This window comes from Euwallacea similis, chromosome 9, assembly GCF_039881205.1.
Source record: "Euwallacea similis isolate ESF13 chromosome 9, ESF131.1, whole genome shotgun sequence".
In the NCBI taxonomy this organism is placed as follows: Eukaryota; Metazoa; Arthropoda; class Insecta; order Coleoptera; family Curculionidae; genus Euwallacea; species Euwallacea similis.
Window position 1 is genome coordinate 1,875,091 of NC_089617.1, and position 545,551 is coordinate 2,420,641.

Consider the following 545,551-nt stretch of genomic DNA (forward strand, 5'->3'; position numbering starts at 1 on the left):
AGGGAAATTGGGAGGAAGTGACGTTTTGTTTGTTGTATTTTGTCTTATATGTCAAATTCCTCGAAATCCGAATGGACATGTCAAAACAACTACAAAAAACTGCAAATGCGGCAGTGTTGGAGTTGGCTCACTGGTCCCATTTAAAGGAATTGGACGCGTCGCACGATCTCGGAATATGAGCGTCGTAGATAATACGAACAGACGCCAGTGTCCCATATATTTTTATTCGATTTACATAAATTAGATAACAATGAACGTTCAAAAGTGCATGAATCTGAGTTGAATAGAGAGTTGGCAACGCCTCGATTAGTATTTGTCTTTGAAAAAGGCTTTCAGACATTGATAGGAATATAGACATTTTGTATGTATGTTTAGGAAAGATCCTGTATATTTTCTCATATACAGGTGTAAAAAAATTAAGCGATTTAATTAAACTTGTCTTATACAAAAAATTTCAAAATCATTCTATAGGGTGTGCAACGTTGGGAATAAATCTTGTAATTTTTGATTTACAGACTTGACATTGCTCGCAAGAGGGTTTTTGAGTACAATAAATTCATTTAAAATGTCTGTTTCAAGCTAGCTGATAGGTGGCACTGCCTGGGCTTTACGCAGGCACAAAAAATCGTCTTAATTTTTTGACCAGTATTAATAACTTCACTATTTTTCAAAATTCTGATACTTTGAAATCTACATTATACAAATATTCTGCCAAAAATCTCGCGTTTCTAAACATTTTCGAGATAGTTTCAATTAAGTTATGTTTAGTGGTTTGCTAACAATCTTTCCTAAAAGAATGGCGCCATTTAAAAATGCTGGCATTTTAATAATTTTAAAGTCAATTAGATGTCAATTTCATATGACAGTGCATTGATGCATTGATGTTTAACATAGGCGTAGGTAAATCTGTGTAGTAAAATAGTCGACGCTTATAAATTTGACGTACTAATTTGGCAAGAATTCAGAACGTATCATTTGGATTAACTGTGACTGATAAACATAATCACAGTGTCACCTTGATAGTTTTAACCTTTGAGGTTATGCTACAGACAAATGATTGTTGACATAAATGACAGTTTCATCTGGCGTTCTTCAACAATCTTGCCGACTTGTTACCTGATACTTTGAAGTAAGATAGTACGCTTCTGTCTATACTTCTTTAGGAAACGGGTGGTTACTGAGATGAGAATGTGGATCCATAGGAGAAAGTAGGAGATCCTAGTTCGTTTTAGTCTGAAAGAGAGGAAAAGGTGAATTAGTTCAGGAACAGTAAAGGAGTGTGTAGAGATGGAATGCGGAATTTACTGTCCTTTAGAAACAAATGAATTAGAAGTAATATACATAACTCCAATCGTTCGTGGTCGCTATGGCCATGACAGTTACAGTTTTCTTTAACGATGAACTTAGGACATTTTTTCACATTTTTCTGTGGAAGGTCTCACAGAAAGGCATGGAGTCTCATGAAAAGAATAAGAGCTGCAGATGCATTTCATTTGCACCTAGCAAATGAAAAGTTTTATTACTCCTAGCCTTCATTACTCTAATAAATTATTAGTCATGCCCCGCATTATTCGAAACGCCAAACACAAAAACAACGAAGGGTCTATTTACACACATGACTCTATTTATACAAAATCAATACCGGTTTTTAATGAAAAATCAAGATTTTTCAGGCTGCTCTATTAATAAATGCATAGTCCTGACCCCGTCAATCTTCTCTTAGTCCCCATTATGCCCCTATTCATGCCACTTTTAACGACTACAAGTAATCATGTATTAACATGTACATTTGCCCAGAAAATCGATACGGGCAGGATGTCCCTGTGGGAATAAATGTAGGTACGAAGGTATTTGCATATGGACAAAAATACGCTATCTCCCGGGACGTTGGGACAGATAGAGGTGTCCCGAGGGGGAAAAATTTCACGCTAGAGAGAAAACCATACATTTCGAGCAATAATTAAATCATCATCATAAAACGGTTTATTCGGTAGACGGAAATATTAAAACGCGTATCTATCTGGCCATTAATCCTTCCCGAAGGAGACTCGCGGGGGAAATCTTTACGGTGACGTCACGCTCCGGCGCGTGGAGCGCGGCTGCGCCCCCATTCAGTTGGGAGCGAGTCGGTTGGATCGGGTTAGTACAAAAGGGGCACGTGCCGACGTGGTTTCGTCATCGTGGCGCGCTACAATCTCGCCCGCCTGGTGGCCGCCCGGCACGCCATCTGGCGACTGCGACGGACCGGGTCACAGCCGGAGCATCCCACCGACACGGACTCGTATGTAATGTCCACTTTACAGTAGCACCCATTGTACAACAAGGACTTGCAACCCCCTTATTCCTCACCAGCACACGTGCCGGACAGTTAGGTAACCGCCGGAGTTACGTAACTGGGCAGTCGGTTTTCAGAATGTTGTTTAAAATGGAAGGTGCGACAAAGGGCTTAAAACGGCAATGAGGTTTTCAAGGTAACCCGAATTGGCAAGGTCGATGTTAATAGTCAGCGCCTTTCAGCTTTGCTAATTTTAGCCGCGATTCGACACGAATGTAGGCTGCACTGTTTCGTTGTTTTTCTGTAGTTTTTGAGCTCTAGGCTAATTTTTTTTTCAAAATCATCCAGCCGATGAATTCAGTGTTAAAAAATGTATTCAAAGCCGCAATCGTGTGTATCATACCTCTAGTTTAAATCACATCATACGTTCTAGACAAATTGGCTACATTATCTTAGCTATTCTCTAAATTGAATAGACTGTAATAACTGTCAAGTCAACAATAGCGAAAATATCAAAATTTCGAATCAATATGGCCGCTGAGGGCAATGACATGATTGCAAGAAGGGGACCAAAAGTTGCAATCTTTCACTACCTTTTGACATTAATAACGACTGGAGCCATTTAGGTACAATTTAGCCAGAATAGAATATTTCAACGATTACAAATGAGAAGTGGAAAACGGCCTTCATCTAAATTCTCTACGTTGCAACAACTGTCAGGCAGAGAACATAAAACTGTCAAATTGCCGATTCAATATGGCCGTTGAAGGCAATCACATGATCTCAACTTCCAACAACGAAACTAAAACTTGCAATCTTCCACTAGTTCTTTACATTAATGACAATTCTGTGTTGGAACCAGAAGAAATGTGTGCCAAATATATAAAAGACACTAAAATATAAGACTGTTTAATTTGAAATAAAATTTTATATCATCCCAATTTGTAGGGATTCCCCAAAGATATTGAAGTCCCCTAGGGGACTTCAATTTGATTTACATTACATTGGTGCATTTGAATTCGCATATGATTCTCGGGGATCCATTCCAGGAGATTCTAGACGTAGTTTTGTCATCCGATAGTATTTACATTTTCCAATGGAATTTCAGTTTACTTGTGAAAATTCGGAGTAAATTGTTCAAGTTGTTTATAACTCCTAAGGGGATTAGCTAATAATTTTAGAGTTTGTGAGGCATCATTCGTAGCAGTTTCACAATATTCGGAGAATTTCCTTTGAGGTTCTCCTTAAATTTTGTTTCATCTTGGATTCTTAAAGATTTTTTTGTTACTATTAATGAAACTTTGGTGTTTTTCGTAGATTTTAAACATCCCGAAGGGTATTTGCTAAAAGAGTTTTAGGACAGTTTTTTTTGTAATATATGAACCATGCTATGTATTTTTTCAAGCATTCCCTAGGGGAATTTTCCTAAAGGTTTTGGGTCAAATTTTGTCTCTTGAAGATTACTTTCCTCGAGGGTTTCATAGCGGTTTTGCCCCCTAAAGGTATTACTGTCCTTAGAGCAATTTAATGGCCTAAGTAAGTGACCTTATTAAGGAGGACTCTTATTAAGGAGATTGACAAAGATTTGCGACATTATCTTGCAAATTTATTTTCGTTAAGGGTTTAGTGGTAATTTTAACCCCTAGGGGTGCGAAACTTTTCGAAGTTTCCCAAGGTTTTTTTCTAACTGGCAACATTTCTCGGGAATCTTCTTTAAGACTTGTAGAATAGTTACTCACGTAAAAGGTTTTTGATATGCATCGAATATCCTGAAGGCGATTTTCAAGGATTTCGGACTGTCACTAGGGGATGTTTTTCGTGGGTTTGTGGCTAGTTTTGTCCCCTATGGGCACATCCTTTTGCTTGAGTTATCCGCAAGTCAATTTTTGACATTCCCTAGGAACATTTATCAGGTTAATTTAGGTTCATTCTCAAAGTTCCCTAGGGAATTTTCTTCTGGATTTTTTATTTTTCCTGGCGCATTTCTTTCGAAGGTTAAAATGCAATTTTTGTCGTAAAAAAAATGTCTGCCTGAATCAACGACTTTCATGGCTTTGTAGGGGAATTTTTCCAAACATTTCATTGAAGTATCGTCCGCTGATGGCTTCTAAAGGTGCTAAAATCCTCAATGTCGCCTAGGGAATTTTTCTCTGCAATTTCAACGCTTATTAATGAATTTAAAGACTAAGAGTGAGGGGTTTTAGTGTATTTGGAAAACTTGTGCAAGATTTTCGAATTAGGCTTATCCTCTAAAGGAATTTTCCTCTATATGAAAAATTTTTAGTGTATTATCAAGAAATTCCCTCCCTGTCCTAAAGAACTTTCAAGTAGATTCATCCCCTACCAGTATATAAATCTCACTATATATTTTCGGGGACTTTCTAAATTTTCTAGGGAATTTTGTTTAGAATTGTGAAGCTGCCACTCTCCCTTAAGGACCTCTAAAGGAGTGCTCAATCCACAGTTTCTCTCGAATAAAGCCACTAGCTTTAGGTCTAAGACAAGTTGAATTAGCTTGGCCTTATTAACCGTCATTGTGAACGTGCCCAAAAGGCCAGCCCAATGACATGATAATTTTAATTTGCCACCAGCCCTTACTATAAGGGCGGAATTAGCATTAATAATGCGAACGAAGAGCTGGCAGTGGATGTTTGAATGATCTGTGACAATAATCTTAATAACGGTTGCTCATGTGATTGGGAACTGGCAATAGTGCAAAAAAACATAACCACAAAGAATTAAAGTTTTGAATAATATTGACATGTGGTGCACTGTTGCCAAGAGCCGTCGCATGTCGCAATCCAGATGCGGTTTATCTCAAGTTATGAGTAAACGAGAATCGTAGTGAGGTGTATTTTGTGGCTTTCCCACATTCTGCAGTAAAGATTGATTAATCCCTTCGACTCATACATGTGCAGACGCGGGGATTAATTAAACTATTCCTAAACGAGCTTAATTAATAAAATGATTAATAGATGCACTGCGAAAAATCTTAATTGCCCGAGGGAGTTATTCAAATGAAACAACATTCTGGAAAAGTTCGATTAGTGGCGTGTTGCAAGCCTTTGGGTTACAGTCGATGCTCGCGTGCACCACAATGCTTAAACCGATTACACAGACTTGCTTCTTCTCCAACTCTTTTGCACCTATTTAGAGACCTAGTTTGGTACTACCATGGACAAAGCAGTGACTAGTGCGGTGATGACGTCGCGGAGCGACGGCCCTCCAGGAGTCCTCAGATGATCATTTCCTGTTTTATGCCTCACTCAGTCGATACTTCTCTTCGGCAGCCGCCCAGGCTGCTCATCAGGTCGGCTGATCTGATTTTTTACTTTGAACTTTGCCCTAGAGCTTAGATTTTAACTAACTTAGCCCTTCAGTTTTTATTAGAGACAGTAGCGTAGCATCAAGTACTCTCGCTCAGAACTATTGAATGGAGAACGCCTTAACATTGATTTATCCTCGATGCGCCTCTGGCAGGTATCACACATCAATAAACCCAGGTATCCACCAGCTGACCCATTAGACTGGTCATTAATTTCAAGTGGGTCTCCGACAAAGGCAATTGCCGTCTTTAAATATTTTTCGAAGATGATTGAGCGGCATCACGCAGACAATGATTTGGTACCTACCTCGCAAGGTACCACGTCCGCGGAAGCATGTGCGTCGATTTTAGAATCGAAACTCAAGCAAAACCCGGTTGTTTTAGCTGTAATGAGAGAGTTCAGTAAGTTGCTGAGTTCGCAGTTTTCTTGCTGATGTCGGATTGCAGGTATAGAGCGTACGTGTACCAGTTGGTACCTCGGTAAGTACCACTTGTAATTAGTGTGTGAATAGGCAGGAAATACAGTGAAAATATCGGCTAACTTTTGTGGGAATTTTAAAGAGTTTTGGATATGAAAAGGCAACCTACATGCTTATTTCTGAAAATTACTATGATTTAAAGTTGTTCCTAAAATTTCCTTAAAATCCACTTGCTTATTAAGGTTAAGGAATCTGAAATCATAATTGGCAACAGCGCCTTTACACAACGTCGTCACTTTTGACATCATCAACTCTAAATCAGGAATTCATATGTAGTTTTTATCCAGTAAGCAGATATCTCTCTAGCGCCGAAAAATTGAATGATACTGGCAAAATCGCTTTAGTCAAAGATCTTAAACTATTTTTACAGAAATATTTGAAGTACGGCGTTGCTTGATTGAATTCGAAGCTCAAAGCTTTTCCTAAAGTGCCACAGAATAACAATTGTGTACATTGTACATGAAGAATTTGAAGTTTCAAATTAACTGTCAAATGTCAGTGCTATGACACAATAAACTGACGACGTATAGGGCAATAAAATTAACTGTCAAAACGCTTGTCTAAAATGGCTGCTGATGGTAATGTCACTGTCAATGGATATACAAAACCATGACAATGTCAGCGACTTTACCCCCAACGGCCGTACTGGTTTTGATGGTCTTAAATTTTCAATTCTCAGTTATGTACACATTTTGCTTAAAATAAAACGAAACGGCAACATCACAATTTTTTCTAAACCTTTATAAGGTTTTTAAAAACTGTGTTGCTTCCAACCCCCTTATTTGTGAAATATTTGACATAACTGAAGACGATTATACTGTTTTCACATTACACAATTACGCTTCTAGAAGACACTACAGATAAGTTAAGAAAAAATTCTTCGTTAATTTTAGTTAAATAAAAGGTTCATTTGACAACGTGAAAGATAATTACGCTGTTGCCATGTTTACCAATTATTGTTTTACTAGTTGCCATAGATACTCAAATGAGGCGATTTAGGCAAGATTGAATTTATTCTCTGACGCTAGAAAGGCTTCAGTGATAATTTTGCACTATTACTCTGTTTTTAAAGTTACACCGTTGCCACATTACAACAATATAAAAACTCCCTTTGCGCCTAGTTATAAACTCTTTCCGTATCTCTCATACTATCTCTTTTGCAACTTTACTTCCTACGTTCGTTCTATTTTCTCTATTTTTCCTATTAATTTTCCCTTGCTCTGCTTCCTCCGCCCTTCAAGCTGTATTGTGAATTATGTCGTTTTAATGAGGATCTAAAACTGGTAAAGGGGAACACTGTGAAATTTTAAGAGAAAGAGGAAAACCAGTCATTCTAACATTTGAATATAAGATTAAAAAAAAATACAAATGTCGAAATTACCCTCTTTCTTAATTTCGCATTTTATCTGCCTGAAGTCGTCTCCCTTCGGCATAACTTAGCGTCTTTCCTCCTAGAGAGAGGCACTTGTTCACGTTTTCAACAGTTCGTGGTCGCGTTCTGCTCAAAATCAACCAACTGAACCGATCATTAATAAATAATAAGCTCGACTTCCTTCTGCGGTAGCCAAACTGTGATTAAAACAAATTACGGCGGACTTAATACGGTGCAGGTCTACTGGAACAAAGCTGGTGAACACGCGAGGAAACTGTCGGAATGTGACCGAATTCGATGATCCATCATTGTTCCTTCTGCTGATACAATTAGGCTCGATGTATTAATGCCATCGACTATGCGGGTTTGGGGTGGTTCGATCTGACGTCGACCGATAACTTATCGGCGGCAAGTGTCGCTGATTAATGGTAATATTGGGGCCTCATCATGTCATTCACAAGTTACAGGGTTAGTCGGACAATGGGTAACGGAAAATTGTAAATAGTGTTATAAGATGAAGAATGGCGAAGCTAATTGATCCAGTGTGAACGAAGAGGGAAAAAATCCATTTTAAATTTCTTAATGGCGCGACCGAAGGACTGACCGCTTTTTCAGCCACTCAGGTGAGACATGTCGTTCGGTGCTTTGCGCGTCCTACAAGTTTCGATTTTTTTCTGAGGTCATACATGGCCCAAAAGGTCTCCATCAATTGCTGCTCTTATCTGACAATAACAAAAATTAAAACCGAAATTCACACCGCAGTTTCCCGACTAATTTCCAATCAAAAGAATGGGTAAAACACATTTCGTGTTTGGCGAAATTTATTCAGGTTAAGGGAAACTTCCCTTCGAGTTCTCCACCTTAACGACTATTTAATTGATGAGAAACCAGGGCACTGTTGCCAAAGCAAAATTTCCTTGACCTGCGCCGTGATATATTTACAAACAGACGTACACAAATCTGCATCTGCTCGTTCCAAATTCCTTATTATCATAACGAGATCGCGTCTCAATTCATTTCCATTATGTTCTTGAAGTGGCATACAAAAACCCGTTCCACCTTGTCGGCGTGAATAACCGATTACCTCATTCGATTCAGCCGAGACTCGAAGAATTGAATAGAGTTTTTACCCTCGAAGACCTCGATGCGACGCGCGCCTGTTCTATATAAATAAATGACCCACTTCATGCGGCTGCCAGTGTAGGACCGCAGTACCGAGCGGCGGTTCCCGACCCAATTCATTCCAATCATAACAACGGTCACCTCAGGCCCCCGGGGGGCAATTCCTTGTTATTGATTAATAAAAAAACTCGCCGTCCCGCTGTTCCCGCAGTCGGTTTGCGCCGGTTAAACTAAGCAAGTCGCGTTCCATTTCACTTTAAGTTGATACGCGTGTGCGCCTTTTGGTTTCGTCGATTAGTGCCGATCTGGTACTTTTAACGCCGCTTAATTTTTGTCGGATTTTGTTTGCTGTTTAAGGTATGTTTGAACTCTCAAACGGAAGTATTAGAGCCACTTTCGGAAGTTTTCTATTTTTGAGATATAAATATTGAGTAGGCCATAAAGTACTACCGCTTTTAGCCCACTTTGTTCTCTTAATAATCATCTTTTTTGGGCAAATAACTACATTCATTTTTATTTGTCCGTTTCATGCTATGGAATCGTAAATAGGTAGTAGGCCATTAAAATTTACTATTTTTAACTATTTTTTAACACCAGTGGGCCATAAAGAGCAAAACTGGCCTCTAATTCACAATGGAAATTTCGGTCTCAAGAAAAATATTTTAAATATATAGTAAGTTACCAACGCCATGGTGTCCTCTATATGTAGGCCATAAATTTTACTTTTCATGGTCACTTCCCATTCTTCCCACAGGCCATTAAGATTGACTATTTTTACATTCAGTAGGACATAAGGACATGAAAAATTGAGCTTTGACTTTTCACTGCAAATTTCCTAGAAATGAAAATTAAGACTAATGACGGTCGAATCTCTTCTTAATACGCCATGATTATGAACAATTTTAACTCACTTGTCTGCCAGTTTCCAAATTTACAGTAGGCTACTTCATTTCCTTAAGTTTAAGGTAAAATAATTTCTAAAAACATTTAAAAAACGCGATGAGTTATTGGCGCTATTGCATCTTCTATCGGTGGGCCACGAATACAAGATAATTTTGGGAAGGTTCAGGTCAGTAAGCCATAAATACTGCTAGGTTTTACCCTATTTTTTATTCAGTTCCAACTAGACTACGTTATCTTATTAGCTTCTGGTTTTTACATCTTGTACAAGCTATTGATTCCTTTGCACCCTCTCTCAGTAGGCCATAAATACGATCAGTGTTAGCCTACGCTGCATTCAGATCATTTTATCTTATCAATGTTTAGTCTTTTCATTTCGTAAGATCTTTTAGGTGTGTGGGAAGCTCCCGATGCGTTTGCAGCCTCTCAAGTAAGCCATAAATATTGCTCTTCTTATTTAATTTATCTGGCAACATGAAGATCTTTGGATTGAGGCGTACAGACAGGTTTGCATTACCTACAAGACAGCTATGAAAATAAGCAGCTAATGCTTAACTTTTATCACTGCCAGTAGCAGTAGGCCATAAAAATTAGTTTAATTTTGGCTTTACGATTCAATTTGTTAACGAAAAGCTTGGCTGGGTTTACCGAGATATTGCACAGATTTACCATTCCATTATTGGACTCGATGGATCGGGAATATTTTAGACTACCAAAGATCGGTTTGTTAATCATTTTTGTAGGCTAAATCAAAAATGCTAAATACTGGCATTCTCAGTGACCATTCCATTCAATATTTCTGCTATTTGCTAAGGTCTAAATGCTTTTAACTGATTGGCGATTCCATTACTTTCAGAGATGGAGGGGGTGGGGAGGGCGGAGGCGAGGAGCGTCGCTCGAGCTCGCGTCGCGCTCCAAGCCTGCGCCTAGCCAACGGGCGGGTGGCGGCTGCCCAATCCGAGGAAGAGATCAGATCCCCTCCGCCCCGTCGCCTCGCTAAAGATGATTCGATCAAGATCAGCATAGAAAACACCAACACGTGCACCGACTCTCTGGTGACGGCCCTCGATGACGAAACGCTGCTGATCGCCGACTGCCTGTCCAACGATATGAACTATAACAAGGGCAGCGGCAAGGTGCATTTCGGAGTTGACGATATGTCACTCTACGGCACCCCGAAGGAAGAGCCGGGGCCGGTGCCGCTGGGCACAGTGGAGCCCGGCAAACAGAGCTTTATCAAAAATCAGCTGCAGGCTCTGTTCCAGCCTACCGACAATAAGCTGGCGATGAAGTTGTTCGGGTCCAAGAAGGCGCTCATGAAGGAGAGGATCCGGCAGAAAGCGTCCGGACATTGGGTGATACATCCGTGTTCTAGTTTTCGGTGAGTCAAGGGTTTGTGATGATTGAATGATTAAACGGTTTTTCAGCTAATCAGGACACAAAGACCGTTCAGTCTTCAGATGGTTCCTCGACTCGCGCATCATATTGAATTGGATGGTCGGAGAACTGAACGCTTTCTCATCTAGTCAGAACCGTTCAATTCCACATTCAACGTCTTCAATTAGATATTAAGTGTCGCTCATTTCTGATACTGTTTGATATACCTGCATATTCTAATTTTCGATAAGTGGCTCATTTATATAGTGTTAGCAACTAAATCAAAAGCACTTCGTTGCGAGAGCAGCAAATTAATTCCTGGGGACCCCTCCGGGAGGCATACGACACCAATTTGGGAGCGTTGCCGGAATGAAATTGTATGTCGTAACGTAATACGGGCGGTCGGCTTTCAGTCGGACCCGCAGGGAAATCGATAATAAAATACATAGAAAAGTTTTGAATAATTGAAATTCAAACCCGAGAACGCGAAACGTCCTGTGACTCAAAGAGACAGAGACATTAAAATTCATTGGTTGCCGTTGAGAATATGGACGATTTTTAAACCTTGAGCAATCGGAGTAGGTTTCTGGATGTGCATTACTTAGAAATGTCAAGTTTAACAATGCGTTGACATTTGTTTGTGTTTCTTTCTATCACGCGGAATTACACAAAAGGAGTAGGCCAACACCTGTCAATGTCAGTTCGAGGTTGAGGGGAGCATTCAGTAACCTACTCCAAGATGTCAATATGCTATTGCATAGCGACGTCCCTTTCTACATTCTACCATAAATGGCCTTTTTAATTGTGTAGGTGTCATATGATTTTTTGTTCAATGTTCCCGTTTCACTACAAAATTGGTCCAATTTCACCGGTAAAGGCTAAAGGTCTCCTGCCGGCCGAATTGGTGTCAGTTTCGGGAAATTGTGCTATGTTCGGTGGGGATTGCTTTAGGGTTATTTATTGGAAACAAAAAGGCAAATCAGCGATGTCAATTTTTTCCCATTCATATCCACTATAGAAACACAAAATATAATCAGAACTTTAATCTACCAGTTCAGTGAAATTAATAGAAATTCAAGCTCTGTTGATCTTTTTATGTTACTGCTTATTAAAAATACATGAACTGAGTAATTCTGTAAAAAAATCCATTAACTGACTGTAGGATGATAATAATTTAAATGGTAAAATATCAAGTTACATTTATCGAACAATAGCTCGTTTTAAAATCTATTTTTTGGTGGGTTAATGCAAGTAATACCTTTTCAACAATTGTTATGTCACTGGCATACGACAGTAAGCCCTATCGCTGACGCCATGTTGATTATAGTTTTTTGCTCAAACAAATAATAATAACCGTTCGATTCTCCGTCTATCCTATTTAGATATATTAGAACGAGCAGACGGAGAACTGAGCAGCTTCTCACCTAATGAAACGGAAACGACCGTTCGGTCATCCCGTCTTAGCTCAAAATGGCAGCAGCGTCCTAATACAAAGTGACGAGAAAGACCTGTTGTTGTGGTTTCTGGCAACAAAAACATTACTTTTCGCATTCCCAACAAACTCTATAAATAACCAGAAACAACAACTCCCTGCTTAATTATTGAAGATCCCCAAAACTGTTCAAACCAGGGCAAGAATTCGCAAAAATAGATTTATTGATTGAAGCGATGACGTCGACCCTGTAATAATTATATCACAACGTCGATTATTGAATAATGAAGTACTGGGTTTTAAGACGCAGAAAAATGACTAAAGGAAACTGGTTTCGTTGATCCTTTTCAAAAGATAAATTATTAATTAATGACGAGTTTTAATACCGCTTTGTTGGAATTTTAAAGTTCGCCATTAGTGGAAACTATTATTTATGAATTCACGTGCATGACATGTATCTATTATATTGCTATCAAAGTTCTATTTTTTTGTATGGGATGTAAATCGGTTTAAAATATTATTTTAAAGGTAATTGTTTTGAATGAGGCGATCGGAAAACTGGACGGAAAATAGCAGTTACCCAGCCAATTAAGTTCGAAAAGTCATTCAGTACTCCGGTCGTCCCATTCAATAGGACAGAGACTGAGTACGGCGAGCGAAGGACTGAACTCTATCACGGCACCTCATTGATCAATACATGATCGAATCCATTATCCATCCTATTCCCGGGTCGTGAAGAAAAGAAATTGTCAACCAACTCTCCTCGTTAAAAACCGACCGTTTCGCAATAAACAATTGAAATTCCGTCGGTATGGCCGAAAGGCATTACAGAAGCAATTTGCAAGACTAAAACCGCCCCCGTTCGGTCCGATAAAGGATTTCCTGGAGGAAGTCGTCGAGCGACCCGAAATCCTCGTATCGGTTAATATTTTAGGGGTGATTCGGGTCACGGTTGACTTTGAAGGGCATCGTTCGGAACGCCGACGGCCGCCTCTTCGTTATTTAAAATTTATTTCGATTCTTGCCGTTGTTGAATTAGCAAATATTTAGGCAAAACAATAAACAAACAAGCGACGCGCAGATAAGAAACTTGTCCTATTTGTTTTGATTACAAATCGTCATGGCAGCTTTGAAACAAAAGGGCTTCTCATGGGGGCTGCGAATTCGCGTCTTTGCTCTGATTTTCTTCGCATTAATGGAGACAATTTTAGAACGAACGCAAGCAAAACGAAACTATTTTCCGCACCAAAAATCCTCAATAAAAATGCCCCAAGCCCAAGGCCAAGTTCACATCGGGATTAATAGTTTCGTCCGCAGTCGACACGCATGCAATTCGGTATTTAGCGTTTTCGTGTCGCTAACAAATAGATTTCCCAGTTATGGCCGCGGAATTATTTTTTAATCGAAACAGTTGCGCCTTCACAAAACTGGTCCAGCTGACTCCTACGCGAGTGACTTAATTAATTTTTTACAGGATATAGAATTGAATTCATTTGCCTCGATTCCAGGCGTCACGGTCATTCGTTTCCCGGTAATGTACTACTTAAAATCTTTAAAATTGTTACTTAACGCGGACAGATTAAATTACTTATCTTAGGTTATGTGCAACGACGCCCGCCATCTTAGTCTGTCCTTTTTAAAAACGGAATAACGTAAACTACAAATTGACATTTGTCTCAAAATGGCTACTCTAGCAGTGTTTTTGAAGGCGATGCCGCCATATTGTATCGCCATTATGAACAAAATTTCTACGAGATCTCCGTCAATGAAATGTTTGTCACAAGTTGCGCATTCAATTCAAAACAATTAGAACACGGATTTCATGGAATTTCGATGATCAAACATGATTACATGAACATACAACGAAAATTGATCAAATATGTTTTAAAATGGAGTGAGTAGGATTGTCATTTTGATACACTGAAATTTGAAAATGGCCACTCCACCGTTTGTTTCAGAGATAACGCAGTTATGTGGGTATCTCAACTCGCGGCAAAAATGATGCACAATGGCCATTGCTATAATTGTGAATGAAATGTTTATCACAATTGAATACAAGAGAATTGTAACACTGACGTCTATTGAGTCTTAATACAAGCTTTTGATAAATTGTTTTAAAGACAATTTAAAGCCCTTTGTAAATCTGCACAAATGGGCCAAATTACGATTAAAACTTCAAAGATGTCATGAACAAATAAAGAAATATTTTCATTGAAAAAAATATATGAGTGCCCCCTAATAGGTTACATCGTTACTGGTTTTAATTCACGTAGATACACAAGTCAATCCAAAACGATGGTTTCATTCAGGTTAATATTTAATGAGGTTTGCCATTTAAAAATTAGTTTCTTCAAAATGAATAGGACCGACGGATAACTCTCAGCTGACCGTGTATATCAGTGTTTTGTTCTCTGCTCATTCTATTCAAAAATGACGTTATGCCTAACATCATTCAGTCCTTCGTCCGTTCTGCTCCATACGCGTCATTTTGAATTGACTGAGCTTCTTTGCTCTTTTTTTGATTTAGCCAAATGCAACATGGCGTCGACTGTAGGTATTGTTATCAAATTCCTCTCGCGAGATACAAACGCACGAGATGAATCATTTTTCTTGTTCCCGGCCCCCGTTTTAATCGTAAATCCTGGAGCCTTGAGTCTGGAAACATCATTGTTCTTGCAATAAAAGGCAATCAAAGAAAATAAAACGTGATTGATGGGCGGAGGAACCGCTGAAAGCAATTTTAATATCATCCCACTAATTGATAACTCACTTTTGTGGCTTAATTATGTGCTACTTTTCCGGCCTTTTCGCTAGCAAACACTGCCCATAATTTTCTATGTGATTCATGGAGGTAAAACGTCCATTTCCGGTCGCGCGGTTGAAAATTACTCCAATCACGACCGGTAATTAGAAGCTCTGATTGAGTGTTTTTTCGGGTCTCAAATAATGTTTTCTTTTGCAGGTTTTACTGGGATTTGTGTATGCTGCTGCTGCTGGTGGCCAATTTGATAATTCTGCCAGTGGCGATAAGTTTTTTTAACGACGATTTAAGCATGCGATGGATAGCGTTCAACTGTCTCTCGGACACCATTTTTCTTATCGATATAGTTGTAAATTTTAGAACAGGTATCACTCCGACTACATTCCTTATTTCTTCAGAGTAACTCACATTTCTCTATCCAGGTATAATGCAACAAGACAATGCAGAACAAGTGATACTGGACCCGCGATTAATAGCTCAGCATTACATACGCACGTGGTTTTTTCTGGACCTAATCTCCTCGATACCCCTCGATTACATCTTCCTCATTATCAACCAGGTAAGCGGATATTTATGGCCCCTATCGGGGAACGTCGCGAAAATACTTTCCCATTTCTCATTTTCGCGTGTCTCCCCGTCTTCCTCTCCCTCGACCCTCAAGGTAAATCGATAGTTGCCTTCTCATGCCCGCTTGGCGTGAGGAAGGTTGTAACAAGCGCCCTTTTTTACTATTTTTCTGCTCCGAATTGAGGAGTCTCTGTTTGTTTCGCTTTGCGAATTGATTTACTGGTTATATAGGGATGTGCCGTGTATTCAATATGTGATGGAGACTGCAACTTTAGTCATCATCGATAGTGACGCCCACCCCTATGAGAATATTTTCAAAAGAGAAGATTTTTTAGGACGGATATTTTGGGAGTTGACCTCAAAAATTCAGTATTTTGGATCGTAAATGCAAAGAAAAATACGTATCACTGCAACAAAATCAAAGTACGTCCATCAAAGACAGCGGCATGCCAAAGAAGATATCCAAGTCAAACACCTGAACAAGTTCTATTATAAATATTCATCTTGATTCAAAAAAGTACCTACACTACTGATCTGGTAATTAAGAAGAATTAACGGTTTCATTTCAATAATGTCAGACAAATTTCTGTTTTTTTTTTCTGGTTTTCCTAATATCAACTAACCTGAATACGGCACTTTTAGCAATTTTCCAAACTTTGAGGGTCGGTATCTCGGGAATTTGTACATTCCCAAAGGTGTCTCAAATTAATTGTCTGTGTTACAGAGTTCAAAAACAATTCAATTGAGATACCTTTGAGGATCTACAAATGCCTGCACAAGCAGCGTAGTATAAATTCCTTTTAGTTTCTGAAGTACCGCAATTGGTGCGGTTTAGAACTTTTCGTATCGAATTGGTCTTTTTACATGATATATTATGTTAGTATCGACATGACGTTACTATTTATTCAAATTTTAGAGATTCTAATCTTTATCGAATTTATTAAATTGCTACTTCACTGATCAATAGAAATGTTTACCACATCGATATTTCACATTTTTATAATTTAATTAAAATGAGTTGAAGAGTAAAGAATTTTTGTTAGTCATTTACCCCCTAAATCAGTTCCAGGACTACGTAGAGAATTTCCAATTCCTGCACGCAGGTAGGGCCTTGCGGATTCTGCGTCTGGCCAAGCTGCTCTCCCTTGTGCGTTTACTGCGCCTGTCTCGCCTGGTCCGCTACGTGAGCCAATGGGAGGAAGTATACGTAAGTGCCCATTTCAGAGTAGAGTGCAACTATCGACACGCGGTGCACCGAGTAGTCGAGCTTCTTATACATCCAGGTCGACGACGTGTGTATCGATACATCCGACTATCACTAGTACCAAGTAGCGAAATGCATGCCAAGGCGTAAACTGTTAATTTTTCGCACCTCATTTTTTTTCTCTTTCGGGCGGCAGGGAAATTGCATTGAATTATTCAATTTTCCCGTTAGGCGCAAATCCCTCGGGATCCGTTTAGTGTGAATTTATTTTATTCGGGAGGCACTAAACGCGCAGTTCCACCGATCGATGCCGATATGAATGTTTCAGTGCATTTTGTGTGCGAGTGACTCGGACAAATAGGACGGCTCTTTTTACACTGCTCCAGCTCCCTGGAAATAAGGGATTTAGGATGGAGGAGGAAGAGGAGGAGGAATCAGCTGTAGTGAGGGGGCGACCTAAATTGCTGGGTGATGTTCGAACGGAGGAGAGAGAATTATGGCCGGTACGAGTGTGTCCTCTCTCCCCCCGAAAACCACCTCCCACGGCCTTCATTTGGCTTATTACTATTTACCAATATTTTCAGCGATGGGTTGAAACTTTTCCAATTTCAGGGGCTCGTTTTGAAAAAATATCGGGGGCTTTACAAACGAAATTACGCTCTTTTGTGTTTTCCCGGAAAAGAAAGCCCGGGCTATCGGGTTTCAGACAATTGCAGGGTTTTGTTGGAGTTTTTTTTATTGAATAAAAGTAATTTTGAACCATTTTTCGACATGAACCATTTTTTGAAAGTTTGAAATGTTTTCAACACAGTGTTCCACCACCAATGACGCCATCTACCAACTGCTGTAGGAGCATGGGCACTGAAGTTGACAGATGACATTGACATTATGTGTTATTTTTAAAAATATTGAAATATTGTCGGTGTTTACAAATAAACAAAATGCTTATATGTGAGTGGCACCACCGAATTTCCGCATTCTCCCTCACACCCAGAATAAAAATCCGCTGTGCGCAATCGCCAACCGATAAGTATGTACCTGCGATCAGCTTCTCGATGTTCATTCACCTCTTTATACCTCTCTGTGCATGCGCTTACTTATACCTACCTTCGTCGCCATTTTCATCATCTAACCGAAACTAATGCGTCATCATCGTTCTCTTCCGGTCGGATGCCCACTAACGCTTCCTATTATCTTGTGTTCTTCGCTTTCTAGATCTTGCAGAATCTTCAAAAAAAGCGAACCGAACGCCGAGGCAGATACAGCTCGGACCTGAACAAGTCGAGCACGAAGAGCAACCTCATCTTTAAGGTAAACTGTGCTTCATGACCCGCTTCTGGCATTTTGCGCGCATGAGCAGTTCGCCAGCCGCGCTTCGCTTCCGCATCTGTCAAAAAAAATTGCCACTGATTTTGATTTTCTCTCTCTTTATTACTCTTCACACCATTTGATTGTTTTGTGTACTTATTGCCGAGTTTTTTGGGTAATATAGTTTTGTTTTGCAGTACGAATGAGCAGTTTGTTCTTTAGAGACCACAGAGTTCGAGAAACTGCCCTTTTTGTGCGCTCACGTCGCTAGAGGGAAGCCCGCGTTTGACTTACATTTTTTTGACGTTTGTAAGGCTCGACCAGCGCCCATTTCGTTATTGCTGAGTAGGCTTTGATTGAGTATAATTATGACAGTTGATGCTAGTTTTCTCTTGTTTTTTTTGACCGCTTGAGGGCCGAAACTGGCGCTCAGTGGCCTCACCGCATATGCAACTATTTATACATCACTCGAAATGCACAATCCAAATGACGTTCCTTCGAACAACAAAAGGCGATATTCGATTCAAATCAAGAGATTCACAGTCTCTTCTGGATAGAAAAACACGTCCACCACACTTAAATTCATTTCTAACTGTTAAATTGGAGGCAGAATAAACTCTAATCAAGATTGTCAAAACTACGCAAAAATGCGTTACAAAAAAGTTTTCTTCTTATACTATAAAGAGAAAATATCATCACTACTATCAAAACTTCGTAAAATGACTGTCAGAGAGTTTTCTTTTGTTCACATGTCAACCACTATGTTTTCTTGTCTTACCCTGTCATAAACTCATTCGATGTGACAAAAAATTGTTGTACTACTTTCGCCACTTTAGCAAATATGGCAACTACATACGACTGATTTTAAACTCCCAATATAGAGGCGGAAATAAAATGTCCCCAAGATTATTAAAACTTCGCAATATAGCCGCAGGAAATGTCTTGTTTAAACAGTAAACGATTTTTCCCTTTAGTATCGTCATACTGTAGTGCGATATGCCAATAGATGGCGCTCCTTTCTTTCCGTACTTCAACAAATATGGCGACTATAGTAGTTTCAGACAAGATTTATTTTAGATTGTCAGATGTGGGTAAATGGTTGCATAAGCTTCTCAAATCAGCCTAACGCAATTTATTGCCAATCGTAGCAAAGTAAAAAAAAAACGTTCCCTTTTTGCAATTATTCGTAGCTAGTTGGACTTAGATAGAGTAACCGTTTGACATTTTACTATTCCAAACAAACGAGCTTTGTCCTCGACTCGAAACCGCTCATGTGCCTAAAAAATAAATCGCTTCTGTCACTAACCGACCACACCGAAATCACCATGACAAATTCGCTCACATAACACCGAACTCTGTTTTAACTTGTCTGTGTTCCTCCGAAGAGTTTCTGGATAACATTGACACTTCCAGCTTTCGCACCATTTTGTATCTAAAACGGACATGGAATTTCAAATTGTTTTCATTTTTATATACTCTCAACAGAGATGTTGCGTCAAGGATGTTGTTAATATTTTTATGTACAGATTAAAAGTGCTGTTGATCGTTTTACTGGCCGATTTAATGGTAAATTGGGTAAGTACTGTGTAGGTGAACTTACCTTTATTGGCGGCTTACGTTTCTGTTGCTAATCTCCTTGCATTTATATTAGAAAGAAAGAGTAGTGTTCTATTTAGTAGTTAAAGTCCATAATAGCGTCAAATGAAGAATGTATTGTCATGTACTAAAAGTTTCAAATAGGATTAATACTACCGATGAGGGCTCTACGAAACGTAAACCAATCGACGAAAGCGAGCATGCCCTTAAATATGTTAAATTTAATGTTCGCTTTCTTCGCTTCACATTTTGCCCACCAGAAGTCGCAAGGAAATAAAATGTGCGCTGACACCTAACTATAATTTGCGTTATTAATATATTCAAAGTGTCATGTTGATTGGTTCCCGAAGCAATATGCGCACTCAATAATGAATCTCCAGCAACTGCGCACTTCCCAATCACCGCGATCTGGCACCTGTTATCAGCCTCTTAGCAACATTAAACAATAACATTTGCCTCTCTTTTCCAGTTTTTAAACATGGCCAGCGTCTTCATGCGCATATTCAACCTCATCTGCATGATGCTGCTGATCGGCCATTGGAGCGGGTGTTTGCAGTTCCTTGTTCCGATGTTGCAAAATTTTCCTGCCAACTCTTGGGTGGCTATCAACGAATTACAGGTAAAACGGGAACGCCGCAATGTCTCTAGACGAGACTATCACATGTCACCTAATGGCAGGAGGCGTACTGGTTGGAGCAGTACTCTTGGGCCCTATTCAAGGCCATGTCCCATATGTTGTGCATCGGATACGGGCGGTTTCCGCCCCAATCGCTCACCGACATGTGGTTGACCATGCTGTCCATGATCTCGGGAGCCACTTGTTACGCGCTCTTCCTTGGACACGCCACCAATTTAATCCAGAGCTTGGACTCCTCAAGGAGACAGTATCGGGAGAAGGTACGTCTATGACATTTAAGATTGTTTGAATTGTCCTCCAACACGTTTCTTCCGGAACAAAAGGTGAAACAAGTGGAAGAATACATGGCCTATAGAAAATTACCCCGCGAGATGCGCCAGCGCATCACGGAGTACTTCGAGCATCGATATCAGGGAAAGTTCTTTGACGAGGAGATTATCTTAGGAGAGTTGTCCGAGAAGCTACGGGAAGATGTCATCAACTACAACTGTCGGTCCCTAGTGGCTAGCGTGCCGTTTTTCGCTAACGCCGATTCGAACTTCGTCTCCGACGTGGTCACTAAGTTAAAATATGAAGTCTTCCAGCCAGGTGAGTTCTCCATATTATTTTAATTTCTCTACTACTTCATTTTAGAAAGTTCTAGAAGAGTAATTCTAACCTTTAGCGATTTCAACAAGAAAAACTTCCAGAATTTTCAAGCATGCGAGATTTATTTCCCAGAGTCAGCTTTCCGTACACATATTATATATATGTATATATATAATATTTTTAGGTGATATAATAATAAAAGAAGGAACCATCGGTACCAAGATGTACTTCATCCAAGAGGGTATAGTGGACATCGTGATGGCCAATGGTGAAGTGGCTACCAGCCTTAGTGATGGCTCGTACTTCGGCGAGATTTGCCTGTTGACCAATGCGCGCCGCGTGGCATCCGTGCGCGCCGAGACCTACTGCAACCTATTCTCCCTGTCCGTGGACCACTTTAACGCGGTTCTTGACCAGTACCCGCTCATGCGCCGCACGATGGAGTCGGTCGCGGCGGAGAGGTCAGTGCGTTGGTTGGTATAAATAAACCCGCGGAGGGTATTATTACATTCTTAGTGGCTTGCTTGTTCTAACAGGATATAAGCTTCAAGTGTTTTGTGTCCCTTCTCATCCATCGATAATCAGTAGTAGTCGCTTGTCATTCATCATTTATCTATTTGTTGTTGCCACATTTTCAAAACTCAAGCCACGTTAATTTAGAGAGGTTAATTCATCCAAAGCGGCAATGCTGGAGAACGGCTAAATTACGTCAAACATTTCAAATAACAGTATTACAATACTGATAAGTGACATGTATCTATTCACAACAGTGATTTGTGAAAACTTACCTCTTTCCAGCGATGTGGCTAAAGTGAAATTTCTTACTCTGTATATATATACGTTTCGAACACTATCACTTCTATACACAAAACACGTAACACGCAAGCGCACAACAACACCATCATTCTCATCTAGATTGTTTGGTGTTGTAGAATGTCCCTTCGATGCGGGCGTTTTGAAATACGTTAAAGATCCATGATTTCCTAGCGACTGATGTGTTGCCCTCTGGTACATCAGATTTATCATCAGTGACAAGCTTTTATTTTATGCGTATTTCAAGCGGTCACTCCACGTGTCTTTCATCGTCACTTGCTAGCGTCACCTAGCCGTATATCTGGCATTTTGCAGGTTGAACAAAATCGGCAAAAACCCGAACCTGCTAGCGCACCGGGAGGAGGATCTAGGCAGCGAAAGCAAGACTATCAACGCGGTGGTGAACGCGCTGGCTGCCGAGGCGGAGAACGGCAATCTATCGCAGGAATCCGTTGCCAAATTGCACGAGAGTGAGACTCGGTGTAGTACGGAGACCAACCGCAAGAGGACATTGCTGCCGCGTCCCAAGTCCGAAAACAATTTCGCGTCGCTCGACCTCGGCCTGGTTAGCGGTGGCTCGAACGACCGGCCGCTTTTTTACAAATCGGACACGATACACAAACAAATGAGCATGCAATGACGGCACTCCACGCACTAGTGTCTAGCGACGTTGGCGGGCCGGCTGCGCAGGACGATCGCGGTGGTCTCACTGTGATTTCGTTGTTCGGGGCGCGTGCGCCGTCGCTACTGGCGCTCGAGCCTGCGCAGCAACTGTCGTCAATCGATTCGTTTCCCCGCAGTGTCGCGCGGCACTGGTGCGTGATGGATGTTAGGTACATTACATACACATACACACACTAAAGCAATACATAACTTTTAAAATTCGATTCAGTTGTGCAATATTTAGTGTAACATTGAGCTGCTTAAGTTACGTGCTCAACTCAGTAGCGGTCGTTTCATTGCGTGTAACATATCCTCCTTTTGAGAGCAATATCGGTTCAGAGTAGCTTTATCGCGCTGTCTCTCTTGTACAGTTTTAGTGGACTTTCGTCTTTATTTAGCTGCTCTAGTACAAAACGAAGCTCCTCTCTATAGGAATTGATCAGTTTAGCGTTTCTAGGACTAATTTTAATTTAAGACGCGCGTAGACGAGTAATGAGTCTGCTGTTGCCTGAATGCATTTTTATAACCTATGAACGATGCCTATTAGGAACGTAGATGTAAATCGTTACCTATGATTTGAACTTTGCAAGGGTGGGATTTGTCCCTAATGGACAGCCCTGTGATGTTAAAAACTCTAACAAAGCCTTAAAATAATAATTATAAAAAGTGCTAATTTTATTTCAAATAAGGCCCTAGGAGGCCTTACACCTATAATCCCTAAAAATGTTTGAATTTAATTGTTTATCTCAAATTTAAAAGTTCTGTAACGTTAACTCTAATGTAGCATTCCATGGGTGAATAGCCATAGACATTACCCGGGGTCAACTGCCAACTTTCCACAGAAAGGCAATTTCCGAAAGTTCTGGTTAAAAAGAGTTCCTAAGGAGCCTTTAAGGGGCTCAAAAATTATGCATTTTTTAAAAAAGCAAATCCTACGTTGATCTACTTACACAACAGTTTTCTATCTAGTCTTTAGCCTGAAAAATTCTGAAAATAGCATTCTTATATCAGCCAACAAAAGGGTCAAATCCCTAAGTTTTAGGGTTACCTATACGGATCCTAAACTCCTATTACTCCTATTACGTGTCGAAATTCAAGGAAAAAAGGGTCCAACTGTAATTAAAATAATTGCAATAGTTATTGAATTTCAAGCCGAAAAGCTGTTTTGTTGCTAACCTTCTTTACGTCGCCTTTAGAGCCAAATTCCACCCCAAACCTTATCATTTCGATATTTAAAAAAGTGAAAACGCAAACAACTAGTTTACTAAATTCATAAGAATCTTTACCATGTAAACTAAGCGCTTGGCACAAGGAATAAATTTAATATCGGGGTCGTTAGGGGCGCCCCCGAATTACCTACCTAATAGAGATTTTACAAATTTTATCTCTACATAAGGGACATTCTTCTTTTAGAAGGACTAGCCTGTTACCGTTCGGTTCGTCCGTTTCGTACGTCAATTATTAATTTTGGTAGAACCATGAACTGAAAGCGAGCGGAAGCCGGAATCAAAATAGAGAGTAAAACGAATGATAAGAAGGGGGTATGAATCCCCTAGGGGATCCCGGAAGAAGCGAATGTTTACGGCCTCATTGTTGAGTTTTCGCTCAGCCGGGGTTTCGTGGCAGATACAGGAACCTCCTCTCTTCTAAACGCCATACACAGTTATTGTTAGAGAAAATAAAAGATATTGATCTAGAACTGTCTTTTATTTCGTGTCTATTTCTGTCTTGCTCAGGGAAAGGATACAAGAGGAAGACGAAGGAGAGGACCGAAAGAGGGGCAATTAAAGAAGCGATCAAAGGCAAATATTACTTACCTGTTTAAATTCATTTCGGTTTGTCCTCCATTATTCGGATGTATTTCGAAGGAATTGAGAGAATGTCTTTCGTTGCCAATCTGAAAATATAAATTAATATTGCCTTCAATACTATTTCAAAAGAAACTCTTAAATGGCCCTTAAAACTACTGTCTGCAGAGTCGAAAATCATCTTGATAAAATTATTAATTTTTTTTTCAATACAGCTCTCAGGGAACCCTTACGGGTTTTCACAGCAGGAAATATTGTTTCACATCACGCCAAACATCCCACGTTTGTTTTAGCTTATTGAGAAGAACGAGAAACACATTCTAGGGCTTCTTCCCACCATGTCCCTTAGGGTCTCCTCAAGAGGTATGGTTGAGAACATTTTTTTATGTGTGTTTTAACACGATTTCACATTATTTTACTTACTTGAGTTCTTGATTCATCACATAATAAACCTTCGGAATGAGATACCCATTGAATGTCGTGACTAAGGGCAGACTATACGCGCCCATATTCCCGAACAGTATCCAGTCCCCTATCTGCATATCCGGCAACAGTGCGTTATCCACAATCTTATCCAGACCGTCACAAGTTGGCCCCCAAACACTGCTCGACAACATAGTGCCATCTAGATACTCTTTCAGTGGTTGAGGATAAACCGTGTCATGAACGGTTACTACGCAATTGAAACTCCCAAACACTCCATCATTCACGTAGTACATCCTGTGCTGCTCAACGTTGTCATCATCCACAACATTTCGAATGGAATGAATACATGTGGCAACGGTATACGCGGAGGCCACGTAGTAAGATCCTGGTTCTGCCATGACACGCACACTCAAATCGCTGAAATGGCTTTTGAGAGCAGTTTTGATGATGTCGGCCAACTACAAGTGACTGACTTGAGTCCCTGCGCACATCCCTAAGAGCTGTTACATCGTACCTCCTCTAAAGAGCTGCCACTGCCTCCGGGATAACCCCCACCGATGTCCAAAAGAGAGAATTTGAAGCCCAACGTGTTGGAGTGATCAAAAACAGCGCGAGCAGCCCTAATGGCCCTGCCATATGCAGCAGGTTCCTGACAACCGGATCCTACATGGAAACTTACTCCAACAACGTTCAAACCTAGAGATTTAGCTGTGCGCAATAGCTTCGGCGCGTCTTTAATGGGATCACAGCCGAATTTCATTCCCATCGGGTATAGAGCGCTTGTGGCGTCACTTCTAATGCGTAAAACTAGCCTAAAGAACAATTTATTCCATGTAGTTAACATTACAATTCACACTATGAAAGTGGCTTATAGTGGACAAAATACGAAGCAAAGAAAGCGGAAAATTCTAACGTTAAATTTGACACATGACGTTTGATTTGTTCGGCGCTTTGTTTACGTTTCGCAACGCCCTCATCGTTAGATTTTACTCTTACTTCGATTCGGGGAAGCACTTGTAGATCTTGTGCAATTCGTTCTCGTTGTCAAACGTCATGATGTCCACGCCGACACCGCTGGCATATGTAATATGGCTGATAGGTTTGGTGGGGTTGGCGTAAATTATGCGCTCAGGCGTAATACCTAGTGAGAGGACTTTGCGAATTTCCTCCCGAGATGCGCAGTCGAAACACGTGCCCAATGTAGCCAGTAGTTGCAACACTGGTAGATCATCATTGCACTTGACAGCTGAAAGTGATGGTCCAAGCAAATTTAATGGCTCGATATCATGTGTCATTTGTATATGTTTGGAGTATCAAACATCCATTTTTAAGAATTAATAATCTCAGAGTCGAATAGCTGATGAATTGACAGATGTCTGATCTGACAGATTCTTGTTTAAGTTGTCGATGGTATGCACTTGAAGTGTTATTTGTGAAAACTGGCATTTTAGAGTGTTAGTTTTTCTTTTAAATTGACGATAGTCGTAACTTCAACTGCCACTTTGGAAAGTCCCTAATGTTTTAAAATAGTTTGATAACACCTTTGAAGGGTTTGTAAATCTTAATTACACTCGTATATCTGAATATACCATACTCTTGAAAGTCTTAAATGTTATGAAACCTCTAATTTTGTAAATTAATACTTCTTAAACCAAACATCTGATGGTTTCATGCATACTAGAACATGAAATTTCATCTTGAATTCTTAATTTGGATTATCAGCTGACCTTGAGTCTCTGAGATGAATATTTCACGTCAAACTTGAACATTTTCTATTAAAATTACCAGATGTCGCTGTTTAAGTACCAAACCAATTTCCCTCAAATTGTAGATATTTCGGAACACCCAAAAAAGCAGCATATGCTTACCATAGTAAGTGTCGATATCGGGCAAGAGTTTAGCCCACGTCTTGTACTTCTCGATAATGTCATTGACATCGCAGACTTGAAAGGGTTCGTCACGACAACTGGTGATATCCTTAATAGCCGCCAGCAATTGCGGTCGATACCCTCTTTCAGTTTTCGTCTCCAAAAGTCTCATTTTTCCAGTCGACGTAATATGCGATAGTGATTTGTGTTCGGAAACAAATCTTGGTTTGAGAAAGCGCGACATTTTAATTCGACGTAGAACCGTTCGTGTCCACTTCATGATTCGTTTGTGAAGCTTTTTGAAAACTTTGTTTGTCGCCCTCACAGAAGGCAAAAACGCAAGTTTAGTTCGTTTTATCGTGGTATATTGTTTTTTCGGCATCGTTAGGCACTACTTTACTTGATAATGAATAATAATATTTCACTGTAATTATGAACGTTTTATCATTTATTATTTAGTATATACATGTTATCGAGGGTCCTTGTTTTAAAAAGCGATAAGATAAAGGGTCTTGTTTCAATGTAAGTTTAAGTCTTAAAAGGCGGTCAAAGTTGACGAAAGCGCATGCCCAGGGGGGATGGTAATGCTTAATGGTTGCAAACACAACAAACTTATGTCTAATATCGCTATCGAAGACAATTAAAAATGTATTGAACGTTAAATTGATAATAAAACAATACATGTATGAAACATGGAAGCGATAATTAAATAATTACTATAGAAAGTCTGAGCAAATATACTATAATAATATTTAAATTCCTTATCGGTCCTGGTGGAATGATATCAAACAAGGGTTCCCTTATTTAAAAAAATTAGTAAACTGCCCTTTCTCAAGTCGACAAGGTTTTTAGTTATAAGAAACGTAAGAAGAGAACACTATTAAACGCTATCCTTTAACGTAATTATACGATTTAACACTCACGTCATCTACTGTAGGAGTATTAGGAATAGCCGCAATAAAACTAAAGACTCATAGATAACACCCTTAAAAACAATAAAACAACTTACAAGAGAAAATAAACAAACACCAACTGTGCGTTCGTATTCCCATAAGGGGTCACAAATCGGTACGAGCAAAACTTCCAAACCCTCAGTCAAATTTATTGAAATCCATTCTGTACGTTGTAAAATATTTATATTTAGTTCGACATCAGTTTGATTGAAACATCAACACCAGTTTAAAAGCCACTAGTTTTCATGAGCCCTATCCAGAACAAGCGGAAGGATATCTGGACAGCAACCGAAACAGGAAAACCAACGCCTGTAACCGTCAGGTCGCGCGTTTAGTGCAATTTTGCGGGCACCACTACAGTTTCAGATCTGTCGATGACTCGCGTCACGTTGAGGTACTCAAGTTAGAAATATCGAACAATCGCGTGACGTATACGGACATCAGGCGGAAAACGGTGCTCGACAATGGTGGCCAATGAAATGGCACGTAGTTAATTCAATTTTTGTATTACATAAAATTTTCAAAAATATAGATTCGCTCTCCTATTCGTAACTTGCAGCGTAATCGTAATGGTGCTCACGATTTTCGAATACAAAAGCTTAATGGTTGGGACCATAAGTAACTTGATGGGGGAGTTTCAACGACGCAAGACACATTTCGGACTGCAGTCCTTGTTCGCGCATGCAAATCGCTTCAAAGCGATCACCTACACAAGACACACCTACTCTTTGAGATCCCTCAAAGGATAATACCAAAAATCTATCAATGAAAATATAATTAGTGTACACAAGTTAAAAAATGATAAAGAAATATTTCATACTTAATATCTAATTTTATGATGAATTATTAATAATCTCAAGAATGTATCGCATGACTCTATTCATAGTTATTTACTCTTTCCATGAATAACAAATCCGTGTAATATGGAAAAACTAATCGAAATGTGGATAGCGATATATTATTCGCTAAGTGGATTTTTTAATTAAAAACAATACATACAGAATCTAGATTGATACATTAATAAAAGTGCACATCACTGGCCAACCAAGACGAGGTCAATATGTCACAATTGTCATTGTTATTTATTTAAAAACATGTTGCTTCATCTGTCACCTCTTGAAGTGTGACTAATAGATTTAAGATTAAATGTTATTTTCTGTTAGTTTGCGTCTGACCGAGAATGGAGCGATGCTTGAGTTCCTGCTCTGGCACAGCGTGAAAAAGTTTAGGTTCAGCTGTGACTTAGGCACCGTTGCTTTCGGTATTGGATACGCTCTTAAATCACGCAAATAACTCTCAGTATTCTGGTCAAACCAAAATTAATAATATGGAAATACGTCAAGTATCAGTTCTATGCATCAAATGTTCGAAAATTCGCAATTAAAAAAATCCTTAGCTCTAAAGATAGACCCTTCAATACGATACTAATTTACATCTAATTGTTCCCAAAAAAGCAATTGCCACTGTCAGTTTTGAAGTAACTGTTACTCAGTTCTCACTCATCTCTTTTAGTTTCTGAGACGTGGTGTTACCTTCATACATATTTTTAAATTAACTCAAAAATAAAAATACCGCCTGATTAGAGATATCTTTCGCATATTTGTCATACCTCAAACTCACCTGCATTGCAACGTGCTACGTAAAAAAATGTAACAAACTGCTCCTCCGTCAACAACTTCAATTAAAAAACAACTAATATTGTCAACACTCCAAATCGATGAGGACCACTTGGTGACGGCAAAAACCCATCTTCCCTACCTCATGAAATTCTTCCCCTCGACATTTCCGTTCACTGATAATGGCTGGAACTTTTTTAGCGTAGTGAACCATAATTTCAGTACACATTATCGTATTGTGCACTATTGAAAATAGGATACTTACGAGTTAAACCTCAAAGAATTTCAAGTACCTGAATATTTGGGTGACGTAACACGGAGATATGGGTTTAAATAACTGCAACGTGGGAAGAATTAACCATTCTCAAACCACCTTCAGTCAGGTTAAGTCACAGTGTGTCACACCTCTTAAACCTAAATCTTATTTCTTCATTCAATCAATACAAAAAAGTACATTAAAGGTAAGTCAAGTAAGTTTGCTCGAAAATGTGAGATTAGAGCGAAGTTGTCATATTTCGCAGCAAAATGAAGATTAAAGCTCTGTGCGAAAAGTCCGTCAACGTTGACCGTAATTCCAACTCGTGGAAGGCTATCAAAAACATGACTAGTAACACTGACCAAGAGGATGCATTCTTTATTTGCGATTTAAAGGAAATAATCGAAAAACACAAATTATGGACCGATCATTTGCCAAGAGTGGAGCCTTATTACGGTAAGGAAGATTATCACAATGACTAAAATCTGTAACGAAAACATGTGATCACATATACCAAGTCTCTCAATTCAACTCAGACGCTAAATTTCATAGAAAAAAATTTTAGATAAAAAAGGTTAACGGTTAAGAATGCTACCTCCAATAAGTGTAGAGTTATTGAGGGTGAGTGAAAAGTGCATGTTGAACTAAAACCGCCAGATTTTGTTTATCAATCAGAATTTAAAATATATTAAAACGAAAGGAAAGGGAGAAACTTAGACTTGTTACACAGTGAACTATAACCACAAATTTTGTTGAGGTTGAATTTTTTTAGTACTTAGTTATGTAGAGAAGAGTGGAGATGTTTGATACAGCCCAAAAGTTGATATATTTAAGGACTATCATCCTGAATCCTATCAAAATTATACAATAATTTACCAAAGTAGATTTGTTGAACACAAGTAGATTATTATCATTTTTGAAAAATAGTAAAAAACAAACGAAGTTTTTTGTGACTTCTATTCGAGGACTGAAACCTGGTTATATGGATGGTTGTTTTGAAATTATAGGTCAGGTCCATACTTTGAAGTTGTCTTAAGATCATGAGTTAAAATATTGCACTCCTTAAGCCAAGAAATTCTTTATCGGATTCTAATTTCTTTCAAAGCTAAAATATCATTCTAATCTCCATATTCCAATATGATTGTAAAAGTAAATGACGATATGTGTTTTTGGTTTATTCGAAATATTTTTTAAGCTTTTTCTAAATCATTTTAGACACATTTTTTTGGTAATTAATCGCCTTTAAAAAACCTTTTCAGATAGAACAAAAGACTGGGAATACTGATAAAATTGACAAGATTAAAATTTCAAGCTGACGACATTATGAAATTTACTCCAGACATCAACGGCAGACTGGCTAGCGACTGGTTAATCCATTGTTAAACAATGACGTTTTCAATTTTTCTTGATATATCTAGAATTAATAAATGTTTTTATGTCAAAGCAGCGTCGTGTTTAGTCAACACTGTAGAGGGATGATTATACAAAGCCTTCATAAATATTTGACCACCACGTGATTTTCAAAGTTAAATTTTATTTTTCTTGAGTTGTCATTATGAATTTATGTAACTTAACTAGTTCTCTTTTGAAAATTGAGGTTGGTTGTAATGGTGATGTGTAAAAGCTTGAGCATATAACTTAAGGTTATGTCATAGTTTGTTACTAACACGTTTTTTGCGACTTTTGATTTTCTTCTTGCAATTATAGCCTACTTTTTTTAGAAGTTAAAATAGTGTATTGTTCAGTTCGAATTGAAACCAAAAATGGTTTTCATACAAAATATCCAATAATAATATGTAATAACATAACTCTCAAGACCCAATTTTACAAACAAGGATTGTTAGCTGATGTTATTTAATGAATTTATTTCCAGAAACCAAATAATGTTGCCAATCAGTGTATATTTGTTTGCCTATATTTTTGGTCACGTGGTGGTCAAACATTTATGAAGGCTCTGAACATATTTACATCTAATTATATTCGGGACATGTTCTCTATGTATAAGTATTTTCTCCCAATGAATTTCTCAGAAAATATATTGAACATACGTGAAGTTAGATCAAGTAACTGTGCAGACCTCACAATGTAATTTCTTGTTTCAGCTGTCAAATGTAACGACGATTTGACCATCGTCGAGGTGCTCGCTTCACTGGGCGCAAGCTTCGATTGCGCCTCTCAAAAAGAGATCAGCAAAGTGCTCTCAGTGGGCGTGAACCCCGCGCGTATCATCTTCGCTAACCCGGCCAAGCCCATTAACCATCTGCGCTACGCCTCAGACGTAGGCGTGGCCACTATGACTTTTGACAATGAAAGCGAATTGCACAAAGTGCACACGATTTATCCGGAAGCGCGTATGGTACTGCGCATCCGCGCCGACGCTACCGACGCCTTGTGCCCCCTGGGCAAAAAATTCGGCTGTGACCCGGTGCACGAAGCTCCGCATTTGCTGCGCGTTGCAAGGTCACTTAACCTGAATGTGGTGGGAGTCAGCTTTCACGTGGGTTCCGGTTGCAGAGAGCCTGCAGCTTTTCGCAGGGCTATCCGATTTTCTAGAGACATATTTGACTATTCTGACACTCTAGGTTTTAATTTCTCACTACTTGATATTGGCGGGGGATACCCTGGAGTCAAAGGATCGTCGATTTCTTACGTGAGCATCACAAAAATAAAATTTACCTTCAAGTATACTCACTTCTTTCTATAATTAGATCGCTAAGGTCATCAACGGCGCATTAGATGAATTCTTTAGTGACCTGAATGTGCGCTTTATCTCGGAGCCTGGAAGGTACTACGTAAGCTCCGCCTACACTCTGGTTTGCAACATTTACTCAATTCGCAAAATCACAGAGGCGAACGATCAGGGCAATCGCTATGAGACGCACAGAATGTACTATATTAACGACGGAGTCTATGGTAGCTTCAACTGTATCTTCTACGATCACCGAGTGATCATTCCGATCCCCCTCAAGGAGCACGAGGAGCCCAAAAAAGTGTCCTGCAGCATTTGGGGACCGACCTGTGATAGTCTAGACCAAATAGTTGAAGATATGTCACTACCTGATATGCAAATTGGTGATTGGATGGTGTTTGAGGATATGGGCGCTTACACTCTTCCTGCGGCCAGCTCCTTCAATGGGTTTCCAGTCCCTAAAGTATACTATGTTATGACCTACAGCGAGTGGTCTGTGTTCAAAAACATCGTTTCGGTCCAGCAAGAAAACGTAGCGTTTGTTAACGAACCGCTCACAGAACAAGAAGAGCTGTACAATTTGAAAATACCTTCGAGCGAGCTTATTGCCGCAACTAAGCCGGTAGTTCAAGCGGCGATCGACGCTGATCCTATGGTTGGATGAAAGAATTCAAAGGGTTGATTATTTGATATTTCATTTACTGGCTTTATAGGGGAACTTGCAGGGCGAACCCGGCACTGAAGTCGGTATTATTATGTAAACACTGGGGAGCGATTTTTTTTTGCTTTGGTACTAAAACGGGCTACGAATATATGTTCAATACGATAAATTCTGACTTTTATTAACCTTAGTTCCATCACATTTTCCCTACCGCATGAAGTAGCGAAGATCATCACAATGACTCATGTTTGCCAGGTAAGCACGCGCAATACTAAAAGTACTAATAAATCGGAAAAAGCGAGAGTAAACTGCAGAGATATTTTGATATATTTTTTAATTGACTTATATGGGAATAAAAAAAATGTTAACAGATAGATGAAATCTAGTGGCATATTCTCAAGTCCAGTTTTCAAATAATATTTTATGGTATCTTTATTTCACGTCTAAGTTAATCCCTTTTCCAAATACAGGACGATTTTAAAATTTAATATTTCTTGAAACGTGGTTGTCTGTTCAGTTTTTCAAAAAGTTAAATGGCTATCCACAAGATTTTAAGTCAACCGTATCACTCTTTTTCTTCTTTATCGTATAGTTTAGTCAAAATAAACAAAATAAATAATAAAAGGAAACAAAATTTTCACTTTTTTGGAAACTATTGATGAGACGATTCAAAATATATCATTCTATAATTATAATATGTATATTGAATATATGTAAATGTTTATTCTACAAATTATTGGCATGTGGTGCCTTTCTTAACAATTTTAAACTCAAGTTAAAAAACGAAATTTTCTTTGAATAAAAATTAAATTTCGGGAGGGGAAAAATTACTTAGGTATAGTTTCTACACCGGTTAGTCCTAATCGCTCCGCTCGTAACTCCTTGAAAACATCAAATGATATTTGTTGTTTTCATATACAAATTATAAATACGCAAAGCATGTAACAATAGTCATAAATAAATAAAGTAATAATAAATAAGAAATCATGAAAGTACTAGTGAGTTAGGAATGAAACCTGGGATAGCACAATCATAACTTGCACCAGCCTGAACATATTCTAGCGCGGCTCAAAACACCCACAGCCTCGCAAAACAAGGAGGGCGTAGCCCAAAATGTTTTGCAGGCCCCCCACCTGCGGCTCCTGTGTTGGGCTGTTATTACGAATCACAAACATCATATTGTCAACACTCCAAATTGATTGTGTTATGCGGTTATAAGGCACTCTATGTCATTACCAAGGAAACACTTGTTTTCGAGATTTATAGGAGGCTTAAAAAATGGTACAACACTACAGCTTGCACTCACAATCGTTTTTACCTATGTCTTTTTATAGTCTACATAAGCCGAAAACCTTACAAAAAGTTCCCTACCTTAATAAGAGTAATAATAATAATAATTTTCGACTAGCAATAATCGAACCTTGCTTTATATGGATTACTTCTTACGCACCAATGTGGCACTTCGCAATAGATAACTAAGTTCCATCTAACTGTATTTTTCTTCAATTTTACATTATTACATCTATTTTACATGTTTTACAGTTTATACATAAACCTATGCATCAATGTTTATCATAGGATAAGGACCACTTGGTGACAACATCAACTGTCTTTTCTATCACATGAGACCCATCCCCTTGGCATTTCCGCTCTCGGACAACGGCTGGAGAGCTTTTTTAGCTCTGTAAACAACAAACAATCTCATGACTTCTTATCTTATCGCGCACGAATAAAAAGGGGACACTATGGGTTAAAGATTGTTTGCACAGCGATAACACTGAAAGCAAGAACTCTATAGTACTCAACACGGCATATGATTGCATTGTTCTCTTTCGTTATCTCTCTGTCTCTCTCTGTCTCTTTTTCTCTCTTCAGTCTCTTTCCACTTTCGAATATCCTGCGATGATTTCGAGTACCTGAATTTGGGGTGACGTAAAGCAGAGCTGTGGGTTTAAATAGCAGTCGCGTGGGAAGAATTAATTACTCTTACTCAGACTAAGTGACAGTGTATGTGCTCACAAAACTTAAAATTATTTATTCATTCAAACAATACCCCAAAAAAAAAACATTAAAGGTAAGTCAAGTAAATTTGCTCGAAATTGTGGAATTAAAGTGAAGTTGTGGTATTTCTGTAGCAACATGAAGATCAAAGCTCTGTGCGAAGAATCCGTCAACGTTGACCGTACTTCCAACCCCTGGAACGCCATCAGAAACATGACCAAGAACACCGACCAAGAGGAAGCTTTCTACGTTTGCGATTTAAAGGAAATAATTGAGAAACACAAATTATGGACCGATCATTTGCCGAGAGTAGAGCCTCATTACGGTAAGGGAACAATCACAATAACACAAATTTTTAATGCACGCAGGCCTTCATATACAGTGTATCAACAAATAGCGTACGAATATTTTTGGGGACGACTTTTTTTAAGTTAATTTTCGTTATTCAGACAGAACGTATTTCATCAAGTTTCACACTTTTTATAATGTTTTGCTTCAAACCCGCTTTATTTTTTTTAGATATTACGTTGAAATTTTGTATACACACTAGCGTTTAGAACCTGCACAATTAAATTTTAAAAATCGTTGTTAAGATTTACAGAACAGTTAATTTTGTAGAGTTAGGTCAAATTTTTCCACCATAAACTTTTTTGGTACCACTGACCGTTCAGTTCATGAAACGCGAATTCCTTGTTCATTTGTAATATTTCATATGTCGTGCATTCTTTTCTTATATTTAACTATTTTTCAGTTACTTGCGAAAATAGTAAGCAATACAAATTTTTTTTTGCGTCCACAAATTTTCCTGTAGGTTTCTCTTCTATGTTGTCTTTAGAAATCAGTTGCAAATACTTACGAAACATTGAATATAAAACTCCATGACTATGACCCATGGCTATTTTATAGATGAAGAAAAATACCCTAAAATTAGGTTAGAAAATATATTTTTAAATACAACAGATTTTTTCCGATATTTCTAAAACTAATGGAAATTATTTTAACGTAAAAGCGACGTTCTCGATTCAGTCAACTCCGCACAGGAATAATTGTATTTCTCTTCTAAACATTTTTGGGACATATCCTGTATAAACTACTCAAACATTTCGCAATAAATGTTTAAAATATACATGGTATTAAATAGGGCAATTCTGTAGGTTTCACCAAGTAATTTTTCTTTCTAGCTGTCAAATGCAACGATGACTTGGCAATCCTCGAGGTGCTCGCTGCATTAGGAGCATGTTTTGATTGCGCTTCTCGCAAAGAAATCAGCAAAGTTCTTTCGGTGGGTGTGAATCCTGCGCGTATCATTTTCGCCAACCCGGCCAAGCCCATCAGCCATGTGCGCTACGCCTCAGACGTAGGCGTGGCCACCATGACCTTTGACAACGAAAGTGAACTGCACAAAGTGCACGCGATTTACCCAGAGGCGCGTCTAGTTATACGCATTCGTGTCGACGCTACCGACGCGCAATGCCCTTTGGGCATGAAATTCGGGTGCGATCCAGTACGCGAAGCTCCGCAGTTGCTACGCGTCGCCAAGTCGCTTAACCTCAACGTAGTGGGGGTCAGCTTTCATGTGGGTTCTGGTTGCAGGGAGCCTGCGGTCTTCCGCAGGGCCATCAAAGCTGCCAGAAACATATATGACTATTCTAACACTGTAGGGTTTCATTTCTCGCTACTTGATATTGGTGGGGGATATCCCGGAGTTAAAGGATCTTCTATTTCTGAGGTGAGTTTCATAAAAATAAACTACACCTTCATATATACTCACTTCTTTCTGTAACTAGATCGCTGAGGTCGTTAATAGTGCGTTAGATGAATTCTTCAGCAACCTTAATGTGCGCTTTATCTCAGAGCCTGGGAGGTTCTACGTAAGCTCCGCCTACACTTTGGCTTGCAACATCCACTCAATTCGCAAGATCACAGAGGAGGATGCTCATGGCAGATGCATTGAGACGCACAGAATGTATTACATTAACGACGGAGTCTACGGCAGCTTCAATTGCATCCTCTACGACCATCAAGTGGTTACTCCGATTCCCTTCAAAGAGTACGCAGAGCCTAAGAAGATGTCCAGTAGCATTTGGGGGCCGAGTTGTGACGGTCTAGACCAAATAATCGAAGATATGTCCCTGCCTGATATGCAAATCGGCGAATGGGTGGTGTTTGAGGATATGGGCGCTTATACTCTCCCCGTGGCTAGCCCCTTCAACGGATTCCCAATCCCTAAAGTCTACTACGTCATGACCCATCGCGAATGGTCAGTATTCAAAAATATCGTGTCGGTACGACAAGAGGACGTGGCGTTTGTCGACGAACCGCTCGCGGAGCAACAAGAGCTCTACAACTTAAAAATTCCTTCGAGCGAGCTCATCGCCGCAATGAAGCCAGTGGCTTACGCGACGATCAACGCCGATCTCATGGTTGGATGAACCAATTCAAAGGGTTGATTATTTGATATTTCATTTACTGGCTTTATAATGGAATTTGCAGAGCGAACCCGGCATTGTAGCCAGGGTTATTGTGTAAGCATTGGGGAGCGACAAACTTTTTTAATTTAGTATTAAAACGGGATATGAATATAGATTCGATACGACGAATTATGACTTTTATTAACCTGAAATATCTTAAATACTCACTTATGAGGAACGCAAACTAATACGATGAGTTTGCAATCTTTCTGCCTTCTTGATGGCATGTTTTGGAGTCTTTCGGTCAACACAAAAAACTTTAAGTAAATTTGCTAGCCAAGGATAACATAAAATTTGTAGTCTCAAGACAAATAAATAATCACCATAACATCAAAATTATATGGCATCACACTTAAAGCGCAGGTAAACGTTTGGTTATTTGAACATTCACATCACGCAATTACACCCAATTTACCCGACTTGCAATTGATTAACAATTCCATGCAGCTCCTAATAAGCTTTAATTCGCTGAATTTATTCGAAGACCTTCGGACTTTATACACGTCCTGTATAACCCCGAAATCTGCAATAACTGACACCAAAATAAAGAAGGAAGAAAAAAGTGCACCGCGTCAACTGATGGAGAGGCCCCTGCAACTGATTCGAGTGCCACTCGCTTCCGCCGCCCGTCCGGCCGCCATTGTTCTAAAAAGCCGAACAATCGAAGATCAAATTGGGCAAACATCCTCTTTTGGCACACTTCAATACTCTGTGACCCAATTCGAAAACTTGCCGATCCTTAACTAATTTGTAGAGACCGCTAATTGGTTTGTCAATATGATGACCACAAGTACTATTTCCATTGGAACGTGAAGAGAATTGAACGGTTTCGAAGAAATCTTGGCGTTCAGTCCTCTGCCGTCCTAGTCAAAAGGAACTGTAGGAAGACTAAACAGCGTCCGAACCAATAACCGCGGAGAAACTGTTCAGTCCTCTGCGTGTCAAACCCATACTGCCTACTTTTCGACTCAAATAAATGTATTACACCCAGTATAGTCATGGCAATCGACATATATACAGTACGCGGCTCTGACGGGAAAATCATCGCGCCCAGTCTACGCTCGGCGCTTTCGGCGAAACAGTTTTGAGGAAACTGTTCCTCGATTGTTTCATTCGGTGAACGCCAAAGAGGGAACAATGGCGGACATCGTGGTGCAAGTGGAGCAGGGCCGACTTAAGGGTGCCTCAGGCAAGGATTACCGCGGGGGGCAGTTCTATAAGTTTATGGGAATCCCCTACGCCAAAGCACCTGTAGGAGACTTAAGATTTAAGGTAAGTTTGCTAGTGTTTGTTTACCAAGCGCTCAATTGTGTGAGTCTTTTTTGGTGCATTTCCACGAGAAAATAGACCAGGTTGAAGTCCGGAAAGTAAAAATAGACTTTTGGGAGCGTATAGAAAACAACATTCTAAGTGCATTAAGGGGGTCGGTATTGATTTGAATTATCGCTATAAATAAGGCAACTAACACGCGATCTGGAGTCGTAAATTAGATATCGATGTTCGGAAAACAGTTTTCATTATGTTACTGTTCTACCCTGTATAGACGTGACACAAAATTTGTTTTTCTGCTGGTTGAAATGATCAACTTCAAGCTGAAAATCTTTCGCAGATAACCACGTCGTCTTATTAATATTACCGATTAGTTTCAACTATTTTTTTCTTTCCCGGAATCGGCCTGGTCACCGCCGATAATGGCTTTTTTACGCAACCTCCTTTTCCTATTGTACCTCGAACACTTAGTATTGCAAACGCGCGCCGATTACGTTTCAAGGGCTCCTAAGTCTTCATTGTTGAATGAACAATGACTTATGTAGACGTCGAGTGTATTTTTAAACAGCTCAAACCTACCCAATTGTTGGAATTGTCGGAAGATAAGAGTAATCGGTAATTGGTACATGTCGCAAATTAGGCGATACACAATGCTAAAAATTTGTGTAATTTTCTTTGGTAAATTTTGAGGACCTTCATAATAAAATTTAGAGAATACTCGCCGGAAATACATTGTTTTTGAATTTAGAAACAAGTCTGATACGAGTCAACAATTTTAATGTTACACAGAATTTTCACTGTAAAATTTAGAGAATGTTCTCCATATTTATTTTTTTCAATCCTAAATCTGTACTAATATTTGCCGAATATTTAGAACATGCTCGTAAAAATTTCGCAAGTTTTTTCAATAAAATTAAAAATTGTTACAAGGTTTACTGTCAACAGTGCCATGTTAGTCATTAGGCATCACTTAAATGAAAGTCAAAAGTGTTAGTCGTTAAATCCACATCTAAATTAAATTTTTATGAAAATTTATTATTATTAAACCTGCATAGTAATTACTAATTGCACTCGTGATACAATCCTACGTACATATACATATATTCAATGTGCGTATGCAAATTTATTGTTAACAGTTGACAACAGTATTCCAAGCTAACTTAGTTCAAGCTAGGTTAATTGGTTCAAAATAAATTAGTATATAAAAAGTATCATGATCTAAGTTGGTGATTCTAGTGCCACTACGTGGCAATTTTAGTAATGTCTGCGTATCCCTGTTAGACTTCTAAATGACATCAAACTATTTACATTCTCCTTTTGGCAGTGAGTCAGAAACAGTGAACCTAACCTAAACATGTCTTGGCAAACTGTCGTGGAGACTATAACATGACGTCAAATGCGGCTATTATAACGCTTGTCAGAGATTTTTTATATTTTCGTGACACCTATTATGACGTCAATCAGCTAATACTGTGTCAGTCCGAAACCATTTCAACATATGTCGGCCATGAAAACGTTACCGTCATGGCGACCAAAACAACTTATTGTTCCCACAATAGGAACAAAGTTAACTGTACTTAACTGAAATTAAGTTTGTTAAACAGTGGCAACGTATTATTACTTTAATTGGGTAGATAACAAACCAAACAAACGACTCATAAATTTATGGTCTCATCTACTCTTAAATTAGAGTCTAAAGTATGTAATCTATTATGAAATTCATCAAAATGCAACAATTTCAAGTCAACGGGTTATCAACAAAAATACCACAATTTGGCTTATCACAGGACCTTGGTACTGAAATACAACTGCAGAGAGCATCAATTAATGTTAAATGACAAGGTCAATCCTAGGCAAACATATTAATAAAATTTAATGGCAGTAATTAGTTTTTCAGATTATGTTGATGTAAGACTAAATTTTAGGCCCCTCAACCACCAGAGCCATGGGAGGGCACGCGCAATGCCACCAAAGAAGGCCCCGAATGCCCCTCTTCCGACATGTATTTCACCTACTTCATAGGCAGCGAAGACAATTGCCTCAATCTCAATGTTTACACCAAAGAAGTAAGCAAGAGGAAAATTTATGCACCTCATCTTTGAACTTTCATTGCAGTTACCCCAAAATACCCTCTTAAAGAAACCGGTAATGTTTTGGATCCATGGTGGAGCTTTCACTACCGGCTCCAATAAGACCTCAATGTATGGGCCTGAGTACTTAATGACTCAAGATATAGTGCTGATTACTATCAACTATAGACTAGGAATTTTGGGTAATAATTTATATGCATGGAGAATATTAACGGAAACGCTATCAATGCATTCCAAATATTTTACACATTATCATAAAAAAATTTAATTTACAGGCTTCGCTAGTTTCAAAGATCCGAGCCTGGAAGTTTCCGGTAACGCTGGCTTGAAAGACATGAGGATGGCGCTTCGTTGGGTGCAGCAAAACATCTACAAGTTCGGCGGAGACCCCGACAACGTTACCATCTTCGGAGAGAGCGCAGGCGCCGCTTCGGTGCACTATCTCACTCTAGCGCCGACCACGCAGGGCTTGTTCCACAAGGCAATTGTGCAGAGTGGTAGCGCCCTCAACAACTGGGCGTGGGGCTCCAATAACTCCCGAGAAATCGCCAAATGCATGGGTTACAAGGACACCGACGAGAAGAAAATTTTGCAAAAACTTCAGAAGGAGTCTGTTAAAAATATTGTTAGGGGTCAAAGAACCCTAAAAGAAGTAAGCTAATGTTTGAAGATGATTGCGAAGAAATTGTAAAAAAGTTAATAGGGCCTCCAAGCAGGTACAGCCAGGCCTTGGGCTCCGGTGGTAGAGCCACTCTCAGCTGACGCCATCTTAACGGAACATCCCACCAAGATCATGCACTCTCAGGGAGGACACCAAATCCCTATCATCATCGGGTACAACTCTTTAGAAGGGATTTTATTCGAGCTGGTCAGGAAAACCATCCCAGGGGTGGAACTACCCCAAGATCTAGAGCATGACATCCCTTATGAACTAGGCTTGGAAAAAGGTAGCGATAAGTCCAAAGATATAGCTGAGCGCCTCAAGAAAACGTACTTTGGGGACAGTCACGCGAATGAGGAGGACATAGAGAAAGTCTACACGGTAGGTCATAAGTTTAATACAGTAGGTATTTTATTATAATTACAAAATTCTTTACAGCTCAAAGGTGATTCAAACTTCACCCACGGCATCCACAGATCTTTAAAGCTCCAAGCCAAACACTCACATCAGCCCGTCTACGCTTACAGAATGACCTTACAAACACCCTTAAACTACTTTCACACCTTCGCCATGTCCAAATACTTCAAAACAGTGATTCTCTGCAGTTTTTTGGGTAAACTTTCGAACAGTTACCTCCCCTCCGCGAAGGGATCTTTCTTAGGGTTGATGCATAAGCTCCCCAAGAAAGAGATACAAGGGGTGGCTCATGCGGACGATTTATTTTACTTATTCCCTACTTTCTTCACCCCCGAGATCAAACCCGGGAGCGAAGAAGACAAACACATACAAAGGTTTGTGAAAATATGGACGAATTTCGCTAAGCATGGGGACCCCACCCCTGAGCCGGATGAAGACTTGAACCATGTGAAATGGAAGCCGGTAACGCATGATAACTTGGAGTTTCTAGATATTGGAGAAGAATTGAGGATGGTGAATAATGTGGATGGGGAAAGATTGAAGTTTTGGGATGAGATGTACGAGGAGCATTTGAAGATATAATTTTGTTGAGGCTGATAGTAAAGTTTTTATTTTCCGAAAATTGAGTTTGCTTTCAACCTAATTTTTGATTCTAGTTTCTGTCTAATCCTGTTCTCCGTCAACATTCTATAAAATCCCACATTTTCATGTCTTCTTGAGTAGCAAAGAGAAAAACTCTTAAGCTACCAGTCTTTCGATAATATTTATTATCTTCACTATGGTGTTAATATTTTAACCCAAAGACAGGTCCCCAAAGATACATTTCATTAAAAATTATAAGGAGAGAAAAATTTTAAATTGTCATTAAAATTACTAACCCACCAGATGGACTTTGGATACCAGCTCGTCCGGTTAGTTTACTCTCACGTATGATGAAATTAGATCATGTTTACTGAAACACTAAAAAAGACGTGAATAAAATTACATCACCTCTACTGAAATACCAAGGAAGATCACGAAATTCACCAAATGTGAATGTGAATCCGTTGAACGGACTGGCGTCTAAAGTCCGCCTGGTGAGTTCACGTCTTTTTCATTGATTCAGTAGAGATGATCTAATTTTAATGACAATTTTAAAAGTTTTTTTCTCTTTGTCATTTTTTCACTAACTTAATCACCTTTTAGTTTAGTAACAAAGTTTTTAGGAATCTTCTTTATGCATTATTTTCAAACACACCATAAATTTAAAATCTTCCAACCTATACATATGAAACGACCCCGGTACGTCCGTAAATAATACTACGCACAATCGTGAAATCCCTGTATCAAAAACGGAGACAGTCAGTACTTTCACTTTGGACTTGTATTATACTCGTATATTGATTTGAACATACGTAAACTTTAAACAGATCTGTGATGTACATACAAAGTTCAAGTACTCTCTAGATGTACAAACAACCGATCAATTATTTTTAAATAAGTGTTACAATAGTTAATATCAACTATCAGTAGTATTTACTGCATAGTGATATCGTTTTCGTTGCAATATATGTAGGATCAATAAGAAAAGCTACAGTGTACAGTGGTGAAACATGAGTACCGAACAGCCAGTGGTGAAGGTGTCTGAGGGGATATTAAGAGGCAGTGAAGCCGTGACTTTTAGGGGGCGAAAATATTGGAGTTTCCAGGGTATACCATATGCCAAGCCTCCTTTGGGTAATTTACGATTTAAGGTACGTAACATTAGGTTTCAATTCGATAGAAAAAAGAAGTTATCATCCTGCTATAGAATAATTTAAGTAAAATGTAATAAGTACATATATATGTATATAGGATACACAAATTATGTGCATAGTTTTAACCACAATTAATCCAAAGAGAAAAGGGAAAAATACTTCACCACTGTATTAATCACAGACAGTTATTATATAATGCAAAATTTAGGCTCACCTTGTAGTAAAAATTCAGCTCTAAATCCCCAAAAAACACACTCAAAACTAAAAAATTGTACTGAAAAAATCAACAAATGCTAACGCAAACAAAAGAAAAGCGGTTACCATAACAATAACACGTTGACAGGTTGACATTTTTCTAAATTCCGAGTGATGCGTGTGGAAACACTGTTGTAAGTGTGAGTTGCAGCTACTCTAAGCACACTTCAAAGCGCTATTGGTGTGTTTGCATAAATCATTACGCAAGAATTTGTTACACATTAAAGGTTACTTATTACTTACTAAACTATTATTTATTAATTTTTTGAGGAGAAGGAAACACATGAACGTGCAGTAATGGACAGAACACGCTTATTTTCGCCCTTTTTCCTTTAAATTTTTAGACTTTATACATTTTTAGGCACCTATGCCTCCAGAAAAATGGACAGGAATACGGGAAGCAACTGTAGAGGGCCCCGACTGTTATTCTAAGCCTCTTTTCTCGGGCTCCTTTGCTGGATCCGAGGATTGCTTGTACTTGAACGTGTACACTCCAAAGGTAACTATACTACGACCACATAAACCAAATAAAGTTTTTTTAAATTCTGAAATCGTTCCAGATAAAAACCAAAGAGAAACTTCCTGTCATGTTTTGGATACACGGCGGGGGCTTTTGCAGAGGCTCTGGAAGCACAGAATTGTACGGTCCCGACTACTTAATAGAAAATAATGTAATTTTGGTGACCACAAACTATAGATTAGCAGTATTGGGTAGGTACCACTGTTCTTTTTTTAGTACAATCTAACATTATTCCAGGATTCTTGGCATTTTCCAACCCCGAAGTGGGTGCTCCCGGCAATGCCGGTCTCAAAGACATCGTGATGGCACTGAAATGGGTTCGGAATAATATAAAATTCTTCGGTGGTAACCAGAAAAACGTCACGATTTTCGGAGAGAGCGCTGGGGCGGTTTCGGTTCACCTTCTGATACTCTCTCCCATGGCCAAGGGTAACTCACCTATCGCAACTAAATCACAACTATTTATGGCAGATTTTAGGGCTGTTCCACAAAGCGATAATGCAAAGCGGCTGTGCTCTCAACTGCTTTGGTAGGGGCAAATTTTCATGTACATATGAGCTAGCTCATCACCTGAATATAGACACACACAACGACAAACTGATTTTAAGCGAGCTGCAGAAGGTTTCCGTTGAGGAATTGTGTAAGGCCAGCAATAAAATATGGGATGTAGGTATTTAGGTTCCTTATTTTCTTTCTTCTATTTCGGCACTTTTAGCCCCATTTAGTGAGCTACGCCAGACCCTTTTGCCCAGTCATAGAAACCAAAGGGGGCTTCCTCTGCGAAGAACCTTTATATATCATGCAATCGGGCAGATACAACAAAGTTCCAGTCATCATGGGCTACAACTCCATGGAGGGTATTTTACTGTACACTCTAATGAAGACATCGGGTCGGAACTTCCTAGTGGATGATACATTAGTGCCCATTACTCTGAATTTGAGGCGAGGCAGTCCTGGACACACCAAGGTAGCTAGAGAGGTCAAGGAGATGTATGGTATCAAAGGAGGAGAGTCCATTAACGACCTGAAGGCACTGAACAAAGCCCTGAATGTCTGCATAATCTCCCTCAGTGGAATTTATCTTGATAACTGTCTTTTACAATATAGGTTTACACCCACAATTGCTTCTTCGCAGACATTTATCGATCTGCAAAACTTCTATTGCAAACCAGCAAGCACCCTCTATATTTTTATAAATTTGATTTGGACACTAACCTAAACTATATGAAACAAATCAGCCAATTGAAGATTCGGGGAGCTGCCCATGGGGATGATTTAGGATATCTTTTTAACACAATTTTGGTGCCGAGTCCGAAAGAAGATACTTTGGAGCATCGGCTAGTGCTCAAACTTACGAAATTGTGGACTAATTTTGCCCGGTATGGACATCCCACTCCCCTTGGCGAGTTGGAAACTGAGACTTTATGGAAGAGTGTGAGTACGGGAAGGATTGAGTATTTGAGTATGGCGAATGAGGAGTTCAGGATGAAGGAAGGGCCTGAAGGGGCTTTCGCCCAGTTCTGGGAGATGGTGTTCATTGAGAATCAAGTGCATTTGTCTAAACTGTGATATTTAATATTTAAAGAAATATATTAAATAATTTACTTAACAATTGTTTCATTTTTGTTGATTTTTGGTATACAATAAGTGAAAACTTATTTTAGTACTCCTAATTGTTATTGTCGCTTTAGTGAGTCAAAACAATATCAAGTCATGGGAAAGGGAGAGGGAAAGACAGGAAGATAACAAATATCGTGATTAAACACATTACAACATCGAATTGTTTCCTATAATCATTTAAATTAGATAAGGTAAACGACAAAGGTCAAGCTAGTTTGGTATATAAGTATTTGCTTTTTCATTGCTGTGCCGCGATAGTTGAGGAATGGTAAGGTTTATTTATTAAATATTACATTGATGTGATAGCCAATTTAAGGATTTCCCACGGAAAACTGTTATAAAACAATTAACACATTAAATAATATTCCACCATAGTAATATACATACTACGCTTTGGATTATTAACTTTTTGAAGTGCCATCTATGATACTCGTTAAGTGGTAAACAATCTCGAGGTAAATAGTTCCAAACATGTAGAGTAGGATGGCGTTACAGGAACTAGCAAAAACTATAAGTATTATTCCACAGATGGCAGGACTAACCCGCATAAATTCTCAAACTTGGCGCCATCTGTGGACACCTGATAAATACTAACAACAACGCTTTTTTATTTTAAACTCAGAGAGGGCGTTAGCGTCATCTCCTAGCTGGGTTTTTGACCGAAATTAACTACGTCTTCACGGAGCTTTTCTATTGACATTCCCAAAGGATGACTTCGCAAGACACCTCTAGCCCCGTTGTGACCATTTACGAGGGCCAGTTAAAAGGAATGATATGCAACGATGTCAGGGGAGGGAAATTCTATAGTTTTCTTGCAATTCCTTATGCAAAACCCCCAGTGGGAGATTTGAGATTCAAGGTAGCTTATTTATCGAAATACAATACTTCCTATAAAGTAAGACTTAACAGGCCCCACAAGCTATAGACCCATGGAATGGAGTTTTCGATGCAACTAGTGGTGGAAACATCTGCATTCAGGAAGATTTCATTACCAAAGAAATGAGCGGCTCTGAAGACTGCCTCAATCTCAATGTCTATACACCCCAGGTAAACACTCAATTAAATTCAAATTCAAATTCCCCATGAATGTTTTTCAAAGCTTCCTTTTTCATCAACAACACCAAAACTGAAACCAGTGATGGTGTTCATCCATGGAGGCAGCTTCTTACTAGGTTCCAACCGAATGGAATTACACGGACCAGAAATATTGATCAGTGAAAATATAGTAATAGTAGCCATAAACTATCGCTTAGGCCTATTAGGATTCCTCAGCTTTGACGATCCGAAATTGGACATTCCAGGTAACGCCGCCTTTAAGGACATGGTTTTGGCATTGAAATGGGTGCAGAAAAACGTACATCATTTCATGGGAGACCCCACCAATGTCACCATTTTTGGTAATAGTGCTGGAGCGGCTGCTGTGCATTTTTTAATGCTGTCACCAATGGCTAAGGGTAAAACAAATTAATTATGAAAATGTAATGTTATGAATAATTACTTCATACAGGATTGTTCCATAAAGCTTTATGTCAAAGCGGATCGGCTTTAAGCAGCTGGGCGTATGCTCATAAGCAAAAAGAGGTGTTGGAAACAGCCTTAGGACTAGGACATAATTTAAGTGAAGGGGAGTTGTATAAGTACCTGAGTAAAGCCAGTGTTGAGGAAATATTTAAGGCTCAATGTGATATTGACAAGGTATTATTCAGGTGTTGGAATGTCCAGTTTAAACTGGCAAGACCTTTGATAGTTAATGAGATGCGGAGCGCCTAGTAATAAGAAAAATTATATGGAGATTTTATTTGATGTCAGGAAAGCATAAAATGCAACCAGTACCGCTTCATTGGGGCTGTAGTCGAACCCAAATCCTGGAAAGGAGAGAAATTCTTCAGCGAACATCCGATAAAATCGCTGTTGGCCGGGAGGTACTCGAAGGTACCCTTGTTGATGGGCTACAATTCTGGAGATGGTAGTACTATCACATGGTACTCCTTATGAAAGAATGTCAATAGATTTTTTATGTATATACAGGGATGATAGTGGATAGCATGGTAGACAAAGATATGAACTACATCTACTGGACGGATAAAGAATATAATGTCCCGGGGTTGCTGCAACTCGAAAAAGGTAGCCCCTTATCGAAGAAGCTTGGTGAAGAAATTGTAACCTTCTACTTCGGCAATGGGGAAATCTCTCGAGAGACTCATTTACAAGAATTTTATGATGTAAGTAATTCTCCAATTTTGATTACAATCTAGGGGCATATCGCTGAGATATTTTGACGCACACAGGTATATATTGTAAAGAATTTCGAGAAACTTCGAGATACCTCCGAAATAATTTTAGGCATAATAATTTTATCAATGATCTACCTCTGAATTACATCACGACACATCTTAAGGCAACTAAAAAATACATCAATATTCTTATATATTATACAGATCACTACAGACAATTCCTTTCTACGAGGAATTCTCAGCTCAGTTCAGCACCACCGAAGAACTTCGCAGAGCCCTATTTACATGTACCGATTGTCTATAGATTCTAATCTAGGTTTTTATAAACGAATGCTGGAGATTGAACTACCAGGTATGTTGATTCTGGGCTATACACAGGGTGTCACAGAAACACTGGTACAAATGAGTTTAGTGTAGTAATTTTTTAGACTTCTATCGATTGTACTTTGAAATGTTGCTCCGTGATAGTTTTAGTCCACAAAATTAACACAAAACCGCGCAAATTAAATCGAAATTAAAATAATACAACTGTTAAAATACATTTGAAAAATTTTCCGGTTTTATATTCACCATTTATAAATCTTTGATAGATTAGTTCTCAAATTCAACGTTAAGTCCCAGTTGATATGTTTTTGGAAACAACAAAATATAATACACACTTTCAACGTCTATGGAGGGCAGTAACGCGCATTAGTTCTCCGTATTATAATATTTGAAAGAGATTCTTCTCTAGGTACGACACTGTGTTAATTCATATTAACTCAAAGCCTGAGTATCTGCTTAGAATGATTTGTACGATAATTCCTAAATCTACAGAAGTCAACGGCGTGCATTTATGATTCGAAATTTCACGTGTTTTTTAAGAAGAATATAATATATTTCCCCTAAATTGTTTTAACGCTTTTATTTCTCGCTCGGTACGTCACTCTTTTAAAGAATGAATAAACGAAAATAGGACTCCTGAGTAACAATATTTACTAATTAAGATCAGTTCACATGAGTTCCTGTTCCTGGATTAACCTGAACTCATCCTAGCCCTATTTATATTTTTTTCTTTTTGCTCTAAATTGAGTTAGTAGGAAAGTTAACTTAACTGAAGTTGTAACAGCGAAAGTAGAGGGGTACGTTAATGTTTCTTACCGCATTTTAACGCTCAGTTGGGGTCTATATATTCGGTCTCCATATTGGGGATGATGATTCTATGGACCGTTGGCACTTCATTGTTCATAGGCAAAACTCACTTTAAAGTTACTGCACAAAATTAATAAAAAATTACAAAAATCAGACCAAAATTGATAACGAGTGATCATTAAAAAAACTTCAAGGAAAGTGGCTAATCATAAACGCAAAGCGTGAATTAAGCAGTTTGCTACTTACCATCAAACATCAGATTAATAAATAATAACATATAAATTTATCCAAGATATGCTTCTGCTATTTCAACGCCTATTTAAGTTTTTTTGAAATAATAACTCTATAGAATAGACTGAGAAAATGTCTTCAGAAAACCTCGATATGGCCTTCGCCATTTTTTTTTAATTCTAACAGGTCAGTTGTCAAATATCAGGTGACAGTTCTGTTTTCTGAAATTAGAGCAGATGAATGTAGATAAGTGCACAAAGAGCGTGTCTATTTTGTAATTTATGTAGGGATATCGGGTTTTTTTATTTTTAACTCGTAAGCCTGAGTATAGCGCGCCCTTGGCCTAATCTGAAGCATAAACAAATTTCAATAAGCCTCTTGGATAATGCTGAGACCGCATGGAAAGAATTTAAAATCTCAAAATCTGTTTTTATAGGCGAATAAAGAATTCAGTGTAAGAAGCCGTATTAACTCCTTACGAAGTTTGAACAGCAAGAAATATAATATTTTTTAAATTGCTTTTATTCTCAACTATTTTATTTTACCTGTAAATGACTGCCCTCTTTCCTCTCTTCAAGGAGTTTGCCATGCAGATGAAATTGGCTACCTCTTCACCACAATGCTGACCTCAACCCCTGAACCAGGCAGCATTGAGGACCTGACCCAGAGGCGCATGTCGCGTCTGTGGGCCAATTTCGCCAAGCACGGCCACCCCACCCCTCTGTGCGACCCCCTGCTGGACGAGACCTTATGGCGACCCGTGCACAGCGCTGACCACGTCTCATTCCTGGACATCAACGAGCGCCTGCGTATCGACCATAATCCCGAGGCCGAGCGCATGAAGTTTTGGGATAAGATCTATTCTAGGGGACTGCTATTTTCGAAACTTTAAACCGATTTGTTAAGCTAAGCAAACAGTCCCTAGATGGAAATTAAACGGGTCAAAAAATTACTGCTGTACACAGTTATATAGTATTTATCATCAGTGCAACAATCGCAATGAGTAAACACGTTGAAGGTTTAAAACTCTATGACTAGTTCGTTGAACTTTCACACATCTAATTCCTGTGGATTAGATACGCCTGCATCTGCCTGCGTCATATAAACTTTAAGGAAACCTGGAATCGGGCAAATTGCTGAGTATTTTAAGCCAACATACGTTATCAAACCTTATTTCTATTCCTTTGCAAATGTACGGCCTTGATCCAGTGAGCAAAGAGCCCCGTAATCTCCACATCCTTATCATGCACATCCTCAGCTATAAGGCTAAAAAAAAGTGCTGTAGTCAGTGCTATACACCTAATAATATCCCTGACCCACATACTCGAATGAGCTATAGAAATTTCTTGAAGGAAGATTATGCGAACTTATCATCTATAATCATTTACGAGCAGTCAGGGCTTTAAGGTAGAAGTGCACTATTGGTGTTCTGTTGAAGCCAAGAAACTACGGTGGTTTTAAGTGATTCAAGAACTTCTAAAATGGTGAGTACCGTAATTAGATTTCAATCGTAAATTTTTTTTAACCCACATCTGGATAATCGCTTAAACCCCCGAAAATCGATTTAAAAAATGTCTGATCTTAGAGCAAGCGGAGGCTTCTTAAAGGGCCACTACTTTCGTCCAGTTGATTCCTACTGGCCTCTTAGAAAGTCCGAGGATATGTGAAAGTAGTGTTTTGGGTAAATTTTCAATCGTAGCCCGGGATTCGTGATGAAATGTCCGAAACTAAGTTCTTTTAAATAAGAAACCTCGTATTTTGTTTGTAAGTCAAATTATCGCTTTTTTTGTTAAAATTAATATCTTCGCCTATCCTCCCGTTGATTTCTCAGTAGAAAAATCAAATAACTAAATTCCTCGATCAATTGTTAGGAACTGCAGCTTGAATTCTTCCGCATGATTCTCGGGGAAACCCGTGGTTTTTGTGATTTCCAAAAAATTATTGAGAGGTCGAAGAGTGGTAAGCACAATTACCAGAACGCAAAAGAATGCCATATTTAGCAAGTTCTTCTACATCCTTAAAGAGTCTACGGCTATGGCATCCGGTAATCGATTGCGTAATCAAGTATCAAAACACAAAATCCCTTAATAAAATATTTATTTATTAGCAATATAATTGCTTGATTGATCAAAAAACGATTTCCTTTCTGTGCAATAAAATCATATCCAAAACAACCGTTTCCAAAGCAAACATTAATAATGTTAACTAGGTCAGGGAACTGCAATGCAAATACAAATCAATAACCTAAGGTATTATTTATGTCGTTATCTAAAACTAACACCATATAAATTTGCTGAAAAACGATATTGTATTAGACCATTACTTAAGAGTAAATATATTCCGGCACATCGTTATTTGGTTCCTGGCCTCCAGGAAATATTATGCAACCCATGAAAGGATTTCTTCAAATTGGTACCATCTGCCCATTCAGAGTTCATGTAATCATCCTCATCATCTTGGGCAAGTTTTTTCAGCTCCTCCTGCCTGCGATAAGCGTGCATCATCAACTGCTTGCGGTCCTCCTCTGACATGATGGGCTCCCTCCCTGGAGGACCTTCTCCCTTCTTGGAGAGTTTCAGAATCACCTATAGTATATAAATCAAACTGGCCAGGTATCTCCAATTTTCTCCGTATATCAAACAACAACCTTGCAGCTCTCGATTTTCCCCGCATAATCTCCAAGCTTCTTCTTCTCGTTCCGATACATCTCCTTCCCGCAGAACCATAATTGAGCAGTTGCCGGATCAATCACCTCCAAAGAAGCCTGAGTCCCGGTCAAATCTTCAATATTCTCGAACTCCATGCGGATTATGTCGTGGGGGGGCAGCTTCATGGGGTACACTATCATTACAGCTCCTTTGAGGAGATTCAATGCCTCTTGGACAATCTTCATTGTCAGCAATTTGTCTTGAATGACCAGAGACTTGGAGATCTTCTCCTTGGCCTCTTTGATAGCCTTGTCGAGGATTTCTCGCATCTGCTTCTTTGGTTGTTTACCGTTCCTGCGTCCCACTGGATCTTTGTGAAAATCAAAGCCTCCACTAGGGGTGCATTTATCACCCCAGTCGTCTTTTAACTTGAGTTCTTCCACTTGATCCTCGGTGAGACCCATGATTTCTGTGATTTCCAAATAAATATTTACAGGTCAAAGAGTGGTAGGCATAATTACCAGGAGGCAAAAGAGTGCCATGTTTGGCTAGTTCTTCTATCTCCATGCAGACTCTGTTAATTTTCAGCCGCCCATTGTAAATGGCGGCGATTTTGGGCACCAATTCGTCCACAGGGGTGGCCAAGGGCGTTTCGAAAAGGAACTGACTTTCGTCTTTGTATTTTATGTGCACGATCACCATTTTTGAGAATTATTCTTTTTGGATGAAAGCGACAATCTTGATTAATACAGAATTGTATTTGTTGGCAGAGTTGTTTGGTCGATATTTAGCAGGTAACCGTAAGTTTCCTGGTTTTCCCGGGTGAGTTGTATCGATCGTACATGATAAATTAACCCTCTAAAGGGCAGTTTTTCAATTACGAGTTAGTGTGTTCTCTAAATTCTAAAGTTGGAGAAAATTTCTGAAGCACAAAGCAAAGAAAAATGCGCAACATTAATGTATGTCTGTGATAATCAGGATATACTCACAAAGGGGTTTTTAATAAAAAACATAAAACTTTTTAGAGATACAAGGAGTTTTACTGCAATAAAATGAACGTACGCCTATGATTTTCTTACTTGAACTTATTACCTGTTCTTCCCGCCTCTATAGAACTACAACTATTACTTGCTGAGAATAATGTTAGAAGCATATTAAAGAGAACCTTTGAGCTAACACTACCACACAATAAACTAATTATAGAAAAATTGTATTATAATTTTTTAAAATTACGTACGACACTGATGTTGTTAAGAAAATACTGAATTTTCGTGTTCTTAAAAAGCAAAAATTTACATTTTTATATGAAGAAAGCTAGAGGCATAGTGAATAAAATATTTTATTTAATAACAATTAAACCAGAGGCGTAGGTGAGCGTAGGTGCCTATTCAAGAGGAAAAAAAATTAACTATTTAAACCAAAAAGTTATTTAAATATTACAGAAAAAGTATCGTTTAAAAAGTAACACTCACACCGAAAGTGTTATTCCTGAAGTCAATTGGGTAAATATGGTGAAAGCTATCATTACATTTATTGTAGTCATCACTCTACTTTAATTGCACTAAGTGCGAGTGTGCAGAATAGATTTGATTTGCCAAAACCTGATTGAAACAATTAGGCTTTGAAACCTTTCATCGTATTGCTATTAAAATTTGAGAGAACCTTTCAAACAGTTATCAAACGCATCATTTTTCTCTTTTCTTATTTTTTAAATGGAAAAATGTTGCTAGAATTTTGAGAAGCAATTTCTCGCGAATCCATACAGCAATTGCCTTTAAAAATGCCTCAAATTAATCGCCTCATTATGCCCTATAAGCCTACATAAAAAATATTTGAAAATTAAAAGTAAAACTCTACAGACTCAAACGTGTCACGTCCTGCGGATTCTCACCTTCGCCTGCCTTCTGGGAATATCTCTTTCTCTCTCCTGCTTGGAGGTAAAGAAGAAACACGAGAAATCCTGCCTTGAATCTGATAGTGCCAACTACGTCCACTGCGTGCGTACCCGCATGAAGCGCAACCAAGACAATTGCCAATATGACAGCAGCTGCTATGAGTGCGACTGCGAGGGATGCTCTTACAGCCTATGCGAAGGTGAGACACAAGATTTCGTGTTATTTTTTGTATTTATTTCATTAACATTGATTCTGCATTAACTTTTGCGGTAGCTGCTCCGTAAATTCCTCTGGAGTAACCTGACCATCTCCATCCAATTCCGCGGCCACAATTATCTTATCATACTCTACATCGTTGAATTCTACCTCTAGGTTTATGATAGCCCTTTTGAGGTCCTGCACTGAAATAAACCCTTTTTTTTAATCTGTGGTGCACGTAATTTAGTTCAGGTGCTAATTGTTAGTACCTGTTTTACGTTATTAATAATTAGTTTATTTATAGGTGTATTATAATCTGGTTGTTGTCATAGGTAGGTCTGGCAAACCACCAATTATTATTATTTTTTAGAGTATTTTGTGAATAGTTACTTTTTGTCAAATTAGTTTATTTAAGTAGTTGTCAAGATTAAAATAAAAGAGTTCCTTACAACATTCGCGATCATCAACATCTTTTAACCACACAAGGACAATTGGTGACCCCGATTCCGAACTCAACACATCAACCCTCTAGAACACAAGCTATCTCATCCAATCATGCCACGTTCTAGAACCATTCAGCCAGAAGCTAACATCATCGAACCCTCTGTAGACCAAGAAGCTCGAATCTTCATTAAAGCTCCACCATTTAGTAGAACAGATCCAGAATTGTGGTTTTCTCAATTGGAATCACAATTTTTTATCAATGGAGTGACTTCAGACGACTTGAAATTCCACACTACTATCGGAATTATGGACACAGAAAGTTTGATTTGTGTTAGAGATCTAATTATTAAACCTCCCATGAACAACAAGTTCCAAACCCTTCGTCAAAAGGTATTGGATGCCCTCGTAGAATCACAAGAAAAAAAGTATAAGAAACTTTTTTCGCAACTTCAACTTGGAGACAAAAAACCTTCCATACTTCTATCCGAAATGAACAGTTTGGGAGGCTCTTCACTTCAAGAAGAGATGTTGAAAACCCTTTGGATGCAGAGATTACCTCACAATATGCAGACCATTTTAACGGCATGTTCCTTGCCATTATCAGAAGTGGCGAATATAGCAGATAAAATTGCTGATATAGAGTTTTCCCAAGTTTCCCAAATCAAATCAGAGATATGCACAAGCAGTCCCACAGAAATCAACAAAAATACATCTTCAGAAGAATTCAAACACATCACTAAACGTTTGGATAAATTAGAGAGGCAAATCAGATCCCATTCAAAATTAAGATCTTCTAAATTTCGACGCAATTCACCCAGCAGAGATCGTCAAAATTCTTCATGATGCTGGTACCATCAAAATTACCAAGAAAAAGCTCGCAAGTGTGTGTCTCCTTGTGATTACAAGAAGGAAAACTAACGATCGCGTCGTCGTGGGCAGCAGACGGCGCGGGTACAAAGGACTGCCAAGTGAAGATCTCCACGAACACCAACGAAGATAGACAAAAAAACATTAATATAATTAGTCACAGGTTAGTTATCAAAGACCCTTTAACTGGTATTCATTTCCTTATAGATACTGGTTCTGATGTTTCGTTGTTACCCAAATCTTTTCAAATACAACAAAATCAATCTCAATACACCTTATTTGCGGCCAACAACACATGTATTTCCACCTTCGGAACCAAGACTCTTACAGTTAGTTTAGGTCTCCGAAGAACGTTTACATGGAATTTTATTGTGGCACAAACAAATCATGCGATTATTGGAATTGATTTTCTCCACTATTTTAACATAATACTAGATTTGGGCAGTAAACGAATTATCGACAGCACAACTAATCTGACAAACAATGGTAAAATTTCTTGTCTTTCTACATCATCAGTTCATGCAATTCCTTCTTCATGCAAATATTTTGACATTTTGGTTCAATTTCCAGAAATTACAAAATTCTCATCTACTCCCTCATCACTAAAACATAGCATCTCTCACACTATTCTCACAGAAGGTTTTCCTATTTCTTCCAAACCTAGACGCCTTTCAGCAGAAAAGCTTAAATTGGCAAAACAAGAAATTCAACACCTCATTAACTTAGGTATTTGTCGTCCTTCAAATAGTCCTTGGGCCAGCCCTCTACATATGGTTCCCAAGAAAAACTCTTCCGATTGGCGACCGGTTGGAGACTATCGCAGACTCAATTCAATTACTGTGGTAGACAAATACCCAGTCCCCAATTTACATGACTTTTCTTATTTTCTCGAAGGAAAAACAATTTTTTCCACGATTGACCTCATCAGAGCTTATCATCAAATCCCAGTTGAAGAGGAATCCATTCCAAAAACAGCCATAATCACACCTTTTGGATTGTTCGAATTTACAAGGATGCAATTTGGATTGAAAAACGCAGCACAATCATTCCAACGCTTCATCAATGAAGTACTTGGAGATTTGGATTTTTGTTTTTCTTATATAGATGATATCCTAATTGCATCAACAAACGAAGCTCAGCACAAAGAGCATCTCAAAACAATTTTCGAACGTCTCCACCAATATGGGTTGACAATAAACCTAAACAAATGTGTTTTTGGCGAACATCAAGTTCAATTTCTCGGATACCAAGTTTCTGAAAAAGGTTCTTCTCCTCTTCCCGAAAAGGTATCCACCATTTCAAACTATCCTCTTCCTAAATCAATTTCAGATCTCAGACGTTTTCTAGGAATGCTCAATTTTTATCGTAAATGTTTACCTCACGCTGCACATCACCAAAGTGTTCTTCATGACTTACACAAAAATTGTAAGAAAAATGACAAAACACCAATCAAGTGGACTGACGAAACTGTGAATGCTTTCAATGAATGTAAACACGACTTAGCAAACGCTGCTACATTAAATCACCCCAGTTCATCAGCCCCACTTTCTTTAACAGTGGATGCATCAGATTTTGCTATGGGAGCAGTTGTAGAACAAATGGTAAATTCCTCATGGAAACCCTTAAGCTTCTTCTCCAAGAAATTTTCAAAAACTCAATGTAATTACAGTACTTACGATCGCGAATTACTTGCACTGTATTCAGCAATCAAATATTTTCGTCATTTTCTTGAAGGAAGACCTTTCACAATTTACACAGACCACAAACCACTCATTTATGCATTCATTCAAAAATCTGATAAAGCATCTCCTAGACAAATGAGACATTTAGATTTCATTTCACAATTCTCAACCAACATACTTCACATAAGTGGCAAAAACAACATTGTAGCAGATACTCTATCTAGAATTCAAACCATTTCTTTTCCGAATTCCATAGATTACGATGAAATAGCAAAAGCTCAAACAACAGACCCAGAATTTCAACACATTTTTAGAAATCCTCAACTTACATCACTTACCTTAAAACAATTTCAAGTTCCTAATACACAAAATTTGATTTACTGCGACGATAGTAACTCTAGAATTCGCCCATTCATACCGAAACATTTTCGACAAGCTATATTTAATAAATTTCATAATCTTTCTCATCCAGGTATTAAAGGTACAACAAAACTTATTTCATCCCGTTTTGTTTGGCCTTCAATGAATAAAAATATCCGAGAATGGACTCGTTGTTGTATTAACTGTCAAAAAGCCAAAATTCATAAACACACTGTTACCCCATTCAAACAAATTCAAATTCCGGATTCCAGATTCCATGATATTCACATTGATATAATAGGTCCTTTACCTCCCTCAAACGGTTTCACTTATTGTCTCACAATTATTGATAGATTTTCTTGTTGGGCAGAGGCTTATCCCATGACCAATATATCATCAGAAACCGTTGCCAATTGCTTTTATAGCAATTGGATTTGTCGTTTTGGCACCCCTATTAAAATTTTTACAGATCAAGGTCGTCAATTCGAAAGCTCTCTTTTCCAATCCTTAACCCAAATTTTAGGCTGTAAACGTGCCCGTTCTTCTCCTTACCATCCGAATACAAATGGCAAAGTAGAGAGATGGCATCGAACATTAAAAGCAGCTATCAAAGCTTATGCAACTGAACGCTGGACAGAAATCTTACCTACTATCTTACTCGGATTACGTTCTACCTTACGAGAAGAGATAGGAGTTTCTCCTGCTGAAATGTTGTACGGTACAACGTTAAGACTACCAGGTGAATTTTTTCAAGACAGCAATATCGTTGACCATCCTTCTTCTTTTATACAAACCCTCAAACAAAAAATGCAATCTCTTCAACCAGTTCCAACTACTCATCATTCTAACAGAAAAATTTTTATAACTCCTGAATTAAACACTTGTATACATGTTTTTCTTCGGAATGATACCATAAAGAGATCTCTTCAACCTCCGTATGAAGGTCCCTTTCTTGTTAAAAAACGTGAAGACAAATATTTTACAATTGTTGTCAGAGATAAGGAAGTGAATATTTCCATGGATAGGTTAAAACCTGCATTTTTAATCTCACAAGATCCAAAAATTAATAATCAAATCGATTCTCTTATCAACCAACCAATCATCCATCACCATACAAAAAAGAAAGATAAAACCGTACGTTTTGCTAATGTATAAATTATTAATCATAATTAAATTATATTTTTATATTGTAACGATTAATACCCTTAACATTATACCTCCGTTATTGGGGGGGGAGTATTGTGGTGCACGTAATTTAGTTCAGGTGCTAATTGTTAGTACCTGTTTTACGTTATTAATAATTAGTTTATTTATAGGTGTATTATAATCTGGTTGTTGTCATAGGTAGGTCTGGCAAACCACCAATTATTATTATTTTTTAGAGTATTTTGTGAATAGTTACTTTTTGTCAAATTAGTTTATTTAAGTAGTTGTCAAGATTAAAATAAAAGAGTTCCTTACAACATTCGCGATCATCAACATCTTTTAACCACACAAGGACAAATCTATATGGACGATCACGTTTCATTGAAAAAAAAACAATGTTTAGGATTATAGGGGCCTCATTGCTCCTTTGATGTCCTCCTCATTGTTGTACTCTTCCATTAACTCCTGCATGGCTGCAATAAACTGTTCGAAATCTAGTTGACCATTTCTATCTTTGTCTACCTCAGACACTACATCCTAAAGCGTTCTTCAAGAAAAAGATATAGATATACTATCTTGAGTGCTGGGTCTTTCCGGCAGCTCTGCCTCAGTGAGATTCTGCCCCCAAAGCGATCCTCAACTCCTCGGTCGATTTGGGCCCATTTTCATCTTCGTCAAATAGCTGGAAACCTTCCGTAATCTCCTCTAATGTCTCTTTAGCATCCTCATGAATCACCTCCCTCCGTTGAAACAACTGCGTCCTTCTATCCTTCAAGGAGGGTTTGCGTATAGCTACATGAGGTTGCGTCTTTGATTGTCTTTATAAGATTACAGTTGAGAACAACAAGAAGTATTTAATTTAGTACTTCAGGCTTGCCTGAAAAGGTCTCAGTAGAAAATCACTTGGGCTTAAAGCTTTGAGACGCCTCTTGATTTGTAAATGTTAACTTGGATTTTTCGGCCACTTAAAATTTTTTTTTAACGTTTATCCGAGATGAAACGTGGAAACTAAATAAAATGTTAATTTCGTCGTGTATAAAAAACTCGCATGCCACTGAAGTCTACTCACTATAAGAAAAACAACACTAATTTAGGCAGTATTGTTGCCAAGAGGGAGAGTTAAAAAGGCGACAAAACTAAAGAATATTAAGTTATTCTTCAAAAATTTGTGATAATTATTCAGATGATCGATAACATAGAAAAACTATAAACAAATAATAAGAATTTAAAGTTAATTTGAATCAAAACAATGTCATATCGAAAGAGGCGCGAAAAGGATGATAATTTTGGGAGAATTTCATCACGTTCCTCTTAAGAAATTCATGGAAATTCGGATGGTCGCTGTACACCGCTGACTTCCATAAAGGGAGAAAATTCAAAAAATTTTAAGAATAACCCAGACTTGGAAGTTGATATGAATTAAAACAATGCCGTACCTAAAGACGAATGAAAGTGGTAAAAACTTCGTTATAATATCTGTACTGGTGCTGTAACTAGAAAACTTGAATAGACCAGAAATTCTATCTAGCAGTGTAGCACGTCCTCTAGCATCTCAGGTTTTCCCCTGCATCAGATCAATTATCTTCTTCCACAGGCCAATGCGACTCTTGCTGCAACTCCTGCTGCAACAACTATGTCCAGTGCCACCATTCTCATTGCTGCCACAAGCAGTGCAACTCTGAATGCCGCAGTAGCGAATGTCGCATCAATTGCCGTCATTCTTGTTACAAAGCCGTGAAGCAAGAGAAGGAAATCGTGTACATTCCAGCCCCTGGACCGATCATTAATACAGGAAGAGGTGATTCCAGTCAGCACTCCACGTCCGTCAACAACAACAACTCTCCGAACATCACCACTATCATCAACATCAAAAGCATCGTTAACAATACTCAACACATGGACATTCCAATCAACATGACCTATACCAACAGGAATAACATCACTTTGCTTGAGGAGAGCAATTGCTGTGTGGTTATTGGGCCTAGACAGTGCGTTAACGACCAGACGAATGGTAATAGTCGGTGCTACCACACCAGGTCCAAGCAATGTGGGGATTACTGCACGTCGAATATTGTGCACCAGGAGAATAGGCAAGTGTGCAACTCTGTGGATAGTTATGGTAAGAATTGTTGATATGGGTTTGACGTGCTTGATTGAGGAGGGTTGTAGGAAAACTTACAAACTGCCAGCAACAAACCACTTATATCCCCCAACCGCAGCCCAAATGCATCTACACGAGTAGCTGGCCTTATGTTAGTTGCGGCATTCAACCACCCGCAGAATGCCAGGGGTGTTATGGACATTACTTCAATCCCAATATTCAGGTAATATTGTATATATTCTCTCGTGACTCATTGTATAACAAGGATTTTATAATATATTGTAAATATCTCGAAAATTTATAGAGCTCAAGAAGACGAAGATTTGATTTTTTTATTATACAATTTCAGGAAGTGTTTTTTCTAAACGTTTTATCCCCCTTGCAGACGCCTCTGCATTTCAATGTTTTCATAAAATTGAATTTTCGACGTGGTTTAATTTTTTTCAAATTGAAACCAAGCTTTGCAGTGACCTCGTGATATTCAAGTAAAAATGGGTGTATGATGCATTTAGAAAATTTAAAATAAAGGAAAGCAGTGGCGTACCAAGAATTGCAAAAACTCTTAAAACTAAGAAACGCCTCAAAAGTATCTTTAATCTGATATTTTCCTCTCCTATCCTTATAGAGACGCTCCTGCTATATAACCACTTTTCAAAATTTTAGCGCTAATAACTCGGGAACTAACGAGGCAATTTTCTTACATAATAGCTTAAATGAATCACCTCGACGAGCATTATAAGCGTACGTAAACGCGGATCTCTTAAACACGAATAGAAGAAAATGTACTAAAGTCAACCCTGTGTAATAAAAACGAAATAAAACTTCTTATTATAGAATTATAGGACATGTTCGCCACAGTGCTATGACAACTTCAATGTTGGGCCGCTGTACCGGCAAGGACCCTTCTACCAACCTTCATATTTGCACCCTTGCATGCAATCTTCTCAAGGCTGTTGGGGGGGCTTTGGTGGGAAGATGTGGGCCGAAATGGGGAGATTTGGGTAAAAATCAACGACATAAACAATTTCTTTTCAAAATTAAAAATCTTCAGTTTTGGGAATGGTTTCGGATATGGAGGAGCCTCAGCACCTTTCCCACTAATGTCTCAACCTATTGCAAGCCAAAACTGGCCTTCGAACGTTCCTCAAATTAATGCTACGGCTTATGCAGCTGGGAATTTCACTTCGTTTTACAATCAAGGGGCGATAGCCCCCTCTTGGTCAGGTAAATTCACAATGAAGGAATATGAGAATTGAAATTTTGTTTATACGTTTTATAGCGGGTGCCAATGAGATACCTGTGGCTGACCAAGACTATCAGAGTGATATGCCCTTTGTTACTCTTGTGGGAGGGGAGAGGGAGATCGAGATTGACGTAGCTGTAAGTGACCATAAGAGCTCGAAACCTAAAAGGTCGGTGATGAAAAGAGTGTGAGGCTTAATTTATCGTTTTTTTTTTTGAAGCGATGAGTAATTCAGAATGTTTCATTTTTCAGCTATTTTATGTATTTTTTAAAATAAATAATAAATAATGTTTATAAAAGCTTGTTATATGCAATTAATTTGATTATAACGTGTGACTTTGTTCCTGGCACAAAAATGCAGACAACCTTCGCGAAAATAGCATTTTCTTATAAAATAGGACACACCATATAAGCACCAAAAATTGAAAACCGTGAAACCGGCTTATAAATACTCATTAAACATTTACTTTATAGTATTATACCTAAAAAAAGATATTATCCAAGTCGATTGACGGCAAATGCACAGATTTCCGATTATGTAACAGATAATATTGGATACGCAACTAATAATTGTATCCGGGTATAACACCTTCATTCGTGATGATAATTGCAAAAAGTTTTTTTTTCAAATTAACCGCTATTTGTGCTATTTGTTCAGCGACAAAACAGCAATCAAAAAACGGCTAAAAATATCTTGAGATATTCGCCTGGCAGTTTGCCAAATAGCAAAAAAATTAATAAAGAATAATTCATTTATTCACAAAACAAATACTACAATAATCACTTCTTTATGTTGCTTACAATCCTCCTCACCAGACACTTCTGCACAACTGGAACCAAACTATCACACTGTCGCAAAAGCACTTTAATGCACTGCTTGACACACTCCTTTGAAACAAACCCACTCTGATAAAATTGACAAATCTGCTTGTGAGTATGCAGCTTTGAAATCACCATTATCCCACAATTCTCACTTTCGCTGGCATCCACCTCTGCTTTCCAACCACTTGACAATTCAAATGGGGGCTCTAAAAGCATCCCATTTTTAATCCCCAAAGTTACTGATGTTATCAGATCATACATGGGCACTCCTGCCTCTGCAAGAGCCACTCCAGCAGCAGTAATAGCCCCACTTAAAGCTGAACCATCCTCTTCAAGCACCATAGCATAAACATCCACTTGGAAATTTGAGAGTTCAAACAGGCACACTGCAGATTCTAATGCTTTCTTCATGATAGAGCTATAGAGCTTTTCCTCTGCGTTTTGTTGGTGCAATTTGCGCTTGGTACAACTGAAAGGGGCATATTTGAACTCGCAGAAAATTTCCCCTTTAAGACCATAATCATTTTTTTTTGGGATTTCTCGAGGATCAAAGACAGAGACTGTGACTTTAGTGCGGCCGATTTCGATGTAAGCCGAGCCCTTAGCCTGGGAAACAACCCCAGTTTGAAGGACTGAGGATAAAAAGTTAAAATGGCTTAAGAGATAAAGTTTGAGCATTGAACTTGTGAAGTTGCATTTTAGATTTTCATTCTCACTGACATAGATTTATTGGATGAAAAGAAAAAATAGTGTCATGAACGTATGTCGCGATTTTACCATAATGTAACGTAGCCCTAAGGAAACACCATATAAAACAAATTTTGTAATGGAATTGATAAGGCAACTCCACCAGTTTAGTACTCATTAATACTTAGACTTTAAAAAAAGGTACTTACAAATTTTGCGTTGCTCACCGAAGGTCTTCAGACCGTCTTCAATTTTTGAAGGCTGAAGCTCTTCATGCGGGACATTTTCGACAGTTTTAGACTTGGACCTGACAAAAAGTTCATAAGGGAAGCTTTCTTCAGGACCGTTTATACGTCTATTGTCGACTGGCATATTTAGGTGGCAATTGTGAAGTGGTATTGAGGATTTAAGTTAACAATGATTACTAATTTGAACTAGATTTTTAGAGGAAATTCATCTTTAATTTAAGAACGTGTTGTTGGTAAACAATGGAAAATAAATATGGCGACCTAACCTCACTTTCTAGTTTACGATGACATCTATCCATAAATCCTGAAATTTAAATTTAACATCACCTAGCATGCTTAATCAGATATTCCTGCAACTTAAATATTGCGAAAAAATGTATTATTATTTATATATTAACTGAATTAAACTAAAAATATAAAATGGGTGAGTTATTTATGATATAAAAATTGTATTATACAACACTTGTGTAATTTATCAAAGCATACTTCATGACGTCAGGCATTGAAATAACTCATCAGAAATTTGTTTATATTTTTCACATAACCCTAATAATATTGGCGCTAAGTAGATTAAAATCCAAAACTAATTAAAATTATAATTATCCATTTTCTGTAATATTTTTCATTAAAAACAACAACAATTAAATATAAAACAATAATTCCGTTCACTCTATTACGCGTCTATCACTTATGGACAACACCACGTAAGTACCACCTTAACTTTAAATTACCTTTACTGGAGTATACCTCAAAACTATCTTATTAAACAGACGCACCCTTGAGGCCGCCAATGAGGTCCTGGGTATGGCAAAACTCACTCGAAACGAACTTTTACCCACCTCACAAGCCTTAATTTTTGCCCCTTCAAATCTTCATAATAACACGTATCGTCTCTTAGAGCTTAACAAAGAGCTATTAGAAACCATAGAAAACAAAGAGGAGCTTGTGATTAAAGGCTGCGATAATGACGATTTGGTCATATGTTCTGAGACCTCTATATTCCATGTAACTTGTGCTGAGACCTCCAATAGTTTATTGTTAACAAAACCTGTAAGATTTTTTGAGGGTATGAAAGATAATGAACAAGAGACATTGGAAGTTACTACTGTGTGTGGGATTTTTCAAGAATATCTTGAAGGGAATATAATAAAATCTTCATTTGGTCATCTGGCAGAGCTTCTAAAACATTCTTTATATCGTGGACCTGAATATGAGGGGGATGTTGATATAAGCAAATTGTACACTTTAAATCAACTAAAGTGCATTATTCAGGCATCCAACGCGGAGATTATGGAAACCCTTGAAGGGATGGATGTTTTTGAAATCAATGGCTTTGTCAGGGAACTGGATTTTGAATATCACTTCCGGGTTTTGTCCTACATGCTCAAGTTAATTGATGAAAATTCCTGGAGTTTAGATACTATAGACTATGATGAAACCTGCGAAGCCCTGCAGGATCTAGTCCCTGAAGAAGTTCTCAACTGTTTGTTCAAGAAGTACACAAATCCCTCAATGGTTATTGAAGGGGCACAGCTGTATAAATACAAGGAAACCAAAGTGTGCCAATTCTTTGCTAAGGTAATATTACGAACAGCCGGGAAATTCAACCTTGAAGAGTTTTTGCAAGCCTGGAAGGAGTCAGTTCCTGAAGGAATGGTCCCCACTGAGGAGATGCTTCATGGCATTGCAATAATTAACAGAAAGGCTAGTCCTAAAGTTATATGGGAGCTTGAGGAAGTATGCCTGCCGGATGATATTAATGAGAGGTTTAAGGCGCTGTTTGAGGCTAAAGAAAAGTGGATGGTGCCAGAAATTGCCCCTTATATCAAGTAATTGGTGGTATGAGGTGGTTAGAAGTGGTTGTAAATTGAGTTTTTGCAGGAAATTGGCCACTAGTAAGGTGGATGTTAATGCATTGTTGGCCAAGCATGCTAGAGCTTCTACAGTGGATGGTGTAAAATATTATTCTGCGAAGCATGTTAAGTAAAGTTGAAAATTAAGCAGAAACTGTGATATGTTTTTGAATAGAATTATGTATACTAAAAATTTAATGTTTTATTTATAATATTCATTGAACTGTTTATTTAATTAATGGAGTATTATTGAAATTATTTCAAATTAATTTTTTTTATGACTACTTTATATGACGCCATAATATACGAAATGTAAAGGATAATTTTTTTGTGTCAGCTGACACTGACGTTTAAAACATCATCTGTCCTCGATATTTGGACAGGAGGTTTTGGGTAGTGAAACGTCAACAACCAATACAGTAAACCATGAAACTTTTATATCTGAAAGTTGTTGTTTTATCGAAAATGTAGTCAATTCTGCGTCCTGAACCATCGGAAAATGTTCATAAATAGTTACTTGGACCCAGTGTGCGATCCAGTTATGTTTTAATCACCCATTACCCCAAAAATCGCGATGTTCAGCAAAAAGAATTTGGTGGACGTCAAGAAGTCCACTGCCAAGCTCCAGGACCCCAAAAAAGACCTGACAACTCGAATCAAGCATTTAAAGCTGATCTTAGGTGGCTCTTTTGCGTGGTAAGCTTTAGAATTCGTGCACTAATAAGAGCTGCCTTCACAGATAATGTGGACACAGCTGAAGCCAAGGGGCTCTTTGAGGCCAATTTCAGCCACATCTACAACATTCTCTATGAGAGTTTTCTGCAGATGGAGTCGAATCTGCGACAACGAGGTATCAGGCTTAATATGCACCAATCAAACTTGCTAATTAAATCATTACTGTATATGTCATGGGTGGTTTTATGGATTCGATTAATTCAGAAAATCCTATATAATTAATATTAATTGGTTTACTTGGGTGATTATAGTGGGCATATTAATTAGATCAAAGTGGAGTCTCTGGTGATAACAGAAATATATTTTTAATTTAATCAAATTAACACCCAGTTATAAGCAGTTATTGTTAACACCTGTTGCAATAACAGAAATTGGTGTTTGTATACAAAATTAGTAGGTTCTGTGCCTCTCTGGGTCTTTGTGAATGGTCTAATGTGAATTTTGTCTTTCTTTTTGGCCTTCCAGAGCTGTCTTTTCATTTAGGTAAGTGTATGCTGATCAATGGGTTGGGATTTTGCTGCGCCAGATGATGGACTGATTGTCTTTCATGTAAATGCCATTTCACACTGTGTTACATGTGCGAAATTGGCATAAAAAGAGGGTTAAAATGTGTTTAATTCAATTAAAGTAATAGTTAAGAAGTGTAGGTGATTTTTTTTCTCAGGAATAAGTTTTTAGAATCTTAGCTTTAAGATTCTTACATTTACATCAATTATTGCACCACAAGAACACAAATGTCTTGTGCTTTCCAACTTCAAAATGGCCACTTGGAGAAACATAACTCTCATTGTCCACATAAATATACAGCTTTGACAGTGATATTACCCTCCACACTCATTTTGAAATATTACCATCTAAACAGCCTCTTGAAAAGGTCTATTTTTTATTCCAAGACAATGGTAAAACTTTAATTCAAAATGGTCACTAGTTGCACTGGTAACTAGTGTGACACTGTGAATGAACTTACAATGTACTACTTTGACACATATAATTGTTATTAGGTTATAATTTGAGAGATTTGGTAATGATTTCAAATAACAAATGTCACACCATAACCAGCATTAATTTTTTGTATCTTGATTGAAGAGTTTGACAGTCGCCTTATTGTTCCCAACTGCTATTTTTAATTACTTCTTCAAAATGGCCATAGGCAGTCGATACTGTGGCTACTCCAATTGGCCGTTTTTAATTTATTAATTACAACTTAAATCTAGCCAAAATTCATCATCTGGTGAAGCTGTTTAGATAGAAATTGAGCTTGAAAATGAAATCTTGACATGGGGAAATACAGTAACTATTGCCCGAATTTATATTTTGAAAACTGACAAATGATAGCTTGTAAATATTGGTTTTAGTGCCTAAGTTCCACCTGGGCAGCCTACTGCTGTGTCCTCACAACTGGGGCTGCTGGCAAATTGTCGGGCAGCAGCTGGTTCAGTTGCAAGGTTTCTCAATGTTTCAGTTCACATGTGTCAAAAGCCTAAACTTTCACCATCTTGTTCTTGCTGAAAACATCTTGCCACAGTCTAAAAGTTCAGTTCTATGCACTTTTTCTCCTACATACATGTTAACATTTGAATATAACAACCAAACACTGAAAGTTATGGTATTTCCTTTCTATATCTTTTAATGTACTATTGTGGCATGCGCTTGTGTATTAACACTGGCAACCAGCTCTCTCAAGTAACTCAAGAGTGCGCTAATTGCAGTCCACAAGGCCCACAAAGAGGAGCTTGAGTGTACCTTATGGATCCTCGAACAGGTGATATGTCTCCTGCCCGAGCTCATCCACCGCAGGTGGCAATTGCACTCTTTGGGGCGCATGCTAGCCAAACTCCTGCACACGGGCAACTCCATCCGCCTACGTAGGCAAGGCATAAAGTACTTTCTCATGTGGTATGTCTCTGTGCATCCTAGAGAACTAGTTATTACGTAAAACTACACAGGTATCAGGCGCTAAACGTTAACGCTCCGGAGTATGTTCACAAAATGTTTGCCTCATTGGTGCCCAGTTTTCATAACCAGTTACTCACCGCTTCTCAAGCAGTCAGCGGTAGTATTTTTCACGATGCGCAACATCCGGTTACTCCACCAGAAATGCTGCCCATACTACCACCATCTAGCAGTGAGAAACCGCCCGATCATCCAAGTCGGTAGGTTGTAACAAAAGGAATTCTAACTTGAACGAACCAATGACAGCATTTAAAATGTCGAATTTAATTCCTAACTTATGTAGCGCATTTAGCAGAGCTTCCTTAAGTTTGGTTTCAAGCGTCTTCGATCGATTTCGTTTCTGACGAGGACGCTGCGCGGCCTAGTAGACTAGAGCAACTATAGTAAACAAAGCAAAGAACAACATATAACTTCACGTAACTGACAAGCTGTCATTATAAATAGTTTTTATCGCTTCGCAATTTGCTCTCAAGAAGGCATGTTCTTTCCTTCATGGAATCCCCAATCGATTGGAGTTGTAATTTTCCAGGTTCTATCTAGAAGCACTGCTTGACCATATGGTGCATACTGTGGTTAAGCTCGAATGGCAGGACAAAATGTCGCACCATCACCGCTGCTTCAGTTTCCTGCTCGAGCAGTTTAAGACATATTATCTCCCCAAAATCTGTCCAGGGTTCAGCAAGGATACTTCGTTGTATAGGCCGATTTTAGGTATAATGCTATTTGCTGATAATGAACAGATTAATTGAACGGTTATTTATTTTAACAAGTAACATTTGCCTTTTGTCATTTCCCCTATCTAATATATGATTAATGGGCGATTGTTCTGCTCAACTAATGAACACAAAATAACATACGCGGGGCAAATCAAAATCTCTATCTATGTATCTAGAACTACCGCAGCTGCGCAAAATGGAGAACGAGACAGAATTTATGTTTTGCCGGGTTTCACTGATTCTGTGGGTGACGAATTATATGCACCAAAGCAAGAAGGATCAGCATGGTCAGAGGCCTGATCCTGCAAGTGGACAAAGTGTGGCGACGCAGTTGCATGAAGAAGAGAACGAATCTGCGCACCCGAGCTTAGATTCGAGTCAGTATTTTTTTCTGTCTCTCATTCCAATTTCTTTATAACTTTCTCTACATTCAGCCCTTTCGGTCCAAACCAACAAAACCGCCACCGACGAGGAATTGGCACAGCAAATCGTATATGACGTCCTCTGCTCAACACGCGACAACGTCAACTTTGTGCACGAAATCTTCAGACAAGCTTTCCTGCTCAACTTCAGCCACGTGGTGGCCATACGCAAAATTATCCTAGTTTACAAGGATCTCATTCAAGGCAACGTCGAGTTGCCTCCATATGCTCTAGACCCTCCCGATGAAATCTCCAAGAGCTTGCATCCAGACCCCGAAGGTGTGCGCGGTAGATTGAGAAACGACTCATACTTGGGGGCGATCCACAAAGAGAATTTGCTAGTTCGGGCCGGAATCCAGAATCTTTACCAACTGTTCATGACGCATGCGGCCAATGTGTTCCTTCTTGAGGTCAATCCACATATTCCCCGGTTGCTCGAAGAGCAGACAGATGCCTGCAAGCGCATATTGAATATCTATCGGTATATGGTAATGAACGTACGCATGGACAGCAGTACTTGGGAGCAGCTCCTAGTGGTGCTGCTTCAAATCACTTCTTTGGTACTCGGAGAAACTCCTCCAAGGAAAAAACTCCTGACACTGGGAGGAAAGCTAGCACCTGCGATATTCCAAACCCTCATAGTCACCTGGATCAAAGCGAATCTCAACGTGGCCATCTCCCGAGAGCTTTGGGATCGCTTTCTGAACGTTCTCACTTCTTTGACCAACTGGGAAGAGCTCATCAAAGAGTGGGCTGTAAGCCGCCTTTCATGAATTGCAAACCATCTCTTCTAATGATTAAATTCATAGAAAACTATGGAGACGTTAACTAGAGTCCTGGCCCGGCACGTGTATGATCTGGATCTCAACTCTCTCCCCCTGGACAGGCTCAATGACCAAAAAATGAAGCGCTCCAGGAGAGTCACTTCGCGGCCGGAGACCCACGCTTCAATAGCCTCGGGAGGAGCCCCAAGTGAGGGCCCACATCAACCAGTGTCACGGCAGGATTCCTCACTCCCTGACGGCGCCATTTTCTCTTCGAAGAGGATCAAATCTGGACTGTCAAGGAGCTACAGCGAGACCAGTATTAACGTCAAGGCTCGTGTTAGAGTCAAGAGGAATTATGTAAGTTTGAATGCATTGAATGAAAGAAAAAACTAAATAGTTACCAATATGATGTTAAGAAAAAACAAATTCAATATGACCATTGCGAGTAGTATATCAATATGGGCGAATATGCAAACATTGACAAATATGTTTCTCATTTATACGGTATGTTATATACGTAGACGGTTGATTTTTTGGTAACCATTCATTTTTGGAAGGGTAAACACAGGAGGACAAAATCGTTGGAGCTACTGCCACCCGGCGATACAGAGTCGACCGATCGCACAAGGTCTCCATCACCGGCCCCCTCTAGCGGCATTGAAAGCAGCTCCATCAAAGATTCGCCTATTCAGTTGGACGTATTGGGCGACGGTCAGGGAATTGACCAAGCCGGAGAAAACAGGTAAAATAAAACAATTTTTTGCAACAAGATGAAATTTTGATGGCGGAAATGTCGCGTCCATTAAAAAAAGTAGAATATATTTGTTTTGATCGAATTTATTTGAGACATTTGATACTTAATAAATTCACTGTCAACAGAAACGGTGCATCACTTTGAACGTTTTTAGGGGCGTAGTATGCGGTGGCTCAATCCGAGGCTGGTTGCCGGACGTGGCCGTTATCTTGTGGAAACGCATGTTGGGCGCTCTTGGCGACATTAACCAAATCACCGATCCCCGACTGCACGCTCAAGTTTTCGAATACTTGATTAGACTGACGGAGACGCTGATCAAAATCAAACGCAACCAGGGCGTGTCCTTGGACAACCTGACAACACCTCAAGCGCCCGAATTGGTTCCGCCCCTCACGCTAATCCTGCCCTGGTGCTTTGGCGCCCTGAGTCTATCCGGTAGTTACGAAGCCGGTAAACTGAACGCCTTGAGATTGCTCATTGCGGTGATGCTCAATTGCGACTCTAAATATCGCACGTGTCTCGCTCAGTTTTATCGCTTTATTCATCAAGGTGCGTTGATTGGGTTTTATTTGGAAAAACTGTAGATAATATTGGAATTTAGCCTTAGCGGGAGAGGGTAAAGCGACCAAAAATACTTCCGTTAAGTACTTGGGCCCTCGCTTTTTGTCGCTGCAGCTGCCTGGAGCCTCTTTGTTGCTCTTGGACATAGTGCACGCCTGCAATGATATCTTGAACTCTTCGGAGAGATCTGAAAACATGCCAAGAACGGAAGCAGTGTCAATTTTGGCTAATCTACTGAGTCTTCCCGATGATCTCGGCTCTATATCAGTGCTGCAGCCGGAGGCTGGATTTACAATCCTAAGTAGCTGCCCGGATATCAAAGTAAGGCGGTTAAGGCTTACTTTTATATCCCTATATATTATCGAGAGCAATTCCAGGAGCACGTAGTCAGTATATTGTTGAGGGCTGGCCGCAGGGAGCCTTCAGGCAAAGCCCGGTGTATTGCCTTGTCCGGTTTAGGGATGTTCGTCTACAAGGAGCTGACCAACCACAGTTTTCACCCTAAGATAGTGGAGGCCATGAACGTGCTCTTACTAGCGTTGAAGGTAGCTTTGTGGGGTGTGGGGTGATAAAACAGAATTTGAGTGTTAATTTGCAGTTTAACAACAAAATGATAGCGCAACTGGCCAGTGATATCTTGTTCCTATTATGCGATCATGCAGGCCTACTCTGGGCACGGTATCCACGGCTGGGAAATGGCGTTATTAGCGAGCTTTGCGCCGGTTTACTCAGACATTCAGGTAAGATTAATGAGAAAAAGATCCAGAAATTCGTTAAAACCTACTATAAATCGCAACAATTTACGTTTTATTAACACCAATTTTTCTCTGATATTTGTCGAAATTTCCAGCCTACTTCTATTTCGCACAGCCTTACCTAGCCTGTGAATGTTTCGAAGTCTAAACTTGATAAGTAGTTAATCTAGAAATGCCGCAACATTGTATATGTTACAATGGCCTGCTATTTTCTCCTATAATTCAACTAAAATTCATATAAAACTTAATCTATTCACTAGTTTGAATTTCGAGGTTTCACATTAATCAAAATTACTAGAAAGATAAAATACCAAGGGGAACTTGTATTCAGTTTTTTTTTTACCCCATATTAAAGGGTCTAGTTCATTGGAAAGTGACCGCGCCCTGAGCAGAGCTCTGTTGCTGTGCCTCGGAGAGTGGTGCATGCGGCTGGGCCCCGAAAGACTGCTGGAGCCCAACGAGTATGGCGAGAATCGTGGTAGTTGCCTGCTTTTGCAAGTTTTCACAGTAAGTTTGCCCATAAATTAATGTAGTAAAAAATTTATTTAAAACACATAGCACTATGAGGCCCCATGCAGGTTCTGCCACTGATAATACTTTTTACACGTATAACTATTAACCGAAGGCCTGACCTTCTGCAAGGCTTGGCAGATGTCCTTATAAGTCACCTGTCGTGCGCTCAAATTCCTTCTCTCCCCCTTTTCCACAATCTTCATTCGTTCTCGCGCAAATATCATGCCCACTTCCTTGGCCGCACTCTTTAAATCAGATCCGGAGTACCCTTCTGAAATATTTCCAATGTCATCCATTTCCTCAGGAGACAGCACACACTGTAGATTCCGCAAGTGGTGCTTTAAAATCTTTTGCCGACACTCCTTTGAAGGCATATCGACCAGCACCCTCTTGTCAAATCTTCTTAGAAGAGCACCATCTAAGTCCCAAGGCGAGTTTGTTGAAGCCAAGATTAATATCTGACCCTCATTGGGTATAATCCCATCCAAGAGAGTCAAGAGTTCGCTCTGGAATCTCTTAGAGGCTTCATGCTGGATTTCTTTAGTTCCCGGCATCAGGGCATCGATTTCATCGAAGAAAATCGTGCTTGGGGATTGAAGTTTGGCAGTATCGAAGAGATCTTTGATAAGTTTCTCAGATTCTCCCCTCCATTTGCTCGTGAAAGTACTGGAATGATTGAATTAATTTAAAAAGATTGATTTGAGGGTCCAGTATACCTGCTGGTTACATTGAAGAAGCTACAGCCGCTCTCGCAGGCTAAAGCCTTAGCTAAGAGGGTTTTACCTGTGCCTGGAGGGCCATGCAATAGCACCCCTTTCCAAGGGGTTAGATCTTTGAACGCTTCTGGGTAAAGTATGGGATATATTGAGGCTTCTTTGAGGGTTTCTATGGCTGCCTCGAGCCCCAGACAATCAATCCATGATGTTTTTGTTGGGTTATTATCCACAGATATTGATTGATTAATTGCAAGGTTCAAAGGAATTATGTTGAATTGGAAGTCTGAGTTTTCTTCAAGCTGGATTACATTGCCATCCTTCACACTATTTGAAATAAGTCTTTTGATATTTTTTTCCTTTTTCTGACCCTTTTCCTGATCCTCCACTTTGTGCACCATTTTTGGATACTTCTGGAATTTGGTGTAATAGTAGCTCTGGTACTCTTGCAACACCACGTCCAGTTCCACGTTTTCGCACAGCTGATAACTGGTGTCCAGCTGAGTTTCCCTGATCAAAGCTTCAGCGGTGTTTTCTAGGAGATTTTCCTTTAAGTAGCTGAGGATCAGGTGTAAAATGGTGCGCCGTCTATTGCGCGCTTCAGTCTTAATCTTGTCTAAATGGTTGTGGTTCAAAAAGTTCTTTGAAGAGCCGTGTTTGGTAGTCAAATTTAGGGACATTTTTATGTTTTTTTCAGCTTCCGTCAGGATAATTATCGATTAAATAAAGGGGAGTTTGGTCGATAAAATGGTTGTGTTCAATGTCTGCTTCGGTTGGTACGGTCTGAGTATCGCGCTTGAGGCACTGAAGCGGATAGTTCATTTTTTCTTTTATTTTCTTTGAGAATCACTCAAGTAGAAGTTGTTAAAGCTATGGAATTGGACCCGAATTTTAGTTAAAACGAATCAAGAATCATTTTCGCTCTTTACTAAGGGCTCGAGCAAAAACTCTTCATTTGATAACAAATATGCCGCCATTTTCAGAATACAAGAAAAAATTGTTACAAAAAGGAAAGCTAACAGAACTAAAGAAAAAACAACATTCCACATTTTTTCTGGAACATTTGTTTTGTTTAAATTCATTTATTCAATAAATGCGACATTGATCCGTTTATTACACTTTAGGTGCTCCACACGATAATCACAGGCTCCACCGCAAACCCGACGCCCTCCAAGCCTATTTCCACCGAAGACTTCGACCCCACAATCACATCAGATGACCTCCCCGAAAACCGCCCTCCAGTCTCCGAACGCTCACCTTCTAGAATCACGTCCAAGGGTCAGAAATCCGTGGCCTTGTGCGCAGAAACCGTCCTGGCTCATCTGGTCAATCATCTGGGACATTTCCCCATGGCAATAGGAGCAGCAAGGCTCAGTTCCCTCGTGTCTGAGCACGACGATGTTCCCAATTTATCTTCGGACGACCTGTCAACTGTTATATTTTCGGTACCAAATATTCAGGTAGATAGTTTCTTTTGCAGATGAAAATAGAGTTACTTGAGGGTCTTTTCAGTTGTTCATTTTAACCAAGAATGTCATTGCCAGTTTAGTGGAACTGCCAGCGCTGGACTCGCCAGGAGGGGGTGCTGCCGCAGGATTGGTCACTGCGGGGGAACAAGTGCGAGTTCTCTTGCGAGATATGTCGGGGAAGTCCAGTTGGGATGCGTCCATTTTGTATAGAACTCCGGAGAGTGTCCAGGAGGTTTGTCTATGTGAATCGGAGTCAAGGAGAACTTTATAGTTTTTTTTAGGAACTAGAGGAAAATGTTGAGATGAATGCGCAGGATACTTTTCTGTACGCGGAATCCGACAGTCTTATGACACCTATGTTAGTAGCTCAGAACTTGCCTCAGCGCGCCATGCGGCATCGCCCTCCCAATATCCTCCCAGAGGTCGCCAACGCCGCTCCAGATTTAGATCAACTAGATGACGTAAGTATATTTGTTTTCAGAGTAAAATGTAAAATGGCAAGTGAGCCTAAATCAGGCTTTCACGCCAGTTTAACTAAAATTCATTTTAGCACTCTGCCAAAACTAAAAAAGTCAAGAATTCCTTCAACTTTTGACATATTTCCGTTTAGCTCTTACAATACCTTGGTTACACCAGTCCCGAATGTCTTGAATCCCCCAACATAAAATTGAACGAACCGGGCCCGCCACCGCTCTTTCTCGAACTGGAACAAGACGTGATCGGTTCGGTGATCAACCAAAGAAACATAGAAATCGAGGAGGCATTACTGCTCCAACAGTCAAGCTTCGCTTTGGGGAAGCCGGTACGGAAGCCTCGCAATACTTCGGACAAGCGATGCAACAGCGCGTCTGGCACGGACAAAGAACTGAGGTCATTCGGGACCATGGTGGAACCCAATGCTTTTCAACAGTGCCGGCTGCTATTCTCTCAGTTGGGTTTGTCGGGCTGGGATCGGAGAAAACAGGTGCATTTGCTCGACAAGAATGATCGGCTGCTGCGTGAACTGCGCAACTTGGACAATCAAAGCTGCAGGGAGACGCACAAAGTAACGGAAACATTTATTGTCCGTTTTTGTTTATTAAACTCTTCAAACAGTTCGCAGTTATTTACGTAGCTCCTGGTCAAGAGGACAAAAACTCCATTCTGAGCAATCAGAGCGGCAGCGCCGCCTATGAACAATTCTTAGCTGGCTTGGCTTGGGAGATCGAACTGGAGTACCATACAGGGTTCTTGGGCGGGCTCCAAAAACTGGGCTCCACAGGGATGACCGCACCCTACATGGCAACAAGTTTCATGGAGGCCGTGTTCCACGTGGCAACGCGCATGCCTGGCGATAGTCCCGAAGCAGTACTCAGCAAGGTCAGTTCTCGTCGCTGTTACCTAGTCGTTTGTTATTGTATCAAAGTTTAGACGCGGCATTTGGGCAATGACGAGGTACACGTGGTGTGGTCGGAGCACAGCAGGGATTACCGCCGGGACATACTCCCGACCGAGTTCTGTGATATTTTAATCGTGATCTACCCACTGGGCAACAATCTGAATCGCGTGACTGTCAACTGTAAGGCTGACGTAAGTAATTTTTTTTTACACACAAGATGCTGATATTGCAGATTTTTGACGCCATATCACTAAAAATAATCGAATTTACATTATTTTATGTCGTGTCGTTATCTTGAATATTTTAGGTTCTTCTTAAATATTTCTGGCAATATTGCCACATTTGCACTGATTTTCTACTTTTCAGGTTCCATATTTCGGGGTGCTATTCGACGAAACCATCGTTGAAAGCAACATACTACCGGGCTTGGTAAGGGCTACGGCCATTTGCGCGAGTCGCGCCAAGAGAATGACATACCAATTCTACCAGCAATAGTGAGTAGACTTGTTGCTGCGCGCGCAGAACTATACATTCTTTAAATGTTTTAGTTACGAGGAACGTTCTCGCTCTCTGGAAACCGTGGTGACCAAACATAAACTAAGCTCGACTTTTGAGGAATTCATTGCGAAAGTGTATAATCCGCTACCAGCGGGAGGTTCAAGCGGGTCATGTGCTGACAGCAGCCACGGAAGTAACAGTTCTTCCCTGTTGACCGCTGCACTCTTGGATTCTTCCGCGCACCATAAGTTGACGAGGAATGACCATCAAAAATGTAGAGGTAAAATTTTATTTCCTATCAATTTACTCTTGTGTGACGTTATTTCCTGATTGAAATGTACGTGGCAACACCGGTCTATGAACATTTTTTTTCATGACAGCTGTCGACAATATTATATTTTCTTCTCTTAGCGAACGATCCCACATCGCGGAACACAGTTTGGCTGAACCATCAGTCGGACATACAAAATGGAGCAGAATCCAGCATATCGCCCCGATCGCTCAAAAAGCTAAGCACCAACCTTAAAGGCTCCAAAAAGAGCCACAAACAAGAACACGTCGAGTCGCCCCCCGAGAGTCCCTTGCAAATGACCAAAAGAAAGTAGTCGTAAATTTGTTGTTTTCGTTAAGAATTCGAGTGACCTGAGAAAGGTGACGTCGCCATGTCCGGCGAAATTGGCTTGATGAGAAGCGTAGAATGATGCCAAGTGGTGTGAACAAGCTTTAACTGTCTCGAGTCGTGAATTTTTCAAACGTAAAAAAATTTATTTTACCCAAAGTAAACTGGCAATAATGTTTACTAATAGCTTCGTACAATATCATCAATAGTACGAGGGTGTATCAAATATAAACGGGATTCGTTTTGTAACAAATTCCAACTTTATTTAATTAAACTGAGAAACATATTACTTATCTACATAGTCTCCTGCCCTAGAAATGCATTTTTCCCATCGGATTGGGAACTTATTTATTCCACTATCATAGAAACTCTTCGGATGTACCTGTAACCATTGGAGCACAAATGCTTCCACCACGTCGTCGTCGTCGAAACGTTGGCCCCCAAGCACTTCGTTGAAAGGTCCAAAAAGATGGAAGTCACAAGAGAACAAGTCGGGACTGTATGGCGGATGTCCCAGCGTTTCCCAGTCTAATGCATCCAAATTTTGCCTTGTGGCATTGGTCGTAAGAGGCGTGTAGTGGTGTACCCAAGTTTTGTCACAGGTAACGATTCTATTCAAAAAGGCTTCACCCTCTTGCTGAAATCGATTGAGAAGTCGCTGTGAAATTTCCAGCCGAGGTTGCTTGCGATCCTCTAATAACATGTGGGGAACTCATCTAGTGAACATTTTGCGCATGTTCAAATCATCAGTCACGATTCGATGGACACTTCCATAACTAATGTTCAGTTTCTCAATGATTTCCCAGAGAATTATGCGTAGATTTCCCTCCATAAGATTTCTGACCGCCTCAATGTTGACTTCGGTCACACTTGCCCTTGGACGGCGAGGATGGCTCTTGTTCTCGACCTTTTCACACTCTCCAGAAAATTCTTTGTGCCATGTAAACACACGGGTTCTTGACAGAGTGTAATCCCCGAACTGTGCCTGTAATCGTCGCAAAATTTCAATTGGATTCGCCCCCTTCTTGGCCAAAAATTTAATTATAATCTGTTGCTCCATAGAGACATGCACTTCTGACTCGCTCATGGGTTCTTTGCTTACCAAAGGCAAACAAGCGAATTGCGGTTGGTTATCCCCTCTTCCTAATAGTACAGGCCATTTGCGCATCAACTTCTTTAAGGTCACGGACCACTTCGTAATTAAAGAAAAAATCAGTCCTGTTTATATTTGAAACACCCTCGTATATTCGAATATTTTTTCTCCGTCGTGACAAGGCTGTCCCACTACACCTGTTTTAAAAGGTGACGTACTTCACATTGTTGCCATGTATGGGTCGCTCGGAAATTCCAGGCAAATACTGAGGTTTAGAAACGCCTAATATTATTAATGTATGATACAGTTGTTCATTATTAGCACGTTTCCTGGTTTATAAGATGTAGACCTTCTTAATCCCACCCCTCCATTTTAATGACTGTTGTTAATATACGAGAGAATAATGTATTTTGTACGGTTACAGTAGTGTAGAAAAGATGCATATTTTCTTATTATTATTGTTGTCCTAATTTATTAACTTATTTATTTACCTAATGAATAATGGTCCTAATTTGTGCATTTATTTCCGTTAGTATAGGAAGTTTTAAGACTGTTTCCGAGCAGCTCCGCGCACCAAAAACTAGTCGAATATCGCGTTTGTTGTACTATAGTTCCAGATTCATGAATTCCGTAAAAACACACGTTAGAGGTTGCAACACAATTTAAAAATATACTAAAAATGTGAATTTCGGCTATTTAACAGTATTCACGAATACGAGAAATTTTGTAGAAACGGGCAATGTGTACTTAAGAACCCGAAATAACCTTCGAAGCTTTATGTAACGAATATTTAATAATAAACACTTTTCACCTGATTTGATGGCGCTTTATTTAGTCAAAATATAGAAAATTGTTGTTTCAAAATCGCACCCAATTCATCATATAAAAATTATGCACTTACTTTGACCGGGTTGTAAACATTGATGTCCTTACAATACGGTGATTTTCCACCTGTTAAAAAACTGTTGCAATAAAGGTGTAGTTTCAAACAAAACAATAATTAACGTATCAAACCTGCGACTTTATTATAATTAAAACCCTCGTACACTTCTAATGGCTTTCTCTTCCTCTGTAGCAGACATCATTTGATATGTGCACAACTCCGTGGAAAACACCGCAGTTCCCGAAGTGAAGGTACGCAAATCGGTGGAATATCCCAACAGCTCTACCAGGGGTGTCGTCGCATTCACTACCTACCCCAAAACCATGACATTTTGAAACAATTCAATTGAAACAAAAAGCATAAACTTGCCTTAGAATTCCCCCTAATGGAGACGCCACTTATGGCCGATCTTCTCCTCGACAGATCCGCTAAAACGGAAGAGAGGTATTCCGACGGTGTGATCACTTCCAGATGCATCACCGGCTCCAATATAGCGGTACCCGAATCGACTAAAAGCTACAAAATGTAGCTCCCTCTATAAACTTGTCGAAAACTTTCTAAAAAGTACCTTATTAATTAATTGCGTGACAGTTGCGGTGATGACAGTATCTGATGTTCCACGACCTACCTCGAACCAATGAAGAATAACGTTGGCATTGATTATCTGTACACAAAGTAAAATAAATTAACAGTGACAATTTTCTATTTACTTAAAAATACTCGCCTGAGAACTAATTTTCGGCCCATGAGCTAGACCTACTTCTACTCCTTGTTGGATTGCCTTCAAATGCTTCGGAAAGATCCCTGCAATACAACTTGCGCTGTCTTGCGATTTATCGAACTTTAGCGCTTTTTGAGAGTTCGAACAGTTACTCGGCACCACGGATAGCTTCACCAAAACCGAATTTTTATGATTCCCAATTTTGGTGTCCACCTGTAGACTGTCGCTCGCCTCCTGGAGAGGCATTTCCCGGTAGGCAATTTGCAACGGCCCTAAATCGGCCTCGATTTTGTACTCTTTTAAAATACGATCTCGGATTATTTCCAAGTGCAACTCCCCCATTCCTGCTAAAACAGTTTGGCCTGTTTCAGAGTTGTAGGTGACCCGCAAACTTGGATCTTCGCGTTGCAGCTCTGTCAGAGCCTGATCTAGAGCCTGCTGTGTTGCCAGAGAAGGGGGTTCAATCGAGCAAAAGAACACTGGTTCTGGGACTTCTGCACTGACTCCAAATACTAAATTTACATCCTCGCTACCTGAGCACTTCCATGCAATCTTTCTAGCCTTATCGTAGGCACTCTGGGTGGAGGTCACCAAATCCCCAGACATAATTTTCTACATACATAACTCCCTAAATAAAATATTTAATCACGTAACCCAAATTCTATCTAACCTTCAGCCCTGATAACACGGCAATGTTGCCGCTGCCCAAAGTCTCTACCTCTTTGAAATCGTCGGCGTATGCCACATAGACACGCCCAATTTGTTCGGACTCCCCTCTTTGGACGCTAAAGATCTTCTGAGCTTTCTTCACCGAACCATTATATAAACGAAAAAACACTAAAGGGCCTTTTTGCTTGTCATGCTTCACCTTAAAGGCTCTTCCGCAGAGGTGGTCTTCAAAAGCTGAGAAGATACTGCTGCGGTCCATGGGAGACGGTAAATAAAGGGTGATTGCATCCATTAGGGTTTGGACACCGATGTTTTTGTAGGAGCTACCCAAAACAACTGGAACTGCTTTCTGAAAGAGGCGGTATTGCAGTAAAAAGAAAGCGAAAATGAGACATTTTTACAAGTAATTATAATGTCAAGAACGTATAACACGGAGCTGGAAAGCATCAAAACTCAAGACAATTGTATCATTTTTTAGACGTTAAGATATTGTTCTTTAAAAAAACTGATTTTAATTCCCTAGAATTAAAAATGCTTCTGGACTTATTAGGTTTGGAAACTACTATACCACGACTATTTACCCTCTCCAATGTAACTTTCCTAAGTGCCTTCACAATATCATCACTTGGAACAGTGTCAAAGACCTCACTAACAATGACTTTCTCTGCCAACTCATCACTATGATCAGACAACTGCTCAATAACTTTAATTCGAGCCCGCTGTGCATCCTCAAACAACTGCGGCCACTCCTTCTTTATCATCTCCCCTCTTATCACGCCCTTCTCCTGACCCTTCCCAAACTGAATCAGTTCTCGAGACAACACGTCTATAATCCCAAAAAGCTTGCCATCACGTACTGCAGGCAGCTGCAGCAAAATTGGCTGAACATCCAACTTTTTCTCCAAAGAATCGCAGCACATCTGCACATCCCCATCTCTCCTATCCATTTTATTAATATAGACGACTCTTGGTAAATCAAACCGGTCGGCCTGCCTCCATATAGTCAACGTCTGTGCCTCTACTCCTGCAAAACCAAAACCTGCCAATCCACCACCCAAAGGAACATTTAAACAATCACCTGATACCTGCGGAGCCATCCAAGATCACCACCACCCCATCTAGGACGTTGAGGGCGTGCTCTACCTCCATGGTGAAGTCTATGTGTCCAGGAGTGTCAATGAGGTTAAATTGGTGGTTTTTCCAGAAGAAGGTGACCGCGGCTGATGTGATGGTAATGCCACGCTCACGTTCTTGGTCCATGAAGTCAGTGACGGTGTTACCATCGTGGACTTCACCCATGTAGTCGATTACGCCTGCGTAATAGAGCATACGCTCGGTTGTGGTTGTTTTGCCTGATGAGAAAACTCACTTGTTTGGAGGAAGGTGAAATATGAAGGGAAATTTGTTTAATAATTATACTAAATATTTCTATTCAAGCATTATAGATTATATTATAGGTCAGTTGATTTCATTGTTTTTGAATGAAATACCCTGTATATTTGTCACCTAAACACAAAACAGCTGAACACTGAAAATTTTTGAACTTACAATCAGAGACATCATGGAACATAATATATGAAAATCTAGTCTAGTCAAAATAATAAATATAAGATTTAGTGGTAACCAAAAGGCAGATTGCTCAGGTATTTTGATTTATACACTTTAGGTATTTCAGTGGTATATATTTTGACTCATTTCCACCGAATTTGGAGGTATTTCCAAGGTACAGATATTTGAGATATTTTCAAAATATTTGTCAATTATTTTACTGTAAAACTATTCAAAAGCAGTGATCTACCTCATTGTGGTAACACTAGATACTAAACAATTAAAGAACAACCGAGTCTACAACCTACCTCAGAAAACTTAAAAAATATTTTTCTTTCAATATATTCTGTATTTTGCTTGGTAACTCAATGGTTAGTTGTGCTTTCATTGCATTTTATTATACAAACTTTACGAATTAACAAATAACTTCGTATACTGAATAATTAAATTCAAAGGAACATGTTTAAAGAGACCAAAAAAAGCATAACATTAAAATAGAGCCCTTTTGGAGGCTTTTACCTGCATCTATATGGGCACTAATACCGATGTTCCGGATCTTGGAAATGTCGTTTCTTGGTAACTTAAGGGTGCTGTACAATGATTTAGTCGCATATTTACACTTTAAACACAGTTTAATACCAAAAAACGCTTTATTTAAATTCATAATTTTTCTACTTAAAACTTAATACTAAAAATAATAGGATAACAAAAGCGAATCGTGTTTCATGAGGAAGGTCAATAATAACCATATACTGCGATATTATTGGTTAGAACATAAAACACTACTCTACTTACACCATCAAGAGCAAATTATAAGTGCAATAGTAGTACAAAAATGCAATTTCAGACCACATTATAACCTTAGAATTTTGCCTCTAAATGTAAATACAAATAACAAAAGCATGTCTGCGGCCCCAAATTTCGAAATAATTGCAGGCACTTATGAAGAGTACCTGCTTGGATATGTTTATACATCGAAGGTAAGTTCTGTCCAAGTCCTCAAACACTCAATTGACTCCAGTCTCCTCTTTTTCAGGACAAATCCCTGAAACAAAGTTTTGCCTCTCACGACCACAGTGGCAGCATACGATGCTTGGCCTCCAGTGACAATTACTTGGCTTCCGGAGCCACCGATGACCGAATTGTCGTTTATGACCTTAAGGCAAGAAAGGAGCACTGCATGCTGACCCAGCATGAAAGCACAGTCACTACAGTAGCCTTTACAAGCAACCATTCCCATATCATGTCAGCCAGTCAAGATGGAGCCCTGTCGTTGGTTCGAGTAGGCAATTGGCAATTAGAGAAACTCTGGGAAAAGGCTCATAAGGAGGGAGCAGTGATAGATATTGCTTTGCACTCAAGTGGTAAATTGGCCTTGACTTTGGGAACTGATGGAACCATCCATACATGGAATTTGGTTAAAGGGAGAGTGGCCTATGTGATTAACCTCAAGACAAAGTGCAGGGATTTTAAGAGTGTGGAAAAACTGCTTTTTGCTCCTGATGATAGTCGGTTTCTGATCTATGGTGGAAAATTTACAGAAATATGGAGTATAAAAGTGGGAGGAGCTTTGAAGGTGATTGAGCATGAGCAGAGGGTAACTTGCTGTGTGTGGTTGAATGATCAGAAGTTCTTTGTTGGTTATGAAGATGGTAGTGTTGCTATTATTGATGTGGAGAGTGAGGAAAGGACAGTCAAAGTGGGGCATAATGGTAAGTACTTTAAGTCTTGTTTTCTGGAGTTTTGGAGGTTATAATTGGATTAAATATGGCTGTAAAAAAATAACTAAATATATAGTCATAATAATCTTTTTAGGTAGAGTAAAAGCTGTTCAACATTATCAAAATTTCATAGTAACAGCCTCCAGTATGGGAGAAATTAAAGTGTGGAACAACACACTGAAAGAGCTTTGTAATGTCAGCACTGGTTGTCGAATAACTTGTCTCATAATAGCTGATTGGATGGCCAAAGCAATAAAAGAAGAGCCTGAGGACAATGTATCTTCAAATGCCACTACTATTAGGCATAATCCTGTAAAGTGCACTGTGGTGGTGGAAATTGACGAAAGTGCAGATGAGGCTGAAGAGGAGGTGGTTAATGTAGACAAAAAGAAGAGGAAAAGGAAGAAGTTAGAAGATGTGGAGGGGGCAGAAAAGATGGTTAAGAAATTAAACAAGGGAGCTTTTGTGGAGAAGATAAAGAATAAAAAGAGGAAAAAGGTTGGTAACAAAAAAAAAATAAATGATATATAAAGTTTTGGTTTTTGTTTTATATTTTTATATCGTTGTAGACTGCACAAATTTCCTTACAAATACAAGTGATCACACAAATATGACAATTCTATACATATTTTATTAGCCATAAAGTGTAAAAAAATGTAACTTTTTCTATTTCATGTGTTATTGCCTAGACCTTATTTGTCTCTTGCTTTTCATAGAAATTAGAACAAATCCTCTTTTGCAAGGATTACTCTGGTACTATTATGATGCTATTGCCAATTTCGTAGCGCTTATCCACGAGCTTAGTCAATTTTTCTTGATCATAAATTCGTCTCCGAAATCGCGAATAATTGGAAGTCCACAAGAGCCGTTTTGGAAACTCATTTCATCTACCAAATGCTCTTCTCCCCAAAATATCAAGAAAATCGTTTATTCTATGTAATTTACTCTCAACTAAAAAAGGCTAGAACAATAAGAGAAAGGAAACAAGAGATGCCAATTAAGCTATTCTTCGAGTTTTGCCCCTGCGAAATCAAATAAAACGAGAAGCTAAGATGTATCTTCTACGGAGTTTGCTATAAAGCCATATGAAGTGAATAAGTAATAAAAATACAAATATCATTTTTCGGCAATCAGGGGACTTGAAAATGAAAACGAAGGGTGTATCCGGGCACGTGAAATGCCCGAGAATCCAAAACCCAGTCGAACAATAAATGAAGGAAAGTTGGAAAATAATTTTAAAATTCTGTTTCTTGAGGCGACCGTTTCGAGGTTACGTACAACTAGCTGGAATAGTATAAGACTAGTTGAGGATATATCAGACGACCACAACAGTTCAAAGATAGCCTTAATATTACTACTTAACTGCTGTTGTTTGGGTAACATCCTCGCCCTAACTTAACTGTTGTGGAACAAGAATTCATAAAATAGCTATGGGGCATTTGAATCCACATATAAACAGAGAGGAAGGTTATGTTGTTCCTGCAGATACGCCAAATGCCAATCTGTGACGTCACTTACACGAGATCAATCGTAGCTTGAGAAAATCACTCAGAAAATCCTTAAAAAAAAAGGCCTTTTTTTGAGTAATTTCTTTCTGAAAAATCGCTTAAATAAACGTAGCAATCTTTGCTGTATAGTCCCATAGATTTCCTCCTGCAATTCCATACCTAAAATCCGCTAAAATTGCGATGGTAAGTCAACTTTTCCGGAAAGTTGCCACAAAACTATGATGACCCGTTTCCAGTCTGTAGCACAATTCCTCGCAGGCCTGCCCTCGTATAACGAAACTAACTTCTCCAAGTTCCACATGGAGGGCAATCACAGAACAGCATCAAAAAGACCCTCAGTATACATCACCACGAAAGATTTTCCTTCAGAACAAGGTAAGATTTCCCCAAGTCCTGAAGGTTCCCCTTAAAAAAAAAACCTTCACATGATGATCAAATAATCAAAGGAGTTAGTTTGAGACTGACTTAATGACTTGAATAATCTTCTCTCTGATGAAATACCTTTGAAAACCTTGAAAAAGCCTATTTGTAGCAGAATTAAAACACAGATTTTGTTTCAGTCATTGTAACTGAAAAAAACAGTATTTTGCTAAAGTACATGCAGCAGCACTGGGATAAAAAGGTAAGTCATTTATTATTTAAAATAGTGAGTGTTTTTTCACCTACTGGTAATGTAGAATTCAAGCGTCACAAAGAAACGAGAGGTGACACCTACAGAAGAGCCCAGCCGAAAGAGACCCAGACTAGACCCTCGGAATCCTGGTGGGAGCAGTATGCTGGACTAAAGCTGACTAGTGAACTTTTTGTTTCATTTGTCCTTGATTTCTGTATATAAAAGCCCTCGAGTGAATGTGGTGGCAGTGATTTGCAAACCCAAGTGATTGAGAGATATTGAGGATATTATCAGATCCAACGATTCCTAGTATTGTGTGAACTTTACTTGCTGTTGTTTTTTACTTACAGTTACTTACAGAGAGGTGTTGTGACTCAATTTTGTATTTTTTGTCTGTTAGTCATTAAGTACTGCATTTTTGCTTTAAGGAGATATACATACACCTTCTTTTTTATATGTACCTATATTACAGTATCTTGAAAAGAAATGGGGTTTATTTGAAGTAAAATCATTCCTTGAAGTTTCCTGTTTATTTTGCACATATTTTAAAAGTCCTAAATCCTTAAAATTAACAGCCTTAGCTAGGTATTAAGGGGGGTCCCTGGAGACCCCACCACATCGATAATCTCTCCTGTAGAAGCCTTTGCTGTTTCTTGCTCCGTATTTAACAACTGTGCCGGTATAACCAACGTCTAAAAAACATGACTCATTAGCCCAAAGAGCTATATGGAATAATACCACAATCTTGAAATTTCCAAACAATACTTGATCGACTCACCTTCCCAGGCGCCAAAGCTTCGTACTGATGCCTCAACGACTGCAGCTCATAATCACACGTGCCCAAGGCCGATTTAATCTCCATTAGCAGCACTATATCGCTTCGCAACTCGTTGAAATTCTGGCAGACTTCCTCCGAAGGAGTAGGGTTCAGTTCCATTCCTAATTCTTGAAGGGTTTGTTCTATACCCTTTGACTTCTTTTGGCCTACATTAGCGGGCAGTTTCATTCTCTGCGACCGTAGCGAAACGCCACTGTTTTTGTAGTCTGGAAATTTAATTCCTGCAGTCTCCACAGCTTGTAGGATGTAATTGGTATCCACTCGAGATGGTCTGGAAGGATTGGGTACTTTTTTCTTGGGGATTTTCTTATCTGTTTTTCGTGGAGTGTCGTTTTGACTGTCTGCCTGGCTGATTAACTTTTGCAGGTCTTGAGTCTTACGCTCGCGCTCTTTTTTCCTGGCGTCGATCTTCTTGAGCTCGCTCAACAGGAATTGCTCTTCTTCAATCTGTTCAGAAGTTCGTTCATAGAGCTTGTTCAACTGTTCTTTGCGCTTCTTTTCGTGCTCAGCGTCATAAGTGTAAATTTTCTTTTCACCATTGAGCTTCGCTAGTATGCCGTGGATCTTGTAGTAGCGGTCTTTCAAGTCCTCAACGGACCGTTTAGGAAATTTTTCGGTCTCGTAGCGGTCGGCCATTATAATAAAACGTAGATCAAAGCGTTGAGCTAAATCCATTAAATGATCAGTTTCCTCTTTGGTCCAAGAGTCTGAGATCAGATGTTGCTGGTATTCCACGTCAGTGTAAGTGGGAATTTCCACTTTCTAATTCAAGGAGAAAAGTAATATCCAAACATTCGTAAATCACATTTTAAAAATCCTGCTCTCTTGTGGAAAAACAAATGAGCGACTCATCTGTCAAAATGTGTCATTATCTTATTATTTACCTTCTTGCATTAATAAGAGAAAAACATTTGAATTCCACAGCAAGTGCGGGTTTTCTCAAATAAAGAATTTTTATAATACCTTATTAAACTTAGCAAAAGGGTACTCCTTGGGTTCATCACTAGGCCTGCGCCAGTGATAAAATACCGCGTCATCACGCCTAGCCGGATTGGTAAACTGCATCCACTTCCATTTCCGCGGTTTCCTCATTCCCAGTTTAATTTTCGTCTGCTTATAACCATTCCCAGCTAAAGCAACCATTACTTGCTAGTCACAAAATTTTAATTTTATCTCTACCTGTATCTGAAGGAAATAACGGCGAAACGTCTTTATTGTCGTGATACAACAGTGCAAAGACCTCCCGGTGCATGCCTTCAGGTCTTTTGGGAGGCTTCGGACCTTGGATAAACTTCTTTTTGGGCCTTTCTAGACCCAAGATGGTTTCTCGGGTTAGTTCTGGAGTGGAAGGGCGATCCAGTTCCATGATGTCTCTAACGTCCGCCATGGCTGTTGCAACTGGCTATGAGTAGGAAAATGTATCTTGATATTCATTAAAGGATCTCCAGGGCTATTAAAGGTGAGTTTTTCACTTTCAGATATACAGGATGCTCTATTCCTTTACATTTTTATGTAGGTAACTTGGTTATTTTGTAAAAAACCCATTGTTATTGTTTAATTTTCTATTTTTGAAATTATTTTGAAAATATCTCAAATTAAATATCTCAATCAGTCAACTTAATTCAGCAGGGAATAGATTTACTATTTAAAAATAAGCTTGAACCAGCAGCATAAACACAACAACACAAAATAAAAGAGGTAATGTTGGTATCTGTGACCAAATTGTTGAAACAAATGAGGACCAAGTTAGAGAAAAAGATTCTGGAAATCCATTGTCGTAAATCGAGCCTGGTCAAAGAAATTAATGATAAAAATATGATGAGGAATTAAGCCCTGCAGTACAAGATTCAAATGTGAAGTGATTGATGGTGGCATTTGACTTGATTAACTCTGCACAACTTAATCATCTTGAAAAAAGTTTTTAAAAACACTGACAGTGGTCATATAGTTGTTTCTAAGCATTGTGTCAGCTTATTCTAAAGCGTTTAAAATAATAATGTACAGGAAAACTTTTAAAAGTATCAGTTTTTTAATATCAAAATAGCAATGTAGCTTGCTAAACTTTCAATAACAACATGTCTCGAGCGCTAAGGTGGTATATCAAATAGATGTAATTTTTTATAACATAAAGACATTTAACAGACTTGATTTTCTTGAAATAGTTAAAGCATTGCAAATGTTTCGCAATAATAAAAGTATTCTAGGTCTATTGGCTTGCTATTTGACTAACAAGAAAATGTTTATGAAATTGAAATAGTATAGTTAATAGTTGAAAGGATAAAGGCAAGCATGGAGAAATGGCTTACTTACAGTTTAAATACTACTACTACCACAAACAGTGCAATCTATGAACTTTTGTAGATTTTGTTATTAAACCAATTGTAAACAATAACAATGTGAGTAATCAACGTCAAACGCCAGTTTCTGATTAATTACATTTGACATTATTAAACTGCTTGTCAATTTATCTTTGTCGACTTTACATTAGTTAAAAAGAGAGAGAAACAAATTTTGGGAATCGGTAAAATTTTATGGTATATATGACTGTTTCGGTCTGGGTTGTGGCATTTGCATGGTTCAGACAAGAATCGATATGCTTTTAGTGTTACGACCTTATATGATTCATTTGATAAGTCCAAATTATTAGTTCTATATTATCCATGATATCTAAACTTAACATTATGAATTTTATTTCTGTTTACGAAGCAATTACGGGAGATTTTTAGTATTTTGGTCGAAATTGAACAAGTTCTACATCGATTCTTGCACTTTACGGTAAGTAAAACGCAAATAATACTTTCACATAACTATTTATTGTATCAACCCATCAAAATCTATTTGGGGCTTATACCTGGGAAGGGAACACCCACATTCCTTCATTATACAAGAAGCTGCGTAAAATCCTATTTCTATACAGTCTCTTAAAGCTTTGGACTTCACCATTCCTGCTAAGAAACCCCCCATAAAAGCATCTCCTGCTCCTGTTGTATCTTTGACTTCCTCAATTTGCATCACTGGGGGAACAATTTCAATTTTCTCCCCATTTAAGTTATAACAGATCAAAACTCTAGGCCCATCAGTAACAACTAAAGTCTTCCCTTGTAAATCCTCAGCCAAGTCATCTAAATTAGCACAAGTGAATAACTTTGCTAAAGCCAAAAATTCAGCCCTGTTTCCGAAAATTAAATTGGCAGCCTTTACTAAACATTTTATTTGCTGTGGCACTACTTCAAAAATATATTCCCCACATAAGTTAAACACTAAAGTTTTTGAGCTTTTTTGACAAAGCTCTCCTAATTTACAGGCAGTCTCAATACGATTAGTAAGAAAATATGCCTCAATTAGTATTATATCACTGCTGTTAAAAAGGAGCATAAAATCTGAGTTTGCCAGTAATATTGCTAAGGGGAGAACTTCAGCAGCCCCAATGTGGGCCACTAAGAACCTATCAAAGCCGCTCACGAGCGCTATTATTTTGCCGGTAGGCAGGTCTTCTTGGGTTATATAACTAAAAGCAACTGGGTGGCAATAGTATGCTTTATTGCTAGTGAGGGGTTTTACCTGGCTTGGACTCCTGCAACCTTGAGTGCTTCTCGCAAAATATTAGCCTCCACGTCATTGCCTACGGATCCAAACATAGTGGCCTGGCATTCTTGCTTCAAGACCCATTGGAGCACCCGTAAAGAGTTCTGTGAACAACCCCCAGGCGATATGTATTGCTCATAACTAAATAAATTCAAATTAAATATATTTAGTAAACATGTTCCTGGGGGTCTAATACTACCCCCGAATATCCTCAGTTAAAGATGTCATTTCTGTTTTGGTAATCTCCTTTTGGCCATCTAGTTTGAGATTATATTTCCCTAATAAGTACAATACGTGTTGCTTGGAAGTCACAGTAATATCCAGTAGGGGGTTCCCAAAAGCTATCAAGGTTTTCCTCATGCTCATGTTACTTTTAGGATATTTTGAGTGATAACTTGGGCCATGTGCAAGCGCACTGGATTTTGTTGAACAGCCAATATTCTTATCTTGAACAAAAAAAGATATAAAAATATTACATCTCGTATGTTATTGCGTCGTATTTTATTCGTTGGTGAGCAAAGTATTCGATATATTTGAAGCAGCTAGAACGAAGCGTGAAAGTCCAATTTGGTGTGTAAATATAGAAACGAATTAAGTGATTCATTTACTATATTTGTATATGGTGCAACATTGATCGCTCTTGTGCATAAGTTTATCTAATTGATTGGTGACTTCCTGTTCCCAATCATAAGGTAATATACCTATAAGTACCAGAAATAACATAATTATTACTACTGCTCTAAGGCAGAGGCCAATTAACAGGATATTTTCTGAAAATGTAATGTCTAACCTACTTACATAAAGGTTCATTGTTTTTCTAACACTGACTCATACGCTGCTTATAATATCATTGTTGTCTTATCATAAAATGAAAAATAAATAATGTAATTGATTTTTTTGTGCCGCACAGTTTAATCAAGCACTTATTCATACAGACTGCTCTAGCACAAATTAAACGGTTTCAATCTATTATAAATTAGCAAGTATATATATGTACAGCACTGTTATCCATTTGCTTTGAGTGATTGTTTCATATTTTATAGAGGGTCTGTCTAGGCACGTCTTTTGTAAATTTCAGTAATATACTAATATCTCCTTAGCTTATACATTTTTATCTCCTCATAAATGTGTTTTTGGAAAGCAGCCAAAGTCAAGAGTCTATGTTACCAGAGTATTTAAAAAAGAAGCTCTGTCCTCAGGATACACAGTTACAACTGCATCCACCTATTCATCCACCAAATATTCCTGACTTGAGTCTTGCTTATATCTTCTCACAACATTGCTTCTTTCTTTGGCAACCTCTTTGCATTTCTCATGACAGTATCTTTTTTCAGGTTTTGATGTAAATCTCTTCCTATTAGAGTTGTGCGCTTAGATTTAAGCTTGACATGCAGGTCATGATAAAGTACTTTACAATTTTGGTGTATAATATATTATTGCAATATTCTTGACTTTTTACCTAACTTGACACTTTATAATGATGATCTAAAGCTTCTGAGTAGTTTGATTTTATTTTTGTCCCAACCATAGCTCAGACATCAGTCCAAACATGGCTGTAAATGGTTCAGTCCCCCTATTTCAAATACCCCCAGAGCCTTTACCTGTACCAGTAACCAATACCCTTTCTCCACTGCCTTCAAGCCCAGAGGAGCAGTCTTTTGTGATCATCAGCAAATTCTCTGATGACTTCTCAGGTAAGCTAACCTTGGCCAGTCATAATTGATGCAACACTGTAAGGTTTTGTTCAGAGGCCAGTATCTTGGTGGAATCCCGCCAGGAGATTGAAGAAGCCATCAGGCAAACTGAAGAGTCTGAAGAGCAGATGCAGAAGAATCAGTCGAAATACCCACAGCCATCATTGATGAAAGTTAACGTAAAAAGCCCTCATATTGAAGAACCTGATAAGCAAATACCTAACGGGATAAGTTATTGTGCTGCTACCAATGAGTTTTCAAAGAAAGAGGATAATTTATCACTTGGTGAAAGTGTTCAAAATTTACCACTTGATCACGTAAGTTCTTGGCTCACAATTAGGAAAGAGAAAATAAAGGTTTTTCAGGAGGACAAGGGAATGATCAGCATTATTAGCTTTTCCCCAAGTGATTTCCAATCAGAAGAAATCCAAGCAAAGGTTTTTCAGCTCATTGAAGAAAATACCAATTTGCGAGGTAAGTCTTAAAACCACCAGTCACAGCCTCTTCAACCACTCCTTGCAGACACAGTGATCCAAAACAACAAGAACATGAAAGCCCAGTATGAAAAAGTCCTCACCTGGCAAAGTGATGCTGAAAAGGTGCAGGAAGCCCACAAGCAAAAGTTCCTGGAAGCGAAGAAGATGATTGCAACAGTAATTTGACCCCTTCATTAATTGCAATTTGAAATTAGTATTTTATTTGCAGCTCAAAGAAGAAGTGACGACCTTAAAGCAGGAAAACAAGAAGTTAGAAGCCTCACTTCAAAGCAAGCTTTGTCAGACCACAGAAAACAATCTTAAGGAATTTGAACTGGACATTGCAAATCGCAAGATTAAAGATCTGGAAGAGGCCATGCAGAAACTCACAGTGTTTTCTGGCGAGAAACAAGAGACTTTAATAGCTAAGGAGGCACTGGAGCAGTTGCAGGAGAGCAACAGGGTGGCATTGGTGAAGTTAGAGGAAGAGCAAAGGCTTCGCGTTAAAAGCCAGGAAGCTCTGATGGATTTACAAATAGAATTGGGCCAAATCAAGGCTAGGAATGAAACCACGGATCCTTCTCAATTGAGGGGAATGGAGGAGAAGTTGCAGCGCTACGAAGAAGAGTTAGAAAAGGCCTATAAGAAGATTGCTCTGTTGGAAAAGGGTGATGAAGTGGAAAAACATGAGTTGGGGGTAAGTGTCGTTTTAGAGTTTCTTAAGGATTGCCACTTACCTTAAATCACTCAAATCGATTACACATTTTTTAATTGCTATCTCTAGATAGCCAAAGAGAAACTTTTGGTCTCCGAAATGGCTAACGATCGTGCCGACCGAGAAATTCAGTCACTACGCGCACAGCTGGCAAGGACCATGCAAGCCACTGACATAATATCCAAGATGCGTAATGATGCGGAACAAGCGGTGATGGAACGGGAATACATGACCTCCAAACTGGATACGACTAGATTTAAATTGAACGAAGCAGTGACACGAATCGCTCAGCTAGAGCAACAACTGGTGGAAATAAGCAACGAGAACGACGTCCTGGGCATGCGTGAACGCGAAGAACAAGCCAAAGTGGAAGCGTGGATGGCCAAGCAGAAAATTACAATGCTTGAGAAACAGTTGCAGGAGAATAAATTATCGGTAGCGCCGCCTCTGGAATTTGCAGAGCCGACTTATGTGCGACAACAGTTGATGCAGGCTCAAATTGCGCTGACGCAATGTGAACAATTGCGGGCTGCAGCAGAGGCCAAGGCCACCGCTCTCAGTAGTGAGAATGCGCAGTTGAGAATGCAGTTAGAAAACAGAGAAAGTGAAGATGATTCATTCGCTCTCAAGGCTCAGGTGAGTAGTCAGGCAAAAGGTACTAGGGAGCGTTAGAATGAATCACTTTGCGCAGCTGGACGTGTACAAAACAGACTTTGAGGCAGAGCGGGCGGCCAAAGAAGACGTGAAACGTGAGAAAAACAAAATTGCTGAGAACTTCCAGCAACTGCACAGACGCAATCAACAGATGCAAGAGGAAATTGAAATACTGAGACGCGGCAAACGTCCCTCCTATTCTCCTAACACTGAGCACTCAAGCTCTTTTTCTGGAGCGGGAGTGAGTATTTGTAAACTAGTATTAGATATGGCTAGGAATATATGTTCGTCCTTTATATAGTCGCCAATACCTCTGCGATACACGTGTCCCATTTGCAACGTGCAATTTCGCTCGTTGAAGCTGGTCCAAGACCATTTAGAGACATGTATTTGTCATGAGCCCTGGTAGGGAATTATGCGCTTTACTCACGTTTGAAGGTGTGTTTGAGTGGAGTTTTGTTAGCGTCGCTTGTTCTTTTTTTTGCGTGTGTCTGTGGGAATTCTGAGCTTAAACACAGGATAACATGTATTTTTAATGTTTTTAGAGGCGCCAATCCAAATTCACATGTCCCAAGTGCCAATTCGGGTTCAGTGACCTTAGAGCTGCCGAGGAACACGCGTGGCGTTGCCTTGACATAGACGACAGCCTACCATAAACGTTCTCATATAGTATTTATTATTCAAATTCCTCTTTAAAACCTTAAAACTAATTTGTGATGCTTATTGTTTCTTTTGTGGAGTGATCACGTGTTATAATATAATTTATAGCGTCTGATTTAGGAACTTTCGTTTAATGTTTAAATATAGGTATAGCCTTAGTTGTAAAATCGACTGAGTTCAAGTTGTAATATCACAATTAAAATATAATATAGAATACATTTTATTAATATGTCTTCAATTTTTTTATGCTGACAGTAAAGTTTTTTCCCTGTATTTACGACTTACCATCAGAAGGTGGTCATATTTCTCAATGTAGTATGTATTGGGGATGAGATAACAATAACCACACGATATTGCCAAAGCGTGTACTTAATCGAACGATTACAAACGAGGAAAATCTGCTTTCCATCTGACTGATTTTTACACAGGAGTTCGTTTGTTTCTAGATCCGCCAGTCGAAACATTCACATGCAGAAACATCCTTTAAAAATGAGGTAACATCTAGTAATTTTACCCTCACTACAATGTCAAAAACTTCTCCAAATTTTTAATTTATTAGATACCCTTTTAGAAACTTAAAGCCTCATTAACATCCCATTTTCGTAAAAATTTAAAGACTTCACTTTATAACTAAAGTTTCCATTTTCATTTTAATTGCCATTAATTAAACAGTGGACATCATGGGCAATTTTTATTACATATAGTTTTGTCGACAAAACAAACTTTTTTCTGGTGGTTGATGAGGTGCAATCAGAAGATTTATGTGTCTGAGGGTTTGCACTTAATTTTTTTACCCGACCTTAAAGACAAGAAAATCCTTCAAAATCGACATGACTATCCCGACGAAAACGAAATATTTGTCTATATATAAGTCAATTAAAACATGATTTAAAGAGATAAAAATAAGTCTGACTTGGAGGAATTTTTTTTATGTGTATTCCTATCTCAGTTTACATTATGGAATTTGCTATTATCCAGACAAGGACGGATAGAGTTTTAGGTCTAATTAAGTTCTAGTTTAAAACATTCAATTTAAAACAATTGACAACAATTTATTTTTTTATTTAATAATATACGTGAAATGTTTTAGAAGCTTTGTAATTTGTAAAGTTTTTTCGTGTATCTACGATTTATCTTCAAAATATGTAATTTTTTTCAGTGTAGCGTGCATAAGTATTCTTTGAGCAGCCACAGTACATGTTGTTAAATTTTTACTTACCTTCTCGGTCTTACTGAATCTGTAATTGAATGGTATTAGAAACTCGTAGAAAATTATCCAGGTATATTGTCAATAAATAAAAATAAAATGTATATTACTAATTCTACGATTTACACTTAAAACAAATCAGTTGTTAATGTAGTGTATATGTCCACTGTTGCCAGTGCTCTTTACACAACGTTGTCAAATCTCTTTTCACTCTCTTAGACTCATTATGTGTTTTTCAATGGCGAGTAATGTCGAAACTTTTGTAAGATTATTTAATCGCATTTCTAATTAGTAATTCCTTAAATACGTCGCTGGCAAAATTCGTCGAAAATATCCATTATTTGTGGAGCCACCAATCGGCAACAGGGAGAGACGTCATTTTTACGCGTCAAAAGACAGATGTTCGTTTGTCATCGTCCATTTTTTGTTTTTTGTCATTTGCATGTAAACGCCAACGAAGGCACTCATTTCCCTCTATTTTAGCCTCATAACGTTCAAAAAAACTACCTCAAATCTCAGGTTAAAGAATTGACCACTCAACTACTCTTTTACTGCCTATCTCAAAACCTTTCCGTCGATTGAACATAAGGCCATTAACCCCTGTTAAAGTTACTTCACAAGTGGCGGTAAAAACTCACATTTTCACCCCTTGGAGTATGGAATTTGAGTTTAAGTATTTCAAATACTCCAAGGATGCCACCAATTTCCTCTTAACGATGGATCACGACAGCGGCTACGTGGAGGGGGCTGAGAACACCCCATCAAGTATGGAATATGAGCCCTCAAAGCAGGTAACAGTAGGGCTCTACAGAAAAGACTTTCCAATCAATGAAGACGCACTACTGGAGAAGCCCGTGGCATCTTTGAATTGGAGTGCTGATTTGCCTTATGAGATCCCAGTGGAAGATCATGAGGAGACTCGGAAATTGTTTTTCTCTCCGGATGTGGTTGAGAGCTCAGTGCCAAGTCAAGGGAGCAGTGTACATTACAGTGGACTTGAAAGTGATAGCTGCTCAGAAAGGGAAATTCCAGTGCAAAAACCTATAGTGTTTCATGATAAGTGTATGATAATTGAAAGCACAGACAATGATGTGCTGACACTCACTGGGTCAGAAAGTGACAAGTCTTTAGAGGAGACTTTTGTGTCCCAGATCGTTGCAAACAGAAACATTTGTACCTACAATGAATGCTCGTTACAAAGGGCTTCTTGCAGCAGTACAAACAAAAGTTCTCACGCCATTCTTGAATGTCAGAATTTAGCCCCTCCAACCTGTGAAAACCAAATGCCTTCACTAGAAGTTAGTAAAACCATTTCATCTTCTCAACCCAATAAACGCCTGACTTTAGTCTTCTGGAAATCAGACCAAGAAAACTACTCAGTCAAGCGCAAGTACCCCAGCATGACCCCAGAAAAGCAGCCCTCCAACCCCGTTGACTTTAATATCAGTCCTGACATTTTCAATGATGAAGACATCCCTTTAAATAACAGCAAAACCTACTTCGACAATCAAGATAATTTCCAAAAGCCCCCCTGCATACAGACTAAAATCAAAGAGAAACCTGCAGAAAAACTTGATCAGAGACTGCTCAAGAGAATTAACAAGGGCATGAGTGGAGTGTTGCCGCCTCCAAGTGTCACAGTTTTGCGCATGACTCTGGGAGACATGATGCATAAGCTGGAGGAGAATAAGAGCTTTTGGTTTTGGAAGACTGATCCAGAGAAAAAGGACCGAAGGGAAGAGGGTTTGAATTCCAGTGGAGATAGTGGAGGAGGTATTGGAAAGTCAGTCCTGCTCAGTGTAAGCTTGGAGGAGGTACGTGAGTCTCAGTGGCCTGAGGTTTTAGATTTGCGATGTCATGGACTGCAGTAAGTATATATATTTAATTTGCTATTAAAATGTGTTTCAATTATTTTCAAAATATTATACAGTTTTAATAATTCATTTTATGGATTATATCTTACAATTTGCTCACACTAAAGAAACTGCAAAGCTGGATTTATAGTATTAATGTGAGACATATCTTTAATGTCATTAAGACAGTCTTTGTTTTTACAACCCCACTTATTGAAACCACTGTTTTTAGTATCTCTTAATGACTTGGCTTTGCAAATTGTTTCTTTCATTTCAGTTCTTTTAAGTGTCTTGCTAACATAATAAATATTAGTAGTTTACAAATTTTTACTCAAGAACTCATTAAACTCCAATTACACTACTCATTTCAGGGCGATTATCTAGGTATGACATTCTTAATTATTCTTTACCATTTCAGTTACAACTGTAGCAAAATTTCTGAAGAAATCATGGACCTTTGTGATAAATACCAGAAGCGATTCGTGGGTGCAGAAACCCAATCCACATGCACAATTTTCGAGGTCCAACCCGCGGGCAGTCCCTCGAAACGTAAAACCTCAAAACCCCGCTGGGGAGGAGGCAAATCCCCCGGTCGCAGATTGAGCCATTTGGCTCGACGACGCATCACCTTCTCGAGCGCCAATCTCCAAGCCAGCGGCTCCTCTCTAGCAGGCTCCAGAGCTCGGCAAATATTGGTAGACGCCAAGAAAATTGATCTAATGAATCGCCGTAAAAGCCCTAGGAAAAGTCCAAGAAAGACACCTAATAAAAGCCCGAAAGTCAAAACCAGAACTCCATCGAGTTCTGCGAAGAAAAAACTGGCTTTGAGGTTCCGGAAATTGACCGGAGAGATCGAAAAGTCGGAGCCGAGAAGGGCTTTCTTTAAAAGCCCAGAGAAGAGTGTGGGGAGCAAGAGGGCGCTCTTTAAGAGCCCCGCTCGTGATAGTTCTAGTCTTTTTTATAGTTCAGGTTAGTTGGAGATTGAAGTAAATTATGTTTCACGTTTTTGTAATTACGCTATAGCAGGTAGGACTTCGGACGAGAAGCCACAGTTGCGTAGAGCATTGTTTGCATCTCCCTCTAAAGGGAGAAAGTCTCCCGTGAAGTTGCGATTCGGTTTTGAAAAGAAGCGCAAACGCAGCGAGTCTGATGAAATGGGGCACCCGTCTAAGTTCGCCAGGAGTATGTCCATGGATGTGAAACCGGCGTCTGCGAGCATCAGCAAACCTATGCCACGTACTCAAAGTGAACTCAACATCTCCCTCAACAAACAAAATGAACTCAGTGAACAGCACAAAAAGGTATAAACACTTTCCTTTGCTGTAATAAAGGTTTAATAAAATATATTATGTATTTATATATTGTATTATTATATTTACAATATGTAAAGCATAATTTAAAAAATTATTATTTAAAAATACTTCGTAATTTTAGAAACTCCTTTGGGCAGTCAGCGGAGCGCTACAGAGTCAGAACATCACAAACTCCCATCCGCAGTGGAAAGTGTTTGCTTCGGTGTTGGCCCGCGTAACTCGCCGGTTTTTTATTAGCCAAATGATAGCCAGTGGGGGAGCAAAGTGTGAGGGAGGCACTTCAGAGCGCATGCACCGCATTGCGCGCTACCACGTGATTAGTGTGATTAAAGGCAAGACACCGGATGAGATTGTTCATGAGTACTTGCGAAATAAAGCGAAGGTTCAGCGTCCCCAGGGCTATGTGCCCCCTGCGGAGATGAGGGCACCTTCGGGGGACAAAGAAAACGTGTTTCAAGCGCGCGGAAATACATTGGAAAGCTGGGAGAAGCGCCGGGCGGAGCAACAGCCCTCCAAACAGCCCCTGCTTGAGAATAAAATTGAACGCATTCGGAAGGTTATTAATTTCGGGGATGATAGTTGAGAAGCTATCAATGAATATATTGTTGTATATAGCAGGAACGATAAGTGTTTTTAAATTGTTTCTATGGTGTTTTTTCGCCCTTTAAGTGTCTATCGCGGATCATGTGATTTAGATGTCCTAGGACGATTAATAGTGAACTGACTATGGTTTCTTCATGGAATTCTTCTGGGATTTAGACTTTTTACTGTTGATTCTGCGTGTAATTGAGGTTAATAAACCGCGTATAAATTAGTGTATTTGTTGAATAAAAGCTGCTTAATGTTTTATATTGCAGTTATTTTATTAAACCTTGGGTCTGCTAATATAACTATTAACCATACCACTTAAAAGTATATACGTATTTAAAATACACTTATTCTACTACTACCTAGCTACCTGATTTAATAGATAATGTGCTCAAAAAGTATCGGGGGCAACAGATACATCATGAAAATTTAAAACCTATGAAATGGAGGTGGTTCCATTCAAGTATAGTAAATATTTACAATAAAATCGTGCATGGGTCACACACTCACGTCTCTAACTTTTTTAGTAGTAAATTAAGATTGTTATACTATGACCACTCAATGTAGCTTAGATGAATGTCAGAAACAGCATTAATGCCAAAAAAAAAATAGATCGACATAAACTGAAATTTGGCAATGGCGCTAATGAATTGATCGGCAGTTGGATTTAACTTAAATAAATTTTGTAAAATTCCACTAAATATTTGTATTTATCCGCGAAACATATTTTTTTAAAGAATCTGAATGATATACTACGAAAATTTACTAAATTTGAAAATAGTTTATTGTCAAAATTTGTCAAATCTAACAAAAACATTTACTCTGTGCAACAAGGTTTTAATTTAAATGGAAAATTGAAAATAATAAATTTTTCATAGACAGAAGAGTAAAGTCAAATTCGGCGCTAAATTCTTCTTTTAAAAAATTTGAGGTTATAGTTTTGTATACTAAAATTATGGCTAACACCAAGGAAAAAATTAAAAAGAAGCTTCAAAACGACCTCAAACTTAGCGGCTTTAACATTCGGCGGTAACTTCGAACCTTTTTTTAAACCTCAGTTCACCAATCTACACATTTACATTGTGTTTACAGCGAATTTTGCTCCCAGCTGGTGGATAAGTTTCTGGAGGCCCATGTAGACTTAGCCTCAAACGAGATTTTCAACGAAACTGTGAGGAACATTTGCTCAACACTCGAAACTCAATGCCAAGCAGGCCACAGCATCGAGCAGGAACATATAAATCGAACCTTGGAGGTGTGCCTGCACTCTGGTTATGATCGCAATGAAACTATATGCAATGTCATCAATGCCTTTGATTTTCCCAAGTTATATTATAACCAAGACCGGAAGATCTATCTACCAGACCCACAAAAGAGTATCCTTTTAGCAGAGCCTGAAGTCAAGTCAAAGATGTTCTTAGAAAGGTACTCAAAAGTTTTGCAAAGAATCAAACGAGTTGTTGCCCATACCCTACTGAAAGAAGAGCAGCATCACTTGAGTTTACAGACTGTTGATTATTTGCTCACTTTGTCTGAAGTGACATTGGAAAGAACCCTTGTGTTGGGGGCTTTACTACAAGTTACTGATGGTAAGTATGTGCTTGAAGACCCTACTGGAATTGTGCAACTGGATTTAGCACATGCCAAGTACCATCCTGGTTTTTTTGTGGAGAACTGTATAGTGCTGGTAAATGGGTATTATGAGGACAAAGTTTTGCATGTTTCTACCATGATTATGCCCACTGGAGAGGATTACATTGATTCCAGGTAAGTAAAAAAATTCAAGGTAATACTTTCCTTATTGACAACAATTAGATTAACTTTCGGGAACCTGAATTATTTTGGAGGGCCATCTTTGCTCTCCTTGAAAGACTCCAAAAGACTGAAAAAGCACCTTCAAGAAAACCCTGGAGGAATGTTTGTTTTTCTGTCAGATGTTTGGCTAGATCATCCACAGACATTCAGCAAGTTGGAGAAGCTCTTTGAACAAATGGAACAATTCTCTCCCCCAGTTGCTTTTGTCTTCATGGGCAATTTCATGTCTAAATCCCATGGTATGGAGATTCTCAATGATCTCAAAAAGCACTTTAAAAGACTTGCAGAGTTGATTGAGAAGTATGACATATTGGCCGAGCAGAGCAAATTCATTTTTGTACCAGGACTCGCAGACCCTTGTACCCCCCATATTGTTCCTAGGTGGGTGAGAAAACTATAAGAGATTTTTACTATAAACATGAGTGTTAATTGAAGGTTTGAATTACCAAAATGTGTGACTGAAGATATAGAACGTACAGTGCCAAACGCGATCTTCGCGACAAATCCTTGCAGGATTCAATATTGCACCAAAGAAATAGTAGTCTTTAGGGCAGATATTGTTGCGAAGCTTCTGCAAGGTTCTCTACATAAACCCCGCCAAGAAGACATTCCAAAATGCGTAGTATACCTCTAACTTTTTCTCTGCAAAACCATGCAAGAAATGTATTTTCCAGGTTACAAAAACTATAATAGGACAGGGCCATTTAACACCACTGAGTCTCAACGCCCTTAACGTGCATTGGGATTTCGATTATTGCATGTCCCTCTATCCTTTGCCCGATTTAGTGGTGATTGGAGACAAATCAGAGGCGTACAAAGACCACTACAAAAACTGTGTTGTCACGAACCCTGTATGCGGTCATTTATATTCAATGGGACGTTTTAACTTTAGAATGGGGTTTATTTTTAGGGCCAATTTTGCGCCGGGGATTTCAGCTTTAAGATGTACTTTCCGGCCAATGAAGTTGAGGATGCGGTACAGGATTGCGCTGTTGATGTTATAGGATAGAATTTTAAATAAAATATATATATATGTTTTTCAGTGAAAATTCATGTTTTATTGAGTAATTGAAGTGCTGAAGTACTTTGATTAATTGTTTTTTAGGTAGTACCAAAAATATTAATTTCAATAGAGATCGAGAATATAGAGCGTAAAAATCGACAAACTGGGGTCAAATTACGTTATCGTCACAGTTTCAATGAACATAAATATCTATGTTTGCGGCTTGTTAAGAATTAAGCACAGTTCATCAAAGCTCTTTATGCCTCGTTGCGTAAATTCAAGACTATTTTAGCTAATTCCGATAAAGTCCCAAAACGAAATAACTTATTTCTATTTAAATATTAAATTCAAGTTTTATATTAAATGACTAGGCATCTTCCAGCAGCTTTTATTTAACGAATAAAAAACTCAAAGTTTTTTAATTGCTATTAAACTTAGAATCAATCTTAACTTTAATACTTCGTAAGTTCCAGTAATGATTGAGTTCGCGGGCAGATATATTGTAATAGTTCATTACGATGGCTCAAATCTCCAATTCGAAAAAGTCGAATGCTGGGTTCTCCAGAACGAAAAGCGTTAATACATACATGCAAAAATTGGTAATTGAATTTTATTAAATTATTTGCCGAGATTAAATCGCACCATCAATTGACCTAATAGTGCTGTTGCCAAATTTCAATTCTTGTCATAATTGTCATGGATGTTATGTGTTTACAATTGTTATAATTAATTTTACAAGTGTCAAATAGAAAAAAGAGAGGAACACTATCAATTGCAGGCGCCAATTTATTCAACTTTACCCAATTTTTAAAATATTTTGAAAATGATCAAACACCAAAAAACGTAAAGATAAAGAGCTCATCACACGTTCCACACGTTCCTTATTACGCACTAAATAATCAATTCCAACAAGTAATAAAAACAGCAAAAAATGGAACCAGCAGACAATACCAATCAGGTAAAGAAACACCCCCAAAACGACCCTAAGAAGATCGCGCTGAGCTTTAAAATTTCTTTCACAGGAAGACCTGCATACTCTCACATCAGAAGGCATTCACATCTGGGGTACCACTCAGGAGGTCCTTGAGGACCAAGCATTGAAAGAACTTGAGATTTTGGTAGAGGAAAAAAACAAAGCTTTAACAACTCCTATAGAGAATGAAATAGCAATACAGTGTGTTCCCTCAACTTCATTCACTGCTATTGAAGAAGATTCTGAAGATAATAGTGGAGTTGACAATAGTGAAAGTGATTATATCCCTAGTGAAGAAGAAGTGAAAAAGCCTAAGCGCAAGAGACCAAAAATTAAAAAAAAAGTGTCTCTTCGAAATATCACTGATGATGCACTTGAAACTAACTATAAGGCCCGTCTTAACAATTATTATAAATGGCTTGAACAGGAACTGCAAACCTTGGAGGAGCAAGATATAAATAAAAAAGATTTCAAAAAACTTAAAGGGGGTCTTAAGGTGCCTTTAGGAACATGGGAGAGGCTGTATGAATACCAAAAGGAGGGGGTTTATTGGCTGTGGGAGCTGCATCAGAGAACAAATGGAGGGCTTCTTGGAGATGAAATGGGGCTGGGAAAAACTGTTCAGATATTAGTGTTCCTTCTTGGCCTTCAATATAGTGGAATAATATCAAAGTTTGGACATTATAGAGGAGTGGGGGCTTCAATAATTGTGTGCCCAGCGACAGTAGTGCAACAATGGGTACAGCACTTCCATGAGTGGGCTCCAGAGTTTCGGGTGGCAGTGTTGCATCAATCAGGAAGTCACCAAGGACCAAAGACTAAATTGATCAAATCCATCAATGAAAACAGAGGCATTTTAGTAACAACATATGCAGGTATTTTGAAATACAAAGGAAATATTTGTGAACATAATTGGCACTATTTAGTGCTCGATGAAGGGCATAAAATCCGCAATCCTTCAGCTAAAGTTACAATTGCTGTAAAAGAAATTCGAACTCCTCATCGGATAATGCTTACTGGGAGTCCCATGCAAAACAACCTCACTGAATTGTGGAGTTTATTTGATTTTACAAATCCAGGGATGTTAGGGAATTTAGCTACATTTACGGAGCACTTCTCTCAGCCAATTTTGCAAGGGGGTTTTACCAATGCAAGCCCCATGCAAGAGGCAACAGCTCTCTCTGTTGCTTCAACACTAAAAAATGTGATTTCTCCTTTTTTGTTAAGAAGAATGAAGAGTGAAGTGAAGGAAGACATTCAGCTGCCCAATAAAAGCGAGCAGGTGCTTTTTTGTTCACTTACAGAGCAGCAGAGACTGCTCTATAAGGATTATTTGATCAGTGAGGAAGTGAACAACATTTTGGGCAAAGGAATTAGGAGTTTCCGCAGTGATAACTTCATGAAAGCAAATATATTGATGGCTATTACGTCTTTAAGAAAAATTTGCAATCATCCAGATTTATTTAAAGGTGAAGATTCAGTTGAACACTCTTCTTATGGTTACTATAAGAAGTCTGGGAAGATGATAGTGGTTTCAGCTTTATTGAAGATTTGGAAGAAGCAGGGACATCGAGCCCTGCTGTTCTCACAAGGGAGATTTATGATGAAAATTTTTGAGGAATTTCTCAATTCTCATGGGTATAAATATCTGAAAATGGATGGGAGCACTAGCGTGAGGTCCCGGCAAGGTTTAATTGAAAAGTTCAATCAAGACTCCAGTTTTGATCTATTTTTGCTCACGACGCGAGTGGGGGGTCTTGGGGTGAACCTCACAGGGGCTAATCGTGTGATTATTTATGATCCCGACTGGAATCCCGCTACAGACTCGCAGGCCAGGGAAAGAGCCTGGAGAATCGGGCAGAGAAAATCTGTAACTGTTTATCGGCTACTTTGTGCTGGAACTGTGGAGGAAAAAATCTATCAAAGGCAAGTGTGGAAGCAGCTGCTAAGCAATAAAGTCCTTATAGACCCCACTACCAATAAATTCTTCAAATCTTCAGATTTATTCGACTTATTTTCCATGCCTGATTCTCCAGAAGCACATCCGGAAACCACAAACATCTTTCGCGAATCACGAGTAAAACTTCAAGAGAAAATTAAAGAGAAAAGCAAATCTACTGAGGTCGAATTTAGTGAGGACAAGATTAAAGCGATGAAAGAGCTCGCGCAGAAAATTTCAAAGAGCATTGCAGCAGCTCAACCGCAAAAGGATCCTTATAGGGAAGAACTAGAGGAAGAGCGCATGACAAAACTGAAAGAAAGACAAAAACTTAAAACTCTTAGTCCACAGCAACTCATCGAATATAACAAACTCAAAATAGCCCATTGTGAGGATGATTCAAGCAATAAGCTGGATGGCCAAGAGACCAGAGCAAGCTTTGCTGAAGCTTTAGAGCGTGGATCTAATACTGCCGTTTTATACCGCAAAATGATATCAAAGGATATTAAACCTAAAGACATTAAAATCCTAAAACGAAAGCTTCAGTCTCTGCCAGAAACTAAAAAACCTACTAAAATTGCAAAGACCTCTCCTCAGGTGGATACTTCCGGATTAGTTGACGGGGAGGAAGTGGAGGGTTTGATTAAAAGAGAAGTTAAGAAGCCTTCTTCAATGAAAAGTGGTAACACTCAAGACAACTATATACTAAAGCATTTGTTTTCAAAAAAAGGAGTCTCAGGAGCATTAGAGCACGAATCGGTTTTGGGTAGTGGAAAAAAACCGCATAGCTTGAGAGATCGCAGTTACGCTGATGAGAAGGCAATGAAGGCGCTAGAAGCCTTGAAGAAATCGAGACTGAAAGCCTGGAAGTGGTGAGTTAAGTGTTCTTTGTATTTTTGTGATATGATTTTTTTGTATATAATTATGGGATTTGTTAATAAATAATAATAGAGATTTGAAAGAAGTTCTACAAATCTTGAATAGTTGTTTCAGCATTTGCACTCCTGTTACAAAACGTTCCACATTGTACTGGGCACAAAATTGCAGTCATGGGTATCGTACTTCTAGGCCTCGGTTATCTAAGGGATATATCGGCGACTAAAACATTTTCTAATGCCAAATGATTCACGTACTATTCAATTTAAAATAAAAAGTAAAAGTAAAAATAGTGTTGGGAGACAAGAGATATTAATGAAAACATTCCTTACTTTCGTGGAGGATGGGTTTTTGGTGGGATGGTTTCCTTCATGTCTAAGTGTTTTTTTCTATCTAAGTTAATGTAGTAGTGCGATGAACAAAAGTTTTTGTCTCAAGTGGTGAGGTAGAATATTTCATTCAGCATATTGTCACGAATATATACAACGACGCTAAGTACTGTTTATTTTACCATTTTTTTCATTTTGACCTAAATTTAATTGAAAAAAAGGTAAAAGTGCCTAAAGCATAATGTCTGACACGCAAGACAGCGATTCAACCTCATTCATCACAGTGATTTTCGTCATTATGAACGAAAATTACATTAATAAACCAAAAGTTCTTATTAACGCATGTTAATATTAATCAACGGTATAAAAATACAAAAAATATATTCCATACTATCCTAGATTTTCGGTTTAGAACTCCCACGTGTCCATCCACTTAAGCCCGTACATTGTGGAATTGGCCTCACTAGCCGAAGGCCCGCTCATACCATAAGCCAAGGGGGCGAATAAGTAGAAACTATAAAGAATCACGGACAAAACTATCCCCACTATCGTGTGGTACACAGTATTGGCCACCCTGTTGTCACTGAAGAACTTGAGAATCTCTTCCAGGAGGTAATCCACGAAGATGCCTAGAAAACTCCTCCTCTTGGAATAGGAAAAGTAACATACGAAAAACAAACCAGTCAACATTGAGCTGAATAGCAAAGCGGGGAAGTAGTGGTGGAAATAGAGAACACGCCCCATGGCCCAGAAGGGAACGTAGTGTAGCATCCACCCCACGAAGAGCCAAGCGCAGGCCTTCAGCTTTTGCCTGTGAGGATCTATGGAAATTTTTACCATAAGAAACAACATTCAATATGATAAATAACCTGATAGGGATGGGATATAGCCTCGCTGCAACTTCACGCAGTTCACCAAAAACACTCCTAAAAAGAGTAATATAACCACCAGGTTGCACCACCATATTATCGGATTCCCTAGCAGGTAGATGCGGTATTGGGAGCCTGAAAAAAATTGCCCCTAAACCCTTACTAAGTTAAATCAAATGTGTAAGGAGATAATAGACTTCACCCTGTAATTAATGGGCCACTGCCACGGCCTTGAAGTCACTTCTCCTTCTTTGGGCTTCAGTCCCGCATTGCCTTGAAACATTACCGCGTGCGACTCCAGGAATCGCTCCAAGAAATTCGGGGCATAGACCTCAAAATTCACGCTGGGGACTGTATTATTTGACAAAATATAAAGTGCCCTATTGTGTTTTATTACAACCTACGCTTATCAAATATGTTCTCCTCGACGTTCCAAAGAGCGCTGCTGTCTCGAATATTAGGGTTGCATGACACCTCCTGCTGCTCATACGCCCATTTGGGTAGCTGTTTCCCGCTGGTGGTCAGTACGCATGATTGGAGGTAGTGCACGAACTTAAGCTGACTGGTGACGGCCGTCACTTCAGTGCCCTCTTTGGCTCCCTTAACTAAAATCCGCCAGACGTCGTTGGCGTCTCCAGTCCCATTTTCGCCGTATCCGGTCACCTGATAGTGCTTTTTGGTCACGGGGGCTTGCTCTTTATGCGAATGCAAGTTCCTGCGTGTTGCGACATGTTCTAACCGAATCAAATCACCGCTACGCAACACCTCAACCCCATCTACGTTGTCACTGTTGTACTTTTTAAACAACCACTTATTGTTGTCGTCCTTGTGGGTATACGTTGTGATCTGTGATTAGTTAGTAACTGAGGGTAATTCTGGGCTTTTGGGTAATAAATATGGTGATAACCTGTTGCTGTCTTGCTCCTATACCTTCAGGATATAAGTGGAAGTGTGAGTGTAAGTACCCACCACCAGTTCGGTGGTTTTTTAAAGTTACTACAGCACCATATGCAACTTGATGGGGCATGCTGGCGTTGTAAAGACTGTTGCCTATTAGTTGGGATTGAAACGCTGAGCTATAGAATCCATCTCCGTTTCCACTATACGATAAAATAAAAAAGACAAAATATTATTTGTTTTGATAAACAGAGGGAATGGGCGCACCTTCTATTGAGCACCTTCAAATGAACGTAAAAAAAAATGGTGTAAAGACATAGAGGGAGTAGGATCAGACATAGTGCTCTGGCGAATAGATGCTTCACTGTGTCGCTCTAAAACAGTAATACTTCTCAAAAAATGAAAAATATCGCTTTAAATATTAATATTGCTAACGAGACTACTAAGCGTGACGTCAATTACAAATCGTTTACATGGCTACAAATTTCAATGTCAGTTATCATTCAACTGACTTAAAATGAAACGTCACTGTCGAATAAGGAATTAAAAGTCTTGATAGCGGTCATAAATATGGGGGCAAATCACGTAAAAAAATTCCATAAAATGCCACTTAGTCGATTTTTCGATAGGAAAAATGCCAAGTAAAAGCCTGCTTTTTACCCACCAGAATGTTCGTTATACGCCCTTTAAGGCAAATTAAGCCGCTGTCACCTTGGAAACTGACCGCCGCCAAATGTGAGGTTACAAAAACTCTTTTGAATACCCCAAATTACCAATTTTTCAAACACTTTCTTCCCAAATGTACCGCTGCGGCCGTTCAACTAACAACTCCCAAAGAGAAATTTGCCAGCAGACTTGTAAATAACTCTCCAAAGAGCATTCAACCCTATTTAAAACTTATGCGGCTTGATAGACCTATAGGCTCTTGGCTCCTTTTCTGGCCTTGTGGCTGGGGTATTGCCTCGGCCGCAACTGCAGGTTGTTTCCCTGATCTTTATCTCCTCAGTCTCTTTGGAGCAGGGGCTGTGATAATGAGAGGGGCTGGATGCACCATAAATGACATGTGGGACAGAGACATTGATGCCAAAGTTGCAAGAACTAAGGACCGACCATTAGTTAGTGGAGCTGTATCCATGAAGCAGGCTTTAATGTTTTTGGGGGTTCAATTAAGCATGGGTTTAGCCATTTTAATGCAGATGAACTGGTATAGTCTAGTATTAGGAGCTAGTTCTCTAGGATTGGTAATTTCCTATCCTCTTATGAAACGCTTTACTTACTGGCCCCAGTTAATGCTTGGATTTACTTTCAATTGGGGAGCTCTATTAGGGTTTAGTGCAGTGCAAGGATGTGTGGACATATGTATATGCTTGCCATTATATTGTGCAGGAGTTTGTTGGACTATAATATATGACACAATTTATGCCCTTCAGGATCGAGAAGATGACTTAAAGATTGGCATTAAATCAACTGCGATTAAGTTCAAGGAAGACACTAAAGTTTGGTTAACTGGGTTTTCTATGATTATGAGTAGTTCTTTAATTTATTCAGGAATAATGAATAGTCAAACTTGGCCCTATTATGCAGGGATCACCCTTGTTGCTGCACACCTTGCTCATCAAATTGTGTCATTAAACATTAATAATCCTGCTGATTGTTCAAAGAAATTTATTTCAAACACCTGGGTTGGGTTTATATTGTTTTGTAGTATAGTTTTAGGAAATTATTTAAAACCAGTGAAAGTAGAGAAAACAAAAAAATTGATTTAGATGCAAGTTGTTGAATAAATTTTGTTGAAAACACTTACCACAGGTCTAGTCATATCTCCCAAAATATTCCATAAATCCATCACTGTTATCAGCCCCACTAGCAGCACTACAAAAAGTCCTACAAACTTTACAGAGGTACAACAGGCAAGCATTATTCCAGTAAAAATCAACCATCCCCACCATTTCCTGGAAAACTCCTTTGAGCTGTTAGAGGACACCTTTATAGCTCCCAAAATGGAACCCATCATAAAGCACAACAGCACAGGGTCAAGAAGTATGTATTGAGTCAGTGTTATCAGACCTACATCTAAAATTAAAATAGCAAATTTGGAAAAAATCACATATTTGGTTTATGTACCAAAGAGGATGAATAATGATGAAAAAAAGGCAGCTGTGGGGCTGTTAGTCATTTGATCCACTATAGCAAAGGTGACAGGAACTATTGAAGCCCCTAAAGAGGCACAAAAAACTCTCATTCCAATATAGCTTGTGTTCTCATATTTATCTCCAGGTTTGTCAAAAGCAAAAGTGCCATCATAGCCAGTTAAGTATCCTGAGAGGCCTATGAGCATCTACCAAAGATTTTATTTATATTTTAAAATAATAATCAGTTATATACCTTTCCTAATGGCGGGTGTACATCAAAGAAAAAGGTCCGGTTAATGTACCAGCTACCCATTTTTCCAAAATGTGTTTCGTCCCAACTTAAATATATTAGGTAAATTCTAAAGTTTTAATATGTTTTCTTAGATTCTTACCACACATGATCAGGTTCTTGGATCTTGTAAAAGCGAGTAAAGGCTGCTAAGACACAAATTAGCCAGAATAATGCATTTCTTAAGCTGTAAGTGTAAAGCAAATAGGTCAGCCCTTAGGAGAAAGTTTTGGAGTTTACCTCTTGTTGTTTGTTGGGTTTACAGACATAGTTTCGTGCTTTAATTCATGGGGTTTATGAAATATGTTAGATATTAAACTTTTTGTTTCAAAAATCGAGAAATTTGGTTTAGTTTGATTTGGGAGAAATATTTATCGGAAAAGTGCTACGTAAACAGTAGTGACCTTGGCAGTATCAACATCCACATGGGTGGTACGAATGTAAATTTGGCGACGTAGCACTTAAGGTGCATTCAAAAAATTCCAGAGCTGTTTTTGTATTAAATAGAGCTCAAAAAAACATAAAATTGTAAATCTGGCAAATACTATTCTAAACTAGCGAATTTTAAGTTAATTTTAAATCGGGCGGTTCTTATATATTTTTTAATGAAAACAGTTTACAAAATTCTTTGACATTTTTAACGAATTTTTCGAATAGTTTCGAATAGAATTGGAGACCAGGTGTACGAGTTTATAAATAAAATTGGAAATAAGAATTATATTAAATTAATAAGTAAAATATTTATCGACACAGAACATCCAGTAGCACTACCTACGGCATTGTCACACCTATTTTCCGTTATTTTCTTTTGAATTTTATTCAGTTGTCTTACATGACAGTGACAGTATAAGTAACGTTCGTGACGTTTTTCGTGGAAATTTAGGATAAAAAATGCGCCCAAAAAAAGCTTTTTTCCCGAGAAAACCGCGGAAAAGCCCCTTTAATTTCACTGTGCCTCGTTAGAACTGTTCATCCGGGACCGAACTGGCACCCCAAGTGTATCCTTAGGTTAGTCATAGTCTATTTATAGACATCCACCTTCTAGTCACGTAGGCCGCTATTTTAATTCTTTTGAAACCTCCTTTAATTATTTAAAACAGCCCCAATCACAGCTACCAGTCTCTTAAACATCCTCCATAGACAGACCCATTTAACAATACCTTGAAGAACGAAAAAAAAAAACCGAAAATATCATTTAAATCCCATCAGCTGTTGGTATGGTGGCTCCCTCTCAATATATAGATAAGCGCGAAGTTAGTTATCGAAATATACAGGGGAACGTACTACATAAACCGCAGCGGTATTAGAAAATGAGCTCAGAAGCGAACGCGCTACCACAAGCGGATTGTTTCGTGTGCGGCTCAAGTGGTCATTTATTTAGGTGCGCTCGTTGCAAAAGCATCCATTACTGCTCAAAGGACCATCAGAAGAAGGACTGGAAGAGGCATAAGACGTTCTGTAAACCCTCAGAAAGTGTCCCTTCAACTAGTGTAGAACAAAAGTACGGGAGCTCATATTGCAGCCTCTTTGCTGCAAGTTCCTTGCCTGTGGAGGGAAGCTCAGAAAGTGAAATTTTGAGCACTGCCGGACAACTATTGATGTTCAACGGAGCCCTGAATAACAACATTGATACTGAGAAAACCTCCACAGAACGCAGCCTAAAGTGTGCCAAGTCAGTTATGCCAATTGCAGGGGAAAACATTATAAAACCCCGCAAGGGCATTAAATACTTCCCTGAAGTGGCCTTAGCAGTGGGAGCTCCACCATTTCAACACAACCTAGATGATGACCTTGAAGATATGTGCAGGAACATTATCCAAGATTTGAGTGATTATGGTTTATGTGTTCTGGACAATTTCCTGGGATTTGATGAAGGCAATCGGGTACTTGCTGAAGTGCTCAATATCAAGAATGCAGGAGCTTTGAGAGATGGCCAGTTGGTCTCCACCAAAGGCAAAGCAAAGGAAGACTTGAGGACTATAAGGAGTGATAAGATTTGTTGGGTGCATGGGAAGGAGCCTGAGTGTGATCATATTGGACAGTTGATTGGGCGAGTGGACACTTTAATTATGAGGGCCAATAGGATGGTGAATAATGGAAAACTGGGGCAGTACAATATCAATGGGAGGACAAAGGTGAGTTCTCAAAACCTGTTATCTTTTCCTTAGGATGTCTTCTGTTTACATTTTTATAGCAATACCAATAAAGAAGTACTTATTAGTTGGGTTGATGACTTACTGAGGAATTTTATGATCTAAAAATTCTACAGTAATACCAAGTTATTGGTTTGTGATTGATTCAGTAAAATTGAGGTACCATTGGTTGCTTTGTTTATACACAGTATCTTCAATAATCCTTCTTCAGTTCAGCTCTAGTTTCAGAAAAGTTTTTTACCTTATACTTTAATGGACAGTAATAAGGACAATAAGGACTTAAAAAAACAAAATTTATGATTCTACATTTTGCAAACTAGGTTCTAACTGGTTTATCTTTGATTTGTTTGGCAATATAAAGCAGATGTTTTAGAAAGTGATATGTGAGTAGCAGGTATTAAATGTTCTGTAGGTAAATACCAGGCTATTCATTATTTTCCTATATTTCCTTAAGCCATTTGTGCACCTCAGCAAGGTCTTCAGATTAATTTCTTCATGAGAGTGTTTGATTAAGACTATTTTAACCATGACCTCACCCATAACATCATTCGGATTAATCAGTGCCTCTTCAGTATCATAAAGTTCACATTTTTATCCAAAGCACCGCGTCACTTCCTTTGGCAGGAACACCCTTCAAATTTCAACAAAATAGTATTAATTAGTTGAGGTTGTTTACTATAAGTATTTGATCTTGACATTCGATCATTGAAAAATAATCATTGCAATGGATAAATTTCAATGAACCAAAATTATGAATTTCCCTCATTTAATCATCAGAGGAGGCTCATTGACGATTTTTGATAAATGTGTTGTCACCACAAAAACATAAAATATCGAACATTTCGACAAACAACGTACAATAGGAAAGCGGGTCACTACTTCGCTTAGCCGTAATTCCTCAATTTCATTAGACCGAAGTCACACAAGCCAGCCAATGCCCGTATAAATTTTCGGCAAAGTTTGAAGTCCTACGTGACTCGTAGAACGCGCAGCGATCACGCTTTCCTTCTATGTCTGCGCAGCACCATGTGCACTTTCTTATGCGCACATTTTCTTACCGAATTTTCACCCACAGAATCCTCTACTGAATCGAGCAATTTACGATAAAAATTTTTTTTAATGAGTCGCCCTCGGTACGATATTCGCCTGTGTACGTGACTAGCCGCACACGTCGTTCCGTTGATGTGATAAACCAATGTAAGTACATTGGCGAAAGCGAGAGGGCCGATGGAAGAGAAGGCGGGGCGTAATTCGCAAATATTTGAACGTTGCACAGGGTGGACAATCCCAATGAAATGGAGGTTATCTACGATGGTAATTGTTTATGTACAACGCGCCAATACCAGGAATTTGTTTATTAGGCGGATTCGAATTTATTCGCGGAATGTGGTGATGTCCGCAAAAAAAAATGCAAATGTGGTGATATCAGAAACGAGGGACTCGAACCCGCAAAAAGGCCATTACTTTTGAGAAGTGACATTTGCCATTGTCAATATGTCACAAAAATCAAAGAATTAATTAAATATTAACAAAATAGAGAAGGTCCGTCTAAAAATCCTTTCGAGAAACTCGACGTTGTTTTATTTATTTATATTCTTGAAAATATTCGCATGACCTTGTGTCTAAAGCTGTTACGGCCCAACTAGCCATTAACCTCTAGACCGTGACATCACTGGCATGCTGTTACTAAATGAATTGGCAACCTCGCATTAAACCTGTAAATTTCTTAATTAAGACAAAAAGACAGCAATAATTTTAAAGTTTAATTGCAGCTGTTCTTCTTTCGGCGCATTGAATTGTTTAATCGATGTCTCTCAACCTGAAGGTAAACCGAGCGGTGTCAAAAATATCAAAATTTTCCACCAAGAAATGTCATATCAGAACCCACAAACGGCAACGCTTCTTTATAGGCATTAATTTGATCAAACCCTGGCTTCAAGGAACCATCCGGAGGAAAATTGGTATAAGTCAAGTTCTAATAACACCGGGTGATGTCACCAGCGTTAGGCCTCGATACGAAAAATGGCGACGCGATAATAAGAGGCCTCATAAATAATCGCTAAATATGTTTACATTTTTTGTTATTGTCTGTTGTAATTGTACTGAAAGGTAAATGAATACAAGTAGGTAAACACGAGAGCTTTATCGCTTGTGGCGCTACTGTCACGTATGCCAAATATTTCTAACTACTTGTGCATTGTTATCTTCGTCGCAATTACAATTGGGAAATTTTCGTTCAGTCTTGTTAAGCTTAGCGCTATCATATTTGTCCGAAAGATGCTGTAAAACCTCTTCTAGGGACTTTAATTAGAATTGATGCTTATTTCAGGCAATGGTGGCGTGTTATCCAGGATCTGGAGCACACTACGTGAAGCACGTAGACAACCCCAACCGAGATGGGCGATGCATAACCGCCATCTATTACCTCAACCTGAACTGGGACATCAACAGATGCGGAGGCTTGTTGCGGATATTTCCCGAGGGATGGCGTGAGGACAAGGTGGCGGACATTGAGCCGCTATTCGACCGGCTTTTGTTCTTTTGGTCTGACAGACGAAACCCACACGAGGTGCAGCCTGCATATGACACGCGATATGCCATCACGCTGTGGTACTTTGATGCAACGGAGAGAGAAGAGGCTGTGCGGCGCTACGAGAAAGAGCGTATGTACTTAGTATCTTAACCCGTGTGCCCAATATTGTCATTTCTCCTTTCTTACAGGCCTAGCAATGGAGAAATCTACCTCAGCGTCAACTTGACTGACATCTACTGGCAAGCGAGTGAAGCTTGTGTGACTGCATTTGGTACCTAAATCCGTGTGTAAAGTCAACGTGTGATACATATTTTTAACGACATGGTGGGCGGAACTTCGCGGTATTTTTTACACGAATTCAACGAATGCTACCGCTACTTTACCCCAATCTACCTGTGTATTATATTCGTGTTTGCGAAGCAAATTATTATTATTATTATTGAGATTGATCGTTGACTGCTACTGATAATGCGTGATCATTTTCTGCCGCTTCGTCATCTCTTTCTCATCCGTTATGCTTAAACAAACATCGTCATCTCGTAAATTTTAAGATGCGGTTGATAAATAATAAGAGCGTATTACTGTATAAAGTATTTTTAAGCGAAAAACGTCAATATTTTGGTAAAAAATAATCGATCGAAATACAAATGATCTACACATTTAATGGCGCTGTTTTATTTCATCTTGTAACCTTTGAAGAGCCACATACAGCTGTCTTTTTTTCAACAGGCGGTCATATCTTTTCAAAGGTTAATTTGATAGAGACGATATGTTTGGCCGCCAAATTGTCAAGATATTTACTAGGCATAATACTATTTATTAAGTTATATTTTTTTGTTTTTTGTGGCCTTTGAGGATGCATTTATCGACTATACTTATTTCCTTACCACGTTTTAAAATCGGTCACAGTCAAAACAGATATAATGAGGCAGATATATAGGTGTTTTTTGAATGGAATACCTAGCATATTAGCAATTGACTATTAAATTTTCTTTAAAACGACGTGAGATGTTCCTATACCTAAATGGTCACATTATCCTGATAAATGGCGTTTTGCGTATCGGTTCTAAACATTTAATTATATTGGCATTTTTGGCAAAGGGGGTCCTGGAACATCGTGATGCGCATGCCATGACACTATTGTGAATCGTATCAAACATCTCTGGGCTGCGATTTCTATACTCAACGTGAAAAATAGAATCGCTCGAATTTAGGTTACTGGCACAGATAACAAATTATAACAACGGATAGACATAAGCCATTCGCATCGCTCAGTCCATGCGGAGTCTGTGAGTTATTCCCACGAATAGCTACGATAAACATAATAATTTTCTGCTTTTATTTCTGTTTTGTTTTGCTTTTTTTGTATAATTTTGGTGATTTATTTAAGATTTGGGCTACAAGGAGGATTGCAGTGTACCATTTTGAAAGTTAGGCGTAGTGTCCCTGGGGTCTATTAATTTCAATTTTAAATTAAATTAAAATTGAGTAATTTGATACCATCATACAGTCGCCTACGGAGGTGCCAGAATGGCCCTGGCTACTGGACACTGCAATATTTTAATGTATTTCCTATAAACTAACATTAATGAGTGAATAAAAAATGTATTTCAGGAAAAAGAAACAATTCTTGATGGTAATTTATTCTAATAAAAAATACTTTCATGGTTTCAATCAAAATTCTTGGCGTTAATGGTGACTGATATAATGAGTACTAATGCATATAAAAGATATGCAAATTCTGGACATAAATTCCAACAAAACATTATTTGCAATAACCTATTTTAAAATAAGCTGGTAATAATGCATTTGAAGGAGATCAAATTAAAAATTTTCTTTCATGAAATAAAGGAAAAAGCAAGGAGGCCTCTTCTAACTCTCTTCTAGGCTCCTGGACATGGTTCAGTTTTGAGATTAAATTGATTTTTATTAAAAACCCTTAATGAATGTAAAATAGAATACTACTGATGATACTTGTGGAAACAATAATCAATTAAGAAGGATCTGTTTAGAGCAGACTCAGTGGAAGTATACATGCTGAAGAGAAAGTTTTGAAGCTGAAGGAAAAGTGGGGAATTTTGAAAATGTGATTACAGCACACATAAACTTGAATATTATAATTTATATTTTTAAATAAATAAGCGCATATTTGATGACATTCTTCTGCCAACCTACAGTCCTAAACATGTCCAAATTTCAACACTAAATCGTACACAAATTCTCATAGTACCCCCCTGATTACAAACCTCTCAACAATTACTCAGCAATCAAGTCCGTTGCACTTGAATATGAAACTTACATGAAGGCAAACTTTGCACTTCCGCGGTGACCAAACACTGCACACTTAAGTTTGCTAAACTGCCCCGAATGACCCCACAAGTAAATGCAACATACCTTGGTGCTAGTTCCAAATACTGCTTCCCATTAGAAAGTCTATTAAGGAACTTGAAGGCATTGTCCTGCAGCACATATACTCCCTGATGATTTGTCCTCAAATTATCGATTTGCTTTTTGTACACTGCTGACCAGAAGTCAGTGCAAATGAACTTCATGGTGTCCAGTTCATCTTTGAAACGAGGCATCTCTTTGGTTAGGCGTTCGATGATGCGGTAACCAGTGGAGAAGCCGATGTATTCCAAGGTAGAGAGGTCTTCATCCTAAAAATTGAAGGGCAGGATTAAAAGGGAGAATTTGAGTTTGGGGGTTAGAAAGGGGGACACCTTTTTATCTTTTTCGTCTATATTTTGTAAAGAGTAGGCCACGATTTCAGAGTGGAGAAGATCAAAGAGGATGTCGTCTGCCATGAGAAAGAGACTTTTTGAACAAGAAGAGGTTTCTTATTAATTAAAAAAGCTTAAAAACATCAATAAAAATATTAGTGTTAAATCTAGGAAAAGGTCTTTAGATATTAATTTGTGCCCTTAAGATTATATGCATCTTTGTTTAATTCTATTGCAAAAAAGAGCAATATAAAACTGTTTTCAAACCTGACAGCATTTAACAAAATTAGTCTAAATACCCAAAATGTGGCAGCGTCGATGAGGTGTTTTTTTTATTGTTTTGAATTTTAAAAATAAATTTAAAAATCTGTTAATATCTAAGATGAAACATGTAAATCTTTTATTTGAGACGAATTAAAATACCAATTTAATAGCTTATTACGGACACTACTATAGTTATCTTCAAGAATAAAAAACATGGAATTTTTATTATTTATTGGTTTGTCGCAATTTTTCAAAAGGTTGGGGTAAATGAAGATTTAAAAATAAAACTTTTATTTTTATTTATTATATTAAATTTAACTAACTAAAGTTAATGTTGTAGCATTGTTTAAAAAGAATCCACTGTTGCCGCATATAACGTCATGGGCATATGGTGGAAACCTATATAACATTCTGACACACTTCACTGTCACCCGTCTTCCGAAATCAGATAAAAGGAACCGATATTTTGTTGACATATGTTGTTTTTGGAATGCTTTCCCGTGCAATCCCTTAAATTTGCCCTTAATTTTTGACAAAACCGCCCTTGAAAACCCGCGAATCCCTTTTAGCATAGTCCAACAAAGTAAGTACCATCAGCCCCTAAAGCACCCTTAAGGGCGCTGCGCCTCCAAAGGCAAAAATCACCGGAATTATTTGACCCGTCACATCAAAGGAACCAAACAAGAAATCGGAGGCGTCTTAAAGAAGTGGGTTTTTCTTGTAGATTACACAACGCTGCAGCCATGGCCGATCAACAGCAGTTTTTCCTGAAATGGAACGATTTCCAGAGCAACATGGTCTCATCATTTCGGCATCTGAGGGACGAGAAGAGCTTCACTGATGTGACCCTTGCCTGTGAGGGCCAAACATGCAAAGCCCATAAAATGGTTCTTTCTGCGTGTAGTCCATATTTTAAGAGTTTATTAGAGGTAAGTGAATAGTTGTGTTCACTCAATGCATTTACGATTTAAATTAGATTTATGTTCAAGGAAGGAAGAAAGGAAATTTTAGGGGTTTGTTTATATCGGCAAGACGTGGCAACTCCGCGTTTCATTTTGGTTTTCAAAGATGGTTGTCAGATTGACAGAAGTTAATGGTTAACTTTTATGGCAGATCCTCATGAGCCTAAATAACATAATTTTATTGGGGAACAACCCAATCCATTGGTTTTGAAACTATCTCAATGATCAAATGGGCATTACAAGTGACATTTTATTGCTCAAGAAGATCCACCATTGTTGTTGTCAAATTTGAGATTTTGAGGAGCTGAGCAACATTTCCAGATTTCTGAGGTGGAATGTTTTTCTTTCCAGGAAAACCCGTCAAAGCACCCAATAATTATCTTGAAAGATGTGGCCTATAGCCATCTGCAGGCCATTCTAGAGTTTATGTATGCAGGTGAGGTGAACGTGAGCCAAGAGCAGCTGCCTGCCTTCTTAAAGACTGCAGATAGACTTAAAGTGAAGGGGCTGGCCGAAGCCCCACAGGCCATTAAACGGGAATAATGCCTTAGGTTGCAAGTTAAATAGCACTAAACCATTAGTTGTCGCCTGAAACGTTCCTGTTTGGTGCTATTTAACATTGTTTGGTATAAATTTATTTGGCGCTAGTTTAAGAGGTTCTCGGAGAATAAAGGAGTGAGATGCAGTTGGCGACTCTTGCTGAAACTTGGCATCATTTTTCAGTTTTTAGCTTAACTTGTACAGAGCAGTAATATGTTAAATTATGAAGTGCTTTATGAGGGCTGGAAAGCAACATTTTCTCATGCAAATACCTGAATCTTGTTATAGAGAGAATGGTTTTTTCATTCCAAGGCCCCAAGGGGAGCATTTTATTGTTACCACTGTATTTTTTTATACACTAGATTGTTCCATATGAGCGTGATCTCAGCAGTGACGCATCACTTCATTTATGAAGAGTCAGTCCATTTATTCTTCAGTTAATTCTTAAGTAGTTTTAAGACAGTCTTGTTTTATACCTAATTTTTACGTACACAGAGTAATAAATTTACTTATTTGATTGCATAATATTAAATAGTTAAAAAGGACATGAAAGGGGCAGTATTCTTGCAGAATTAGTTTGGGATTGTTGATTGGCAAATTATAGAGTTCTGAGTTCAATTTTATAATTGCATACTGGCCCCCGAGTTGCAGTGAAAACCGTCGGAATTTTCTTTGATTTTTGTGCATTGTAAAGAAAGTCCGTTGGTTTTCTGATAGTTTTGAAGGATGTTGTATTTTGATGACATATAGGGAAGTTGTTTTTCTGACAGTGTGGGGATATATAGAGAGATTTTTTTATGAATACATGTTTTATTTCGTGGAGCGTTGAAGAATCAATGTTTTGATACCACTAATTTGTTTCTCTTTAAAAAGTATCTCTAATTAATAGCCTTGATAAGCTCTATAGGCCTGCATAAACCAAGTTGTAATGTCTATTTTAGTGTCTGAGATACGGGGTTACTTTGGTACCTAATTGCCGTGTGTTCAAATATCCATTTTCAATTTAGCACCTAGGTATTAGTTAAACTGAACATAAAAAAAATCAACCTTAATCTGAAAATTGTAAAATGGGGCTAGGAAGCTAATTTTAGCTAGTTTAAAACCTTTTTTTGTTCGTGAAAGAATAGTTGCTCTCATATTTTAGCTTTAGAATTCAGCTTCAAACTGCTTCTTCAGGAATTATTATTATGAAAATTGCAATGCATGCAGGTTAGAGGAGATTAAAGAGATAAATGTTTAATTTTTTCCGCTTTTGCTTTGCTGAACGTTTTCTATCATTATGTTTTAATTTTCTTACAATCTCTATGCCATTTCGTCATTTCTCTATGATTATGTTGTTATGGCCTCAACTTTCTGCTTCAAGTCACCTCATCAGGCGTATCTTCAAAAATTAGAAACATGATACTCATAAGGAGATAAGAAGACAAATGTTAAAATTTCCGGATTTTTCCCCGTTTTATGTGCGAATTCTTTTATGTAGCTTTACCTTATCTTGTAGCTCCAGAGTTGTACTTTGAAATGTCTCTTTAGGAGCCATTTCAATAACTAGAAGCATGCAACCAATTACCTTAAATTAACCGTCTGGATGTGCTTTACAACCCTGGATTATGTTAGTAACCTTATCAATCTTCCCCTGCCCAACCTCACCCCCGAACGCAAATTGAAACAACCCTTTGTCGACCCCCCATCATTAGACCGACGAACGTACGTCTGTGTCAAAAATTCTCCGGCATACACCATTTCCCATCGGCAACATAAACATAAATCTTGTTGCGGCTCTGTGCCAACGATAGACTCCGTGCCAGCCGTGGCGCATCGGGATTTAATCCAGGAACACTGAAAACTCCCGATTCTGGATACGGGACGCCAGTTCGTGCGACGAATTCGGCGCGAACGGACGTCTGTTGCAACACGTCCATCCGGTACAAGACTACGCGAAAGTACACGCGATTCTTTATTTAACCGCCCTGTATATCCGAGTGAGTGCAGCAAATCTGTGAAAGTGCGGGGAAATGTGACCAGTGTCCCTCGTACAGGGTGTTTTATTTATAACTTTCTCTCAAGCTCGGTGTCCAATTATAACGGTGCGAATTAAAAGTCAATGTAGCCAGGGTTCAAGCCGCTGGATTCCTGATGGTAGCGAAAATATGTGCGAGAGCGTTCTTATGGCGTAAGTACAAGGTTTTGTTGATTTATTGAGCGCAAATTGCCCGCTCGGATCTCTGGGACGATTTTGGAAGTATAAGTATGAGATATTCTAATTACACCATAGATATAATTGAATTGAACACACTAAGAACTCTTCCAGAATATTCTTTACAGATTATTTCCATCAAAATGTACCTATTGAAGCGTCTTTCCAAATAGTTCCATTCTGGAGACTCCATTAATATTTTAGCAAAATAGTTTGCAAAGCAGCATAATGCATATTTTAAAGTTGCTATAGAACATGAAAGCGGGCTGTTGAACGTGGCGCTGAAGCACTCAGAGTGATAAGATTGTCGACGAATTAAATTGTTTAACGTCGTTTAAGTCACATAAGTGAACTTTAGAGCAACTATTTTTAACTCATTTTAACTTAAAACCGATATGAACTTGGAGTTCAGTTCGCACTGAACTCTAAGAACAGACAAGCAATTCTCATCGTCACACAGAACGTAGTTAAACTTTTCCCCCTTACGCCCTCTGTCCACATATTTTCCAATCAAATTCCGAACCGAATGAAACAGGAAAATTGCAGTTGCAGTTGTTTCTTCGATGTTCGAATACCTCAATGGAGGCGAATTTTCTGTAAATTTTCGTGACTTTTATCAGTTGTTTAACGTTCGTGGGTGCGGATTATACGCGAATATATCTCCGTATCGAATTGTTCATTTGAGGAATGCAGTTATCGAAAAATTGTCCCAGTAATGCCCGGCAGGTACCGATAATTTCCCACTAGCTGTCGTGTAGCATCGGCAAGTGCTCCTCAGGTAATGTAAGAAAATTTTGACAGTAATTTTTAAAGATCTTTCCTTTCGAGGGTAATTTTTGTGGTAAAATACAAAAAATTTGCAAAGAAAAGCGAAACCAAATGTGCTATAAATTGTATAAGCAGTACGTATGACATGAATTTTCTTTATGCTGGAAACAGCATCCGTACTTCAAAATAGCCAAATAGTTTTGCATTAAAGCGCTTTTTCTTTAAGGACTGCATTCGTTTTTATACATTTTGTGTAAAGATTCTTCTCGTTTCCAATTTACTTCGAAGTTTGTCAGGTTCAAATAACCATTGAAGTATCTGTAAATTTCACTGACACTCACATTCAATATAGGCGAAATGTCTGATTTCCTAAAGAATATTTTCCTGCCATGATTTCAAAATGAATGTGAAGTGAATCTATTTATTTGATATTCTTGGTCGAAAATTACTTTCAGTAATTAATTAATATTATGTATTTAAAATCTACTTCAAAATTGATCATTTTTGTCTGTCCTAATGATACGCCTAAAGGTAATGGAAAATTATGGCATTCCTTATTACTTTACCATTACTGACCACTTATAAAATTCCTAATAACCCTCGTAAACGTAAAATATAGAAATAACAGGTGATTCCAAATTTGAAGAAATCCTTCTACATGCAAATATATCTTCAAATAGTAGGTATTTTTTCTCCTTGGCACTTTTCCAAAATATCGATACTAGCGAAACTAGAGTCTCAAAATTTTATGCAAAAATTAATTGATGTTCGCCACACTGCTTTGATATTTGAACGAAATTTTGTAGGTGTCGATAACTACACGAAACGTATAATTTAAAAAAAAATCAGTTCCACCAGTGGCACGTAACAGCAGATCATTGACTATTTCTGAAGAAAAAAATGTTACTTCATGTAAAAAAAAATGTTACTTCATGTAAAAAAATGAATGTACTTTACACAGGACGGCTCAAAATTAATGCTTTTCCGAGTGGACAATAAACCTGCCTAAAGGGTGTTTTTTAAATGAAAAACCTTGTATATTAGCAAATGTGCTGAAACATAATTAAATTTCCTTTAAAGCGATATATCATGTTTATACACCTAAACCATAGTATTTCACTAATACATACTGTTTTGCATTTTTTCTCTAAAAATTGGATTATTTTCGCATTTTTGCTGAAGGTGGCTCTGGAACGCCATAATGAATGAAAACAATTCAATTGTTCAAACAATTGTGAACATTTGTTTGCGCGTTTATACGGCTTTAAAGCAGTACATATTGAACATGTCTGGCCAATGCTAAAAATGATGGTCGAACTGCAATTTCCGTACTAAATACGAAAAGTACAGGGCTCGAATCTAGGTCAATGGCGCAGATAACAAATTAAGTTTTATGACGATGGCGTAAAAAAATGTGTTATTCAACACTGTTAAGTGGAAATCTGCTTTTTTTCTTTTATTCTATTGGGGAATAATGCCACACACATAAGTAAGGGTGGAATTGTGCACTATTCTCATTTAAAATAAACTGAGAATAACGTTCATTCTTTATTAAGGGTTTGGACGAACATTGAATAATAGCAATAACAACATTGCTGTCAAGACAATAATAAATTTGTCTAACAAAAATCTCTCTGAAAAGGAAACTCTTGTTGATTACTAAAGGCTTACTAGGCTACAAAATTCAGCTAGTTTGAAATAGGCATTTTAAATTAATTTATTGTACCCACACACTTCTTTAGGAAGTCGGTAAATCAAAAACTGTGAGATATATGCCTAATTTACAGAATTAAAAAAAATATTTTGACGCCCTGATAAACGAAAACAAGTAACTTTTGTATAAGCTCAGTTAAGAGAATCGCTCAATTTTTCTCCCTGTAGCACTCAATACTCATTTGTAGCATTGTTTCTCGAACGCCTTGTATAAGCAGGGAATACCGTAACTGAGATTCCTACCGATTGAGGTTATATTTTGCCTGATGTACTGGCAACTTCAAATATTTTCCCTAGATGGCGCAACGCTTGACTTAAATTGCCAATTACCCCTGATAAGTTTGCGGACTAAAAGTACAATTTCGGGCCGCAGCTCGGGCTGCAGCAATTAGAGATGAGCGAAGTCGCGTTTTACCGAAAATATATGCTAAAATTTACGTGCAAAATGCCGGGTAAATGAGCTCACACAATGAGTTTTTGGAGTTATCAAGAGTCTTCAGTGCTCCCTGGAGCCTTAGTAGCATCTAGAAAGTAATATTGAAAGTCGAAATCTCTGTTAAACACAGTTATCACCCATGTTTAATGAGCGGTGTATGTATCTTTTTCCGGATTTTTATCGAGATTTAGTAACCGGTCTTCGCAATGTGCAAATCAGTTTCGCTCACACCGAAAACATTCCCGGTGAGCTCGTGTAAAATTAAATATTCTCGGTGTAATCCTCGCATGTGTAACATAGGGTAATTGACAATAATGACAAAATAACTTCGATTTTGACTCTCTGTACTCCTTAATTTTGCAGTTACTAATACTTCTAATTAGTAGTCTCAGGTCATGAATAATGAGGTGTATCGTATATTATTTTATTTCATACCGTCACTTAATTTACAAATTATTTATGTTCTAGATCAAAATCAACAACGTTATTGAAACGCAAATTTTGTCAACATTTGTTACTCTAACGTAGCCGAACGTAATTAGGTATTTATCGAAACCTGATAGTTTAACTATATATGTGTAAATAAGAGAATATTGCAATATTTCAAATTGATCTTTTAGTTAAAATTAGTGCCCACTATGGTCACTGCAAGAGAAAAAAATTAATTTTAGTAAGATAATATCTATGAAAACTAGTGCAGTTTTTCAAATAATAGGATCCTAATTAAGAATCTCGAAGTTTCGGGCAATCTCGGGTTTCTTAGCAACAGTATTATAGTATCGGATACTGTAATGTTCGATTTATTGGCCGCAAAGAGTACAGTGTAGCATAGTGTAAATGGATCTACACAGACAATATGAAATAAAGTATATTACAATAGAATAGGTCTGATTCATGTTGGCTGTTGTTGGATTTGGAATTCCAAAAAAATTAACAAAGTTAGAATAAAATCATTAAATCAACTGAATGACTGAACATGTGTCATAAAATAACCACTAAAAACTCCTCGCGTCCAGGCGTAGCTTCCGCCCGGCTTCATTGACTTTGAAATGCTCCCAAAATTAGCGTTTTCGCTCGAATTGGCAACCCAACAAATAACGCACTTTTTTCTATTTCGTAATCATAATGACTGTTTTACCGCACTGTTTTCCCATACAAACTGTATCCATATGAATTCCCTTTTGATACGTTGTTTTGTATTTTGCTCTTTGATGTTGGCAGTACACATCGTCGAAATAAATATTGTAAGTTTAAATGTTAATAGCTGCAGGCATAAAGAATACTGAAATATTTGAATACCGCAATTTTGTGACATTCATACTTTGTTAGAAAATAACCTGGAAACTCCGTGTCAGCTACATAAAAAAAAATTGTCACATTTGAACCATTAAAAATTTTAGGGCTACATTAATTGATTCTAATTTATTATTAATAATATAAATGGGTGAATCGATAATCTCATCTTACAGGCTCATTGTCGCAAACGTCGAAATGCAAAACTCATCGTTCCGCTCCTCGTTTTGCAAACTTGTTGCGACAATGAAATGCCTTCTGAAATTTGTATGGTAATATACTGTTATAGCCTCCGCGCGTTTAAATACCAAATTTCCATTCTGTTGAATCAATTTTTTATCGAATGAATTATTAATTAATAACATTTCGCAATCTTTCCTCATATCGATATCCTTGGTACATCATTTGGTGCATCCTAGATTCCCCTTGTTAATTTTAAAACTAACGAATGTTAGTGTGGAAGGTCATCGTATCGATAGAATCTTTATTTCCTCCGATAATAAATGAACAGCGGAACATTCTGATACCTTAAATCGAAAGTCGAGTGTAACGCAGAACCAAATGACAACTCAAAAACTGAACGCGCCATTGAAATTTTCTGAAGAAAAGCGAAGTAAAGAGATCGTTTTATATTATTTATTAACGGAGATAAGTATATATTGCGCTAAAGAAGAGATTTCCATTTCTAGAATAGAATTTATCACATCCCGTACATTTCTCAAAACAATTCACATCAGTGAGTTAAGGCTTCTTTTCTTACAGTTGAATATCCCTAGAGTGACTAATCCTATATCAAAAAAGTTTGATTTTATGAAATTTTATACTCTGGTTTCTATTTCTTTATTCTCAAAAAATGCTCTTTGAGACCCCTTTGTGAACTGCAATTAGTACATTTTATAAAGATATTTTCTCTAGTTTCTCTAATTCATATAGCGAACATAAATCAGAACGAAGACCACTCCCGCGAAGGTAAAATCAGGTCCTATTGAAGTTGCTGGTTAAAAATAGCCTGGAAAGAATCTATGTATGTATAACTGGAATAGACTTTTAGAGGTGCGTGACTTGAAAAATGCTGATTTATTTTTATTGGACTTCGACTCTCTCCAGATGTCTTCCCATTATGTAAAACTCTAGTCGTTCACTTTGGAATTTGCCATTGTTTGAGCCAAAAATGATATGAACCCGGAGAGTTTTTTTGTTTTTGAATATTTGGAATCATAAGATTTAATCGGTTCACTTGCACAGTATTAGTTGTAGTTGTCATTCCATGAGTGTCACGAATGTCACTGTTAATTCTCCTCTTTCTTCTTCTTCTTCTTGACAAACCATATGGGTGAGTTTGTCAAAGTGACTGTCAAATGAGACGTTTCCCACTCGTTGACAAGCATATTTCTCCAAGCATACTTTATTTTTCTTTTGGTCTAAATTTCTGCACTGCAAGCAGGGACGCAAAATCCATTTGTTACACCTGTAGGCGACATGTGTGTTTTGCTCTTTTATATGGCGACGAAGTTGGTTTTGCTTTGAATTTTAAAGAAGAAGCACTTTTGACTTTATTTGTTGTTTGTTTAGTGCCAGCAGTGCAGTCTGAATCTATACGAATTTATTTAGGGTGTTCGGTTATATGTACATATACATGATGATACACTTAACCCCCAGCTAGGTGTTCAAATATTAATTTCGAGCATTCATAGTGATTACAATTTCCATCCACTTTAAAGTAACTGATGAAGGATGAACCACAGTAAATTTGCAGTATCTAATGTTTTTAATTATCATTATGTTTATAAATTAATACGTCCCATCGGGCGAGCTTCGTCCTGATAAATTCAACTCTTAATACAATTATCCATGGCAGCAGCTTCAAATAAACTCCCCTTTAGTCTATTAGTTGCTAAACGTCTCACATGTTCAGAGTCATTCCGTCGATAATTTAGCCGTCAATCACTTCGAAAACAAAGCAAAACATCATCGATGTAAGTGCATATTTTCGTCAGACGTGCATTGGGGCTTGCGAAACTCTGTACGTTCGAATTAGAGCAACAGCTTTAACGAGAAACGAGAAAATTTCCAGATTGGTGTCAAGTTCGGGTCCCGCTGCTGGAATTTTCGCTTATTAATGCAACAATCACGCACACCAAGGTCGATTTCTACTTCAGTTGCACCAATGAGGTCATATTACATTATGGAAGTCGAATCATCAGTGCAGCGAGAGTGTCCTAAAACCTGATTTTCTTCTTAGGTGCCTGGATACAACATCATGCACACCAAGGTCGATTTCTGCTTCAACTGCACTGATAAGATTATCTTACACATGCGAGTTGAATCATCAGTGCAGTTAGAGTGCTCTAAAACCTTTGGGTTTTAGGTGTCTTTTTTACAACGTTGCCATGTTTTAACCCTGACCGGTCTCGTATCGAACAAGCCAAGTGTGAATAAACTCATTTTTCAGCTGGCATCTGGAACTAGACCGCGTCTAATAAAAATAAATCAGTATTTTTCCGAACTACTCTATCTGTGAGAGCCACTCTGCTCTTCACTGCATTTCGGTCCGGATCATTCTTTAAGAGTTACTTTTAGTTCGGAAAACTTCTTAACCGATAAAAAGTCATTACATTAGTAAAGGATGCATTTTTTGTGTTGTTCCAAGTGCTCAGGCAGCGTTTGGAAGTCCTTTTTTTATTTGTCAGAACTGTCAGATTTTAGGCGTTTTCAATTTTATCTGTTGGGAAGAATGTATTTCTTTTTCTGGCTAAAAGCTTTATTAGCGGACTTTGCAGTTAATAAAAACTTCTTGTTTTTCCTTCCGCTCGTGCGGCTTTCAGATCGTAGCAAAGTACAAATTGGAAAACATTTCTTTCGATTCTTCATTATGTGTTGGTTTTGTTGATATCTAAAAAAGATACGCAAAAAAATTTAAAAAAAGTATGTTTTCTCCCTTTCTCTTGTTACGAAACGTTTTACTTCCGTCGCGAACATTCAACATCACCGTTTCGAATTAGAACAAGCGCTCTAATAGTTTCGGTGATAAATAAATGGAATGCATGTCAAGTTTACAAGCCGCAAGCTGTTAAAAAACCGGGAATTAACTAGTAAAAATAGGCCTGTGCCTCCAGGCACACTTGACACTGCGCCAAGGAATCCAGGCGGGACGGAAAAACGAGATAAAATTGAACATTGCATAGTCATTTAGTCATTTCAACACTGTTGAAAACGCTCTTCAAACGATAAAAACATGGAAGTGGTTCTAAATACCTCGATCACTCTTTGAAGTATCTATAGCTGTCAAAAAAAAACGACATGTGAATGATATTTAACAGTTGATGCATTCTTGTAGCTTAATTATTTTCTCTATATCATTTTACCTTATAGGGGGTTTAGTACAGCAAATCATCAGTCTTGCTTAAGTAGGTACATATCATTCTTCTGGTATAAAAATGATCAGGTTTTAAACATTCCGGCTACTTTTCGAAAGTTCTTAAATCTATCCAGAATACTGACATGTAGGGGCTTTAAAAACAAATTATATCAGAACATCTAGAATCTAGAACCTAGATCTAGAAGAAGTGACATTAACAAAGAGATTTTCGACACTCTCGGTCCTCGTCAATCTGTCAAATACACAGATTCAATCGATTAGTGAATTATCAAAGGACCAGCTAATGATAAGGCAGTGTTCCGAAGTAATCCGCAGATTATGCTTGTCCGAGGGATTTGCATTTGAAAGGGTCGTGTTATCGCGAGATTGACTGATGGTTACCGAACGCCATGTTGTCAGATATTGATGTACGGCTTGTAAGTGACTGATAGGAAGCCCTAAAGGTGTGTTAAATCCCAAGGCGGGGGGAATAAAACCTTTCTGCGGAGTCTTTAGATTTAAGGTTATTTTTAAAGTGTTTTTGTCGAATTCAAAAAGCAATAAACCAAAACCCTAGAGGCTGATAACGCGCGGTACACTCATGCTAATCCATGCAAATTGGCCCTTGGGGACCGAAAAAGGACCAATTTTCTCGGTTAATTTATTCAAACGGCTATAAAAGAATTCCCACACATTGACGTGCCACATTTTAACCAGTGGTAGCTTCGCGATAATAAATAAGTCCTAAGCAATATTGGCTTTAATACCCCGCTTTCTTTAGAGTAATTTATTCCCCCAACGACACTCGAGACTATATTGCAGGCTTAATGTAAACTCCATAAATTTTGAGGAATGAAATTAGGGAGGCAGAACTTGTAAGGAATTAGAATCGTTGTAAATCAGTGCTGAGAACTGAAGTATGAGGTAGGGGAAAATTGATTTCGAAAAAGCGTAGTTTCCGTTTAACGTACAAATTCTCAGAATAGATATGGATATGATCTTCTTCGATGAAGTGCCAAAATTAGATACAGGAGAAGAAGAAGAAGAAGAGTATTTATGTGAAGCTTGGCTTCATTGTTTTGACTGCTCCATCTATACTCTTCATCAAGAAATTTTCCCTAGAGCTTCGTTGCTATTAATAACTACTCCCGCCTTACCATATTAGCCCTGAATAAATATTTCTCGTCCGCTCAAGGGGAAAATTCTCCCGCCAGTCAGTAGGCACATCAAAGCCGAACAAAAACAACAGGTTTCTCGTTGCTTTATTTTCCCAAATAAGGCCCGAGCAACTTCGTTTTATTGGCACACACACATACACACACGCCACTTCAGCGATTTCCTTTCGAACCCTCGGCCGTAAAACGGCACAAGCCTGGAGTGGAGGAGCTTAATTTAGTGGCCCCGATCAAAGTCGAGAAACATTGTTCCTCGATAAAATTGTTCCTTTCGGCTTCAGTTTGCTTTCCAGGCACATTAGATTGTTGTCGATTGATGTGGTGGAGTGTAAATGGGGCTTTAGGAGTTCCTGTGCCAGTTCTGAAACAATAAGGAGAAGAAGAATTAGAGATGGTTTCGTGATCGATAAGGTGTCAAAACTGAAAGTCCCAGCATTTGAAGAAGAAAAGGTGTAAGCGTATTATCGATGAATATCAAAATTGAGTAGTAGTTAAAAGGAAAGAAGATATGTCAAAGAAAACAGGAAATCGAATTACAGATGTGGCTGTTACTATCGAGAAAGGTCTGAACGTCAAAACAAATGCTTTTAGGAGCCGTGGAAGGAGAAGAAAAAATGTCGAAAGAAAATAAAAAATTAGGACTATAATTATATCGATATTTTCTGACAAATTGATCAAGATTTTGATGTAACATTATCTACAGAAATCTGTCTTTATTTTATCTACGCAATTTCAGAAACCAAGCCTTTATAAATTATTCTCGAACCATCCAGAATTCAAAGGAGAACAAATCGGAGAATCGGGACCTGAATGAAAGGCGCTGCCTCCGGTAAACAGAAACGCAATTTTTCCTAGGGCTATGTTTTTCGAATATCCCTATAAATACCTGAGTACCTGAGGCATTCAGTGGTTTCCTCGCATAAAGAATATGGCTCCACCCATGAATATTTAGCTAGCTGTCCCTTTGTAATATCAGTACGTTGTTAAGATTTACTTACATTGATTTAATTGGTGCGTCGAGATCGATATGAATTCTCCTCCCTTTTGCCATCGACGAGGCCTGTGCATAATAGTATTTCATCGCGACAACATGTAAACCCATTTAGATTTAAATAAATTAAGCGGCAGTCGCATTATCTTGCTTTGAACCCTGGCGGCTCGATTTGCATGGATTAGCGTCGTTGTTTACCATATTGCCGGCCTCAAGAGGGCCCTCCAGCGCGATTAGAGCACCGATCGGATGATGTAAATCACTCCATAACGGCCTTTAGTTGAATTAAGAATGACGCCACCGGAAATTGTTTGTGATCCCCAGGTAGATTTTACAGGTCTTTCTTAAAGAACTTCGTATGTTCCCAGTTTCTTAGGTGTATTCAAATAGCTGCTCTAAATATTTGAATATTTGAAAGTAAACATAAATTTCTAAACGTAGCAAAACTTAAAGTATCCATTTGTGAATGACCAACAAAAGCTTAATATGGAATTGTAATTTTTCTATAGCTACGAAAACTACATTATCTCGGGCAGACCGTTGATGAACTCTCGTTAGTTGCTTTTGTTTTATTTTGATAGTTCAGCTCTATTTACATCAATTTCTACGCGAATTTCTTCTGACCAGTTAGATATGAGCAATATTTGAAAACGCCTATATCAAGGCATAGAAATGGCAGAAATCTTGACGTGAAATATCTTTGTTGGTGTCGCTAGCAGAAAAATGACGGAAAATAAAAGAGATATTGAGTGCCAGACTTAAGTGTGAAGTTAATTAGAGGTGTTCCAATTCAGTATTGGAGTAGGGGCTACTAAGTTTTGCCATCAAAATTCTACGTCGTTCAGAAATTGGAGTAACACATTCGTCTTCTCCATTTTTTGTCGATAATTCAAACGTTGGCTCTATCTAAAAACATCCATATTCCCTGGCATAAAAAAGAAAAAGGGATTGTGAGTATTCGATCCAAGTGCAGTTAGAGATCTTTATAGGAAATTTTGAAGATTTAGAATCAGGTTTCACCCCTAATTAGGGCCTTTCAGACGCATAGTTCGAGCAGCTAGATCCTGATTTTACATTCCAAATTATCGTACAAAGGCACGATTACATTCCCGCGTTGCATGCTCGCAGTCCATAACTCAGCGTAGCGTCTTTATCTCTCTCTGGCCAATAAAATCCATGGGCAATAAATCAGCGTTTGCGACTTCCTGTACTTCGGTACCGGAAGAAGGGGAACTGACGTATCGGTCTGAATTACAATGGAGTTAGCCGCACAAGAACAAAAGATGTCGATTTGACTTTGATTTTTTTTCAATAAGAAGACGAATTGGCGTTTCATAACACACATGTCTGAGCTTCCTAATTAACATCATTTAATAGCCCTTGTTCGTATTAGTAGAGAAGCGAAGCTCGTTTGGCAAAATGGTTACGTTCCTTGAGGATAAACCTCATTATCTGTCACGTCCTTCGCTTAATTGGCTTTAGATTAGATCGAGCGATGAATATCTGGCAAAACACTATTGTTAATACAGAATAAGAGGGGATAAAGCCAGACAGTAAGAAACGAGAAGAGCTGCGTGCTAGTTGAAACCATTAATATTTAATACTGAAGACAAGTATATAAATTAAAATAGTGAAAAAGTAGAATTGCATGATCTAAGGTGCATTCACTGGCAATAAGCGCTTTGTGTAAAAACTATTCGTTATACAGCTATTTGATATTACGAACCTAGTAGAAGTGTTTGCTTTCAATTGCATTTGTTATTTTTTGTTTAAAATTACTTTTAAAAACTCATTTTTCAGCTATAAAATTTGCTGTAATGCCCTCCAAATTGATAATGCTGAAGTTATCGACAAAAACGTAATAACTCCCGGTTCCGTTTAGTTCAAGCGAGTCTGATTGACAATCTTATCAGCCGTTTCTTACGGTGCGTTGAAGCTGAAAATAATGAAAATTTGAAAAGAAGAACGAGCGAAATGCATCCGGAATTCAACCTCTAGCGTTCTCGGACCGAGAATTCAATAACATTTATTTATTTTTATTGGGTATCGTCGCAGCACGCAGACGTTCGGGAGCCAACAATTGGCTTATTTATAAGCTGGCGGTTTGAAAGTCGAAAGTTTTCTTTTCACCCCGGGGCAAATAAAGCTCGCTCCTTATCTCTCGTAAATAAAACCCCGAAAACCGTTTAAACCCTACAAGCTTTCTTGAACGTTAAAATGTTCGCCGAATCACCGCAGCCAGGCGGCAAGTATTATCCTATTTTTGCGACTAATATTTATGGGGGGATTTTTGAATTTGTACTAATGTTTGCGACGACTACTACTCGTTGAAGAAATTTGAGAGCATTGTCCACATTAATTACATTGTTTTCTGAAGATCTTCACTTGACTCTTTGTTGATAAAAATATGTTGAAATTGTTGAGTGCCCCATTTCAAAGTAATGGTCCAGTTTAAGTTTAGACTTTGATTTAGACTATTGATTACTTTACCTACAAGTCACATTTTAATGTATTTTTTTTGCACGCAAGTTGACAGATGACCTCCAGTGTTACATATTTTATGCCTGATCGCAAGAAAATCAATATTGTTTTATAACGTTGACAATGTAAACTATGTAGATAATTCCAGAAAGAGAAAAATTTGACATGATCATTAGCATAATGTAAGCAAATAAAATTGCCGTCGTCCCAAGACGGAATGCAAACAATAACGGTCGTGCGAATGCACGACGAGCGGCCCTTTTTGCTCTGAAGTTTGCTGAAAAATTGCGGATTTGAATAAAACATAGCCTCAGTTTAAGGGTATTAGTTGTTCCATGCAACTTGCATCTAGGAAATAAAGGCAGGAGAAACAAATTAGGCTTTTGCTCGTAGATTTCCTTGAACTATAAACATTTCCAGGCAGTTTACTAATGCAATGTTGGCACCTTTCTTCCTTTTTTAAATTCGGCGATGATTTACGACCTTGGCTGGCAAGCCAGTTAAGCCAAACTACCTACACATGACACATATAGAGTCGGACCCATAAATATCTCCCTGGGGGTCTAAAAAGCAAGAAAGGGTGTTGAACAAATGGTCGTACTTTATTTTAATACGCGGCCCATAATAAATTCATGGCGGTAATATGGAAAGCGGCCAAGAGGAGCCATTTGTCAAGGGTGAAGCCACGCCTTTTTGTCCGCGAGGAAGATTCTTGGACAAATATCCCAACTCATCAACCGTCAAAGTCAAGCAAACAACGCCTCGGGAGTTTCTCGACTGCTACTTGTGAGAGCAAACTAAGCCGTAAGTGCACGTTGCCAGATTACACAGTGAAAATTGCATTTGTGCTCCCCTCAGGTAATGATAATACGCCCCGAGATGCGCTCTGTTCGCACTGGGTCATTTCCTATCTAATTTCTCTCTGGTTGTTGGTTGTTTTACGTGTATCGGCGTAACTTTCGGGAAATTCACGAGTTTGCATCTCAAGCTAATGGCTCCAGATTAGCATACTACGAACCATCCACATGTTTATTCTCTACAAGGAGAGTAGGTAGCAGATAATTGAAAGCCCTTTAGGTATTAAATACTAACGACTTCCGCTTCCCAGTAAAGGCCGACAATTGAATTAGGGAAGAAGAATTCCCACTAACTTACGAATCAGAGTCGTTTTTTTGGTATTATCCAATAAAATGATATACTGAGTAATGTCAACAGGTCTCGCCCTATGCTTTTCCAAATAAAACCGGGGCTTTATTTGTGGAGCACCCACACACGTCACTTCCTTTGAAATTCTTGACCGTAAAATAGCTCAAGTTGCTCCGGAGGGCGATTTAATTTAATAGGTCAGTGCGCGTTTAAAGATCGATTTGAGTAACGTTTTGAAAGCACTTTTTTGCGAGAAAGCCAAATGAGGAAAAGGAGAATTATTGCTAGAACGTGCGTGCAGCCATTGCGCATGGAAATTCTACATCAAGAGGGTGCGAATAAATAATTACTTTAAGTGGAAGCTTAGTGGAGTGGGCAACGTATTAAGACGTAAATAAAATCCCAAAGGAATTATTATTTAATAAATCCTTTATAGAGAACGTGAGTCGAAGAGAGGTCTTGGTGACTCTTCGTGAGTTGAATTAATAATAAGGCTTTAAGCGGAAGCTTAAGAAACTAGTTTTAAATGCGATACTCCTTGAGAACCTCCTGAAAAGTTTATTACAGCTGTCGATGCTGGAAGAGTTCATCAGATTACAAATGGATTTACGGGCAAATTAACCTTTTTCTTTAGAAGTGCCTGAGCAAATACCATGAGGAATGTCATGCTAAAATGTTAGATGGAGTATAGTCAGCATGACTGCTCTGATAGGGAGTAAATTGTTCTAATGACCAAATGGCTGTGATAGCGAGCAAGCCCTTATGGTAGAAAATTTGTAGCAATAGTGAGGGATAATATTAGATTTGTGGACATTACTTTCTGTAATTTGCAATAATTCTGGTCACTATCACTAATGCCTCTTCATTATCACAATATTTCTGTTAGCGCATCTCTGTCATAAGTGCAAAACAAATTTTGTGATAGTGATGAAGATTCGTGACCTCATTGTTATTCTTGTTAACTATTACCCAAGTTAAATAAGATACATCATGACGTCACGAAAATGTAATCCTTACTTCCACGACAACTATCATAAATGGATCTGACTCGTGTTAACGATTTTACGCGAGAGAGAGAGAGTGCGTCAACCTAAATTAATTTAGATTACATTATTATAAATTTCTGCCAATAGGGCTCGATTAACGTCAATGTAAAAAGTGTGATACCAAATATTCATTCTATTTAATCTATATTATTAGGTGTACAACTTTGCTTCCGCCGTTTTTTTTCCGAATTTCGCGATTTTATTGTAAAAAACTAATTATACCTTTAGGATCCAAAGTATTGTCCATCGCTGGCCACTACTTTCTCCCATCTTTCGGGCAGCATACGAATCCCGTGTTGAAAAAATTGGACATCTTTTGAAGCGATCCACGATTCTATCCAATTTCTTACTTCTTCATAAGACCGGAAGTGTTGGTCAGCTAGCCCATGTGCCATGGATCGAAACAAGTGATAATCAGAAGGAGCTAGGTCAGGAGAATATGGCGGGTGGGGTAGGACTTCCCATTTCAATGTTTCCAAGTATTTCTTGACCACTTGCGCAACATGGGGTCGAGCATTATCGTGCTGCAAAATCACTTTATCATGTCTCTCGTTGTATTGCAGCCGTTTCTTTTTCAATGCTCGGCTCAAACGCATTAATTGGGTTCGATAAAGAGCACCTGTGATTGTTTCAGTTGGTTGTAACAGCTCATAATATATTACGCCGAGTTGATCCCACCAAATACAGAGCATGATTTTGGAACCATGAATAGACGGTTTGGCCGTCGACGTGGAAGCATGGCCGGGATATCCCCAAGTCTTTTTGCGTTTGGGATTATCGTAATGAACCCATTTCTCGTCCCCAGTCACAATACGATGCAGAAATCCCTTCCGTCTTTGCCTTGCAAGCAACTGTTCACAAGCGAACAGACGCCTGTCAATATCTCTTGGTTTCAACTCGTACGGCACCCAATATCCTTGCTTCTGAATCATTCCCATGTCTTTGAGGCGTTTTGAGATTGTTTGTTGAGTCACTCCCAATGATTGTGCCAATTCTTGTTGACTTTGACACGAGTCTTCGTCAAGTAATGCTTCCAAGTTCGCATCTTGGAAAACCTTCTTTCTTCCACCGCTATGTTGGTCTTCGACGTGAAAATCACCGTTCTTGAAGCGCTGAAACCACTCACGACATGTCCTTTCACTAATAGTGGCTTCCCCATAAGTATCTGAGAGCATTCGATGAGCCTCAGCAGCAGATTTCTTCATATTGAAGCAGAAAAGTAAAACCTCCCGCAAATGACGAGAATTTGGCTCGTACACTGACATTTTCAATTGCGAATAACTTTATGATGAAGACACAAATAGACTAATATTTTTATGAGGTTATGTTAACAGGTGCCCAAGGCTCCTGCATGCCCACATGGGGTTATTTATTTCGATCATTACTTACCGCTACATACATCTATTCAAAAACGGCGGAAGCAAAGTTGTACACCTAATATTAAGTGCTTTACTGTGAAAGTAAGTTGATGAACATAAATTAGTTTAGATTATACTAGCAGAGTCCTATTATTGAGACTGAAAAAAATTATAGCACACACTATCATATAAGTATCATATATAATCATATAACTATCATCAATATAAGAAAATCATCATTACAGTCAATGTCAATAACATTAGTGACAACTTCATATTTTTGTAGAGCCTGGAAAATCTGTATGTTATCAGAAAATGCTCTTTGAAGTGCCATTTATTGGGTACACATGATGTCATGTCAGTGAACTAGCACTCTGGTAGGCTGGTTCTAATTACTCTGGAATATTTGAAAGTGTCTTTATGTTTAGTTTTGTTTACTCCTTTTTGCTCCTAAATTGGTCTTTTGCTTCTAGGTGGTCTTGCTCTACTCTAATTGCTACCAGCTTTGCTAAATCTATGAGCCAAATCTCATTACTGGTCCATATAACTTTCCACGTGAAGTGATTCTAATACTGGAAAACTTCCCTTGTAGATTGAAACAATAAACAAACTCGAAGTTAATTATGTTCGGGCGATAACAGAAACATATTTCGGATATAACAGTCATTGAAACGACGATTCGAGAGCCCCATAAACAAACCGTTACGAATCCTGGAACCGGGCCAAACTTTTGCTTGAAACGTAAAACAAGGGGAAAACTTCGAGGTTAAGATTCCATTGAAACTAATTTTCATTTTGCACTGCCAGATTTCTAGATGTATGGGAACGGGTCCAGTTTTCAATTAGATTTAGGTTTCAAAATTAAAGGTTGAACAGGTGATTTATGCTTTGAGCGCGGCATTAAATCGGGATCGGTTTTGATTTGGCTCGCAAAGTCCTCTGCCCAAGACTGGGGACTAATGGAAACGTGACGTAGGCAAACTAATTAAAAATATATAGGAGGGTCAATGGCGTGCTGACGGACCGCAGGCGAAATTGCTTCGGGTGTTTTCCACGCTGGCGGAATATAATTGCAAACTGGGAGCAGAATCTGGCAATTTCACATCTGGTGGAAATTCATATTCTCAAATTTTTTCAAGCTAGAGGCTAGAACAGACTAAAGGGCACCTTCAACTGCTCGGAGTATTCTCAGTCTGGTTAGGTTCCCTCTGAACATACTCCTTATTAACCAGAAAGTAGTGACATATTTCTCAGAGCAGTTTGAGCTGCAAAATGAGTGTATTATATCAACAATCTACCGATGATGACAAAAACACACAATAAAGCCAGAATTTGAAATGAGTTTTAATTGAAACCCTGATACCGACAGCTTAATTCTGGATTGTAATACGTTCTGCCAATGTTTTATTTATTTTATTCCTGGCTGATACCTGCAAAGAGGAACTCTTGTTCGTTCGTGCATCATGCGTTACGTATTTAGGAAGTTTTAATAAATTGAAAACTCCATTGCAAGGGAAGAGCAATCAGTCTTGCGGTAGAATTTAATCTAAGTGACTAAAACGTTTCGCTGTACCGAAATTTGTTTTGTTTTTAACATGAATGTTCGGTGATATGCTCCAGAGCACTTCGAGCATCCTTATTCTCGCACATCATTCGGAATACTCCAGAATTAGGTATAGTGCAATCAGCTTCATTTATAACAATTTCACTGTGTTAAGAAAGCTCCAGAAGCTTATCTCACCGATGTTTTACCACAATTATTTCGTCCCTATACTTCAGCAGGAGCATGGAAATAACAGTAACACTATTGGATATTCTACAGCTTTATACACAAAGTGTTACACGTCTGGAAAGCAGCCAAACTTTCGCAGGACGTAAAATAACAACGAAGTTGCAGGGAAACTCGGAGGTTATAAAAATTCGTTGCACAAGGATATGAGCGTCGTAAAAACTCTCCTTTATTTCAACTGCTTCGGCAACTTATTGTCTTCCTCCACATACAGTTAACCACATCAATCTTCTAGTATATCCAGGTATTTACGACGCGCGATTTCAATACTCTCAATAAAGTTTAATCATCCCCTCTGGAGTCGCGCCAACCTCCAGTGCCATCCGATTGTCTCTCAAATAGAGATTATTCGTAAGGTTTATGGGAGGTCAAGATAACACTTGACCCCCTTATTCCCGGGGATTTGCATTGGATCGGTCCTGGAATCGTTGGATTTCGAGTCAGTTAACGATCTAAGCTGTCGGTATTGAAACAAACGGACTGGTTGCCACGATATTTGTGAGGCATTTTGGGGTTAAAGATGATGCCTGATCCAAGCAGATATTTGGCCCGTCGAGCGGTTAATCTGAACGATGAAATTGAGCTCTCAACGTGTGTTGTATTTATTCGCACCATGCACAGGCTGAGTTAATGGTGAAGAAGTTATGATAATAAGGGATAATATTGGATTCCTTTGCACTTACCAATGTCAAGTAAGGGAAATTTTCCTACCCCACTCTCACGTTCACTACTAGTAATTTTTACCAATATATGATAGTGAGTGATGTACTCTAGAAGCTAGTGTGGTAACAAAAAATAATTCAGATTCAAATATCACAGCATCTTTTTCAGCCCGTTCCTTTGACATCTCATTATATTTTTTATGATTATAAAGAAAGTTTTATTACCTCACTATTGTTAATGTCAACATTTAACAATGTGACATAAAGGAAACTTCCCTCTCGGATTCTCTACCTACTTCCAATGTTTTCAATCTGTAATAGTGAATGTTGAGACATAAATAACTTAATAATACAATGACGCCACATTTGCGCGTCATTGTACTTGGACTATTTTCAGTGTTTCGAATTTATGATAGTGAGTGATGATTTGCTATGAAAGTAAGTGCGGAATTCTAAATTAATTCAGATTATAATATCTCAACATTTGCACCAGTACGATTCTTTCGTAACTGAAAAGATTTTTGGTGAACGTATCGTAACTTACGCGATATTAGCATTACCAGCTTTACATATATCATCTTGCTCTACATCTATGTATAGAGTGCATTACAGGAAAAAATACATTTACTCAACATTTCAATCCCCATACGAGCGACTGTTCTGTACATTTTCCGAACGAACGGAGCGAGGGATTAAAACTATTAAACACACAAAGCGACCAAATCAAAAAGTAACGGCCAAAACTCAAATCCCAAAGAATTATTCTGCATTTCACGGTGGATGGAGCTATTATATTTAGTGCGCTTTTTCGAGCGGAATACGCATAAAAGCGGCCATATTTTACTTTTGCGCAGATAAATATAAAATGTAAATCCACGAAACAGAGAACGTAATATATCATTTATGAATTTTTATTGCTCCAGCCAATAGGAATTTATATAGAATCCGATATAATCTCGTTACTCGAACAGGGTCATAGCGATCTCATTAAAGTTTCGCCTCCTCGTCGAGTATTTCCACTCGACAATTCCCATTAACTTTAACGAAACATCCTTTTTATTAAGAGAATTTGTTCGCTTAAAAACAGTGCAAAGGAGCCACGTTTTGCCACTGTCCGAAGAATTAGGCTGCTTCATAAACCTAGTGTTGGAAGTATGCAAATCGAAGAGGAATGTCTTGTATTCCTGCCACCTAAGGCCTCGCGGCTGCATAAACTTGAGCGGATTGTCTTGGCGTATTACATTCCCCTGCAGGAATTGCAATATAGCATTCCGACACTACACTTTGAGATCAGGTTTTCAGGATTTGCTGGAAGACAAATATTAGATATTTTCAAGCATTCATAATGAAAATTACTTCCTTTAGTGATGTCAATACTGTGCGATATTGTGTAAGGAAGATTTACAAGACAAATATTGAAACAGCGTATCTTACAGTGAGGTTATACCTCATATGAGGGAAGAGGGTGATTGGTGATTGGCACTGATAATTTCCAATTTGATTTTGAAATGATCAAGATTAATAATTAATGATGGTAAATACACTTGATTTCGTAAAAGAACAATATGATATGTGTGATAGTGACGCATGAATTGTCTGAAAGTGCACAAATATTTGTTATATTGAAAGAACTGTTCTTTTTAGGAAATTTGTTACTTAAATGAAACGGTATGCGACTGTCACATTACTTACACATCTCTAATATTGCGATGAGCGAACCACTTTTCGGAGTGGACCACTTATAATTTATTACCTTATAATGACGGATTCAATTGTATATGACAAACATCCTAGTAACAGGGAAGCGAATTTTAAATGCATTACTGCGAACAAAATAAATCCATCAAAGAAATGTATGATAGTGAGTTAGACACATGCACTGAATGTGAAGCGTTCAGAGTACGATTCACTACAGTGCAAACCCATCATTCACCGACCTTTTCCCCATAAAACGCTGTCTTTATCCCGACGCAACATCCACTCAATCTCGTTGCCGATAATCTAATTGAACCTTTAGAAGAGTGTAGCGAAATCCGGAGCTTGAGCGCTTTAATTTTAATGACTGAAAGCCGAAGAGAAAGGAATTACGAGAATCGAATTAAAGATGTATTTTTCAAATCAAAGGCATCTTGGAATTTCATCCGTTCTCTCCATTTTGCGCTCTCGGACTCATATTTTATTATTTTTCCCCATTGCACATCGATTCCGTACAATTTAATTAAACGGACGCGTAACCAAAAAGGCACCGAATGGTGCGTCATTCAAATACCTGAAACGACAGACGGATAAAACCGAATTTCAATTCGAATAATTATCAACGGTGTAGTTTGAGTGGAATTTCATTAGCTTTATCAATTCCTGCGGACAGATAAATCTATTAGAGATAGTGAATCTTTCTTTTGTCTCCTTTTCTTAGGAATTGGTGTATTACATCAAAACTTCGACAAAAATTCTTTACGTTAACGACGATAGGTGTTCCTAGTAGCTTCTACCTCACTATCATCATTCGTTACGATCAGCGATAGTCAGGACATGAATCTGTGGTAAAAATTATTGATTACAATATAAATGTTGTAACACAAACGAGAGTAGTGGATTTTAATAATTATTTTATTTACTTTTAAGCCAACGATGTGGTTAGTGAACATATTTACTTTTTTTATATATTTGCTCAAACCATGTTTTTGACGATAGCGAGCCCATTATTTCGTGCGACTGTGATAGTAAATATCCGTCTGACAAGTGCAGATATGTTTACGAAATAATAAATCCCATCATTTACTATCGTAAAAAAATAGAAAATAAATGGCCACGATATAAACTGGGAGACAGCTGATACATTTCAGACACACAATTCAAACGTAAACTGCCACGTATATATCGAATTGCAGCGGGAAATTTTCCATTTTAAGCTTCCTATCGAGAGTCGCGATTTCCAATAAACGAACAACAGCAGATATAATATCTATACGAATCCGATGTCTGTATCTACGTTTCTTTCTTTTATTTTCGCACCGGGTCCGAAATTGTCTGCCAGAAAACGTTGCTCTGGGGGGCGCATTTATCAATTTCTACGTAGATGGATCTACGATAAAAGCACGTCTATTTACCAGTTGATTGATAACAAACTAGAATGGATGATGGTGCTTCGGATAGGTGCTTCGATGAGTTATGTACAGCTAGAAGGGAAGTAAGCAGTTGAAAACTCCATTAGGAAATTTCAGAATTCAGATTCTTACAGCAACTACACTTCAAGCGGAATCAAATTCGGAATGAAGTTTGCTTTAGCAATGAGTGGCGACATTTCCTAGGGGTTTTCGAATGTTGCCCCGGAGTTTTCGGAGCAGTTTTGCACATCTCTCTGGGTTCGTTCACCCTCAGGATCCCTTGGGCATCCTATGTGTAAAAATTCCAGGCCAATTCTTTTGCCGTCGGGGGTCTGGCATGAATTTATAACTGCGCCAGACACATCCTGACCTCACGAATGGATATTCAGGTTTCCCTCCGCTTGACACCGTATACGTTACGTCGTTGTTACGTACAGAGATTGCTTTAATTTCGAGGTGCTGACACGCGAGACCGCGTAAAACCCATTTCTCTATCCGCAACTGACATTAGCATTTTAATCGTTTTATCTCCCTTGTTTGCATAATTCATTTCCGGCTCTTTTTCTAGCTGGAGGCAAGGTAGTTTCACGATTGACGGCGCGCATTTACAAATCTGCGCGATGATTTATTTGCTGGAAGACGAATCGCGTCTTAACTGAATAGAATCGCACTTCCACCACCACCCACAACGCACCTGAGGTTCGAGGCTGCGGTCTGGGGATCCATTATTTAAATGAAATCGGTAGTTTGGAAGAAATAGTTTCCCATTTACTCCGATTGCCGCTGAAATCTTTATCCCGGATATGGTTGCTTAATATCGCTTTTAAAGTTTGAAGTTTTGCGAAGCTAAGGGAAAGTTTCGTCAAGGATTTTGTGCCTTTCTAAATCTAAATTTTACCGCTCAAATTACCATAAATGGGCATAGGATTAAATTGTCGATTTCAAAGCCCTTTCCTAGTTAAAGAGTGTTGCCTGCATCTGATGCTCTATTGACAATCACTCTATGAAGAAGAAGACTGTTGTAGTTGCACGTTCAAAAGTTAGTCGCCAATTTGTCCATAATGGGAACAATGCGAATAAGCGGGAAAGAAGAAGGGGAACAAGAATGTATGCACAGAGTGTTACTAGGCGCTCCGAAGTTAAACCCTTAGGTTGAGCTGTGTTGACAATGTTAACAGTTGCAAAAGCTTTTGTAGAGAATTACTAGTAACACTTTACATACATTTTTGCTTACTGTAAGCCATAATTGATCTTCTTTGAGCGACATGTACTCGTAGTTTTAACGTTAAAACTGCATACTGTACCTAAAGTTACTTTCAACCTTCTACTTTTGGCTCTGTTTACCCAAAACCCATCCATTATCGACATGTCTCCTTAGCATGGCATCTCCCCCGAAAATTTGCTCTTTTGTTTGTTTATCCTATCTCGAATTGCAGGGCCGTGCCTGTGAAGTAATAAACAAAAAACTGGTATATCGTAATTTTCCAGGGCGTGGGGAGCTTTTAAAATTCCCCCTCCCGTGAAATAAAGCTGTTTTTGAATCTATAGAAAAAAGCTTTTAAACGGGGTTGATGAGGTTGTTAAATTCACTAGCTACTCCATCAGATAAAAAGGGCCGTTATGGAATTAAACGCAGGCGGATTTCGAGATGGACGGTGTCATCACAGAAGAGATTCTCGCATTTAAAAAATATATACACGAAAGGGTAATCTAAAAAACAAACTGTCGATTTAATTTACGGCATTTCTATATCCAGTACGCCGAGTCGGCCCCGGTTTAATTGAATCTTTTAATTAAAGCTCTTCAAATGTAGACTTGAAATTTCATTTCGGAATGATTAATATTTAGCTTGCTCGGTTATATTTCAATAGCTGAAAAGTTTGCAGTGCGATAAGCCGAGCAAAGTTGGCGTAAAATGTGGCTTTATGCCAGGAGAACGTGTTCCCGATATGAAATTCTTTTTAATTATGAATCGTTTTCACTTAACTCAGGGTCATTAAAATACACTTACTGTTGTTTCCTTTACCAAACGCACGTTACTATGACAAAAGACAGCAAAGAAATTCACGGCAAGGACACTACTATCACTGAATCTTAAACTGTTGACTTTAGCTTTTCACAATACTCGACTTCTGTTCGGAGTTTCTCAATTGCACTTACTAACAGCCTTGTTATTATGATAATATATACATATATACATATATATATATATATATATATATATATATATATATATATATATATATATATATATATATTAACTAAAAAAAATTAAACTTTGAATATTTTCGAATAAATAAGGTTTTAGTTTGCACTAGTTTTACAATAAATTCTTCACTATCACTGGAGGCTCTCTAAGTTACTAGGAAGTACACTGTGGACTGAAAAAAAATGTAGAAACTCCAATTAGAGATTGGTTTTAGTACTTAAAATATTTTGGTGAATTTATTTGTTTTACTTGCATTTAACAAGAAGTTCTTACGCTTGCTTTGTACTTGCACTTTCGCCTCATTGTCACTAGATGCTCCCATTATTGATTAGGTGTGTATAATATCGATGTTAATACACCGTTAATGTTTAAAATAAATTCAATGTTTTTAACCTCTGAAAGTTCTCGTCTTTCGGTTTCACAACAAGTTAATCGCTAGAATCGAGAAATAATTCACTATTGATCTTCACTCAGTTTCAGTAAAATTACTTTCGCAAGAAGGAAATCCCTTACTGTCGCAGATGGGCGAATTACCACTCACTATCACTGTTAAATTGACTTTCAATTTCTTTCACAAGCGCCCACCATCTCAGCACTCCATCTTTCACTCAACTTGACAAGCAATCGCCCAGTATAGTGACTAATCTCATTTTTGTTCACTTTTCTGATAAGTCACTTACTATCACCACTAATTCGCCCTCAGAGCCCAACATGAATTTAAAATATCAAAGGGGATTTGTTGGCAGCAATTTCAAACGTTGACTTTTAATACGATTATAATTTGGCCAGGAAATTCGTTTGCATAATCCGAGGTAAGCCGACTGAATTGCACAATGCAACAGAAAACGTTGTTGGAGTTAATCAAAACCACTTTTAGTCTAATGGAAAATTTTCGGAGCGGCTTTCGTCGAGCACCATCTCGTGTCTCTGGGGCATTAAGCTCGACGTCCCTTATTTTTGAAGTGCAGTTAGCGAAGCCGGTACAAAGGCAGAGGCTTCGATAACCGAACACAATGGAGACTATCTCGGATATGAATTTTGCGAAAACTGGATTGCGATGCGGAAAAAAAAGGGAAAAAGCAAAGACTAAGATATTTTTTGTTCTGACCATGCGAAGTGGTTTCACTTGGAAATATACTAAAATCTCACAAATCATCCATACCATTTTTTCCCGTCTCATATACAGTAAATTTCATCCAAGACTGTATCACGCAAACCCTTAAAAAGCAACTACTTGATGGCTTAAAAGTGGCCTTTTTTACAGCTCCCCTGGAAGCGTCTTGAGTCTCGGGACAACACATATTGAGTCGTGAACAGTTCAGAGCAGAATCGATTGAAATCTGGCGTGGATTTATGAGAACAAAGAATAGGTCGCAGCCGGAGTTATATTGTGTCGTCTAACATACGTAAAAGGGCATAAACAAACGTAAAAGCGAAGGAATCAATCAGAGGTCTTCGGAAGTGGTATTGGGTTTGCGATTTTGAGTATTCCACTTAAAGGTTTTTTTCTTGTGAGAATTGTTGTGGGAAAATTGATTTGGATTATATTACTTTTGGCTCAATTTAGAATAAAGTTGAAGCAACAATTTCACATAAAACAAAGGGTATAAAAGGGGGATTTCGAAGAAAAGTATATGTGATCAATTTAGAGCTCTGATAGAGCTCTGATAGAGCTCTAAACACCACAGCAGATTTTAAGCTACAATTTCTCCCAGTGTTACTGAATGAATATATATATAATAGAGAATAAAAAGGAAATTCCAGAGAAAGGTAAATCCAGACACTACAACTTAAGCAAGTTGACAACTAAATACACGACAATTGCCGTACTTTCAGCTTCATTTAGAGTTAGACCTTAAGCTACAATTTCACCTAATCTTAATGCGGTACACCGTCCATAACGGAAAATAAAAAGGAGATTCCAGAGAAAACTTCCCCGAGACTAAAGCTGAAACAACTTCGACATTTAAAAATTCTGTAACTTGGCAACTAAATACACTACAATTCCGGAATTCAGCTTTATTTAGAGCAGACTTGCACATCGTAAAGACCGGTAGAATAGGACGGGGATTCCAAGGAAATCTAACACTTACAAAATATAAATCTTTATCTTAACAATTAAAAATTCTACAATTGTGATGTTTTCGGTTCTATTTAGAGAAGAGTTCATGTCACAAATTCACCTAATATCACTGCAATATATCATCAATAACGGAAGAATAAAAGAGATTCCAAAAAAATGGACAATCCACCTTAAACTGAGCAGTCTCAACGTTGAAAAATTTGTAACTTGACATCTAATAACTTTACAATAGCGATGTTTTCAGATTCATTTGAAGCAGGTGTTAAGCTAGAATTTCACGTCTTTCAACATAATACATTGTCAATATCGGAAAACGAAAATGAGGATTTCTACGTTGATCTAAGGTCTAAAGCTCTTAAAGCAAATCAAATATTTGCGAGTATCCAATGTAAGAACTAAAAATGTATTTCTCTGTTTCAGATTTCTTGGGCATTTTTCTTCGATGGAGTTGTGGTAAGTACTATATTGATACTCAACAATACCAAATACTCTATGGGGCTCGAAGTCAGCCTAAACCGCATCACTACTGATTTATGAATAGAAAATCTATGGAGGTTCTGCAACCAATGACGCGTCAAGTGCTAGAGAATTCCGTAAAAGCCTACAATGACTTACCATTCTTCTGCACAATAAAAGGGAGATTCTTAATTACTTCCAATTTTAAAATTTGGTGATTTTTCTTCGGTCCAGGCTCGATTAATATAACGTAAGATTCCCTCTGACATTTGCCGTATTTCATATTTCCGGAAATAAATACAAAGGTCTCAGGACACAATGGCATCGAAATGATTTACTGGGGCCGATTAGAGGTCTCCTCTTTGAGACGACGAATCCACTTTCGGGGCTCTCAGAAGAGCAGTAATTAATCCTCATGAGCAGCTATTAACCGAGAGGAAAATCTTTGTTGCCGCACTTTTAATTGGTCTAATAGGCTTTTTTTCAAGACGCTTTCATGAAGCTGCTGTTTAGTCTTCTGCCAATTGAAAGAAATTCGTCAGGAACTCATATTCATTTAATCATTTGGATTTTGCTTTGATCTAATAGAACATCCCCTTAAATAATAAACCTACTTTTGTAACTAGAAAACTTTTGACCGTCTCGAAAAGGGAGAGAAGAAAGCATAAAATTCTCGAAGCTCGAGTTGATAACTTCCAAATCGTAAAATGATTATGAGCCAGGAATGATTTATTTGGTTTAGCTTTCTCCGGAGATTGCTTGGGGTCTTTTTGGCATAGGGGATAGCCAGTCGAAGTACGCCTTAAAAAATAACAAATTATCGTAAAAGCGATGGAAACGTCGTAAAGAGCTTGCCAGAATGGCATTCGGTGCTTTACTTGAAGCTGTAAGGCTGAAGAGGTCAGACACACTGAGTAATTCACTCGAGAAATCGAATTTTCTTTGAAATTTTATTGCGTTGTTGACGATGTTTCGTAATTTAGAATTATGAGAAATTGCAATTGAAACCCTGAGAATTAAGAATTTCTTGGGAATTCTTTTTTAAATTTTTGGTTGTTGTTTATGTATCGCTTTGAAATTAGGTGAAATTATAGTATAAAGTAATTGCTAAGCAGAGCTGGAAACACTACAACTGTAGTCTAATCAGTGGACACAATACTTATCACTAAAATAGAAGATTGGCTATAATTTTAGGAGAGCTATGTCTTATTTTGAAATATCCCATTTAATAATGATAAACAATCATTCTGAAAATGGGTTAAATTCTAGCTTAAAATTTGCTCTAAGTAAAGTTGAAAACACTGCAACTGTAATATAATTAGTTAGTAAATTATTTTGGCCTTTGGAAACCCCTGTTTATTTTCCCTCGTTGACCATGCATCACATTCAAGCTAGGTGAAATTGTAACTTAAACTCTACTGGAAGTAGAGCTGAAACACTGCAGGTGTAGTCTAATTAACACGCAAACAATCAATTTTTCAAATAGCGGACGGTCTAAAATGATTATAACCGATTAATATTATAAGAAATTACATTAAAAATAAAATAAAATGAATACTCCTCCTCAAACATATACTGGATGTCGATTAAACATATGACAAAAATTCACGAGATTGTTCCTTGGACTATTATAAAAATATTTCGCCCTTTGATGATTTTTGAAAAGCCTCTTTGTTCCGAAAATACAGGACGAGAAGAAATTTCCACAATAACAACATTCTATTATAAAATATTATACTTAAAGCTCTTTAATCTACAAGAAATGTTGTCAATGGCTACCCCTAGCTTGGATGCAAAAATTTAATCTTCTCCTCATTAATTGCCGAACTCTTTCAAAAGCACTAAGATCGTTTCTTATTGAATTACACTCAGTAAAGATCCGATTTTCAAACCTTCCACATTTTCCACTGGAGTATTATAAACTAGACACTTTAGATCCTTCCTTAGGAAGTAATCCAGGGGATTTAAGTCTGGGGATCGAGTAGGCCATGAGTGAGGTCCACCTCGACAACGATTTTTTTTCCGATGAAGCGAATTTCTTAAAAAATGGACTGGTCGCGGTGGACCTCACAATGATTACTTTACTTGAGGTAGTCATTTTCAACAGTTATTGTAGGTTAATAAGCTTTACATGTAATATTTAATAATGAAATGTTGTTAGTGTCGAAAATTTTTCTCGCCCTGTATATTCGGAACAAAGAGGCTTCTCAAAAATCATCGAAGGGCAAAATATTCTTAGAATAGTCCAGGGAATAACCCCCTGAATTTTTGCCGTAGGTTTAAAGGACACCATGTAGAACATATTTACAAATATCCACAGTAGTTCTTAATTACGCCTAAAATCTTTTCACCATTCATTACCACTGCAACATTCAGGTATTCAGAAAGATGATCTGGGAATTTTCCAACATTCACCGCGCACAGGTAATTTATACCTTCAAGTTTTTGTTTACGGCAAAGTTTTTGAGGTCTATACCCATTCTCGTGGTACTTACAAGGTGGAAAAGTTGGAAATGATGTCATAAGGTTCATTTTTACTAGATTATATCTACTGTTGTAGATAAAACTTTAATAGCCCATATCCACCAATTCTTCGTCAATGGCTCATAATTTCTGTCACATTCGGGATGAGGAATAAAAATCAACTCTGCTTGTAAATCTTTAAAAGTTTGCATCTTGTTGAATTTGAGTGTTGTCTGAACACGCTTATTGTTACCAAATGAACCCCTTCTTTATATAAAAAGTAGTTCGGATTGATTACAAGGAAGTTCGGAGGATGATCGCTTTGGACGCTTCCCCTCGATAATGGCTGTAACAGATCTACATTTACGGACATGTCGGAGTATCGGTTGACCATGTTGAAACTGTTGTTATATTATTGATTGTAACTGGAACATAAACTGTGATATCAAATGCTGGGACAATATCAGGTGTTAACAAAGGAGGACCGAAAGAGAATAACTCAATTTCACGGGCGCTATTTTCAGTGCCAAGAAAGTATCAGAAATTGACGTGTTGTTCTTAACCGAAGGTTAAGGGGTATTTGTTTTCTTTTCACAATTTAACTTGTTCCAAAATACTTTTATTATAAAATGTGTGGTTTGTCCTGAACTAAATTTGTTGTTCATGTGAGAACATTTTTTATTAGATATCAATTCTCTTACGGGCCAACCTGCAATAATACGAATCCCATGCTTCTCCAAATTCCCTTTTCCAATTGATTCTAGGAAACACAAGCACATGAGGGGGGGGGGGAGGTTAGTATTGGAAAGTGAAGGACACTCACCCACATATAATAATACTCTCTTTACAGCCCTGACTATGTACTCCTGTCGATTATTCGTGTATTTGACTCAATTAATCAAATCTTAATCATAATTTTATACCTTAGAATTTTCTTTTTATTTTTGAGTTATTAATGACAACTTTAAGACAGTTATATCTTATTTTGGAATCGTATGACGTATGGCACGGAAAACGGGTGAAATTTTAGCTTTAGGTTTGTTCTAAATAGAACTGAAAGCAGTACGGTTGTGGTCCATTTATTGTGCATGTACTTTGGTTATAATTGTTTAGAGTAATATGACTAATTGCTTTCAATTTTAGGATAGTTAGGTATTATCTTACTTTGGACTCTACTGGTTATTTCTCGTTAAACATAATACATCATATTGAAATTATAGTTTTAATTTTGTTCCATTTGCCACTAAAAACCACTCAAAATTCTCTTATTCCACATCAACATCCGCATCAAACAGCTTCATTAAACCGAAATTATAGCTAAAAAACGCACTTTTAAAGCCGCAATTATTCAAGCCTTTGGAAACTATTGATCATGGCCACGCAATTTCCTGGTTTCACCCGTTCTAAACCTCTCAATAATCGGCTCAGAGCCATTAATAAAGCTCAAAACTGCACTCTGATAGAGCAGTCGAGGTAATATTTCATATTTGTTCAAATGAAAAGTTGAACAGGAGATTTATGGGCGCACAATGTGTTTATGGTCTTAGACAAAATACCAATTTTGTATTATGCGTTACTTTTACAATGAGAGTGTTAAGGTAAAAGAAGGGACAAGAGATCGTTACCAACTTCCATATACGTCCATAATTCCCATATCCAATCAACCCTATTTTGTTGACAGCCGTGACCTCCAGTCATTGCAGGCCAATAAAACCATCTAAAATACCCAGAAAATAAATTTCGACAAGAGAAACGGCCCTTATTATAAAACCCAAACATTCCTCGAACCCCGAAGGGCGTGTTGCGAATTTTAGAGGCCTTTAGGCCATTTTTCAGTGCGCGGAGTTATTGGCACTTAGGGCCGATCAAAAATTTAATAACGCGAGTTTATGGCGTGTTTGAGACCCGCTGCGCGTACTCAAGAATCCACAGATCCATCCTCAATCAAATCTGGCTTGACCTTAAAAATTTAATGACTCAAGAGTGGTCGTTCAGATAACGAAGGAAACAAGGAGATTCCAAAGTACATAATTAAGAATACTTAGGAGTAGTTTATGTCCCAATGCAGGGTATTCATTTCTGGAACTCAATCGTGGGGATTTCGGATAACCGTAAAAAATACGAGCTCGTTTAAACTGGTACTGTTGTGTTATTGGGAACCCTAGAATACACAGTTTTAAAATTTGAAAAATTCAATATAATATCGCCACGTTGTAGAAGAAAAAAAGTTGCAGTGATGAACTGTGTCGATCGTGAATTACCTCGCTAAATAAGCTGAAGAAAAGGCAAAAACTTTTTTCAGAAACAGACACTCTGTATATAAAAACCAATAACGCTAATGTGCATATTTTGACATTGACAACTTTTTCGGCATAGATCTATTGGGCTAGTATAGAGTACTAATGTTAAACATTTTATAAACTAGTTAAAACGAATTAAGAACCACTTCTATAATATAGATGCCCATAAAATTAATTCTACAATTTTTTTAAAATTTAGCAAATGTTAAGTTACTTAGGGAACCATCAGGCTTAAATATCATATTTCGTTTTTATTCGAAAATAATAAAGATAGTAAAGAATTACTGCTAATATTTTAATTTTTTACCAAATTGTATAGTTGAAATAAAATTAACAAATGCAATAAACAAAGAAAATTAAAAATGAGTGTCTGCCTCGGGCTTCTTGACACCGCTCGGGCATAGAGTTGATTAGATTTTTTATCATTTCCCTTGAAATATTGTTCCATTCTTCCTGGAGCATTTCGGCCAGGTCAATTGTCGGCAGTTGGATGATCTCTCAACCTTCTCTGAAGAACATCCTTAAGATCCTCTATGGGGTTCAGGTTTGAGGAATTGGCTGACCACTTCAAAACTGCGATATTGTCCTTCTGAAGGTGTTGCGTCACTAAACGGGCGATGTGGAGTCTCGCATTATCTTGTTGCAGAACAAAGTTTGAATCTTCTTGTGCTGTAAATGGGATGACGTAAGGTTCTACAATGTTCTTTAAGTACCGACCATTCGCAATTCCATTGCGATCAGGTACAGACCATTCACAATTCCATTTCGAAAGATATGTAAAGTGGTGAGCCCTTTAAATTCCTCTCCAAACCATAATGGAGGTTCCTTCGAAATGGACAGTTTCTCTCCCATTTGACGTCAAATATGGCTCACCTCTACGTCTCCATCCTCTAATACGTGCATCGTTGTAGCTAAGTCGATATCTTGACTCATCTGTAAAGAGAACGTGTCCTCCCATTGGTCCTCCCAATCAATATGGTTTCTGGAAAAATTTAGTCGCGCTCTCCGATATTCACGGGTTAACTGGGGCCTCACAGCTCTGACCCTGGATTGTATGTTGACGTCGTGAAGTCTGTTTCTTACAGTCTGGGTGGATATTCGCCTTCCCGTAGCGCCGAAATGAATATCAGCAATGTTTCTTGCTGTTATTGCGGTATTTTGAAATGCTAATCTTACCAAATTACGATCTTCACGAGGTGTTGTCCTTTCTCAAACAGGATAAGATCATCTGGTGACTGTACTAAATTTCTTATGCAGGCTAAGAAGTATAGAAATTACCAAATGACTTCTTTGAATTCTTCAGTCAATGTTCGAAACGTAGTAATCTTCTTCAAACAAAGTAACTGCCCTGACCATTTCATCTCGATTTAAAAGTGCCCTTTGGACAATAGGCCTTCCTATAGTGTCAAAATTCATCGCGAATTGCAAAAAACGCAATGCAATGCACTGCACTGCAATGAACAGTGCAAAACAAACTAAATGTTATTTTCAATATTTCATGAAATTAAATTTTGTCTCCTTTTTAAAAAAACATGCTAAGAAAAAATTATTATTCTTTATATTCCTTAACTTTGGTATTGAGAAGGTACCAGTAAATAGAATTATACGGGACTTATTTAAAAGGATACTAAATTACAAGCATAATAAAAAGTGGTATTTAATTCATTTTGATTAATTTAGTTCTTTAGTGCACAAAACCAACTCTTTTGTATGAATCTGGTAATCATATTATCTCGTAAAGCTGGATATTGGTCTTGCAATTAGAGGGAGATGGCAGAAATTTTCCTGCTCAGACAAGGTTCAAAATGGATTAGTTTTGCACATAGAAGGCATTATATCGCATCGACATTGTTTGGATAGCAATGCAGTGTGCATGTTCTAGGCAAATGTAGAACTTGCAGACGTCCGGCGAGCTACAGGGCTTAATTATATTAAATGCGGCCAGTTACAGTAGGTTGAACGTTGTTTACTGTCCGATAAGTAAATAGAAGTTTATATTTAAAGCTCAATTGTGTGAAACAATGTGGTACAGCTTTCTGAAGTCTAGAAATAATGCTCTCGGATGAGAAGCATACGGTTCTAATTAGGGAATCCTGTAAATCGAATTACCTAAATATTAATTCGACTGTTCTAAATCTCGTTGATGCCCCATTTCGGAGATCTAAATAATTCCCTGAAGGTCTTTGTTCCGTTGACCGCATGGTCATAATCTCCAAAGGATTAGCCTAACCCTCTCTCCGAGAAGAAAATAATCGAGAAAACCTCAAAATGTTGTTGACGCCTTTATTTTCTAATAATCTGTATTCTCTGATCCGTTCAATTGTTTAAATCAATATTATTGTGATGCTTTACATAAATTCAATAATAGTACCCTTTAACGTTAAGATCTTTCATAGTGCGGATCTTTTGGAAATGAATAGATCAAACATTTTCAACGTAAAATATTTTTCAGTTCTCTCGAAATGTAATCTCGTAATTCCTATCTCATATAGGTAGTTTTCTAAGTGTTTAAATCGTCATTATCCTCATATTTTGCATGAACTTAATAATGTTGCACTTTGACGTTAACAACTTCCATGGTGCTGCAGTGTTCGCAGCGAGTAGGGTAAATAACTTGACGTCCTCAGAGTTGTACATATAGTGCTCAGTTTTACACGTGTTATTCTGGAACTAATCCCATGCGAAGCAAATAATTTTTCATTTGTTTATATCATTATTACCCTCATAATTTTACATTACGACTTATCTGGACTTATAAAAACACACACACACTCGATCGACAAGCATAAATCACACTTCCCCCTTACAAATTCAAACAAAGTCCTCGATCAAACCTTCCTGGAGAAGGGCTCTGGAGAATTATATTTTACCTGTCCCCCATGGCGACTAAAAATAGCACTTGGGTCCAGATTTAAACGATTGCTTCCATTATGTAAGCGGAGGACAAAGTGGATCGAGGATAAGACGTCGGAGGAAGAGGAGAAGATGGTACAACAGGTTTAAGCCTAACTGGACACTTAGTGAGGGTCTCGATCTGGGCGTGGGTTTAAGCAGATTTCTAGTTTTTTTCCAGCAGGAAGGTTATTATGTTGGGTGCTATTGACGATTATTTGTTTACCTGGAGATGGATTTTGATTAAGACATAAAGGAGATATTTTATTAGGTTTAAAATTGAGACATATGAAAAAGAAAAGGTAATAACTATGACGCCTGAAAGTCGACGTTGGTGGTGATTTTCATAGTTTTGGACTGTTCGGAGCGAATAGGTATTTTTTTTAACATTTAGGTGTTGGGAATATGCCCAGGGCAATTTTTCACACTAATAGTTGAGTATTAGAAGGTCATGACAAAGACTTAGGTATTAAAACCTATGGAGCTTTTGATAAATTCGTCAAATTTTTGACATTGGAGTTTGAATATTTGCTCTCGCTTGCTATGAATTAGTTGCATTAATAATTTTCACAGCGTCATATTCGAAGTGAGAGGAGAACACTACGACAAGAGCAATATTTTTTAATTCACCTCATTTATCGTCAGAGCTATTGAATGGTGCGACTTAAAAAACTTCTGAGTAATGATTGATAGTGGAAGATAAAGCGCCATTATCAGTGTTCAACCCCAAAACTTGCCCATCAACATATTTCATTTACAAGACATTCCCAATTTCCGGCCTTACGAGGTAATACCTGACAGAAGGGAGGCCCTAAAACAGAAAACACTTCATAAGAAGTCGAAGGTAATTTCGTCTGAACCGGTTTTCGGGACGTAACAAGCGCGATTAATCATTTCCGGGTGATAAATGGTTTCTTTATCCTGGAGTCCTGGAAAGTCGGCTTTCACTCCGGGACATTATATGGTTGGCCACAGTTCGTTTTTGGAAATTGTTCTTCACCTCTGTGATCTCTCTCGACTATATTGTCCTCAAGCACGAATTTTATTGTAAAATTCAGTTTTCCAGCGATTAAGCTTCTTTGAACCAGAACTAGTTCCCGCTAGTTCGATTTAGAATTAAGTGTTTCGACTAAACAACATAGAGTAAACGCAGAAATATTTCAACATCCTCTCTAACTGTAAGTTCGAAATAAAAAGGCTCTTAAACTTTTACATCCACTCATATTTGAATGGATTACAGGAAATTTCTTTTGAAAAGTTGTAATTCTTTATCCCGAGCAAAGCGACTTAAGAATCGCCACCAAAAACTTCGCACTGACTTTTTGCTTCTGTGACTGAGAAAAAGTATTTCATAAACCGTATGTTAGACGTGTTGATGTAAGAGAATATTTCATGGTATATTCGGTATGTTTGAGCAGATTTTAAAAGAGGAAAAATATTCTAGACATTCCATGAAAGTAGGTGCCTCAATTGCAGCATCTATCAGCTAGTTCCTGGCCCGCAAAACTGATGTTCCCTTTACACATACCATAAACTTTTCAGCCGCTTTAAATCTTTGTTTTTTTTTTTCATTTCCCGGTTAGTAGCTAAAAAAGCGACATTGGGTTAGCCACTAAATTAGAACTGTTAGGTCAGCTCTAGAAGTTCTCTATTTTGACTAATGGCCTTTCCTGTGTGATATCATAGTCGAATATATTTTTCATCTTTTTTCCTCTTCTGCAGAGGTATAGAAAGAATCCAGCTTAGATAGAAAAACCGTTTTGAACAGCTAGTGGGCTGTAAAAATACCACTCGGGCTGAATATTTATAGGAGAATTAAATATTCAAATGAGAAAGAACTTTTTCCAGGTTCCAAACGGAATTTTAATGATTAGAAGTTGTCGAGCTTCTTTTTGTCAGAATCTATTGGAAAATTGCACATGCAGGTCTATTAAGTCATTTGCAATTGAAATTGTTGATTGCGAAAGAAATTCAAGAAAATTTCTGTTGGTTTAACAAATACTCTTGTTTCACTATAATATTTATTAAAACACAAACTCCATTTGAAAAGGACAAGTTTTGAATCACAAACAGATCAACCCTAGACAAATTCCGGCTAGATCTATGCGAAATGCGGTAGGGACGGTCGTAATCTTCCTGCAGTGCCGAGATGATATTCGTCCTAAAAACTCTGCTGGGATACAAAAGGGAAAGAGATTTCCGGGTTGGTGGAGTGCACCTTTTTGATAAAGCGGTCGCCACTCGAAAATGTTTACAATTCGAGCGCATTGTCGAGCTTGATGTGAGAGATCAAAACGGGCGAGGATAACGTTGTCATGTTGGCGAATTAAATGCACAGCTTTATTAGCCAAGTGATAAGGAATTTTTAGATTGAAATATCCTATTTCTAAGTAAGAAAAAGCCTTTTTTCAAATTTCGGGGAATGTAAAACGTGGGTACGTGTTAAAACGTGGAAAATACTCCCCGAACCTATAATTTTGAAAAGCGATATGACACGAAACTGGCACATTCGAAGCTCTTTTACATTTGAAGTCAACGGGGTGGTTTTGTAGCATATCGCGCTCACCGTTTGGTTAGCAAAAACTAATTATTGAAAATGTTCGTGTCAAGTTTATTTAGTTTCTCGGGGTTGGCGAAGATATGTACATTTGCATGTCACCTGTTATCGGCGATATTATCTGTCATCTATCATCTGTCGTCGTGCCATATGTCATCCATCATGTATTATGAGGTGTCTGTTGTAATGTCACACGGTGTTTATGATAAAATAAAATAGATATGTATATATATTTAAAGATAAAATAAAATAAAAAAGTGAATCCCGCTGGGATTCATTTTTTATATACCAAAAAATTGTATGTGTGTGTGTGTGTGGTGGGGGGAGGTCGAACTCTGCATCTGAACGTCTGACAGTTCACACAGTGGCCTCGAAACTAGTCAAGAATCTCCCTAGCTATCCAAGAGCGGAACGCCATTTAATAACGAAGGTATCGCTCAGGTTATATTTTAACTTGTCAACCGCAAATTTCGGAGTGAAGTTGGGCCTGGAGTAGACAGCTGATAACATTATTCGGGAAAACAAAGGCTTTATTGGGAAAAGGTATACAGGAGTTAATTGCTCGGAAGTAACTTGATTGTTATAGTCACTGAGGACGTAATATGAAGTCAATAAGCAGTCAAAGAACAGATTTAGGAGTAGGGCTGAAAAAGTTAGGGATTTAATACAGAATTCCAGGAATTATCAAAGCCATATTGTAATAGAATTTATTGGTCCTATTGCTATTGCTGCTGCTGTTTCCGTTTGAATCTTCAGCACATAAAATCCATAATTTCTAAGTCGCACAGAAGAGGAGCCGATTTTGGAAACACCCAAAGCAGTCACCCCAACTCCAATAAAAGCTCAACGTGTAATCCACGTCGTCTCGACCCGAAGTTTCATTTCGGCAACATCTGCCCGAGTACATCAAATACGGTGCAGTTGCAATTTCTCGTTAACTTGGCCGCAACATGAGTCAACGTTTTGTTATCAGAATATTAATATCCGGCCTTAGGAATCAACTCGGAGTTATATTGTGCGGAGCTTTGCGAAATGGGCCTGAAGACGAAGCTAGGGTGATTGCTTTCGAAACTATCCATCAGGTTTTTTTTTTATACAGAATAACATGTGTTCCCGTTTTCACATATGTAATCCGCAGTAATGAGCCATCAATACGAAACCATACTAATAGGCAATTACCCTCATCGGCATCAACATAATAATCTCATTCATTCAGTGTCACGAATATAGCCAAAAACTCTAGTTTATTATGCGTATCTCGCACTAATTTACTAATGAGCCGAACAATATTTTCACCATTATTGGACTTTACGTAAGGCCCAAGATGGAAACTTCCAAAGTTGTAACTCAACCTCAACATTTAAAGTTTCAGCGTGCACACTCAAGTTTAACGGTGCCCTGTTACGTGCATTCCTGACACTTTGCCTAATTGAAGTGGGGTGTGACGTTGTGCAATTATAAGTTGGATCTAATGGCCGGTTGTCTGATTTAATCCCTGTTGGTTCTGTGATGGTTAAGGGGATAGAGAAACAATTGTGGCAGGGTGGAATATGTGCGGTTAAAGTATCACTCTGTAAAGGTATCGATACTATCCTTTTCCTTTTCTCTTAATATACTGTGGGCTTCAGCTTTTGATATATTAGGAAATTATCTTGAGCTATAATTTTTCTTCTACACTTTAAATGCCTTTCTTCTATGTTTAGTTGCCAAAACGCATACTTCGTCTCATGATTTAGGTTTGCAGTCCGAGTCCTGTGTCTTCTAACAAAGGTTTTGGTCGTAGAGATGTTACTCTGCAAGTTAGTTGGTTGGAAGATGTATAATCCTTATTGGTCTGCGGTCACCTAGTCTATAAAGTTCCAAAATTTTTCAGTAATAAAACTGTAGTATGCCTTCTCAGACCAATGAGGGAATATTGTAATTGATTCTTGTACGTTCAATGTGATACAGTCATTATATTTTGCTATTATTAGAAGGTTGACATTTTATAATTACTGTTAGAATTCCAACGTCGTTCTTGTCATTGAAATCGTCCATGAAGACAACAAATTGCAGGGATACGGTTCAAAACTCTTTATATTTCATCATATATGAAATATTTATCTGAGATCACTACACAGTGATATACACGATGAACCGCGTTTTAATTCCACATGGAACTCTATATGATTATCGGAATGTTCCTTTATATCAAGACTGCTAAATAGTAAGGATTTGCTGATGGGGAAGGCAATACTGCCTTTCCCATCTGCTCTATCTTATCTAATAAAGGAGAAGTTAGGGAAGTTTCTTAGAAGTCCCAAGAGTGGACCTCATTAGTTTCGAGTTCTTGTAAATCTCTGGGTATTTGAAAATTTCATATAAAGTTGTCTGCATGGTTTTTGGAGGGTTCGGAAAACTCACAAAATGTTTACGTTCCTGTTCTATTTAATTTTAATTTGTTCCTGTCAATTTTATTACATTTTAATATCTTTCTTACCCGCAGGTTCTTTAATTTTTTAAAAATGACTTGATTTTTTTCTAAATTTTTAATGCCTTCAGTACAGCAATGCACGATTTAAATCGATAATATTTTCTCAGTAATAAATAAATGTTAGGAAAGTGAATCATTAATTTAAAAGAAGTTGGTTCAACCAAGGGACTGAACTCGGTTTTGAACTTTATGTTGTCGAGGTTGTTTCTTAAGTATAGTGTGTAAAGCGAATATCCAGACTGTGTCGAATTTTTTCATATAATTTTTTTTCCGTAAAAATATATATTCGTAATATATAATTGTAAGTGTAATTATAATAATTATATACATATATTGTATATATAATTATCAGCACAACGGTGTTTCAAAATGCGATTATAAATTATAGAAGTATTGACAATAATTCGAAAAAATTCGACCCAATGGAGGTTTAAACCCGTGTCTAAACTTTATAATGTCGACACTTTGAGACCGCGAGACACTCAAATGCAGTTGTACAAAGAGAAGACACTGTTTTGTTTCCCCATTGTGCCAACTTTTTCATAAAATAATTAATTAAAATTTATTGCAAAAACCACAGTTGTTGCTGATTTTGGTGTTTATAATATAATAATTTGTACTCGAATCTGTTTTTCAATGATTTCCGTAAGCCATCACTTTCATGTGTAGTTCATGTTTAATACAAATTTAATTTAATATAAAAATCCTTTTCCTAAACAGTGTGAATCGATATTATGCGAGCTAAATAAATACATGTTATGGCATGAACAAAATTAATAGTGCGTAACGCAGTTCTGATTGTACTATTAAAATAAGCCACGTAATTAAATTGTTTATTTTTCATAATTATCATAAGATGTTGATATGTTTGGCGCACTTCCCATGGATTCGACAATAAGTGAGACTTATCAAACTTTTGTTTGACTCGACAAGTTTTAGTGCACAGAAATGCAATATCAAACTACATATGAATTAATAAAATAATACTTTGAACACCACCTATATTAGGTCTTCTCGCTATGACGTGCAACACTCAACTACTTCTCTATTGGCGCATTGTTTTCTTATGTCCCTCTGCTGGAACTACGAAATACGCCTAGAACCAGTTGTGTAACTTTTCACCAGATTTAATGAAATTATGTATGTCCACTTATTTTTCTTTTGATTTAGGAAAGTCCTAACCTGACAACCCGGTCTGCGCAGCAACGGAATTGAAATTGGGGTTTTCTTACAAATTCTGGAAGCCTCCATATTTTAATCGGCATTTGAATTAGGTATGTTATATCTGTGAGGCGTGCATTTTCAAAGCAACAACTGAAAGAATAATAAATAACTAAAAAATGATTGAATGTTACAACCTCCCCTTGCATAATGCTCTTATAGTTTCGTGAGGCGAGGGAGAGTGGTATACGGCTAACATCTCAAAGGATGTGATTTGGCTTCAAAAAAACTTTGACAAATAGTGTTAACACCAGCCAATTTTATTTATTCAGTCCGCACAACCTCTAAAATTTCGATTTTGTTTAGTCGAGCGACTGGGAAAGATAGATAACCCAAATCTTTTATATCGATACCTTTATAGGTTTCCCAGTTATCTAACCACCCAATTAAACCCAAAACATTCCACATTCGACCCCATTCAGATTGAATTTACCGAAGGCACGAGACCGTATCTTTTCGTCATTACGGCTAAGTAGTCCGAAATGCGTGGAGAGCCGCATAAATCTTAGTCCCATTCCCTGAATGCCTGGATGCAAAAACTTTCGACTTTTAAGGTCTCGAGCTTTCGTTACTTTTGGAAATTTGCCTGTCTAAAGTTTCAAGGAGTTCGCTCGTAATTAGTTTTGGAGTTCTTTTGTTGTCGGCAGAGGAAAGGATTAAATTTGGGCTTAGGATTGAATCGCAAGAGATTAATGTTACCTTCGGACAGATGAGGGAGACGAGTTTTACAATCCAATTAAAAATTCTTTGCCTGCCTGGAAGATTGAATTAATTAGTTAATAGGACCGTAATTAAACTGGTAGCCAGCCATTGTGGCGACAACGAACAAAACCTCCAACGAAAGCCCTCAGTGAAACCACGATGACATGATATATCAGCCTACAAAGGCAGCAAATTCGAATTTAATCCTTTTAACTGCGCTACTCGAGCACCAACTTTTGCTCTCTCTAATTTCGTCCTAACTTATAATTGGCCTCTTCAGAATCCTAATTTCGTACTAGTTCTATGGATATGGTTTGAAATGTTGCGTGAGCAGAGATCTATGGAAGAAGAGCAAGTTTCGCGAATTTGTTATTGTGCCATTGGCGATGTCGCGCAAAAGTAGCAGTAAACTAATTAACATTAAATCGGTAATGAGATTCGAGAATCAAGCAGCTTCGTAAACGTTTTATTAAGCCGATAAAGGTGTTTCAGACTCGAAACGAGAGGGTAATCCAATTTGATCACCGCTTGTATCTATTAACGAGGTTAAGGATTTATATATCAAGCTTTTGTGTTTTCATTATAATGTAATTACGATATCGTAATAATTTTCTGCCAGATGGATAATTGAGGGAAAACGTATTGTTGCGTCAAGTGTATTTCTAGATGAAGCGATTGATGCGACGTTTGAGTGATGTATGATGGACACTAATCTGTACCTAAAACATATCAACTATTCTGTGAATTTTCTGAATTATACCACAGAATGTATTATATTTCAATAAGAGTTTACGGATATTGCTACGGAGAGTACACGTGTAAACCAGACTGTTGACGCGGGTGATGTGATTATATGAGTGGTTTAAGATCGATACCATAAACTTACAATCTAAATATTTCGACTGTATTGTGCGAAATATACCGCTAAACATACTAAATTTGAAGAGGAGCTTAAATGTATTGTTGCGGTGAGCACATAGCTAAACAAGACGGTTAACGCAACATAGGCATTTTTTATCTGTTGTATGATTTTCCATTGGTGTATAATTTTGCTTTCATGTTACCGATAGCGGCCTTGACTGCTTACATCTGATTAATCAAAACACTTATGTTTGATACGTGGTCGGTATATATCGCTTTTTGGCTGGGGTTAGGCTGGTTGAACATCTTACATAAGCATTTTTACAAATACATATACGTATGTGTACATATGAGTCATGATTACATCTATGATTATTAGATTCCATGAAGACGCAAATTTGCCCTAATAAATTGTGATCCGTTAATATTCCATTTAATAATGGTACAAGCACTATTAATAAACTGTAATAATTAATGTTGGTTCATTAAATATGCCGTTGCAGTTATTTGCTATGTCGTAAATGGATTAATTATGTTGATGCAGATGAGGATAATGGGTTATTGGTTTTTCCCCTAGATATGTCGTTATTAACTATTGGTTATTAATGATCAGTAATTTTTAAAATTTAATATTAATAATTGAAGCTTGGGCAGTTATGCGCACAATGGCTCTAATGGAATTGGGATAGTTAATTTGAATGGTTTATATGCGCGTAAAGGGAGGAATTAGGAATCTCAATGATAATTAATTCATTGTGTATAAATTAATGAGAAATAAATTTAATATTTTATAAATAATTTATTTAACAAATTACAGAAATATTCATTAATTGCTATATGGGAGGGATAAGTAAACAAAATCATAAACCCTCTAGGCGAATTTTTGCCCAACATGTAATATATCATCCATACAAGACAATAGATTATGGCGGTGTAGCTTCTGGTCCTGATATTAGGCGTTGACAGATGGTCGACTGGGGCTGGGATCCGTTTCCAGAATTTCGGGAAACTGTGAATCTGTGGGTATATTTCCAAAAGTTTCTCTTGGGTTTTAACGGTGGTTTAAAATGGCTGTTTGGCTGGTATCAATCTAGTAGTATTTGGCAATAAATTTATTTAGAGATTAGTGCGTTCGTGTCACACAGTAATCTTCCAGATTTCGTTGTCATGCTTGTATGGTGAACATAATTTTCAATCTCTCCCAACCTTCCCTAAGTGCATCATGTCTCCGAAAGACGTTACAGGAGACTCCTATATCTGACCACTCTTTTTTAGTAATTTTAAACAAACTTGTTTTAATGCAATTAAATGTAGGGTACTAGAAATCAAATTTCAAACTTCCTCCTTTTTACCACTGCACATATATTGTGTCTCGGAAAAAAGGCAAAATTAGAGCCTCACGTCTCAGCAGTTTTCCAGGAAGATTTGAACGTACGCTCAACTGATATGACAAAGTGCGAATACTTTTATGTGCACCTAGCGACGTAATAAAGTCTGATACATTGTCTCAAGTAATTCTCTCAACTATCTATTAAGATTGCCGAAGTTGGGGCTAGGAAGTTGAGTATTGCAGCGGTCGCTGATAACCCTAACTGACAGATACTTTGCGAAGTTGATGACGTCCGCATTGATGCAGCCAAAGTTTCGTGAGTCCAGAGTTTTTCTTTTTTGGGAATGTGGAAGTTGGTTGTTTCGAGTTAAGCTATAGTGATTAAAAGGAGATTAAGTTCCTTTTGTTAAATTCTATATAATTGAAACATCGGGAACCGTAATTATTTCACTTGCGAGGCGTAACTGATGAAATGAATTATCTATGTAATTTTGTTAAATGTTATGCCCAGAGGTCTGATTTTGATCAAATGTATACAAAAAACATGTACATGTTTATTATTATGTAAGTTAAAATTATTGTTAGGCGAAAATATGCAATAAAGTGGCCTTTATTGGGGATATATTGTGCAGGGTAGTTTATTATTTATGTTGGGTAGAGGGGCTTTATTGCGAAATTTAACGTTATGAGTTTGTGGAGGGCGATAATTTTGAAGTTTTGTAGTGGCTATCGACAATTTCAAGTGATGTATGTGATGCTTGACAAAAGAGTACAGACCTACATCTCTTCGATCTTCCATATAAACTAGTGAAGGCTTATAAATATTGCATAGCTTAGCTAAGTGAGGTTTATGTTGATGTGATGGAAATGGCGGTTAGTCGCTTGAATTTTCAATCGCCTGTGTTAATGCTGAACATTAGTAAGCCTCTGGTTAACTAGGAATCAATGTTGAAATTTGTTATTCAATTTACAAATATAAAAAAAGCAGTGACGCACTAAGCTTTCTTTTGTAGTTTTTTTTCTTTTGAGAAACGCCACTGAAGTTTTCAGAAAAAAGACAATAAAGTCTATTTTTTCATCTAGTTTCAAGTGCAGTGACGTAGGTTTTAAGACTGTACGAGTCTGAGTCCCCAAAAATTAAAAAATAGAGTTCGATGTATTAAATCATTGAGATCTATGAGTTGTGATCTACTTAAAACCCGATCTTTTGCGTTGTTAAATCCCCCATAAAATCATAAAATATTCGCTCAACGATTACAACATCAACATACACCCTAAATTACTCGGAAACACAAAACTGCTTATGCATTCACTAAACATGAACAACATCCAAGAGAAACAGGCAAATATAAGCTTTGTTTATATAAGCTGTCTCCGAGAGAAAACAGACTTTTGTGAGATTTACGAGATGCATCTCGCTTAGAATAGGCGATATGTTCGGGTTGCTGAACTATACAGAAAATTGCACTGCCAATGTTTTGAGTTTAGGGCTTTCGTCTTCTTTGTACCTTTCTAAAACCCCAAAGTAATGTCCTGGTATCTTTACAAGTTCGATAATTTCCATGGAAACAATCAAAAAAGCCTAATCGTCCATTTTATGGGAATTTTCTGTCAGTTAAGTTTATCAGTATTTTTATCTACTGTCCCTTGAAAGACCTATTGTTCATGTGCGTATTCAAGGAACTTACAGCTATGGGGCACTGCATTACTTTAAGTTTGAATTTGCCGACTGCATTTTGTGTAACAATTTTAAGCGGCAAAAAGTGCTGGTTGCAGCGTTGCTATTCCCTGAATGCACCTATTGAGATTTATGAACATACAGCTTAAGAGGAGCTGTCACCTTTGTCCAACAAATATCCCTTATAACTGGACAACTGACACGTGCATGTTCGTAAGGTAATATGCAGGCAGACACTCAATTTCCCAGCGGATAACGTTGCAATTTGTTTCAATATAGAGCGACAGGCAATATATAATGCAAGGCCGCTATCTCTGGACGAAACTAATTTAGTCCCATCCTTGCATTACTAATATCGAAAATTCCAATAAAACAAGAATCTCGAATTCAAATAACACCATTATCCAATTGTTCAAATAGTCGCCCATTTCGCTTCTCTATATTACAATTTTCAAAATTGCACCTACCTTTAGATGGAAACCGGATTATCGTCGGTTTGCAATGTTTCGCGTTATTGGGGGCTATTTATCAATTTCCATTTGGGATCATCGGCGAATGCGTGGTTTGATCAATTCAGTATGATGGAATTGGGTTGTACTGCGAGCTTTGTACGTTACTATTCAATTAATTATTTGCCACCAATATTGCAGAGAGCAACTGAAATAGCAAAGTTTAAACTTATGTAGTAACAACAATATGAAATTGTCAACGATTTCCGTCGAATGAAAATAATTGAGACAAAACACATTATGTCGTTAGTGTTGATCAATAGTAGTACTAAGTGAGATTATGATAATAAGATTGTAATGATTTTGTTATTTTACAATTGTTTGAGCATATAGTAGCAACATCGTGGAACGAATATATCGTGACATGTTCTGCTCGTGGCCAATATTGCTTTTAAATACATTTTAAATATTTTTAAATATTTGCATGAGCCAATTAAATTAGTTGAGATATATATCAACTAGTTTGAACGGGTGTATTACGTAATAATATTACAAAAATATGGGTTTACTGACAATCAAATTGAGTCCCATGTTCAAAAAGAGCAACTACGAATAACATCTAAGTAGTAAGTTATTATAGTAGTTATTTGTCTGTTTCCCTTTTGAAGTTGCTGCATAGTTCTATCCCATTACCCATTAAAAAAGCGATTTTTAGTGGAATTTTAAATAATTTTTGATGAGTCGAAATATTGGTCTCCATATTAATTTTCAAGTAAAAGGTATAACCAATTTTAATCTGAAATGGGTTTAATTCGAGTTAATTTGAATCTAAAGAATGTTTGGAGATTTTTTGAGCATCAAGCGATAGATTTTCAAAAGATTTCAGAGAAGTTCTGCAATTTTAAAAATATTTTTAAGAAAGTTGAAAAAATCGAATTAAGTGATTTTTTGGACACATTTGACCGGCTAATACTATTTTTCAAATTTTTCAAATCGGACGTTTCGTTTCTTCAGAACTTTCATCAATTTTTTTTTCTAATACAGACTTAGGTTTTGAATTACATAAATTGTTTGGTTTTCGACATTACAAAATATGTTATTATACATCTAATATTTTTGATTATACGAAGTTTTGAATATACTATGTGAATATGTGGTTCATTTCAGTTCTATGGGCGTAGCGTTTTAATCTGACTAGATAAAAGTGCCAGAACTTAGGGATTTTTTTAAGGCAATGGTGCGGAACAGACCATCCAGTTTTGTTTTACTTGCCAAGACTGAGAAGGGACATCATGAAATATATGACGCAATGCGACACGTATACAAAATTTCAACTTCAGCAGTTTGAAGCTTTCTGGAATTCTTCAGGTCCCAGCGCAAGCCCAACCATTTTAATTTTTGTTCGTTGACCTTTTTGGACCTTTACCGACAATGCCTGAGTGTTAGAAATGTTGTTTTATAGTTGAAGCAAGCAGGTGGACTGAAATATTTTCCCTAATCAAGGCAACAACAGAGAGCAGTGTTAGAATTCTTACGGAGGAAGTAATCCTCATTAAAAATTCTATAAATATCTTAAAAAAGTGTATTATAACATAAGATAGAAAGTGCCACGTGAAATGATAAGACGATGTTGGGTAGACTGGCAGCAATGTTTTTTTCATTTTACGTTTCTGTTAGCGTACTCTGGAAAACCAACACAAGAGATTAATCAGTGTGTATTTCTGAATTATTCTTTGTGTAAGAGCCTTAAATGGATATCTCTTAGTTTTCAATTCAGTCATTGCTATCCACATTTCACATTTCCAACTCGATATAATCTAATTTTAATCTCCCACTTAATACTGAGCAGATGAACAGCATCCACACGGGGTAAATGGAAGCAAACATACACCCTCAGGGCAAATTAAATCGCAATCGCTTTTGATCGATTGCTGATAAGGTAAACAATCCATGATTAATCCATCAGCTGCCATATTTCAATTGTTTTTGCCATGAGGAAAGGGCAACTCATGCATTTTATCTTAAAGAAGCTTTCGTGTTTATCCCGGTTATAATGGAAACTTTTTGAGTATTAATAACGTTTCCAAACTAGTGTAACAATAGCAATTATAAACCGTAACTATACTTAGTCCGACTATAATTCTCAACTTAAGACGATTATTCACTACTTCCGAGTACATCTCGTATTTCCCGGCAAGATGAAGTTCGTCGAAGAACTTTGCACTTAACCGCAAACTTCATGGAGGCAGTTTTGAGCTGTTTGTAAACTACTTTTAGGGCCTCACCTTTAAAATATGCTCTTTAGGCGACGGCCTTCACGCTTAGAAGCTTTAAATTTAAGCGCATATTAATAAAAACTTTATGATTATGCACTCTAAGTGGTTTAGTGTGAAAGTAAGCAATATAAAGTATTTACAAAGGCACTACTGAAGTTTAGTTAATTTTTCATCATACATTTTTATTACCACTTTTTATTTTGATGGTTAATTCGTAAATTATGCTAGAAATTTCAATTAAAATTACTTATTGTATCGCCGACGTAAATCTTAAAATATTAAAAAATAATCACAATGCTAATTGTCTGTTCCCGCATATCCTGCGCACGTGGCGACTTTCGTGCATTTCCGCTCGATGTTTGTAGTACACGATGATAAGGCCGAATAAGCGGACACAGACGGATTGCACAGGTGCTTAGGTTTAATATAGTCCTTTTCTTTAAATTGCATTATAGATTTCACTTTCTAATAATAATTAGAGAATTGCCTATATTTGAATATGAAAAACATAAACGAAAATTTTTGTTTAATGATGTCTTCTACCTAACACTCGATGCATAAATTTAGTGTAGTCTTATTGCAGCGCCATCTACCTGCTTCATAGTTTTCAGTTTAGCTTTTCCTTTCTTAACAACATAGTAGTTTAAAATTGTTTAGAACCTCATTATTATGCATATTTAATATTTTTCTTCGTTATATTAAAGCAATTATTGGAGTTTACAAATAATGTTTTTGGAACTCAATTATTTTGCCATACGTATTCACATGAAAAACTATTATTATAATTTGAACTTACAAACACGGATCGGAAAAACAAATTGCATTAAATTTCGTGTAATTTTATTAATGTCAGAGAATATATAATGTAATAAAATATAATACAAATATACGCTAGGATTCAATACTTTAAGTGCAGATTTTACCTATTTAAATAAAATATAAATCAGATGACTAATTGAGAGGTTTATTACAAAAACCAAACAAGTCCAAAATAGCTGAATTTACTTTTGTCTTTAATATTATCTGATAGAAGAAATTGACGGTCGAATCTTTTAAATAGAACATTAAATTTCCTTCAAAAACCTCAATAGTGACCCTTTTATATGATAAAGCACAATTTTTTTTAGCAGTGTCAGAAGAAAATCAGTTTCCTTTAGTTTTTGACCTTGTCTGGGTTTTGGAATGAACCTTTCAATTCCGTTACTCTTTTTTTGTCGATTTATATTTGCAACACATTTTGCATCTACAAAATTTTAATTTGTATTTGTGTACTTGCAGCAAAATTGTTTCAATTATTCATGTTCCCATATACCTCAAATATTCCTGAACATATTTTTTCTTGTTTCAGTGTTAATAGTTCTGAACTCGATTACGGGAAGCCTCGCACAAATGGAAAACGGTAAGTTCCAATTATTTTAAACTGAAACTTTTTTTTAAATTTAAATTCTCCAGCATTCAATATACCCATAATGGAATGTCATCAAATATACAGGGTATTCTGTGTAAATTAAAGTAGTTTGTGGGGCTTATGTACTTTACAACAACTCAACAAAATTTGTAATAAACTTGAAAATATTTGGAATTATCCATGGTTTCATGTAAAAATTCGTATTAAACGCACTTAAAGCAGTAAAGCATATAAATCTGAAATTTTGAAATGTTAATTTTCACAAAATCAAATTAATAGCTTATTGTCAATTGGAATTATCAAACAAAAAGCAGTAGGTGAATTTAACCTTTAAGTGCTGCAGCATTCGACCTCTGCAAATTCTGGATACACCCATTAAAGCACAAGAAGTGTCATATACATAAGAATATCAATCGTTATTCAGAAGATTCAGGGCTTTAAAATAGTATATTATTATCCGTGATTTTTATGATAGCCATTATTCTTATCCATAACCAATTTTTAATAGGCAACCTGAAAGGTAAAAAGCTTGAATGAAGAATATATAAATATATTTACATCTTTGGTGTCATCCTCAGGATAGTTTGAATATGTAAACTGCCTTTTAACCTGAGCTAAAGCCCAACTACTTTTTCATAATTTTTAAATGAAATATTCAGGTAAGGAGGGTATTATTCTAAAAAGCGATAATATTAATATTCAGGGAATTAAAAATGAACCTTTTCCCGTGTTAATTTTGAATGACCAGTTATTTTTGGAACTTTATGAAAAGTTTTCCTTTAATTATCCGTGCTTTATATCATCAGTTAGGGAAAAATGCAATTTTCGAATTCACCTATGGACATACATATGTATGATAGCATTCGAAACGTTAAAGAAAATATAAATTTCTTAACGCATTTTAGTTAACTATTCCCTGAAAAATGACACAGAACCCCGTTGTGACCCGAGTAGAGTGGAATTTAACGCAACGTTAATACAATAGCAAAATGATGGAAAGTTTTGCTCCGTCTTTTACTTCGGCAAACCTACAACCGACGCGTAATCCAAATACCACAGTTACGAACTGGAATTGGAGCCTTTTCGTGTATATCTACAAGAAATTCCTCGAATTATGCGGTGTTTCCTTTTCCTTTAGAATTATGAGTATACTCGTAGTATAGAACATAGTCTGAATGCGCACATGCAACACGTCGATAAATTGAGCCGAGTTTCCAAAATATTAATTCTTGAGGGTACACATTTGAACAAACTTTAGCTTTGAAATTGGCTAGTGATTTAACCATATAGAAACTTCGAAACCAGTTACTTATCTAGTGAGTAGCAGTGTATGAATTGCGGTTACTTTAAGAGTTACGGAGTCCGTTAAATGATGTGAAAAGTGCATAATTCGGGGCTCAATAAAACCCTCAACTTCAAATAGTCTGCAGCTAGTCGATATCCTTTTCTATAGGGATAAAGCCGGCAACGGCGCGATGTGCTTTTGTTTTAAAATGGCAATACTTTGCGAGTTAACGACATCATTCGTGGACAGAAAGCTCTATTGTCAAGTTGCCAATTTTGTTTGAATGTTGGAAATTAATTTTAGAAAAATTTTATAAAAGTATTATGTTTGAAGTTTGTATTCATAGAGAAAAATTCTCTTTCCACATAACTGATCTTAATCGTGGCTTCATTTTATATAAATTGTTATGATTTTCGTTGTGAGGAAAAATTTTCTTATGTCAAAGTCATTTTTTAATTATATAATTCGTGGCCCTGATCAGTCTAAAGAGTTAAGAAATAAATATGCTCTTTATTCACATACCCAATTATATGTATATTATTGGAGCGGTGGAATTGCATACAAGTATATTGTTCAGTTAAAACTATCTGAGAATAACATTCAGTGTGTATTTAGGGTTCGAACGAAAACCCTTGTTAACGTTCCGTGGCGAATCTGTCCCCGTTCTCGGAACCTAGAATAAAAATTGTTAGAGAAGCGCAAATTAACAGAACTAAAGTGTACGGAATGTCAGTAAGTAAAATATGTGAAACATTCTGAAAATTCCTCGTTTTAATCGCTGAGGAATCTTTTTTTACAGAGAATTTCATAAGTCAAATATATGTCAGCACACCTTTGATGAAGGTCATAGAATTAAATTGAAATGCTCACATAGTTACCAAGAAACCATTATCAAAGAAACGGAGAATCAAAGGAAATGCATATACAGGGTGTATCAAAATCGTTCTGCCAACTGCTTGCTGTAGGTTCCTGTGACTGAAATAAGGTATACAATTTATATAAATAAATGTTCAATTGGCATTTACTTTGGAGATACAGGGTGTTAAAGTTTAAGAAAAAAATAGTTTTTATTTTTTAACTTTCAAACGGAAAATTTTTTAACCAAATTTCCTACATTTGTTTGACATATTGGTAGGTATAATTCAAAAAATTATCAACTTCAACCATTCACCAGTGGCGAAGATATGGGTGTCATGTTTCCTTTTTAGTTATAAAAAATTGTAACACCAGTATAATATTTCGTTTAAAGTAATCCGTTATGTGCGTCAATATGTTTAGCAAATTTGTTGTCTCTTCTTAGTTTGTTGTATTTTAAGTTGTTTCTGTTACACCTTGTATTTTACTTAATAAAAACCCAGTTTGTATGAAAGTTCGACACGATTTAAAATTTTATGTATTCGGCTAGATGACATATAATATGTGATTTATATGTATCATAATGACATGAAATATGTAAGCTTTGACAGAACTTATTAATTTATTTCAAGAATACATTGGTTTCCAGAATAAATTAAGAATCACATAAATAATTGTGTTAAGTTTCTTTAGTATGTCTCGAAATAGAATAGACCAAAGGGACCTTTACGTAACATGTCCAGGGAGGATACACATTTAAAAAATTTATAAATCGATCATCATCGCTCCTTGACAAAAATTCAAGTCATAACAAAAATTGTATCAACCCATAGAGACGCAACTCTGCAGAATTTAATGAAGCAGGCTGTATACTGTATACGTTTCAGTTTTATCGAATACAGTTAGCAGATTTGCTTTGTAAAAGTATAGTTAGGGCTTTAGTGTGTCTCAGACTTTTCCGCTATTCGAATTAAAGCTTCGTATCACGAGTCGTTTTTATTATAATATGTGGGTTATACAAGATCGATGCGTTAAATTTATGAGTAAACTGTGAATATTTTAAGTAGAGTAAATGATGCAAAAACAATTTTTCGCGTTTGCTGTTCACCAATTTTTTTTTAACTTCGATACTCAACCATTAATCACTTTATGTTAGGTGATATTTTTTTCTCTTGCTTTACTTCATTTTGTGCTACTTAGTCGATTCGCTGAGTGTTTATATTCTCTCTACTTTGCGATCTTATGAAGAAAATGAAAAAATATTATTAATATTATTATTTCTATGGTTATATAAAATGTGTCCCGAACATGCGAACCTTGAACTTCCTGCTTTTTCTCCGCTGGCTTTTTGATTGCTCATCGAGTTTTCTCATGTTATTTTGCTTCTGATTTATGAGCTGAGCGGACTGTTTCTTAAATTTTAAACCGGATCCGGACTCGGAGATCATATCCTTTTCAACCTTGGTAAGCCCTTTTCTTTACCTTACCGTTTGCTACGCTTCGATTATCTATTTGTGGGATTCGAACCCAATTCAATAGATCGCCATTTTTGGGTAAGTTTCCTCATATTTCTTGTCACCATTTTTGATTTTTAAATATGACACGATTTCTATTCTATAGTTGCTATTTTCATAAAAAAATGTCCAGTTTTTCTAATAAACAGGAAAAAAAATCCTCAAAATAATATGGTCATCAATGATAATGAAGCTTGATGATTTTATATTATTAAATTGTTTCATTACCTTGAACATTTCATTTTATTCATTTTACATTTCTTGACTTGTGCTGGAAGTTGATTTAATTCCTTTGTTCGTAATTTCATCCAGCAGTAAAGTAAGACTAATTCGTACTTTTAAGAACTGACTTACTAACACCGAGTGCTTCAATAGAGTTAAGTAAATAGCAATTCTTCAATGTTTCTTTTTTTGCCTCACTTTTAGAACTTTATTTTTCGCCTTTATAACGTGAATTGGAATAGAGCTCCAATTCACACCTTAGGGACATTTCTGATTTATTAGACCAAATCATTGGCGCTTGACCCATTCCAATCTCCGAGTCTATGGATAGGGCATTATTTTTAATTTTCCAGATCATTAAACATTTATTTTTAGGGAACAATTTATTTTTATTTATCGATGTTGTATTTTACAATTTAAATTAGTTTCAAATATTCTAATTCACAAGAAGTATGTGGCAAAATGCATTTCATCCAGCTAGATAATATAATTCGAGACATAAGTGCAGATGGAAGTAATGCTAATGTAGGTTTTTATATCGTTGTCTAGGGTTTTGATATAATGATGAATACACTATTTTGATTTCTGCTCCACGAATAATAGGTACAGATGAGCCGCTCGAAAGAAATAGGACCTTTTTTTGGGGGGGATATGACCCTGGGGATAAAAAATTTTATTGGTAAGACGGTACTGGAGACCGTACTTCCAGCCTATGTAGAGTTTAACCCACTAAAAAACCTCGTGTTTGCAGAGAATTTCGAGCTCGTGCCCGAAGTTCTCTATCGCGCTTTTGGGCCACTTTTGGTGTTTGGCATCAGATAACCGAGTCAAGCGGGAATACCGTTTTTTACTCTGCTATCGCTCTAGGCTAAGGGGACCTTTTAGGTTCGGGGCGATCTTAAATACTAAACCTAAGGGTAATAAAACAGTGTCATACTCTGGTTAGAGAGAAATTATCGATTTATGATACTACCTGCGACATTATAGCGGTACTGATAGCACTTGTTCGGTATTTCCTCATGAATGTCGACAAACAGCGGCTGCACTTTCTCACCAGTGCCAACACAGAGTGGTAAGACATCCATCACCAAATATCAATATTACAAGAAAATAACGATCGCAATGCCCTTTTAATTGACGAGAATACCTCTAACCAGGTTGCGACACATATGGGGGTCCTATATGAGTATAACAACCTCTTCACATCTCTTTTCACCTTAGAACTAACAGAGTTAACTAAAGTTCCACTAAACCTTTAACTAACAATACTAACGCTATCACTATGTACAACTTAGCTATTTCTCGATCGTGCCTCGACCTTATTGGAAAATAGGAAAGTTATTTACATATATACAGAAGGGTTAAAGCGATCTAACTAACAGATCCCGCACTAATGAAGTGATTAAGGTGGGGTATTTATTAAGCACTTTCCATGTTCATGAAATGATGCAGTGTCAATCCGGAAAATCAATTAGCCATTGATACGGATTTTGTTAGAAATGTTAATTCTTTAGAAATATTCTGTGAATCTTGTCTAACTGGAAGATAAGCAAGACTTCCTTGAATACCATTTCATTCATTGTGACGTCAGGCATATGTAGTCCCATAACTTCTGCTTCAACAAACGAAAATAATTACTTTATTCATTTCATTAATGAATATACTCACTATACTGTATTTTATTTGTTGACAAATAAATAATCGCCACATGCTTTAAAGATTACGTTGCTAATAGTGAGGTTTATTTTCATTTGAAAATGGTTCATTTATATTGTGGTAATGGGAAAGCATACTTATCTTGCAAAATGAAGGAGTTCTGCGTTAAAAAAGCCATTATGTATCCCTTGATAGTGCCATAGATTCCTGAGAAAAATTTAGACTGGCGATATATGGCGCTAACTTAAAAGAACGTTTCTGGGGTAAAGCAGTGTTAACTGCTCCTTATTTAGTCATCGTGTATACAAACGTGAGTATGATGAATAAAATATAATAATTTAAGAATATTCTGCTTTATGATACTATGATAAAACTGAAAAACACCAATTTGAGAGGAAATCAAATAAAGCTATTTTCACTCGTATAGGCATCTAATGGGTATGACGTTTAATCCAGAAAGCTATACATTTAATATAACTCGTGACGTTGTCGAGTATAAATTCAATATGTCAAAAGAAGAACTCGATGGCATGGCCGAAAAGGACGAGTTGATAAACGAAATAAGAATTACAAATGAAAGAGTACAAAGTAAAAGTACTGATGTAATCACTAATAGGGGGTACCTCTGGTGAAATATCTGTAAAATTTAAATCTAGCAAAACGGATAAATTAAATATCAGTCAAACTCTTATGGAAGAAGGTGAGGAATGCATTTATGAAAGTGGGATAAATCCCTTGGAAAAAGATCTCCTGACATAAGCTCTGATATAAAGTGTCCGTCACGTTCATTAGCGAAGAAAAAATTAAATGGCATTTCGGATATTAGGAAAAGTGAATCATTAAAATTGCAACCGCCGATGTAAAGACGACGAATTAATAGATATGAATATATCGTTCTTAGTGTTCAAACAGCATTTAAAAAATTCCTAAATACTATCAAAATATAGCTATAAACGAGCGTATAATGGAACAGCAGAAGCAATAAATAAGGAGCTAGATTCCTTCAAATCAAATCAAATCTAAATGTTGGCACCTAAGTCAAGAACCAAAAATATCGTTGATTGAAAATTGGTATTTACGATAAACAGTTATGAAATGAGTCATTTTAATATATAATTTTTAGAGTTGTATTTATTTTCTTGTTTAATTTTGAAAAGAAAAATTATTTGAAGTAATTTTGAGAGCAAACTTTACATAACAATCAAGCAACCCGGCTGTTTAAAAGCACACCGGCAATATTGTAGAGTTCGTGTAGTATGACAGCTAATCTCCACTATGCTTACTTCGTTTTTTGTATACTATAAATGGAGATGCGCAGAATCATACACTCCATAATATCGCAAGTATCGTGAAATATACTGTATAAATGATTTAGCTAATAATGGTAACATAAGACATGCATATCTAGTACAGTCTCAATAAATTTTTTTTTAATATAATGACTTCACATGGTTGATTATAAAATTTGATTAGATTATATTACATATTTAAAATTAGTATTTAAAAATTTTACATGATTGAATGTAATCCTTTTAGTACGCTCTTACCAAACAAACTTAATTACCAAGCACTGAAGGCGGAAGATAATTATAAAGCACAAAGTAATGTAGGGAACGTTATGCACCCGTTCAGATTTGTGAATAACTCTCAAGTTAGTAAACAGCTATCAAAATAAATGTTCAAAAGAACTATGATAGTTTTTAATACGAATGTTCAGCTACATGTATGTATATAAATGTGTCATCAGTTGAAACCAACTTACAAGTGTTGTAAAAATGTGGATTAGTTGCGGTGATGCAGACTTAGTAAATGATGAAATTGACCATAGAAACAGAACTCGTTTTTGGTTTAAATTGTTTGAAAATTGTGTAATATGTTGGAAAACGAAACGACAGAACTCAGTTGTTGCATATTCTACTAAAGCGGAAGATATGGTTGCATGTGAAACCATAGCAAAGGAAAAAGCATTGTGGCTTATTATCCACAATTGATATAAAATTGTTAGATCCGATATCACTTAACGAAAGAAATATGTTGTATAGCAATGGCTAACAAGCTAACTAGCCATAAACGCTCACAACATTTAGATATAAAATTCCATTTTATACGAAAATAAGTGGAGAATAGGTTGACCTATTTAAAATATTTATTCACGTTCAACCGAGAAGTTCATAAAACCATTACCGGACCCCAATTTCCAGGAGTCACGAATTAAAATTGCACTACTAGATAAGGAACATCAGTAGAAAGAAAATAAATAGTTCGTTTTATTATGTTTAAAAATTAACGTTTATTGATTTTCATTCGGTTTAATAGTTTGGCTAGTTGTTGATTATGATTTTTTCTAAGCCCTAACAGCGAATGCTGGACCAACATTAAATTCCCATTAAACGAAACATAATTGAAATTGTTTGTAAAATAATATGTAATAAAATAATATCATGAGTTAATGCGTTTTTTGAGGGAGATATATTGGAACATGCATCAGGGCAGAACAAAAATTGTATCAACCCACAGAACCGCAAGTCGGCAGAATTTAATTAAGCATACTGTATGCTGTGTACGGTTCAGTTCAATCGAATAGAATTAACAGTTTTGCTTTACAAAATTATAGTTCGGATTTTAGTGTGCCAAAGGGTTTTCAGCGATTAACAGTTGAATAATCATTACTCGAATTAAAGCTGTGTTAACGTTCATCGTTGTTTTTGTTATAAGACGCACCACGGCCTTATAATACAGTATGATGCAAATGTATGGAATACATTCATTTAAAATTCAGCGGTGTGGTTTTTGGAAAAACGCTCGGACACGTGGATTTTTATTTTTTCTTGCGGTTTTTCTGATGGTAAAGCCATGTATACAGGGTAGCCCAAAAATAAGTTATAACCATCAACTTCATTTTTGCAAAAGGAAACCCCTATTTTTTATTTCATTTTCGGATTCTACATCGAATTCTAAATATGTTTCATGTACTATGGCCTATACGTAAACCCAATATAGTTATCGAGAAATTTACGTCTAAACATATCAGTAACTAAGACAGCTCTTCGACTAAATGCACTTTGAATGGATGCTATTTTTCCTGTTTTAGCGTTCTAAGGATCGTTGACTGATGTAAATTATTATCAAGTGCGACCTGCCTGGTGCTAGTATGGGACTAACGCTAAAAAAGGAAAAAGTGGCATTCATACAAAGTGCATCTGGTTGAAGAGCTATCTTTGTTACTGATATGTTTAGACGTAAATTTCTCGATAACTGTTGAGTTTAAGTATAGGTCATGGTATATGTTTATATATATATGGTATATTTAGAATTCGATGTAGAATTCGAAAATGAAATAGAAAATAGGGGTTTCCATTTGAAAAAATGAAGTTGATGGTCATAACTCATTTTTGGATCACCCCGTATACATGACTTTACCATTAGAAAAGACGCAAAAAAAAAAAATCCGCGTGTCCGAGCGTTTTTTCAAAAACCACACTGCTGAATTTTAAATGAATGTATTCCATACATTTACATCATACTGTATACGAAAATAAATATACCTTTGAGGTGATTGATGGATTTACAAAGTCCGTCAATTTTCACTCTCGTAAAACTGTGAGTTCACAGAAAGCCATTGCTCACTTAAAAGCTTTTGTCAGTTGTAGATCCTTTAAAAATCATAAGTTCATATCCAGGTACCAAGTTTTCATCTTCCGTGTTTCATATTTTATTGAAGAGTGAAATTGCATAGGGTATGTCTTACACACAAAACCCAAGTTTAAGAGAATATTCTTTGGATCAAAATGAGAAAAAAGATCATATAAACATATTTCCGGAATCGTTGCATTTTCGAAACAGGATGTTGAATAAAAAAAATGTCATTTTGTAATGTTTTTTTTTTAATGATTAGGCCGACTAAATTATACGAAATCCCAATATTAATAAGCAAACTGTTGATTTCTCTAAAGTTATCGATGTATATTAACTGCTTTTTACTTGAAGTCTTGCACGCCACTGCCTCTAATTGATCATGTTCGGCACTAAATAACTCGTAACGAGCCGTCAGGCAATATAATTCCCATCATCATAAATCAATTACCGGCAGTATAATAATCGCCGGCAGCGCGCACCTAAAGGATCTTAAATTAAAATTGTATTTTATTTTCCCTCAGTGGCGGGTGCAACTTTTTATTATTACATTTTTCCCTTCGTTCCGCGATCACTTGCAATTAAGCGGAAATTAAATTCTTTCTTGCCAAAGCAAAGAGAGCGGTGTACATTGGATATTATGACGTACATTCTTTTGATCTTTTCTTTTAAAAGCTTCTCAAGAAATTTCAGGTTTAATAAGAAAGTTAAGTTGCTGGTAATTATCAGCAACCCGCGTTTCTTGGAATAATTTTATGAATCCATGTAGTTTCTTTTATATGTTGTTCGTCTTCAGTTTCATCAGCCCCAAGTTCGCCATTTTATAAAATAATATGCAACGTTCGTAACATAATATGAAAATCGACATAAAACAATAAACGGGATCATATGTCTAGCAGAAGTCATCTATATATCTTCAATACCTAACCTTACTCCGTCTGAAACATGACATACGTTCAACGCCATGTGTCAACATACCTGATCCATAACATGACGCGATATTTAAATTTTAAAATTATTTGTTACGCTTCTCAGGATATTTCTACTTTTTCATGTGTTTTTAGACATTCAAAATACCTTCTATTTAATTTTCATCTTTTCATCAGGCTGCATAGCCTCGAATAACAGTTCGTTTATTATTGTTTACAGCGAAATTTACAACCGACATCAAACCTAGCAATTCCGCGAATAGTATCGGATTTGCCATTAAATTTTATCTGCCCCGATTGCAGCGGGCGTTAGTTTAAATTAATTTAATTCGCTCGCGTTTGTTTTATTGTCGCATTAACTATTGTTTCAGGTGACGCAGAGATCGCCACTCCAGAACCCACTTTGGTTCCGGAGTACGTGAACCCGTATCCCATCAAAAATCCCTGCTACCGGTTTGCCGACATACGCAATAAGGAGTTTTTTAGCCCTGCATACCCCCCCGATGCTCCGACCTACCCCAACAATACCAACTGCGTAGTAGTTTTGACAGGTATGTTATTCATGTTCACTCACGGATTAAACATAAAAGAAGACGTGTTGTGCATGGCTCAACACTCTAGTTCGTAGGTGAAGCAAATAGAAAATGAAAAAAGAAGGACAGGAGTTTTCAAGCGCAGTGTTAGAGCAATCGGAACCTATGTTTTTGCTATCAGATTGCAATTGAAGCAACAAATTTATTCATTAACCGAATTCATTTATTCACTGAATTAATTTTTTTCGATCGATGTGTCCTCTATTGACCTTTCTCATAAAAAGCGGACGGCCGCAATAAAAATGGAATATCATTAAAGCCCTATTTTCGTAACTGAATCGCGAATGAACATGATTTTGATTTCAATTTTTCAGTTTTTGTGGGTGGTTTTGTAATGGTAATTAAAAGCTTGACTTCCAGTAGGTTTGAATTCTGTTATTTTGGAAGATGGATGGTATAAATTTTGAATGAATGAGTGATAAATTCTCAAATTGTAAACATAAGGTGATGATTTGAGAATATGAAATGTATAAACATAACCCCTGTCAAAAGTGATAAACCGATATGACCACTGACCTCTGAATGATATTGACGTTTCACGGTTGATTAGGATTAAATCCAAATTTTAATCGCTTGAAGAATAAATTCAATAGAAAATATCTAATATGTAGGACGCTGTAAAATGTTATTCAACAAAAAAGGGCCCAGATCAGCAAATGCTTCGTTTCCGAGATACAAGGGAATAAAAAAAATGTTTTTAATGATACTTATTCATAACATTTATTTACTTTAAATTGAAATGTAATATGTCACTGAAGACTTCAGGGGGAATTGGATGACGTCTCTTGACTCTACTGCCTCTTTCTATTTGCGACGACAGTATTGTTCCAAAAGGGCTTCAGAATTTACAAAAAAAATTCTTATAAGTTTTTGACTTTAATGGAACAATTTGTGACAATTTATCATGCCACCGAAGGTTTCAATGATTTAAATAGGTTTTAGTTTAGTTTCAGTAGAAAAATTGTGTAATTCTCTCCCACGGGAAATTTTTAGGAAGTTTTGAATTTTTAAGGTGATATTTATCTCTTTAATCGACATATGTTGATTCTATATTGACCCTGCATAGAATCAAAACTTTCATTTTTTAAAATCGCGAAAATTAGAATTAAAGTTAGTGCATATCGCGACAACTGAAAAATATAGAGTAGTCTATCCATAGTATGCTGATATATGTATGTAGCTAATCCAGGAAATGTTTGATGGGATACATCAGTTCGAAAAATCGACTTGTTTCGCGAGAAGGAATAGAGAAATGATTGAAATTGCAACTGGAAACGAGCTAACTTCCCCAAAGGGTTTTTCAAAAAAGGGAAAACGAGAGGACTTTTTTTAACCTGGGACCCTCAAAAAATTGAATCTGTTGATAGCGCCGATTAAAAGTAATCCGCACTTGGGCTTTATCTTTGGAGTTGGTCCCTTTTTCTCTTGAAAAAACTGTAGATATACATTTTATTACGCAAGTAATACTGTGTGTTTCAGCTAAACGTTTCTCTTGCTTCTACGTTATTTACACTTTCCAAACAACTTATAACTCGCTCGGTAACTTAATAAAATCCCTACGAACCCCCGGGGTTTAGCAAAGACCGAAAAGGAAACGTAGCTTCTTAAACCAAACATTTCCCCTCACATAAATCCACCTTAAAGCGACACTAATTTGTAGTAATCTTACCTAGTGCGCGATAAATCTGCGCTCTCCAGTTAAACGGTCTCTCGTACTCGTTGAAAATACTGTAGTTTTGCCTGCTTTTCTAGGTTTTATTGACTAACCCCTGAATGATTAAATTCAAATTCCACCATGCCGCAAAAATCCATAACCAAACATGGTCAGAATGTGTTAATGCGGAATGATGATTCTATATAGCTACCGGTTTTACATGTAAAAATCAGTAGTTGGCATATTGATTTTCGTTTTAAGAGTGGTCATTTTGTTTCGCATCGAAATTTACAAAATGAATTATTGATTGAGTGTTTTCGAAACTGATTAGTGAAACAAAATCTAAATGAAGTAAACAAGCATTATTAAAGCCATGACAATTGAATTTTCTAGTTGGATAATGAACAAACCGCTACAGTTTTAAACTGTATTAATTACCAACGAGTTAATCGATTAAGCTGGAAGCGACGAACGTCGACTTCGGGAAAACTGGACAGTGAGGAAATTACTCGATGTTAAACAACTTAAAGTTAGTTGGATCCTCACTTGTGGGCGTGAGAGGGGGATATTTTAGAAGTAACTCAACTTGTGCGAGTAGAATATTGAATACTTCATAGTTTCAAATTTGTTGTCCAGTTACGCGAAGGAGACGTGATTGAAGTTGAAGTGGGGAGCACTTGGTGGAATAAATTCCAGTTGAAAGATAGATTCTGGGCTTGGGGAAGTCTAATAATTGATTGTATGCTCCCTTAAATTAGTTTCCTGGTTGGAATAAAGATCATGGGGTATCCCTCGGCGAACATTAAAGCGACGAAAACTTGCCAAGAACGTGTCCGTTGTCAAAAGTTGATAAAAGCTCCAACTAAATCACTTTAGTGTTACCGAACAGAAATACAAATTTTAATTGCAGGTTTTTTCACCCCTATGTTTACTCAGAGGAGTCAAAAATGGACCTGTATAATCGACACACACGTGGGAAAATGTCTTTAATTGATTGAGCCTAAGGGAAAAAAAAAATTTTGATTATTTTCAATTGAGATACTGGAAAGCCGTTTTATTAACCCATACGCTACAATACTGATTGATCTTTAGAAACAACTACAATACAAGTCGTAAGGAATATTATATTTCAGCATACATCCCCCTATACCTATCGTTTACAATGTCATAGCTGTGAAGGCTGAAAGCTAAATATGTGTATGAAATCTGCAAGTTTTAGGCACAATAAGCACAATAAGGCAGAATAAAATTGTGTAGCTTTAGGGATTAGGACGAGTATAGCCCCAGTCGGCTTATTGAAAAGCCGTATTTTTAATTTGATCCCAGATGATATACAAAATTAATGCACTTACTGAAATCGCAAATCTATAAACAAATGATGTAAAAAATCGGCGTACATTTTGTATAAAACAGTGATTGTAAAATCGTCACTTTTTCTTAAAACCAGTCGTCAATTTTCTAGAGAAAAGTACCACTATTTTAACGACTTTTGGTTTTGAAAAATCTACATATTTTTATGGAAATCCAAAAAGCTATCTTAAAAACTGATTCCCTCATAAACAGTGATTTTACGACCGACCCCCTTTTTAAAGATAGTTGTCAATTTTCAAGAGAAGGTTCAGTTTGAATCTCGATGACAAAAAAAATCGAAACCCTTTCATGAAAATCTAACACTGATTTGGTGATTTAGGTTTCTATCATCTAACTGTATAATATTGAGTTTTAAGCATTATTGGTGCTGATATTCGCTACAACAGGATTGCTTTTGCACGGCGATAGTGTTAAATTCACCCCGGACAGCTCCGGGTTGTTTGCAATTCACCCTGAGCAGCCCCCGGGCTGTTAGCAGCCGAACAACATGGGATAAGTGGGTCTTTAACCTGGATATTGAGTACTTTTATTATTTTTGAACTGTCCTCGCGACCGCCACCGCAGCTTTATGTTCCAATTTTTCAAATAATTTTGCTGTTATCATCCGCCAGCGTACCCGACACTCGTTCTTTCTACGGCTTGGTTTAGTTTTGAAATTTTCTCGCAGGAGATGTTCCACGGCAGGAGTCAAAGCACCGAATTCTGCGGTACACGGCATGTATCTTGTACTATATCTCAATGAGGCTTGATCTGAATTAAGTCGAACCAATCCCATATAAGCTGAATTCATAAACTCATCGAAAGCACCAATTACGAGTTTTATGATGTGATATAATATAATAATCGATGCACCTACACCTGCAATAGTATAGGATTAAGTGCCTTGGCGAAACGTTTTGCATAAGCACATTGTGATAGTTAGCTAAACTCCTGGCTTTGGATTTGCATAAACGAACGGTAATAAGTTTCTATTTTTCTTACTGTTGGATCACTGCACTTAACCTTAATTAAAATTCCCAACAGGAATATTTCAACTCAACTCTTAAGGCAGCAAATTAAATCCACTCCTCTCCATAGAAACACCGTTTTCAGTTCCGGAAGTTATAATTAAGAAAGTGTTCTTATGCCAAAATGATTGTTGTTTGAGTAGGTGTATTCGAAAGCGCCATGGCGGCTTTAATTAAACTCTAAGCTAATTGTTAACAGCTCTTGGCTTTGTTTCTTTAATAAAATAGTTCAATTCCGGGATCAGTCAAACCTCCCGAGATGAAAAGCCAATATTCTAGACAGTAGATAAATAGGTTCCGTGGGCCGGGTACTTATTATTAGGCTTTATTAATTAAATTATCTCTGAAATGCCAAGAGTAAAAATGAAGTGAAGGCAGAGTCCCGAAGGGCGCATTTAGTAAATAAATCCTATCCCGAGAGCGAATCTTCAGTTGTGAAATTAGTTTGCCAGTTGTTTTCCCTTTTGTAGTTCTTTCTCGTTAAGGCAAACATTTTGCTCAGTTCCGGGATAGGCGAATCACCGGAGGATTTCCTCGTGAAGCGAAAAACTATGGTTTTTTAATGTAAAGCACATGGGGGGATGTGTAATTGAAACTTTGGGGATTGGCTGACTGGTTACGAACGAAGTATGTTTATTCTTGCACATTTAAACAATGTTCTAATTGCATAAATTCTTCATTGCAACTTGATTATAAGCAGAAGATTAAGCGAGCTTCCGGTCCGCAAAATTCATGTCTAGGCACTTTCCTTCTTGAATTCGGACTTAAATATGTCTGGACCTAACAAACGAACTTCGGCATTATTACTGTAAACAATAAACGCAGCAGAATGGGCAAAACATCCGCCGGAAGGCCAGCTACAGCTACGATAATGACTGGATGGGCAGCAAGAAACCATTAAGCTGCCGTTGCTGGGGCGAATCCGGGTATCCATCAGGTCCGGAACTGTCTCTGTGTTATTGTCTTAAATGGAGTTTTTGTCCGGGAAGTGTCTCTATTAAATTACAAACTTGTTTTTAAGGCATTTCAGGGGTTTCGGAGAAGAAAGTTACATGTATAGTACCTTGATAATAATCTGATGAAAAGCTTTTTGATCTCGATTCATTATTATGTGATTAAAAATGTTTTAAGCGTATCAGCGATATTTTCCAAGAGCAGCACTAGCAGTGATGATTTGCACTGCTGATTGATCTTTCCATTTTGCAAAGTTCTTTTTATTTTTTGATTAATGCTCGGAACGGGCTTTATTAGCTATTGATTATGAGTTTTCCTGGATAACTGCTGAATAAATCCTTTCTAAACTTTTGTTTGTTGCATCAGTACTAATGTTTGCACCAAAATGAGAATTTCAATGTATACGATTTTTAAAAAAGGTAATTTTCCATTTTCGACTTTGTGCCACTTTTCAAATTTTAAGGGTCGATATGACGGAAGGAAATCTATGGATCGTTAGATTTAAAAAATATGTTGAGTTCTAGAGTGAAGGTTATGCCAAAACTAAGAAAAGACATCGCTTTTCTGAAAACATTTGACTGCAATTTCTAATTTTTTCGAATTTAGCGAAAGTAGTCGCATTTTTGAGAGAAATCAGCTGAAAGTGGGCACCATATCGATTAGTCTATATGTTTTATTTAAAAATATGCTTACTATAGACGGGGTGAGCGGAATTTTTTGAATTTCTATGTATACTAAAGCTGAGTCACACTACTAGATACTTCATATCACGCATGCGCATCTGCATTACTTTAGAATTTATTCTGGATTTTATTTCTAATTTATTAGATCTTATTTATAATTTTAACCAATAAGAAGATTTTAAAAATTCGCCTATTAGGGAATAAATGAAGGAAAACTTGGTAATTTTGATTATGTTTTTGAATTATGAGTTTCAAAGCGCATGCATTATATTAGAAATTCGTAATTTTTTCAACGTGTGCATAACTTCATTGTTTTCCAACAATAAGAATTAAAAAATAAATTTACTAGAAAGGGGGTTAAATCGGACGATGGAAAGAAGAATTTTTTCAGGGGAAGAAATGAGGGTAATGTGATGAGGACTAAATGTGAGTAATTAAAAGGACCCAAACATAATTTCTTCTTAATTTAGATTGGTTTGGCGCGTGTGTGTAAGACGGGCCGCGATAATAGATTGAGAGGGGTCGAAGGGTTTGTGGTGTCGACAATTTAAGTTGACTTTATGTCGGATGAATTTGCAGTTAAGAAACCCACTAGTTATCAAGTTTTGTGAGCCAGGGGCAAAGCATTTATATCCCCTTTAAGAGAGGGATTTTACGTTAATTTTCTGTAAGTTACCTTAATTCCCAAATAAAAAAACGGATATATTTGTCAGCGTAAAGACCAATGTTAATCAAGGCGTTTCCTGGCAAGAATCCAAGGAGCAATAACTCAAGGGACGCCCTTTATATTTCCACCGGAGATCGATATAATAGAAAAGTGACTAACAATTCCCAAGAGTGATCGACGCCGGGGTTTCAACTTATTGAAAACAAATATCAACATTACCAACTTGTCGGTTGGAAGGCGCAGAATTTCCAATAGACAAATCGTACAGTTATAGAGAGCACTTGAAACTGCATAGCGACTTGCGCTCAAGAGAAATACCCGATAATTCTTCTTGACAGGGATTCATTAGTCGAGCCTCACCTTTGGATCGTTGCTGAATTGAAAACTTGTCAGAATGGCAAATCGCAGTTCGGAAGAGATAATGATCACTCAAAGCTCAAATCGAACGCTGAAATATGGAGTTTGGAATGTGATGTTGCTTCAAGAGATTAAAACTATTTAGTGTTGGTTGAGTGAATGCATAATCTGGCCTCATTAGTTCGTAGAAGGGATTATATACTGATCAGAAAGCTCTAGTTAATTGGAGTTTGTTTAGCGTTTAGGTTTATTGTGACTAGTGGTAATGAAGAGATAGTATATGGGTACGTGGTATGGTATATATGTATATGGGATATGAGACCAAATATAGCTATCGTGCCGTGGAAATTAGTCAAGGAAATTGATAGAATATGGAAGAGGAGGCAGAATGTGCGTGAGGAGTGGAAGATGGAAAGCAAATTGAGATACAATGTGGGGAAAATTGGGACGATGTTAATAGAGAGGATGGAGAAGATAAGGTAGCGGGTAGTTCGAATAGAGGAAGGTAGAATGATGCGCCGTTGAAGCAATTTCCAGTTATCATTAAACAGAGAACCCAATATGGTAAATTAATTGCGAAAGACAACAAAACAATACACTCGGGGATTAAACCTACGTTACAGAAGACTTCCTGCTGTGTCGACTAAGTTTCATATTAATTAACAGCAAATATGCAGTAAAGTGGCACTGGGAAAGTTCCATTACCGGAAAAGTAACGAAAATTGTTTCGAATTCGAGACGGGACGGAAGCAACAAGCGAAACAATGTTTTGAAAGTTTATAATTACTTCCATTGAAAGGGCTTGCATTGCACTATTTTCGTTTCCTCGAACAGGGTTCACTGGAAAATGTACTAGAAGTTCTAAATTAATATTATTAAAGTTTGTTTAATTACTCCCTACATTGTTCATATTGGCCGTAATCGTAATTTCATGTATTGAAGGTGAATGGATGGATCGTGTTAATACCCAAAACCTCAAAATTGCTCCATTTCTATTAATGGGAAAAACCTTTTTCCCTTTCGTATGTGTCGCATCTAATTAACGAAAACGGGCACAATCGCCAGAAAGGTAAATTACAGCTGTGGGAATTGACGACATTAATATTAACCCGACCGACTTCAACAACTTTAATTAACCTAATTTGTTTCGGCACGTTTTAATCGAAATCGCTTTTCTTATTCGCAAAGTCGGTTTTGTACAAAGGCAACTCGTCAGATTTAATAAGTTTTTGTTGTTTTATTTGTGCTGTTGTCGTTGTCGTTGCTCTCCCAATTAGCTCCGGAATTTATCATTGTTTCTGCTGCGAAAAATGATAAATTCCCTATCTAATTGCGAGATTTTAACTTCATTTAGTGCGAGAGTGGATATTAAAGCTATATTTCATGTCAATATTTCTAAATGATGTACATTATATTCATGACATTTTTAGAGTAATTTAGGTTAGTTCACATGTTCAACAATAATGTAAACAACATGATTGTTAATTATTCACCGATTACATCTTTCCTTTGTTCGCATTAGCTGCATTCTCTGTTTATGTTGTTTACATATTATGCGTTTTCGCCTCAATAAGTTACTCAAATAGTCAAACATTCAATACACTCTGAAATAGTTTATTGCATTTTCCTTTTTTATTCACTTCTCGACAAATACAAATAGGCATTTTGATACTCCAGACTAGGAGCACAGAATAATTGTTGGCATTAGTAAACAATGTAGACAATCAATGAAAAACTTCTACTACAAATCTATTCGATTTCTATTCTTGCAGCACCCCCAAATCACGTGATCGAACTGGACTTTCGGGACGTGTTCGATATTGAAAAGTCACCCGGCTGTCACAACGACTTCCTGGAGGTGCGTGACGGTCAATATGGCTTCAATAACGTGTTGCTCAAGTTTTGCGGTACCAACGAGTTTCCACCCAACATCCGATCCTCTAATCGGCACCTCTGGGTCTACTTTAGGTCTGACGAGAATATTGAGGGCAAAGGATTCAAGGCTGTCTTCGATTTCGTTCCCAGGGCCAACAAATGTAAGTTTTTCTTTTATCGGTAGTGTAGAGAATTTCTTTGTTTTTTTGGTTGTTTTTTTATTATTGGCTCTACTCAACTGAGTCGACTGTTGTGCATTCTGCTACACTTCAAATATATTTGAACTTTATTATTTAATGTAATATTTATAGCGAATTTTAAAATGTTCCTCTACTGTTACCTCTGCCGAATACGGCCAATGTTTTAATAGAGACGAAACGCGTTAACGATATCAATTTCCTATCGATTTCGGTTGTTTAATATCGCAAGCTCAGCAGTGCAATTCGACAGGAAACTTCCGGTCGTCTGAAGGTATAAATTTTGAATCCTCAATGGAGTTATCGTTTTTGGGACGACTGGGGAATTTAAAAGGGTTAAATTGGATTCGAAGTTTACCGGATCGGCAACTTTCAGGGGCGAGGGTTTTGACGCCTTTAAATTGGCAAATTTATTGGATTTACATCTCTATTCCGCTTTGCCTTTTTCGTTTTTAGTCATTGAAGTAATTAAAATAGAAACTTCTGTTAATAATTCGGCGATAACCGCAAAACGTCGGTTATTACACCGACTTAAGCGTATCCCAAAAAGGGTTCAAAGGCGTCGTTACGAGGGTCGTTTTCATCTATTTTACGTAACGTTCTAAATAGTTACTTGCCTTTTCCTGTATTCAAGGGCGACCTCAAAGTAAGAGAGAATTAAAAATGTCGCCTCAAGTCGTTCTTTCCGCGTAATATTGGATTTTGTGGCAGTTAAAGCTTTGTCACTTTAAGGGAGGTGTTAAAGAGAAATTGAGGCCATTTTTTACATTGTTTACTAAATTTTACTAATTAAAATTACGTAGTTTACATTTATTAATATCGATCAAATCTGACTATGTTACCAGTAGGGTTTCAATAGGTTTATTGAGAAATAGGTTTGAGGTGAAATTATCGGTTACACAACCGAAAAACCCTAGAAGATTCCATTTAGGTCATCATTAGAGAAAATCCCCCTTCAGTATGGACTTATCAAATGTGCCTGCTATATTAAGCAATGCCACGACAATGATCCAGCACTTGAAGCAGTCAGGAATCTCGAGAGAACTTTGTAATTGACAAAGAGACATGGGAAGAAGTAATGTGAAATTCTATGGGGGCTTGCCTCGCCCCATTCTCGCTTTCGAATTGTGTAACGAGGTTTTCACTTAAGACCTCGCTTAAAACGTTCACCTTCTACGGTCGGGAGCTCGAAATCGTGGTAACGAATAATTTCCTCGACGACTAGGAAGAGGATTCTTTAAAAATAAACTCGAAACGTTTGCGTTCTATAAAATTTTGCGACAAAAGAACTTCCTGAGGAAAGAGATTCGATTAAATTCGCACCCGGAGGACGATGAATTCCATCCATAGGGAAACATAACAGATTTCCGGCGGGATGGTCGTAAAAAATTAATGGCGCCATTTTTCGAATATCGTTTTGTACCTTTTGATCGGGGAAGAGAATATTTGGCAAATTTGGCGCCAGAGGCGGGGAATACCAAAAATCCTCATTAAGGCTTTATTTCTCTTTATTTAAGGACGTCTTAATGACCTCGCCATCAAGGATCTTGGTTGGTCAATACGCCAACATAAATCTCGACAATAAATTGTTTCTGTTCTCACTCTGAACTTTCCGGGTGTCGAAACAAGAAACGTGACAAAGCTGCTTTTTTCCCATCAATCGTCTAATGCCTTTGTTTACCATAATGGAAAAACCATCAATTTCATTGCATTGAATAAGAATTGCCTTTATTTCATTAATTTCGCTTTAAATCCAGATATTGCTAATAGCACACATTCCTATAAAGAGAACATGTTAATTCAGGATGAATGTACCAACATTACCTGCATGTAATTTAGATTATAACGAGATAGTGGTTTGATAGCTGATTAGAATAAACCCTGTAAGCTTTTATATCCTCGGTAGCCTAGCTCATATAGGAAAAATTATTTGTTATTGAATGGATATGAGAAAAGATATGTATTTGATTTGAGTATTTTCACTCAAGCACTATATGCTCATCCCTAAGAATGTATTAATATGTCGATAGAACTTTAGAGAACTACTTATCAAGTAAGTGAATATGAGGACTGGAGAGGTCTATTTATCGAAGTTTATCCACAAAGATTTCATACCCTTATCAGTAAGTGTCTCTAACCATAGTGTCCTTGTCCTCCATGAAGTGTTAAATTCGAGTCTTAGATGTAAAGTGTAGGCAATTTAAAGACAACGAAGTGAAAGCGACAAGGGAATCTCCCCTCTCTTTTGTCGCATCCTCGAGGAGTTTCGTTCATCACATTTCTTTGCCAATTCGAAACTTTCCATCAATCCGTCAACTTTATGATTCGCCTTCATGCGAGTGGATTAACAAAAAGCGTTTTAATAATTAAGAGTTACACAAAAGTCTTTGCAAAGTCTCTAGGGACGGACCGGAACTATCGATGCCGAGCAGCAAAATTTGTAATCGTCAGATGTGCATCTTGTATGCCAAACTTTGCTCTACAACTTGTCTGAAGAGTTTAATGTCCCCGCATCTAAATCCCACCCAACTCTAACTTTTGTTTCTAGTTCGTTACAACTGTAGTTACTTTTGCGAACTTCCTACTCCCTTGGAAATAAAAATGTTTATTTCACGTGGGTGGATTAACTGGGACGTGCATTGGCTCGTCCGGCCAATACTCGAAATAAAAATATTTTATTCGCTTTTATATCGGAAACGGCGCATTGTCGAGCTGCATTCTATTCGATTTCCATTGTTTATCTTGCACGAAAATTTCTCGACGTATTCATACATGCACAGAATACGGAGGAATTGAATAAACTGATTTATCGATACGTATATAACGAGATGCTCTGTGCCTGAAAGAAGGCCAAGTCTTGAGAATTGAAACTTTGACAAGCCCACATGCGTTAGAGGGTCCAGATGAAAGCTATTAAACTATTCCTGCCACACTTGTCACGTCTAGCGGAACGGATTTGATTATCCCTTACGTCGAGAAGAAAATAGGCGATATTAGAAAAATAAGAATCGATATTCAAATGCAGCCAGGGAAGTTTAAATAATGGGACGAAACCCAAATTGAAAACTCATTTGAATGAGTGTCCCACATACCAGTATCGACAATATCGATATTTTAGTGGATGCCTAGTTTTTACGTCGAATGCTCGTAAGAATTGCAATCACTTTCTCTATTTTTCATCGATACACGTTTATATACGTATATTTATATATAAACTTAAACCAGGATACTTCACCAACAATAATCTCTGATGAAAGCAATATTAAAATATTAAATTATAAATTTTATTTTGACAATAGAGCTAAGACAATCTATTGATTTTTCTAAAATACCCGAAAGCGGTGCAATTTTCACTCCAATCTCGATAAAATAACTTAGTTTCTGCCTCATTTAGATTAGAAAAAGCCATTTCGAAGCATTTTCAGATCCTTATCAACAATTCCCAGCTTATTAGCATACTAATAGAAGCAGGGAGCGTGCATACACCTTCCCATGTGGCTCTAAATTTAAACCCTTGACATGAAAGGTGGGTTAATTCGGACAAAAACTCCCTTTTAGAAGGTAAAATGAGTTTGCGTAGGCCTGAGTTACAAATTTATGTCAAACTTGTTTAATTTTCGAAAATGATTAGTTAGAAATTTACACCCAAGAAAGTTCAATTTGATATGACCTTTCCGATAGAAAAGCAAATCCCGAAGCTCAAAAAGGCCCACACAAGTTAATTTATCGACTGAAAATTGAGTCTTTGACAAGCTCCACATGCCCTAAAAAGCCATTAAGTATTTTCCGAGGAAACCCGTCATGTCTACGGAGAAATGTTTTATTATTCTCCTGCATACAGACGATGCCTAAAAAGATTAAAATTCAAATCGATATTGGGCTGTTTTATGCAGAGCACATATGACATTCCATTTTTCTATGTCAAAGAGTGCATGTGTTGTTTATCAAAGAGAGATGATATTGGACCACAATGACCGACGGCTTGCATATTAATCGCACAATAGGGGTGTCTGGAAGCTTATTGATATCGATATCACAGCACATCCTTTTTTTTTCATTATTAAAATATACCTTCAAGGGATATTAAATGATAAATAGGATAGGGAAGCAGACGCATTCCTATAAGGTTCGAGATATGCCACATTATCGACATCACATAATTGAGGATCAATCGACTTCATAAAAATTGAAAAGTCGATAATAAGGAATTTTTATCGAAATTGTGGTTTTACGAAAGCTGCAGATGTTGCGCCGTATTATTTTCGGTCCTCCCAGCCTTAATCGGATTTGAAAACTGCATAAAGGGAGCTTTTAATAAAAGATTCAGCGAGTGTGAGTAATTTTGGTGAGTAATCGCTTATTTTATAGAGGCCAGAGCTGCCAATTTATGATGGTTTTTACTACTAACCCATAAATCAAAACCATAAAAAAGATAGCAAAAAACACGTATTGTTCTACAACGCAAACAGATTTCTAGATTAGGTCATTATCAAAAAGGCGGCACATTCCTAATGTTATTAAAAAACTATCTATTCACTGTTTACCATGGTCATCAGTAAAGTTAAGATGAAGTATCGATAAGTCAATAATAGATAATATCGATAGACAATAATTTTTGCAACAACACTTATCTATAGTTTTATTTATATTATAAGGTGCCCTTCTGTTGTAAATACATATTAGTTATGAACAACTTCTCTGGTAAGTACATCACTTCGCAGGAATGCTCTATTGCCGATACCTTAATTTAAAATAGGGTGTGAACAAAGGCAAATATGCACTAAATCAATATCAAACGCGTAAGCAATGTAAGTAATATAGAAAATTATCGTATAAAATGTATTAATAACATTACGTAAAGATTTACCGGAAGAAGAGAATGGGCGAAATAATTTATCTAAATTACTACAACTAATTGATAGTGTTAAAGATACTAGGAATATGCAAAACTATCTGTTCTTAAGAGCGCTTGGAATAACAACTTTACTCTTACTTGTTACTTTCTGACTGACTAGGGAGCTGTATATCATTGCGACACCTGCACCAACCTTGAACTACCTCAAACTTACGCCCGCAGATTTATCGCGCTTGTAAAATTCCCGGCTTTCCAGTCATATTTCAATGGAACCCTAATCCTAGATGGCACGTAGACTATCCGAGGACTAAATCTTCTTCATCCCTAGTACACGCTGTGCTAAAATGATTACCCCATAAAGCACACATAGGTAACGAAGTTTACGCTGTTTGTCTTACGTGTCGCATCATTTTATATCTCTCAGTTTTATTACCTTGTGAGAGGTCTCATGTCTATGGCAACGATGGACCGAACTATCGATAGAAAGACTGGTTTTCTTGTTTGTGCATTCATCAGGCATAAACTCGGTAATGATCAAAGAAACTTTACCTCCGCGCTGAAAACGCCGTTTCTGCTTTGAAACTCTATTTAAAGTTTCTCTTTAGTTACTATTAAAGGTTTCGTTCGAACTTTTAAAGTTGGTCTTCGATAAATATTTACCGGGTGTAGTTAGAGGCAGTAACAGTTTCGGAAGTTTATCGAATAAAACAATGCCATTTTGTATATACTTTTTGTCTTTTTACCGGGCGTATAACCGGATGAATTTCTCTTGGATAGTTTCAATATTCAAACTAAAATGTACTACCTACGGTGATGATAAATTTACCCTTAGAGAGAACACATTTTCCATTAGATGTCTTATCTCGTTTTTCACATATCTCATAATGGGATTGTCGAAAATATACGACTTTAAGTGAGTCAACCGCGCCGGAAACTCAATTTCGTGGGATTCAGATCGATGTCGCGGTTTCATTGAATGCACACGATTACTTCTACCCCAGTACTTTTAAATCGGATTCCAAAATTACGGAATAAAGTAGATTTCCAAGGCAAACGAGATGAAAAATCATACGCAAAACTTGATTTCAAAACAGTTAAGTGTATTGATAATGAGCCACATTCCTAATTTAATGATCCCTAAGAGAGTTGAATTTTTGATTGCGGGAAATAAAAATTATAAGAAAAAAATTCGACTGGTTAGGGATGTTTCTGTAATAATTATAAAGAATGGGTAGCTTTATCTTTGTGAGTAATACTTCGTTGTAGATCATGCACAATTAGGATATATTTTAAATAATTGTATTATATATGAAGATTAAACTTTATTTCCATCTGGCTGAAAGGTCCGTATCCTATTGCTCCCCTCGGAACAATACTAGTGCCCTTATTAACTTTCCGTAACAGAGCTCGCAATTTTAAACTATCGAAGTCAATTATATCCGGCGCATTTACTCCAAATGCGACATCTAGCCGAAGTTTATCGATTCAATACTATCGAATGGGAGTTTTCGATATAGCGTGGAGTTGGCTACTCTTTTCTACGGTTCTCTGTTCGTCCGGATTGATTTCAACAACAGTAAATCGGTTTCCGCTTAGATTCTTTTGCGATACCAATTCTCCAACTATTTAATGTTTTAATTTGCAGCGAGCAATCCGGAAATTAAAGAGTGTATAAAGGAAATTAGCAATCAGGAAGAGGGCAAGTTTTCCAGAGACGACATCCTTACTGAGATTATCGAGTTCGACAAGCAGCATGACTTGCCCATCGATTGCATGTGGGTGATTAATGTGAGGGTGGATTGGCGGGTGAGTCAATATTGGGGAACAACACTAGTTTCATTAACTGTATTTTGTTTTGTATATAAAAATGACCACTTCAATTAACACTATTAGAACCGGATGATCCGGAAATAGGCTGGTAACCACCCTGTGTGAGGTTGCTGGTGTTTTCTTGCCTTGGCATATTTCGTTTTTATTGAAGCAATTATCGTCTACAACGCCTGAATTCTCGATTAAAATACACATGGTACATATCACTTAAAGTATTTTAAAATTAGTTTTACATAAGAACTGAGTTTAAATTCTCACTTAAAAGCTATAAAATAATGAGTGAAAACACCATAAAATCCCTCACTATCGCCCTCTTCTCTTCTGGAACCTGAGAAATTCCCTGATCTACATAAGAAATTACGAATTTTTTATGACTTTTTGACATTAATGTTTGTCAAATACTCTTTAAATGTTTTCACAATGGCACATCTATGATTTCCAGATTCAGTTACAATTTTCTCGGTTTGAACTTGAGAGCCCCAATGACTGTGAGGCCAACTTCGTGCAGGTGTTCTCAAACGACACCATGGAGAAAAATTTGAAGAAGAAATTCTGTGGATCCATAGCAGATACGGTTCTCTCTGATACCCATCACAACGTTCTGATCGTGCGGTTTTATTCCCAGCATTTCAGGAACAAGACTACGTTTGCAGCCAATTTTACCGCATTCAGGGAGTATACGAAAGGTAAGTGTTTTAAGTATTAAAGTATTATAATAAGTGACATCCTTCTGATAACATAATTTAAACAATTGTAAAATCCGGACTACATTTTTCACCTTAATAATTTTCTCGGTTTTGATTAATTTATGGCTAATCTTAATCGAACTATAAATTTAAGAACAACCGCTCATATAAACTCTTTACAATAATAGTCTAGACAACACATTTCTCAGTAACTTTTGAGCTCTCGTATTTCGGAAACGCTTTTACCGATTTTCAAGAATAACAGGAATTCTGAAAGTCCGTTTTTTCTAGAATCATTGGCGAACATTGATGTTTGGAAAAAAAAATTCCATAGTATATGGCAGGGTAAAGAAAAATGCCATGCAAAGTTGTTACTATCAAATCATCCACAACTCATATCCTTACTCAAATCTTAGAAAAGGTTCGCAAATTATTGAATGCAAAGAATAAAAAGAAATTTGTTGCTTGAATTATTATCACTTTTCAACTCATATTCGCGTTCAAAGGTCTTCATTTTTCAGATGATAAAAGGCTCACGCGTCGCTTACTCTAAATTTTCAAAGTTAAAAACTCATGACAATTTTTTCGTTAAATTACCCCTACTTTTCACCTCAAATTCCTGATGTTCACACTCTTTTTATACACTTTTCATCTTTTTCATCTTTCACCTTTTAAATTAGCGTTTAAGACGACCTCAGTTTGATAACAGGAAAAAGTTGAAGTGTCATTACTTTTCAAGTCTGAAAACGCGCTTTTAAAAATCTGAACTGCCCTCGTTTCTTAACTTTGGTAAAACGAAATTAAAGTAGAAATGTTACTGGAAAACAGTGGTGGCGTGCAGGATCAATTTCCAAAGAATAGATGTGCAAAAATAAAATACTCCTACCCCAGATCGCTCTACAATAGAAAGCAGCAATTTTACATAGTTTTGTCGTGGCAGGTGTCCATACAACTTAATAATTTTTCAGACATATTTCACTATAAATTAGGGACTATTAATCAATTCCCTTGGAGAGCATGCGCTTAGAGGAAAGGTCAGATTTGCATTTCCCCCAATGCAAATTCTATCTTCTCAGAACTTTGCAATAGGAGTCGGTTTGTTTGGAAACAAAACAACGCCTTGAGTTCACCCTAATGAAGTCGCAAGAAGGGAGATTTCGTTGATTTGGCTGATCGCAAAGCCTTTACAATTTTTCACATAAAACATTTTAGTGTTGGCAAAACAATCCCGGATGGTAATTCCGGGGATTAATTCCACATCAGCGCAGATTCATTAAATTCCAAAAGGGATCAGGTTGTGCTATAATTTAGCAAATTGCTTCTAAAGATCTAGAATTAGGGGGGAATTTCTCCCTTCCACTGCGTAAATCCTGGTGACATTTTCCGCTAGTCATATCATATCAGCGAAGTTCAAAAGTTATCTTAAGGCTCATCGATTCCCGTCGAACTTCTCCGCAAAAACAAAATTAATGTCCCCGATATTTGGCCTTGAGGTCGAGACGAAATTCCTCCGTGTTATTGCAAGTTTTTTTCTTCAGGGAAGTCCAAGACAAAGAATTGTTTGGATGACGAGTTTGATTGCGACGATGCTACCTGCATTTCTGCAACGCTGCGCTGCAACGGTGTCTACAACTGCAGATTCAGATGGGACGAGGACAATTGCCACGTAAGTCTAAAGCGCTCACTAACGAAAACTGAAAAATTCACTAATCCTTCGATTATTGCTAGGTTTATTGAGCGGAAAAGATGGTACAAATTGTTTACTCGAGTCCATTCTTTCTCAGCCAATTATCTCATCTCCCACGTTTTCGAGGCCCGCGAACAATTTTACAGTACAATTGTCTCGTTTTGGCCCGAAAAAGAATCGCGAGTTAGATTCAATTTGCGGTGAGAATTTGTTTTTTTGGATTGGAATTTTTTCGATGCAAGATCGTCGAAGTTTTATGTTAATTGAAAAAGAAAATATTTTAATTTCCTAGAAACCCAGTAAATTTCCATTCAAAAATAAACGTTTTTTTTTCAAACCAGGACGCTCCACTCTATAGGTAGTGCTATGTATCGACCATAAGCCGATAAAAATCCAGGATCATTTTACTTAAAGATTGATCACGAAGGAGGAGTTCAACTTTACACTTGCAAGTGTGAAATTAGAATGGAGGGAGGGGCTGATTTAAGCTGTTTCCAAAACCACGGTCAGACACAAGAAGGAAGTCCCTCCCCCCTCCATAAGCTCATTTTGTTTTTCTCCATTGATCTAAAAAATATATAGAGACGTGGCCTAATTAAGAAATTCATCAAATTAAGAGAGAGACGAACTATTTTGTGCTCGAAAATGTGAAATTATAAAGGGATGAAGATCAATTTAGGCCACCCTACAAAAATACAAATTGGCAGAGAATTTAGCCATTCCCCAGGGGGGATGGATATGAGAACATGTGTATGGTGCGATGGTGCTGTATTATCTATACAACACGTTTTGAGACTCCACTTTCATTGTGTGCCATGACAAATTTATTTCAAAACTGGTATGACATTTTAATCGTACATCAATCGAATAAAAAGTCATAAACTTAAATTATTAATAGAGGTCTTCGACGTCCCGCACTTCACTTCTAACTTGCCTTATGCCTTGGACGGGGATAACATCAATTTATTGATCTTTTAATAGATCCTACGGTACAGATTTTTCTCAGTGTGAACTTCTCATTTTTATTTTTACGTGGTACACTGTGAAATTTTAACCACTCCCTTTATGATTTTGATAAATGTTGTCTACCAGAATCAGTTGACTACATCAATCGATATCGTCAGGCTTAGTTTTTTTGTATTATGCCAGACTTATAAAAGACTAGTTAGAACAGCATAACGTGCCATATACATATACACAAAAACGTGAACCCGTCAAATGTGCCCCAGACGAGACCCATCGAAAGTTTCTGGGTTGATTAAGTTGCAAAGTATATAGTCCGAGTTGAAAAGCGCACACCGAAGAATGGCTGCATTATAGGATTTGTCAAAAGAAGTCCCGTGAGGCAATTTACTGAACTGCGGAGAAGCATCGAAGACAATGAACCTTTATCATTCGTAACGTAACGTTTATGAATTTCTATTTAGTTACGATTAACTTTTATTGCATAAGTTACAACACAATTGGATCGACCCTCAGTACATCTCTTATATCAGCTGCGTCTCGCACTATTTTTGAACTAATAAGAAGGTTAAAGGGGCACAGTCCAGTTCAAATCGCATCCTATGATTGGCTTTGCGTACTTCAATTGCGTAATTCAATTTCACTTTTTATTCTCACACAAAGATGAAGCAACAGAATATGCTTGAGAACAATACTACATCATCTCTGATCTTATCAACTACGTCTCACACGATTTGTCAAACAATAAGAAGTTAATCAGGCGGATCCCTACATGAAGTGAGCGCGTTGTCTTGAAAAAAAAAACATATTGAGAAGTTCGGTGATTTAATTATTTCACGAGTGCGTTGAAAGTTAAAGGTTAATAATTCGATGATGCGACGTCGCGATTATCCAAACTGAAAGTCGTGTTTCGACATCCAACAAGCCATTTAAGTTTCATTGCGTCGCTTCGAGCCCCGGGGGCGCTATTTGCATGATTAGCCCCATTGTTTACGATATTGTCGTCCTCCCGGGAGCCCTCAGGGCCGATTAGAATACTGATCCGATCATGTAAAACACTGATAGTCGGGCGCGACACACTTCAATTCAGTTTTTCCCTTAAAGCGCTTTAGTTTTACTGAAATTGCACTTCCTTGTTCTAGGCATCCATCCTGGTGTGTATCGCCAAAAGTGGGAACTAAGTATTGTTTATTTAGTTTGAGAGTGATTTTAATATTTTTTCAAAGAGAACTTTTTTTAAATACTTCTCAAGTAGGATTTGTAGCGTTGAAGCTTCCCATTACCTATATGTAGTGTGTTTTTTTGGTGTGTTTCATGTGCTAATCATTGAGTCAAGGCTACGGCCCGAAAGTTGGCATTGGCGGCGAAAACAAGAACTAACGATCCGTAAATTCCTATAAAGTTTCAGCCACTCCAGTGCCATCAATAATGCAAATTAAACCAAAATTAAGCTTATTGACGTTGGGTAATATCGGGCCAAATTTTTTTAAATGTCATAAATCACGCTCCCTAATCTGGTTATAATCCACGACGTGATTGATGCTCTTCGAGGAGACACCCTGTCATGTTGAAACAATAGAACAAGTTTTTTTGTCATGATAATACTCCTTATGGCGTCATCGATTCTCTGACGTAGGAAAAAAATCTATTATTAAAGTTTAAAACTTTAATTTGTATTCTGTGAGTGAACTCGCTAGGAGAGCTACGAAGCTCCTAATCCCGGGCTTTTGTTTGAGGATTTCGCGCAGCGAATGTGTAAATTACGAGCGGGCATAATTAGCTGGAGATTGAGCTCTTTTTGTGCTTTAGAGCACATACACACACACCTCATTATGCTTTTTAATTTGTTGCGTTTCAGATTATTCTGACCGTTCCAGTTTCAAATAACTAGTTGCAGCCACTCCTCAGATAAAGGAACGCCTACTTAAAAATAGTGTTGCCACACCCCTCTTTCTGCTATCAGAACGCATGAATACAGCAGTTCGAATTAAAGAGACGTGTCTTGTCCGATAGAAGTGCCTTCCATTATCTATTCCGTTGAGAGAAACGTACTTTTATTGGGGCGTAGCATAAAATCACTGTCGACATACCTCTAAATGAAACGTTTTCACACCCATGCCTCTAATTTTTATTCCTCTAAATACGCCACTTATAACCCAACAATTTGAGGAGCGAAACCTTTACAATCCCCATCTTTAGCTAATATATCCTGATAATTTTGTCTCTTGGGGACCCATGTTACTTGCTCACAAATTCGCGCCTAAATATGCCCACTATTTCGAGGGATGACGCCCTCCCAAATGTTATTTGGAGCTAATTTATCTTGATAATTTTGTATTTGATGGGGAGGTGACATAACTCTCACATAACTCCGCCTCTAAAGATGCCCACTTCTTAGAAAGTGCGGAACCTCCGTATCTTATTAATGGTTTTCTATAAATATTAAAGCATGACTCCTCATTTTATATCACTCTTACATATACATCTCTGAATGGTAATATATTTTACCGTTTTTTAAATATATGTCCCGGTCCCGCTAACTTAAGCTCCTATCCTTATGGATGAGAGCCTGATCCATAGGCCACGTCCTGAATATGCTTAAACCAACGTTTCTAGTAGCTTTTGTAGAGCCACTGTTGTTGAATTAAATTTCTGCTTAAATTATCGTAAAGCTTCATCTGCTAGTAACGTTATTTTGAGTGTATACTAAACTTATATGGAATTTTAGGGCAGCGAATCCTGGGCGCTCACCGACGACCACATCGTAATAATCATGGTGATTTTCTCCCTGATCCTGACAGGAATGTTATTTACCTTCATCTACAATTGCGTCAAGAAACTTCTCAGGGACCACCAAACAATAAAGGTAAGCTGTTCGTATTCTTGTTCTTTATGGTAAATTTTATTAGTCTAAAAGCGACTTTAAAAGTTACGATATTTCCAGAAATATCATCCGTTATCATTCACAATTCAGCGTCCGGTTTCCGTCGCCTATTTGTTAGCAAATACGAATGAGGGGAGGCTATAAAAGCGGCTATGAATTTTTAGGGGGAGCCGGTATGGTTGCATGAAACGCAAACCGATTTTGAAGGCGTCGTTAATGGTTCTTGGAGAGGAAACCGTCCATTGTATTTTTACACGCCTTAAGTTTTGTTTATTGCGCGAACAAGCCATTAATTTTATTTGCGGTTACTTCGCGAAAAATCCCCGACCTGCATTTTAAAGAGATTAAGGGACAAGCGACGCTACTTAAAAATCGCTTATAACAATGAAAATTTGGAGAGCAGAAACCACCAACTTCATTTTAGGTTTAATCGCGAACTAATGGCAGAAATTGTCAACTTCAAGAGCAACAAGAGTCTAAACTTCGCCCTCAAATACGTCCGTTGTTTCGAAAAGGACCACCTCTTGAAACCATACCCCCACCTATTTTGTCTTTGCGGTAGTATCTATTCAAGATATTATACTAAATTACCATCCCAAACGCACGATCCTCTTTTAGTTTTGAACTGAATGTATTCAAGTTACTGACCTAAGCTGCTCCCCCTTTAATAAGATATCGTCACAGTGGAATTTCAACATTTTCTTCCTCTTTTTCTTGGCGCCATGTCTGGTAATCGAATATTATTCTAATTAAAGAGCAATCGGAACTCTAATTTAGTGCGATGGCTCGCGCTAATTTCGTCGATATCTTAAATTAGAGATGGGACCGAATCGATGATGGCGCTTTTGCTCGAACGCTATTAACAGTCTTAATTGGTTCGAAGTATGACGGCTATATGAGCCCATTTTTCCCGCTTAGAAATCAAAGGGAAATAAATTGGTAGAGAACGCAGGGGATGGTTTTTTCGCGCGTCGGCTGATATGACTGAGTTAATCCTTTCTCGATGTTGCCCGTCATGCTTGCGTGTGTTCTTAAGTTTAAACAGTTAAAAACTAATGAAATGTCACGGTTATTAATTACTTTCGAAGGTTTAATTGTCGAATTTTAGGGAGAATGGAAAGTCGGGAAGTTTTTATTGAATTCGGATTTATTGTCTCGATAAGCAGGAAAAAAACGTTAGCCCTTTTTATTTCCAGTTGTTCGGGAGTTTCGGTTTTAATTCCGTAAAAAATGACAAGACATTAGGTAGAGCAAAATTTAGTCTTTCCCACAGGCATCACAATTGAAGCTCAGAGATTGTAACAGATGGCACAAAAAAAAGTAAATGTTAATTAAGAGCTCACAACTGACGCTTTAGATCCTACAACTGATTGACAAAGGAGAAAACTGACAGAAAAGGAAGAATACAATTAATTGACCACTCCTATTTCACAAATTACGCTACAGACTAATCAATTTTCAATAGACACCTGACAAATGAAATATATTAAGCAGCAAAAGGACATTGGTGTCTCTAATCTCACAACTAATGCCGTAGATGTGACAACGAACTCACAAAACACAGGTGATAAATGACTAAAGAAACTCAGTAGACAACTGAAAAAGGAACACGAAGATCTCAGTTCAGATTTTACGTCTGACGCCTAAAACTCTACAACTGGCTGAGATAGGAATCTCATAAGCTTAATATTCCCTCATTCGATTTAACGTTGGCATTAAACTGTGCCAATGTGCCACTAAATTGTTAATAAGTGGAAGTTTAAACGGCAAAAGGTTGACATCCCCGGGCATCCGATGTAACAAGGGAACCGTTTTAAGCGAGTGAAAAAAATACCGGAGGGCAATAAAGAGATCATATCTCCGTAATGACGAGAACTAATAAAAATTGATGGAGGTTTCGCATTCGCGTCTAGCGCGCGCAAAACGGAGCCTTTCAAATTAAAGTTTTACATCCTGGTCGGGTTATTACCGGCTTAATTTTGATTAATGCGCCGCCGCCGACCGCGTCCGAATCTTCTCTCGTGAAATTAGATTTGTGGCTTGCACTTTGAGAGCCGATTATTTTTTAATAAAGTCGTCCCGGCAACTTAATTAAAGTGAAACCTAAGTCTTTGTCGTTTATTGCGAAGCGACACTCGGGGAACGCGTGGGACTTCGATCGACCCCAGGGAACAATAAATATTGATCCTGGTGCAGGATAAATTAAACCGCTCGTAGCCACCATGTTAATTCGTATACTTAACTAGAAAGCTTTTTTGTTGTCCCCTAAATAGCGACTCCTCCATCTCAGCAATTATTAACTTTCCAAGTGTCGCCGTTCGTCCGTCTCTCCCATTTTTGAATCAAGGAGGTACATCTATGGATGGGACATTTTCCAAGCCAGACTTAAAAAAAGCATCAAATAAAGTTTTCTTTTCGTTAAATAAACCGAGATTTCCATCTCCAGTGGGGCGAGTAACTGTCACAGAAGGCAGGCGAGCGGCTCCATTCCCCGAACAAAATTCGCCCCGTGCCATTTGAATTTCCAGTTTGTTATGACGGGAATAAATTGCTCACCCGACATAAGAATGATCGACGTGGTATCAATCTTGCCTGTCGACTGGCTGAATTATGTACAGCGAATCACCGCGTCTACTACTCGCTCGCGCCCTCTTATTTACACGGTTGTTAACACAGTGTTACGTGTAAATAAAACGTGATGGATCTGCCGTTAAGCGGGCGCTGTCCTGTGACACGAACAAGTCAGGCTGTGCTTCATCTATCTATATTTCACGTTCATCATGTTCGTCACTTTCATTATCATTATTGTTCGTTCGCTGGCTGCTTTCATATGAAATTTTCTTATGAATTTCTACTTCCAGACACCATGAACGCAAGTTTGAGACCGACCTCTGGGTCCATATTGAAATTATTGGCATTTGAAGTTATTGCTTCGCATTTGTGACACTGTGACATCATTAAATTTAGTTAAAGCTGTTTTCTGAGATTCCTTGAAGCTTGATAAGGATTTAAGTATACTGGTAGCACATTTCATCGACACCATCACCAAAGCTTTCGAGTATGTAATTTTCGAGGCTCTCTGCATAAAGACACTCATTATTACTTGACACCTAAGAAGCGAACGTCATATTTTCCTCATCTTCACTATCAATTCATGAAAATAACGATAGTAATAATGACAAGAAACATGTTACTTTTCTCATCATCATCATCATCATATACCCATTATCCTTTGTGTCATCATTCCTTCATTCTCATAATCATAATTTTATACTTAATACTGCCATCATTTATCAAATTACCAATAGAAAATAAAGTTGGTAAGTATTAATATTATTTTATTTTATTGCATTTTGTTGGTCGCATTAGGCTGAAATTGGTCATGTTTGGTAGCTTTTACGAAATTCTGTTTACATACGGTCGTATTTGGTTAGATCCGGTTGTATTTCGTTAAATCTGGTCACTTTTTAAAAATCTGCCAGTTAGCCGTTAACTGATAGTCTTGATGGTTATTGATTTGATTGCTTTTATTCTATTACAGTTTCATTGAGTATTATTACATATGTAATTACAATCATACTTCACTAATTAAACTAAAATGAATATAATTATTATTAATACGGCATATATTCTGGCTACAGGAATTCAAACGCAGTCGAGAAGAACTTGACAAGGACAACGAGGAAGATAAACGGTCGTCGAAAAGCGGTCCCCATCGTACCCCCTCTGTGGAATCGACTCGCTTTGGCCCTTCCGAGTCGGCGCACACTCCATGTTATGTTCCCGGCGACGACATCCTCCCCATTTTAATCAAGAACTCGCATTCCGTACCTTCCAATGGCAGTATGTATAACCAGAACATCTACACGGTGGACAACGACGACCTGCCCAAGATGTGCGATAGCGCGTGCCAGACGCGGGAGAGCTTGTTCACCACGCAAGAGTGAGTTTTTAGGGGGCGCTTTGCCGTGGGGGTTGTGGATCGTCCCGTTACTTTGGTTGCAGGTATAGCTCGGGGAATAGTACCCCGAATAATAGTGTGCACACCAATTCTCCCCCTGCTCCTTTCAGCACGTTCGGGTACAACAGGAAGGAGCGGGACGGGAGCAAGTTCAAGGCGGAGGCCAAGATCGAGATGCACCACGAAAAGTCGATGACGCCGGGATCGAAATACGACAAGAGGTCGGTGAATGGTTGATGTGAGTCGGGAAGCAGAAGTGTAAGGGTAAATGTGCTTTCAGGTACAGTGTGCAAACAACCAAATCGGCCCCGGACGTGATTGTGACTCACTGACACATGCTAAACGACTGGGAGCCGTACCAGAGGCGGCACCCGCGCTCGATCCTGCGCTCCGCCAAGGTCGATTTCGACTCAATCGAAGGGACTCAAACTAGTAGTTACGACTTTTAATAACGTGATATTGTTTCTATCGAACCTTGCGTCGATCTATTGTTGGTTAGGTATTAGTTAGTTGTTGACTATTTTTCGCCAAAATTACCGCCGAAAGGGTGATTATAGGTTATCATTAATCTTTTCCAAAGTTAAAAAAAAAAACATGTTTTTGCCCTTCTGGCAGTAGTTTGTGCCCGCGATTTAGTGAAATGACAAAACCGGATTTGCCGGAAACATTTCTTTGCTCTTTGTGAAAATTCAAAAATCAAAATTAATAGACCAAGATGCCAGGCCGGGACTAGTCACTATCATCACTCACTTAATGTCATGCAAGTCGAATGAGAAATAAATTCTTGTTCACTATCATATACCTCACTAATAGTATAGCCAAACTCGTAGGACTATGACAACTTGATTGAAAAATTCGTAAAAAAAGTTTGCTCCAATTATCATCAGTCAAAAATTTCATAGTCACGTGAAATAGAAAGGTAGTGAGCAATCAACGGATATTGAATGCCCCTGAAAGAGCGCCAAATGTGTTGGTTAAAATGAGAATAAATGAATCACAATGTTAAAGATAGTAAGCAGTTAAAACGTAAAGGTGAGAAAGATGTCAGGATTAAATTTACTTTGAAAAAGATGCGATACTATGCCATCATCTACGTCATAGTGTTCAAATTCAAAAGAGTACCTTATAGTAGAATAGTAAACACCTAAATTCTAACTTTTCTACTTCTATAACTTGCGATACTCCTGATCATGTCAACAGGTTTCCTTAACCTGTGATAGGGATTTAAGCATGCCGGTACCTGGCACTTGAAATTTTTTAGCGTTTAAGTAGGTTTATGTTGACACCTGTTCCCACCTTATTTGGCACTCTTCATGTACTCGACACTCATACAGTGCACCTGAAACGTTTTTCAATAAAGGGTGCAGATGAGGGTCAAATAAACTAGTATATTTTATCGAAATTTCGGTATTTCAAATGCTCGTATACTCGGTGGCTCTCCAGCCGTTTGTACATATAGCAGGTACATTTTTTGTATCTTCAATTTCCTTAAATAAAGTTTGTAAATAAATCATGGTAAGAATTTTGATTTCAACATCCACGCAGTCTGGTTAAAAGAAGTTTTGAAAAAAGAAACATGAGAAAATTTATTGGTGTACATACGAATACTCAGGAAATGCATGCCCTAAAATCTTATGTGGTGAACAATCTCTTATAACCAGCAATAATAAATTTGGAAAGTGTGGAACCAGATGATTACAAATAATTTGATGAAGGCCAAAAGATGAGAAACGTGTACAGGTTACGTAAGGAGGTAAGTAAGAGAACATGTCGACACTTGCCTTAATTTGGTTCATCCGTGTGAAAGTGAAGTTTGATGTTATATCATCGCGATACATTGATCCACGCTGGAAACAAATTGGAGGGTGCGCCAAATTCGATTATAACTGAAAACAAGGGACTCATTCTAAAAGCGTGAGTTCCCTGCTTTCAGTCAGAATCAACGAATGACTTTCAATAATAACGAAAGTCCAATCTCCTTTTTAACAATTTAATTACATAATGCTGAATCTAGAAGAAGAAAAAAAAACAATTTTAGTCCTTTTTGTGTGTATCGACTTCACTCACTATCACACTTAAAAAACTCCATATGAGGACTGATTCAGTTGATCATAGTGAGTTAAGTATATTGTGGTTTGTAAAAATTTAATTTTCTTGAATAAAATTCCATCAAAACTAAGACTGGTATTTTGATTTGAATCCTCACCCGACCTACCGACATGGCATTTCGGCAAGAATCAACATTAATATTTCAAAATGTGTGACGCATGAAAACGAACCCGCAATATCCCCCCGGGGACAGAAATAAATCAGAATATATGCGAGGGGTCCGCCACACTCGCCGAGGACCTATTCAAACAAATAGACTGGCAGATAAACGCGAGACAATGGCTCCCATTACCAAGACAAAGTGCGACGATTTTTTTCGAAACTCGTAGAGTATATTCTCGCGTGCTCCGCACAAATTAGTCTTTAATGCGGCCCATGGCAGAGAAAACTATTACGATTATCGCATACCCTCGGCACCTGCGGCCGACCCTACGCTATCGTATGTATCTCCACTCGTATTCAATTAATTCCGAATTAGGGTAACGTTAAATTTAATTCCCCTCCGCTAGAGATAATCCAATATAATCAACTAACACCCCCGGGACCTTCAAGTATTTATTCGCAGTGGTCACGTCATTGTGGCTTGTCAAACGTCACGTGTCTTAGTTGTCATTGTAACGTACGTCAACTATCATTTTGTTCATGATTAAATAACATGGCCATCGCTTTAATGTACATTATTCTCTGACATGCACTGATATCAATTGTCACCGTAGATTGTCAATGTCAATTGCCTCGTCATAGTTTTAGTTAAAGATTCTTAGATTTAAATACACTGTATAGATTTTGAACAACTGTTCAGGTGCTTAATCTGTTTATATAGACCGTATGAAAACCAGTCATAAAATCGGTCGTTCTGAGCTATTGCAATAATAAACCCGAGAGTTCGGATTATAAACCGCCGTTAATCCCTGGGGAGCTCGGTTTTGTTCCTCCGAAAATCTAATTGATACGCCTCTACGATAATTGTCGTATACACATACAAAAAGTGGACTTTTTGCATTCTCCCGTGTTCATCATCATCGGCCGAAAACTGTTGCCGCATCCCGGTCAATTAATTACGCCCGCAGTGACGCATAGTCGAAACCGCACTATTTCACACTACACCGGAGCCGTTCTGAAAGGCTAGTTACGGAACGCGGGATCCCTCTTGTCATTAATCTTCTTCGCGCCGCTGGGATGAATGAGCCATTATCTTTTTGTCTTGTTATTGTTGCCACTATAGGCTAATCGGTCGACCGCTTAATGCCTGCGCCGCATCGTTCTTATAGTTACAAACAGATGCCTTCACATTGGGACGAAATGCCAAAAATCCTAGTGAGAGTCAGGAGACTAAAATCAAAGGGGGTTGCACTTTTATAATGAAAAAAAACTTTTCTGCATAACAACCAAAATATACTGGGAGTCGCCTTGAATACACGTTCCTGAAATATTTAGAGTATTAAATTGTAAAAACAGCCGTCCTTTCATATAATCACTGAGAAATGAATTTTTTTCTTGAAAAATCCAAAGGCGTAATGGGGAAATTCATTCTGAACAGCAATTTTCAAATTTTGGAGGCAATAGAAGGTCGTATAATATAAACGCCCTTCGCTCTGACTTAAACTTTCACACTTATTCAAAATACGAATTTCCCAAATGTAATCCCCAGTTTATTATCACTGCTATTAATTCGAGAGAAATCCTTAAATGTAGCGATTTATTGACGGTTGTATAAAACCGTTCATTGTATTTTCCAAGCACAAAACCCCAAAATCCCTTTAGCTAGTTTTTTAAACAGGCGCTAAAACAGCACAAACAATAGATTTCGTTTCAGCAAAGGCAAATAAATCGCGATCGAGTCGAAATAAACGCGAAATAGTTGGCGAGTAAATCCGTTTTAGATTGATATTAAATGGACCATAACTTATGTTTAAAATGTTAGTTTAACTTGCCGCCGGGATTCTGGGCTATTTGTCTACAATAGTGACATAGGACGGCTTAAAGGGACTTAAAAGGGTGCGACGGATTAGTTGACACTCGTGGGAAATGGCCAGTTAACAATTAAAAATAGTTGACCGGATGTTTAAGCGTAAATTAACGCCATTGTTACGTGGTTATTAACTGACTTTCAGAGGGCTGACACCCTCTGATCAACAGAGAGTAATTCTTGGAAAAAGAAATACTAGGGTAAACGCAATACATTTTTTCTGGACTCAATTACGTAAATTGGTCTACCGGAAAATTGTATTGTATATAAAACAACCGCCCTTGTATTTTTATTAGGGAAAGTGAATAATTTGTTACGGGTATTACAGTTTAATTAAAGGAAATATTTAAGAAAAACTAGGCAGAAATAACTCCACGAAATCCTTATTAGGTTATTAGGGTATAAGGCTGCCGTCCTTGAGTAGTTTAAGCTAATAAAATGATGGTGTTGATTGCTATGACTTATTATAGCAAATACTGAGGGGAACGAGCAGAAAATATTAAAAAAATCTGATTAAGCAGTGCATAAAACCGCAGGCCTTTTATAGAACTAATGATTATGCAAACGCCCAAATATATACAGGGTGTTTCAAAAAGGTTGTGGTAAACTTAAAGGGATTATAGAAGAGATTCACATGTTATTGGTAAATTGTTTTGATGAGCTCTGATCTATGCGGCGTGAGGATTGTGATCAGACCACATGCGTCTGTTGCAACAACTGAAGCACCCGTCCTTAGTGAAAAGAGCCACGTCGGCGAATATAATTATTGAACTAAAAAAACCGGTTGGTTTGCGATACGTAACAAAAACCGTTGACAAAAATATACCCATGGGTGGTAATCTTACGGACCTAGTGCTTGCACTTTTTGAAGGTGGTAAGTGTACAAGACCTGCGTGTGCAATACCTGCTACATTCTTTCGTGAGCAACATTCATTTGATTCGCTATTGCACACACACCGGTAAAGGGGCGTTCATTAGTTCGACGCAAAACCTCTTCCTCAAAAGCCATTGTTCGTACAATTCGTGGATGTCCGGTTTCTTAATTTCATTTAAAACTGCCTGTTTCTCGTAATCAATGATTCGGAAAACGCTTAGCTTCTCTAGCGTTGCGTCTTGCTTCGGCATAAGTCCGATGCATGTCTGCATTTTCTTCAAACGTGAATTGGACCATTTTCACAGTTCAAATGCAAAAACTTGTCACCAAAGAAACGAATATTGCTGTGATTTAGATTAAAAACAATTTTAAACAACTTCGAGTTTAGGAACGCAATTGATATACTACTTATATCAGGAGACAAAAAAAGTGTTTATTTTGTTTGTTTTTATTCTATTCACTTAAATTGAATGTCGAAGTCTTTTGAACGAAAATAACTTTGAAGCCAGAACAGCTCATTTTTGACTAGAGGTTTCTATGTAAAAAATGTTCACCGCAATGTCCGCTATGGCCTTCTTAACTTTGCCATAACCTTTTTGGAACACCTTTTATATTTGAGAAAACAATCTATAATAGCCAAATTTAATTTTGGAGACAGTAGAACAAGTCGCCCTTTTATAAAGTTATTCAAGTTTTAAAAAAAAATTTTTACATGTTCAAAATTATATTTTCCTTCAAAAATCCAAAGATATACTTGATATTCTTCAATATTCATTGCATATTAGGTAACGTATAAAACAGTCGTCCTCTACTGGAACAAGTCTGTGCTAGAACAAGCTAGTAAAGGGTAATTTACAGAAATGTAACAAAGAAAATAGCAAAAATTTATTTTTAAGGAAACATTTGGCGTACACAAGCAAAAAAAGAACATGACCACATCCACAAATGTATAAAATTGTCGCCCTTTGCCATATAACGCTGACTAAAGAAACTCACCAACCAAACTGTATTGGTTGAAAATTGAACGAGTGCATCAAAGAAGAGTAAGTTCGCGAGGAGCAGAAACATTATAAAACGATCACTTTTCTTTAATTATCGTAATAACTTTCCCAGAAAGTTTAGATCTTAATCCTGCAGATAATGTTCATCTGAGGTATAAAATAATTATGTAAAAAGACAAGCAATCTTATAAAACTGTCACCCTTTGCGTTTTTAATGCAGAAAACTTCGTTAATTTGCATTAGTGCAACCTTCAGCGGCTGCATAATGGCTCTCCCACAAAAAGGACTCTTCCACGTAGACTCGGCAGACACAAGAGTTAAAGTTACATTTTAAACGCGGCATTTCGCCCCCGTTCGAAGGCAATTTAGGTCGGATTTATACACAGTTTGAACGGAAAACATCGCGAAACGACAAGATGGATGTTCCGCGCGCAAAAAGACGCCAGCACAAGCATAAAAAGCGTCAGGCAAATTAGCTTCTTGACGCCCCCCTGGGTTGAATGCAGCTAGCTGCATTCAATTAGACGCATACGGGCTACCGCAAAACCGCCCCTGGCCGCTATCAATCTTCTCGCCGCCCAACAATCGGCCCCGCAATGTCCTTAGTTTGTCTCGGTAATTGAGAAGGATTAAACCCCCTAATGGGTTTTAAATTAACAAGAAATTTCTTGCCTTATTGCCGACAGTTAGGAAGCAACAAAACTTACCCAAATTATAATCTTAAACGCCCTCTTGGGCCATGCGGTACTCGTACAAGCTACCGTGTTCCAAAAATTCTCTTTGCTGCACTTTGCGTCCCTCATCAAGGGGGGTTCCGGCCCTCCCGAAACCGCCCCCGCCAGGTGTGTGAAGTCGAAATGTATCCTGGAATGAAGCAAGTCTTTTAACTGCCATCGGGGCGTTAATGGGCGTCGATAAAACCCCGAGATTAATTTAGTACCTTAGCTAGGGGATGGTCAAAGATGGCTGCCATTAACGGGGAAAAATTTGGTAATTACAATGAGTTACGAGGCTCCGAACTTTGCTCGGCGGAATTGTCAATTATACAGTCGGAACTTAGGTTCAAAACGATTTATTTTACATTAAAAAAATTATGAAGCAGCTACACTCAGATTTGAAGATATACAGTAAACGATCGCCTTTACGTTAAAAAATTTCTTTTTTAACCATTTCACATTCTGTAAACATTTTTGAATCTTAAAAAGCAAATTTTATTGTGAAAATTTAATATAATTTAACGTTGAATACAACAGTTGCTCTTTGTTATAACTACTCCAGCTTTAAATTACAAGGTTTTTCTATCCAAAACTCAGGGATATAATCGAGGGAACAACCCTAGATAAAAAATTTTAAATATTAAAGACAATAGAAGGATGTATGAATCAGTGGCCCTTTTATAAAATTAGTGAAAATTCTCTTTTTTGCTTAACATCAACACTATTATTGTAAAAACTATCCTGAATAGAAAGTGTTTTATTTTTGGAAAAATTAAGATTGTATAACAAGGTCGCCCTTTGTAAAACTAGTATTTTTTCTCTATGCTGTGCCTTGTACACAAATAAGTATTCTAGATATAAATAATCGAGCAAATTCAGGGTTAAATAATGGAAATTATATAAAATAGCCGCCTTTTCATATAAAATGGTCATCCTCTATTTTATCGACCTTTCTGTCTTTTATTTTACCTAATAATGAACTAAAATTATGAAAAGTTAGCTTTTCCCATACAAATGAGTAAACAATTCGAAGACAGCACTATTTTCTAAAATAGTCGCCCTTCGATTTTTGATGATCACTTTCGATGTTGAAGAACATCTCTAGTCGAGAGCGTTTTTATTCAACACTTTCTTCTTCTAGAATTTTGATGGCCATCTTTATTCTCAATGTTCGGACATTAAACACTTTACAATAGCTACTTCAATTTCCATCGAGGTAAAGTGCCGCACATAATCCACCGAACTATCTCTCACACGTAGATTTGCGGTTTAATTATTTGATATTTAGACGCGTTTAGTCTGATCAGACCCGTCAAAAATTACCCTTCATCGACCTGAAAATATTAATTAGCTTACGAAAATTTATTCCCCAGCAAAACTAAATCATACACCCACTCCCCGGTACATTGTTTTGGCAGTTCTAATTATGAGGACCCCCTTGTAGAGCCCAACTTTCCGGCGACCTGCAACGTTCCGGTTTGGGTGCTCGGAAGTTTTTGAGGTTGTTGCGATTAGTCAAATATAAGTCGTGATTCCCGATTTCAGCTTTTCCTACATTTATATTATACTTGAATAAGTTAATCAATTTAAGCATTTTATTCGGATGAACCAAAGTGCCGTGACTAATCATTTTTAGATCTAATAGTAGAGTAGAATTTTTGAGAAGTTTTTAAAACGTTTCAAATCAGTTTGCTGAAGTTCTACACGTTCTGAACGTTTTGTATTTTTCTGGATAACAGCTGAAATGTTTTATACCAATTTGAGTATGGGAACAACTTCTAATACCATCTGCACTGATCCAGAAAGTTTTGGATTTCTCTAAAGGCTCACTTTTGGCAACAAAACGATATTATAAGGTTACTAACATATGGCAGTCTTTAGTTCAAAAAGCAACACCAGTTTTGGTGTAATGCCGGCTATTGTAAAGCAAAATTTAAATCGCCACTAATGGCAGATACAATTAGGGAAGTGGGGAGAGGGCATTGTAACAGAAGAAAAGAAGATATAGATCTAGAGATGTGCTCAACAATCGAACGTCACAAGTAAAGCTGTAATTATTCAAGAACATCAATCATTCCGATTTTTAAAGAGTGTTATGCTGATTTCAGACGGACAAAGGTTGGGAATATTCAAATAAATTACGTAAAAAAAGGTAATAACAGAGTGGCAGAAAACAGGGCTCCGCTGACAAATGGCATGCGCGTTATACGGAAAAATTTGAGCCCTGAAAAAGGAAACCCGGAAGTTGGGTAATAAATCTCGGCCATTTTTGGGCAGTCGAAGGATCGTGGAAAAATGACGAGTCACGGGTTGTTGCGTAGGGCAACGCCCGTCATCTGCCGGGAAATTGAAAAACAGGTCTGGCCGAAGTAAACAACACTGAATGCAATTTAATCACGGTACAAATTGCCAGGGAAAAAAGCGAAAAAGTTTACTTTAGTCAGTCGCACCGTCGAGCGGAATTACAACGATGACGCGAAATTTAACTTTAATTCCCTCAGTTTGTGCAGATGCGTTAAATAAAAGAAAATCATCATCAGGTAAGGAAAAAATGGAAACTTACCCCTGGCAACACCTGCACGGCAGTTTTCGGGCCGAGATTAATGGTCCTGCCGTCGGCCTTAATCAGCAGATTGAGACCTAGGGCCCCGGGCTCACCACCTGGCGAATAAAACACATTTCTGGTATATTTTATTATCAGAAACGTGATGTGCATTGCAAAAAAATAAGCTTGATCGAAAAATTGCAATGGAGTTGGAAGAATGCTACGATGGATTCATAGTTTACGCCCGACGTACCCAAATAGGACCCGCACGAAACGTTGAACATTATGCATGTTGAGCAGCCGGGAGTGTTGCAATTTCGATCCGACATACGCTCGTACGGGCGTAAGGGTGCGTTTCCTCAAAGGGTCGCATTACATTCCCGTTTGCTTTGTTCAAATGCCGCCGTGAATTTTGCCCACTCCACCGCATATGCAATTCAAATTTGTGAGTGAAAACAATTATTGTGCTTAAGAGTTACGGAAACTAACACGAGATTTGAAACGATAAAACATACAGCTCTAGTAGGTCTACATCTGCACTGATATACACTTACGATAGAAGTTTTATACTACGTTTCCTTCCGCTTTGATACTGAATAGTTTGAATATTATTTTCATATATTATTTCACCATCTTGTACACAGGAGAAGCTTTAGAATGTGCAAAGAGCTACAAAAAATTTGTGAATCTCCTGGAACATTCTGACGTGGTTTAAAATATTTGAGAAGCTTCTAGAACGTTGCAAAATATGGAGGGTCTAGAACGTTCCAAAACGTTCTAAACCATCCACTTTGATTCAGAATAACTGTTCAACGTTTCGTACATGAGAGTAATATTTATATGGTTTTGAACTGATTCAGATAAATTGAGAAATTTCAACCTGACCTAAAATGTTTGAGAAGCTTATACAACACTCTCTACACGTGAGATCTGCAATGATACATTTACGTTTAGTGCAGTTGCAACTATAAAAGTATCTAGAACTTTTACTCACTCATAAGTGAATGGAAAATGTAGGATGACTTTCACAGCAACAGTTCACGGATAACGATGACGGTGGCAATCACAGTTATATTTTTGGGGAGCGTGCCAAAATTACACTCTCAGTATGAGTGTTCTGATATGACAGACTTTACACTCATAGTTGAAGTAGTCAACTTGGACATCGCGGGCAAACTTTCCAAATCATTTCCGTAAAGGTCGAGTTTCAAAAGGTTGCTATTGGATGATGAGTAGAAGTGGACAAATGACAATGAAATAGTCATTGTCATTCATTGTCATTTGTTGGATAGCATAATAATAGTCGTTATACTTACTGGGTCACGTTCCGAAAATACACTCTCGGTGTAACTGTCACTCCTGTAACAATTTTAAAAACAATTTCCCGGTTGAAATAATTAAATTTCGCTCCATTGATCAAAGAAAAATAATTCCGCTCCGTCATTGCCAATTTTTAAACAAATCCGTTATTAATTGCATTTACGGCCGTTACTGTAAATTATGTTTGATGTTCGAGGCGGCGCGGGGGCATAAGCGGAACGGTTTCAGTGCCGCCACATGTGCCCCGCATTCAAACATGTTTGCATTCAATTCGGACGATATTAATATAAATAAATTATCGCTCTCAATGGTACCAGGTAGGACACATAAATTTGTCACAATTAATTAGCCGCAAACGCTTCAGCGTTGCTTACCCTCCATGCCGTAAGGCCGCAACACTCTCCTCTCGGTCAAGACAGAGAGGGTCAAGGACGTTCGGAACATCAGCTCTCTGATCACGCCGTCGCCCCCTTTAAAGCGCCCTAGGCCTCCGGTGTTAGGCCTCAAAGTGAAGGTTTTGACGTGCACTGGATAGCGCCGCTCCAGGATTTCAATGTCGGTAATGCGGGTGTTGGTCATGTGTGAATGCACTCCTGAACAACCATGCCAAGATGGGCCCTAAAAAGGGTTTAATGGCCAAGAAAATTGCTGTTGGAAAAATACATTTTTCCGGATGAAGTTTCGAAGTCAGTACGTAACAACCGAATTGGAGTGAAACACGTGTGTTACGTCATCGCAACGTGCAGGTGCGATTTGTTGCACGGGCAAACGGGCATTTTTCATAAGCGCCACGAAGCGAGCCTGCAGGATATTATGACGTAACAGTTTGTTCGTTTTGCTGCGAAAATATTGTCCGTCGTTTAATATAAACATTCGCCTGTTTGTCTTTCTGTATTCGTTGGCGTGCAGGTGTGCGAGGTTGATTTATTAACGAGATACAGGAAAAAGAAGGACTGGCTTCAGCCCAAAATTATAATCTTGAAACCTCTTTATGCACCGACTGAAGTGTAGGGGAGTGCCAGATTATCACTTAATTCCCTTGGTAAAGCCACAAAGCCACATCGCCGCAATATTTATTGAATATTTGTGGATAAAATTCTCTCTTTTCTTACCTTCAGTTTAGTAATCAACTATTAAAACCACTATTTAAACACATGTCATACTCAACAAGACCCAATATAATGTCAAAACATTGACAGCTCTTCCCTTAGTGAGGCTAGGCTTCGCCCCTTACTTTGTTATTGGTTAATTAAAAATAACAAAAACAAGGAAGTCCACAAAAGGTACACTTGTGATTTAAGACCATTCCCATAAAAAAAACATCGCTCCGTTGCTCTTAAATGAATAAATGGTTATAATTAATTTCATAACTCTCACGTTTATAACTAACAATTTTCTCATAAAATTAACTATTTCCGCCTTTTATTGAACACTTGTCCTTGTGTGGTTAAAAGATGTTGATGATCGCGAATGTTGTAAGGAACTCTTTTATTTTAATCTTGACAACTACTTAAATAAACTAATTTGACAAAAAGTAACTATTCACAAAATACTCTAAAAAATAATAATAATTGGTGATTTGCCAGACCTACCTATGACAACAACCAGATTATAATACACCTATAATGAACTAATTATTAATTACGTAAAACAGGTACTAACAATTAGCACCTGAACTAAATTACGTGCACCACAATACTCCCCCCCCAATAACGGAGGTATAATGTTAAGGGTATTAATCGTTACAATATAAAAATATAATTTAATTATGATTAATAATTTATACATTAGCAAAACGTACGGTTTTATCTTTCTTCTTTGTATGGTGATGGATGATTGGTTGGTTGATAAGAGAATCGAATTGATTATTAATTTTTGGATCTTGTGAGATTAAAAATGCAGGTTTTAACCTATCCATGGAAATATTCACTTCCTTATCTCTGACAACAATTGTAAAATATTTGTCTTCACGTTTTTTAACAAGAAAGGGACCTTCATACGGAGGTTGAAGAGATCTCTTTATGGTATCATTCCGAAGAAAAACATGTGTACAAGTGTTTAATTCAGGAGTTATAAAAATTTTTCTGTTAGAATGATGAGTAGTTGGAACTGGTTGAAGAGATTGCATTTTTTGTTTGAGGGTTTGTATAAAAGAAGAAGGATGGTCAACGATATTGCTGTCTTGAAAAAATTCACCTGGTAGTCTTAACGTTGTACCGTACAACATTTCAGCAGGAGAAACTCCTATCTCTTCTCGTAAGGTAGAACGTAATCCGAGTAAGATAGTAGGTAAGATTTCTGTCCAGCGTTCAGTTGCATAAGCTTTGATAGCTGCTTTTAATGTTCGATGCCATCTCTCTACTTTGCCATTTGTATTCGGATGGTAAGGAGAAGAACGGGCACGTTTACAGCCTAAAATTTGGGTTAAGGATTGGAAAAGAGAGCTTTCGAATTGACGACCTTGATCTGTAAAAATTTTAATAGGGGTGCCAAAACGACAAATCCAATTGCTATAAAAGCAATTGGCAACGGTTTCTGATGATATATTGGTCATGGGATAAGCCTCTGCCCAACAAGAAAATCTATCAATAATTGTGAGACAATAAGTGAAACCGTTTGAGGGAGGTAAAGGACCTATTATATCAATGTGAATATCATGGAATCTGGAATCCGGAATTTGAATTTGTTTGAATGGGGTAACAGTGTGTTTATGAATTTTGGCTTTTTGACAGTTAATACAACAACGAGTCCATTCTCGGATATTTTTATTCATTGAAGGCCAAACAAAACGGGATGAAATAAGTTTTGTTGTACCTTTAATACCTGGATGAGAAAGATTATGAAATTTATTAAATATAGCTTGTCGAAAATGTTTCGGTATGAATGGGCGAATTCTAGAGTTACTATCGTCGCAGTAAATCAAATTTTGTGTATTAGGAACTTGAAATTGTTTTAAGGTAAGTGATGTAAGTTGAGGATTTCTAAAAATGTGTTGAAATTCTGGGTCTGTTGTTTGAGCTTTTGCTATTTCATCGTAATCTATGGAATTCGGAAAAGAAATGGTTTGAATTCTAGATAGAGTATCTGCTACAATGTTGTTTTTGCCACTTATGTGAAGTATGTTGGTTGAGAATTGTGAAATGAAATCTAAATGTCTCATTTGTCTAGGAGATGCTTTATCAGATTTTTGAATGAATGCATAAATGAGTGGTTTGTGGTCTGTGTAAATTGTGAAAGGTCTTCCTTCAAGAAAATGACGAAAATATTTGATTGCTGAATACAGTGCAAGTAATTCGCGATCGTAAGTACTGTAATTACATTGAGTTTTTGAAAATTTCTTGGAGAAGAAGCTTAAGGGTTTCCATGAGGAATTTACCATTTGTTCTACAACTGCTCCCATAGCAAAATCTGATGCATCCACTGTTAAAGAAAGTGGGGCTGATGAACTGGGGTGATTTAATGTAGCAGCGTTTGCTAAGTCGTGTTTACATTCATTGAAAGCATTCACAGTTTCGTCAGTCCACTTGATTGGTGTTTTGTCATTTTTCTTACAGTTTTTGTGTAAGTCATGAAGAACACTTTGATGATGTGCAGCGTGAGGTAAGCATTTACGATAAAAATTGAGCATTCCTAGAAAACGTCTGAGATCTGAAATTGATTTAGGAAGAGGATAGTTTGAAATGGTGGATACCTTTTCGGGAAGAGGAGAAGAACCTTTTTCAGAAACTTGGTATCCGAGAAATTGAACTTTATGTTCGCCAAAAACACATTTGTTTAGGTTTATTGTCAACCCATATTGGTGGAGACGTTCGAAAATTGTTTTGAGATGCTCTTTGTGCTGAGCTTCGTTTGTTGATGCAATTAGGATATCATCTATATAAGAAAAACAAAAATCCAAATCTCCAAGTACTTCATTGATGAAGCGTTGGAATGATTGTGCTGCGTTTTTCAATCCAAATTGCATCCTTGTAAATTCGAACAATCCAAAAGGTGTGATTATGGCTGTTTTTGGAATGGATTCCTCTTCAACTGGGATTTGATGATAAGCTCTGATGAGGTCAATCGTGGAAAAAATTGTTTTTCCTTCGAGAAAATAAGAAAAGTCATGTAAATTGGGGACTGGGTATTTGTCTACCACAGTAATTGAATTGAGTCTGCGATAGTCTCCAACCGGTCGCCAATCGGAAGAGTTTTTCTTGGGAACCATATGTAGAGGGCTGGCCCAAGGACTATTTGAAGGACGACAAATACCTAAGTTAATGAGGTGTTGAATTTCTTGTTTTGCCAATTTAAGCTTTTCTGCTGAAAGGCGTCTAGGTTTGGAAGAAATAGGAAAACCTTCTGTGAGAATAGTGTGAGAGATGCTATGTTTTAGTGATGAGGGAGTAGATGAGAATTTTGTAATTTCTGGAAATTGAACCAAAATGTCAAAATATTTGCATGAAGAAGGAATTGCATGAACTGATGATGTAGAAAGACAAGAAATTTTACCATTGTTTGTCAGATTAGTTGTGCTGTCGATAATTCGTTTACTGCCCAAATCTAGTATTATGTTAAAATAGTGGAGAAAATCAATTCCAATAATCGCATGATTTGTTTGTGCCACAATAAAATTCCATGTAAACGTTCTTCGGAGACCTAAACTAACTGTAAGAGTCTTGGTTCCGAAGGTGGAAATACATGTGTTGTTGGCCGCAAATAAGGTGTATTGAGATTGATTTTGTTGTATTTGAAAAGATTTGGGTAACAACGAAACATCAGAACCAGTATCTATAAGGAAATGAATACCAGTTAAAGGGTCTTTGATAACTAACCTGTGACTAATTATATTAATGTTTTTTTGTCTATCTTCGTTGGTGTTCGTGGAGATCTTCACTTGGCAGTCCTTTGTACCCGCGCCGTCTGCTGCCCAGGACGACGCGATCGTTAGTTTTCCTTCTTGTAATCACAAGGAGACACACACTTGCGAGCTTTTTCTTGGTAATTTTGATGGTACCAGCACCATGAAGAATTTTGACGATCTCTGCTGGGTGAATTGCGTCGAAATTTAGAAGATCTTAATTTCGAATGGGATCTGATTTGCCTCTCTAATTTATCCAAACGTTTAGTGATGTGTTTGAATTCTTCTGAAGATGTATTTTTGTTGATTTCATTGGGACTGCTTGTGCATACCTCTGACTTGATTTGAGAAACTTGGGAAAACTCTATATCAGCAATTTTATCTGCTATATTCGCCACTTCTGATAATGGCAAGGAACATGCCGTTAAAATGGTCTGCATATTGTGAGGTAATCTCTGCATCCAAAGGGTTTTCAACATCTCTTCTTGAAGTGAAGAGCCTCCCAAACTGTTCATTTCGGATAGAAGTATGGAAGGTTTTTTGTCTCCAAGTTGAAGTTGCGAAAAAAGTTTCTTATACTTTTTTTCTTGTGATTCTACGAGGGCATCCAATACCTTTTGACGAAGGGTTTGGAACTTGTTGTTCATGGGAGGTTTAATAATTAGATCTCTAACACAAATCAAACTTTCTGTGTCCATAATTCCGATAGTAGTGTGGAATTTCAAGTCGTCTGAAGTCACTCCATTGATAAAAAATTGTGATTCCAATTGAGAAAACCACAATTCTGGATCTGTTCTACTAAATGGTGGAGCTTTAATGAAGATTCTAGCTTCTTGATCCATAGAGGGCTCGATGACGTTAGCTTCTGGCTGGATGGTTCTAGAACGTGGCATGATTGGATGAGATAGCTTGTGTTCTAGAGGGTTGATGCGTTGAGTTCGGAATCGGGGTCACCAATTGTCCTTGTGTGGTTAAAAGATGTTGATGATCGCGAATGTTGTAAGGAACTCTTTTATTTTAATCTTGACAACTACTTAAATAAACTAATTTGACAAAAAGTAACTATTCACAAAATACTCTAAAAAATAATAATAATTGGTGATTTGCCAGACCTACCTATGACAACAACCAGATTATAATACACCTATAATGAACTAATTATTAATTACGTAAAACAGGTACTAACAATTAGCACCTGAACTAAATTACGTGCACCACACACTGAAAACCAGATCTTCTTAAAACAACTTTACAGTCTCCTCTTGGAATATCGCTCCACCTCTGTCACTTCTCATTAGAAACTCTAACCAATTCCCCTTCATTGAAACCCCACCTCTATTGTATTCGCCACTCCCCAGCGGTTCGTCAAATCTAGATGAAGCTTTGTTTATTGATTCACTTACTCTCTTCGACTAAGCCTCTGAGTAATCTCTTTTGGTAATTTCGTAATTCTACAATTGGTTGAGTACTAGCAAAAATTTCAACTCATTTTTTTTTTTGAATAGAGTCAAAAGTGAATAAGCAACCTTCAAACTATAGCCCCAAGCCCTCCGGAAAACCCCACGCCCAATGTTTCCTCATTGCTAATAATAACAAAATCCCGCTGCACATTGAATTCCATGCTTTGAAATTACCCAATAGTTGTTGAGCTCCTGATTCCCCGTCCTCACGAGAGGGGAGAATCTATTTAGGGGCAAAAACTTCAACTCTGCTTCTTCTAATTACCTTAAAAATTGAACTAACAATTTTGAGCCGATAATTCCACTTGCTCGATAAAGCCCTACCCCCAGTCTTTCCTTACCACTCAACCTTGGATTTCACACTCCCTGAATGTTTGATAAGACACCTTAACAGTCACGACTGAATGAAACATAACCCTCTTCTGAAACATGTGGATCGCAACACCGAAAATGATGTCGCAAGCCCATTAATTGGGCAAAACGCCCCAACCGAATCGGCCACGAGCCTGTTCAGCAGCTGCAACTCGCGGTTAATTTACTCGCAGCTGCAGAATTGAATTATATTTTACAAGTTGCAGCTTCGCGGGCCGAATATTCCCCCTAATTAACTCGTATCTCTCTGTGACTTTTGTTTACTCGGGAGGTCCGCTTAATTGATTGCATAATTTCAAAAGCTTGACAATAGAAAAGAGAGAACTTACGGCGCCACTGCCCCCAGCCACAGTTTCGTAACATCCCCAAGAGTCGTTCCCAAAGGTGATGTTGTTCATGCAGCCCTGAGAGGCAGCACAAGCTCTGAAAGCGCCCAAGACAACGTCCACGATCCGTTGAGAGGTCAGAACGTTGCCCCCTACTACTGCAGCGTCGTCGCTAGGATCCAGAATGGAACCTTTGGGGATGTGAACCTTGACCGGTGCCAGACAACCCTGATAATTCTTCTGTTGGAAAGAAATTAAATTATCTAAACCAGGACCGTACCTGATTTAAAGGAACGTCATGCCCGACCATGCATCGGAGGCAATAAATCAGGGCAGACAAGGCTACTGCCCTCGGGGCGTTGCAATTTCCCCACACTTCAGGGCCGGATCCGCTGAAATTTGAGGTTATTATGGTTGAAAAATTGTGATAAACTTTTAAAAAATTTACCCTTAAAAAACATTAGAAAAAATAGAAACATGCTCCTATGTAAACATACCATGTCGCTATAAACAAACCACGCCTCATTTTTCTTGATTCTCCGCACCTTTCTCATGCATTTCCGTCTAAACAATTTTTTATTCAATAGAGAGACACGCCCTCTAAGGCAAACTACATCTTCTCACACTCCTAAACAAGCTGAATCAAGACTTACCTAAAATCGCAAAAGGCAGCGCCGCTCTCCTCGTTCAGCATCACCTTGAGGCTGATTGGTGAGCCGTCGTCCATATGGTCAACGTATTCGAGGTGGGCGGAACCCGTTCTAGCCACCGCCATCCGGGCCACTTCGCGAAGCATATCGCGCACTGCTACTTCGGCGTTTGTTTGAATGTGATGCATATAGCCCTGGACTACATCCAGACCGCATTGGTCTATGAGTTCTAAGACCTGAGAAATAATAGGATCATCCCTTATATCCGGAGCAAACATTGATGGATTGTGATGTATTATTGGAAAATACTCGGATAAGCGTAAAGGAAACTTTAATATATTTTTATACGTCAAAGAGAAGCAAAAAGTGAGCAACATTTTCGAATTGTTTCAACGAGAAGAGAAGTTATAAAGATCTTCTTGTTAAATAACGAGAGAGAACAATACTTTAGTTCGAATATATTTAACATCTCTAGTTGGGGCGTGGCTTTATCGAGGGGTGGAGTTAGAAACTACCAATCTAGAAGTGAAATTTCAGGTGGATACTTTTTCCTTCAAACTGTCCAATGACAAAACATGGGGGCGTGGCTTCATCGAATGGGTGGAGTTACAAAGATCGCTTCTAAGCCCTTAACCAACAACCTGAGATATGCGGAAGTTGAGAATACGGTGAGACTTTAGAGATATATAAATTATGCTTTTCAGATTTTAAATTACTGTTCATTCAAATAAAGATGGGCAAAATTGGAATTTCCACGATAATTAACACTGGGAAAATAGAACTCGGTATCTACCCGTTGACATTGCGGGGAGAGCTTAATTGAAGTTCAGGTCTGACTAATCTGCAATATTGTAACAAAACACCAATTCATAATTGATACTGCCCTGATTCAATAATATAATAATTATTCCGTTGAAAGAAAACTCACTTGAAACATTAAACGGCATCCAGCTTGTAGCTGATTATTCAGCGCCGGGCTAGCGTTTAACAGGATTAAGTCGTAAAGGAATTACGATTGTGTAGCGACGAAGATTATCTTGCATACCATTTTAATTACTTGTTTGATAGGCAGTTATACAGCTTAACATCGGCGAAACGTCGGATATAAAATGAGGCGTAAATTAAGACCGGATTATTCGGGCCGATAAAAATTATTGCGAAGAAGTGATTTTAAACAGAAACTAAATGGTTATAACAGATTACGAAAGTTGAGGAGTCTGTTGCAGGAAAAGAATTTTCTAAGAAGAGGGCAACGAAAACTTTTATATCAAAATGTAAAAAATAACAATAAGCACGAGTGACACAAATGTCAACTCAGTTTTTAATACGAAATAACAGCACTAAACATGATTGATGTTTTTTATTGTGACATAATATTGACTTTCAGCCTATGAAATGTATTAAAAAATATTCTAACAAATATTCGACATTGATGTTTGTCAATTTTTCAAAATGTCTAAGGCTTCTAAGCTTGAAAAACTTTTTAGAATTTGAGACAGGTGAGAGCTGGAGTTATCTTACATTTACATAATATAAATTACCCATACAAAAGGGACCCAGTACTGACAATTGACAATCTATTTATATATTATGAGAAGTGGCATCTCGCTTGAAATTGAAATTTGAGATTAGTTTCTAAGGAAAATAAGATCAAAAAACCTCTCCAATCAATGGATTTTAATCTGAGACTAGAAGGAACCATTGATTGCGATATTGTGTGACAAGTCACAGTCTATATTCGTCTAATATCAATATCAATACAGATGTTCTCATCATAGATGTTATCATTAAATGACAACCTTCAAAATGTTTTGTTTTCCAAAGCATTTTACCTTACTAATGTTTTTCTAGCATTCTTAAAATACGCGAATCGTCGTTTTGATATAAGATATGAATTTGACAACACATTGTCACCTCTTTTAAGATACATTGTAGTACTGATGCATGTTCTTTTAATTGTCATATTCCGAAGTTTGCAAACCAAAAAAATAAATAGAAATGTTGAAAAAATCTGAAAAGCATAATTATCGTTTAGCATAAAAATGTGCATATGCATTTGACAGCAGTAAAACCGTCAACATTTTAAAGAGTTTCATGTTGACAACCATACGATTGTGTTTCGTTTCTGAGCTTTTATAAATTTTGTTTGTTTGTCTATGAGCGTCATATTTCAATTATTTGTTTTGTACGGACCACAAATTAAAACTGCATTTTTTGATATATAATCAACAATTTCCTTAAGAGAAAAAAGTATTTTGAAAACGAAAACTTGAAAACTTAACAGATAAACTAATTTCGTAACATACATCACGTACAGAGTTATAATGTAATTAACGCAACTAATGATATCAGATGGTAATATCGAAATGCCATTAGTGTCCAATTCCCAGGCAATATAATATAAATTATGACGCATAATGACGTGCGTGTTGTACACGCCTTATATTAATGTTTGCCTAATGTAAACCGGCCTTAAAATTACAAAAACGTGATTTATTTTGCATGATATTTTAAAATATTTTTCATTGTGTTTGGTGCCGCAATTACGGACGATTATTTCACGCCCGGCCTAACGCAATTAATATTAATAACGGCCGTTAGTTGATTTAAAGTGTCGATAACGCGCGTGAATCCCAAATGGATTGATATTGCGTCCAGCAATAAATAATGCATTAATAATGGAATTTTTCTTGGAAAATGCTGCACAAACACTTTATATTTCCAACGTTCGAAATATGTTTTACCTGATGTCCTCCTTTTTTGGGGTGAATACATTCTCGTGTTTTTACAGGATGAGAAATCAGAAAAGTCTTGAGAAGATCACTCAAAATAATTCAAATTAAGGAACATTAAACAAAATCTTACCAAATCTATTCCCTTTTTATTAGCTGCCACTTGCGCACGCAAATCGGAGATGTTGTCATGCAGATTCCTACCACCTGCTGCTTTTATCTCCCGTGTTACCTCCTCTTCCATGAACTGATTCCCCTTCACCAGTAAAAAGGACTTGAAAGCAGCTCCCTCTTGCGTTAAACTGGTGGAGTGGGGAGGCATCGAGCCGGGAGTGATGCCTCCGATGTCCGCGTGATGTCCCCGACTCGCCACGAAGAAGATCGGAATCTCTATACTTCTGAGATGAGGAAAAATGTGTTGAGCAATCAAAGGGAATTCGGGAAGAGAGAAAAAAGACATCGAAGACATTGAAAAAGGTTGAAGTGTTAGTAGAAGGCAGTGGGAAAAAATGCATTATTTTAGATCTAATTAATTCAACTGTTTTCTACAAAATTTGGTGTAGCCACTTCTAATTTCAAGGCTCGCTAAATTAAGGTGACTGTATCTTCTATTCAATGGTTAAAATCATATTTCAATTTATATAAAAACTATCAAAAAGAAACGAAATTTACTTGTAAAACACCGGAGTAATAACCGTGAAATCTGGCAAATGTGAACCTCCGGCTCCAGGATGATTGGCCAGAATAACATCCCCCGGATAGAACTTCTTGCGCACGCGCATTTGATACTGTACCGCTTCCTATTCACGAGAAAAAAGTAGTAAGCAAACCCGCCTTCAACGGATTCAAAAACAATTAGCTCAACCCTACCTGCATTGCGCCCAAATGGACAGGAATATGCGGCGCGTTGGATACCAACCCGCCGTCTGCGCCGAATAGCGCACACGAAAAATCCAGACGTTCCTTGATGTTGGTGGAAATGGCCGTACGCTGCAGAATCCTGAATCAGATAAACCATTCCAGATTTTTCGATGCAAAGAAATCGCGGGAATTTACCGGCCCATTTGCTCCGCGATGCTCATAAATCGGTGACCGAAGATACTCAATTGGATCGAATCCAATTCAGGGCTTAGTGGTTTGATTACCCCCGAGCCAATGGTAATTTTAATGTCGCCGCACTTGGTAATGAGGGCGTTACAGTCAGGCTCCACCAGGATAGTGCTCAGTTGGTCCATGATGATCGCCGGACCTATTATTTATGCGTTAGTCGACAATTATCTGCAGCCCTACTATTAAAACTGCAGAATAAAGTTTGCAGCTTAATTGACCCAAAATGCATTCATCAATCACCGAAATGCACTGCGCTTCGCGATTCAACCGACGCAAGAAATTTCAATTTAAGTTAGGGGATAAAAGGAAATTCCTCGTCCTCTAAATTAAGAAACTTTTAATTGTGCGTCTCGTAAAGTTCCGCATATATAAGAAAATTACCTGCCAAAACGTGCCCTGCCCTCAGATCCACAAGACGATACACTCTGGTGTCGAAATGATTAGATTCAAAAAACACCCTGACAGTATCAATACTCTCAGCCATCTCTAAACATTCCTCGATAACACTCTCAGGTTCCACTGCACTCTTACCAACCCCTCGAACCTATTAAGTTCACAAATATATATAGCTGCAAAACAGCAAAAATCATCACTCACCCTTATATCATCTACCATCACATTTCTACCCTCGATTACGAACCCAAATTCTGATTTGTAGCGCTCGATAAACGAGCGCAAAAAATCGCCATGTTTGGGACTGGCGGAGGCTCCCTCTATAGATGCACACATCAACGCACAATCGGTACCGTCGTAGCGCATGTGTAAATACGGCTCCAGAACTATGTCAGTGTCTGTGAAGCCTTGGCGATAGAGAGAGGTGCGGCAACGCGATTCAAGCGTCTCCAAGCGTTCGTCAAAGAAAGTAAAGTTAGAAGGAGCATACGTTTTAGCGCATGATTCCTGGGATTCCTGTGTAAGTCACAGAAATTTTCTAGAGAAAGTATTATCATGGATGAAACAGTGGAAGGGAATTAGGAAGATCACTATGAGTTTTACACGTATTTCACAAGGCAAATAATAATGAAGGCAAAACTAGAATTTTGTGACGAAGAGAGAGGAAATGATAACCGGAATTAAAGGAAGGTGTGGTTTGGACACATCGGAATGTAAAAAGAGTGGCTGATCGAAGAAGGCAAAATAAGAATGAAAACGAAAAAATAGTAGGGAAAACTGTAATTAGGTAGCTTAAAAATATGAAGTAGAGTATAAATGGGAATATTCATGGAAGGATGAGGATAGACGGAAAGCGAGACTCAGAAAGAACAAATAACAATAGAGAATACACAGAAAGACGAGAGGAGTGACAAAAGAAAAATATAAAAAAAGACTTGCCTCTACCACGTCTGCCAACGCCATCCCGTACGCAGACAAAATCCCAGCGTATTTATGCACAAATACTGTTGTCATGCCTAATGACCTAGCAATGGCGCAAGCGTGTTGCCCTCCAGCCCCTCCAAAACACGCCAGCGCATGTCTGGATGTGTCAAATCCTTTCCCTTGAGTCAGTGCTCTGATTGGTCGGCACATGGCTTCGTTGGCCACACGCACAAACCCCATAGCCACTTCTTCGACGGACATTAACTCCCTCCCGTCATTGCGCCCGCGCAAAAAATTATTAATCTGCTGCGTCAACTGTCGAAATTCCGCAATTGCACCCTCTTTATCCAGAGGAGCATTTTCGTTGGGGCCGAAGATTTTAGGGAAAAACTCGGGGAGAAGACGACCAAGCACCAAGTTAGCATCCGTCACCGTTAAAGGGCCTCCTTTTTTGTAACAAACTGGTCCTGGATGCGCGCCTGCAGACTCTGGACCCACCATAAACATCCCTGACCTGTTTACTTACAATTTAGAATTGTCTTGAGGGATTTGGGCACTTGCCTGAAAAACAACATAGAACCTCCGCCTGCAGCAACAGTGTTAATATCCAGCTGAGGCGCCTGGATTGTCACCCCAGCAGTGGTGCTCTCGTATACGTGTTCGTAGGTGCCGGCGAACCTGGACACGTCAGTGGAGGTACCGCCCATATCAAAACCGATCACTGGAAGCTTAGTTTCTTTTTCCCATGTAGTCACAGCATAGCCGACAACACCTATGCAGGTACCCATCAAAAAGACCCATTATCTTTCTCCTCGATGTGCAATTAAGTACAATTTTCAACTTGCAAATGCATACGGTAAAGCTACATTATTTAGTGTTAGATGTCTAGAAATTCTTTAGAAGCTTCGAACATGTTCGAGACTCTTAACAGATGACAACGCCATGTCGCAGCCAACCTCTTCAAAATAATTTATTGCGACGTTTCTAGACACACTTTTATAGAAGCTATTCGAAAATTTGAGATTGTTTGCCATGTGACGCTACAGTACGCTCATCAGAAATGATTTTCATACCTCCAGCCGGTCCCGACAAAATCGCTCTAGCTCCGTTAAAGTTCTGCATTGAAGTCAACCCTCCATCGCTCTGCATAAACAAAACCCTGGTGCCCTCCAACTTGTTCTTGAACCCCCTGCAAAACCCTTCAACATACCTCCTAACGTGCGGAGTCAAATAGGCATCTGCGCATGAAGTGAAACCTCGGGGAACAATTCGAGTCATGGCGATCACCTCGTGAGAGAGTGAGACGTGCTCAAAACCTTCATGATCTGTTAGTATTTGATAAGAAGTCAATTGGAAACTCACCGAGATCTTGAGCTATAGCTCCGATTTCTTTTTCATGATCGAAAAATGTGTAGCTATGCGCAAGTGCTACGGAGATGCTGTCAATGCCTTTGGAGCGAAGTTCTGATAAACTCCGCCGTACCGATTGTGCGTCTAGTTCATTAGTGATGTAGAATTTCTCTCCGGTTTTGCCCTCCACAATCCGCCAGTCTTTGGAAATCTCACCTAGATCGCATTTGCCTTCGAGCATTGGTATAACCCGGCAGTCCACTTCCACTACCTCGGAATATAGAATTTCAGGGCGTTGAATATTCTGTAATAATATCAAGTGAGGGACCAACAGTAAGTAGGGGAAAAGAGAATGGGAGAAATAGTAACTACAGCGAAAAAAGAGAGGACTTTTAGGGCAGCAATGTGTGAGCAAGTACGAGAATAATGAGAACAAATAATGCGCCTTTTTAAGTCATTAATTCGTCCTTTTCGCACTCCCAGAGAGTAATATCGATTCGTGCCTCGAATCCGGTAATGTAGCCGCTTTTCCGGATGATTTATGACAAGTCCTTTGTAAATGAATATGTGCGATGCAAAATGGGAACGTTTGTTTCTTGGCTTAAACCTGTCCGATTGCTTGTGGACTGGTCATTTGCGGTGTAAACGGACCTAGTTGAACCGATCGGTAATTTATTTAACTGGAGAGGTTAAAATTGTGAAAAAGAAGAAGATGAAACATTGTGAAATAATGGCAAATCAAACTGAATTAAATCTAATTATTTCAGAGTCCTTCTGGAGCACATTCGCAGAAACCCATTAGAAACTTATTTCGATGTTGTTCCAATTTGCATCTCTGTATTTAACGATTTTGGTTGTTCAACTGTGCCCTGAAGCGAAGCTCTACTTTATCGCATCAATCATTTATTCGCTGGGATCGATCATCGAATTTGTCAAAACGTTTTTATTCAGGTGCAAAGTCCTGTTTTCCAAAGGCGGTCCATACATCAGGTCGGGACAATAACGACTGCCGAATGGAATTTCTCGACTGTTCCTGCATTCGCCGCTAGCTTTTTCATGTCAGTTGAAAACTAACAAGAAAGTTTACTTCCTTAACAAACGCTTTATAATCCGAGTAGGTAATTTATGGGGCAACTTTGTCGCCACCTGAATAGCACACTTATAAACCTTTACAGACCTGACCCCTTGCTGACCACCCTCATGAATATTGCAACAGCTTACCAACTCGAATATTTTAGGCCTCGCCTGGTTTCCTATTAGCAGGATGTCTTTAAAGCCCTTATTGGTCACAAAGGCCATTCGCTCCCCCTTTCGCTCTAGGAGGGCGTTAGTGGCCACGGTGGTACCCATGCGAATCCAGTCGATAAGAGAGCTGTCTACGTTTCCCTTTTCATCCACGTCTATTCCTGTCTCCTTTAAGGAAAATATTCTTTGGCGTTTATTTTAAGTACTGCTTTTCAGTACCTCTAGAAGGATTCTTTTAATTCCTTCGGTGGGGGCGTCCTTGTAGTGTTGAGGGTCCTCGGAGAGAAGCTTGAGAACCCGGATTTTGCCCCCTGGACAGAGGGCAAAGACATCAGTAAAGGTGCCCCCTCGGTCGATGGCGAATTTGAATTTGGGCGGCATATTTTATGGGACTGAAAAAACATTTTATTGATAAGATGTAGGTATTTCTTTAATTCAGATATATCTCATTGAAATTATTCAATTACAACTGAAGGTGCAGAAATAGAACTACTTCCATCTATAGAGCTCGAGAGGAATCATTAGAGATATTGATTTTAACATTGGTTGGATAGTTGTAGGGAACTCTAACTTAAATAATTAATGCTGGAAGCAGTTTAATATATTTTTGTTAATCTGAACAGACGACTAACGACATAAGAGCAGTGAAAATGGAGAATTTTATGTTGACATTTGCTGGTGGAAATTTTGGGAAACTATTCGTTAAGTTAAATTAAGATTATTCTTCATTGTAATGTGATGCAGCAAACTCTTTGTTGTTCAGATACACGGTGTTAAACTTAATTTTTTTTATATTTTGCTTCAGAAGTACATCAGTTATTAAGACATTAAATTAAAATTTTGTGCACGCACTAGGTTTAGAATCTGCACAACTAGATTTTAAAAATTGGTGTTGAGATCTACAGAGAAGTTAATTTTCTGGGGACATTTTCCACCACAAGCTTTTTTGTGACTTGCCACGGGCCTTTCCGTTCCTGAAACTCTAATTACTTGTTCAATTTAAAATATTTTATATTTCCGTGTTTATATATCAAGGGACAGAAAAGTGATAAATTTAGTTGTCTTTCGAAATAATTACGAACATTTTAAAAATCAACTATAACATCAAATTTAAAATATGGAAAAAGTAGCGGAACTTTAGTAAGAATTCAGAAGCGTGCACATTTACATTTATTGTAAATGTCCATGTAAACAATGTCGACTTTGATCACAGATATTCCAAATGAAAATGCAAGTCATTCAAACATGAAAGCCTTCAAAATTGAAACTCTCACAAAAGACGACGTTACTTCAAAAAACATTCTAATTCTAGACCACACACAGAGGAAATTTAAGACATTACATTATTGTCCCCGACATTCAGCCCACAAAAGCTGCACTTAAACTTAATAGCAAACAATTTACGGTTTATGATCAAAGACTTTCCAATGCTTCCTAAACAGAATTAACAAGTTAATAATCTTGGAATAATCTGCTTTGATACTCCACTGAACCTTATGACAAGGCGGACTTCCCTTTTAAATTTGGTGCCACGACGGAAAAATGCGTGCTGACAAGCCCTCAGTGTCGAGCGCACGCTGGCTGCACCGACTCGCAGCAATTCACGAACGACGCTGCCGGTTACATGATGGAGGCGAAAACTCACCTAACCTCCGAGCCGATTTGGCAGAAAATCCAGGATTATTACAACACCAAAGGGAAAAACTTAGTGATTAAGGAGCTGTTTGCCAGTGACCCTCACCGCTTCGAGAATTTGAGGTAAGCCCTCATTTGTTTTTGAGCCCTCTCGTGATAGGCGATTGTTTCTCGAGTCACCTCTAAGTGACCTTCATGTTTTTCGCTCGGTTTTGGGGTCAGAAATGGGGCGATTTTTGGTAGACACTTACCGTTACTGTTGCGCAATTTAGTAAACAACTCGTTAATAAATTCACTGATAACTCCAGCTGTTTACGCGTAAAATTACAATATCTAGTAAAGTCTCGAAAATACTTAATGAGAATTTTTATCCTTCCGAAGCACTAGAAACGGCGTTGTCACGGGCCAAAAGAATTCCGTACTAAACTTTCTCCACAATACAAAGGTATAAGGGAAACAATTGTCTGCTACAAAGCTCAATAGCGGTAAACAAACAAATAATTACTTAATTGTTTTCTTAATCTTGTTATAATGTGGGTTCAACTCCAGTGGCGCCGCTTGTTAATTTCTGATTTTATGTTAATTATTAATTAGACAAAATTGAAGAGATTTTTAATTTTGGCCTATGCAGGATTTGAAAAGTCAAATTGTGCAAGTGCTTCATTCACTTCCAGTCCTCAGTTGACTTGATTTTCATAATGCAATATCAGATAAAGGGAAGAGGTACAAACACATAACTATATTTCAGGGGCAGATTGCTGAAATATACATATTCAAGATATTTTGAAGTATTTCCATGTTTCCAAATATTTTTGTTCACAATTATCCCTCAACTACACCACAGACTCCTTGTAGAAAATTTTGGGTAAAAATAAAGGGTGATTATTTAAAAAGAAACTGTCATACTACCTATTCTCACATTTTTTAATAATGTTTCTCGAATATTTTTTGACAATTCATTTATATTGATGTCAAGAATTTTGAAACTAAATTGTTTAAAACGTTTTTTCTAAGTACTTTGACCTCTAATCCATCAAGCTGTAGGTGTAGAAGTAATTCACTCAATAATTACTATTTTTCATATTTTTTCAACACTGCTAGTGATTTCCACGTAAATGAATCATCTTCCAAAGGTATTGTCCCAGTATTTTAGTGCCTAATCTATTAATCCATAGGTGTAGAAGTAGTTACATCAAGAATTACTACTTTTACATGAAAACAGCAAAATCCTTTAATTTAAGTACATTGAATTTACACTCATATCCAAAATTCTTAGCGATTTTTAGTGACGCAGCAGAATGTCCTACAGGACATTTTGTCCACATATTTTAATCCCCAATTTATGAATGGAAAACTGACGCTAATCGGTTAATGGTCGTGACGAATGAATTTACTCCATTTCTTCTCTTTGTTTATGTTTTGCAACACCCACATGGGGTGATAATTTTCCCAATGATACCAATGTAGGACATCTTGTCTTACTCGCTTGCCTTTAACCTCCGTGTTAACATGCATAAACATGCAAAAATAATTCCTTTAACATTTTTTTCTCAAAGGTTAGTTAAACAACTCGCGTTTTTTTATTTAATTTGATCTGGATAAGCTGATTGTCTTTTAGCCTCCGATTGCCAACCCCGCAAGATGGCGACATCCTCATCGATTACTCCAAGAATCGCGTGGACAGTGAGGTCCTCAACCTCCTTTTTGCTTTGGCAAGACAGCGAAACATCGAGAAAGCCAGAGACGCCATGTTTGCTGGACAAAAGATCAACTTCACCGAAAACCGAGCTGTACTGCACGTAGCCCTACGGAACCGAGCCAACACCCCTATCTTGGTTGATGGGAAAGACGTTATGCCCGAGGTCAACGCAGTGTTGGAGCACATGAAGCAGTTCACTAACTCCATTTTGAGTGGTCAATGGAGAGGGTAAACTCTACATTTTTTATTAAAATTTAGTGTTAAAAAAGTTATAAATAAAGGTACTCAGGGAAGCAGATTACGGATGTGGTGAATATTGGCATTGGCGGATCAGATTTGGGGCCTCTAATGGTTACAGAAGCTCTGAAACCCTATAGTAAAGGTCTAAGAGTGCATTTTGTGTCCAACATCGATGGTACCCATTTAGCCGAAACTTTGAGGAAAGTGGATGCTGAAACTGTCCTTTTTATTATCGCGTCGAAGACCTTCACCACACAAGAGACCATCACCAATGCCACTTCAGCTAAAGATTGGTTTCTGGGTTACGCCAAAGATGTATGTCTCTTGTGTTCCTCGTGTGTTCAAGTTTAATAATGTGCCAAAACGTAGCCTGCAGCTGTAGCCAAGCACTTCGTGGCTTTAAGTACCAATGAGCCAAAGGTGAAGGACTTTGGAATTGATCCTGCCAACATGTTTGGGTTCTGGGATTGGGTGGGAGGTAGATATTCTCTGTGGTCTGCAATTGGGCTCAGTATTTCCTTGTCAATTGGTTTTGACAATTTCCACCAGCTTCTAGAAGGGGCCAATCACCTAGACAAGCACTTTTTGACCTCCCCTTTGGAAAAGAATGTTAGTATAATTCCAAAGCAAAATATCTATTGATTAGAAATCTTTAGGCTCCGGTGATTTTGGCCCTTCTGGGCCTCTGGTATGACAATTTCTACGGTGCTGAGACCCACGCCCTGCTGCCCTACGACCAATACCTACATAGATTCGCCGCCTATTTCCAGCAGGGAGATATGGAAAGCAATGGCAAATACGTTACCAAAGCTGGAAAAATCGTGAGTAAGTGTAAAAGTTCAACGTTAGATAGTGTCCTATTGCTGCGTAGGTGGACTACAGCACAGGACCGATCGTGTGGGGCGAACCGGGGACCAATGGGCAACACGCCTTTTATCAACTCATTCATCAGGGTACTCGCATTATTCCTGCTGATTTTATTGCGCCTGCACAGACCCAGAATCCCATCAGGTATGTGAATATTTCGGAACAATTAGAATTCTTGAAAACATCACAGAAATCAAGAAATGAAAACAAAGATATGCGGTGTTTTCTTTTTCTTTAGCAACGGTTTACATCACAAAATCCTCTTGGCCAACTTCCTTGCCCAAACCGAAGCTTTGGCGTTCGGCAAGACCTCTGAACAAGCAAAGACCGAATTGGAAAAATCAGGCCTACAAGGTGAAGCCTTGGATAAACTTTTACCCCATAAAGTATTCCAAGGAAACCGGCCTACCAACAGCATTGTCGTTAAGAAGCTTAACCCCTTCACTTTGGGAGTTCTGATCGGTAAGTTTTTGCGAACGTTAGAAATTTTTTCTTTTACTTCTCAGCATTTTAGCATTGTACGAGCATAAGATCTTCACACAAGGAGTGATTTGGGACATTAATTCGTTCGACCAATGGGGCGTGGAGCTGGGCAAACAGCTGGCCAAAGCCATCGAGCCCGAGTTGCAAGACAACAACCTGGTAACGACGCACGACAGTTCCACTAACGGTCTTATTAACTTCATCAAGGCCAACCGCTAGATGGCACTAAACTGTAGGCCGCAAGCAATAAATGTGTACGCCCCCACTCCCGTTAAATGTCTACCACCCTTTAAATAAATCCTATACTCACTTAGAGGGCTTAAAAATTACTCGAGAACGGAAATAATAATGGTATTATTGTCGAAATCGGTAATAGAGCTGTTGAATAATTGTTTAGAGCGTTTGTAAGATAGGTGTAATTTTTATTTGTTTTTTTTTTTAATTGGAGTAAATGCTGTTTTGACAAGGATTTAAGTTTTTTTTTGCCTTACAAAGATTTGGTTATAGCCTCTAATGGCACATGGGCAGCGAGATTACCCCCAACGGCCATATTGAACTATCAGTTTGGCAATAAAAATACTGCCAACTGCCTCAACGAATCGTGTTAATTACAAGCAGCGAAACTGGAAGAAAGCTAACATGGCGTTTAGATGTTATTTTCATTAATAATTATCTCTAAAAACATTGGCGGACCTGCTTTTATCTCTCCTGATAAACCGTCGAGACAACATCTGATTCCTTCACAACGTATTTAGTATTAAAATTAATCAAATAAAAACCGCACAATGAACATAAATGTCCAAGACCTAATCGGTTCCACCCCACCCGAGCCCACTTTGACAGTAAACTTCTACAGGGTAGCCCATCCCGGCTTATCAACCTTCAACGAAGACAAATTCACCTTTAAAATCGGTAAAACCATCAAAACAACCTGCTGGAAAATCCAAGAAAACTTACTAAAGGAAATCACCTTGGATCAATCGAGTGTCTTCTTCGATTCTGAGGCTTATGTGGTGCAGTGGCAGTTAGAATTAATGTGTGGTGACAATAAGCAAGTTGAAAAGCTTTTGTATTACTGGAAAGGACACAGGGCTCCTAAGGGATACTCCCCATTACCTCCTGGTGTTGAGGAACAGAGTCCGGTGAATAGAATCGTGCAATGGAGCGAACCAGCTTTGTTCTTCCACGCATTTTCCCAACCGATTGTTGTATGTTTGGGAAAAGAATCCGACTTCAATGTTGCGGAGAATCACTTATTTCTAGTTCGAGGAGAGCTACCTGAGGAAGTACACTTATTTGAAGTTCCAATCAGGGGTGAGCACTTGCGAAATAGAGCAGTATTCCTAATTGTTTTACCAAGTAACAGAAAGTTTGTATATTGGTTTGGGGCGTTAGTGCCTGTGGAACAGCGACGAAACGTTGTGACAAAGGCCCAGCTCCATACAAGATTGAAGCAGTGGCAGGAAAACTGGAAAGAGTTTGCTCTACAAAAGGCAGAAGAAAACTCGGAAGGGTCTGAAGTTTTAAACAATGATTTTTTGCACTCTTGTGACTATTTTCACATAAGCCATAAAAAAGCTCTTTCAGAATTTAGCCCTAGATGTTTTTACTTAAACTCTATTACTGGGAGCTTCCAGGCAACTGAAATTGAGTATCCCCTTAGAACTCAAAGTATCGTGGCTCCTTTTCCATTTTTGCAGACCCACCTGTACACTGCCACTCAGCCAGGTTTGCGATGTTTTTCTTGGTAAAAACTCATCTAACATTGTTATGTTACAGCACTATTCCTTCTGGATAATTTTACAGAAGTGTGGCTTTGGGAAGGGGTTAACGATTCGGATTTGAATGAAAAATTGACTAAAAGATTCCAGGAGGAATTGGATTTAGCGCATGAGCTGGCGGAGAAATATGTCCGAGAAAAGGCAAAGTTAGTTCCGGAGGGCATTGTGCTGAGACGGGTCAAGGCCTACCAAGAACCATTAGAGTTTAAACACATATTTCCCTTTTGGGAGTGATTGCGTGATAATATTTGCTATTGATATTTTTTAAAATATTATTCTAAAAATTTCGAGTTTAGTTTGTTGATATATCAGAAACTTATAAACCAAATGTCTTCAACAATATTTCAAATTAATCGTATCCATGAGTTGTATAAGCCAGGTTGTGCTAAGTATCTATTTTAATTTTTAAGACACTTCGTATATACTAAACGGCCAAACTGAGGTGTGTTATCATATGTTTACATTTATCGGCTGACTAAACATTACTTAATATACAAAGTATTCCAAATGCTATATCACACTATTTCTATGTTGAAAAAGGTATGAGATAGATTTTAGGAGTCTTAATTTGCCATATGCAGAGTTGCCAAATAGCTTTTAGTTTTTAAGATATCGAGGAAAGTGTAAAGTATCAAAAATTATCAGATGACCGTGTAGAACACCAAAAAACTGATGTTTCCGCGTATTAGTGGGAAACAAGAAAAACCTTTTTTTTTTTCAAGGAAGTAACGTTTCGAAATATTTAGAGTTCATTACAAACATCCACACCCAGGAGAGGATTTCTTTAAAATACCTTAAAATTTAGTCCTCTCCATTCAAGAACGACACCTCATATTAACGAAGTGCTTTTTAACTAATTGTAAGATATAAATGCTCAGTACGCCATGAGCGTTAGCGTCGTTCTCGGTTCCTCATAATTTTTTTAACAGTCCTTGGGTGTTCAAAATGAAATCAACAGAAACACCCATTGGTGGTACGAATGAAAAAATACAAGTGCATTGCAGAATAACTCTTTTCAATGAAATTTAGGAGTATGTAAATTCTTAGACACACGTAATCCTTACATATCTTTTGAGCGGTGCGATGCCTTTTTGTTTCAAGACATTTACGGATGACTCATCCCTAAACTAGAAAAGAATAGGTATAACCTCCTTCTTCTGTCACTTTCTACCATGTCGGAATGCGACATCTGTCAGATAGCCTTGTCAAACAAACTTTCTAATGACGATTTGTTTTCAACATAACGGGTGTTTAAAAAATCCCCAATTTTCCCTTTAACCGGACTTAACCCCCTGCGCAATATCAATGTGAGTGCTCGCGGCGGCGAAACCCCCACAATGCACCCCAATCGTCGCCGGAAAAAGCGCCCCAATTACGGCCTCAGAACCGTGGAAATCTTACGGGGCTCCAGCGGCTTCGGTTTCACAATATCGGGACAACAGCCCTGCATTTTGTCCTGTATCGTGACCCAGTCCCCTGCCGACCAGGCAGGGCTCCGCGCCGGTGATTTCCTCATCTCAGTCAATGGAATTTCAGTCTCAAAGATGGCCCATGACTCGGTAGTCAGTTTAATTGCAAATTGCGTGGGTCCCATTAAGATGACCATCGCTGAAAACTACTATTCAGACAGCAGTGATGAGGAGCTGGAGTGCAGTAGATCTGCTGGGAGAAAGCCCAAGTACATGCATAAGCCTCGGCATTATCGAAGACTACATAAAGGAATTGTGGTGGAGCCCAATCAGAAGAATATTGCCAAGCTTCGAGATAATATTATGAAGCCCTGTAGCAGTAGTAATGCTGAAAGTTTGAATTTATCCTTGGTAGGAGAGGATGAGGCAAGCCCCATTGAATATAAAGCTTTAATTGGATATTTGGGGACAATTGAAATGCCTAAGCAGCTGTTGCCTAGCTCCAGATTGCAGACTGTGTGCAGCTGTATAAGAAAATTGAGGCAGGAGAAAAGGTCTCCCACTATAGTGCTCATGACAGTTTTACCAACTTGTCTTACATTAAAAAACTCTTCTAATCACATTATTGCCATTTACCCTACTAATCGTGTAGTGTACATAGGCTCCACCACTGATAAAGGCTCCAGATATTTTGGGTTAGTCACTAGTGCTGTCACTAATGACAATCATATGTCAAGTGAGACTGAAGACATCTCAAATAGTTGCCATGTATTTGTAATAGACCCAAAAATAACAGACCATCGACTGCATTTAGACAAAGCAGAAAATTTCAAAATTTCATGCACTCAAGATGCAGTCACAGGTCTCTGTCTTGAATTTCCCGAAAATGCTCTGTACATAGTGAACCTAATTCAAACGATGTATAAGTTACAAGAAGAAGCTTTACAACAGCCACAAAACAATCTCATGATGGCAAACTCCCCTCAACCAAGTGCTTCAAGCAACTCAGATTCAGGTATAGGCTACAGAGATGATTGTGGCAATATCAGCGATAGGATTTTAGTGGTAGAATTTCCTACTTATCGTCCCCTTCCTAGCATCACCACCAACAATAGACCTCATGGCTTTGATGGAGGGGATTTACCTCTTAATGCCCTCATTGATTCTCAAATCCTCAACAATAAGTCTCCATACAAACCAAAAATTGATCTGAACAATATCAGAGCTTATGACAATATTAAGAACAATTTGGGGCTGCTGCAAAAACAACACAACAATGAAGAAATCAACAATAAACCTGTCTGTAGGGCTTTGCCGAGATTTAAATATGGGGACATTGATTCTGGACAGATTTATGCTGAGAACCCTATTGACGTTCCCATTGCTGACATGTCCTCAGTGAAAGAAGAAGGTGTTGAAGAGGCAAAAACTGTAGAGTCTAGTGGTATTATCAACATCTTTCGAGTACCATTTGAGACTCGCAAATCAAAGAAGAAAGCTAGTGGCAGTTGTGAGACCATCGATAACCCATACCATAAGTTAAGTCCCAAAGTTTATGGAGTGCCCAAAGTAAACTATAGTTGTGAAGAGTTGAACAAGAATGAGTTGTTTGAGGATAAATTTTGCTATGGAAGTTTGCAAGACCTCAGTGGATGGGTGGAGCATCAAAGAGAATCTAAAAGGAGCATTTGTGCTCAAAGTGAACCTGATGTAAGAATTCGCAGAGAATCCCTATCTTTGGTAAGTCTTTTGACATCCATTTAATGCACCGGTAATGGTATTTTTAAATTTTCTAGTATTTAAAACTAATGAGGAATGGTACTAACATAGTTTTGGTGGTGTAGGTAAGTTTTAGTCATTGATTTGATTTCTTGGTGATAATCTTGGAATAAACTGATAAAGCAGATATGGTCGCGCTTCTCCGAAATGATTATCTAATGAGTCATGTACGTTGCATTTTCCATCGAATAAATAATTGTTTGTTCAGCAATGAAGTCGACGTTCCCACACTCGGATTTCTCGTCGTCAATGGAAAGCCATAGTAGAGGTAACGTTGCCAGATCTTAAAAAATAATGGTAAATTCGAAAATGTGCAGGAAAGTTGTTGAGAATAATGCGTAGTATGTTGTACTATGATCATACAGGATGATAAATTATTAAGAACGCATTCGTTACTGCTGTGGGATATTTGGATCAGGATGAAGGATATTATTCGAGAGAACCCAAATAATGCTCAAAACTTAATTTATGTTAAAAAACTAGAATTTTCAAATAAAACATTGACTGTTAGGTTTGACGTATCTATCACTCCATTCAAGAAAATTCTTAACTTCCTTATTCTTAATAAAAGACCCGTCGACGCGGTACTCATTTTCAACTGCTTTTTCCGAAAAAGGCAGTAGCAATTTTAGTTTTGGCATAAGGATCACTTGGCTTTAGAAAATCATTAACGTTTGTATTAAAAAAAAAAAAGAAGATATATGATATTATTACGAATTTCTTCTTGTGGTATTTATATGCACACAAGTATATATTTCAAGCAGCTTCAAAACCGCAGGACTACAAATCTGGACGAATCAAAGCGAGAGATACTGTGATTGGCTAAATTAGGCCTCCGCGAACACTAAATATAACACCCCTTCTTTTGGTAATTGACAAAAAGTACCAAAATGCAGCCATTTTTATTAATATATAATGAAATAACTACCTAGAAAATTATAGATTATTTTAAGGCAATGTGCAAAAATGCAGATTGCAATCAATTGATATATGCTGCTCCAAAATAATCGATAATTTTCCACGCACGTCATGAAATTCACAGAAATATTATGTGAACTAATCACCATATATTAGTGATTCTGAAGAATTTTTGTTTAATTGTCGCTATAAAATCTGTTTTAAAGAATAAAATAGACACTGCCATTATTATTTATCTCTAGCGGCGCGTAAACATATAGAAACCTGCGAAACACCTGTGTAAACGCGGCAACGTCGTAGAACCAGTGCCGACACGACCGAGCGCGCCGAACGAGGTTGCCGCCGCGCTCCTTTATTTAAATTATCGTTAATTGTTATTGAAAGTAACGTTGAAAGCCATTTTAATTTAGAATTTAGGGTGTGTTCGCGTACACCTAAAAGCGGCTTTAGTGCGTTGAATGTCGCCATGTAGAAGTGAGTAAGTGCCAGGATTTAGATCACTGCAGGACGAGGGAAAGTCATGGGAACATGCATGTAAGTCAATGGCACAGTCACTGTTTTACTTGATGTTTGAATGATGACGTTTGCCTGAGTTTACTTAATCAATCCGACGGCTATTTGAATAACCAATTTTCAACAAAAAAATATCTCAATTATCCAATAGAGTCGAATTACCTTTGTGCAGATGTTTGCTTTAAGACCGGACATTTCAAGGCTCCATTAAACCATTCGGTTAACACGTTTCTATTGTTTATTGTCATATATATAGGGTGGCCGCGAAAAACGCGTATAAAACGATTCGCTTTTGGGGTCACGGTGCATTGCGCGTATTTATAGTAGGTATTTTAAACTATCTCTGCGTTGGCGGTAAGTCGGCATGGTACCTTATGATAATAAGCCCGTTTTATTTACATAGACGTACCTTATCTTTATTTAACGGAGGTGAATCTGGTGGGTCACGCACCTGCGTGGGAGTTAATTTGTTTGCGCAGGTAAACTGGTGTTAAATCGGGAATTCGCGCAGGCTTGTCTTATAATACTATTTGCGTATGTTTGTTTACGTAGCTGTCACATCTATCATATACCAACAACTGAGGATATGCGGTAACCTCTGATATAGAAGCATAGACAGTTTTTTTCATGCTGTTGCAGTTAAAAATATTTCTTCCCAATTTTCAAACATTCTGTATCAGGACTAACCAAAAATGTCTTGGAAGTTCATAATCAAGTTCTTCTAGTTTCAAAATTCTCGAAAATTTCTCATATCGTAGCGATTCACTTCAAATAAATGACATAAAGTAACCTAAACTAACCCGATAATTACTAATCAGATCGGTCTAGATTATCAGTTAGAAAGTGAAGAATTTAACGTCGTTAATTTGAACTAACATTGCTAGATAATTTCACAGATGCATCTGTAATACATCTAGCGCTTGACAGTCAGTCAATGCAAGGATACATAGTAAAAAGTAAATTTTTGAATTCAATGTTAATATAATATATAGAATATTCTTAGCTTTATATACCTTCAAGAAGATATGGTTGATTGAATTGAGAAAGTCAATTTCTTCGTTGTAGTCTCTTCTACATTTCTATTAAGTAAATATGGTGTTGAAATACAGCTTTAACTTGCACCAAGTAATTCTTTTATTGACTTGAAAATGCCAAATTCTTATTTTGAGTAAATACTCGTGTAGTACATTTTAGATAAGAAAATACTTAAAATAAATTGGTGCCATTTCAGTTGATCTTTCGTTTTTAGTTTAAATAAATGTTCTATTACTTTCGATTCGTCCTATATTCTCAATTTAAATGCATTTACTTGATGTCAACTATGGAAAGTATTTGTGGATTTACATATTCATAACAAGTATATACTTTTTTCTGTGTAGTCTTGCAACAATTATTAATTCGTAACGTACAAAGTCAGTGGACTAAAGCAATCCACCTGTAACAGCCGAACCAACCCACTTCCCCTTTGCTTTCGCACCTGACGCACCGTAACCGTTTTCCCCCTACAAATCTACACGAAAGTCAACCGCATTCCTATGGTGTAACCTGCCTCGTAGAGACACAGTTTTTCAATAATTATCAGATAAAAATTTGTTTATATCCATTGAGATCGGGAAGTACTAATCGTTGTTTTTCGCGATGTTGATGGTGGGACCCCTTCCTGTGCACTTCAGGTGAACAGAGTTGTTTTTCAGTAGTTAATTGTCGGCGCATTGTTTCACGGAAAAATTAGTGCCACCCTATACTTAATGATATTAGCAGTGAAACAATGGCCCGTGTATTCCGATTTGCGTCAAGCGATTTTATTGCCTCCCGACTACGGAAGAAAATTAATTAAACGGTGACGTCCGTCAGTAGTCGAAACTTTATTAATAGATAGCGAGGAGCTCATTAAATTTCGTTTATTTGGTTTGTATAGTGGAGACAGACTGGGCCGAAGGTATTCTCGATGACACTCAATCATTTGAGAAGAAGTCTAGAAATTACATTGTTCATTTACTCTCTGTCATATGATTAATATCAATTTGACTTATTTAGGTTATTCAGTATGACAGATGTTAAATATTTGACATCTGTCAGAATCTTATCAAATCGCTGTCAGGAAGAAATTACAACAATTTCTTCTATCGCAATCCCTTTGGTACAGTCTGTTTTATCTTTATTCTTCTTAAGTATTTACACCTCTATGGTCTTTGGGGCTGTAAGGTACTTTTGTTTTGACTTTCTTTTTCGGGTATTGAATAATTAAATAAAGTTGGCTTAAGGCTGCTAGGCGTTAACGTGACATTTGGCATGATATTTTTCTTGACGTATGATTGATTTAGATTCGAAGAGTATTAATTTGTCAAGCAACTGAAAATTTTTAATTTTGTCTTGGACACCCAACTCTCCGCCGGTTTCTGTCAGTTAGAAAAGATTACATTTCTTCATTTCAATTTCAAAAATTCACAAACATTAGAACGCATGTTAAAATAACTACATTACACCACTGAATTTAGTACAGTTATAAAACTCATCTGTTTTTTATTATAATTTATGAAATTAATGGTAATAAAAAACTGATGAATAGAAGAAAAAAAATGAAAATACCGAAATTTGTCAAGAAACTAGGGGCGTGGGGAGGGGCAACTCAACTTGTTCAGGATTTCAAAGCGCCTACAATATAATGATAAATAGATACGACAAAATCAAATTTCTTGTCAGATTTATAGCCATTTTTAAAAACAGCATTTAAACTTCTCCACATGACATGGCAATGACAATTAATAAATGCAGGTTGTGCAAGGATGTCATCGCAGACTTCATAAGCATTATATGTGCGCTGTTTTCCATTGCCACGAGTATCCCCTAGCAGCCTTATTATTATCCCTCCACATTTCCGCTCTCTTAATCTTAAATTAACCGGGTGCATGTTGGTGGTGCTGTATAGAGATGGGCATCAAGGTACCAGCGTGGTGGTGGCCCTACGACCCATCACACCCTTCAAACGGTTCCACACCCTCGGCGCGTCGCGACGCCGCTTCGCTGCGCAGTTCGCACTGCGCAAACAACGCCCGTCATCCACCTTCGATTTGTGCAGCGAGATTGTCCCCAAGGAGCAGGTACCACCTTTTTGTTATTTAATCGGCCAGACTTAAACCCCATGCACATGTTTATTTATGCATGTTTAAGTAGAAATTTGATGAGTTGTCCGAACGCCCACTTCCGCGATATGCAGTCTTGGTGGCGTTGGAATTATTATTTAGTTATATTGTAGCCGTTATGCGTTTGGTGAATGTGGATTTTAGGTTTATGGAGCATGTTCTTGTTCTTGTGCAATAGACGAGCCACTTTAGACTCGGATTGTATACCCTATTTGAGGCTTGTTCGGGAGGTAGTTGAGAAAAACGCGGTTTTTTACGTAAGTTTAAAAAAACCAAGGAATTACCTGATGGATTGTTGTTGTCTTTATTAAGCGAAAACAATTATTCCTGTCACGCAGTGAATTGATAGCTCACAGTTCTCGCTGATTAATGCTTGTTTACCCGGGCAATGTTGACTAAAACAATCGAGGATGCTTAATTTAATTTGCGCCATTTTATTTGTTAATTGGGAAATTCTAATCAAAAGACATTTTTTTTAGTAATGTCGGCAACGCTGCAGTCAACTACCCAAGGGTTAAAAGGGACGACAAGAGCGTCTTCTAAACTAAAAATTACAAGTAGATCGGTCTTCTTTTTTGATTACTCGATATTGCCTTTACAATGTTACTAGTTGATTTTAACCAAGATTGTTTTTCAAGTAGATGTGCGTGTAACCAAATATAAAAACGAATACAAAAGTAAAGTCTTGTAGGCCGTCGAGAAGGTGTCGTTTTGATCAATCGCTCATGAATAAATTCGCTCATTATGTATGTTTTATAATTATTTCAAACCTACTTAAATACTAAAAAAAATGGCTGTGCCGCCGCTGTCTCAATTAGCCCCATCTCGGCTTAAATTAGAATCTCATTCCTCACCCACTTGTCCAATTAACCATCGCTAGGAAGCAGTAACCCCAATTGCAACAATAAACCGCTAATGGAAATGTGTCTGCTCATTATTCATCGGCGCATTTCAATTTTAAATCCAACAGGCTTAAATCTTTGCTATCCTGGAAGCTCAGGATGCAAAAATGTCCAACAGGACTACGATCAGTTACGCATCCGCCCACCATTCTCAACTCATTTTACAGTCGTACCCGAACAATAAGTACCACCATTATAGCCGTCACAGATAATGATCATGATTGGCGTTTAAAGTAGCGTGCGACCTCCGGTAGCAACTGTTGTAGTTAGTCGATGATGCGCCGCCTTTACTGCCACAACAATGCTGGTACTGACCGACTATTATTTGGTGTTTCAGTGCGACCAGAATGGCGGAGGAGGCAAGGGTGGTACCTCAAACGAAGGGCCGTCCTCGTGGGCCGCGTCCCTAGAAAAGCTGCTAGAGGATCCCGTCGGCGTGCATGCATTTGCGGTAAGTTTTGAGGACAATGAGGGCGTGAAAGCGTATCGGTCCGTAAATTAGTGCCTAGTTCCTTTTGGTATATGACCTCGATATACGTTGATGGAAAAAGTATAATCTAAGATTGATTAGAGATTTGACAATTCTGCATTCAACAATCAAAATGACTTCGGTGTAATAATTCATGAAACTTTTACTGCCAACTGTCAAGGCTGATATTTCTTCGTGAATACCTATAGACTATGATAAATGATGACTTGATACAATTACTCTTATGCAAATTGATGAATTTATATCTTAATTCCCAGAAAACGATACACATTGGCAACGTCGCAATCTGTCAAATGTGCTATTTATGTAGCGGTTCAAGTAATATTGACATTTTTGTAAGGTTACAATTTCAATGGATCAATTAATAAGCAAAAATGTATGGTTTACGTCACAAACTTTTACGTTTTGTTATTTTGTATTCGAAATGTTACCTTTTAGTAATGTTCTAAATTATCAAAAGTGACGTTCGAAAAATATAAACCTTTTCATTTCTCAGCTGTGCCTGTGCGTCACGTAATATGCATGAGTAGTTTGAGGAATTCAGCACTGATATAATATAATAAGCTGACAAAATCTTGGCAAAATTTAAATTTATTGAAAGTAACATTTTTGAATCAATATTGATATTTCAGTCTCTTTTTCCGATGTTATAAACCGTTTAAGTTACTTTTACAAAAGTTTACAAAAAAAAATGAAAAAAACTAATTTTTTTCAAATAATAAATTCGTGTGTTATTTGTTGATATAGGGTAAATCACACATACTGACAACACTGTTGTATATTGACATTGTTCCGCAGTGCCCATATTGTCAATGCCCTATGTTCACATATACGAACATTGGACTAACAGTAACATCGATATCAATCAATTTTCATTTTTATGACATTCATACGTTACAGTATTGTCTTATGTTTTCCTTGCCATTTTACGTTACTATAATCCTATTAAGACCATTGATATTTTACACGGGTCGGGTGGTTATTTAAGCAGATCAATATATTTTCACGAACAACATTACTTCTACTAAAACTGTATTTCGCTGTCAGAAATGTTCCCATAACAGTGAAGAAATTATAATTATTCAAGAGGGCTACATCAATATTAATCAAATGTTATTTTCATTGACCTTCAAAAATCTGTGTATATGTTACAGCGTTGCCTTATATGTATTTTTCCTATTTTCTAGGAGTTCCTAAAAAAAGAATTCAGCGCTGAAAATATCTATTTCTGGACGGCTTGTGAACGGTATCGCTGCCTCGCCTCGCAAACAGAGCGCTGCATAGAAGCGCAACGCATCTACAAGCAGCACGTAGGCAGCGGAGCACCAGAAGCGGTCAATGTGGACGCGCATGGCGTCCTGGCAGCCGAGCAAGGTTTGCCCGAGGCGAGGCCAGACATTTTCGACATCGCCCAGAAGCAGATTTTCAACCTCATCAAATTCGACAGTTACCCGCGGTTCCTCAAGTCGGAACTGTACAAGAGGTGCTCGGGCGGGGACGTTTACACCCCCGCCTTTGACGTGAGGCTTGCGTTGCACAATGATGTGCCGCAGCTAGCAACGCCGCAATCGAAGCTAAAAAAGTCGTTAAGCAACGCGGAGGACCGACGCAGAAAGTCGCTGTTGCCGTGGCATAGGAAGACATCTTCGTCAAGGTCCAAGTCGCGCGAGCGCAATGAAACTCAGAAGAGTTGGGACGGAGTTCTTACGGTGCCAGAGAGGGAGGAAAGCAAGCGGTTATTGAGCACTAGTGATATTCATTCCAGTCACTCATCACTCACTAGTTTGGATTTAGCTGCCAGCCAGGTGGTTAGAGTCTCAGCCACCTTACTTGCTAACACCCTAACAATTATTAACCTCCCTAGGACAATATCAGACAGGAGGAGACGCGCACTGCCCTCTGCAGAGTACTTCTCACCAATGGCAGCACTACGGTGGTGCAAATCAAAGAGGGCGACACAATACAACAGCTAATTGATCGCCTGCTAGAAAAACGAGGCCTGACCTACTCCTCTTATGAAGTGTATACGAACAAACACCCCAAATCTTTGGACAGCGGGGAGAGTTCGGGCAAACTGGCTGGATGTGAAGTTACAGTGGAACAGCGCGTGATTTTCAAACTTGATCTGCCCAATAAGAAAATTATTTCAGTCAAATCTAAGTATACCAAGATCATAGTGGACGTCTTGAGACCTATTTTACATAAATACAAGTTCGCCCTAGAAGAGGTCATGGTCACAAGGGCGGGATATCCGGTAGATGTCCGATTACCGGTGACCACGATCGATAACGGACGATTGAACATTCAGCTGAAAGGTGAGTGGAACATAAGACATTTAAATAATATCTAACAGATGTCGACTAGGTTTGATAATCATATATGTCAAAATCATATGAAAGCTGACACATGATCTACCATAGACGTGAAACGTGACAGCATAAACTTCATTCATAGTTCAATTTCACACAATTTTTCCTCTTTTCTTTAATAGAATTATGGTTAGATATAGGGTTTTTTTGGATTTCAGCCGATGGGGGATGTGCAATGGAAGCGGTGGTTCCCACGATTAGAGTGAATAAATTGGAGGAGATGGAGATTACAAACAGGGTATTTGAGGACATTTTACAGGAAAAGTCCGAAGGCGAAGCCCTGAAGGTGGTGAAGTCCGATAAGGGATCTGTCAAGGTAAATAAATGTCATTTGCGTAAAATAGTGGTTTCCATGTCTAGGCTTTAACAATGACAGTATCCTCAGTATGATTACTGTCACTAACAATGACAATGTTCGCAATTAGCAAACTGATCACTACCACAAAAATTGGCCAATTTCCTGCCCAACGCCGTAATCAACTCGTAACGCTCAGGGATTACGCGAGGCGTAAATAAAATTCATTACTTAATACTGATATCTCCCAACAGATTCAAGTGACAACAATAGGACAATTGAAAAAAGTATATAAAAATACGTTTAGTGTTGAAATGTGGTTTATTTGCTTTTTTTGTATTCGTTATTCATTTTGTTTTCGTTTCGCGTTAAACCATAATCACAAAAAAATCAAGAAGTTGTCATGGAATATGTCAATTGAGTCTTAAGAGACAAAGCGTAAAATACTGGTCAAAAAAAGTAACGATCTAGTAAGACTATAATTTAATAACCGCAACCACTGACGAGTTTCTTCTATTACACGAATATTGTGAACAAATTTCCAAAATCCTACTTTATTCAGTCATATATACTATATTATAGAGTGAAGACTGGGGCTCTGAACACTCGGGACTTTTGGGTAAATTCCTAAGACGTGACTCTGCCATGCAAGACAAAAAAAAGAAGCCAGGAAAAGAGGAAATTCTGCCGGAAAACCAACCCAAAAAACCATTGATCGCGAAGCTGAAAGCGGGCGCTAATAAGCTGCACGTAGCTGCTTGCAGCGAGAACGATGGTACAAGTCTCTATAGTTTTTCTTTTTTTTTAAATAAAATTGTTCCTTGTAGAACTAGTAGAAGGTCTAACCAGGGCGCAGCGCCGCTTGGAAGACCAACGAGGCACCGAAATCAACTTCGAACTTCCCGATTTCCTGAAAGACAAAGAGGAGCGGGGGCTCCTCAAACAATCCGAAACTCATTCCTTGCAAGCCAAAGTGGCTTTAACCAAGAGTTTGCGGCAAGACTCGCACCCCAATTACGAAAACCAAACAATCACAGCGCAGTCACATAAACTCAGCCCAGAAAAAGGCAATAATAAATCGGTAGAAAACTTGAAGAAACAGGTTAAATCAGTATTAGAAGGAGGTTCTAAGTCAGAGCCCCCGCCATTGCCCCCCAAACCGAAAATAGTGCCGATGAAGCCCCCAAATTGGGGCCACCAGGGCGGGTTTTGTAAAGCCGCCCGAGACGTACCTGCGGAGAAACTCATCAAGAATGAGACGTTTCTCGAACAGCCTTCGAGCAGCTTCGTGTGAGTTTGTATACTGTGTAGTGTTTTTTTTTTATTTATATACAGATTTATATGTATTATTTGACAGAGTATTTAAATATTTGGATTAATTTGAGTAAAGACTTTTCTATGATTTGGTGTTGTTTTTGGGTTAATTAGAAGAGGGAACTGAAATCCGAACGGTAAAAGGGTATATACAACACTGTGGTTTGCATCATCTTTTTACAGTACAAATGTTTAATATAGGAGTGCATATACATATATTCAAAATCGCATCTAAATATTTTAATTATTGTAAGTTATTGGCAAGTTTGAAATTTAATAATTTATCCTAGTGAAGCGGCACTGCAAAATACTAACAAAGATAAAGGCCAAACAACACTCTCATCAAAATTCTGTTAACTGACCAGGGGGTCATTAGATTTTCGAAATTAGCAATAGAGAAAAATATGTTTAAAATGTAAAATTTAAACATTCTGTAACTGGAAAACTAAGTTTCTCTCTACATTGTCATATGAATGTTTTTTTGCATCACTCTAAAAATGTGTACACATTTTAGTTTCGGTTGTTATTTAAATCGTGTTTTTATGAAAAATCACTTAATAATGGGGTTGCCTTTTTGGGAATTAATTAAAGAAATTATACTCTTATTTTCGTCTATATGGCAAGAGTACGCGCCAAAGAAACATTTTGAGATAAAATAGCTACGCTTCACACTCCATGGCCTCCCGTTACAAATACAGAGTGATCATTTAAATTTCATATGTAGCTAGTTGTGGGATTTTACACAAGAGAAATAGAAGATAAAAAGTAGATTTTAGCTTGATCATATGCCGCAAAATGACATTAAAATTAATTTACTTTACTAATAATTACTTTTAAGTTTCAAGATTTCAATTAAACATTAAGACTATTTTTTTAACAGCACAAGTCTAATTGTTTGAAAAATTTACAATAATTGCTGAAAATTTTATCCATCCACAAATTTAGGTCCTTTTTGAGAATTCTGTGACAGGTACCATAAAATAAGTCAATCTGCTGTGACAATCTCCTCAAGGAAGTACTCAAGTTTTTATACATTCTCTGTCATACATTTTCTACAGTGTACGGAGTTCGTTTTTTTGGTTTTCCGCTGCCTGACTTTCTCTGAATGCTGCCGGTTTCACGAAATAAATTTACAACATACTTCAGTGTATTTGCGAAGTTCAATTCATCTGTTACAACTTCAGGGAATTTTTCACGAAATTCTCGAAAACAGAGTTAAACTTCATAAACCCGTTCTTCATTAATTTGGTGTCCATTACGAAAATAGGCTTTAATTATAAATATTTTCTGCTCGTCGGTGAACATCATTTTGCGGTAAGTATAGGAAACTGAATTTAAACAAAAGATAATGTGGTCTTAAAAAAGACTAATTTTTTATAAAACGGATAAAATTAATAAAATAACAGAGAGAAGAAAACGAAAAAATGCAATGGCCAAATGGTAAATAATCAAAATAATAAATAATGATTGGCTAAATGTCTCCGGAAGGAGCGTTTCGACATGAAAAATTAACAAATGATTTAGGTTATTTAGGTAACCAAATATACACAAACAATAATCGACATACATTCTTTTCTTCAACAAATTCCATAGCTTACTAGATATGAAATTTAAATGATCTTTCTGTATTTAACCCTTCAAAAATTCTTTACTTCTCCCATTACAATGATAAAATAATACTTTACAACACAGGGAAGTGTGCTAAATTCGGTTGAGTATACGTAGATATATTAAATGAAAAAAAAACTTGTCAAAACTTACAGTAAAACGAGTTGATTGTTAAAGATGTCGAACTAAAACAAAGTTGTAGGAAGTCCTGCAGCGGCCATCTTAGTTCCATACGAAAAACTTGTAATTTTGGCATGGGAATCTACTTACGCACGTATCAAAACGCGGATAAAGTTTCACTAAACATTTCACTAGAGTTTAAAACAAGGTTCTACCCTCCGGAGGGCATTTTCCGCGAAGATTTTCAAATTAAAGTCGACTCTACCGCGGACCAATACCGGTTCAAATCAGCGCGTAGTTGCAACTGGATAAATGACAGATTGCATAAGTCAGGTCTGGTCGCTTATATTTTGTTTTAGAGAAAAAAAGGCGTTGTTGCAATTCAAATTCATATCCTAAAAATCAAAATTTCTGGTTCGTTTATTACGTTATTGATGCAAATATTTTTTCTTAAATTAATTTAAATTTAAGTAATGAATTAAAAAAAGACATATATAAAAAAACACTATGAAAAACAGAGAAGCACATATAACTTTTATGGAGGTTATTGTAGTTCATGCTATTTACTACAATAATGCATAGTTGTCATTGTAGCTTCATGGCTCTGAGTAAAAATGAAACTTTTGAAGACAAAATAAAATCTTGAGGTTAGATTTCCGCATTCATTAAAAAGTATTTTTGAAGTATTCTAATATTTTACATAATAAAACCAAAAGAAATGGCCTTATGCGGAGCCCTGGCAGGTGTCCACACTCGTCTTCTCCACGAAAAACTCCTAAGTCTCCTAAATTCAGCAGCAACACTGCCTCTTATTAACACTCAAATCGTGAGACATCGCAGGACCAAGCATTGGGATCCAAAATTCAAGCAACTCAGAAGACTCAAAGTCTTCAAAGTAGATTTGCCAGATTACCGTGAGAAAATGTCTGAATTGACTGAAGAGCAAATACGTACTCGAATGAAAGAACAGGGCATGTTGCCACATAGGCCTTGGCAAGAGCAGCAGTTCATGATTGCCTCAACAGGCACCGTTTTCGAGCCCTATGTCCCCCCAGAGGGAGATGGAAAAGTATCCCCAGTGTCCACTCAGGGAGCAAAGCAGAGCTTGGAATTCCTAGGAAAAAAGGGAAAAACCATGCTCTGTATTAGAAAAATCCGGCATTATGATGAAGACTTTGATGGGCCAACGTTTTGCAATGAAGCCCTGGGAATTTATATTAAAATGCACGAAATCATGGCTCAACAGGATAAAGAGAAGCTCATTGATTATGTCACCGAACGAGCTTATCCAGAGGTCATCCATAATATTGAAGGCAAGACTCTGCATTGGAAGTATTTAAAGGAAGTGGAGTTGCCAAGGATTGTGCATGCTAGACAGACTGAAGTAGTCACTTCAGACAATATTTTTGTCCAAGTAACTGTTCGTTTCCACACAAAGCAGACTTTGGCAATATACGACCGGTTTGGCAGATTAATGCATGGCAGTGAAATTCTAGCTAAAGATGTTTTGGAATATGTGGTATTTGAAAAGCACTTGTCAAATCAGTATGGAGTGTGGCGAATTCATGCAAAAATTGTACCCCACTGGCAACCTCCTAAGGAACCTTCTAAAATGACTTACAGACAGCTAATTGAGCCCCAAAAAGATACTGCAGTGACGCCGAAATAAACTAGATATTTTGTTGTTAAAAATATTTTATTATAATCAAATTAAATTAAGAGAAAAATGGGTTTGATATGAACACTGCATTTTCCGGCTCCTCCAACGCATTTTTTGCCATCATAATATCATACTCAATAGCCTTAATTAGTTCCTCCAATGAAGCAAAATTCTTCTCTGCCCTCAAAAACCCAAGAATAACGATCCTCAATTCCTCCCCGTAGAAGTCACACTCGAATTTGTGCAACAAATGCACCTCCATCGATTTTTTGCTATTATGGTAAAAGGGGTTCCAGCCCACACTCATGACCATTTTGTGTACCTGTCCCCCGTTGACCTGACCAAACCCATAGTACACCCCTGTATTTAAATCCTCAGGGAGGTTATTGACCACCTCCTCATCGAAATTGGCAGTAGGGCATCCCAGCTCCTTGGACCCTCTTCCAAACCCCTTGATCACCTTCCCACGGGCGAAATATGGAAGAACCTGGCCGGACATTTCTATTATAGGCCCTCAGGGAGGGCAACAGAAACAGATGACTGTTGTGACGTTGCCTTTTTTCTGATAGTGTTTGTCCAACTGGCAACGTTGGACTAGACTGCACCGGTGTGTGGATTTTTTTATGGTAATCTCGTCGTCTCTTTGAGCAATTTCAGTGTCGACGATCACTTATTACCTTGGGGAAGTGCAAAAATGCTAGAAGTCGGCGACGATAAAGTAAGTACACTTTACTCTCATAGATTAAGGGGTTTTATCAAAAACGTACTAAAGGTTAGCTCGGTATTTATCAACAAACCGCGACCTCGAAACGACCTTTACACTATTGAAGACCAATTGTTACTGCAGGTTGTGTAATAATACCTAGAATTTGCCAGTACGAAAACTACAAGACTAAAATTGCTATTGCATGCATGATGATAACGATGTAATTGAGTGTGTAATTAAAGCTTATTAAATGTATTACCTAAAAAAACACACACAAATTTTGTGTACCTCATCTTTATATGTAGTCTAGTGTATCTTATCTTTATTTGTAGTCTACAAACACTCCTACACTTTTACTACAGGATGTGCCAATTCATATTTCATAAGACAATATAATTGGTTTATTATACATAGAGTATTTTGGCACTTCAAAAAAAACAAATACCATACATAGTGGACCAAACGCAAGAATTATGTCATTAAATTTGACATAAATGCCATTTCACATTATGTCATAGTCATCTTTTCTTCCCATCACAGTTGCAGCCCTGTTTCCTTATTTGAGTGGTGCCCTAATAGGTTTTGCCCTTATTGTATCAATCTCTAAAAGTTTTTGAGAAAAAGATATTCAATTTCTTAACAAAACATATACCCCAACAGAAAACAAAACGTCCTTCAAACAAAATGTTACTGATCCTCCCTCAAATATAACATGAACAGTTGTGGGGAAATAGATGACAGTAACATGTCTGCCTATGTCAAAGATTGATGACAGGCAGAAATTAATGTGTGTATAAGTGAAAAATATAGGAGGCTGAATTTAACACACTATATAAATACACAGCACAAAACAGGACAAAAAGTTTGTATAAACACATTTGGAAATTACTAATCAAACACCTTGTATATTATTGTATATGTAATACAATATTCTATGCCACAAGTTCAACATAAAACTCCTTATACTCATACTTAAAAGTCAATGAGCAAACGCTCCACCAAGCTACATTGTGATTAATTTTCAGATTTATGCAATTCAGATCAAATTAGATTTTGCAATCTTACTTATATCAAGCAGCTAAGAGTACTCCACCTGAAATCTTTGATTTGATCAAAGGTGATACTAAAACATTTGGAGAACGTTGAAATGATACTAAGAATATTTTTGAACTTGAGGCTCCCAGTCTTTCAACAAGTTTAAGGAGTGGTTTCTAAGAAATACATTAATACATACTACAAAAATAAGTTTAGTATTCTTCCGCACCTGAAGGAATTGTCCATCAGCCCTTGATTATGTCTAGTTTGGTAATGCCAGGATCATGGTCAAGGAGCAAACAACATTTTTAGAATTATACATTGAACTAAATTTTGATGGGAGCTTTGGCATCTCTCAGCTTTTTGAGTAACTAAATCATGAATGTTATGCCTTGAGAATAACACCAAAGTATATGATTCATAAATTCTTAAAAATCGTATATTTTTCTATTTTAAATTTGCCCTGAGCTATGGGATCATTTTAAGGGCGGCTACAAAAAAGATGAGAACATCTTTGCCGTGTTTTCTCCCATCGATCTATTAATATATTGAGCTTATCTACAAAAATGTTAAATCATCTTGTATTTCAAATTCCACCAACAATAATTATTATTGTTATAATATAACGAATTAATAAAGCATGATTGTGGTATATTTAATCATGACATTCTGTGCATATTTGTTCAGGAATAATGTCACGCATTCAATCAATTATACAAATACAGTAAAATCTCCCTTGACGGACACCTCCGATAAGCGGACCTCTCTAATAACCGGACAGTTTTCTGGGGACCAACTCTTTCCCATAAGATATTCTAATAAATATTTCTCTATTAAGCGGACTGTCTATTAAACGGACACGGACATTGAATCTAACTCCATTTTTACATTTTTTCTCTCATAAACGGACATTTATTTAGCCCGCGACCAGGAAATAATTTTCGAATGAACGTTGCCGTTCCTTTTAATATATTTAACGAATGGCAACGTTTTGCCTGGCCGCACGTCTTTCGTAGGGGAATTACCGGACTCCCGAAAGGCATATTATGTATGTATAACCATGCCACTATTTTTGTCTACTACATTTGTATTTAACGCAACGTTCGGAGTAGTCGTAGTAGTAGTAGTATTTCTCCTTGTGTGTTTTTAGTGTTTATATGTTAATAATGGCTCCAACAAAACGTCTGTTAACTTTAAAAGAAAAGCTGCAAGTAGTGGAAGTTTACGATAGAGAAAAACTTAGTGTACGTAACTTAGCGGCCCGATTTAATATAGGAAAAACCCAGGCAAGTGAAATAATTAAGAAGAGAGAACAACTATTAAACAGTTGTGTTACATCATTTAACTCGGAGCAGAAGAGATCATTCTTCAAAACTAAGGGATTTAACATCGACAAACTAACTTATGAATGGTTTGTTAAAGCCCGGAATAAAAATTTTCCTATATCAGGGCCTATAATTCGATCAAAGGCGAAAGAACTTGCAGAAAAAATGGGGTACCAGGATTTTCGCGCTTCTTCTGGATGGCTTGAAAAATTTCGGATTCGACACAACATTACGTTTCGTTCAATTTCAGGAGAGGCTGCTACTGTCAATACGGAGCACGTCGCCATTTTCAAGAACAATATTTCGGTGTTACTGAAACACTACGAGCCAAGAAATATCTATAATGCTGACGAGACTGGCCTTTTCTTTCGTGCCTTACCCGAAAAAACATTCGCTTTAAAAGGTGAAAAATGTGCGGGTGGAAAAATGGCCAAAGAACGCCTCACTATTTTACACTGTACAAATATGGCAGGTGAGAAGGAAAAGCTTTTAGTTATCGGAAAATCAGCAAGGCCTCGTTGTTTCAAGAAGTTGGACCTACGTACTTTACCTGTCACGTGGTATTCAAATAACAAATCTTGGATGACAAGTAATATCATGACAGAATGGCTACAAGTGTTTGATCACAAAATGGCCAGGGAAAAACGGAAGATTTTATTATTTATGGACAATGCCGCTTCTCACCCAAGAGACCTCAATCTGCAGAATATCAAAATAATTTTCTTACCACCAAATACGACAGCTTTGTGTCAACCATTGGATCAGGGAATAATAAAGAATTTTAAAATATGTTACCGCTCAATTATATTAAGACACATTTTAATAAAAATGGACAGTGTTAACAACGCTAATGAGTTAGCCAAATGTATAAATGTACTGGAGGCGGTGTTTTTCATTCATTCAGCTTGGAAACAAGTATCTTCTACGACCATAAAGAATTGCTTTACTAAAGCTGGGTTTAGATATGAAGTTACACCAATATCAGGTGAGGGTTGGGACCCAGATGACGAAGTCCCGTTATCAAAACTTGCGGAGGTGTGCAAAATGATGAGACATGCTGGACATGAACAAACTGATACAGATGCTTTTATTAATGTTGATAACGCTGTTCAAGTTGAAGATCAAGAAATGGAAGTTTCAATTTCTAATGAAAACACGGAAGAGATAGACTCTGAAGATGAATCGGATACGATGATATACAACAATAATATGAGCGATAGTAAAATACATTCTTACAGTGACGCGTTTAATAATGTAAATAAATTAAAAGAGTTTTCTTTGAAGAACAGTGATTTGAGAGGATTCGAAATGTTAAGTAAGTTAGAGATACATTTTGAAGAGGATTTTATGAAGAAAAAGACCCGTCAAACTTCAATTACTGAGTATTTTACTTCTAAACTTTAGTTACCTAAATATGTATGTATATATGTAGTACATACATGTACATACATATACGTACTTGTTAATTTCTCATTTTAAAATATTTCTTTTTTTGTGGCTGATTAGTTAAGATTATTCTTATTTTACTCTCTTAATTGAATAAAATATTTATTTAATAAATAAGTTTTAAAAAACCCATCTATATTTTCACATTTTCTAATAAGCGGACACCTCCTATAAGCGGACAAATAGAAGACGACCACCGGTGTCCGCTTATGGGAGATTTCACTGTATACATTTCTTTTACTTACAACGATGAGCTTTAATGCAGACCTTCATGGAGTATTGATGTAAAATATATCCATGGTGTACCATTAAAAACTTTGCATTTGGCTTATTTTTAACTACTATTAAAACAATAAAAATTGCCGATACACGTCTATTATGATTTCCAGGGGGATACATTTTAGCGTTAAATGTAGATTCACCAAAACAACCCCTTTCGTGGGGGGTACATTCAACTTTAGAATCTCAAATAGTAGCGTAGATTAAGTGATACCTCATTTGAAGGGGTTTTTTAATCTGATTGTAAGATAGTAATTTATTTTTCATTTTAGGTCACTTATTAAATAACAAATCAATGTAATCTACAAGCTTTAAAGTAGGTTGCCAGGTAAATTATAATGAGGTTTGAGGGGGCTATATGTAAAACCTTCAAATTATAAAATTTGCATCCGTGGCCACCAATTTTTTCAGGTTTGTTTAACAGTAACTCAGTTGGAATGAGAAATTTCAAAAATTTCAATTATTTTCAATGTATATTCATCATATTTCAATGTAATAGGTGTACAAAAAGAAACTGAGCAATGAAGTTATATGCAATAAAAAAACATACTTAGACACGTTCAATTCGCCTGCAATTGTAAGCAGGTATTGTTTATTTATGACTTTTTATATGATAAAAGTTTCAGTTGTTTAGGAGCTGTAGTTCAGTGCACAAAACGTAAATAGAGACATGGATATTTCCAAGCAATATTTGAGAATATCAATGTTGTTCTGTTTTAAACTGAACAAAAATGCTGCTGAAACAACAGAAATGGTTAATTCGGCTTGGGGAGATAATTCTGTTGGTGCATCAACTGTTAGGAGATGGTTTAAGAAGTTTCGTGAGGAAAATTTTTGTCTTGAGGACGATCCACGTGCGGGTGTCGAAAAAAGTTTCAAGACGAAGAACTGCAAACTTTACTGGATGAAAATCCATGCCAAACTGAAAAACAACTTGCAGAGCAGTTAGGAGTAACTCAACAAGCAGTTTCAGTTCGATTGCATGGAATTGGAAAAATTCAAAAAGCAGGAAAATGGGTTCCTCATGAGCTAACCGAAGACAATAAAAATCGAAGAGTTGACATCTGCATGAACTTGCTTTCTCGGTATAAAAGGAAGAATTTTCTGCATAATACTATTACGGGAGATGAAAAGTGGATTTTGTATGACAATCCTAAGCGCAGAAAAACATGGGTTGACCCAGGCCAGCCATCCACATCAGTTGCAAAACCAAACATTCATGCCAAGAAAATCTTACTGTGTGTCTGGTGGGATTGTAAAGGAGTCATTTACTATGAGCTTCTGGAACCCGGTCAAACTGTTACAGCTGACCGTTATCAGGCCCAAATGATCAAATTAAGCGATGCTCTGGAGGAAAAAAGACCATTTACGGGCCAAGGAAGTCGGAAAGTGATATTGCTGCATGATAATTCTCGTCCGCATACAGCTAAACCGACCCAGGAACTCATCTTCTCGTTAGGCTGGGAAATACTCCAGCATGCGGCGTACTCTCCAGACTTGGCTCCTTCCAACTTCCACTTGTTCAGATCCATGCAGTTTCATTTAGCTGACCAACGATTCTTGAATGTTGAAGATATTCGAAAATGGCTCGATAACTATTTTTCGACGAAACCACTAAGCTTTTATCACGAGGGCATCCATCGTCTACCCAGTAAATGGCAAAAGACCATAGACAGTTATGGAAATTATTTTGATTACTAATATTTTCAATAACTATGTTTTTAATGAAGCTTAATTTCGCCAAAAAATGCTCAGTTTCTTTTTGTACACCTATTATTTAAAATTGAAAAAAAGTATATTCTGACAATCAGAATTAGAAACCCTTTCAAATGAGGTGTCGCTTGACCTATGGTGACATTTGAGATTCTAAAGTTGAATACACCCCCGAGAAGGGGGTTGTTTGATAAATCTGCATTTAACGCTAAAATGTGTCCCTCTTGATAGCAAAATCGATGTGTCTTGGCAATTTCTAATATTGTGATGGTAGTTCAAAATAAGTCGGGTACAAAGTTTTCAATGGTACACCCTGTATGCAGGGTAACCAAGACGAAGTCAAACCGATTCCGGACCGCCAGAAATATTCCAAATATGTCGGTCAGGATTCCTTGCGCATGTTTCTAGCAATCCGGCATTTCTTTCTCTGTTAGAACAGAGCGTCCTTTCCTGTATGAAGATAGGCCCCTTTTCTATGGGCACGAAATATGAACGTAACAAAACCCATCATAAAAAATCTATTAAATGACATTTCATGAAGCCTCTCAAGCTCATGAAATCACACGAAATAATTGTTGCTGCAAGGAAATAGTAATATCACTTTTTGATGCTTCAGTTCATGATTTAGCAATATGGTGAAATATTCACAATGAAATCACATTGTGAAATCAAAAGTAATGGGGAATTGTTTAAAAGTTAGGAGAATGAGTGGCACATTGTTTTCTGATCATCACTGAAAGATATTTATTAATTATCTGCTTATTTACATCACTTATAACCATTAAATATTTAATTAAGCTGTATTGGGAAAATGATGCTCATTTGAGTGTGAGTAAGTAGCATGAATTAATCTTTGCGTGAAATTTTGTATGTAAAAAATGGTGATGTCTAGTTCTCTTTGGGAAACGGTAAGAATACAACGTTGTTTTTAAGGAGGTAAAAACTCAACTTTAAGAACATTTTAGAGGTTTATATATTTATTTCTCATACATAAAACTGATCACGTTTTAATGCCCTCTATCACCATTATCAACCACCAAACCCGATTCACTGTTTCGCGTGTAAAAACAATTCTCAGTAATTCGCAAAGTCATTGATAATAGCCAATTTAGTCGAGCAATGATTGTCATATTTCTAACTGAATAATTGCTTAATTCCAACGTAGAATTCCTTTCCTAATCGCGACCCATTCAAGTCCATCGCCTCAGCCTGTGAGGGTCGTCCATTTATTTCTACCAAAACAAACTTTATCTACGCATTCTTCAAAGGCCATTCATATTTGCTTCACACTTTAAGCATAGGCTCTCTACCCATAAATGTGATTTTAATTATTATCGTTTTTAAAAATAATCCATTCAGTTTATCTGTTGAGTGTATAGTACGCTTACATGTACCGATAACAGCGACAATATGAATCTCAGATTAGTGCGTGTCTGTCTTTGAATCGTTTGGATGTGCAGAGTGTGAGTCCCATCCATCGTCCAATGGATTCGTTACTGGATAGAGTAAGTTTTCAATAATAAAGGCAAAGTTATATCAGTATCATAGTATTAAATGCTTTTGTTTATTGTATGTTTTAATTAAGTCGAATTAAAGCTAATGCCAGTGTAATAACATATCATTAGAAAATTTTATTTATCTGCGATGATTTTAGCGCTTTATTACACAGTTATCAAAGTATCCAAGACTAAAATATGACGTCTTTTACCCTAATACTACCTCTAAGACTGTTTGGAAAACATTTTCAGATTTGCTAAGTTTTGATAACCTCTGGGGCCTCTCTTAATGGTTGCTTAATTCAAACGAATAAATTTGAAAAGGTCTAAAAATGCCCTGTAACTACAGTTATTGGAAAACTAATCTGATCATCTTACATCACTCAGAAATTCTAAAAATTCACCCTTAAAGTACAGAATGTACCTGCGAACTACTTGAGTTTACTCAGACTCAGAAATTACCTTTATTGAATATCCCCCAGCTACCTTTTTCGCCAGTCTTGATAATATTGAGGTGGCAATGCAGGACATATGCGCAGCCATACGCTAGGCGTATAAAGAGAACTACTAAGGACGTTCCTGATCAACTAGGGAGCCCTGGAAAAGGTTCTGCTGGGGGGATTGAAAATCTAGTCTTACGAGGCAAAATCCACAAAATCCTTTCTAGTAATCTCAGGCAGAAACTGGGGTCGATTAAACCTCTAGACAGATCCTACGTTTTGATGACTCGCAAAAATGGCGATGTAATTTATTAATTACGTTAATAGTAAATTATTATTTACGTTAGGCAGCTAAACGTACACGAGCGAGCCTATGATATCAGTCATTACTATTGCGTGGGTTTCTCCCACTGATTGTTAACTATTCGAAAAATACAAGATACACTTTCCCAAAATCAACAATGATTTTACTACATTTGAGGGGGGCCAAAATTACAGAAGCGGGCCGCCTAAAGGATCCACTCCGCATGGCCGCGATTTTGCGCAATACCTCAAAAACAACCCCTTTCTTCTTGAATGCCTTGTACTATTCCCCATTGTTCTACATCACGGAAAGCTACATTTAAAATGTTTGTAGGTAAAGGGCCATTCGAGAACGGGCAGCGGCGCTAAGGCCTTCATTGAGGCTACCAAGCGTGACGCCCTTCTGCACTTGGAAAACGAACTAGGTCGATTAGTGAGCACAGCACCGGAAAATGCCCAAGAGCGCGTGCGCACTGAGTTGAATGGCTTCACCGATCTCTTCAAGCGGTTTCTGGAAGAATCCGGGCCTTCGGTGGAGTGGGAGAGAATCGAGAAATTGCCGCAAGACGCCGTGCGAGATTACGCCTCACTGGATACTCCCACAGCCGATGTTTTACATCAAATGCTCAATAAACTAGTAGTAGTGAAGCTGAATGGAGGTTTGGGTACCTCTATGGGATGCTATGGCCCCAAATCTGTAATCACAGTGCGAAATGACTTGACCTTTTTGGATCTAACTGTGCAGCAAATAGAGGTAAAACAGGGGTTTAGTTTCTAAGTTGTGATGTTCAATTCTAAACTTCTAATATTCGACAGCAAACTTGTTATACTCAATCCCAAACTTATATGTACAGCATCTGAACAAAACGTACAAAGTCAGCGTGCCCCTGGTATTGATGAACTCCTTCAACACCAACGAAGACACCGAACAGGTGATTAGGAAATACCGGAATTTGAACGTAGAGATTCATACGTTCAATCAGTCCTGCCATCCGAGGATAAATAAAGACAGTCTGATGCCCATTGCCAAAAACAGCGACGTCGATAAGAACATGGAAGCGTGGTACCCTCCGGGGCACGGAGATTTTTACCAGTAAGAACTTAATTATTATAAACATCTGTCTCCGCCACTGCTTGCGAAGAGAAGAAGAAATCAAGTCCCACGGCGTGCACTTGTGAAACTTTAAACTTGAATATTAAATTTCACAACATACCCATCGCTTCCCCCTATTGATTTGCCCACTAGAGTCGCTACTGGCGTCTATCGTGGGACTGTCTCTATTAGCTTGCAGTATATCCCTCTGATTTTTATTGAAATGTGTAATAGGCCGAAAATGACTAATTCCAGTGGCGTGCTAAGAATTTATGTAAATTTTAAAAGAAGTTTAATCTAAATTTCTCAGTACAATTTACAAATCTTGCAATTTTATCCCTATTTAGGAGTTTCTATAATTCGGGTCTGTTGACGAAATTTGTGCAAGAGGGTCGCGACTACTGCTTCATCTCTAATATCGACAACTTAGGCGCCACCGTGGACATCAATATCCTCAACTTGCTGTTAAACAGCGAAAAAGAGCACCAATTTGTCATGGAAGTTACCGATAAAACCAGAGCGGATGTTAAAGTATGTGATTATTTAAATTTAGTTTTTTTTTATTACCATGGGTTGGTTTGAGTGTAGGGCGGTACTTTAATCCAGTACGAGAACAGACTGAGGCTTTTAGAGATCGCGCAAGTCCCGAAGGAACATGTGGAGGACTTTAAGTCTGTGAAAACGTTCAAGTTTTTCAACACAAATAATTTATGGGTGAAATTGCCAGGTATACGCCTATAATTAACATGGCATAGCTAACTAATTAATGTGCATACTCAGTGGCGTAATTTTACCCTTTTTCCAGCCATCGAAAGAGTGCTTCGTGAGGACGCTCTTCAATTGGAAATCATAGTGAATGGCAAATCGCTGAGTAACGGTTTGAACGTGATCCAATTGGAGACTGCTGTGGGTGCCGCCATGAAGTGTTTCAAGGGGGCGCTGGGAGTGAATGTGCCTCGGTCTAGGTAAGTTATAACATTACGTATTTCAAAGTTTTCATCCGTCCACTTCATTTCATATTCGGAAGGAGAGATTATTTATTTCCTTTTTTACATATGTTGTGAAAACCATTAAATTTCCAAGGGTTGGGTATGAAATCTATTTAGCAAGTAGGCAGTAAACAGTTTATTTTTCTCCGACAGGTTTTTGCCAGTCAAGAAAACCTCAGACTTACTCTTGGTCATGAGCAATCTCTATAGCTTGAAAAACGGCTCATTAGTAATGTCCCCTCAGAGGATGTTCCCCACTACGCCACTGGTCAAGCTGGGAGACAACCATTTCTCCAAGGTCAAGGAATTTTTGCAGCGCTTCGCCAATATTCCTGATTTACTGGAATTGGACCATTTAACCGTGTCTGGAGATGTTACTTTCGGGAGAGGAGTTTCCTTAAAGGTATATCGACGGTTCAGTTTTCGGAACGTTTAGTGTTCAGTTAAACTGACATAGATAGTGATGGGATCGGCACATTATATAGTTATATTGTTTATTGGCCCATTCGAGATCAAGATGGAAGAATTAACAATTTTTCTTTTTTTAAGGGGACTGTTATTATTATCGCAAATCACGGCGACAGGATTGATATACCATCCGGAGCGATACTGGAAAACAAAATAGTATCTGGCAATATGAGGATTTTGGATCATTGAGCTTAGCCTTTGGTTAAGTCTAGTCATTTGTTTTTGTCAATCTACCCGTATACCAAGTTTCAAATCAGTGTAAATTGATGAGAGAGTGGAAATACTTTGTCGGCTAAAAAATGGTTATTTTGTTAGTATTTCCCTTCTGGGATACATTATTATTGTTCCTCTTTATGAAAAATTAAGATTCTAGTAAATAAATTTAAAGTTATATTTTCAATTCTGAAATGTTTTATTTCATCGATTTATTATCCCTATTAAATCAAAATTGATTAAAAAAATAATCCCACAATGCTCTTCTATAGATTATTAAAATTATTCATATCACATCTCCATAATGTATTATTATCTTTGCAATCCGGTCAAACACATAAACGAATAAAACGAAAAACAACCAGCACTGGATATGTCCATTGGGTTATCTTAAACTTCGTTCACTCGACTATATATAAGTGATGATATTAATGTTTTTTGGCCTTGGAACTCTTAGTTACTAGATACTTGCAATATACGCAATAAATGGATGACATAATAAATCATATAAATACATAAATGATAAAAAGTAGTAAAAGAAGGCCTTTCCCCAAATACAGTTAGTTTAACAGCTATCATATGTCGAATTTACAAAAAGCACCTGAAAGATTATGTTCTGTTTATATCCTTTGATGATGGGGTGAAAGGGTAGTTCGGCCAATTTTCTTACTTACTAAAGACTTATTGAATGATAGAATTCACTATTAAATATCCTCTACCGAATCATCTCAAGGTGCATCTCATTTTTCAAAAACGTTTCCAACTCCGCCAAAACCAGGTTCTTCACTGAGGTATTGGTTAAAATAAATATGGCAAGCTCGACGCAGTGCTGAGTCTCAAATTTCTTCACTACCCTCTCGAGTGCTTTGTATAACAGTCTTTTTTGGTCGTCGGTCATTTCGTCGAGTATTTCCATGACCGACTTGAATTTCCCTTGTGAACTCATCGCTACAGCTATGGACGTCACCGAACCACCTTCATGAATGTACAATGAAAAGTTGAAATATGTTTTGTTTCTTATTGACAGTGACATTAGTTCTGACCATAAAATTGGCAATTTCTGATAAATGTCATTAACAAGAGTAATGTTACTGTCAATGCGCCCTTGAAAAATTCCTAAGTTTATAACCTATCGACACACTTTCTCATATATGTTTTTGTAGCCTATTCTATCTCTCTCTTTGTCTCACCTATGGCCATTCCAATAGGTCCAGCCACGAGTCCTCCAATGAATACCCCTGCAGCTGCCATCATTGCACCCTTGCCGGACTCTGTGACGGTGACCTTAAGGTCCTCTTGTTCGGCTAAAATGCGACATATCTCCATAAGGTCGTCTTTGTTCCTCAAAATGTGGTTGGCCAACATTGAGTCCGGTGATAATTATTGCAGTCGAAAATATTTTTAAACTGAAAGAAATTAACCCGCTTTTGATCTTAAGTAATTTAGATAAAGACGTTATTGTTAGTAAACTGATATTCGGATTGACTTGTGTAGAATAAATGTATATGTGAAGAATTGATGGAGGTATTTATAGTCGATTTTCAATACAAAAAATACCGATTTATCGAATAGAAAAAAAATTCCCCTGGATTTTGTTGATATTGATTGATTGATTGAGTTTAATCAAAAACAGCTATGTTCATTGTTCTTATCATTTGGAAATAAGATTTATTATCGGTGAAAAACCCTTTTTCGAATTTTTAGCAATTGCGGCATTATATTAGGTCGTGTAGTATGAAATGAGTAGATTCTCGAAATGCCACATTCAACTGCGAATAACTTCACTCTAAATCTATATTTGGACTTGACTTTTTTATGTGGAAAAGGCACATTCTTCCTCTTTCGATCAGAGTTTAAAGTGTTAAAAATTATTGAAAACTTTTATTTTTATAAAAATTTTTGTGCAGCCATGCAAAATAGTGAAATTCGTGTGTTAATGAAATATGAGTTCCACCGTGGAACCACAACAGCCCAGACGGCTCGCAATATTAATGATGTGTTTGGTACTGAAGTCACTTCACAGCAAACAGTATCTCGTTGGTTCATGAAATTTCGTTCTGGCAATTTTGACCTAACAAATGAACCACGTGGACGACCTGAAACTCAAGTGGATAACGATTATCTGAAAGCCGTGGTGGAAGTGAATCCACGTCAAAGTGCAAGCGAATTATCGTTAATATTCAGTGTAACCAAAAAAACAATATTGACTCATTTGGCTGAAATTGGTAAGGTGAAAAAGCTGGACAAGTGGGTACCGCATGAGTTGAGCGACATAGAGAAAGAACGACGTCTCGAAGCTTGTGTTTCTTTGTTGTGCCGGTATAATAACGATCCATTTTTGAATCGGATTGTTACTTGTGATGAGAAATGGATCCTATATGACAATACCAGACGTTCATCGCAGTGGTTGGATCAAGATGAACCACCAAAACATTGTGCGAAAAAAAATCTTCATCAAAAGAAGCTTATGGTGTCCGTTTGGTGGTCCAACGCAGGTGTCATCCATCACAGCTTCATGAAACCTGGTGAATCGATTACGCCTGATGTCTACTGTCGACAACTGACCGAAATGATGAGGCAACTGACGGTTAAGCAGCCAAGATTAGTCAATCGAAGCGCACCGCTATTGTTGCACGACAACGCTCGGCCACACACCGCACAAGTCACCTTGGCCAAGCTACAGGAGTTGGAATTGGAAACTCTTCGTCATCCACCGTATTCACCCGACTTAGCACCCACTGATTACCACTTCTTTCAAAATTTGGATAACTTCTTGGTAGGGAAAACATTCAACTCCGATGAGGCTGTCAAAGCTGCCTTCCAAGAGTTTATCGACTCCCGGCCTGCAGACTTTTACGGCAGGGGAATCAATGAACTTCCCGTTAAATGGCAGAAGTGTATTGATAATGGTGGTGCATATTTCGATTAACAATAAAAACATTTCATATGAAAAAAAAAATGACTAAAGTTTCAATTCAATTCTACTCATTTCATACTACACGACCTAATAAAAAGAAAACAATCTTGGCTGAGGGACATCTATCTTTTTCTTAGTATTAGAGCACCACCGTTTTACTTTTGAAGGTGGCTCGACTGAGTCAGTGAATAATTGGATGACATGGTGACAACATTATTGTCCTTCCACTTGATAAATAGTAGGCTGCTAGAGCTGTCATAACGATATTCAAAATATCCATGATTCTTTTTCTTCATTCCCTTACAAGGCGTCAAAGGACATCGTTTTATGCGGCTTTCTCTTGTAGCTTCCGTGGCTCGAAAACCTTTCTCTTTTAGAGTTTTCATCAAATTGTAACTTGTAAAATAATTACCAAAGAATATTTCGTGGTCCGAAGGAACAGCAACCACATCCAACATATTCAAAACCACCTTTGACCCCAATGGAAGGCCTGCATCCTTTTGAGCGCCAGATATTGCCCCACAGTACGCATCAAACTTATAGCAATGGCCACTTGAGCTCCAAAGCATTCAATCTTTGTACTCGAACCTAACGGGGTTTTCCCTTATGAACTATTTAGTCAATATCTTGAATGTTTGAATTTATTTCGTCAGAAACGAATTCAAGGGTTTGATAACGCCTTCCATAAAAAGTGCTTGGATTTATTGCCTCAAATTCATTGTTTTAATACGTTTTCTGAATGCCTCAAAGTGAGCTTAGCCTATAATGAAACATGCGTGTCGACACCTCATAAACCCACTGTACTCGTATGAGCACATGCATATTTTTGGTGTGTTTCCATTCCTTTTCTCAAATTACGTAATTGTATGTAAAAAATATGTTTAGTACTTACTATTGCAACACATAAACACCTTGCAACAAAGATATTTTGAAAAAAAAAACGTTTGAAATTTCCCTTACAATAAGCGTCGTAATAACTTGCAAGTTTACGGTTATTTACCCGATACGTCTAGCTACAGCGCCATCTAATATTAAATCTGTGCAAATATGGTAGAATAGGGATTGATAATACCGTAACGTTCCTTATTGGAACAAATTGCAACAAACGTCGCCACCAGACTATTTTCCCAAATGGGTATGATGGAATAAAAAGGATTAAGCAGTTGGTCTCTCCTGGATCATGCAATTACCATACTAAACATATCACTATCCGGACAACTTAAGTTAGAAAGCCGACAGATCCTTGTCACAAGCATATTCTTGCCATAATTAGTTCTTTGAAACTGCACGTGAAAAGTTTTCACTTCTTAGCTTTTCTTTTTCTCCTCAGGAGAAATACCAAGTCTATGGTTTATTAGTCGAAAGAACCATTTACCTCGCAAATATTCATGAAAAGTAGGGCATTAAAATAAAAACGTTGCGGATCAGTGAAGGAAAACCCAGGATTTAAAAATAACCTTGTAGCAGTGATAAAATGGTTTTTTAAAATGGCAAGGTGGATTATGTACTCCTCAGTCTGAGATATAATTATGATTGTTTTTATTAATTTGTTTAAATGCTTACCCTTCATTCGCGTTAAGCCTTTGTAATCGTAGTTACGGAAAAAGCAAACAAATTAATTTGAAAGTAGGGTTAAGAAGTCAAACTTTCGAATCATTACGTCAACAAAAACAAAAATGGCGTTAGTTCTGTTCTTTTCTATTCGTTGAAGGAAAACAGACAATTCTTTAACAGCGTTCCAAGTGCTTCATATACAGTACGCATCAGGCTGACTGGACGAATTTCGAGAAGAGGATGCATAGAGATTTTTCTCTCACGTCACATAGTGCGAAATGCGGAGGGGGCTGTTTAATTGGAAATTGATTAATACCTAAGTCCTACTTAGTTCTCAATCGAAAAGGTATCAACGTATAGGGCAGGCTGTGCAGGTTCACTGAATAGTTCGTATTGAAACTCGTAAAACTCACACAAAAAGTATTTTTTCTTACAGCAATTTAGACTGGATTTTACCGATTAAATCGTCCACTCTGCATTTCGTATCATATGATGTGAGAGAGAAATTTCTCTGAGCCCTTTTTTCGAAATTGGCCCGCATACCGTATTCCGTCTCGTTAGAGGTAACGGCTCCATTTGGTAGATAACGATTTTCAGTAAATTGTATTTCTGATTATTAAAAGCAATCAAAACAGAGTTCTTCATGAGGACTTTCCGGACCTTAAAACTAACGAAATCGAAGAGTTATTCGAGGAGGCATGGGTCTCTGCGTTGATAACTGAGGAGAAAGTGACTTTTGAAAATGCGAGAAACAATCAGGAAAAGGAGTGTTCAAATATATTACACATAACAATTCAAAGTAAAAACCACTAAAAATAATACATGATATACAAAAGACACGTTCTACACTACTGAAGGAAAACCGATCGCAAATGTCAAAATTATATAGTCAAATAAATAAACGATTATAATATAATAAGGCGTTCGTTAAAAATAACCTGGCAGTGGGCTGCGAATCGTAAACGTAGGTCATTGACTTATCCTTTGCTATGTATCATCAGATACCTGATTGATAACTGATAACAGACGAATTTACCCAAGACATACCTCTGATATTTCAAAGCCTACTCAAGGTTTTTTTTTAAAATAATCACCCTTTACTACAGAAACGGTGAGGGTTATTGATTCGTAACTTCTAAGTCCGTTTCACAACGTACCTCACGTTTAACTCAAGCCAAGCTCAAAATTTAATACATGGAAATTGTGTTCACACTAAATGGAGTCTCATGCGCCTACTCACTCAATGAAAGCCACGTGCATTTGAGTATGAACGTTGTTTGACCCATAGTATGAAACAGGTTTAACTGAGCGTCATATTCCCATGTATCGAGATGAGCGTCGCTGAGCCTATGGTATGAAACGGGCTATACCCATTGAACCTAATTAAAATTAATAAATTCAACATTTTTTCCTTCTAAAAACTACAGAGAGAGTTAATTACGACATTCAACAGAGCGCTTACGCGACCTTCAATGCTAAAACTAGAGATAGGGTAAACATTAACAATAATAAAATTAATTATGAATTACTCGGTAGGGGGCAAAGGCCAGAGGGAATGCTCGACATGTCGGCCTGCCATCAGCTCGTCCCAAACGTGGCGCCATCTGTTCAGTCTTTCTGCAAAATGTTCGGGAGTCTTTTCTGGGTCAATTTCTTCGGTTCCGGTATCAAGGTTAACGTTATTGCCAACCGCTGTATCTACAGACATAAAGACGTCAGCCGAGGGGAAAATCAAAAATATGAACTACACCCGTGTCTGGCAATACTGCAAACATTAAGTAACTAGTCGAAACCTGACTGGATCTGGAAGATTTAAAAATCCTCAACTTTCTCTGTTTGGATGTTCTTATTTTCATTTCAGATTAGAATCACCATTTTACTTTTGCAACATTGCCAGGCTACCAGTCAGTTTCTTCGGTTCTAGCTTACTTACGCACCATGATTGGAGGGTTGTTTCTCGTCTTTGCGCGAATTCTCGATCTCCTTCAGGCCATTCCGGATGTAACCCTGAAAGAATTCACTAGAATTCTTGAGGAAGGGTTCGATGTCGGCCTCAGGATGCGCGCGCGTGAAATCGTAGAGTAAATTTAGACCCTCCTTGGTGCTATCTTTGTTGCCGATCTTCTGGAAAATGTCGGTCAGTGTTGTGTTATTGGCAAGCGAGAGGGAGTTGCGTTGTGACTGCAGTGGTACGTCCTGCGCCTGCGCGATCTTCAGACTTTTCACCAATTTCAGAATGTACGACTCGATGTCTGATTCTGCGGGATTCGGAATTTTACCCAGTAATTGCATGCTCTGAGCTCCCTTGATTTTAACGGTCGAATGCAGAATTGTTTTGATTGTTCTGAAAGGAGTGTCAGCCGAGCGAGACGTCCACCACTTGGACGGGAACTTCACTAGGAATTGATGCACTTCCAAGAGAACCGATTCGTAGTCCACATGGTCCCCCCAGGTGGGCATCAATTTGATCACCTTCCATAGGCATTTCATTACCAAATCGATCTGTCTGTCAGCGCAATTGTCGTTACTCATGTACTCTGTCATCAGCTTCACTAAAGCACATAAAACAGCAGTATGATCGGACTGCTCTATGACTTTGACGCAGTTAATGTTGATAACTCTAATATAGGCTTCTCCACACTTCTCCAGTTTCTGTTCAACCAAAAGAACAATTAAGTGATTGACAAGCTGCTGGATCATCTTCGTCGGCACGTTTTTGCCCAGTATGGGCTTTTGGTAAAACTACAAAAAAAAAAAAACAATGAGGAAAACCCTTGTAAGAAAACTCTTTAATCTCACCATATCGATGCTCCTAAACAAATCGCGGTAAATGCGAGCTACGCTCGGATCATTGGATGGGTCCAGAGGATGCAGGTATTCTAAGAGAGAAATCACACTTTCGAAAAACTCCCCTTCATAATCCCCGAAGATTCCGATCTTCCCTGGGTTGTTCATCAAATCCATAAACAGGGTCAGTCCTTGCAGACCCATTGCTAAATTCTGAGACCCGATCAGCTTCACAGTTTTCTGGATATCCGGATCCGGACTAGATTGGGCTACACTGTATCGATTGGCGACCACCGGTTTTGGAGGGGTGAGAGGCATTATTTTCGCCTTATTATCAAAGAATGAGGGCATTTTTATTTCCTCTTTTAGGAACTCCAGGTCCAATTTCTCGATTGGCAACTTAGTGAAGTGAGGAGATATTTTGTCCAGATCGTTCATGAACTCGGATTCGAGTTTAAAGGGGCCTTGGACCTCTTTCCGGGGCGGGTCTGGTGCCACCGCTGGCGGAAGACTAATGGAAATAGTTTACCATTGAAGAAAACTGCTTTTGAAAATGGTTAAACAGAGATACGGAAAGGGAATAGTTGAGAGGAAGAGAACTGAAAGCGATAAAAGCTCTTCAATTCTCATCAAGAGTATACTTACGCGGGCATAGGTACAGACATCCCTTCCTCGTCATCCATGTCCTGATCCTCTTCATCTCGAATCACGACCACGTTGTTATTATTCACCCCATTACGAGAAGGCGCTGGTATCTCCGCCACTGTAACAGCAGCAACAGTCGCCTTGGGAACCGCCGATCTGCGACTTGAGCGCTTGATTCGCTCCTCCAGTAATGTCATCTCCTTGTCCGATATCTGTGACACACTAAAATAATGCAACCAAACGTACATTCACTCGGGATTTCTTACATTGCCCACCATCTTGTAAACCTTTTCGCCGACAATATTGTACGCCTGCACGACACAATTGAGGGCGGCATTGCGCACCGAATTATCGCGATCCGAGATTTGTTTAGCCACCTCTTTCAGGCAGGCAACGGGGGTCGGTTGGCACACCGTAATGTTGTAGTCCTCGATCATGGAGCCCATCACCTCCAGACACTCGGCCCTCTGGCGGGCATTCTTAGATTTAATGCCCTCCATGACATAAATGAAAAGACGACTGACTGGAAATACGGCAGTTATTAGTTTCAAGAGAGCGCGAACGCCGTTCCGGACAGCATCTTTGGGGTCGCCAATCTAAAGAAACATTTGATTAAGTAAAGAGAATTCTAAATTCGATATTAACAATTATGATGAAGGTCCTAGACAATATTCTTTCATTTTAAAAATCGATATCTTCCTTTAAGGAAGAGGAAACCAAATAACTTATCCTCACCTTAAGCACCAAATATGGTATGAAGCAAGATCCTTCGTTTTCCAACATGCGGTACTGCTTTTCGAATAACATATTAAACACCGAGTGTAGATACTCGAGTCCCTTCAATAGCACCGATGGATTCGTGTCAAAAAACCGTAGAGTCAACCATTTGAGGATCAAGTCTAGATTAGAAATTAGGGCTTCGCTGTGGTCGGGTAGGTCGTCCATGAGCGACTCGATCGCTTTGATGTGATACCTAAAATCGCTTTATAAATAAAAAAATTATAAACTGAAGAAAAAATCTGACCGGAAGTCGGAGTGGAACATGTTTGAAGTGAGATTTCGATTGACATTCGCAGCAGTCATTTGGTCTTTAAGAAGGTCTACAAATTCTTCACGAGGCTGCGTAAAGTTCCACTTCAAAACTTTAAGTTTAGATTCGTCTATAGTTCTTTGGTGTTTCAAGTTGTTAACTACTAATAAAGGAGAGTTGTCCACGTCTTCTTCTTTTTTCCTACTGCTGGGACCTGCAGTTTTTCCTGCGGTACTACTTGGCTGTATTAAACCAGAAAATATGACAATGAATTACAAGATGGCATTACCGTAAATTTAGAGACGAAAAGTGAGTTTGGCAACGCTCTTAACAAACGGCAGATAAAATTAACTTTTCTGTTTAAAATTAGAACCTTAACTTACCTTCTTGACTGCATTTTGTTTGTTGGGGACAGTTTTAGTGCCTCTGACACTCTTTTCTTCGGCTACGGGAGCTTTCTTCGGGAGCGGCTTCGTCGGCAAGTTCGGTCTCGCCTTCTCTAAAGCGGTCATCACCACAGTTTTAGATCCGGGCTTCAATTTTTCCGTAAGTTTTGCCATGGAATCGTACCCCAGATGAATCATGATCCCTAAAACGGCCTCCCCTGCGTTTTTCCGAACATCAGCACTGCGGTCCTCCAAGTTGCCGTATAAGTGCGGAACGCATGCTACAAGCTCCTCTTTCGGCACCGATTTGGGAGGTACTATAAAACCATTAAAAATACTTCTGTGTATGAAAATGTGAAAGTTTTGCTGCATACTTTTGGGTAAAACCTCTGCCAGCCAACCCCACAATTCGGTTCTCAACACGGGCGAACCGGACTTTAAAGCGTCAGCTACCATTTCCCCTTCGAAAAACTCCTTATGACCACATTGTACTGCAAAGGCGTTGATGGTATCTAAGGCAGTAATTCGCATCCAGGCTTTGCTATCCCCCAGATCTAACAAAGTTTCTTTTTTTTGCAAAAAACTTCTTTAAGCTAAAAACCCATACTTTGAACAATACCCGGGAACCACGCCCTAATGAACTGTTTTGAAGGGGGTCCCATGGACTTTGCAATACACTGGCAAATATTCAATGTAGCTTGAGCGATTTTCACGTTGCTATCGGTCAGTCGAATGGCCAACGGTTGCGGCAAGTCCCCCAAACTTCCCTTCAAGAATTTAGCCTTCTGAATGATTGTGTTCAGTTTATTTAGTGCCTCGATTCTTTCCTGAAATTAAATAAAACCTTCCGTGAATGCTTTCCTTTCGAAACCTATATCGCTGACCTTCCAATTTTTATCCATAAGTTCGTTCAATAAACCCTCGGTTATTTGACTACTGATATCTACTCGAGGTAGCATATCTTGCACGTTGACTTGTTCGGATTCCATATCATCTTCAAGCGCATCCAAGCTATTAGAACTGACAGACTTGGCGACTTGTGCTGTGGAAAACGTGAGAAATTTTTTCTATATTTTAGATCAATTTGGAATGTATTCGAAGTATTTCGAAAACGCAACAAGGGAAAGTTTTTATTCTACTCATTTGTTTATTCTTCTCTTAATTTATTTAAACACTTACGTTTCCTACCGCGCACTGGAGCAGGCGCAGTTTCTCCCTCGTACTTGTCAAACTCGGCGTTGATCTGCTCTCGCAACACCGCTTTCTCGTTCTCGAAAAACACATGTAGTGTTGCCCCCATATAGGGATACAAAGTACCCAACATGGCGATAGCCGCCTGTCTCACGCCAGGATTGTTCGATCCCAAGCCGGTTTTACAATGCTCGATTATACCTTTAACGTCGACACCTCTGAAAAAGAGATATGGAAGAACGAGCGCGTAAGTGCGAGTCACTATGCTAACAGTGTAAGGATATCTGCCAAGTGTCATGTTGAGTTGTAATCTGAATAGTTATCAAATATACAACTACCAAAGTTAAGTTAATAAAAGATAATTTTGTCAAGTTAACAGAACTTCATGAAATAATATTACGATAACAGCAAAATATATTTCCATTGTTGTCACGTTTTTCTCAATATTTTTGTCCCTACCCGATTCCGAACTCTTTTACTGCTCCGGACAGCCAAACTAAAGCTTCCTGTTGTACTTTGGGGCTTTTTTGTGCGAACGCCGCTTCCAAAGCGGCTGTGCAGACATGTCCCAGACTGGTGGCTTCTGCCATGGCGGTCATAGTTTCCCCCACCATGGCACCGTTCTTGGGGTCACCGAATTTCTCGGAAATGTCGCCGATGCAGCAATTTACTGATGTGGTGGAAAAAGTACTGTTTTCAGCTAAATACTAAGAAAGAAATTGTTTTTGTGGCACTAAAATCTAGATTATAAAAACTTACTTTGACGATTTCTAGTTTGACTTTGAGAACTTGGAAATTGGTGTCCTTGAGACCAGGTTTCTTCAGGATTGTCTTTATTAGGGCTTGAGAATGAATAGTTTTACCTTCCATGGATTGGATTGTTGACACAATTTCCTCAGCGGCGGCCAATCTATTATTTCGCTCAAAGTAATATAATAATGTACAATGTAAGAATCCAACTCACCGAGTTTTCCACATAGAATTCACCAGATCGGACACTACATTCCCCGACAACAACTCCCCGATAACGCTTTCGACTTCCAATTCGTCCAGCTCCTTCTCGATTTTGGGAAGCGCTTTCGGGGGGGCTTTACCGGCCCCTTTGGATCTTACCACAGTGGCAGAGCCCGAAGACACACCTGCTGAAGGCTTCTTATTACCTGTGATTGCTTTAGCTGAAAATTGGTAAAGTGCGCAACCAAAGAAAAAATTCCTAACAAAATCTAAAAAACAAGCGAATGTGAAAGTTACCGGAACTGGGCTTTTTGGGGACAGCTTTTGCCGCGGCTTTAGTGGGGGCAGTTTTAGGTCGGGCCTTTTTGGCAACGGCGACTTTAACTACAATTTCTGCCTTGTCGTGAAATTCTTTAATTTTGTCCATCTTCAGTTTGTCGTTTTCCAACTCGACCAGGAAGGGGGTGACAGCCTTCTCTCCAACGAGCTTCATTAAAGTACCCAGAGCCTCAGCAGAAGACTCTCTGACTGATGGGTCTATAACAGAGATTGTTCAAGATTGGTACAGAATACGACGCCAACATCGAAAATGGTTAGGTTAAGTTTAATGTGAGATCAAGGTACAGAATAGCCAAAAGGTCTGTCAACTCAATTACACAATAAACTTAGTAGTAAGTCTTTGAAAGATGAATTTTGTTTTGTTCATAAATTTCCAATACGATTTTCTGAAGGTAGATTCTAACTAAAATAACCGATATATGAAATATCGAAAACAATTACGATGAGCAATGGTGAATCATCGGTACGGAATCGAGTAATCAGTTGAACTCTATATAGGACTTCATTGTTTCAAAGCTCTGTACACTACAACTTACCAGATTCGTTGATGTTTTTCATTAAGCCACCTGTAATCGCTTTGAGAACCTTTTTGTTGATTGCGGTTTGCTGCGTTTTACTGAAAGCACGGGATAAGAACATTGCCGCCTCAGCCTTGACCGAGGGATTTTTGTTGTTCAAGGCCTCAAGGATATCTTCCAGAATTGGCTCTATAGTAGTCTATCATAAAACCCTCATTACCTTGGTTGTTTCATCCAAAGACATTAAGTTGCTCAATAAATAAAATAACGGTAACACCCGCTATTTTTTAACAAAATAGTGTTGAAGTGTACAACACGTTAATAATTTGACCCTAAAGGACATAGATAACCCTATAACCTTTCTATTATTCGTAATTCAAAATGGCGGGCGATGTCGTTGCTCTATACAGCACATTCCAGAAACTTTTGTACATATTTCACTGCTATTTTTTTATAAGGACATATGAATTATTTTTATGCAAATAAAGTTTTGAGAACATGTTACTGAAATATACAGTATATTATATTGAGTGGCCTTAAAACTAATAACCACTTACAGACAGATAAGTGGCGTCAATTGCCTCCCTAATGGCAGTTACGACATTTTGCTTCTTCTCTTTAAATTTCTCAAGCAGTGGCAAGATTAAAGTTCCTGAGTAAGACTGGAATCGTTTTTTTAGACCTGTGGCCAGGCCTGCTATGCATCTTCCAGCCAAAGCCACGCAGACCACATTAGAGTCTTTTTGGACTACCTTTTTCAGGGCTCGCACTACATCTCCATAGTCTCCATTCTCTAATTTTGGGGCTTTCACCAAATTCTCCAAAACTTCCAGCACTTCTTTGCGATCCTGCCATTTTTTTGCCTCAATTTTGTCTATAAAGTCTTTAGGTAGTTTAGAAAGGATGTCAATTGGGTCAGCTGTATCATAAGGGTCAATATCCTGGGGGACTCCGCCTTCCTCTTCCTCATCTTCAGGTGCTTTAAATTAGAATTAAATGAGGGAGAATGCAGAAAAATATCTTTGGGTTGTTTTTCAACATTTACAAAAATAAATTACAGAGGATCATATTTATAACATTTACAAAGTTTCTAAATAATATAGATCTTGAAAGAGAACCTAAAGTGTTTTACAAATTTCTTCTGAGCTCAAAACATGAAAGAATGCTGAACTAAGAAACACCTAAAGCTTATGAAATTATAGCAGGAGATCAATCTGTGACATTAGCACATTCTAGAAGTTTTTTGTCTAAGCAAATAAATTACAAATAATGCATAGCTTGCAAAATAAAATAGAATGATTTATAACATTCTAAAAGTTTCTTATTATATCTCTTTATATATTATATATCTTATTATAAATCTTATTAATACACCATTAATTCATTAATTTATTTAACAGAAGTGATTTTTACAATACTTACTATCAGTCTCCTCAGTATTTGTTTTTAGAGTGGCTTGTTTCTGCTGTTGTGATCGAATGTACCGAATCGGGAACCCCTTTTGACCTTCAACTTTAGCAAACTCCCCCTCCAGTTCAGTCATCTGGACCGCCTGCAAATTTGCTGACTGCAAATGATTTCTGAAAACAAACTAACTAAATGCCTGCAATTAAATAAAGTTTAAGACTGACTTCAAATTTGGACCCATCCACTTGTACAGTTCTATGACCAATGCTCGAGTTTCATCTCTAACCCCCTTGTCCCGATCAGCAAACAAAGTTCCTAGTTTCTTGATTATTGGCTTGGGGCTGATGATTTTAATTCCAAACTCCTTTAATGCAGTAGTGAGCACTTGAATACAAGCAGCTACAATCTTCGGATTTTTTTGGTCAGTGCCTTTAATCAATTCATCTTCAACCTAAAAAATTTCTTATAGAGTTGCCCTTAAAAGTTACTTTACTTACCGCCTCATATTTCTCAATTTCAATGTACATGAGACACACTTGCAGAGCAAGTTCACGGGTCTTAGTTCTGGGAGCTGCAATGCATTTAGTTACAATGCCAGACATCACTTCAGAGACAGTTTTGCCTGCATGTGCATAATTCTGAACATAAGCAAGAGTGGCTTCCAAGCCCTTTTCTTGACCCGCAGCATTGCTGTCAGTGACAAATTTTTTAACCAGTCCCAAGTACTTTCCAAATTCCGGAGATTTTTCGTCGTCAATTTGCTTGAAGGTTTTGGTGACCTCTTCATAAGCACTCACCCGTGCTTTCCAGAGTTTGTGCACGCACCGCTCTTCGGCGGACAGTTTCTTATACTCGTCGTCTTCCATATTTAAAAGCTCATTTCTATAAAGAGAATATTTGGGTCGCCGTTAGTTCAATTACATTGAATCATTTCCAAAAATGGAATATAAGGTGAGGCTATAGGGCCGGGCTTATACCTTTTGAATTCTAACTAGAGGAGATGCGGAATTCCAGGTTTGGGTTTATAATTTATTAAACATATACGTTAAAGTATCCGAAACGCACAAATAGTTTATCGTCTAAAAATTAATTTTTTTTAAATGAGTTTTTATGGGGACTCAACACCAAGAAAAAACAGAGAAAATGGTCGATGTATAAATGTCAAATATTTTCAAATTGGAATATAAGAAATTGACGTTTCCCCCACCAACTTTAACCGACATTTCCTCTCTATTGCTCTTATGAGAATAAACAGGACAAACAACAACAAGATTTAACCAGAAATCTAATAGTTGGCAACAGCGCATTTGCGCACAATGGCGGAAATCTGAATTAACCTTAGTTATTTGGCTATCCATTTATTAATTTTGATATTCTTTTTACAATTATTTACATAACAACTCAAGAAAGTAAGTGATTTAAATAAAATAATCGGGACAGTCGTTACCAAGATTTTTTGAAAATATTGAATTAATCCGTGCCTACTTGAATGTAAAATTTAGATAATTTTAAGAAATTCGAACCGACCTGGACAGATATTTGAAAAAAGCTTAAAGAAACTAGAAATTTTCACCTCGCGAGAGCAACAGTACCGTAGATTATTTTTGCGTTAAGTTCAAAAGAATCATTATCAAAAACATAAATCTTAAATAATGGTACATAGAATGGCGTACACAACATCCTAAACAATGTTGCCACATTTTGTCACGAAAGAAAAATCTGTGCAATAACATATGAGAAACAGCTGTTCTAAGTAGTCATTTATATGAAAATGTTTATACTAAATATCTATTTTACAAGTAACATGTGCAGTAAAACCTCTTAAATTATTCTTTTGAGCTTATACATTCAGGTAAATATATTAAAAAGTCCCAAGTACGTTAATATAGGTATTTTGAACCCCTATTTTTGCACCCTAATTAAAAATACTTATGTCTAGTTTCCAAGCAAACACCTTAAATAAAGAATGGTAAGGGCCACTTAACTTTAATGCAGCACTGTGGAAAATTTGCATACCACCAGACATGTAATAAATGAAAACACTAAGTAAAGCATGGAATGGACATACCAATATTACACATTTTAAAATGTTGGTGCATTTTCTTAGTTCCTCTTGCTAGTATTATACAGTATTTCTTGAAATTTCCTTATATTTTATTTAAGTTAATGTGTGCAAAAGTGAACAATGGGGCAAGAACCCCAGAAAAAAACTAGTCCCCAATTATGCTGGCTGTGGAAAGGGAGTATCCACCTATACTCGGATATTGCTCTCTAAAAAGAAGTCTGGTTTTGAAGTAACAAAGGAATTTAATTATTTCCTAATAATATGGTTTATGAGTAACCAAAGATGCAATCCTTAAGAAAAAACTATGGGAACATAAAAGAAGAATTAAAACTATCCTTTTAAAAAATTTTTACTAGTTTGTGTATTCCAAAGAGTTTAATCCATCACACCTCCAATAAGAAATGGCATATTTGTTAATATTGAACATTCAATATTATCACTTAACTCCATGGTCTTTTAATTGCAACAATCAAAGTTATTTGCCTGGAAGATTTACATCCTACTGAACTAGTTTAAGTTTGTAATTTTTAGCGTTTACAGAGAAGTAGTAGAAGAGTCGTTTAAAAATCCCTTCCCCAAAAAATAATTAGCAAGTCTTACTCTCTTTAGTTAAGTAGGCTTTAACTTATACACGTTATAAAAATGGAGAAAGCAAATCCACTCCTTTAAGGGATGATTAATGTCAAATTTCCGATAACCCCAACTTAAGAAATGCTGGGGAAAGGGATATTAAACTATAGACATGCAGTAAGGAAAATACACTTACGTATTACTTACGAGAGGAACTAAATAGATATGTGGATATACACCAGTAATTAACGAATGAAAAACACAATATGTCCGTTCGTTATAATTTTCAAGTTTCTTCGTGTTTTTTGTAAAAAATAGGCAAATAACGAATTATTAAAGAATTGAAATGACATTAACTGTTTTGAATTTCATAGGTTAGTTATTTAATGTGATTCTTTTTGTCCTTTTCTACCTAATGTCGTATGAAAGAGACAAAAGCTGATCTTTTATGATAGTTTCCATGTCAGTTTAATCGGATCTTTAACTTGATCGTATTCTTGTACTGTTTAAATTTGAATATTTATTGACAATAATACAACTTATAAATAATCATATATCATATCATATAATTATAAATCAAATAATCATATAATAAATCATCTAAAGTGGTTTCAACACTAAATAGTTAATTTTCAGGAGTAAAATACCATAAGGAATTTGTTGAGTACCAAGTAAGGATGATTAATTAAAATAACATTCCCCTCTAATGACCCCTAACATTAAATTTCACACTTCCACCTCACCCCACACAAACCCAATTAATTTAAACCGCCGATTAAGCATCTGCATCTTGCTCCTCATTCGTGTCCTTATCGGAAATATTCACTAGATTGGCCACAGCTGGGGATGCAGGTTCAATTTCTTCAGTAACTAAAATGGACCCCATTAAAGGGTTTCTCCAATTACAGCACGAAACTTACCACTGGTAGTTAAAGGTGTGTAAGTTTTAGTTCCAGTTTTTTCATTGGAGTATATGGGGAAATCTGTGCTGAAGAGTGGAGGCAGCTCTTGTAAGTAGTGGGGCATTAATTGACTTGAGCGATTGTGAGGTTCATTTACTATTGAAGTTGTGTCACTCAGCTTTCGCCTAAAAATCAAGTTTTACTCTACCAACTTCTTTTAACTCAAAGATTTATGAAATACCTTCTCTTCATTTTGTTCATAATAGCTTGAGCGATTAGAATCATGACTATAAGTGTAACAATAATGATGCAGAATACTATGAGGCGCTCAGTGAGGATTTTCATCACATTAGGTACTTCATAAACATCCAATCCAGCATGTATCAAGTATTGTCTAGCGTAATTATCCCACATAACTTTCAAGTTTGAACTGCTTAACTGATAACCATCCCAAATCTCACTTTTCACTTGCTTAGTGTTTTTTATTATTGGTAGAGCAAAAGTGAGATTTGCGCAGCTTTCGTAGTTTTCCCAATATATGGGACAGGCAGTAATCAGAATGATCTTGACATTGTTTTGTCTGTAATAAAATTTCTGGAGGCTTAAAAAATCAAATTGTTGGTTAATAGTTTACGTGATAGACTCATTAAGTGGGCAGTTTTGTTGCTCACAATAATCAATTCCCATCTTGGATATAGCCTGCCTCAAAATTTGTGTTGCTGCCTCGTCATATGTGGTTGCGCCTTTTCGTCCTAGAAATACAGTTAAAGTGGCAGATTCCTCAGGAGAGGCTGTAGGCATTGGATGGAGGGTAGTGGTAGATGGAGCCTGAGAGGTAGTAGTCAAAGCCTCCCCTAAAATTCTTTAATTTTTTTTCTCAGTATTTATGACTTTTGTACCAAACTTGCCTACTCTAGAGAATCTTATTGTAAAACTATTTAAGGTGTTAGTTCCTACATAGTTAGCTTCAACCTCATTGTGATTGTACAGATAGCTAGGCGTTCCTATTACGTTGTAGCTGAACATCAAAGCGTTTTCAGCAGCCTGTTTGTCGTCATCATTACCACACACTGCATGAGAGAGTAATAATTGTTTCAACTCAGTTTCATCTATAATTAAAAAATCGCAACTGTACATTTAACAGTAACATAATCCCCATTTTCCCCATGTAAATCAATCTTAGTTACATCCAGTTGTATCTGAAATCCGGGCTCTGCAGACACCTTTATGGAAGCTGGGTCTGAGGCTCTCCATGTCGCATTTGGTTGGTTATCAGTGAGGTTTATTATTGTTGGGTCGTCGTCTTGGCCCAATGCTATGTTATAGGTGATTTATACGAGGTTTAAGTTGGAAAGTTGCGCTTACCTATTGATGTGATAAGGACTAAAACACCGAGAGTAAACTGTAGAGCCTGCATCTCTGCTTGATAAGGGCTAAATCATGTTACTTTAGTTGATTTAGACATAAGATATAGTGGAGATGTGGAAATTTGTTCAATCAAATCGCATTTTATCTTATCTTGTGGCTTAAGCTTATCAATCATCTATAGATTACGTCTTTATTGCAGATGGAGGAATTACTAATTAAGGGTATTTGAGTGTATTTTTAGAATCAAATGTTGAGGCAAAAGTGTGATTTTTGTCAAGTTTTGTCGTTTTACTATGGCATTTTTTAATTTCCTGGGGTTCATTGTAACTTCAACGCATTTGCTTTAAACTAAACGTATTGTTAAACACGATGGAGATAAAGATGATTGATGTTTGGCGACAGGAATTGTGATAGCTTACGGGTAATTCCAAATTCAATACGTCAATGCTGTTCACTAAACCAACAAGTTTATTTATATAGACTTTCAACAACGAACCTTTGTATTACCTATATCTGAAATTTCAGAAAATTATCAAATTTGACTAATACATACCATGCCACTGTTCCTGTCGTGATATATTCGCTTAGTATCTTTTAAGTTTCATAAATTTTCAGCTTACTTCTTGAAAAATATAGTCGTACTAGGGCCTGATCCTTACTTTTCTCCAGTTCATAATTAATTGCTTTTAAGTTACATCTGTTTTTGTTGCTAGCAAAAAAGGAGAGGACAAAAGTGAGAAAATGTAGATTGCAAAGAAAGACTACTCAGAACATTCCGTTTTACACCTAACATGAAGTTCCGAGCCCTAATGATTGAAAACGCAGCCATGCGAGAGTTTTTAAGTGCGATCAGATCAATTATAGAAATACCTTTAAGGCTCTAAATTTGATTCCTAGACGTAGCCTTAAGCCTGTCTCGCTTTTCCAAAACATGCGTCCTCAGACTCACCAAAAGGAAAGTTTACTTCATAGTTTCCGAAGACGATACAGGCCCGAGACGCCCTTTAGTATGGTGTGAACTACCAGTCAGTTTTTATTTCAAAGAATACAATATCGTTGGCGTCAATGAGGTGCAGAACGAGATTTATTTGGAGCTCTCCACAAGTTAGTATTTTACGTTAAAATATGAGTAAAATTGGTATAATATTGAAGATAATTTTTAGTTCTTTTGGCGCGCTGCTGCGCTGTATTGAAGCAAGATGTCAAACATTTTAAAATCAAGCTGACTAACAAGGAAACTCCATGTTTAACTTTAGATATGGAACTTGTAAGTTTAATGAGGGACATGTCACCATGTTGTCAAGAAAAAAAAAACAGAATAGTCCAGTGCAACAAGTGACTGACTTTAGCGGATGGCAATTTTGTTGCACTGAACTGCTTCTGCTAAAACTAAGATTTTTCAAAGATGTCAGGGGAGCTGCTAAGCCGACAATGTGTGCATGACATCCCTGTGGACGTGATCTCTCGCAAACATTGGGGAGACTATGCAGAGCCATCCTTTAATGAGTTCCATGCTTCCATCCAAATGCCCAATTTAAAGTCAATTAAAAGCATTGTCGAGAAGATGAAAAACATGAGCCATTGTTTGGTGGTGCGGGCCAATAGGTCTGGAGAATTAACTTTAGAAATTAAAACCAATATCATCAAGTTGTCAGCACATTTTTCTCATTTAAATGTGCACAGTTTTGCAGGTACCACTCCTGCTATTTGGTGAAGGCATGTTTCAATTGTCAATTTTAGATGGTCAACTTGATTCTGAAGCTGTGGAGGATGGTGAGGCAGTGTCTTCAATAATAGACATTAAGAAGTTCCTCACCTTCTTATCAGGCATGCAGCTGAACAATTGCCAAGCCATTTGCAATATTGTTCAAGGAAAAATGGTTAAACTTTCAATGGAGCAGTATGGAGTGCTGCTGTTGCAAATATTCCTCACTGAGCTTAGCATATAATAAATCTTTTTTATGTAAAAAAAACATTTATTTCTTAATCTTTAATTAACCTAATTCAAAGAAACACTATACATAAAACAACAATAGTTACCAGTATTACAAATGGCACCCAAGTTGTTAAGTAGCTGCAAAATGACACATAACGTGCATGCCATGTTATAAGTACAGCTAATTTGACCATGTTCCAATTAACTGAACCTCCATACTGCATCAAACTGAGAGCTGTTGCCACATGGGAATGACAGTTATCACAGCACAAATTATGCATGCGAGACTTGTAAATTTCTGAAGCCTCAGCAATTGCACAATCCCATCCTATAATGCCCAAGTCAACGTGCGAATTAAAGACTTCTTAAAGCAAAAGTCTACCGTGAATGCCTCCCTGAGCGATATTAGGATCGAGCCTCCAGTATTTTGTGGGGCGGCCAAATGCCATGTTGTCCTCAGAGACAAAGTAAGGGCCTGCAAAGTCTCGGATTATTCCTGAGGACGTAGCGATGCCCATGTGCCCAATAATGGGAAATAGCCAGGTTAAAAGGGGGATGGGGGTCCAGACGATGCAGCAAGGGAATCTGTCTCGTTCGAAATCGATTTGGCTGGGGCTGTGCGGCGGTGGCATGATGTTTTCGTCTTTCATAGTTCGAAGCGCATTTTCTGGTCAACAGAAAGCTGTAATTTGTATGTGAAGAGGTTTCTATTGTATTAAAAATTGTATTTTCTTATTTTAGTCTTATTGTTATTCTTTTAGTATTTTGACAGCTAGTGTCAGTGTCAGGATCTGCTTTTCATTTTGAGTGACTGAATTTTATCAATTGAAAATAAACAACATGAGATGAAAATTGGTAACAGCACAAGTTAGGTGATTAGTGATGCGATTGAAACGTTAGCAAATTTTGTCTAATTTATTCGTTAATTTTGGATTTTATTAACGAAATACAGTTTTTGGATCGACCAAATTTTCAAGCCTTTAAATTAATGGTCTAGATCTCAGCGTATGATATATATATGTGCACCTGATCTAGAACATCAGCGGATTATAACTAACGGTTTTCAACTTGGCTATTTATTCTGTGTTCTATATAAATTTCAAATTATCATCGGGAACTTATGGAGAGTTAGTAAAATAATTAATTATTTTTCTGCCCTCTCCGTTTTCTGAAGATAATGGTGAATGCGCCTTTCTTATTGACACGTAATTAATGATTTTTTTCTTTATTCGTGAAGGATGAATTCCTTTTTCTTTGATTCTAAAATCGTAAATTCTTCATAGGTAATAAGAATAATATCAAAAACCGCTACACCATTCTGCTCGGAAATTGTTAGTGATGCGACGTTGTCGAAGTTCCAAGTCTACGACTTGTTAGTCACAATGCAATGTTTAACTGTGACATCTGTCTATTTATTCTATAAAAACCTTAACCCTACTCGCAGTGAGTTGTTGATTTTGGTTGTGTGCGGTTTTAATTTCACGGATTTCTTCTAAAAAAAACTCCACAAAACACTGAATTTGAACGCTTTATAAAGAGGAGGAATTATTTAAAATATGGTAAGCCAAATTTTTGTATATAAGCACCAAAATTTTAACAGTAAAAGGTCTTAAAATTCGTTTATGCATACTCATCTTTTCCTAATTAAATATATTTTAGCCCTTTTCTTCATTTTCAGGCACGAAGATATGACACCAGAACCACTATTTTCTCTCCTGAAGGTAAGGCTTCAATGTAAAGAAAGTTTTCTTTTTTAATGAATCAATAAAAGTCACCCTCAAGACAATTCTTAAAATAGCTTTAGTACCCCAAATGACCTTATTATATAGGGAGACTGTACCAGGTCGAATATGCCATGGAAGCTATCTCTCTAGCCGGCACTTGCCTGGGAATATTAGCCAATGATGGAATATTACTAGCTGCTGAGAGGCGTAACACTAACAAACTTCTAGATGAAGTTTTCACTTCTGAAAAAATTTACAAACTTAATGAGTGAGTCTCAAAAACTTCCATCTTTGTGCACTAGAAAGCACTAAAAAAATATTTGCAGGGATATGGTATGCAGTGTAGCAGGAATCACTTCGGATGCCAATGTTCTCACCAACGAACTACGATTAATAGGTCAGAGATATCTCTTCCAATATGGCGAGTCAATTCCCTGTGAACAGCTAGTTTCTTGGCTGTGCGATGTGAAACAAGCTTACACCCAATATGGTGGTAAACGCCCCTTTGGGGTCTCAATTCTTTATATTGGATGGGATAAACATTATGGCTATCAGTTGTATCAATCAGATCCCAGTGGGAATTACAGTGGGTGGAAGGCTACATGTATTGGAAATAACAGCTCTGTAGGTTTTTTATTTATTAAGTATTTGTTTTACATAAATATTGATGTTATAGGCCGCAATTTCCAGTTTAAAACAAGAATATAAGGAAGGGGAGATGACTCTGAAAGATGCCAAAGGCCTGGCAGTAAAGGTTTTGAGCAAGACTCTTGATATGACTAAGTTAACTTCTGAGAAAGGTATCCTTTATGGTTTTTTAAGTAATATGGGATTGATTTTTCTTGGATTTAGTTGAAATGGCCACTTTAACGAGGGTTAACAACAAAACTGTTATAAATATCCTGTCGGCCAAAGAGGTGGAGGAACTCATTTCACAGTTTGAAAAAAGTGAAGCTGCAGAAGCCTCAAAGAAGGAGCAACAAGTTAAAGCATAAATATATATTTACGTAATTTTAATTGGTATTAAACGGTTTTATAAGTAAAAAATTAGTTTTTTTTCTATAGCAGTTGTGGCTTTTTGAAAATTGGCAACACTATGACAGCATTTGTCACCATGCGATATTTCTGTCGCATTATTTGGTTAGAGGCATAATCACTAGTTATGAGCTTCATTGCCATATGTCATTAAAATTCCTTACTTACCCAATTTCCTATTTTTAAATAATCATATGTTAGAAGCTGCTCAAAAGCACCTGATTACAAAATTATTCACATTATTTTTAATTCAGAAAATCCCTGTTGAAAAATAACAGAATTTACTTTCATTTAAAAAGATGGCCAATTTTCACCACCTTCCGTCTATAAGAGTATGACAGCATCGGTAAAGTAACCACTTTACTTCTCACATTACTACAAATCCAAAAAAACTCTTGTTCTTCAAATAAAATCACAAAACTATTACAAAAACTTTTAATCAACGTGAGTAAAACCATAATGACAAAGGAACCAACAGGTACAAGCCCCTTTATCGTCAACGAAAGCGCATTTACTCTTAATGAAAAATCAGCGCTTCTCAACTAATGAGAATCTCTAAAAACTAACACCATATAACGTCGGCTGCAACGTCGTCCATTATCACAGATAACACAGTTATATGGTAAACGAAACGACGGCTTGTCAATGATCATTAAAACTAGAAATAAAACATTTATGGCTCGAAACTGTGGTCTCACAGGTCGAGTAAGTGTAAACTGCGTATCAAAAATAAAATTTCGCCTCCTTATGGTAACATATCCGCAAAACTGTTGGGGACAAAATCACCATTCCTCTTCAACCATTTCGGCCGGCTGCTGAGTAAAATTCTGACCTCGACCATAGTCGTCCTGGTAGAAAGAACACGCTAAAAAAGTTGTAATTAAATTGATCAACTTACCCCTCGAATGTCTCTCCCTCCGAAATTATCCGACGTATCTCCTTCTCCACATCCACCCCCTAACAGGAATGCGGGCACTTCTTGTCCCGCTTGCTTCAAGATGTTGGACAAGGCTCCGGCCAATTGTCTGTCGCAGCTCGAATCGTAAAAACTTGTCGCTTTACCCCGATTGCCCACACGGCCGGTACGTCCGATGCGATGAACATATTCGTCTACATTCTTGGGCAGATCGTAGTTAATAACATGCTGAATGCCCTCAATGTCCAAGCCACGGGCGGCAACTCCGGTCGCCACTAAAATACTGCGGATGCCTAGAAAGAACAAAAGACGATACTGAAATCAAGTGAAAAAAAACCATGAAGGGAGAGAATGCGAGTGGTAGAGTTACCCTTTTTAAAATCCCACAATGCCTGCTCTCTCTCTCGCTGCAGACGGTCTCCGTGAATGCTCGTCGACTGAATATCGTTCTCACTTAGCAAAGTTGCCAAAAAATCAGCATTTCTCTTGGTTTCGACGAATACAACTGTCCTTTCTTTTCCGCTTTTTAGCATCTCCAGTAGTTTGTTGCGCTTCTCGAAGCGGGACACTTCAAAGAACACCTGTTCCACATCTGTAGACGCACTACCCACAATCCCCACGGCAACAAAGATGTAATTATGCAAGAACTTGCCGGCTAAATGCTGTATATCTTCGGGAAATGTAGCTGAAAACATTAGTGTTTGACGCTCCCCCTAAAAAAAAAAAAGAATTGAAGCCAAGAATAAATAGGAAAGTGAGGACGTACAGTAGTTATCATCGAGGGATGTCCAAGAATTTTTTCAACAGTTGGCAAAAAGCCCATGTCTAGCATTCGATCTGCCTCATCCAAAACAAAGAACTTGATATCACTAAGATTTACATGCTCATGTTCAATGAAATCATTCAATCGCCCAGGGGTGGCGACTAAAATATGACAACCTGCCTGAAAGAATAATTTTTAAAGAAACAATTTTCAGGGAAAAAAATTTTTACTCACTGCTAAAACGCTTCTCTGGTGATTAACAGAAGTGCCTCCGTACGCTACTGCAGTCTTTACAATTGAATTATACGCAAATTTTTTCGCTTGCTCGTAAATCTGAATCGCCAACTCCCTGGTCGGGCTAACTATCACAACATTGGGATAAGCGACGCTTCCCTCTCTGGTCGGAGCCTGTTGATTCTCCAGCAATTTATGAATCATCGGCAATAAAAATGCGGCCTAAATTTAAAAATACAGGAAAACTCGCATTTTAAAATTACAAGGACTTACTGTCTTTCCTGAACCGGTTTGTGCACAAGCCATCAAATCCCGGCCGGCTTTTATAATTGGAATCGCGTACTTCTGAATTGGGGTTGGTTTGTTGTAGCCCGACTTTTTCACGTTTTCCAGCAAATGAGGACGCAGTCCCGAACTATCAAAGCTCACAATAGGTTGGGGAATATTCTCTCCAGTTACTTTCACCTCAATCTCGTCTAATTTCATAAAATTCACCCCTGAAGTGATGGTGGTGGTGAACAAATCGTCATCTGTTAGCCGTTCCACTGGTACATAGACTTCTTTGGGCTTTGGGGGCTCGTCACTACCGCCTCTCCCTTTGAAACCCCCCCAATCACCCGCTCCGTTCCTATCATCGATGTCTTTATCTCTGTTAAAACGTCCCTCGTTTCTATCCCCACCACCGCGGCCTCTGCCGCGACCACCACCACGCCCTCTGCCTCTTCCACGACCTCCAGAGTCGCCCCCCTCATTTGCGTTCCCCCATGACTCGGCATTATCCCTTTCAGCGCCTCCGAAATCATTATTGCGCTCACGCTGGAAGCCGCCCCCTCGACCTGTAGAAATTCAATTAACGTTTTCATAGGTTTTTTGATTGTAGACATAAATCTTAATTTGCCACGGAAAAAATGTATATATGTTGGTGAAAATGGACTTACCACCTCGTCCACCTCTACCCCTCGACCTTCCTCCTCCATAACTAGCAGATGGTTGGTCATCCCCCCAACTACCTCCACCATTTAAATCCCATCCTCTGTCCCCACCACCATTGGATTCTACAGCTTTGAAGCCTCTACCAGAGGCAAATTTGATGCCACCTTCGCTTTTCACTCCTGACTATCAAGGGATTTAAATTGACAGAATTCAATCAATTTACTTTCATGACAAAAAATATGTTACATATGACGCCTTTATTGGACACTCTGTATGAAAATGTTTAAAGCAGGGCAGTTCAGGATATGTCAATATTGCCAAGAATGTTCATAAAAGTGGCCCTGGTTTGTTGCAAGCTTATCAGTTATTATTTCATTTAAATTTCAACTGAAAAAATTTGTATGGAATTTAAAATTAATGTCTGCTATTAATTTTTAAATTCAGTGGAATTTTATTGCATCACTAGTACAAAAAAGTGTTAATTTAGTTCAGAAATAAAAAATAAACTTATAGTTACACTAAGACCTTGGAATTCTGAAAATCTGCCTGAGCCTAAAGCAATAAAATTTGAAGGCAAAAAACATTTTTTGTATACCTGCTTGAAGGAGGAACAAATAAACATGTGTTTCAATGCTTGCCTCCTAAAATATTTGCTGAATTATCCCACTTTTAAGGAATTTTACAGAGACATGCTCTAACCTCAACAAATACTATTTTATGGCGATTCTTTTAAGCCGAATAAAGGCGATTAAGCAAAGACTCAAAAAGGCGACTTACCATGACAGGATGAGAAACAGCAGGCGTCCCATCATCCCAGTCTTCATCCATGGTTTTCCTAGCAATTAGGCCCAAGTTGGTTATGAACTTTTCACAGGGAATACTGAGGTTTCACACGTTTCGGATAGATATGGACCGTTTACGTGTATTTTTTAGTAAAACGGCGGTTTTTTGCGGGCATTAACTGCCAAATAAATCACAACGCCGAGATAATTTCCTTCTACATCAAATAAGAAAGGAATAGGAAATGGAATGCCGCAAAAGGTTTTTTCATTTGGGAACGCGGGCAATGTTGCCGGAATGTGGGATAATCTGAAAAAATTCGGATTGTTTTTTAGCAATTTGCAATTGTGGGCATTAGGGATTATAATACGACGAAACTAAATTGAAATTTAATTTGAAGTTTGGTAGTCAATAAAAATGAAATTGGAGAGATACTTGAAGAAATATTCGAGTATTATTGAAACAATTTTCCTGATGGACAAAACAAACCAACAATCTGACAACAACACAAAACAAAACAATTGTGTTTTTTTTCTTTTTTTAATGAATTTTTACGCTTTCAAGGTAGTGGAAAATCTGGCAGCACCGATGGTGGTGTTACTTTTTGAAACGTTTCTTTCTTATTGCAAAGTTTTGTGCTTCTACTAGTTCGCAAATAAGCTCGAATTACGAAAGCGAAAAGAAACTCTTTACTACAAATACATGACTATTTATTAAATTAAATGAATTCTTTTTCGGAATAAAATGAATATGCTTCTATGAAAAGATCTGAGAGCAAAAACAATTTTAAAGAAATTAATATTGGGTTTAACAGATTGATGATAGCTTTTGCACTTAAAAATAAGTAAAAGGAGACAGTTATAAAGCATAAATATTTTAAAAATTTATGAAAATCAATCTATTTAATAGTTCATAAGTGAGGCTAAGGTTCAATCCCAATGCGCTATTGCCAAATGAGTTAAACAAATTTTAAACCTCTAAAATCTCAAATAACTAGAAAAGGTGGTATTAAATTAAATATTTTCCATTGTTTAATAATTAAATAATTAGTTTTCATTTCTGAGCTCTTATTATTAGCTCAAAAAATTAGAAATCATTACCAAAAAGTTCAAAAACTATAATTTTAGAGGAAAGCTGTTAGATGGCAGTAGCGATTTCCGGTCGTCAGCCACAAAGCGCATGATACCTTTTCTCCTGTCAGATTTTTTTCGAGTGGAAGTGATCATCTACCTTCCTCCGAATTTTGTTTGTGCCGGATCTGCAAGTCGAAGAAAATGTCCCTTCTCTCGGTCCGTTTGGCTGCCTCTGTAGCTCGAAACCTCCCCAAGAACGTCACCCAGGTAGGTACCTTCAATTTATCGTGGTTTCCAACCCTTTTCGCCTTGATTTCGATCAGTTTCGAGGGCGGAAAATGCGGTGGACTTTGCCGAAATGTATGACATAACATCGGATTGTGCTGGATTAATTATTATGTTTCACTTTTCGAAGGAATTTGCTCAAACAGTACTCTCACCATCAAATATTCCATAGTGTTTCATGACATATCTTTAAAATCAAGGAATAACCAAAAAAATCTTCACATAAAGATGTTATGTAATCGACCTGTTATGCAGTTTAGCCCCATATTTTAAGCCCAGGAAATTGGCTTGGAGCAAAGGGAAGTTGGATTAGAGCTAGGGAATAAACTGAAACTGATATACTACCAAATTTCCAAGAATTATTACTATTATTAATGTGGAAAGGAAGGTTCCTTGGCTTAGGTTTAAGTGTTAGAGCCTCCCCCAAGTCCCTACAGGACATATATAAAAATATAGATATTATATAATTGTAGCAATAGATATTTGTTGCAGCTATGCAAAACCTGTAAATCCTTCAGTTTCACCAAGTTTTATAAAACTTAAGTTATTCCTGTAACAATAACTTTATTGGGAGGATAATCCCAAACATCTTGATAATCTTAAGTCATGAATAAATAATGTTTTTGAAATTTCTAATTCACAAGTTTTTGTTTCTTCAGTGTTGTTAAATTGAACAATGGTCATCTCATTAATTTATTTTGGTTTTAATTAACTTCTTTAATAAAATGTTAGTTTTTCTTTTTTTTTTATGTTAACCTAATTATCTCTTCCATAGGTTGCAGGGGCAGCTCTCCCAGCCACATCCAATGCTATCCGTAAAATCCATTCCACCCCAGCCAACAATGGAGTGGAACTCTCTTCAGTGCTTGAGGAGCGCATTTTAGGGTCAGCCCCCAAAGCTGACTTGGATGAAACAGGTCGTGTGTTGAGTATCGGTGATGGTATTGCTCGTGTTTATGGTTTAAATAATATCCAAGCTGATGAGATGGTGGAATTCTCATCTGGATTGAAGGTAAAGTATAGTTTTCTGGAAAAAAAGTGATTTTGATAATTAAAACTAAGTTTTTTTTATGTAATAGTAGGGAGCAGGGGTCCATTTTGTGTATATGAAATTATTTGATAGCAATGCTACTGGGACTAGAAACTAGATTTCTTTAAGTTGTTGTTTTTCTGTTATAAATTATAAGTTCTGCCAATATAAATAAATTGGATTTTACATTTTCAATGTTGACAATGTGTCCTCAATTCTTCTTTTAGGGTATGGCCCTTAATTTGGAACCTGACAACGTCGGTGTTGTAGTATTTGGTAATGACAAACTAATCAAGGAAGGCGACATTGTGAAGAGAACTGGCGCCATTGTAGACGTCCCCGTGGGCGATGCCCTCTTGGGTCGTGTAGTAGATGCTTTGGGTGCGTCTTTCTTTTAATTCTTGAGGCGGCTATGCATTTTTCGATGTTTAGGTAATACCATCGATGGCAAAGGCCCTGTAAATACCAAACAACGCTTCCGTGTGGGTATTAAAGCTCCTGGCATCATTCCTCGTGTTTCCGTAAGAGAGCCTATGCAGACCGGCATTAAAGCCGTCGACTCGTTGGTACCAATCGGCAGGGGGCAGCGTGAACTGATTATTGGAGATCGTCAGACTGGGTGAGTGTTTTTGTTTTTAAGTTGTTCTATTACATGACCATATACTCTCCTGTCAGCAAAACCGCCTTGGCCATCGACACCATCATCAACCAGAAGCGCTTCAACGACGCCGATGATGAGAAGAAAAAGCTTTACTGCATCTACGTCGCCGTTGGTCAGAAGAGATCAACCGTTGCTCAGATTTTAAAACGTCTAACCGACACTGGAGCTATTAACTATACAATCATAGTGTCAGCCACCGCCTCCGACGCCGCCCCCTTGCAATACCTCGCCCCATACTCTGGCTGCGCCATGGGCGAATACTTCAGGGATAACGGCAAACACGCCTTGATTATCTACGACGATTTGTCTAAGCAAGCCGTGGCCTACCGTCAAATGTCTTTGCTGCTGCGTCGTCCTCCCGGCCGTGAGGCCTACCCTGGAGATGTGTTCTACCTCCATTCTCGTCTGTTAGAGCGTGCCGCCAAGATGTCTGAGGCCCACGGAGGCGGTTCTTTAACTGCTCTGCCCGTCATCGAAACCCAGGCTGGTGATGTGTCCGCCTACATTCCCACCAATGTGATTTCTATCACTGACGGACAGATCTTCTTGGAAACCGAATTGTTCTACAAAGGTACGTATGGGTATGTTGAAGTTCGATTTTGTCGATTATGTCAGTCCTAATTTTAAGTGTTGTGAGAAAAAGCTAAAGTTTTGGGATATAAGGGCGTGGTTAAACTATATAATGGTCGTCCAAATTCCTTTTGCTAAATTGGATAGTAGCATCTAGATGACTGGAGTTAGCACCAATAGATTTTTTCGGATTTTTTTTTGGTTGAAAGAAGATTATTTTAGTCATTGTTCCCATATGATTTCTTCACAGTTTTCAACCACATTTCCCCTCTTGCATCGGGGGGGGGATATTTACACCTTTCGCTATTAGCACCTTCCGTTATTTTGCAGGTATCCGACCAGCCATCAACGTAGGTCTCTCCGTATCCCGTGTAGGATCTGCCGCCCAGACCAAGGCTATGAAACAGGTGGCTGGTTCCATGAAACTGGAATTAGCCCAGTATCGTGAAGTCGCCGCCTTCGCTCAGTTCGGTTCTGATTTGGACGCAGCTACCCAACAACTGCTCAACCGGGGTGTCAGGTTAACCGAGTTATTGAAACAGGGCCAGTACGTGCCCATGGCGATCGAGGAGCAAGTGGCCATCATCTACTGTGGCGTCAGAGGCCATTTGGACAAAGTCGATCCCGGCAAGATCACCGTATTCGAGAAGCAATTCTCCGAGCACATCAAGTGAGTGTTTTTTTGTGGTGATATATCTTAGATAATACGCAATTTGTATGTAGTGCCGACATGACTACTCGATATAGGTCTGTATGATCTTTTTTATTTATTGCGTTTTTCGTTTTTGTTTCTCAGGACTCGTCACCAGAACATTCTGCAAAGCATCGCCAAGGAAGGGAAAATCACCGATTCCACTGACGCAGAGTTGAAGAAGATCGTTCAAGATTTCTTGGCTAACTTCTCCGGTTAATTCCGCGGTTCAAAATGCATAGAGCGTGGGATGCGGGGCTGCTGCTACTGCGTAGCCATGACTCCGTTTCCGGCGGTCAAATAATTTGATAATTTATACTTTATTAGTGCGTTAAGGTGAATTCCTATAGGAAATTGTTTCCCTCGATCGATTCAATGTTGCGCATATTATATCAACCTAGTGAACTGTTTTATTTCATTCATTAAGTATTTTTGTTTACGTGGAAACAGAATGATAAACAATAAATTACCTATTTGTTTTTGTAAAAGGTGTTTTATTTTTTTAATTTTTAATTGTGTTGGAGATGTTTTATAAGCCTATAGTTTACATTATCTACATGGCTTGTCAATTATGCTGGGAACAGTTCAGGCAACTCATTTGTCTACTACGAAAACAGACATCTTTCAATTATTTTAAAATTTTGTTTTGTTTATATTTCAATTATCGTTAAATTACCTTCTAAAAAAACGGACTTAGTACGTTTTACCACCGGAGAATTCCTTAAACCATGATATAACTAGTTAACCTTCACTATGGCTTCTTCGCAAGATGCCTGGTACCTGTCCCTTTTGGGGCTTGCTGAATACTTCAGGGCCTCCAGTCCTCCCATGATAAAACACTGCATCCAATGCCTTCAAGCAGTGTTCAATTTTAAACCGCCTCAAAGGGTGGAAGCTCGAACACATCTGCAACTAGGCAATATTTTACTAAGCCACACGAAAAACATGGATTTGGCCAAGAACCATTTAGAACAGGCGGTCAGTTCAGGTTAGTGTAATAGAGTTTCAGTGTGGAATTGTGTTGTATTGCAGTGGATGCTGTCTCAGTCAATTTCTTCTTTTGACGATGTGAAGTTTGAGGCTGCCAGTATCTTGGCAGAGCTGCTTGAGCAGCAAGAAAACTTAAGGCAGAATCAGATCTCTGTAGCTAAGTCAATTCTACGGAAAGCAATTGAGCTGTCTCAGCATAATGTTTATTGGCATTGTCGATTGATTTTTCAGTTAGCTGTAAGTTACACTGAACTTCTTATTTGTGCTCAAAATCCTATATTTGATTAAATAAAAGTTTTTCTTAAGCAAATGCATGCAACTGAAAAAGACTATGCAGTAGCCACTAGTTTACTAGGAGTTGGAGTTGATTATGCCCACATCTCCAATGCATACTACACTAGAATACTGTTCCTCCTTAGTAAAGGAATGGTAAGGCTTGCAATAAATACAATTACAAAACTCTTATAAAATAAAATCTACAATTTTAGCTTCTTTTAATTGACAAAAAACAACAAGAAGTGCAACCAGTGCTCAATCAAGCAGGTCATTTGATTGAAACTTGGACAGGAGCAGCATATCAGCGGGAATATTTGAAGGTGTATTTTTTGGTGCTGCAAGTTTGTCATTATTTAATGGGAGGCCAAGTGAAGGGGGTCAAACCATGCTTAAAACAGCTACAGCAGAGCATTCAAGCCATAATGCAGGCCGATGATACATTTACAGGCCCCAATCAGGGTGATATGTTCCTGTGGATGCCTAAAGAGCATTTGTATGTCCTTGTTTATCTCTTGACAGTCATGCACAGTATGCAAGCAGGATATATGGAAAAAGCCCAAAAGTATACAGACAAGGCTTTAATGCATATTGAAAAACTTAAGAGTATGTTTCAAGTGTGGAATTGTTCGAATTTTCTTTTTCTTTTTTTAAGTAGTTTTAGACAACAAGCCAATCCTCTCAGTGTTCCAGCTGATGCTGCTTGAACATATAATCATGTGCAGATTGGTGATGGGAACTAAAGCACAGGCATTGCAGGAAATTAGTTCTGCTGTTGCACTGTGTAAGAAGAATCCAAGGTTAATGGAGACACACAGTCCTCAGTTACATACACTGCTTGGGTTGTACTCAATGAGCATGGATTGTATGCCACAGGCAGAGGCTCAGTTTTTAGCAGCCTTGAATGTAAGTGAATTTCTAAATAATGATGTTCCTGAATAATGTCTCAAACTTGTATTTAACTTATTTTATCTTTTACTGTTAAATTGAACATGACCACATTTGAGACCTGATTTACCAGTAATTCATTTTTTTGAAGAAATTGTTACCGATTTTATTGTGAGGATTCTTAAAAAATATTGATGATCGAATTTGAAATACCATATACATCCATCATCTCTCACTGTTTCTACACTAAATTAAATACTTATAGACGTCTCAGGAAAGGGAATTATGGACTTTCGCCAATCTAAACTTGGCAATTGTGTACCTGCGCGGCAACCGCGAAAACGATTTCACCGCTCTCTTTGATCGTATCAACCCCGAAAGCCTCCCTTCGCAGTCTCATAGCCTGAAAGCGGCCGCCTACTACGTCCAAGGCCTCCAGGCATTTTTTCAGGGGCGCTACAATGAGGCCAAGTAAGTCTGCACTTTCAGCGACTCTATTAAAGTCAAATTTGTGCATTATTTCAGGCGATTTTTGAGGGAGACCTTAAAAATGGCTAACGCGGAGGATTTAAACCGGCTGACTTCGGGGTCTTTGGTGTTGTTGGGGCACATCTTCTTGTCATTGGGGAATAGTAGGGAGAGTATGAACATGGTGACGCCTGCTATGCAGCTTGCCAGTAAAATACCGGATGTTCACGTACAGCTTTGGGCCTCGGCCATACTCAAGGGTGAGTACTCTATTTTGTTGTGCCTTTTTTTCGAGCATATGTATAATTTTGGATATATAATTGAATAAGTGAAAAGTAAAAGCCAGAGTTGAACTGACAGTCAGTCAGTGGCGAATCCTCAAGCCAGGGGGATTGACAAAAAACTGACATTATATACCAGTAGCATGTCTCAGCTACCCTTGATTAGTTAGTTGAAATCATCTGTAATTTCTTGTAACACGGTGGACATTCATCAGCTATATTTGGAGTTGAAGATCAACGTCATATCTGTATATTACTTCAGATTTGCACCGAATATGTGGGGATACGCCGCGGGAAAATGAGGCCTATCAGCGGCATTTGCATTTTTCGAATGGGCTGCGCACTGATCATTTTAACGCTTCGAAGCTGCCCCAACATTGCCTCATTTACTGGACAAAAGGGGATTTACCTTTTTAATGATTTTATTATTAGATATGACGTATTATATTGTTACATGATAGGATTTTTAATATACAGAATTATATTAATTTTATTCTGAAAATTTAACGTTGTTTTAGGTGCCATCTTTTTTTCCAATGTAAACTTTACCGTCATCTTATAATTAAAAAGATGTTCGTTTGTTTCCTCTTTTACAATTGCAATGATTATTGGTCGCATTAGCAGTCCAGTCAGGGTGCAACTCAATGATGGATGTAGGGTTAAGTAGAGCTCGGAGCAAACAACATTCATATCGGCCTCATTCAGTATGCAGTACGTTATTAGCACATCACTATGTTTTAGGGCGCAGTTATTTTCCAAGATTATTTGTCCCGTTCATTTTTTGGCCTTGGTTATTGCCTAAAAATTACATCCGGTATGTACCTACGGGGATTAATCCCCCCAGCTGTAATTAAATGCAACTTTTTTATATTTCTTCCTTAGTTGAGAATTGTCTTCTGTACGTCCTTGTTTTTACTCAATCAAAATATATTTCTTTCAAATCACAAAGAACTCTTACAGAGTTTGATGTACAGTGAGTCATTGACTAATCATACTTTCCACGCCAATGATTTTCTATTTACACGCACATCTGAAGGTTTCCGTGAAAAATATTTTCAACTCCAATGAATTTCAGTGTAGATATTTCTTTGATAACATTGAATAAACGGTAAAATTAGCATTCTATTCAGTTGCTAGAAAGTGGCGTAGAGCGGTAAACGAATTTTTTCCTTAGCCTTTTCCCCTTTTTAACCCCTTTCGGTACGACCCTGGAGATTAATGATTACAAGATTTCAATACTCATGAATACCCGTGGTGTTATTTTGTGCCTCCTCAGAGTCTTCTCGACTTTTACCAATTTGGAGTGGCAACTTTCGCCAATTTTAAATTAAATGTCATTATTACCAGCCCTCGTTGCTTCGGATTTTGCTCACCAGATATCACGTTCATCTATCTGAGTTCTTTGTACGTAAACAATGTAGAATGTCATGTAAACAAAGTTTTAAAGTTATTGCTGATATGTTGAAATGGAGAAACTTGATGAATTAGCCCATTTTTGGACAAGCGACGGCCATTTAAAAAAGCTATGCATTCGCGCAACGCCACCAAAGTCATAAATATAAATGGCGCGCACTAAACTAGCTCGTTTCTGATGGCAATTCGGTAATTACACGTTGCAAACTTCGGAAAATACGGCATAACGCAAACTTTTGTTCGAAAACGGGAAATAGTTCGCTATTAACTCGGACGCGGCTAATGAATTTGTGAAATTTACATACTGAAGTCCGTTTTACCCTCGCATTGAGCTCAACGCCCAGTTTTCAGGCATCAACGTAACTTTATTATTTAAGCTTGGCTCGGTAAAACTTACTCTGCTCAGTCACTCTAAAGGTGGCGCTACTCCAATCATCAACCTTACCATCCCGCTCAAGAGATGGCGCAGTGCTACTAAAACAATCACTCCTCAAAAAGTCGAATCTTTTTGGGGAGTTGCTCTAAGCCCCAATTTTTCCCCAAACTTGAATCCGCAGGTTAAAGTTACCCAATTTAAAGCAACCGGTCTCGCGGAATAACTTTCTCATTACAGACTGCCGCCTCGCCGGCAAATTCTCTACGGAACATTTATTGTCTGAAAGTTACAGGAGTTTTAACTCAATCGCGGGCCAGCGTTCAAAAAAGACTACTTACAACTTTAAAGCCGCTAAAAACTTCTATTGCATATGCGAGACTAGTTTCCAAACTGGAAATCTTTTTGCCAACTCTGGAGTTTCGCTTAGCTTTAGACGGGAGCTTAGTCAGTTTGTGTGGAAACGGATATGATGGAGAAAAATCCACACTGAGTAGGGAATTTAAAAGCAAAAAGGATTCCTCTGATTGCTCAGTAGGTACTGAAACTCCAAGGTATTTCTTGAAACCTCCAAAACCGCAAATGCACCCCGCGCTCACATTTCGGACAATAAAATCCTTTATCCTCCATAATTTTGCCCCTCGATGTCTGCGGGATAAAAAGACCTTTATCGCCTGTGCATGACAAGGGTAAATTTTATTAAGGCGCCCTGAAAATTCATGCTGGGGACGCATAAATATAAAATCCGTTCACGGTGTATTATGTCTACGCTAGTGGATTCTCATCATATTCTATACAAGCCATAAAGCTAAAACGTTTGCATATTTTAAAAGTTAAAAATGCATTTTTGCTGTGAAATCTACTTTGATAGTGCAATAGATTCCATGTGAACTCAAAACTTTTCAAGTGACCCCTGATGAATAAATCAGCTGAGACCACACTCACACCGGGCGTTAAATTCCGAACTTACCTTCCATGCTCGGAGCAACTAGAATACTGAAACAATTTTATGGTGGATGTAAAGTCGTTTTATCACCAATCAATAGGCCGCAGATGGAATTGATAGGTGGCTACAGATATGTCACGAAGACAGCACACTCACTCTCGTTGTGTAATTTCTTAATGCGCGCTAAGTTACAGCGACTATACTAAGTGCATGATTTTTGAATGTCATTTGCAACTCAAATTTAGTGCACTATTTCCGAACTCACCTCTGACCTTCAGAGCATGCAGAGAATATGAACAATTCCGTGTTTCAAGAAAGCAAAAGACAAATTTTATTACGTGTTTATTACGTATATTTTCTACATTTGCTTGTCATCTCCAGAGGAAGCAGAACACATGAACAATCCTCGGTTTCAGGAAGACATAAAAAATAAATTTTATTACGTCTTGACGGTATATAAATTTCGATTTATCACCCTTCGATAGGTCGACGGTTCGGTGCAAATGGAATTAATGATTGGCCCTTTTTGCCGTGGCTAAAAACCAGAGAACAAAAAGGACGTCCCGTATCGGGGCGGAAGGTCCGAAACCGTATTGATCTTTCATAATTCCAAATTATGCTCTCGACGAGTTCGGAGCAAAAAGTTGACGGCTGATTTATCGGTGTGGTTTCTCGAACATAGGTCGATGCAGGACAAAAAGTTGTATTGGTTTATACTCCTTTCACATGCCGAAAATGTAGAGGCGAAACATTGAGCCGGGGGATACACACGCTCTTAGAGTACTCGGATTGTGTACGCGTCAATGCGCACACTCCGTTATTTATTTATGGCTCTGGTTGGGAAAGCGCGATCTCTTCTTCGTCTTCTTTTTTTTTAAGTTAGGTTCGGTTAGTAGCTCTCGGTGTAGTGTGCATTTAGAATTTCTTGAGGTGAATTTTCATTTTTAAGGAGACCATATTGGGTCCAACATCACACATTGAATTGTGGCAATTTCCATTACTTTCACCTTGCCGCTTTCTCTCCTCTACAAATTCAGTTATTAACTTTGCTATGTGTTCTCTTCATAAAACCAATTTCCAGAGTTGAAATTAGATTTCCCGTTAGTACGTTTTAGTGAGCAGGCAAATTCGGCATCCTGGCGCATATGAGACAATCAAATATATAAACCTACTTCCTGTTTGTAGAACGGTTCTAATAAAAGTCTTAATTCGATCCGTTCCCCTTCTTGCAATTCGAGCAAAACGGCCGAATTTGAAGGAATTATTTAATAAGGCCAATTAAATAAAACATCGAAAGGCATCAGACAAACATGGCTCCCTAGGCAAGTTTCAAAAGTTCAGGCTTTAGCTTTTAATTTACGATCATCTTGTATAATACTGTTGGCGAACTTTTCTCGTAATTCGGCGATGGGGGATAATTATTGGGGTTAAGTGAAAGGCCAGAAAGTTCAGTCATCATTTTCTTCTTTTCCTTTAATGGCTAAAAACCTCTATTCGAGCCATCAAGAAGAAGAGCAATTAAGGTCAGTTCTCTTTGGTGTGACTGTGTTTTAAATCTGGGCCTTGATTCTATAGGAACAGGCGAGAATGGGAAGGACATTTTTGGAGACATTGATTGGTCGAAAACAATCAAAATTTTCCTATTCGCTCTTACACGTGTCTTCAGAATAAGGAGTGCGGGAAGAGTTTGGGCTAGGAAGGAGTAAGCCCTTATTGGAGCCAAGAAAAAGGAAAAAGTTCAGGTAGCTTACATTCGGTGTGAATGTATTTCACCTCCGCTGTATAATTTCTGTATTTACCCTGCATATCGCATTGGGGTGCGTTCACCGAAGCATTTTAGGTGCAGTATGTGTGCCTCAGGAGTTGTTCGTTATCAATTCGAATCGATTTGTTTTCGTACTGCAGGCAATTAAATTTAAATGCAAGTTATACCCAAACGAGTTCGCTTCTGTTTTTCCGAATTTGCGTTTGTTTCGCAATTGCCGGGTCTGCACATAAACCCGGAAAACTGTCCCCTAACCGTAGAATGATTAATCGCCTGACAAATAAAATAACGTTATTTGCGAGCAGTTTCGATTAGCGAGTTATTTGAAGTGTTTTGATAAATTAATTTTTTTATTGAGGGGATTTATATGCTCTCAGTTCCAATAAAAACTTTAAGCAATTATATTGCCTTTTGACCTTATAAATATCTACCGTGGAAAGTTTCAGTTATTGCCCAGTTTTCTTTCTAGACAGTTAACCACTTCTAGCGGAAAACATTTTCTATAATATATCGCGCAAGTTCCGGAATATTGCAACGTGTTTGCGAAAATGTCTGCAGCAGTGGTTAAGATTTTAGTAGTTTGTTAAATAGTTCAGCGAGATCATAGATGTGAAGCGGAGCGTTTAGAGCATGTGGCAGAGCAAATAATAACCTATTTTTAGTTCAGAGTATCCAGTGAGTATTCCCCTTCTTTTTGTGGCGTTGATGACTTGTCAAAATTCTCTTGTCATGGGCTTCAGTACTGTCAGGGATACGTTCAGTTTCACCCTCTGGAGAACATCACCAGATTCCCAGGTTACACTGAGTGCCAGTTACCTACAACTCATTACAGAAAAAAAATGTCTCAAATGATACAACTTTATTGATACGTAATAATAATCATAAAAACACTTTACATAAGTACCAATGCATAAAAATCTTTATAGATCTAACACAAAACCAAAACTACGCACATAAACCAATCACTGGCACTTGCAACTGTGCACCACCATCCCTTTGTAGTTCTTCAAAACTGTGTTAAACTCCCCCTTGAATAAGACCGACAAGTGCGAAGTTTCCATAGGGGCACAGGCGGGTTTGGGTATCAAGTCGGGGAACGTCACCTGCATTAAGCTCTGCACCAAGGCGTGATTCGTACCTGAATTCTTAATGGGGAAGTCGCAGTTGCCCTTGCAATAGCCCGTGGTATAGGTTTTTGGGGCTATGACGAAATCGTGCCAGCCCAGCTCCTTGAAGTTGACTTTTAGTTTGTGAACAGAGCATTTTTCATCGCTGCTGAACAGCATCTCCTCGAAAGAAAGGGGCTTGGATATAGGCAGCATGATGTGGCGGGGAATTCTTCTGTGGAGGTCGTTGGGGGCGCGTAGAAACGCTACAATGAAGGGCTCGTTTTCTTTGTGCGGGCACTGAAAAACTATCCCTAGAGTCGCCGGATGGATCTCATCATCTTGGACGTCTAGCAGCTGCGCTGTTACGAAGAGAGCTTCAGTTTCAGTGCGGTTTTTCAGCCACGTTCTGTATGTGCGGGTCATATCGATGGATAACCAACCGGTGTAACTTGTACTGCTCGATTTTTCATTAATCTTCTTCATGAATTTATGCGAGTTCTTCATAGGGCCTTTCCTGTATTGTCGATAAACTGACAATGTGAACGCCCTCATAGTGTTGGGAATGCCTTTTTGGTAAATCTTCAGCTCGGCCCCTATAGCTTTAGAATCATCCGGAATTTCCTTCATAGAAAACAACAGCTTTTGCTTTTGCCCCACCGAATTTGCCTTTTTGCTTAAAGAGTTCATGGACACGATCTCATCACTGATTCCTGCCGTCACAATTTCATCATCCCTCAATCGGCTATGATAGTAAGAGTAACGTTTCGGTCTATTGACGCTCTCCTCAGCCTCTGTGCTTAAGATGTTGTACAAATCCAGCATAAACCTGGTGCTGTACTTCATTTTTTTGGGGAAACTGAATGGCTTTAACGTGGTTTCTCCGAACATTTCCAGGTCAATTAAGGATTGGTAGTTTTTAGCGACTGTGAGGATTGTGGGTTTAGGGCAGACTGGATATGTGTCTGTTAGCGCCAAGGGCAGGGCCAGAAGGATGATCACGGGGGTTACGGCAGGCATTTTGGAGCCTGAAAGTGTGGAATTTTTGTAATTTCGCATGTCTAGAATGCGGTTTTAAAGCAGAACTCACCTTTGGTCAGAACAATGACGGCTATATTTGGCACATTCTCACTGAGACAAAAATTAAAATTTTTACTTGAGATTTGGAATAAAATCTCGGTCAATTTGCTGCGATGTTTATTTTCAGGTGGATTCTCAGGGTCCGGTAAAAAGTGGCCTTTTTAAGGTTCTACGGTTCTTATCTGCATGGGACGATAAATTCCACTAGCGTGGACAATAATATTGTTGCTCTATAGATACATAATTAAGTTTTCCTAGAACTACCTGAGAAGGCGCACTGAAAAATTAAATTAAAAGTAGCAATTAAATATTAGTATGATAAATTTAATTTGACGATTAAACAATAAAATGATAAAATTTTGTATTAATCTGATTAAAGCGACAATCTTCGCCATTGTCGGAGATGCTTAGGTACTATAATTCACTTGAAATTAACTTTCATTGATATCTTCTTCTAGGGGCTGCAAGTTCCTAAATATACCCCTAACAGTTAAGCTGCTAAATATACTTCTGAGCATGATCATCAGATGGATGGATTTTTCGTCGCATTTAGGTGCCTAGAATATGTAGTTCTACGTATTTAAGGCGATATTTGCAGAACCACCTGGTATAACTGTGCCCCAGTTCCGAATATCTAAATTGAACAAAAAACCAAAAAAAACAAAACAATTTCCTGCTGAAAGCGGATAATCAGAAAACAAATCCCCGGCACAGATACACCTCTATAAATTTAATTTGACCTTTATCCCAGGTTATATGTATATTCATGTTGCCCAGTCAGCAATCAGCAATCTGAATACAAAGCGTTCATATTTTTTGTGGATTTAGTCCGAAATTGGATTTTCAAGAATTAGGCAAAAACACAAATTGAAACACTTTATTACGAATTTAATTTGTTGGAGAAGAACGCCCGTAGGCGGCAAACAGATGCGGTGTGTAATAGCTGCGTCTGAGCCCAAATACGGGACTTTGAACTTTGTCCTATAAAGCAGCATTCAAACTAGTTAAATTTCCAATATAATGACCCTTTGGTTTGTGGAATTTCGGTTATTTATGGCTTTCGTTCGATTTCGCTTCTCTCTGGAAACCTCAACCACTACATTAGCTACGCACACATGTAACAGCGGGAATAATACGCTCGGTATTCAGGAAACGCGAAGCCCGAACGATGAATATTCACGTATAACGTTTAAATTGGTTAGATGTATTAACATTCCTTCCGCTTCCTTCAGCTGTAAGTGGTGATTATGGGGTGACATATTCCTGGAAATCCGCTTTGCGTTTAAAACGCGTACATTACTCACGTCGTGGGGTCCTCAGCGTGCATTAAGTAGAAGGAAGAAAGGGCGTGGGAAAATGAAAAATTACGAGTCTTGAAGACGGCGGTGCCGGTTAGTTGGGGTTCTTGGAAAATCCTGGCACTATTATGCCAGAAAATATAAATAAATGCGGGCAACGATGCAAGCGGCGCGGGTTCTTACACAATATGGAATGTAATTTGCCGACAAAGGGCCTTTTCGGGGGTTTTCTGAACTCGGGCGACAAAACACAAATGGCTTTTGTGCTTTGCCTGCGAACGGTAAAAAGGAAAACTCCTTTTTATTTGGTTTTTTTTTTGACATTCCTTCCGGCTCCCGGAATGGAGAAACGAGTGCTAAAGTCTCACGCGATTAGAGCGAAGCACTGCAAGTCTAGCCATTTCTGTGAATCTAAACGTTCGTCTCTCAAAACATCTCCACCGTTCTTTAGCTCCCAGGGCAGGTTCAGCAGGCAAATTAGTCCAATAGAGTGATAAAACAGCAACGTATAAAATTCATCATAAAAGGGGAAGGCGCCCCCGTTTACTCCTAAAATTTGAACTCCGATGGTTCCAGGATTTGCGCACCAGTTGCCCCTGAAATACCTCAATTAAACGAAAGTAATGGATATTTGCATGTGCCTTTAGAAACTAGCTACGCCACTGATTTACTTTTTCAATTATCCTTAATTAACCTATGAACCTAACGAAACTTACAAGGTAATGCATGAAGGGACAGGGCAGTACCAAATATAAACCTTAAAAAGGGCAGTTTCAGCACCAACCACTTAAGTTGGAACGTATTATTTTCGAAAATTCATATGTGTTTTTACAACTTGCTGCGCCACTGCCTTTTTTATTTTTTGCGCCTCAAGCGTCTTTAACGTTTTCTGATAGTTACAGGGTGATTTAGGGAAGGACAGGGCCGTATTTAGCGCCATTCTCAGTAGATATTTGCCAAAATTTAGTGAAAATCGAATTTAAAGATTACTACTTCCACGAAAATGCTAGAAAGACGCCGAAATAGATATGTACACAACCTCAAGAGCAATTTTACCGGCTTTTTCCACCACATGTCTGTATCCTTTGATCGCCCAATTAGAGAAGATGTGGCAGGCCGAAATGAACTGCGAACAAACATTACATAACACCAACAAAAAGGCCGAATGGCTCGCTTATGGTGGTTACCCGATGCATTAGCTCTGCCATCATCATAAACTAGCTATGAAAATGCTTATAGGGCTTTAGAGAAAAGGCCCCTTGAGGGGCTTTTTGAGCCACTTCATAGCATATGAACACAACGTTCTTACCTTTAACGGCCAAGCTATGGCATGTTAACGGAAGAGACAAGGAAATTAGTCAGCTAACTTGGTTTTTCCCATTAGAAGACGCGTGCGTTTCCAATTTCATTACTATATGCGAGATCTTACCCCTTTTAATGAGGGGGATGCATTAGGGGGTTAACATGAAGGTCCTAAATCGAATTCCCCCGGCTCAGTTGCTGACTTATCGCTGACAAGGCCGCTGTTTAACCCGCAAAGCATTCGTTACATTATTGATGACAGCTCTGATTAATAGCACGAGCTATTGCTTATAAATTCGATCCGGCTGCAATATTACCTACATAAAGGGCGGCGAACGATAAGGAAATTCGGTTACGTGTCTGCGCCCTGCATGCAGAGCAGCCGAAATAAATAAATCATTATTGCTGAAAAATATCCGTCCGGGGTGGATAAATTCGACGACCCCTGAATGGGGGGCATGTTGATGCAGTCGATGCAGAGACTGTTAAAATTATGCATGCTAGTGTACAGTCTTGGATTTTGAAAATTTGATTAAGTAAATAGTATTAATTGGGAATTTTCACATGAATCACCCTGTAAATTTCGTCTACATTGGGAGCATAATTGAGAAACTAAATCAGTTGCGAAACTAATTCAGCTGCGAGCAAAATTATTTGTTACACTGTCCGACTTTAGGCTTATGCTTAGTACTGCCCTGTCCTTTCACGCATCAGTCGGTAAATTTCATGTTTAATTAAGGACAATTTGGGAACAATTTGGAAAACAATTCAGTAGCGCAACTAAATTCTAACTGTGAATTTTCCAAAATAATGCTAACATTCAGTTTATTGTTCACCATTCTGCCCTAAGTTAGGTTCATGCTTAGTATTGTATTGTCCTTTCAAGAGTCTCCAAATAAATTTCAATTTGGGTATAAGTTGAAGAACAAATCAGTGGCGTATCTAAGTTTTAAATGCGGTTTTACCAAAATAATATTAACATTCAGTTTGTTATTCGTCATAGCGTCCTTTAGGTTTTTGCCTAGTCCTACTCTGTTCTTTCACAACTCGCCTAACAAATTTCATAGCTGACTGTGAACACTTTGGGCACAATTTGGGAAATAAATCAGTGGCGCAGAAAATTTTTAAATGTAGTTGCAAATTTTCGAAAATAGTATTGACATATAGTGTGTTATTGTCACCGCCCTCCTTTAGATTTATGCTTAGTTTTCATCTGTAAAATTCACGGATAACTGAAGAATCTTAAGGCATGTTTTGAAAAAGTATCAGTGACGTAGCTAGTTTCTAACCCTCGTATTGAATTAGTATAACTGCATCGAAAAGTTTGTTTTCAAACTCCGAACCTCCATCGCTTTGAAATATCCAAAAACCCTGCCTAAAAACGCCAGCTATCTCTAACGCGAAATAAACTCTGATATAACAAGGTTTAGGGCTGCACAAAAGTGCATTCGTGACCCACATGACGATGGAGCCGCAAGCGTGATTCCCGCTATTTTCGATCTAAATTGGTTTAGTGGGGTGGAATTTCGTGTTTTGCGGGTTAAGCTGTAAGGGCTAAACAATCCTGTAATTCCCACTGCCTCACGTATCTTGTAATTGAATTTATGGCCTTCTTATCCGGCAGGGATAAATAAATGACCGTCGTATCTTATTCAATTATGAACTCATCAATCACAATTTATCGTTTGGGAAGGACGTTTTAATTAATAAAATTGCGATGGGGATGATGTGATTTCTGGGTTGATAGACGCGCTTTGTGCGTGAGGAGAGATACGATTTCGTGTGATTTTTCAATTTTACAAAAATTTGATCATACGAATCTGTGACAAGTAAAAAATCGCGTCATCTTTCTCCGCACCATTAATGGTTCTACATTTCAATTATTTTAGCACATCTTCATTATCCCCTAGAGCAGACGGAGAGGTAACGAAACGGGAGCATTATCGCCTTGTTGCCTTTACCTAAGCTTCAAACCGATTAATTTAATTATCCTTTAAAGGCAATTTTGAGCGATATGAATGCCTGCAAATAACATTAAGATGATCTCCCAGATTTAGTGTATATCGGATTTAAAGTAGCGAGTAAATTGTTCCCGGTTAATTTGGTCTTCTGAAGCGGCACAATGGCCAGCTATGGAAGGACTTAGGTTTAAGATCGAGGCCATCCAGATGGGATCCAAATTACGTAAATCGCTGAACCGGAAAATTAACGTTGGCTTGCATAGCACATAAATTCCCCCTTTAATAAGCCATCTCTGAGGCTGTGCATATGTGTGTCTATACGGTCTACGAGGTTTAGGGCTGGACGTGAAAGCTTAAGGAGAATTTGTGGCTCCCTTTGACTCAAACACTGAGAAAAATTTTGCTCTAGAAATATTATTTTGCGTCTTTTTAAGGCAAATGAAGGTGTTAATAATAGTGTCTATTATTCAGAATTTTTTGCGAAAAATCATGCAGTAGATTCCATACAAGGACGATTACTTATCTTGTCCTTATCATGCTTGCTGGCATGCCTCTATTTAAATTTAACATGGAATTTTATCAATGAATTTATGAGTCCAACAACTGAAGCATTTAAGAAAAACAGTGTCGTACAGTGGCTCAGCTATGTTGTTATTTCAATGTCGGCGGTTTGACTCAACTCTTCATCATGGATACTCCATACATTCTCATTCAGGATAACCATGAATGTACTTCAGAGTCTCGGACTTTTAAATTAGTGCTAATTTTGCTCTTAATAAATTTATTTGGGGGCGTCTCGAGCTTATACCTTGTGGAAGTTGCGATTTTGGTTTTCATACCATTGATTCAATTTGTTAGCGAAGTTAGAGCAGTATTAGCTGTTATTTTAAGAAACAACATTAGCGTACAAAGTTTGCTTTTAGCGAAACACTTTTTTAAAATTTGTAAAGAGGTCAAAGTATCCAATTTTAGCCACTTTTCGAGATTTAAGCACTGATATCTCAGCAACCCTAAGAGCAGTTACATTGCATTTTTCATAAAATTGAAGAATTTTCCCGTAAATTACGAGGGGTTAAACCTGAACTAACCTAAAATATGATTGGCGTAAAATGTTTTTCAGGTTCACGATTTTTGAAAATTCGATTCTCATTTTTTTCATTAAAACTGTGGCAATTCTAGACAAATTTTCTAAGCGGTTACGCCTCTGGTTTTCATACAATTAATGTTTGAAATTTTCTATAATTTATTAAGCTGAAGCTTCCAACAAAGCCATAGGCGTACAATATTTCTTTTCAGAATTTGCAATTTCACTGCATGTATTGCTATACGAATATATTCGGAATTTGTTAGCCTTAGGAGTATTGAAATCTTTATTTAACCTCAAATTAACTATGACTCACTTGAACCTTCAACTAGAGCCTTAACCTCCCTAGTCGTCGATACGTCCACAATCGAGTAGGGGATTTCAATTTCGAATTTATCCTTTCCATGAATTACCGATAAGGGAATACGGCAAATAGGTTGGGGATGGTAATGGACAAACTCATAACGCATGCGCCTGTTTATGCAGAGAAGATTTATTGGAACTTTACAGACAAATTGTCTGATTGTTTGTACGTTTCCTGTCCAATACAGTTTAAAATGAAGATGGTAAGTGCGGTCTTTCGCCTAATTTGTCTTCTGCTACTTGTGTGTCCTCCTCGCTACATTACTGTGCGTATGAGGGCCTGGTATAGGGCTTATATGATCGCATCCACAGTAATTCTCATATCCTTCAACGCGAGGTTGATTTACATATTATACAACGTGAGTAAAGATATACTAGTTGTTGTACTCAGCATTTTATTTAACATGCTGCTAGTTTTCTGCCACACCCAAGTTACATTTATCCTTTTGACTAGAAGCGAGAAGATGAAAAATGTGTTAAGCACTATAGAATGGACTAATACTGGTAATTTAAAATATCCAATGTATTCAACTGGCATGGCGATAATCTTCTTTATATGGGTATTAAGGGTTATGATCATCATCTATTTAGCTGTGACTGATATAATTATATATAATGATATATTTCTGATATTCTATTATATTATGTTGATTAGACTTGATTGGGCAGCGACCGGACTTTGCTTGATAATTTTTAAAGCCTATAACATGCTCTCAATTGCAAACTCCCGGAAGGATACTTACTGGTACATTGCTCATGGAAAATATCTCTTGAGGATGCTCCGGCTCATCGATATAATAAATGAATTATTCGGAAGTTTCATTGGAAACCTGTTCCTGATATTTGGAGTATCTTGTCTCCACTATATAATACATTTCCTTAGTTCTACAGCAATTGGGCCGAGATTTGACATTGCCCTTTACCACATGTGCTTCACTGCTGCAGTAAGGTGAAGAATTCTCTTAAGAGATTTAAAATATTTATTTGTGAAATTTTAGGCCCAGATAATGAGCTTTTCGCTGGCGGGACACGGCATCGCTAGCGAGGCAAAGCAGGCTATCTATATATGTAGCGAACTAGTTCAAACTAACCGTTCATCAAAAGTGTTCACTATAGGACTATATAAACAAGCTCAAAAGCAATTTGCGTTGATGGCGAAAGTGATTAATCAAAAAACGACCACAATAAGTGCAGCTGGATTTTTTGTAGTGGATCATTCAGCTATTTTATTTACTTTCTCTCATGTGTGTACCTACTTAATTGTGGCTTCTCAGTTAGTATTCCAAGAAGCAAATAGAGAAAGGGAGAATACAAAAATATAATCAGAGAAGATTGTAAAGTTGCTATCCAAGATACCGACCTATCAAGATTCTTGATAACATTATGTTGGTTTTGGAACTATCTATGTATTACTGTGCTGTGTTGAAATTACCTTGTATGACTCATGTAAAATTTATAGATATTCGAAGAAAAATCAAATCCAACAAAAACCAGTGGTATGGCCAGTTTCTCTAGACGATTGCAAATTTTTCAAAAAATCTTAAAATCCGAATTTGTGCAGCTAAGTCTGGAATTTTTATAGAAAACACGCGACTCTTAAGACGTGCATCAGAGAATAAATCTGTCGCCTGGCCGATTTCTGAGGACAATTGCGAATTTTATAAAATGAAAAATTTGATTTTGTTCTATAGAATTTTCCTTCATTTTTAGATATTAAACCTCCAAGTAGGGTGATAATAAAACTGATTACATCGAAAATGACGCTCGAAATTAATGATATCAACTGTTTTGAAAATATTTCTCTGTAGCTCCTTTAAAACTCGTAACAATTTAAAAATGCCTTGTACACCACTAAAATTCACACTGAAAAGTCCTTCGAGCCTTGTATGTAAATGACAAAATTTGCAACTTGATTGGCTAACAAACAGTGGCGTAGTGGAGTCGTGATGGATGATTCTTGCAAACACGGTTATAAATAACATAAAAATGTTGAAAAATTATAACAATTCAATTAAATGCCCTACTCCAATGAAATTCGGAGGAAATAATCCCTTAAGCATCGTACATAAATTATAAATGATAACATTTCTAACTTGATTGCTTTGCACAAAACGGAAGTTTTGAAAAATTACCTAAAAATCAATTTGGAAATTGATTCAGAAAGATGCCCTACGCCAATGAAGTTCGGAGTGAATAATTCCATGAATGCTGTATGTAAAAGACAAAATTTGTAATTTGCTTGGTTAATAGACAGTAGAGTAGTACATACACATCCCCATCTAATCAACGGACCCATAAACCTAATCCTGAATAATTGCAGGTAACAGATAAAGGTTTCCGAACTAACATATAGCCTTTTTTATGTCACATGTGCCAGCCGGAGATCCATTAGTCACACAAGATAAAACCAATGTTGAATAAGGAAAGAAAGCTTTTGTGCCACCCTGCCGCGCCATCCAATATTACGTCCTTTATGAATGATGAAAGGTAAGAAGTTTCCGCCTATACATGTTCAATAGAATACGAGTATGACAAAGTGTATGGGGAGGCTTTTTTATTTCCATGATTGATTGTGGATTCATATAGTAGCAGAACGAGAGAGACGGGAAACTTTTAATGAGAAATATTTTCAGAGGGATGGAGGTCAAGAGTTTTTGAATCTTTATTTAATCTCGCTAATATTTTATAATCATGTTTATTAAAATCATATGCGTCCAAAATAGAGGGAACATTACATCTTCTTCCAACGTAGACCTGATTTTAAAGTGAACATAGACAAACATTAGAGCACAATCTTTAGATTGATCGAAGATATGAGTTTTCGAATGTGTGAGCTTCTCTAAGTGGCAAATCTGGGAGAGAATCATAAAGGGATTTTCTAATTCAACAGAATGTCGAAAACAAAAAAACCTAGATGGGATTTTTCTCGTAGCGTCAAGGGTAATCGTATTAGCATGTAAATTGGGTCCCGATTGAAATTGGAAAGGGCGCTCGAAATATTATGCCAGATATGCCCTTTCAAACCTGAAAATATGGGGGTGTTGCTTATTCCTATGCGGTATTGTTAATATAAGTATTGTTGAGAAAGTTTGTTGAGAGACATGAGAACATTAAGTGTTAGATAAATAGGAACTGAGACAGGGATCGATTATGATGGTATATGATGGAAAATGGCTTTTTTCTTCGAATCTCAATTCTAACCTTACTGAATTTACTGTAAAATTCTTGATTTAATTATATGAAACTCAGTTGCGTACGTAGCCATTCACAAAAGATTATTTTGTAGTAGTAGTCAATACAAATTTTAAAAGATTATAACTCTTAAATCACGTTTTATATGTTATTGATATTGCTGAGAGTTTTAGCTTAGAATTTTGCCTCATTAATATACAGAATATTTTCTAAATTAATTCGATGACAACTACGCCATTGGTTCACAAGGTATGCAACTTGAAAAGAGGAAATTCCAATTGAATTATGCAGAACACTCTACTACACTTTCTTAATCTCTGTTAAACTACTGAAAGATTCTTAATTTGATTATATGAAGGCAGTGGGGCAGGCATTCACAGAACATCGGTTAAACTGCCAGAATATTAACAGGCTGTGAAGTGAAGTGGGAAGAAATTTAATAAATCATAACTCGTAACTCGAGTTTTGTACACCAATGATTTTGATGATAATGTTAGCTGTAACTCTCTCAAACAACTGAAGCATTCCTAAAATAATTATTTAAAAACCAGTGGCGTAGCTTTTATTGAAATGCTCTTGGATCAGATCTCTGATAGCTAATAGCACTGAACCGAAAAGTCATGGTGAAATGCCATGGCGAAAAGTCATGGCGAAAGAAATGGTTCGAATTATGTTGTGTATTTCGGATATGAAACGTATGCCAATGATCCAAATGAAATTTTTTTAAATAACTTTAACACACGGAGTTCGAAACGAAATTCAGTACGTTTCTGCTGTGTACGATACCATAGTAGAAACAAAACTGGCATTTTCGATCAGAGCCAGCTTAAAGGAGTTGCGCGTCCAGTACTGCACCACAGATGTCAATTATTCCTTCTGTGAGAATTTTTATTGGTGTTTTCTAAATTAGAATATTATTGTGTGACATTAACAATATAAAGGGGGTAGATGTAACAGGAGCGAGTGTGGAGTTATTACCGTACATTTATAAATATATTGTATTAATATTCAAAATTGTCCCAACGAGAAAACTCCTATTTTCCCTAAATGCGGCTCAATTTTCGTCTCAATTGGGTATTTGATAGTTTAATGAGATAGATCGCCATATTCGAGCTTTTTTCAGAGCTTCAGGATTGGAAATAATTAAAAATTCGTGGCGTAGAGAACAGTCCACTTAGTAGAATCATTTTTTCTCTAGAATAAATTAAGATTCTTCTAATATTACTTTAAGTAGTGGAAACATTCCCTGTGTGGTTAAATTGAGGTGTTTATAATGGAATTTTCCGGTTTTCAAAGTCACCCATCACCGCACTCCCTCCAAACAAATCGATATTTACAAACGTTTAAAGCAATTCTCCTGACAATCTCCGTGTCGAATTTCATCACTGAAAGCCGGAATTGTTTACCAGACTCACACTCGATAATCTGAGGAGACATTCCGAAACAAAACCCGACATTGATGTAAAACCCACCCATGCCGGTGACAAACAATGGAAAGGCAGAATATAAAAGCCCTATCTGCCTTTAAGTCCAAGGGCAGACATTTGCTTCATTCTTTATAGTTCCAGCCGATGGTAATTAATCGATTGGGCAGAAATTGAAAACAAATTTATTTGCGCAGATAAGCTGGCTTCAAATGCCACAATTTATGGCTAGTAGGTGCACTATATTTGCAGTAAAAGTCCGTCTGGATTTAAACGAATGCGGCCCTTCGACTCAGTTTAGGTTTGTTTTACTATCCTCTTCAAATAAATTGAATGTTCTGGGCGGTTGATCGATTCCGAGCTGGGTTTGCGAATAAATTCCATGTCGAATTGAAGAAATATGTCCAAGTGGGGGTACTCATAAATATTGCGGTTCAGGTACCTCCTAGGCATTAAAGTAAATGCATTATTAAGTTCTGTTCATAAATTTCAACAAATACTTCCTTTTGGTAAGACATTTCCCGCATCTACACTTCCCACCTGTCAGGGCTGAATTTAATATACTTACTCATGTATTTGCAGTAATTTGAAAGGGACATGAATACCTTTACCTCACTCTTTGTTAAGAGAGCTTTTTAATAAGATATCTGGTTTCATACTCCCATGCTTGTGACAGTTTTTGTGCTCAGTTTCTGTTGCAAAACATTTTATGTACTGATTCAGAGTGCGAGTATCACAATAATTGAATCTTGCCTCCCTTCGTGGAGTTTGGATTGAAACTCCCTATTAAAATGTCGCAATTTCCGGGTATCGCATCTAGCTAAATCTTCCACTGTGATGGTAAAATGAGGCCGCATCGATTACACATTCATTTCTTTACTCGATTTCAGTTTTGCTTTTTTTTTCGCTGTGTGCCCGATCGATTCGCGTCGTAAATCTTGTAAATTATACATTGAGAGAGTCTTCGTTAAATCAGGCTTGAGCTTGAGCAATTAGCTGAGGCCAAAAGAGCATAAATTCCTGATGATCTATAACCAATTTGCCCTAAAAATCGAGCTATGCATTACTCAAAAAGCCGCCATTAAAATTATTAGTTTGATGGGGAGGTTCAATTATGCCTCGTGCCCGTCATATTTTATAGTTTGGACATTCATTTGTGGAAAATATTGAGGGTTTTATTGGGTTTCCGAAGTTTTTAGTGGGAAATAAAACTGCAGTATTCAATAAATAGATGGGGGATGTGAGTTTTCTAATAAAATCATATCATGGATAAGGTTAGTACGCCGCCGATTTAATTAGCGACAGTATAGAAAAATATCTATTCATTCAGACATATTGGAGCTATAATAGGTGGGCAAATCAGAGGCGTTCTATTTTTCTAATGTTTATTATTCCATTTCTAGTGACTGGCGAACTTGATGGAAATTGGCGCGTGCCGGATCTAATTAGAATCAGAGTGAATTACTACTCATTCAGAAATATTAGAGTTATTACATATAGAAATTACAGAGTAATGAAAGGTGAGAGTTTTCCTATTACACAATCTGCTGAGAATAATGGACTAGTAGGAACACGATGAGGAAGTTTTGTTAGGTAGATTCGAAGTTGTGATCGTAGCACTGCAAATAGTAATTACTGTTTACTTGTTTTCTTTTAGTTGGTGTAGCAATATTTATTTCTGCCTGAGTTTCAAAATTAACGCAACTGTCCTAAACTAAAATGGATGAGCTCCAAGATTTAACTCTAAACAGGAATTACCATGTCATAAATATTGCAGACCGGAAACCCATTACCTTCTAATGTAACACGATATAGCTAATAAGTGTATAGCAAAAACACGAAGTTTTATCAAATTTAAAACTTCCATTTGTTATCTGGAAAGGGCTCATATTTTAACCTAGGAGCCGCTCTAACGATGCATCATGCTATGATACTATGATTAAGATGAATGCTAAAAATGTAAATGTTTTCTAACTCCGACAGCATCGTGGGCCATTATTTATTATCTCTGTCGCACGTTGGGAAAGTTTAACAATTTCCCTTGTGGATGAGGTTGGTTGTTACGGGAATTTTAATGATTGGATATCTAAAATTATGAGTGTTTCTGGACATGTAAAAATGTGGAAAAACTTGAATTTAAAAATAAGCGTTATCAATATCCCCTTATTATTTAGAGCGATGCAGGTTATGAGTTTTCTAATTTAGTAATTTGTAATTCCAAGGAGTTGCAGATAAAATTGATTTGTAGACAGTTCCGCAGTTTGTTTAAAAATACATGGAAACTGAATATTTGAATTAAGAAGCTCCCTGAAGATTTAACCTAATTAAAGCCAAAGTGAGCAAATTAGGAAACTCTTGTTTGAAACCTGAAACTCGCTACAAGTTTAAGGAGACTTGAAGGCTGGAAATTCCAAAGGAGTGTCGCAGTATCAATTATTAAGAGCTTTTAGGCCAGAGGAGCCCGAGGCATAGTAATCAGCCGTTGAAAGTTTCATAGCAAGGCACAACGGAGAACGTAAGCATGCTTTATGATAACTAATAAATTATACCACCTTACTGGCGAAGAAAAATCCAATTTGGCCCTTAATAACTAAGCAACAAGCTGCGATATTTCAATTGTAATGCGCACTTGAGTTGCAAAATTACAGCGATTAAGCAAATCTTAACGGGTTTAATACGTTTCATAAAGTTAAATTTTTTTCCTGGGAGTTTATTAACCTTGTGGGGGTAGTTTTGAGATGGAGCGAGGTGAAATGGCTATTTTTTACTTCAGTAGTTAGTAGAAAAAAACGGAGTCTTAAGTACGCGAAGAAGGTGTCGTGTTAGATTATTTTAAGTGATTAGTTTATGGGTCTGATACACATTTTCAGTATCGAAGGGTGGAAAAGGTACGGTCTCCTTGCAACATGTGTCGCATCTTGTCAAGGTTCCAGTTATTGAAAAAGGGTAATTTAGTAGTGTTGTCGATGAAGAGCGAGAATCCCCGATTAACAGAGCTGTGTGAACTGGCGTCCACAATTTTTTGGGAAAGTTCTCGATTCAGATATATTATACCCTGATCGACACGTTAACGGAACTGTGTGTTTCTGTCGAATTCCCCTAATTTTGAATTTTATTGCTGCCTTCATTAATTTTTTTGGGGCAGTTTCGGGGGAAAAACGTGTAACGTTCCGCTAGAATTCGTCAGGAAACATTAGTTTTAGTTCCGCCTCTGAAATTCTGTTTAAAAAGTTTTTAATTAAAGGTTCGTAAATTAATTACAAAACCGTCGAGCTGTACAGCTATTATTGGCATATTAAACGTCTTTCACTTATATCTTCATTTTACGACCATCCATTCTGCAATGCATCCGGTCTTATGAATTAACCTGATGCAAAGTTCACATTTCCACAGGTTCCTCTTTATCTAAAATTCCAGTAACTCAGTCAAAAACTCTAAACGTACTCCTGCGATAACTTCCTAAGCTCACAACTTGCATATATGTGAATACAGCGCAACATTTTCCCCAGGGAGGGTAGTTGCATGGACTACGATTTAAAAGCCAAACTTCCCTTGCAGAATCTTTACGTAACTTTCGCTTATAAAAGGGTCTGTCTCCTTCGTTTTGTTAGAGTTAAACTTTCAGGCTCAACTGCGACAAAATGTAATAAATAATGACGTATTGAGCTGTCGTAGTTGGGAAACTGTTTCATTTTTAACGGGGTGTATTAATCTTAGTCATATCACGGTTTAACGCTCGGATTGTTGTGGCTCGTAGGGTGCAAATGTGGCTGTTTTGTGGCCAGGATTGGGGGCAACTTTTAGGGTCTATTAGGGACGAGAGCGTTGTAATTCGAGAGAATGTTTCTGTTTTAGTATGAACTTAGCACGAAATTTTAAATGATAATTAATTAAGCTTTGTGTCGCTTTAGATAAAAGTTTCCGAGCTTTACCTTGAAATTAGATAATTTAACTCATGTAGCTTAAAAGGAAGCGACCACCTTCAGAATTCAATAAGTCTAGGAGAAGATTAACCCAAATATGAAACCAAGTTTAGTCGGAACTAGGTACTCTAAATGTACTAAAAATCTCAGCTGAATTCCCTGCCTTGTTTGGAAGTTTGCGCAAGGTCGTCGAAGTAATAAAATTACAAAATTGAAATTTACTTAGCTTAAGGCTTCAACGAAGTTTTTATCTCCCAAATGAAGCATCTAGAACGTTCCTTATTATCAACCATATCATAAAACTTGTACTAAAAAGTAATTCCCCAACCACAATCCTCAGATTACCCTCAATTCTTTAATGCCTTCCCCTTATCAAGCTCGAATAATCCCGGCCCGCAAGTTTTCCCGCATACATACACACATAATATATCAAAGAGCTTATTTCGTTGCGGTTCAGTAACATGTAACGTATCTATCTTGTCGAACAAACTCAAACTTAGAGATATATATGCACATAGTGCTCTAGATGCCCTGGGGAGCAGAGCTGATGCACTTGAAATTTAAGTGGAAAGACGAAAGTTGTCTTGATAGAGCAGGGTTGTTAGAGCAAAGAAAGTGGATGTTTGGGTTGTTTTCTCTCGTTAGATACGTGTAATTTAGCTGCGTGAGAGTTTACGCAAATGTGTGAGTTTTCTTACGGAAATGCACAAGTTAGATGTTCTAGGTTATAATTATTCTAACTGAGGCATTTTATGAGCGAGTCAGAACCGGGCTTAGAAACAAAGGGAACGCTTTGTGTCAATTCTTCGGTACGCTTGGGCATAAGTGTTGCGGTAGAGCTTCTCCGTCAAAGAACTTTCATTTCATCTCAACGATAGCCGAAAAACTCTTTGACCTCGCTATATACAAATCAATACACAAATCTAGTCTTAAGTTGCGAAAAAATGCACTTACCCTCCGCTTAAGCGATTAAGATAAATCTCTCCGGGAGTTCGTTTTTAACAACCCACTTTCTCGTCGTTGTTGCGCCTCGGGGTAGTTTTTAATGGTGTTGAAATAAAGAAGAGGACCGGAAAGTATAAAGTAGATTTTCAATAGAGTTTAGGGAAAACCCTATTACCGGGTCCCGTTCCGGCGAATAAAAGGGATTTTCTTTTCTCGATCTATGGCGGAGAGGCAGTTCGCAATAACGAACGCTTCGGGGCTTTTAATTCACGCCTTCGATATGGGTAAATAATTTCTAAACGCTAATCATGTTTATTGTGGTCCTGATACTAGTTAATTTGATTTTACTGATACCCCATCTGTCGCGTGCATCTGAAATAGCACAACCAAATATGTACAAACATTGGAAAACACAAGCAAAATCGATGAGTTATTTAAGGGAAAAAACCCAGCTACTGATACTCCCGTCATCCTCTGATGCATTTGCAGTGCTAAAATCTCGAGCTGTTTCTTTTCTTTATTTTGCCCAACGAAAAACATTTTAGAGCTAATCTGAGCCTGATCGTTAAAAAAATCTACAGTCCGCCTTATTTCTCTTGACAGCAACTCTCCTGAGACTGCTAGACATATCAGGTGCATCTAAAACTACCTCTTTGAATACTATTCATAGTCATAGTCGTATTGTACCTACCACAGATACCATGATGTAGATGACTGTGGAGAAAGCGATGATGGTCTTGTTGTTGTTGAGCAACGGGATAAAGGTAATCGAATCACGTAATATGCAAGTGGTATACACTATTATGCAGGTAGCCAACTTCCCTCCTATCAACTCATTGACTATATCAACACAATTTAATGCTTTGTAAATGAATCTGCGATTATAGTTCATTTTTTTCACGTTACTAAGAACCGATTTGGTGTCCATTATCAGCATGCACATCTCGGCACTGCAGAAATTTATCCTTAGTAATGGTAGCTCGTAGATGAACATTAAAAGGGTCCCGTAAGCTCCTACCATACCGAAACTGAAGATTCTAGCAAATAATCTGAGAATACTTGTGGTGAGGCACAAAACCAGGCACCAAGTGTCCATTATATTGTATGTTGTACCTGTCTTTTTCATCAGAGTCATAAAATTGGTATGACAAATCTTGACTTGTGGACCTTCAGTCAGCAGTTTACAGGTCATGTAAGCATTGGCAATCCATACGAAGCTTCCATTTATTAAATGCACAGTTTGAAAACTGAAAGTAAGATCGCGGTGTGCTTGCTGCGACATCACATATATTTTGAGGGATAATAGGGCAGATGTGTAGATCACTGCATAGATCTTGTAGAGGAGTTTAACGTGTTTTGAGCTGATTAAAACCGGGGGAGTCAACACAAAAAGCAGATATAACGTGTGTTGGATGATCTGCAGGAAAGTCATTGTGGGTGTGTGCACTCTTCTAATGGTTAATTGGAAATAGGTGAAATTATTGATATAGATATATTAATCATAGATGTGTCAAAAAACCATTAAGTAATTGCATTTATTGACTTTTATTTTATGTATTTAGAGGGCCTCCAAGTACGCTACTGATTTATATCAGATGAGTTCCTAAATTCGTTTTGTAATTGCGATTAGAAGGGGAATATGTGTCAATAAATTCGCAAGCCTATGCGAGCGATAGGAGCGATGAACATTTTGATTCTACGAAACATTTCAGCCTTCCGATTGCCTTCTTCTTGTTCTTTATAATGCGCTCATCATTTCCGTTCAATATCGAGAGCGGGCAAAATTGTTGATTTTACAGTAAAAAAAATTGCTACTACGTCCTTGAAATTCCTAAAATGGTTTCAATTTAGAAAATGGGGACTCTCATGGGTTCTGCATTGGGCGTGGCTACCTCAGTTCGGGTTGCAGAGCTTTGGAAAGGCACTCTTTTCGAACCGTCGTTTTCGGCACCAAAAAATCGCAAAACTTGATCGAACTGATGCGGTGTCCCGAAAACTTTACAAGATATCTACAAGAAGCTTGCTGCATTTTAAAGAGCTCATCAACAGGATTAATTTGAGATATTTTTTAAGACTATTGGCCCAAGTCTGCCCGAGTTATCGCGATTAAAATTTTGAAAAGTGGCAAAAAATGAATATACTCTCAAAAAATAAAGCAGGTTGTGACGGAGCAGCTTCCTCTATTACAAAACGTATGTCGTATGGCCAATTGTCAAGGCTTATTATTATATCTCATCACTAATTCTGTTGCAACCCATAACCGGCTCAGAAAAAGCGACTTTCATAAAGCTTACATATAGCGCATTGGCCATCATCAATGTGAAATATTTTGTCGTACAACTACTGTTGCTGTGATCTAATCTTTGCATTACAAAATATCGATGCAATGTCCCCTTATGGGCGAATATAAAAGTAGATCTAGAACGACATAAATAAAACTTAAGTGGTATATCTTAGTATTCTAAAGTAATTCTGAGGGAATGCGATACCAGTATAAATGTGGGATGGATCTTCAATCGTCAACGCAATAATATCCATTATTAACCAGCTCCCGGACCATAAAACTGATGTTGCGTTAAAAATCCTGCAAGATCCTACTCTTCATAAATATCGTGATTCAATATTAGACAGGGTTTCAAGATCGCCTAAATTGATGAGTGCACTTGGGTAGCTAGGACCAGGCTTTCTCTTCAAAACAACTCTTAATTGGATATTTTTAGACTCAACTTGTTATCTCCATTTAACCAGGTTTATCAGAAACTGGCAAAGCAAAGGCTTAACTACCCTCCAGCTAATATTACCTTTACCTTCGATAAATTTCAATTTCCTGGCTAACTTTAATAAGCCAACGTGCAATGGAAACATTTAATTTCCGCCTCGACCTTTCCAATAAGAGCATTACGTTCCTTTTAAAGTCGGACAGGAAAAATAACGTACTAAATAATTCAGTTCGAATTTAATGAGTTATTGTTGATTTCATTCATTTCAGCCTCGAAAATTTCCATCTGAAGGAGAAAAACATTATACACAATCAAATTGGAAATATGCAAATCGGCTCCATTACCATTCTATCTCTCTTGCAATTCCCAAGCAATTGTTATCATAGGGTCAAGCATCGTCACATAAACATTTCCCATATAAACTGGAAAGTCAGCTTAACGTAAAGCCCCGACTACAGATTAAAATGTAAATGCGACTGAAGCTTCTTATGCCCGATAGAGATTAAGGACACTCGCTGACGTTTTCAAGGGAAAAGATCAAAAGGGTTGGCTGTTTACGCGTTTACGTGCTCACTCATTAAGCCAGTTTGCCCTTTGTAAAGAAACTTTCAGTACCGAGATTTGCGAAAACACGAATATCTTTTCGAGCTTCCATGTAAACATTTATCCTTCGCATAATGGCTAATAGAAACATGTAGTAAGTTGCTTGAAAATATCCAGGAAAAATAGTCTGTGACAATATGAAAGTTTTGCATAATGTTTGTCTGGAGTCGAGTTTGCTGAAGGGGCTCGTATTTTTGTGGAAATAGGGTCTTTTGTAAACATCGTAAAACACATATGCCTTGCAAACAACTGAGGGAGGAGATTTTGGGGATCAGAGAATAATGCCGGGCCTGTAGTGGGTCAAGAACACTCTTGCTTTGCTAAGACATTAATATTGTGGTCCTGGAACAAGTTTGTAATATTTGAGTTTAGGGTTTGTTGTTGCAATAATACATTTATTTAACGGGAGGTTAAAAGCTTTTCAGGCCACCGTCGGTAATGGCTTTTGGATAATGTAAAGCTAATTTTATGGTAACAGCAATGGCCATTATAGGCTATTGAATATTTAAGAGTATTTGTTGCATTCCATCTGTTGTGCGTTACTACGTTTACGTTGATGTAGATGAGCAGATTAATTTGATTATTTACTAATATTGGTGCTATTTAGATGAACTGTATACTACGAGGCAGATAATGTGAACTAGTAAGTTTCATTTCAGTTAAATTAAGGTATCTTAAAAAAATCAATTTCTGGAAAACTTTTATTCAGCTTATTCCCGATTGGTACAAAGTGGATGAATAATCAGCTTATACTAACCGGAAATCAGTTGAATAAAACTTTTTAACGCAGGTTTGGTAGGATTTCAGGAAAGGTTTTATCAAGATCAATCCGATTTGTTCAAATGTCGATGATTTTTCAGTGCAGTAAAGATTTCTCAAAAAGTTTTAATCAGGTCAACCCCAGTTGAATCAAAGTGGGCGACGATTTTAGGCTTGCAGGGATTTCTGGAAAAGCTTTAATTTAAGTCAATCCAGATTATAGACACAGAAGTTTATCCAGGTTGGAGAGGCATCCTGGAGAAGTTTAATTCAGATTGATCCTGGTGGGTTTATATTAATTGAGTTTATTTTATTAATTTTGGACAGGGTTTTAGAATAAGTTTTATTGAGATTAATTCAGGTTCGTTATTCATAGCTTGTCAGTTACTTTTAATGCATGAACTCTGAGTAATAATATTATAACTATATTTGGAGCCGAGTAATAAATTTTGGGTCATGACCAGCAAAACTGGAAACTCATTTATTGAGTGACATAAAAATTCATGGATGATTAATTACCTCATCAAAGAGCCATTTACCTTCAGTAAGCATTAACATGTCATGGATGCAGTTTATGTCCAGGTTCGTCTTCATGCTCGAGTCCCCTTTGAACTTCAAATCGAAGCCTTTTCGCCAGTTTTACTGCTATTTATTAGTGTTATACACAAGTGTCTACAAATATCTACACAGTTCAGATTATCATGAACCAGAAGTTTCCTGTGATCATCAAGGGCGTGGCCTTAGTAAATATCTTCTACATTTCCATCAATAATATTTTGCTGACTGCAATCCTGCTGTGCAGAGGCGTGGAAATCTTGCGATTCTGCAAAGATATTCTGAGTCTTAAAACATTTACACATAAAGACCCAAAGCGAAGAGAAGCTCTGTTTCAAGGCCTCGTAGTGCTGACAGCATTTTTGTACCTTGCAAGGTTTGCGGCACATGTGACTTACGTCCTGCCACTTTTCTCAGTTTGGACCGTTATTTTTAAAGTCATCGTCTATGAATTGCCTTTGTTCAGAACTGAGTTCAACCAAATCAGAATATCCCTGGCTCTTTTAGAAATCAGGCAATGTTTATATATGATAAATCGCAACAAATGCTACTTCTCCTACATTAGTCAAAGGAAATACATAATTAAGGCTTTAAACTGTATTGATATGTCCAATAAACTTTTAGGGGAGATCCTAGCTATCAACATCTTTACGAACGCAACAGGAATCCTTAACGATTTCTTCTTTTTCCTCTGTTTTTATTGCAGCACCATGCTGAAGGTGGTTTTAGGTCATTCTATCGTCATTGCCTGTGTAAGTTTCTCATTAATGTGTCATGCATTTAAAAAAAATTTCGGTCAAGTAGACTTTGGAATTATTTGACACCGTATGTCTTTGATATACTCTTCTACCTCAAACATAAACAAATAAACCTAACCTCACTTAAATACGACTCTGTTTACCTTTATTATTGGTTGGATTTTATTAAAAATAGTTTTTTTCAAGACTTCACTAACTTGTATGTTCATTAGTTAAAGTTTTTCGTATTCTAAACATAGTTGTTATATTCGGATAAAAGGTCTTTATGGTTAAGTTTTATTTTCGGTATGAACTGTTCACAAACGAGAATGGGCCTTTAAAAGTCAACCCTGTTTTCAAGAGTCTCGTTCAAAATTTCCCCACATTGCAGTGCTGGAATCGCGATTTCACGACACTTTGAAGTATCTTGTGCAATTGTTTTGGTGAAACTGGCAGTGTTCAAAGAAAATTACATGGTAGACCAACTAAACGAACCCCAAAATTTGTTGAAAATGTGAGGTGAGTATTGGATAACAATCTCAACACATCTTTAAGAACACTTTTTCAACAAGTGGATGTGTCATCACTTAATAATTGTTGTTTAGTTATTTTAAAAAATCTGAGATTATATTCGTACAAGACGCAAGTGTTTCAGGAACTGCAGCCCCCAAATTATGATAAAAGACTGAAATATTGTAATTAGTTTAAAGTCTAAGTCTTGAAAAAGCCTATTTCTAATAAAATCCAACGAACAATAAAGGTAAACAAAGTCGTATTTTATTTATTAAGTGAGGTTAGGTTTATTTGTTTATGTTTGAGGTAGAAGGGCATATCAAAGACATATGGGCTCAATGTCAAATAATTCCAAAGTCTACTTGATCGATTTCTTTTTAAACGCACGGTATTTAGTAGAAAGTTGATTATTTCTTTCCATAGGCTCAAATCCTATGGTTAGTTGTGGTCTGTCAAAAGTTATCCGATGAGGCTAAGAAATGCATAATTATCTGCACAGACCTCTCGCATTCCATGCAGAAGTCGGCATTTACTATGGGGCTACAGAAGACGGCGAAAAGGCAGTTTGTAGTGTTTGCAGCGCAGGTGCATCAGAGGTCTGTCACGGTGAAGGCTGCAGGATTGTTTCTTGTCGATCACTCTACGATCTTGCTGATTTTTTCGCAGATTTGTACTTCTTTTATTGTGATCTGTCAGGTGATCCCTAATTAATAAAATTACGTCCTTGATAAAAGTAATTGTCCTTGGTAGAAGTGTAAGGCACATCTGTCATCCTCTTTGCACCCTGATTCACTTTTCCTTCATCTTCAACTCCCGCTTTTGCTCCTCTAAACTAAATACTTCCTATTCGAAAATCCTAAAAAGTAGTCCTAAAAAAAAATCCTAAAAGTTGAAATAGAGAAGCAGAAAGATTACCTACGGACGATAACCAATCAACATTCAGTAATATAAAAATTTATGTAACATGAACACCATAAAAAATTTGCTTGCGTGGCACAGTAAAATTAGAAAACTCTTACCATTAATCACTGTATATACTCAATCAATATGCTTGAAATTAATCGTATACTTTATTTTTACATTTTTATGTGCTATCAGAAGGATTAATAATAGATATCGCTTACCTTTAGAAACAAGAGAAAGTACTTTAGAAAATTGTTCTTTTTTAAAATTGCCCTAATATGCAGGTTTTTAGAGTAGTTCGGGTGGGTTAGGGTTAGACACATGAGCCGCAAGTTCCTTTGTATACAGGGTGATTCAAAACTCGACCAACAAATTCCGGTAGATGATTTCACGTGAAGAAAGAAGACAAAAGTTCCTTTAATGTTTTTCCAGATTTTGCATTCCAACAGAAATATGACCTTTCAAAGTTTGTTACTTTTACTAATTTTTTGTGATTTCCTCGATGAGGGTTCATCATTTTCTCCTGAAAATTTGTATGATTCACAACCATTTGATTCTCTATTAAACTTGTTTTATCAATTTTTAGAAATTTATTTTTAATTATGTGAAACACCAGGTCCTCTTAAGGCTTTCAATAAAAAAAATTTCCCTGCCAGCTTTAAAGGGTTTTTATTTTGAAATTAGAATCCTTGTACCTTTCTAATAAAAAAAGGTTTTCTTTGTTGATTGCTGAAAAATGCAAGATTTTGGAGAAAAAATGACTTTATGTAAAAAATCAATTTAATTGAGGAAAAGTTGTTACATTACAAAACGTATTTAAAGTAGCTTCCGTTTACGTTTAGACAGCTGTGAAAATGTCTGATCAATGATTTCCGAACTCTTTCAAAAATTCCAGGAGTTTCTCTTATTGTTCCAAAACCTTGATGTATTCGTATTGGCGTGTTCACAGCTGTCTAAACGCAAACGGGAGCTATTTTGAACAATGTTTGTAATGTAATAGCTTTTCCTCAATTAAATTAAAACTTTGCATTTTTCAGCAATTGACAAAGAGAACCTTTTTTTATTAGAAAGGTACAAAAATTCTAATTTCGAAATAAAATCTTCTAAAAGCTGGCAGGAAAAGGTGTTGAATGAAAGTTGTTAGGACTTGCGACGTATTGTTATATCATGGATTATAGTTATGTTATTTATTAATTTAAATGTTCAAAGTGAGTTTAAGAAACTGATGTTACGCCCATGGACAACCCCAGCCATTGAGAAATACTGTTGGAATTCCCAGCGCTTAACACCCATCTTCGGCTGAGGGAAGTTATTTTATGATTGGGATTTCCAACACTATTCTTTGTCGGACTAAAATTGCGAATCTAAATTAAAGGTACCGCCAAACGAATACAATGGCTGGGCTCCAATAAAAGCCCAGCGACCATGCCTCTAAGTGCTACGCTTTAACGCGACAAGGTAGCCTAGAAGCCGCTAATGGGGCCTTATCGGGAGTACGTCTATGGGTGTTACACCTCCGTATCAGTACTTAAGGAGGGTGCGAAACTGTAGAGGCTCTCTTTTCTCGCTACTTCATCACGGACTCGTGCGCGCTAGATTCTTCTCGTCAACATTCTTTAAATAACGTATATCTCGATATTGTATAGTTGTTAATGTTACCAATAAACCTTTGTTAAGTTAAGAAGGTTTGGTTTCTCTTATACGCGAAAACAGTGTCTCTGAGACTGCGAACTCAGGGTGGTCCTTCATAATCAATCAATCCAGACCACGATCTACGTAGTTCACGGTTATCGTATCGAAAGGGGTGAATCGACCCAACCATGTGCACGCTCCAAATTTGGACCAAACAAAAGTATTATGGGCACCAGTTGTTTCGCATGGTTCCAAATAAATTTTTAGAAATTGATAAAACAGATTTAATAGAGAATCAAATGGTTGTGAAGTATACAAATTTTCAGCAGAAAATGATGAACCGGGGATGAATCGAGGAAATCACAAAAAAACTAGTCAAAAGTAACAAACTTTGAAGGGTCGTATTTTTGTTGGAATGCAAAATCTGGAAAAACATCAAAGGAACTTTTGTCTTCTTTCTTCACATGGAATCATGTGCCGGAATTTGTCGGTCGGGTTTTGAATCACCCTGTATACACAAAAAATCTCTACTGCCATTGCATCTTGCATAATTAATTGTCCCAAGTTTATTACCATTATAAAATCCCATCAATACGAAACTAGATCCTAATCTCTCTTCGCTTGCTTGCCGATAAATTTCCTCAAATTCATTTAAACCTCCGTTTAAAATGTATCAAGCCCAAGGACTCATTATAAAACGCTTGAATTTGGTTTTTCTGTCCCTCATTGGTTTACGTAGCTATTCCGAAAATGATAACAAAATCTTCAAAGTCTTAGCATTAGCTTTCACAGCAGCCAGCCCATTAATAGCCATTACAACGGTGGTCAGGTTTATCTTTTACATATTCGAAATAACCACACAACCCTTTACGATCATACTTTCAGAAACTGTCTCACTAGTTCTGGTGATAATCTCAAATACATTTATCTCTTTAACTCTCCTTTTCAAAGATAAGGAAATTAGATTGATTGGAATAAACTGCCTTATAGTGCAACAGAGCGGAATAGTTAAGAATTTGCCCACAAGGTCCTTATTAACCAAGGTCTACGTGAATTCCTGTTGGATGATTCTTTTTATCAAAACCATCTATACTGCCTTCTACCTTTTTGGGAATCTGTCTGGCACCTTTCTTCAGATTCTTTCCACAGCGTTCTTATATTTAAGAATCGAAGCTGCAGTTTTTGTGGCTTCTGAGAATCTATTTGACATTACCTTGCTCTTGATGGCTTTAAATAAGCGTCTAAAGGAGGCGATAGTGCTTGAAAATTTAGTAACTCTTGGAAGGTTTTACAATTTGCTCTTGAATTGCATTAAAACCTTTGAGGAGATTTCCAGAAACTGGTTAGCTGTTTTTGGAATTCTATCTATAACTATCCATTTGAACAGCGTGATTTTTATTGTCCATAATATGCGAAAGATTCATTTTATGCGGCTGGTGTGGAGGTTGTTTGGAGTATTGCACTGTACGGTAAGTCAATTGAGTGTTAATTGCACAATTTAATATTTGAGTTTCAGCTACAATTCCTTTATCTAGCAAATGTCGGCCAGAAACTTTCTGCTGAAGGCCAGAAGACTATCGAAATCTGTTATGATGTTCGGTATAATTACCGGAACTTCTTAATTTTAAAGGAGAAAGCTCAGATTTTGGAGGAGTTACAGGCTATTGCACATGAGATGCATCAGAGGACCACGAAATTAAGTGCTGCGGGCTTCTTCCCAATTGATAATTCCATGATTCTATTCATTGTGACTAACATTTGCAACTATGTTATTGTGTTGTATCAGTTTGTTTCTTAATATCCCACCTCAGCTTAGGACCACAATATCCATGACGTGTTTCGTCATATTCCTCATAGTATTAGTGTTTTAGACGTTATTTACATAAAGTCCGTTTATTATAAAAGTAGCTTGACGTCACAAATGAGCATGAATTGTTGCCAACCAATAAATATAGCTTTATCTTTGTTTGTTGCAATGCGATTTGCGCGCTTCTTTACCCATTTTCGGGCTAACTTGATGCGGCGTTGACACATATTTTCCGAAATTTCAAATATGAAATTGTCAAAATTTTGAACGCATTTTTTGCATTTCTTGTTTTTCGGTCCCTTTTCAATTTATTTTCTTTCCATTTATTATTGTTCTACATTAAATTCAGCTTTTAAGAACAAATCTGGGAAATATTGTCGAAACACTTAAATAGCTGGTGTAAACACTCGTTGCGTCTTTAATCTAATATTTTGAACAGGAGCGAGATAACAACGATGCTTTATTGCCTTGAATAGCTGTGAGAGAGGTAAGTTTATTCTATATTATTAAAATTGAAAAGTTTGTTCAAAAACTGGGTAAAAAAATATTCTTGCACTGTATAGCTGATGCATTTAACTTGGGACATTCTACTGCTTTTTTAAACTTATTTAACCAATTTTAAGCAAAAATAATTAACGTAACTCCCAGGTAACTTCATATTATTTAGTGCATAATATTCTCACACATATCTTTTACCATTAAAATTCAGTTTATTTCGAAACGCTCCAAAATTATGTCAGGTTTGGCAACATTGCGTGTTATTTGTGTGATGACGTCAGTCTACGTTTATAATAAATAGATTATATGTATATTATTTTTGCATTATATGTATAAGTGTCTCTAAGGGAATTAAAGCAACATTTCATATAGAATTTTTTTTTTTAATGTTAGTGCATTAATGTCTTCTTAAGCCACATGATTGATGTCATTGAATTAAAAACAATTTTTGAAATCAAAAGAATATATTTTTTTATTCGTGAATCCCTCTAGTGACGTAAGGGATGTAAGTTACATTATCATGGATGTCGATTAGTATTTTATCGTTGATGTAAGTTGGGTGCTCCCTGGGTGGTGAATCCTAAAATACACTGAAACAAAAATGTTTTACTGTCAAAAAAGAATTTTTGATTGGTATTGTGTTCTTGAAAAACAATTTTGGTAACGACATTGTAATTTACGTGTTTCTAAGTTTCTCAGTGTATTTCTGCTCGTAATGGTGTCTTGATTTAAGATCTCATTAAACGTTGCCATTGGGCCAAAGAAATATATTGAAACCAGATTCTTGGATAATAGAAGCATTTTTCCGGCAGTAATGAGTCCTTGGACCACAATTTGTACGTGACTGTATTTTGTCATCAAAATGGATTCTATATTAAATGTACTACATCAATTTGAGTTCTATCTCTAATGGCATTGAGTTACACTTACGTCCCTCCTCCCCCTTCTAATGACAACTTATCCCTCACTAAACCCTAATCACTTCTTTTTCCATGTTTCAGTCCCTATCTACCTTAATTTAAATCCTAATAAATTTGACCTAATCACTATCATTACAATAGATCTTCATTTGGGCTAATGCATCACTAATTTTCCATACCATCGCAACCGGCTTTCTGTATCATTACAACTCCTCTTAATTCACAAAATGTCCGTTATCTTTAACATTTCCATCTCGATAATCCAGATATTTGCAAGGGTTTTCATTTTTCTTCCCTTCGGCAATATCGAAAAGGATCTAGTTAGCTATAAAATTTTCCAATTGGCTGCAACAGCTATTACTGTAGTCGCAATGGCATATTTTATTTTTTTTTTCGAACTACAAGTCATTTTCACTAACGTCTCTACAATCACTGGAATTATGTATGATGTGTGTATAGCTATTACCAATGGAGTTATAACTGTGAATATGTGGAACTTTGTTGAAGAAACTAATGTTGTTGATAGTACTTCCAGGGGACTGTTACTGAGCTTTTCAGTATACGCAATATCAACCACTGCATTCAAATTTTTTTTCATTTTCAGCTCTTATTTTGGGTTGGATTCAATATCTCTGCTGTTTTTCGGTTTAAGCATCTATTGTTTGCTCAGATTGGAGTTTTTCTTTGCTTGGACATGTCTGAATATCATCAAGTTGAACATGAAATTCGATGTTTTGAGTGCGAAAATGAGCAAAGTAGAACACTTATATCATGTACCTCAGCTGAGGAGCGAATTCAGTAAACTTATGGCCAATATTAAAATTTTCACTTCCGTTTTTGGGTGCTCTATCGCCTTCGCCGTACTTACTTCGTTTATGCTGTGCCTGCACATTATTTCCGAGATTTTGTACAAAAAAACGAATCTGACTGAAGACTTTATGGTTGTTTATAAAATAATTTTCATGCTACCATTCATGGTAAGTTTCTGATGTATCTCTATGAGTTATTTAAATCAAAGTTTTAGGTGATGGTAACGACCTTATCAATATACGGAGAGGAGCTCTATAGTAAAACCAAGAAGATAGTAGATATTTGCCACAATAATTTTTATAAGGTTGGTCGTGATTTTGTTAAAACTAGGCAAGAGTGGGTGGTATTCGCTGAAGAAGTTTGCCAGATTGAAGCTAAGTTATATGCGGCTGGGCTTTTCCCCATCGATGCGTCTTTGATTGTATTTTTGTCCAGTAATGTCTGCTGTTACGTGGTGGTTATATGCCAGATCATTCCAAAAAATATTTTGAATAATTAAATTCTGTTCCTGGTCCAGAAAAGTAATAGATTTTATAATTTTTTATCATCGAGTCGAATTTGATTTCCCTCTTTCTAAACGAAACCATCGATAAGAGAAATGACTTGATTTAGAGCTGCGATACTCCACTAGACAATGCAGCAGGATTATCAATTTGGCACTACTATCCGGACTACAATACTCCTGCCCCGGAGCATAATTCATTCTGACATGGTTTTATCAGGCAAATACTGGGAAAAAACAACTTTCGAATAGGCAGAACTTTCCACGCTTCGCTGACATTGCCAGTTATTCGTTAATTATCAGACGAGAACTCCTGGAAATCGACTGACCGATTTTGCATACACCGTACAATTAAAATGTTTACCCGTTTGCACTTGAAAACTGCCGGATCGTATAATTCAGTTGCTCGTTTTGTGCGGTATTCTTTCTGGTTTGTTATTTCCATAGCGGTTTATCTAATTAGCGCTCACACGAAGCCTAAAGGGGGACGCTCTGATGAAATACGCCTGAGAATTTTGGATTTAATTTGATTTCAATTGTAGATTGTTGCAAGTGGATATTCTTGCTAGTTGGATTAAGAACTAATTGAATATATTGGATTTTAAACTATAGTGTTGCAGTGTATCCCATTTTATTGTATTTATTCTTTTCCATTATTAATCTTTATGATATTGACATGAAGTGAAATAGTCGTTCTGCCATTCTCCTAACTCTGACTGCTAAGCACGTTCTCCAATTCACACACAATGGCTCACTAAAGAGGTCTCACGTTCGCTTGAACCGCTTAAAGGAGAATTTTGCCTGCATCAATCCTTTCAGCATCTGCCCGATACTTCGCTACGTAAGGCCAGCCCTAAAGCAGTGTCTTCAAACCTTCTCAGGTCTTATCATCTCTCAATTCAAAGGACGGCCACCTTTATTGACGCCAATAACTCCTTAAGCGGATTTTCTTGTTTTCGGAGGTAGGAAATAATTCCGGGCCTTAGGGTCATGTCCGCACGTGCCTTTCGTCCACAGATTTCCCCTAAAATGGAACTTTGCTTAATTTTTCTTTAACTTTCCTAATAATATCTCTGTGTACCGGGACCGCAAAACTTATGTGCAAGGGAGCAAGTGCCAGTGAAATTAACACAAATTGCTCATACTATTACGACACACAAGTGGAAAACGTAGTTTCGAAATATCTCGACAAATCCTTCGAGGGTCGTACATAAATAACCGTACACGGGAGGGCGTTGCGATAAGAGCCGTAAGCAGATTAAACAGAAAGTTGCCGGTTTATGGTTTCGGTGCCTCGTAATGTGTTTATCGGCGTCTGGAATAATGTGCTTGTCCGACCGAATAATTCCCAATGAAACACACGAGGGTCAAGAATTGCTTGTTTTGGATTTGGTTTATGTTCTATTTGCCAGGAAAAGAACGTTTATCTACAGGAAATATATCAAAGACTTTAATAGCAATTAATTGTCCGTATAAAATACAGTAACAGGGCTTAATTTTCGAGCAGATACAGTTAATCTCAACGGGGTCTGATTCAATATTGGGCTTAATGGCCATAATTGTCCACTGAAACCGCTGTCTAATGTAGGAGACTAGCACTAATCGAATGTTATCGGGACCGATCACGTGTGGTATTGTTTGAGGAGAGTTTGGGACAAGATTTTATTTGAAAAGGTAGGGTAGAGAAAAGGTTCCTTGCAGTTGAAGATTGTTTTCTGAGTATTACATTCACTTTACTATTACAAATACACAGCACGTCTTTTGAAGTGGATAACTTTAATTAGTCCAAAAATCAAAAACCGACACTTTATTAAAAAAACAAACTAAATTATGCTTTCGTAAGTTATGCAAGCACCTAAGTAAAGAAAATTACTCTAACAAGGAAACTGTTGTGACAATATTAACAAAATTTAGACGAACTTCTCAAAAATTTAATTAAGTAACTTGGTGGTAACATAATTTTATTCGCTGCAACTTCTCAATTAGTACTTGATAGGTCCCTTCTTACTGTGCAAACTACTTGCACTCTCCTTGACATATTTAAAATTAATGCACTAATGAGCTCTTCATCTATAGCCTGCCATTCTTCTCTGAGGGCATTAACAAGCTCCTCAAAGTTTTATGGTTAGTAATATCGAGCATGAAGTCGCAGTTAGAGACGGTCCCATATGTATTCAATTGGATTGCAGTGGGGCGAGCGGTGTGGCCATTGCATCCGAGAATTGCTATGATGTTTAAGAATCAAATTTATTATATTTGCATGGTGAGGTCGGGCATTATCGTTTATAAAAATGAAATCAGGCCCAAATTTCCATGCAAAGGAATAATAATGGGATATTATTATTCCCATTATACGACGATATTAACCATATCGTTGATCAGTCATAGTGGCCCGATTTAGAGTAAAAAGTTGGATGCTAAAGAGACTCCACCTCATACTGTTACCGAGCCACCGCCAAAGGCAACAGTGGGAGCCATGTGACATTCGTGATATCTCATGCCTCGTTTTCCCTGCGTAAAAATACGGCTGTCCTAGTGATATAATGCATATCTGGATTTATCTGTAAACAAATAGTTCCTCCATTTACTTACAGTCTGAGCCCTATGATTATTAGTCTATGCTCTGCAGGTAACACAATGCTACCTATTTAACAGGGGGTGTCGAGCACGTCTTTTTGCGCTAAGATCAGCTTCATGCAGCCTTCTAATCGAAGAGAGACTTATTCCAGTGTTTGCATGATTTCTGGATACAGAGAATGTTCGGTTTCGTCTGGCAGTGGTAATAACAAAGCGGTCTTGTCTTCTGTTGATAGCACGTTGTCTACCACCCTCATATGGTATTTTAGTACTACCGGTTTGCAAGTAACGATTCCATGCACGTCTAATCACACTTTGTGAAACGTTATATATTGGTTATACATATACTTGTTATTGTGTAAGATTCTCATGTTGCAAGATTGCAACAAAAGCAGCAAAATCTTTCGGAGGAAGTCTTTGTTGAAACATTTTTCAATGTTAATTTTACGATTAAACTGAATAAAATTAATTTGAACTTGTGAAACTCTTTAAAGGAAAATTGAAAATATAAGATGTTGATAAATTCTACAAGAATGGAATATCGTTTATTTTTAACCTGCTCATACGATAATCTCACAATACAGACCGTTCAGAATTGCTAAAATGTTCAAATATAGTTGCTAGTCGATAAAAGACAATCAAACTATATTTTAAATATCTTTAATATGAGGAATTTAAATTATCCACTTCAAAAGATGCGTAGTATATTTATTGTTGTTTAACAGCACACTCTCAACATAGTGCACCGTGGACGGTGCCTGTAAAGAGTGTATTTTTATTGTTATCTCCATATTAATTAGCTTCTGTTCGGTACTAGTAGTTGCCAGCTAGCTGTGACGTGAAAAGAAAATAAACGTTCTTAAAGTACGTTTTTGAGAAGAAAAAGCACTAAAGTGTTGCTTCAATTAGAGTCGTAAAATATTCAAAATCACCACCGCACACCTTTCAATTGATTTCCTAATTCTTTAAGCGGTAAAACTGAAACCCTACCCTTAAGGTGGAAGTTGAATTTAACTTAATGGCCCAATAACTGCATGAAAAGGGTCAATTTCGCTCCGACTTGCCTTTTATCAGGTTCAGAGCTCCGAGACACGCGATGATCGGTGATATAATCTTGTTAAACTCCGAGTCTGAGCATTGATTCATTTCGGCCCTGAAAGCTCATTTCGCATAAACTAGAGGAAAAAACTGCGATTGGTAATCGAATAAATTTATTGGAAACAGCAATTTAGATGTGTAATGGAAATTTTAATGAATATGCTTATAAACGAGATTTAAGGTTATTAATAGTTTATTGAAAATGCGGAGTTAGCTAAAACCATTGGGGAGCAATTTGGGGAAATGGAGTTATTGGTAAAAATCAACAATAATAATATAACGCCGCATTTGGTCATAAATAATGCGGTTTGGTAACTGATCCTAGCGGCCTCTAGCCAAAATGGAAAAACTGTCCAGAGGACAAAACACATTGGATTGACAATTGATACCAAACACAATACACTGGACAAGCGGCACAATCGGGCTTTCGCAGCTCTATAACGATCCAGTATTATACTTGTAAATAGGCATCCCGTTGAAAACACCTGTCGAAGCTCCATTTTCCCAGCTTTTCCTCAATGGCAGCCCCATTTAAACAATTGGTGGCTATTCGTGCAAGCTGTTTACTCGGCCTGGTCACTGTGGATAATTTATTTGCTGGCTAAAAACAGGCCCGAAGTAAAGAAGGTATAAATTACTGCCATCCTCGTTACTGCCGGTGACAACGCGGCGAGACCGCAGGAAGCACCAGCGGGGACTTATTAATTAACGGCTGTCGATGAGGGATTTAGTTAGTGTGGCAGCAGTTCCAGGAGACAGGGAAAATGCCACTGATTAATCGATATTGCACGAGGACCTATCGTTACTTATTTGAACTGTAAGCATTCAGTTAATGTGTTGGTCAGCGAAATTTTTAAGACGGCAGCAACTTTAATTCTTTGAACATGTTTATACTAGCAAATTTGTTCAAAGTTTTAGTTATTCTGAGCCAGTTTTTGAGTTACCGTGTACTTGATGAAAGTGGGTCTTGAATTGAAATTATGCTCCTGAAGAAGTATTTCGGTGTGGACACTGGCATTACCTAAATCTACTATACTACTAACTTACTATCTAAGAGCTCCTGGATCAATATACTGACAACTTTAACTACAAGATAGTTTACATAGAAACGGTCTTTATCCCAACATTTCAATGGATATTATCTTCTTGTTAAAGATGCTCGGACTTTGATATATAAGATCTAAATCAGGTAATTTCATTTATTGAGGGCACTATTCAGAGAGAGAGGAGTCAAATCCAAGTCCATGATTTCAAGAAAAAGGTCAATTTCATCTCTGAATCGGCTTTTCTCAGTTTCCGCACATCGAGACACACGATGATCGAGGACGTAATCTTATTAGGCCAACGTCAGGGGTTTGATTGATTCCCATAGGGTGAAATTTGGTAAAAAGTGTTATCCGACATTTAAGGGGAGAGCTCTCCACTTCATTGCCCATGTTGACCCCATGGCCAACACAGAAGCCTTCCCATGCGTATAGACTTGGTCTTTATGATTAAATTTACGCTTTCATTCTTTCATTTTTTGGTTTTCAGATTCAGAATTAACGCATTTTTCTTCATACTTAAAGGGACATTTCAGGTCTCTTGAGAGGTTCGAAGATTTATTATACCTACCAGGCCAGCCTGTACAAATTACATTTAAATTTCACCTACAGTGTATTAAACGGAGGCGATGTATTTTGAAACGAAAAAATAATTTTCAAGTTTTTGTAATCCTGCAAAGGCGGTTTTTAGCCACCCCCTGGTATGTATAGCGGGGATCAGAAAATGAGGAAATTTCATTATGAATTTACCTTCACATCAAGTCTCTCTGGAGTTTCCTCTCTGCTCTAAACAATTGCTTGAGTTAGCGTAGTATTTTGGGAAAAAATACAAGTGATTATTAATAATGCACACTCGACGCAAATATAATTGTAGTCTCCTAATGGAGATTCCACAGAATATAGAGAATCTTCTTTTGAAGGTTTAGATCACACACAGGTAGGAGTTCTGAATTCTATGTCCCAGAAAGATGAAGGCCACGATTTTTAAAATACATATCTCAAACGAATGAAGACTAGAAGTGCCAGGTGTAGAACTCTAGATGAACGAAGGTTAGGAGTTTACAAACACAAAATCCTAGTTGAATGATAGCTGGGCATTTTCAAAAATAAAATTCTAGGAAGATGATGGCCGGGAGTTACTAAACATGTATTTTAGAATGATGAAGGCTACGATTTTTTCAAGCATAAATTTAGAGGAAGGAGTGTGAGAAGTTTAATAACAAAGATGTAGCTGGACAATGGCTAAGATTTCTCAACAAAACCCCTTTTTAAAGAAATGCCTTATAGCAGTTTTGGGAAGGCTCAAGGGTGAAGAGAGAGAAGTTTAGTCGGTCGGTATCCACAGGGACACCAATTCGACGCTACGTGGCAAATATGACTTCCTCGTGTCGAGCCCACATGTCTTGTTACATATTTTCTAATCCTCAAAAAAAAGATGTAAAACACTTGGAGATTGCAACCAAGTTTTTTCTAGAAGGTTCTCGAAATGTTGAAAAAATTCCACGCTAATAACCAAAGAAAACGCATTTTAAGCCTTATAGAAAATTCCTTGTGGATTATTTTCGAAGTACTGAAAGGTTTTAAGTGAACTCTTAAATGTTCCTTTTACTTCCCTGATATCCAATGTTCAACAACATTTGACTGTTTTAATACAAACTCCATTGCTCTGCATAGCAACCGCTCTATGGAGGTCACCGTAATACATTTTTAACACGAAACTCTAATACTATTAAGTAGGTGAAAAGGGAAATTAGTACCAAAATATTACCACTATTAACCACTATTAAACCAGATCACTTGCAGCTAAATTATGGCGAAGTTCCTTTTTAAAAAGCTTTTCAGTTTTTTGCTGTGTCTGCAGAGTCCTTTGGCAATTAAAACTCCCTACTGGAGATGGCTGTATTGGGCCTTCTTTGCATTTTGTCAAAGTGTTCACTTTTTTGTATATACAATTGTAGTAAATTCTATTCAAGATATGGAAAGCCTGGGTTCTCCCATGAAGATATTGATGCAATTGAGCTCCTCGTACACGGTGACTTTGAATCTGATACTAAGTAAAACTTTGATCGCAAAACACAAAAGGATATTCCGATTGAAGCAAACTTTGAAAATTATCACTCGGAAGGACCACAAAGGAGTCAATGCAAGTAGAAGTAAACGCAATTTAATCTGTTTGATTTTGTTATGGGTACTCTCCATTTTGAAGAGTTTATCATCAATGCACATAATCAGCGATAACTTCACATCTATCGTAACGTTTCTAAGTTTTGAAGTTACATGGACCAGGCTGTCAGTATTGATACTGGACATTTGTAGTCTTATGAGAAATATTATCATCCATCAAAAGGAGTTTAATGCATCGGCAGAAAAAGTGGTGGCTCTAAGTACTTTAGAGAAACACAGACGAATGTACAATGTGCTTTTGAATTGTTTTAAAGATATTCAAGATATTTACGGAGGAGTTTTAGCTGGATTTGTGTTTTTGAGCATCAACGTGTACTTGACATGCCTTATGAATATGATTTATAAGTTAAAAGGAAGTGGGCTGGGACCTGTAATGACTGATATATTGCGGTTTGTTGTTCAGGTGGTGAGTAAGGTTTAAATTAAATCGTAAATAAAACTTGGTAGATTAAGGATGGAAGCGAATTGAAATATTGAGGGAGAAACGTGAAAAACGAGTAAATGCCTGCTCTTTGTGTTTGGTGATTTTTGAGACTTTCTATATCAGGACTTTAAAATCATAGCAGAGTGGCCATTTTGTTCTTTTTTATAACTTTAACCTTCAAAAACCACATTTTAGAACAAAAAAATTAAGAAAATACGCTGTATTACCAGTACTGTAATCCAAATCTTCAGGATAAATAAAATTCTTTTTGACCCTCGATACTTCTGCATCACGGTAAAAGAGCTGGAATGACCTTTGCCGCTTCATACAATAATTCTTTTTCTTTCAGTTTGAAGTCTGTTATCTAGCCAACATTGGCGAGAATTTATCCAAAGAATTACAAAATACCATCAATATTTACCACGAAGCAGCAGAGAAAACCGATAAAATTCAAAATCTCAAGGATAAAGATGAGATTGTGTTCGAATATGAGATGATTACACATGAAATCTACCAGAGAGGCATAAAGCTTAGTGCCGCAGGCTTCTGCAACATCGATCATTCGATGATTTTGTTTGTTTTGACCAACGTGCTAAACTATTTGATTGTGACTTATCAGTTCATAACTGAGGCTAGATTGGATCAGTAAATAATCTGATTATCGAATAGCCTGGTAAACCTTTAAGGTATACCTCCAGATGTCCCTCCAATTCTTATTTGTGACACAACCTCGTGTTTCAGCTTAGAGAAATGATGAGCAGGTTTCCTTAAATGATATGTTTTAATAAATGACGGAAATTCTTTTTCATTATTGGGTTTCACCGTTAAGGATAAGAAATGTCCCTCAGTGGTTAAGGGATGGGAATAGTCTAAATCATTAAGGAAGACTTGAGTTGATTTGCGGGCCCGGAACACATAAATATTTCACGCAGCTCCATATGTTTTTCCCATTGCACAAATTCAACTCTTTGGAAAAAAACCATTGCTAAAGTCAACTAATCTCCTCTCTACGTCATGCTTTCAGTTTATGCTGAAGATCAACAAAAGAGAACTTCAGAACCCAGATTCGTAGTGCCACCCTAGTCATTGCTCCCCGAGTACGCACAACAAGAAATGCATTGCAGAATTTTACAGGTTTCTCGTTAGTCTATAGCGAGGTCTAAAGTATGCTTTTAAGCCGAGTTTGACTGCAGCTATGAAAGCGCTGAGGAGGAAGATAAACCAGGAGCCGTGTGTGAATTTACTCTTGACCATCATTTTCGAAATCAATCGCCTGCGTTGTACTTTAACGCTTAGGAAACTGTTGGCCGTGAAAGTTGGCAAGCAAATGGCCAAACTCTTCATGATAATCTTTTACAGTGTTCCCTTGCTTTTGCATTCTGCAATGGCACTTTTTTTCAAATAAAAGTTTTTTAGACGTAGCGTCTCCATCCTTCATTTTTGTGCTAATCGGAGAATTCTAACAAGGAGTAGTCTATATATTGCAACGTATAGTATAGTCCATAGTTCGAGTCAGTTATATTTTTTCTTATTATATTTAGGGTAGAATGGGGGAACTAATTTATTCTCGACTATACTGTTTTTATTTTTGCGGTTTTGCAAGCGGCACATAATTTCAGGCTAGAATTTAACGTTGAATCCGATAGATTGCACATAAAGATTGAAATTCTTCGAAATAAATCCGAATTTTTTATATAAAATCTAATATTTAGTCCAACATCCCTTTGATGTATTTTAAGATTCTTTTACTCGTAGAAATAACAGTTTTTGCGTTTGAACGTAATATAACCCCCTTTGAAGCCACGCTCTAATCTCCAAAAGTGATCCATCCCCCACAAACCTGGGCTCCGTTTCTCCATACAAATCCCGACCTCGAAGCGGGATTTTCCTTAAATAATAACGTCCTGGCTCGAAAATATCGTGCTCAGAGTACCGCGGGCCATATTTAATTCAATAAAATACTTCTCCGGGAGTTTGCACCAGTTGAAACTTTCCCCGGAAGTATTTTGTTACCCTGGAACTTGAATTACATGTCCGACTTGTTCTTTATATATATTTCAGTTCTTTCCCTGCAATTTGCGCACGTAAAACTGTCTATGGCGCATTATTTCGCCTGCATTTCAAAGAGAAAAAATAGTTTAATTTTCTCTACAGAGCGACAAAAAGAGATTAATAAAAATATTGAAATAAATATTTACGAGGTAGATTTCCATGCAAAAGGGCGATTTATTGGAGTCTGGATCCGATGATATTTTGGGGGAGATTCGACAATAGAAGACGTGCAAAAAAGACAGAGGTTCGAGGGGATTCTTCGGGCAGATAAAAAACAATCCTTCAGGCTGCCCTTAATAACACTTAATATGGAATGTGTTTCGCTGCAAGGCGGATTTGATTTGACAGGTCGTAAGGGAAACGTTCAGTTGCTTTTGTTATGGAAATCGAAGGTAAAGTGCCCTTCTACCTTAATATGTTTTTAAAGGAAGGCAAGGAAAACCTTTATTATGAGACTTGAAGAGAAATATTTATAGAATTATTTCCAGATCGGAGCTTCCTCAGAGTTTTCTTTTCTAGTCAACAAGACTTATGTGTTACATAATCCCTCTTAACTTACCCTCGATTGCTTTGAACGCAAGCCTAACTCATTGGAGACTAAGAAGGACTTATGTGCTGTATTACTATTTATGTAACATTTCCCAATCTCGAATTCATCGCTTTCAGCACAAGCTTCACTCGTTGTAGGCCGAAAAGGGCTGATTACAGCCGATATTCGTTAACTAGGACAAAGAGGGATTAAGAACTCTTAAAGAGTTGCTCTTATTGAGCCTGACCAGAATAAGCTGATGAAGTCAATTTTATTTTACAAGTTCATGCAACTGTTCTGAACTTCGTCTTAATTGCTCGAAACACAAATCTTCCTTGTTGAAGGTTGAAAAGAACCAATTAGAGTTGGTATTTTTGTGCAGGAAGCGGAGAAGTCAAACTGTATTTCCAAGAATAATTCTTCTAGTTGGAGACTAGGTGAAACTCATCAAATAACTTTCGTAATGAATAAAAATTTCAAGAGAACTCGAAGGGGATAAAGAAATGTTTACACAAATTTAAGTGTGTTCTGGCATGGCAGGCACGTCGTAAGTTAAACGTAAAATTAAAATTAAGCTAGAGAAAGCATTACAACAGCCAATCGTGCTCCTGCGAGTTTCTCACCATGATGGGGTGATAGTTAGGAACGTTTTATCCAATATTAGGGTTAGTGTGCTCCATATTTGCGTGAAGAAATGGAGGTTTGAAAATGGGCCAAAGCACAAACGATTTTTGAGTTTTGAATGCAGGGAACGAGGTAAATGATGTTTGTTTCTGGAAATTAATAACCTAATTGATTGGACGTCTTCATTTTGTTGGTATTGATGTAAATAAGATTAATAGGATATATAGCAAATAAGAAACTCTCAGAAATACCCGACCTAACACTTAAAGAAAAAAAATGTAAAATATTACATTATTTCTCAACATTAAGATTGATTCACTTTCCCGAACGATGTTTTTTGGCTTTTATGCCTTGATTATAATAAGAAGCTTCGAATGTTTCAAAAGGCACCAATCTTAGATTTCATTTCTTCATCATTGAGCAATCTCTTTCTACCGAGCCATTTTTTCAAGTTTAGGAATAAAAAATAATCTAAGGGGGCTAAGTTTGATCAACAGGGTGGGCGAGGAAAATTTCGAAACCAACTTGATCGATTTTGACTATAACGATGACGAAAGCGTGGACTGGTGCGTTGTCTTGATGAAACAATGCTTCCTTTTTTCATCAAATGTGGTTGCTTTTTCCTAATTTCTTCGCTCAAGCGCTACAATATATTTATATAATTTTCTCTGTTTATTGGTTTTTCTTTAGGGAGATAGTCAATAAAAATTATCCCACGTGCATCTCAAAAAACTGATGTTATCACCTTTCCTGTAGATCGAACGGTTTTCGCCTTTTTTGGAGCGGAATTTCTCCTTTGAGTCTGTAAGTAATTGCGGCACACATCTTGCACACAACTTTCTTAAAACCAATTGTTCGGTCAAAATGCGATGTACAGTACTTTTTGAAGTGCCTATCATGTGTGCTACCTTGCTCAATTTTAGCCGACAGTCTTCGAGTACAGTTTTGGTGATTTTCACCACAATTTCTAGAATGGTTATCTCATTGAGTTGGCCAACACGGATTTCATCTTGGCAGCATCTACGACCGTGTTTAAGCTCTACCACCCAATATTTTACAGTTGTTAATGAAAGATCAGATTCTCCCAGAATAGAATCTATTTCTGCTTTGATGTGGGAAGACCTCTCAAATGGAAATATTGAATCACGTATCTTTAACCAATTTTTTCCATGTTCACAAAATCTCTAAAAGCGCTCCTTAAAAATGGCTCCAACATAAACACAAATCAACGTAGCACCCTGTCGTTTTTTAAAATTTAGACATAAGCTTTTTAAAGTTAGGTCCATGTAATATAGGCAAATTTTTTACAAAAAATCGCTATCTATATGTCAAGTAAAATACTTCTGAGACTGTTTTGTTCATTTTTAGAAGTGAGTGTAGTTGTCGCATTGTTTGAAGATGATCAACAAGAGAAAAGTCTGGTAGCAATTTCTGTGGTCCGAGTATTCATAAAAGATGAGAAGGAGTTGCACCCGAATCGATGGGTACAGTAGCAGTAACATGAGAAGAACCCTTTCACAAATTAGCCAATCAAGCTCAAGAATACTCCCTATGGGAGTACAAAAGTCATAATTGAGCATAACTTTACTTGAAGTCAGTAATATATTACATTATATCTAATTATCATCCTTCTTTACCAGCATTCTAGTTAGGCACTAATTCACAAATAATAATTAGATATGTACAAACATTATTCACCAAAAATAATATCAACGAATTATCAAGGGGGAAAAAACCCGCAATACTCAAGCGCTGACTCCTTTGACTCACTTCTCTGGCAAACTTCAAATACCTCCTTCGAACTATCAGAGAATCTTCCCCCACTATTGAGATTGTATTGGAAGTTTGATGAGCTTTGTTATGACATATATCAATGGTTCTTCTGGTTTCCGTCCAGATTTGTTCGCCCATAATTGCAAGAATGATTATATAAATCTAGAAAAAGAGAGATATTTGAAGTGTGTAGCCGCAGCAACAATAGCAAATTTTGATTATGTTTTTTTTGATAATGATACTGGCGATGTTATTCAACATGATGATACTGAAGTTGAAGAGGATAATACTTGTTCTTACCGAAAAAGGGAAAGAATATATGACCTTGGAAAACTTATTTTCTGTCATAATCCAGGTTTTTTCATTGAAAATGACCATTGATAACACATGAAGCAAAAGAGAGATGGCAATGAAGGTAGCAGCTCCCAATGCAGGTCCGAATATTCTGTTAAACCTTTCAATATTCCTTACAAGATCTGAATATTCTTCACTCAAACTAAACCTTTTTCCCTGATATAAATTGTAATTAAACTTCTCAAACTGCTTCTTTATATAGAAGCTCAAAATACAGCAGCCTATCATCAAGAGCTCTACTTTTTGAACCACAATGTTGCTCATTAATGTTATTACATACATCATATGGTTTGATCTTGAGACGTTGATAATAGCATAGTACCCTCTCCAAGTAAAATAAAACCAGCCATAAGTGATGCTCAATACAAGTGTTATATCATAACTTTCCATGTAGCATGATTTCAGAAGTAAATCTAAGCATTTTTCGTTATTTAAAATGCTTATTGTGCAAAGAAGATTGGTGGTGAACAATGTGCATAGAGTAAGGACCCCTGAAACGATTACGGGTAAAGGGGCTCTGGATTTTAGTAGGTAAAGACCAAAAACGATTTCTGTTGCGGTAAGAATGCAAGTGGTTATTATTATTAAGATTTGATGCAGCCTTTTTAGCTTCTTATGGCTTACTAGGAATAGGCCGAGTATGGAGAAGAGAATTCTTGTTGGCAGTAAGAAGTATTGGATTATTGTTGCCATCAGAACAGTATTTAGATTAGAAATGACAACGCAAACAATGGCAAATGTGAATCTATTGGTAATTATTTCAAAGCTTTATCCCTGTTTCGAGAAATGACGAGTGCTTTGAGTTAATAATTCAAGGGAAACATATAATTTCCTTAATGGCTATTAAGGATTTTTGTTTGCACTTAGATTATTTGTATTTTATATCACAGGAATTCGTGGAGCAACAATAAATAATATAATGAACGAATAGGCTGGGATGGGCGACTTTTATCGAGGAGTGGAACTTTATTCAGGGTCGGGGCTTTAGCCAGGGGTGGAGCTTCATCGAGGGCTGAAATCTTCGCTTAGATGTATAAAAAATATTGGATCCTACGTGATGCCACTGTAAACTGCAATATGTATATATCAAAAATTTACTGTCACACCCATATCTGATATCAAAGACAGAATGCAGAGATGTCTCTAAAGGGATATGAAATTAGAGCAAATTACTTTGATGTCTAGAGAAATTCCAGACTTCTTGGAACTTCCAGTGACGTGGAGGTTTCAGTTTCGAAAATATCATAACAGGGGTGGGGTCTATTATGACATAAAAAATTATGAATTGCCAATGGCCAACAATGGGGGTGGAGCTTGCCTAAGGGCGGTGCTATAAAGATGACCTCTTCTTGATTAACTGGAGTATTGAGGGCGGGGTTTTATTTTTCTATCTAACTATAATATTCAGTAGTAATCTGTGGAATGACAGCAAAGCAGATTTTCTTGTGAATTTTCATTTTCTAATTTTATGTTTGTTTATATTAATTCTACCTATTTTTGAATAAAAACAAAAAATTCTGCTCTTAAAATGTTATTGTAGTATTATAGCAGTGTTCGTTGTCAGGTGGCTTTTGGAAATATTACAAAATATATTTTATAATAATTAATGATATTCTGATTCGTTTTTAAATGATTGTCAATCTTCAATGGTTTTTTTTCCCTTACAAGTTTTGTTTTTATTGTAATAAACCTCTTTGAATTTATTTTTCGGAAAGATACGAAACCTTTCCATTATAGTTGTCACTACAGCCATGGATATTTTATCAAATTTAACAAATATTTTTGGTGAAACCTTCCTTCTTACATTACCACAAGGCTGCAAATCCAAATTATCTAAAAGATGCTTCTGCACAGCCTCATTTTTAGTACCGATTATTTCCATGGGTGGGATTATCTGTATATCATACCTGGTTCATCAAAATCCCAATACATCTTCTGGCAATTACGGGTACCTATTTATGAATTTGTTAATATTCCTGGCTAATATCATAATAAGCATTCAACTGCTCTGTACAGGTTTAAAAAAACCTACTTCAAGGAACCTTTTACGCCACAAGAACTATAACATTCAGATTCTTCTATACGGAATACTAGAGAGCATGAAATTTGGCTTAATATTCACGAATGCTATCTTAACCATAAAGTCGAACATTTTAATTGTTGAGATATTTTTATTTAGCATTCTTGTGTTGCGAGTAGAAGCCGCAATGCTCTACTTAAGTGGTTTGATTTGGAATGTTATATGTGATTTCAAAGCTTTGAATGAGAATTTAGAACTCTGGCTACCCTTGGAGACGGTGCAGAAGTTGGGATCGCAGCACCATAATCTTCTCAATGATCTAAATCAGTTGAAGAGAATCACAGGGCCTATTATTGTCATTTGTACTTTCTTGCAGATAGTAATGCTTCTGCACAACTTTGTTAATTTAGTTTCGCAGGACAATTATCATTTTATGAATTACTATACGATTGCCAGGAGTCTAATTATTGTTGCCATGGTCTCGGTAAGTCATACCTGAACCATATAGATCTGTTCTATCTTTAGCTTATACAGGGTGGTGTATCGAAAACGAAACAGGCATTTTCAGGTATTTGAAAATTTATTTTCGAAAAATGCTCGGACACGTAAACTTTATATTCAAGGGGGACACATTATGAAAGTATACTCGCTCCTTTCACATCAATCCCCTAGACGGGGTAAGTTAAACGTCTAAAATTTTAAATGAAATAATCCATCACTCGTTAAATAATTCGGTACTTCAAATTAATTTTTTTTGGGGGTGGGTTTGATTCTCTTAAGTAGTTAAAATTATTAGAATTCTTTTGAAAAACCAGTCAAAAGTGCCTACTTTGTGTTATTTTTGATTTAGTTGTTGCTAATTTCACATTATTAATTTACATCGGACAATATAACTTTTGATCAAATTTCTCGAAAGCTGCTGAATCAAAAATAGTCAAATTGGGGGTCATTATAACGAGAGTCGAAAGACCTTTCAAACAAGGTACTACTCAATCCTACTTTCCATTTAAGATTTTAGGGGTTTAACTCACTCCGACCAAAGGGTTGATGTGGAAGGAGTATACGTTCATAATGTGTCCCCCTCGAATATAAAGTTTATGTGTCCGAGCATTTTTCGAAAATAAATTTTCAAATACCTGAAAATGCCTCTGTTTCGTTTTCGATGTGCCACCCTGTACGAACTTTGGCATATACGAAAGATCAGGAAAAAGTGTTATTTGTCGTTTGTTCGCTTTTTGAAATCAGGACCGTGTTCGAAGAGTTTGGAAAGAGAACTAAAGTGACGAATTTTTTAAATTATTTTCTCTTTCAATTATTAAAAAAAAACCGCAATTCTTTTGAAAAGCAAGATACGACACTGTTTTTAACAAACTGTGAAGGTTCATAGAATACTATAGTGGAAGTTGTGCGTGACTGCCCGAGGAGGCTTTAAAAAAGGATTGAAAATAGGCCGATTAAATGGAGTACGTATTATACATTTCGCTTGGCACTGTATACATTTTTTGATATTGTGAACACATAAATCATGAATGAATTTTATGAATTGCGACGGTATACCAGCTCTGTTGGTTTTCTGAATCTGAACAAATTTACAATAGAGAAAAAAGATCCACTGAAATGTATATTTAAAAAAAAATAAAACATCCTGTCTATTGTTCGTGGACTATGTCTGCCGGTTTTTGAGATATCCAACCGCCGCATAGAACATGTTCAATTTGGTGATATAAAAGATAGCTGGAATAAACTTTCGCTTGTATCGTGATTGCAAACGAACTTTCTTTCAGATTGATGTGATTTGTTTGGCAAATGCGGCTGAAAACCTTCTCGCGATTGTGCGAAAATCCATATATATTTGTCACAACATGATGCAGAACCTCGATAGCGCCTTGATACTAAATGAAAGGGACTACTTGCTCCACTACTACAAAGTAATGGCCCAAGAAGCCTTTCATAGAGGTGCAGAATTCAGCGCTTCAGGATTTTTCCCCGTTGATCACTCAACGATCTTATTTGTGGTTACCAATATATGCACGAATCTTGTGGCATTGTGCCAGTTCAATACTAAATAAGTGATGAATAAATGGAGAATTGTTATCTAAAGACAAGTATAAACCGCCAATTTCTCTTATATTTTATAATCCCTTAAACACCAAAACCCTTTCCGTATAATTAGCGGCAAAAACACCGAGAATAGCGGGCTTAATTTCCAAAAACAATCCCCTAAATCTCCAGTGTTTTTGAGCCTCCCAGCGTTTTTTAATCGAGGGATCCACTTCAATTAACTTCACCCCTCCAGGGAGGAGGGCAAATATCCCTTGCGCCAGCCCTAATTATTATCATGCTTAAAAATGGTTAGCCTCGATTTGTTTACTTATAAAAATTGCTTGACCGGCCTTAAACCCCTTTACATATTCAGTTCACGTTTTATTTACCCCATTGCCCGATTTTAAATTCTGTTCATCTCACACATCCTCACTCTCATATTATCATTTTTTCATCTCTTTTAAACCCATTTTAACGTTTAGAAATTGAGCAAGTTGGGCTTAATCGTGGAATGTTAAGTGCGCCAGCCTTCGTGGAGGCAAACCAAAGGCGAACTCTGTAGTCGAAAGTGGTGAATCGATGGTCATGATAAAAAAAATGCGTTATTAGGGCGTCATCCATCATATTTCAGCCTTCAGCGTCATTCTTGGGACGTCTTTAGAATGGGCAGAAAAAGCGCATTAGATAAACCTTTATCGTTTTTGTTCGTGTAGGAAGGAAGATGTTACAGTTTAATGTGGGGCTGGGACAGGCCCGGATTTATGCTTTTTCTTTCAATTTGAAGCCTAGGTGGGTTAGTTCAGGTTAGTTTGGTGTAGATATGGATCCCATTTTCTTAGAAAAATTGGGTTTCTGGCCTCAAAATGCGAGGGCAGGCAGTTTCAAGCTAGACCAGAAGCTGATATGGGACCAGGCATTGCTAAATTGTTCCTCTCGAGTGGAGCGATCTGCAGACAATAATACAGAGTGTCCTAAAAACATATCGAGAAACTTTAAGAGGTGGTGGAAGGCATCAATACATATTTTTTATTAAATAAACATATGCCCGTAAATTAGCCCTTTGAGCAGAAACAGGCCAATATGGTTTTAGTCATTATAACCACTTTTTGTTCGTGTTGTACGTTGCTTTAATGATAAATAAACGATGGCTTACAGTAATTGTTCAAAATGTCGATCATTTGCTTCCATACAAAGATTGCACCGTCAGTTCATTGATTCGCGGACTCTATGAGCTATTTCGGGAAAGGCTTCTAGATGGGTGCAACTGGTCATTATTTTTTGTAAGGGGCCTTCCTCACTACGAGTAGGCGTGTCGTAGACCAGAGATTTGAGATAACTTCAAAGGAAAAAATCCAGGGTGTTGAGATCAGGAGAACGGGCGGACCAGGCTACAGCATCTCCTCTTCCAATCCACCGGTGCATGTCAGTAAGTACTTCAAACAAGAAATTAACATATATTTTTTGTTTCGTGAGTATGTGTTTATTAAAGAAAAAAGTTTGTGCTGATGTCCTCCACCTTAAATTTTGTCGGTATATTTTTGGGACGTTCTGTATACAGAACGTGCCCAATCTACTCACACTCTCATCCGACAACTTCGTTCCAATTTTATTTTCATCTGCTGCGATGTCTTTTCTCTAGCTGCTGCTCCCCCTACGCATTGAAAATATTACTTTTCCACCTAAAAAAATATTCAAAGGGGTTGCACCAAAGCAACCTCTCTATTGGCATTCACTCTCAATTTTCATATTTATGAGCTTATGGTTTTTACAAGTCCCTTGACCCCGGTTGGTAATATATATGCGAATCTCCCCAACAATTCGCAACCATCAAGGGAAACATGCTCTGTTAAAATTCGCCCTGAATAAAATATTTTTACTACACACCTTGTTTCTTTCAAATTGTCTCTCTTTCTGATGATGATAAACGAGGTTTTTTCAAAAAGGTTTTAATTTAACATTCACAAGCACAATCATTTTTTTCCGAGCAAAAGAATTATTAATGAAGCCGTTAAAAGGTTTACTATTGTCGTTTTTCCGCACGAATTCCCTTCATGGTCCGTAATAACACACAATCAATCATTAACGCAATCACAATTGAAAACGCACAACTTATTTTCAAGATCCATAGGGGGAGTAATAAATGTGGTGAATTTGCGTGGTGATAAATCAGACACCAAATCCCCGAAAAATTCCTCCAATAAAAGGAAACCCTTGTTCTACTTATGCATAATCGTGTCTTATTCGAGGAAACTTCTGGAAACTTTTAAAAAGCGTCTGCATATTTCAAAGCGATCTGTGCGCCCCATCTTGTTCGACACACACCGAGTTTCACTCTTAGACAAACAGAATCTAAACCAAAATTTATAAAAGTTTCCAACTCAATGTAGTTGAAAGTCCCTGGAGAAGTTTTCCTTCCTCAGGAACTAATTCTATTGCCACAGCAATGGCAAAATTTTTTGATTTGAAGATTTTCTTAGGTGCTCAGATCATTTATTCCGTTTCCGTACAGTTCCTTTACTACTAAATCGGCACTAAACCTTTCCGATTCCAAGCCGGAACTTACGAGAAGATTACGCCTTTTGTCCGGGATTTAATCTTCCAACATGGGATGTCAAGTTGGGAGAACAACTTCTTTGTTTGCCCCGGTTTCGAGTATCTCACTTCCGAATTAAGCCTCGGCTTCGAAAAAAAGAGGCGAGAGCGTATGCAAATTAACACTTACATATGTAAGCAGTTTCAGTTTTTATCTCGAGACCTTTGGGGCCTCAATTTGATTCCTGCAAGCCCAAATCCCGCGCTCCCCAAGCAGCTTACCGCGGCGGTTTTCGGCTTTGCTTCATAAATATACAAAGTCTGTGAAGATTGCAGTGAAACAGTTTTGGTGTGGTTGAGGTTAAATATTCAAATGTTAGATTCGCTAAATTGGAGCATATGTAATTAGGAAGATAAACTGAGTTGAAATTTGGGTATATTAGACTTCAGCAATCAGGGGGTTATACAAGCTGATATAGCTCGTTCCGTACGTGTATCTAAATCTTATATACATTTTACCCCTCTATCACGGACTTGATAGCAAGCGATGATAGTGAGGAACTAGTACATTAGCTAAAGCGTTTTCAGGTGACATGGTATTTACTAGTATATTCGAAATTTTAACTCACGTGAGGTGAGGTGATGATAGTTTTCAGAGGCGGCTAGAACAGACAAGCATGGTTGTCGATGGGCACCTCCCTAGAGCCGGTCTGGTAATGTACACAGGTAACGCAGAAATGATTTTCATAGTTTTGCCATACGCTTTTAGCAATGGCGATAATGAGAAAACATCCAATAGGTAGCTTTTAGAGGTAATTAAAACGTGCGGAAAAAATTTAGAAGGGGACTGGTCATTTTACCTCACTATCACGCATATTTATAAAGGATAATAGTGAGAAATTATGCCTACTGCCGTCTACCTCACTATCACACTTTTTTGAGTCGCGATAGTGAGGAACTATAATATTATAAAGTGAGCATGTTTTCAACCCGATTAAAATAAACAAAAACGAAATAAATTGGTGCTTTTCATTATTTTATCAGTTTAAAAGGTTATCTTAATGGGGGACGCGGTTGATGGGGCAACGGGGAAATGGCTGATTAAACGAGATATATTTTAATGGGTTTATAATGGTAAATATGCAGAGGACTTTGACAATGAATGCACCAATCACTCTATGTTATTCCGTAGTTTTAATTCTCATATTAAGCTGACGGATATCAAGGAACTTATCCATCATAAAATCAATAGATACCTTCTCTGCACAAATACCTCACTTCATTACCCACTTAATTCCAATCTGTCCCCTTTAGATAACGAATAAATTGACTTTCAGAGCAATAAGATCTCAATCAAATTTGCGTCTCTTGTCGAACAAACACTCCACTCATATCTGCTGACCCTGTAGAAAAAAAATGGGCACAAATTCGATAAGAAATTGAAACCCCAACGTAAATTGTGGAAATTTATTCGATTGGTCTTTTGCTTCCTTTCCAAAGCAAATAAATAAATATCGCCTCAGCCGGAAACTTTTAGCGCGGAATTCCGGGGGTTTAGATTTATGGAGCCAGGAAACTCCGGTCTTTAACTTTGCTATGGATTTTATGTACAGCCAGAGAAATATATCGTCCATTTATACCTGGAAAGTGTCAAAACAGTAAAGGTATCGATAGGTGGGACCAGCACAGCAACCAGGTTTGATTGGAAAAGTAAAACTTCTTTGCGAAGTTTGTGACAAGTTTTTAAAACTTCAGATTTTGCCCCACCAAAGTTTGCCAATATCTCTGGCCCCCAATGGAAGATCCAAAAGTAATTAACGTTATGCTTAAGTTCACGAAATTTTTTCAACTCTTGCTCTAAAGCTTGCGAACATTTTTCTCAGCTCTTCAAAGTGTGTCTCCATATTCAATCCTGTCCCTTGCTCCCTCAGAAGTTTGTGACGCTTTTTCAACTTGTGAAAAATCATATCTCTGGGCCTTTTATATAATTTTGCCCTCTCTCGCTCTCTCTCTTTCTGGAGTTTGTGATACTTTTCAACTCATGAAAATATACGAAGGATTGTCTTCAGTTTATGATACGTTTAAAAATTTTCTGTTTAAATTTCGTCCCTTTAAAGTTTGTCAGTGTTTGCAGCTTTCATTGAATAATTTAAGGTTGCTCGGGGTTTGTGATAATTTCGAATCGGCTGCATAAGCGACAAATTTCAAATCAGCTTTACCACCGATTTAAGCGAGTTCGAAAGCTATTAATCACCCTTTGGAGTACAGTCTGTTTACTTTCGGAAACACCTCATTAATACTCTTAATCGAGGAAATTAAAACCGATAAAAAGCAATTTAAAAAATTATTCGCCCGAGCTTTTAATAAGATAAATTGCAGCAAACTTACTTTTTTTCAATCCTTTAGGGCTGAATTAAAGATCGCAAAGTTTAATTATGTAGTTCTGCGTTTCGAATCGAAGATACCCCAGGGGGGTCATCAAGATAATTGGGAAAAATTATGCAGAGAAACGCGCAAATCTCCAAAAGTAATAAGTTTAAAAGCCCCCAGACTTACGAGACCTATTTAAATCTTGGCCTTGTAAAAAGGGCCTTTTTACCCAACAACGGCTTTTCATACATCTGCGATATCGCGTTCCTCCCTGATGTTATTACAAAATTACTCGTTTAGGGGTTATTTGCGGAAGAGCAAATGGAAAGCAAACATTGCTTTATAACTTCCTTCATTAGAATTTCGTTTATTGTGTGTCTAGAGGACTGTAATTGGGAATAAGTTTTCACATCACCAAATCGCGATACGAGGGTGTTGAAATATTGCCTGTTAAAATAATTGTTTACGCAAGGGTGGACTGTATTATTTTATTGCAGACCTTGGCCTAAACGTATGCGAAGAGTCTCCAAAAAGGAAAAAAACTTTTAGAAAATTCTGAGAGCTTTGTTTTTGCCAACAGCAATAAAAAATACTAAATTGAATTAACTTTTATATTTCCTAATATCATGCACGCTCTCCATATGAAACAACTTGTAAAACACATCAGGAATCCTCTCCTCTTTCGTCTTCACATCCACCACATGCCTCAACTGCTCATCCTCATCCTCCGGTATACTCTCCAACCTACTCTGGTCTCTCAGACCTTTCTGTTGTAAACTACCACCTCCGTTCTGCTTGAAGTACATTGTTAACCTTCAAAAACCACACGTCAGCTTTATGAGCAACATTTCTAGCCCCAAACCAACCTCGATTGCATCTCTGCCAGTTTCCTGGCACTGCACAAAGGAGTGTCGAACGGGATAACTTGCTTGAATTTCTTGTAGTCCACGACATGGGTATTTTGCACGTCATCATAGTCCACACAAGGTAGGAATCTGTGTCCCCACATTATGTCTGCGTTGCTATATGACGTGCGATTTTGAGACACTTGTCCTGTTATGGTAGAACTGCCTTCAGCTACTGCCACTATCTCATATCTAAAATCATGTTGAAGTTAGTTTTCCTTGGTGGTGGTCAGCAGCACCGACCTGGTGTGGAGGAACTCTAAAGGGCGGAATTTCCAGAGAGGACTGCCCTCGTCTATCACGTGTTCAATCTCCAAGGGAAAAATGAGCAGGCCATGAGGTTCTATCGTCATCTCAATCATCTCGAAATCCTCATCCAGCTTGTCCTGCTCCTTGTCGATGTAGTATAAGGAGATATGAGTGCCGCACCAAATTTTCCTGGAAAAATCGTGGATTCGGAATATGAAACACATCTTTCCATCTCGCAGGCACACCTAAAATGGTCTTATCACCAATGTTACGAATGACTGAAAAACTGACTTACCACTGCTCTTTTGCTGAAGATGGCTGAAGAATTAGAAAACGGTTTCGAGGTCTTCACGTAGACCACACTGACCAACGCTCCCTGGACGAAGGTGTTAAAAATAGCCTGTAACATCAGTAGTACCCAACCACCCACACAATGCTCTGTGGGATACCTATAACCATAACCTATAGTAGTCATGGTCTCAATGCTTAGAAGAAGATAGCCTTCAAAATATATTTAACATAAATTCATTTTATAAAGAGGCTCAAAGTGAGTTTTACCAGTGAAAGTTTTAGCATTGACAATACAAGATTGGTTTTTGACCACGTTGTCGAAATCGCCACTCGTTTTAGCCAGGAACATCCAAAGGAAGCTGAAGAGGATGAAGCAGGCTAAGTTGACTAGGAAGAGAGTGGTCAGGATCCATCTCCACTGAAGGGTGAGAAGGGTGTTCCCCAAGTCTCGGAAATAGTACAAGCTCTTGTGGGGAAGTTTTTTGAGAAAGGTGTTGAGCCTGCCTGATTTCCTGACTATTCGGGCCAGGTAGCATTTCTTGGCAAAGCTGGATGTGTATTTTCTAGGAAATAGTTAACTTTTGATGATCAGACTTGACTAAATTAGATAGAATTAGGGAAAAAAAATTACTCAAATCCTTCATTTGTTGGCATTTGGAGGTGACTACTCAGTTTTATTCGGAATTTTTTACTTAATTTTCGAAAGTTTGTGCTTATTTTCAATATGGACCTGAGATATGATTTTTCCAGAAATAGTGAAGTTAGCTATGCTTTTTCAACTTCTAAAAATTCGCATATCTACAAATTATGAATAATTTTTGAGTCTAAATTTCATATTTTCAGAGTTGGTGGCAATGTTTTAACCTCACTCTAATTCCTCACTTGTTGGTGATACTTTTTCAACTTTTCACAATTCATCTCTATAAATTTGATCACTAATTTGGATGTTCAGCAAACAGATTCTCAACTCATCTCACTCATTTTCAATTCTTAATTTTATTCCCTGATAAGTTTGTGACTATTGTTCAACACTGCACTATTCACCTCTTTACAGAACTTATGAATAGTTTTGGCGCTCACAAATGAATAAAAAATTTCATATTCCAAAATTTGCGCCAATTTCGAACTCTTACTATTAGACAATGACTTACATTTCCCTTTAAGCTTCTAATACTGTTTCAATTCTTAAAAATTGATCTCTCTCAAGTTTATAAATAAATTTTCGGAGCTCATCAGCGATTGCATATTTAATTTGAAGCACATTTTCAACCTTTGCCTTTTCAACCCTTTCCGAAGTTTAATTTCACCGCATTTACACAGTGAGACTTTATGTCTCCAAAATTTGGGATCTTCTACATTAATTATTTGGAAGATGTAAATTGTTAAATTTGACTGAAGCCTAAAATCGCTTTGTAAACATTAAAAGCTACGGAGTTCTCCCTTTACAGAGCTTTCACAGAAATCAACAGATCGGAGCTGTAGTTTAGCTTAAAGTTGCTTGATTTGGAAGATATAGTTTTGCTAATTTTGGTCTCTGAAGAAAATTATGAAGTGAAGGAAATGGAGAACAACAATGCGAAAAATTGGAAAAATATCAGAAGACATGGAGCGACTGTGGAAGCCCAGATATTTAGTTCCAAGAAAAATATTGTTTTCAAACCTTTTAGGACAAATTGAGATATTTCGAAGAGCTTCTTTTTGCACAATTATTCAAATTAGTCACAATTCATGTAAAATTAAACAATAAAGACGTACCTCTTTCTCCTTTGCTTCCTCAACACCAACAAAGGCTCCAATGATTTGACTGTATCAGTAGGACTCAACCCTTCTTCCCCACTATCGGTATCACTAAACTCATCAAACTCAACTTCGACATATTGGTCAGTGTTCGCATTATATTCCAGCATTCTAAATTGCGAGATTCGTTCTCGTAGATATGCTTTATCTCGTCGGAAATATCTTATTTGTTTTTGATTACTCAACTGCTTAAGCTTTCAGTCAACTGCACATTAGCGAATCTCCGTGATTATTGATTCAGGAGTTTTTATGACTGAAACCGTTTACGATTACTTTAAGATAAGACATGTGTTTACAAAATTTGTAGGTAGGAATTCGAATGTGTGTATACACAAGTTCTGGGTTGGCGAGTGTTAAAACTACCGAGGAGTTGAATTAATCATCGCAAAATACAAGGGATTAGTTGAAAAAGGGATGATGCGAAGTAGGGGAAAGGAGAAGAAATGAAAATGAAAAAATAATAAATAAATAGTTAAGGAAGTAAGTAAATAAATCAACACGAGAGAAGATGCGAAAAAGAACCACGTAAAGATTGCTCCTTGGTATTAAAGCTCTTGAACTTGGAAATTGGAACGTGGTAACTCCTTACGATGAAGAAATGGTGATTTCCACTTCTACTGCGGCGTCGGAACACACCCGAAAAATGGAAAATTCGCGGAAGCAGAAAATGCAGCTTCAGGGCAATTTGAGGAACCGAAACATTGGGAGATTGAAACTTCAATAGCTTTTACGGTTATAACCAGCTATATTTTTAACTAATTCCGACCTCTGCAGTGTTCTCCGCTTTTTGAGATCCGAGATGAAGACATAATTAAATAAATAAGCAGCAGAGAGGGTATTAGTGTTAAAATGAAATTTTCGCTCCCCGGCTTGTTATTTCCTCACTCTTAAAGACTTCCGCTTTAAAAAACAGCGGATTTGGCGTTGAGCGAGAGCACGAATTTAAATTGCGATAAACATTGGCCCAGATTTCTGCCATTGTTTAGTAGGATGATTTAGTCGAGAGTATTTTTTTCCAATGAGAGATGAAGAAAATAATTTTAAGCAGCCAAAGACAAACCCAAAAACTAAAATAATAGTGTTTGTCCAGAAAATTAAACTCCTAAAGCAGAATCGTCCAATTATCCTCTATCAGACCAACTTTCGCGATTGAGTTTCAAACGCAAATACCTCAGGATTAAACCTCGAGCCAAAAAGAAGAGCAATGGAAAGCGAGAGAGAGGCTCCTCACAATGTCACAAAAGAGCCGGTTTTCCGGTTTCCAGCTGCAGTTTCCCCCTTAATTAACTTACACTGGAGTTTCTCTGGACTGATGTAGCTGCTGCTGTCTATTTAAATTTATAATGGCAGAACTCAAGGTGAGAATTGCGGATATTTTCTAGTAGCGCGCCGATTAAACGCTTTAATAAGGATATATGGGTTTCGCAGTCGGTCGGTTTAATTAGCCAGACTTTAATATTCCTAATTGGAGTTTTAATTTAATCGAGCGAAAGGATAAGCGAGCGGGGATTAATCGATGCTTGCCTCGTTTTAGTTTGATTGGGTTGGCTAGATTGCCTTTTAAAACAGCGGTATTTAGTTCGAATTAAGTTAATTAATGAAAAAATATCGTCGATGGCGGTTCATTTAAAAAATTCGCGCCGCCACTGGAATTATCTATAAGGAGTTGGATATCGTTTAACAGTTACGATTTATATATTACATGAATGGCGTAGGTGTCTGTTTTTCAAGTTATCTACAGTTTTTAAAAGTTTCTGAAACCTCCAGGCATTGAAAATCGAGATAAAAATTAGCATCGCCCCTAGACTTATAAAAAATTATACACCATATAAAGTTTAGCTTTTTCCAATTCAAACGTCCAATGAGTCCTAATAATATTCTTTTTTGGAAAACCAACGAGTGTAGCAAAGCCACAAACAGCCAACTCAACAAAATAGAAGAACGTTTAAGCGAGGAAATACGAAAAAATAAAAATTCACAAGTGCTCAATTTTCTACAATATTCCATTAACATTTTCTACAAACTTTTCAAGCATATGTACCGCAAATTGGTTTGTTATGCAGAAAACAAATGTTTCATTATTTTTTCTTCAAAATTAACACCTTATTTCTTAGATACATCATTTTCATCGTCTGTAATTAATCAGCATTATTGCTTTCTTGATTTTCCAACTCATCCATCCACCTAATTACTATGCTTTTGTAATTCCTATATCATCTTAGCGAATCTTTTTAGGTCGCTCATTATCACATTACAGAAATAATGATAACGAAAAAATGATGCTCTCACCGTACTGGTCTCATTGTGACTGAAATGAAAATTTATTTGCTATTAAAAATCAAAGGGAACCGAATCGAGGATAACCCTACCTCTTTATTCTTTTCACAGTCGATTGATTATCCGACCCCTTGAAAGAACTTGGATGGACACTGGAATAAATTATATCCAGATTCTTTTATTCAGAATTACGGCAGCTAAGCATTAAGGTACATTGGCGTAGGATTTCGTTATCAAGTAACCGATCTTTGCTATTTTTAGAACATTCAGTTTCTGGCAATCTTGTTTTTTGAAAACTGCACCAATACTGAAACTTTTTAAAAGTCCATAATTTTACAACTTTCCAAAGATCCATAATCTACTTTCGTAAATCCATTCAAAAAGTTTTTCTATGATTTGTCAAAAATCAGAGGCATCAAGTAAAAATCAGAAAAGAGTGTGAATAAATCAGAAAAAAATCCTCCGTGAATGAACAAAAATCGGGGGTGTTCTGGTGTGGTGGTTACTCCTAATCTACGTCAATAGTTTTGTGCATGATGGTGGGTTTAAGTGAAAAAAAATCTGTGGGATTCAGCAAAAATCAGAAGCGTACTAGTCATTATTTGGAATCCGACAGAATATAATATTGATTAAACTATAAGAAAAACCTTGGCGATACAAATTTTCTACTCCAAGCTGCTCTGACCATTATCGTATGATTTTCCCCGATTTTAGACATTTTTTCTAATTGTCTGATGACTGCTTGCTGGAAAATGGATTAATAATACTTAAAAGATTTTCATTGGTAGGATTTAAAAAAATTATATTTTTCGGTCAGTTCACCGTTAATTGGCCCCCAAGGCAAAACGTAACATAAACCAGAATTTCCATACAATTTTAAGCTTTTGTTCCAAGTATTTGTGATCAAATACTTGGAACAAAATCAAATATCGCCACTTTCCTGCTCATTTCCATTAAAATCGGAAATTAGAGCCCCGAAATATCCTCAGGGGCAAATTCCTAAACCGTCGATTCTGCGGGTTAATGTCGGAGCACCCCTGACAGTAATTAATGGTAATCGGAGAGATGAAAAACTCCAACTTCACGTGTTTATTTTTGCCCTCTCCACCTTTTTTAATTATCAAGATGTATTATCGGAAACTCTCTGGAAAACTTTTCTGGTAGAGATAATTAATGTTGGCCGTGGAAAGATTAATGTCGTAGCGCGAAACGACGTGTGTATCATACTCGATAAAATTGTGACGAATGAATGTTTTTTCGCAGTTTCGGCGAACATAAAAATCTCTTTGTCCGGCACAATATCGAGCCTTGCATGCATAATTCGCCGCACATGCAACCGTTTTATTATATTTGACACGGATTAAAACAATAATTCTTTTTCGGCCTCATATGTTCGCACGAACATGAAAGCTGTCCCTGTTGAAGAGTGTCGCTTTGCGTTAATTTGAACACTGAAAAACAGTAGGTTGCCCTAACTCAGAACTTTAGCTATAAGGTAATAAATCAAGATTCAAATCCTATTCAAACGTTTCCAATAAGAGTAAGTTCTTTGGAAGTTGGACGGAATTGGGTCTAAGTTTCGAACTTTTAAATTATGTCTGCATATTCTAGAGGAGGAGTTTTGTTCTTTCAGATGGGATAATTGTCATCTTGAGTAAAATAAAATTTAAATTATTAGATCAGATTAGCTCTCCTCGTAGGTGAATTACTGCAATAGCAGTAATTTCCTATACAGGGCGTAAAAGGCAAAAGTAGGTTGACACATCAGATAAAAGTTGATGTTTTTTTTCTTGAAAATAACGAAATTAAGGTCAGTAGATAAATAATCTTCGCTCGGACCGACGTTCCAAGGTTCGAGGATTTGCGTTTTAAAGCATTTTTTCCGTCGAAAGGAAAAACGACTAGAACGATAAATAGCCGAGTCGTCGGAGATTCCGGGGGAATATTTCAGCGAAGAATGAATCGCCCCTAATATTTCCTTTTCCGGATTGGTATAATGACAAATTACCGATTACGCCGAGGCAATTTCGGAATTTTCTCTGGGTTGTTTGAGATTGCTGCTGTCGCTTTCGACGAGCAAATATGAATTACAACACGAGTTCGCTTAAAGCGTCCCATGTATTTCTGCAAAGTACAAACCACGCCAATGTAGCACGTAAATTATGAATAATAGCAGATAAGTTTTCGAGAAAAACCTAAGTACTCAAAAACTGTAATTGCCCAAAATGACAACACGACTAAGTAATTATTACTTATTAAAGCAAATGAGAATTAGATTGTGTTATCCCCAGTTTTCAAGCTACCAGCGGTAACGGCATCAGGAACAGTTGAATCTGCTTTTTCGTTTAAATGGCTACTAATGTAATCCAATTTTCTCAATGTAAAAATTCCGTTTGGCCGTGTTAAAAATAATTTTTTTAATTCACATAATGACCCTCCAAAATACTTTCCGTTCTTTGTTGAGGGCGAAATTAGGGGCGCTATTAAAAATATTTTCCCTTTTGAGGCTCTTAACTAATTTCCGTGGTTACCGGGGGATGTAATTGAATTTCGCATATTCCCGAGAAAAATAATTTAATTTTACGTTTTTTGATGTACGAATAAAAATTTCATGTTTTTACGATATTTTCACTACATCGAAAAGGGCGTTTAGGGAATCTTCAAATTTACCATCAAAAGTTAGTTTCAAATCTTCAGGAAATTGCCAAAAGCCTTTTTAAAATTGCTTGGCAAGCATTCCTATATCTACTCTACAGTCCATATCAATATACATTGGCGTAGGAGTGTCTCCTTAGGTGGCTAATTTTTATCATTTTTTAAACATTGAGTTGTTGACAATCAATATACAAGGTGTTCATTTCAAAACGAACCATCCGAAATATCTCTTGATTGGGAGAAAAATTTAAAAAAATTAAAAAAATGTGGATATAGATATTTAGGGAGAAGCTTAATTTGACATTAGAGAGAATTGTGTAGTCACCCCCTCACGTCTGCTACCCTACTACCCCCACTTTGATACTTGAAATGCCCCCCCCCCCCTCTCCCTCCCTCCTTCGAGTGGCACATTATTGCAAACGGAATTCAATTTGCTTTGTAACTGTACCAAGAAAACTTCAAACGGTTAATTGAGTTGGGAGTGAGAAGGAAAAATGTGTACTGGTGCAAATAGCTTATTGAGATCAAATATTAAACGGTTATTAGTGAGGCAATAATAAAGTTTGTTTTCAGATTCTTCGAAAATATTGGTCAAAGTTTGTCCAGTAACGCTTCTAAACCCAAGGATAATTCTATTTTTCAATTCTTGAATGCTTTCAAGTCGAGTTTACTTTTTAACTAACTCTATACGAGAAAGTCTAGTTGACTGAGATCTGGAGATCGTTTTGAACAGTCTTCTGCCAATTCACTTTTTCGGAAATCGCTCATTGACCCGTTCTCGAAATAAACTTAATTATTGTCTCTCTGATAACGATTCACGTTTTGACTACTTAATGAAATTAATGATTTAATTTCAATAAACGATTTGCACTAGTGCACGTTTTTCCGTCTAACTTCCGATTTCATCAACCGATTTCAGTTTTCTTGGTATAGTTACAAAACAAATTGAATTCCGCTTGCAATGATGTGCCACCCGATGGAGGGTACCATTTGAAGTATCAAAGTGAGGGCAGCAGGGATGAGTAGATAATTGATACAATTCTGTTTAATGTCAAATTAAACTTCCTCCTAGACATCTAAATAGGTTTTTTTTATTATTTTAAATTTTCCTCCCAATCAATAGATATTTCGGGTGGTTAATTTTGAAATTAACCTCCTGTATATCAATGGTGAACAACATTTGGAACTAAGAATAAACAGTCTTTTAATACAAAACTACAAGGAACCCAATAACTCACCGACTCAAACTCAAAATTGAAATAAAACTCGTTGCAGCGTTGCCGGATCCTAAGCACTCATATCAGATCCTCAATTGTCAATAAATGCAGCGTTGCCCGTTCAACTGCGATCGGCGTGCCGCAAAGTATTCCGCACTGATTAAATAAATAAATGCTACTTCATTTCTTTCTAAGCGCAATTAATTTCCAGCAGTTGAGAAACTTAAATTCAATTCCTCGCAATAGAAATCCCTCCTGAACGTTTCTGCATCTTAACCTGGACAAATTGGAGAACTTCATCAAACTTTTCAGAATTCGACGATAAATCCCTGTCGACCCAACTTTCCCCCAAAACTACATCATTTAATATTCAAACGGTAAGTTGTACGTACCTACTTCAAAAGCGCCATTGTTTGACTAATTGTAATCAGTCTCCGAATGTAATTCGTTTTAATTTATTATCATTTCTAAAGTTGAAGCGGCTCTTCATTATGCAGAATTTACATTTTAATTAAAACAATAAAGTTCGTATAATTTTTGATGCGAAAACCCCTTCGAAACGGGGGGAGTTTTAAAAAGCTGGTTAAAGTTCGGTATTCATAATCGATTCCGGTGGTTATCAGGATATAAAATTCTCCGGTGAAAGTTAGTCGCGTGTATAGGAAATTAAGGGGAGGTGATTAAATGTTTTGGATGATTTAGTGCTTGTGTCGATACCAGGTTATGGGCAATCAAAGCGGAAGTTTGGAAATGTTGCCTTAACGCGGGCTTTGAAATATTCGAAACATTTTCCAATTTAATATGTAATATTAAGCTTTCACGGTAGGTCAAAATTTTATTGGAAATATCTTCCTGGCATATGGTTTCATCCACAGCTGCTGTGGATATTATCAAAGGCGATGCGGTAGCGGACGAAGTTATCTTTAGTCTCTCGACGTTGACTGAAGCGGTAACTTGAGAGTTTAGTGTATTTATCGGCGCACATGGAGCGTGATCAGACTGGAAGCACACGCTTTTAGTTTGAATTAAGAGCAGTGACTTCTTCTTTCCAGTTAAAGTTCTCGCTTGAGTCTCTGCAGCCTCTCTCGTAATTAGACATTCAGCTGATACGTCACTGGTCACATATTAAGTTTAAATTTATTTTAAAATAGGCTCCGTAAATGTTTTAATTATAAACTAAAAAATAACATTAGAAATTCGTAATATTGAAAAACTGAATAATAATATTAGGAATGCAACTGATAAGCTGCTGGCGGAACCGAGAGAAGTTGGCGTTTTCTAGGGGCCTCCTTGAGCTTTAAATGAGCCTCAAACAAGGGTGTAGGGACGTCCTGAAATTTTGACGAATTGCATAAAGTTTAGTAAATGGAACAATCCCAATTTGAAAATTCAACTAGCACGTCGCTGGTCGGATAACGAGGAGATTCAAGTATGAGGAAATTTCGTAAAACAAACAATAGAAATCCATTTCATACGCCCCTGGTTTGAATCTAAAAGGGGTTGATGATTTTGGTGTTTAAAGACACTTTTATCTGTGAATTAATAGTGTTTCAATTAGAAGTGGAGCAATCTCTTCTTCGGGAGCTATTAGATGTTAACAGATGAATTGGATGTGTAGAATTTCTGCTAGTAGGTCACTGGTTCGAGCAAAAATGAATAAAAATAGAATTATTTTTTATCGGACGTTTTCAGTTACAAATACAGGGTGATTCTCAAACCGTGGCATGAAGTTTTCCCAAGAGGCTTCATCACGCAGATATATGGCGAATCCCTTACTAACTGCATATTTATAGCATCTTTTAAATCAGAGAGTGACATTACAATTTTAAATATTTTATAATTTATAATTGGCCATTGATGCGGATCATCCTGTATGTTCGGCAACGAGAAGTGTAGGCATTCCTTATTCTTCCAAATAATTTTTTCCTTGGGCTTCAATTAGCCCAATAAGAGCTAAATATTCCGAGACACTTCTCAGTCGCATTATCTGCTAACGATACAAACACATAAAACGAAGCTTCCTTCGGGGACTCTCTTAATTAGAATTAATCAACGCTCTTGACAATGGGGCCAAATTCGCCCATAAGCGTTAATCAAGCACTCGATATTAATTTAAACTTGAAGCCAGTGAGTGTCGCCTTGAATTTTATTTAGGTAAAAGCCAAACCGCTCTAAAATAATGAATTAACGGCCATAACCGCCCCTCGCTGTTAATTATTATGCATCAATCAGGATCCTCTTAATTGCGACGCTTCCATCTCCGGTTTTAATTAAAAAGTCCTAATTTTTCAAGACTGAAAAACTGGCCCCGATGGGCCATTATTGTCAGATAAAACTAAGGTGTAAACTGTGTATACAAAGCGGTATGAGAAGCTGCCAGTTGAGCAAACATTAGGAAGTGTATACACAAGGAGTTGTGGGATATTTGTTTGCGGCTTCCTCTCGCAAATAAAAGGGACTTTTGTTTAAGTTTATATGCAATCTAGACAGGAAAACGAACTTGGAGTTTAGCAGGAGTTTATAAAAAAAAGTTCAACAACTTTCTATGAGGATAAATAAATTGTAAAGTTTAATCATGCACATCAACGTTATTTGTATCTTGTTTTGATGAGCTGCAACAAACTGCCTTAAAACTGTGTGCGGAATGAAAAGTTTTGGATATGGGGATTCGGCTGAAACTAAATCATGGCTTTAGGAGGCTTTGTGATGTGCATATCTAGATTAAAAAATTATATGGTTTGTTGGGTTTGAGTTCCTATTCTCCCACCCAGCCTTATGAGTACTTTTGATATAGTATGACTTTGCCAAGTAAAATAGGTTGACTACTATTTACCTTAGACTAACCATGCAAAATTATTTGAAAACTCCTGTCCTGCATCGATGTATTTATCCTATATTTTTCCTAACGAACACATTAATACACACCTTTCACCAAACCATTTAATAACTCAGTTACGGATATATGGTTTGCCCTAGCTGTTGTCGTCAAGTTACTAAAAACGATGTGCCCCAGTTTTGAATAATGTCATTAGCTAAATGCATGCTCAGTAAAAAATATCTGAAGATGGTCCTCAGAGTCGAAACGTCGTAATTTTCTTCCTAGTTTGTTGTTCACCACTATTCCTTCGCAATGTTGCCTCGTCGCAAACATGACAAACGTAACAAAAGACGTGTACAAACTCGATAAATTTTGTACACAGCGAGCAAAATAATCTCATAAACAAATAGAAAGCCACAACTCAGTGCACATCAAACAATCGCCAAAACAGTAAATCCGGATCTCTCCACCCCATAACTCATAATCACGTTTACTCACATAATAGCGGGCCTAAGTGAGGTATTTTATTCGAGGGGAAGTTATTTGTGGACGTCAGCGATCGTGCAGAGCGGCGCAGATTTGCATGAATTTATCATGCCAGGAAACTGGATCTGAGAGAATGAAATTGTTCCAGATGTCGGATGCTCTCGCTCGTTCTATGCTATTAATCCGACTGTGTGCCGCATGCGAGGCTATATGGAGGTATTTGATTAGTATAATGGCATGTAGGGGATTTGGCAGGGATCTTATTTGAAGTGTAAAGTGGCGAAAAAGTTTCAGGACAGAACAAGATAATTAAAAAAAAAAAAAATAGAAGAGTGATGGATAGAGATGAAAAAATTTTTGGTCCTTTAAGCCGATCTTGAAATGTGAATCAGTTTCGAAACGTCAGTACATCCAAAAATGCTCTTATCGAAAAAAATTGCTGGATATTTCTAAGCGGTAGGACTTTCAATAGATTACCCTGAAAGAAGAGTATGTATAGGTGCTTAAATTGGCCAGAAAGCAAATTTCTGACCAGGTGCCCAGTGTGTATGTGCCTAGAAGAGAATTTTTTAGGTTCTTCTACTATCACCAAAGCATACACGTAACTTCTACTTACTTAAATGTATTTTTAGACTTCAAAAAAATAATTCTTCTAAAACTCAACTCGCAGCATCACAAAAGGTACGTCGTTTTCATTGAATCTCTATTATTTCAAATGGGTACACCTTGTCTAAAACGCTTGTATGTGCGTGCAGAGTTATGGACCATAATTTGCACTTTCAATTAATGCAGTACGCCGAGCCACGCAGATTTGTTTGCACTAAAAAATATCCCTTTGACCAGTTTTCCATTATCAATGCGAGCCCTTTCTATTATTACCAATTCTTTTTTTAGCATTTTTAAATGGAAAATTTCCATGTCTGCATTGTAATATTCATGCAATGTTACGAAAATAGCAGTTCATTGGGTTATTGTGAAGTTTTTGGCGCAAACAAAGGAATTTTCCAATTCTGAGCATTGCACCACTGAAACCTGTTTCCCTAGGACCATCGACAGGAAGATAATAATTTCCAGTTTGAATAACGATCCATAGTGGAATTGCCAGTAAATAAACCGGCCCATAAAACACTCATAAACCTGATGGGTTCCTGGCTCGCTGACAGTAAACGCTAGTCGTAAACTTTGTAAGGAAGATGAAATTTTCATAATAAATTCTCATAACTATCTCCTTATTGGATGCTCAATATTTTGAAAAACCCGTAAACAATGTTACTTCGTCCATGAATTTTTAATAAGAAAATATAAAAACTCACTTTGCTCCTTTTAAGGAGATCATAATGGAGCTGTAAAGTCGATGAGGTTTTAATTAAATTCATGAATTTAAATAGGCCATAAGGTTTTTAAGGGTGGGATTTATGCGGAGTAAAGCAACTGAAACGGGCAGGTTTTGAATGGGATAATAAAGCGAGTGGAGGTCTGGTAAGAGTTTGTTGGATTTATAAGTGGATAAAAGATGTTCTGTGCATGTTCATGGAAAAAAACCAGAACTTTTCATTGTAGATCAACATGGAGTTTTATTAGAATTGAGTGGAATGTCCATAATAATAGAGAGATGAAGATCTGAAGTTTTACAGAAATAAAGGGAAAATCTGTAAATTCTCACAGCAAAAAGAATAATAAAAATGTTTTCCCTCAGTAAGAATGCAATGGAATTACACAATGTAGCCAATTCCTGGAGCACAACCGTCGTTTCGGATTCCCAGTTCTTTCCAGTTTGCTTTTTCGACACAAAGGTTGCTTTCGAATTACAAATCGGGCAGGACAAGTATTGGAAATTACCACATATTATTCGCAATATGTGTAGGGAATCTTTCGGCAAGTAAGCTGGCAAATTTTCAGTCAAATTGAGACACTGACGGAAGTTGTACCGCCTTTAATCCGAATCAATTTACTCTTATGAATTTCAATAATTTTAAATCAATTTTCGATAAATTCCCACTTGAAAACTGAACATTCAATGGAAATATCTCGAAGTATAAAACCCGCTATCTTGAGATGAATACTGACACTCTAGAGGGAAATGCAGTGTCTCACATTTGGCTACGTAAATTCTTCTCAATTTGCCTAATTTGAAAGGCGTTTTATAGCCAATAAACACATTCTAAGTGGTGCTCCATTCCCACAAATTTGAGTGTCTTTATTCTCTAATATTACTGTCTTGAATTTTTAGGAACAATCAGAAGCAGCAACAACAGGAAAGCGGCAATGTCCGCAACATCGACTGTTGCTGGTGCAACTTCATCAAACAACATTTAAAAAATGTGCTGGTTTCACGCATGTAAGCACTGCACTAAAAGAGAGTTTATTAATGGATCTAATGCTGATTGCACGCACTTGTTTTCATAATGAAATTAATCGTGATATATGAGATTTAAAAATCTAGGCTTTGAAGCCCCACTAGACTTGTCCCGGTCCCATTTTTCTCTTGCTCGCTGACCCTAAAATAACTAATGAGGTACCAACTGAAGCGACAAATGGCAGATTACAATCGACGTCATTAATCCATTTGCCACGCGATTAATCCAGTGCAAAGACCAGCGCAAATCAGACCTTATAAATTAGAGCTCATTCAGTTCTTTTCTATATAACTAGAGCTGAAAAAAAAGACTACCGTTCAATAATAAACTTCTTTATTACTCACGGATTTTATACAGTAATTTACAAAACTTATGCTACAGTATCACAGCTGACGAAATTTTAAATTAGCATATTGAAAATCGTAACGAGTCGACTATGCTAGGTTGAGCCATATTGTAAGAAATTTGGGGATGAGAAAGAGGAGCAGCAATGTCCAGGGGGGATCTTGGGGGAACATTGGGGAGTCTGACGCTGAAACAACAAGAAACATTTCTTAAACATTCCATTGGCGAAAATTTAAGGTAAAGACAAAAAGAAAAATCCAACTTTATCGGCTAGCCCTCGGGCCCTAAAAAAGAAATATAGGAAGCTGCTCTGACATAATAATTTCCCAAACTCCTATCCAGAGTGGCTTTGTTATGGAAGGAGTCGTAAAGCAAATTGCCTGTAAAATAAAGGGGGAGGGTTATTTTTATCGTGCAGTGGGAGAAGCATGAAATCACATTTCTGCCTCAAAAACTTACCCCTCGAGGTGGTTTCCAAAAGTAGTACCTGCGGAGTGTCAGGCCTCACTTGCATTTCCATGCTTTTAGCTCTATAGAGTCTAAATAAAGTGGCTTCGCACCTTATTCTAAGTGGTTCCCAACTACCACCCACTCCAGTGAGCTCCAGTCTGGCGGTTCTCTTCTCCAGTTGGTCTTGGGTTTGAGTAATCCATTCTGAGGTGTACCCTGGAACCTGAAACAATGAAAACCATGTTTAAAACTTTTATAAATTTTTTTTTTTAATATCTTATTTCATCTATGAGTATATTGAGCGACATATACTCAGACTTTTCCTCGCTATTTTTGCTGGACAAACTGAAAAGAGAAGCTCATAAAATATTTCTAAGAGGCTCTCATTGCTCAAATGCGCTAGTCGCCTGTCCCTTGGAAAGCTAATAATGCGGAACATTCTCATGTCTGCTTTATATGCGTTTACATTCCCGAAACGAGGCTTTCGCATTAAATAATCCCGCAGGCTGCAAGGGAAATGAACCGAAACTCAGGTAAACTAAGCAAGTTTTAATGAATTACTCTGAACTAAAACGTTTAGCGGTTTATATGTGGCGAATTTACGAGTCGACGAGTTTAGGTGATGATGTAGAGACGATTCGGTGAGAGATATTGGGGCTTGTCGAAAGTGAAAGGAGGATTGTTGCAAATGGAATTAGGAGTTTAAGTAAAGGAGATAGATGGAGAAGGTTATAAGAGTTGGATGGAATAGATGATAAATAGTATGATAATGATGATAATATCGATGATGAAGATAATGATAATATTGATGAAGATGATGGTGATGGTGATGACCATCAAGATGATAATGATTAATTTTAATCCCTCTTTTTCCAAAGTCACAAAAACTTAACCAACTTCGCCCGCAAAACAATCCAATATCGCTTTCTATGTTGGTTACGTAACGACCGTACCCTAATCGCTCACGTATAAAAACCAATCTTGCAAAGTTTTTCCCTGGCCGGCCAGTGGGCAATTTTCCAACTTCGGCTGACCGCTGGCCATTGGGAAGTTTTGCGTCAGCACTGGGCCGGAAAATGCTCCGCTAATTGGCCATTGTTTCGATCCGGGAGACACATTCCCTTTTAAACTCACCTTTTCGTCGTTTACAAAGAAGGTGACGTTGCTGGCAGGAGACGAGGAGGGGGCCTCGCAGTCGGCGATCAGGGGCCTGCCGTGGTCCAGGCCCGATTTATCGATTTTCACATGAGGAACTCCTGCTGGTACCACTGAAATAGGAAATGGGAAAAAATCGTTTGAGGCAGTAAAATTCAGAGAATATAAAAAAATTTCATCCTATTTTAACTACACCTCACGTTGTCCTTTAAAAATTACAGAGATAATAGTAGTCAAAATGGTATCAAACAACACTTTAATAATATGTAAATGTTGCAAATACCAAGCTTTAACTGTCTATAGAGAAACCTGGGAACCAATATCTCATTAGGTCGATGCAGTCGCGTTCCCACGGTAACGTTAAATTATTATATTTCACGGAGTCTAGTATATTTTCGAGTTTAAAGGTCAAAGAGAAAAGTTGTGAGTCCTTGCTTTTGATTTCGGGGTCTCTCAAACTAACATCGCCTTTAAAGGTAAATATTCTGTTCTACAAAAACACTACTGAGCGGGAAATATACAAGACGGAAATGTTGTTACGAACCCATGGACAAACCACTGCCATAATTCACGTGGGAAAAAACGGAAGTAAGTAGATAAAATTTTATAGGCTCTTGTACTGAATCGTTAACAAGACATAAGGGCAAGGTACGGCAATTTCTCAAACGGACCGACAATTCGCAAGCCCAGGCAATCGTAAATCTCCCTCCGAATACGCCTCAGATAATTGGACAAGAACGTTTCGAATTTATACGTCCACGGTTCGGATTTATTTGTCAAAATTGAGCAAATGTCCCGTGTGATTGCATCTTTTTCCTGGCCATGTACATGTCCAGTTCCCATGGCAGTTAACAGATTCCATTCCTCAGGCGACAAAACACTAATGGCGTCAGCAGTTTCTTCTAGTATAGCGCCAAATTGAATCATTAGCCGAGCTGTTAATCGAGTTTCCTTAGACTTCCGGTCATTTATCAAGGTATTATGTCGCGAACTGGAATGAGGGATGCGATTTAAGCTCGAACAAATGGGTTCTATTATGCGAAATGTACGTGTCAGTGCAGCGATATGGACGATTTGTCACTTTTGCCTGAAAATGAGCTGTCGCTCAAACTAACTTGGGAATTATGAAGACACTAATGAGAAGACAAGTTTGAACATTGCGACATCGGCGAAAGTTCAATTTCCGGACATTTTCCAATAAAGAAGTGCCTCTACAGGCACTAAGGTTCGTGAAATCACGCCTACAAAACGCACTGTTACAGGCAGGGGCCAAAGTAGAAATATGCACCATTCTTCGCCGGATCATTCCAAGGCAGAGTTACCGCTTAAAAGAGACATTTCTATTTATTTGTCTCCTATTTCTCAATTTTTGGCATTATTTATTACTTAACGTTGTTTGGAAGATTATTAATGGTACAGTATTCCCTATTCTCAGCTCGTAAATTCCACTCCAACTGCGTTTAACTGCACTATTATGAGTCCTTAAGAAAACATGGAGTAGAAATATAAATTATATTATAGCGTTTACTGCGAAGGCAGGCAGTCCAATGGAATTATTTACCTCTAACAGCAGGCAGTTGCACAACTCCTACACATTAAACATTAATGAAAAACAAATATTCGTCGCTATGAAAGGGAACTCATCGATTGGTAAATGGAGATCTCCATCAAATTGCAAACTCATCCAGTGTTAACTTTGTTAATGTGCCATGGTCGGTGCAGTGGACGTTGGTTTATTGAATATTTACTGCGTCGGGAACAGGACGTGATTGACGTGATATAATATGAGCATTGAAAAGTAACTGCGAAAACCATTTCTATTTTATGAGCTGTTCTCCCGAATTTCTGAAGAACCGCTCGATAAATGGCAACACTGTAAAGGCTACAGCATTTAATTTTTACGCCCTCGGTACACCCCTGCTTTCTTGTTTGCCACAGCAATAGTTTTGGCGAGATTTAGAGGTTTTCCTATATCAGTCAGTTTTGCTATTATTACTTTCAAACCGGGCCTTAGCGGGATTCAGCACTTACCTGTGAATTTCCCAGTAGAGGAAATTCAGCCCATTTTCCCAGATCCAATAGCCGTGCTGAGGCTCAATTCAGAAAAAAGCTAAAGTTCGAGTGTTCTTGGTTAGGAAAAGATTCGTAGGTCGTAAAATTGAGTCTTCGCCCCCCTGTATTTACTCAGGTAGTAATAGTAATCCTCAAAGTGTTGAAAAATCATGCACTAAAAGCAGGGTCGTGCTGTGGCTCAACGCAGAAAAAATACTATAGCTCCTGAAATTGTCCTTGTTCCCTTATGCAGTTCCTTCTAGAAGTAGTAGTGAGGATCCTCGAGGCTTTCGTTTAATTCTACAGAAACAACAGCAGGGGCGTGTGAAGGCGCAACTTGGATGAAAACTAAAATTCAAGTTTTGCTATATAAAAAAAATCGCAACTCCCAAATTTTATCCCGTATGCTCCTATATTTACTTCTAAAGGAAGTAATAAGGGTCCTCAAGTTGTTAAAAATATCTTTTATCCATTGTATGAAAAGCAGGGGCGCAGGGAGTCCGAAAGCAACAAAAATTCTCAAATTCAAGTTTCATAATTATTACTTAACACTTCAGATAAATATTAATCATTGCATTTGAAACACTCACCCGCTACTGTCATAGTGGTAGACAATAGCTGTGTATGAAACAACGGAGCATCAGCTGACACCTCGCACTTGAACTGCCCGGATATCTCTGGTCCCACTGACAGCAACGTGACACTGTTGGCATTTGACACTGACACCTGTAATAACAATTTAAACGTCTTATATCATATGAACCTATACATTTTTTAGTTTTAAGTTTTCTCATTGTGACATATATCAATGTGAAGGAATGCCAAGTGCCAACTTTTTCATTTTTATATGTGTTCTTATAGAATGTGAGATTTGACACCTCAATAAAGATTTGTGTACTACAGTTTCGTTTCTGTTTCTTTTTTCTGTGGTTACTGTGATGCTACGTCTCGCTCTTCGCAATAGTTATCCATGTGAGCACCCAAAATGAGAATATTTTATTGTGTTATAAACAACAACTGAACGGAACATGTTTTGAATATCGATTCCCAAATTACCCTGCAGTCCGTTATTAGAAGCACAATTTACGAATCCCTACATATTTTCCTTAGTGCCCCAAATAATAAAACGTTCAAATCGCGCTTAAGCAGTCGTCGATCTGTTATCGAGCCCTCTTCCCCAAAGCAGATATTAGCTCATAAAGTATGATTTAGTGTTCGAATATTTTTCCTAGCGGAAACAAAGGGAATAAAACCTGAATTATTGCCCCGGCTTAGGAAACTAGGAAAACATTCAAATGTTTTACTACCTTGGAACGAGGACTCGAGCTGAATTTTGACGAGTGCTATCTTAATAAATTTCCTGCGAGGCTAATGGATACGAGAATCATTCAAATTTAGGGGAAACGGGTGCTCTTTGTCACGCAGTATTCCCTTTCAAAATTCAACAGTTTCGAGAGGGTAATTACTTACGTCCACACGTATTCCTTGAATGGGAAAAACCCGGATCGGGGGTTCTTCTTTTGGCACGTAGCGGTAGAATTCGGCGTCTTCGCGGTACCATTTTATCGAGTAGAGGGGAGCGTTCTCTAGATCGTACTCACAGCCTAATGTGACCGAGTGACCGGCGCGCACAGCTCGAGGAACAGTGAGCGTCATACCTTTCAGGGTCGAACTGGTGCGAATTTCTGAAAACAATTTGGAATATACGTTCCCAATAAATATTTATAAGAAAATATATCGAAATTTGCAAACTACACTTAAAGCCCTACTCCGAAATAAAACCAGAATTTCAAGGGATTTGGAAACACCCTCTCTTATTCAGTTCCAAAGAATCCCTGCTTAGAGGATAACAGCTCAATTACCAATGTATTTTATAGCCTAATTAGAATACAGTGCACAGTATGGAGCGAATTCCGTTTTGGCCAAAAGAAAATACACCCTGGGTAAATTATAAAAAATAAATTACCCAATTCATTTTGTATATACACAGAAAACCTTGCATCTATTTAAATTTTTATTAACCAGAATCTAATAGAAAAACTTACTTTCTCTGACTGTTTTAGCGATGTTGATCTTCAATGGGCGAATTGCTAAACTCTGTATATTCTTTCTCATTTTTGAACCACAATAATATTAATTAAAGATGAATATGCATGACAATCTGTATCCAGACCACATCTCCTATTGGTATTTGAAGATACAGGGTCCCAAAAGAGGATTAATTGAGAAATAAAAATTTAGTCCTCTTGTAACTATCTAGGTCAAAAGTTGACTTTGTATACAAAACTTCCCTATATATTTTTCAGTATTTATAAATTGTAATTTACGTAGAAGATTGCTAACAGTTTGCAACTATACCTTCCTCTGGCGGTTTTCGAGATACAGTCTCAACTTAAGGATTAAACGGACCCCATTTAAGTTTGTATCTGCTTTCATAGACGGATGGCAACATTATCCAATTCTTTGAATTTGCTTATATAAAATCCTTCAGCATTTAATTCCATCCAAATATTCACGCGAGAAACGATTGCCATCAATATTCGATCCTACAGATTAAAAACATAACCCGTACTAAATACGGAAAAGCGGCAAAATCCACGTGCACCTACCGAATTTTAAATCATTATTCCCATTAAATCCTGCCCATTTCTCGCGTAAATCAGGCTTAACGGTTTACCGATAAGCAACAATTTATCCATTGATGGCGGTTTTGATTACCCTATCGTTTTCAGATTTTTACACAGCCGTTGTAATTTGATATACATCAGCGGAGCTAATTTTCCTTCGGGCGAAATTAGTCATAATCTGAGGTCGAAGGGATGAATTTGTAACATTCGAAAATGCTTTTTTGTGCACACGTGCATGCAAAATTAATTAAAAAATATTTTCGCACAACAATTCCAGATTCTTTTATAACATTCAAGAATCTTCTAGAACATTTTCCCGTTGAGGACGTATTGGATACGAATAGCAAAGGCCTTTGTGGAGCTATCGGTTATTTCAAAACCTCTTAACTAATACATAATTAAATCCAACTTCCTATATTACATAAAAACCTGCAAATTGCTGCTCTTTCATTTTTTTTTAATTAGAACTAAATGACCTGAACTTAATGCCTGCCATTTTGGATTTTTCCTATTTTAATTCCTCCGACGTGCCCGAAGGAAGATTGCTTAAAGTGGCGCCATTTATTCTCTCGTCTTCCTGGATTTTGCAAAGAGCCAAACTGTTTTCCTTATGCAAATGGAAAAAAGCGTGATGAAACTGCAATTAAGTTTGAAGTAAGCAATTGAGAATCTGGGCTAAATGTCGGTTTATTTGTTTAAATTACCGTAATGGAATTTTTTAAATTATGTCAAGTGAAACTGTGGTTCTAAAACGTATATTATGTAATTTAGTTTAATGTATAACGTCAACTCGTGATTTATGTAATTTGATTTATATCTGTTCTAATCATTCGGCTAGTATCTATTAAATTATATCACTGTTATTACACGAGAAGGCTGAAATATCATTAGCATAAATTAACGTTAAATTTTTAATTTAATTTCCATTAATACTTAATGTGTGTTAATGGATTTTATCGACAATTATGAGGTAAAATCAGAAATGGCTCTATATGTAAATTAATTATTTAGGAGTAGCTCTCTTCAACTTTTCACATGACACAAATGAGTATTCGTCTCGGAATCACAAGACTTATAACAGCTTTTCTAGGAGTTTATTAATGTTTAATACTGAGAAATTCAACGAACAAAAATGTATTTTTCTCACCTTTATACCTTCCTCATATACAAAAGCATAATAGGTTTTCATCAATCAGACAATACAGCCGTGGGGTGGGCTAGGGGTGTGGAGGGAAAGATGGAAAGCGTTTTAGTATTCCAAGCATTGCGAAAGCGAACTTTCCAAAATTTAAAAAATATGGCCCCAAATTTTCCAAAAACTTAAAAAAATATCTTAGGAAAGTGGCTGAAAAATTGCTTGCATATGATGTGTGGGTTTTAAATATTTGATAATATACATGGTGTATCTAAGTTTTTTTTAGATGCACCTTGTTTAGTGGTGGTTTTGGTATATCGCAGTTTGATTGAATAAAATTCCACACTAATTATTATACTGACAACGAAACCGCAGCTATTTACCTAATAGCTGCTTTCTGGTTTTAATTAATTGAAACATATTCCAATAATTTGCTACTGCACCAAAGAATTCCATACGCATTGAAATTATTTAAAACGTCACATTAATCATCTTTCTAAATTCAGTGGAACATGAAAAAATAAACGTACACTGGGGATGAAAAATTCAATTCACCCACTCCAACACCATAAATAATGCAGGGCGCAACACGTAGTATCCCAAGGAAAACCCTCCCGTTTGACCCTACCGTTTCGATCCATTGATTGGCCCAGTTCCAAACTCAATATTAACTTATGTAGGAACCTAAATATCCCATTCATAGGATGCATGAATACAACCCTTGCAGTAATTTGTCATGAAAAATGCAAAGCGATTTTCCAGAAGGGGAAACGATTAATTTTCGGCGCTAAAAAAATGTATGTGGACCTTTGAATTTTCACAGAAGAATGCGCGATGGATGTGAAAACAAATTTTTTTTATGGAGGGGTGTTGTTGCACTCAGGGTGTTGTTGCATTCAGGGTGTTGTTTGATTGTTCAAGGACCATTGTGATTGTGAGCAAATACAAGATATAGCCAAGAAGGGGCAGTAGTGGAAAAAGACACGTTTTCATTGTCAATCTTCTCAGCAATGCGCTCCTAGAAACAATATCACAAATTCACTGAGCCTGGCACGATTATTAATTTACACTTCCGACATCGAACCATTTCCAGAAATCGAATTATATAGTTTGATATGAAGTTTTGAATGCCCTTTGACAAACCTAAGCTCTCAAAGAGACTGATAAAGAGCCCTTATTACTATATGGAGCAGTATACACTTTCAGGGCTATCAAACCCTTATTGATGACGAAGCCTGTCAATGACATGCATCGTATTTACTGAACGAATCGAGGTCAGAACTGGCAGCAAGTGGGCCGGATAAAGGGTTTTCAGGAGCTGACAAATGACATTCTTCTACTGGGTGTTGTTTAGTGCTCGTACTTAACGAAATTTTATTTCAAATTTCAATATTTTTTGACCTCTCATTGACAATGCAACGTGGGCGAATTGAATTGCCCAAAAGAATCCATATCTGTCACTCGAAAAATGATTTATAATCCTCCGGTTTTCGCTTATCAATTCCCGATCTGGATGTTTTTCTCCGGAAATGTTTTCAGAGTATTAAAAACGAGGACTCTCTGCTGCTCTTAAGTAAATACCACTACTTGACACCTTCCTAATAAATGAATAAAGTTATTTGGAAGGCCCCTCTCCAGTGTCAGATATCCTAAGCAAATGGGTAATTAATTAACTTTCCCAAATATGTTTTACGGTTGAGCAGGTTTGCTACTACGTTTTGTCTCTTGGGGGTTTGTCGGAGGGTCGAAGGGGCAGCTGCTTAATTCTTCGCGCAAATTGATAGGAGCTGAATGGGAGATTTACTTTTTTAAAGGAACGGTGGAGTTCAGACTATTCATGGTTGGTTAGCATACAATCCAGTTTTCAATAACTTTTAAAAAAGACTTAAAAAAGTTTTAAAAAGTCTGTGATAAAAAATCTAATCTCGCGGAAGCCAGGAAACCCGAAGAATACGCCACCAGTAAATGCTAAATCATGTTGTCGTTAGCACAATCTCAGTGTGGCAGAATGTTTTCTCTGGGAATTAGACGCTTTCAAGAAATTCCATTTTAGTTTTTTGTGTAAAATGTCAGTACGCCACTGCTGGATGTGGTGTTACGTTGGGAACTTGCATGAAAACAAGAATCAAAATACTCCCGTCCATGACGAAATAAGTGCGGTAAAGAGCACTTTTCGCGCGCGAGTAAATTTTTTTCTAAATTTACTTAAATTTTCTGTGATTACACTAAAATTTATTTTACAGTACAAATAATTAATTTAACTCTGACACGTTAAAACAACATAAACTGCTGCTGGAAAACAAAGCGAGTTGTTTTTTGCATTATAGATTCGCATCGCAAATAAATGAATTAAATGTGAATTATACGTTACGAGTTATTTGAAAATACACGATGAATATATCAAAATTCGAAGATCTGCATTTCAATCTCATTCTGCAAAAATTCGATTACATTCGAGCTCTTTTAGAGACGTAAAATGGATCGTTAATGCTGCATTAAACGTTTCCAATTGCGATTATAAGAAACAAATAATGGCGTTCTTTTATTGCAGGCGAATAATAAATTTAAGCTTCGATGACTCCACTTTAAATCTAACTTTCGAACGTTTATTGTTATTGCTCAATAAATATGTTTTGGCGATGTTTTATTGAAAAGTCGAGACCTTTATCTACGTGTAAGCTTCGCATTATTTTCACCGGAGAAGAAATGAGAATAACTCCAACGCCAAGAAACTGATACATTGTTTGGAAAATTCATGACTTCGTTTGTGATTTAAAACCTAGATAGTGAATATCAAATTTAGTAGGTTACCTTCCGAGAAGGGTGGACTCTATGCTGAAATTTCCTATAGATAGATAATTCCTAGGTGTAGTGGAAACGTTAAGTCTGATTTAATGGGGAAATACCGAGGATATAACACGAGCGATGATTTAGCATGCAGTAAGTACACGTGGATATCGCCTTTTCTCGGATTATTGAGGTTTAGATTCGGTAATCTGAGATAAATCTCTGCATGCTTCGATTAAACTTAATTTCTTAGGTATCAACTTAAATTATTTGTCAATTTGCACGTGAAACGCTACTAACTCATTTAATATTTTTAGCGAAAATTTGAAGTTATTATTTTTCATATTATGTATTTATGTCTGATTCTTTAAGTTGTGTTAAAATCGTTTTTTCTGGAATTTGACTGTTACCCGAAACGCCACTGACTGACACAGCTTCTGTTTAGAAGTACAGAGACGTAAGTGACTCCATTTTGGAATTATAATTTTTTAAAAGCAAACATGTCTGAATCTTCAAACTTGTGGAGAACATAAACCTACTTTCTTTGTCAATCCGCCCTTCGTGTGCGGAAGCGCTGCTTTATAATTTTTTTTCAAAAAAGAGTGAAAAATATCTGCTCTGTCGCCCGGTTTAAAACGCAGTAGCGTAGGTAACTTCGTTTTGGTATAAAACATTATAAAATATTTCCATATCTGGGTCTTCAAACAGCTGTAAAATATTTTCCAAGTCAATTTGTCCCTCAGGTGAAGCGCCACTGGTTCGTACGAATGTTCCAGGACTGAGGGAATAAAATTTGCCGTTTTGACTGGTTTGAACTGCAGTGACGTGGGCGATTCTATATTAAAATTATAATTTTTAAAACTGAACGTGTGTGAGTCTTCAAATTTCTATAAAATATTTTAATCCTCCCTTCTTTGCCAATTTGCCCTTCAAGCGAAATACTACTGATTCATACGATATTTTCAAGAAACAGAGAACAATATCTGCTATTTTCAGAGTTCAAACACACAGAGAAGGAAAGAGAACTCATAAAGGAGGCAATGCAAAAAAGATTGCAAAAATATGTCGAACTGCAACTCCTATGGGACGTCAATTGTAATAAAATTTTCGTGATAATTGCAGAAATTTCTCATTTGCTTCATCTACAAATAACCCTACAAAACTTCGCTCTGGACTACTAAACAAACGCATCTAACCTGAATAACTTCCGAACCTTTTCATTCATTTTTAAGCAGCAATGCTCGTAATTGCCTTTATGCATCCACATGCAGCAGGAAATTACCACGGCATAACAAATGCCCATAAATCCCTAACGACCCTCTCTCGTGTCCCTTTCGATTTCATTAAAATCTACATCCCCTTCAGCAAACTTACTTTGAAAAAAAATGAACAAAACCATTAAAGCCGTGAAAGAGTTCATATTGCACACTATTCGGGTTTTCACATATTGCCACCAACATCTTTGAAACAATCACTAGAGGGCATAACTAGACACTTAGTATACTCGAAAGTTTCACGGCGAAGGGTCGGTTGAAAGTTTTACGTAAACGCGAGATATCCAGGGCATGTCGAAAATCCTCGGTGGCCCTTCGCACTTCCAGCTGGCAACTAAGCAACAAGAAAGAATTAGTGCGCGAATATCTGCCGCGAATGGACTATGGCGCATGCGGAATTTGAGGGTTTTAATTTTGTGAGGGTTAGTTTCCTGACGGGATAAAATTTGGTTTTGGAAAACTGGTACTCTGAATTTATAAGAGTCACCTGCAATAAAACATCGCAACTTTCCAACAAGGAAAAAAGACAAAAATGTGAAAGTGCCATGGAAAATGGTCGACTGAAACCCGTGGGAACACGACTGATTCGTAGTTATCATCATAGTGAATCCTAGATATCGTCATGGTACAGTTCAAGTTTGGGTTTTAACAGAATCGATCAGATGTTAAAGACTTTCGTTATCAGACCGGTGAGTACATGCGTGGGAACCTGACATATCTGTATTTGCCTAGGTAGAGTCGAGAAGAAGTTGTACAGGTATTCTGTTGTGTAACTTCGCGGAAGAATAAGCAATCCAGACGAAGGTATTAAACTCATGAAATCAAGCAAAATGTCATTCGTAGTATCGATGGTTTTAAAACGTCGAAATAGAACGATTCTGAAACATATTTGATGAAAGTCAAAGACGTGGCGCAGGAGCATTAAATTAATTTTAAACATTTCTGCATGCACAACAGTAAGTTTTAAAACCTGACTATTGAAATTTTAATATCTAAATGTTTTATGACTCAAAATCTCTGGAAAAGTTAATTAAATTTCTCACTTAATCCGAGTAAATTCAGGGAGGTACTAAACGAGCAATTAATTAAATTTAATTAATTAATTTTCAAATAGTGGTTTTAAAACGTTTTTTCCGATTTAATCGGAAAACAAATTTTCCTATTTTATTTGAAAAAATAAGCGACAAATGCAATTGTGAGGGGTGCCTGGGATGGAGGGAGATCGACTGATATTTATTAGGCAGCTCTCGAAAATAAACGCCGGTTTGACTTTCATGCGCTAAACCTTTTTACCACACATGTGCAGTTGAATGCTACTATCAGCTGGCACTGATTACCACAAGCTCGTAGGAAACATTTTTTTGCTCTAATCACTCGCCTATGAGACCAGTTAATCGAAGCACGCAAAGCCCAACTTAATCCCAGGTGGTAAAAACAATGAGACAAAAGCGACGCGGTCGTATTGAACGACACCCCCTAATCCGCGGATTTAAACACCTAAAACAACCCTAATGCTCCGTTGGTTTTATTAGAACGGGAAGGACGAAAAGTTTCGTAATGGGCTCTTTATTGGCTAGCATCGTTCGTTTCGGGATAATAGCTTTAGAGGCCAATAAAAGTTATTATGTACGTAATCTATTTGAGTGTAATGTTCCATTAACTTGTTAGGGGCAGTTCGCTAAGAGGTCTTCGAATGATTTTAGTTTTAATATGCTGCCTCAGCAATACTATGGTTGGGGTGCTCGAGATTATTATTTATTTTGTATTAATATTTTGGAAAAGTTTATGCCTGCCTTTTTCTGGGAAACCATCGTAAAACTTCCCCGAACTTGATAAAACCGTTTCAGATTCCGACGGAGCGATAATGAGAAGAATAGAGCGAAAGAGGCAAAAAAGTCGAAAAGTTACGTCGCGAGATTGCGAAGGTTTATAAACTTTTAAGACGGTTTTCGTGTCTGCGCGACCTGCGAACTGGCATATAAATTTCATAAATCTGGCCCAGATTACGTTTGATACAGGAGATTTATGTGTCTTGTTACTTAGCTTTAAAGACCTTAATGGTCCCACAACAACCACCTACCACCCTTCAATATCTGATAACCTCCACGAAACCAACGCATTTGTTCCCTTATGACTTTTTAATACTTCGTAATGATGGTTTGTGGCACAATCGAACATGTTTACATTGTAAACAAGCGCCATTTTAGCGATCCTGATGAAACAACTGCAATTTATTAACCGAACTGATTGTGCCACACTATTGAAATTGCCTAAATAATTCCACAAATACATGATAAACCGAGTAAACAAGGATTATTGCCATTAGAACAATGCCTGATCGGCAGCATTGTTCTCAGTTCGAAATGTAACAATTACTGGTATTGTGGCATATCGATGTAACATAGTACACTGATTCCATCTTGGTGCTGCGAAATGGGAACGAATGTAGCCTTAAAATGTAAAAATTTATATCTGATAGGCCTGGACGACCAAACGTCCCGGGTCCGCAAAATCTATATTCCAAAAATATTTACAACCCTGTCAGACCTCCCCACTCTAAAAGAGAATAATTGCTCTAGATTACTTTGCAACTTTATAGTTATCCATTATGTCCCTCACTTGCACTGAAAAACTTTTTAAGCTCCCCATAAATCCCCCACATCTTTATTAAAATTCCCCTTCAAAAGCCTCCTTTCTCTCCTTTTCTCCTGTACACGAGAATTATTACATTTCTCCAAATTGCCAAGCATTCATCACAGGATTATCTCCTGCAACGTTAAGCAGATTTGAGTGTTTTCTTGTCTGACTACCTTGTTGCAATAGCATCTCACACCTATGGGTACGTTTTAGTTTTATACTGGCTCTAAAATCTAAAGTTTTCAAGCCCAAACTATCCTAGTCCAGATACCCCCAGTACGATAAGCGGTTTTACTCTGAAAAGGAGAATTAGTAATTGATGAGAGATTTAAATTCTCGCCCTAAGGGAATTGGAACTTCGGGGACAGCGGATTGGTGCAAGAATCAATAGTCCTCTCGGGGCGATGTGGCGGAATGGAATGGCCCTAAGGGATTTAGGGGTTGAAATGTCTTAATCCGGAGCCGTTAGTTTATACACGTAGGAGTGAGTGGTTAGTTTTAGGGAGGAGCAGGACGAGAGTTCCTTTAATTATATTGGGTTCGATCAATGTTGAAAGTGTCGAGATGAAGAGGTTTCTTGCCAGGTAAAATTTAAGGTACGAGTCACTTTCATGAATTATTTCACGGGTGTTCCCACGAACTTCCTTCCGACAATTTGTTTCAACACCTCATGTTCACCTCTTAAAAGTTTCTATGGATACTTTGTACTCGCGTTTATTCTATTGAGTTATGCTCCTGCGTACTTCTCCTTTGTGGCCTGTTGTAACTTAATATCACAAAATCTGACTCTAGAGGTCACCTCCTAATTATCTACTTCCTGACAGGGCGTGGGGGTGGCTGATAGGGGGTACTTATACCTATTTCTTCCGACCATTCTTCCATATTTATGTTCACCTCTTAAAAACTTGTACGGAATTTTAGCGACCGCGTTAATTCCACCGAATCGTGTTTTTTCATTGCTCCCTAACGTATTTAAGTAAAAAAACCCAACATATTTAGATAATTCCGCAAGTTATGTTCCCATATGGTACGAGTGACTTTTTATCTACAGCTCTTTCACATAATTATTCCGAATGGCTTTAGCAGGAAGTGTTATTAAATTTTTCCGATTTGGTGGGTTCACCGTTCTGCTCGATTTTGATTTACTGCATATAAAAATTTTAAATTTGAAATCCGGTTCTCGACTTCCGTAAATACGAATAAGTCATGTTCCCACGCACTCACTGGTTTCCTAAGGGAAGTATTAAAAATCTGATCGTTTCTATTAAATTCGAAATGACAAACCTGCTGTTTTATTGGTGTCTATAGGCTTACCAGGATCGATGCAGCGGACTTCCATGCTTTTCCGGTTATTTGCCTTTTTTTTAACTTGTTAATATCCAATAAATATTAAACGAGCTTGCTAATGAAGTTTCCAGGACAACGCAGCAAAATTGAATGTCGAGCTCTAATTAAATAAAACTTTGTGAATTGAAACTGGAAGCGACGTTTCAATAATCCGACAATAAAACGGGCCCACAATAATGAAAAATAATCCGCAAGAGCTAATAAATAGTAAAATTAATGAGGACATTCGCGCCCTTGTTATGACTATTTGCATGCAGGCCGGACTATTATTACGTCCGGGGTTGCATGTGTTTTATTATTGTCCTGGGGACATTAATTGTACGTAGCATTAAACCAAACACTGTATCGAGTTATAAATAAATATTTACCAGGATATTGTCCATTACAACGCCGCTCCACCGAAATTGGGTTCGCGCATGTGGGGCGAATTCAGTTTCGAATTTCTGCGGTGTTAAACATGGAAAACTTGACCTGAAGGCATCAAATGTGTATTTTGTGTCTAGGTAACTGAGATTATGTCAACTATTGTTAATCAGGGCAACCTGAAAGTCATCATAATCTATAAGGAAAAAAGTCGCCACATTCAGAAAACAGTAGGGCTACAGCGCTTTATTGCCCGGATAGTGCCATCTTCAGATATCACAAGATCAAATGAAGAGTTCCACGTCGAAACAAATTGCCAAACAAAAAGCAGTAAGCGAAGTTAAGCTTGAGGTGCTGTAGCGCTCGACTCGTGCAAATTCCCCGAATGCGCAAAGAATACTCAATCTGGAATAATCCAATATCCCAAAATCCACACTTGCCAGGACAATCATTACAGAATTCAGCTCCAAATAGCATGCATCTCTGCTTTATCCAGGAAATCAATCCCGTATTATTGTCTCTACACTGAGCGAATTTCCAGGATTATCGGCCAAAGTTCTGGAGATTTATCTTGGCAATTACCTGGAGTCGCAAATTGGGGTATGTCTTTGAAGCTGAGACAACTTAGGGCCGATTGGCTCGGGTTTTATGGCCCCATTCGGCTTCCATGTCTGTCATTATTGGTGAGTAGTTTATAGGAGTTTGTGTACCATTGATTTGAATACTCTTTAAGGCGATTGATGGCAGCAAGGGAGATTTAAGAGATTTAAGTCTGGAACAGGCGTTTGGTGGAAACATTTATATCTAGAACGAGGAAGAGTTTCCGGTCCTCAATAGCTCAAGCGAGATGGAAACGAAAAGTTTGGTTAGTAATCGTGTAAGTTAGGGATTGTTCTAATTGAGCTTAGTCATTCGATATCTTACCTGACTATAGTTATTGAGGACCAGGAACAAAATAAATCACATTTTGGCGTGAAAATGAAGAAGTCTCCGTTTTAGTTTAGAGATCCCAGCTGTGGCTTCCAGCAATCTTCCTTGCTCTGGAAAGATTCAGAATTATCTCTTGTGACACCTATAATCTTCGGTCGGTTAATAATGCTTCTAACTTGTCTTTGTTGAAATCCAATTTCAACTTTTTCATTTCACAAAGCTCTTGATCATAGTTATTACGAGCCAGGAACGATATAATCCTAAACTCTATTTGAAGATAAAGAAGTTGTTCCTAATCCAGAGTCCTCAGCTTTTATTTGTTTTCTTTTGCTCTCCTCCAGAATTATATTTCGTGATCCCCCTGTTCTTCTAGTGGTTAGACATTTTAAAACTCAGATGTCTACTATAATGGAACAAAATAATCTAAATTTCTTCTTTTCCATTCTTTTAAGCGTCTCCTCATCAATCATAGCAAAATCCCAGTAAAACCACCCCTCAGAGACATTTAGTTCTGCGCGCGATTTTTCCGCTCATTGTTCCATTGTCTAGCTTTCATATATCCCAAAATTTACAACCACTTTAGTACATTGAGAAGCGCAATTCATTTACTTACAAGGGTGGATAATGTTCGTGCAAAATTGCTCCTGTCGCACGTATGTTACCGCTGAAATGCCTGTTTTATTGCCCACTGAGATTTAATGCCCTGATCTAAGACTGGAAAATGACATAGTGGGGAGGGGGGGGGGGGGGGTCATGCCCACTCTCACTTTATTAATTCTCGAACAAAAGGCCTCTTTTCGATAAACTGGAAATTACATTAACTTGTATAATTAAAGCTTAATCCGGGAAGTTTCCAGTTTTCTTCTCGTTGCTGGGACATTTCCATTTAGCGAAGCCCTTGACGACCGAGAATGACTCTCGAAAAAGGGTCCTCGTGCACAATAAAATTAATACGACGTTTCTTTGGGACGGAGTTATTAATTTTAAGGTTTCTTTTGTTGTTTGCGAACACTTTATTGTTTAAGGCGCTTTCTTTATTATAAAGCTACACATTGTGTTCTGGAAGCCATGGATTATTCCACATAATTCGATATAAAGATAAAACTGCAGCTAAAATTCCCCATTTTCCATGCTTGTCTGTGACAGGTCATTAAAGCCTTCTCGCAATTCGTCGATCGATAAACTAAAAAGGACGTTAATTAAAAAATCTGTTACATTTCTTAATTAAGTGACTCTTTGTTCCCTTGAAACCCGCTCATTTGGATGCAAAGCGGCCATTCCGAATGCACTGTTTAGCGAAATGACGATCTTAATCTTGGAAAATGATGTTTAGGGGACAGAAAGTTGTTCTAGAATTATTAAAATTGCCTTAAAAATATTGTAGTGAAATGCGATTTTATTTAATCCCCAGTTTAAAAAGATTTGGGGATTCTTGGCACGCTAGGGGAAAGCTGAAAATGGCATAAATTGACACTGTACTAAATGCCAGAAATTCAATATAATCTCAAGAATAAAACCCAGGAAGGTGTTTAAAGGGGTTGAAAAAAATGCATCAGTAACAAACCAGATGAAATACACAATTTGTTCCCCAGTTTCAAATTGGATATACGCATCTCCAAAATCACTGTTTACCCTTAATACCTTAAAAGACCAGCAATAATAATTTTCTCTCAATGTGGCAACGTTGCGCTACGCATTTGTTCCAGACTTGCGTAGCATTGGCTTGCAAGTCTATGCTTTTATTTCAGAGTGATTGGCTTGGCAGTATTGCCACGATTTAGGAATTTTCCTGAAATCATTTATTGTATAAAGCTGCTGCTCTGTGAGCTGTAATTAAATCCTCGTTGATTTTTTCAGAGTTTTCTGCTCATTTTTCAACTGACAAAGTGACGATAGCCCCAACGTAAGTTAATTAAAAAGAGGTTTGGATTCATCTTCGCGCTAACTGTAAGTTTCAATTACTTAACTGAACATTTGAAACATAAAATTCCAGCGTCGCATTCTTAAAGGAGTTTCATTCCCTCTGACAGCCTACAATATTATTATTTCAATATTCAAAGAATATTGTTATCGCTCATTTTAGGGGCTTTAAGAATCGAAACTAATGAATTAAGTAAGTGCTGATTTTCCAGTTCTAAGGTCCTCTTTTGTTCCGTTATTGATAAGATCGAACTAGATAGCGAGAATGATTGTTCTTAAGTAGAAATCACTTTCATCAAGTGCCATCAAGTTATCTGCAAGATTTATTAGGAAAAAGTTCTAAAGAAAAGAAGAAAAAGACGCTTAAACTCAGAATTATGTGGCCCAAAAGTTCGGTTTTTTAGCAAGTAGAGTAGAAACTTTGAAATATGTTTTGTGGCTAAAATTCATTTTGGAATCCGCAAACTGACTTCATTACAAAAACGAAATAAAGCACCTTCCAACAGGTAAAATGTCCAAAAGGAGAAAAGAAAAATTCCCATATCGTGGAAACTATAGGAGGCAACACAATCAGGAAAACTCTAGAAAAACTGTAAAAATGGTAAAAGTTACTCAATCTGAAGATCTTTGCTAGAGAAGAACCCCCTCATATTATGAAAATTTTTAATTAATCATGTGAAAATTGTAAGATTTTTCAAAGAAATTCTCCTGTAAACAGTAACTGTAAACAGTAAAAATTCTTAATTAGAAAATCACTGATTAAAGATATAAAATAATACCTGATACTGATAACATCAGTAATTATTATCACAAAGTCAACCTTGATGTAATAAAATTTTCTATAAAACCTCGGACAGTATTTTAAATTCCTTACAAATCACTTGAAAATGCAGTTGCTTTCGTTCTTAAGCATCTTTGTGGTACTGGCCGCAGTACTGGCCAATAATCCCCCATTCCGGAACAACGATTTCGAATATTTGATATCAAATACTAAGGTACGGTTTCAGTATTTGAAAAGCTATTAAATAATTTCAGTGCGTTTCAGTTGCCTTATTTAGAAGCATATGCCGCCTGTAAACGGTACGGGTATACCTTGGCTATTGAAAAATCTGCAGAAGATACTGTAAAGGTCAACGAGGCCCTCGGGAAGGATGGAGATCTTGTTGATGAGAGTAAGTACTCATTCAGGAATTTTTAAATTTCAGAAGAAGACTGGCAAGTTTATTGCAACAACATTGCTCACAAACAATAGCTCAAAATTACTAATTTTTCACGAAATTTCTTATTTCTCAGGGCACTTTCTGGGAGGTATCCGTGAGAACAGTGTGGTCTTTTTGAACAAATGGATGTGGCTAGAACAAGGGGAAATGTTTAACTACACGAATTGGTATCCCGATGAGGAGCTCAGCTATGATTGCCTTTCGAAACATGCCGTTAACTCCACTGGCTACCAAGGTGAATGGACAACGGATATCTGTACTGAAGCTCATTATTTTATTTGTCAAAAGAACTTTTAATTAGTTAAAAATTGCAAGGAAAAATTTCGAAACTTATGTGGAAATAATAAAACTTAGCCACTGAAACCTCGGAGTAGTGATATGTAAAATAACCAGTGGCGGAGCAACTCATTTTCGAAGGAAACATTCCCGAAATTTTTGGTTTCCAAAAATGTATGAAACTTATAAGACTGAGACATCAGTAACTTACCGTATTTTAACTATAATTAGATTTGTATGTAGTTTGAAAAAAATTCACTGTAAGTCTGTAAAAGCAGGGGCGTACAAAATACGATAGATATTACCAACATATATTAATTTGGCAAATTGCTAAATCTCAAAATGTCGTGATACGCCAGTAGTTTGATGTTTACTTAATAATCTCTATAATCTAAATTTCTTTAATTTAATTACAGTTAAATAGTGGCGCGTTGAATGCAATTTGGAGATAATAATAATCAATCAAATCAAAACACGACTAAACAAGATAAATAATTGGAGAAAAATGCTGGGTCTTAAAACATGTGATACATGTAACCAAGGAGGAACTGCTTACTTAGCAGGCCTACGTAAATTTGCTTCGCACCAAGACTACTTACTGTGAAGTGTGAACCCCAACACTATGCGTTATCAGCAGTTAGGAATTTTTGTAGTTAATTGCTGATAATCTTACCCATCCATCGCCTTTTTTACCGATGTAAAATAAGAGTGACCAATTCACAATATGACTATTTTCAACAATTTTGAAACAACAACTCTAATTTTATGTAAAATTCATAAGACATTTCCCTATAGTAAACTTTTACAGAAATAACTGCAGCAGCACTGAGAGTACCCCCGCTTCAATCCGCAAAAATGAAATATCCAAGAATTATTCAGAATTCGTGGAAATATTCTAAAATTTCCTCATTTTTTTCCTCTGCACCTCTTCTTAGATTTTTAAAATGCAAAATTGACATTTGAAATATGCGTGCTTTGATTATTTATAACACCGACGAATCCTCATAAATTTTCTTGGAGCTTTTGTGTGTTTCTTCAATGTGCTGATGGGATTCAAACGTGCATCGGTTATTTTTTGATAAAAATAGGGAAAATCTCTTTGAATATTTTTAACAGCGGATCTCTCAACAAACCGATAATGAGTAATTCTCATCATTCAAGTCCGAGAAATTTCTTCAAGTTGGTAATAACTCAAGCATTCCATTCCATTCCAATTTCGAGTCGCCGATATATCTATCTTAAGTCAACAATTATCCTATCTTAAAAGCGTTGTTTTTCTTTTCAGAAATCATATTAATAATTCCTCTTATAGATAGTATCTAAAATGACCTCGAGTGCAGACTCCTTCATTTTTTATCGTCTGAAACTGTATATATTTATACACAAGGTAATTTTATAAATAAACTTCAGGTTAGTGTGCATATTGATCAACACGACGCGAGTCCGACATGCTCAAACTTTTAGTTATTTTTACTATCGTAGCTGTGGTAAGAGATAGCGGAGCCTCTATCACCACCACTGCACCTCTAACTAAAAAATACGATGTTTCCAAAATTCCAGTAAAATGAAATCGTAAAGTCATATTCAAAAAATGGTGAAAAATTTTAATTTTAGGCTCGATTCCTCGATGCTTATGCCGCATGTAAAAGAAAAAAACATAATTTAGCCGTAGAACGCTCTAAAACCGAAACTGCAAATATTCGTAACGCCATCACTAAAGCTGGCCGCGAAAACATTGGTGAGTACATAAACTTTTATTTATATACAGTGTGAAAGTTTTGGACGGAACTGTTCATATAACTAAGATGCCGAACATATGCGGTTAAAATCCTCGGACACGTCGATTTTTATTTTTTCTTGTGGTTTTTTCGAAGGTAAATTCATGTATACAGAGTGTCTAAAGATCAGGTATGATTCAGGTATGATTTCATTTTTGAATTTTTCGCAAAATTCTAAGTGTGTTTCATGTACCATGTCCTATACCCAAACGCAACAGGTCTCGAGAAATTTATGATTGATCATATCAGAAACTAAAATTTTTGATTTATTTTAAAATTTTTTTGGTCCCGAAAAGAACCCATTTAATACAAAGTAAAACAATAAGCAACAATTAAATTAAATGGTCAAATTGGATCTCACCTACTTCTTGACAGTAAGCAAAGCGGTGAATGAACTCCTGTTTGACATTTTGAAGCATTGCTGGGGTAATTGTTCTTATTTCATTACGGATTCTTTCTTTTAAGGTTTCAATAGTTGCTGAGTGGTTAAAGTATACCTTACTCTTAAGATAACCCTATAGAAATTAATCTAAAGGCGTGAGGTCAGGTGATCGTGCCGGCCATTCAATTACCCCTCGTCTCCCAATCCAGCGTTCAGGAAAAATGTCATTTAAATAGGCCCTAATATCAACGTGGTAATGAGGAGGTGCTCCATCATGTTGAAACTATAAAGTATCACGGGGAATATCAGGATGATTCTCATTTGGATATAGCTTAACAAGAGCAGCAACAAGATCTATGAGCAATTCTAAATAATTTTCACCCGTTAATGTTTCGTCAATGAAACAGGGTCCTAAAATTCTGTTGCCAACTATTCCGGCCTAAACATTTACCTTTTTTGGAAATTGAGTGTGAGTCTCCATCATCCAATGAGGATTCTGGGGTGCCCAATAGCGATAGTAGAGAATATAGACCTATTGCGTTTAGAAATGGGACATGGCACATGAAATACACTTAGAATTTTGCGTAGAATTCAAAAATGAAATAAAAAATAGGTGTTTCCGTTTGAAAAAACAAAGTTGGTAGCCGTACCTGATATTTGAACTACCTTGTATACATGAATTTACCAAAGAAATAAAAAATAAAAATTGACGTGACTGAGAATTTTGGCCGCAAATGTTAGACATTTTAGTTATATGGACTGTTTCATCCAAAATTTGCACACTGCATAATTTTAAAAATGCAGGAATATTTAACACAATTCTCCTAGATTTAGGGTATTACATAGGGGGATATTTAGAACACACCGATGATTTCAAATCCTCCAGTTGGCTTTGGCTGGACACAGGGAACGCCTTAAATTATTTCAATTGGTACTCCATAGCACCAAATGACACCTGGTATTGTCTGTTTAAACAAGGGTCACAGGAAACCGATTACAAATGGAGTGGCTCGCTTTGCAATGAGCGCCGATATTTCATATGTGAATATACACAATAGCCTAATTAAATATAATATGTATAATATAATCGTTCGATGAAGCCTTTAATTCGTTTTTTTGTTAATTTCTAAATACCGTCTCCAACATTTTATTTAAAATAGTAGTGTACAAGAATGAGATAAATGATTTAAAATTTGTGGTTTGGTTCAAGTAAATACAAAAATATTTATTACACGCCACTGACTTTTTATACGATAATAGCTTTACGAGAACTCCATTGTGCAATGTCTCATTGAGTATCACTTTTAAATAAATGTTATTTAACAGTACCTAACATGATAAAATATCATCGGCATGCGTTGCTTAGTTTTTGGTGGAAAATCCCGGGATTTATTTTAATTTTAAAATTATTCAAATCTCACAGCGATGTCTTGTACCTTGACTACACCACTGAGCTTAGCATTTGTATGTCATATAATTTTTAATTTGTTCTCAGAATGCCTCTGAATTCCAATATTGAACATCCTTTCTCCCTTTAATCTGAAGTTTCCTGATACACACTGCATACTACTGTCTTTTGCAAACTATGAAAATACACAGAATTATTTTCGAAATAAAAAAAATTGAGGGCGACGTAGTGAAAGGCTGAGGCGCCTCGCCGAAGAAATGGAACTAAAATTAAAATTTCAGCATCTCATAGTTTTAATAGTAAACTAATCTCCTGGTTTATGGTATACACCATTGTCTTTTTATGCAGTCAAAACCAGTTCAAGTGGAAACATAGGAATTGTACAAGTGAGAGAAGGACCGCATAAGATTTAATATGTCTGCGACAAAGACCTAGAAAGTGGGTTGCACAGTTGGCGGTTGACGTGGGCGGAGTAGTTCCTATGTTTGCTGAATCTCTCACCGTGTTAGACATTTTATTCATAATAAGTTCTAATGATGTATTAAATTTGTTTTGAATTTTTACTTATTTATAAATTATTGCACATTTCCCCATTATAACATAACTTAGCTATTTCATTAATGAACATGATAACTTGAATTTACTGACATTTGGATATTTGTTTATGATCTGTTGATCGGCCAAAGACTATAATTAAATCTGACGTTACTAGTGAAGGGTTAATAGACGATACAAAACAGAAAGATACCGGAAAATAAAACAAATTGACCAGTACAGGTAAAGCATGTGAAGAATTTTCATTTTAACTAGAAGAGTTACTTGCTTTAATTTTTTCTATTTATTTACAGTGCTACTTTTTGCTCCTATAGTTCTTAAAATTTCAATAACCGCAAAGGCAGTCAAATCGATACTAATCTAAACATCGAAGTGGACACGCCTCCAGGACTGACTCCGCCCACATCAACCGCGCACCGTGCAACGCACTTCGTTGATCTTTGTCGCAGACATGTTAAACCTTATGCGATCCTTCTTCCACTTGCACAATTTATATCGAGGGTATATTGTAAATAAGAAAAGTGTAATACAGGTCACGCAAACTCTCAGGTTAATTGCAGCTAAACCGAGTCAGTTAGGGTTGGCTAATCCATTTGAAACATCACTACTTAATTATTAAAAAAAAAACAAATGGACTTGTATTAATTTAAAAGTTGATCAGATATTGTCAACATTGTCATTCTCGCAAACCAAATAGAAGAGAGCGGTGCAAGAGACCGAATTGCAAAGTCCATCGTTGGTGGCCGGGAACAATTTCAGCAAACGATCATCATTGGTAGCATCCACCGGGTGCCTATTAGAGTATTCGAAAGTTGTTCCTGATTTGAACCACATCCATTCGCCATTAAACACGTCCGCTTTTTTTTTTAATCCTCCGTTGAAATCAGGATTCCTGTGCCTTCCAATTTCTCCATTAGACTATAGAAAATTTGCAGTAACTAGTCTGGTCAGAAACCAGAAGGGCGGCATTGATATAGTGTCTTTAGCACTTCTTTCAACACCCAGAGTGTATCCATATTATTTGAAATTGACTAGAGCTTCTAGGGAAGTTAACTGCTTCAGTAAATTAATAAATTCTGTATATTAAGCCTTAAAGTTTCTATTTTTTACCACAAAGTTGGACACATAGTAATTGATAGGGCCTGAGCAATAAGTACTACTCAAGGGGTGCTTTAGATTTGAGTCAAACACCATTGAGACTGGGAAGAGAAGGACTATTTTAACCATGATCATGATAATTTGAGAGTTTATTATGAACTAAATTGGAATGTTTAATATGGAAATGTGAACAATGAGGCATCTGACGTGGCAATAAAGTAGTACCTGGCGCATTTATACTTGGGGTAAAAGTAGAGTTTGTCTCATAAACAGCTGCTTCGCAGCTATAAATTTCTTATATTTAACTAGGAAAGGGATACACCTCTAGGTCCGAAAGAGGATAGAAAGATTTCTGTGATATTGCTTAGCCCAGTTATTAAATTCGTGATAAAATGAATGATGCATGATCAACGGAACAATCTTATATATATATATATATATATATATACATAATATAATACTTTGTGATTTGAATGAATAACGCTCGGTATGCATGGCAAATGCAATTTTCCATTAGGAGCAATTTTCTTTCCAGCTTTGAAAGTCCCAAATGGAAAATCCCAAAGTTAATGTATGCTTGTGTAGGGTAATTCCCAGTTTTCAGTTACCAGAAATGCCATAAATTCGTCTCTCCCCTGTGATTTTATCATTCAGCCTTGAGGTGACGAAAAGGGAATCGAAATGAGGTCTCAGTGATTTAAGGGTGACATCCCCTTTCTCAGCAAATGGGGGAGAGAGCTCAACTATCAATTTCTTATTTAGCAGCAGACATCTTTGTAAAAGCTAAAGAATGTAGGCCTGGCCCTTGCTTTCAAGTGTCTCAGCCCGATCCATCAAGATAATCTCAAGCAAGACTGGTATACAGGTTCATACATTTGTATCAATTTATTTCTCTGTTTCAAATAAGTTGAACAAGACTTGATTACCGGATGACGGTTCTAGCCGAGCTCGAATGAGAGGTATACCCGACCTGGCCAGAACCCGATTTGAGACCGGAAGAGCACAAAAAACTCTATTTTGGAAACTTAAAAGTTAAAAATTCAGTACTGCAGCTGAAGTTATACTGGCGCTGTTATATGTAACATTAAGTTGCATTAAGACGATGCTTATTGGCGCAACTGCCCGATTTTTCACTCTCGGAATAGCTAAGGAAATTGAATATCTAACGTCCTTATTAAAATCAAAAATACTTTTTTTTAGACAGCCACTGGAATTTTGCTAAACTACCGAATATTTTTTATCAATCACTTTTAGACGTCCTATATCTCGTGCAGATACCTACTTCAAACATAAATCTATTAACGATTTTGGCACTAATTGCTGAGCAATTTTTTCTCTTAAAAGTCCCTTGACCTCAAGTAATTACCTTCTTTTTTCCTAAGCTAGAACCTTTAATTACCCTAATCGTCCAGACTCAACATGCAGCCTAATATTGCCTTATCAAAGCGTCATTAGGTTGGATTTTTTGATATACGGCACAGCAATGAAGGGTTCCGGACACGCAATAACACACGGAACAATGACTTTTTCCCTTTTGTGTCCCGAAAAGAAAGCGATACTTCCCTTTGCCTGGCCTCAGGCAAATAAAATTATTCAAAAGAGCCCTCCATTTAGTACTCTGAACCTTTAAGGTTTTTGATTGCGTTGAGTCAGGTAGCAAAAAGCGGAAGAAGATTACGAATGACATGAATATATTCCCAAAAATATTAATTAATTTGCTTAGAGTCAGGTCCTTTAATCTCAGGTTAAAGGGCCTTAATTTTCGGAATAGTTTAGTTCTGAAAGGGCTCTAATTCAATACGCTCCCTAATGTGCTCAAATTGTCCCGATGCGACCACACAAACGCAGCCTTTCTAATCTAGTGCTAACTACCTGAAAGCAAATTGTACTTACTCCCTACATTGGCGGGATTAATGAGACATTCCAGTGGTCGATGAGTAGTGTCCGGAAAAAGGACTAAACCTAGGTAGGGCCCTCATTAATAAAAAATCTGTGAAACTATCCGGAGGGAAACGAACTTCTACACAAAGCTATGTATACTTCTTTTCATAAAAATTGCAACACCTAGAAACGCGCGTATTTTAATGAAACTTTGTAAATATGCACTGCACAACTATACAAAATAAATGATGTAACTTGCAAGTGAGCCGAAGTCCAGAAAATCTTTAAAATTCGAATAATGTGTATACCACCCTCAGAAATTCGTCTGGGCATGCTTCCAAGTAAATAGTCGATTTTCTCTTGAGGTAGTGTATCCCAGGCAATTTCAATTGCATTTCGTAACTCTGATAAAGTACGTCATGGGTTCACCAGTGTGGTAATTCTTCTTCCTGTCATGTCCCATATACGTTCTATGAGGGAAAGATCAGGAGAGCGTGGAGGCCAAGGAAACACATTAACGTTGCGACGTTATAGATGAGCCATAGCTATACGAGCAATATGTGGCCGTGCATTGTTTCGCTGGGAAAGCACCTTTCCAATACATTGAATGTATGGTATAGCTATTGGTTCTAACACTTTCTGTACATGTCACTCGGAGTTATATGTAAAATCTGATTAATTGTACTACAACTACAACTAAATACGAATACCAATTTTAATTGGTAAGTAGTATATTTCTGATATGTATTATTTTGATACTCTGTTTGCCAACTCAACTGGTTTTTTATTCAAGAAACTAAAGCAAATAAATCGCCTTAACAGTAACGAAGATTTCAATAACCAGCCACACAAAGAAATATATTTATTGCCCCTCGATATATCAAAAGGGAGACAAATGGAAGCTGTGTCACGGCTGTCGCAACAACAACCAGTCACGTATTAGAAATCCATTTATACCCAGAAACCAACACGTTTTGTCTTCGACGCCATAAATCTCAACCTTTTGCCTTTTAGACAACCGTTTGTCGAAACCCTTTAAAATGAGAGCAGAACGTGTTCAGATCTGCTTTAGAATTATTAAATTGTTAACAATCCTTTCACTACTACAATCTAAACACTCCCATTGTCAAGAGCAGGCAGGCACAATGCGTCTTGAAAGTCTCGTCTTTCGTTCCTGAGATCTTGAAGAGAGCTTATCATTTTAAGAGATAATTTTCTGGATGGCGCTTTTAAGCTCCGAGTCGATTGTAAGGCCCGCCAAGAGGATTAAAAGCGTTTTATGCATATTTCTCCCTATAAAGACGAACAAGAGGGAGATAATGTCCTGTCTTTGATGAAAAGAGAGGTATATGGGTCTAGTTGAATCGAGACAATTCGAGAGTAAATTTGTAATATTCTGGTATTCTTGTCAAATGGGCGATATAAATTTTGTGCAACAATAGCAAAATGGAGAAAAAATCAAATTAACAACTCAGCTTTTGTAGGGGAAATCTTGCCCCTAGGGGCTATAAATAAGCTGAAAATTTAGCAATATACGTAAAGATTCATGGTATCTAAGGCTGCTCCTCTTTCAGGATTTTCAGGACTTAGGATGGAAACAACGCGAAAATAAGACGTTGCCAGTTTGAAAAGCAGAAATTGAGGAGTCAGAGTGATGAGTTGGTTTTACGTTAAAAGGAAATTTGTAGATTTTACAGATGTGTGTGTAAATACCTAAATCTCACAAGTCCAAAAGAAAACTATTAAGGGCACACAAGCATGCTTCTCTTTCGACCATCTATTATTATTTATTGATATATTTTGAATTACTAACACCGATAAGGGGATCAGTGGCAGAGCGTGGCACGTAAAATGTGATTTACTAGCCCCTGATTAGACTTTAATTATTAAGGACACACTAGAACTAAAGAATGATTTGCAAAATCCACTAGGTATCAGATATCAGGGGCTTCAACGGACTTACTTACAACCATATACAACACCTGAAAGAATTTCATCATTTAGTTGCTTATTAAGGTCTAAGTAGGTTGTTTTCATACATACATATTGGAGTAAGCTCGTCTTTTGTGACAAAATAACGCTAACGTATATATATTTTGTAAGTTGGAACAAAATCCTTTTTCGTGATTAATGAGACAAAAATTAATTACTTTAATCAACAAAGCGCGAAAAGGAAGTTCAGTTAGGTATTGTTAGGAATAAAGTGGGGACTACCAAATGTAATTTGGAAGCCCCTAATTTGGCTTTATTAGGGGCAAAACATTATTAACCAATGCTTATTTCAAAAACTTCAGGCTGCTCTACGAATTGTCAAATATTAGGGGCGTAGAAAGGCTTACCGACTGTCTCATACAAATATTGATATACGCTATCCTCTATGGTAATTTTTAGGGGCTTAGGATGGAATATTCGGTATGATTTATAAATTTGAAATGAAATCCTCTTTCCTCGATTTATTAAGGGAACAATAATAATTATTGCGATTAGGCGTTCATTAATCAGAGAGTACATGCATGGCCTATCAAGAACGATGCATATACCGTTCGGCTCTAAATTGTCCCCTCACTTGTAACAAATTATATATTTTTTTAAAATTCAAAAGCAGTATTAACTAGGACAAAAAATACTATCTTTTAACATTTTTTTTTTTTAATGTTACTTATGTCGCCGGTAGTGCAAAATGACCAATTTTTTAAATTTGAAACATGCGTCACGGGATATCTCAAATTAAAGGTCTTTTAAAACTATATTCAATGGTGCATTGCGACTCAAAATCTATTAATTAGTTTTTGAGAAAAACAGCTGTGAATTTCGTAAAAATGCAATACAAACTCAGTTAAATAGTGCGTAATCGATGAAAAACTTGTTTGTTGATAGGATTGGTTTGTTTCAATTTTGTGCGTGCTAACAGCTTTCGGTTTAAAGAAAAAAAAATAAAAATAACCAAAGACTGTGTGTGAGCACAAAATTGAACATAAACCAATTTCCTATCAACAAACAAGTTTTGTCATTGTTTACGTACCTAATTGAGTTTGTAACGCGTTTTTTACCAAATTCATAGCTGATTTTCTCAAAAAACTAATGGATAGATTTTAAATGGCAATACACTATTGAATATAGTTTTGAAAGATCTTTAATTTGAGGTGTTACTTGGTCCACGTTTAAATTTAAAAAAATCGGCCATTTTACACTACTGATGACGTAAGCAACACTTTTAAAAAATGTTAAAAGATAGTATTTTTTGTCCCATTTAATGCTGCTTTTGAATAAAAAAATAATAATAATTTGGTAAAAAGTAAAAGGGGGAGGGTACAGTTTAGAGTCGCCTGGTATAACCCCTGATAATCCTGAACTTTCTCACACAACCCCACCATGTCCAAGAATTATCCTTTATCTATGTTGCACACAAAGAATTCTCTTTTGAACCCTTTTGTTTGTTCATCTTTAAACTGCAAAAACTGCCATAATCCGACCATTTTCCAGCAAACTAATCCGAACCTAAAAATGGAAAATATGAAGCTTCGCTGGATTATTATTAGCAAGCGAAATTATTAACTCCGCTTTGGGGCCGCAGCAGGGCTTTTAATTAAATTTGTTTGTAATTTTGCGGTCTCATTTCAGCCGATATTCGGTTATGTTGACAACAAACATAAACCACTTTTTGACGTCACATAGAGCAACTTACAAACTAAAGCTAATTGTGGATGACAGAAAGCTGGTCCCCAAGGGATGTTGCTTCCATAGTAAAATATCTAATGATGTGAATAAATGTGTGTGGATACCTCAATGTTGATTATAAATCCATAATTCAAGCCCAAAAAGGAAATAAGCTCATCTGACACGGTAGCTTAATGTTTCATTTATATGGTAATTGCCCATTACTTGTTGCTGACGTTGAGGAATGGATACGGAAATAACCTCCCGGCCATTAGGTCTAGTGTGACCGAAGTTTCGTCAGCTAGTTTACCAGCTCTCAATTTGCAACTACACGTAGGCCATCTAAATCCTTCCTCTAACTGGCTTTAAAGGGAACAATTCCGGGATTTAGCGGGAACAAGAACGGATTCCAGGGGGAGAGCTATGGAAAGTGGCAAGACAGCATCTCCCTTAAGATGGATTTTAAGTTTAGCTCAGATTAATGCAGACATTGGCTACATTAGAGGCATTAGAGATGAATATGCAAATTCTTGTTATCGTTGAATCAATTTGAGGAGTTTCTGGACTTCAGCATATAATGCTTGATCTCGAACAGCAGAACTGGTAACCATGAAAACACCAATAAGAGCTTCTTTGGAGGAGCTCCTGGACCACAATATCTGTCACTTAAATTGAGAACGAGATTTTTTTACATAAGACGATTTATTTAACAAACATCTCTTTAACTAACACTTTAAAATCTCATTACGCTTACTCATCCCGAAATCCTCGCAGCCATTTGCAGGCTCTCGAAACTTTTATAGTCCAGAACTTTTACGTTCTTAGTTGACGACGCTATTAATTTAGTGTCAACGTTGTTAGACCCGATCGTAAAAAGGTAAGGAAGTTTCGCGAGGAATTTCCTGCGTTAAAAGGCTTTTCAGAAATTAATTTGTCAGCTCTAAAGCCAAGTTGTGATGCAACAACAACCTTACTGCATTAATCACTCCGAACACACGTCGCCACAAATCCCAATCAAATCCCATTAAGCCTATCCAGACATCAAAAGGCGACATCCAGACACCGAACCTGGCAAAATATCAAATCTGCCTTTGCGGCTGCATAATGTATGCCGCGCTATCTAATATAGATGAAGGAAGTCTAATTGGTACACGCAGCGTGTTGACATTTCCCTAATACAGCCAGGGACGGATGAGCCTGGGGCCAATAAATATTTAAATTAAGACGTGGGTAAAGGCAGGGGCCACGAGTTTCTGGAGTTTTTCCCTTCACGATTGTCTTTTTTTCCAATCCCTGGGCCCCATGGAATGGTTTTTATGCGTATCACAATCCTGAGACGTGTGATACACATTTCGTTATACGACACAACATGAAGGCTCGTGAAGCACATATTAATAATCGAAACATGCTTGTGTAGCGCGCTTGGAAGTACTATTTGTGGGCGTCATAATCCTGAGAAGTACCATATGCATTTCTCTAATTAGCACAACATTGAAGCTTAGCAAACACCCATTATTCTTTCAAAGTAATGAAAGAATAGGGAGCAAAAATGATGGCTATTTTTGAGAATAGCTCTAGAAGTATCCAACCTGACATATAAATGGCGATTTTTCTATTAAAAATTTGACAAATATTACAGAAATCTAAGCTTAAAAAGCTTATGTCTAAAGATTAAGGGTGTTACGTCAATTTGTGTTTATTTTGAAGCCTTTTTAGGTAACACTTTTGGAGATTTTGTGAGCATGAAAAATTGGTTATCGATATGTAATTCAATACTTTAATTTGAAAGGTCCTACAAAATCAAAGCGGAGTTAGATCCTTCTCTGGCAGAACCCGGTCCTTCGTTATCAACTGTAAAATATTGAATGGCAAGATTTAAACGCAGTCGTACGAGCTGCCAAGACGAATTCCGCAGTGGTCGATCCAATGAGGTGACCACTCCAAAAATTGTGATGAAAATCCATAAAATTGAATTGGAAGACCGTTGGTTAAAATTGCACGAGTTAACAAACATGATACACATTTTAAAAAGTACTGTATATCGCATTTTGAGCGAACAACTGGATATAAAAAAGCTGTGTGCAAGATAGGTGCCACGATTACTTACAGACTCAAAGGGGAGATTTCGCTCCAAAAAGGGCGAAAACCGTTCCATCTGCAGGAAAAGTGATGGCCAAAATCAATTAACATGCTTTCGAACTTTTTCCTCGCCCACCCTGTTCGCCAGATTTAACCCCCTCGGATTATTTTTTATTTTCAAGCTTGAAAAATAGCTGGGTGGAAAGAGATTTGCCAATAATGAAGAGGTGGAGTCTCAGGTTGATGCCTGTTGTGAAACATTCGAAGCTTACTATAAATAGGGCATAGAAGCGAAAGAACATTGGTGGGAAAAGTGTGTTAATCTCAAAGGAAACTATGTTGAGAAATAATGTAATATTTTCCATTTTTTTTTCTTTAACTGTTAGGTCAGGTACTTTTGGGACTATCCTCGTATGTGCATTGAATGTCTGTAGGCAAAATTTGTTTGAATATTTGACCGTTGTTAATTATCTGATCAGAAGGACTAATCACCTTCCTTTCGATCTTGAATTTCCGTATTAAACTCTGTTCTAATCGAAAGCGTCGTGGCCGATTTGTTACGTGATACTTTGACCGAGAAGCAATCGACACCTCGATTACTTTAAAAGCGAGCTATTAAGTATAGAGGAACGTACATCATCGGTGAGCAATTTCGGTTGGATAATGTTACGGAATGGAGTATTTGTGCTAATTTAGTTTGCCAGGAACAGAATTAAAATTGCGTTGAACATTGAAGATGCCTTGAGGGGTGGAGGGTGGTTTAGGAGCTTGCAAGCTTGAAACTCATTTGTAACTTTCCAGGAAAGTGGTTTTGACATTTCTTTCGGTTTTTTATTTTATTTATTTCACTAAATTGTGAATATATATATATATATAACACTAAATGAGTGTTGGGAATAAAAGGAGAAGTATTTTCGCTTGGTGAGAAGTTCTTGAAGAAATCGAGGGGTATTCGAGGGAGTATTTGAGGAGGAAAAAGCAAAGTAATGTAACTTAATGATAAGAGGGTAATAGATTTTATAGCACAAGATCCGCATTTATACAGGGTGGTGCACCGAAAAGATTCCACTCAGATTTTTTTCTCGTAAACGAATAAATGAAAATAGCTCAAACACTTAAACCTTAGTTTTTAGGGGGGAACATTTTTTAGCATATTTTCACCCCCTCTGCTTTAACCCCTACCAAGAAATGGCTTAAAAGGGCCCTTAAAATCTTAAATGGAAAAGGGGGGCGACTGATATTTTATTTTAAAAGAATTCAATTTCCTTTCTTATGGCACCTTCCTCGTTGGAATCGATTGAGTAGTTCGTGAGAAATAAAGAAATGAAATGTAAGAATAACAAAATTTCTTACCACTTGTGTCAATGAAGTAAATGTTGAAAATGTTTACCTTTAAACTCCATACAATTATAAAGGTACTGCTCGAAACGTTCGTGAACATTATGAAGTATTTCAGAAGTTTCTTGTTGACACCCGTACGCTTTCGTAGCCACAAGTTTTCTAAAGAATTAAGTTTGATTGCATAAACTTTAGATTCCAAATGCTCTCACAAAGTCCAATGGTGACAAATCAGGAAAATTAACGGTCCACTTTATATGACTTCTTCTCCCAATCTATCTGCTTTTGCGAGAAATAAACTGATAGAAGCAGGTTTTGTGAAGAATCTAGTGAAATTACAAAATACCATTATTAACACCCTTTTTTGTGCATTTTAGTTATCGACCAAATATTATAAGAAAGGTTCCATAACAAAAGGAATTTAATTCCCTTTAAAATAAAATATCACTCGCTCGCCTTTCCATTTAAGATTTTACAGGTGGCAGCTATCTCTTCGTAGGGACTGGACCAGAGAGGGTGCAGGTATTTAAAAATGTGTCTCCCTGAAAACTAAGGCTTAAATGTCCGAGCATAATTTCATTTATTCGTTTACAAGGAAAAAACCTGAGTGCAAACTTTTCGGTGCGCAACCCTGTATGACAAAGGCAATAGGAATTATTAAATAAAATTAATGCGTGAAAATGCATGCAAAACCACGCATCGTTCGTTTCGAATAAAGATGATTTATCCTGTAAATAGATCAAAATCACATTTCCAATTCCAATCTCTGTGCCCTCAGGGTCAGGTGTTAATCCATCACTCTGGCTTTTTTTTAATGGTTGGGAGGCGAAGCGTTTTTACAATATAGCAAAGGGTGCATATGAAGGGGTTACAGGCACTCTTTAAGTTCGCGGAATAGTCTATGAAATGTTAGGACCTGGGTGTTATGAAACTTAAGTAGACGTGACAATATGGCCATCAGCCTTAGACTAGTTTTTCTATTATGTTTTTGTCATCTCTAGGTTTAGGCATAACGGCAGACACCCTCTTTTAGGTACATAGCAACCACCATTCGTCCCGAAAGGGACTCGTTGCTCTTTTTGTTACGTTATTACTCGTTTTTCTCAATATTGTTTTAACATCTATATTATTGTTTGACATCAACAAACCTTAGCTATCGTTAGAAAGGCTATTGATTAACTTTTTGCACAAAACAGTATTTCTGAGACTGCGAACTGAGGATGGGCCGATCGTGAATGTCCTGTTTATAACTGGATTGGTGGGCTATTCTTTAAGGAAATTTCCGAACTCCGGTCCTGGAATCACAATATTTTTTGGCCTTTAGCGCTAGAACAACATCATGAAATACAACGTCGATACTTGGAATGAAAAGATCAGCAGCTGGAGATCCAGATAGAGGTGTTGTACAAGAAGTCACTGAAGATCGTAATTTTTAATACTCTCCTAGTATTTGCTAAACTTCCTCATAAAATCTTCATATCATACTTATTTTTAGCATGTTATTGTTGTACTATTTTTTTATTATTTAGACTAAAAAGAAAAATCATAGGATGGGCAGTGAAAACAGGGCCAAGCGATACTCACTTAAAAGAGCTTTCTCAACTAAGAAATGTATGCCTTAGAGCCGACGCTGACTGCTTTAAGTAGGGCAACAATCATTCTCTGGAAAGGAAAAATGCCCAGGCAAACTGAAATGTAAATTTTGAGCTATTGGTGGTAGATGCAATAACACACATTTTCAAGGAGGAGCATACAGTGATGAACAAAATTATAGATTTGATAAGCGCATTTGGCAACGAAAAAAATTTATCAGATCCTTGAATTCTTTATGTTACTTGTAGGTACTTTTTTATAACGAAGCAAAAACATAAAATCGGTAAAAAACGCACTTTGTTTCCTTGAGATAAAAAGGAAGACAGATCAATACATTATTTCGTCAATATAAAAAGTGCAGATTCTATGGAAGTTTTCAGAGACAGCGCATCTGCTAACGTAATCCAATCGCCATGGGAGGGCCCTTAGAGGAGCCACAAAATGATGTCACAAAAACATTTCCATTGTCAAGAGCTGATCTTACAGACTTGTTAAATCCTACATGCTCAACTGGTTTTACAGGCTCATGATTACTCCAGGTTCTACTAACAACTTCCCCATCCTAATGGTCAGGCCCCGCATATCTAGTCCCATCCTCATTTATTGGTATATCTTTTTCAGATTTCTGCATATCGCTATGACGCACAACTGTGCAAAAAAAATATTTTCTAGATGTATCTATAAGGACAAAATTGATGTAAGATATATTCTTCGTCTGTGAGCAACTGTTCCAGTGGTATTTTGAATTACCCGCCTCGCCCGAAATAATCAGTGAAATTCAAAGCAAAAATTCACAAAGTGATGTGCGAAATCTGAAGACTTGAAAATTCCTTCGAATGAAAGCAATTCAGATCTTCACTAACATTGATTATAGCTAACTTATAAAAGCGGCCACCTGACGTCATTGAAACCAAAGTGAACAGTTTTTCAGATATCAGAAGGACGCTTTATGGCGACATGTTTGCCATCCGTAACACCCACATAATTAAGAATTGTCCACCTGTGCCTAAAGCCCTTTCGAATGGTCTCCCAATCGCTTTCAGACGGGACCGGCAATACAATTGGCCAAAGTACTTTACACATTACTACAACAGTTTCTTTCATTATCTGTGAATTGATGTTGCGACAATGCTGTGTCTTTTGCGAAGTGCTTTCGGCTAAATAGCTGCAAAGATAAGATTTTGCAAAAGAAATTTGGCTGTGTGGATTTTCAACTTTAAATTCATCTAGGGTCGTATGAAAAGTTAAACTTGCTGAAAAGTTATTATTAGTCTTTGACCTGCAGATATTGGACTTTTTGTCTGTTTTATTTTCGGACCCAGAGTCTACCAACTTCAGTATGTAGGTGTGCAAGCAGTTTAGTATACATGCGGGAATATTTGTAGAAATATTCACATAACAAACTTGTTATGCATTCTCAACACTTTCCCACTTCTGTTCATTGGCCCGACTTTCTCTTTATTTTAAAAAGTAACCGATCTCCTGCTACTGCCACGAGAATATGCAAAGTACATTTCCATCTCAGTTTTCTGTCCAATTCCCCGTTTTCCACGACTTTTGCAAAAATTAAAGGCAAAAATCATATAATACAGAACCAAAAATACGTACACAATTAAAAAGATTATAATGAACTTTGAGAATGCGGAGATGGCTTTAATGGAAGAAGTGTTATCTAAACCAAGGAAGTTCTTGGCAAACAATCCCTGAGACTTGAAAGAAAGAAAACTTAACTGAAACAGATATCAAGAAAGAATTCAAGTTTACAACTGTTTGAACAGCCACAATCAATACTTCACCTCTTCATTCACTATTAAAATTCTTCCTTGCTATATCCAATTTACGACATTTTTGACATTCCAACTTTTCACATACTTTGTAAAGAATTCCGAATAATAGCACTCAGGTTTTACAACCACTCTTTACAATGGTACAGCTAAATTAATGTCGTCATGAAACTGAAGCTCTTAACTATAAACCTTTAACAACCTGGCGATGATTTTCTCAGATTTCGACGTTTCAAGCACAACTCTAGAACGTACGATTCACATTTTCTTTTTTGGAATCTTTGTCGAGGCAATCATCTAGTTTTAAATTATTTGTAATGCAAATTCTGATGTGAATCGAGATCACTTTAAACGAGAACCATAAAGAATCTATTTGGTGCAATAGCTGTAGTAAGTTTCATAATTTGCCGGTATATGACGGGCCATTCATTTCCCATCGTGGAAAACTGTTTTACAAGCTTATAAAGAACTTTATAATGTTGTTTACGAGCCCCATATCCATTATAGAACAGATGTTGGATTAAATTCCAGGCACAGTGAGAGCACTTTGTGTGCTTTTTACGGGATGTCATGAAGGGCCTCATATGCATGCAGAGTTATGCTAAACGTGGAATTTGAATGGATAGAGTGCACGTTGATCGAAGAGTGTTTTCAGACGTGGAGGGTCTTTCGGGAGTTGAAAATGACATAAAAACTGTTCAATTTGCCATGGGCAAGACACATAATATTGGGACCGGAGAACTGGCAATTTGGTTTGCACACAAAACCCAGAGCACCCATTATATTTTATCGTTACGGTTATTTTCGTTATTATGGGCTTATGTGGCGGAAATGTTATGTATGATCTAATTGGCTGCTTTCAGAGGACAAAACGATGCTGCTTTTGATATTTGCTGCTAATGCGGCTAAGCTTTTATTGCTTAAATATTATATGGACAAATACAACCACTTTCTCAGATTAGATCGGGCGATTTTGCGATGCAGGTTCAGCTCCGGCATCATAATTGGATACGATACGAGTCACATTTAATGATTGATTTGCTCTAAACGATACTTTAATGACGAAATCTAATTCTTAGAGAACTACTTATCCCTCAAACCCCGACGGGACGCAAAGTCTTGCATTTAAAATATTAATTACAACGCTAACTCTGGGAAAGTTGCAAACTAAGTTGGGGACAGCTGAAGGTCTGTTTTGCTCATTTAGGATGAAATATTTTGCCCGGAAAGTTTCAGGTTAAGTAAATTAAACAATTTTAATAAGTAGCCACTTCGTTCCTTGGAACTTCTCGAAGGAAATTGGATGGAGAGTCGTCTAGTGACTAGTGATGAGCTTCCAGGCGATGCAGTCAGGAAAGATTTCGGTAATTGGTTTGTTCCGGGAAAGAATGATCGCTTTTCCATCTAATCTAATTGCCAGGAGGCTTAATAATGGAATTAAGCCCTTGGGTTGGGCCCTGTACAGGTCGGTAATTAATCGACTGTAATGGAGCGAAAAAAATGTCTGTTTACGAGGGCTAGGAATAATTTATTATACGTTGGGAAATTAAAGATGTTAGGACAAATTCATTATTTAGTATTCATTAAAGAAGTTGCTTATACAAAAGCAATATTTTAATTTAAAGGACTTGTCCTGAATTTAAATGTGCTGAATCTGTTTCCGTCATAAGAAAATTACAAAATTTGCGTGAACGATTATATTTTTATGTGACATCCTGTAGAAATTTGCACATTAAAAGGGATTTTAAACTTGTACGTACATGAATCCTCATACTAAATAGCTCTTAAGTTTGGTTGAAGATGCCTTTGTGCCTGATATGCTAAAATTACAATATTCACGTAGAAAAGAACATTTTATGCCACACTGTATACGAAAGCCTTCATGTATCATTCATGTCTTAAATCATATATTTTGGCGAAATCAATGCTGGTCAGCAGTAACAGTTAAAGTTAGCTGCACACCCCTCTGTGTCTGGTATAATAAAGTTCCAAAAGTTTTAAAGTGCCTCCGGGAATCTCGCATCTGAATGGCGTCACAAAATCAATGTTCACTTAATATTTTCTACAAAGAGAAAAGACAAAAATGAACGAACAATTTCGCAACTGAGTGACGTTACAAAACGGTTATTGTTTGAACAATAAAAAGGATGAAGCCACTCGAAGACTTCACTGAATTATCGCATTTGAATGACGCCAGACAAGCGTCTTTCCATTTTTTGCTCCTACAGAAAAAGGACGGAAATATTTTAAGCGTCTCTGAAAATATCACGTCTGAATGACGTCGCAAAATCGACAGTCTTCCCTCAATATAACAAAACTGAAAAATTCGCCTGAAAGGGTATATTTTTACATTACACCCTGTAGAAACCGATTGGCAGGTCGAGTCTGACATACAAATAATATTCAGTGTGAGCTGAAACCCACAATAAAAAACTAATTGCCAGGAAAAATTAGGGCATACCTGGTGACGCCCCGACTCCTCATGTTTGTAGGGAGCCATGCGGGAATGGCACCACTAAACTTATTTTAACTTACAATTTAAAAAACTTTTCTAACGAAACATGGTCCATTGGGACCCAGCCCATCCTATATTCTAATTGGTTAGCACATATATGTTTCGTCCCAATTTTGTGGACATTACGGATCCTTCGCATTCTCCGAGAGTGTTCTCGGAGCATGTGAAAGACTCAAAATTTAATATCAGAGACGCCGAGTGAGTTTATTAGAGCTGACGGGAATTCACCGAAAAAAGAACTATGTCGTAGCGAGGAAATTTAATAATTCCCTTATGGATCAAATGTTTCACTCCAGAATGTCGGCTCTCATGATTATCTAGGACGAGATCAAATATTCAGTGTTGGCTCGAATTTATATAGGTCACGAAACTTTTATGTTACATGGTGACTCCCTGGATTAACGGGTTGAGACCTTGTGTGGGGAGTAGCACCATGGAAATCATTTTGTTTTATATTACTTGAAGTTTGCTGCGTCAGGCTTAAGTGAAATTGCAGAAGCAGGAGCGAGACACGTTCCAGTACTTTCAAAAAATATAAACCTAAGCGTGCACCCATCCAAGTGAAAATAAAGGAAACGATGGAACCGGTCGTGTGTGCAGTATGACGAGACGAGGACGACACGTTATCGAGCACGTAAAACTGTTCGACAAAATCCGGAAATTTTCGAATGTTTAAGCAAAATACGTGACTCAAGAGTTTAATATTGCCCCGCCGGCACCCTGAAGAATATTTCCGGCCGGAAAAATTACTTCGGGTGAATTCGGCTGGAAGTGATTCATCTACACCCATTAGGAGATAAGGGCTGTTTTATTGAGGGGTGACAAAGAGGTAAATTCGAATGTCAGAATTAAGTTTCATAACGTTTACTTCCGGTTTACTTTAATCTAAAAAAAGCTAACTTAAATTTTCAGAAAAGTTATGTTTCAATTTTGCAGATCTATTCTTTCCACGAAATAGTTTCTTCTAGCGATTATTTTTCAAATTTGCGATGTGCGAAACAGTAGATTTTATTACCTGTCCGGAAATAGTATTTTCTCGTGCGCGTGCGAAAGCTCGAAAATGGCAGTTAAGTTGACAAAATCAATATAAATTGAGTTTGAAGTCTGGAAAACTTACATACGTAAAAAGGGAGAGATTTGTTAGCAGACAAAGATCAGTAGGGTTCCTAGAAGGGTTTCAATACTGCTAAAAAATTAAAAATTAAATTTGAAATTCGGGTTTCTCTTTTTTGGAATTTTCAGGCAATCTCGAACATCTGGTACGTAACTGACTTAGTTAATAAAACTTTGAAACCCCGAAGATTCTCGTTTATATTACGAAAATGCCACACAGACTTGAAAACTGATATAAATTTAAGAAAAACTTTGCAACTTGAGATGACACTTTTCGAAATTTCGTCTTTTTATGCGATTCCAGTACGCCACTATTTCTTTATCGAACAATTTGCAAGTTTTTGAATTTATTCGTAGTATCTCAGGGAATAATAGAACGGAAAATTATTGGTGCAGATATTCTATATCGAGAATTACAATTTAAAAAAAGTGTTATTTTTCTTAAGAGGACGGTTTCTGCATTCTGTTAAATACCCCCTAACTAGGCCACCATTTCTTTTCCAACCATGCTACAGATGGTAATATGTGTTTCATAACATCGAAACAAATTGGTGCCGATTGTCTATTTGTGGAGTTCATTTTGTTTTCAATTTTCCTTTCATTATCGAAATTTAGATGTTTCTTGTGCCTTTAAATATGACTCACTTCACCAGTATTTTTTTTTTTAAATAATCTAAAACTGTTTGTTTATTCATACCGAAAAACATTGGTGCAGATCGTCTATTTAGGGAACCACAGTTTTTCAAATTAGAACTTTTTTGAAAATCTTAATGTCCTTGCTTTCTGGTAACATTTGAGAGGGTTTCCACAAACAAATTATTGGCGGCAATTTGGGGGTTTTTAAGTTAAAAAAAATTGATAAATAGTTTTATTTACGAAACAACGAGGAAATTTATGGCACGGAGGTGGAGAAAAATCTAAGTTACTGAAGCGACTTGAAACTGATGCCAATTTGAGGAAACTTAGTGATCAATCCGTTGAGGGAAGCACAATTTGGGCAATAGAACGAATAAATGGTAAGCCAGTGATTATCACAAGCTTAAACAAGCTTACGCCAAATCTGCAAACATTTACTTACCGAACTTTAAGTTTGTAAAGTTCCAAACAAATCTTAAAGCAAGTGTCAAAAGTAAGCGAATCTCAACTTACCTCAAGTCGCAGCATTGAAAGAGCCTGAACCCAAACTGCACAACTAAAACTTTCCGACAGAGTTAAAGGTCTATTATACTCGCTCCTGTTAAGGCGCAATATTTTCCGTCAAGTTTCGGTTTAAAGTAAATTAAAGAATTTTAATAAATTGCCACTTTATCTGTCGGAAGTTCCCGGAAGGAATTTCGAGTTGCCATCTCTAAAGTTTCGGAGAAATATCTCGGAACTTTGAAGGCGACTTTATTCAGCAGTTATTGTGCACAAGTCGGCGTGGAAAGCAAAGGAAAAATTGCCCCTGAGAGGGTTTTGCGGGGTATTTACGAATTTACTTCTCGAACAAAAACGTTGTTTTCCATGTAATCCAATTACCTTTGGAGGATAACGGATGAAAATTGGTCCTAACGGCTGCTTTTTTTTTATCAAGAAAACAGAATAAATAAGTAACGCTGAAGATAAAGCAAAGCTAGGGTGGGGACCATCCTGGAAATTGACCCGAAATAGTTCCTGCGGAGGAACTGGAATAGATAGCAACTTTCCATGCAAATTTCACACACAATTCGCAATCTCTCCCGGATTTATCACTTCCATCCTCCTCAAGGCGAACTCTAGTTATAACAGAGACTCAAGATGATGGAGAATAATATTTAGTTTTATTAATGCCTCCCATATTATATGGGCCTCTCTCGCAATGAGCCGAAATGAGCTGACACGACCATTTGCCTGGTTTGTATGCAAGAAAGGTGGTATGGAACTATTCGGGGAAAGTTGCCCCGCTAATTTGGGAGTTTGGATTGTGACTGCTCAAGTTACAGGAATCGATTATACTGAAATTTGCCTAATTTCAGCTGGAGTGGGAATTACGGCTTTATCCGAATGAGGAAGTTGCAAGTATTGTCTGTGAATTGCCCTATTTCAGCTGAGCCATTGATAAAGTTCCACTGAACAAGAATTATTGGCAACCCCGCTAGGGCGAAATTAAAACCTAAATATTTAAACCATCCCTTCGCAGGGCTGAAAGCAGCGTTTTCCGCCTAAACGTACAAAGCAAGAGTTTGACAAAGATGTTCATTTGTCACTGTCTGGATGCCGAGACTTGATCAAAGTTGCATCATTGTCGTGTAAAATTCGGGAAGTTTAGGGTTTGCCTTGAAGGAGACATGTTGTTCGCTGGTGTAGCCATTTTGGTCTTTTGTTTTTACTAAGAATTCTCGTTGCCTTGGAAAAGTCCTACATCTTCTTCGTCTGGATATAATTGTTGTAGGGAAACTGACAACAGCGTTTGATCAATGAACACACTCCATGATAAGTGACATGTCACTCGATGATTGAGAGTTGTGTGTGCCTGTGACAGGTGAATTCCGGCTCGCAGACAAGAGAATTGTCACTCAATGACCAGTGATTTAGACTCATGAGTTATTGACAGCCATTTTCTGTCTATAAGACAAGTGACTTTCCACATTGACAATCAAGTCAATTCTTAATATGTCAAAAACAGTGGCGTGTTGAAACCACCTGAGTATTCTATAAATAAATGCAATTTGAAAGGTTTCGGCCTTCTCGAATCGCCAATATGCAATAATAAAGTTTTGGAAAATTTTAATGTCTCAACTTTTGCAGTAATAAATTTCAGATCCAACGATCCTTCAAGAATTATGTACGTACGGCTCAAATTTCGAACTAGTAGCAACAGATGCAGTGGCGTAGTGAATTAAATTTAGCAACTCAGGAAAACATGGTTAAAAATATTTGAGGAAACAGTTTTGAAAAATTGTATCTCTCGAAATAAATCATCTACGCCTATGAATTTAAGATTCAATAATGCTTCAATAATGCTCAAGTTGCGCTTATGAACGAAAAAAAGAATTTTTGAACATTTGTTTCTTTCTAAATAGATCCTTCACACCAATGGTTTTCGGTGCGAACGATCCCACAAACATGGCGAAAACATGTAGAAATTTGTAACTTGATTGATTAAGAAAGAGTGAGTTAGTGTAATCGTGAATGATCAATCGAAAAGACTCTCGTACAAAGCCTTACAAGGCAGGAAGACTTGCAAAACCAAGAATTTATTTATTTATTTAAATTGACTTGCCCTGGATTCCCTTAAATCAATACTACCACCACATTGAGGTTTCCCTCCTACGTTATAATGAAGTACAGATTAAGTACCTTGAAGTCACGATTCAATAATAACAAAACCCATTATCATCCCATATAAAAAAAAACCTATTTACATACCTTTTGTTATAAACTTTTATGAGTTTTATTAAAATAAGCGAATCATCAATGCTATTTAAAGGAAACGTTTTCCCTGCAATATCTAAATCACAATTAAACTCAACAAAAACCTGTAAAAATCCCATAAATAATGGTTAAGTGGATGATTATAGCTATGTTTCATTTCATTTCTGTGCTGCTGGACAATCTCACTGGAATAGTATTTCACTTCCAAGCTAAAACCACTGTAAGTATTCTTAATCATAGTAAAAAAAAATCAAACGCTATCTATGATCAAAAAAATTGCACAAAGGTCTCAGCTCCATCTTTATTTCTAGGTGGACATCATAAAAGAGCAAAATTATCCGGTAGAAATCCATAGAACGACCACAGATGATGGTTATGTCTTGACGTTGCATAGAATTCCCCACAGCAAAACCAGTAGTACCGCTCCAAAAGGAACAGTACTACTAATGCATGGACTGTTGTGCAGCTCAGCAGATTGGGTGGTGCTAGAGAAGAAATCTTTGGCATTTATATTAGCAGATGCAGGATTTGATGTGTGGATGGGCAATAATAGAGGAAACACTTATTCGCGTTACAATATTTATCTGAATCCTATATTTAATGAACAGCTTTTTTTCGATTTTAGGTACCTTCTAATACATTATTATTTTAAAATCCATTTCTGTCGTGATCTTCTAGTTACCATGATCTAGGAGTCTTCGACCTACCAGCTATAATAGACTTCATTCTTATTTCAACCAACACGACAAAAATCCGTTATGTAGGATTTTCAGAAGGTACTACCCAATTTTTCGTCATGACGTCAGAACGACCACAGTACAACTCCAAAATCAAAAAGGCCATTTTCTGGGCACCCGTTACCGACATGTATCGAGTCGCAAGTGGCCTCGTTAATCTATTGGCTGAAAGTGAATCCATTGAAATGGTACCAAATGTCACGAAGTTTGGTAAAAGCTATCGTTTGAATCATATAACGGTGTTAATTTGACACTTGACATTGTATATGACGTTTATGGCAGTTGTCACTGCATATGTGATGTTTTAAACTAGAAAATTTTTGACACCTTGTCATTTTGGTTTGAAAAGTTTCATTTGTTTTAGTTTGAGAATTTCGCGCATATCTATGAACTCTTCGCTCACGCTACTGTAGGCAATAAATTCAGAGCATTCTGTAAGATTTATGACAAAATTTGCAGTTTAGTGTTCAATATGATAGGGTCATCCTTAGACAGAATGCCCAATAAGGTTATTTTTATGTTTCTATTCACAGCATTAAGTACTTACAAGAATATTTTAGGCATTAAAGGACAAAATCTTGCAGAACTTCCCGGCCGGCATGTCCATGAAGCAGTTCTATCATTACATGCAAGGTGCCAGATCTGGTAAGTATTCTGGAATATTTAGCAATGTTCTATAAGGATGATCAAGCGAATAATCGAAATTTGCATTCGAATGTCCCGACTTTGATTTCAAATATAAACGATTGTGCACAACATTTGCAGGCAGTGAAAAAATTGTCTTTTCAATGAGATATCTCAACCCTGTTATAAAAAGTGATAACGGCGACTCAGGAGGAAGTTTCGAAAAATTCAAAACAGCGGTACTATAATTATGACTTTTGCAGGAATATTTAGACCCTACGATTACGGACGTGAGAAGAACCTGAAAATGTATCATAAGCTCTTACCAGATCCTTATAATTTATCTAGGTTTACGGTACCGACCACTATGTATTATGGAGATTCTGATATATTCGTCAATAGCAAGGTTGGTAAGAAATCATATCAAAAAGTGGGAAAATTGCGATATGAACAAATATTATTTGCCAATGGCATAAAATAAAACAATTGACATTGACAATTACAGTGGTGTGACGGTTAGACATTGACAGAGACATGCGTTGGACATTGACCATGACTGTGAATTAAACTGCAGCGGCCATGTTGAAAAACTCTACTATTTCTATCAATTCATATAACTCTTTGTAATTTAAAAATTTAGCACTTCCTTTTTAGATTTTGAGAAATGACGTGGTGGCACAGATTCCTTCCGCAACACTCAATATAGTGCCTTTACGTAATTTCAATCATCTGGATTTTATTTACAGTACCAGCGCCGATTGGTTGACTAACGCTACTCTGAACAATCTGCTTCAAAGCGATGAGGAAAATTCTTCAAATTAGCAAATTGTTACTTTTTAGGGTTTTTTGGACGTTTATTTCAATAAAATCAGCACAGAAAATATATTTATTTACTTCCATAACGTTCATACAATAATCAGAAGTCGGTTTCCTCAAACTTGCGACTCGTCCTCGATCTACTAGCACTCTCACTCACATACCTCTGCAAACTGGCTAAGAAATCCTTGGCAGTGCCACTAAAACCTCTACTTGTGCTCCTCTCTCCCCCTCCAGGGGTATTCTGATGAAGCTCCACATCCTCCAATTTCCTCTTCTTCTTCTTCTTCCTCTTCCACTGACTCAGCTCCTCAATACTCATGTCCATAAAAGTCGCATACTCCTCCTCCTCATCAGAATCGTCAGTAACAACATCGACATGGATTTGAACCTTAGTACTGTCTCTCGCAATTTTCTCCTCCTCTTCATCCTCCTCCGAAGAAGAGGATCCCTCCTGCAGCTCCTCAGGCATGTCAGATTTCCGGTAGTATCTAGGACTCGCCACAGACGAAGGGCTGGAGTACTGCTTGGAGGAGTTGACAGCGCTGAAAACTTCACTTGCAGGGTAGGAGGAAAATCGGTTATGATAGATTATATCGTCGTAGACCTCATTGAGGCGCTGCGCGCTGCACAATGGAATGATCATCTCTTCGGTTTTGTTGAATCTTTTATGATCCACTACGTACTGAGAGTCAGCTTTATTCCAGCGGGTGCAAGGGGCGAAGACAAATCCCCATTTAATTTCCCTGCTGACGTATGAGGTGGTGGTTCTGGAGAGATATGAAGTGGCCGAGCATTCTCCTTCCAGAGCAACGATTATCTCAAACCTGCAAAAAAATTGTTATTTGCTAATCTAGAAAATTATTAAAAATATCGGGTCGCTATGGAAACCAGATTTTCTTAAGTAAGATTAGAAATTCGGTACACGTCACGTTTCATTGAGCAGATTTCTAACCTCACTTATATGTCAAATCGGCCATTTTACGCTCAATGGCGACCCAATATTTTTAACAACTGGAAATCGCCTATAGACTTCAGACATAGTTGCGAAGGTAAAATGTACCTCCTTAGCATCAAATCCTTGGCTGAAAGATCCCAAAAGGGACTACTCTCGTCGATTCTGTGCACCACTTCAACGGGCCAAATTAATATTCCGGTTCGCTCTAGCTTTAGCGTCTTAAGTGACAACTCCCCGGCTTTCTCCTCGGCTAAATAGGCCACGATATTCGTATGGCATTCATATCGCATGTCGTAATCTCTCACGCGGAATATTAAGCAGAGCTCACCGTCCCTCTGACAGATCTGCGCACATTAATTTAATTAATTTCTATGTCTCTAAAGCCAGATGTACACGTACCACTGCGTATCTGCTAAAGCAGACCGTCGAATGGCGATACTTGAGCGGGCCCACCATCTTTAGGAAGATTATGCAGATAAGGCTGCCACCCACCCCAGCTCCAATGACCAGTTGGATAATTAGGCCTATAATGGCCTCTGGGCAAGATTCGTTGATATAGCGACCTCCGTAACCTACTGTGGTCTGAGTTTCGATGCTGAAGAGGAGATAGCCAGAGAAGCTTTCAATACCTACAGAAAGCCAACAAAAATACATTCATCTGATGTGTTAAAAAATTCGTTTAAGATACCTTCCAGGCAACTGGAAGACGTTCCATTCCATGCATCCACATTTTCAATAGAAATAATAGCCCAGAACCCAGCGAACATGAGCCAGGTGAGGACGAACACGAATGTGACCACCAGAATAGTATATATCCAGCTACTTTCGATTAAAGTGTTGGAGAGATCCAAGAGAAATCTGAAGGAGCGTTCTTTGCTGCTTTTTTGGTGGATGGAGGATTTACCGCTTTTGCGCACCAACCGACGGACTAGTTTGATCTTGTGTCTTTTATTGTAGCTCTGCACGCTTGAAAATAGCGTTAAAACGGCAAAATCCCTCCGTATGAACAGATAACAGTAAAATTAACAGACAGAGGCTGCATGTTAATAAATTTGCATACAATTATTACACTTTTAACTTTTTTGCTAGCCATAAATTGCCTTTTTGCAAGCCGAAAAACATGCAGGGGTGTATCAAACTCTAATAGAGAACAGGCTTTTTTACTTAAAAATTATCTCTCGTAAAAGGTAGATTTTCAGCCACTTCTAATCCGCCTACATCTGCGAACCGCATCTCAAGAAGCAACACTATAAGGTCCTTTGAGCCCGCCTCCCAACAGCTAATTCATAATTCCGCGCAAACGCGGTTGTGGGGATATTCCCAAGAGGCGGAGCTAAAAAGATCGCACTCCTGATTGGTCTTAATAGTTCAACTATTAACCATTAATATTCGAAAATTTACTCCTACGGTCATTACTTTCTGACCATCAAAAACCAATTAGGACCGAGAACGTTATTTTGCCGCCCATCTAGCGGCATCTCCATATCCGTGTTGGCGCGATTCGACGAATTAACTGCCGGGGGGCGGATCTAGAGGTGTGTGATAATTTTTCTTTAGTTACGGATCTTAAGATACGACTCACGGGTGTAAGGAAATATTTAAAAGCTACTTCAAGGGCTGAGCTGTACTGGTGTTCTTCGCCTCTTTAGTACGAAAAATGCGTTGCAACTATAAAGAACATTAAAGGTGTATTCTTCATTTTTTATTTGTCATTTTTGCATTAATTTGCCTTTTCATAATTTGATCGCATCTTTCGCACTTACGAGACACACAAAACAAGCACAATTCAACTCTCGAAGCTGCCCACCTGACCTTTCACCTGCATCTGCAAACAGCATCTTCAAATGCACGCGCAACGGCCACTCCCCTTTAGGGCCGTTTCTCACCAGCTGATTTGTCAGCATGCGCAATTCTGGTTATGGCGGCGCCTACGCGAGGGGCGGGGTGAAAAATTCTGGCTCCTAATTGGTATTGAATATTCGGCCAGTATTAATTGGATGAAGGATCAATTTATATCATATTATATATTATTTCTAATTTGTCCATTGGCCGAAATGTTAATTTTCCCACAACCATTCATTATGTTATAACCAATTAGAATAAATTAGGAAGAACAACCTTCCGCCCCGCTTTTTGTAGACGAATCAGCTTCTAAGAGACAGCCCGAAAGAGGGAGCGGTTGCCTTCGTAACGCTTTCTCTGAAGATGCCGCTCGCAGATGCAGTCGAAACGTTGACTGGGTGTAAAAGCAAATTCATGTATAAAAGAGGCAGTAAATTATTCAATGGCTGGTTTGTGTTGCTTTTCAAGAAGGTGTTGGCAAATTACAAAAAATTAACTTAATCTAAAGATGACCGGTAATAGTAAGCCTTCTTAATACTCTATGAATGGATTTTTTTTTTTAATTGCCAGAGGGGAGGGACCGAAACCTGTATGAAAACTTATCAGTATATTACCGCTCTTGGCGGCTATCAGTATATTACGGCTATCATTAATGACAAATTTGATTGATTTATGATGGTTATATAGTCATAATAAATACTTAGTAATGATTATAGAGGTATCAGTTTCTATCATAAATCTTTAGAATTCTTGACACGAACGATGATTCATAAATAACATTGGGCATCAGATTAAACATAATCTCAACAATGCGAATTAAGACTAAAGTGCAATGGTTGGAAGATTGAATTGTATGTGATGAAATATTTGGTAAACTGGCAAACTCGTAGGTACGTTCTACAGGCATTAACAAACATTTCGGGCAAAGAGTTTGTTGATGTTGTGAACAAATGTCGTTCATCATAATATCAAGAACTCTCTAAATTCCATAGAAAAAGTTCTAAAATATAATGTTTGAGGAACATAATTTTCTTAATAACTTAAAATTAAAGTAACTCCACCATTTTTCTACCTCTTGTTAATGATTTGCGTCTATTATAGTTCAATAAGCGCAATTTCTTTCAAAATTATTATCTCTCCTTTACTTTTGACTCACCTAGACCGCCGCCTAGTCAAACTGGGCCTATTCTTCAACACATAAAACGGGTAGAAGTCCCCATTATCACCTGCATTGTTTGTGTTACAGCCATTACGCTCAGCCATGTCCCATTATATATCTTTAACACACATGTTCAAGTCCATTTACCCCAATTTTTCAACACTTTAAAGTCCAATCATTTGATAGCTAAACTAGAACGAGACATGGCTGCTTATAGTTAGAAATTTCAATTCCCCGTCTCTCCTTATCTATCGAAGCCTCACATCGTTATTCATCCCGAGATAAAGAAAATTTACGGCATATATGGCTGCGTTAAATTGAGTAAACAATATCTTAAATCCTTTTTATCTTTGAGCTTCTATATTGACAGTCAAATATAGATGCAGTACCCACTTAGAATCAAAAGTACATTCATAGGCACTGCATGTTCATAGGAAAGCCAGAAAGGAAATCCATTTAAATGTACTGTGTGTTTAAACGAACCTAATAAGTCAGCAATGCTAATGCTATTGAAAATAACTAGAAATTTAGGAAGATTCTTCACATGAAGGCGAATGTAATCTTTTTCTTCTTTTGAGTTAAAAAAATAGTAAGTATTCAGGGAACTTTTCGTACTATGAATTAGTAGATTAGGTAGCAAAGAACTTGGAAAAACCTCCCAAACAAGACTCAGTTTCACCACTGAAAATCACTAGCAATTTTAAAATGCCAATAGAAATTTTCATCTATTAACCAATTCAACCAAATGGACACCAAATGAGGTGCAATATGTTCCTTCATCTCTGATGTCGTAATCTATCTTCATTTTCCATATTGTCACTTTAATGTGATTAAACTTCAAATCAAAGAGGGTTTAGTGGTAAAAAGAATAAAACTTCATAAATATACTCAAAATGAAGAAACTGTATTTATCAAAAGCTGTATACAACATACATTAAGTTAAGTACCAAAAAGGCAAAGCCCAATGCCTTTAGAAAAATAGAGATTTTTAGAGAATAAGCAAAATTTCTAGTTCTCTAAAAATCTGATATACCTATCACCATTGTAATAATTTGTCAAACCTCCTGAATAATACAGGAACAAGCAAAACATGTATCAACCACATATAACAAAACAAGAATTTTAAACTGTATAATGTATGCTTATATAAAATACTGCTGTTTGATTATAATAAACTGGTAATTTAGGAATTAAGTCAAAGTTAATAGTTCACCATAGAGGTCCAGAAGAGTATCCACCAGGAGGTACCCGAGGTCTGGCAGAAGCTGAGGCTGCTTCAACTGGTGTTGGAGCCCCTTTCTCGAGAGGTGATGTGGCTTTGGTGGGAGTGGTAGGTTTTAGTGACTCAGTTTTGAAGTTGGTTCCCTCAAGAATTGAGGAGGTATTTCTGCCTGAATCCTTCTTAACTGGGGGCTCGGCAGCACCAAAAATATCAGTGTGGCCTCCACCTGGTGGTCTCAGGACTTTGCTGGAGTTCTTCTCCCCAGAGAAACCGCTGAAGATGTTGGTTGAAGTCATTTTCTGTTAGGAGTTTATAAGGGTTAACAATGGGGCAGGTGCTAATTAGTATTGATTTCTCGTATAAATTTAAATGATTAACTAAAAATAAACCGAAGATGGCCCGAGCAATCCAGTTATTACTGGTTCGAGGTACCACAAAACGGAGAAAGTGTCAAGTGTCCGACATGCATGAGATAAAAATGAATTTACTGTATGAGTCCCCCATGATCAGCTATGTCCCACGAGTTACGGTTTTCGTAATATTCAATCATGCTTACCTTTAGGGTTTATTAGTTTTCTTTGGTTTAAAACAGTTTAAAATTAAACTCAAACGGAAATCTATAGACTCTCCTTTCCCTTAGAAATTTTTGACAATGACGGTTGAGAAATGGAGGGATTAGCTGAAAGGGACACATCAGACCTAAAGAAAACATTCCATAAACCAAAAACTGGCAACAGTGTTAATGGGTCGATTCATTAGCAATTTCAGTCAAATTTAATAGCTAATGCTATATTATTTATTAACAATATATATAGTTATATCACTATTGATTAGTTTAACTTGAATAAAAAATAAAGTTTGACATCCCAGACTCAAGTAGTCACCTCTACGCATAATAAATAAAATATTTAATTACTTCTTAAAAAGGTTCTTGTCATTTTATCATCTGCAGTTTCTGGATCTATAGCGAATGGGTTATTTTTCTTGACTCGTGATGAGGGATATTTCGTTTCTTGAGACATGGTGGAGAAATCATTATCTTAACCGACAAATTCAATTGTTACAATTTGACTAACCAAATATCAGGAGTAATATCCAAGATCTCCTCTCATTTCTATTCTCCTGATGATACCTACACTTCATAGTGTATAAATTTGGTGATTCAAAAATTTTTTATGGATAGGACACCTCCTCGAAATTTCTGTTCTTTTGATACTCAGCTTCTTTTAATGCTGAATTTTTCCATTCGAAGTTTCGAACGTTTTGATTGTCAAAAGACTTGTTTGTGGCAAAAATTATAATTTTAATCAGAAAAATTATACAGAAAATGAGCTTCTTCGATTTCGACGAGATTTGACTCCGCAATATACACATACGTACGATATAGCATAGATATACTTAAATTACAACGCCAATAGAACAAATTTGGGTTTTTGAGTCAAACATTTTCTTAATATTCATTGTATTTTTCGGGGCAAATTTTCGAAGTTACCCAATTTGAGTATTAATGTTCTATCGTACGTGTACTACGAAACCAAATATCGTTAAAATCGGAGAATTTCAAATTTTACTTAATTTTTTTGGTCATAATTGTTATCTATACTACTGAGTTCTTCACCAGAAATGTTCAACTTCATGTTGAAAGATGTTTTATCAAGAAAAGTCGAGGAACAAGTTATTTATTAGCACTATCAGTAGAACAGTAGAAATTTCGTGGAATTGTTCGATTAATTCAAATGAAGCAGTGAAGAGACATATTTCCTTGAAATCACCTGAATTAATTATATTAATAATTAGATATAAGAAAAAATACAAATGCGCACGATGCATCGCAATGTTGCCACAATTTCATATTGAAAGTTGATATAAAATTGTTTTGGAGGGTTTGCTACAAAATCATCTAAATTAACAGCTGATTTTGAGTTTAGACGTCAATCTGACGTTTGTTTACAAAATGAAAGAAAATAAATTTTTCTTAAGAAGTCGACCTCAATAAATGGGAATTCCATTGTAGCCCCTGAAAGTAATGTGAACATCCGTTTTCGAGTGGCTCTTCCACGAAAAAACTGAAATCATCATGGTTTTGGATGAAGTGAATCTCAATTCTCCAGCGCACACCCTATGGAAGAGCGACTGTAAGTAATGCTAACAACTCGTATTTCAAAACAGATTTTCTCTTATTTTGCTCACAGAGATGTGTGGTGGTATGTTATAACATGCAGTCAAGGCTCAGTTTAGTGCTGCAAAGTAGGTACCCATTTCACTTGGTTATAATGTTTTGTCTTTGGATTGTGTGAAGTGGTTACGAAGCTTTTGTTTGAGTCTCAACCCACCTACTCATATATTTAGACAATGTTGTCACTTATACAGGGTGGGGGCTAGGGCGGTCTGGGAATTATAAATCCTTAATCCACTCTTATTACATCGGAAATCATAACAACATACACACACACACATACACGTCAATTTCTATATTGTATGACCAATTTTATGTTCATTCTCATACAGGGTGAAAAATGCCAGCATATTAACAATAAAACTCTCATTTAAACATGTTGCTACAAATAGTTCTTTATTGAGATACCTTCTAAGAGTGTTGAAGTTACAGATTTGAAGATATCTTAGTAAAAACATTCTATAAACATCTTTTCCTAAGAAATTTCATCATGTCATGGAATCATTATGTGTGTGATCTTCTTCTAAATGCTATATTTAACCATGTTTTTTTTGTCTTCTTCAGTATATCGAATGCAATTAGAAGCTCCAGTGCCGATACCCATCTTATGTGATGATATTATATCAGACAGACCTAGTTTCCTAGGTCAAGATTACCATGGGCCCATCAGTCATGTAGAAGCAGCACATCTACTCAGTTCTCAAGACAATGGGGCATATTTAGTACGGAGCAGTCGATGTGCCAATGGAGAGTTTCATACATTGAGTCTCAAGTAAGTAGTTTTAATTGCTTTCTTTTAAAAAACTGGTGTTGATTGGAGTAATCCACAATGCTGTCAAAATAATTATATTAGGGTAATTATGCCTGAACAAAAGTTATGAATTTACAATTTCTGATTATATAATATAATTAATATATTTATTTTAGATTTAATAACAAAATCCACCACTACAAACTCTACTTTGACCCCAATGGGGGGCTCTACGTGAGAGAAAAGCGGTATGACTGCGCCCGATCTCTAGTGGCCGACGGTCTTGTCACCATGTATATTGAGCTTAAAGCACCCACAATTTTACAAAGATTGACCAGTGTGAATTATCATGAGAGCCCCTACATGACACTTACTCTCAACAAACGCAAACTGCGTGCGCTCTCTAAGCAAAATGCTGTGTAAGTCACGTTTTCAGATACTGTAAATGACGGAAGTATACAGCTATTAAGTCATGTGAGTCAATGTGTTTTTCATAAAGGTAAAACATGTCATGGCAAGATGCATATTGCAGTTATGACATCACATTGTAATCTCACATGATGTAACATAATTTTTTCCCATGTGAAATGCCACATAATTTTTTAGAAATAAAAATCTTTTTGGAGGTTCAAATGCAGTTGGAAATTTGTCACTTTCCCAACAAATTTTGGGCCAGAACTTGCCTGAAAAGGTGGAAAAACCGCATTCATTTAAACTAACCACGTTTAAGGGGTTAAACTGGTGCGAGCTTTGTGCTAACTTTCTATGGGGGTTCACTTTGCAGGGCAAAAGGTGCGAGGATTGCGGCGTTATGGCCCACAGTAAGTTTTGAACCTCAAAAATTACTCTATGTAAGGTCTAAAGCTCATCTTGTATATATAGTCAAATGCTCGGAGAAATTCGCCAATGATTGCATTCCGGATTTGAAATTCCTTCGGGGTGTTTTCGGGATTGAATTGACTACTTTATTAAGCGCCTACAAAGCTGAACTTCCATTTGTTGTAACTAAGTGCGTTGCTGAGGTTGAAGCCAGAGGTCTCACTACTGAGGGCATTTATCGCTTGAGTGGATTTGCCGATGAGATTGACGCCATTAAAATGGGGTTTGACAAAGGTTGATTTCTGTAGGTTAATGAAAAAAATTGGAAACGAATTTTTGCTGATTTTCAGATGGGGAGAAAGCGGATCTTTCAATGGAAAGATATCCCAACATAAACGTCATCACTGGAGCTTTAAAACTCTACTTAAGAATCCTTCCGGTGCCTTTGGTGACATTCGAGGTGCATCCCCGACTCATCGATGCCATCCAACACAACGACGTAGATTTGCAGCTCTCTTCCATTAAACATGCTTTACTGTTGCTCCCAAAACCTCACTATGACACTTTAAAGTTCATGATTTATCATCTAAACAGGTAAAAAGCTAACTCAAAGTTAATTAAAAATGTTTAATATTGTTCTAACATCTATATACAGGGTGGCACGACATGCTCCAATCAATAAAATGAACGCCTTAAACTTGGCAACGGTGTTTGCGCCCACACTTATCCACCATCCACCCAATATTATACCAGACGTGAGAAGTGACATCCTCCTCCTGGAGGTTATGATTAACAAATGCGACGCCGTATTTTTGAAATAGCAATTCTCAAAATATATGGGTGTTCAGATTGAAAGTTTTTCAAAATCGTCTCTGAAAGCAAAGACTGACTTCGACAGTTGACGTCAGGTACTAGGGTAAGAGATCTGACAGTGACATGCTCCCAGCGGCGATCTTGAACCGACCACTTTCCGGCTACAAGAAGTAGTATTCGAGTCATGAGATTTGTGATTAGACCCGAATGTGATTTTTTCCGTTGATATACGTACATTTGTTTGAATAATCATTGTTTATATTTATTGTTCATTTACAGAGCTTTTTATTTATGTATACACTCGCCTTTTCGTTGTTTTCGATTTTCGCATACATTCCCTTAATCCTAGTGTCTATATTCTAAGCCCGAACTATAAGCAATTGTATAACCAGTGACAGTATTTTTGTAAGGTTGAAATAGGTAATAAATAATTAATGAGAGTTTTTTGTTTTCTTGAATTTGAAAAAACTTTTCTTCCTAGGGAATTGCAGTGAAAATGGTATAATAATTCAATATGACTGTTATTTTGAATTATTTCCTAAATCTAAGAAATGAGAACTGACAATTTGCCATGTTGGTTGTACCGCCAGGAGGTGCGTGGGAACATTCAAAGGAAGTGGTCCCTTTCAAGGCACTTATGCCTTGGATCGATGACCAGATCCGGTTAGGTGTTGGGGCTGTCTGTTTTCAAAATTCTTGCATTAATGTTCAATATTATACCCCATTAGAACTTCGCTGTGGCCTCTAATTTCTCTCCTCTTTATTATTTGGTTCAGTTTATAAAAATGTTTTTGGGTATATGTCGTGTTAAAAGGAAAACCCCTACTGATGTTACTCCTCCCTGTATAGTTACGGCGATTTGAAAACAATTTTGTACCAGTGCAAGTGCTTAAATAGATTTATTCCGGTTACTTGTAGCACAAGTTGAATAGGCAATGTTGATACATTACATTCATCAACGGTGATTCTTTAAGTAACGCTAACTAAAACACTCCCTGGAAATGAGGTCAATGTGACGTACAATGTTTTGCAGTGCGTATCACTATCATCCAACTCACGTAATTTTGATGTCATATCGACGTTATGTTGTTGAGCTATAGATTCTTACCTAGAGTACTCACTAGATATTATTGCTTATTCACATTTACCAAAGTATCAGATAAACTTATCAGAATGTTACTAATTCGGCCCTTAACACAGACGATTCACAGAGGCAATTTTGGTCCAATTGTGACTCACACAAAGGGAACACTATATGACAGGCATTAACCAATTTATTTTCACGTGGTTATGCCTTGATTGAATAATAACTTTGTTGTGGTAAATGCCCAACAAAAAATCTGTTGTTTAGTTGATGAGCTAAAGGTGACATTTGCAAGTCACAGTGAACCTACAAAGCAAACTCAAAGGGATGTTTAGGTGCGTCGCGTCGTTGTTGATGCTGGTAAGTATGCGAAGGAAAGTTTGTATATTGCATAAAGTAATGGAGAGTTGCAGGTCCAAGTGGCTCTAAGTTTTATAGGTAAGTTTGAGGTTGTCTTTAGCGGAAAATTGCGCATTTAGGAGTATTTTGTTCTTTGAAGAATTATATGAAACCGAGCATGCGCAGCAGCAACTTGCAGATGAGGTGATTGACGTTGCCGGGATTACCAAAGCAAAAGAGCTCCTTGATAAGATGAAGGCTGGGGTAGGGGGATCTACTATAGCTGTCCATTATCCTAGTGGTAAAATGCTCTCTCGTGAAAATCTCCGGAATCGCATCGACCTTTGCTTTCCAGGCAAACAGTTCATCCATCGCAATAAGTGGATCATGCTCTGTAACGGAGTTATTTCCAAGGAGAATGGGCATTGCAATGGCAACGCTTTGGAATCGGTGACGGCCTTCAAACCCGAAAGCCCTTCGGACTACTGCTACATCAAGACCTATCACTCCCTCAACGACACCCTCTGCCTCTCTCCTCATCCTGTGAACATCACCATACAAAACAACACAGTTGTCTGCGAATCTACAAGCGAATATTTCCCGGCAAAAGCAATCACAATTGAAGACTACTTGAAAATCTGCGAGAAAATCTCATCCAATGTAACTTACGTGTACTTTGCTAATGAGCAGGATGAGGATCACGTGGAAATCCCTAACGAGAACCCGCATGTTTGGTGCGAAAACTTCGTTAACAGCACCGAAAGGAATAAAACCAGAAACAGGAGTAATAAACACCTGAAGGAGAGCTATAAATTTGCGGACAACAGGACGGGCGTGTGTGTATTCACCGAGCAGGACAAGTTGGTACTAAAGCTGCTGCAGTATTTGAAGTTGTGACTTAAACGGCTGGGAGTTAATAATAATAAAATGTATATTGAAAACTTAACAACGAATAGGAATATTAGGAATGATTATTATCGATCAATAAATGTGGGGTACTGAATTAGGCTTGTTGTCTTTCATTGTGATGGCTGCGAGGAGGGCGGATGGGTCCTGATCCGGTTGTCCCACTTCCAGGTAGCCCGCGAGCGAATAATTGAACAGCTCGAAATCGAATCTGAAACATGGAAAATCATTCAAAAATTGTGTTGATATTTTTGGATGGATCATAATGAGTAATTAGTGCCCCTGAGAGAGCTTCTAGAAAGTTCTGGAATATTCCAGAAGCTCCAGAGCTTGCCAGGGAACGATGCGGGTGGGAATAGCGTCTGATCCTAAATTATTTCGACAGTTAGCTCTATCAAAAGACTTTCCAAAGTCTAAATCTTAGGTTGCCAAAGCTACTGTTTGTAGTGGCTTTGGCAACCTGAAACTGGAACCGTTGAAGCCCCTCACGATTTTTTTTACTTCATGAGAACATTCAGTAGATTAGTTATTGCTAAATCCATTCACGTGCATGTCCTGATAAAATCAGTGCAAATTGTTACATTTATCTCTCTCAAATCCTCCTTAAAACTTAATCTACTGAATCTCATTCAGGTTGGTAACACCACTGTTTTGGAATAATACCCGTAACGATGTTTTTTACGGCATTAAAACGTTCAGTAGATATAAAGTAGATTTAGTCAAAATTAATTGTTGCATTTTCCTCTTTCAAACGTCTAGGAAATTCATTCTACTGAAAACCTAGCTAGATCCATTGTATAGTAGATCTTCCCATCTTCTTACTAATCTTTCAGATCTGAAAATCTTCTCCAAATGCTCCTTTGTCTGTAATAACTTTTACAGCTGGATAAAGATAATTGTCATTAGTAAATAGTGTGAAGAAGTTCCTCCTCCAATTCGTTGCTCTCCTGCAATTTCGACCTCTCCTGCGCAAAGTCTGGCACCCTTTTTGGCCTCATATATCCAATTTATTTAAAAAATACAGGGATGATTGCTTTATCTCTGTCCCCAAGGATCTTCAAAGAGATCCGCGTATCATCCCTGCGTCCATTTTTCTCGTAATTATCTCTGCTGATTAGGGAGCTTTCTTCACCTCAATTCCTAATTCATCAGTTTCTTCTTGCTGACACTTCTTCGTCTCACTTTTCGCCAAAAATTACATGATTTTCGTTACCTAAAAATGTGATAGAGCTGCAAGATCTGCGATCTAGTCAACTGCGAATAGTGACTGGAAATGTGGGCTGAAGTAGATCCCTTCCCGGCATTCTGCCACTGGGGTTTGATCACATTATGTAGCCCCGCGGTACGTATAATGTAGTCTTGGTCTTCTTCTAATGTTTCCGTATGAGCAATTATCTACAAAGGAAATTTCCATAATAAATCTGTAAATTAAGAAATCAACTTACCTTAATATTAAACATACAAGGGGTGCAAAACTCCACGATGGGAGTCCAGTGCATGTCCAATGCTTTTCCGCCCTTAGCGGAATCTACTAACCATGAGATGAATTCTGGATAGGTGGGGTGTTTTGGACCTGTTTTTCCCTACAAAATTTCGTGATAACTTCTCCCTTACTCGGTTTTTAGCTTTTCATACCCTCTTGCGGTAATTTCTTATGATATCCTTTCCCAGTTTAAAGTGGTGCGATCCAGATACTGCGTTCTGGATCTTGTCTCTGTAAGCCGAAAGCAACCTCTCCAAGGGGTGTCTCACTACCAAAAAGGACACTACTTTGTTGTCTTCCAGGGCCTTCAGTAAGGCTTCTAAAGATGGACGGCCGTATTTCTGTCTGGCTAAGTGCAAGGGCGGGGTTCGGCTTTTGCGTAAAAAATTGGGCGAATACCTGGAAAAATTGGGTTATTTATGCCCGAAACTCATAAAAACTTATGAACATGTAGTTGATCAACCCAAAATCGAAGGTCTCAGTGGCGCCCTAAGCAGGCAAGAATTTCTTCAAAATATTAAATCAGAAAAATTCCTAGGTTGATTGAAAAATGCAATTTGAAGTTTGCCTAGTTGGGCTCGCCTTCAGTCTTATTTCTCTTGAATTTAGGTCTAGTACTTCATTTTATTTGTCTTGAGTTCCAGTCGTGAGTCAGTTTGTCCCGACTCTTGGTCTAGTTCGCAGTGAGTCTTAGTCTAGTTTTTATTCAGTGTTCTGTCTTTTTAGTCTAAAATATCATCATGAGTCTTTGCTTTGTTTTTGTTGAGTTCTGGTCCTCAGTCGCTTTATCTTCAGTTTTGTTCTATATAGTTTGTAATCAGCCAGACTTATCTTGAGAATACAAGTTACTTCTCTGGAGTTCTAGTCGTAAATGTCTCAAGTGTCAGGTCTGGTTTACATGTCACCAAAGGAAAAAATCTAACGGATTTAAACCCGGTGACCTGGGTGGCCATGCTGTGCTTAATGCAAAAAAAAAAATAAAAGCTTAAAAAAGGTTAGTGGAGCATAAATAACAATAATAACCATAAGTAACATTATCAAATTTCAATAAAATCGACTAAAGCATTTTTAAGATTTTTACGAAAAAACGACTTAAAAAAAAATTGGACACTCTGTATCATAAAAACAAACCATTACCGGACCTATGTTTATATAAACTTTTCGTCTTAGAATCACCCCTTGAAGTTTGGCCACGCACTTAAATAACGTCGTGTATTATGAATTTCGGCCTTGTTTGTCTTGAGTTTTGAGTCGGCATATTTTCAGTCTTGGTCGGGTCTTTAATGAGTTTTGCTAAACTTTTCTCGAAAATTCAACTTGCTTGTCTTGAGTCCTGGTCATCAGTCGATTGGTCTCAAATGTTAGTCCGGTTTGTTGTAAATCTCGATCTGATTGTGGGCAGTTCTAAGCAACATTTCTTGTAATTCTTCTGATTAAATTCCTCAAACTCACCCGGCTAAAATGTTGAAATTATACATCCACGAGGTGCTGGCTGCTTTGAAGACATTACACCAAACCAAGTGATGCTTGGCATCTACCAGATACTCCCAAGGGTTCGGCTTGTGCAGGGTGTCATTGCCTGCTTTATCCAAGCCCAGGGTGTGACAGGCCTTGTTCAGATGGTGCCTGCGCTGCTGCAACCTCTTCACCACCATAGATGCGTTATTGGGGTGGCTCCTGGGACTACCCAAGTGATCCTCAGCTCTATAAGGCTATAACATATTTTATGAGAGACGATCTAGGAGCGATGGCGTATTAAGCACCTTGTGCATATTGAACGAGATTCTCTGACCTCCGGGTCGGACGTAGTGCTCGGTGGCGACCATGAAAACCATGAAAACCGGTACTAGGCAGATAGCAGTAAAAAATATCACGCATCTTCTGATCACTTTCCACCCCTTGGATTGGGTACGTTTAATTTTCCTCAGTCTCATTCTCCCCTCTTGTCATTATTATTTTTTTTTGTGTTTAGCGTCTTTGCTTCGGGAGCTGTTACATGTTGCCTTAAGGCCGATTATATTGGGGTGTTACGATCGCTGCTGGTTATTGCCGAAGGGACTGAAATAGACATTTTGTTTTGCTTGAGATAAGGTAGTAATTAAACGAAAGGTGATTGATGTCATTTTTGTGTGGGTTTAAGCGAACATGCGATGTTCTTGGTGAGGCTCGTGCAGATCTGATGGGTGATAAGCTTAATTAATATATGTGCTAATGAAACAAATTAATTTGGTGGATTATTCGGTGCGCTCCTTCGATGCTTAATGCCGAATAGCGCAATGTTTATTTTTAATTTATTTTTATTATATATTATATATATTATTTAAATTAATTTTTATTTTTATTTATTAAGTTTGTTAGCAAAAACGGGAAAGAAGGGCTTTGGAAAGCGGACCATCCTAACGAGACAAAGTGAGAGGACCTTTTGTACTTAAAAAATATTTGCAATTCAGTAATTTGATTTCAGAAATTAAAAAATATCACAAATAAACAAATTAGGGCAACATTTACCCCCTGTGTGTGATGCCCCTAACTAAAATCTGCAATTATTAACACAAAAAAAGTTTTACCGTTTCAGCTTATTACAGTATACCGAATGTCATAATTTTAGCGCGCATCGTTTCAAAAATATTGCGAAACAACTATCTTCAGGATTTCCCCTTCAAAGGATTTTAGCCCATTTAAGAAGCAATTTTTGGGGTACGTATATGAGACCTTTTTTTATTATTTTAATCTCTAGAATCACCTCTCAATATATTTCAATGCTATTTCCAGACACCCTGTATAAATTCCCAGACATTTTCCCCTTTCCCCTCATTAGGGCTATTACATAAGAAAGTTGAATATTCTTTGCAGGCAATTTTTAACAACGACACTACAGATTTCAGCGGTGCCGGCTGCCAAATTACCAGGCCTCTGGCACAGGTCCAAGTAATGTCCTTAATAATGCTTTCAATGCTATTTTGTATGAATTTCTTATTGATCCTCGCTGCTGCAGGAAAATTATCCGCATGCAAGGCTCGTGGTCCTGCAACACTGTTCTTAAACTCATCACAACTATCTATTACGGATTTCCTGTTAATTTGTGTATGGGGCATGTTATTTTTGAACTGTTGCTGAACTTACTAGCGGGACATTCGTAATTCAGCCCTAAAAGAACTTACCTAAAAATTTCTTCGCAGGGCATTTCTCACTCAGAAACACCCTCACATAACACTACTTGGGAACTCTTTAAAAAACTACCTTCTCAGGCTCATTTTTATGTATTTGATCGGGGATTATTCGAGGGAGGGTTGGCACACACTGCATCGAAACCGGGGGCTAAAAATATGGGTCGATTTTCACAAAATGGGCATGCGCCCCCCTTTCCCGTGGAAATTTCGCCGAAAATGAGACCGTTTCGTGGGAAAAACTCGCTCTATAGCGTGCGATACTGGATATTTATTAATTAGCCAGCTGTATGTAAATGTTTGAAGTAATAAACGCGTTTGCTGGGACGTGTAATATATTTCATTATGTTATGGGAAGCAATAATTACTGTTCTTTTAACTTACCGGATATTTTTAGGCTGAAAATTATATTATTGGTCAGCTCGGGCAAGGGACGCGGCTCTATTTAGTGCATTGAATAATGCTATCAAATTTCGTATTTTTACTTTTTTATATAAACGCCGACACAATTACCGTTTACAATAAACAAAAAGTGCCCGATAAGCGTACGTTTACTACGAGCGTGGAAGTTAAAATTTTTTTGCAAACAACTAATTATGCAAATTACTCAGAGGCGTAGGCTAAGGAGCAGGGTAAAGCCACTGTTTCGCAGCCAAATTAATAACGATTTTTTTTTACTTGATTGTAATGTTCAATAAATTGTTCACTCACAAATTCGATAGCGTGGAAGCCTTGGTTTGGTAGATACTTTTGAGATTCAACCGTTTTTTTATATCAAGTTTACTGAGTCCGTTGACTCAGGTTGGTACGCTACTGTTCGATGGTCAAACTAGTGACAATTATTTTTTACTTAAATAATGTGTTACTGATTCTGGTTCTGTGTGGCGTCTTCGCTCAGTAGAGACAAATTTTCAAACTCGTCTGACCTTTTTTAAAATCAATAGCTCTTAGAGGGTTCCGTACTTAGGTTAAGCTGTGAAGCCGTCGTCTTATACTTAAATCATTTAATTACTTTTTTCACTTAATTAGATCGTTCAGTAGATTGTGCGAATCTAAATCCAGTGGCGTGCAACGTTTCAAATTTGTTTCAACCAAATTTAGTGCGTGTCTTAGATTCGGACTATACTGTTTGATTGTTAAAGGAATTATGCATTTTTTTATGTAATTAGAATATTCAGTAGATTATAAATAGGTAAAACGATTCGCGTGAAACCCCCGATTCAGTAAAATTCACAGACTCCTCCCAACGTTATTTAAAAGCAAGTCTTCTATAAACTATTCCTTAGTCCTCCGCACTCTTCTTTTAGTACATTAATTCAGGGCCAAATTCATTCCTCGTTTTCAAAAGAAAGAAATTTCTTTTTTTGTTTACGACATACTGTTCAGGAGATTCCCTGCAATCAGATTCAGTGCATGCAATTTTTCACATTCCTGCTTATCGTAATCTTTTAGGCAATTTAGCACAATTCACGCTCTAGGACACAAATACCAGTAGTTCGTATAAGAGTAGCCTTTAATTGATTAATGACAATAACACTTTCAATACAATAGTTTATAAAATCAGTCAAGAACTAGACCTACATTACAGATCAACAATAATATAAATTATATTCCATCTAATTGTCCGCACTTATTTAGCAAAAAAAGAAACAACAACAAACTAACAAAGAAAAAAATCAAACTTCATAAAGAATAATTTAAGAACAGATCGCAACAATAAAGAAAAAACATAAAAGTAAGAGCGAGCATTCCGTAAGGTCCATCACCATTCCGTCCCAAATAATTGTTTTAAGTAGTGGAAAAGGAGCCGAAAAAGGCAATCAAGCTTAACACCTGGTAGAAAAACTTTGCAGGTACCGTGAAGTGAGCACATCAGCAATCGCAAGTTTTAAACTATATTAAGAGATTCAAAAAACACCTTTAATCAATGATCTAGGACTGGATGTAACATAACTTCTTACAAATGTATACCCCTTTTCGCAAATGAGGCACTAATTCATGGCGGCAAAAGCGGAGAAGATATGACGCAATTGTGACCTTATTGGTCTGATATGCGTCGATTGCACTGATGCATACCACATGTCTGACGAGAAGCAGACGTCAAAATAATCAACATATGGCCGCCTTCCGTGCATAAATTTGCATTGTTTGCTGCGTCCACTTCTCCCAGTCATTGAGTCTAATATATCATTGAAGTGTGCTCAATAATCTCTTATTGTTAGTGAAGACCTTGACGCAAAACAATTAGATCAATCTCTTGTAGAAACTTTAGAAGCAACTGTGTAAACTACGGGGGATTTTTACCGAAACAAAGTAACATAGTAGTGAATTTTACTAAAAAGTTATTACATAGTAGAATTTACTGCGAAGTATTATGTAGGTACTGTCACATCAGAATTATTTTGCGTACAGAACTGTGTTTATTATTGCAAAAGCAACGCAAGTTCGATAGTAGCACTTCGCTAACGTTTGCTGAATTTTACCTATCTGATACTGATGTAAATATTACATTCTACAACAGCCAGAATATATTTTTTTTAAATATAGATTATAACAACCCTTCTTTCAAACACAACCATGCAGTAACTACGACTTTAAGGTTATTACTACTTTTAAGTAGCTTATAAATATACTTAGATGTTTTGGATTAAAAAACCTTGACTTTGTAGTTATTTTTGGCAAGAATTACCACAAGTTTACTTCAGTTGGCAAGAATCACTGTATGGTGATGACTGCATCATGGTCTTCGACTCTAACTTAAGTATAATTCGTAATCTAAATACAATTAAAGTTTGCACTAAACTGAGCTAAAAACAAATATAAAATATTGCACTTGACATTATTGCACTTTTTATCACACTTATGATTTAAAAATTGCACGGAGTTTTATGTTACACCTTACAATCTATGAAATGTGCTCTAAATATACAACATAAAATCTCTATTTTCTTAAGTGATATTTACTTATAATTAATGATTAATAACTATAGTTTCAAAGACTGGAAAGAAAGTTTGATTAACTGTTTCTTATTCATGCCAGTTTTAATTTTCAGTCAGAATTAAAAACCACACTAATTTTAACGTAAGTATGACGTGCTCAAAACTTTCACGACTAATTACGTGATCAATTATTAGCATTATGAAATAAATTATTACCCTTAAAATACATGTTTGCTAAAGTTTCTGCATCAGAACTTTTAGTCCTGCATAGTTATTGCTACATACAAGTTACGTGCCAGCATAACACCAGTAAATTATCTAAATTACCGACTTAGCAATATAGCGACGTCGACTTAGAAGTCACTATTACTTTAGTGAGTAGTTTGTCTTCGCGAGATGTCGGCCGATATCGTGTGGAAAAAAAGATGTTGCAGATTATGATATCCAGAAGGTCCCTAGGAGGTTTCTAGACACCTAGTGTTAAAAATGCTGCCCAAGAAACTATCAAAACCTAATTGATTAAATTCTCAAGATGTCCAGAATGGCCGTTGGGGATTTGTAGACACCAAGCGTCAATAATACTATATGAGGAACAACCGAAATTTAATTAGTTAGATTATCATGATGTCCAGAATGACCCTAAGAGTGTTCTAGACCCTAACCTCAATATTGCTGCCTGGGGAACTGCCGAAACCTAATTAATTAGATGCTCATGATGTCCAGAATAACCCCAAGAGTGTTCTTAACACCAAACATCAATATGGTTATTTGAAGAACTACCGAAATTTAATTTATTAGGTTCTCAGTATTTTAGCATTAACATATTAAAAATTAAAAATTGTCTCTGAAAAATTACTCAATTGAAATTTGACTGTTTTGAACACGGAATAAACATTTTTGAAGATCATTGTGTCCAGAATGACCCTCATCAGGGGTGTTCTAAACTAACATAACTCTCACGATGTCTCTGAGAAACTACCGAAAAATATTTAATGAAGTTTTACTAAATTATGTTGTCCAAAATGACCCTCATGCATTGATTCGATTTCTGATTTGATTGCTAGCTGGAGTCGATGATTTAATGTTCCTGTATGAAGCAAAAGGAACACACGTTAATTACAAAAAATAATCAATGTACAGACACCAGTTCAATTATTGTTGGGCCTAGCAGAGCTTTTATATACTTATTGAATTGATTCCATATATGAACGAATAAGGTGGGAGGGTCAGTAGTTTCTAACTTATAGAGGGTAGAGACCCATAAGAGGTAAGTGTGAAAGTTTTTAAAGATAAACTCCCATTCTAGATTAAACCTGAAGAAGACAAATGTTACCAGAAACACTACGGATGGGGAATTCAAGGACACAGACATACGGAGTAGTGCGTCCCTTTGTCTTTTACTTACAACTTGAAGCCGTTGGCTTACAGGATAAGTCAGATAGAGCTTATAGCTGATTTTTCCGGTATTTCTAACATGGTCCCGAATTTGAGACGTCACGTTTACTAGCAGAAGAGTTAGAAGCTGAAATTGGATGAATAATAAATCCATGTCGATAAGCATCTGAAATGACTTACATATGGGATCCCCAAATTCATACAAAAGACGATTTTAGCCGTAAGAATTGCCTTTTGAATGAGCATTAAACGTATGTTAGAGCTTATCATACTCAGAACTCTAGTTATTATTACCATCCTCATCGAATATGAAAGATTAAAGGTTTTGCAGGCCAGAGGAACAAAACTCTCAACCAGGCGTTCTAGAGCCTCGCGGAACTCAACTAAAGAGTGTTGATAAACGTGGTTTTCATTATAAGCAAAGCAGGTCTCAAATTGCTCGTTTAAGTACTGAATCAAACATCTGAGTCTCCAAATCCGGAGGACCGGTCTATAAATCTGGTGGATGAAGACAATCCAGTAGAATATTAAACTGTCTAACTGATAGATGCTTTGCGCCCAACAATAAAGGATCACAGACATCCAAATTAAGTAAAAGAATACGGTCAAGAGCCAATTAATGCTGGTGGTCTTGTAACAGATGGGTTTCCCGAAACGGGCCTCTAGTTCTGCAGTGAATTCCCTCAAAGCCTCCTCATACTTTAAGCTGTATTTCCTCGAGATTATTATACAGTCATACCAAGTTATGACTCGTAATATCATTGCTACAATAACTTCGGTCAGTTCAATCATCGTGCTCTAGTAAAATGTTTGCACCGTACCCCATAGAGTTGTCTTAAATGCCCATTTCTTGGACTTTATAATGTGGAAACGAATTAGAGCGTGCCCGAGGTGCAATAAGGTGACATATACTCCAAACAACATACGGATATTGAGGTTGTGGGTATGAGGGAATTCCACCCCTACAATTATTGAAACTATATAATTGAATTTTACAAATTTGAGTCTCTCCCAAGTCCCCATCGGGGCTGTTAGAGCGCTGAATATTCAATTTAAAGAATTCATTAACGAAGTGGTGTTCAGAAGAGAAATTGCGGGGGTAGTAATGGTATTTATTATTGACCAATTCAATAAAAAAAATTGACGTACGATAAGATAAAATATATGATTACCATCAAAAATGGCATTTAATTTAGGTAAATTCTATAAGTACAGCAAAATTGTTAATCAGGCTTAATAAGGGACTATTTTCGGTTCTCTATGGCTAAATGTTACATATGTACATGTATAATAATTGCTTGGGTTCAGTAGAAAGGAATTGGGGAGAAGGGAGAAACACTCTCAACTTTTAGAAAATGAGGGAGTAATAGGTCCAAGAATTATCATTAAAGGTTCCCAAAATTATGAAATTTCGAAAATTTCGAGACTTGAAGATCTAAAACTGGAGAATCTGCTCTAAAACAACAATCTTGAATACTTAAAAAGTTTACAAATTTACATCGAAGAAATACAAGATTTCGAGGAACTCATCCTTCGAAGTTCCAAAGTTCAACAAACTCTTCCAAAACTGCCCAAGAATACCAAAAAATCCTTGTAGAAATTAATTTTTCTTAGAAAAAAATTTCCTAGGAGTTGCTCCCTTCGTAGGGTGTCATCTTCCTTTCGCTTCAAATAGGCCTCAAATCCAAGTTTTTAGTGGCGTCCGAGGATATACATGTACAAATTCTTTACAGACCACAATATTTTATCATCAGTTGCTTGAATTTCATATGGTTTTACTGACCCCTCTGCATTTTGATTTTTACATCGAATTGAATTTTCAACGCTGCAATATCTTTAATACTTTTTGCTTGAAATTGAAGCTTGCAGTGGCGTGTTCAGATATCGGGAATAAAAAATTTTTTAAATTGAATTTATCTTGAATCCAACTGGACGATCTATTTTGGCGACTTAAAAGTTGAGTGGTTATTTTATCGCGCAAAAGTCTGGAACAATAAATTATAGACAACGTAGATTTTTTTGTGGTAATTTAATACTAATAAATTTTATATTTCAAAAAAATGATACAAAGCGTTTATATTGAATTTTGAGCACGACAAAAAGCGTAGTAAAAAACGTTTTATGGACACCTTCAGCTGTGGCGTCAAATTTCTCTTTTTTTACTCTGTCAAGAACATTCACCAGTGTGTGAAATTTTAAGAATTCCACATTAATAACCAAACTAACCTGAACTAACTGAATCTAACCCTAGACATAAACCCGAACTAACCAACTGAACTCCATGCTGAGGTAATTAAAATGGCCCCAGCAATTAAAATGGTTCTTCGATTGCTAAGCCAGGGACAAAGAGAGAGAAAGAACTAGGAAGTAGTATTCTTCTCTTTGTCATACTCATTGTTGTGAACAGGTCCTTTGTCGTACCGTTTATTTCAGTTTCTTCAGTCATTCCAGATTAACTTTTGAGTCATTTTTTTTAGTACTGTTATTTGAGCCGAATACTTTTTTACCAAAAAAATCTTTCGGTTTTTAAAGAAACGTTAATTGATTAAAATAAGTACTTTCATCTTGTTGTATAGCTTCTGTTCAAAACGATAGAAATTCTTGCTCTTTGGGTAAAAGTTATTAGAAAAGAGCAGTGGACGTTATTTAGAACCAGTACATTATGTGTAATACTATCGATCACAAAAGTGGCCGATCAGTTTCAAATCAAAATCGCTTGCGGTACTGTGGGTCGGATACCTTTTTTTGTCACACTTGACCTAGATTACTTTTTGTTGGATCCTCCTTTTTGTGCATATACATCAATATTTTGCACACAAACATGCATTGCTGGCCCAATTCATTGAGACAATTTTATTTTTTGGAATTTTCTCAGTTTATCGTTAAGGCGCAATGGCTCCGAATCTGAGAAAAGACATTAAAAGTAATATAGTACTTTTGTACTAACAAGGGTGCAATATTTCCGAAATTAGTCGTGAGTTGAATATTACGGTACGTAATCAAATTGTCTTTTTTCAATTAAGGTAACTTTATCACTGGCCTAAATTTAGGAACGTTTTTTTGTTTATATTGTTACTTCTGGCAAGAATTTCATCTCGAGTTGAGCGAAAAGTCTATGAGACGTCGGCTGTATTATATGTATAGGAAGAATTGCTGTTCAGAAACTCAAATTTCAGAAGTTTTTAAAATTTTTTGTGCCCGTGCAGTTTTGATCTCGTTTCAGAGGGAGACCGTCTGTCGCTGGATCACCCATCATGGGGTCGAGGGTCACGTAGACCAGCGACCCAGGCCTGGTAGACCCCCCAAGTTGTCGGACGACCAGCGGCAAGAACTGGTCGCCGATTTTCGGAAATGTGGTTTCCGACGAACATCCCAGTACGCTGTACGTTGGGATGTAAGTATGGAGACCATCCGAAGGACTCTTCATAAAGAGAGTCTTCATAACCGGCGACCAGCAATGAAACTTGCTCTGACAGAGCAACGTAAACAGGCCCGCTTAGCATTTGCCCAATAGTATTTAAATTTCGATTGGGCAAATGCTAATTTTGCTGATGAAAAAACTTTTTTGTCAAGCGAAAACGGCAGGCTACATTTATGGCGACCTCATGATACTCGGTACGATGAACACTATATTGTATCGAACAGAAGGTCCGGCCGAATACGGGTTAAGTTCTATGGGTGGATGTCTGCTGATGGTCCCGGTGAACTGGCAAGTTTTGAAACAAGGGCGAATTCTATTGATTACGTTCGGATGCTCGACGAAGTTATGCTTCCTTCTATTCGTACTTTGTATTCTGTGGCAGAAATGCCTGTCATCAATTATGTTGATGATAACTGTAGGATACATCGCGTAAACATCGTGAGGGACTGATATTACGAGCATCCAGACATAAATAATCTTCCCTGGCCTACATATTCACCAGACCTAAACCCCATAGAAAATTTATGGAGCCTAATGGTTCAAAGGTGACACAATAATAATGAACGTACTACCGAAGATTTGGTGGCACATTGCAACTGGAATCTGGAATGCTGTTAGAGGTTCACCCTTGTGTCAAAACCTTGTGGGTTCAATGTGCCGGAGGCTACAAGACGTCATCGACGCCAATGGGGGAGTAACCCGCTATTAGAATTGTTTATTTTTAATTTTGTCATTTATTTATATAAATTTTAAGTTTATTTTCTCTCGATCGTACTGTATTTCCGAAAAAAATGTGTCTTGAAATTTTCCCTTTTAACGTACGCATTACAAAAAACGCCGTTTATGTCATGTTTTGCCTAAAGAACTTTTGCGATATAGAAATCACTTGATTGTTAAGTGAGTGGTAGAAAACAGTCGGACTAGTTAATTCCTAATTCCCAGCAAAATATTATTGTTAATAAAAGTCTTAAAGTTTAGTAAGTTGTTCTACAGTGTTTTGTAAATTGTTGGTCTTGTTTATAATTGAATTTAACATGTATTTTTTGTTTTCATCTTAAACAATTATATAGCCATATCAACTTTTGCAATTTACAAAATTCAATGTTAATATAATGATGTTTTCATACAATTACTAACCGAATTGATTTATTTGAAATTATCATCCTGAAAATATTCCGGCAAACTTGATATTCGATGTAAAATTCTAAATTTATTCGCTCGTCACAACGTTTTTGTTGTGGATAATTTTTTGTGAACTGATAAGGCGTCTTCGCTCGAAATACGGATCAAGAGATTTTGAACCTTAGCGTGGTCGACCACTTTTGTGGCCGATAGTACATTTATTACGTTTTGCATACTTACCAATTTGCTTTACTCACGGCTATTACGAGGCCATTCTAGTTACGTTAATATGGAGTTCAATCAATTAACCTATAGGCCTAACCTAACTTTTATTGCACTTCCGGCCCGCAAGGACTATTATATCACAAATATACAATATTGCACTCGGTTAAAGTGATTTTGGTACTTTATAACTCTTAAAACTAATACTTAACTACGTATGAACATTAAAATTGAAGTTTGCGCCCTCTAGGAGACTCTCTAACACTCATTAATTGTAATTCATTCATTCTTATTCATCCATTATCACTCACCTGCATAGCAGCTCTAGGGGTATTTCTAAGTCTAACGGAGTCAGATCTGGAAAGGGCGGAGGCATTTTTGAAAGAAAATTGTGTATCGAGGAGTTATCCCCTATCTCATCATTAGGGATGTGTTGTTAGGTGAAACCGGTACCACTGTAGTGTAGCTGACAGTTTCAGAATCGCTACTAGAATGCCCGTCTTCGCAATTTATAACTCCACTGTCCATTGAAGTATAATACATCTTCCGAGGAAACCGTCCAAAGAACACCGAGTGAGTCTCCACACTCTCGGCCCCAGATTCGCTCTGCGCATCTCCCAAACTCTCATCAGTTTCACTCCCACCGTTGCCATCACCAATAGCCGGTTTTAATTTGGTTTCGCTGGAATCGGTGCTTAAATAACCGGAATCTTCTGGTCGCATCGTGGTGTAAAACCACTTTTGTCTGTTTTTCTTAGGGGTGCCACTAGTGACACCCCTGCCATTCGAGTTTTTTGGCTGCGATACTATTCTCGGGGGCTTCGGGTGCTCATACACGGGACCATCATCGATGGGCGGCGGAGGGATTAAGTCTGGAGGGACCGGAGGTCCACTCGAGGTCGTTTTTACCCTCTGTCTCTTGGAGTGGCGCTCCTCTAGAGTCAACAACCTTCCATCTAGTTCTAGCAGACTTTGTGGGTCTTGCAGCTTTCGCTTCTCCTCATACATCTCTCGCAGGCTCCTGAACACCCGATTAAAGTTGCGTGTGTCCAAATGATTCATATCTAAACTCTTGAAACTCCCAGTGGTGCGCAGCAAAATTTGACTATTCCCACTAACATCTTTAAGTTTACTGGGTCGATCTAAAGTGTCTGGTTCGAACTCATCTGAATCATTAACAGGAATATAATGATCCAAACAGTCTTCAACTTCAATGAGCAACTTTCCGGGTTTTTCCGCTCCTCCATCGTAACGAACTTTCAAACTGCGTTTCTCTAAGGTGGATGTATTGGAGTTGCTGGGGCTTGACGGATTGCTGCTGAAGTTATAGCCGTTATTGACGTAGACCTCGCTGACTAAACTATAGCCGCAGGGGAATTTATTGTTTTTGAGCACCACCAGCTCGTACTCGTGTTCCTCTGGGTCCACGTTCCCGTTTTCCTTCTTAAAGACTGCGTTTTGCATGGTGATTTCTTCGTCGACTGGCAACGCTGCACTAAGGCTAGGGCTGACTTGAGACGAGACATCTGCGTAGTCTGAAGGAGTGGAATAACCTAAATGAAGAACATTAATAAGCAAGAGAAGATTAGTGGAGAGGTGACTAAGTACCCTTGTTTTTGATATTCCTCTCGAGGCTGTCAGTGTCGTAACCGGCGCTGGCTCTGCGCGCCAGCTCCCTATTGGCTGCTTCCAACATGTTCTTGTGCACGGTCAGCTCGTTGATCACAGCGTTCATTTGCTTCTTGGTGAGCGTTGGTATTCTGATCTCTTCGGCTTGGCTTTCCATTTCCATCGCCTAATCAAATGGTATGTTAGGTATAGGTAAGAAATTGTAAAAGAAATGTCAGTGATTCTAGCAATACCGCCTTTGTTTGAAGCGAGTTCGATTGATGTCACGGCAACGCCGATATAGAGATCGAATTTGAGAGGGAACATGTTCCAATCGTTATGATCATTACCAAATCGCTATAGAGTGACAAGTTGAAAGTAATGGCAAAAATCTCTCTAAGCCTCATTCACCTCTTGAATCATATCCGGAGGTGGCAAATCCCTCCTAACCTCTACCGGCACCGTATCATAATGCACAATCGGTTTGGGAGCTTGAGGCGCAGGAGGTGGAGGCGACTTGGGCTTCAGCACTCTCCTCTCCTTTTCCTTCTTTTTCACCCCTTTACGCGGTAGCCCTCCTCCGCTCTCTGAAGCAGGGCGCGGAGACAGCGCCCTCTCGGATGAAATACTTTCAGGAGGCAGAGACCTACAGGGAGACCTCAGCCTCTTCGGAGTAGGCACTATATTGTTTTGGTCATTCGTATTATGCAGCAACGGGATATCTTCCAGCCATTTTCTGATGCTGCGCTGTTTGCTCTCCAAGTTAGCGCAGCCTGCAAAGAAACCACTATAAAAGGGTACTAAATTAAGACGAAAATACTGACAATTTTGACAAGCGACAAGCATTGGCAACTCCGATGGCGATGGAACTTTGGTGCGCAGCTGCGCATCGCAGCCATTACAGCAGGCGCAGGATTTCCTTCGGCTGTTTTCTCTTTTAAGGCTAACGACACTGCCTCTCCTGCTAGAGGGTCGGGAAAAGTCGCAACTGGGCTCTATTGAGTACGCGGACTCTTCCTCTGGAATATTCAGCAACGTTGGCACATATCGCTTATTCGCCATTTTTTGTTTTGCTATAGAAACCACTTCGCGGATTTTCGCCAGAAATTCTAGAGCTGCAGGAGGAGGAGCCTGGAAAGTATTCATAAACAAATACGCACAGTTTTTTATGAGATTCAATTACCACAAGCAAATGATGCTCAAAATAAGCAGGATTGAAATATAGCTTCTTCCGTACTGTACCGGTTAAAGCTTTAAGACCATCAGGACGATCTTCCAAGGTTTCCACAATCGAAACGTTTTCCTCAGGGAGACGCTCAAAGCTGGAATCATCTTGGTAAGTATCGCCCCCTTGGGGAGAAGTGGGGCGGTACCTTCCGCGCTGTTGCGCATGCACTATTGCAGCAGTAGTTTGAGAATCATGATTTTGGATCAAATCCGGGGTAATTTCATTGTCTGAGCTATTAGTGTCGCTATAAGTATTATCTGGGGCTCCAAAATGATGAGATAATGACAATAATGGATTATTTTTTATTATCCCCTCCTCTACTGTGGCCAAACTGCCTCCTCCCTCCCGTACAATTTTGCCAGTTTCCTTAGGAAAGCTGCGCTTTTTCAAGTGTAAGTAAAGGAATATTGAAGCGACGTAAATGAGTCCTAGCAAAATTGAGCAAATTCCTATGGCAACGTATTCGGAAACGCTGAGGCTATCAGATTCGGTGCTTTCAGAGCTTGAATTGGTCTCCAATGAAAAAGCTACCTCGGTGACATCTAGAAAATTATAAAAAATGAACTGAAAGTTTGTTTAAAATCTCAAAACTGACTCGTATGAATCTTCAACGGAGTCCCAACGATCCGGAATGCTACGCATGGTGTGAACACTTGCTGAGTAACTGAGAGCTCTTCTTCAAGTTCTCGACACATAAGCTGCACCAACACCATGCGGCCAGACATTTTGGTGCGCAGGTCTTGTTCCCCCACCCACTATTTTCAATGAAGCATACAAGGAAATAAATTAGGTATATTATGCTATTCTACCTTATAAGACAACAGTTTTTCCCTTTATAAATCTATTGACAATTGTGTCGTGTGATAAATGAGTGAGCTCAGAAATTCTGTAAATGTCAAATGTTTAAATGTTAATTAGAATTTGACATTTATCAGAGTTCTAACCTCATCCATGCGTCAAATTCGGTCACTGTCATCATTTATAGAGAAAAGGCATCTGCTTTTCATATTGAACTTAAAGTTTTAATAAGGTGGAATATCATATAGGGGGTTGAGCCTACCTGGAGGAATTTATGTTAAAAATGTTTATGTGTTAACACAGAAATAAGTATAAAGAATAGAAAATAGAAATATGAAGTAATAAAATGTTTTAATTTTGTTACTTAATATTCATCGTTTCTTTCACTTTTACGTAAGTGCTAAAAAGTCGAAATTTAAATTAATTATTTCTCGCAGAAAATAAATGTATTCAGTTACCTGGAGGAAGGTGCGTCCTTCATCTCTAAAGAGGCGGAATGGTACATCGTTGTTGGAGTTGCGGAGATCGGACCAGCCATCCTCAGTGAGGAATTTGGCTCCTGAAACTGCGCAGACCGGTTTCTGGATGCCTGGAAGTTAGGAAAAAGCACATTGTAAGAGAGTTTCAAAATAAAAATTCCAATAAATCGATTTAAGTGAAGAACTATACCTTGAAAAATTTGAAATTTTCATGAAAATTTGCAAAAGGAGGATGATGGAAGTACGTATTTTGAGACTGGGAAGGAGTTTTGAGTGTGTTCAAATTAAACAATAAATAGAAGACTTTTCACGCAGAAAAATAGCTCTAAGTGTGCCCTATGATATGAAAAATATATACTTTGATTTGTCAAAAAACAGTAGCGTACGAAAAGAGAATTCTATGTCATGATTGGAGCACTAGAAGAGATCAAATATAGTTGAAATTTGAGTTTTTAATTTACTATTTTAACTTTGAACACTGATATTTCATGAACCAGAAAACAACTGCTTTAAATATTAGCTCAAATTGATCGTTTTGAGAAACTTTATCAGTTTTGTAGTTTTTGAGATACTAAGCACTATGTCGTGTTTATTGAGTCATTTTGGTACGTTATTGGAAACGTGTTCCTTATGTAACGGAAAGGAAAACTAGTTGCCCATTTGTCTTGTTTAATGGGTAGAGATAAAGCTCGCTGGGTTTGCACTGGTGATAATTTCTACGATGGTACCAAGGGAGTTCAATGCATTAATTTCCAACTAATCTACTCATTGGGGATACCGTTAAATAATGTTGGTTGTATACAAAGTGCGAAGTAATAATATGACTAGGCAGTACCCATAATTACACAAATATGGTACTTTAGAGGGAATATATTAAACCATCTAGTGAACAATTGCTCGTTCAATGGAACATCTTGATCTTAATCATAGGTCTCGGTCAGCAAGACACCCCAGTGGCGTCACGAAAAAAAATTTAACAAAAGTGCCTGTCAATTATTGGTACCGTTACAATTTTAGAACTGCTTATATTGTTCACTCTTTAAAGGTCTCATTATAATAGAGGTGTAATTGATGAAATTCAAAAATTATTTAATTATGTTACTCTTTTGTTGCGGTCTCCAGTGATGTCTCGTGTTACCCGATACGCTCCTGGATTATTATTATTTGAGAGTGTGATTAAACTCAAAATGGCTTAAATTAAAATCAAAATTATAACAGTTTTTGAACGATTTAATGAATTGCTTCATGGTAGATACTTCCTTCCGTTACTCAACTTTATGTGGAAAATACGCACCAATTTGTCATTAGAGGTCATTAAGCACAATCGTGTCAAGCAACAATAGATCCAGTGCGTTTGGAGGCCAATACATGTCTCAATTTCCCAAGAATTATAATAATTGAGTCGTTTTCGGTACGTCGATCAATAATAATTACACATAATAACATAATGGAGAACGATCGATGTTACACATGGTACGCGGAAAGTTTAAAAACGCCATTTGGAGCGCCATATTGAGAGCGAAGCATTTTCCCGAATGGCATAAGTGACCAGTTGATTGATTCGTTTCTGCATATTAGGCTAAAATAAGGCATGTATGAGGTGAAGTGGCAGCAATTTGGAATTAAGAAATTGTAAGGGTGACAGGGACGGCTCAAGTCAAGGATCGAACGAGTTGAAACTTGAAGGATTGAAGACAAATTGAGACAATTGTGTGCACATTACGGTGTCGTAAAACGACATATGCAAGTGTGAATTATCATCGATTATGACTGTATTTTGTTTATTGCCATAGAAAAAATAATAATTTTTCGCCTAGTTAATGTCGAGTGACTTTTCTTTGGTAAATGATACCGCAGAAGTAAATTACAGGTCCAGTTAAGTTCATCTAATTAATATACTTATAGAGTTATTCCGCTACCAATTTTACAACGTCTGATTATGGGATTTGACCTAATTTGATTTAATCGCCCACTGGATCCTTCATTGAATTTGGGTTCCTGCTGGCAGCACTATAATTTGGATGTGTCTCCGGTAATGCGGTACCTGTCAAAGGCGGAGGTTGTCTGCCTACAATTGATTCGTGGAACCTGGAGCTGAAATCTAGGAGTAATTGCTACTGAGCTACGAAATTATTAGGTGTACAACTTTGCTTCCGCCGTTTTTTTTCCGAATTTCGCGATTTTATTGTAAAAAACTAATTATACCTTTAGGATCCAAAGTATTGTCCATCGCTGGCCACTACTTTCTCCCATCTTTCGGGCAGCATACGAATCCCGTGTTGAAAAAATTGGACATCTTTTGAAGCGATCCACGATTCTATCCAATTTCTTACTTCTTCATAAGACCGGAAGTGTTGGTCAGCTAGCCCATGTGCCATGGATCGAAACAAGTGATAATCAGAAGGAGCTAGGTCAGGAGAATATGGCGGGTGGGGTAGGACTTCCCATTTCAATGTTTCCAAGTATTTCTTGACCACTTGCGCAACATGGGGTCGAGCATTATCGTGCTGCAAAATCACTTTATCATGTCTCTCGTTGTATTGCAGCCGTTTCTTTTTCAATGCTCGGCTCAAACGCATTAATTGGGTTCGATAAAGAGCACCTGTGATTGTTTCAGTTGGTTGTAACAGCTCATAATATATTACGCCGAGTTGATCCCACCAAATACAGAGCATGATTTTGGAACCATGAATAGACGGTTTGGCCGTCGACGTGGAAGCATGGCCGGGATATCCCCAAGTCTTTTTGCGTTTGGGATTATCGTAATGAACCCATTTCTCGTCCCCAGTCACAATACGATGCAGAAATCCCTTCCGTCTTTGCCTTGCAAGCAACTGTTCACAAGCGAACAGACGCCTGTCAATATCTCTTGGTTTCAACTCGTACGGCACCCAATATCCTTGCTTCTGAATCATTCCCATGTCTTTGAGGCGTTTTGAGATTGTTTGTTGAGTCACTCCCAATGATTGTGCCAATTCTTGTTGACTTTGACACGAGTCTTCGTCAAGTAATGCTTCCAAGTTCGCATCTTGGAAAACCTTCTTTCTTCCACCGCTATGTTGGTCTTCGACGTGAAAATCACCGTTCTTGAAGCGCTGAAACCACTCACGACATGTCCTTTCACTAATAGTGGCTTCCCCATAAGTATCTGAGAGCATTCGATGAGCCTCAGCAGCAGATTTCTTCATATTGAAGCAGAAAAGTAAAACCTCCCGCAAATGACGAGAATTTGGCTCGTACACTGACATTTTCAATTGCGAATAACTTTATGATGAAGACACAAATAGACTAATATTTTTATGAGGTTATGTTAACAGGTGCCCAAGGCTCCTGCATGCCCACATGGGGTTATTTATTTCGATCATTACTTACCGCTACATACATCTATTCAAAAACGGCGGAAGCAAAGTTGTACACCTAATATATCCTTTTTTTATACTATTTTTGAATTGAGATAAGTGAAACTAAACTATAATTGAACGGTGCTAATTCACATAATATAATCCTCATTTGATTTAAATGGCTTTCTTATTACCTATTTAAAGGTGCAAGTAAATTAATAGTTCATAGCGTTTTACTTTACCGATTTCTAGTTGATTTTCACAATTCCTAGGGACGAAAATAGAGCAGGGAGCAAGGATAACCCACCTTGCAGGGAAAGGGGGGGGGGGAATTTGAGTCACGACTACTGCACAATAAAAATGTAATAAAGAGTCAATTATTGCGGTTTAGTCAATATTTGGAAGGACTAGATCCTTCAACATTCGACTCAAATATATTGAAATCTCGTGTCAACAACTTCAATTCAGTTTTCAAATCCAGTGAGGGAATCCAATTTCGATTTGAAATAGATGATGGGATTTTAATCAATAGAGTTTTACATAAATCAGATGGACGTTAATTTGCAGATTTATCTCATACTTGCCAACGTTGTTTCCATAAATAGTTGTTCAAACAACGCGACATCTAGAGCTGTAGAAGAATTCAGTAATAAGTTCTGGTACTTTTCAACTATTAAAAATTAACATTTACCCCCATTTAATGGCTCATGTAGTCAATGGGCCTGTGGCTTTTAATATCGTTTTTTAACAGCGATCCCGGATAATGGTCAAATAGAGACTATTAAAAAATTCATTATCTACGTTTATCTACAAAAGGGCGAAGCTTCAGGGATTATTCAATCGTTGGAAGTTTCTGAGAGTCGCCAGCATGGTATTTATGGCAAAATAAGCGACTAATTATTAATATACATGTTGAGGCTCTTTTTTCTCATCACCCGATGAACCAAGAGTCTCCTGCAGAAGATCACCTATAGATAACTTGAATAAGCGTACTAGTGCTTTAGGGGTTTTGGGTGAATCAGTGAATTTCTGGGCCATGTCTAATGCTCCTAAATTGGACTATTATACTCGTGCGAAATCGGAAAAGAAAAACAGTTATAGATCAATAGCAGCATTAGAATTTGATGATTGTATCAAATTTATAAGTGAGAGATGCATTTTACTGTTGACTTTATACCGTGATTCCGTTATTAACAAAGATAAAAATATAAAACATCAAAGCAATATATGTTTTTTTTGGTGAGGATAAAGGCGGAAAATCGAGTACAAATGCAATTTCTGTTTAAAAAAATTAATGAAATGTTTTGAAATTAAATCCTCAGGACATATATTCTTCATTTTAAATCTAATAGTGTAAGGAATGTTTCGCACAATCACGAAGATAATAAATCCTCTAATGAACTGTCGGATCAGAATAATCGAATTATTAGTCAATTGATTAATGATGGCCGAGTTGTCACAACCCCTAAATGCCCTCGTAGTAGGGACGAAACGAGTTAAGAGCTTATTAACTTTATAATTGACATTTTGAAGAGCCAATGCAAAAATTAATACACAAGTGTTGTTAACTACTGCTGTTGTAAATAACAAATGGACATTAGTATAAATGTGCATGAGTTAAGGAATTGCTAAGTTTAATCACAGATAGCTTCGTTTCAAAATCAATTTGAATAGGGAAAAGCACGACATGTCTTCACATCCAATCAATCATTTTGAGAGCTCAGTTAGTTTGCAAGGGTCATCTAATTTAAAATCCCATCTTAATTCAATTACTTTACTTATTGTTGAATTAACCTGAACTTTTTTCATTTCATCTCGAGGAAGATCTTCTAAAGACACCCAATCTGTTTTTCTGGCGAGCATGGGATTCCCCTTGGCTCCTACCCACTAAAAACCTCGGGATTCGTTTTTCTGCAGCCTCCGACGATCTAGGGCTCCCTGGGGGACAAAACGTTAGTGTCAAGGAGCGTGGGGATTCGATTGTCAATCGCCTTTAGGCCTGGGGTTATTGTCCCTCTTGAGTGGCACGCTCCATGCTTTTCCTTTACCATCGCAGAAATGGCATTGCTACAACAGTCCCACTTTGTTTTGCATTCCAACATTCTGTTGATGAGGAATGTTAAGCTCAGGTTGTCTATGCATTCTTTTAGCACGTTTCGCTGCTCTTCGAATAGCGGAAATTAACCTTAACTAACCTGAGCTACTGGGTGTTCGTCGAATAATATTCTGTTTGCAGGTCCTACTATTCAATAAAATTTAATTCCTATTTTATGTTGTGTTCGTTCCCATAGATTTATTTTAGATGGTGAATAAAAGAAGATGTATCATCAAATATTAATTAATCTTAAAGATGGATAGTTACAGAGGATTGTAAGTTGTGCTAACCCAACCTTACCTACTGACATTAATGATTTATTTATTAGGCGTGTTATGGCATTGAAAAACCGATAACGCTAAGTATGATATAAATCATATTAACTTTAATAAATAATCAATAAAAAAGACAAATCTTAAAATATTGTTGAAACAACTCGAGATGATATGGCCTTGGGATGATTATTTACCTCCAAATATCATTTTAAAATGGCAAAATATATTCTTGAACCTGAGCCACGAATTTAATTGAAATTCCTCGTATGGTTTTAGGCCTACTTCACATAAAATTTTAAAAAATTTGCTATTTGGAAACATATCTGGCAATTGATTATGTCCCAAGCTACGGGTTGCTGCAACGAAGTGTGTATCAATACCAAGATTTGAATCAAAGACAGATGATAGAAGGGAATGAAGTAAAATAAAAGGATAATTGTAGCGGGGACATTCTAGACGAAGAAATGAGACTTTGACGACTTGAGATGTTTTCTGAAGGAGAGAAAGGGGATTTCTGCCAATATCACTTGGAGGAGAGTAAAAAAAGGAGCCGCCAGTAATTGCAGATAAGGTCCTTACGCGTCCTTACGCGAAGAGTGAGATGTTAAATAGAATGGGAAGGAGGAAGAATGCCTCCCTAGTGGGCACCTATGGAGAACCACAGAAGTAGCTGCATCTAATTCAATCCAAAATATACTGAAATCGCCACAATGATCTCAAAGTCATTCGACCTGATTTGGAATATCCCGCAGAAATTTGAAGGAATCTAAACCGGCCTGAAATATGGCGAAGTAAGCAAAAGTAATCCCCATTAATTTAGAGCAATGAGAAGTAATGTGAGCTATTGTAAATTAGCTTAAGTAATCCCAGCGAATCTCGAGTTGATTCGACTGCAAAGCTGAAATGATCCGAAGAAATCTAAGTTAATTTACAGAAATATGATCATATAATTTTACTATCGTTCCCGGGGAATGTCCGACTGGAACCGACCGAGGCACTATCAAAAATGCTGCATCTACCATATAATTACGAGCACTGTCTAATAAATCTATCGCATTTCCTCGAATAGAACTACTACCACTTAACGGTATTGCCGCTTTGCAGATTCATTGATAATTAATCAATCGTACGCCCTTGGTACCACTAACAGAAGTTTTATCTCAACCCATTAGACAAGGCAAACTCGCCCCGTTACACAAGGAAATCACCTCCAATAATAAAATAAAACGTTCCAATAAACATGTCGCAGTACCACCGCGGGAAGTCCTTTTGGGCCATTTCGTCGAAGACCTCAATAAATTCGACAAATCAAAGATTAAAACCGAGACTCTTAATGCATTGTTCGGTACCATCGGTACTATTCTCATATATTAGCGCATTGCCATAGCAGGCAGTAGTAATTTGAAGACGGGATGCCAGTAAACGCGAGATAATCACCGGGCGAGGGTTATTTATCTTCCTCAAGTGTTCTGATATACTATCCAAACCGATAAACTTACCGTTAAAGAAGATTTCCTTGCTGGGATGGATGATCTGGCCTTTGAGGGGTAGGAACACGAAGGGAATCTGCTGCGATGTGGAGCCGCCCACGAAAGGTGCTAAGGCACATTCTAAAACAAATAAAAGGGAATATTTAAACTGGTACTACCTCACGGTCATATTACAAATTTATCGCTAATAGAGAAATTAAATAATTGAGCTAGCAAAGTCAATTCGACAAGGCTGCTCCCTATGGGACCAACATCGGGTACCTACCACGTATGTACATAATTATTGCATCAACTACATAAAAGACGGCCGTAGCATTACCTATCATAACTATATCGGCCATCTGTAACTTAGTAAGTAAGTATGAGATTTATTATTCGATTGAAGTACCAGCAGCAGGTAGTCATTAATTGGCCCCATCTGTTCGAACATTAACATGGACAGTTCCTTAAAGGAAATAGGCAACGAAGGTCCATCTATTTGCTTCTAACAAATAGTTTTATGGTATAACTAACGAGAGGTGTCTAAATCTTAGCATGACAGGTCTGCAGACTACAGAAAAGGAGCTTAGTAAAACACTTATATTCTTTAGAGCTGCAGGAGATTGTACTTTGAATAGATTAGATTAGATTGAATTATGTGAGTAGGTGTTTCTGAGGGTTACTGATCTGATCGCCTTACACACATACAAAACCATTAACCGCATTCGACAGAGGTAACAGAAGTGCAAATCGTTGGAGCGCTACAGCGCTTAAATCTTAAGTTCGCTAACTGCTTTGTGTCTGACAATTTAATTTGACAAACAGCTGATAATTTGATCCTGTGAAAATTGGAGATTAAAAATTACAGCTTTCAACGTGATATGCTTTACCACTTTATGTCAGCGTTACAGTGAAATTTAATCTTTGCAATAAAGCGCTGCTGTTCCTTGAATATGCCCATTGGCAATATAATTTTAGCTTCCATTTAAATACATTTCAAAGGAAACATGTTATTCAAGAGAAATCAAAACCGTGCACGAACGCTGACTCTGCTGAAGGCGGCCAATGATGCGGTCATATTTTTGGAAAATTGTAAAGGTATAATAATTTCGTTGCCTTGTTATGTCTAAAAACGGTTGTGTATGCACTTAAAGACCTGCCAAGTTGGCACTTTAAATGCACTCAGCCCAGAAACGTGCGTGGGAATATGATTAAATTTAAAAAAATTTTTGAAAACTGTAAAATTCACATCATTCAATATTCGGTTAAATTTTTATGCCAAAAGACAGTTCTGTATATCCGTGTTTTTCATAATCTTTCAACCGTTCAAACCAGCTTACACTTCATGCATGGTTTGCGTCGGAGGTATACCAAAGAGCAAGGAAATTAGAATTTAATTTACCTAATTTTTAAAAAATTGTAAGTCCCACAGAACTGAAAATTCGATTATTTTTTTACTTCCAAAGACGGTTCTGTATGTTGTTAATGATTTGTAAAATTCATACCTCACTTTCAGAGGAATACGTGGTTTAAATCTGATACACCCCAAAACGCGTGAGTCGGTTTCAAATTTGGAAAATTGAAAATTTTAAACCAACAAAAATTTGACTGGTCTTATATGTCTGACATATCCTTAATGTAACCTACACTGAGAAAAAAATTTCATTATCTCAGGGGCCCAACAATCCACGTTGATTGCATCTTTTTTGTCTAAATGAGAAGACTCAGTGGTTTATAGACTCCTGTATTACCCATTAAGTAAAATAATAATTTGGTATAGAGATTTACAATCTGGTAAAGGCTTCGTCGATTCAACAGTTACTCGACATGTATCGTATAAATCAAAATCGGCCCATAAATATAGGGCGGCGCATCTTTTGGCATTGCACATCGGTAATTCAAAGGTAAAGAGTGATTATTAAAAAAAACCTTGAGTGGACGTTGAAATATCAGAGGCGTGTCTTGGGTAAATTTACCAGCTGTTATCTATTTGCCAGCCCAGTTGACTATCAGGCTGGGTAATAGCCAATTGCTTAATCAACGCCCTCCATTTATAATTCACTCCTTACTGTAATGTTTTTTAATGATCACCTGTTATATAAGCCATAAAAAATCAGTTTCTTATTGTTAATTTATTTGAAAAATAAAAATAAATCGTAATTTAACAGTTTTAATGATGATTAAATCGGCTAAAATTGATCGTGTCCAAATGAGAAGTGGTTGCATATAGAGCCAATTGATGGAGTAGGAGGCTCGAACCTGTTCAATACAATAATAATCAAAAGACATATTGGCAGGTTTCAACGACCATAAATTTGGACAGCTTTCACACCTTTAAACACCACCTTGCAAACATAAACCTTTGCAGACCAATTTACCAACGAATTAATTGTTTTATGGAGGAGTAACAGTTACTTTAATGAGTGAAGGTTCCTTGTCAGCGTTGAATATTTCTGGCATCTTAAACGTTACCCAATTGCTTGAAACAATAACTGTAAGGCAGCTGAAAAATTTTCGACCAGTGGGATTCAACAACCTATTGAATATGCTGATCCAGTGGTAATTTCCTATCATTAAAATGTCAAAATTTAAACACTTAAGAGAACATAAAACGTATCTTCGAAACGGTAGGAGATGAAAATCCCAATAAATCGCTGTATTCAATAGTTGTCGAGGATTTAGTGCGATTCTATTCAAAGATAAGAGCTTCTTGTTTGTTTGGATAACGACCGATGATGTTGTAGATCAAGGTTTATGGGTAAGAACAATGAAAAGCCATCAAAAGACAAGTTTAGCTAGAGGTTTATGGGGTTGTTTCTTGGATAACAGTGAAAGATATATGTAGCTTATGGTAGAATCGGTAGGTAAGTTGTTGTGTCGCAATGGCGAATGTTTGGATGATGGTTTTGAGAAAATTAGTCCTCAGTTAGTCAATTAGTGTGTATACGACATCGGACTTAAACAGCGAACTCACCGAACGAATCACTTTTCTTACTTTTATTTTTAGGCCTAAGTAAGCCTAAGATTTACGCATGTGAGTCCATCTCACACTAACTCCCGGTGGCTACTGGTAACGTAAGTTCTTCAGGGTGAACACCCGCGCTATTTTATGACATTAAAGCCAATTTCAAAGGAATTAATGAATTCGGCGAATAGAGCTGCATAAAAGCAATCAACCAATGCAACAGAGACATATTTGAATCTTTTTTAAAAGGGAACGCACTAACAAATTTAATGACGGTTCGGCCGTTTTATTACAGAGGCACTTGGAGGCGCTCGAAAAATTTTAACGAACATCGATTTCAAACAGTACAAATTTCCGAGAATGGTTTATTAACCTGTTTAAGCATGCCCTAGTCAAATTGCTGCTTTATATTTATATCAAAATTCAGCGACCACCGCAACTGCACTTTTTACAAACATAACGGGGTCTTATTGAGCGAGATGCTTTTTTACGGGCGATTTTAAGGTAATAAATTTGCAGATTATGAGAAAGAGCTCCATTAAGCCTTTCCGACACAGAAAATGAGCTAATAAAAAAATAAGTATAGTAACTACCGCATTAGCAACAGACATATAATCACTTTTTGGGGCTGACCAATACCTCCAGGTTCTAAAAAATATAATTTATCGACATATGTAATCTGTTAAACAATGGTTAAACGTAGTGGTGGTACTGCCAAATTATACGGGATGTCGCATAATTAATGCACATAACTGATCAACAAGTTCTTTATGTATCTCTTTATGTTCCCATAATTCATGATATCTTAAATTTCTTTAAAATTTAATGTTGTTTTAATATCTTAAAGGCTCCTTCATTGAACACGAAATATCTTTACCGGACTCAATTTCACTTGTATTTAAAATTGATATTCGAAAATGAATTATGTGTTTCAAAATGACTTTATAATTGGCCAATCTACCATCTCTTTAACTAACTTTATTGACAAATGCTGATTAAATTAAAATTAAATGGCATTTGAAGAGGCGAGTATCATGAAATAAATAGTTTTACAGTAAGCCATGTTTCAGCAATTTTCATATGACTTTATGACAAATTATATTTATTTAGAATTTAATGGCTTTTCGTACTTTAAATCCCCTTTTACTAAGGATGAAATATCGACTTGGACTTATTTAATTCCTCCGATTTAAAAGGCAGTTTAAAGTTCTTGCACGTTATTCCATCTGATTAAAAACCTGGTTCACTTGAGATGTACGTATTTTTCTTCTGTATAAAACAAGAATAATAACAGAATTTGACACATGAGTGAGGTTACAAATTCGACAAATGTCACTTTTTACCTGCCCGAACAGTGACAATGACAATAAGACAGAACTGCAGTAACTACAGAAGTAAATTTCTCAGTGTTTAACTAAATAATTGAGGCTGGAAATTTAACACATTCGTAATAAAAATTTGACATTTCCTAAATTTTTAGCCTCACGAATGTGTCAAATTTGACCATTGTCGCTGTCATTATTATTAATCTAGGAGGAAAAAAGTTGGAGTAAATTACAGAGTTTTTCTTCTATGGGTTTCCTTCGTCGCTGCAAGGGTAATAAAAGCAGACTCGATTTCTTTTTTATGGGAATTATTTCGTATAATTAGTAAATTATGCGTGTGTTTCAATTTCAAAGAAAGCAGTGAAAGTGTTTGTAGTACCACCTGCGAGACAAAGAGATGATCAGATTTATGTACAATTGTGTGTATCTTTTATTACCTCGCTGTTGTTTATATGTCTGGGATAAATGCTGGAGTTAATAATAGAAAGTAATGGTACCTACACATTATCTTCTTTGTAATGTTTTCATATTCCAATATTTCAATTTGCACTTAATGATTTTGTTGACGCTGCCTATAAGTCAACACATCGTAGTAATCAATACGCTTACTCAAAATAGAATAATTCGGAAAGGGGAAGAATAAAGATGCCCTACGAATATCTTTAAAAAAACTTCCCCTGAAAGGCAGTACTAGTTTCATCCTAGTACAATTTATGATTTTTCCTCCTTTCACCATCAATCTTCGATTCAATTGAAATCTATCTTCAGCGACAGCAAAAACTATAAACACGGCCGCCTTCTGAAGAAAAAATGCCACGAATCAATAAGAGATCTAAGGAGAATCCGAGTAGTATCCACCGCGGGCCAAACTCTCCGAAGATGCCATTGCTGGTGCTTGCAGTTCTTCAGGCCGTGCTTTTCCATAAACATAAGGTAGTGCTCGTTGTTTAAACTTCCATAAACGTCACGGCGTTCTAAAACCGCGATTTGGCCCCATTACCGTAAATCTCTCATTTTCTAGTCAATAACGAAGTGTTGGTACCATACTTGGGATGTGATATAAAAAAATGCACGGTGGTACTAAAAGAAGTAGCAGCCTTCTTTGGTTTTAAGGTACTACCGACGACTAGGTTCTTGAACTTTTTGGATGTTGGGAAGTCGTAAGAATAAAAATTGAGAGTGTAATGTTTGATTTAAAAATAGCTTATGAAGCAGTACCGAGAAGTGTCATCCATTATACGACCAATGATTGCAGATAAATTGACGAAGAAATTGTAGTTTCCTTCGAGGTATCCGCTTGGTAATACTACTAATGATTGGCCATCGTCATTGAATTATTATTATTCTATTTCCGACTTTTATGAATAGTCATATTTACAAACTCACCTCACACGTCAACTTTACAAAATGGTACCATATTAAATTAATTTAATAAATAATTAAAGTTAATATAGGATTAAATCGTGGTAGTGATAATTAAATAAGTATAAATAATCAATTAAAATGGCATTATAAATCTTTACATCTTTAGTACTATCATAAAGCTGTGATTCCTTTAAACATGTATAATGTAACGAATTTGTTCTTAATAGTTTTCGGTGGCAATAACTACAAGCAATTGCGAGCTGTAAAGCAGAAGTAGTAGCTATTACATTTTATTAGTGGTACAGTAGTATTTTTATAATGAATATCGACCCAGTAAATAACTGAATACATCTTTGCTGCAATTTAAACGACATGGAGGCAGTTCACGGTCTCGAGGTAGTACCATTATCGCACCTTTTTCTATCACCAAGAAAATTAATTAAAATTGGTAACTGCCGATAAAAATTCTTATGTATAGAACCTGTTATGGTTGCTGGTACCAGTTGAAGGCACCACTACATACTAAGTCTCAATTTCACCACCGTTCTCCCTATTTTCTAAACCCACAATGCCGATTTGTCTTCACCTTTAAAAGTTTTTATTGCTAACAAATTGACTGAAACGTGATACAAACACGTTGGTGTCCCAATTGTAAATTTGCCCTTTTTCAGTCTCAAAAGCTGCAATTTCATGTTGGGCGTTTTTTTATATAGCCATTCTTGACTTCAAGGTACTACCACTGTCGCGAATATTTCATGTATTTATCGCCTTAAAAGCAGCTCTGAAAATGCTTTAAGATCTAGTGGTAATTAGTAAATGAGATATAAAAAAATTTGATATCAAGCTGTCGGCAAAACTGTAAAATCCGGTAATATCTGAAGGTGTCATTACGTAAGAAATCCAACTTCAGTTTGGAGCGGCGTGTTTATCACCTTTTTTTTTTAAGGATGTGCAAGTGAAAAATGTCGCCACTGCTTTGAGTGTAAAACAGTGGCGTCTCAATTTGCACAAAAGGACCTTGTAAAATGATGATTACCAAAAATGGTGAGACGCGTTTGAAAATTTCTATCTACTGAACTGGGACTTGCACGACGCCAACGGATTCACGTGCATATGATCCAAGCAACAAAAATCGGTATTGGTTTGTCTACAGAGTAGCGTGTCAATCTGAGCTAAGAGACTTAACAAACCTGATCCACGAATCCTAACAAGTAAAAAATCGTCACTGGTTCGGTAATGAAACAGCGAAGTTCCAGCTTGAACTTCAAAGGATGCCGTAAATTTGTATTTAAACTCGCGCAAACCCATTGGTGAGTAAGAGACATCAACAAGGAAGTAGCAGAGGATCTTCGGCATAGTTAAATTGGATATCAAAACATCTATAAAATCAGAAAGAACAGAGCTTGGTGGCAGTAATCTAGATATACAGGGTACTAATAGACCAGTCTAACAAACGAAATCTCTTTGATCGGATTTCATTATTATGTCCAACTCGTATTATTTTACTGCCGTCCGAGGTAGCAGCTTATTATCTAGTGAATTACTGCCAGTCATTATAGCGTCATATAAATTCAACTTATCAGGAAAACCATCTTAATCGGATTTGAACAAAAAATGGTTATTGGGTCGATTTTTTTCGATGGCATCGAGGTTTCTAGTCCCTCTATCCATTGTCCCACACGACTATCCGAGCTCTACTACTCGGACACGCGGGAAATCTACATAAAGCCGCGATTCCGAGGAAAACCGTGGGCTACACGTCACGCACTATCATTTCTATAAACAAAACACGATGGAATCTCGATAAAGTTTACGAGACAAATAAACACAACCGTTTTGCAACATCTGCCTTTGGGCTTGTTAAAGTGTTTGCTCATATTGAAAAATGTCTGATTTATCCATTACGGTGGTTTTAGCTCAGCAGCAGCTGACGAGGGCCAACGGTATCCATCAGGATTTATTGGACACAATATCCAAGTTAATTGTTTCGCTTTGGTACTAAATCGATTGGAATGGCGCAGAAAAAGAAGATACTGATGATTCGATTCTAATGCTAATAATGGCTAAATCGGCATTTCAAGCGAAGACGCGGTACTTTCTTCGGGGTTCCATCTAAAGCAATCGTTTTCGTTGTTTATCGTTGTTTTTTTCACTGAAAATTCAATCAGCATCGAACAGTGGATTACCGGCGATACTTGCTAGGAGTAAAAGGCGTATGCAGTTTTCTCGCAAGTTTATTATTTTCTCACGACATAGTTACACAAAAGAATGTCGCGAAGAAAAAATTGTTAAATTATTGTTGATTACTGCATTAAATCCGGAAATGCCGACGATTGACTTGAAGAATTGAAAAACTCGGAAATTGATCTTACAGGTCTTGAAATTATAACGGAACTTCCAGAAATTGGGATCGTATCATGCAAGGTAGGAAAAGGGGCCACGACTACAACAAAAACACGCAAAGCGCACTCTGTTCTTGGAACGTTTATTTAGTCTCTCGAGAGCAAAATTTCAAAAATTTTAAACAGCTTAAAACCTCAAAAATGTCTTTGTTAAATTATGAACTTGCAAGTGAGCTATCGGAAATCAATCAGTGCCCCATGAGGACGGATTTAAAAAGGGATTACTAATTCAATAACTACACCCCAATCTAAATTGTACTCTACTGGTAAAACACAATTTTTCTTGCAATAAGTACACCACTGATTTTAGAGATTAACGTCGAAAATTCGTTTTCAAAATCATATAATTGCAAGTCAGCTTCCAGAAATCAAAGATATCTAGGTCTTGACGAATGAACTTTGGTTGAACTTTTCTTGAAAGGTAGCTTAGTACCCGATTGCTATTAATATCTACAGAAATTTCAAATTAGTCGAACTTCTCAGAAAGTATTCGCAAAATAGGTTCAATTAAAAGCATTCTTTAGTTGCGATTTCTATATTGTCAGCGTAAGGAAAGAAGGCTAGAATCCATTGTGCTAAAATTGGACAAGACAGGCCTAGACAATGGCGTCACGTAGCTACTAACAAAACAAAGATATATATGAATGCAGGTATTCCTCTATCTACCAACAAATAAATAGAAAGAAGTTTAGTGATAAATCTTTTAGAGTGGCCGAGAAACGGAATTAATTTGTAGGTCAGTTCTGAGGCTACAATCTGGTTTTATCGGTTCTTCGAAATGACACATGAATGTTGACAAATGACACATAAACGACAAGGGACATAACTGGCCTTCATTAATCGCGCAATTCTTTAACTTAAAAATCATATTTGACAATTGTCGACTACTCGCGATCAGGTTTTTTTAAGAGGAGTTAGTCTTCGCACCTTCTGTCCGATATAAAATCAGCGAACCTATGATATCTGACAAGACAGGTGCGGAATTTACAAGCACCGAAAATTTACTTTCAAGCAATACCTGAGAACCGTACTTAGTCTTCATAAGTGATGCCGACGAGCTGCAGTTTGGTTTAGAACTCTACCAATCACCATAAACATAAATCTTCCTCTGTCATATAAATCAGCTTGATTAGCGGTAATTGATACTTCGGCATGAAAAATCGTTCTCGATTAAATTTCGCGGAAGATTGAGCCGAAATGCCTTTAAATAAAGAGCGGCGGTTCTTTGAAGGTTAATTTTAGCAATGCGGAATAAGCGCCAGTTAAAATTTTATGTCAAAAATTCAATTTTAAGCTCCAATTTGCTAATAGTTATTGCAATTATGGTTTGCAATTCGAAAAAAGGGCTTCGGAATCTTAATTTAAAGTCGGTCATGATACTTGGTATTCTTGCAAAAGTGTCCACGTAATCAATGTAACACGTTTTACGTTGGAAATACTAATTGAAATTTAATTATTTTTAATCGCACACTTAAGTTAAAATTTTAAACTTTTAATTATGGAACCAGTTACGCTTATACCATGATTGTTTCAGATAAATTTATCACCTGCTTGGTCAATCAGGTTTGTAAAAAAAGTTATCTGCCGTAGGCCGTTAAAAGCACATTAAATAATCAATCATGCGAAATCATCCGCCTCGCAGTTTATGTTATCATTAATAAAACTGAGACGTTATTAATTTAGCACATCATAATATTCTCAGATGCACCTGTCAATCAAATAATTAGGAAAACCTACAGGAGCATATTTTTCCTGAAATTCAGACCTTATGATTTCACATTTGAATTTGTAAGAAAAAGAGTTATTTCTAAAAATACAAAGAAAACCCTTCATTCAGGTCTACGTTTTAATCGAAATGCAGAACAGGGCATAAAGTAATGTGCATATTCAAAACTTGAACTAAATATTTCAGAAATTGTAGGTGTAATAAAACTTTTTACACTCTGTATGCTATAATTAGCCACGAATCATTTTCATATAAACTTTTTGTCATATTTTTATACCTGGTATAGATTCGATGGTAAATTATTTCACAATAACTTTGGAACACTATATTTTAGCGCATTTTGAGGAAAATTTTTTGCGGAAAATTTGAGAATGTGTCAATTTTTTTTTATTTTAGAAATTTATCAAAATAAATTATACTATCGAGGGTAAACAAAGTGGCAATGAGATATGGATTTCCCTCGAGAGGTAGTTCAAATACTTTTCATAAATCGTTTTTCTGAAAAATTGCATGAGGTTAAACTTTTTTATGCTTCATTATGTTTTATTTACAATTTGTGTATTGCGAAAGTTTCTGTCTGGCAAAAACGCCATGTCATTCTCTAGAAGGAAGGTGAAGTGAGCGTTCAAACCCTGAGGAATCAATCAAATCGTCCTTTCCGAGAAGCTGCAGTTCGAAAATTAGCAAGAAAACGACATTCCATTTTAGCAGAAGGTAGTATCGCAGGTACCTGTAGTACTATCTGTCATACGACCACCAACGAATGGACCAATCAACCCCAATAAGTAAAAGCTCCCAATAACAGCTTATTATAATTATTTGGTAAATCATTTCTTAAAACAAAAAAATTACGTAAAAGTAGTACCTTGAGACCACACACAAGTCAGGAATTCGTGCAGTGCATTATTATTGAAAGGTACTAGGTACTTAATTACTGCAAAATTTGGTATCATTACGCAAAGGCTTTAACCAGTAATTGAGCTAAACAAATTTGAAAATAACTGAAATTTAAAAAAACTTGTAGTAAGTACCACTTCACGCAATTTTTCAATTTTCAATAAAATTAGTGGTATTACTAGTGGTTTAATCTTTTAATCATACACTCCTTAAGTGTGTAACTGGCACTTTGGGGTATATTATCAGAAAGTACTACCTGCCAAAAATACGCTTCTCAATTACATAATAATTTATTTCAAAAAAGTTGTATCGTCCTGCTGTTGATTTCTATACAGTTATATAGAAATGTATATGCAATTCGATTGATACGACCGTGATAGACATGTTTCATGCGGCTTAAATCAATTTTATTATAATTTCCCTCAATTTTGCATGAAATACCTGAGACAGCTCGGAATGTACCGCAACATATGCATATTACAGACTGGTACTCTGGTACTGCCTTGTGTACGTGTGCCGTCCCTGCTCCACGCACGTAAGAGCTCAATTAAACCATATGGAAAATCGACTCGAGTTTGCATTATAAAGTCAATAAACTGGTACTACTCAATCCGACTATTATTAGCAATTAGTATCGTGTCAACGCACTTTCAACGCCATAATAACTCCAATTTTCTCGAAAGAAACTGCCGTTTTTACTTTCGCAATTAAATGCGCTTTTTCTTGTGCGATGGCCCATATAAGTACTGTCTTCTGCAGAACCGATCGCGTTGCATAGTACTGCGACTTTTTTCCCTAATCGCAAGTAGAAAAACTCGCAGGGAAATGAGTTTCTTCGGGGAATCGCGACAAGTCGATATAAGTACCACTCATGGTGAGGCTACAGTTAATAAAGCATTGCTTGAGCATGACTTTTCGATTGGCTGACGTGACGTTAGTACCATAAGTCACGATTTGCGGTGATTTTTTTGCCGGTTCTCAGGCCTGAAAATGAAGGATTACTGGTAGTACCGCAGTAACTGCAATAATTAAAGCAAAAGTAATACTATATGAAGTCACTAACCTTAAGAAAACAAACGGAAACCACGCGGCCTTCATCAATGCACCTTGAAGGTTACTATACCGGTACCACTCGAGGCACCACCGCGTTTCGGTGTCATAATCGATAATGCAGACTTATCGTTAACAGACAGTTTTATTTATTTTCGGCGTTGTCTTCATGTAATTGGTTACATATTAGTACCGCGACGGTACTAATTAAGCCATAACCTTAAATTTTTTACACTGATCCCAAAAATTGGGACTCTGTAACTGTAGACTTGCTCCGGCGGTTTTTTGATTGTATTAATTTTAATTTGTGTCAATTATGCATTTGGTCAAGAGATACAGCAGGTGGGAGCGGGCAAAAGGCATAATTGAGTATAATGTTTACTTGAAAATGCAATGAAAGTTAAGAAGATGACCGCGGGACGTCGAAGATCAAGAAATTTTATAGCTCTCAGCTTGAGCCGAGTTTAAGTACCAACGACGGTATTAGCTGACATTTACGTAAATGGAGGCCGAAATATTAAATTGTATCTGCCTTTGAAAACTAAAGAAAAGAATAAATTTTGCTTGGTATCATGTTTTTACCCAAGTCGAAAGACAACACTAACGGAATAAGAAGAAGATAAATAAAGCTGCGAACAGTATAATCTGCATATTTATATAAATGAACTGCGATTTACATCCTTAATAACCCTTCACCTGCTATTATTTACATCGATAAAAAATACCAGCTTCTCTGTGTAGTTCCAAAGTAAGAGTGTTAAAATTTGATTGTGAAGGCATTTGTCATCGTTTAAACCGTTACCTGATTACCCACAGATGGCGTTCGCCAACATCGACTGTAGTAACTAACCGTTATTTACATATTTTGAAACATCAAAAAATTCGGATGTATATTCTGAAAAGATGGTTAAAAAATGAGGTATCCTTTAATTGATTGACATTCCTTTTTATAAAATTTCCTGCCCACCGAACGTGACGTTAACCGATAAACCACCATAAAACCACTTATCTTACATCAATACATCTACATCAGGTGTAGATTCATGCCCATTTCGAATTTTTCGAACAGTGCAAACTGATTTTTATCAATCACTTTTACACATACCTTTGTCCTTTTCCAGTGACACCTCTCTGAAAAATCAAAATTCCTAGTCTTGTTTGGTTGCAATATTAACCATTTCCTCTACACATAAAAGAAGGAATTTTGCTTGTCATCTCAGTAATTGAAGCGGAAACACTACATGTTCCATCACCACAAAACATCACATATTCATAATCTATAAAATCGTGTCCATGGTATAAACTCTGCGGGTATTACACAACACAGTTATGTGAATGTGAATTCCAAAATGTATATTATTAATACACCAAATGAAGAAAGGCGAGAAGACGATGAAGATAACACGAGAGGTTAATAAGTGGAATTGAAGTTGTTTACTAACTTATCGTAGACAAACATGGCGCGTTTGTAGGTCTCAATGGTTTATTAGCATTCGGGATGGGTAACTGTTTGGGCATGCATTGTTCAGGTTGTTTGGTCAATATTTATGCGTTGCGTCGGTTACGCTGATTAGAAACGGACATTTTTGCATAATGTTGCACTAACAAAGCCGATGTAGGCAAGTGTGTAAGTAATATGTAGGTTCATCCAAGTCTCAGTAAATACACAGTTACTTATTAAATGTCTAATGAGTATTTTGTCTGTGGTTTCGATTTCACTGGAATGGTGAGTGAACTGGTGAAGGTCGGAGAGAATGTCAAATCGGAAACGTGGGCAAAGATCATCGGTCGAAGAACGAAAATTATTCGGCAAAGCTCGATTACCCTCCTCTGTTATTCAACATAATTCAGATTAAAACTCATGAGGCAAGGGATAATAGAATCTTTGATCGAATCCCTTAAGTCACGTACAGACCTGGATACAATCGGCGGAAGCATTGTCGGCCGACTGCTTTTTTCGGGTCTCTCCTGAATCGACCAATTGCCAGCAGACACAATGTCAACAGCTGACGGAGATTAACGAAAGGATAGTTCAATCGGCCGATTACAACTGTCTGAAGAAAAACACAATCGGCCGACAATGTTTCCACCCATCGCATCCAAGGAGGCACATGGTTTGACTCTTCAGACCACTTTAACAGAAAATTTATTTTCGGCAAGACATTGTTCGACATACGCAAAAATCAGCAGATGGAACAAATTGGACTAAGTGACATTTATTCCATATGTATGATATCTAATATAGTCCCAACATACCAAAGAATTAATAACCGTACTACCTTCGCTAATCAAGATCAGAAGTATTCTCCAACCAGTAAGCTTCATGGGTTAAAAACATGACACTATTTATAATTAATAAATCGCGTGCTTGCTGTAGGTACCTTTAAAGATTTCATAACTCCAAACCTAAGAACCGTCCCCTCCTTGAAACATTAACTTCAGTAATCAAGCAATGAACGTCTACAACAATGTTTATAAATCGCAATAATTAGCATCCTTGAAATCTAGATACCAAGCACCTAACGAGAGTTTAAGACGACGTGACTCTCAAATTAAAATTTCGAATCAAAGAGAACAAGAAAGAAAACCGGGGTAATAAAGTTATACTCTCAGCTGGAAGCTAACAAGACGTCTAAAGCCGGATATCTACGGTCTTTGGTATTACTGACAAATGGCGGAGTTCCGGGTATTCCCATAACTCGTTTGGGCATGTTTTATAAAGACTAGCTATTAGTTTTAATACGCTACCGCACAGCTATGGCTAGAATTCGGCCCGTGCTTACATGCCCCGTGGGAACCTGACTTTACCCGCATGTTCTTCTTTTTTATACGCAGAAAATAACCTCACAACACGAACGCGATGGCAGTTTCGGATTCCTCTTGGTCTCTTCCGCGTCACGGGCAATGAGAAAAAATTGGCAGACGAAGAAAACGCGAGTTGGTACTAATCAGTACAGGGAAAGTACTTACGGAGTCGCGAAGAGACCGACGACGTGTTCGGAATTGGAAGCATTTTTTCAATTCGATCTGATGGCCGCTTGCATTTTTCCGTTTACGTATCACGAGACAGTTTTTGCCTCGAATGGTTTCCATTCTTCCGCAAACGTAGCATTTATGGGTAGTGAAAAGTGCTTTTTAAAAGGGACTTTTCAGTTGTTTTCAATGCAATAAAAAGATTTAATACCGCACATAAATGTTTTAGCTACAATGCAATTAGCCTTATCTAGAATTTATTGACAATTTATGTATGTAATGAAACATTGGTAATAATCTGCTGTGTGTCATTCTTACATATCACTACTTGACTACGAAGCTCTTCAATACGGCTTATTAGAATAGCTTGGTTCTTATAGCTGTACTAGTGTTAGACTCATTAAGTAACAATGGTCTCCCTATATGGCTAAAGATCTTATGACTATAAGTATTCGCAATTTTCTCATAAACATGCAAACATTACCATAAACAAACATGCCAGAAAATTCGACATATACAGAAAGCAATAAATCACTCGTCGAGCGCCCATGATAAATCTTTTTTCCATTCTTCGCCAAACGGCACATTTATGGGCAGTGAAAAGCGTTTTTTAGTTGGGCTTTTCAGTTTGTTTTCAATAGATCGAACTAATGGACAGATTTAATACCGCACATAAATCTTCAACGAACAATACAGTTGATCTTATCTAGAATTTATAGTCAATTTGTGAATGAAGAGAAATATTGATGATTATGAATGTCATTCCAAATTATTAGTATTTTACTACTAAACTTCTTTTTAATACTACTGTTTATTTTAATATCGCTTTTAAAGGTTACTTGTTTCTTACAGTGGTACTAGTCTTAGACTATCCCACTCAACAACGGTCTCCCAATATGCATACTCAAAGATCTTATGGTCAGAAGATTCTACAAGTTTTCTTAGTAACATGCAAACATTAATAAACACAAACATACTAAAATATGTGAACATAGACAAGAAGCAATAAATCATTATTTGTCGAAAGCACATGATAAACAATTGTTTATCTGTTTTTTGTTAGCGATGGCGCCCCGCCAACCGCAACACTGCCCTCCTGTTAAGGCCGTCACTTCAGGTAAACACCTCTTCATGGTATCTCGTTAACCGATTCAAACGAACGACATTCATCTTTGTTATCGGAAACTGCAGGATCCGGCTCTCCCATGCTCTGTTTAACAAAGAGTCCCACTGAGCCTGTAACGCCTGAAGATCCGGACTGTTGTTCGCAATCTCAGAAGGTACAATGACTAGATCTTCTATTTGTTCGCCGTGAAGTTCTCTCGACAAAAAGAAATCGCTCATGTTGCTCCATTCTTTGACACTACGGACACACTTCTTTAGCTTCTGAGACGATGCTCAATTTAGACGAGCGCGGTTTGACGAGCTTGATTTAAATTTCAGCTACTTTTTTGTAAGTAAACGAATGGTAAAGTGAAAACTATTGACTCAGCTCTAACTTTTTCAATTATATTTCGATACTTCAATTTTTACCTACATTGTTATTTCTCAGGCCATTTAGAACGTCGGTAGAGTAGTTCTTATATATAAACGGAACCCTTTACTTTGTTTTCATCTGCAACTTTCAAATCTCTAGTTTAATTTATTGATTTACTATCTTTTCCAAAGAAGAAATTCCCAAGCCAAAAACGATTAGTACACATTCAAAATCGAATATTTAAAGCTGTTACGACTTAATAGCGCCGATAAACCAAACGAATTGCTTCAATATCATCTTATATCTCAAAGCTAATTTATGCTACTTATAAATCACTCCATATCGTAATTTTTAAGAACCATTTCGTCCGCCAACTAATTGCAACTTTCTGTAATTCCAATAAATGAACGCAAGCCAAAAAATAATTCACTTTTGACATACGCTAATTGTTCATATTTTGGCCCCCAGTGGGGTATCTTCAGTACTGCCTGGCGAATTAAAAACATTCAGATGTTTATCTGCTAGGGACCCCCCAATATGATTTAAATGATAATATATATATGAAATGAAACATAGTAGAAAATTCATTAATTTAAGGAATCATTAGCATAAAACATAAACAAATAACATTCCCAGACACGAGTGCCATATGGTACGATTTGTTTCACTATTAATGGACGTAATCTTAATCGGCTTAGGTCGATGTTCGGTGGATGAACCAAATGTACCTAAGTTTGGGCTGCTCAGTGGCCGCTTCATTCCATAAATCCATACATAAAGACGTGACTTACCGTGAATGTCGTCTACGCAGATTTGCAGATCTTCCCTGAAGGCTGGAAGGTGCTGGTGACATCTGCAGGTGCAGAGATCGTTACGGGAGATGGCTTGAGCTGTGCCACTGCTGATACCGATGCAGGTGTCTTCTGAGCATGTTTTGCCCTTATCTGAAACAGAGGGATACATTCGATAGAAAAAAATTCTATTCAAAGTTCTCTGGATATTTTTAAGATTCGAATGGATTTTGTTTAGTTGGCCTCCAAGATCGCCAGATCTAACGGTTACTATTCAATTAAAAAAAACTGTAAGAATTTATAAAACAAAAAATGGGAGAAAAAAGTAGAAATACAAAAGACAATTTCTAAAAATTACTCGATCTGAAGGACTGCGCTGCATCAATAACATAGGTATTTTATGTAATGAGCGCTGAAACACTGTTTCATAATTTGAAAAATACGTTTTAAACCCATCAAAATTGGGCGTACAGAACATCGAAAATTTAGAAAAATGTCTTCTGTTTATTCTGTTTAAAAATTTGGTGTGTCCTAAAACAGTGTGATACCCCAATAGCATATCTACGGCATATTAAACCAGTAAGGAGGTCTAGGCCCACAAAAGTTTGTATTGTAACGAGGTTCACTTTTCATGATACTGAAACGATGATATCTATGATAAACATCACTGAACTCGTGCATTTTTTCATTTATTGACCTGTATGACCATCGGATCCAATCCCCTTTGATCCTTTACTATACCTGCACTTTGAATAACCCCTGTGAGATGATACTCATTTTCAGCTAATTTTTTCAGTTAAATCAATGGTGAGGTCAGATTTCAAATAGTGATCTCCAAGACCCTGCTGGAGATAGGTATTTCAATTTATTGTATTATTTAACTCGGATAGTGCGAAAGTTGATTTCCAGCAACTTCCTAGAAAAATGTGAAGATCAATGCACCGATTAGACATAATCTCGATGCCCTATCAAAACTGCATTGGAATTGACACCTAGAAATATGATCGGTTATTATGCCTGGATCGCCTCTTTATGCGCGTTCGTTCCACTTGTCAAGGCCCATTTACCTGATCCATCTAATCCCAGATTAATATCCCGCAATCATCTCGTTATTCCTCATTATCGGCCATGTTCCCTCCTTTGCAAAACGAAGACCACCTTAATTGATTCGGGCGTGCTAATCGCCCGGTTAATAGATTCAAACGACCGGTGTATACGGTCATCAATACCGCGGTGGTAAGTTAAGCGACGACAAATGCCATTATGGTTATTAGTAAGTCAGTAGCGTGGTCCGCAAACGACCTTTATGACCGTTTTTGGAACCACAATTTCCGGACTTTGAGAAATGCTCGGAAATATATCGCTAATGAAATTTACTCGGTCCTTGATAGTGAAAAAGCTGGTAGTACCATTTAAGCGTCTATGACGAATGTTATGGTGCAAAACATGCTCAGGAGAACTTAAGCGGCTTGCGATTGAATTATCTATCGCTCTCGCGTGGTTTCTTCGCGGTCGTTTTTCCCCCAGAAAGGAGAGAGACGGAATGGTATGTTTAAACGTACGTGATCAGGAAATTAACTTGAAGAAGATATGTAACTCCGTATTTATAAACATATGTTAAAAATTGCTGAAAAAGACTCTTTGTAATAATCCTGCACGGGGGTCCCTGTAAAATGACACTCTGCAGCACATTTCTTATATTTCGTATATTTTATGCCACTATCAATTTTTGGCATAAAACCTGTTATTCAATTACATTATACAAAACACTGCAAAAAATCAGTGGCGTAACCCAGCTGCAGTGACCGCTACAAATTAAAAAAATATACATTGACGTGTAAGAAGCAAAATCTAGATCTGCTTTAACGCCTCCTTTTTCCTGCATCTGACCCGAAGAGACTTCCAAAAGAACCCTCAAAAACTGTGAGAATGAGAAGGTAAAACCAGTTGCACCAAAAAATCAATCCATGCTACGAAGGTCTTGGGACATCCCGGAATATGTACCCCACCACAGAATTCCACTGCGAATGTTGACCTGGATATGATCATAAACATGAAGCAGAACTGAATTAAGGAAAATACAAGTAGTTTTGGCAGTTTCCAATCTTTCAAGACTGTAATTAATATTTAAATTTCTGTTATTATTTCTCGTATATATTCCTGGCTGCTGCATAAAACGCTGCTACTCCTATAGTAGATTAAATCAAACAGAAGTAGATAAAAATCAAGGAAACCCAAATCGCCCTGAAGGAACGTCTTTCATATGATTTAATCTGTGACCAGAAGAACCCCGGGGCTTTTCACCAGCCCGTTAAGCTCATTTTGGGGATTACGGTAATTAACCTTTGCATCAACCCACACGTCTGCAGCGTTACCTTATCACACCCACACCCGCCAATTTTTCACTTAAAAGCAAGTTTCAAGCACGGAATTGAATGTGAAACTTTCTTTAACGAAATATAACTCGGGTTTTATAGTCCGACAATCTAAAAGTACTTAACAGTGTATTGACAGTCGTCGATAACCTAACCGATGCGTATAAGGAAGTGTTGATTAAGACATTTCCAGCTGTGCAGTAAAATCGCACTAAAACTAAGCCGATGGCACGCAAATTCCCCCACTATTGCCTTTAATAAAGAGCATTTTTATCACTTAAGAAGTGCTTTCGACATACCCGTCATGACTTATCTAGCGGGGCATTCCATCGCTCAGATTTTCCCTGCTACAGTATACATATATAAGTAATAAGGAAGTATTAACGTATAGGTTCAGCCTTACAGGCAAAGAAAATCTTATAGTAACGGTTTTACCTTGACTTGTCGAAATGAAAATGTCCCCACTGTTGTGACGGGTGATCCTCAAAGTGTCAGTGATTGATAGGGGCAGCGCCGCGACGCTGAACGTCAGAAGGCATGACGTCAGACATAGGAAGGCGCCTATTTCCATCTAGGAGACGTAAAGTCGTTGAAGACACCTTAGGATCATATCTCCTGAAATAAATTAAGAAAGGAATATAAATTGAAAAATTATGGTGTCAGTATCATTTCTATATAGGGTGTAACTTAAATCATAACTGTAACATCAGGATTCGTATTTTATGAAAAAAATACAGGACGAAATGGTGGAAGTAAGTTCAATCAATTCTCTCAAAATTGCTTGAAAAATTAAATAAATATAACGGCAACATTCAGAATTGCTCAGCTGGTAGCAGTATTGCAATATTTCATAAATTTTATCTAATCAGAGCGGGGCAGTTGTGACAAAAGAAAAACACATTTTTAACATTTAACAATGTACATGTGGTGTTGCAATTTTCCTATTAAAAGAATTTTTTGAATTTACTTTAAAAAATTATTAGGCATGTAGGATGGTCGCACTTAGGTCGCATTGACTGAATATCAGTTCTCCATTTAGCAAAATCTCATTTAAAACCCAAAACAAGGAAAATCACCACAGAATTACGCAGAATCATGCACTTGGCCGGTACGACGGCTAGATCTTAGGTCGGTCGACCAAAAGCGTCACAATGGTGCCTGAATAAAACTGTCTAAATTACCACTGTTGTAAGGCATAAAAGAAATTATAGTTTTGCTCTTTACTTGACCCTCTTTGAAGACCTGTTCTGCGAATACGAAATAAAAAATTCGAACTGTCAAATGATAAAACATTCTTATTGCTACTGCAAAATAATAAAATGGCATGCAGGATGATCTACTTAGGCTACATTGCAGTCGGCCACAATTTAATATACAAAATCTGAATTACGCTAAAACATTCACTTGGCCGGTTCCAGGACCAGACCTAAAGTCCCTCAACGAAAAACGGTGTAACTGTGCTTGGATAAAATTGTCTAAATTACTATTGTTTTCAGGTGTAAAGCAGATGTTTTCAGTGGTACCGGTTGGATATTACGAAACTATTATTACCCTTGTTGGATTTTTGTAGCGGTTCTAGCGTCAGGTGCTACTTGACCGAGCAGTTAATTACTTATTCAAAGCAACTGTTCTGCGATATTACCGAATATATTTAACGTTTCTGCATATACAGCTAGTGGTACTGGTCAGTAAACTGGTTGGTACTACTAAACACTAGAATTTGACAGAAATTTCGGAAATTCATTACGCTAAGCACGAAATCGGAAACGGGCTGGTAAAATATATCTTGTCAACTTTAATCGTCTTGCAGAAAACCACTACCATTCTGTTGGAAATAACGGACCAGATAAGCTGCCAGATTTAATTAATGGAAAAAACAAGGTCTTAACGAGAGAATAAGAAATTGGCTTTTATAATGGCGTCTCTCACGGTGCAGTTCAAAGGCTGTACTTGCTCAATGTCACTGGATTTTGGCAATAACTACTTGGATTAGCTGGGGATGCCCGACAGAGCATATCGTGAAAGCTGTTAAATCATTAATGAATGACGTTATTATCGGAGTATATTAAGCGATAATTTTAATGCTACGTCTTCTTTTGGTTTAATTTTAAATCATTTTTTAATTTGTCTTGGCAAAAAATCCAAAAGACGCAATCAGATGGATATCGCCTAAATTACACTGAAAATATCAGGTATAATACAAAAAGAAATGCCAAGATTGAGATCCAGTTTCGCATCATACAACTTTGGTTGAAGCAAGAGTTGCAAAACTAAAGTATAATTAATTCTTTTTGTTTCAGACTTTTAAAATCATCCGGCAAGTGCATTTATATCTCACGCTTTGCCGCTTTTCTATGTATATGAGTATGGGAACCCCGGAAATTGAATAATTTCATCTATCACGTTTGTCTATAAAAAGTGGAATATGTTAAAGAATCATTATTTTGGAAAAGAAAAAGAGGAATTTCTTATTACAAAAATTACTTCTATAAATGTTAGTATCAATTAGCATATTAACGTAGTTCTAGTTGCAAATAAACTGAAGAAAAAATGAAATCGATTCGCATTGCTTTGGTGGAAATAACTTTAAAATTATGAATTCAGGGAAAGTTAGAATTAATTGTGAAATTATTTCTCCAATGTATAAATGAAAACGAAGTAGTCGACAAAAACCATAATTAGTTATGAAATAGTTTTTTGATGTGAATGAAAACATAGTATCTAATCCTTACGTATTCTAATTAGGAGTCAAGCGAAAACAACCTTAAAGTTACAGTATCGAGTAAAGGCAAATTTCTTAAATATTATTCCTCAGATGAGCTAATACCATACATAGTATCCAAACCCTGCGTAATCTCATCTAAGTTCAAGTAAAAATAACCTCAAAGTTACGGTTTCAAGAATAGCCACCATTATTCATAAAATTTTTACTCAAATGAGTGAAAACATAGTATTTACACTGTACGTAAACTACGCTAGACTCAAGCCAGCATTACCTCAAAGTTATGGTTTCAAGAGAAGTCACAACTAAGTTTGGAATTTTAAGCCTTTACGCAACAGTAGGTACAATGAATATGAAGTAAGTAATAAAATTACAAGATGGAAATTTGCAAGCAGATCTGCTTTGCCGCTATTCCACACTGAAGCAGGTGCCTAACTTCGCCTGAAGCAGGTGCGTAATTGCGTCTGAAGTCTGAAGTAGGCACAATTATGTTATTTGTTAATTATAATCCAAAATAATGTCATACTTACCGTCTCAAGACAAGTATCATTTCGTTATAAAATAATTTCTCGAAAGGGAAAACGTAATATTTGCCATTGGAAGATTATTTTCGTATTATCTCTTCAGGTTAGGAAGGATTATTTACGCACAGTACGGCGTACATAAATGGCATGCGTAAATATGACGGAATGGCGTGCGTAAACAGTCTTTCCAACCTCAAAAGAAATAATATGGATTTTGGAAAGTCAGGAAAAGTAACAATTACTCCTAAAGTTATTCTGTAAATGAGTGAAAACCTAGTACATATTTGGAATTACGTTCTCACTCATTCGTGAGTAAACCGGACCAGACTCCAATAACCTTAAAGTTACGAACACAAAAATACTCATAATTATTCTGTAACTATGTTTAGAGTAAAAACGTAGTATGAAATTACTTTCAATTTGCAAATTCGGAAAAACTTTATACTAGGTACCAAGTGCGAAAAAGTAACTTTATCGAACTTTGTGCAGAAAGGGAATTTTACCGCGCTCAATACTGTTAAGTACCACAATTAAATAAGGGCGGTGAAATATGTTTTTGCGTAGGCGAGTACGAAAATGTGCTTGCAGTGTGAGAATATAAAGGCACAAAAACCAAATTCCATATTGAGGTAAATGCAAAAAAAATTAATTGCAATCTATAAATGTTCAAAACTATGTTATCAGGTGCCTAATCACATTGTCCCAGAATAAATCGATAAATAAAATATTTTTAGTTATTTCAGAGCAACAAACTCTTTACGACGTAACTGTTTTAACATGATCGAGGTTACCTATCTATAATTTTTGGACAAATAAACAAATTTGAATAATTAATTAGACCACCTGGTTCGGTTTTTATTACCGGGTTTTTTCTCCACTCCTTGCTCTACTTTTTTTCAAAAGAAGGATCAATTTGGATCCGCCAATAACATCGACTTGATGATGTAATTGCCACGACAATGAAACGCTTCATTGGATGTATGAAAGCGTTAAGGTTTTCATTAAGACTGACTCAACATTTTTTAAGGAACAACACAAACATCATTTCCGGTTTTTTATGAAATTTAAAACTCTAACCGAATCGTCGTTAAAAACATGTTGAAAGGTACTTTCTCATGAAATCTCTAGTGATGAAAAATTAATTATTTTTTACGAGTTATGTAGGATAAAAATGTATCTCTTGGAACTACTGTTTCCCAACATGAACCGAAAATGTCCTCGAGATGAGGAAATACTGTAAAGAAGAGGAACGAACTTCTGTTCGATGTGACAAAAGTGTCCGATCTTCTCTCGGTTGCCATCTGCTATCATTTCAAGCGGCAATGTTAAGATCACTGTTATGAAATTACGAAATATCTGCGAGAATTAAACAGGGGGTCAGTCACTTTTTATACATCAGATTTCCAATCTGCGGGTGAACGGCGGCCATTATTCATTAAATATTTGTGCACTTTTCTTTTCTCTCTTTATTTTCCTGTCGTAATAGCAGATGTGCCATCATTGATGTGTCGTCGACCTAAAGACCCATTCGAGTGCGTTCCTGCGTTAATTGTGGCAGCTCCACAATGTTAATTTGAATATATTCGTGGTCATTATTACCGCATAAGAAAGAGATTGTAATTGGTGATGGTTCCAGAAGCAGGAAAAATTAATTAATACTCTGATAAGTGGAGAAATTGTAAAATGACTGTGTAAAAGTGAATTGAAGCATCAGATAATGTTCATATGTAGATGAACGTGGGTTTATCAAAAAATTACAAAAGCAAAATACTTGTTTATTGTCATTTGGCGTTGTAAAGTGAATACTTTTTATATTAACTATAAATTAATTTAAAGAGTTCATATAATTTACTTTGAAAAAATTATATGGCTCGCAGAATGACCAGACTCAGACCGCATTGACTGAACAGCAGCTAATAACAAGTCAATCTAACTTAAAAACCAAAACAGAGAAAATCATCACTAAATTACGCAAACTGATCCGCTTAGCCGGAATGCCGACCAGACCTTTGATCTCTCAAGCAAAAGCGGCGTAATCATGCCTGAATAAAACTGTCTAAATTACCATTGTTTTAAGGTGTAAAAGAGACTAAACTTCTACTTTTGACTTGACCCTCTTTTAAAGGTCCGTTTTAAGAATTAATATTCTTATAAGTGGAGAAATTGGAAAATGGCTTCATAAAAGTAAATTGAAGCATCAGGTTATGCTGCTTTATAAATTATTTTGGCCTTATCGGAAAGTGACAAATAAAAATTATTATTTATTGTAATTTCTCGCAATGAAGTGATACTACCTCTGTATTACCTTAAAAATATCTCAAATGAGCTCTTTCAGACCACACTAGCCCTAATTCCGCGATTTTTGAATGTCTAAAATAAAAATGCTGTTAATTAAGTGAAAAACTCGATTCGGATGGCTCTATTAATTTTTTCACCGTGAATTCAAAATGAACTCTTTCGGTATCGCCAGTGATTGAGTTTTCTACATTCTGTGAAACGGGACGTTTACATTCCTCTGGTTCTTCGCATTTTTCGATTATTATGGTCATCATTATCATTTCTGGGTATTTACATCTGTTAAGCGAGCATAATTAAGTACAACTTTCGGTAAGTTACTGATCGTGTTACCCAATATCTTTTTCCTGTTATGGTGCATAATCGGCGCTGGATTCCATAACATTAAGACTAGCTGCATTCCTTTATCGCGGTAAATCGGTTTATCATAACTATAAAATGGCTCGTGACAAAAATATTTTGCATCATAGTGGAATACGAATAAATTCGCTCAACGGGAAATTTGCTTCTGTTGTTGTGGGTTTTAATCGATAACCTGCACTTAAAAACCGTTAAGTAGCAGGTGCATAAAATAGAAGAACGACATGTCGCATGAGTTTGCTAATAAATTATTCGAACCACTCAGGAGTACTAGGGTATAGAACCATCAAAAAATCCAAATTAACGATATGTGCAGTAAAATGATGAATTATGTAAATGATCAATCAATCAATAGAATAATGTAGCATTAATATATCGATGATTACATAGGTGAACCGTTAGTCTGGCGCACTCGGGGAAAAATCGAAAAAACCATGGGACTGCTGAAAGTCATTCGTTATTATCGAATACAATGGGAGATACTCATATGTTATATTACAGTGAAGTGTTCTCATGCAAGGTTAAGTGTGCGTCTGCAAATTGGTAACATCAATATGGCAAATCATCATGGAATAAAGCACCTCAGTGTTCATACGAGTAATAATCTCACAATATAATGAATGGCTGCAAATTTGAGTAATAGTTGAAATTGATGATGCTGGAATCTAATTAATTTATTTAGCAACTTTCCAAGATTAAAGTCAGTTTTATGTAGATTTTATGTAGGAGAAACACTATTTATTTATACCAATTTTATATAACCGAAAGAGGAACTCTTAAGCAGTTTAGTATTGTGCACTTTTTCCTTAAAAAAAAAATTAATCCATAGCAACAAAGAAAGCGCAGAATGGAAAGTTTTGATGCCCCTCCTGAGACGCCTCTGATTGTTAGAAAATCATTCGGAAACGACGACCGAACTGAAACGTCACCGGTAAGTGATCTAATCCAGTACCAAAGACGTTGCGACAACGTTAGAGTTTTCCAATAAATTTCTATAGAATGGGGTTGGTTCATAAGAACTTCATTTCTTGAAGGAAATAATTTCGTACGTTATGAAAACGTCACCGGTAGGGCGCGTGATCGAGTGCCTAAAACGTTGCGGGGATATTAATCCATAATTTCACTCCTAGACGTTTGTCGAACTTATCACAAGTCATCGGAACGTCGCGAGATTTTGTGTCAAAAACGTTATGGGCATGTCAGAGCTTTCTGCTAAAAATTGATAAAACTGAGTTAGATCATAATTTCACTGTTCAATGTCATTCGCACGTTAGTAAAAACATTCTTTAGAAAAATGTATTTGTGTTAAAGTAAGTCAAGCCCTCAAAATTCGAGCTGAAAAAAATGAATCGGGAGACTAAAAGAGAAGTTCTCTGCTAAATAATTACGTCAATTCACACTCCAAGGAATGAGAAAGATCGAAAAAGCCTTTTAAACTATCATGAGTAAGTCATAATACTCAGAACGATCATAACTAATAATTGGCTAAACACCTTCAACGAACCAGAACAAATCTTATACATCTCTGCTCGGGTGCCGCTAACAACGTGCAGACATAAATCCTCACTGAACTTCAATGAAGCGCTACTTAATTCGAAACCAAAAGTAAATCACTTTTTTCCTCGAGATCCTCAGGAAGAGAAAATGGCATCTCCGGTCTGAAGTGGAGTAACAAAATAACGTAATTATTCATATTAATAATAATGATAATAAAATAGGAAAGTGAGATCCGTTCGTAGTGAACTGGTAACTTTGTAAATCTCATGAGGAGTAATTTAAGTGTCACAAGCAAAAGAAAGATGATGTAGCAAGACAGAACGTTGTTTAATGGCGACCATTAATTTAGGAAATTTTTTCGGTCTAACAATAGGTTTTCGCTATTTGGGGTTGAGTGAAACGGGGTCAGTGTGTCTAGCCGGGCAGCTGCAGCAAAGTCCAGTTAATTGCAACTAAACCAAAGAAAACATAATAATCGGTTGCATAAATGGCACGGAAAAATTGCAACCGAACCATCGTGCGATGTTTATCTTCCCATTTTCCAGTCCATTACGACAAACAAATTAAGTCCTACCTAGATTAGTCATTGCAACAGGTAATTTAGATCTAGATTAACGCTTCTGCTTCTGTCTCCGTGTTGCAGCCGGGCGTGTCCGGTATTATGGCTTCTTCTTTAATTAACAGCCGCACGGTTAAACTGATTGTAATTTTATGTTCACCGTCTGCTTTCGCACCCTAATCAGATGATCATGTGCAATCTTAATATAGTTTGTTTAAAGAAATCATCAGGGATAATCAATAGACTAAAGGCCATCTGCCCTACTATTATTGATGGTTAACGGTCGCGTAGCCTTATTTAGATGATGCGCTAGCCTAGAATTGGCCTTTTCTTGTTCTAAAGATTTCAAACATAAATCAGCCAGAATTGCCCATATGTACATACAATATGTCAAGCTCAACCAAATTCAGATAAATATTATGTTGGAAAATGTATATAATGTAGGAAATGACTCGACTTCAGTGACAATTTGAAGATAATACACGATTTTGTTGCGCTTATATACAAATTCATGTATTATTCTCGAGTAACTGTGACTCAATTGTGACCAAAACATTGATACTAAGCTTTTCTGGGTTATCTTAAAATCTCAAACGAAATAGCGCTAACGTGCCACCATATTAATAAAAAAAAGTCACTGGGTACTTGATCTGAAACGTGGTATGGCCGAGCATGGAAAAATCTTGATGGCAACAGACTTCTCCGATCAACTGCCCTTCGACTATTTCATTAAGTTATAAATGCGAAACTTAATTTAATATATACAAATTGTTATACAAAACACTTTAAGGTAAAAGTAACAAGAATTACCTGCAAGAAATTGAACTTACGTAGAAATTATTTTCTTTTGTGGCTTTAGTGTGAATGATACCTCCTTAAGACCAAGACTTTATAGAGGAATTAGTTGATTCAGTTATTTACAAAAATTACTTTAAAGTTATTGTAACTATATGGTAGCAATATAAGACAATAATCATACACACGACACTTAAAGAGTCCTATAAAGTCGAACACCTCAACAGCAGTAGTTAATAGTTCCAGTTCGTAAAAAGTAAGCTATTAAAAATATTACTTTGGAGTGATTTATGGAAGGCTATAGTATCCATTTTTATTGACGGCATGTTTTTGAAAATAATCTTGAAAGCCTAAAAAGGCGGCATTAAAAGAGCGATTAGAAGCAAAAATAAAAAAGTCACACGCACATAAATCTGAAGTGCGTGCGGGCCAATTATGGAAAAACCTTAAGAACTCGCATTAAATAAACGCACGATTGTCTTTATATTATAGAGGCTCAAACTAATAAATTATGATATCAAGCTTTACAATCGTGTGCCTCTTAAATACTCTGTCAATAATTAAATTTACGCTCCCAGAAGCACTGAGATAATAAACTAGCCAAAGCCTTGAAGTAGGTCAAAACATTTGCTCTATACACCTGAGTGTTTTGCCATGAATGCGGAAAACATTTATAGCATCAAAAAATCTTGAAGTTTATGCGATTATAACTTCCAAAGCTACTCACATCAAAATCCCCCATAAATCCCTGCAACCACTGAACCGCGACAGGTCAATCTAGTCTCATTTGCGAGATAAAGGGGACAAGAAAAACTCGCGCACTCGAGCCGAGTGAAGCATGAAGACGCAGATCGAAGAAGACGGAGGCCGACACGCGACTGCCACCATGTCTGACGCCAGGAAACGAAGAACCTGCAGCTCTTCTTCAAGCAAGAGGAATTCCGACGGTACCACTCGAGGTTCCTTAGGGAGAACTCGGAATGCGATCGCGTGAGAGACGAGTCATAAGCGGATTTATGGTGTCTATGTAGAATGTCTGTAATTCTTTTATGTTAACCATACCATGTGAGAAGGCAGGAGACACGGGTATGGGGGGAATTTGAAATTGATCGTATCGTATTGTGCTTTTCGAGTTATAGAAACGCTTAAGGAGTTTATAAATCGTTTTAAAAAAACATCCAGACTAATAGTTAATATTATAGTTATGTCATTCCGACTTGTAAAAGATCTTACTTCGCCATGGAACGCAGATAGCTTTTTGCCCAGATAATTAAAAAAGACATAGATAAACAAATAAATTCAAAATATAGCAAATGTTAAATTTAATTAGACATGTGCTAAATTTTTAACTTCACTCATTGGGTCAAATACAAGGAATTAAGCTAGAAATTAGGAATTTGCTAAAATTCTAACCTTACGCATTTGTCAAATTCGCCAATGTCACTATCTATTATTTTTGCAGTCGTTCTAAGCCCTGAGAATAAAAATGACATGTTTGTCTAATGAAATTGCCCGATGAAATTTTTTACCAATCAATGTGAAGTCGAGATAAAAGTAGAGTGGATGATCGTACTAATCATCCACTCTACTTTTTTCTACTTGAGGGAATGAATTAGACTTTAAGTATGCCACAAAGAAACATTAGTTAATTAAATGAAAAAGTGGACTAAAATACTAGAAAGTGTTTACTTTACTATTTTTTACGTGAAGCAGAATATCAATAAATTAAGTAATATTTGATTTCACTATTTTGAGTATTAGATGAAAGGAAAATGAGAGTGTTAGAAAACAATGAGAATTACTTTGGACTTAAAACATCAAAATGGCAAATTACTTTCTTGTCCCGTTTATTACACAACTTAAATTATGATTTGAACAATAAACGAATTTACATATTAAAAAATCCTTGCATGCAGCATTAATCAAAATACCGAATAAACACCAATAATACGTCCAAATCATTAATCGCTTTTGCATCCACTTGAATGCTATATTTAGCCCCTACTACACAATTGTCAATAATTGTGTGTTGTTTTCAACTAAACTAATCATTCAAAAATAATTTTTCGCTCTTTGAATCCGTTATCAATTGTCTTAATTTATATGTTTACATGCAAATTATTTTATCATTAAATCCAATAGTAGATGTATACATTCAGAGGAATATACGACATGAATGAATTTAAAATTTTTGTCCTTGTATTAGGCTTAGGGATGTGTAACGCATCTAGTCCAGGCCCTCTAATATTCGCAACTAAAGGGGCAGTATGGCCCAAACCTCAACAACACAACACCAGCGACAGTTTCTTTATTTTGCGACCCAGAATCTTCAAATTCAACGTGAGTACTGTTCAGTTATTTGTGTAATGTATCCAAAAAATATGAAAATAGTCAATGATCTCAAGAAATATTGGCACAACCATCAGTTGGCCATATTGCGGTAATATTTCCATTCTTTTTCGACACGTCGTATACTGAGAAAGCATCTACAAAAATAGATTCTCAAAAACATCAGCTCCTCCTGCAACTTCCTGGAAAATTCTCTGGCCAGATATTGGAAATTGTTGCAATTTGATGTCACTCTAAAGAAATATCAGCAAAAGAATAAAAAAAGTGAGCAAGTTGATGGATTGATGTATTTGGAGTATTTGGATGTGAATTTGACTGGACAATGTGATGACCAGGCCTTTCCAGGAATAAAAATGGACGAGTCTTGTATTTTAGTTTATTTTAAGAGTTATTCGGGATTAAAGGAGATTTTCCAGATCGCTTGTGGCTATTACCAAACAGAAAGGAGCTTCAAGCAGCTTCAATCTGGGGCATTCTTCGAGGGCTAGAAACTTTCTCTCACCTGGTCTATAAGAGTGATAATGGTCAATCGGTAAGTATTTTATTTTCCTTCGTTTAGAAATATAATTTTTAAATTCAAATACCGCTGTAGAAAAAATTGATCGTGTCAATAGCCGACTTTGACAAATGAATGATGATATAAATTCAGCAACTGTCAAATTTATAGCACACACGTCAAATCTTTGAGTGTTTGACTGAACGAGAAAGGTTAGACATTTCATACATACCTAATGAAGTTTGACAATTGTTCAATTTCTAGCCTCGCTCAATTGTCAACTTCACAATTAAGTATGTTGAGAAAAAACATCAGTTTTCCATGAAGAACTCATATTTATTTGTAAATTGGAATAACGAACTTTTTTGTTGATAGCTGAGGCTTAACGCTACTATGATAAAAGACTTCCCCCGCTACAAACACCGAGGCTTATTAATCGACACTTCAAGGCACTTCATTCCTCTGGATAAAATTTTCTTAACTCTGGATGCGATGTCTTACAATAAAATGAACGTGCTGCACTGGCACATAGTGGATGACCAAAGCTTTCCTTATGTCAGTACAAAATTTCCAGAGCTTAGGTAAGCTTTAAAAGAAATCATTCCAAAAATTTAGTAATTATTTTCAGCGATAAGGGAGCATACAATCGATATACCAAAGTATATTTTCCAGAAGATATTCGTGATGTTATCGAGTATGCAAGATTGAGAGGCATAAGGGTACTTCCCGAGTTTGATAGTCCTGGTTAGAAGATCACTTTAACTATGCAAAATAGATTAATGGAGGTTTTTAAGGTCATACTAGCTCCTGGGGGTTATCTCACCCAGAAATTCTAACCTCCTGTGAGATACTGAATATTTACGGACCTATGGACCCGAGCAAAGAAGACACTTTCACCTTTCTAAATCAATTATTTAGTGACGTTAGAGACAGTTTTAAGGACGATTTCTTTCATCTTGGAGGGGATGAAGTTGACTTTTTGTGCTGGTAAGTCATTATCGTGTCATGGTCACTCGTCTAGATTCATATACATCATTGACAGTGACAGTGACACCTAGACCTAGCTGCCATCTTCAGTAATTATCACTTTGTCAGTTTTTCAGGGAATTTAAAATGTTGTTCTTTTGTTAGGAAGGCGGATCCAAACATAACAGAGTTCATGAAAATGCAACACATAAACTCGTATGAAGATTTAGAAAGCTACTACGTGCAAAGGGTGGTAGACATGGTTGCTAAGCTCAACTTTAAATCCATTGTTTGGGAGGAGGTTTTTGAAAATGACGTCAAACTGCCTAATGACACTTTGGTGCATGTATGGAAAATGAACTGGAATGATACCATAAAAAAGGTAACGTTTTATGTAATTCCAAAAATGAATGAAAATGAAACCAGTAGACAAAATAAAAACCCCCTTGACATTTGGGCCATGAAATGAAATGCCATATCTAAACCAAGTTTCTTTCCTAAGATTTTTAAATATTTGGAAATTTTGTTAATCAAAATCCAATAATTAAGTTAAAAGCATTGAAACCTTGAAAAAAGAATTACGTACTTATAAGAATATACAGTGTGACCCACTTAAGAGCGGGACACCCCTGTAAAATTTTTATTTGTGGTTCGATTTTGATCATTTTTTTATATGTTGTAGGGCATCAAAAACTCTATTTTGTGACAAGTTCTTGTTACGCTCGCTTAAAATCTAAGGTCTACTTTGCCCCTTTCTTATGACGAAATTTTAAGAAAAGACATTAGGGAATTTTTTATTTTAAATTTAGCTTCAGTAATAACTTTAGAATTATTCAAAATGGCTGTATTTCAAATTTCGTTAAAAAATGTTTATCCATAAAAAAGTTGTAGAGCAATCCAATTTTAAATTTATTGAACCATCTGGATGTAATAATTTTTGGTCAAGTTGGCTGAGTACGGATCCAATAAACATAGTTAAGTCACTTGTTTTATCCTTGTCATTAAGTACAATGCAATTGTCTTTTTGTAAATAAATAAACCAGTTCTTGGTGGTTTAGAAGAAAATTTAACTGTTTTTGATTGAAGAAAAAGTTCAGATATGAATAATCAATTAACTTTAAGGGAAAAAATTGAAATAGTGCGTCTTTCTGGTGACAATGACAGAAGTGTAAGGGAAGTGACTAGAATATTTAACACAAGATATCCTAATCGACGTCCGATTACTAAAAGTACAGTGAATCGAATAAATCGTACATTTAATGAAACTGGAGCCGTTGATAGATATTTGTTAAAAAACAACCGTCCTGGAAATAGAAATGAAGGTGATACAGAAATCGCAATTTTAAATTATTTTACTAATAACCCACATGCTACATTAAGAATAGCAAGTTTAGATTTAAATGTACCGAGGGAAAAGATTCGTCGATGCCTGAAAAAGAATAAAATTAAGCCATTTAAACCAAAATTTCTGCATACTTTGGAGGAAGGAGACAAGAACAGAAGATTGGAATTTTGTTTGTGGGCGCAAGGGGAGTATCAAGATAACAACAATTTTCTAAAATGTATTCTATTTAGTGACGAAGCTACATTTACTACTAACGGGATAGTTTCTTCACAGAATTGTAGATTTTGGTCTCATGAAAATCCACGCTGGATTATCAACTGCAAAAGTCAATATTCCCAAAAAGTAAATGTTTGGTGTGGAATAATCTATGACAAACTTATCGGTCCATTTTTTCTTGAGGGCAATATGAATTCTGCAAGTTTTTTAGAACTATTGAGAAATGAATTATCCAATGCGATTGACAATCTTCCACTATTATACACAAGTAACATGTACTTTCAACTTGATGGAAGTCCTATACATAACGCGAAAATTGTTCGGCAGTGGCTAAATACAAACTTTCCCAATCAATGGATCGGACGGAATAGTCCATTAATACAATGGCCACCCAGATCACCGGACCTGACCCCTTTAGATTTCTTTTTGTGGGGTACTCTTGGGCAAAAAGTATATAAAAACCGCCCCAGAAATAGAGAAGAACTATGCATAAGGTTGAGACGCGCCTGTGAAGAAATTACTCCCTTATCTCTCAGAAAAGTAATGAGTAATACTAGAAGAAGATACGAGAAATGTATCCAGTTGAACGGTAGCTTAATCGAAGCAAGTGTTTTTTAAAATGAATTAAATCTCTTTTCGTTACAATTTTTTTTTCACATTGAATCATTAATTAATTTAAATTAAATAAAATTTAATTGTTCTACAACTTTTTTATGGATAAACATTTTTTAACGAAATTTGAAATACAGCCATTTTGAATAATTCTAAAGTTATTACTGAAGCTAAATTTAAAATAAAAAATTCCCTAATGTCTTTTCTTAAAATTTCGTCATAAGAAAGGGGCAAAGTAGACCTTAGATTTTAAGCGAGCGTAACAAGAACTTGTCACAAAATAGAGTTTTTGATGCCCTACAACATATAAAAAAATGATCAAAATCGAACCACAAATAAAAATTTTACAGGGGTGTCCCGCTCTTAAGTGGGTCACACTGTATATAAGATATAAGAATACGTTTCGCAGCGCTCTCATAAGCCTCCACCGTTAAAATCGCTGTCATTAATCAGTCACTGTCACTGGACAAGTGACAATAACATTTTGTTCTTGCTGTCATTTTTCATGCAGACAATTTCAATGTGCCTACCTGGAATTTTCTTCAGGTGACAGCTTCAGGAAAATATGCTCTCTTATCCTCATGTTGGTACCTCGACAAACTAGAATCGGGGGGCGATTGGCGGGATTTCTATCTGTGCGACCCCACTGATTTCGATGGAGTCCCTGCACAGCAGGAATTGGTTCTAGGAGGTAAGTAGGTATTTATTTAAGAAAATCCAGGTCATAAAAATAGTAGTAAAAGGTTCAGAAAATATTTTTTTTACGGAATACCTTGAACAGGAGAGGCATGTATGTGGGGAGAAACAGTAAACGAATACAACATAATCAGCAGGGTGTGGCCTAGGGCTTGCACAACAGCTGAAAAGTTATGGTCTGCAAATTTGGGCAAACATGACCTGATCGAACCAGCACAGAGGTTGGAGGAGCACACCTGCAGAATGAACAGGCGAGGAATTGGGGCCCAGCCCCCCAATGGAGCTGGATACTGTGACTAATACCTGCCTACTTTGAATAATAAATTGGATTAAAATCATGATTATGTTAAAATCAAATCCTGATTATAGTATTGCACAAAGCACTGTAGCGTTCCTGAAAATAAGGCGATGAAAAATAATTTCAATGTCTACATGTGAAATTTCAGCAATTTACAGCTTGATTTGTAGACTTTTTGAGCTAGAAATTCAATTTTCGTAATTTATTGAAAGAAGTCAATTTTTTAATCCCTGAGAAACGATTAAGTGAAAAATCGTTATTCTGACTAAAACTAATTTAAGTTTCACTCATAGAAGAAAATTGTGACTTAAAAAATGGTCGAATGGTACGTGGAAACACAACTTAAGGGTTCCAGCGCGAATGTATATTGTGGAACTCTGGAGCCGTTTTTCGATTCTTCTAATTACCGTTCTAGCGTCACTCCCTAGAAAATTTTCGTGTATCTTTATAGAAAAACCAAAATTCATCCTCATCAGATATTCCATTTTAGCAAAGTGCACGAAACTTAATATTTTTAAAGGCAACACTTTGCATATCTTGATTTTTAGATACCCCCCTTAAATTTTAGTCGATTTAAAATTTCAGTGTTGACATAAATTGAAAATCTATTCTTTCAAAACGTAACAGTAAAAAAAAACGCGAAAAAAATAGTTTAAACAAACCAAAAGTAAAAAACGATCTAAACGAGTAGCGCGATGGCTACATTGCCATATTAAAAGAAATTAAAAATGCAAGTACGCACTTGGCATGAAAAGTGCGAATCAACGCGGTTTCCGCATGGAAACGTCAAAGTCTTCTAAACAGTCTCTAATCGTCACGAAAATAAACGCAATAGAATATATAGGCAACACAGAATACATAAAAATAACGTATTTGACAGAGTGCAGCAAATAATGCTCAAAAAGGTCGCGCGTATTTATCCGGTTGTAGCAACACGATGGTAAATTTATTTTACATAGATATTCGGTTCTCCCAATGAAAGGATTAAATGTGAAAATTGGTAGACTTAATCTACTGAACTTTGGGCTTCTTTAAAAGCAATAAAGGGAAACTCTCCTATAAAAAAAATACTTTGAATACACGATTTCAGTTCATTTCCCTCATTTGGAATTGATTTAAAAATTTGCTTAATACATGTGGCTGCATAGTTTAAACTTGCGTGTTTAAATAATAATAATTTAGCAGTTTTAGGAACTCCTATAGAGACTCACAATCAGCCCGATAACCTCGTTTTGACATCTTCAAGTAAAACGAATTTTAATCTATTTGCATATAAAAATGTAGAACTGTATATGATTTGCCTATATTTTATTAATAAAATATGTAGTTTGTGCCACAGCAGCTATGCGGGTACCTATATGGGTATGAAATGATGCGATTGTTGTTGTAAAATCAAGTACAATAATGGTATTAAGTGAATATTAAACGGTGCAGGTGCAAATCTAGGTTTCAGTCATTTATAACGTGAAAAAGACGTTAATCATTTGGTGTAAAAATTGACGTTAAAATTACGTAATATTGCCGCTCAGGCACTGATTTGCTGAATTAGCATAGGTTCTCAGCAGCAATAAATACTTGTTTTTCGACCACAAATGATTCTTCTTCTGTCTTCAACGAGCAATCTCGCAGCCTCATAAACAAAATTAGCTTCCACTCCCCCTAATCAATATTCATTTAAGCAATAATACTTTAAATCGATTTTTTGTGTTTGCTCGGCAAACAAACGACTTAATTGATCTGCAGTCAATAGCCTTTCTGAATACATTAAGAATCTTAAAAAAATCGTTATCAAATCTCGAAGGTAAGCCACCTTTACACCATCTTCGAATAGCGATATCCGACACTCAAAAAAATCTCGCAATATGACAAAAATTTTTAAAACTACTAAAGTATCTTTAAGTGCCAGTTGTTCCGTCACAGACATCGATCCCAAACGAGCAATTAACCTACAAATTCCCAGATGCACAAACAACACTTCGTGTAGACGAAGCCTAAACACTTCGTTGATATTAGTACCTACTCGAGATAACATGGGGCCTCATCAATATAAAATTCTAACGTTCGATTAGTCGCGAACGAAAGGTGAAATGAAGAGCTTGACAGCACTCGTTTTAATCGTGGCCTGTGCTGATGCATATGTAGTCAACCCAGGCCCTAAATACCCAGCAACCAAGGGCTATGTGTGGCCCGCGCCACAGCAACAACTCTCTATTGAAACCTACTACAGTGTTAACGTCCAGAAGTTTGCTTTTAAGGTAAGTTTCTTAAAGTAAAAGCTCGATTATTGATAAGGAATGCCTGCAGGCTAGCGAAACCTGCAACATCCTCTACAATGCCCAACACAGGTACCTGGAAATTATCCAGACTCAAGTACCAGCACTGGGAAGAATTAAAGTTAGCAATGACAACAATTACTTAGGGGAATTGGCACAAGTCACCATCAATTTGACCGATATTTGCGACGATAATGCTTATCCTAATATAGATATGGATGAGTCCTGTGAGTACTTCTAAGAACACTTAGTATCTCCAGAGAGGAATCAGAAATGTATTTTTGTAGATATCTTAAATGTAGCAGAAGATGGCGCTAGTATATCCGCTCAGACAGTCTGGGGAGCCCTTAGAGCTATGGAGACTTTTTCTCAGTTGTTGTATTTAGCAGAAGACGGCATCAGCGTGAGTATTTGTTATTTCAATGTATCATAAATATCGATTTGTTATGATAGGCAGATGTTTCTTTCTTGCGAGTATAAATAATTGATAGTGACAGCGGAAAAATTTGACATATGAGTAAGGTTAAAAATTCAGGAAATGTCAAATTTTATTATGCTCTCTAGTCCACACTCAATACGATATCATAGTCGACTTTTTTCATCGTTATGTTCGTACACTTGTTGAAATCATCAGAAATTTGTCTTGGAATGGTTCAAAAACTCCTCTACACAAGCGCATTGTTCATTCCAAGTTCAAATCTGCAGTATGACTTACGCACAAGGATTGTGAAACAGTTTCCTGGCCGACTGAAACAAACTTATGAGATGTGGTAACATGCTACACAAACACAGTTCGCATTCGGTTATCGTATTGCCCTGCTGAGTACGCACTTTTTGGATGCCTCGAATCACTTTAAGTTAATTTTAGCCATATTTGTTGTGGAGAACAGGAATAAATAGCTCTCAAACTTCTCACATTGACTCCCTATAAATCTTTTATAGACTCGCATAAATACTACCAGCATTGTTGACTCCCCCAGATTTCCCCATCGGGGAATTCTAGTGGATACCTCTCGGCATTTCATCCCACTTGAGCAACTCAAGCAAATAATTGACGCCATGACCTTCAATAAGCTTAACGTCTTTCATTGGCACATCGTTGACGACCAAAGTTTCCCCTTTGTTAGCATGACCTTCCCGGAATTGAGGTATCCATCCTTTAATCTCTTGACCTGGCTTCCAATGATTGAATTTCAGTGCGCAAGGCGCCTACCACCCCCAACTCTACGTCTACAGCCCCGATGACGTTGCTGAAATCATTGAGTACTCCAGGCAACGAGGCATTAGAGTCATCCCAGAATTTGATAGTCCTGGTAGGGAATTTCAAGAATCTATAAAAGAAAATTATAAAAAAATATTATAGGACACACGAGATCCTGGGGAATCTCCCACCCAGAGCTCCTCACCCCTTGTAACTCTATCCAGCAAGGCTCTTATGGTCCCATGGACCCCACCAAAAATCTCACCTACACTTTCGTTGAGGACTTGTTCGCTGAAGTCCGTAAGATGTTCCGTGACCAGTTTATCCATCTAGGAGGAGATGAAGTGGATTTTGATTGCTGGTATATATAATCTACATATATCCTCTAAAACTTTTAAATACTTAAATAATTCCCTGCTTACCTACAGGGAAAGCGATGATAATATAACCGCCTTCATGACAGAAAAAAACATAACCAGCTATGCAAACCTGGAAGGTTACTATATTCAGAAGATACTAGATGCAGTGGATAAGCTTAACTTTAGTTCAATAGTATGGGAAGAAGTTTTCAGTAACGGTGTGAATTTACCCAACGAAACCATTGTCCATGTTTGGAGGGATTGGAGTGGTAACAGCTGGGTTGAGACTATGTACCAGGTAAGTTGATGATAAAGAACATTTCAATAAGGTAGATTTAGATCAAATTTATCGATTAATCCTAGTGATTATCCATATACGACTTTAATATTTATCGAAAGGGAAAATGGTGTAAATACCTGAACTTGAATCCATTTACAAACAATTTCGGTAAACAGATAATGCCGTTTTTTAGGTAACAAAAATGGGCAAAACTGGCCTACTCTCCGCCTGCTGGTATCTCGATCATTTGACCACAGGTGGCGATTGGCAAACGTTCTACGAATGCGAACCCACCGAATTCGGCGGAACCCCCGAACAAACGAAACTCCTTTTAGGAGGTAAAACTCTTTCAAATTTATCTGACTATTTAGATATAAAAAATCATGTAGGGGAAGCTTGTATGTGGTCAGAAGTCGTCAACCAATACAACATAGTGCAGAGGATCTTCCCCAGAGCTTCGGCAGCAGCGGAAAAATTATGGTCAGCCAAAGTGGAAAATATTGACACAAATTTCGTTTCAAGGAGATTAGAGGAGCATGTATGTAGGATGAATAAGAGAGGTATTCCTGCTCAGCCGCCGAATGCTGCGGGCTTCTGTTTGTAAAACTGTTTTAAATTTCCAATAAATAGTTATTAAACCAAATTTAGTATTTTCTTTTCGATGGAAACGAAACAAAAAGAGGCATCAACATGAAAAATCAGTAATTTATTGTTAACAGCAAACAAACAAATTTCACACAAAAACCCTTGACGACTTTAGTTATCGTCGGTTATTTCGATAGTATCCACTATCTCATCGATAATGCTAATAATGCTATCCAACCTCTCAGTGGCTTTTTTGAATTTATTTACAAATTTTTGTTTAGTAACTTTTTCCAAATCGTCATCAACCTGATTATCACTGGTTTTATCTGTAATAAAATAACATTTGATCATAATTTGTTACATCACTGACTTACGATATACCTGATGGATAAACCTCCGGTCGTACCATTCCTACAGCGGTGGGATCCATGGCGTTCACCAATTCCTGCTTTATTGTCTCCCTTAACCTACTTTCTACAAATTCTTTGTTAATTATATTCGGATTGTTCTCGATAATGTCGATTATTTGTTGCTCAATTTTCGATATTTCCTCGTAAATCATTACTGGATCTCTCTTATCTTGTTCCGCTTCAAAAGTTTGAGGTTCTTCTTCTTCGTTGATTTTTTTTCTCCGGTATTTCTGTATGATTTTTTTAATATTTTGTTTCACTCTCAAGCGATTATTTTCATTTTCTGTTGGTTCAATTGTTTCTTCATCAGTTTCAAGTATTTCTGTGTCGTCGATGTACTCTACAGGCTTTTTGAACCTTTTACTGCGCTCCGATTCTTCTTCAGCTCTGGTGCGAACCTTCTTAATTTTTCCTTTTTTATAAGTTTCAACAGGAATAAAATCCTCTTGAGGAGCTTTTTCTTCTATAGGAGGATCTCGTTCTAAATCTTCAGGAAAGGTGCGATTCTTTTTAGTTCGTTTTTTCTTACTGGGTCTATCAGCAAAGGAGTCATTAACTAAATCTTCATCACTTTTTGGAGTTTCCTCTTCAATATCTGGATTTTCATACTCCTCAATTTCATCACGTAATTTCGTAGACTTTTTCTTCTTTGTTTGTGAATGATTTTCTTCTTCGATATCTTCAAGGGCCTCTACTTCATCCTCCTCAGTTGTGTACTTGATTTTCCGATTTTTTCTCTTCTTGGGTGTTTCAATATTTTTTGCAACAAATGATTCTTCGTCGACAGCCCCTTGGATCTTTCTTTTTTTGAGAATATCAATAGGAACAAAATCCACTTGAGGAAACTCTTCTTCTACAGCATTATCTTCTGCAAAATTTTCAGGCAAGCTCTTTTTGACTCGCTTTTTCTTACTGAGTTTATCATCAGATAAGTCTTCAACTAAATCTTCATCACTACTAAGAGCTCGTCGTTCAATATCTGGAGTTTCATACTTCTCGATTTCAGCACGCATTTTTCTGTACTTTCTATTCTTAATTTGTAATTTATTTTCTTCATCAAAATCTTCAAGAGTCTCTACTTCTTCCTCTTCGGCTCTACTCTTACCTTTTCGAATTTTTCTTTTCTTAGGAATTTCAATATAGTTTGTTGCACTTAATTCTTCATTTTCTTGAAAATCTTCAATTTCTGTTTCAGCTCTAGTTTTAACTTTGCGTATTCTTCGAATTTTCTTTGCAATTGCATCCTCATCATTTTGATGTGAATCTTCAACGTTTTCTTGAATTAGTTCTTCGTTTTTGCTTTGAAGTTTTTTCAATTTTTTCCACTTTTTATTCTCTGTTTCTTCTAAACTCTCCTTATCATTTTTTTGTGCTTCTGTTTCTTCTTCGTTTACAAAATTTCGATTTTTATCCGTTTTTCTTTTCCGTGTTGACTCTTGCATAAGCTCTAAACTTAAATCCACATCTTTCTCCTCGTTTATTTCAGCAAAACTCTCGGATGACTTATCAAAAACCCTGTCAATAACTCCTCCATTATTTTCACTCTGATCTTCACCATCAACATTCTTCTGAAAGTCACTTTCTTCATTCTCTGACGCTTGATTACTTTCAAATTCATTGGAATCTTGAGGGAAGGTCTTAGTTTCTTCACCCTCAAAACTTTCCTCATCAGCCTCAACATTCTCCCTCAGTTCCCTTCCTCTCATGGCTAAAACTTCTCGGAAATCATCCCTCCGCCTCAAAATAAATAAAACCGGCTTCATTTTAATTTTTACCGGAGGAATTGTAAAGTAATTAAAGGAGATTTGATGGAATGATTCAATTGTGTCTATAATATCATGAGTGGCTGCTAAAATCTTGAAGTTGGAGGCGTATTTGCTTTTGCCTTCCTCAATTAGATGGGTAAATTTGTAGATTGCCATGTCACTTGTTTTTAAATATTCGGTTTTATCGTAGCTGCAAAATTTGGGCTTTTAAAGGTTGCTGCAATTAAGTAAAATAAGGTAAAAGACCTTAATTTCGTCATGATAAGAACCGTTAATTTATTTTGGCTTGTTATTTTGTTGTACTAGAAAGTTTGGATTTATAAATGCTTGTTTCCATTCGATGATTGTTGTTCATGTGTTTCCTACGTTTAACATACATTTTATGTTGTTTCGATAAATTAGCCCAATAGTAAATGAACAATAGGAAAAACAAATCTATAAATCCAGGTCGTACCTATCGATTATTATAGATTTAATTATGCAATGCTGACTAATTCATAGATACTGACGAAATTATAGTCATTTGCCTTAAAAGTGGATACATACATCCAGGAAGAGTTGAGCTGAGTGAACCTGGAAACTCCAGTTTGAGCCGCCAAATTAGAAATATGGACGTGAACAAATTGCTCATTGCGAGCTAGTCTATGAAGGTGGGAAATGGCCGTACCCCCTGGATAATTAGTCCCAGATACACTAAGCAAAAACAGGGTAAAAACTGCATTTACAGCCAAATGTCCTGCGATCCCCATAGACAGAAAATGGTACAATGGAGACTTATTTCGATTCTCCCATCTGAAACTCTCCACTAATCAGCCCGACTGATAAAGGGGTCACTCAAAGCACGCAACTTACATTCTGTGACAAGCAGCAGCTGCAGCAACATTCATAAATGGAAATACATAGATTATGAATCTCAATTCTTTGTGAGGTAGAAAGGAATAGAAAAATATGAAAGTTAGAGATAAAGCAACTAGTTTTCTCACTCTTTGGTCCATAACACAGCCCACAGGAACTAGGAGGATTGAGGCTGCCAGGCCTCGAGGCAGGGCCGAGTAGAAGTACCATAGAAATGGTGACGTCTGTTATATGGAGTTTTTTAGTTGCTGAGCATTTTGAGACATTCACATACCCCCCAGTCAGAACTTTTGTTTAAAATTGTGTTGTACCATAAGACTTCCCCTTCAGGCCATAGAGGCCTCCTCCAGAATATTGAATCTATGACTACAGAGAGCAACAGAAATGCGGTGCCTCCTGGGGCGGCAATTTGCAACAAACTAAAATTTTTCTTCTGAGTGTAACAGAAAATTAATAGGATTATTTCTACCGTTTTATGCTGATCCTATCATAGTACAAATCATAGAGCAGTAAAATCCCAAGAAACAATGCTAATTCAGCTCTGAAAATAATAATCGCAGCACCAGAAAACAAAATAAAACTTTTGCTGTCGCCCCTGAGCCATCCTTCTAAGGCTAATAATACTGCAATATTACATGCTTAAATCCTACCTATTATTTCCTCAAATATCACCTTACCTAGTGGCAATGCCATAATATTAGGCAAAGGCCGGCTCATATAAAACATAAAATGGCTTTGCGTAACTGTTACTGCAATAAACCATTGTAACCACCTCATTCCAAATTGCTTTTCCAAGGTGTTGCACATTTTTTTAAAGCAAATTACTATGATGAGGGCAAGTACGGACCTGACTATAAACCAAGGGCTTTGGGTGGGAAGTTGATGGGGGGTACTGAAGATACCTACCTATGTATTGAGCCCAGAATTTGCTAAAAGAAAGAAATTCTGCGATGAAAGCAAGGGGAGCTGCGAGAAAGGAAATAAAAAGTGGTCCCAAAAATGTCCGTGGAACTACTCCTGGGAACTCAAGGTGGTCATACTGTAAGAAAACGGAGAAAACTGCTTAGGAGTAGTGCACGAATAGGCATGAGGTAAATAAGTTATTTTTTCATATTGAGATGAGTTAAAATAAATAACATTAATGCTTTAGTTAGTTCAGAATACACAGAACATTGAGAAAACAAATATAAGATTAGGAAATAGAAATGGAAGAGATTAATACCACTGAAGCAATATCATATCCACTGAGATAATCCACAAAGAAGTAAAAATACAGAAAATATATTTATTTTTTTAAAGCACTGGAGTCTCAACTAAAGTCACATGAAATACAACATACCTACTAAAATACGTTTCAACTGTTCTAATACATTTGGAAATAATGCAAATACCTTAGGTGTCCCAAAATGTATAATTTTTAAAAACACTCTACACCTTAACACGAAAACATTTCACCCTTCATATACACAACCCTGTACCCTGCATGCATATGCAGTTGTATTATATAGGGTGTCTCTGAAATGACTGTGCCACGCTTGATCAAAAATTCATGAATCAAAAATAAGGCGTTTTAGGTAAATTTTTACCTATATTCAACATTGCTTCGTTTTGCCGCCGCAGGATGCTAAAGTTCTCAAATTAATATCGTTTTTTTGAAATAATTAGTAACGGCTTTTATCAATTTTTACTTATTTGGAAACTAAAGGTTACTACATAAATTAGCGTGTTTTGGCGGGAACAGGGTCTTTTTTTAATGCGTAGAAATGTTAAAAATGGCACGTAGTTAGTAAATACCAGGTCTACCGGTATGAAATGAGAGCTATTTTGTGAAAATAAAACACCAATTTTAACAAGGAAAGAAAAATAAAATTTTTTCAAAATATTGACCATTGTTTTCTACACATTTTGACCACCTTTCTGGCAATTTATGGATACCACCCCAATAGAAATGTGCCTTTTTGGCATTAAACCAATTAGACACCCAATTTTCTACTTTTTCGTAGGAATCGAAGTGCTGCTCAGCCAATACGTGTCCCATCGATGAAAACAAATGGTAGTCGGAAGAAGTCTGGTGAATACGGCGGATGGGGTAGTAACTCCCAGCCAAGTGTTTTGATGGTATCCTGAACCGGTGTTGCTTTGTGTGGAGGTGCGTTGTCATGGAGAAAAATTGCCTTCCCGTTTCTTCTGGCCCATTCTGATCGTTTTTCGATCAACGCATTGTTTAAATTAATCAATTGTTGTCGGTAGCGAACAGTATTAACGGTTTCACCAGGTTTTAAAAGCTCGTGGTGCACCACACCTTTCTGATCCCACCAAACACACAGCATTGCCTTCTTGCCGAATCGATCAGGTTTTGCAGTCGATGTTGATGGTTGTCCCGGATCAACCCATGATTTTTTCCATTTAGGATTTTGAAAATAAATCCATTTTTCATCTCCAGTAACAATTCGATGCAAAACTGATTTTCTTTCGTGCCTTTGAAGCAAAATTTCACTGGTGTTTTTTCGATTCTCCATCTGTCGTTCATTCAATTCATGCGGCACCCATTTTCCACATTTTTGGATCTTTCCCATAGCTTTTAAACAATCAGAAATTGTTTGTTGTGCAACGTTTAACATTTCTGCCATTTGCTTTTGACTTAAAGTGTCATCTTCATTCAATATTGATTGCAGTTCGGCGTCTTCAAACTTTTTTGGTGGTCTGCCACGTTCTACATTTTGCATATCAAAATTGTTATTTCTGAATCGTTAAAACCATCTTTTACATGTTGCTTCTGATAAGGCGTAATCACCATATGCCTCGACAAGCATTCGATGCGACTCTGCAGCACTTTTCTTCAAATGAAAGCAAAAAATTAATGCTTTCCGCAAATCATCATTTTGTGGTACAAAATTCGACATTTTTGGCACAATGAAATAATATAGTGTTATTTGTTCAAGGACTTCATTTGTACTAAATATGTTTGTTAGTTTGTATACCAACCAAGCAAACAAAAAAAAAGGTTTGTTTACAACAAATACCCTATATCGAGACATTTATATCCTGATGCTCATTTCATACCGGTATACCTGGTAAAAGTTTATATTTTCGTCCCCCCCCCCCCCCCCCCCCCCCACTCGTGCGAATGATTTGAATTTTTTCTCTAGCACAAGGTGACTTTATTTTGAAACTTTTTTGTTTCTTGTAAAATTTTCGCCAGACATACAGTTTCTCAGCAAAAAAATAATTTACCATACCTTGCAATTCATTATTGTTGTGAAAACAATTTTAAAAAATTATGTTTTGCGTTTCCTATACAACAATAAAATAAGTATTCCCTACATCTGATGTGTCAATAGTGTTTACTATAGTTTTTGTCCATTGAAGTTGAGTTTATTCTAAACTGAACAATTTTTGGTCCTTTAAAATGGAACATTATTGTATCGCTGAGAAGGTTGGCATGTTTTTAGTATATAGATTCTGTGAAGAAAATGGACTTATTGTAACAAATATCCAAATCGCAGAATTTCAAACCATCAAGCTTTCACGAGTATTGAAAGGCAACTTAGAGAAACGGGTAGTTTTAATCCAAATAATGTTAATCAAAAACACCAATGTAAAAAAGTCAAACATTGAGAAGGAAAAAATATGATACCATCCCAGTTAATTGGTATATTAATCTATGGAAGTAGGAGGTATCAAAGAAACCCATTTCTAATCGAATTTCCAATATAAAATATATAGTAAGAACGCCTTCAGGAGGTTCATCGAGAGATAAAATAATGTTTATATAGTTATCGCAAATATTGAAATAGTTACCCACATGAATTAGAAACGTGCTAATAAAATTTGCAAATTCTGGATTATTTGGTGAAGGAGAATTTTTCCTCGTATGCTCGCCACATAATGCTTTGGACCGTTATTGATTAGATCACAATTAATATAAAACTTTTGAGAGCCTAATAAATGATAAACAAAAGATGTTAGAAAAAGAAAGAGTCTCATAAAAAAAAAATAAATCATATGTTTAATTTATCCTGTTTGCGAACAATCCTGTTAAACAGCAGAAAAAAATTATAATCAGATATATATATATATATATATATTAATAATAGGATTTATCTTTAATTTATCAGATAGATCTTTTTTTCTACTTTTCAAAGTTAGAAAACCGATATCTTGAGAACGCATATGGGTTTGAAAAATATCACAATTAAATTGTCTGGATGTTCTCCATAGCCCTACGTAAACCGCTTTATAAAATGTCTTTTGGTTATACAATTTAATTAGTTTCCTACAAAATGACATATTAATAAAAGTTACGAATTCTGGACAATCTGGTGAAGAAACATGTGTCTCTGCAGGATCACGACACGATGTTTATGACTATTGTTCATAAGAGAGTTAACTTTAATTATAAGCTTACATATATTATTTAGCCCTCGAAATGGTTAAGTTTATAACAGACCCAGAAAAAATGTTAGAATTGATAGTTACTTTATCTTTATTATATATGTATATCAATTATGAACATGACATATTTAATACGGTATGAAATTCTACATTAGTATTGTTTTAGAAAAACCTCTGACTTTTTTTCAATCAAATTCTCCTTGCAATAGGAAATGTATTTTTTATTCTGTCGGGGTATGTTTGCATAATGAAACTGCTGCCTTGAATTCGCAACTTTTCCCCCATTTTACTAAATCTGGAAACATCGCATGTTACTTCCTATCACCTATCGTTTCAAAGACCGATCAGCTGTTGCTTTACAAAAGGCAGGTTGTACATTTTTTGAACGTTTTCGTACCGATATTACTTCGTAGATGATTCACTCGAATGTAGTGCGTCGATGAGCAAGATGTTTATAATGCGCACTGCACTAATAATCGAGATAATTGGGTTTTCTTTTGTTCTAAAGACTCGTAAGGTATGCCGTTAGTATATCCATGACTTAGTGAGTGAAAGTGGGGGGCCTTTAACTGTCATTTTGTGAGTGAAAGGGGATGTTGCTGACGTGATTCTAGCTCAGGCTTTTGGTGTTCGGTGGTGAATTCTGATTTTTGTTTCTTGTGGTTCACAGTTACATTTTGTCAGGTCAATGAAAACGACGTAATTAGAATTTTAGTTGAAAGTCGAAATTATTTACAATTTTGGCTCTTTTGGAAGTATCTTTAGACCTAGCCGAAGAATGATATCGCAATTTGAACTGTTTTCGAAGATTTTTAGATTTTTTTTCAGGAGTTAATATTGAATTTTTTCAGAAATTATGTAATTTTGATTTTTTTGTGTGTCGCAGATTTCTGAATCATAAAATTTTTGCCAATATTGAAACGCAAGTTGGGGAAGCGGTTAGTTTTAATTCAAATAATGTTAATCAAATACTCTAACGCACAATTAAAACTGTGGAAGTCAAAGAGGCAGTTTTAAACAGAATTAAAGATGATCCCAAATCAAGCTATAGACGCTTGAGGTTCGAATTGGCGGTTTTCAAAAATGCCATTAATAATATTTTGCTAGAGCAATTACTTCATCTGTATTATGTGCAATACATGCAAAATCTTTTGGATATGGGTCCTAAAAGTCGGTTAACGTTTAGACAAAATAGAAAATTTCAAAATAAAATCAGCTTGTGGCAGATAAAAAAATTAAGTCATTCGTACAGGGGGCAACACTAATACAAAGTTTTATTTATGAGCCACACGCAATTTTTAATATTTTTACGTATTAAAAAAACACCCCGTTCCCAGCAAAACACATCAATTTATGTAGTAATTCTTAGTTCCAAAATTAGAAAAAAATCGATAAAAGTGTTTAACCATTATTTCGAAAAGCGATATTAATGTGAGAACTTTGGCGCCCTATAGCGGCAAAACGAAGCAACATTGGATGTAGGTAAGTTTGCCTAGAACGCCTTATTTTTGGTTCATGAATATTTGATCAAGCTTTGTACAGTCGTTTCAAGAACACCTTGTATATGGCCATAAATGGCTACAAAAGCTATCACCCCCAAAATAAAGGAAACAGAGAAATACGTTCTCGTTAAGCTAACAATGATTTTACTAGTCTAATATTATTATTTGTGCTATAATCTTAGCTTGAACTATTCAAGACAGATACTGGCTATCAAATGAAGCTTACCTGAGACAAGTTCCACCTGTGATAGATGATATCGTGCATTGCCTGCAAGTTGAAGCTCTCCTCGACTTTGGTGAATGGGCAATACACCAGATGCGCCATGGCAATTATCATCACTATTTGAGACATTTTTTTGAGCTTTTTATTACCTTTGGATCAACATAATGGAAGAGTTGTTAGTTCAAGCTCAAAAGCTAGAAATAGATTTTAAAACTTTTTTTTAGATTTTTGACTTTTCTCATAACCTCAAAAAATTTGAAAGTTGCAGACAGCTATTCACTTGTCTTGAGAAATTATTGGCAATGCTGTCTTGGAGGTTTCTTATTAGTGCGTTCTTATATCGACGCTATATGTAGATATATTGTGAATTTCTGATCTTAATATTTTTACACATACACCATATTATCATTATTACACTATAATTCACTAGACTCTTCGAGCTTATTCAAATTGCACAGCAATAAAAGAGGTGGGATAACAATAATAAAAAATTATTATAAGTGATCCTAACATAGAACCTTCAATTTATAAATTTAAAACCTTGCCCTAAAATCTCAAGTTACCTGCTCACATGTATCCATCTGTATTAGATTTACATGATTTAATTTTTTCTCTTTTTAACTGAATTGCTTAATCACCTCCAGTTTATTGCAAGCTAATCAAGGTGGAGCCCCCATTTTTTAAGTAGTTTCTCAATATACTCAGTCTTAGGCCTTCCATGTAAATACTTATTTTCAACTACAAGATGAGTTTAATTAATTATATAGCATTTTAATTAACATTTGAAGCACCCTATTATTCATTTATATTTCCTAAAGTCTGCAAACAGAAAAAACTATTTCTTACTGTCAAGTTTCTATTAACAGAACAAAAACTAGCTCCATTTTTTAGATACATCTAAATATTCCCCATCGGGCACATCATAACCCTCAATTGCTGGGGTTTCTGTAGGTCCTATACTTGTGAATGGAACCATGTGAAAGTCCATTTGAATGGCCTCATTATACAACTCCTTTGACTCATTTTTCAACTCATCTAAAGCCCTTTGTTGATGAAGAGTGACTCGATCAATCATTTGCAAATCATGTAAGAGTTGGATTCTCTTGAAGTTGGCCCATTTCTTTTCAAGCAAGGCCCTCTGTTCCAGAATATCTGTTGATTGAAAGATGTTTCTTTGCCTCTGAAGTTTTTGATCTAATAATGTTAAGGACACTTCACACTCAGATATTGGTTTAAGTTGCCTGGCATTCTTCTCTAACCGTCTGATTTGCTTTTCTAGCTTTTTTTTCCTACGTTCTTCCCTAGCTCGGACAATTGCTGGATCAAGTTTTTTCTTTTTTTTCAAGGGTTCGGCCCTGCATTTGAGTGGATTTATAAACTGATTTATTGCATTAAAGGAAAACGACTTACATAAGACACGGTGTTGACCAGAAAAGGTAATTTTTACTGGTGGATATTACTCGGTTAGAGACACTGAATTTGGGGGTGATACATAGCCTGCAAAAAATGGTTTATTTCATCTTTTTTGAGGGAGCGATTAATGGAAATGTTTACTTTTTGAGTTGAGGTAAAAGTGAAGACCAACTCATGCTTAAAACTACTCAAATAAAAAAAAATTCAGGTTTAACCGGCTATTTCAATTTTAGTTTTAGTAGATATGAGAGCTTTAATTTCTTTTTCAACTACAAATAATATTTATTTTTGACATTTTATGATTAGATGACGAATGACGTTAAATCGATGTGCATTCACTGGAAAGTTGTGTGGAAACACTCTCAATGTTCTACTGCCGTATGTAAAAGTCCCTAATACAAGCACATATACTGCATGACGTCATGAACTGGTCATCAACTGATACCAATTATGTTAACCAAGAACCAACCAAACAATAGACGCCTATAATGGCGGTTTGTTTGCTATATGAGGTTATGTTTTGTTTGGCTTTGGTTTCCCTTCGCCCCACAAATTGAATTTTTTCTTATTAAAATGGCAAATATCAAACAAGAGGTAAACAAAGTTGAGGACGAGGGTGTAGAGATTATTCGCCTGGATATAGAAAACGACAACCGGGAGGAGGAGCTCAAAATCAAAACTGAGTCCCCCAAAACTGCCAAGGACCTGTTTTCGGACTTCAAGCCCGAATCGGGCAGTGAGGCGGAACGTGAAGATGAGGAATCTGAGGATGAAGACGACGATGAGCCTCTGGCAAAAAGAATCAAGAAGGAAAACCCCAAACCTGGAAGAAAAAAGAAGAACGATGGGACTGTGACTTCTCCCAATAACAAGAAAGTGGTTCGTGTCTATATATTTCTACAGTTTGTTTGGGAGCCCCACTTGAGTGTTAAATATTGTTGCAGTACCTCCAAAAGTACAAAAAAGAATGGGAAGATATACCATCAGTCAAGCCTTGGCTCTCAGAAAGTGTGCATGGAGAGACATATTTTTATTGCAAATTTTGTAAAAAGGACTACAAGTGCGGCAAATCAGAAGTGTTCAAACACATGTCCTCAAATAAGCACAAAAGAAACACCACTCACCCGCCTTCAGAGAAACTTATAAAAAAGGTAAATTTAGGATTAAGTTTTTTAGGGCTTTTTTGCTTTATAGCAGGGCTTTGCAGCAAATGATGAAGTTTCGAGGCCTTTTATGCCCAGTTGTCACCCCATTTGTAAAGTCAAGGACTAAAGATGTGTGTTATGACTTAATTAAGCCTTATGTTAAGTTTTTAAAGGCTTGTGGTGTGAAGGGGATTTTAGGTAATTAATTTGCAGTTTATAACAGGAAATGTGAGTAATTATTTTATTATCAGTAAATGATGTTGTGGGAGAGGGCATGTCTCTGACCATCAGTGAGCGTAAAAGACTGTTAGAATATTGGAGCAGCCTTTGCAAAGAATATGGTATTTTTGTTATGGTTCAAATTGGTGGGGCCCCACTTCGCAGTGTAATAGAGCTGGTAATATTGACCCATTCAGTGGAAGACAAATTAGATTTTTGGGAATATTACAGGCAATGCATGCAGAGAAAACAGGGGTTGGGGCAGTAGTTTTAATGGCTGATCTGTACCATAGGCCCGAGGACCACTTAGATTTGGTCAGATACATTAAAACTGTCTCTAATAATACTGGTTCAATGCCTATTTTGTACCATCACTATCCTAAATATACCAAATTAGACAGTATGTATTTTAAAATAGTAATAGCCACCAGTGGACATCATCATCATCATAAGACCCAAAATACTTTAAAACATTTTTCCCGCTAAAAAAAATTAAGAGCTAAGTTATTAACGCGCTATTAGCTTTATTATCAAACTAATTTCCTTAGAAACAAGAAATCTCATCAGCACTAAGGCTCTATTTCAATGTTCTATAAAAATTAGTTTGAGGCTAAAGTTAAGAGCACATTAATAATTTGGCCTTAAGCACAAATGCCCACAGGTGGTTATGCACGGTACAGGGTGTTTCAAATAAAGTGAGTTCCAAGGGAATTATGGAAATGATACAAAGCAACTCAAATTAGAATAAAAATGGGCATTCTTGCGATCTTTCAGATAATATTTTGAAATTAAAAATATGTGTCTACAGGGTGTCTCAAATAGAGGTACACCATTGTGATCTCAGGAACCGCGAGAGATATGAAATAATTTATATTTGGGAGTCTATTGAATATCTGCAAGATTAAAAGGATACAAACACAAATGCGCTATCTCCCCACAATTCACAATGTAGCCATTACTCAACCTATTATTAAAGAATATTTTTGAATAAATCTTTCTGAAGCATATGATCAGAGGGTAGGAAACCATTTTACGGCTTTTGGTCACCTAAATCCTCCGATCTTGCTTAATGCCTTTCTGAGAGCCTAAAAAAAAAGAGTCTTTCTTTTTGTAGGACTACATAAAATCAAAAACATGTCAGGGAAGTGTGTCTTGAACTCGTGAATCCTGAGGAGCTTCAAAAATCCATTTTGATTAGTCTCTGCTATGCTTTCCAAAGTTAGATTACGGTTTTCTGATAAATCGTTCTATTATTTGACTGATGGGGCATGTAATTGAACCGTAGGAATTACATTTAAATAAGAACAAAAATAAAACGCCTGTATTCGTAAATATACATAATATAATAAAATAATATAATGTTATATTTTGTTTCAATTTCTAAGATCAATAAGTACCTACATAAATTTAAAACCATCTATGATTAAAAGTTTCGTGTCACACCATTTCCAGTTTGGAAGAATCCCGTGAGAATGATGCTCATTTTCTAATTCGTAGCTAGTCTTTACCGTGTATCGTAATTTTCATTTTGCAGGAACGCAGCTCATTAGTTAATAGAGCCTTAGCCTTGAACTTGAAAAGACTCTGTTATAGGAAAAGGTGAATAATTAGTTTTCCACAAATAAACTAGTATTAAATAAGAATAAAACAAGTATAATTCTTTAGAAGCAAAAAAAAAACAAAGATTAACACAGAAATTTTTTGGGGAACTTGCTACAGGACTGTGGAACATACGAAAGTTTGGGGATTGTATCTGGATGAATTTCTGGATTGGATAAGTCATGTGAATTATGTAATAAGTGAACTAAAAAGAAAGTGCTGCGAATTATTTATAAAACGAGGTTCACAATAGCCATAGGGTCGTTTTCAAAAGAAATATACTTTTAAGATTTTAAGGTTTGTTGGTTGAGATGGAGCCCTATTTAGTAGGAGACTTTCTTGAGGAAAGAGGGTAATCCAATGTAACTCAGAAAGGAATGTAGGCGCATTTTCGGCCTACTTTATTTTTATTGATTTGTTGATATCTGTGGAAAGTATTCTATATAATTTGAAATAAAGCTTATTGTTAATACTATGCAGAGGCAAATTGGAACGTTTACAGTTTGGTATTCCGGCCTGTTATATTTCTTCCAAAAAACGGGGTACAGTCAAGATCAATGACAGATTATTTTTCTTTGCGAAACTCGTTGAAGAATTATCTCACGATGTTACACGTACGAAGCACGGGTACTTTTTGGGTCATTGGATGTGTATCCCTTCCAAGTTCCCATACTCCCCCCACCCGAGACCCACACTATCTTCTATTTTCTATGGTCTCTCTATTTCTAAGACGAATTCCTGTTATTTACACTTTTTGTGGATATTTGTTGAGAACATATATAATACACTTTATACTGTTTATTTTCCAATACCGGTTATGGTGAATAGAAATAATATGGTTAATAAAGACGTTATATGGTCCCAAGTTTCTGAGGTTAAATGGAATTTCGCATTTAAACTATCGTATCTCTTAAGGTTTTGAAATCACAATGGTGAACCTCAAATTGGGGACGCCCTGTACAGGGGTTGTCAAACTACAAACAAAATATTTAAAATTAATTTTCGAAGAAAGTAGAGGATGACTAAATCGCTCCAGTAAAATCTACAATATTTGGTAATTTTCTATTATCGTCAATTCAATGGCTATAGGTGTAATCTATTTGGGACACCCTGTATATTAAGTACAAACATAGGAAGGTTGTTGTGATGTGTACCCTAATTTTTTAGTTGACATGAAAAAGTTCTTATTAGACATAACTGGGGAAGTGGACACTTTTGTGGGCCTAATATACACCACCGGAGATTTGCAGGAGACAGTTTCAGTGATGGAATTGAACCCCGAGAAATTCATTGTGTTTATGGGCACCGACGAGGTTAGAAGGAGTTTCTCAACAAACATGTTTTGGGGGTTTGTTAAGTGGAAGGTTTCAGGGCATGTTAGGAGCCGTTGCGAGCGGCTTCACCTGTGTTATGGGCAGCAGTTTGAACATTTTGCCCAAACTGGCAGAGTCGATATGTTCCTGTATGAAAAACGGAGAAATTAAGAGTGCTCAGGCGTCGCAGACTTTACTGACCAAAGCACTGACGAATATTAATAACCATGGTATGTAAGTAGAAAATTTTGTACGAAGCGCTGCAAAAACGCCTGTCATTTAATTGGTGTCAAAATAACTAACAAACAGCAATGTAATTGTCAAATTGTTGCCTTATTGGCCACATTTAATTTGATAAAATATTGGCATTTATTGGTCAGTTTTAACCTTCCTCTTTATCAGAATCGCCAATGTCTTTTTAGGTGAAATGGTGCCCGCTTTGAAAGCAGCTATGACTATAATTACGAAACTGCCGATGGACACTGTTCGAGAACCCCTCCAGACACTGTGGGAAGGCACTGTTTTAAAAATGAGAGAAAAACTTCGAGAAATCGGTATAATTTAATCCACGTTTCATTGTTTTTGTAGCAATATAGAAACATATTGTGTAAAAATTATTAAAAATGTTTAAAGAGACATTTTTAATTACATACAAAATTATATGACGCTGTCAAAATGGCAGTTCTAATATGGCCAGTGTTAATGATTGAACAATAACATTTCATCCAGAGGCCATATTTACTTGTTATTTTGACAAACTTGGAATATCGACCTTATTAAAGTTTAAGGATATGAATATATATCCAAATACCATGTAAGGGTGCAGATTCCTCCTTGTCAGGTTTACGTTTTTTTACAAAAAGTTTTAATTTTTCTTTCTATTTCTTCCCAATTTTTCGGGAAAATCACGATTATGGAGGTTTGCTAAATTTGCAAAGTGATGCCAGAAAATGGTTTTCTTGTGCGGATGTGATTTAAATTATACATATACCTAATGTAACAGGATTGTTTTCCGGTGAATTTCCGAACTGGTTAAATAGGTAATTTATAAACCCTGTTTCAATAATTGAGTGTGCGAATCAGTTCGGAAATTCCTTTGGGACGAATCTATTTAATTTAAGATTCATTAAATGACTTTTTTCCAAAACCCTACACTTGTTTTTTTTAATTTTAATGCATTGTGCTTATTCGGACTCAAAAGAGCGTGTACCCTATGAAAATTGTTTACAAAAAACTTTGCTCCAACAATAAAAAACCAATTCCAAATTGTGAAAAATATTTGTAAGGAATTCCCCCTGGTATACTGCTGTAATAGATCTCGGAACAGCAAAGTCAGGAATAACTTACGAAGCTATTTATTATATTGTTAAATAGTGCAATCTTAATCAGGTTTACAAAAGAGAGGAACTCGTTTAATAAAGTCAAATTGAAAATTCGACCAAGAGAGTATGGAAAAATTTAAGAGAGAAATAACAAGTTGCAGAGTTCTTAAATACTAAAATTAAAGTCCAATGTTCATAGGTGTACTACAACTAAAAGTGTATTATGGGCTAAATTGCTGTTCATCTTGTTAAAGTGCAACGTTTAGATAAATAGCAAATTTGTTTTATTTGCAGTGTATTGCATTTATGCTGAAAACAACTCTTACTTGAGGATAATAGTCACCAGAATTTAGCCATATCGAATATATTACAAAAAATGGTGACGCGCATAGGGGTAGCGTAAGAGTGCATTATACCGCCAATATATCTGGCTGTTTATTCTTTTCCGCCAAGTAGGCTTTGAAATTGAAAACAAAAGAATGACGCTCCTTCCAGCAGCCAGTAATTGCGTGTCCGCGTCTCGATCCGTGTCGTGCTCTCTAAAATATCGAATTTTTAGTGAAATTTCGGAAGAGGATTGACAAAATTGTGTGTTAAATTAAAGGCTAATTTCCTAGAGACGTGAAGGGTTCGTTCAACGTCGTGTTTAACAGAAAACATGTGAAAATCGTATTTGAAAATTCCGAATTACGTTTGATATTTCGGCGAATTTGTTCGGTTTCGGATCACCGAAGACACACGAAGCATATAATTGGGATAAAGTTCAAGCTTAAGATACGTATTATTAGTTTCTAATATGAGTAAGTGACAAAAGCCATATCATTTTATTAATTATTGGTTTTCCGTTGACTAACTATTAATACTTTTCTTATAATATGTACAAAATCATGATTCGTAATTTTGCAATTTCGTCAAGTAGGCCGCGTTTTTCTCCGGCCAATCGCAGCGCGTTATGTGCTTGTTACGGAAGCGGTATCTGTGACTTATTGAAGTTTTGTTTTTTTTTGGTTATTAAGGATTTTCAATCTCGAGTGACAGAGCACATGTGGAGTAAGTAGAGCAGCTCTGTAATTCTGAAAGTTAAGATGTTGATATGTTGTTTTTGAAGATTTTAATATGCCATAAACGGTGTTGTCTAATGGTTTTTCAGTTTTCGAACATTTACAGAAAATGTACAATAGTATTCGTCTAGATCTTAAATACAAAAAATTGAAAAACTATCAGTCTGTTCAAAAAAAGTTTAATATATTTTTTTGATAGTTGTTGTCCCTCTATGGTATAGGATTATTAGTATTTCAAAATAACGGTGTTTAAGATATTGGCACCAACAATAAGATTACTAATTTAGGTTATTGGCCTATGTTTACATTTGTTTATAATTTGACAATTTAAAAAAGAAAACACTATTTCTAAGATTGATAAAAACATAGCCATAATAAGTACAGAAACATAAATAAACCCATAATTAGTAATAAGTACTCTACAGAACACATTGCTTAATAATTATAATCTGGTTCTAGTTCCAATTCTGGCTCTTGAATGTGCTGGTAAATTGTATTGTCAATGACAACCTTTGGTTTTAATTCTGCTGGCAAGTCGTTCCACATATCCTGACGTAGATTATCTACAAGAAAACAATATTTCGTCAAAAGTTTAGATCTTACTAATAATTTAAAAAATTACCATTGCACCTGTAGGCCAAATCAGACCAAATTATCATCTCTTGCGAGAAGCACAACACTCCCAATTGTCCTCCCCTGAGAGTGTGATCGAATATATTCCCTGAGTCCGCCACCATTTTTTCCCCCTCGTGGATCATAAACCTGATGAGACCAATATGCGGTCTGTGAATGAGGAACCATCGGTAAGAGGTGCGCTCCTTCCAGCCCTCATTTCTAGGGTCCATCCATAGGAGCTTCACTTGGCCCTCAGTGTCTCCGGTATGCCATAACGCATTGCGTAGGTAGGTGCCTGGTCCCGTTTCCGATTTGACCAATTTAATTTGAATGCCAGGTTCGGCTACTGCCCGGAATGGTGTAGGTTGCCAGTACGTCTGTTGAGCCTTTTTCCACATTACCGTGTAGAAGCGTCTGTTGTCTTGATAGCTGCGGATGTACATTAGCTACATTTAACAGAGTTAATTGTGCAACAGTTGTGCAAACGTTTGAAATTCGAAGCAAAAATGACGGCAGCGACACGTCTCATTCAGCAGCAACCCCAACAGTTTGTTAAATGTTGACTGTTGAATCTAAATATTGTTGCTAAACTGCTCAAAGAAATAATCGATGCAAGAAAGTTTTTTTGGCAATTTTTTCAGTATTAGATACAACGAGAATATTCAAATTGACATAACTTGCATTTGCGTCGTGACAAACGTCAAATTTTCGTAAACTTAAAATGACTAGCTCAACTGAATTCCTTTGGTGGAAAATAACCGTTTGACAGTTGTGATGTTTTCTAAAGTAATGAAATTGCTCTTTTTTAAAATCACAGTTACATTGTTATTTTTACACTCATGAGGATTGAAGTTTGATATTATCCCGAATTCGAATTGTTTCATTAAGGCATTAAGGCTTCAGTGGCATTTTGTGAAAAATGTTGCAGTTCAGTCATATTTTTCATGGGCAGTTTATTAAAGGCATAATGAAAATAAGGACAAACCTGAAGATAAATCCAACGTAGTCGTCGTCTATATCGGTATTCACAAAAAAGGTTCCTTCAAAGTCCACTCCATACAGCTTATGGTGTCCAACAGCCAATCCTGGGTCGCTGTTCATTGTTTGCAAGATTTCCGCTCCATGGTTCACAATGTCCCAGTGGGGATCAATTTGGGAGTCTCCTATTGGATCCAGGGCTACCGTGGTGAATTTGCTGAAGTCGGTCCTGTACACCAAGGAGTTGTTGGGACAGTTGTCGTACCAGTCAGGTTCTTGGCATACGTCTCCTTTACCATCATCTGAGCAGTTTTAATGTTTAGTAATTATTATGTCGTTATTTCAATTTATTAAAAATTTGCGTTCGTCATGAAATGCAAATGTATAAATAAAGCGACAAAATGTGTCAAATAAGTAAAGTTAAAAATTTACCAAATATTTAATTTGTGAGAAATGTGGTAATTTTATAACTCCAAATAATTAGAAATTTGGCACATGCCTAATAAAATTTGACATTTTTCGAATTTGAAACCTTTCTCACTTAACAAATTTAATTATTGACAGTGACTAATCTTGAGTGAAAAAGACCTTCGCTTTTTAAGGCGCACCGAGATTTTGTTATAAATTGAAGTGAGCAATTATTCTTACGATTTGAATCCTTTTGATCAGGATTGTAGTTTCGCGGGCAATTATCTCTAAAATTCACATGTCCGTCGCCGTCCATGTCGTCATCACAAACGTCCCCTTTGCCATCAGCGTCAATGTCTTCTTGATTGGGATTGGGATCAAATACACAATTGTCTATATTATCGCTAACTCCGTCACTAGAATTTGAAAGTCAGTTTCGCTCAAGCAGGACATTTCGCTCTTATACCGATCACTATCTATTGGTCCCTCGCAAACATCTCCGATCTGGTTGGCGTTTAGGTCCTTCTGCTCGGGATTGTAAATACGCGGGCAGTTATCGCAAACATCCCCAAATCTGTCTCGGTCCGAGTCACGTTGATCACTGTTCTTGTCCCGTGGACAGTTGTCCTCAGCATTGGGAATACCTTAGTACATATATAAATATATGAGAAATTATTTTAAATTTTCTAATCATGTAAATCCACGATAAGAATAGGAACGTTTATGGAAAAAATTATTTTTTCCAGATATTTTCGGAATTAGTGGAAATTTACTAAATTTCAAAAAAGCATTACGACTCAAGAGGGAACCGAGATTTTCATATTCCAACTCGAAACATGATCACCCTGTATATGTATGTTTAAGGACATCTATGCATTTTACCATCATTGTCCATATCTGGATCGCATGCATCGCCAATACCATCGCCATCAATGTCTGATTGGTCTCTATTAGGTATATAAGGACAATTGTCACAGACATCACCCACTTTGTCCGGTTCCTTTTCCGAATCTCGTTGGTCAGGATTGGCATGTAATGGACAGTTATCCTGTGTATACAAGTTTAGTGCTTAGTGCAAAAGTAAGATTTGTATACTTACACCGCTGAGAATGTTATCATTGTCAGGATCCGGGTCACAGACGTTTCCAATACCATCACGATCGGCGTCTTCTTGTCCAGAGTTTGGAGTATCAGGGCAATTATCCTAAGCGAAAAATAAAATCATTTCTTCGCTTGAAAATTTCATAAACGCACCTTCGTGCATCGACTCTCGCTGCAAGGTAGCTGTTCATCGGGCCAACTGTCCAGGTCTCTGTCCCTTCCGCAATATATCCCATTACCTGCATACCCCCAGCTACACCTGCAGATGTGCTTATCCCAACCAAGATATTCGCACTTGGCGTTATAGTGACAGGTGCCTCTACAAGGATCTTCAGGATGACAACCTACGCTATAATTTCCTACGTAACCGGGCTGGCAGGCGCTGTGACACTCGTAAGAACCCTGCATACACCGTTGTGCATACAATATCATGGAATAGAAGCTTAAAATGAACTTACTGGGGTGTTTACGCATTGGGAATCTCTTCCGCAAGCCCTCCCATCGCGACATTCGTCAATGTCTTCACATCTTTGTCTGTTACGGGCAGCCTCTTCAAGACCGACTCCATGTGACCCATGACTCCCAGTAAATCCTAGTGGACAGGGTCCGCATCGGTACCCTGGAGAAAGATTCGTACACTCGACGTTGGGGTCGCAAGGATGGACCAGGTCACACTAGAATTGACATACTGTAAAAAATGTCATCCCAACTTATAAAAAATCTCGGTTCGCCATTTTTGCTCTGTATAAATAATGGACGCTAAGCATGCCGTCACATAAAACGGAAAATACGTAAATGCGGGGCGGAACGTATCTAAAAACCCATTTTAACTAACTGTCTTCCTCTTTTTACTATTTTGCGCTGTATGTGACAGTGGTCGAATTTGGCAAATGAGTAAGGCTAGAAAGTCGATAAATGTCAAATTTTGAACATGCCTAGTAAATTTTGATATTTATTGAACTTCTAATTTAACTTATTTGTCAAATTTTATCATTGTTACTGTCCGTTGATTTATGCAGGAGAAAAACATTTGCATTCTACAACATATAAAATTTGGAATCGCATATACAGGGAAAATTACCTCGTCTAAATCCCTGCAATTTTCGCCGTTGCCAGTGCTTCCTGCGGGACAGCCCATGCATCTGAAGTATGGTTCTTCGTTTGTGGAAACGCACTGGACTCCTGATGGATTAGAGCTGTGTCGTATAAAGTCGTATTTCGTGTGATTGATTGAATTCGTTCGATTAACCAGAATCAATTCGAGATTTTCACTATCAGTTCTGCGGTTATTTCGGCCCAATCGATTATTCGATTGTAGAAACTATTAAAGTGCCAAATCGAATCGATTCATTCCTACGGTTTTTTTATTAGCAAAGATAATCTTCGTGAACTTTAAAATCTCAATGACATTACGCAATTCTATTGGTGTAAAATGCTTATATGACAAATTCTCATTACGTCAATTTATAAGTATGCAAACATGGCAAACAGGTCTGGCCATAGTGACAACATAAAATTGTATACCATAAACATACACAAAATCTTTCTTAAACCCATTTGGCATACGGCTAAATGTTCGTTAGCCATTTTGAGTGGGTGTATGTAATGATGCGATGTCGAAATGATACACCACATATCGAATTAAGCGCCATTTTTATTTATAATTTATTTATGAAAGAGGTTAATAAATTGGTAACTGATTTAAAGGACTTTTCATGCTCTATTTTTACATGGAACTAGAATTTTTAGAACATTTTTTGGACTATGGCAGGTTCTATAAAAATCAAAATGGCGCTCACCTGTCACTTTCATTGTCAATTGTTTTTATGTTACAAAGTTCACATTTTATCTTCTTTTATGGCGTTACCATAACAACTCATGCGAAGTAAGTTGATTAACGTAACAGTCCGTATTAATTATAAAAATGAATGTCGTCCATTGTGTTTCATGCAACGTCACGTGACGTTTTGTCAACGCACCCAATGATCTAAAGAAAATGGGTGTAGATTTGTATTTTCATCTGTCCTTTTTAGTAAATTAGGCAAGTAATTCTACGAAATAATAGGATGGTGGACCAAATATGGTACAATATAACTTAATTTCGATTTACTGCGTTTAGTAATCGAAAAATTCATTTTGCTTATAAAATATTTTCGCAAAGAGTTATCATAAATGATTGTGACAAATGTAAAATGAAGAGAAAATTGTCAAAAGCAACGATGATTATTAATTTAAGAATGAACTGCTTTGAATTATGTTCTGAAATTGAATGAAAATTATATTAGATTTAAGCCCAATTGTAGATGTATCTCCATTTTAAAGTCCACCTGCAGTTAAAATAGAGATTTTGACAGGCAAACATTTCAATTGGGCGTGAATGCATGATTAATTAAAACTTAGACTTAGACTAAAGCAAAAAACAAATAAATAAATTATATGTATTATCAATACATAAATATAGCTATTTATTAACTATTTTTAACATTATACATTTAATAAACGCAATAAACAAATCTAATACTGATAACTAGAGTAGTGGAGTGCTCTTATAAAAGTCTAAGTCTGGTTTTTATTGAAATAATATACATGAAGTAATTAGCTGATGATCAATAAATACCAGAATCCCTAATCGTGCAGTGATTTTGTAGTGTAGTAATGTGATTAGTTTTTACACAACAATTAGGTATTATGTTTTAGTGTATTTGTACGTATTCGAACGGTGCGTTAATGAGACAGTTATCAAGCAACACTTGGTAATTAATAACCGCCTTAATAGTGCGTTAAAAATTTCACAAATGCATCTGCATCCTAAGGTATCCCTCATTATCCGGATATAGAAAACCGAGACAAGGACCGTCTTGTCCTGGGAGAATAGCGGGACCTCCACACAGGCACGCAACCTGTTCCGAGAAAATAAAACAAAATTATTTAGTTTCAATCTGTTATATTTAAACCAGTATTAGCTCTATACAACAGAAGAGGTGCTGAATACTACAGTATTTAACTATAAGACAAATAGGTACCCTAGAATACAGGTTTGAGAAATTTATTATTAGGGGTATGATGCAAGTGGGTACAAGCAAGAGGAAACATTACATGCATTAATAAAGATTCGTAAATAAAGCAAAACAATGGTTTGATTTGTTGTTCAAGTTCGAATCGAGAGATGAGGTCACGCAACATGACAGCGACGTAGTTATTCTGTCGCTGTTAACGTCAATATCGTTGTTATCGCTACTGACAGTGATTTTGGTCAGTGTCATATGTTTCAGTGCGCAGTGACACAAATTAAATTTTATATCTTTGAATAACAATCAACTCGATATTTAGACACACTCTGAAAGAGATATCAGTGAGACCAATCCATTTCTCTACGACTCACTTCTACCACTATTCCACAGATTAGTAAACTTGCAGAATCCTAACTCTTTTAGCATATAACCTAAGTAATTAGTTATGTGTCAAATAATAAAAATTCTGCGTTCTATTTACTATTCCAGGACTAAGTAACTCACACTCCACGTTTATGTTATTCAGTAATAGGGATTTTGGTAATCGGAAGGATTCCTACCTGGGGCGCATGGATTATACTCGCAAGGGTTCCTGCGACGGCAATCCTCGCCATTTCCATCGTAACCATCTGGGCATGAACCGCATTGATACCCTGTTGACGTATCCCTACACTCTACTCCGGAGAAACAAGGCCGGTCCGCGCACGTTCTGCCAGGGGTGCAAGTATAACCTGCAGTTAGTCTATATGTAGCTACTACACTATGACCAATAAAAGGTAGGAAAACCTACCGTCTCCAAGGTATCCCCGGGGACAAGGGCCACAACGTGGACCTTCAGGGGTGTCATAACATCGCACGCCAGAGGCACAACCTGGGGGATGAGTGGCGCAAGAGGGCCGTACTTGCTGAGGTTTAGTACAAAGCTCGCACTCTTCAATGAGGCGACGCAGCTTGTCGAAGGCCTCAGCTTGACCTTGGCACTTTTGTACCTCTAAGTTGACTACTTTAATTAGGTTGTTGATGGAGTTGATTAAGCCCACTGTAAAGCGAATCTGATATTATCGCCTCTCGCTTAATTTGGTGAAGTTTACCATCATCCAAGGTTGAAACCAACGGAATGTCTCCCCGGTAATCAGAAGGGTACGACGCCCCGTAAGGTTCTTGAGATTGTATGTTTGGATCGTCCTTGAGGGAGTTGGTCAAGGCCAAATCGTGGCTAAATTCCAAGTCATAGTTTTTCTCTATGGGTAGAGGGCACTCGTTTCTGCTCAACACCGCTCGCAAATCTCGGTGCCCATCTACCTCCATGTGATACTTTCTTTCGTGGAACTATAAAAATAATTTAGAATAAGGTTAAGCGTAGAGATTATTCCAAGACTTCTGCAAATTAACAATAATCCCACAGCATCGTGTAGTTACCGTTCCCAAAGGTTTTCAAGTCCCATGTTGGCAAAAGAGGTACTAATTCTAATTTCTGCAATTCTCTTACTGCATATGTAATTCAACATGGTTGGTGTGAATAGTATCACTGCTATTGCAAAGATAAATAGTGGAATTTTGATATTGACATAGTTAAGTGCATTTTGCTGACAAAGATTGCAATCTATTTTTGTTTCTCGCACACATTTTTAACAGATGAAAACTGATTTCCTCGATACTCACAACTTCCAATGAAGGTTGCCTCATGCCTTCAAACATGTCTCGCATTGATTTGGGCGTGGCCACCATGCCATAGGCAACACAATCGATATATAGATTGGCATGAGCGGTTGGTTGGGATTGGTTGACTGTCAGGATGAGGGATTTAATGGGGCTGTCCTCATGAAGGACGTCTACTGTGAAATGTTGCTCTCTGTTCCGGCTTTCCTCCAAGGTCTGTACAATCACTACATGTGGGCAAAAAAATAAAATTTCCTGGACATAAAAATATATTAAATTAAGACTTTAAATTGGGTTTCTCAAGTGTGCAGTATTTTTAGTTAGACAGGTGTTGATATTTATTTCGAGTGTCCCCGTTAGGAGTTGCCCAATGAGACTGACCTCTTTTAGTCTTCCTATCAAGCAGCAAGGAAAATTTGTTTTCAGCCCCAGGGAAATCCACTGAGAAGAGTGTTTCTAAGGCACCTCTAGAGCGCTTCTTTGGTCTGATGTGTTTGATGGACAGGATGAAGGTGTCTTGTTTGATGACTTCCTCCAAGTCTTTGGTGATTTCTACAATGAGAAAATTTGATCTTTAATCGCGCCCATATGGCCGCACAATGAGGTCAATTATTACTGATTGCCGTTTAATTTGTTATGGTTATAAAGACCCAAAACGGGCGTGTCACGGATGATTGCTCTAGATAAGCGACCATGGGTGAACATCTGCGCGCACCCATGGCTGATGTTTTACGGAATTCACTAATGCGTGATTCATTTTTACGGGTGTTTAATAATCTTCCATTTTTGTTATTTTTAGTTGCACTAATTTAAAAAAAAATATTTTACGGTGCTCGTAGAAATCCCACCGAATCACTGAATCAAATCTTGGCAGAGGTCCAGCACCATTCTGGCCCACGTGCGTTTCCGATATGGTTGTCACTAATAAATCTTACAGTAGATCCAAATGTTTCCTGGTTTTTCACCTGATTTATGGTTATTTGGTATTTGTTAAGATTATGAAATTCTATTTTAAGTTTCAGCGTATTAAAAATTTGAAGATTTCTTTAAATTTTTGAGTCATTACAATTTTCTTCAATAATTACTAACGATACTAATAGATTTTTTTAAGTTCTTACGATAGATTTACATAACTTGGACTCAGTCCAAGTGAGTACTATTGATAGAGCGTAAGCGATATGTACTCACATAACAAAGTGAAATTTCAAGGCTGGCGTTCGAGTTAATGGGATAGGAAATGTGTGTCACTGAAAATTTTGAAATGTTACCGGATCTGTGAGGTATTTGGTTTTATCATAGAGAATTGACATATAGATTGTTAGATAGACACTTGCAATTTTTCTATAATGAACAGTATTTATTTAAAACAGATAAATTTTTCATCGTCAGCGGTATTAAAGGTTTCCAATATATTTACAGCCAACAGCACTTTATGAGGTGCTAACTGTATACCCACAATATTGTTAATGATATCAAAGCATATAAAAATATTATAAAATTTTGCAAAAATACTCGATATTAAAAATAATCTACATTTTGGGTATTTTGCCTTTTAGAAATTTCATTAATCGGATTTTGCAAAATTAAATTTTGATCGTGTCATTTTTCCGATTTTTTAACCCTTTTTCTAATAAGGTTTGATACATCACTAATTTCCTAAAAAAATGATATAAACATTTTAGGGTGCCTTCGGTTTTGACTTCAGATGAATCCAATCAGTGGTTGATGGTTCGTTTATTAAATTGAATAGAAGATCTAGTTGTTACAAGACATAGTTCAAGTTTCGAACTCTCAACGCTTATTCAGAAATAAGTGCAATGAATATGAAGTAAGCAATAAAATTGCAAAATGAAAATTTGCAGTTTTATTGCTTACTTGCATTGCAAATCATTTTGCTTAGATCTTAAATCTAGGGTGTGAACTAATGCGAATAGATAACAGAGAATTAAATAAAAGCATCTGACAAAAATTTCATCTATTCGCGAACGTAAATACCGACCAAAGTATCAGATTTTGTAGAGTATTGTTTCAAATTCTACTTAAAACAGTGACGTAGGCTACATTAGGATTAGGAATTAAGTTTATTATAAAAAATATTATAGATCTTGATTATGATATTTCGCCTTTTTTTAGCTCGTTTTCTAATTGTATTTAGTGCGATTCTGATTTGACAAAATCAACTTTTAAATCGCAGATATTTAAGTAAATACTTTAAAATTTAAAACATTCTGTTTTACTTAACTCAGTGGTGTAACGTCAGATTTCAACTTTCAAAGTACAAATTTCACTCCAGAATGTTCGGACTTAATATACTTAAGTTGCGTTTAGATAGTGGCATGGCGGATAAGAAAAACTTTTCAATACTAGATTTGATATTAAAATCTTTAAGGTTTCGAAAGCTATTTCAACGGAAAGTAAATTCTAAACAAATTTTACAAAAATATTGACGTTGATAATTAATATCCATGGTGGGATTATAAAATTGCTTACGCTCTACATCAATGGAACTACGTTGGAGATTTCTATATGAGTAATAATTTTATTCAATATTACAAGTTTTTGAAGTAGTTTTTATTTCTGCTCGTAGTAATGTGCTTTAAATAATTTTAAAAATCTGGATCTTAACGAATCATGTCAATGCGTCCCAAATTGGACATAATGAGAAATTAAGAACCATCAACGGTATAATTTTTTCTGTAACTTAATAAGATCACGTATTATAACAACCCACTCCTGTCAAATTCGTATCCTCTATTCAAGGCTACTGTGGGTTATTTCCAGTAGATACCATGTGGTCGCCATTCCGCATAAACTATATTTGCATTTTAATTTGTAAACGTATACATGAACTAAGATGTTCTAAGATTCAAAATAAAAGCATTTTTTTTATGTATAAACATCTATCTCATTTCCCTATTTTAAAACTAAGTCGTGACATTCTTGGACATATGGATTCAATAAACATGTCTGCACCGCCTATTAACGTTTCTAAAATCTCTCTTCTTTTAATAATAATTCGTATTTTCTTCTATTAATAATTCTAATCTGGCTGTTAAGCACAATATTGTGAACCGAGCTGTAGGCTCCTGAGAGACTGAAAAAACTTCTAAATAAAGTGGGTTAGTGAAACAATATCAACCAAGCAAGTGGTTCTTTACCATTTTCTCTGACTTTACTATATTTGGCTAATTCCCATTATGCATGATATACATACATATAAGCATCGCTCTGGGGCACACATATTATTGTGTGTGTCACATAAATCGGCCCAGGTTACTTCATAATGCCGGCTCTGTTTCCACTTTACTGAGGAGAAAAAAATGCATGTGTGCCATTTTGCTGTGCATCTACAAGGAACGTGTATATTGTTTTGCGAAAAGCCGCCCATTGATTAGAACAAGGTCTTATGGTAATGACTCAAGTAGGCAGATTGCTCATTAAAAAATTCAGTCATCGTGACTAGTTCGGTTACGTGTACTTAATAGCCAATCTTCAATGCTTCCCTGACTTATTTGAGTCAGTTTGGCAACGAAACCGGTTTCATTCTTATTAAAGCAAAAATATGTTTTCCGAAAATTCCCATCTCCTAATCTTTAAATAAATTATTCAGAAGTCAGTTTTATTTGCAACTTAATTTGTCATAAATTACACAAATTTCCATCTGAGACATCTGTGACGTCTGATACGCCTACATAGGCACCATGCTATTCTGCAACAGCTCAGTACCATGATTTTTTATAATGTTGCAAATTGTTACTTAATTATAGGTTTGATATGCCAGAACATCTGAATACATGCTGCTGATGAAATTGTATAGTGAACCCACACAGACAATCCGATAGATTTCTTTGTTTAAGAATATAAAAAAATCATGTTAAAGAGAAACTGAGCGTTAATAATTTTTTATATGTGAAAAAACTCTCAGTTTTTTTATACTTCATTTAAATTTCGATCTCATAATCTGTAGAAGTCCTAGAATCAGGTTGCATTTATCATATCAAATCATACTTATAAAATAAAAAAAACTTATTATATTAATTCGAAGGATCGTGAACTAAAATACCTGTCATCTATTTGAAATAATCCAAAATAGTCTTAATAGTATTTTGTTATGCCTTTTTCATATTATTGTAACATACTTCTGCTTTTCATTCAAAAATATGAGAAATATTTTTTGCAGTACTAAAATAATTAGCACCCGAAAAATAATTCTCAAAGTCGGAAATGCTGTCAACGCTTTCCTAACTTTCTCAACATTGTTCAATTTTTCGAGCGCTTCTAAAATATTTGAAAATACACTAACAAATTATTTTTCTTAAATGTCAATTTCTAGTTGCTCACTTTAAATCCAATTAACGTGCCAGAGCTGCAATCAACTAAAACTAGCAATATAAAACCATAGAGTTTGCTCGGATTTCAACTTTGGTACGTGCATCAACGGAACACAGAAGCAGATGTCGTCTAGTCTATCTACTATTAAGATGCAATTTGACACAATTTCGATATCTCGGTGAAAAGAAGAGTGTTCGCGCCCGTTTTATGGAAAGTCCGTTAGTTAGAGGTCTTAATACTAGAAAGTTTCCTATTATCGAAGTCAGCAACCTAAAAATTGTCTGTTATCTAGAGGGGTCCGAAATTAAGAGGTATACGTAAATAGGGGTTTTATGCTAATTAATGGTACATTTTTCATGAAAAAATTGGCATACTAAAAAATTAGATAGAACTAATGGGGAATTGCAGTTGGTCAAATTTTGTATTTATTTTATTTATTAAATTTAATGTTTTTATATTTAATTATTACTTAAAGACCTTTGCCTTACTCTGACTTACCATAATCGAGAGATACTGCGTCCACTAACAAAGCAGTCCCCAGCAGCAGGATAAGGGTGGACCTTAAGGGCCCACAACTCATCTTCGCTTGCTCTCACTTTTCCGTGGCCGAGGTGAACTTAAGACGCGATCGACGGATGATGCGTAGCGGCAGTACGACTGGACACTAACGGCAACTCAACCGCGTACTTTACTGGGACGGCGGTGTATTAATATGTGGGCCTCGTCGGAATCCGATCTGCTCCTTATTTGTGACACAATCGCTTTTTTCTTCGCACAATCACAAGAATAAACGACTCCATGATTGCTTCCTATTGCAAGGAAAAAATTAACGATAGAGTGGCATCAGAAATGGTACTAGGGCTAGTTTGATCGTGGCTCATATTCTAACGGTTTGAGGTTCTTCCGAAAAATCACTAAGTTTAAGACAGTTTCAAAATTAAACGCTAAGGGAAGCTTGAAATTGGACCGATAAAAATAGAAACATTTTGAGAATGAAATGTTGAATTAAATGTTAAAAGTATTGAAATATATGAATAAAGATTGAATTCACTAGTAGCACATTACTGATTTTTAATACATTTTCAGAACTTTAATATATTAAATATATGGAAAATTTAAAATATACAAAAATCGAAATACTGAAAAATGTGTGCCTCATAGAGTTTAATAAGAGAATTACATCACAGGGATTCATATAGCTGTAAAACCATTGCATTTTTAAAATTTTTCTGAAAATATCGAAAGGTATATCCTGCTCGTGAATTAAATATATTTTTGTAACTTTGAAATATTCATTTTTCTTCTATCCGCCTTCCTTTTGCACTTTATTGAAAAGATATGCTAAAAAGGACAAAGTCGAATTTCCAAAGATAACAAGATCTATTTAATAAGTGGAAAGCAAATATAGATACTTAACTATTTTTGGCCTTTTTACTAACTTAATCATTAATATCTCGGAAATTTATAGATGAGTTAACCGCCTTAAATCATGGTCTCCAAGAAATTAGCAAATTCAAGTAAAAAATGGAAATACTCAATAGATTTTTCAGTTGCGTTGTTGAAATAACGTGCTATTTCTAAATTGCTGCCACAAGTAGTTTTTTGTATGGTGTTGGATCTAATCTGTGGGACACAAAAGTCACTATATATAAACCAATTCAAATCAGTTTATTTTTAATGGGGTTTAAATGTAAATATATCATCTTTTTTTCTGTGGTTATTATTGGCCTTCAAAGCTTGGTTTTCGCTTATTTTGTCCGGAATTTCCATAATTAAATTCGGAATAAAAATACGACTGTCTGCATAATTATAACATATAAATTTATTTTCTAATTATCTATATTTATACGATAATTATTATCAAAAGATAAAAAAGAAAACAAGCAACGATGTCTATTTATATTTGATGACATTATTTGATCGTAAACTTAATTCGAATAACGAGACAAAACTTAATGTAGATGGTAAATTTAACAACAAGGTATTATAAATTAAAATATATATCATTAATAGTTATTCATTTTGGCAGTCTAAGACTAAATAAGGTATACTTACAGAAGATGTATTGGTCCCAAAATTCTGTTTTATAGTGAGTTTTGGTTAAAAAAAATAATAGTGAAAACTGAGCCTAATTTGAACATTATAATAGTCAAGTTTTGGATAAATTAATAATTGCATATTTTAGGTGTTAGAAGAAGGAAAAGGAAAAAAAATTGCCTTTCTGATGACTTAAACAAATAGTAAAACAGTTTTTGCCATATTATGTACCACTTATCCCTTAATTTACTAGTTAATTCACATCATGCATTATAACATTAAACAATATATATGCGATTAAAGAGTTCTTCAATCGCCTTTTGATATACCCTAATACATACCAACAGTCAACATGAACAACTAACAAGTTACTCGTTTATCTAAGGTTAAATATTGTCCTCTAATATATCAAATACACAAATATCAACCATTTTGTCAAACAATAAAGAGAGTAGGGGGAGTGCCTTGTGGGTAGATGTGTAAAGAGAAGTTGTGGTTAGAGACGGCTTTTACCAATCTCTTGCGTGACTGCGAACGAGCCACTCCCCTTACTCTCACAAAAGCGCTTGCGCGACTGACGCGTCAATAAGTTCACGCCACTTTTATTAGATCAAGGGGAGTGGTTTGTCGGTACAAGCGCGAGGATTGGTAAAAAGGCGTTGTTAGGGGAATGCATAGATATGTACGAAGACGAACTATTGGCTTATTCTGGTCGCTTCCCCTTTAATATTCGGAAAGTAAGACATCCGCTATTAATTAAAATTAAAATATTATTATTATTGTTATTAGTATTTTTTTAATTATTATTATTAGCTAGGCCATGCAAAAGCGCGTATATTATACCTAAATAAATATAAAATTGAGGAGAGTCGAAGGGCATTATTTTTATGTTTTAATAGAAAGGCAAAATGAAGGAATAATCCATAAAGCAGTTGAAGGAACTTCCCATAATATTGTTAAAATCTCGGATCATGGTGTTACTACAAACCAATATTAGTAGGAAGTTTCTTTGCTTCGTTTTAATAAAAAAATTCGCAATAATAACAATAAAAATGCAATTACTAATACACCTGACAATAATCACATCAACTTGGACGAAAGACGTAATATGGAACAGAAACGAGGACCAAACACTTATTAAATTCATAACATCTACTGCTACATAGTTTTATTATCGTCAGACCACGCTCCTTAACGGCTATATTTATACGACACCTTTACGAGTGCTGGTCAGCTTTGGTGATCTCGGTCAGTTCGTGAGGCTCCGCGTTTAGTCTGTCTTTATTCGTGACCACCATGCCCCCTAACTCCCCCATACTGAGCAGGTCGACGAGTCGAGCTCCCAAACAATCGCACATGACGTTTATTGTTGTCCTGAAGCGATCCCTAAACAGAATGTCTCAACTTTAATACTGTCTTAAATTCCTATTGCAATAGTTAATTCGTAAACTGGGATTAACTTGGGATTATCGAGTTGCCTCGAGGTACCTAAAATATTTTAGATTTATCTGCGACTCTTTAATGTTCAGAATGTAAATTGTTTTTTAATTTGAAGATATGCCATAGTTGTTTCTGAAATGAATGCACTGGAAAGAATCGGGAATTGATTTCAGAATGAGAGAAATTCAAAAATTTTCTAAATCAATCTGAGATTTTTCTTATGGTTTAGAACGTGAAATTATACTTTTCGGCGTTTTCGCTCACTTTGTCAAAAAATTCAAATGATAAGAGAACATCTAACATTTCATTAATCTAACATTTTCTTTATCATCTTCACTAACTTAGGATAACACTCGACAGATGTCGTGGTCACTAGTCGCTCAGTTAGATACCTTACTGTATACCTATATTACTAGTTTAATGCTTACAAAAGCCAGTCAACTGCAATAATGTTGATGACTGCATCCGCGGGCAGACCCACAGTGTCTAGGACCATGACCATCGTGACTAACCCTGCCTGAGGGATCCCTGCTGCCCCTATACTGGCCGCAGTTGCAGTCAAACTATATTAAAATCATTACAACTTTTAAAAGTTACCAAGGCAAATATTCATACCAAACGGCAATAGTCTTCCCAAAACCCAGGTTGATATTGTTGAGCTGTGCTATAAAAATCGCGGCCACTGCTTCATAGAGAGCGGTGCCGTCCATATTGATAGTGGCTCCAATAGGAATGACGAACCTCGTCACTCTGGGATCCAAGCCCATTTTATCCATGGTTTGGATGGTTATCGGCATTGTGGCTGAGCTACATTTCGACAACTATCACTGAACTGTCAGAGAATATTCTAGACTTACCTGGAAGCGGTTCCGAAAGCAGTGACTAGAACTTGACTTAGCTGCCCGATGATCTTGAAAGGAAGCCTCCTGAGAACGATGAAGTAGATGATGGACAGGGTGATAAAGCCATGAATAAATAGTCCTAAGAGCACGGTCATGAAGTAGAGCCCAAGTCGGCCTACTAGATCGGCGAAGCTGGCAATTTCAAGAACTTTAGCTACCACGAGGAAGAAGACTCCCATTGGAGAAAGCCTGATGGGAAAAAATGAATTATTTTTGAGTTTGCACTGAAGTGAGGCGAACGTACCAAATAACCCAACTGGTGATTATCATCATGGCTTCGGTGAGGGCGTGGAAGAAGTCCAGGAGCACTTTGCCTTTTTCGCCCAACTGGCCCATGGCAATGCCAAAGACAATGGAGAAAGTAACCAAGCCGAGGACGTTGGTGGTGCTCTCGTATTTTTCCTCGAAACGCCATAGTTCGGCAGGATAAATATCCTCAAGTTCCCGATTTCCATCTAAGAGGAAAGATACAGGAAATAGGGTAAATTCAGGTAAATGTGACGTCAGGCAAAGATGGTAGGAAATGGAAAAAAATTGAAAAACTAGTTCTGGAAATAGATATAATTTTTATTGCTTTGGCTATGTTTTTTTTTATTTTGGACACACCGAATTGATCATATCTAGGATCTTGGGAAATAAAGAGGTTCTCTCATTATAATTAAACACATTACTTGTGCTAACCGAACTGCACAGTACGAAATTTATAGCCTTCTCTCAATTTCTGATTTCGAAATTCATCCACACCGCATAACAAACCCTTTGTCTTCATTTCAGAGCAATTAGGGTTGGATTAGGCCCTTTTATCGCCCTAACGAGTCAATTAACTTCGAGCACAGGCAACCTTTCACTCGACTATTCATCGGACCCTAAAAATAGGGTCAACAAGGCCCTTCCAACTTTCCAAAAATTCCTCGGTATTCACTCATTTGCATTAGTTAAGTACTCAGAAGTACCGACGTTTTGTTGAACTTAAAATACTTACAATGTGTGGCATTGTACTTGATTGTTTGCAGTTGTTTCAACAGGGAATCGTTGATTCGCCGCCAATGGTCCCTTGCCGATAGGGAATCGAAAATGGCGCTTTTCAATCCTGTATCCAAGGAAGAATTGTCGACTATACTGCGTAAAATCGCTTCGTCCCCCCTTTTGTACAGGGTGTACACGCTGGGCTCGTGGAGGAACGTTTGGGACTGTAAAGGTAAATAAATATTTCTTCCAATCTCTTTTTTACTTGGGCGCGAATTAAACATGTTATAATTTGTCCGCTTTCATCCTGATTGCATTGAATTCTGCAAAAATAAAGGAAAAGAAAGAACAAAGAGCGATGTGAGGGCGAACTGTTTTCAATGAGGCCTTTCGAAAGTCAGGTCGTCATGACGACAACGTCGGGTGGACGTTCGTTCCGCTATTGCTAAAAATGAAAAGCGATTTCCTGTAAATACTTCTTTCTTGGGGATGCCTGATAGTCCAGAAGTCGATGATATTATCCTCGATAGTAAAAGTACTTTTTTCTTTAAGCTGAAACTTAATGAGATTTTTCCACCAAAATGTAGAAAATTCACCGTTAAAAGTTATAAAGCTCTTGCATGAATTTTTTAGATTTGTGGTTAAATTCATGATCACTTGATCATGTACTAAAATATCAGTCCATCTATAGATCCAGAGTCAATATTGATTATGGCTCATTCACCAGATTATTAGAAAAGTTTTAATTTGAACATCCCTGAAAGTTAAATCGGGAACAACAGGAGAATGATAAAGCTACATATTGAAATTGAAAGTTTTCGTGAATGCACTTACCTGCCCTACGCAAGCTTGGATCAAATTCGGAGGGAAGAAATTCCTGGAAATCAAATTTTTTAATGAAACTTCCATGTTAATGGATTTGATCTTTAGATGAACATGGCAAGAAACACAGTTTGTTGTGTTGAATAAATTTAAATTTTAAGGTAAAAAAAGGTTTACAATTAAGTAAAGCTTTGAATATGCTAGATTTTTTTTTCATGATGGATAAAGAAACTAAAACTGAACCCAAACGTTCAGAAACATTTAAGTAAACTGACCTATCTATAAGGTATCCTAAACTGATCTGAGTGGAAATGTACAGTAATTATCCCTAATCCTAAGTTGAGCTGAACTCAACTATATTCACTACAGAGAAAAAACTAGCATGCTAGTGATGAGGCAATAATTAAACGAAACAAAATTCCAGAAGGGACCATATTTGCCTGCAAATTTTCATTAGCTACCAGTTAATCAAATTACTTACACGAGATACTAATTTGCAAGATTATCATCTAAACTAAAATTAGACCATCTTAGATTCAATCGACCTTCAGTTTTTCGAGCTCCATTACTAATAACCACTGGCTCATATTTAATATTTTGGGAGGACCCCGTATATACTCGTACTACAACAGGAGTTAAACCGGAAACACGCCGACATGACACTATTAGCAATTATATGAAAATTTCCTGCCGCAACAAGGCATGTCCTGCAGCAGCTCTCGTTCGCTCTTCTCTAAAGCTCTGCTTAACCCACTTTCGTTAAAATTAAGCACCCAGATTAGGATATGTAATTGAATCCGGATTCAATTTTAATTTGGTCGGTTTTTGACTGACACTTCCACCGCCAATTAGGGCCTAAAAATTAAATTCCGGATAACTTTACCGAGAGGTTAATTCTCATACAAACGTTAAAACAAAAGTAGAGCATTGGAAGTTTCTTAGTTTTTATAGATATTATTTTTGAAATACAATTACCAGTAATATGTACATGATTTGATAAAAGCCGCCTCCTGGTGATTCGACCTACCTGACAAGGTCCAGTAAGGTGTCTTGGGTAAGCACATGCCTGGTAAGTACTCTGCCAGTGTCGTCTTCACTGGCAGGTTTCCAAGGGACAGTCCCTTCTCCAGGTCGAATGGCAACCACTAGCAGCATGCCCAAAACTACTGCGCAGATGGTCGTGGACGCATAATATAGAATTGATCTAGAAAATTGAAATTTCTTCAGTGTCATGGTTTTGAGCTCGAAGAGGAACCAGACCTAAAGGCGATCTTCTTGGACAGACTCAAATCCAAAGAGCCGATGGCCGAAATGACGGAGGACATAAGCAGGGGAATGATGAGAGCCTTGAGCATTCGCAAGAAGAGTTCTCCAGGGAAGGCCAAGTACATGATCTCTCTGCTGGTCCATTTATTAGTAGAGATACTGCGTAGCAAGAGTCCGACGGCGGTACCACCGAAGACTCCTACCACGGTCAAAATGGTGAGCAGATTCTTTGAGATGCATCTTACAAATCGGTTTCTCTCGTCTGCCATAATATGTCTGAAAAACGCAAAAAAGAACGAGGTTCTAACGATTTTGAGAGAAAAAACAAGCATTCTTGACTTATGAAGTGTCCCATTTTTGGTGTCTTAGTTGGCTATATCGCTTATTAATAAAAATAAGAAAATCCGGTTTTTGCGAAAGTAGCCTATTTTTTTATGAAACGAACTACGATATAAATATATTCCTCATCATCTTTTTGTTTTTCTTCATACTACAAAATTAAATATGTAAAAAATTATAGTCGCCATAAACAAAGCATCATATGAATCTTGAAAATTTAACATCGATCAATCCAATGAGAATTGAAATCATACCCACAAATTCAAAATAAGTTATCTATTTATTTGTCTGAGTTCTATTGCATATTATATTTTTCCTATTAACATCTGAATCACCCTGTGTAATATTTTTTTTCCGGAGTTGCTCAGTTGTTAATATCGATGATACTGGGGAATAAATATTTTCATAGAACGAAACAGAAGGATCCTTTGTGGAACTATTTTGACTTAATAATAAATTTGAAACTGTCATCAAATCGTTCAAATTTACACTAGGTTTTTTCCCACAACCAAAACATAATTTTATTTTCCGAGTGGGCAGTTGAATTGTTGTTTGCACTAGTAGTTTAACAATAATTTATAAACCAAGCGTAGCGGTAATTATTGTATGTTTGTGTTGAATAAAAATTGAAAATTGGCTGCTTGTCAAAGAATAAATTGAGTCCACGTAACTTAGAATCTGCAAATCATATTCATGCTCATTTCGAGTCATACTTACCAAAATGAGTTGTTCAAGTTCAAACGAGCAGCCCCTTCCCCACCACCTGAATAGATTTGGGAAATCTATGAGTGGGTCCGGGCCAGAGCTGACCTTCCATAGAACATATCTTGCTTGTAGCCAGATAAAAAAGAAAACTGTAACAAATATTAAGGGTTAAATAGTATTGATAACCTCTTGATAAACCAAAATATAGAAAAAAATAAGTTTACAGAAGTCTTAAGTTTACACCAATCAGACTACCTCTCAATTAAAACTTTTCCAAATTTTCCCTCTACTTGGAAATAGAAACAACTTATAAATCCAATAGCGAGAACCGTTATTAGTCCTTTAATAGTTTTTTAACTAGCCAGCACGACAAGCTCGACGTAGGTACATGTAGTCGCGAATAAGGGAATGCGACCGCTAAAGGAAGTGTTTAATAAAAATAATTTATCAATAAAACGAGAAGCCTATCCAGTGATACACACTGTGTGTAATATTATGGGGAGGCACAGCTTTCCCCGAATGCAATTTCATGGCTCGTATACGCCAAGATACCAGGCGTCCTCTTTCTCTGGAAAATCTGGACGACTTATCTCCGCAACGCAAGCGACGTAAAGGAAATTGATATGTTATTAGATTCTAGATGGGCATCATATTCGACGATTCGATAAGCTTTAAGGGGGATTAGATTATACGGGTTTTATTTACTACCACGTTGCAGTCCAATTATAGGCATCAAAATCGAGATGATGTTGGTGATGCGAAACTATCTATCAAATAAATTAAAAATATCTTAAATCTTCTTTGGAATACTTTCTATTTGTAGGTGCCACAGTCATAATACAATCATAATTCTGAAATTCAACCACTACGACCATCTCATGCTGTATGAACAAAACAAGATTAAATTAGATTTTAGCTGCTGATATGGAGTTTTGTTAATAAAAATTAATGGTTTTTGTTAAATTAAGTAAACCTCAAGTACGTTTAGTATACAGGGTCGATCATTAGTGTGTTAAAGTACAATATCTCAGTAAATATAATTTTTAGAAGAAAATATTTCATATGACAATTTTTAGTCACTAAGAGGTGTGTATTTTAAAAGTATTTTCAAATGTACAAGGTCCATCATAAAAGTGTAGTAGGACCAAATTATGTTATTTTTAATGCAATCTTCCACATTTTTTGCAATTTTGGGATTTATTGTCAAATTTTAATGTCGGTTTATGCAAAAGTTCTTATATATAAAAATTATTGTTTCTGAGTTATTTGGGAAAATTCTAAAATTTTGATAGCTGCATGATCTCACGGAAATCGATACAGTCCCATAACTGCTGCGAACTTTGAAATTGGTTTTATGGGACTCCAAGAGGACTTAATAGCCTACGTTTGGAAGTAATTAATTAAAGAAAAAAGTTTTTCATAACTCCCAAAATAGGTTTTCGACCTTGTATGACTTCAAACCTCAATAACTCGCTTATTTCAAATGGAATTCCCAATTTCCTCGACGGCATCGCGTTAAGAACTCAAAAATGTATAAAATTACGGGAAATTATTTTAATTTTATGCAAATGAGATATTCACATAAAATTCTCAAAGCGTCTTCCATTTCGATTAGAACACAGTTGTAATCTTGGTAAAAAAGACATATTTACTTATTAATTAAAAAGATAATATTAACGAAAAATACGTGAGAATTAACGTGTGATTCCGAAAATAAAATAATAATATAGTCATCGATAGTCATGAAAAGTGTCAAAATGACATTTGACATCGCTGGGCATCACGTAATATTTGCCCATAATGATATCACCGGTGCGACTTTTGAAATATTCAGAAACTAAAAAGGGGTAATTCTCGGGAGCTTACAAACTGATGTGTGTAAGGATAGAGTAATGTTAACAAAAGCTATAGATTTCTGGATTCCGAACACGATGCTGTCGAAAAAATTGGGACATTCTATTTGAAATAAGTTAGTTATTGAGGTTTGAAGGCATGCAAATTTCGAGGCCTATTTGGGGAGTTAGGAAAAACTTTTTTAAAATTAAAACACTCCAAAATGTAGCTTATTAGGTTCTCTCTTGGAGCTTCACAAGACCGATTCCGAAATTTGTAGGGTATAGCACCGATTTCCGTAAGACCTTACAGCTATCAAAATTTTCATATTTCCTCGAATAACTTGGAAACGGTAAAGTTTTGATATAAGTCCCTTTACATAAACTGACCTTAACATTTGACGGTCAATGCGAAAATGGCAAAAAAGTGAGGTGTTCCATTTAAAAAAAAACATCATTTGGTCCTACCACACTTTTATGATGAACCCTGTACATTTGAAAATAATTTTAAAATACGCCCCTCTTAATGGTCAAAAACTTTGATATGAAACATTTTCTTCTAAAACTCATATTTACTGAAATATTGCACTTTAACGTCCTAATCCTGTATATGCATATATATTTTTCCTTTCTGTTCTAAAACCTTTCTATTAAGCTTTCGAGCTTCAATTTAAAAAATATACTATGCATTTCAAGTAAGGTACCCATGTAGTAAGGGTCTTAAATTACTACCCTTCGAAAATGATGCATCGTAACAGAAATGATCAAGACAGAAAAGTTTCCAAACACACTTGAGAATCAAGTGAACTAAATAACCGCTTTAAACATTTAGTACTTAAACAACTATGGGCTCTTTACCCCTTAGGCCAATCCTTATATCAACATTGTGGAGAGCCTGCAGTTTTTTTTTCATTTCTTTTTTTGCATATAATCAAATGTTTCATCTTAATGCGTAGAAGTATATTTCCAAATGAAAGAAATTATTTAGTCAAAAAGGACACCATGTTCAAGGATCTCTGGAGCTCTAGAGTTTTTGGACGAAAATTTTATTAGTAGAATTTGTGGTTTAAATATTTGGACTTGGATCGGAGCCAGTCTGCATAATTCCTAATCATCAAAAATTTGGGGATAGCCGCCAACAATACCTGATAATTTCATAGGTAATTCAGGGATTTTAGCTTCAATATTTCTCATACTTAAAAATATTTTAACGATGGTTAATTAAAAAAGTTACAGTAATGAAAAAATGAAAGTCAGGCTTGAGATTTGAAAAAGGTTCGTTTTATATGATAAATTATTGAATTAAGAGCGGTCACGCCCCTGAAATTTCTGGAACAACTCTGATAGGTCTAAAAGACCCATTATCATATTGGTATCAAATGGCGAAAATTTGAATTTAGCCGAATTAAGCGTTTTTTTTTAAATGAAAACCCGATTTTTTTCTAAACTTCAACATCATGGATCTCGGAAATGACGCAATCCCGGACATATGTTTATAAGATTTTTTTATTATTTCGACTCATATATCACCGCAAATTTGCACCTATGCTTAGGAAATACCCTGCATAACACTGTTAATGTCAATATCTCGACAAATTGCTAAAACAGGTGTTGCTCATGCAAATCGATGCCTTAACCTGATGACACCGGTCCAGATTTTTTATTGTGTTGTTCAAATGTCTAAAATTTTTTAAAACTAATGCGAGGAAACTAAAAATAACAGCCACTCCGTTCAAATCAAAATTGTGAAGGTACGCCAGCGACATATTTGCGTCTGTGTAATTAAATCTCCAGTTATTTACGATTTTTTTTCAAACTTTTGGAAACCTCTGTTTAAAATGTATAACTGTGGAGCGTCGCGAGAATTTCCAGGAAAAAGGAAGAACTTACCGTTCAACAAGTAGCCGCCACCACCACCACCAGCTGGAATTACACAATAAACTATGTAAAAGAGGACCTCCGGATGTCACTCTCAGCATCCGTGACGCACGCGCTAAATCGCGGCAAAAAGCGACGACGAGCGCCCCGACGACGATGACGACTCGAACTGTTTGCCAGATTGGCGATGGGTTATTGTTGGAGATGCTGCGATTTTCATCCCGCCACTGGATGCCGGTTTGTCTTAATGAGAGACGAACTGGCACGATTAGATGGTTCTGGAGCCCCTCTCAAATCTCGATGACTATCATTGAGGAGAGGAAATTGCCGGTGATTGTTTGCGGAGAGACCACCCGGTATACGGGAACTTCCGTCAACTTCCGCATTAGATGTCAGATTTATTCCCACAGTGAGAATTAAAAAGTTCCTTGAAAGAGGTTTGTAGCTGAGAGTGGCGAGGGCGTTTCTCTAAATTAATTATACCGATTGGGAGAGGGCAAATGGTACAAACTAATGTCATTTTTATTTAAATTTGGACAAAAGATATGAAGTAAAAGTGTAACTATCTGCTTAACGGGAAGGGACTTATTTCGATTTTTTGATTTAACTTAAATAAGGTGTTATTATATATTTGGAGGGAGAGCAGAATTCTATTTTCATTGAGCTAGGTATCATAAGTGGATATTCAGATCCAAAACGGCAGTTCAGTAGGCATTTTAACGCGAACATGTAAATTGCAACAGCACCGATCATCAGTAATAAATCAATTTTCCAACAGATGCGATTTTATTTACTCTGAATTCGGGCCTTTATAAAGTGCGTCAGTGGTTACTCATTGACCTAAGGCTAGTACACATCTAACTTCTGATGAAATTGGTGAAGTTTGGCACTTTTAGCATTTTTTTGTTGGCTTCTGTGCTTTTCCTCTTTGAAATGTATAGCGAAGTTGCAATAGTTTGGTTTTGAGTTTTGGGTGATCGTGGAAAGCTCTGGGTCTTTCGCAGAAGCTTAGAGATGAAGACCTATGAAGAAGAATGTTTGAGCTTTCCATCGCACTAATCCCGAGGCATGTCTGACAAGAGGGACAGGAACAGTGCCGTACCAAATTGAAAATTTGTCATTTTTTTAATGTGCTTTCCTAAAAATGGCCAGGCGTTTCGACGTCTTAAACGTGCCGAAATATAGCTAAAGAATAGCTGTTTGTGATGTGGGTTTCTGATACCTTTGAGTAGTGTGCTGTTTAGTACAAGCAAATAAAAAAATCCCAAAGTTTCTATTTTTCGCGGGTAGGGTTCAGGGCGAAGTACCTTTCTTACAAGAAGACGCAGGAATATTCGTCCGATGGTATCGAAAAGTATATCGTCCAGGTTATGTTCAACGTGTTTAAGAGTTGCCTGAGGGTGCCCTTCTAAGGAGTGTAAATTGGGGTTGAAAATATCGACATGAAAATCGACCTAATTTTAATTGTATTTTACGATAGTGCGGTAAAGCCACTTTAATTTATTGAAAATTTTAAAATCATTGTGTTATTGTTACCGTGTATATCATTGGCAATATCGAAGTTGCTGAAGTCCTACATTTTCCATATTGGCAAAACGACCTTTGCCATAATTAGAAACCAAATCAAAAAGCCCCACTTGAGCCATCAATGTTTTATTATCAATTATGATGAATTACTGCATTTTATACTAAATAAATACTTCAAATGTAGCCAACTCCAATTAACACAAACCGGATTTAATCCTTCATATTTAAATGCATCAACATCTAGTCACTAAATATTTTTATTCAGCATAATACGTTATTTAAACTGAATACACTAGCCAAACAATACTTCCAAACATCCCCCAGAATCCTCAATTTGGCCTCGAAAAATCGGAGGCAGTGTATATCAAACTCGTGACTTATTTAGACCCGATCAATCCTGCACTTTTTTAAATCTCGAGACAAAAACGTGTCACTCTTATCAATTAAGTCCCTATAATCGCATTTATTGTTATTTGTTTACCAAGCCGGATATTACCCTGTATAAAAAAACCCAAATATGCATAATTTGCAATAGTCTACGCGATGGCCAATTTGGTTCTGTTCGTGTCGGTTCTGGCATATCTCCTTGCCTCCACAATAGTCTTTTCTGCTTGCGTCCTCAATGAGCCTGATGGGCTGATTTTGACCCATATTGTAAGTTTTTTTCTTTTTAATATCATATTATTAAAAGTTTTTTTGTTAGATAAGGTTTTTCTCGTGATTTAAAACGTGATGGATAAAAATATATTATTAAAGATTATCCAGATTTACGACATACATTTCATAAATCTATGTTATAATGCTGGTTTTGTATCCGAAAGTTTTTAAAAAATGTAAGTGATTTTTGAAAGAAAAATAAAGCTGAATGATAGATGTGTTTGTTACTGGGTATTTTGCATATTCTTTAGAAAATTTCTCGCATGATTGAGCTATTTCCAGTGGTAATAGTCACGTCTAAGTTACTATCGAAGTAACCCAGTAATATTAGTAAGTATTTAATTAACTAATTTTATTTGTACTGTGTAGGAATTTTCACAACTGACTTTCATCAGTCTGATCTCTTTGATATTTTTCACCTGTTACCTGAATTAACCTGTATTGTAAAGTGATACTTAATAGTAAAAATTACCAGATTGGTAATTACAAATTGGGTTAATAATGAAACATTTTTCAGCTATTCAGACATGGAAATCGCACGATCGAGGATAACATCTATGACACTAACCCATATGGAAATGAAAGCTTGTGGGAACCATACGGCTACGATCAATTGACTCAGGTACTATTTAAAGAAATGTTCATCACGACTACAAATTCTCGTTCTTGCTATTCATAACTAGGAAGGGAGACGGACTGAATACAAACTAGGACAATTCTTCCGGAATCGGTATGATGCCTTATTGGGTCCAGACTACCACTATGATAAAATTGAAGCCAGAAGTACTGTCACTGACAGGACTAAGATGTCCCTGATGTTGGTACTGGCCAGTTTGTTCCCTCCTACTAATAAGTTCGACTGGAATGACAATTTGAAATGGCAGCCTATTCCTTTTTCTACGTCAGATTATGATAAGGTGCGAATACCTACATAGTTGCTGGACTGTAGAATTTGATAGACCAGGAATTTTCCATTTTGTAATATAATATATATATATATATATATATATTATATTACAAAATGGAATTTTGCTTATATATATATATATATATATATATGTAATGGTCTTTTGAAATGGAAAAATCTGCGTTCAAGGCATAACAAGAATCTTCTTAAGGGAATTTTTGTACTTTCGAGTCAGTTTTTCAGTAGTTTTCCATTTCGAAAATATCTTTGGGATTCCCTGGGAAATTAACAAAAAATTTTTAAAGATTGTTTTTATGAGAAGGAGGGCACCTTGCACAAACACCCTGCATATAATATTTATCTGTGCAGGAATTATACGGTAGAAAGGTGTGCACCAACTACGATACCGCGTACAAAAAATATGTAAAAAGCGACGAAGTTCTAGCTCTACTGGAACCCTACCAGGAAATGTTTGACTATGTCACTGATAAGTCTGGCAAAGAGATCCAAAAGGCCAAGAAAGCTGCTGATCTCTACGTAGAAATGCTTGCACAAGTATGCATCAAGCCTATTCTAAATACCAAATACTAGGAAACAATTTTTAGTCCTATTATGGATATCCTTTGGAAGACTGGTTCCACACTTATGAAGAACAACTATTCAACGTCACCGTCCTCAATTACAGACTGATGGCTGGCAAAAAAAAGCTCAAACGTCTTTCTACAGGCTATCTTTTGAGGAAGATTATCCAAGACACTGAAGCGCGCGTTTTAGATGTTGATTCTCCCATTAAAATGTTTCTGTACTCCGCCCATGAAAAGAACATTGCCACCCTATTGGTCACCCTGGATATCTTCGACGATATGATTCCTACTTTCGGAAGTTACGTACTCATGGAGGTTCACTGCATCGATGGAGTTTATGGGTTTAAGGTTAGTAATGAGGTTGTTACAGGGCCGGCACGAGGCAGTCAGTCGCATTAAGCAAATTAACCTTGTATCGCCTTTTGTCCCTGAACTAACCTAAACACCAATATGTAAACAGTGCAAACTCACATTTTGCACACTTGATTGTTGAAGCTGAAGAAGTTGCTGAGGTTGAATTTTTTTTGTAGTTTTATTACCAGAATTACATTGAAACTGAGCCAAAGTTGCTGGTGATTCCAGGTTGCGAAGAGTTTTGTCCTATCAGTACTTTCAAGGAGTTAGTGGCCGATTCTTTGCCTGAGGATGATGCTTATTGTGAGCTGGACATTTGAAATGGTTTGTACTGAAGTAAAAAAAATAAAAATATACATATATTGATATATATTGAACAATTTATTTTTTAATTTTCTAATTTCCCTTTATTGTTTTATTAGAAAAATTGTTTATAGTTTTGTAATCGTTTAGATGGTCGACATTTGTGTAACTTCTGGTTTTCAATTTAAGTTTATTCCTATATTTTATCAAAATTTTTATATTATCAGTTATACTAGATTTATCGGGTTTTCTATAATGATTAGGCTTTTAGTATGGGAGCGTGCGTAACCGTTAAAATATGTATATCTGAATCCGAATAAAATAAATAAATTTTTGAATCCAAAACTTTATTCCTCTATATTTTCAATATTAAAAATCGTCCGATTTATGTCTTAATTCCGCACTCCAAGGTGGCATTAAGTAGCGCATGGTCAGAAATAGCTGCATAATGTAATAATAAATGCTTATGACATTTAAATCACCATAATACTTTACCCTAAAAAGCACTAGGATACGCTTCCTTGACTTGTTATATCGTTTGTGCCTCAATTATTTGCAAGGGAAACTAATATGCAATTTTAATTACCATGGTGAATTGTTCTGCTTTGAAATCCTATTACGTCATCTTCAATTGTATATTATCTATCATTTGCTTGATAAGATTATAAATTTACATGTCATTACCTTTACTCATTACATAACAATTTTGTTTTTTACTGGGTGTCCAGGCAAACTCTGGACATAGGAGATTAATGTGGGAAATCGATTTTTATTTTTTTGCGTCTGCACGGATTATCCAATTGAAGAACTTTTATATGGAGGTTATAACATTCAAAATCGGTCATCATTCCGCAATATTTTCAATCTTTTAATAAGAGCCGTTTTTACTCAAAACATCTTCAAATAAAAAAAATTGTCTCGCGTAACCGTTCGAGGCCACGATAGGTCGGAATCAAGGTCAGGATTATAAAAAACACAAAATCGCTAACAATGTAAATGTAAAAAAGTAGATCACGTGATAATTATCCTTAAGTTTTCTATTGATTTTTCACTGAATTAATTTGTAAATAAGTTAAATATTGTTTAGAAATTAGCAAAAAGAGAAAATTCATTTGATATGGGGTTTTTATACTTATGTAGTTGGCGTCTATGTATTTGTTTAATTCGAACTTTGACTCTGACCAATTGTGACCTCGAACGGTTACGCGGGACATTCAAATTTTTGCAATTTGGAGGCGTTTTGAGTAAAAACGGCTCTAATTAGAAGATTGAAAAAATTGCGGAAGGATGGTTGGTTTTGAGTACTGTGACCTCCACGTAAAAGTTTTTCGATTGGATAATTCGTGCACGTGCAAGAAAATAAAAACCGATTTTCCTTGTAATCTTCTATGTCCAGAGTTTGCCTGGACACTCGGTATACTTTTTTATTCATCGTTTTTACAGGGTGGCCCATTTAAGAGCTTGCATGTGCTTAACTGAGAAATTATATTCACCTACGTAGGAAAAATGTATGTATTAATGTGATTTTTTCAATTTTTAATTTTTTCAGATATTTTCCTGTACTGTGCAAGGTGCTGCAGTAATGCTCCACAAGAAGAAACATCGTTAAATTAAAGAGATCATCATGTCTAGTGTTAGATTTGAAAATATTTTATATTTATTGCTTTTTGTTAAAGCGCATGCCTCGCAGTTCCGTTATTGAAAA

The 545,551-nt window shown here is 37.2% G+C and overlaps 62 protein-coding genes across 91 annotated transcripts; 36 read left to right on the forward strand and 26 right to left on the reverse strand.

Moving 5' to 3' along the window:
- The first annotated feature begins 2,135 nt into the window (after positions 1 to 2,135).
- Positions 2,136 to 24,118, forward strand: Ih (hyperpolarization activated cyclic nucleotide gated potassium channel Ih). Of its 7 annotated transcripts, none has more exons than XM_066393159.1 (12): positions 2,136 to 2,281; positions 5,430 to 5,585; positions 10,330 to 10,854; positions 15,245 to 15,408; positions 15,466 to 15,602; positions 16,674 to 16,817; positions 18,030 to 18,125; positions 20,188 to 20,337; positions 20,397 to 20,615; positions 20,679 to 20,943; positions 21,128 to 21,416; positions 22,072 to 24,118. In XM_066393159.1, exons 2-12 carry the CDS (start codon positions 5,515 to 5,517, stop codon positions 22,394 to 22,396), a joined length of 2,385 nt encoding a protein of 794 aa, XP_066249256.1. In that variant the 5' UTR covers positions 2,136 to 2,281; positions 5,430 to 5,514; the 3' UTR covers positions 22,397 to 24,118. The 7 variants fall into 7 exon arrangements, with proteins under 7 accessions (XP_066249256.1, XP_066249257.1, XP_066249260.1 ...); XM_066393160.1 differs by having other exon boundaries at positions 2,137 to 2,281; positions 21,128 to 21,404; XM_066393163.1 differs by lacking the exon at positions 18,030 to 18,125 and having other exon boundaries at positions 2,137 to 2,281.
- On the reverse strand, positions 17,922 to 27,156 carry LOC136410819 (ornithine decarboxylase 1-like). Its single transcript, XM_066393172.1, has 6 exons — positions 26,522 to 27,156; positions 25,650 to 25,899; positions 25,168 to 25,465; positions 24,651 to 25,111; positions 24,237 to 24,316; positions 17,922 to 18,201 (listed from the first exon to the last, which is right to left on the reverse strand). The coding sequence occupies exons 1-5, from the start codon at positions 26,901 to 26,903 to the stop codon at positions 24,247 to 24,249; spliced, it is 1,461 nt and encodes a 486-aa protein (XP_066249269.1). The 5' UTR covers positions 26,904 to 27,156; the 3' UTR covers positions 17,922 to 18,201; positions 24,237 to 24,246.
- Positions 27,157 to 29,462: 2,306 nt separating this feature from the next.
- On the forward strand, positions 29,463 to 32,833 carry LOC136410896 (ornithine decarboxylase 1-like). The gene is made up of 4 exons (XM_066393259.1): positions 29,463 to 29,551; positions 29,612 to 29,802; positions 31,449 to 31,996; positions 32,055 to 32,833. The coding sequence occupies exons 2-4, from the start codon at positions 29,616 to 29,618 to the stop codon at positions 32,697 to 32,699; spliced, it is 1,380 nt and encodes a 459-aa protein (XP_066249356.1). The 5' UTR covers positions 29,463 to 29,551; positions 29,612 to 29,615; the 3' UTR covers positions 32,700 to 32,833.
- A 1,599-nt stretch (positions 32,834 to 34,432) lies between these two features.
- LOC136410926 (ornithine decarboxylase 1-like) lies at positions 34,433 to 37,297 on the forward strand. Its single transcript, XM_066393296.1, has 4 exons — positions 34,433 to 34,770; positions 34,832 to 35,022; positions 35,879 to 36,426; positions 36,485 to 37,297. The coding sequence occupies exons 2-4, from the start codon at positions 34,836 to 34,838 to the stop codon at positions 37,127 to 37,129; spliced, it is 1,380 nt and encodes a 459-aa protein (XP_066249393.1). The 5' UTR covers positions 34,433 to 34,770; positions 34,832 to 34,835; the 3' UTR covers positions 37,130 to 37,297.
- A 905-nt stretch (positions 37,298 to 38,202) lies between these two features.
- Positions 38,203 to 42,227, forward strand: LOC136410822 (esterase B1-like). Its single transcript, XM_066393175.1, has 6 exons — positions 38,203 to 38,440; positions 40,363 to 40,503; positions 40,553 to 40,709; positions 40,803 to 41,179; positions 41,231 to 41,569; positions 41,627 to 42,227. The coding sequence occupies exons 1-6, from the start codon at positions 38,306 to 38,308 to the stop codon at positions 42,185 to 42,187; spliced, it is 1,710 nt and encodes a 569-aa protein (XP_066249272.1). The 5' UTR covers positions 38,203 to 38,305; the 3' UTR covers positions 42,188 to 42,227.
- Positions 42,228 to 43,074: 847 nt separating this feature from the next.
- LOC136411041 (uncharacterized) lies at positions 43,075 to 50,274 on the forward strand. Its single transcript, XM_066393446.1, has 15 exons — positions 43,075 to 43,338; positions 43,958 to 44,095; positions 44,157 to 44,307; positions 44,354 to 44,545; positions 44,595 to 44,782; positions 44,832 to 45,167; positions 45,224 to 45,681; positions 46,436 to 46,595; positions 46,646 to 46,783; positions 46,836 to 47,190; positions 47,244 to 47,431; positions 47,546 to 47,702; positions 47,765 to 47,958; positions 48,175 to 48,322; positions 49,911 to 50,274. Exons 1-15 carry the CDS (start codon positions 43,198 to 43,200, stop codon positions 50,222 to 50,224), a joined length of 3,258 nt encoding a protein of 1,085 aa, XP_066249543.1. The 5' UTR covers positions 43,075 to 43,197; the 3' UTR covers positions 50,225 to 50,274.
- Positions 50,275 to 51,553: 1,279 nt separating this feature from the next.
- LOC136410863 (cilia- and flagella-associated protein 298) lies at positions 51,554 to 52,709 on the reverse strand. Its single transcript, XM_066393220.1, has 3 exons — positions 52,502 to 52,709; positions 51,980 to 52,449; positions 51,554 to 51,917 (listed from the first exon to the last, which is right to left on the reverse strand). The coding sequence occupies exons 1-3, from the start codon at positions 52,680 to 52,682 to the stop codon at positions 51,684 to 51,686; spliced, it is 885 nt and encodes a 294-aa protein (XP_066249317.1). The 5' UTR covers positions 52,683 to 52,709; the 3' UTR covers positions 51,554 to 51,683.
- A 215-nt stretch (positions 52,710 to 52,924) lies between these two features.
- On the forward strand, positions 52,925 to 62,107 carry LOC136411042 (uncharacterized). The gene is made up of 8 exons (XM_066393447.1): positions 52,925 to 52,939; positions 53,423 to 53,482; positions 53,840 to 54,074; positions 60,167 to 60,691; positions 60,742 to 60,896; positions 61,508 to 61,674; positions 61,725 to 61,897; positions 61,953 to 62,107. The coding sequence occupies exons 1-8, from the start codon at positions 52,925 to 52,927 to the stop codon at positions 62,105 to 62,107; spliced, it is 1,485 nt and encodes a 494-aa protein (XP_066249544.1).
- A 547-nt stretch (positions 62,108 to 62,654) lies between these two features.
- Positions 62,655 to 63,894, reverse strand: Mtr3 (exosome complex exonuclease Mtr3). Its single transcript, XM_066392994.1, has 2 exons — positions 63,635 to 63,894; positions 62,655 to 63,370 (listed from the first exon to the last, which is right to left on the reverse strand). The coding sequence occupies exons 1-2, from the start codon at positions 63,795 to 63,797 to the stop codon at positions 62,697 to 62,699; spliced, it is 837 nt and encodes a 278-aa protein (XP_066249091.1). The 5' UTR covers positions 63,798 to 63,894; the 3' UTR covers positions 62,655 to 62,696.
- A 267-nt stretch (positions 63,895 to 64,161) lies between these two features.
- LOC136410702 (sister chromatid cohesion protein DCC1) lies at positions 64,162 to 65,707 on the forward strand. Its single transcript, XM_066392988.1, has 3 exons — positions 64,162 to 64,377; positions 64,444 to 65,502; positions 65,555 to 65,707. The coding sequence occupies exons 1-3, from the start codon at positions 64,364 to 64,366 to the stop codon at positions 65,658 to 65,660; spliced, it is 1,179 nt and encodes a 392-aa protein (XP_066249085.1). The 5' UTR covers positions 64,162 to 64,363; the 3' UTR covers positions 65,661 to 65,707.
- Positions 65,708 to 65,905: 198 nt separating this feature from the next.
- Positions 65,906 to 79,287, forward strand: LOC136411110 (probable Rho GTPase-activating protein CG5521). 2 transcript variants are annotated; one of them, XM_066393542.1, is made up of 24 exons: positions 65,906 to 66,206; positions 66,266 to 66,376; positions 66,727 to 66,744; positions 67,971 to 68,157; positions 68,208 to 68,414; positions 68,744 to 68,925; positions 69,107 to 69,307; positions 69,365 to 70,107; positions 70,162 to 70,476; positions 70,677 to 70,861; positions 71,028 to 71,422; positions 71,475 to 71,755; positions 71,812 to 71,979; positions 72,033 to 72,174; positions 72,545 to 72,696; positions 74,540 to 74,875; positions 74,928 to 75,116; positions 75,166 to 75,345; positions 75,495 to 75,929; positions 75,980 to 76,243; positions 76,295 to 76,453; positions 76,629 to 76,756; positions 76,811 to 77,040; positions 77,172 to 79,287. In XM_066393542.1, exons 1-24 carry the CDS (start codon positions 66,101 to 66,103, stop codon positions 77,363 to 77,365), a joined length of 5,508 nt encoding a protein of 1,835 aa, XP_066249639.1. In that variant the 5' UTR covers positions 65,906 to 66,100; the 3' UTR covers positions 77,366 to 79,287. The 2 variants fall into 2 exon arrangements, with proteins under 2 accessions (XP_066249639.1, XP_066249640.1); XM_066393543.1 differs by lacking the exon at positions 66,727 to 66,744.
- Positions 72,719 to 74,197, reverse strand: LOC136411111 (katanin p60 ATPase-containing subunit A-like 2). The gene is made up of 2 exons (XM_066393544.1): positions 73,419 to 74,197; positions 72,719 to 73,368 (listed from the first exon to the last, which is right to left on the reverse strand). Exons 1-2 carry the CDS (start codon positions 74,093 to 74,095, stop codon positions 72,750 to 72,752), a joined length of 1,296 nt encoding a protein of 431 aa, XP_066249641.1. The 5' UTR covers positions 74,096 to 74,197; the 3' UTR covers positions 72,719 to 72,749.
- Positions 79,288 to 79,472: 185 nt separating the features above from the next.
- Positions 79,473 to 139,331, reverse strand: mRRF2 (mitochondrial ribosome recycling factor 2). Of its 2 annotated transcripts, XM_066392969.1 has the most exons (9): positions 139,327 to 139,331; positions 82,813 to 82,974; positions 81,831 to 82,097; positions 81,327 to 81,769; positions 80,747 to 81,094; positions 80,080 to 80,688; positions 79,924 to 80,019; positions 79,725 to 79,871; positions 79,473 to 79,665 (listed from the first exon to the last, which is right to left on the reverse strand). In XM_066392969.1, the coding sequence occupies exons 2-9, from the start codon at positions 82,955 to 82,957 to the stop codon at positions 79,504 to 79,506; spliced, it is 2,217 nt and encodes a 738-aa protein (XP_066249066.1). In that variant the 5' UTR covers positions 82,958 to 82,974; positions 139,327 to 139,331; the 3' UTR covers positions 79,473 to 79,503. The 2 variants fall into 2 exon arrangements, with proteins under 2 accessions (XP_066249066.1, XP_066249067.1); XM_066392970.1 differs by lacking the exons at positions 82,813 to 82,974; positions 139,327 to 139,331 and having other exon boundaries at positions 81,824 to 81,986.
- Positions 83,153 to 84,549, forward strand: LOC136410701 (p21-activated protein kinase-interacting protein 1-like). Its single transcript, XM_066392987.1, has 3 exons — positions 83,153 to 83,273; positions 83,330 to 84,005; positions 84,109 to 84,549. Exons 1-3 carry the CDS (start codon positions 83,196 to 83,198, stop codon positions 84,543 to 84,545), a joined length of 1,191 nt encoding a protein of 396 aa, XP_066249084.1. The 5' UTR covers positions 83,153 to 83,195; the 3' UTR covers positions 84,546 to 84,549.
- On the forward strand, positions 85,346 to 86,655 carry LOC136410708 (DET1- and DDB1-associated protein 1). The gene is made up of 4 exons (XM_066392996.1): positions 85,346 to 85,705; positions 85,759 to 85,897; positions 86,083 to 86,144; positions 86,200 to 86,655. Exons 1-4 carry the CDS (start codon positions 85,703 to 85,705, stop codon positions 86,305 to 86,307), a joined length of 312 nt encoding a protein of 103 aa, XP_066249093.1. The 5' UTR covers positions 85,346 to 85,702; the 3' UTR covers positions 86,308 to 86,655.
- DMAP1 (DNA methyltransferase 1 associated protein 1) lies at positions 86,486 to 89,305 on the reverse strand. The gene is made up of 5 exons (XM_066392985.1): positions 89,284 to 89,305; positions 88,153 to 88,375; positions 87,937 to 88,103; positions 86,914 to 87,735; positions 86,486 to 86,827 (listed from the first exon to the last, which is right to left on the reverse strand). Exons 2-5 carry the CDS (start codon positions 88,358 to 88,360, stop codon positions 86,717 to 86,719), a joined length of 1,308 nt encoding a protein of 435 aa, XP_066249082.1. The 5' UTR covers positions 88,361 to 88,375; positions 89,284 to 89,305; the 3' UTR covers positions 86,486 to 86,716.
- On the forward strand, positions 89,608 to 94,934 carry LOC136410696 (optineurin-like). Of its 4 annotated transcripts, none has more exons than XM_066392977.1 (10): positions 91,034 to 91,250; positions 92,089 to 92,252; positions 92,307 to 92,569; positions 92,618 to 92,726; positions 92,775 to 92,905; positions 92,958 to 93,425; positions 93,513 to 94,079; positions 94,135 to 94,338; positions 94,399 to 94,535; positions 94,643 to 94,934. In XM_066392977.1, the coding sequence occupies exons 2-9, from the start codon at positions 92,108 to 92,110 to the stop codon at positions 94,504 to 94,506; spliced, it is 1,995 nt and encodes a 664-aa protein (XP_066249074.1). In that variant the 5' UTR covers positions 91,034 to 91,250; positions 92,089 to 92,107; the 3' UTR covers positions 94,507 to 94,535; positions 94,643 to 94,934. The 4 variants fall into 4 exon arrangements, with proteins under 4 accessions (XP_066249073.1, XP_066249074.1, XP_066249075.1 ...); XM_066392978.1 differs by having other exon boundaries at positions 94,399 to 94,502; positions 94,643 to 94,772; XM_066392976.1 differs by lacking the exons at positions 91,034 to 91,250; positions 94,399 to 94,535 and adding an exon at positions 89,608 to 89,748 and having other exon boundaries at positions 94,643 to 94,932.
- On the reverse strand, positions 89,772 to 96,106 carry LOC136410704 (adenosine kinase-like). Of its 3 annotated transcripts, none has more exons than XM_066392990.1 (4): positions 95,977 to 96,106; positions 90,758 to 91,004; positions 90,535 to 90,699; positions 89,772 to 90,481 (listed from the first exon to the last, which is right to left on the reverse strand). In XM_066392990.1, the coding sequence occupies exons 2-4, from the start codon at positions 90,922 to 90,924 to the stop codon at positions 89,785 to 89,787; spliced, it is 1,029 nt and encodes a 342-aa protein (XP_066249087.1). In that variant the 5' UTR covers positions 90,925 to 91,004; positions 95,977 to 96,106; the 3' UTR covers positions 89,772 to 89,784. The 3 variants fall into 3 exon arrangements, with proteins under 3 accessions (XP_066249087.1, XP_066249090.1, XP_066249088.1); XM_066392993.1 differs by lacking the exon at positions 95,977 to 96,106 and adding an exon at positions 93,466 to 93,480; XM_066392991.1 differs by lacking the exon at positions 95,977 to 96,106 and adding an exon at positions 91,357 to 91,490.
- Positions 96,445 to 99,976, forward strand: mi (minus). Of its 3 annotated transcripts, none has more exons than XM_066392967.1 (5): positions 96,445 to 97,831; positions 98,236 to 98,676; positions 98,719 to 98,786; positions 98,841 to 99,118; positions 99,252 to 99,976. In XM_066392967.1, exons 1-5 carry the CDS (start codon positions 96,621 to 96,623, stop codon positions 99,711 to 99,713), a joined length of 2,460 nt encoding a protein of 819 aa, XP_066249064.1. In that variant the 5' UTR covers positions 96,445 to 96,620; the 3' UTR covers positions 99,714 to 99,976. The 3 variants fall into 3 exon arrangements, with proteins under 3 accessions (XP_066249064.1, XP_066249065.1, XP_066249063.1); XM_066392968.1 differs by having other exon boundaries at positions 98,844 to 99,118; XM_066392966.1 differs by having other exon boundaries at positions 98,236 to 98,786.
- On the forward strand, positions 100,630 to 102,555 carry DNApol-epsilon58 (DNA polymerase epsilon subunit 2). Its single transcript, XM_066393366.1, has 6 exons — positions 100,630 to 100,747; positions 100,811 to 101,485; positions 101,534 to 101,914; positions 101,969 to 102,152; positions 102,208 to 102,384; positions 102,444 to 102,555. Exons 1-6 carry the CDS (start codon positions 100,674 to 100,676, stop codon positions 102,540 to 102,542), a joined length of 1,590 nt encoding a protein of 529 aa, XP_066249463.1. The 5' UTR covers positions 100,630 to 100,673; the 3' UTR covers positions 102,543 to 102,555.
- Positions 103,369 to 106,343, forward strand: LOC136410691 (DNA excision repair protein ERCC-6-like). Its single transcript, XM_066392965.1, has 2 exons — positions 103,369 to 103,494; positions 103,559 to 106,343. Exons 1-2 carry the CDS (start codon positions 103,468 to 103,470, stop codon positions 106,322 to 106,324), a joined length of 2,793 nt encoding a protein of 930 aa, XP_066249062.1. The 5' UTR covers positions 103,369 to 103,467; the 3' UTR covers positions 106,325 to 106,343.
- Positions 107,019 to 111,790, reverse strand: twisted (Protein O-mannosyl-transferase 2). Of its 3 annotated transcripts, none has more exons than XM_066392972.1 (12): positions 111,673 to 111,790; positions 110,944 to 111,027; positions 110,805 to 110,889; positions 110,544 to 110,757; positions 110,224 to 110,492; positions 108,687 to 108,793; positions 108,430 to 108,622; positions 107,927 to 108,368; positions 107,725 to 107,873; positions 107,523 to 107,673; positions 107,334 to 107,474; positions 107,019 to 107,282 (listed from the first exon to the last, which is right to left on the reverse strand). In XM_066392972.1, the coding sequence occupies exons 3-12, from the start codon at positions 110,862 to 110,864 to the stop codon at positions 107,062 to 107,064; spliced, it is 1,947 nt and encodes a 648-aa protein (XP_066249069.1). In that variant the 5' UTR covers positions 110,865 to 110,889; positions 110,944 to 111,027; positions 111,673 to 111,790; the 3' UTR covers positions 107,019 to 107,061. The 3 variants fall into 3 exon arrangements, with proteins under 3 accessions (XP_066249069.1, XP_066249068.1, XP_066249070.1); XM_066392971.1 differs by lacking the exon at positions 111,673 to 111,790 and adding an exon at positions 111,081 to 111,228; XM_066392973.1 differs by lacking the exons at positions 110,944 to 111,027; positions 111,673 to 111,790 and having other exon boundaries at positions 110,544 to 110,747; positions 110,805 to 110,850.
- On the forward strand, positions 108,979 to 110,218 carry Coq2 (ubiquinone biosynthesis protein COQ2, mitochondrial). Its single transcript, XM_066392989.1, has one exon. It carries the CDS (start codon positions 109,088 to 109,090, stop codon positions 110,183 to 110,185), a length of 1,098 nt encoding a protein of 365 aa, XP_066249086.1. The 5' UTR covers positions 108,979 to 109,087; the 3' UTR covers positions 110,186 to 110,218.
- Positions 112,151 to 116,190, forward strand: Hph (HIF prolyl hydroxylase). Its single transcript, XM_066392986.1, has 3 exons — positions 112,151 to 112,975; positions 115,323 to 115,656; positions 115,715 to 116,190. The coding sequence occupies exons 1-3, from the start codon at positions 112,151 to 112,153 to the stop codon at positions 115,750 to 115,752; spliced, it is 1,197 nt and encodes a 398-aa protein (XP_066249083.1). The 3' UTR covers positions 115,753 to 116,190.
- Trs33 (trafficking protein particle complex subunit Trs33) lies at positions 117,629 to 118,403 on the reverse strand. Its single transcript, XM_066392995.1, has 2 exons — positions 118,247 to 118,403; positions 117,629 to 118,183 (listed from the first exon to the last, which is right to left on the reverse strand). Exons 1-2 carry the CDS (start codon positions 118,328 to 118,330, stop codon positions 117,794 to 117,796), a joined length of 474 nt encoding a protein of 157 aa, XP_066249092.1. The 5' UTR covers positions 118,331 to 118,403; the 3' UTR covers positions 117,629 to 117,793.
- On the forward strand, positions 118,942 to 120,814 carry lolal (lola like). The gene is made up of 3 exons (XM_066393311.1): positions 118,942 to 119,093; positions 119,235 to 119,439; positions 119,824 to 120,814. Exons 2-3 carry the CDS (start codon positions 119,254 to 119,256, stop codon positions 120,013 to 120,015), a joined length of 378 nt encoding a protein of 125 aa, XP_066249408.1. The 5' UTR covers positions 118,942 to 119,093; positions 119,235 to 119,253; the 3' UTR covers positions 120,016 to 120,814.
- On the forward strand, positions 121,785 to 208,718 carry Neto (Neuropilin and tolloid-like). 5 transcript variants are annotated; one of them, XR_010752276.1, is made up of 13 exons: positions 121,785 to 122,182; positions 148,242 to 148,274; positions 170,828 to 170,878; positions 181,353 to 181,532; positions 190,040 to 190,303; positions 196,840 to 197,000; positions 197,467 to 197,710; positions 199,249 to 199,376; positions 201,503 to 201,514; positions 203,089 to 203,226; positions 206,886 to 207,249; positions 207,316 to 207,426; positions 207,486 to 207,500. XR_010752276.1 is itself a non-coding variant. In XM_066392982.1 (13 exons), the coding sequence occupies exons 1-13, from the start codon at positions 122,146 to 122,148 to the stop codon at positions 207,535 to 207,537; spliced, it is 1,713 nt and encodes a 570-aa protein (XP_066249079.1). In that variant the 5' UTR covers positions 121,785 to 122,145; the 3' UTR covers positions 207,538 to 208,718. The 5 variants fall into 5 exon arrangements, 4 of the variants coding, with proteins under 4 accessions (XP_066249079.1, XP_066249078.1, XP_066249076.1 ...); XM_066392982.1 differs by having other exon boundaries at positions 206,886 to 207,187; positions 207,486 to 208,718; XM_066392979.1 differs by having other exon boundaries at positions 121,788 to 122,182; positions 206,886 to 207,187; positions 207,250 to 207,426; positions 207,486 to 208,718.
- LOC136410690 (5-oxoprolinase) lies at positions 131,155 to 235,298 on the reverse strand. Of its 2 annotated transcripts, none has more exons than XM_066392964.1 (20): positions 235,028 to 235,298; positions 233,361 to 233,533; positions 233,118 to 233,309; positions 231,909 to 232,200; positions 231,620 to 231,862; positions 231,108 to 231,318; positions 230,562 to 231,060; positions 229,827 to 230,138; positions 229,611 to 229,773; positions 229,176 to 229,368; positions 228,990 to 229,119; positions 228,792 to 228,919; positions 228,253 to 228,517; positions 225,391 to 225,623; positions 225,018 to 225,129; positions 224,741 to 224,965; positions 218,114 to 218,357; positions 216,438 to 216,535; positions 213,866 to 214,022; positions 131,155 to 131,310 (listed from the first exon to the last, which is right to left on the reverse strand). In XM_066392964.1, exons 2-19 carry the CDS (start codon positions 233,520 to 233,522, stop codon positions 213,879 to 213,881), a joined length of 3,846 nt encoding a protein of 1,281 aa, XP_066249061.1. In that variant the 5' UTR covers positions 233,523 to 233,533; positions 235,028 to 235,298; the 3' UTR covers positions 131,155 to 131,310; positions 213,866 to 213,878. The 2 variants fall into 2 exon arrangements, with proteins under 2 accessions (XP_066249061.1, XP_066249060.1); XM_066392963.1 differs by lacking the exon at positions 131,155 to 131,310 and adding an exon at positions 208,741 to 209,215.
- Pgi (glucose-6-phosphate isomerase) lies at positions 234,698 to 238,531 on the forward strand. The gene is made up of 8 exons (XM_066392983.1): positions 234,698 to 234,899; positions 236,395 to 236,703; positions 236,757 to 237,030; positions 237,085 to 237,324; positions 237,372 to 237,536; positions 237,587 to 237,726; positions 237,821 to 238,044; positions 238,097 to 238,531. Exons 1-8 carry the CDS (start codon positions 234,766 to 234,768, stop codon positions 238,282 to 238,284), a joined length of 1,674 nt encoding a protein of 557 aa, XP_066249080.1. The 5' UTR covers positions 234,698 to 234,765; the 3' UTR covers positions 238,285 to 238,531.
- A 239-nt stretch (positions 238,532 to 238,770) lies between these two features.
- LOC136411043 (supervillin-like) lies at positions 238,771 to 240,080 on the forward strand. Its single transcript, XM_066393448.1, has 2 exons — positions 238,771 to 239,793; positions 239,845 to 240,080. The coding sequence occupies exons 1-2, from the start codon at positions 238,851 to 238,853 to the stop codon at positions 240,078 to 240,080; spliced, it is 1,179 nt and encodes a 392-aa protein (XP_066249545.1). The 5' UTR covers positions 238,771 to 238,850.
- A 964-nt stretch (positions 240,081 to 241,044) lies between these two features.
- Positions 241,045 to 253,066, forward strand: loco (locomotion defects). Of its 2 annotated transcripts, none has more exons than XM_066393605.1 (7): positions 241,045 to 242,995; positions 248,848 to 248,961; positions 250,188 to 250,808; positions 250,865 to 251,315; positions 251,528 to 251,685; positions 252,247 to 252,439; positions 252,492 to 253,066. In XM_066393605.1, the coding sequence occupies exons 1-7, from the start codon at positions 241,184 to 241,186 to the stop codon at positions 252,956 to 252,958; spliced, it is 3,816 nt and encodes a 1,271-aa protein (XP_066249702.1). In that variant the 5' UTR covers positions 241,045 to 241,183; the 3' UTR covers positions 252,959 to 253,066. The 2 variants fall into 2 exon arrangements, with proteins under 2 accessions (XP_066249702.1, XP_066249703.1); XM_066393606.1 differs by having other exon boundaries at positions 250,188 to 250,805.
- Positions 244,304 to 291,227, forward strand: Prosalpha3 (proteasome alpha3 subunit). 2 transcript variants are annotated; one of them, XM_066393632.1, is made up of 6 exons: positions 244,304 to 244,318; positions 290,120 to 290,162; positions 290,271 to 290,433; positions 290,492 to 290,789; positions 290,842 to 290,965; positions 291,018 to 291,227. In XM_066393632.1, the coding sequence occupies exons 3-6, from the start codon at positions 290,297 to 290,299 to the stop codon at positions 291,158 to 291,160; spliced, it is 702 nt and encodes a 233-aa protein (XP_066249729.1). In that variant the 5' UTR covers positions 244,304 to 244,318; positions 290,120 to 290,162; positions 290,271 to 290,296; the 3' UTR covers positions 291,161 to 291,227. The 2 variants fall into 2 exon arrangements, with proteins under 2 accessions (XP_066249729.1, XP_066249728.1); XM_066393631.1 differs by lacking the exon at positions 244,304 to 244,318 and adding an exon at positions 289,906 to 290,000.
- On the forward strand, positions 255,375 to 256,433 carry mRpL45 (mitochondrial ribosomal protein L45). Its single transcript, XM_066393628.1, has one exon. It carries the CDS (start codon positions 255,425 to 255,427, stop codon positions 256,373 to 256,375), a length of 951 nt encoding a protein of 316 aa, XP_066249725.1. The 5' UTR covers positions 255,375 to 255,424; the 3' UTR covers positions 256,376 to 256,433.
- On the reverse strand, positions 256,384 to 256,947 carry Rfk (Riboflavin kinase). The gene has a single exon (XM_066393637.1). It carries the CDS (start codon positions 256,863 to 256,865, stop codon positions 256,422 to 256,424), a length of 444 nt encoding a protein of 147 aa, XP_066249734.1. The 5' UTR covers positions 256,866 to 256,947; the 3' UTR covers positions 256,384 to 256,421.
- Positions 256,953 to 268,057, forward strand: UGP (UDP-glucose pyrophosphorylase). 3 transcript variants are annotated; one of them, XM_066393621.1, is made up of 8 exons: positions 256,953 to 257,084; positions 265,444 to 265,863; positions 265,964 to 266,202; positions 266,550 to 266,733; positions 266,791 to 266,929; positions 267,008 to 267,167; positions 267,345 to 267,594; positions 267,741 to 268,057. In XM_066393621.1, the coding sequence occupies exons 1-8, from the start codon at positions 257,061 to 257,063 to the stop codon at positions 267,846 to 267,848; spliced, it is 1,524 nt and encodes a 507-aa protein (XP_066249718.1). In that variant the 5' UTR covers positions 256,953 to 257,060; the 3' UTR covers positions 267,849 to 268,057. The 3 variants fall into 3 exon arrangements, with proteins under 3 accessions (XP_066249718.1, XP_066249717.1, XP_066249719.1); XM_066393620.1 differs by lacking the exon at positions 256,953 to 257,084 and adding an exon at positions 263,668 to 263,778; XM_066393622.1 differs by lacking the exon at positions 256,953 to 257,084 and adding an exon at positions 264,155 to 264,375.
- On the reverse strand, positions 268,051 to 272,450 carry LOC136411168 (protein C19orf12 homolog). The gene is made up of 3 exons (XM_066393638.1): positions 272,353 to 272,450; positions 269,063 to 269,278; positions 268,051 to 268,847 (listed from the first exon to the last, which is right to left on the reverse strand). The coding sequence occupies exons 2-3, from the start codon at positions 269,235 to 269,237 to the stop codon at positions 268,588 to 268,590; spliced, it is 435 nt and encodes a 144-aa protein (XP_066249735.1). The 5' UTR covers positions 269,238 to 269,278; positions 272,353 to 272,450; the 3' UTR covers positions 268,051 to 268,587.
- msps (msps cytoskeleton-associated protein 5) lies at positions 273,104 to 282,518 on the reverse strand. Its single transcript, XM_066393604.1, has 21 exons — positions 282,098 to 282,518; positions 281,825 to 282,051; positions 281,616 to 281,773; positions 280,751 to 281,172; positions 280,212 to 280,392; positions 279,634 to 279,873; positions 279,347 to 279,557; positions 279,142 to 279,292; positions 278,842 to 279,089; positions 278,371 to 278,600; positions 278,076 to 278,233; positions 277,799 to 278,018; positions 277,566 to 277,745; positions 277,189 to 277,508; positions 276,800 to 277,047; positions 276,511 to 276,748; positions 276,042 to 276,371; positions 275,776 to 275,987; positions 275,143 to 275,641; positions 274,281 to 275,085; positions 273,104 to 274,041 (listed from the first exon to the last, which is right to left on the reverse strand). Exons 1-21 carry the CDS (start codon positions 282,464 to 282,466, stop codon positions 273,869 to 273,871), a joined length of 5,820 nt encoding a protein of 1,939 aa, XP_066249701.1. The 5' UTR covers positions 282,467 to 282,518; the 3' UTR covers positions 273,104 to 273,868.
- Positions 284,813 to 286,662, reverse strand: LOC136411155 (uncharacterized). Its single transcript, XM_066393624.1, has 7 exons — positions 286,503 to 286,662; positions 286,273 to 286,452; positions 286,046 to 286,207; positions 285,772 to 285,991; positions 285,379 to 285,717; positions 285,156 to 285,322; positions 284,813 to 285,105 (listed from the first exon to the last, which is right to left on the reverse strand). The coding sequence occupies exons 1-7, from the start codon at positions 286,552 to 286,554 to the stop codon at positions 285,011 to 285,013; spliced, it is 1,215 nt and encodes a 404-aa protein (XP_066249721.1). The 5' UTR covers positions 286,555 to 286,662; the 3' UTR covers positions 284,813 to 285,010.
- Positions 284,888 to 288,478, forward strand: Hus1-like (Hus1-like checkpoint clamp component). Its single transcript, XM_066393629.1, has 6 exons — positions 284,888 to 284,906; positions 287,219 to 287,348; positions 287,403 to 287,609; positions 287,669 to 287,772; positions 287,911 to 288,196; positions 288,246 to 288,478. Exons 2-6 carry the CDS (start codon positions 287,297 to 287,299, stop codon positions 288,452 to 288,454), a joined length of 858 nt encoding a protein of 285 aa, XP_066249726.1. The 5' UTR covers positions 284,888 to 284,906; positions 287,219 to 287,296; the 3' UTR covers positions 288,455 to 288,478.
- LOC136411165 (transmembrane protein 222) lies at positions 288,461 to 289,184 on the reverse strand. The gene is made up of 2 exons (XM_066393636.1): positions 288,824 to 289,184; positions 288,461 to 288,769 (listed from the first exon to the last, which is right to left on the reverse strand). The coding sequence occupies exons 1-2, from the start codon at positions 289,089 to 289,091 to the stop codon at positions 288,510 to 288,512; spliced, it is 528 nt and encodes a 175-aa protein (XP_066249733.1). The 5' UTR covers positions 289,092 to 289,184; the 3' UTR covers positions 288,461 to 288,509.
- Positions 291,228 to 291,621: 394 nt separating the features above from the next.
- Positions 291,622 to 295,064, reverse strand: LOC136411149 (ATP-dependent RNA helicase vasa). Its single transcript, XM_066393615.1, has 8 exons — positions 294,824 to 295,064; positions 294,052 to 294,229; positions 293,387 to 293,949; positions 293,114 to 293,335; positions 292,883 to 293,059; positions 292,487 to 292,829; positions 292,099 to 292,409; positions 291,622 to 292,048 (listed from the first exon to the last, which is right to left on the reverse strand). Exons 1-8 carry the CDS (start codon positions 294,872 to 294,874, stop codon positions 291,983 to 291,985), a joined length of 1,911 nt encoding a protein of 636 aa, XP_066249712.1. The 5' UTR covers positions 294,875 to 295,064; the 3' UTR covers positions 291,622 to 291,982.
- Positions 295,065 to 296,007: 943 nt separating this feature from the next.
- blw (ATP synthase subunit alpha blw, mitochondrial) lies at positions 296,008 to 299,624 on the forward strand. Its single transcript, XM_066392907.1, has 7 exons — positions 296,008 to 296,166; positions 296,960 to 297,196; positions 297,442 to 297,595; positions 297,647 to 297,833; positions 297,890 to 298,446; positions 298,776 to 299,115; positions 299,242 to 299,624. The coding sequence occupies exons 1-7, from the start codon at positions 296,101 to 296,103 to the stop codon at positions 299,354 to 299,356; spliced, it is 1,656 nt and encodes a 551-aa protein (XP_066249004.1). The 5' UTR covers positions 296,008 to 296,100; the 3' UTR covers positions 299,357 to 299,624.
- Positions 299,625 to 299,734: 110 nt separating this feature from the next.
- Mau2 (Mau2 sister chromatid cohesion factor) lies at positions 299,735 to 302,505 on the forward strand. Its single transcript, XM_066393616.1, has 8 exons — positions 299,735 to 300,114; positions 300,169 to 300,363; positions 300,433 to 300,555; positions 300,615 to 301,005; positions 301,058 to 301,305; positions 301,553 to 301,758; positions 301,813 to 302,015; positions 302,299 to 302,505. Exons 1-8 carry the CDS (start codon positions 299,890 to 299,892, stop codon positions 302,451 to 302,453), a joined length of 1,746 nt encoding a protein of 581 aa, XP_066249713.1. The 5' UTR covers positions 299,735 to 299,889; the 3' UTR covers positions 302,454 to 302,505.
- A 4,885-nt stretch (positions 302,506 to 307,390) lies between these two features.
- LOC136411163 (bone morphogenetic protein 7-like) lies at positions 307,391 to 308,879 on the reverse strand. Its single transcript, XM_066393634.1, has 2 exons — positions 308,730 to 308,879; positions 307,391 to 308,667 (listed from the first exon to the last, which is right to left on the reverse strand). Exon 2 carries the CDS (start codon positions 308,657 to 308,659, stop codon positions 307,496 to 307,498), a length of 1,164 nt encoding a protein of 387 aa, XP_066249731.1. The 5' UTR covers positions 308,660 to 308,667; positions 308,730 to 308,879; the 3' UTR covers positions 307,391 to 307,495.
- A 50,511-nt stretch (positions 308,880 to 359,390) lies between these two features.
- LOC136411024 (G protein-activated inward rectifier potassium channel 3-like) lies at positions 359,391 to 362,255 on the reverse strand. Its single transcript, XM_066393429.1, has 6 exons — positions 361,994 to 362,255; positions 360,506 to 360,801; positions 360,243 to 360,448; positions 359,942 to 360,192; positions 359,660 to 359,890; positions 359,391 to 359,606 (listed from the first exon to the last, which is right to left on the reverse strand). The coding sequence occupies exons 1-6, from the start codon at positions 362,143 to 362,145 to the stop codon at positions 359,396 to 359,398; spliced, it is 1,347 nt and encodes a 448-aa protein (XP_066249526.1). The 5' UTR covers positions 362,146 to 362,255; the 3' UTR covers positions 359,391 to 359,395.
- Positions 362,256 to 374,161: 11,906 nt separating this feature from the next.
- LOC136410833 (uncharacterized) lies at positions 374,162 to 385,992 on the reverse strand. The gene is made up of 6 exons (XM_066393187.1): positions 385,771 to 385,992; positions 379,318 to 379,532; positions 378,438 to 378,573; positions 375,775 to 375,908; positions 374,650 to 374,863; positions 374,162 to 374,377 (listed from the first exon to the last, which is right to left on the reverse strand). The coding sequence occupies exons 1-6, from the start codon at positions 385,814 to 385,816 to the stop codon at positions 374,280 to 374,282; spliced, it is 843 nt and encodes a 280-aa protein (XP_066249284.1). The 5' UTR covers positions 385,817 to 385,992; the 3' UTR covers positions 374,162 to 374,279.
- Positions 385,993 to 393,702: 7,710 nt separating this feature from the next.
- LOC136410865 (uncharacterized) lies at positions 393,703 to 394,441 on the forward strand. The gene is made up of 3 exons (XM_066393222.1): positions 393,703 to 393,862; positions 393,913 to 394,039; positions 394,161 to 394,441. The coding sequence occupies exons 1-3, from the start codon at positions 393,755 to 393,757 to the stop codon at positions 394,382 to 394,384; spliced, it is 459 nt and encodes a 152-aa protein (XP_066249319.1). The 5' UTR covers positions 393,703 to 393,754; the 3' UTR covers positions 394,385 to 394,441.
- A 1,315-nt stretch (positions 394,442 to 395,756) lies between these two features.
- Positions 395,757 to 397,756, forward strand: LOC136410903 (uncharacterized). Its single transcript, XM_066393268.1, has 3 exons — positions 395,757 to 395,922; positions 395,978 to 396,101; positions 397,352 to 397,756. The coding sequence occupies exons 1-3, from the start codon at positions 395,812 to 395,814 to the stop codon at positions 397,579 to 397,581; spliced, it is 465 nt and encodes a 154-aa protein (XP_066249365.1). The 5' UTR covers positions 395,757 to 395,811; the 3' UTR covers positions 397,582 to 397,756.
- Positions 397,757 to 419,019: 21,263 nt separating this feature from the next.
- Positions 419,020 to 421,120, forward strand: LOC136411013 (lipase 3-like). The gene is made up of 7 exons (XM_066393419.1): positions 419,020 to 419,157; positions 419,249 to 419,562; positions 419,616 to 419,862; positions 420,039 to 420,182; positions 420,235 to 420,319; positions 420,562 to 420,704; positions 420,953 to 421,120. The coding sequence occupies exons 1-7, from the start codon at positions 419,062 to 419,064 to the stop codon at positions 421,118 to 421,120; spliced, it is 1,197 nt and encodes a 398-aa protein (XP_066249516.1). The 5' UTR covers positions 419,020 to 419,061.
- Positions 421,121 to 421,181: 61 nt separating this feature from the next.
- On the reverse strand, positions 421,182 to 425,293 carry LOC136411152 (ATP-sensitive inward rectifier potassium channel 11-like). Its single transcript, XM_066393619.1, has 5 exons — positions 425,071 to 425,293; positions 422,761 to 423,038; positions 422,472 to 422,701; positions 422,178 to 422,416; positions 421,182 to 421,941 (listed from the first exon to the last, which is right to left on the reverse strand). The coding sequence occupies exons 1-5, from the start codon at positions 425,175 to 425,177 to the stop codon at positions 421,215 to 421,217; spliced, it is 1,581 nt and encodes a 526-aa protein (XP_066249716.1). The 5' UTR covers positions 425,178 to 425,293; the 3' UTR covers positions 421,182 to 421,214.
- A 2,937-nt stretch (positions 425,294 to 428,230) lies between these two features.
- On the forward strand, positions 428,231 to 431,294 carry RhoGAP5A (Rho GTPase activating protein at 5A). Of its 2 annotated transcripts, none has more exons than XM_066393322.1 (7): positions 428,231 to 428,430; positions 429,036 to 429,243; positions 429,399 to 429,641; positions 429,829 to 430,043; positions 430,105 to 430,335; positions 430,392 to 430,635; positions 430,697 to 431,294. In XM_066393322.1, exons 1-7 carry the CDS (start codon positions 428,373 to 428,375, stop codon positions 430,860 to 430,862), a joined length of 1,365 nt encoding a protein of 454 aa, XP_066249419.1. In that variant the 5' UTR covers positions 428,231 to 428,372; the 3' UTR covers positions 430,863 to 431,294. The 2 variants fall into 2 exon arrangements, with proteins under 2 accessions (XP_066249419.1, XP_066249420.1); XM_066393323.1 differs by lacking the exon at positions 428,231 to 428,430 and adding an exon at positions 428,441 to 428,542.
- An 897-nt stretch (positions 431,295 to 432,191) lies between these two features.
- Positions 432,192 to 433,285, forward strand: LOC136411162 (uncharacterized). Its single transcript, XM_066393633.1, has 4 exons — positions 432,192 to 432,298; positions 432,352 to 432,376; positions 432,438 to 432,578; positions 432,633 to 433,285. Exons 1-4 carry the CDS (start codon positions 432,266 to 432,268, stop codon positions 433,172 to 433,174), a joined length of 741 nt encoding a protein of 246 aa, XP_066249730.1. The 5' UTR covers positions 432,192 to 432,265; the 3' UTR covers positions 433,175 to 433,285.
- LOC136411156 (carbohydrate sulfotransferase 11-like) lies at positions 433,191 to 438,160 on the reverse strand. Its single transcript, XM_066393625.1, has 7 exons — positions 437,828 to 438,160; positions 436,430 to 436,724; positions 436,119 to 436,378; positions 434,819 to 435,065; positions 434,629 to 434,766; positions 434,397 to 434,578; positions 433,191 to 433,394 (listed from the first exon to the last, which is right to left on the reverse strand). The coding sequence occupies exons 2-7, from the start codon at positions 436,598 to 436,600 to the stop codon at positions 433,259 to 433,261; spliced, it is 1,134 nt and encodes a 377-aa protein (XP_066249722.1). The 5' UTR covers positions 436,601 to 436,724; positions 437,828 to 438,160; the 3' UTR covers positions 433,191 to 433,258.
- Positions 438,161 to 446,867: 8,707 nt separating this feature from the next.
- On the reverse strand, positions 446,868 to 487,361 carry sha (shavenoid). The gene is made up of 11 exons (XM_066393609.1): positions 487,052 to 487,361; positions 478,008 to 478,187; positions 475,198 to 475,350; positions 458,257 to 458,367; positions 451,026 to 451,156; positions 450,365 to 450,524; positions 449,725 to 450,311; positions 449,366 to 449,672; positions 448,953 to 449,314; positions 448,542 to 448,728; positions 446,868 to 448,486 (listed from the first exon to the last, which is right to left on the reverse strand). Exons 2-11 carry the CDS (start codon positions 478,141 to 478,143, stop codon positions 447,345 to 447,347), a joined length of 3,276 nt encoding a protein of 1,091 aa, XP_066249706.1. The 5' UTR covers positions 478,144 to 478,187; positions 487,052 to 487,361; the 3' UTR covers positions 446,868 to 447,344.
- A 1,115-nt stretch (positions 487,362 to 488,476) lies between these two features.
- Positions 488,477 to 493,326, forward strand: LOC136410876 (beta-hexosaminidase subunit alpha-like). 2 transcript variants are annotated; one of them, XM_066393236.1, is made up of 9 exons: positions 488,477 to 488,678; positions 488,840 to 489,039; positions 489,090 to 489,205; positions 489,545 to 489,750; positions 489,798 to 489,913; positions 489,964 to 490,156; positions 490,301 to 490,517; positions 492,855 to 492,999; positions 493,090 to 493,326. In XM_066393236.1, exons 1-9 carry the CDS (start codon positions 488,497 to 488,499, stop codon positions 493,302 to 493,304), a joined length of 1,590 nt encoding a protein of 529 aa, XP_066249333.1. In that variant the 5' UTR covers positions 488,477 to 488,496; the 3' UTR covers positions 493,305 to 493,326. The 2 variants fall into 2 exon arrangements, with proteins under 2 accessions (XP_066249333.1, XP_066249332.1); XM_066393235.1 differs by having other exon boundaries at positions 488,477 to 488,664; positions 488,823 to 489,039.
- Positions 493,327 to 495,237: 1,911 nt separating this feature from the next.
- LOC136410928 (beta-hexosaminidase subunit alpha-like) lies at positions 495,238 to 498,052 on the forward strand. The gene is made up of 9 exons (XM_066393303.1): positions 495,238 to 495,557; positions 495,607 to 495,802; positions 495,863 to 495,978; positions 496,518 to 496,723; positions 496,773 to 496,888; positions 496,939 to 497,137; positions 497,205 to 497,433; positions 497,609 to 497,753; positions 497,805 to 498,052. The coding sequence occupies exons 1-9, from the start codon at positions 495,390 to 495,392 to the stop codon at positions 498,017 to 498,019; spliced, it is 1,590 nt and encodes a 529-aa protein (XP_066249400.1). The 5' UTR covers positions 495,238 to 495,389; the 3' UTR covers positions 498,020 to 498,052.
- A 51-nt stretch (positions 498,053 to 498,103) lies between these two features.
- On the reverse strand, positions 498,104 to 507,403 carry Alg12 (Alg12 alpha-1,6-mannosyltransferase). 2 transcript variants are annotated; one of them, XM_066393608.1, is made up of 9 exons: positions 507,155 to 507,403; positions 501,938 to 502,070; positions 501,709 to 501,882; positions 501,501 to 501,654; positions 501,306 to 501,450; positions 501,029 to 501,255; positions 500,723 to 500,968; positions 498,382 to 500,366; positions 498,104 to 498,326 (listed from the first exon to the last, which is right to left on the reverse strand). In XM_066393608.1, exons 1-9 carry the CDS (start codon positions 507,278 to 507,280, stop codon positions 498,172 to 498,174), a joined length of 3,345 nt encoding a protein of 1,114 aa, XP_066249705.1. In that variant the 5' UTR covers positions 507,281 to 507,403; the 3' UTR covers positions 498,104 to 498,171. The 2 variants fall into 2 exon arrangements, with proteins under 2 accessions (XP_066249705.1, XP_066249704.1); XM_066393607.1 differs by having other exon boundaries at positions 501,709 to 501,878; positions 501,934 to 502,070.
- A 586-nt stretch (positions 507,404 to 507,989) lies between these two features.
- On the reverse strand, positions 507,990 to 508,847 carry mRpL40 (mitochondrial ribosomal protein L40). The gene is made up of 3 exons (XM_066393635.1): positions 508,706 to 508,847; positions 508,562 to 508,648; positions 507,990 to 508,506 (listed from the first exon to the last, which is right to left on the reverse strand). The coding sequence occupies exons 1-3, from the start codon at positions 508,738 to 508,740 to the stop codon at positions 508,026 to 508,028; spliced, it is 603 nt and encodes a 200-aa protein (XP_066249732.1). The 5' UTR covers positions 508,741 to 508,847; the 3' UTR covers positions 507,990 to 508,025.
- A 75-nt stretch (positions 508,848 to 508,922) lies between these two features.
- Positions 508,923 to 513,992, forward strand: LOC136411154 (N-acetylneuraminate lyase-like). The gene is made up of 8 exons (XM_066393623.1): positions 508,923 to 509,443; positions 509,509 to 509,715; positions 509,772 to 509,907; positions 509,961 to 510,106; positions 510,160 to 510,328; positions 512,695 to 512,840; positions 512,899 to 513,070; positions 513,263 to 513,992. The coding sequence occupies exons 1-8, from the start codon at positions 509,072 to 509,074 to the stop codon at positions 513,403 to 513,405; spliced, it is 1,491 nt and encodes a 496-aa protein (XP_066249720.1). The 5' UTR covers positions 508,923 to 509,071; the 3' UTR covers positions 513,406 to 513,992.
- A 1,394-nt stretch (positions 513,993 to 515,386) lies between these two features.
- Positions 515,387 to 528,044, reverse strand: Tsp (Thrombospondin). Its single transcript, XM_066393611.1, has 16 exons — positions 527,826 to 528,044; positions 523,377 to 523,547; positions 522,999 to 523,222; positions 522,428 to 522,665; positions 522,127 to 522,375; positions 521,897 to 522,067; positions 519,407 to 519,507; positions 518,784 to 518,999; positions 518,479 to 518,727; positions 518,324 to 518,428; positions 518,107 to 518,272; positions 517,691 to 517,868; positions 517,465 to 517,640; positions 516,824 to 517,118; positions 515,846 to 516,267; positions 515,387 to 515,786 (listed from the first exon to the last, which is right to left on the reverse strand). The coding sequence occupies exons 1-16, from the start codon at positions 527,905 to 527,907 to the stop codon at positions 515,659 to 515,661; spliced, it is 3,171 nt and encodes a 1,056-aa protein (XP_066249708.1). The 5' UTR covers positions 527,908 to 528,044; the 3' UTR covers positions 515,387 to 515,658.
- A 1,081-nt stretch (positions 528,045 to 529,125) lies between these two features.
- LOC136411151 (excitatory amino acid transporter 3-like) lies at positions 529,126 to 539,761 on the reverse strand. Its single transcript, XM_066393617.1, has 11 exons — positions 539,527 to 539,761; positions 535,817 to 535,953; positions 534,755 to 535,036; positions 534,522 to 534,698; positions 533,507 to 533,549; positions 532,689 to 532,896; positions 531,951 to 532,161; positions 531,662 to 531,895; positions 531,420 to 531,611; positions 531,233 to 531,367; positions 529,126 to 530,750 (listed from the first exon to the last, which is right to left on the reverse strand). Exons 3-11 carry the CDS (start codon positions 535,027 to 535,029, stop codon positions 530,582 to 530,584), a joined length of 1,644 nt encoding a protein of 547 aa, XP_066249714.1. The 5' UTR covers positions 535,030 to 535,036; positions 535,817 to 535,953; positions 539,527 to 539,761; the 3' UTR covers positions 529,126 to 530,581.
- Positions 539,762 to 541,547: 1,786 nt separating this feature from the next.
- Positions 541,548 to 543,913, forward strand: LOC136410836 (venom acid phosphatase Acph-1-like). The gene is made up of 6 exons (XM_066393190.1): positions 541,548 to 541,695; positions 542,216 to 542,320; positions 542,382 to 542,615; positions 542,975 to 543,160; positions 543,211 to 543,537; positions 543,720 to 543,913. Exons 1-6 carry the CDS (start codon positions 541,585 to 541,587, stop codon positions 543,861 to 543,863), a joined length of 1,107 nt encoding a protein of 368 aa, XP_066249287.1. The 5' UTR covers positions 541,548 to 541,584; the 3' UTR covers positions 543,864 to 543,913.
- Positions 543,914 to 545,551: the final 1,638 nt, after the last annotated feature.

What these genes read in the sequence shown, in the direction of transcription:
- Ih (XM_066393159.1), top strand. Translation starts at nt 5,515, where the DNA reads ATGATCATTTCCTGTTTTATGCCTCACTCAGTCGATACTTCTCTTCGG. An exon ending in CATCCGTGTTCTAGTTTTCG is followed by an intron (nt 10,855 to 15,244) that starts GTGAGTCAAGGG and finishes TTTCTTTTGCAG; the next exon opens with GTTTTACTGGGATTTGTGTA. An exon ending in AGAGCAACCTCATCTTTAAG is followed by an intron (nt 18,126 to 20,187) that starts GTAAACTGTGCT and finishes TCTCTTTTCCAG; the next exon opens with TTTTTAAACATGGCCAGCGT.
- LOC136410819 (XM_066393172.1), bottom strand. Translation starts at nt 26,903, where the DNA reads ATGCCGAAAAAACAATATACCACGATAAAACGAACTAAACTTGCGTTT. An exon ending in GTGGCAGCTCTTTAGAGGAG is followed by an intron (nt 25,112 to 25,167) that starts GTACGATGTAAC and finishes AGTCACTTGTAG; the next exon opens with TTGGCCGACATCATCAAAAC. An exon ending in GTGATGAATCAAGAACTCAA is followed by an intron (nt 24,317 to 24,650) that starts GTAAGTAAAATA and finishes TTATATTTTCAG; the next exon opens with ATTGGCAACGAAAGACATTC.
- LOC136410896 (XM_066393259.1), top strand. Translation starts at nt 29,616, where the DNA reads ATGAAGATTAAAGCTCTGTGCGAAAAGTCCGTCAACGTTGACCGTAAT. An exon ending in AAGAGTGGAGCCTTATTACG is followed by an intron (nt 29,803 to 31,448) that starts GTAAGGAAGATT and finishes TTCTTGTTTCAG; the next exon opens with CTGTCAAATGTAACGACGAT. An exon ending in AAGGATCGTCGATTTCTTAC is followed by an intron (nt 31,997 to 32,054) that starts GTGAGCATCACA and finishes TTCTATAATTAG; the next exon opens with ATCGCTAAGGTCATCAACGG.
- LOC136410926 (XM_066393296.1), top strand. Translation starts at nt 34,836, where the DNA reads ATGAAGATCAAAGCTCTGTGCGAAGAATCCGTCAACGTTGACCGTACT. An exon ending in GAGAGTAGAGCCTCATTACG is followed by an intron (nt 35,023 to 35,878) that starts GTAAGGGAACAA and finishes TTTTCTTTCTAG; the next exon opens with CTGTCAAATGCAACGATGAC. An exon ending in AAGGATCTTCTATTTCTGAG is followed by an intron (nt 36,427 to 36,484) that starts GTGAGTTTCATA and finishes TTCTGTAACTAG; the next exon opens with ATCGCTGAGGTCGTTAATAG.
- LOC136410822 (XM_066393175.1), top strand. Translation starts at nt 38,306, where the DNA reads ATGGCGGACATCGTGGTGCAAGTGGAGCAGGGCCGACTTAAGGGTGCC. An exon ending in TAGGAGACTTAAGATTTAAG is followed by an intron (nt 38,441 to 40,362) that starts GTAAGTTTGCTA and finishes ACTAAATTTTAG; the next exon opens with GCCCCTCAACCACCAGAGCC. An exon ending in GTCAAAGAACCCTAAAAGAA is followed by an intron (nt 41,180 to 41,230) that starts GTAAGCTAATGT and finishes AAAAGTTAATAG; the next exon opens with GGCCTCCAAGCAGGTACAGC.
- LOC136411041 (XM_066393446.1), top strand. Translation starts at nt 43,198, where the DNA reads ATGAGTACCGAACAGCCAGTGGTGAAGGTGTCTGAGGGGATATTAAGA. An exon ending in ACTCTCTCCCATGGCCAAGG is followed by an intron (nt 44,546 to 44,594) that starts GTAACTCACCTA and finishes GGCAGATTTTAG; the next exon opens with GGCTGTTCCACAAAGCGATA. An exon ending in GCTGTCACCAATGGCTAAGG is followed by an intron (nt 47,191 to 47,243) that starts GTAAAACAAATT and finishes TACTTCATACAG; the next exon opens with GATTGTTCCATAAAGCTTTA.
- LOC136410863 (XM_066393220.1), bottom strand. Translation starts at nt 52,682, where the DNA reads ATGGTGATCGTGCACATAAAATACAAAGACGAAAGTCAGTTCCTTTTC. An exon ending in TGGCACTCTTTTGCCTCCTG is followed by an intron (nt 52,450 to 52,501) that starts GTAATTATGCCT and finishes TGGAAATCACAG; the next exon opens with AAATCATGGGTCTCACCGAG. An exon ending in GGAAAATCGAGAGCTGCAAG is followed by an intron (nt 51,918 to 51,979) that starts GTTGTTGTTTGA and finishes TATATACTATAG; the next exon opens with GTGATTCTGAAACTCTCCAA.
- LOC136411042 (XM_066393447.1), top strand. An exon ending in TTATTCCTGAAGTCAATTGG is followed by an intron (nt 53,483 to 53,839) that starts GTAAATATGGTG and finishes AAAACTCTACAG; the next exon opens with ACTCAAACGTGTCACGTCCT. An exon ending in GCCGAAATGGGGAGATTTGG is followed by an intron (nt 61,675 to 61,724) that starts GTAAAAATCAAC and finishes AAAAATCTTCAG; the next exon opens with TTTTGGGAATGGTTTCGGAT.
- Mtr3 (XM_066392994.1), bottom strand. Translation starts at nt 63,797, where the DNA reads ATGCCAGTCGACAATAGACGTATAAACGGTCCTGAAGAAAGCTTCCCT. An exon ending in CGGTGAGCAACGCAAAATTT is followed by an intron (nt 63,371 to 63,634) that starts GTAAGTACCTTT and finishes TTTTATCCTCAG; the next exon opens with TCCTTCAAACTGGGGTTGTT.
- LOC136410702 (XM_066392988.1), top strand. An exon ending in GAAATTGCCCCTTATATCAA is followed by an intron (nt 65,503 to 65,554) that starts GTAATTGGTGGT and finishes GAGTTTTTGCAG; the next exon opens with GAAATTGGCCACTAGTAAGG.
- LOC136411110 (XM_066393542.1), top strand. Translation starts at nt 66,101, where the DNA reads ATGTTCAGCAAAAAGAATTTGGTGGACGTCAAGAAGTCCACTGCCAAG. An exon ending in TTTCGGTACCAAATATTCAG is followed by an intron (nt 74,876 to 74,927) that starts GTAGATAGTTTC and finishes GGGTCTTTTCAG; the next exon opens with TTGTTCATTTTAACCAAGAA. An exon ending in CCGAAGCAGTACTCAGCAAG is followed by an intron (nt 76,244 to 76,294) that starts GTCAGTTCTCGT and finishes ATCAAAGTTTAG; the next exon opens with ACGCGGCATTTGGGCAATGA.
- LOC136411111 (XM_066393544.1), bottom strand. Translation starts at nt 74,095, where the DNA reads ATGTCCCTAAATTTGACTACCAAACACGGCTCTTCAAAGAACTTTTTG. An exon ending in TTCTTCAATGTAACCAGCAG is followed by an intron (nt 73,369 to 73,418) that starts GTATACTGGACC and finishes CAATCATTCCAG; the next exon opens with TACTTTCACGAGCAAATGGA.
- mRRF2 (XM_066392969.1), bottom strand. Translation starts at nt 82,957, where the DNA reads ATGAATTTAAATAAAGCGTTTTTTGGTATTAAACTGTGTTTAAAGTGT. An exon ending in GGAAAGTTACATTGGAGAGG is followed by an intron (nt 81,095 to 81,326) that starts GTAAATAGTCGT and finishes CGCCTCTTTCAG; the next exon opens with AAAGCAGTTCCAGTTGTTTT. An exon ending in CCATTAGGGGGAATTCTAAG is followed by an intron (nt 79,666 to 79,724) that starts GCAAGTTTATGC and finishes GTTTTGGGGTAG; the next exon opens with GTAGTGAATGCGACGACACC.
- LOC136410701 (XM_066392987.1), top strand. Translation starts at nt 83,196, where the DNA reads ATGTCTGCGGCCCCAAATTTCGAAATAATTGCAGGCACTTATGAAGAG. An exon ending in GATATGTTTATACATCGAAG is followed by an intron (nt 83,274 to 83,329) that starts GTAAGTTCTGTC and finishes CCTCTTTTTCAG; the next exon opens with GACAAATCCCTGAAACAAAG. An exon ending in AGTCAAAGTGGGGCATAATG is followed by an intron (nt 84,006 to 84,108) that starts GTAAGTACTTTA and finishes TAATCTTTTTAG; the next exon opens with GTAGAGTAAAAGCTGTTCAA.
- LOC136410708 (XM_066392996.1), top strand. An exon ending in AGATTTTCCTTCAGAACAAG is followed by an intron (nt 85,898 to 86,082) that starts GTAAGATTTCCC and finishes ATTTTGTTTCAG; the next exon opens with TCATTGTAACTGAAAAAAAC. An exon ending in AGCAGCACTGGGATAAAAAG is followed by an intron (nt 86,145 to 86,199) that starts GTAAGTCATTTA and finishes CTGGTAATGTAG; the next exon opens with AATTCAAGCGTCACAAAGAA.
- DMAP1 (XM_066392985.1), bottom strand. Translation starts at nt 88,360, where the DNA reads ATGGCGGACGTTAGAGACATCATGGAACTGGATCGCCCTTCCACTCCA. An exon ending in GTTATTTCCTTCAGATACAG is followed by an intron (nt 88,104 to 88,152) that starts GTAGAGATAAAA and finishes TGGTTGCTTTAG; the next exon opens with CTGGGAATGGTTATAAGCAG. An exon ending in AAGCTTTGGCGCCTGGGAAG is followed by an intron (nt 86,828 to 86,913) that starts GTGAGTCGATCA and finishes CATGTTTTTTAG; the next exon opens with ACGTTGGTTATACCGGCACA.
- LOC136410704 (XM_066392990.1), bottom strand. Translation starts at nt 90,924, where the DNA reads ATGAGCATGAGGAAAACCTTGATAGCTTTTGGGAACCCCCTACTGGAT. An exon ending in TTAACTGAGGATATTCGGGG is followed by an intron (nt 90,700 to 90,757) that starts GTAGTATTAGAC and finishes GAATTTATTTAG; the next exon opens with TTATGAGCAATACATATCGC. An exon ending in GTTGCAGGAGTCCAAGCCAG is followed by an intron (nt 90,482 to 90,534) that starts GTAAAACCCCTC and finishes AGTTGCTTTTAG; the next exon opens with TTATATAACCCAAGAAGACC.
- LOC136410696 (XM_066392976.1), top strand. Translation starts at nt 92,108, where the DNA reads ATGGCTGTAAATGGTTCAGTCCCCCTATTTCAAATACCCCCAGAGCCT. An exon ending in ATTCTCTGATGACTTCTCAG is followed by an intron (nt 92,253 to 92,306) that starts GTAAGCTAACCT and finishes GGTTTTGTTCAG; the next exon opens with AGGCCAGTATCTTGGTGGAA. An exon ending in AGAAAATACCAATTTGCGAG is followed by an intron (nt 92,727 to 92,774) that starts GTAAGTCTTAAA and finishes CACTCCTTGCAG; the next exon opens with ACACAGTGATCCAAAACAAC.
- mi (XM_066392966.1), top strand. Translation starts at nt 96,621, where the DNA reads ATGGAATTTGAGTTTAAGTATTTCAAATACTCCAAGGATGCCACCAAT. An exon ending in TAGTCTTTTTTATAGTTCAG is followed by an intron (nt 98,787 to 98,840) that starts GTTAGTTGGAGA and finishes ATTACGCTATAG; the next exon opens with CAGGTAGGACTTCGGACGAG. An exon ending in TCAGTGAACAGCACAAAAAG is followed by an intron (nt 99,119 to 99,251) that starts GTATAAACACTT and finishes TCGTAATTTTAG; the next exon opens with AAACTCCTTTGGGCAGTCAG.
- DNApol-epsilon58 (XM_066393366.1), top strand. Translation starts at nt 100,674, where the DNA reads ATGGCTAACACCAAGGAAAAAATTAAAAAGAAGCTTCAAAACGACCTC. An exon ending in GAGGATTACATTGATTCCAG is followed by an intron (nt 101,486 to 101,533) that starts GTAAGTAAAAAA and finishes GACAACAATTAG; the next exon opens with ATTAACTTTCGGGAACCTGA. An exon ending in AAGAAGACATTCCAAAATGC is followed by an intron (nt 102,153 to 102,207) that starts GTAGTATACCTC and finishes TGTATTTTCCAG; the next exon opens with GTTACAAAAACTATAATAGG.
- LOC136410691 (XM_066392965.1), top strand. Translation starts at nt 103,468, where the DNA reads ATGGAACCAGCAGACAATACCAATCAG. An exon ending in CAGCAGACAATACCAATCAG is followed by an intron (nt 103,495 to 103,558) that starts GTAAAGAAACAC and finishes TTTCTTTCACAG; the next exon opens with GAAGACCTGCATACTCTCAC.
- Coq2 (XM_066392989.1), top strand. Translation starts at nt 109,088, where the DNA reads ATGTTCGTTATACGCCCTTTAAGGCAAATTAAGCCGCTGTCACCTTGG.
- twisted (XM_066392971.1), bottom strand. Translation starts at nt 111,109, where the DNA reads ATGTCTGTAAACCCAACAAACAACAAGAG. An exon ending in AACCCAACAAACAACAAGAG is followed by an intron (nt 111,028 to 111,080) that starts GTAAACTCCAAA and finishes TTACACTTACAG; the next exon opens with CTTAAGAAATGCATTATTCT. An exon ending in TACACCCGCCATTAGGAAAG is followed by an intron (nt 110,758 to 110,804) that starts GTATATAACTGA and finishes AATCTTTGGTAG; the next exon opens with ATGCTCATAGGCCTCTCAGG.
- Hph (XM_066392986.1), top strand. Translation starts at nt 112,151, where the DNA reads ATGAGCTCAGAAGCGAACGCGCTACCACAAGCGGATTGTTTCGTGTGC. An exon ending in ATATCAATGGGAGGACAAAG is followed by an intron (nt 112,976 to 115,322) that starts GTGAGTTCTCAA and finishes TGCTTATTTCAG; the next exon opens with GCAATGGTGGCGTGTTATCC. An exon ending in GCGGCGCTACGAGAAAGAGC is followed by an intron (nt 115,657 to 115,714) that starts GTATGTACTTAG and finishes CCTTTCTTACAG; the next exon opens with GCCTAGCAATGGAGAAATCT.
- Trs33 (XM_066392995.1), bottom strand. Translation starts at nt 118,330, where the DNA reads ATGGCAGACGACATCCTCTTTGATCTTCTCCACTCTGAAATCGTGGCC. An exon ending in TAGACGAAAAAGATAAAAAG is followed by an intron (nt 118,184 to 118,246) that starts GTGTCCCCCTTT and finishes TTCAATTTTTAG; the next exon opens with GATGAAGACCTCTCTACCTT.
- lolal (XM_066393311.1), top strand. Translation starts at nt 119,254, where the DNA reads ATGGCCGATCAACAGCAGTTTTTCCTGAAATGGAACGATTTCCAGAGC. An exon ending in ATTTTAAGAGTTTATTAGAG is followed by an intron (nt 119,440 to 119,823) that starts GTAAGTGAATAG and finishes TTTTCTTTCCAG; the next exon opens with GAAAACCCGTCAAAGCACCC.
- Neto (XM_066392979.1), top strand. Translation starts at nt 122,146, where the DNA reads ATGGTAGCGAAAATATGTGCGAGAGCGTTCTTATGGC. An exon ending in ATTCAGGGAGTATACGAAAG is followed by an intron (nt 197,711 to 199,248) that starts GTAAGTGTTTTA and finishes TTTTTTCTTCAG; the next exon opens with GGAAGTCCAAGACAAAGAAT. An exon ending in GGGACCACCAAACAATAAAG is followed by an intron (nt 203,227 to 206,885) that starts GTAAGCTGTTCG and finishes TTCTGGCTACAG; the next exon opens with GAATTCAAACGCAGTCGAGA.
- LOC136410690 (XM_066392964.1), bottom strand. Translation starts at nt 233,522, where the DNA reads ATGCCGCCCAAATTCAAATTCGCCATCGACCGAGGGGGCACCTTTACT. An exon ending in GGCCTAAAATATTCGAGTTG is followed by an intron (nt 232,201 to 233,117) that starts GTAAGCTGTTGC and finishes ATATTATTACAG; the next exon opens with AATATTCAACGCCCTGAAAT. An exon ending in TGGCTGGGGGCAGTGGCGCC is followed by an intron (nt 218,358 to 224,740) that starts GTAAGTTCTCTC and finishes AACCCTTTTTAG; the next exon opens with GGCCCATCTTGGCATGGTTG.
- Pgi (XM_066392983.1), top strand. Translation starts at nt 234,766, where the DNA reads ATGATGGAGGCGAAAACTCACCTAACCTCCGAGCCGATTTGGCAGAAA. An exon ending in CACCGCTTCGAGAATTTGAG is followed by an intron (nt 234,900 to 236,394) that starts GTAAGCCCTCAT and finishes ATTGTCTTTTAG; the next exon opens with CCTCCGATTGCCAACCCCGC. An exon ending in CAGACCCAGAATCCCATCAG is followed by an intron (nt 237,727 to 237,820) that starts GTATGTGAATAT and finishes CTTTTTCTTTAG; the next exon opens with CAACGGTTTACATCACAAAA.
- LOC136411043 (XM_066393448.1), top strand. Translation starts at nt 238,851, where the DNA reads ATGAACATAAATGTCCAAGACCTAATCGGTTCCACCCCACCCGAGCCC. An exon ending in GTACACTGCCACTCAGCCAG is followed by an intron (nt 239,794 to 239,844) that starts GTTTGCGATGTT and finishes GTTATGTTACAG; the next exon opens with CACTATTCCTTCTGGATAAT.
- loco (XM_066393605.1), top strand. Translation starts at nt 241,184, where the DNA reads ATGCACCCCAATCGTCGCCGGAAAAAGCGCCCCAATTACGGCCTCAGA. An exon ending in ATTTAGCTGCCAGCCAGGTG is followed by an intron (nt 250,809 to 250,864) that starts GTTAGAGTCTCA and finishes TAACCTCCCTAG; the next exon opens with GACAATATCAGACAGGAGGA. An exon ending in TGCTTGCAGCGAGAACGATG is followed by an intron (nt 252,440 to 252,491) that starts GTACAAGTCTCT and finishes TGTTCCTTGTAG; the next exon opens with AACTAGTAGAAGGTCTAACC.
- mRpL45 (XM_066393628.1), top strand. Translation starts at nt 255,425, where the DNA reads ATGGCCTTATGCGGAGCCCTGGCAGGTGTCCACACTCGTCTTCTCCAC.
- Rfk (XM_066393637.1), bottom strand. Translation starts at nt 256,865, where the DNA reads ATGTCCGGCCAGGTTCTTCCATATTTCGCCCGTGGGAAGGTGATCAAG.
- UGP (XM_066393620.1), top strand. Translation starts at nt 263,749, where the DNA reads ATGGTGATGTCTAGTTCTCTTTGGGAAACG. An exon ending in AAACCAGAGCGGATGTTAAA is followed by an intron (nt 266,734 to 266,790) that starts GTATGTGATTAT and finishes GTTTGAGTGTAG; the next exon opens with GGCGGTACTTTAATCCAGTA. An exon ending in GGAGAGGAGTTTCCTTAAAG is followed by an intron (nt 267,595 to 267,740) that starts GTATATCGACGG and finishes TCTTTTTTTAAG; the next exon opens with GGGACTGTTATTATTATCGC.
- LOC136411168 (XM_066393638.1), bottom strand. Translation starts at nt 269,237, where the DNA reads ATGTTGGCCAACCACATTTTGAGGAACAAAGACGACCTTATGGAGATA. An exon ending in ACCTATTGGAATGGCCATAG is followed by an intron (nt 268,848 to 269,062) that starts GTGAGACAAAGA and finishes ACATTCATGAAG; the next exon opens with GTGGTTCGGTGACGTCCATA.
- msps (XM_066393604.1), bottom strand. Translation starts at nt 282,466, where the DNA reads ATGGAAGACGACGAGTATAAGAAACTGTCCGCCGAAGAGCGGTGCGTG. An exon ending in GAAAAACATCAACGAATCTG is followed by an intron (nt 279,874 to 280,211) that starts GTAAGTTGTAGT and finishes TCTCTGTTATAG; the next exon opens with ACCCATCAGTCAGAGAGTCT. An exon ending in GGCAGAGGTTTTACCCAAAA is followed by an intron (nt 277,509 to 277,565) that starts GTATGCAGCAAA and finishes ATGGTTTTATAG; the next exon opens with TACCTCCCAAATCGGTGCCG.
- LOC136411155 (XM_066393624.1), bottom strand. Translation starts at nt 286,554, where the DNA reads ATGCAGGCTCTACAGTTTACTCTCGGTGTTTTAGTCCTTATCACATCA. An exon ending in GGATTATGTTACTGTTAAAT is followed by an intron (nt 286,208 to 286,272) that starts GTACAGTTGCGA and finishes TCTCTCATGCAG; the next exon opens with TGTGTGGTAATGATGACGAC. An exon ending in CCACTTAATGAGTCTATCAC is followed by an intron (nt 285,718 to 285,771) that starts GTAAACTATTAA and finishes ATTTTATTACAG; the next exon opens with ACAAAACAATGTCAAGATCA.
- Hus1-like (XM_066393629.1), top strand. Translation starts at nt 287,297, where the DNA reads ATGAAGTTCCGAGCCCTAATGATTGAAAACGCAGCCATGCGAGAGTTT. An exon ending in AGCCATGCGAGAGTTTTTAA is followed by an intron (nt 287,349 to 287,402) that starts GTGCGATCAGAT and finishes TTTGATTCCTAG; the next exon opens with ACGTAGCCTTAAGCCTGTCT. An exon ending in AAATGTGCACAGTTTTGCAG is followed by an intron (nt 288,197 to 288,245) that starts GTACCACTCCTG and finishes TGTCAATTTTAG; the next exon opens with ATGGTCAACTTGATTCTGAA.
- LOC136411165 (XM_066393636.1), bottom strand. Translation starts at nt 289,091, where the DNA reads ATGAAAGACGAAAACATCATGCCACCGCCGCACAGCCCCAGCCAAATC. An exon ending in CGCTCAGGGAGGCATTCACG is followed by an intron (nt 288,770 to 288,823) that starts GTAGACTTTTGC and finishes TGGGCATTATAG; the next exon opens with GATGGGATTGTGCAATTGCT.
- Prosalpha3 (XM_066393631.1), top strand. An exon ending in GTATTGGAAATAACAGCTCT is followed by an intron (nt 290,790 to 290,841) that starts GTAGGTTTTTTA and finishes TTGATGTTATAG; the next exon opens with GCCGCAATTTCCAGTTTAAA. An exon ending in TAAGTTAACTTCTGAGAAAG is followed by an intron (nt 290,966 to 291,017) that starts GTATCCTTTATG and finishes TCTTGGATTTAG; the next exon opens with TTGAAATGGCCACTTTAACG.
- LOC136411149 (XM_066393615.1), bottom strand. Translation starts at nt 294,874, where the DNA reads ATGGATGAAGACTGGGATGATGGGACGCCTGCTGTTTCTCATCCTGTC. An exon ending in AAACCGGTTCAGGAAAGACA is followed by an intron (nt 293,336 to 293,386) that starts GTAAGTCCTTGT and finishes TTTTAAATTTAG; the next exon opens with GCCGCATTTTTATTGCCGAT. An exon ending in GAGGGAGAGACATTCGAGGG is followed by an intron (nt 292,049 to 292,098) that starts GTAAGTTGATCA and finishes TCTTTCTACCAG; the next exon opens with GACGACTATGGTCGAGGTCA.
- blw (XM_066392907.1), top strand. Translation starts at nt 296,101, where the DNA reads ATGTCCCTTCTCTCGGTCCGTTTGGCTGCCTCTGTAGCTCGAAACCTC. An exon ending in TCCCCAAGAACGTCACCCAG is followed by an intron (nt 296,167 to 296,959) that starts GTAGGTACCTTC and finishes TCTCTTCCATAG; the next exon opens with GTTGCAGGGGCAGCTCTCCC. An exon ending in CAATTCTCCGAGCACATCAA is followed by an intron (nt 299,116 to 299,241) that starts GTGAGTGTTTTT and finishes TTTGTTTCTCAG; the next exon opens with GACTCGTCACCAGAACATTC.
- Mau2 (XM_066393616.1), top strand. Translation starts at nt 299,890, where the DNA reads ATGGCTTCTTCGCAAGATGCCTGGTACCTGTCCCTTTTGGGGCTTGCT. An exon ending in GATTGATTTTTCAGTTAGCT is followed by an intron (nt 300,364 to 300,432) that starts GTAAGTTACACT and finishes GTTTTTCTTAAG; the next exon opens with CAAATGCATGCAACTGAAAA. An exon ending in TCCTCCTTAGTAAAGGAATG is followed by an intron (nt 300,556 to 300,614) that starts GTAAGGCTTGCA and finishes CTACAATTTTAG; the next exon opens with CTTCTTTTAATTGACAAAAA.
- LOC136411163 (XM_066393634.1), bottom strand. Translation starts at nt 308,659, where the DNA reads ATGCCTGCCGTAACCCCCGTGATCATCCTTCTGGCCCTGCCCTTGGCG.
- LOC136411024 (XM_066393429.1), bottom strand. Translation starts at nt 362,145, where the DNA reads ATGCTGGAATATAATGCGAACACTGACCAATATGTCGAAGTTGAGTTT. An exon ending in TTAGAGTTCCTCCACACCAG is followed by an intron (nt 359,891 to 359,941) that starts GTCGGTGCTGCT and finishes ACATGATTTTAG; the next exon opens with ATATGAGATAGTGGCAGTAG. An exon ending in CTGGCAGAGATGCAATCGAG is followed by an intron (nt 359,607 to 359,659) that starts GTTGGTTTGGGG and finishes TGGTTTTTGAAG; the next exon opens with GTTAACAATGTACTTCAAGC.
- LOC136410833 (XM_066393187.1), bottom strand. Translation starts at nt 385,816, where the DNA reads ATGAACTCTTTCACGGCTTTAATGGTTTTGTTCATTTTTTTTCAAA. An exon ending in TTCAAGGAATACGTGTGGAC is followed by an intron (nt 378,574 to 379,317) that starts GTAAGTAATTAC and finishes TTGTTATTACAG; the next exon opens with GTGTCAGTGTCAAATGCCAA. An exon ending in TTTGGAAACCACCTCGAGGG is followed by an intron (nt 374,378 to 374,649) that starts GTAAGTTTTTGA and finishes TTGTTGTTTCAG; the next exon opens with CGTCAGACTCCCCAATGTTC.
- LOC136410865 (XM_066393222.1), top strand. Translation starts at nt 393,755, where the DNA reads ATGCAGTTGCTTTCGTTCTTAAGCATCTTTGTGGTACTGGCCGCAGTA. An exon ending in ATTTGATATCAAATACTAAG is followed by an intron (nt 393,863 to 393,912) that starts GTACGGTTTCAG and finishes AGTGCGTTTCAG; the next exon opens with TTGCCTTATTTAGAAGCATA. An exon ending in TGGAGATCTTGTTGATGAGA is followed by an intron (nt 394,040 to 394,160) that starts GTAAGTACTCAT and finishes CTTATTTCTCAG; the next exon opens with GGCACTTTCTGGGAGGTATC.
- LOC136410903 (XM_066393268.1), top strand. Translation starts at nt 395,812, where the DNA reads ATGCTCAAACTTTTAGTTATTTTTACTATCGTAGCTGTGGTAAGAGAT. An exon ending in ACGATGTTTCCAAAATTCCA is followed by an intron (nt 395,923 to 395,977) that starts GTAAAATGAAAT and finishes TTTTAATTTTAG; the next exon opens with GCTCGATTCCTCGATGCTTA. An exon ending in AGCTGGCCGCGAAAACATTG is followed by an intron (nt 396,102 to 397,351) that starts GTGAGTACATAA and finishes CAATTCTCCTAG; the next exon opens with ATTTAGGGTATTACATAGGG.
- LOC136411013 (XM_066393419.1), top strand. Translation starts at nt 419,062, where the DNA reads ATGGTTAAGTGGATGATTATAGCTATGTTTCATTTCATTTCTGTGCTG. An exon ending in AAAGTGAATCCATTGAAATG is followed by an intron (nt 419,863 to 420,038) that starts GTACCAAATGTC and finishes CATTTGTTTTAG; the next exon opens with TTTGAGAATTTCGCGCATAT. An exon ending in TAGACAGAATGCCCAATAAG is followed by an intron (nt 420,183 to 420,234) that starts GTTATTTTTATG and finishes AGAATATTTTAG; the next exon opens with GCATTAAAGGACAAAATCTT.
- LOC136411152 (XM_066393619.1), bottom strand. Translation starts at nt 425,177, where the DNA reads ATGGCTGAGCGTAATGGCTGTAACACAAACAATGCAGGTGATAATGGG. An exon ending in TTGACTAGGCGGCGGTCTAG is followed by an intron (nt 423,039 to 425,070) that starts GTGAGTCAAAAG and finishes GCTATTTTCAAG; the next exon opens with CGTGCAGAGCTACAATAAAA. An exon ending in GTCTTCCAGTTGCCTGGAAG is followed by an intron (nt 422,702 to 422,760) that starts GTATCTTAAACG and finishes GGCTTTCTGTAG; the next exon opens with GTATTGAAAGCTTCTCTGGC.
- RhoGAP5A (XM_066393322.1), top strand. Translation starts at nt 428,373, where the DNA reads ATGGTTTTGGATGAAGTGAATCTCAATTCTCCAGCGCACACCCTATGG. An exon ending in CTCTCTAAGCAAAATGCTGT is followed by an intron (nt 429,642 to 429,828) that starts GTAAGTCACGTT and finishes ATAATTTTTTAG; the next exon opens with AAATAAAAATCTTTTTGGAG. An exon ending in ATGATTTATCATCTAAACAG is followed by an intron (nt 430,636 to 430,696) that starts GTAAAAAGCTAA and finishes ATCTATATACAG; the next exon opens with GGTGGCACGACATGCTCCAA.
- LOC136411162 (XM_066393633.1), top strand. Translation starts at nt 432,266, where the DNA reads ATGTTTAGGTGCGTCGCGTCGTTGTTGATGCTG. An exon ending in TCGCGTCGTTGTTGATGCTG is followed by an intron (nt 432,299 to 432,351) that starts GTAAGTATGCGA and finishes GGAGAGTTGCAG; the next exon opens with GTCCAAGTGGCTCTAAGTTT. An exon ending in AGTGGCTCTAAGTTTTATAG is followed by an intron (nt 432,377 to 432,437) that starts GTAAGTTTGAGG and finishes TGTTCTTTGAAG; the next exon opens with AATTATATGAAACCGAGCAT.
- LOC136411156 (XM_066393625.1), bottom strand. Translation starts at nt 436,600, where the DNA reads ATGAGACTGAGGAAAATTAAACGTACCCAATCCAAGGGGTGGAAAGTG. An exon ending in TCTCGTTCAATATGCACAAG is followed by an intron (nt 436,379 to 436,429) that starts GTGCTTAATACG and finishes AATATGTTATAG; the next exon opens with CCTTATAGAGCTGAGGATCA. An exon ending in CTTGTATGTTTAATATTAAG is followed by an intron (nt 434,579 to 434,628) that starts GTAAGTTGATTT and finishes TTTCCTTTGTAG; the next exon opens with ATAATTGCTCATACGGAAAC.
- sha (XM_066393609.1), bottom strand. Translation starts at nt 478,143, where the DNA reads ATGGAAATAGGCGCCTTCCTATGTCTGACGTCATGCCTTCTGACGTTC. An exon ending in GCTTGTCGCTTGTCAAAATT is followed by an intron (nt 449,315 to 449,365) that starts GTCAGTATTTTC and finishes GTTTCTTTGCAG; the next exon opens with GCTGCGCTAACTTGGAGAGC. An exon ending in CTCCGGATATGATTCAAGAG is followed by an intron (nt 448,729 to 448,952) that starts GTGAATGAGGCT and finishes CCATTTGATTAG; the next exon opens with GCGATGGAAATGGAAAGCCA.
- LOC136410876 (XM_066393235.1), top strand. Translation starts at nt 488,497, where the DNA reads ATGAATGAATTTAAAATTTTTGTCCTTGTATTAGGCTTAGGGATGTGT. An exon ending in AGAGTGATAATGGTCAATCG is followed by an intron (nt 489,206 to 489,544) that starts GTAAGTATTTTA and finishes TTTTGTTGATAG; the next exon opens with CTGAGGCTTAACGCTACTAT. An exon ending in GAAGTTGACTTTTTGTGCTG is followed by an intron (nt 490,157 to 490,300) that starts GTAAGTCATTAT and finishes TTCTTTTGTTAG; the next exon opens with GAAGGCGGATCCAAACATAA.
- LOC136410928 (XM_066393303.1), top strand. Translation starts at nt 495,390, where the DNA reads ATGAAGAGCTTGACAGCACTCGTTTTAATCGTGGCCTGTGCTGATGCA. An exon ending in TCCAGAAGTTTGCTTTTAAG is followed by an intron (nt 495,558 to 495,606) that starts GTAAGTTTCTTA and finishes GAATGCCTGCAG; the next exon opens with GCTAGCGAAACCTGCAACAT. An exon ending in CCCAGAATTTGATAGTCCTG is followed by an intron (nt 496,889 to 496,938) that starts GTAGGGAATTTC and finishes AAAATATTATAG; the next exon opens with GACACACGAGATCCTGGGGA.
- Alg12 (XM_066393608.1), bottom strand. Translation starts at nt 507,280, where the DNA reads ATGTCTCAAATAGTGATGATAATTGCCATGGCGCATCTGGTGTATTGC. An exon ending in GCTGCTGCTTGTCACAGAAT is followed by an intron (nt 500,969 to 501,028) that starts GTAAGTTGCGTG and finishes GGAGAGTTTCAG; the next exon opens with ATGGGAGAATCGAAATAAGT. An exon ending in ACCGGAGGTTTATCCATCAG is followed by an intron (nt 498,327 to 498,381) that starts GTATATCGTAAG and finishes ATTTTATTACAG; the next exon opens with ATAAAACCAGTGATAATCAG.
- mRpL40 (XM_066393635.1), bottom strand. Translation starts at nt 508,740, where the DNA reads ATGAGTTGGTCTTCACTTTTACCTCAACTCAAAAA. An exon ending in CTTTTACCTCAACTCAAAAA is followed by an intron (nt 508,649 to 508,705) that starts GTAAACATTTCC and finishes CATTTTTTGCAG; the next exon opens with GCTATGTATCACCCCCAAAT. An exon ending in TGGTCAACACCGTGTCTTAT is followed by an intron (nt 508,507 to 508,561) that starts GTAAGTCGTTTT and finishes ACTCAAATGCAG; the next exon opens with GGCCGAACCCTTGAAAAAAA.
- LOC136411154 (XM_066393623.1), top strand. Translation starts at nt 509,072, where the DNA reads ATGAGGTTATGTTTTGTTTGGCTTTGGTTTCCCTTCGCCCCACAAATT. An exon ending in CTCCCAATAACAAGAAAGTG is followed by an intron (nt 509,444 to 509,508) that starts GTTCGTGTCTAT and finishes ATATTGTTGCAG; the next exon opens with TACCTCCAAAAGTACAAAAA. An exon ending in CAGAGAAACTTATAAAAAAG is followed by an intron (nt 509,716 to 509,771) that starts GTAAATTTAGGA and finishes AGGGCTTTGCAG; the next exon opens with CAAATGATGAAGTTTCGAGG.
- Tsp (XM_066393611.1), bottom strand. Translation starts at nt 527,907, where the DNA reads ATGAGTTGTGGGCCCTTAAGGTCCACCCTTATCCTGCTGCTGGGGACT. An exon ending in GTATAATCCATGCGCCCCAG is followed by an intron (nt 519,508 to 521,896) that starts GTAGGAATCCTT and finishes CTAATCCATCAG; the next exon opens with GAGTCCAGTGCGTTTCCACA. An exon ending in ATTGCAGGGATTTAGACGAG is followed by an intron (nt 519,000 to 519,406) that starts GTAATTTTCCCT and finishes TGTCAATTCTAG; the next exon opens with TGTGACCTGGTCCATCCTTG.
- LOC136411151 (XM_066393617.1), bottom strand. Translation starts at nt 535,029, where the DNA reads ATGGCAGACGAGAGAAACCGATTTGTAAGATGCATCTCAAAGAATCTG. An exon ending in CAAGTACAATGCCACACATT is followed by an intron (nt 532,162 to 532,688) that starts GTAAGTATTTTA and finishes CTTTCCTCTTAG; the next exon opens with ATGGAAATCGGGAACTTGAG. An exon ending in GGGAAGACTATTGCCGTTTG is followed by an intron (nt 531,368 to 531,419) that starts GTATGAATATTT and finishes ATTTTAATATAG; the next exon opens with TTTGACTGCAACTGCGGCCA.
- LOC136410836 (XM_066393190.1), top strand. Translation starts at nt 541,585, where the DNA reads ATGGCCAATTTGGTTCTGTTCGTGTCGGTTCTGGCATATCTCCTTGCC. An exon ending in GGCTGATTTTGACCCATATT is followed by an intron (nt 541,696 to 542,215) that starts GTAAGTTTTTTT and finishes AACATTTTTCAG; the next exon opens with CTATTCAGACATGGAAATCG. An exon ending in CTACGTCAGATTATGATAAG is followed by an intron (nt 542,616 to 542,974) that starts GTGCGAATACCT and finishes TTATCTGTGCAG; the next exon opens with GAATTATACGGTAGAAAGGT.